The following is a 501,771-nucleotide window of genomic DNA, read 5'->3' as shown; positions in this document are numbered from 1 at the left end:
GCTCCGCTTATGGTGCCTTTTTGCGGCTTTTTCGCATACAATTCTGGGAGCATTTTCAGCACCATAAAACAAATCTTTGGCCTTCCCCTTACGCTTTACCCCCCTTTCCCATGAAAAAAGCTGCGTGTACCTAGGTAAATGATCCGAAAGCACATGTGCCTCGACTGAGGTCTTAGGGACCCAAACCACAATGTAGCAAACACTCCGCGCTTTAGTCCAGCTGTAGGTTCTGCTGCCGGCTTGTTTTCACAATAGGGTCTGCGGCAACTTTCGAAACCAACCAGCAACACAGCCAACAGCGCATACATAAAATGATCCTCCCTGACAATTAACACAGCATTGAGTTAGTCCCCACTACAACCACCATCGCCTGTTATCTGACCTACATTAAAAAAGGTGAAACTTCTGGAGCTTTGGTCTTTATTTATTTACTTACTTGAAATGAAAATGTTCAAAATAATCTTTTTTTCGGTCACATGGGAGAGCTCTCGCTCTGTATACCGCTAACTGTGGTTTGCAACTCTATGCTCTTGTCTGCAATAGCACACGTCCTTGAAGGAAATGCAGCGCAGGACATAAATTTGTTTATTATTTTCATGCTACCTCTTTTTTTCCCATGGTTAAATATGTTTGATAGTAAGCCCTAATCACCTGGAAGCGATCTCAGTTTTTTTTTCTCTGTGTACTTGTCAAATACGGAGTGATGGTGGTGGGGAGTTTACTGTTCCTACCTGGAAATATAAGTATGATGGCTACGTGCTCCCATACTTACCAACAAAATGGGCAAGATCCTGTCCAAAAGGAGAAGTGTGCACAGTTCCCCGAAATGGGGAATTTAACACAATCTGCAAGGAGCTGAGTAATTTAAATGTTTTCAGAGCTCTCCTTAAATAGAGTTGCAGTACAGTAAAATATTGTTAAATAGTAATTTTTGGTACTATGTTTATTATTGTGCTTTTAAACACCTTCCCTTTAGAATGGGGGATAACATTTTCCATTAGGTAGAGAATACAGGTGTTGGGCAGAAAAGAAAAAGTTAACAGGAACCTTATGTTTCCAAGTACAGAATTAATTTGACAGTAATTATTTCAGTATTTTTTTTTAAATAAGAAGATACATTTCCTATTTTAATTAGTCATATCAGTATTTTTGCAGTTGCCTTCCTCTATACTAAAATTTAAAAAGTTAATTAGGATAAATCAAAAAAAGTTATAGGAAGTAACCAGTGTAAGGTCACTTAAAATAGTCTATAGTTATTTATTATTTTTTCACTGACCACACTAACAAAGTTTCAGGTACCTGGCACAGCTGATTTTTAGTCTCCTTACAAAAATGTCTTTCTGCTTAACTTTTACACATTTAACAGGAACTTGCTAAAGCCTGGAACAGATCACAACTCAGAGCACTAGAATTTTATGGAAACGGTTATGGACACTTTAATAAAACTACCCATAATGTTTATGGACCAGCATAAAGGCTGTCTGGGATTCGTTTTATATGTCCTTTATGCTATGTTCTGAATTATATGAAACTTTGACTTGGATTTGGCTGAAAGACACTTGGGCAGTGGTTCTCAAACTTTTGTATTGGTGAACCCTTTCACACAGCAAGTCTCTGAGTGTGACCCCCTCCTTATAAATTAAAAACACATTTTTTAATATTTAACACTATTATAAATGCTGGAGATGAAGAAGCATTTGGGGGTGGAGGCTGACAGCTCACGACCCTCCATGTAATAACCTCGCGACCCTCTGAGGGGTCACGACCCCCAGTTTGAGAACCCTTGAACTTGGGGCAATCCTACCCTCCAGCTTTCTTCCGCGTCCACTTCAGAAGTACTCAAAATTTTAGCATAGGTTGAAAAGTGAATCACATTTTAAGAGGTTAGAGAGCCATAGGAGTTTAGAGAAAAAAAATATATTTTTTAAATTATGTATTAAAAAAACCTCCAGACCCACTGTATAAAATAAGATTTTAATGACCTGTGATTGCTGCAAAAGCAACTTTGATGGTCTTTTAGCTGTTTTACTTTTAACTGTGTTACAAATACAGCTGTACTATATGGAAGCATTTTGCTAGAAAACAACATATTTTAAGTGGCATAGTATCTATTTAATTTAAAATTGGTAAAATTTGGACCCAGTAATCTCTGGACCCATCAATAATCTCCTGGTATAAACATTATCTGATCAAGGTAGAAAATAATTGATAAATGCTGAATGTTTCTGTACTGAATGATGTTTCATAAAAATATTTGTTTTGATGCTAGTTTGCTTGACCGGAATGTGCTGTAATCATGATACATATTGAACCTCTTATAACCGTCTCTATATGAGTACATAGTCTTGATGGAAAACAGAATAAATGAATGTGTTTAACAGATTTATTATTGTATCAGATATTTTGTGAGTCATTATAGCAATGTCAGCAATTACTACTATAGTTAAGGACTTGCCAGTATTTTCTTTCCAAATTTCACCTTCCAGGAGTTTCTAACTCACTCATGAAAATACACATCAGGCTGAAATGTGGTGTGAAATTAGGGTAGTCCTGATCCCACTGATCATCAATTCCCAAACTTCTATAGACTTCAGTGGGAGCATGATGAGGCCCAATGTCTCATGGCAACACTTTGCTTTCATTTTGGTTACAAATTGACTACTTGTCCGGCTATTCTTTGCACTTAGAAGTATGTCAGGTAGAGTGCCTCAGAACTTACAGACTTCTGTTTGACAGATTTGGTTGACACATTGTTTACTGTGCTAATGAGCACAGATTTCCGAAGTACAAACACAGTATTACAAGAGTACATAGACTCCTTCAGTCTCTTTATTTTAGCTATCATGTCCCTGACCCATTGATTTATGACTGAAATGCAAGAAAATTCTATGCTATCCTGAAATGTGCTGTAAGCATTTTATATCTCAGCACCGTACACTGTTTGTATAGTGTTTACAGTTTCTGGCAGTACAGTAGACTGACAAGTCTGAAAGACAGACTAGAAAATGACGATATAAAGCAACAATTGATTGACATCTATAACATTATTGTTTCACACATTATTTTCTATTGGTAGGAAGAGACGACTGTTAGTTGGGATTCTTGGGTTCTATTCAGGGATTGCCATTTACTCACTGTGTGACCTGAACAACTGGCAAGTCACTTAACATCTCTGTGCTTCAGTTTACCTCTGCACAGAATTGGGATAACAATAGTTACCTCACGACCCAAGTGAGTTATTTAAGTCTCACAACACCCAGCCATGTTAGTCTGTATTCGCAAAAAGAAAAGGAGTACTTGCGGCACCTTAGAGACTGACAAATTTATTTGAGCATACGCTTTCATGAGCTACAGCTTATGCTCAAATAAATTTGTTAGTCTCTAAGGTGCCACAAGTACTCCTTTTCTTATTGTCATGAAGTCATTTGAAATCCAAAGATGAAAGGGGCGTTGTTAGTGCAGAGTATTATTAGTAAGTTTTCTTTGTTGACAATAATAAACCAGCTGCATCAATAATGAAAAATATTGCGATCTTACTCCTGCTGGCTTTATTAGGCTCAGTTGCTCTCTGAAAGTTTGAACAGAATAGATGTTAGCTTCTCAACAGCTCCAAAATGCACATAAACTGAAAAAAATGTAGATAATTGTCAAAGACTGGGTTCCTGTCCCCCACCCCCAGTTTGTTTTCTGCTTGTTCAGAAAAGGGTTGTTGCAAACCTAGGTTTCAATCCTGCTTCAGGATCCACTAGGTGCCCTCCTGGAGTTCCGTTTTTTTTTCAATGACGATAAAAGGTTAAAGAGCCACATTAGTAGATTCTAGTGGAGGATTGTGGCCCTAACTATTAACTTATAATAACATATCAAAGAACAAGTATGGACTGTGTTTTCTGTCTGAAGGACAGAAGTCTGAGCTCTGGACTTTGATTACAGAAACTTTTATTTTGGTCACTCTGTGTCATGTAAATCATACTGTTGCTTTACTTGGTCCAAAACAAACAACGCCCACCTCCCCCATACAATTATGGAGAGTTGAGGATTAAACTGGCTTTCCATAACAAGGACAAATTTGCTATCCCTCCGCCCCATTGATCCTTCTCACAAGTTCTCTGTGAATAAATAAATCCATCTGAAATTTTACATCCTGATTTTATTGCCAAGGTAGAACTTTTCTGGAAAGCTTCAGACAAATTGGACAAATTATTTTAGAGCTATGAGGGTTAAACAAAATTAGGGTTCACATTTTCTTAACTTTTTTTTGTTCATCATGTATTTTTAAAAAAACCCAACAGATTGAGATAGAAACTTCACAGTTTGACGACAGTGAGGACTAGTGCCTCAGACTAATTGCAGGGAGAGTTGGAGGTGTAACTGTTAGTAATTAAAAAGGCTTTATGTGTATACATTGGGAATCTTGCAGAGTTCCTAAATTTTCTATGCTGGTTTTTAAGAGTCTAATGAAGTACACGCCAGTCAGATACAAGCTCCATAAAGCTCACACAGGAGATACTGTGAAACTAAAGTTAATTAGACTCGGGTGGGTGGGTGGGGGGGAGAGATTGTTTTTAGTATCGGAACCACAACCATTCAAAAACCATGAGTTAACCCCCCCCCCAAAAAAAAATTATGAGATTTCCTAAAAAACATGAGATTTCAAAATAATAAACTTTGGATTCTTTTTATTTTTTCCTGTTGTGTTGGAGCATTTTACTGTTTTAAAACTTTAGGATTACTGTTTTAAAACTTTTCTCCACCACCAAGAGGTCTGGAAATGTACTTTTAGGGGAGAAAAAATTAAAACTGAGATTCTAAGTTAATAACATGATTCCAATAGCTGGGGCTTTAGGAAAAACACCAAATAAGATGAGACCTGTGGTAAAATTGCAAGACTTGGCAACACTGATTCCTATTGTGTGATACATTGCAGGGATGAAATATGAAAATAAAGCTCATGGTAATGAAAGTGTGGGGTAAAGTGCACACAAGGTATATACTAAATGAGCTCATTGCTGGCTCCAGGTTTAGGGAACTGCAAAGGTTATACTACCTCTGATGCCCCCACTCAAACTTCTCCCCAATAATGCAGTGAGCACAGCCCAGGCCAAACCTGAGAAACTAGCCTGTAATTTTGTTTATGACATCACACTTACAGTGTGTCTTGATCCTCCAAAATGCTGAACATTGGTCTGAGTATAGGAAAGCACCTGCGTGCTCAAAGTTAAGTATGTGCTTAAGTGCTTTGCTGGATGGAGGCCAGAATGCTCAGCATCTTTCAAGTTCAAGCCCTTTGTGGATCACAGTGGAGATGATGTCAAGAGGACAGCAATGTCAACACAGAAAGAAGCCAAAAGACCAGTGACAACAGCATTAGAGATTCTGTTTCCATGTGAATGTCCCTTGTAATAAAGAGCAAAAAATAAAGAAAATATTATAAATGAAGCTGGCAGCAACACCGATAGCCTAACTTTCTCCATTATAAGACCTGTTTTCAGTTGCCTATACTTTGCCAAATTTTAAAGTTCATTTGGGCTGAAATTTTCCATGCTGGGAGTGTCCCTCAGGCAGAATTTTTTGGAAAGTTTCCACAAGAACAGTTCATCCATTTCTGAGACTGATGTTAGGAGACAACACATTGTTTTCAATCGTCAAAAAATTCTCCCGACCATCATGGTGAGGAACTCTAACACACGCATATTTTGGAGAAGTAATCTGAAATTTTGCTGGGCTTCACCCTGCAGTCAGTGAAGTGCCTTTTGATATCCCTGTGAGAATATACTCAAGCTTGGTTTAATTACAAGCTTCTGAAAATAATTTTTTGAACATACCAGTAGAGACTTAGTGACTTGCAACTAAATTATTGAAAGAGTCCATAGGAATTGTTAGGCTTATCAGACCTATGGTCCATCTAGTCCAATGTCCTGTTTCCAACAGTGGTCTGCACCAGATGCTTCAGAATAAGGTACAAGAAACCCCTCAGCAGGCAGATGTGGGATAATTTATCCCTCCATGAAGGTCTCATCCTAATCCCTAATAGTTTGAAAAATATTGTCAGAATGACTGTCAGTAGTTCAGTTTTCAACCTTGCTTTCAGAAGTTTATAACTCAGCCATAAAAATTCCTTTCAGAGTGAAATCTGGCATACAATGTCTCAGTCCAGAAGTCAAATTTTACACAGATTTTTTTTTAAGTGAGCTGTTTTTAAGTTACAAAACTAAAAGAAAAAATACTTTTACTAAGTTAGGACACTTTACTCATTTAGCACTTTCACAGCTCAGTAATAGATGTATTTTTCAAAAAGATAATTTGCAAGCTGTCTGCTTCAGATGTAGATCAGGCTCTTCAATGAAACTCAAATACTTAAACCCCCAAAGTCATTAAAACTTGAAAGAAAGATGCAAAGGAGATTCTATTTCTATGGGACTGATGTGAAATATCAGTTAATGATAGTAGGGGCTGTGCAGTGAGAGATGACTCCTAGGTTGTGAAGCAGAAGCAGAGCCACTTTCAGCTGCTCTTATAGAACCATGGTAGTCCCCATTGCTATTATGCTTCCCCTTGTGATGGAGGAGGATATTCAGCAATCTTGCCCCTGCTCTGTCCCTGGAGTACCCTTGAACTGTCCCTGAAGTACCCTTGAACTGTTCCCTATTCCCCTCCCTCAGCAGCTTGGGGTTGGCATGATTTGCCCTACTGGGAACTTTGGTTGAGAACAAGATATATCCTAAAAAATACTAATGGCAACTTTTATTCATGCTGATGAGCACTTATTTATGTGAGCAGGTTGGTTGATTTCAATGAGTCTATTTGTGTGAATAAGTGCTCATCAATCTAAGTGTTGAACATTTGGCCTCTAAGTATCTACATTTCAAAGCAGCATCAATGCACTCTAAAATTGTACCCAAATTATTCATGTCTACATGTTTGGTGCACAGTGTTTTGGATTTGTGTTTTTGTGCCTTACAACCAGCAGTTGTTTTGCAACTTCCATTTCCCAAACAGATCTGAATTTCTGATGTGCAAAAAATTGTCACGCAAAAAACTGCAGGTGCAATTTGAAAGATTAGTTTAGAAAATTCAAGCCAAGGTATCCTTTCCCAAAGAGCTAATATAATCCACTGAATAAATAATTCACATTTTAAAAAAGTATCAGAATATATACCAGTATAGATAAGGTCCATTATACTATAGGGTTTAATCAGTAATGGTCAGATTCTACCACCTTATTCGTATGGTGTAATACCATAGTCTGTGAGTAGTCCCATTGGTTTAGATAGGAATTTTGACAGAATAGCGTACCACTCAGTGTAAGAGTGACAGTCAAGCCTTTAAGCATTTACCACTTGTGGTTATTCTGCATATACACTCATATTTCCGCATTTCTGTATCTAGATTGTTGCAGAGTGTTTGTGTGGTTTTGCTGCTGTACATATTTGCTCTGATTTAAAAAGCTATAATTCGTGGGTCATTTTAATTGAGTTCCAACTCTTTTTGACAACTGAAGGAAATGACAATAAAAAACTCTACTTGCTAAACACCACATGCATATCGCCACCTATATTTTTGCTAAGGAAATTTGTGTGAGCTGTAGGAAGTAAACAAACTCCCTTCCTGGTAAGAATTCCATATGCTCTCCAAGTCATGCTTGTTTGGTCACTAGTTGAAGTCCACTAGGAGTTTTACTATTGCTATTGATTTTATGTGGAAGGCATTTAGATACTGCAGCAATGGATGGGTAGTATAAAATCCTGCTAGACAGACGGAGCTGAAAAACCAAAGCCATTTTTGACATATATTTATCACGAGCTTGTTGATGAGTTATGACACATCCATACTGATTCAGAAAGGGAAAAAAGATGTTCTGTGGCTAACCAGACAGATGCAATACTAATTCTTTTCAGTAATATGTTGTCTTTATATAAAAACCTGAGTGCTAGTCGCAGCTTAATGCTATAGTGATTAAGGCCTTTTATATATCAGAGATAGATAGATAGGTCTCATAATGAAAATTAATTAAGCCTCAAAACACCCTTGTCAGGTAGGTAAATATTATCAAGGCCAGTTACATATGGGGAAACTGATAGATACAGAAGGTAAGTTGCTTGCTCATGGTCACAGTGAGTTAGTTAGATCTGGGGACGATTTTCTGTTCTCCTAGTTCCTAGACTTGTGTTCTGCTCACTAGGCATTCTCCCCCCTGAATTTTATTATAGGATGCAATGAGATGTAATTGCTCAAAACAGTCATTGAAATCAAGTGATTAAATATTTCTCATATTAGTTATTTTAACAGGTATTTCCATGACAAACTTTTCAGAACATTAAGGATAGCAGTACTTCTGACTTACACCTATTTTACACCAGGGTAATTCTTTTGACGTCAGTGACGGTACTCCTAATTTACAGTAGTGTGCGAGAAGAATCAGGCTCTTCCCATCTATGAAGTCTTTCTCATACATGTAGGCAGTTTAAAACTAACAGAAGGAAGTACTTCTTTACATGATGCACAGTCAACCTGTGGAACTCATTGCCAGGGGATGTTGTAAAGGCCAAAAGTATAACTGGGTTCAAAAAAGAATAAGAGAAGTTCATGGAGGATAGGTCAATCAATGGCTTTTAGCCAGATGGTCAGGGATGCAAACCCATACTCTGGGTGTCCCTAAACTTCTTATTTAGCATGTGCACAGTCTTCTAGCCAAGCAATGGCATCTTCAGAGGCATGATGCAGTTCTTCTAGGCCACCGCTGAACCTAGTCAGCAGGCATTCATCGACAATGTGTGTCATTCTCTGTGTTGTACCACAGCTGCACAAAGGGCTGTCACAAAGACCCCAGAGATTGGATGAGACCATAATGGGTGACGTGATGGCAAACGTGCAGCTGGTGGTTTGGGGGGCAATGGATCAGCGTCCTTGTCATGCCACCTACCAGTATCTGACAGCAGTCAGGGAAGCTAATGATCCAACCAGCGAGCCGAATTCCACGAGCACCAGCTCAATGAATCCTGGCACTGTCATCACCAACTACCCCAACGTGCAGCCCTGTGACTTCTGTGTTGTTGGTTCAGCTCTATGCGTGTTACAATTCGAAGTGGAGGGTTTGTCAGCTGCCAAGGGTGATTTAACTAAACCTCTGACTGCTAGAAGCTGGGAATGGACAACAGGGGACGGATCACTTGATAAATTGCCCTGCACTGTTCACTCCCACTGAAGCGTCTGGCTTCAGCCACTGTCGGAAGACAGGATACTGGTTAGATGGGCCATTGGTCTGATTCAGTATGGATGTTCTGATGTTTGTTTTCTTCATATTGTCATTATAATACATGAAATTACCAACGCAGTTAACCAGAAAAATTTACTTGAGAGTCAGGGATTTTGAATGTAAAACAAGAAAATTCAGAGTTAAGGCTAGAATGTTGTGTGATGATCCTCTATCCTTACCTCACCCTATTGTATTTCAGCAAATACGGTATTTAATGTCACTTGGGCTTTGTCTGCTCTTGGAAAATGAGCCATTTTTGATAAAATGGGGTTAAAAACAGTTTCCCACCTGAGGCCCACCACAAGTAATGTTGAAAATGGTTGCCCTGCTAGTGTGGACAATGTCAACTGAGTTATCCCTTGCTGTAGTAAATCATACTTGATGAGAGCCTTTGGGACCACTAGCCTGAAATAACACAAGTGGGATTTGGCTCAAGGTGTACAGAAAAGTTTGTTACAATGGGTGTTCAAGTCAGCTGACCTTGTTCACACCAGCAGCAAAACTGTTTTCAACACCATTTGAACAAGCGTGGAGAGAGGACAGGTTTTAACATCAATTGTGAAAAACAGCTAATTTTCCAAGGATAGAAACAGCCTTCCTATTCCAAAATATCAGCACTAGTAAAGGTACAACTGAGTGAAACTGCAAGTGTTAAGTCTGCAATGTCAGCATTAACTGTGAATTTCCATGCTTTTGTATACTTAGAGTATATCGGCTGCTTAACAATTATTAGCGGGGTTTAATACATTATGATCTAGCATATACACAAATATTGTATGCCGGAACACAAATTAAGTAGTAGACTCTTCAACACTTGAATCTTCAAATCAAGACTTTCTAATGTCTTTCTAAATTATATGCCCTAGTTCAGTGGTTTTCAAACTGTGGTTCACAGATGCCGGGGGTCCTCAGACTATGTCTAAGGGGTCAGTGAAAGGTTGTCGTTACCATAGAACAGTGGTTTTCAACTACTATTTCCAAAGAGGTTCACACCTCCATTTGAAATTTTTTAGAGGTCCACAAATGAAAAAAAGGTAAAAAAACCACTGCCCTGGTTCAACCAAATATTATCAGGCTTGATGCAGGGATTACTGGGTCAAATGTTTTGGCCTATGTTATACCGGAGATCAGACTAGATGATCACCAATGTAATTTACTATTTAGCATATAAAGATAATATTCCTAATTTATATTTAATCCTGGAGCCCTTTCATGTGTTAACTCCCACTGAAAGCCCTGGGAATTCTCAGTGTGAAAACGCTGAAGGAGCAGATGATTTGCCATATCAGATTAGACCAATGATCTCTTCCATTGACCCATTTATCTTCTCCATGATCAGCACACTATTCATCTAGGTTTTTGTACTTGCACTCATCACTGTAGTCTCCTGAGCTCCTTCCACTTGGAACCAAAGGACACTAAGTGGCTATTTCAAAGTCTAGCATGATTTTATTCCACTGTTCCAACAGCCTGTCAGATTTTTTCCCCTTCATCTTGCCACTAGTATTTCTTCCTTTTTTTTCCGTTTCTTGCTCCTGCTCTTTCTATGTCCTGCCTCTTCCCCCACACCGGGTTCTTGGATATTATTTATTGTTTGGATTCTAGTAGTGGCCACAATGTGCTAGGCAAGTTCACACAGACACAGGCCACAATGTGCTAGGTGATGTACACACACACACATAGAAGACAGTCCTGGCCCCAAGGAGCTTATGATTTAAGGCAGGTAATATACACAGTGTGGGATAGAAGGATACAATCTCAGCATGTACAGTTTTGATACATATCATATACATTTTTGTATATATATTGGGATTTGTATTTGTTTTTATTAAATTCACATCAACCAGACCCTACTACCTCTCAGCCTGTTCATTATTAGTTTGCCAGTTTCTTGAAAGCATCATGGAAGAAGTGGGTCATGATGAGAGTTTTACTTTTTGCATTTGGTGTTGCTATCGTGGCAAAGCTAAGCTAACACAAGAGCAAGGGGACAGTCAATGAAATTGAAAGGCAACACTTTAAAAACTGATACAAGATGATTTTTTCTTTTCTACATAACACATATTCAACCCGTGGAACTCATTGACATCAAACATCCTTGAGGCCAGGAGCTGAGTAAGATTTAAAAACAGATTAGACATTTATATTTTACTTACATATTTATTTAGGCTGGGATTTTTTAAAGAAAGCTAAGGGAGTTAGGAGCCCCAATTCCCACTGAAAATTCCACCCGTAGAAGTCTAAACATATACAAGGCATCTATTTAGGAGTCTGGATAGTTTTGACACAAATTACCACCAGAAATAAATAAGGAAATATCTAGAACAAGTAAGTAGCTAGCCTCATGAATAATCCCTCCAAATCTTTCCACTAGCTTTAGTCACCATCAAGACCTACATACTTCCAAATCTCTACTAAGCTGCAGCATGCCCTGAAAGGCAATATTTAAGATAATGAGAATATCCACAGTTACATCAAATAAGACTAAAATATTTTTAAAGGATATATAAAGCCTTATGCTTTACAGCATGAGTCAACCACCAATTTATGAAGATTAGGAAGAAATATCCAGTGTGGCAGTTTATTGCAAAATTATTCTCTATGGGATTTTTTCCACCTTCCTCTGTAGCATCTGATACCTGCCTCTGTCAGAGACAGGACAACCCACTATATGGACCACAGTGTTTACACAACATAGCCCCATAAACTTCTTGTACTCATTCTTCACTTCCTCAGCCCCAAATGCCTGAGTGAATAGGTGAGCCTTACGTCATGCCCTGAAGACCAAAATAATTGGTCTCTGAGGAACCATAGGCCCTCAGCTAATCTGTGACAAATATGGCGTAAATTCCTTGATAATATAGAGCAGATGGAAGAACAGAGGAGAAAATATTCCACAATATAGAGTTCTCGACTGCCTATGCCCTGCCTCAAGTCTGTGGAGCCTGTCAGTAAAAATACCTCAACTGATCTCAGCTATTACACTGGTTCATGAGAAAGGAGATGGGGCATCTCATGTAGTCAATCCCAAACAAAGCAGATTTTGATAGATTTAAATCAACACTTTGACCTGTTCACAATTTTAAAACTATACTTTATCTAATCTAATCTGTTAATCTAATTTGTTCAACAGCATTTCTAAAGTGCCCATTACCATTTTACCATGGTGCTGAATTGAAACTGGCAGAATGGAAATGGGGAAGGAGAGGCACAGAAATAAAATGCATCCTATTCTGTTTCCCAGTCACATAAATGATCAAAGCTCTATACGTGAGGAGCACCTTGTAAACAAAAGCAAGACTGTTTAGAAAAGAGGGAAGAATATTCTCAGGAGCTTTGTTAAAGGCAGTGATTTATATTCAAAAGAAAGGCAGAAATGTATAATAGCATGCTGTGCATTATAGTCCACAGGGTACATTACACTGGAAGCTTAGTGCTGAAATCTAAAACATAAGGGACAAGTTATGCCTTTAGATATACATGCACAACTCTTTGTGAAGTCAAGGACAGCTGTATTCTTATATTTAATGGTGGAATTTGGCCCTAAATATTTAAACATTTATCGAGGAAAAAACCTGATTGTCATAATCAAAGATAATCAACGCATTTTTATCTGAAATGTAATGGACACAGAACACCATCTGACATCAGAATTAAAGAAATAAATGGGAAGATGAGGGGGAAGATGAGGCTGTAGACTCAGCATTCTCTTTCCTCTGCATGGTCAAGTAAAATTAATTTGTTTCAGGACGCTGAGGAAATTAAATCCTTAGCAACTTGTGGCTGATGTTATTTACTCTGAAGTCCAGGAGTAATTTGATGCAACTTCTCAGCACTGTTCCTATAGTTCCAAAAATTACTGTTTTGAATGTGCTTAATTCTGGAAATTTTCATTATACTAAATACAGGCCAGAAAGAAGTAAGAGGGCTTTATGTGACTCTGTTTCTGTGAGGAGAGCTGAGTCCTTTGGCTTATTCTCCCTACTCATCACAGGCCCACGGCCAGGGTCTATAGCAAGCCAGATGCATGAGTTGGGAGTGACAAGGGCTCAGAGTCCAGCTGCTCTCTGGTGCAAAGTCTGTCCCCAAATCCCTATTTTTTAAGGCTGAAGAGTCTGAAATCTGAAAGTTTTGTTCAATCTACATTATGTTCTAATTTGTATATTTGATTAATATATTTTACTTCATGTACATATAAGACAGCAAATGTCTTGATTACCAGAACTTAAATTGTTATTATAGTAATTGCTATGCTTCTGGCTGACTTTGGCACATCTCCTAGCTGGGCTCCTAGCTTGGGCTGCTCCATGCTCTGTGGTTGGAAGGAACTCTGGCTGGCTATGTTTGCTCCTCCCTAGCTAGGAAGCCCTGGGTGGTGCTGCTTGATTATTGCTCACAGTTTAGCTACAGCATTCCACTTTTTCTTTAGTCATAGCTCCAAATGTATGGGCAAGTAGGGGGACTATGCACCAGGCTTTATTTTTCAACGTTTGAGCCCTCCTGGTTTAATTTTTAACGTTTGAGCCCTTTAATCATAGAGATCTCTCTAGAGTAGTTCTATCCCTAGAGATACAATCTAGAGTGTCTTCTTGGCATTCCAAATCAGGAAATTGCTGCACCTTGGTGAGACCAGTTCAGGAAGCAGCTAGAATCAGGAGGTTGAGCAGATTTGTAAATCTTTAGGGCAAATCAGAGCAAGTTAGGCTTTGTCTGTACTTGGAAGTCAGCCGCTGGTACAACTACACCAGTGAAAACAAGGACAGCTACATTTGCTTGGAACACTATACTCAGTTGGGGCAAATGATGATTATTTGTTTGCACTGGTGCAGCAATATTGGTTGTTGGCCACTGTTAACTGAATTGTGGCTAACTCCAAGTTGTAGACGAGTCCTTACTTCAGATTAAGTATACTGTAATGCACACAAGTTCCCAGTGGTGCTGGAATTAGGAGTGCTACTGCACCCCTTGGCTTAAAGTAGTAATAACAAACACCACATAGGTGGTTTCCTTCATCAGCACCCCCACTATAAAAATTGTTCCAGCACCCCTCTAAGTTCCCCACATTGAACTGTCTGTGGAGACCATGACAGTACATCTTGTGCAATCAGCTGATCTGAGCTGAGGAGTGGCAGGGAGCTAGTTAGGGGAAAGGAGCCGGTGGCAGTGCATAATAGGTCTCTGCATGCCCTTTCCTCCAGTGGATTCCCTGAGATCAACAGTGTCAGTCTGGACTACAACTGCAACTGTAGCTTTTGCTATTTGTTTCCATTGCATTAGTATGTTGCTTATGTGTATGTATTTGGCATGTGGGCTGATAGAAGGGAGGGTGTATGTATGTATGTAAATACAAACTGAGGCTCTAGGCCATATCTGGATCACACAACACAACCGATCTGTCATAATAACATGTTGTACTACCTAATGCTAGGTTTCAGAGTAGCAGCCGTGTTAGTCTGTATTCGCAAAAAGAAAAGGAGTACTTGTGGCACCTTAGAGACTAACACATTTATTTGAGCATAAGCTTTCGTGAGCTACAGCTCACTTCATCAGATGCTGTGTCTCCAAATCTTTAGTTGCCTCCAAATTGCTCCAGATCTTTAGTTTCCATCCTTTATTCCTTTTTTGGCACAAAATACACCATTATTTCCACATCATTCTGGGCTGCTCTTGTGATTTTATCCATATGAATCAGAAGCGAATAAGAGTTGGCAACTACATACCTGTTATATTATAGAGTACACTTTAATCAGCACCCTAATAAACAGCACACCCAGTTAATTGGGACAATTGCCAGGGAGTGGATTTAGCTCACTGCACTTCAGTGACCGTAAATGATGGATAAGCAGCATGCTTGCTGTTGTCTACAAATTTATTTGTAGTAGTTAGCAGGTGTGAATTGGTGTTCCCTGGCATATGTTTCCCCTCGCCCCCTCCCCCCAACCTCCCGCACCCTGTTCAATTTATGTAAGTTCTCTGCTCTAATGTATCTTTTAAAGGTAACTTTCTCTTAGTGCAGGTGTTTAAAAATGGTTTAATTATTTGTCTCTTATTCTTTTCAAAGAAACTAGTGAAACAAAAGTGGCTTCCACTGTAACACATTCCTATGAGGCTTGGATAATCAAGATGATGGCTTAGTTTGCATGTTTCTCTTTCCACCAGTCTGTCAATTCAGAGGACTCTACCTTACTGTGGAACTGCTATGTATAAAGGGACACATACATGAACAATTCTGCTGCAGCTTTCTAGAACTACCTTTGATATTATACACCGCATGCTGGCCATTCTTCCTTTAAAGTAGTGTTCCTATGATGAGAAAAATCTGTATCTAAAAGTAAAACCTAGCACCTGAAACTGATATATGCTACAATTGACTGCAAACACATGTGACATTTTTCTATAATTTGGACACCCTTTGCCAGAAAATTAAATAAAATTGAATACAGCAAACCGCTCTAATCCCCACATTCCTCTCAGATTGTTTCTACGGAGACTGTAAAGCATTAGTGAAAGCAAACAAAGTAAGTTACCAAAAAAAAGGGGGGGGGAAGAACCCCTCAATAAGGCATCTTTAAAATGAGGATCATCATGGTTCAGCAAAAGGTAGAAATGTTGGTATAATTAAAGGAGGACATAATTTGTGGGTCACTCGAAAAGAACTGTCCATGTTGCCATTTGTTTTGACTTGTTGGCACGAGGAAAAGAGACCACTCTGTCCTACTGCAGATGGTTATTAGTTGTGGCTTCTGTAGAGTCTCCGGATCCTCTTTGGAACATGGAGGATTTCTTTTATTACATATTCTGGACACTATCTTTTTTAAATTATTTTTAAAAATATTTTTTTCTCCAATGTGTGCAAAATCTCTTTGCACCAATGCTTCTGTACTGAAATTACTGTGCCAAAGGAATGCGAACGTCTAGAGCAACAATGGTTCATTTTCCTTTAATGACTTTGTCGACAGGATGGAGACATTTTTGTGGTGTGATGAATTCACTCGGTCTCCCGTTGTGTTTTCCCCACATGCTTTGGAAACTCTCTCTTTCTCTAAGAAGTTATGTCCATCCACTCTGGCAAGATCTGCATTACTTTATATTCATTGTGCTTCAATGACACCCCAGTGGTACTGACCTTCTGGGATGACTGATGTAAATTATATGCTATGTAGGGGAAAAATAAAATCTTTTTCTTACTTTTTATGTTCTGCAGAGCAATAAAAGTGAAAACAAATGACAGAGAAAATCAGGCTTATTCAAAAGTAAAACTTTGTGTGTGTTATGGTTTCAGCAGACTCCAGTTTGTGAAAGCAATGAGACATTTCATAATGACTTATGTATCTTAAAGGTGACCTGCCAAGGGAAACGATGTTTGTGCCCTTTTTTGGTTCTTCATGATGCATAAAGAAAGCCTGAAATTATTTTAAGTCCCTGTGAAGTTTAGTAAGAACTCAAGAGACTTGTCCAACAGCAAGCATAGTACTTTTAACTGCACAAGCACTCAAGTGACACTGAGACTGCTCAGGCTTCTGGAAACATGTCGTTCCCATTGGGCATGTTCATTCATTCCAGTATATTTTGCTTGATTTATATATTAGAATTATCAGGAATATTAATTCTTGCCTTCCCTGTATATTTCCCACAGGACTCAACTGAGGACTACAGAACTAAAGTAAAAGCTTCCAGTGGAAGGAAAGGATTGGGGAAGACTGCTAAATCTTTTTCATCTTGACAGATTTTTTTTTTCTTTTTCAGGAGAATACTTGACAAAAATGCCTATAGTCCTGATTTGGCAGGGGCTGTTTAGGTATTTGTAAATCTATCATGGGAGGGAACAGTCCCAGTCAGCGTCTCAGCTTCTCTGTTGTAACTCCGTTGCTCTAAAAACCACCACCACCAGCAATGCTGGCCTTTTGCAACTGTGGCATTGTCAGTGCTTGGGCTGCTCTCAACTCTTCCTCTGCAATTGTAGGCACCAGCAGGAAGGAAGGGATGTTGAGATCACTCAGCTGGCTAGCTGTGAGTGGTAACATCTTCCAGTCTCCCCAAGATGCGTGCGAAGGAGGTAGAAATGGGACAGAAGGCGGGAAAAGACATAGGAAGGAGGCAAACAGAAGGGGAAGATAGGGTATTGATAGGAGGGAACAGGAAGAGTGGGTGCCTTTGGGGCATGCCATTGGTGGAGGAAGGAAAGAGGATGGGGGGAGCATGATGGAGCTATGGAAAAAAGATGAAACATTTCTTCAAGATTAATTTCAAATAAATCAGGATTTGGGGGCTCTTTAAGGATTAATTTGCTGAATGCTAGCCCCACCCCCTTCAAAGAATAACCTAAAATCTACTGTAATGCATATACAGTTGTGCAGCCACCAGACTGGTTTCTGAGGAGAATTGATCCTGGTAAAATTTTTACATATTTGCCAACTGTACAAGAGTTTTAGCTAAATAGGTGATGATAAAAAAAAATCTATATCTATAGAGAGAGACTGTTTGATTAACAATCTTGTGAAGTCACAATCCCAAACAAGCCTTTAAAAAATATTTCATGCCTTTTTTACACATTCTCTCCTCCCCCCATCACATACATAATTACTTTCTTATTTTATATTTTCTGGTTATCTTTGTTAATTCTATTTTACAGACTCTACACAGGATTGTGGAGTGACAGGAATAACCCAATGCACGTAGCCACTTAGCCATGTCAGTAGCAGTGTCACAAATCATCTATTATTTGGGATTGCAGGTAGGCAGCTTCCAAGTAACTCTGATTCTAGTAATCTGTAACAAAATTGGCTTCCCTTTTAGGGAAATTGGCTTCCCTTTTCCTGTACTAGAAAGTTGTTGAGACACTGGAGGAAATTCACAGAAAAGCAACACGAAGTATTTGGAGGTGCAGAGAAGAGGACAGAGGGATGGAATTATGAGGAAAAGTTAAAGGAGCTAAAATATGTATATCTTGCTAATTGACACCTGGGAGTGGCAATGGTCATGAAGCAGTATGCAAGTATTTGAAACAGGCTAGATGTCAAGGACAAAGTTTAGGGTTTGTTTAGGGTTTAATAAGAGGGTATAATTAGGAGTCACGGGATGAAATTGGAGGGAAAATTTAGGCCTTGGCTACACACAGAAGTTGTACCGCTTCAACTGTACTAGTATAAAATAGTACAATTCCATAGTATGGCTGTGTTTATACCAGTATAAGTGGGCTTATACCACTATAGCTTATTCCCATAAAGGAAGGGGAATAAGGTGTATTGGTATGTCATCTTTATGCTAAAATAACAGTGTCCAAACTAGGGATTTTATATTTTACTGGTTTATCACACCTCCAACTAAAATACTTATACTGGTACAAAATCCATGTATAAACCAGACCTTAGCTGAATATCCCTAAAACCCTTCCTGACGGGGACAGCTATTAAGCTGTGGAGCAGTTTTGTGGCGAGACTCATCATAAGATCCACTTTTTGGGACATTTAAACTTGCCCAGAAGAGAGGATCTTGCATCAAACTCTCATAGATGAAGCATCACTTTGAAATGGAGCTATGTGTTTGCAAACCGCTGGGTGCTTATTATTTTTGGATTAATTTTTGTCTCATAGTCACTGGGACCCATCCTTAAAGCCTGACATATACTACCTTCAGTACAGCCTGGTTGCTGTAGGGCTTAAGCCTCAGATACACCAACTGCAGTAGTGCCTAGCTACTATAGGGTCTAGGCCTCAGATACATGACCTGCAGTAGTGCCTGGTTGCCATGAGACAGTGGTTTTTGACCTTTTTTCATGTTCAGACCCCCAAACATTTTCAAATGGAGGTGCAGACCCCTCTGGAAATCTTAGACATAGTCTGCAGCCCTGCAGGGGTCCGCAAATCACAGACTGAAACCCACTGTTCTATGGGAACCACCTGTCAGAGCTCCCAGGTAGACACTTCCTGCCGGGGCCCACAGGTTGAAAACCACTTCTGTGGGGTCTAAGCCTCAGACACACGATCTGCAGCAGTGCCTGGTTGCTATAGGGCCTCTCCCGTCTGCTGGGCGGGGGGGCGAGGGGGAGAGAAATCTACAAGCATGTGAATTTATGGCAAGGGGCCTAGCGTGTTTCTAATGTAAACACAACGCATGGGGGACTTCCTAACCAGGTGCCGAGAGGAGACTGTAGAGATGCCTCTAGAAGTACCCCATGATGGCTCCAGGGTCTCCTCTGAAACCGGTGGGGGGCATCCGAGCATCTACGGGGGAGGGGAGGGGAGGGGGGGGCCCTCCTCTGGGGGACTCCCTAGCGCTCCTCTCCCCTGCGGGCTGCTCGAACGCGCCACCCACGCCGCCGCGCGCAGGGGGAAGCCCCTTGCTGTGGGACGCTGCGGCGGCGGCCCGCCCCTGCTCCACCCCCCGCTCCTCGCGCGGGGCTCCAACCGCCGCCGGTCCCCCAAGTTGAAGGGGCGCGCGCCGCCACACAGAAGATGGAGGCGCGGGGGCGCCGCAGCAGATGTGTGGCGGAACCGGCCCCTCCCCCGGCGGGCGGCGCCATTTTCCCCCTGCTCGGTTAGTCCCCTGGAGCCGAGCGGCTGCCGAGAGGCCTCGGTTCCTCTCTCCGTGTCTGGTGGTAGGGGAAAGAGGACGGCGCAGCTCCCCTCTCCCTCGTGTCTAACCACCCCCCTCCCCCGTCTCTGGACACCAGCCCACTGGGGTTAGTTGGCCACCACCAGGCCAGGCTGCGCCTTCCTTCCTTGCACGCCTCTGCGTCCAGCCCCGTGTGTCTGAGCCTTTGAGTGAGTCACCAGCAAGGGCGAGCGAACAGCGTGTTGCTATTGCCTGACTAACTTAGCAGGGAGCTCATGGGGCCGTGGAGGTATTGACCCAAGGGATATGTTGCCTGGCTGCCGAGGAATCTTTTTTTTGGGGGGGGGCGGGGGGGAGAGAAGGGGAGGGTTAGGTGTGTTTCTGAGTCTTGTACCCTGTTGCAGGAATGTCTGCTAATGTACCTTGGCCTCTGTGATTCCACCCAGCGCTGTGCCGGTGGCACCCAGGTCTGGGGAAAGCAGCTCCTTTCCTTGTAACGTTATCTGTTACCTGGTACCAGACGCTAAAACCAAGATTTCCCCCCCCCCTCCCACGAATTGGCCACCTGTTGCAGGTGCCTGAGTGTTTGGGGTGCCCAATCTGACACCTCGGGCCTGAATTTCAGAGCTGCTGAGCACCCACAACTCCTCGGTGGTAGCTGTGGATTCTCAACAAGTCTGAAATTCACGTTCAAAGCACCCTAATAACTGAGGCACCCAGAACAGGTGACCACTTTGGGGAGTATGGCTACAAATAACTCCTCAGCCTGGTGATCTGCATCCTGTTTCTCTCCTCTTATCAATTTCCCTGGGGTTTACGCTATAGCTTACTGTTTCACTATGCCCTATTTATAGTCATGTTTGTAAACAACTTTGAAAATGTTTTTATAATTTATATAGAACAAGTTGCTGATGTCCAGTTACACCGAAAGTGTGCCAGGTACTGTTGAGTGTTGTTTTGTGGTGGTGTTTATCTTTGCAGTTCTGAGAGTATGGTGGTTTCTCTCCCACATTTTTTTGTGGGGGATGATGGATTTTATTTAGATAGCAGTACAAGCATGTGTGGTGTTTTATAGGTGAAGGGCCCAGACTTTGCAATGAATAAAAAACTACCTGTTCCCAGGTTCTGAGCATTTAATACATTCTCAAGTCCAAGAGAATGCATTTTTTTCTGTTAAACTCTTACAAATGTGTAGTGGTTTTCATTATCATTTACTAAATATATTAAATTATGCTTTATGTATTGGTCAGCAACTTCAGCTCTAGAAATTACACAAATAAATGACTGAAACACTTTGGCCTATGAATGAAAAGAACATGCAAAGTATTATTAGATATGCATTCTAGAAGAAAATGATGTTTTGGGCAATATACTTAGCTTCAAGGGAATGTCTACTGTTAAAATGCTACAGTGGGCAGCTGCAGTGCTTAAACATAGATGCTACCTATGCCAACAGGAATGAGTCTCCCTCCCATTGTCAATCTAGCTCCCCAAGAGATGGTAGTTATGTCAACAGAAGCATTCTTCTGTGGACCTAGCATTGTCTACAACGGGGTTAAGTCAGTATAGTTACCTCTCTCTCGGGGCTGTGGATTTTTCACATCCTTGAGCGATGTAGCTATACCAGTGTAAATTCCCAGTGTAGACCAGGACGTCCTATAGCAACATTAAGGGTGTGTTGTGAGGTACTTCAGAAGATTTTTGTAGAACTGAGTTTACTTGAAGTGTTATAATTTGAACCAAATGGAAATTAGATACAAATTCTGTTGATGTGGTATTTAGAGAATGCCTTCCTTTTGAAATATTCAGCTAAAGTCCTATGTTCTTGTACCTCTATGAGTCTTCTCCTTTTATGCTTTCTCCCCACAGAAGACATTTTTGGAAACTACACCTCTCTCCCTTCCCCTTCCTTTTCTGTTTTAAGTTTATTATTCTTTACCATGGGCCAGATTCCAAAGCCCATTGAAGCCAACAGAAAGATTCCCATTGACTTCAATGGGCTTTACTCAGACCTCATGTTTGTAGATTGGTAACCTGTCTCTTATGGTGACTTTTCATCTCGTTTGTTATTGCTGCATTAGTGGTGAGGGTGGTGTCTTAAGTAATATTGCCAACTCCTGAGATATTTGGTAGTTTTCTTAAAGCCCCAGCTCCTGGAATCATGTGACTACATGAGAATCTCAACTTTCATTTAAAAAAAAAGAAGTAATTTCTGAAGCTTGAACAGATGACCAGAGTATGCTCTAAAAGCTTGAAAACTACAAGGCGAATAAAAAGAACCCCTCACATTTTTTTTATTTTGGGGGTCTAACTCATGTTTTTGGAACAATGTGGTTGACAATAATGCTCAAGGTTTAATAGCATTCACTCAGCTCTTCAGTATACAGGCTTATTTGCTCAGCCAAACAGCATCACAACCAACTACATTGCTCTTATGGACTTAATTTTGAATAACACAAAATGCGACGGTCTAAAACGGGATTAGTCAATTGGTAACTTGTCAACATAAGCAAACTATAATTTAATAAACTACATGTGTTAGGAATTACATTTGCATAATCATTTTAGGCAATGTTGTACACCTTTCTTGGTTGTTAATACCCTCCCTACATGATACCCTTAAGAAATAAGACATGCTAGATTCTGCATTTCTGGGTGATAATAGCATGCCTCAAGGGGTGTGGTAAGGCAGCAGGCCAAACCCAAGAAGTGTGATAATCCCACAGAAATTGTGTGGACTGTTCTGTTGCTATCATGAAGTTTACAAAGAAAATGTGGAAGCCAGTTACAGTTAGGCATGTGTTTTTTCTGTTCTAGGCATTATTTAGTTGGTTATAACAAGAGTTTCTCAACCAGCCGTCCAGGGGCCTCTGGGGGCCCACAAGCAGCTTTTAGGGGGTCCTCCAAAATAAAACAGAAAGCAAGGCTGGCGTTAGACTTGCTGGGAACCAGGGAAGGAAGCCGAAGCCCCGGCGTGTGGGGCTGAAGCCCAAGCAACTTAGATCGGGTCACAGATTATTTCAACATGTCATAGTTTAATCATGAACTCTAGCAAGGAGAATATAACATTTAATTAACTATTTAAAACTAGTAATTATAAAGGCCCTATCTAAATCTATGTCATACTTGGAAATTATTTTCCTCTTTAAAAAAAAAATCTGGCAATTTTATAATTAAAAAGGAAAGACAATTTACATAAATAATTTTATCAATGAAAACACATAAAAATAAGATACCTATCCTGATCGCTCAACACCTCTGACTTGGGGCCCCAGGCAGTTGCCCTGGTTGTTACCCCCTAACACCAGCTCCTCTTTTAATCTACTGGATATGCAAAAAAAAAACAGTTGTTGTGGCACAGGTGGGCCACAGAATTTTTATAGCATGTTGGGGTGCCTCAGAAAGAAAAAGGTTGAGAATTGCTTGGTTATGAGATCCTTGGTAACTAGTCAGAAACCTGTGTGTCCAAAGTACTGAAACTTAAATTGATGCCTTTGTGGGAAACTATATTTTGCTAGACCAATTTACATTTTATATTTCATAAAAAGATCAGCAGTAATGTTAAAAATCATTAGTTTCCATGGCACTACTAAACATACAGAATAATTTTATTTATAAGTAATCTTCTAGCCCCCTCCCTTCCCAAGTTCTTTCACATGCTTGGGGTACTCAAAAATACAGTTAAAATGTTCTCAAAGCCAGCAAAATATCTGTAATCAAAACAACACCTTAAAACTTTCAACAGGAAAATGAAAAGGGAATAATGGGAGGTAGTAAATAAGAGGTTAATCAGTGGTGGGGGGGAAAACATTTGGGACAAAGGGAAAAGGATGGATATTTTCTAAAGTACCCAGTGTTTGCCTAATGCTGCTGCTATGAAGTTGATAGTAAAACTCTCAATGACTTGAGTGGGAGCTGTTAGCCCAACTCAAAGAGCTCTTGAAAGTCTCACTCTAAATGTTTAAAAGTGAACAAAAGGATGTTTGCTCCCATTGTCATACACTGAGACAGATGTCAAAACAGAACAAATATTATGTGTTGGGATGTGCTGCTGCAAAGACCTGGTGGCTCACAGGCTTCATGTGTTATGGTGGGATCCCTAAAAGGGGATGTATTGACTACCAATAAAGTATGACTAAACTTAACTTTTTAATTACTCTTCTTTATTATGAAATCATAAAAATGTAGGCCCAGAGAGGACCTTGAGAGGTCATCTAGTCCACCCCCTACACTGAGGCAGCACCAAGTATACCTCTTAGACCATCACTAAGAGGTGTTTGTCTTAGCTGTTGTTAATAACCTCCAATGATGGGGTTCCACAAGCTCCCTTGGAAGCCTGTTCTAGAACTTAGCTATTCTGATAGTTAGTTTTTCCTGATATCTGACCGAAATCTCCCTTGCTCCCGATCAAGGGACTTCTTGTCCCCTTCAGTGGACATGGAAAGCATATGAGCCCTAAGCATATTTGAAGACTTTTGTAGGTTCCCCCCTCAGTCTTTTCTGAAAATTAAACATGTCCAGGTTTTTTAAACCTTTCCTCATAGATCAAGTTTTCTACACGAGTTGTTCTCAAACTAGGGCCGCCACTTGTTCAGGGAAAGCCCCTGGGGGGGCCGGGCCGGTTTGTTTGCCTGCTGCGTCCGCATGTTCGGCCGATCACAGCTCCCACTGGCCGTGGTACGCTGTTAAAGGCCAATGGGGGCTGTATGAAGGGTGGCCAGCACATCCCTTGGCCTGTGCCGCCTCCCGCTAGATTAAATTTCCCCATGTTAAGTATCCTCACACCTTCTTGTCAGCTGTCTGAAATGGGCCACCTTGATTATCTCTACAAAAGTTTTTTTTTTCTCCTTCTGATAATAGCTCATCTTAATTGATTAGCCTCTTGGAGTTGGTATGGCAACTTCCACCTTTTCATGTTCTCTGTATGTGTATATATATATATATATGTGTGTGTATAATCTTCTTAATATATGTTCCATTCTATGCATCTGATGAAGTGGGCTGTAGCCCACGAAAGCTTATGCTCAAATAAATTGGTTAGTCTCTAAGGTGCCACAAGTACTCCTGTTTTTTTTTTTTTTTTGTGGATACAGACTAACACGGCTGCTACTCTGAAGTCTGAGATTAGTTTCTGCCTCCTCGGAGCATGAGTAGCTCCAGGGAAAGAAAGACCTCCCACTATAGAGTTTCCAATTGAATTCAAAGGAAGAAATGCCTGTGACTTTATCAATACCTCACACTACAGAATCCTGCATCCATAGCATGATTTTTCAGCTGGAGGTCTCTGACTGTTTCTGGTAAATTAATCATCAGTCTTTCAGTGGCTGGGCCCAAAGTATTTCCAAAATTTCTGCCAAAGATGGTTTAAAGAACTCTCATTACATTTATGTTTGGACAAATTGTAGCTATCAAAAAGGAATATGTGAGGAAGGTTATAGATGTTGCATTTTGAGTAAAAAGTTGGAGACCTAGACTTGGTCTACACTAAAAAGGTAGGTTGACTGTCACTCAGGGGTGTGAAAAATCCACTCCCCTGAGTGGGGTAGTTAACTCCTGTTGTAGGCAGCGGTAGGTTGGCAGAATAATTCTTCTGTTGATCTAACTACCACCTCTCAGGGAGGTGGATTACTGATAGCAACCCCTCCTGTCAGCGTAGGTAGTGTCTACGCTGAAGCGCTACAGGGGTGCAGATGTAGCGTTTCAAGTGTTGACAAGTCCCTAATATTATATGGTTTCTAACAGGATCAGTGGTTTACAGTATGAGTTTGGTCAAGTCAAGCAGAATTGTTTTTGTCAAGTACAACTGGTCAAAACTTTAGAAGGGAATCTTTGCTTATTTGTAGATTTTAGATATGCTTTTTAAAGTAAAACAAATTAATACGTGCAAAGAGGCATTCCTGTCAGGTACAGATGTGAACCTTTGCGACTGCTTATCTCTTCTGAGATGGAGAGGAGTTGTGAACAAAAAGCTAGTGGGCTTCATTTTATTCTTGCATGCACATGCATTTCTCCCATTGAAGTTTATGAGAACCACATCCGAGGACAGAATTTTGTCCAGTGTCTATACATAGTTGATGTTGTAGAGTTGAAAACCGTTTGTTGTGCTCTCCTGGTTTTCAGAGAGGAATTCTAGATTCATTGTGCATTATTGAGAACAGATGATGGGGTTGTCATGGTTTATCTCATCAAGTGGAAAGAAGGAGGATAACTGTTATAGAATCGATGTTCCTCATGTCTAGCTAGCGAACAGGAGCAGCAAATGGGAGTTTTGCGAGGGAGTTCTCCAGGTGAAAGAGGAGTGACTCTTACCCTTAGGTGAGTTTGTTGTCTGTCTCTGTCTGTCTTGTGCGCTTGCTTGCTTGCAGTGTGCCTGATTAATTGACATTTATAGTGTGGTCTGTTTGGGGGAGGCTATATGCTGAGCCCAGTGGTGTGCTAGGCAAAGCTGAGAGCTTCCTAAGGAAGCTCTCTAGCCTGCCATCCTTTGATCCCTAATTCCTTTAGGATCCCTTGACAAGGAGGGTGAGGGCGAGGGCTAACTCATGGAGAACAGGAGTTTAAAAAGCCAGTTTGTAAGAGACCAAAGGAGCTAACAAAGAGGATTTTTGTGAGGAAGTTTAGAGAGGGAGCATGAGAGCCAGATACACCTAATAAACATTCTCCTGTCCACCAGCTGACCCCTTCCCCCCACCCCTGCAAATGTTCCTTCCGGTTAAAGAACAAACAACCAAAAAGCCCCCAGCAAGAGTAAAAAAAAATGCAGGCAGAAGTCCAGCAGCAGAGTGAGGGCTATCCATTTTATTGCAGTGAATGTAGCATGTATGATTACCTGCCTTGTGGGCAGGTGGCGTGTGTGTGCATTCAGTGAAAGCAGTTCATGGCCCTCAGAGACAGAGTACGGGCTCTTGAGAACAGAGTGGCTGAACTGGAAAAGCTAAGGGATACCAGTACATAGGTGAGGTTTTTTGGGATATAATGGAGTATTCCCACCCCTGCTCTGTGTTGAGCCCCTCTCCTCGCCTGACAGCCTCTGTGTTGAGGAAGATCAATATCTTGGGGAAGGAGAGCATCAAGCGGGAGTAGAGGGAAACAATCTCATGGTTGGGACCCTCCTTCCAAAAGATATCCTGTTATCCTCTCGCGCTGAGGATACCTCTCTGGGGTGGGGGACCCCTGTTATTACGAAGACAGGTAATAGTAATGGAGGATATGATTATTAGAAATATATATAGTTGGGTTTGTGATGGCCAGGAGAACTGCATGGTGAATTACCTGCCTGGTGTGAAGTTTGTAGATCTCTCAGGACATTTAGACAGACTTGTGTAATGGGCTGGGGAGGAGCTGGTGGTCATGGTACATGTAGGTACCAGTGATATAGGGAAAGGTATGAGAGAGGAGTTGGAGGCCAAATTTAGGCTGGTAAGGAAGAAATTGAAGTCCAGGATCTCCATGGTAGCATTCTCTTAAATGTTTCCTGTTCCGCTTGCAGGGCTAGTTAGACTGGTAGAACTGCAGAGTCTCAATAAGTGGATGAGACTGTGGTGTTCCTAGCAGGGATTTATGTTTATTTTGAATTGGGGAACCTTTTGGGAAATGAGGAGCTTGTACAGAAAGGATGGGCTCCACCTAAACCAAAAAGGAACCAAATTGCTGGCTTGTAAAATTATAAAGGTCGTAGAAGAGGAGTTCTTAGACTACGGGCTGGGGAAAAGCTGACAGGTACAGAGGAGTATGCGAATTAGATAGACATCTCTTAAGGGATGATTTTGTTAAAGGGATTATTGTAGTAAAGAGGAGGGGACAGAAGTTGATGAAGTACAGGTCGGAACTGAAAAGAAACAGTCAAATGAAAGTGTCCCATTCAGTTACATAATGTGAAGGCCTACAACTAAATATTTGTGGATGTGGCCCATATAACACATAAAAAGCTTCATATGTGGCCCACATGGTAAATAGGTTGAGAACCACTGAAATAGAGGGTCAGTGTTACACTGTACATAATCCAGTATACAATTATTTTCATTGTCCATTCTCTTTTAATACTTTTTTAAAAACTAGATAGACTAGTTTAGAAGTGTACTTTCTCGTGTGTTTATTTTATTTTGTTTTATTATTTGTATTTTCATAGAACCCTAAATCCCGAGTCACACGGCAGCACTCCATCATGAAGATGACTTAACATTTCTGTTGCATGATAAGATAAAACCAAAGGCCTAAATACACATGGTTAATTAAAACCCTTACTTCCTAAACGCCAAAGGAGCAGGGACTGTTTCTTGTACTACATCTTGCACAGTGCTGAGCGTTTGCACAAATACAATACTTAATAGTGACATTTCTGATTTTGGCTTAAGTTTAAATTGCAGTAAAGACTAGAATATTTAAAACAAAAACACTAATTTTAATACAGTATTTGCTCAAAGCATCTTCGCATCCAGTGGTTTTCTTCCTTTCTGTTTTGTATGAGTTTTATGTAAGTAAAAATGTATCCCATTTTGCATTATTTCAGATCATATGCAAAAAGTAGTTATGGAAGAAGTGAAATGAGGGCCTGATGCAATACAAAAATTAGATGGAAGTCTGCAGAAATAAGTTATTGTAACAGTAATTTATTTTTGCACCTAAAGTAAGAAAGGTACCATATACACATTCCTTATCTCCTGCTGAATGGAAACATGTAATTAACTTCTAATTTTCTTGGAACCTTGTAAAGTTTTATATGATTTGCCTCTTTACTTTTATTAGAAGTACATAACCCCGTTTTCCTATTGCTTATATGATTTATGGTAAATCATAGTTAATGACACTGACTTCAGAGGCGTTTTGTAGGTGTAAGTCTAGTGTAAATGGGAGAAGAGTCAGGCCCCTAAGACAAAACAGCCCAGTTGAAGACATCTCTATGTTAGAAAATACATTTATCTGAAATAGTCCAAATTTGTTGATATTCAGGGCACCATTTATTTATAGAAGTTTATGAGGAAGTGCAAAATACCATCCCTTACCAAAAGCTTGAGTAAACAGGTGGACTGTGCGCTCTACCTTAAAGATTAGTCAATCACACGTGTGTCCTATCATGTGGGTATTACACAGGAAGACACAGACTGAAGGGACAGGTTATGGAACAGTAGGTCTGAATCGCTGGTCTGAACTCAACCAGAGGAGGCTTAGCATTTTTCCACACAAGATCGTTTGGGAGTGTGAGGGAGTGAGTTGTTTCTTATGTGACCGTATATTTAATTTGTGTCAGAGGTGTTGAGCGATCAGGATAGGTATCTTATTTTTATGTGTTTTCATTGATAAAATTATTTATGTAAATTGTCTTTTCTTTTTAATAATAAAATTGCCAGATTTTTTTTTAAAGAGGAAAATAATTTGCAAGTATGACACAGATTTAGATAAGGCCTTTATAATTACTAGTTTTAAATAGTTAATCAAATGTTATTCTCCTTGCTAGAGTTCATGATTAAACTATGACATGTTGAAATAATCTGTGACCCGATCTAAACATCTGAATTCACTTTGTGCAATATGGCAAACAGCTGTATTTCAATTCAAAGCTAAAACAACTGTAGTACATTGACCCGTTGAAGATTACAGTAGGTTTTCAATTCCATGTTAGCTGTATTTATTGGAGAAAATTGATTTGAGAGTGCTTCTGCTTTTGACTTTGTTTTTAATGTCCGGAAGAAAGGAAATAGAACATGCGGATGATGGGACTTTGATGTGTAAAGAAGTTAATTATCTAAACCATCAAACAAAATGTGGGCTGGGGAAGTAATTATTTTAAAGGCTATGACAGGGCATGATGAGCTGTTGGTTCATCATGTCAAGAAAATGCTGTACACCTGCTTGATTTGAAAGTTAAATATTTTGGTTTTAGTAGGAAGACAGTGGTTTAATGAATGGATAGAGCTGGTATGCTCATAGTTCCTGATCCTGCAAAGATTTATGCAGGTAGGTAGTTCCATTGGATTTAATGGGACTGCTCATGTGTAAGTGTTTGCAGGATTGGAGCCTTAGCAAGTAATTGTGCTGACACAAAACACGTGGGCATAAATGACACCCTGACACTGAAAGTTACACTTCTGGGTGGAACCCTTTGCAGGATTGTGGCCTATGTGCACAATTATTTTGGAAGAGTCCCACTAAAGTCAGTAGGATTACTTGTATGCAAGGCAGTACTGCCAAGGCAGTACTGAAATGTTCAAAAATCATTAGCTCAAAACTCATGAGATGTAACTTTTATTTGTCTTTGTTTGCTGTTTAGTGTCTGAGCTTTAGTGAGTCTCACTTTCAAGCTTTTCTCTGCAGTCATAGGGCTAGAATTTTTTTTTAAATAAAAGGTAAGATGATCACATAATCACTTGTCTCCAGGGTGGTGAGCTTTAAGTAAAGCGCCAAATATCATGAGAGTTGGCAATGCTGGTAAGGGATAGCCATGTCTGTAACAATTATTAATGTGAACATGGGCTGCCTGATTGGCCCTTACTTAGTGAGTGGGAGGGAAATAAAGACTGCATGCCATGCACTTAATTTTTTTTGACAAACCCTAATAATGTTACAGTCTCAGTCCTGTAAAATCCCAGTCCTGCAGACACTTGCATGTATAACTTTCCTCCGCAATATAATTATTAATATTCATTAATGAAGTGAATAAAACTGTGCTTAAAATTAAGCATGCGTGTTTTCAGGATTGGGGCCTTATCTTCTTAATCATTAACTTTAATAATATTTTCTTTAAAATTTTTAAGGGCAAGAAAATTCTAGCCAAAAACTAGTGTTAATGCCTTGCACAGCTTTACTGAATTGTATTTCTACTTCTCTATGACCTTTCGATTTAAGAATTTTGACATTATCATAAGAGTGGATATACATATTTTGAGTTATTAAAATTAGACATTAACTGTTAAATAAATAATAAAATAAAGAATAATAAGCAAAATGCGTAAAACAAAAGTAAGACTAAATATACTCTTGATTTAAATTTCCAAGTCTGTGGGTCTTTGGTACACCTCCAATGTTTAGAAGCACTATGCTAGAAGTAACACATAATCTTCCTTTACACTTACAGGCAAGTTTATTGCATTTTTTTTAAACTCACTAATTTTACTGTTTAGGTTTGAGACTAATGGTAACTGCTGACCAAGGCCCTGGTCCTCAGAACACTTGAAATAGTATGTGTGCCTACTCATATGACTAAAGTCAGACTTCAGTGCAACTAAATATGTGAGTAAAGTTAAACATGTGCTTGTGTTTGTAGTGTGAGAACCTAAATTACAATGTTCTGGAAAATAAGTGGAAGTCGTCTCTTAAACTATACGTGAAAGCATTAATATAAAACAGTTTACTCTAGTGTTTTAGATATAGGTGTATATTATAAGTTTCTCTATTTGATGCATCTGGGTGCTATGTATCCTTAATCTTTTTATTGTAACCATAATTATAACAGGTTTCAGAGTAGCAGCCATGTTAATCTGTATCAGCAAAAGGAACAGGAGTACTTGTGGCACCTTAGAGACTAACCAATTTATTTGAACATAAGCTTTCGTGGGCTACAGCCCACTTCATCGGATGCATAGAATGGAACACATAGAAGATATTTATACATACAGAGAACAGGAAAAGGTGGAAGTACCACATTACCATGGAAAATATGTTACATATTCAAAAGACTTAATATCTTTCTTTTAAAAAAAATATATATATAGTAATGAACCACATGAAGCGTTAGTGTTGGAAAGAAGGCTTCGTATACACTTTGTATTGTTCAGCTTCTTTTTTTTAAAAGCATAGGTTAAAGGTAAAATTATAACTGGGAAATGACTGACTGAAAACAAATGATATTAACATCTGCATTTTATTATTACAACTACTACTACTAACAACATAAGAAATGAGCAGATCTTGGATAAGTGAAGGTTTACCAGCTCTTAGCAAACCAGACAGGAGAAAAAATATACTGTGAGTGTCTTCTGTTTATCAGAAGACATTCATGGTGCCTGGAATATTTTAGTGTTGCTAAATGTTGTTTGGCGGTAAAAACAAGACACGCAAGAGTATCTATTTTCGCATATAGAAATATACTTGGATAACGTTTGACTCTTTATATTGCTTCTAATGAGTGGTGTTTAAAACATGAACTTGTGTGTTTATTTTTAATTATGTTGACTCAGTTTATTAAGTTAATTTTATTATTTGGTGGTCTTCATGAAATATCCATGTTATGCATTGTCTGGTAGTTCTTTGGTTAGTTTTCAGTAAATTAAGATTATAGATGACATGATTTAAAGATATTTTGACTTGCATTTTATTAGAGAGGAAAAATAGAAAGCTAAATTAGTATATGTGGTCTGGTTAGAGTAGAACTGAGTCCATGTTTCAACTTGGAATAAACTTTTAATTTTACAGAAATTCTGTCAGGAAAACCATTAAACATTTAAAAATTTTTTTTTGTTCATTTTGTATTCCTGCTTTTTACAGATACTGGATCATACATAAAGCTGAAAATAGTGCAAAGTGGGTAAATCAGATTTAAAGTTGAATATCTCACTGTTGAGTTCATTCACATTTCTTACTGTCTTATTTTTTAGAAATTCAGTATTTAGTTTCAATACTGTAAGGACCTTAGTCACTCCAATGAAGATTAAGCTACAGTGAACTGAGGCTACTTTCCTTCTGAATGAAAGCTACGTTTAATGCACTTTAACTTCACAGCTATATTTAATTCATCTTCTCTCCCTATGTAGACAAACCCTATATGAATAAGGTCCCTATGGGATTTGGTTACTGCATGAGCTGAAGGTTATGCGCTTCTGTTGGAAGACTGGGCCTACGAAAGGCACATATATAGCCCATAATAATGTGAGCTCTTGAATAGATATTGAGATAAGCTTGCATTGTTGCTTTTTGAATGGCTCCCTCAGTTTATTTAAAAAAAACGAAAGCCAGTGGAGAAGTGTGAACACACATAAGTACTCAACACACACTTTCAATGAGGCTAGTTGCAGTGATTGCTGACCACAGTTTATATTTTATTGATAATACAGGTGGCAACTCAAATAGGCTTCTCTTCTACATTGAAAAGGCTTTTATATGTATTATTATATGTCTTGCCTGAATTGCTTTTTTCCTTCTGAATCCGTAATGCAAAGCAAGGGTACGTAGCAGTCATTAAGGTGAAACTATTACAATTATTATTGATTCCTCTTATGTATCTATTTACTAAAATGAACAGTGTGGTTTTCTCAATTTGTCCTGTAATAGAGGAGAAAATAATTTTCTTGTAGCGCTGAATGAAAGATGTTATTAACTTCAACATGAAACATAGTATGGTAGGTTGGATATTTTAAACCACATATACTTTGTGAAGTGGTTTATAGTTGCTGCCATTTCCAAGATCCCCTGTTTATTAAATTAAATATGTTTGCAAGCTCTATTGTTTCTTTTTGTTTACTCAGATGAGCAATATTGCAGCTAGCCCGATGTCAAATGTTGCCTCTTCAAGCAGTGGAAGAGGGACAGGGAAATCAACAAGCTTTACTCCTGAACTGCAAAGTATGATGTAAGTAAGCTATCCAAATATTTTGGACTGTTTGCATTTTGAATGTGTGTTTTTTGTCATTCTCTAAGAAAATAGGGCAGAAGAACAGATACATATGATGGCTATCCCATTGTTTATATTTTTAAGACTCTAGGTAAATAAAATATTACCCACATTTGTTAAACTATAAACAGATTGAAAAACCCTACTAAATAATTGATATATTTTATGTATTGTATATGAAAATAAGTTGAGATCTGCATTTCTTAATTCGTCATCAAATAAGATACTATTAAAATAAAATTATTTTAAAAGTAACTTTTCATTATAGTTTTACCATAGCTTTTGGTGTTAATACAGAAAGATTTGTTAACTGGTGAGATAATGCCATTTATTATGGAATTAACATGCGTGGACCAGTTGGAACTGATTACAATTTAGTTTTGGTGGTGAGCAAAATTGTTATAAAGAGAAATGATTTATTATTCTAAAATGCCAATGGAATCTTAGAAACCTGATTAAGCAGAGTTGTAAGCTGTGATATTAGAAGGGTTTGTAGCTCTGTAACTTCTAAAATCTCACAAGACATTTAAATAGCCATTCACTCAATCTTTAAGACACTGCATAATCAAGAAGATTTCCTTACCTAAGGCTCTGTTCTACTTGATTAGTGGCCTATTACACTGGGCCAGGCTGCAAATCATGATTTGGTTGAAGGCAACCTATCCATCAGAGAGCTTGACCTGCCAGCACTGCCATTTTTTCCCTTTTATATGGGTCCAGGATACATTGATCTGCAGAGAGGGGGAGAACTCAGGCTAATGAGCTCTTCTTTCCCTATGGATCATTATTCCTGGTTTACCAGGCAGTTTAAAGAAAATTTCAGCCCAAGTCTGGAGAATATATCCTTTAAAACTGCAGATAGAGAACTGGGCTGGTAGCCCAACTCCAAATTATGTGCAATTCTTTTATATATTATTATGAATATATTTTATCCAGTGTGTGTGTGTGTGTAGGGTGGGGGTGGTGGAAATTAGGGTGTACATGTATGCGTTGCTGAGTTCAGCTGTACTTAAAGGGGAGCTGTGCTGTATGAAATCTTGTTGGAATATTTAGAAGGATTTTTTTTTTCCCCACTGATTTCTCTGCTAGATTTTCAGTTCTTAGAAAGCTAGCGCCGGAGTGCCAGTAAGTAAACCTGTTCCATTAAAAGATAATATTGGCCATTTTTGCCTGTCTTTACTAGTTAAAATTGCTGAAATTAAATTCTCAGCTCTGGAAAATAGTTTAACACTTCAATAGAAAATAAGATGAGGCAAAGTAGATTGGATTTAACAGGGAATACGTTTTGGACTATTGATTTTTATGTTGGCAGGATCCTTAAACTCTGAAGTAGAGGGGACTCGAAAACTTCTTTTTACTATGTGGTTTCATATACATCTACAGATTTTGTATGTCTGATTTCAGTCAAAAAGAATAATAGCTGAAAAGTCAACGTTCTATCTGTTTACAATGTCTGTCTGTCTCTCTCTCCATATATAGGCTTATAAAGTTTTAGATCTTGGTAACTTAGACCTTTTGTATCTTTTCCTTCTCTACTATACAGTAGGTACTGAGGATCAGCTTCATAAAAAACTGTTGAAACTCTAACTTGCATTATTTCTGTAATGTCCTCTGTAGAATATGTTGTGTATCTCAAAGCTGAATGTTGCTCCTCTGGTAAACATTACACTTGGCTTCTTAATGTTACAGAAATTTATCAGATGTGATGTACCATATTAGAAGAAAATCACCTATCTCCTGCTTTTAGTTTTCACCTTCTTTCTGTTTCTTCTATTCATTAACAGGCTCTATTAGGGTTTAAAAAACTTACTTTGGGACATGTCTAACTTTAAATGATAGCTTGACTGACCGTTTAGCTGTGTTTGCATTTTACTGGAGAAGAGCATGTTCCCAGATAAGGGCATGACAGGACTCTCCAACAATACTTAGTAATATGCCATTTCCTTAAGTCTGTTTTCCATATTTGGCAATTTTGATGGGAGGAGTTACTCAGCTCTTCAGCACAGTGGTTTTCAATCAGGTGTACATTTACCCCCTGGGGGTACACAGAGGTTTTCCAGGGGATACATCAACTCATCTAGATAGTTGCCTAGTTTTACAACAGGCTACGTAAAAAGCACGAGTGAAGTCAGTACAAATTAAAATTTCATGCAGACAATGACTTGTTTATACTGTTTTATATACTATACACTGAAGTGTAAGTACAATGTTTATATTCCAGTTGATTTATTTTATAATTATATGGTAAAAATGAGGAAGTAAGCAATTTTTCAGTAATAGTGGGCAGATTTTTATGTCTGATTTTTGTAAGCAAGTAGTTTTTAAGTGAGGTGAAACTTGGGGGTACTCAAGACAAATCAGACTCCTGAAAGGGTTATAATAGTCTGGAAAGGTTAAGAGCATATTTAGAAGTAACTGCCAAAAAGTGGAAGGTCTAATTCTGTTTTCAGTTAGATGCAATGAGGATGGAAGTTTTAGAATCTTGTAGGTAGGTGGGTAGACTGTGATGTATTTCAGTATATAATTGAAATGAGATGTTCTGTTTTCCACGTGCTGCACCTTTCGAGCTAGAGGAATCCTGACTGCTAGCTAGCTCAATTATGAGGCATCTGCTGTTTTGTGTATCTTTAGTGATGTAGAGAGTTGGTGACTCAGTGTGTTCTCTTTCATGGAGACTTTATATATATTTTGTTTTTCTTAAACCTAAAATAACTGTTATCTGCACCGAAAATGCATGTTTTCTCCCCACACAAAGAACAAACCTAAGTGATCATCTTTTGGACTCCAGAATCAAGGGCAGGCCATGAGTTTAGGGAGCCAAAGAAGTCTATGCAGCTTCTTTAGGTCAGTGTCTGATGAACCTATATTTTATTTAATTGGTCACTTCCTGATTCAGTGCTTTTGAAATTCTCCTGCCCGCCAGCATACACATGATTTCTGTCAGAATGTAGAAGTTATTATTGGCCATATAAGTGGAAGAAACAGACATTTTTCTTCTGAACAAGCTCTGAAACAGTTGCTACTTTAGAAATTATACAAACAAGTCATCTGTGTTCTGAGATAATATTTTTCATAAACAATTTCACTGACATGGTAGGAATCAAAGTAACCCTTCCAATATAATCGGTTTATTAAAATTAAATTTTATTGTTTTCATATTAAAATATTTTTTTCTGCTAAAGTTTTGCCAGGGATGGACTATAAACAGAAAAATTACAGCTGTTTCTCTTGGCCTGTAGATTATGATGAGGTTACCACTTTAAAGAACCTTTCTGGGCACTGACAAATTAAGACATTTTTCATAAATTACATAATTTAGGAAGTTACAGATTCTCCCATTAAGCAATTTATAACAGAATCACACAGGCTTCTTAAGATCCTGGGAACTGTGGGAGGTGGGAGGAATACAATGTGCAAAACAAGGAACTATTTAAAAATGGCACTTCATTTAAAAAAAAAAATCAAAAACAAAAAAACCCCAACTGATAAGACATCTGTAACAATGTCCAGATGGGAAGTTACTGCGTGGCACTGTAGATTCACACCCTAGCTTGCCAGTTAGTGGTTTTATGTGTAGACAAGCCCAGAGTAACGCATATTAACTTGCAGCATCACCACCTTTGTTGAGCAATCTATGGGGTATCACTGAAGAGTTTGTCCCTCCTTGGCGAGAAAGGGAACTATCTCATCCCTTCCTGGGGGTTTGACTTTAACTCTCAAAGAATACACACACGCAAATTGTGACACAGAAGTACTGCTTCTCTGAATATGAATCCTACCATAGAGCATGAGAGAGCTTAATCTGGTAAAATGTTTTTCAGTTTTTCTGTTGATGTTTAGTACAATTTAAAACATTTGCTTACATGAGGAGAAATTGTAATATCAATTGCAACTAATTTTGTTCAAAAAGAAAAGGAGTACTTGTGGCATCTTAGAGACTAACAAATTTATTTGAGAATAAGCTTTCGTGAGCTACAGCTCTCTTCATCGGATGCATTCAGTGGAAAATACAGAGAGCTGTAGCTCACGAAAGCTTATTCTCAAATAAATTTGTTAGTCTCTAAGGTGCCACAAGTACTCCTTTTTGTGGATACAGACTAACACGGCTGCTATTCTGAAACCTAATTTTGTTCAGTATGTGAATTGTTATATCTATGTAAATGGTTTTTCAGGTGTAGTTAGTGGTAACACTAAACTACACTGGTATTTGGCTGTTGGAGACATATGGAGGTAAATAAAAGTAGTGCAGTGAGTAAAAAAATTGTACTGTAACTTGATATTAATCTTGATTTTAATCTGAGGGGTTTGCAATTATTTGGTATTTGATCTTGTAAACATTTAAAGTAACTTAATGCTATATGGATCTTGCTTTGACCCAGATTTCCTTTATTTATATCTGGTATGTGATTTCAGAACTTTTAGTACAGTAGTAGGTGTTAAAAAGAGTATAAAAGTTTCGGCAGATCCAGTGAACTGTGCTTATGTTTCTTATATAATTTAATTTGGTTGATCTACATCCTGTTTCAAACTAACCGGTAAAGCCCCGAGGTCTGTTTAATTTAAACAATAGCTTTAGCCCAGGAGAGAGACAGCCATTATGGATATTTTCACCTTGCAGATAAAATTCCAATTTGCACATGTAATTGGTCTGTCATCTATGATGTAAAATAAGTTGCATGTAGTATGGCTTTCTGGAACCTGTAATATTATTTGAAATATTGAACAACTATAGGACATTAGAGATTTTTTTTCTTCAGTGAAAGGTCTTGATGAATTAAATTTTGTTTGTAAGCAAGCCCAAATCTACCTAAAAGATTAATAATTTTCAACCATTTGGGCATAATCATTGAAATTAATTGTGGTCTTAGACCACAAAACTATGAAGAATCTGATCCTGTGTTCCTTGCATGTGCGCGCACACTCCTGGGTGGGAGTTTTGGTGCATCAGGAATGTTGGATTGGGCTCCATATTAGATAATTACCAACAAATTAACATTTCAAAACTTGTCCATAAATGTTTTCCAGTGGAGAAATTATATATTGAAAATTGGTATTTATTTACTGTAATATTAATGATGCAGAAATTAATGAGCTGATCCTACAAGGCCTTATTTGTTCATATGCTTAAGAGGACATGGGAATGATCCCATTGATATCAGATGTCTGTTGGATGGGCATTTGGTTGATAGTTTTGTTGAATTAAGCTGTATAAAACGCTAAATACTTTGTGTGTGTGCTGCACGTTGTGCATCACTACCTGCATGTTGATAGGCAATGGTAATATGAGTGGTGACTAGAGCTGGTTGGGGCATGTTTTGTTTTGATGAAAATTTTTGACCAAAGGAGAAAAAAGAGATTTTTTTCTTTAATATTTTTCCCAAAAAGTTTTTGGTTTTTTGTCACAACTGTGAAAACCAGATATGTTTGGCTGAAAACCAATTTTTCTTTCCGATTGCCAAAAACCAAAACACCTTTGTTTTTATAACAAAAACTCAAAAAGTAGTTGGAAATGGACACTCCTCAGGGAAAATTCTCTTGAAAAGAAAAAGGTAGTTTTTCATTTAAAATGAATTTTTTTGACCAATTCTACTAGTGACATCTGCATGTGGGTTGACTTTGAAGACTAGCTGCTTCCAGTAACTGTTGAGTAACGCTGAACTGCCCTCAATATATTTTTTGGGCAAAAGCTGTTTGATTTAAAGCTGTTTTTCTTGTTTTGTATTGTTTGAGTCCTCATTGTCCTGTTAGGAAAGTTCTGAATGCAGTTTTGGATTAAACCACAACTGCTCCTCCTTGCTTATGTAGTCATTTATCTTTATTTAGGAGGAAATACATGAGCAATTGATGCACTTATGGCTTGCCTCTGGTTTCAGCCCCTATTGTACAAAAAGCATCATTTGGAGGGAACCTGTATTCATGAAAAGCTTCTTTGAAGTCGGAGGGACTCTGAGCAGGTACACAGATCCATCTGCATGGAGAAAAGAAGTACTTGTGGCGCCTTAGAGAAATCTGTTAGTCTCTAAGGCGCCACAAGTACTCCTTTTCTTTTTGTGAATACAGACTAACACGGCTGCTACTCTGAAATCTGCATGGAGTCACTTGCAGGATCAAGGCCTTAAATATTACTTCTAATGCAGTATGTTTCTGATGTTAAAAGGTTATGTAGTAAGACTGCAAAGTGCACAATGAGATTAAAACTGTCTTAAAAACATACAATAGAAATTATTGAGGAAAAGGAGAAGACAACTTGCAAGAAACAGTTTTAAATATATCTAGAAGGTTTCAGTGGCACCGCAGCATTCTAGCAACTTCAAACAGCTACTGGGGCCCCTAGGAAGTTTATAGCGTTTCTAACTAAACACTAGGAAATCAGCTGTAGATAACAATCCCTTGTAGATAAGGCGATGGCCTGGATGATCTAATATGACTTTTCCATTTCTTTTCTTTATGATTCCATTAATCACAGTGAAAACGATTAAAAATGTGACCAGATTTTGACTTTTGCATGGAGAGTGAGCACTTAGAATATTTTCTCTGTCCATTAAGTACAATTTTAAAAAATATATAAATTAAGGTGGTAACTCCATTTTAGGTTTCTGATGACATGAACAAATAGCTTGGGTTATACTCCTGTGGTCTATGATATCAGAAACTCTTTATGAAACGATTGCTTAAATATATGCAGTTGGACGTATATTAGTCCTTACATTAGCTATTTCATTTTTTTGTATGATGTATTGTCTCTAAATCAGTACATTACAAGTTTTCTTATTTTCAACATACTGATTTAAATTCAAGAAATATAACAATCTGAAACTAATATAATCTAAGAATGGCTTCATACTCCTATTAATGGTATTCCTTGTTTCAAAATGGAATTGGATTAATATGATCATATTAGAGAACATAACATTTTGATATTTTATCTACGATTTTCTTATTTATTTTACTTTCCATAGTTGCTGAAAAAATATTCATTGACTTGATACTGAATTTAGAACTATTACCCCGTAGAAACTATTCTTCCTCGAAGTGTGAAAGAGTAGTATAAGAAATAATTCTTATTTTCAACTATTCCCATGTTTCTTTCCAGAAAAGCCTATATTGATATCTAACTTAGGCCTTGTTTACACTACAGAGTTTTGTCGACGCAAGTTACATCAACGTACAGCCAACACTATAATTAATCCACTGTTACATGTCCACACTATGCTCTTTGTGTCAGTGGAGTACATCCACAATAACATCTCTTGCATCGACACACAGAGCAGTTCACTGGGGGTACCAATCTCACCTTGCAACTGGCCGCAGGGTCTTTGGGAAGGGTTTGCAATGCCTCATCGGGGCAGTTGCAGCATCATACGATGAAGGTTTCTCAATCCCATCGCATCCTACTAGATTGCCAGCCGCTTTTCAACTTCCCTCGTAACCTGCAACCCAGCCATCTCTGTTAGAAAGCATGGTTCCTTCACTGCTGTTCAATATAATGCTGTGCATTATGAACACAAGGGTAGCCTGCTGGGGGATGCCTTGAAAGAGCATTTGAACACTGAGATACAATAAAGTGTGTTGGCGTAGTTTGTTTACACTGTGCAGTGAACATTGTAATGATTACTGTCTGCCCGAAAAGTAACACATTTTAAATCACCTTTTAAAGTATCACTCAGTAATATGACCAAACTGATATAATTGAATACTAACACAAGAAGCCCACAGAAGTGTGTGTGTGTGTGTGTGTGTGGTGGGGAGGAGGAGGTGTGTGACAAGGAGTGTGTGTGTGTGGGGTGGGGGAGAGTGAGTGTGTCGGCTCGTTGTCTCATTAAATTCAGACAGCAGACATAAGCCACCAATCCTGAGGCAGAAGCTGGTGTACAGACAGTTGATGCCCCCCCCATGTCCCCACATCCCACCTCAGTGGAAACCGGCGGCGGGAGGGTGAGACCCCAACCTTAGCTCCCACCTCCCTCCCTGGCTCTGTACAGCACATCAAGAGTCCCTACCCTCATTCCCTCAGCAGCAGCCTGCCAGCTGCTGTGGTCCTAGTGCCAGGGACAGCAGGATTCTGTGTTAATGTTTTGATTCTGTTATTCCCTCAGAGTTCTCCCACAGACCAAGGAGATCCACCCTCTCCCCTGTAGTCCAGGCAAGAGTGCATTTGCTGCTGGAAGCTGGCATGGTCAGCTGGGCAGTAGCAATGTGAGCTCTCCACACTAAGCAATTTCAAAACTTTCTGGGGCATTGAAAGGGTAGGGGCAAATGCCTGCATAGCTGGATGCAGGGCAGCAGAGTTCAAAATGGTGAGCAGAGTGGTCATGGTGGGCATTATGGGATACTTTGAGGAGGCCAGTTACAGCGACGTAACGAACGCTGTGTCTGCACTGATGCTTTGTCGATGTAACTTTGCTGCAAAAAGCTCTATGCCTCTCGCTGAGGTGGTTTTACTTTGTGGGCAAAACAGGAGTGTTTTGTCGGCAGGAGGAGCATTGTAGTGTGTACACCTCCACTGTTTTATTGACAAAAGTTGCTTTTTGCCAACAAAACTGTGTAGTGTAGATAAATCCTTAGTTTAAGATTGCGCCAGTGGGATTTACTATTTAAATGTTCACATTTCTTCTACTTTTGAAGAACATATTGAAATCATTTGGTGGTTTAGCTTCTACTTGTCCCTCGCTTCCAGAAAATTTTCTGGGGGAACTGTTAGTCTGAAATGGGATTAATTGTGAACCCATATTTCATTGCAAGTGAGACTCATAGAACAGATAGCTGTGTTCTAACGGTATTTATACAGGCTCCTATTTCTGAAGTATCTGAACACTTCTCCAGTATTTAAAAATAGAAATAACACTTTTCTCTTTCCTTCAAAGTCTGTAGGAGAAAGAGATTAGTTTATAGGGTGTCAGGTCCGTCTGTCTCTCCCCTCCCCATTCCCACCTCCCAACACACTTTGTGGTGTATGAGAATTTATTTAGGAAAAGGTTAAAAGAAGGAAATGAGTTTTGCTGAACAGTCACTGTTTCAATCTGTAGAATTCTTGGATTAATTGTGAATAAGGCAAAAGTTATAATGAAACCACTGCCTACTACGAGCGATGGAAAATGTTGACTGATTGGAATGAACAACAGTAGTCAGGATGTTCACATTCAGGGTATGATAGAATAGAGTTTTGCTAAATAAGGAATGAAAATCTTAAGCCTGGAATTCCTAACCTTGGAGCAAAGTCCTATACCATGTTTTAAAAACACACACAAGACAGAGAAAAAGTGTTTGTGTATCTATAATTTATATGAATCTAAAACAGATTAAGAGAATCTGTGGTATTTTTAGTCTATATTTGTGTGTGCATGATAAACTACTATGGCAATTGGACTACAGAAATGTGTAAGGTTGACTGCTATATAAAATACCATGGATAGGCAACATATGCAATAGTTAAGATTTACTTTAAATTTCCTGTCTACCAACTCTGTCAATTGCTTATAACTCTGACAAATGTCTTTTGGGAAGAAATGATTTCTTAATGGTACTGGCTCAAACTTTTTTTCCCCCCAACTTTCATTTGAGCAAAATTGTTTCAGCTATTTTTGAGTTATCCGAGCATGAAAAAAACCCTTTTTTTCTTGCATGTTCTACTTAGAAAAATGTGCTGAAATAATTTAGAAGTAGTTAAAGGTAGATATCTCAAACTTGTTTTGTAGATCTTATTATGATATAAGGCTTTTGGATTGTGTATGTATTTTATTTTTGTCTTCTTCTGAAGCATCAGATGTGGAGGTGGGATACTGGACTGGCTGGGCCAGTGCTCTAAGATAGCACTGAGCTTTTACTCTCTCAGGTGCTTGGCTGGCTCGTTCTTGCTCACATGCTCAGGGTCTAGCTGATTTGCCATATGTGGGGTCAGGAAGAAATTTCCCCCCCGGTCAGTTTGGCAGTGGCCTTGGGGGTTTTTTCACCTTCCTCTCCAGTGTGAGAGTGCAGGTCACTTGCTAGGATTATCTGGATATATCTCACTAAATCATTTTCATAGATTCATAGATATTTAGGTCAGAAGGGACCATTATGATCATCTAGTCTGACCTCCTGCACAACGCAGGCCACAGAATTTCACCCACCACTCCTGCAAAAAACCTCTCACCTATGTTTGAGCTATTGAAGTCCTCAAATCGTGGTTTAAAGACTTCAAGGAGCAGAGAATCCTCCAACAAGTGACCCGTGCCCCATGCTACAGAGGAAGGCGAAAAACCTCCAGGGCCTCTTCCAATCTGCCCTGGAGGAAAATTCCTTCCCGACCCCAAATATGGCGATCAGCTAAACCCTGAGCATATGGGCAAGATTCATCAGCCAGATACTACAGAAAATTCTTTCCTGGGTAACTCAGATCCCACCCCATCTAATATCCCATCACAGGCCATTGGGCCTATTTACCATGAATATTTGATTACCAAAACCATGTTATCCCATTTTGCTGCCATTGCAGGAGCCTTGGGCATTGGTGCACCTCAACCCCTCTTATTCTGTCCCTGTAGTACACAATAGACTAGTGTCCTGTAGTACTTTGGTCTGATTTCAGGTGTTGGGTTTAGTGTGTGGGTGCTGGTTAGTGTTGGTGGAGGTCAGACTAGATGATCTATGGTCTCTTGTTGCCTTAAACTCTACAACTCCTGTGAAAAGTTGCTCTGGTGTAACTAAATAGATTTAAAATTGATCTAGTTGTACTGGGGGCAAACGTCTAATGTAGCATTACTTAAAACCCATTTAAGGGCATGATTATGAAGGATTTGAACTGGAATAAGTAGGTTGATCTATAGTTATATCAGATTAGGGAAGCTGCACTATGTCCTGTATTATTCCTTAGATTCGAGTTAAATTTGAGAAAATTGGTGCTGTAAACTTTAAAGGTAAGATGGTTCGAGGTTGTCAGTTTTAGGCACAGTTATAAAGCTGGCTGACTGTACTAAGTAGCACTTGAGATTAACAGCACTCCTGGGTAATAAATAATTGATCATTACTGTTAATTAGATAGGAATTATCTTTAGAAAAACTCAATGTATGCAAATATATTCTACCATAAATGAACATGAGTAATTCCATTTAAGGTAGCAAGCCTCAATTTAGAAGGCTCAGAGTAAAGGAGTGTGTTTATATGACATGGAAGCTATTCCACTTGATGCCATCTGAAAGCAGACCTTAATCAAAGGCTCCAAAATGGAGGTCTGCTACTTTGCGTTACATCACTCATGTTAATTCATGATAGAACAGAACTGTGCAAATTAAGTTTTACAAGTTCTACAGGGCCCTGAAGATGGGTATTCTCAGGCACAAAAGCTGTACAGCATAGATTTCCACCCCCTTTCTTTAATTTTCCCCCAACACTTTAATAGAAGTTAGTAAATTCCATGCAAAAAACTAGCAGCTATGCAGTGGTAAAGCTGAGAAATCAACAACTTAAAAGTGGGAAATTTCCAAAGTTAATGTCTAGAATTTGTCATACCCATTCTCTTGGGGATGCAGAGAATGTCTCCTTGCACCAAAAGGAAAATACAGAGATAGTGAGGTCATGGGGCCTGTCTTTGCCCCGTTCACTAGCCAGCAGGGCTAGTATGTGAAAGCACATCACACACTAAAAAGGTGGCACAAAGGTTATACTCCTTTGGATCTTCAGGAGTCCATGTCTACCTGAAGCATAGTATGTCTGGGAGCTCTCACTGGACCAGTTTGCCCCTACATTACTCCTGTCTCAGGGCAGTAGCTAAAAGGCCCAAAAAGTTTCTAAGGTTGAGCTTTCAACTTTAATAATGCCAATATCATGTTATTTGTTAGGTGATACAATACAAACACGATTTTTAAAAGTCTGTTCATAATGTATTGCATTGTGAGAAGAAAAATGCAAATAATTTCTATTCCATTGTCCCAAATGAAATTCTGCCAGTTTACTCTCAGTTTATGTTAATAAATGATATTCCTATGTTAAAATGCATTTCTCAAATTTGTAGTATGTTGGAAAAAGTTCTAAACAGCATTAACTGGCTGTCCATCTATTTTTAGTCCATTATAAAATTTTTGTCAGAGGAGGGAAAAAAATGAGCCTACCCGAGTTTGCCTAGTTTCGTTCTATCAAGGTTAATTGTTGTTTATGAGTGGATGAATCTGATGCTTTCATGAGCTGTGCAGCATAAGGAGAGGGGGAAAAAAATCAGTAGTGTCCAAGCACAGCATAAGACGACATTTTAATTGAACTAAATACGATTTTTCATTTTTAAAAAAGTAGGCAACTCCCTTGAATAGATTGCATATAATGACCAAACTGGATAGAATTTGGGTAGTTTAAAGCATGGCTTGAGTTTAAAGAAGTACCCCCAAATAAATGACTAATTGGGGCCTACGAACTTTGATAGTAGAGAAGTTCAACCCAGAGGCCTGGGGTCGAGCTGAATGTTTAGTAATTGTTCATTCGCTAAAGCAAATTGATTGAAAAAAGTTCTTTATAAAAATATATATGGTTTCTGCTTTTTAAATTTCTGCATCAAAATACTGCAGGAAATGTAAACTAGAAACATCTCAAAGAATAATTCCCATATCGCAAATCTCCAGGGTTTTATATTGAATAAACTGCAAATAATCTCATGCCTTTTTGTCATGCAAGCACCTCTCATGATCAGCCCCACTTTCGTGTGCCCAGTAGTGTTTGCCGGATAAAAACTTTGGCCAATAGATAACTATTTACTGACTAAAGAAAAGGAGTACTCGTGGCACCTTAGAGACTAACCAATTTATTTGAGCATATGCTTTCATGAGCTACAGCTCACTTCATCCGATGCATCGAGCTGTAGCTCACGAAAGCTTATGCTCAAATAAACTGGTTAGTCTCTAAGGTGCCACAAGTACTCCTTTTCTTTTTGCGAATACAGACTAACACGGCTGTTACTCTGAAACCTATTTACTGAATGACTAGACATATAGAACTGTTGTTATGAACTGTTTTACTTGAGAATAATAGAGATTGTATACTACAAATAAAATCATTATTTGTGGTTTGTATTGTAAAAAGACGGGTATTTTACAGATGTAAGGTATTGTATTTTATTGTCATTAAAAAACTATGAAGTAGGTACTGTAAATGAAAAGTAATTAAAGAACTGGACATGGCAGAGACTTAAATTTTAGAACCTGTATAGAATTAATATTTCTAAATTATTTGGGTCTGTAGCCTGTTTTCAGATTTTAAAAAAGTCCTCGTTAATATATTTACATATGTAGAGATTGCTAGCCAAAGAAGTTGCTTGTTCTGTCAAAGTCAACAGATGGGACTTCCAAAATGAGTTTCTTCAGTTTCAGTAGCGTTGGCTGGTTGAGTAATTCGAAAGGGGTAATCCTAAAAGAGGAAATACTATCAACTGTTAGAACAGTTTTGAATGACAAAGTATGCAACAAACATGGGAGTGAGAATTCTGTTATCAAATCCATGACTCCAAATAAACTGAAGAAGAAATGTCAGTTGGGTTTCAAGGTGAATAACAGTGAAGGCTCGTTTTCAGCTAATAGCTTTTTTTACTCTTGAATGGTATTAGAAAATTCCTGTTTTCTGTCAGATACTTTTTTTGTGACTACCTGCTGCCTGCAGTGGCTTTTTAGTGGTTTAACTCTTGCTGTCTTTTTAAATTCCTGTTTAGTGTATTCTGCTATTTTAAGGGTGTGGTGAAAAGCTTAAAGTGTTCTGATCTCTTTTTTTGGAGTAAGATTTTTTTGTTGTTTGCTATTTAAATTAAAATGCCAAGTTTAGTTTTTTTTCCTTCACATAATTCAATTAGGTAAAATCTATTTTTCTTGTTATTAATATTTAGTTTTACTATGACATAACTGCCAGTGGAACGGAATCTCTGTTTTAAAACAGCGAGGTCCTGAGTGCCCACAACTCTCAATGATTTAACTAGGAGTTGTGGGCACTCATCTCTTTTCAGGGGATACTCAGCATCTTGAAGGATTGAGCCCTAAATTACTAATTTTAGGAATTTTCAACTCCTATTGACTTCAGTGGGAGCAGAGTTAGGTCAATGCTGAATGCTTGTGAAAATCCCACTCTTATCATCTTTGGAATCTGATTTTCATCACTACTCAGCACTTGCTACTCCCATTAAAATCAGTAAACACCGTGGATCCTCAGCACCTTTTGAAAATCAGGTCTTGAGTGTTTTTTATATAAAAATTGTTTTCTCTTGTTTTTCAGCTTAATTGGCAGTATTAGAGTAGTAATATTGTAATCAAAGTTAGGAAGTTCAAGCAATCTGGAGCTCACAGTGTTTAAGAAATGTAAGCCATATACACTGAATGTGCAGTTTCTGTGACATGGACAATTGTACAATACCATGCTGGGTTGTTTTTGTGTGTTAATTTAACAATATAATGGGCTGTTTTGCCCACTTAAAGCTGGTTAATATAATTGTTCAATCTCTGAATAATTTATATCTCATTTTCATTACAAACATATCTAGTATACATTCTGTTCTACCAGCAAAAATAATTTAATGATAGAAAATTTACATTTTTAGGAGACAGACAACACTGTTTAAAAAAGTGTTATATTTTCTTTTGCTCATCTGTAATAACATATTATTAATGTCACTCTGGGACATTGCTACATTCAGTCTCTTTTCCAGGTACTCGGTTTCTGTGAAACATTTGTAATCCTTGCTTATTTAGAATACACAAACTGGTTTTGGTGGCTCTGTTATCAGCACTGCTATGGGATTTGTCTTTTCCATGATATGGTCCATGTTGTTGATATTGAGTTTAGTTCTTTGTTGTGACTTGGCAGCCTTGAGAGTCCATTCCAGTGGTGGTTAGTGTATTTTCCTGTTATACCAAGATCCATTAAGAGGGTCGGGTGTGAATGTGTGAATCAAGCTAGGCAGGTTTAAGGAATGGATTTAGGGCCTTGTTTTTCCCTCACACTTCCATGTACAGGCTCAGTTCTTCAGCTAATAAAAGGACTGTTTTGAGAGTATTGGCTTTGGGGAATGCAGAGTCCAGGGCTTTTTGAGGCCTCCCTTCCACTGAAACAAGTGAACAACTGCAGGAACTGAGAAATTCTGCTGGATAGGCAGACAGACAGAAAGATAGATTTAAGAGTGGTGCAGGATTTAGATAATTCTTATATATCACAAACAAGAAATGGCGGCACTTCAATTTGCTGAATATTAATAATTCTGTGTTTTCTCTTATAGTTATGTTCCAAAATTTCAGTCATTTTCATGAGATTTACTTATTTTTTGTTTTGAAGCCCATCAGTAAAATCATCTCTGACTTTGGAGAGGTCATTTGGGATGATATTGGAAGGAAACAGCAGTTATGATCTGGCCTAAAGTGTGCTGGTTAACCAAACTGTAATTTGGGGTTGTAAAGAATTTCTCTATTCCTTTCTATGCTTGTTTACCATACTCAAATCCAGAATTTTGCTGAGACTGCATTGTACAAAAATAACCAGTTTAACTAATTGAACTGAAATCTTGCTTTCATGCATTATGTTTTTAAAAGCAAAAAGGGACCTTTGAGGTAACTGACAAACAGATTTGATGCTAATTTACACTTTGTTTTTTTAGTGGCTAATTTGCCCTATAAATCATTAAAATTATAGGTGTAGGATAGAATTAAGAAACGACACTGCACACAAAGGGCAATATGAATTCCCCTTCAGTATGTGGCATCCAATAGACAGGATACTGTTGGGGAGAGGCAGGGGGCAGAGAGAAAGAAATTATCTTATTGCTTTCCATGATGTTTATTGCTGGATCTAGCACAATATTGTGGGGAAGCTGTCCACAAATCAATACATTTTAGTCCAAGGTAATTTTATAACTATTTAATTACTTCATTGTGGTTATTTCAGATCTGCCATTTTTAATATTGTTGAGAGATTTCATTTTGACTCTTCAGTGATCTTTCCCAGTAAGAAAATGTGAGAACATGGGCCTTTATTGCACAGAAAATGTTCCTTCCTTTTTGCATACCTTTGGACACAGGGCAATTTTCTTCTGTCTTTCTGAAGATCTATGTTTAAATCTGCTGTGTCTGACTCAATGCTTTGCTCATGTCCAGGAGAAATGGGAAAAGGAGGTGGAAGATTGTATTTAGATACAGAGGCTATACCTGAACACTCTTCTAGATAGAACAAAAAATAAATTGCTGAATCTAACCAAACTGATGTGGGAATTTTCCTATATAGTTGACTTTGAAATTACACTCGTGTAGATCTTTTGAGATCTTTCAGAATATATGCTGAAAGATGATTTTGTGTTGAGAGCTGTGAGGGTCAGTATGGGGAAAACATTCTTTAGAGTTGTAAAGACACATGATTTGTATACATACTTTTTCCCCCGGGGGACATTCCTGTATTTGAGGGGAGAGAGAAAACTAAAAGGTAGGTTCCATATATTTAGTGTTTGTGATGCTGCTGTGCCATATCCTCTTAAGTCTTTTTACTGTTTATGTGATGCTTTACTTTTTTGGATACTTGCTAAAATTGTCAATTTGTCTGTGAATCATTAACATTTAATTTAAAATATGTAGATATTCTAGTATGATGATTGATGTACTCACAATGTAGTCTGCTGGATATTGTAATGGACATAAGAACTGTTCCCTATCCTGTTTGCTTCCAGTGCTCAAATTAGGTGGGGAGGAGGATGATTGAAATTTCCCAGACCCTAAGTTCCAGACATGTAACTGTTTTTGTGGGGTAAAACTAAAACCAACACAGATTATGGAATTAACAGGCACAACTATGAAGGGTTGATACCTCTGAAATTTGAATGAACTCCTTCGTACCTATCCTGGCTGCTGAGGTTGCATGCTGTGGGCGTTGTAATGGTATAACAGTGTGTTGTTTCAGGCTGTCTGGGTCAAAATCGCATTAGTAAACATTACCTTTGTTTTTGGAAGGTTCCCCCCCCCCCCCCCCATAGGACTAAAAGATCTTCAAACAAACATGGATTCCCAGGAAACTGATAGCTAATTAAGCCCCTCTCTTGCCATAGGTGAGTGGATTTGTCAAACGCTGGCTATGAATCCTGCTTTTGTAAAATAAATTCAGAATTACAGTTAATTCTTTCATCTGGCATTGACAGAGGAAAAGAGGAACAAATGGTTGGGATGTGTCCCCTAATGTCTGTGCTTTTCTGATGTTCACTGTTCCTCCTTATGGTTCAAGTCCAGTATAGATTTTGGAGTTAATGGGCTAAATCTATCCTTTTGTGTACAGAAACATTTATTTTAAGATTGGTTAAAATACACACAATTCTGTTCAATGATTGTATTCTTAAGTAACAGGGTGTAATTCTCTTAAAATAAATCTGAGAAGGACAAAAAAAGAGTAGATAAGTTAATCAGTTATAGATCAGTCTGCAACCAAGCACATCAGCATTTGTAGAGCTTGGGCCAGATTTTTAAAGGTATTGAGATACCTAAATACCTTTTTAAAATCTGGAACCTTGTCTAGTATTTTTCTGAAAAATATGCTAAAAATAAGTACATGCAAACTACAGAAAATATAGTGTGTGTGTGTGTGTGTGTGTATATATATATATATATATATATATATATATAGTACAAGTGTCTGCCTTGATAATAGCATTTAATTTAGGAAAAAACTGTTTAATGTATCGTGCAAAAGTTTGTCAGGCAAAAGATTCTCGATATTGCAAATATATTTTCTGTTTAAGTGAAAATGTGCACAGATTGTTAATTGAAACAGGTCTTTCTAGAGATTAAACCACAAACTATTAAGTTAATTATATGTCTGTAAAATATGCAACTTTTTTCCAGAGCAATATGTTGCAATAAGTTAGTACCAGCAGACTGAATCTGAAAATCCAACTTAATTAGAGCTGTGACCATGAGTGGTGGATTTGCCCACTTTTGTATTGCTTAAATCTTTAAGCTGTATCTGCTTGCATCACTGTTATCTCATTCTAGTTGTTTTAGTAATGTCTGATTTGACAGTAGAGATCATAGAGTTAGTACTTGATGTTGTAGGATATTATTCATACAGAGCAGAAAGGACAATATTGTAAGTAGCCAGTGCTTGCTTTTATGTACCCCGATGCATTACACGGTGGAATTATTTCTAATTAAATTTGATCATAACTTTGGAAATTTAGGGCTAGATTGTGACCTGCCCATGTATAGGTGAGCAGGCTGGGAGAAGCACAAGGAAAATCCTTCTTTGATCACATTTGTTCCTGTAGGTAGTGATAAGGCTAGAGTTTCCTGACATCTGGTTTTCAACTAGAATGCTGGGTTAAAAGTCCAGTCAGTGGCACACAGGGCTAAGGCAGGCTCCCTGCCTGCCCTGGCTTGGTGCGGCTCCCAGAAGCAGCCGGCACATCAGGCTCCTAGGTGGCCACGGGGGCTCTGCATGCTGCCCCGTCCTGAGTGCTGGCTCCGCAACTTCCATTGGCTGGGAACCGCGGTCAATGGAAGCTGCAGGGATGGCGCTTGTGGGCAGTGCGCAGAGCCCCTCTGTCTAGGAGCCAGACCTATCAGAAGCGGCCGCTTCTGGGAGCCGCTTGAGGTTAGAGCCGCCCGGTCGGTACCCTCACCCCGAACCTCCTCCTGTATCCCAACCCCCTGCCCAGGTGGAATCCCTTCCCGGAGCCTACACCCCACAGCCCCTCTCCTACACCAGCTTCCTTCCCCAGCTCTGAGCCCACTTCTACACCCAAACTCCCTCCTGGAGCCCGCACCCCACACTCCCTCCCATACCCCAACTCCCTGCCCTAGCCAGGAGCCCCCTACTGCATCCTGAACCCTCATTTCTGGCCCCACCCTGGAGCCTTCACTCTCTGTTGGAGCCTCACCCTTTGCTGAGTGAAAGTGAGTGAGGGTGGGGGAGCGGGAGCAATGGAGGGAGCGGGGATGGAGTGAGCAGGGGTGAGGCCTCGGAGAAGGGGCAGGGCAAGCGTGTTTGGTGCAATTAAAAAGTTGGCAATCCTAAATAGGGCAGAGTTGCAGTATTTGTATTTCCCTGCGTGCAAGGACTGGATCAGTCCAGGCAGGTACTCTAAAGGGTTCAGGGAGGTATTTGCATCCACTCTAGTCAACTGTTATGAACAGCCACAGGGAAGAAGAGGCTGTACTCCATGATGTTTCCCAGAGATTTTACTCAGGTGACACACAACAGAGCACTTATAGAGCAAAATTTTTTATGGCTATTGTTTTACTCTCAACATAGTAATTTAGATTGTAGCATCCTCCCTGAGTCTGTCCATAAGGTTGCTGTTTTCTCCTCAGTGCCTACTGCTAGGAACTATTGAGTTTTTCACATGGCTAACTATATTAGTGTGTGATCCTAAAGTCATTTCCTTAGTACTCCACTCTCCCCTTGCCTTCCCACCCCCCTCCCCACCTTGCTTCTCTCATACAGTATTTTATGCTGCAACTGGGAGGTCTGGTTCCTAGCTCAGGTAGTCATATATGTATTAGCTCTAAGAGAGCTTGCGTGCTAAAAATAGCAATGTGGCTGTGGTGGTACAGTGGTTACTTAGGCTAGCTGCCAGAGCCCGATTTCATCTGAGATGGTAGGTATGTACTTGAGTGGCTAATCTGAGCCACTGCCTGCACAATTTCTGGGGGAATTCTGTGCCACTGTGCAATGCAGAATTTTGGAGAAATTTAACTTTCTGTGCACAGAATTTCCTTTTCCCCACAGAAATGGGCTGCAGTCCTGCTGGCCAACACTAGGGGCTGCTGGACCTGGCATAGCTGAGCTTGCACATGGAAGACTCTGCTGGGGGGAGGGGGAGGGAGCCTGAGGGTTCCTGGCAGCTGCAGTTCCCAGCGCGCCCTGAGGGAAGGAAACAGGGATGCACAGGAAACTCCATGTAAGCCTGGGACCAAGCATCAGGCTGTTTCTCCCTCTGGGCTCTGGGGAGGATGGGAGGCAGGTGTCTGGGCTTGGGGGGCACAGCTGGGCTCTGTGGGGGGTAGGGGGTGCAACAGCTAGGGTCTGGGGGGAGGGGGTTTGGGTGTATTGGCTGGGGGGGCACTGTGGCTGGGCTTTGGGGGGGGAGGAAGAGAACATAGAAACGGGTACTGGGTTGTCATAGGGGTTTCTTTAACTCTACTCCTGGGGGAATTTGTGTGTGTCTGTATTGTTACAGACCTACTTGCTGACAGGTATTTTGAAATAAATTACCCAAATAATTGAAACTGGTGTGATTATGTAGTGTTGTTTTGACAATAAAATTTGCAGAATTTTAAAATATTGTGCACAGAATTTTTTAATTTTTTGGTGCAAAATTTTAAAGATTTTGGCGCTGAATGCCTCCAGTAGTACACCACCGCAGCTATATTGCTATTTTTAATACAAAATCTCGAGCCGAACTAATGTGTATATCTGCCTAAGCTGGGAATCACAAACCCAGCTGCAATGTAGACATACCCTTATACATACTCGAGTCTTGTATCGGGTTAGATTATAATTTCTTTAGGAACCCTGTCTTCTGTATATTTATACAGCACCTAAAAAAATGAGGCTCTGGTCTGGGCACTAACACAATACAAACAACTACCATACAGCTGGGAGGACTGAATGCTACTCCCTTTAGCTTGCCACTAAAGTGGTTAATAATCAGCTAGCAGTTGGGCTGCTGCTGAATGTCAGAAAGCTCACTAAAGCCTGCTCTGCCCAAGAGCAGGAAACATCAATTTTAGTTTTCCCACACCTTTGCTAGCTCTTGGAGACCGACTTCAGAATTTGACCCCAGGTCTGCTGCTTGAATCAACATCTCATTTGCTGTGATGTCACCAAGCCTTTCATTTATTTAATCTTTTCCCCCTCCACTTGGTTTGCCCCAAAAAAGGAACAGGAATTAGCACATCTAATGACACATTGTCTGTTTATTCTACGAAGTAATACTGGCAGCATTTCTTATTTTATATTTAACGGGTTAGCAGTGATGTGCTTTCGTAGCTAAAAACCAAGAACCCGAAATATATACTCTGTGTTTAAAGGTATATTTTTTTCTTTCAAAACATGCTGAACAAACAACTTGTTTGCTCTCCTGATTTAGTGGTGGTGGTTGTGACTTTTTTTCTTGGTTTGGTTTTCAAGCAGAAGTTTATGGTGTTAAGCAGCAGTAGCTCCTGACCTTATTTACCCTTCTCTGAGTGATAATGTTTCTTTGTAATTTATTTTTAGTTCAGATTGTTCCCCCCCGCCCCCGTAACATGATTTGTACAACCTTTAGAAATGGAGGATGATTCAAAACCACAACTACTCAGTTTTCTAGTCTGAATGAGTATTTCTGAAGAATGACTGGCTCACTTATTTTAAAAAAAAAAAAAGACAGTCCCAATAAGAGAAAACATTGAAGACCCTTAACAGATTATGTGGTGTCTGTGGAGGGGACAGTATGTTAAATAATCATTCATTCTGTTGAGCCATTCTTGTATTGTTAACAGATGTCCCGTTGTTTCCTCTGACTATGATTCAGAGTCATTTGGATAAAATATATTGAAGTGCTGTACTTTTTAGTACTGAAACAAAGCTTGAGTGCTAAATATGAAACTATGGTAATACTTAGTTATGAATCAGTCTGTATTTGTCTTGTTTTGCATATCAAGCCTGCAACATGTTTGCTAGGATCCTGAATATTTGTAAAGACAGCAAGATGACTTAAACATCAGGGTCTCATGCAATGACAATTATAAAAAAGTGCAATATAGCACTGAATTATTATTCTACAAAATTCTAAATAAAACTTTACATTCCTGTTGGCCATTATAATAAATATGTGGGTACACATGAAACACAGTAATAGGTTTAATGGCAAATAATTTATTCAGTATTGCTATTAAAAAATAAAATCCTTCTGTATAAAATGTGGTCCTTATTTGTAACTGCCCAAAAAACTAAACAATAATACTAACTGTCAAACTAACTCTAATCTATTCATCTAATTAGCTAAGTAATCTGTTTAAAGTATTTTCTAAGGGGCCAATAATCTCTGAGGGCAAGTCTGCACAAAAAACTTTTGCCAGTATAGCAGGGTCAGGTGTGTGCTGCTTATATATAATAATTCTGTACCAGTAGAATCTCTAGTGTAGACACAGTGACATCAGCATAAAACTGCTTTTCATAGTTTTGTTTGTTTTTTGCTCACTGTACCAGGACAAGTTATGTCAGCAAATGCACATTTTTGCTGACAGAAGCTGCATCTACATTAGGAGGATTTTGCTAGTGCAGTTATACTGGTATAGCTGCACTGGCAAAACTGTCAAGTTTAGACTGGCCTTAGTAACTAGTTTCCATCTAAAATTACTAAAGAATATTTAATTTTCTTCTGTGGGAATTCCTTGTCACTAGCCAAGCTAAGAGAGGAGGAAACATGTAGTCCCTACGGAAGGTATGTATCAGTGTGGTTGACTATGTTGCCCCCTAACCTAGACTTCTTTTTCTGCTAGACCACAGAGCTATTGCAAATCTATATTTTAAACTGTAGACGTCAGAGCAGTTCTGTATATTACCATAAAAGAACATTGCATAGTAAGAAATGCACTTTTCATTATCTGACTCAAATATATGCAGAGTTTACACGTTAAAACTATCACAGGTAACATTTGATTGGCCTCATTCTTGTACACTGCGATGCTACAGTTAAGGCTGCAGACCAATTTCCTGTTAACTTTGTTTTTGTGAATTCTTAACTCTCCGAAATATTGACTATTTAGAACTGAAATTTGCAATGGCTGGTATCTGACTAAAAGCAAATTTTTGTGGTGGAAAATTTGTGCCAAATCTCTTTAGCCAATTGAGTTATGAAAGGATGACAAATATTTTTCCCCTTTAAAAATTATATTTATGTAGAATACATTTTTAAGGAGGAAAATTCAAAAGTGCAAGGAGCTTTTCAACTTGATATTTTACACCTATACATACATACTTGCTTTGGGGAGTTTGAATATATTTATTTGCACGTACGCAGTTGAAAACATCATTGATTTTTAAGTGTTCCTCTTAAATGCGATGCCAATACATGCTTAATTGCCCGTTAAAATGGCTAGTCATCTGATCTGAACATTCAAGGATTCTTAAAAGTAGCATTCCTTGCCCGCCTTTTTCCTTCTTCTGTTGTATGCTTCTTGAATGGTTGAGTTTAGGTGGCATTGAGGAATGAGCACAGGTTCTACTCATATCTGCCATTAACTCACTGATCTAGATAATAATCCAAACTTACAAAGCACTTAAACATTAATTAGACTTCACAACTCCCTCAAGAAGTAAATACTATAGTTTATACCCATTGTACTCATGTGGAAACTAGGTTTTTGGAGCAACTGAGTGACTTGCCTAAAGTAACAGGGAAAGTTGATGTCAGAATCTCCTGTCTGTCAGGATCATGCCTAAATCATTAGATCACATTTTCCCCCTTACAAATCACTTCATCCTTTGTGTCTGTTTCCTCATCTGTAAAGTGGTGATAATACTCATCTGTCTCTCAAAAATAACGCACCCCCTCTTGCTTAAAGCTAAATTTCATTTATTGACATGTTCTCAGATGATGACATGGGGAAGTGTGTGGAAAGACAATTTACCTCACAACAAACATGTGGGTGACTTTTCAGCCACTAACACTATACTTGTGTTTGTGGATCTACTGGATCAGCTATATGGGAAGAAAGTTGGGGAGGAAAATTTAATATTGCAATATCATCCAGGACGATGTCACCCTGTCCCCATGCAATTTCTAAAATACAATGTGTGTAATCTGTTGGCACAAGGTGAGGGAATCATAGATGAGTAACTGACTGGCTCCTTTATTTCTCTTGGCTTTGTGCAGCTGAAAAGTGTAGATATTGTCTTCTCTAAATGTTGTTACTATTTTTTTAACAATTAGCTCAGTGTGCAGCCTTATACCTATACCAAACTCCATGATAGAAGGATCTCTCTTCAAATAATAAAATTCCTCCTTTTAATAGTTCCCATATTTTGTTCAATAGCAGTGCAGCTAAAAGCATCTCTAGGCCTACAATCACAATAATGAAAAGTGAAGCATTCCATAACTGTCTTGAAATTAAACTTTCACACCCCCGTTCCCACTACGTACTCAGTTAAAAACTTTAAAGGTGAAAAATAAGCATCCCAAAAAAATCAGTAATGGATATTAGAAGAGCATGTTATATATTACCTTAAAACATTTTTCTTGCAAACAAATGTGTGATTCCGTATGTGAGAACACTAGAAAAGCTGGGTACAGTATAGTTCTATACGTATCTCAAGCTTCAGATAACATTGCAAAAGAGACCATTGGTGTCATTAGAAATCTGTGTGCCATTTCATAGCTCAGTTATCTCTGACACACTATCTAGTCATGTCAAGATTATGAATTCTAAGTTTTTTCCTTGGTGAGAGTCAAAATTTTGTGTGGTGTATTTGTTATGCCCAAAAATACAATTTATAAAAATAACTAAAGCTGAAACATTTTCCAGGTTTCTGATGATATCCCAAACAACTCTATCTATACTGTTCATATTTGCAACCTCAATCATAGCTTCCAAGTTTTGTGTAAACTCCATAAGATATTTAATATAAATTGTTTAAAAAGCTAATTTGCATACACCCATACACTTTATTTTCTTAAAAAAAAAAACAACAACATTGATTTAGTGGTAATGGAAAGTGTCATCTTGAGAGCCCCAGTAAATTAACTCCTCTCTTTATCTGCAGGGCAAGCTTTCCCCCACAGACTGTCCTGCCAGCTTGTTCTTTCTCTGGTCAAGGGGACCAAAGTGTGATTTCATCCAGGGGTTACAGAGATGGTTCAGAGTCCATGGCCCAAGCATTTCGAGGTGTGTCTGCTGAATCTGCCAATTAGTGAGTTTGTGATGTAGGTGAGCCTGGAATTGAAACATATGGGCCCACCAAACCTTTATTAAACAGGGTAGGCTTTCAATCCCTGCTTAACTGAGATGGATTCAAACTGGTGACCTACAGGTGAAAGGCTCTGTAGCTTAACAACAGTGTCCTGAGGTGTCTAGTTCCTCAGTAAATGCTAATGTTACATCTTTGAGAATGAAGCTTGCTTTCTGAAAAGATAAATGTATTCAATCAACATCTGATGTTTTTGGAGTTTACACAGGCAACATCTCTAACACATTACTGTGTCTTTTAAGTACAGTCTGTAATTAAGAGGCCACACCCTCTCAAAGTGACAGATGCCATTCAGTGACAGATCCAAATACTAAAAACAGACATTAAAAATATTAACACAACATGCATAGTCACGTCTAAGAACGATGTTTTTCAATATAAAATAATTTCAACATTAATTATTTCAGGACTCTCTCACTAATTTAAGAGAGGGGATTATATATTTTTCTCATCAGGTGTTCTAACTCACAACCTTCAGGTCCCCCACACAGCGCTCTTCCACGTGAGCTACAGGAGTAACGGTGGAAAAGAAAGAGGCTGTGATCTTTTGTGAATCAGCCTGTAGAGGGAGACATAATGCACCCTTTAACAGTGCGATTAATTGTGATTAATTTTTTTAATCACGATTAATTTTTTTGAGTTAACTGGTTTCAGAGTAGCAGCCATGTTAGTCTGTATTCGCAAAAAGAAAAGGAGTACTTGTGGCACCTTAGAGACTAACAAATTTATTTGAGCGGTGGGATTAACTTGAAATCATTTTGAGATCAATTTGAGCTTTTTGAACCAGAAGCACAGATTTTAAAAGGGTTAAGAAGCTAGGATAACCTCGCTGGCACCTGACTAAAATGACCAATGAGGAGACAAGATACTTTCAAAAGCTGGGGGGAGGGAAAAACAAAAGCTCTCTCTCTGTCTGTGTGATGCTTTTGCTGGGTTCAGAACAGGAATGGAGTCTTAGAATTTAGTAAGTAATCTAGCTAGATATGCGTTAGATTCTGTTTGTTTAAATGGTTGAGAAAATAAGCTGTGCTGAATAGAATGGATATTCCTGTCTTTGTATCTTTTTGTAACTTAAGGTTTTGCCTAGAGGGGTTCTCTATGTTTTGAATCTAATTACCCTGTAAGGTATTTACCATCCTGATTTTACAGAGGTGATTCTTTTTACTTCTATTAAAATTCTTCTTTTAAGAAACTGAATGTTTTTTCATTGTTCTTAAGATCCAAGGGTTTGGGTCTGTGGTCACCTATGCAAATTGGTGAGGATTTTTATCAAACCTTCCCCAGGAAGTGGGGTGCAATGTTTTGGGGAGGATTTTGGGGGGAAAGAAGTTTCCAAATGGCTCTTTCCCAATAATAAACCCGGTTAGACGTTTGGTGGTGGCAGCGAAAGTCCAAGGGCAACAGGTAAAATAGTTTGTACCTTGGGGAAGTTTTAACCTAAGCTGGTAAAAGTAAGCTTAGGAGGTTTTCATGCAGATCCCCGCATCTGTACCCTAGAGTTCAGAGTGGGGAAGGAAACTTGACATAACTGCGATTAATCAACAGCCCTACTAGAAACCCAAATACACATTGAGCAACCTGCTAGGTGTCTTGCATCATGTACAGTACTCATAAATTAAACCATAAACGTCACTCCTTCCCACATCTCAGGAAAATGTTACATATCTCTGAAAGAGAGACACTACGTGACAGAAGCTCTCTGTTTTTTAGTCTAAAGCAGTGGTTCTCAAAGCTGGTCCACCGCTTGTTCAGGGAAAGCCCCTGGCGGGCCGGACTGGTTTGTTTACCTGCCGTGTCCGCAGGTTCGGCCGATCGTGGCTCCCGCTGTCTGCAGTTCGCCGCTCCAGGCCAATGGGGGCTGCAGGAAGAGCGGCTAATACGTCCCTTGGCCCGCGCCGTTTCCTGCAGCCCCCATTGGCCTGGAGCAGTGAACCGCGGCCGGTGGGAGCCACGATCGGCCGAGCCTGTGGACACGGCAGGTAAACAAACTGGTCCGGCCCTCCAGAGGCTTTCCCTGAACAAGTGGTGGACCGGCTTTGAAAACCACTGGTCTAAAGGAACACGCACTCAGCTGCAAGCCAGGAAACCATGAGATGTAGTCCCAAGTCTCTGTGTGTGTTCTTCAGACCTTATTAACCAAGCCTTCATACCTCTACCTTAGGGGAGGCAACTATTATAGATGAAATACCTGAGAGATTGTACACAGTCACTTCAGGGAGATCTAGGGAATAGAATCCTAGTCTCTAATAGGAGAGACAAATTTTATCCACTTTGCCACACTGTCTCTCAGAAGCAGTATGCCCCCTGATTCCCTCCTCCCCCCCACCATGCCGTTTCTAAAGAGGGCTTTTAAAATGTAAAGTGTAGGCTTATTAATTATTCTTGGGACATCAGCGGAAAACCAAGACATCAGCTGTAAAACTAAACTCTTCAGCCTTGTATATCACTAGATAAAGGAAACACTAAACACACATTCCATTTTCTCACACCTACTGTTTAAGTTATATAACCATGAACACTTATATAAATACATATATAGAGGGGGGTGCAGTACATATATATGTATTTTATGTACAAAATGCAGACATTTCAGTTTCTCCTTGTTTCTGGGTTTCATTTAAAATACTAAAGAGCATGTTAGATTTTGGACTTGTATATTCATGTATTTTGAAACACTTAATTACTCCCTTCCTCAGAGATTTGCTACAATCTACATAAAGCAAGTGCAACCGAATAATGCTTTCACATGCTGCTAATCTAGGTTCATTTTTACTTTATTTCAGATTCTTGTCTCGTACATATAGCTGTAAGTAGGTTTCATAGATTCCAGGGCCAGAAGGGACCACAGTGATCATCTAGTCTGATCTCCTGTATTATAACGTCGTACATAGAACTTTCCCAAAATATTTCCTGGAATATATCTTTTAGAAAAACATCCAAGTCTTGATTTAAAAATTGTCAGTGATAGAAAATCCAACACAATCCTTGATGAGTTGTTCCAGTGGTTAATTACCCTCACTAGTCAAAATTTATACCTTTATTTCTGATCTGAATTTGTCTAGCTTCAACTTCCAGACATTGGCTCATGTTCTACATTTCTCTGATGGATTGAAGAGCCCATTATTAAATATTTGTTCTTAGATACTTATTTTAATTAGGGCTGTCAATTACTTGCCATTAACTCACACAATTAACTCAAAAAAATTAATCATGATTAATCATACTGTTACATAATAGAATACCAATTTAAATTAATTACATTTTTTGCATGTTTTTCTACATTTTCAAATATATTGATTTCTGTTACAACACAGAATACAAAGTATACAGTGCTCACTTTATATTATTATTTTTCATTACAAATATTGCACTGTAAAAATAAAAGAAATTGTGTTTTTCAATTCACCTCATACAAGTAAGTACTGTCGTGCAATTTTGCTATTGTGAAAGTGTAACTTACAAACATAGGGTTTTTTTATTGTTACATAACTGCACTCAAACAAAACGACGTAAAACTTTAGAGACTACAAGTCCACTCAGTCCTACTTCTTGTTCATCCAATCGCTAAGACAAACAAGCTTGTTTACATTTACAGGAGATACTGCTACCTGCTTCTTATTTACGTCAGCTGGAAGTGAAAACAGGCGTTCGCATGGCACTTTTGTAGCTGGCGTTGCAAGGTATTTATGTGCCAGATATGCTAAACATTTGTATGCCCCTTCAGGCTTTGGCCACCATTCCAGAGGACATGCTTCCATCCTGATGATGCTTGTTTAAAAAAAAAAATGCGTTAATTACATTCGTGACTGAACCCCTTCAGGGAGAATTTTATGTCTCCTACTCTGTTTTTACCCGCATTCTGCCATATATTTCATTTTATAGCAGTCTCAGATGATGACCCAGCACATGTTCATTTTAAGAACACTTTTGCAGCAGATTTGACAAAACGCAAAGAAGGTACCAATATGAGATTTCTAAAAATAGCTACAGCACTCAACTCAAGGTTTAAGAATCTGAAGTGCAATCCAAAATCTGAGAGGGATGTGGTGTGGAGCATGCATTCAGAAATCTTAAAAGAGCAACAGTCCGATGCGGAAACTGCAGAATCTCGACCACCAAAAAAGAAAATCAACCTTCTGCTGGTGGCATCTTGACTCAGATGATGAAAATGAACATGCATCGGACCGCTCTGCTTCGCATTGTTATCAAGCAGAACCTGCCATCAGAATGCGCACATGTCCTCTGGAATGGTGTTTGAAGCATGAAGGGACATATCAATCTTCAGTGCATCTGGCATATAAATATCTTCTAATGCTGTCCAAAACAGTGCCATGCAAATGTCTGTTCTCGCTTTTAGGTGACGTAAACAAGAAGTGGGCAGCATTATCCCCTGAAAATCTTAACCAAACTTGTTTGTCTGAGTGATTGGCAGAACAACAAGTAGGACTGAGTGGACTTGTAGGTTCTAAAGTTTTACACTGTTTTATTTTTAATGCAGCTTTTTTTGTACAGAATTCTACATTTGTAAGTTCAACTTCCATGATAAAGCGATTGCATTACTGTATTTGGTGAATTGAAAAATACTATTTCTTTTGTTTTTTACAGTGCAAATATTTGTAATCAAAAATATAAAGTGACCACTGTACACTTTGTATTCTGTGTTGTAATTGAAATCAATATGTTTGAAAATGTAGAAAACATCCAAAATATTTAAATAAATCGTATTTCTTATTGTTTAACAATGCAATTAATCACGATTACTTTTTTAAATTTCTTGACAGCCCTAATTTTAATCAAGTCACCCATTAATCTTCCATTTAAGCTAAATACATTGAGCTCTTTGAGTCTGTCACTATAATGCATGTCTTATAATCATTTAATAATTCTTTTCATGAATCCTATCAAATTTATCAACATTCTTTTTGAATTGTGGACACCAGATCGGGACACAGTATTCCAGCAGCAGTTGAACCAGTGCCAAATACCTCTCTACTCCTACGTGAGATTCCCCTGTTTATGCTTCAAAGGCCTGCACTGGGCCTTTTGGCTACGGTGTCATACTGGAAGATCATGTTCAGCTGATTATCCACCTCTCTACCAAATCTTTTTCAGTCACTGCTTCCCAGGATAGAGTCCCCCAACCTGTAAGTATAGTCTACATTCTTTCTTCCTAGATATATACATTTATATTTAGCTTTATCTAAACCCATATTGTTTGCTTCTGCCCAGCTACCAGGCAATCCAGATCGCTCAGTATCAGTGATCAATATGTTCATTATTTACCTCTCCCCCAATTTTTGCAAAATTTCAGTTATGATTTTATGTTTTCATCCAGGTCACTACTAGGAACACATTCATTCAGTGATGATTCCCCATTTACAGTTATATTTTGAGACTTCTCAGTTAGTCATCTTTTAATCCATTTAATGTGTCATGTTAATTTTATATCTTTTTATTTTTTTCATCAAAAATATCTTGTGGTACAAAGTCAAATACCTTACAGAAGACCAAGTATATTTCCTTTTTCAGCCAAATTTGTAATCTCATAAAAAATCAAGTTAGTTTGACTTATCTCAGTATAGTCATGTTGATTGGCATTACTTATATTACTGTCCTTTAATTTTTTATTAATCTAATCCTGTTTCAGTTGCTTCATCTTGCCTGGGATTGATGCCAGAGTGACAGGACTATAATTACCTGGTCATCCCATTTACCCTTTTTAAATATTGGCACAACATTAGCTTTCTTTCAATCATCTAGAAAGTATATGTTACAAAACTTGTTGAAAATCTCTATTAATGATCCAGCAAACTCATCAGCCAGCTCTTTTAAAAGTCCTGAATGCAAGTTATCCAGACCTGCTGATTTTAAAATGTCCAATTTTAGTAGCTACTGTTTAACATTCCCCTGAGATACTAGTGAAATGGAAAGATATAGCTATAGCATCTGTGTTTGTTTCTCCAAATACAGAACATCAAATATCCATCAAACATTTCTGCCTTTTCTGCAGTATAGATAATTTCTACCCTTTCCATTCCAGTAATGGATTAATACCATTATTAGCATTCTGTTTTGTTTTTAAAAATCCTCCTTATTTTCCTTAACTCTGCTGGCTATAGATTTCTATAAGTCTCTGATTCGCAGCTAAATTAAGATATCGGAGTGCTATCAGACTTGTTCTTTTCTTTTGATTTTAATTTACAGAAAATATCATACCTACTAACACCAAATGCATTGCCATATATCTCTTGTTTCTCCTTAGGTAGTCTTTTTATATAAATGTGAACTGACAGGTATCAAGAACACTTGCTACTCTTATAAAACTATGCAAGGGAAAATATCCATGGCTTTTCTGAGTACGTGTGCTGGATGAAAGACTTATAGTTCCTTTGGCTGTTGTAAAGGAAAACTTTGAGATACTGGGACTACTTTGTTGTGAATCAGAAGTGCAGATAGTCCTCTTGGGGTTAAAAAGTTCACAAAGCACTCCATTTATTACAACCAGAGCTGCGAAAAATATTTATTGGTGGATTTTAACTTAAAAAATACAAAACAAGACCAATGGAAAAATGGTTCTAGGACTGAAGATGGGCCATGAGTCATTTTTTTATATACATTTTAAAACCCTAAAGTTGAGTCGTCTTATGTTTTACAGTAAATACTTTTTGCTTTGACTGCTGAAACTGTTTTTGTATATGTACCTAAAGTTGGTGCCTCACTGTGCGTAATAAAAGTATTTCTGCAGTCTGGAACACCCTTTACATGTTATGTATGCTTATTTTGGTACCATAGTCACAGTCCAAGTATTGTATTTTTTCCAAAGAACAGATAAGGAACAGATATTGCTGTAGCACTTAGGAGCCACAATCGGGGACCATGACCCATTGTAATAGGAGCTGAACAAACACAGAATAAAAGATGGTCCCTGTCCCAAAGAACTTACAATTAAAATATAAGACAAGAGATGTCTACAGACAGATAGGAGAGTACAAGGAAACAACGAAACAAGATAGGTTAGCATGGTAGGCAGTAGTCTTGGCACATCAGCAGCATGACTGTTAAGTTTTTGTAGGAACCATGGATAGCAGTAATACCAGTTTCCTATACTGCCTTGTTAATATACCTCAACTGTCTCCTGCTGGGAGCATCTGGAAAGGGGGATAGATAGTTGAGTCTTCACACCTGTTCAGTCCTTGGCCTTTGGGCTGATAGTAGTGCTCAGTATTATCAGTTGTGGACTAGGAACTAGATTTGAATCACCAAACTGTGATGGACAAGCTAGCCACCTTGAAGCAGGAAGAATTATGTCATGACTTGGGCTGTATTTGAACTGGTGACTTAGAGCTGAAAAACTCTGTGCCATAGAATCATAGAATCATAGAATATCAGGGTTGGAAGGGACCCCAGAAGGTCATCTAGTCCAACCCCCTGCTCAAAGCAGGACCAATTCCCAGTTAAATCATCCCAGCCAGGGCTTTGTCAAGCCTGACCTTAAAAACCTCTAAGGAAGGAGATTCTGCCACCTCCCTAGGTAACGCATTCCAGTGTTTCACCACCCTCTTAGTGAAAAAGTTTTTCCTAATATCCAATCTAAACCTCCCCCACTGCAACTTCAGACCATTACTCCTCGTTCTGTCATCTGCTACCATTGAGAACAGTCTAGAGCCATCCTCTTTGGAACCCCCTTTCAGGTAGTTGAAAGCAGCTATCAAATCCCCCCTCATTCTTCTCTTCATAATTTCTCGCCATAATTTATCCCTTGAGCTATCAAGTCCTACAAATTCTTGCAAGTCCCATCCCTCCCCCCACATTAATCTTAACATGTAATGGGCCTTTGAAAAGCTAACAATGCCCTGGTTGTAGAATCTCTAAACAATTCTAATGTAAGGCCCGGGGTCAGCTTCACTGGTATATTCTAGCTGCACCTGTGAACATGGCTTAACCATCCAGTTAATCTAAATTTTCAACTGCTCTGTATCACTCGAACAGTGCAAAGCAACTGAAACATATCAATGAATTTGGATCCAGATTTTTTCAAATCCTGCTCGCTGGGAATAGGGAGACAGGCCAGAAGCCAGGAGTCCAGGGTAGTGGGAGCAGGAGCAGCAGGAAGTTCCCTGGCGTAGACTGCCAGAGTCCTCTGGGGGAAAAGGGTCTCCAGTGAAAGAGCTCTGGGAGGCAGTGCTCAGTTAACTGAGCATGGGAGAATCCTGCCCATAATTCCTGGAACAGAGAGGCAAAGGGGAAAATCCTGTTGGAACTATAGCCCAGGTTGGGCTGAGGAACTATGTGTTGGTTTCTGCCTATGTTTGAGAAGTAAACTACCTGGAAAGAGAGACTGAGTGTGGCATTGTGTCCTCCTTGGGCCTAGGACAAGCCAGCACCTTACAAAGGGGCTGATTTTTCATGTTCTCTAAGGTCCTTTTACGCTTCTCACAGTGAATGGATTACCTTTAAACCCACCTTAAAGCCTCTTGATACTGCCAGAGCACTACAGAAAGGGGCACTTGTGTAAATAACAGCCAATGCTTATTTTCTTACTGGGCTCTGATGCAATGGTGGAATCATAGAATCATAGAATATCAGGGTTGGAAGGGACCCCAGAAGGTCATCTAATCCAACCCCCTGCTCGAAGCAGGACCAATTCCCAGTTAAATCATCCCAGCCAGGGCTTTGTCAAGCCTGACCTTAAAAACCTCTAAGGAAGGAGATTCTACCACCTCCCCAGGTAACGCATTCCAGTGTTTCACCACCCTCTTAGTGAAAAAGTTTTTCCTAATATCCAATCTAAACCTCCCCCACTGCAACTTGAGACCATTACTCCTCGTTCTGTCATCTGCTACCATTGAGAACAGTCTAGAGCCATCCTCTTTGGAACCCCCTTTCAGGTAGTTGAAAGCAACTATCAAATCCCCCCTCATTCTTCTCTTCTGCAGGCTAAACAATCCCAGCTCCCTCAGCCTCTCCTCATAAGTCATGTGTTCCAGACCCCTAATCATTTTTGTTGCCCTTCGCTGGACTCTCCAATTTATCCACATCCTTCTTGTAGTGTGGGGCCCAAAACTGGACACAGTACTCCAGATGAGGCCTCACCAATGTCGAATAGAGGGGAACGATCACGTCCCTCGATCTGCTCGCTATGCCCCTACTTATACATCCCAAAATGCCATTGGCCTTCTTGGCAACAAGGGCACACTGCTGACTCATATCCAGCTTCTCGTCCACTGTTACCCCTAGGTCCTTTTCCGCAGAACTGCTGCCTAGCCATTCGGTCCCTAGTCTGTAGCTGTGCATTGGGTTCTTCCGTCCTAAGTGCAGGACCCTGCACTTATCCTTATTGAACCTCATCAGATTTCTTTTGGCCCAATCCTCCAATTTGTCTAGGTCCTTCTGTATCCTATCCCTCCCTTCCAGCGTATCTACCACTCCTCCCAGTTTAGTATCATCCGCAAATTTGCTGAGAGTGCAATCCACACCATCCTCCAGATCATTTATGAAGATATTGAACAAAACCGGCCCCAGGACCAACCCTTGGGGCACTTCACTGAATCACTGATGTATCAAGATGAGATTCCATGAGGAGATATTGCATCTAGCCAGGACATGTACAGTATTAGGGGCTTTAGAAACAGCAATGGCAACTTAAAATCAATTTCTCACTTTATAGGCAGCTGAATGTTATTATGGTTATGCAAAATAGTGATCAAACATGCTGTTATATTCTAAATAATCAGCTAACCTTTGAGAAGCAGCTGGTTGAAACCCTGATGAGAAGAGAAGATTCTAATCAAGTCTTGTGGTCACAGTGTTGAAGATTACTGCTGGGACAGGATAAGTCCACCTGGTAAAATTTTCAAAAGCGTCTACATGACTTAGGTGCTTTAGGAAATTTTACCCGCAGTCTATGTAAACTGTATACTGGAAAAAAACATTTAATACTGCATCAAAATAAGGAAAAGGGGCAGGGGGGGTAGAAAATAGTTTCGAGATTCTTAACCTTGCTATTTTCAAATATATCCCCTCAAGAAGCAGAGATCTGAAGGAGGTTAGAACATTGCTCTTGTCCCATTAGGAATACTTTTTTGTTTTCTTTGGGTTGAGCATATATCCTGTAGGCATTCGTCCAGAGCAGAGACAAATTGCAAAGTCCTTGAGTTGTGCATCCTCAGCATACTGATATGTACCCTGTGTTTAGAAATAATCTTTTAATATGTACATAAAACGGAATGGGAAATAAGAGCCTTGAGAGATGCTGCATATTAAACCCCTAGTTAAAGATGCACCTAGTGGTATTGTGGGGCTTAGTTTATCAGTGTTTACAAAGTACTCTAAGTACCTCTAATTTAAGGTGCTACAGAAGTGAAAAGTATTATTATTACGCTTGCCCAGGACCACCAGTTGACTCTATCTTCTAGGTAGGACTGAAACCACTGAAGGGCACATCAAGCAACAATGATTTCCTGTCACAGTAACAACATAAGAATAGCCATAGTGGGTCAGACTAATGGTCCATCTAGCCCAGTATCCTGTCTTCCGACAGTGGCCAATGCCAGATGTGTCAGAGAATGAACAAAAATTGAGTGATCAATCCCCTCTTGTTCAGTCCCAGCATCTGGCAGTCAGAGGTTTAGGGACAACCAGAGTATAGGGTTGCATCCTTCACCACTTTAGCTAATAGCCATTGATGGACATATCCTCCAAGAAATTATCTAATTCTTTTTTGAGCCCTGTTATACTTTTAGCTGTCACCACATCCTCTGGCAATAAGTTCCACAGGTGGACTGTAAGAAGAAGTGTGAAGAAGTACTTCCTTTTGTTTATATAAACCTGTTGCTTGTTAGTTTCATTGGGTGACCTCTGATTCGTGTATTATGGGAAGGGGTAAATAACACTTCCACTTTCTCCGCACCATTCATCATTTTATAGACATCTATTGTATATCCTCCTCTTAGTTGTCTCTCTTTCAAGCTGAACAGTCCGTCTGTGTAGTCTCTCCTCATATGGAAGCTCTTTCATGCCCCTAATCATTTTGTTGCCCTTCTCTGTACCTTTTTCAATTCTAATATACCTTTTTGGAGATGGGGCAATCAGAATTGCATGCAGTATTCAAGGTGTGGGTTTACCATTGCCTTATATAGTGGCATGATAGTTTGTCTTTTTATCTATCCCTTTCCTAATGGTCCCTAACATTCTGTTAGCTTTTTTGACTGCTGTTGCACATTGAGCAGATGTTTTCAGAGAAATATTCACAACGACTCCAAGATCTTTCTTGAGTGCTAACAGCTAATTTAGACCCCATCATTTTGTATGCATAGTTGGTATTATGTTTTCCAATGTGTATTACTTTGCATTTATCAATACTGAATTTCATCCGCAGTTTTGTTGCCAGTCACCAAGTTTTGTGAGATCCCTTTGGAACTCTTGGCAGTCTGCTTTGGACTTAAACATCTTGAGTAATTTTGTATCATCTGCAAACTTTTCCATCTCACCGGTGACCCCTTTTTTAGATCATTTATGAATATGTTGAGCAGCACTGGTCCCAGTACAGATCTCTGGGGAGACCCCGCTGTTTATCTTCCTCTATTGTGAAAACAGACCATTTATTCCTGCCACTTTTCTCCTGTCTTTCAACCAGTTACTTGTCCATGACTGCCAACTTTGCTTAAGAGCCTTTGGTGAGAGACCTTGTCAAAGGCTTTAAGAAAAGTCCAAATACTCTATATCCACTGGATCACCCTTGTTGACCCCCCTCAAAGAATTCTAATAGATTGCTGAGGCTTGATGTCCCTTTAAAAAAGCGGTGTTGACTCTTCCCCAACAAATTGTGTGTGGCAAGACCAAAATGGCTAACAGACTCTAGTTTAAAACCAGCAGGAGATGATTCGTGACCTCAACTTCAAAGGAAAGCTGGAGCTAACATAGGATGACAGGGGTTCCAAGGTCACTTGAAATTGATTGACATTTTCTTGAAAACTTCACCAAAAGAGAGAAGAAACTGGATAGTAACTCAATTATTACTGGATCTAGAAATGTTTTCTGGAGGAGAGCCAAACTGAAGATTGGTTGGCATCTACTGCTCCATGCAGTGAGGTGTTAAAAATGAAACCAGAGTCACACCACTTATTTAGAGGAACCAATATGGAAAAGGGGCAACACTGGGAGACTGTTTTGCTGGTAGCCATATCTGACCCAGTAAGGAGGAAGCGTTCATTGAGGTTATGGCTTCCACAGTTAAAAGATTAGTGGCGGCATCATTAAACTAGTCAGTCTTAGCTCCTAAGGAAATGCTGGAAGCATGTCAGAATGATGAGGAACTATTAACCAGGGAAGGCAATCTGGATTATTCAGAATGTACACTAAAAACACCTCTTCCCCCGCAGCCCCAGGAATTTCCTCCCAATATCAAGAACAAGTGTGAGATCTTTTGGTGTTATGTACACCTGTATAAAAATCATATCCTGTGTAACCCTATAGCTGTATACTCTTAATTTGCATCTGACTACCTTCATTTCTAACAGGCTGTGGTTAAACTGTGGTAGTTTCTGAACACAAACCATCGGGATATGACAGTGAGTCAAAGTGCACTAGCCCTCATGAGCAGTTGATGGTTGACGTTGATAATAGTTAATTGAGCTGACTGACTCACAACTGGAAAGCTGAGACAGGGATACTGTATCATCATAGTAAATATTTCATTAGAACTTCTAGCAAATACTCACATTGCTTTGCAAACATAAGTAAATTGTCTCAGAATCCTCTGAGGTAGACCAGTATTATCCCTATTTTATTGCTGGGGAAACAGAGTTTGTGGCTTGGGCAAAGTCATTGGCAGAGCAGTGAATAGAACACAACTCTCCTGACTTTGTCACATGCTTTAACTCTTTGGCCCTGTTTCTTTTGTCCTACTTTGGATTCAATGGTCTGAACAGAAGTCATCATTCATGGGATGGTTGTGAATCCTGCTTAATGACAAAAGTTCTCCTTTTTTCTTTTAAATAACTGAAAGTCTAGTAAAGGGCTCACAGATAGTCATGCCCATAAGGCTGGAGCAGGTCTACTGAGAATTCCTTAATTTTCCTAGGTTTCAGAGTAACAGCCGTGTTAGTCTGTATTCGCAAAAAGAAAAGGAGTACTTGTGGCACCTTAGAGACTAGCCAATTTATTTGAGCATGAGCTTTCGTGAGCTACAGCTCACTTCATCGGACGTATAATTTTCCTAGTTCATCCGGAACCATGATTGCACATGCCCAAGATATGGATTATTACAGTTAGTGCTGTAACATCTCAAGCATACGAGGTGAATTTGCTGGTTCAAGATTCCCCAAAGGAAGGAAAACTAAGTGTGTCCTCTTTCTTTTTTGGCTACTTGTACTGTAGGCCATTAGTTTCCAAATGCCCTAGTAAAACACACATATCTAGAGGTTTGTATGTCCTCATCTTTCTGTTCTTGGTCAGTGAAACTTAAGTTAGCAGTTTTCAGGGTTTCCAATGTATCTCCCATAAATGTTTTCTGATAGGGTGAAATCTTCATAGTCAAGGCTATTGACACTTTCATTTCTGGGGTAATTTATAGAAATTCTGCTTGGTATGAAAACATGGAGGCAACCGTTTCAGTGGCAAATCCCTAGTAGACACCCTCTGAGTTCTAATGGAGGCTTATCTGTTTTGGGGTTGGAAACCTAAGTGGTTCACTATAAGATGGCTGCAGAATGCTGTGGGATTAGGCCCTGTCTACACTAAGAGGGTTTTGCTGGCATAGTTATTCTGTCAAAATAATCTAGGTTGGATACAGTTGTACTTATATATAAAAGAGCTTATATCAGTGTAAGCACAGTTATACTTTTGTAACTGTTTGTAAAAAATTGCATCCCCAACTGACTTAGCTGTATTGGTAAATCTTTTACGGATAGAGCACACCCAAGTTTACGATGTACCACATATGGAAAGTGACAACAGGTATTCTATACTATAGAAGGAGAGGGAGGAGAAGGGGCTGAAAACAAAACTGAACTTAGATCAAGACACTGAGATGCAAGCAAGGTACTGTCCCACAAGGAATATGGTACGTCCTCTTCTAAACCATGGATGGCACATTGGGATGCTTTGTCTATTAGTCTGGCAAAGTCAGTGAGCCCTAACCATCAGTAAATATATTATTGTGGAGGTTCTTGAAAAGATGTCAAATGAAGGGTTTTCTTCTGCAAAGGGACTAGTTCACAACTTAGTCTTCACAAAATTCACAAATTCTACTTACTACCTAGATGCCTATGTACTTGTATTTGGTTCTGCCTTTGGGTCTGTCCCCACCCCTGCACCTTCCCACAAATGGCCATGAAAATAACAGCTAGATCTCAGTGATACCATCGCTCTTTACACATGGCACTGTTCAGGGAGTACAATGTAGGTTTACTGTATGATGTATCCTAATATCTTATATATTGTGAGGAAACTCAGAAATCAACCTAATTTACACTGAAAGTGGTGGGTGGGTGCGTGGGTGGGAATGCTATATTGATGATTAGAAAACTGAACCAGATAAATTAGCTATCTTTATACGGGCTTGGGATGCAGACTTTGACCTTGTTGTGCCATAATTGCTTGCAGTGAGTAGTACCTGCAGGAAATCCCACTGAAATCTTACTGCATAGCATGACCAAAGATGGCAGAATTGGGCTCTCTTCAAAAGTTAATTGGTGCACATCAGATTTGGGGTTTTAGTTTGGCTAATTACAAAAATAGTAATAAATCACAAAGTTTAGGTCCTGATCTGAGTCTTTTGAAAGTATGAAGGTATTGAGGTAATGGATTTTGGTTTAGGAACATGTGTGATAGTATATATTCTAATACATAAATTATATGCTTAATTCCAAAAAGTAAAAAAAATGCAGACATGTAGAGCAATTGCATATAGGATTATAAAATTCTCCTTTTGATACGCAGATGTCACTCCAAGTAACATTAGAGTTCACTGTCTTAAAATAGGCTTAATAACTACGTTGTACTACATTTGTAGACATTTATCCAAATTTGTTGAAATATTTAATTTTGTTTATAATCTTGCATATGTGTTTGTATCTAGAAGAAAAGCTGCTTCATGTCAGTGTTTGGTAGTCAGTTATTTTCAGGAAAAAGAGAAAACAAATGTTTAGTGGAAATAAAAGATAAACAAGCTGCTCTGTTGTATATTATAGTGCCCTTCTAAAATGTTTTCAGTATACCCTTCTCTGCAGTGTGGAAGAATATACTATGCAGTCCTGCAGTTCTCTCTGTTAGTAATTACTTGAAACAAGCATCACTTTACTGGCCACGTTTCTCCATTCATTTGAACAAAGTTACTATTTTGTTTACCTTTCTTAGACAATAATTGTAGTAGGCACTATTTCCACACTTGTTTTATTGTGTTAAACTTTTAAAACAACACAAAATTCCAGCAAGTGAGAGTAGTTTACTTTATTTTCTGAAAAACAAGTCATACCTGGAAATGAAGATGTGTGGTTCATAATATTGAAGAGGAGAATAAATACTAAAGTATAGCCTCTTCAAAGCTGAGTTCCAAATCAGTTAATGATGAACCATTATATCATGAAATTATTGTTTTGAAATGTAAGTAAAAATTAACGTTTGCTTCTGAAGGAAGTTCAGAATTGCTACTTCTGGAGTTCTTGAGAGAGATACAAACCTCTCTCTGTAAGCCCTCTGTTTATGACTAGCATGCAGCTTAGTTTGTTCAATAAGGACTGTAAATTCTGAAAGATTTAACTTGATATGTTTGCAGGTAACATGATTGATGTGTAATTTTAGTATGAAAGGAGTATTTAGAATCTTGGCTAACTTATATCAGTTCACAAGTTTTTATTTCTTAAACAAAGGTAGGCTGGATGTTCTTAATTTTGTAAATACATTTTAATTCTTACTTTATCCCACCAATCCAGAAAAATTATTTTGTCAGTTTGCATTTAACTTGTGAATGCTTGTTGATCAATAGATTGGAAGAAAAATAATAATAATGGGGAGGGAATTAGTCTATCTGTCTTAATTTTTTTCATAACTTCTCAGAGGTGTATCATATTATAAATGCATTAGAAATGTTTTGCTCTGAGGATATGTAGCATTCCTATAAAGGTTAAATCAATAAAAATGATTTGGCCACATTCCTAAGCATGGCTAGAACAGGTAGCCCGTTGTTTAAGGTACCCTTGAATTTCTGGATCAGATCATTACGGTACAGCAAAAAGGGGTTACTCTAAAGGCTTCTTACTGTATGCAGACTTCTGTGTTTCTTCTAGAAGATATCATCAGCCTAAAAAAAGTCAGGTTTTCTGAGCTACTGAATAATAAGAGTATTTTCAAAGTCTTTATGTATATATGTCTCAAATATTGTATTGTGTGCTCTAAGTTTTAAAGGACCCTTTTTCAACAAGAAGGGAGAAGATACTTCAGTAATTGATAAGAACCAGGTATGTAAGGACAAAATGCAGCACAAAATGCTAGAGGAATCTTTTAAATCCATTTTGAGAGAAATGAGAATCCTACGGTGTCCAACAATTATAAATTAATTTGACTTCTTCTAATTTTATGCATATCTGATAAAATACTGCAGCCATTACATGCTGTTTTTTCAGTACATCTGAGTAGTTCAGTAGGCAGTCTTGCATTTTGACAGCACTATATTTTGGTAGATATCACATTTTAAAAGCCTCCACATTGCAGAGCTACTCTATTTTACTATTGCAAAGTAGAGCTATGTCTTATTCTGTGTATCTGTTATGCTGCTACCCTATTGACACTTCTAATATAGATGTGATTAATATCAAATGATTTCAAGATCATGTGAATGGGATTAGTGCTCAGATTTTATGTATATTTTAAATTTTCTGCTCTCATACTTTAAGAATATGTTACATGCAAACTCATTTCTTTTTTAAGAGTGTGAGATGAGTTTCTGTTTGCTTTTCCCCATAGTTACTTTTAAGATGCTTCTAAAATTTTTTCTCAGGGCAGTGTAAAAAGCGCACACTACTAGTAACTGAATTTTTATCTTTAAGATGTTTTTCAATAGTGAAAATTTGGTCAATGAATTATCCCATATCTGGCTATGCATATTTTTTATCAGAATTGGAACATTCCATTTCATGTGTATGTATATGTAAGTTAGTCACATCAAGTAAATTCTATACATGTGCGTTACACATGTGCCTTAAAATTACTTAGTAAATGAATATTATCCCTCGGAGTGCACAGCAAAATAAGGCTATTTTACTTTCAGTCCTGCATATTGTACCTACACGATATCTTTATAGAGATATTATGTAGGACTAAACATACAGAAAAGATTTCTTTGTTTATCTAGACAAGTTGTTTAATTCTGAATTTTTTAAGATTCTCACAAGATTTTTGTATTTTAAAAAGTGTGTGTTTGTGTGTGTGTGTGTCTATATCTATAGAGAGAGAGATGGAAAATTTTAGTTCATAACAGGGAAGGCATGATTGAGTTAATCAGCATATAGGATAACATCTATGGCCTTAAAATCTTCTTAATATATTGTAAAATTAAAAAATCATTCCAGATCTTGCATATGTATTATGTGGCCACATTGTTGCATTGAAATTCTGTTTGTTCTTGCTACAGTCTGAAATTGTCTGTTAAGTGAGTAAAATACGCAGGCTCATGTTTTGTGCTAAATTAAAATCTTTGATATTAACTAGACTGTGTGAATTATTATATTGTCTGTATGTGACTGGATTTTCTTTGAATGCTGTTGGTTTCCTGTAATAAAATTTCAGTAAAAATATCAGCTTGTGTCTTTGAATTTTTTAATGTTTCTGTAGATTTTCAATTTATGCCTCTTAAGCAGATGGAGAAGGGGTACTGAATAACAACAAAAAATATAGTACGTAGTCTTGAATGTAGAAAGTTGGATGAGATGGTGGTGGAAAGGAAGTGAAGTGAATGCCCTTTATGCATAAAATCCTTTTGGGAAAAGAGAACATTTTTACTAGTGTATACTAAGGTACACTGCCTATGTAAATAGTCACTGTTTTCTGATCCTGTCAATTTTAAATAGGCCATTCATTGTTATAGCTTAGTTACTTCACATTTTAAAAGAACAGTTGCGTTAAACTTTGAAACTCTGGATCAAACAACTAAGAAGATAAATTCAGTTGTAAATTTATATTGGTAGCCATTACCTATGGGAAGCAAGATGCACAGATTATATTAGAACACACATACAGTGCAAACTTATTAAAGTGTTCCCATTACAAAACTGCTTCTATACTTGGGTATTTGTACTTCAGTTAATAACTTTAGCCCTCAATAATTCTCATTAATAAAGCCTTCCCATGCTATATTGTACAAATCTTTTGATTGCCTAAAGTGACTGGGACTTGTTTGTTTTCTATTTAAGAATTAAGTAAAATGTGGTATTTAATTACCATTAAAATATAGATATGCAATCAACACGATGTAGCATGTTTCACTATTCTCAGAATAAACAATTTTAGTGGGTCAGGCTCTTAACTTTGAGCAGGTTTACATCTAAACTTCTGTTCAGCTACAGTTATTTTCTTCTCCGCCAAAGCTGACTCTTGCTTTTTCTGCAATAAGGCTGATACTGACATTAATAAAAATACTGATATAGGGAAATCACATTTTAATGGCTGAAGAGAGCACTTTGTTTCATCATAGAATTCTTAAAAACTAAATACAGTGTGATGAATTTGTTTCATCACTTGTGGAAATAGTATACTGCACTTTGTCATAAACAGGAGCTATACAGGAAAGACAACCTTGGTTTAAAAAAAATGTGGTGTCTCTTTAGTTTTAACTCTTAATTGGCCAAGGTGAACTCAACCGTGATATCCAGAAATGCAATTTTCTGTTGAGTGTGTATTAGAAAAGGTATCATGATAGATCTATTTCCTTACGTACACATTTTCCCAGAGGTATTGCCAGATTTTTTTGAAATGAAGTACTTGAAGCATCACTTACTATGGTACTACCACTGTTGTTTATATTGTGCTATCAGTAGACATTGCACTTTACGAATACAAAGACAAGATCCCTGCCCAAAAAAAGTATATTGCAATATGTTTTAATATATTAAAAGAATGATCTGTGCATTGCAAAGATTTGTAAACAATGTTATGAAATTCAGACTATTAATAAACTTGAATGTGATAGTACATCCCACCCCTGTATAGTTATAGTGGTAGGTTACTGGATGCTAACTTAAATTATTAGATATTTGCTTAGAAAAATACAGGTATTTAGAAGTAGAGATGGGAAACTATAGAATTAAAATAAGCAATCAGATTATTTAAATTTATCTGTGTGGTACTAGACAGTAATCTTTCTGTTTAAAAATGTAAATGTATCAACTGTATATATGCGTGCACATGTGTGCATGCATGTTTGCATATACACAGTGATACATTTACATTTTTCAGACGAAATATTACCCTTCCTAGTACCACACAGACAAATAAAAATACTGTTTCTTTTAACTCTGTGTTTTCTGAGCCTTATTTAAATGATATACAGATACTTTGAAAAAAATATAGCAATCAGAAGTAAATGGATACATTTGTGTACAGAGATATAAACACAGATATATCTGTATATTTTCTCATAAAATGCCTCTTTATCTTTTGTTGTGTGGTGATCATGTTAATTATGTTCATTTGGCAAAATATTAATTCACCTGCTATAATAACTGATGGTAATAAATGTAAAATATAACCTTTTATACAATAACTCCAGTTTCAGAAAGAACAGCGCTTGTGAGTGTGCACATGAGTATATATGCTCATACACATTGATAATGTTACCATTGATTTTCGTTGTGATCTGGGTTAGGTTTTTTGTTCTGAACAATAAAATATTATGAAACTGGCAGCCTCTGTCTTTCTCTTTTACTAAACCACAAAGTGGATTTAGATGTAAGATCTGACCAAAAGGGATAAGTTAAACAATGGTTTGGCACACTTACGGTTCGGATAAATTCAGGGGGGATAAATATATATAAGATACCTGAGTTTAAACTTTTTTCTGTAAGAAAATTAATATTAAATTATAATTTATTCTCAGAAACTAACAATTCCAATGAAATATAGTATGTGAATAAAAAAATCACTGTCTATCGGAGAAATACTGTAACAAACCCTGTTGGATTGACTTCCTGCCAAAAGTTCTTTGCCACAGGGTTTTTAGCTATAACATGTTAAAAGTTAAAACTTATTGTTAATTCTGGGACTGCCTGACTTTAATGAATGTAACATTTCTTGAAAACCAGACAGCAGAGGAAATAATGGTTTTAACCTTCACTGTTATAATAAAGGTTGTTTTATTAAAAGAGATGAGAAAATACTCCTGAAATAAACTGCTGAGAATACAGTAAATGTTACGTGAAAATGTCTGAATTTCTAAAGTACTTGCTTATTTAAAGAAAAGATAACAACTTACTTAGACTTGCTGTTTCACAATAATAAAATAAAACAATTATTTTTCGTAAATTAGAATATTTTAAAGAAATATTGAATAAGTCACTCAGCAATTTAATTGGACCAATTTAAAATGATTTTAGCAGTCAGTGAATCAATATTTCTCCCCTTCCCCCGCCCTCCGGAAACAAGTTTATACATTAAATAGGAAACTTATATCTACACGAGGAAGGCTAGATCAGTACGCTGCATGCTAACAAGCAGAATAAAAAAAAATACAGGAAACAGATGTATGAATAATGAACTTTTTTATTGGAAGTGTTGAACTGTTTTATGATACAGTAACTCAAGTTTAAAGGGATATTTTGTCCCTGTGCTCATCTTTAAAATATTCTCTTTAGGGTGTGTTTTTCAACATATTAAGTGGTAAGTCTTATATTTATTTGTAGAGGAGAGCATGTTTATGAAAGGAAACATGCTCTTAGATTTAAACTTTATTAACTTAAAAACAAACACCTGAGAGCAAAAGACGCATGCCTCCCCCCCCAGAAACTCCATTCCCCATAAGCCTGCAGAGAGGAGTTTGAAAGAGAGAGAGAGACTAGAAAACTGATGCTGTTGTAAATAATATAAGCCAAATGCAATTTGTTTGTTGATAACAGTAGTTTCTTGTTGAGGTACTATGGTGGATGTCTGGTGCACTTTGTGGATGTCTGCTGTCCATGGATAAAAACTTGTGGTCAACTCTTAAGCCTGGCAAAATTTACAAGGAAAACCCCTTTGAAGATAGTGTAAGGTTTCTTAATTTATTTTTTGAGATTGAAATATGTTTATCAACATAAAATTAATCTGCTTGGTGTTTATTCCTCTTGAGTAATCTAAATTAATCTTTTTTTTTTCTATATTACAATTGAATACTTTTACACTGCAATTAAACCATGGGCAAATTTGATTCTTTCAGTATTTCAGGTTTAAACCTAAAATGCTTCACGTTTTTGCTAAGTTTGCTGTTTATCTTGAGGCCCCCCATAATTAAAATATTTTGTACTCCAGAGAATACTAAATGTGGCAGTTTATTGTAACCCTTATTAACTGACAACTCCATCACCTACAGTATACAGTGCTGAATTTTATTAGGTACATAGAGTATAACATACATATGGCCTGATTTTCAGAGGTGCTGAGCACCCACAGCTGCTGTTGACTTTCATGGTGGCTGAGGCTGAGAACTGTGGGTGCTCTGCACTGCTGTAATCCAACCAGTATGGCCTACTTCTGCCCTGCCTTGTATTCTTTAACTTCCACTGAAGTCTATTGGACATGGGTGTGTTACATAATATATGACAGGTAATTAAACACATATAATGTAGCTTTTACATGAAAGTAGGAACCAGCTGCAGTGTATAGTTTCAGCCCTCTTTGTAAGAATATTTTGCATATTGATTTCTTTTCCATGTATACCTGAAAGCATAAATGATGTTTGTCTCCATTACTGGTTTAGACTGTTTTGAACATATACTAGCCATAAAAAGTACTAAACTGGATGTTGTTCTAAAAGCAAATCAGATAGGAAAAATAAATAAAAAAGAATGGTATTTTTATACTATTAAATACATTTTAAGGTTAATATTAAGTCAGACCACCACCAAGAAGTCACACAGTTTGGGAGGACTTGCAGTATTATTGTTATACTATTAATGTGGGGGTGATAAAGTCTTTAAATATTTCTGGTAGAGTAGTTAATACAGCATGGAAGTTTGATATTTGTACAGTTTGTAAAAGAATTTGAGGTGTTACCCTATTTTGACTTGAGTTTTCAAGTATGCACTGGTGCATCATTAATCATAGGAAATGCAAAAATAAATAATATAGTCCCTTTGGATTTTTCATGTGAATACTTACCTTTTCCTTTTTTTGTATATACAGTTGAGGTATTTAGGTAACCCCTAACCTTCTGCTTCAACAAGGAGGTACAGTATAAAAATATTACCACAGTCTTCATATGAGCAGTTCTCCCTAAGAAAACCTCTAGATGAATATTTATTGAAAAAAGCAAAGTTGCAATACAGAATGACTTAGCTCGGCCTCAGTACTATATTTTAGACCACCAGTGTATAAAATTAAAAGCACATGGATTTTGAATCACTAGAAAAGGTTTGTAATTGATTAGCGCTCTATGAAAGTATTGAAGTAGAGTAAGGTTTGATTTGTGAATGGTTCTATTCAATAAAGATTAATCCTGTATGCTTGATAAAATCTTAGTGCCTTTAATGAGTTAGGGTGTTTTTTCCTCCCTAGTTTATTTAACCATCAGGTCATTCAGTGTTCTGTTAACAAACTGGAACATTTCTATCTTAGTGAATTTTACATCAGCAGTGCTGATTGAACAATCCAGACGATCAGTGGTTAGTTCAAAGGAGGTAATTAAATGAATAAATATATTTTGTTCCTTACAAAGCATTTAAAAATATAGTGTAGTCATGTATATTTCATGTATTTCATATGCTTACAAGCTGTAGTGGTGGGAATCCATTCTTCTTTATGTGAATGAGAATAGTCATCTATTTGTTGTGTTTCATATTATACTTTATATTATGAGCACTTTGTTTTATATTTTAATACAAACAAAAGTAATTATTAAAATTGGTTGAGTTCATATTTTTATGATTATGAAATCTAGAAGTAGAATTTATAGATGCTTTCTTCTTTTAGTCCTCAGAAATGTATAGCTTTCTGATTTCTGAATTTCTATATTTTGGATCCTCTTCTAAATTGTCTACTTTGATATAAATGCAAAATTAAATTTGTAACAAAGTAGTTAGAGCAGCTCATAATCAGTTCTTGAAAGTTTTTTTTTAAAAAAATAGTATACATGTTATTTAGTATATAAGTGGTACAGCTTTTTCTTATAAGCTTGATAAGTTTCATTTTCACTTATTACATCCATCTACCATGGTCAATTACAAAAAGTTAGATTAGAGCATTGGCCAAATTTTTGTCTGATTTACACTCTGAGCAACTTCACTGAAGCCAAAGAGGATGCACAGAACATACATCAGTGCAGAATGTGGTTCCTGTTATTTATAACTGATATGGTATGTATTTGAGAAGTACTACATGATCTGGAAGATCCTGTGTAAATCACATCTAGCGGATGTTTTTCAACAATGTGATTTTTATTTGTTGTGCAGAATTTATTCTCAGCAATTTATTGTTGCTTTAGTTTAAACATAGGTACAAGAATATAACTGTCTTGGCAAACTCAAAATTAATAGGTTTAAATGTAAAAGATTCAGAATGTAAGTATACACAGGCAGAACAGTCCAAACTTGGATTTAGCTCTAAGTGTTCCTGTGCTGTACAAAAGTAGTATGAACCCAGAACACAGTTTCTGGATAATTCAGAATGTATTAGATTAAGTAGGAACATATGCCTTTTGAAGTTACAGAAGATCCCCTGCATCAGGTGAAATAAAAATTTTCAGAGATACTGCTAAACTTTATTGATAAACAGATAAGAGGTGTGATGCACTCCACTTTCCTGGCCCTACCACCAGTCATCATTAGTTTCACAGGTCAGTTCTTAAGAAAAACCTCATCAAATTTAACAGGCCCTATAGGAATAAATTGGAGAACAGAATGGGAGGAGACTAAATGCAGGTCCTGACTATAATGAAGATGATAGTTGGATTAAGCATTCTGATACAAAGCCTCACCATTTTGTTAATTTGGAAACAATGGATGAGTAACTTGGATCTTATAGCTTCTATTCTTATTTTCTAAGATTAAATTTAAAGAGACAGTCTACTTTTACTTTAGAAATTCACTGTAGTTTGTCTCAAAGGACACATTTACTTGTCCAACCTTACATACATGTGCAGAATTTGGAAGCATGTTGCAACACTATTCAGTAGCTTAAAGAATGACCAAAAGTAAATGAATTAAGCAGTCACCACTGCATGTTTATGATAATTTTAGCCAACAAAATTTCTCCTAATCTCTTTTGGAAGTAAAAGCAAAAGAAAGTCCCTATACATGTAAACTGTATTTCCTGTTGTAAACACTGGGATAATGTGGTCTGGCTTCACTTTGGCTGTGCTTCATGAAGACAGCAATTTTAGTAGAAATGCTGTCTATTTTTTGTGTCCATGTTTTACTTCAGTACTATGTGTAGTATACCTCAGCGTGACCGCTTTCAGACAGCTAGTACAGAGAAGTAGCACTAATTAGTAGTATCAATGCCTTTGTATATCATAAATGAAACAGTCTGTCCTTAAGTATGAACTTTCTTCATGTCTGATTGTGTTCAGACTGTGCCAGTTAAAATGTGTGAAGTAGGAGGGGTAAAGGGAACTCCAACCATCAGCTAGTTACAATATAAGCTTAATCTAGGTGTATGTGCTGAAAGCATTTCTAGCATCTTTTTTGTTCTTTAAAGTGTTGGGGTGGGGGAAGAGGGGAGGTAAAGGTTTAGCTACAGCCCCAACATAGTTTCAGCATGATGGACAGCATTAAGAAAATCTTGTAAGTTTTCGTATGCTTTTCTTGTGTTCTTTCAGATAATTCGGATAGTTTTATTGACCTGTCTCAATAAATGTTTCAGTGAAAAAATCTTGCACGTATGTCTGACCACTGATCAAATATTAACATGGTTCGGCATTTTACTGTCATTCTTTCAGCTAAAGCTCAGCTGTATTCTGAATTTTATATAAATCAGAAAAAGTTATTCAGTCTCATTCAGTTATATTTAATGGTCATTAATAGAGGGTTAAAATGTATTTATTTATATTGATTTTAAAAACAGATCAGGGAGGAAGGTTTAAAATTAAAATGATGTTAGCAGTATCACTTTACAGTGTATGTGTACTCTCCATATGGACATGTATGTAAATATACACATGTATAATTCATTATATGATTTCATGAAGACATTTTAAGACCTATTTACAGTTCTGAATATCCAAGCTGGTATTTGGTAACATACTATTATATAGAGCTGTTATAAAAATACTACTACAAATCAAATTGAATGTCATCCACATTTTGCTTTATTTTCACAGATGAATAGTTTTTATGGAAAACGATCTCAGCTAATTCATGACTCAAATGTAGTTAGAAAAACTGTTTTTAAAGAGCTGATGCATTGTAATGCATGCTTTGCTGTGAAAGTGTGGAAACAAATGAACAGATTTTGGGGCTGGCTGTGGATTAGCACTGAATACTTTAGTACATATATACTAAATTAATTTTCTTAGTTTATAAAATATCTAAGACAATGGTAGAGCAATTATGTAGGAGAGGTTGCTAAGTCCTACATTTTATTCTTTTTCTTCAGATACAGAGAACTAGCAGTGTGAAGTCAGTAGTTCATTTGTCTATTGCAAAGATGCTGGAGCTCTATAAAATGTCACATTTTCTTCCCAGGTTCTTCACCTGGCGGTCTTCTGTGATATTGTTGATTGTATTCATTTAATACTTTAATTTTAATAAGCTTTTTACTTTTTTTCAGAGCAGTATCTTACTTTGCTAAATGTATGTAACTGGAAACATTGACTCACATAGGTGACAGCACACCTGCTGTCAAACACTGGAGTATAGTATAGCGACTTCACTTTGCCTAGCTTGTCAGTTAACAAATTAGTTGTTAAATCTGCATACGTTATTTATGGGAACCTCTTTTTTTCATGACTATACCCAAGTATTGAATTTAAGCACAAAAAATACTATTTAACAGGTTTTTGTTTTGATGATAATCAATGATCATTCATAGAATTAAACAAACATTGTAATACTTACCCCAAAAGAAGTTTTGCTGACATGGTGTCACTGAGCTGAACAGACTGTTTGATGCCATAGTCCTTCTCTGTTTTCACACACAACTTGTATCTTCTGGTGAAAATACTGCTTGAAGCCTTAAACTGAAAATACAAACCATACCCAAACCTGGTTTTAGTATTAGTGTGCCTGGAGTGCATAAACTCTGTATTTGTTTTTTTCTGTCCAAAAATTGTGTAGCACTGATAATGTGAAAAGCAAGGAACAAAACAAAAAAGAGAATGAGCAAATATTTGAAGGACCTACTATTACTGCATAGACTGTGGTTAGAGAGCACTTACTGACTTTGTTGGTCTCAGTGGCTGGTAGTGACCTGCGGAGATTAACCATTTAAAAACCAGAGGCTTCTTGCTATCCTCCTGGAGAAAGTTTGCACCGCACTTGTGGTTCTGTGGTTGTTTGTGAGGCGAATGAAGCATTCACATAATCCAAAAAAGCAAAAGCTTTAAAACTCCTTTTTTTTTGCAAGCACTGTTACTGGAGAGACAGAATCATGTGGTTTGTGACATCACAGTCCTCAAAGTAAAGTGGGACTGCCTACCACTGTGGCTTTTCTTTCTCCTCTCTCTCTCTCTTTTTTTTTTTTTAATTTTATTTTGACAAAAGGCCTGTGGCAAGGCCCTTCCTGGCATCCAGAAGGATATAGCTTTTTAATTTTTGTGACTCATGAGGATTTGGAGAGAATACAAAATGCTGAAAGAGCCCAAACTCCTGTACAGTTAAAGCATATGGACAGCAGAACTTTATTTGTACTCTCAGTGCAGGCTTCTCCCCCCCCCCTTTTTCACCCCCTTTCGTTCTTTCTCTTGTTCATTATTATGTCTGTGGAAAAGTAAGCAAAATTGGCGCAAGTGGCTGTGTGAAATTCTGAACAACAGTGATGATTTACAATAATTTACATCTTTGGATTGTATCACAATCTTGGGTCTGCTTCATATTTGCTGGGTGGCTGGATTCCTTCTGTTTTTCTTTTTCTTCTTGTCTTCCTATACTTGTGAATCTGTAACTCATTGTAAGAAACTTTACCTTTCCTAAGGTCTGGTAGCAGACTGCTTGTTGGGGCTGTGTTTTGTACTGTAATTGGCTGTCATAGAAGCGTTAGTCTGGGGATTCCTTTACAAACCTTAAATCATGTCTGTCTTGCTTATGTACCCTCAAGATTAGCTGGCAGCTTTATATAATGAAAATTAAGTGCAATTATACATCAGTCTTGGCTTTTTTGCTGAATCTGTAATTTGTATATTGTAACTACTTTGAGTACTGTATTATAAATTATGCTTTTTGAATAAAAATACTTCAATTTAATATAGAAGTTACCGAACAGTATGGATTGTGCTGGTTGTGGAATTTTGATTGCTAACATCAATTACTTATTGTAATTCTAGTGTTTCAGAGAAACTGTTTTCTTATACTTTTTGAGGGATACTGTTAATAGTGTTATTCAGCAGTTAATGTTAGTGCTTACTTTGAAAATGAAACGTCATTTTGATGCATATGTAAGGCTTAAACACTTAACATATGCATATGTATAATCTATATATACTTAACAGACTATAACTTTAACTTTGTTTAATATAAGATTTTACTATATCAGGACACGGTGTTAACAAAAGCAGTATTTTTTGTTTATTATAGAGTCTTTGAAATAAATTGCAAAATGCTGTGTGTAATAGGGAATAATGTGTTCAGTAGTCTTGATTTGCTCACTCAGATTCAGAACAAAATTGGAAACATCTTTAGGAAACTGTCTTATTTTTGCCCCCTCTGGACATGTATTTGTGTAGAACTCATTTTCTTGTTAGCATGATTGTATAGTATAAGCACTGTATTTTATAATTCCTTTTTTTTGGTTGGGAGAGGCAGAAGAATGGCAGAAAAGAAATAGACATAATATTTTCTAAGCATTTTTCATCATTTATTTGTAAAACTCCTCATTAACATGTCTCTGGCAGTTGGCTTCCCTCACTCCTTTTCCCCTTTATCTCCTCCCCTGCTTCTGCAATAAACAGTTGACTAGAAGTGGTGTGAAACTAATCGGTTGAAGGGTGGGGCAGATCAGGTTCTCCCTATTTTGTGTGGGTTGATGGAGTGGGGGGAGAGGAGATGGGAAAGGAGGATTTCAGTAAAACTTTTCTTTGGCAGATACTTATCAGAGAAACATAAAACCAATCCTGTTTCTGAACATCTCAGCATAATGTGTATTGGAATGTAAACTATATTATCTTCAATTCAACGCTTTCCCTGTTTTATAGAGGTTGCCAAATTTCGAGGACTGTTCCTTAAAATAAGAACCTATTAGGCAGTGAATAACCTGATATATATAGTACTTAAAAAAAAATACAACCAAAACCCAACCCAACCCAACCAAACAAAAAACCCACCTGTTCCTTTAAAGGTGGGTTTCTTGTATCCCTAAATATATATTTTTATTGTAAGATAGTGCTATCACTGAGAAAGCAGTTAAAGGCATAAAAATGATGAAATAGAGCACTAATTCTGTTATATAAAGAAAACACATGTGTGAATTAGAAGTCTAATCAACTTTTAGTGTAATAAAAGCATTTGGAGGTTTTTGCCCCTATTTGTGGAATTTCAAATTGTAAGTACAAACATCGCTGCAAATACGTGTACACATGGCAAAAGTTTCAGATATTGTATTATGCTAAGTATATTCAGTTATCTTATATCATAGATAAATTTACTGTTGGAGGCAAACTCTTATATTTTCCCCTATTTAAGCCCAATCTTTCTAATTCTAAAAGACAGAAGCCCAAACATTCATTACTATTAATTTCTTTAATAACTGAACATTTTACTCACCCCAGAGAACTGGGTCTCTGAACTCGGTACATTGAAATAAAACTGACCCAAAATGAATTTTTTTGATTGCCTTGACTTGCATAGCTTCAATATATTCCACTAACTTTCCCTTTCAGTACTTACCTAATTTAGATGGTCTTTTGAACAGCCACAGGCTACTTTATTCATTTTTGATATCAAGATTAAGATCACTACAATAAATTCTCCATTTGGCAGGGTGAAGATCTTTGAACTGTAGAAACATCTTGATACCAGTGTGGGATTGAAGTGTAGTTTTAGACATTTTCTATATTCATTTAGAATTTAAATTTGTTTTCTCACTGTCAGAAATGTTTTCTTGTTGTTTGAGTAATCTTTTTAATTATGAGATTTTCTGAAGCAAAAACATATACAGACATAATACCTACCAACTTGTTTCTTCAAAATAGCTTAGACTTTTAATGTGATGAAGATATATTAATTCTGAAAAGTCACTGTAAAGAAGTCTGTTGATTGCAGACTCATACTTAGGACTTTTCTTTAAAAGACACAACTATAGAAAGCAAAGTTAACTTAAAAATTCTGTTGGGGTTACTTCAAGCCACTTATATAATTACACTTATAAATATCAGGCTAAAGAATTTGCTCTGTAAATTATGGACTTGTTCTTTGATGACAAATTAAGTCTCATTTTGAAATTAAAGTCAATTTCAACACAAAACTAATGCCATCATATCCTTTATCTTTGAGGAAATTTGTTTTGAAAACCTGCAAGCCTTGCTTTATCTTATTTCAAAACATTTTGGTTTTTGTCACTCATACTTTATACAGCATATAAACTATAGGATACACCGTAGAGAGTATATTTGTACTTAAAAAGTTTGTTTTTATGTTATGGTCAACTTGCTATGAGAGAAGAATCTCCCACCTATTTTTTAAAAAGGAATAGATTATTCCTTATCTTTTATTTCTCCCAGAAGAATAAGACAGACTTCTATAATGTGGCATATCCTTATGCCACTTCTTCAGCTGTGTCAAACCCAGAGATATTGCTGCTTTAGGTCTTTCTCAAACAGTGCTGCATTTTCCTGTTTCTGACGGCATGAAGCCACTCTACTTGGCATCTACATTTCACAAATCCATAGAGAGTCGTTCTCATTTTGATTATAGCTTTCTCAGTGGTGCTGCATTTTACTTTATTTAGTGTTTTATTCCTGTGTAGGTGTGTAATTACAGTATTTACACATTTTGTAAAAACTTCATTGTATAGACTAGTGTATACTTGTATTTTAAACTTCCAGCATTGTTCCAGTTGCCTGAAGTAGATTCAGTATCACGTATGTTAAGCTATTATAACAGATCTTGCCTTCTATTTAGCAGAAGAATAGTATTAAATAAAAATACTTCTTTATGCCAGCTTATATTTCTTTTCATAGACATTGTTGCTAAAATACTGTCGGGGTATTGAACAAATAAATGCCTTATTTTTTATTATTACCTTTCTGTATATACATTGTCAACCTCCCCCCCTTTCTCCTGAGTATTATTTTAACTATAAATGGTGTGAAACTGACTGTCTGTGGTTCTGTGTGAAAAATTATCTTTTCTTCTGTTGTAAGCAATTACTGGTTGTCTGATTTCTTCTCTTTGGACTCCTACTGTTAAAGATCTGTTTAAACCTAAAACAGAAATCCTTGCTATAGATTGAGATGAGAGCAATTCTCTGTTAATCAATGATTAATTCACTAGTAATTAACATTTGTTTCATGTTGCCTTGGATTATTAACCCTAGTGTCTTTATGCAGAAAAAAAGTCACATAATAGCCATTTCAACAACAATAATGGAAAAAACTCTACCTGCTATCCAGGCCTTGAACAAGCTTCTGCATCTTAGAAGCCAAATATATCTTATTGACTGCTGCTTTTGTATATTATTGCTCAGTAATTTTTCGGTGTATCATTGGTGGTGTTCTGTTCTCCCTCCATACATTTATTTTGGTCTGTACAGCAAGTAAGAATGCCATTCTAGTTAAATATAGTCCAGTAAGGAGTCAGTAGTTGCTGTTTAAAAACATTATAATCTTTTTGTATTTTCTCCAGTCTCTTTTCTTTTAAAAAAGAAAAAAAAGTCAATTTGCAGAAAATATGGGAAACTTGTCTCATATAACAGCTGAGGATGTGGCTAGGTTAAGGCAGGAAACTGCTACCCACAATGCAATGTTACATACACTACCACTTAATAAAATTTATTTCAAACATGCTACTGACAAAACCAAAGAAAAATAATATCCTAACTATGCTAGTTAGTACACTAAATATATCTAGGGAAAAGTGAAAGTAATCTGTCTAAAGCATTTTTTTGCTTATAGGATACAGTACTACCACTAATCAAACAATTGGAGATCTCAGTAGTTAAAGCAGTGACTATTTTTAGAAAATATTCACCTCTGGAAATTAATGCTTGCATGCTGCTCATTGGTGTTGAAGTTGCTATTTTTATATGCATAGTTTTGATATTCTTTTTGCTAGCTTTTGGGGATATTCATTCTATATTTTCATATGGTATGAGATTGGCAACTTTTTAATATATTTTTTTCTGGTTGGTCTTAGTTGTACCTTGAGTTTACGTACCTTTTACCATACCCAAGCAACCTACACTTCTCCCTCCCAAAAGAAGAGATGAGGCTAAATACCTAACCTATTTTTGGTTTGACAGGAAGACGTTGTTCATGTAGTACTTAAGAAAAGAACTAAGAACAAGAAAACATTTATTTATTTATTTACTTTTCATGTGTGAAGACAGACTAACTTAATGAGGTTTTATTTGACTGCAGACAATTTTGATAAAATGATCTAAAAGACATTTAATATGCTTTGGCTAATTCATGAGGTAAATACAATATTGAACACTTACTGTGTAAATGTAATATTTTTAATAATTATTTATTAAAATTGGGTTTTTTTTTAAATGGATAGTAATACCTGTTAGAACATTTATGTTGAAATGGCATGAATATCCAGAGAGTTTTATTTTAGAAATGACAGAGTCCTTGTTTCTCATTGTTTTTAAATACATGTGTATTAAGGGTGATCCTCTTATGGAAGATTTTTTTTTAAAGTATTTTCCCCTATAGTTAAACACTTATCAAGAACAGCTGCTGTAGTGCTATGGATCCTATCCATGGACTCATGGTGGTCTGCTGAACAACGTTCTTCAACTTTGACAGGTGAGACAGAGACTCTCCAGTGCCACTGCTTTTGGATGAATCTAGCTGTGGTTGCAGAAAGTGCATCTTGCCAAAATATATGGGTAAGACCACACACAGCCTTTAAAATAGTTATTGTAAGCTTATTTTTAGGCAATATATGTCTTGACAGTTCCTTTATTTGCATGCCAGTTTCATTGCTGCTTATAGATTTTTCATTTATTTTAGTAATGGCAATAGCAGATTTAAATCTGTATTTGTAAAGCTTTTGCACAACATTTACACTGTAAAATGACAGGCTTTCTCCTTTCAAACCTCAATCAAGATTAGGAGACAAGTTTTTTAAAAACATTATAGCGGAGCATTCATACTGCTTAGAGTTGTCCTTGTTTTCATGTTAAGCCACTGTTTTCTGGGGCATAGTTCAATGATAAAATGTTGCTTCTGGATTTAAAATTATACCAGTTTCAGATGCTTCTGTGCTTGTATAAGTCTGAAAGGATGTATATATGAGACATGAAATTTATTCAGTAAGCCTAATAAAAGTTAAATGCTTTTTTAAATTGGTAAGATATGAAACATTGAAGTTAAAATCGCCACTTGATTTATACAGTAGCTACTCACAGTATTTTTCATATTAAAAAGTATTACATATTCAAAATATCTACCTAGACAATTGGCTGGATAATACATATTTAAAATATATATTTAATTGATAGTCTACAAGGATTGCACCGTGTAGGATTTTTGAGTAAACAATACTTATATCAGGTTTCAGAGTGGAAGCCGTGTTAGTCTGTATCAGCAAAAACACCGAGGAGTACTTGTGGCACATTAGAGACTAACAAATTTATTTGGGCATAAGCTTTCGTGGGCTAAAACCCGAAGTGGGGTTTAGCCCATGAATACTTATATAGTATCTTTTAGGACAGATGTTTTTAAAATACCCCAGAGAAATTTAAATATATAACTGAGATGGAATAACACAAACTATTAAGAGTGCAGTGATGCTTTATAGTTGTGTATATGTACTTGTACAGCTTATTCTAATTCTGCAGCTCGCAGAGTAACAGGCATAATCCATGTGTAGTTAGTTCTCAGCCACACATTATTTATTATTTATTTTTTATTAGTTAATTTTGCATATCACTATTGTGCCAGGGGATTTTACAAACAAATAAGACAGCAAAGTCAATGCCCTGAGGAGCTTACAATAAAAACCTACCACCACAAAACAAAAGACTAAAACAAAAATGGAAATGAGGGCAGGATAGTATGCAATAAAAAGCAAGTGATTTGAACTATTAGGGATAGTCACCAGGTTCTACTTTCTGGATATATGTGTGTGCGTGCATTAGCTTTCTTCTGTTCGGGCATGGAGAAAAACAGTGGTTTGTAGGCCTTCATTGTGTATGAATCCTTGTATTCTGATTGGGTGTTGGTCATCCAATCAGAGTGCAAGGTGGTCAATTTGTGTGTGTGTGTGTGTGTGTGAGAGAGAGAGAGACACACTCTCTAAAATTCTAGGATTATCACTTAAAGCCTAGAATATATGAGTCATGTGAAGCAATGGAAACAGCTACAAGCATAGCTGAGAGCTCTTTTTGTTCAGAATATCACTAGGTTCAGTCGTCACTGGGACTCATGGTCTGTAAACATCTAATTTTTAAATTCTCAGCCATTTTAACTTTACAGATTACACCCATGTGACAGGAAGGCATATATCTATGTCATGCCAAGGGACCTAGACCATTGTGATAGTAGAGGTAACTCAGCCAATCACCACATTAATTGGCATACAACAATTTCATTGGTTGTATTGGGGGAGACTGCACTGAAGGTGGATTACTTGGCCCAACAGCTACTGGTTTCTCAATATTTCTGTGAATATACATAACTCTGCATTCTGGTTCCTTGTAATACATTTTCTCTATTCAGATTTTTCAAGTTGTTTGGTAGCAACAAAGATGTTACATCAGATTCTCAGGCCCTTCAGTGGAAGCAGAAAACTAAAATTTTTATCAGAGAAGGAAAAGCTATGAAAAAGCAGTGAAAATGAAACTGTCAAACTAAAAGGAAAAAATATATTTTGTAAAATAATGTAATTATTGCATTTCTTTCCATCCTTCCTCCCATTTCTCTCTCTTGATCCCTCCCAATAGATCAGCAAGGCTCTTGTCCCCAGAATTTACTTCTATTGCACAATTCCATATCTGGTGAAAATCCTAGCCACTCCCTCTCAGTTTAAAAAACATTATTGCAGGTATGTGGAGAATAGCTTTGTAGCCTTGTAAGGAGGGAAATGTGCCCTGGAAAGGAGATGATACCTGGAATAGAAGAAGTAAAATTGAAGAGAGAAGGAAGGGGAGGGGGCAAGAAAGGATTTTTTAAATTCTTTAATGAGTTTGCCTTTCAGCAATATGGCAGGTTTTTTTTGGAGGGTGGGGGTGGCTAAGACAGTAGGAGAAACCAAGGAACCAAAATTGAACAAACGAACTGCCACAGACCCCTTACAAGTTGACACAATGGGTAGAGTTCTTGTAGAAGACCAAGAAAGTAGCTGGAAGATTGTGGCAGCTATGAAAGGTAGAACCGAGGACAAAGATCAGTGGAGCTGTGAAGAACATGAGAGATTCTTTCTTTCCTTTTTAATGAGTGTGACGTATGTGTCAGATTACTAGCGTGTGGGTTGTGCCTCATTCTGTTAGGCTGTCTATGCGGCCCCTCAGGTTGGACTATGGGGATGTGAATTGGAGCTGGAGCATCCAGATGGGGGAATTACAGTGCAATATGCTAGTGTGCACTGCAGTTCAAATCCCTGTAGTCCAAACTGTGGGGCCATGTATATTAGCCCTCAGATTACTATTATGGAGTCAGTTACATGGCTGTAAAGTGCTAACTCAGTCCTGGATGGTTTTATGCATCTGCAGCAAGGAAGACAATGGTTGCAGGTAACTCAATCACTGATAATTAATAAACACTACAGATGTCAATTCCTTTTAGTATTTAAGTCCCCAGTCTGAACAATAGGCTGGTTGATAAATGGGAATAAAGAGGGAGAGGGTGAGGAGGAGGAATCGAAGCAGGGGATCAATGAAGAAAGAACTTGGAAACTGTTAAGAACCACAGCTCTGAGGCCGAGTGTGAGAGGCAGGATCTACAAAGAAAGAGACTATGATTTGGTCCTCAGAAGAGCTAGGGTCCCAGGGCAAAATTGGGCCTATCTAAGTCTCGATGGAAATTCTAAGTTTAGGTAAGACAATATACATGTAGACCTTTTTTTATTTTAACCTTATATCTCTGGTAGATTACTATATTTCCATGGATAAATAATATTTTGTTTTGAAGAAACTGGTGTCACTGTGTCTGCCTACTGTTCACAGCTCAAGGAGGGAAGTCTATAATAGGGAACCGACCCAATTGGACCTGCTGAGGAAATGTTGGTAAACAGAAGGACTGTAATCTGAAGACCCAGTCGGTAGGGATGAATCACAGGATTCCACTCTGAGAGAAGTGAAAGTGCTGGGCCTATTACTTGGAAGAGGTCTCATCGAAAGACTGAATGAGGGATCAAAGGTACAGCTTACCCTGGAACCATGGCAGGAACCTTTCACTCTAGATAGCAACAGCAGGTATTCTTTATTTGTGGAGAGGGCTCGTAAAGGACACAAACAGAGACAATATCTCATTCAATGATCCAGAAGAAGGAAGTTAAATGAAACGAGCAGCAAAGAAGGGAAAGCACCTAATTGTAATCAAAGAGACTGTAGTGAGGAGCATGGACTGATTGGCCTGATAAAACAGAATAGTTTTGGTGCCTTCTGGGCACCAAAGATGATGGCATGGAAAAGGAACTAGGTAGCCTAAAGAATTTTGGATATTTCCTACTGATTACAATTCATGTGAGATCAAGCTACACCAATGAATTAAGATTTGTTATCACAAATCACAACAGGAAGCTTGGAAGAGAATTTGACTTAAGTCATCTTGCAAGAAAATCCCTGTGAAGCCAAGTGGAAATGAAGAATTAGTAAGGGTCCTGGATACTAGAAATGCACAAGCCTTGCTGGAAGGGTACAGGGCACTTGGATGCTTTTTGTGATGAGATCCTAGATAGGTTAAACTGGCACCAATCCTAAAGCAGAAAGTAGTGTGGATGGGATAAAGACCTCTTGGTTCAAAACCAGCTGGAGAGCTTTAAACTAGGTATTAGCCAGGATGGGCAGGAATGGTGTCCCTAGCCTCTGTTTGCCAGAAGCTGGGAATGAGCGACAAGGGATGGATCACTTGATGATTACCTGTTCTGTTTATTCCCTGTGGGGCACCTGGCACTGGCCGCTGTCGGAAGATAGGATACTAGGCTAGATGGACCTTTGGTCTGACCCAGTAAGGCCACTCTTATGTTCTTATCAAGGGCAAAGCTTTAGCTTAACTCATGTGGTCTGCCCTACTTTTTACATTAGAAATCTGTGTAAAAGATGGAGCTGTTCTGAAACATAAGATGAAGAATAAGAGTAACATTAACTTTCATATAAATGCAAGGAACTTGAGAGACAAGCAAGAACAACACGAATTATATGAAATGAAGGAAATTATCTTATGGGCATAGCGGAAAACTGAGTTGGGATACTTATCATAACTGGGATGTTGATATAGATGGATATAACATACAGAGATGAGATGAGAAGTGAAAGTGGAGCATCACTGTTTGTAGACCAAAGGTGGGTGTAGTGTCCAACCAGGTCATGAACAATCTAGTTCAATGGCTGGGAAGAATTACCTTCTGAGAATTATGAAACCCAATCTGACCGTGAAAACAGATCCACCAACTTGACAGGAATAAGGAAAAGCCTGATTATTCAGGCTATGTAAAGAAAAAAGATCCCAACAATACCAAAGTTTCCAAACTCAAGTCATAGATGTAGTGTTCACCTGTAGGAGTGTACACACCTTGGTTGCCAGTCTCAGCAGAGTGGTCAAAGATTGAACTGGCATGGAGAATAAACCACATTCTTGACCGCTTCTCGGGTTCCTTTAGGTCATAGTTGGAAGCATTTTTTGTAGGAAAGTGACAGACCTTGCATGCTGCTGTTGTACCTATTTGCATTCGGAGAACTTTGGGTTCAAGTTCAGCACTTCAGCTAACAATAAATAAATTAGAGAACCAAAGAAATATCTTTTGCGTATTTAACTTAAATTATCAAACTGTTTTTTATATAATCTAAACTAATATTTTATGGAATAGTTCAACTTTTTGTGGTTTATCTTTTATTGTTTTATGTCCAGAGTAACTGAAATTAAATTTACTTTTTCTTTATTAGTATTTTAAAAAAACCCAGAAAAATAAAAATTTACATTCTATTTTAATTTGGGGGAATGATAGATTTGATATTTAGATGTACATTAAACAGATTCATGTTATAACAGATGAATTACATAGCCACTAGATGGGACTGGTTGTAACATTCATACACTCTTCATGGTGTCCTCTTCCTCATATATAGGAAGTTTTGATCATACAACAGGATCTGGTACCTACTATGACAATAACATGCCATGGGGTACCACTTCAGAGGTACTCTTTGTGGACACTAGTGGATTCTGTTGCAGGGTCAGGGCCTTTAAGCTTTTACTCTGTGCAGTTAGAACCCTCTTTGTGCCTACCCCTGTGCTGAAGGAATTGGTTTCTGCACGAGCATGAGTCCAGCCTCCTGGAATAAATTGTAAGGCTGGGACCTTGAGGAGTGACTATGCTCATTGAAACAACATAAGCAAACAAAAACCTAATCCCTTTCCTTCACATCCTATATCATTACAGCTATTATAAGCAGATCTATTCACTTCCAGAAAGAATACAATAATGAACTTTTATGGCCATTTTCATTGTCATGGGTCAAAGTATATTATGTGGTGTTAATACAGTAACAGGCTTTGGTCTTGTCATTGCCAAATTCCATTTTGCCATTTTAATCTTGAATTTTCTATTAAATTTATCATTTTTCTTATTGGCTTTTGCAAACTTTTACATTTTAAGAAAAAGCTAGATGTGATTTTCTTGCTTTGTGAGGTCCAGGTTTGCCTTGTGTGGGTTTGAAACAGCTCTGCAGCAGTCTGTTTATATTTCAGTTTCAGGAAAAATGATACCAGTCTTCTGAGAAATGGAATATTTGCAATAATAAGTGGCATCTTTACAAGTTAAACATAATCAAAGAGCTAAAATATAATATTTGGTTGTCTTTCAGACAAAAGTTACAGTGAAATAGCTCCTGTTTTACCATTAAGAGTTGGTGTAATTTATTTTTCTTTTTTAACTGGAGAACAAATTCAACTGGTTACTGCATAAAATTGAATCCCTATGTTTTTTGTTGTGGGTAGAAGAAGGTTATCATCTGTTGACTTCTGTATGTGGGAGCTACAGTAATTTAAACTATTTTTTCTTCCAGGTAATTGGATCAAATTGGACACTTATACATGACATTGTTATTCTCTTAACGATGCTTAAAATGATGTATCTTTTTTCTTAAAAAATTTCTGGTTTTGTACTTCATGAAATGCTTTTCTTTTTGCAAAGGTGCACTAGTAGGTTTCTGTAGATTAGATGAGAGAGAGCTGTGCAACCCAAACTAGCAGAGTTACATGAGAGGCCTGCCTAACTTTCTGCTAAATACATGTGTTAATTAATTAACAGTCTAAACAGTTGATAGATAGAAGATGAACTGTTACCAGAAGCATCTTTCAATCTGTATTACCGACATTATTCAATCTGTATTACAGTATTTTTCAGACTACCTAGCATTATGTATCACTTTATATGTTCAAAGCTCACCTCCCATTCAGTTCAGTTGCAGTTGTGAGTGTTCCACACTTGTGCAAATCAGATCCCAGGATCCTCTGCCTCATTCACTGTACACCTTCCAACTTCTGAAATGAATGAGGCAGGGAACATAAAAACAACAGCCTCCTTTACTACACAAGCCTGATTCATTCTCAGGTCAGGTCTGTGTTGTGCTCTGAATGAGACTGGGATCTGTAGAACCCATTGCCACAGGATAGCTATAAAGCTAAGATTTTACTAGGATTTAAAAAAAGGAGTAGATATTTCTATAAATAAAGAAAAAAGAAAAGGAGTACTTGTGGCGCCTTAGAGACTAACAAATTTATTTGAGCATAAGCTTGCGTGAGCTACAGCTCACTTCAGTGGATGCATTCCGATGTAGCTCACGAAAGCTTATGCTCAAATAAATTTGTTAGTCTCTAAGGTGCCACATGTACGTTAGTCTGACGTCGATCCTGGCAAGATAATGGAGCGGCTGATATGGAACTCAAAGAATTAAAGGAGGGTATTATAATTAATGCTAATCAGCATGCACTTATGGAAAATAGATTCTGTCAAACTATCTTGATATCTTTTTTTGACGAGATTACAAGTTTGCTTGACAAAGAAATAGTGTTGATATAATAGAATTCTGCATCGTATTTGATTTGGTAGTGAGTAACATTTTGATTAAAATACTAGAAAGATACGGTTAACGTGGTACATATTAAATGGATTAAAAGGTGGCTAACTGCTGGATCTCAAAATGTAATATTAAACGGGGAACCGTCAAACGGATATGTTTGTAGTGATTAATTCTTAATTAATCCACATTAATTAATTAATTAATCACTACAAACTATGATTAATTAATTAATCACTACAAATTAATCACTACAAATTAATTGATTAATTAAACCACAAGTGATTAATTCTTGGTCCTATGCCATTGAATAAAAATGTTAGTTATCTGGAAGAAAACATAAAATCATCACTGATAAAATTTTCAGATAACCATTGCCCAAGTTTGCATGTCAATAATGAACAGTACAGGTCACAGATAGAGTGATCTGGCTTGCATGGTAAACTGGGCGCAAGCAAAGAATATGCCTTTTAATACGGCTAAATGTAAATGTATACATCTTGGAAAAAAGAATGTAGGCCAAACTTGCAGGATAAGGGACTCTCTATCTTGAGAAGCAGTGATTAAAAAAAATTTGAGGGTGGTGGTGGTGGACAATCAGCTGATCATAAGGCTATGATTTAGTCACGGGTATTTTTAGTAAGTCATGGACAGGTCACAGACAATAACCCAAAAGTAATGGGCTGGTGCCTGTCCATGACTTTTACTAAAAATACCCATAATTAAATCTTAGGTGCTGTGGGAGGGGAGGGATGCTTCTGGGGCTGCTGCTGCTGCTTGTGTGTGTGTGGGGTGTTAGGGGATGCTGCTTATCCTGAAGGGGTTGGAGGGGGGAGTACTCCAGGCCCCATTGCTGCTGGGCTGGAGGGGGTGGCTCGGGGCGCTGCTGTTGCTGCTGGGGGTAGGGGGTGGGGTGGCTCGGGGCCCCACCACTGCTGCTACTCTGTGCGGGGGATGGCCCCAGTGCCGCTACTGCTCTGGGCCAGGGGCAGCCTGGGGCCCCACTACTGCTCCCAGACCGCTACTCCGGGGCAGCACTCAGGACCAGCTGTCTGGAGCCGCCTGAGCAGCAGCTTGTGCGGCTGGCCCCGGGGCCACCCCAGCTGCTTGGGTGCTCCTGGGGTTAGCTGCACCAGCTGCTTCAAAAGTCATTGAGGTCCCGGAAAGTCATGGAATTCTTGACCTCCATGAAAGACTTACAGCCTTAATCATGAGCTCCGGGTGTGACGCTGTGGCCCAAAGGGCTAATGCAGGCCTTAAGTTCATCATAGGGAAATCTCAAGTAGAGAGGTTATTTTACCTGTGTATTTGGCATTGGTGTGACCACTGCTGGAATACTGTGTCCAGTTCTGTTGTACACATTTTAAGAAAGATGTTGTTGATAAATTGGAGAGGGTTAGAAAACCTGCCTTATAGTGATAGATTCAAGGAGCTCAGTCTATGTAGCTTAACAAAGAGAAGGTTAAGGGTGATTTGATTACAGCCAGTAAGTACCTACAGGAGGAACAAATATTTAATAATTAGCTCTTCAGTATACAAGGTCATGATCTATTGAGTGGAAGTTGAAGCAAGACAAATTCAGACTGGAAATAAAGTATACATTTTTAAGTTAGTATAATTAATCATTTAAACAACTTACAAAGGTTGTGGTGGATTCCCATCACTGACCACTTTTATATCAAGTTTGGATGTTTTTCTAAAAAACATGCTCTAGTAATTATTTTGGGGAAGTTCTCTGGCCTGTGTTATACAGGTCAGAATAGATGATCACAGTGGTTACTTTTGGCCTTGGGATCTATGAATATTTTTTTTAGAAGGGCATTCTAACCTTTATGCGTAAAATGTTAAATCAGTCTCTATCTGATATGGGTAGGAAGAAACTTCTTCGTTAGCAGGTTATTTCATAATGGTCTACCATGCGTTTTTTCATGTGTTCTGAAGCATCTGGTGCTAGCCACTTGGAGACTGGATGGTGGACTAAATGAACTACTGGTATGGCAATTCTGTGTTCTTACACAGAGCAAAGCTTCGTTTGGTTTGAAAAATGGACATGATTAGCGACTTGGAAATCAGTGCATCTGTTTTTAGGATCAAGAACTGAGATAATCATGACTAGATTTGAATCTGTGGCTTCAAGAAGATGAAATATTTTGAACATGCTGTATAAAGGAAGGTATGAGTGGTTGGTTAGATTGCTTACCTGGGTTCAATTTCTTGCTCTGCCAAAATAGTGTCATGATAAGCAAGTCACTTGTTCTTTTGATGCCTGAGTTCCCCATCTGTAAAATGGGGATAACAGTACTTCCCTACCTAATAGATGTGTTGTGAGGATAAATACATTAAAGATTGTGAGGTGCTCAGAAACTATGGTAGTGTGGGGATATAAGTACCTAAGATAATTAGATAGGTAAAGCACCAAGCTATTCCTTCCAGCAGGAGTGTAAAAATTTAATTGCAACAATGTGTACCTTTGCTGTCTCTTTGTTCCTTTATCTACAGCAGTGGTTCTCAAACTTTTGTACTGGTGACCCCTTTCACACAACAAGCCTCTGAGTGCGACCCTTCCCCCCCATAAATTCAAAACACTTTTTTATATATTTAAAACCATTATAAATGCTGGAGGCAAAGATGGGCTTGGGGTAGAAGCTGACAGCTTGCAACACCACCATGTAATAACCTCATGACCCCCTGAGGGGTCTCGACCTCCAGTTTGAGAACCCATGATCTACAGAAAATGCTTCTGCCAAACATTTTCCCTTTCTCAAGCCATCTCAGTCTTTCTTTTATGTGCTCTTCTCAGATCAGCGTGGAAGGTAGTAGAGGTAGTATAAAGGAAGCAAATGTTTCTTCTTTCTGCATTGCTGCTCTTCACTTCATTCAGCTAAACAGGACATCCAGTAATGGTACTCAGAGTGCTTAATACATTCAAATATTAACTAGTCAGTAGTCACAGCCTTCGGCCCATTTAGAAAATAAGCAGATATCTCTTTTTTTACAGATGACTTTCTCGAGAGGCTTTAGGGTCTTGTTTTCAGAGTTGCTAAGCACCTGACTTAAATTGCACTTAAAAGTGTGAGCTGTGGGTCCCTAGCACTTCTGAAAAACAGACCCTTAGTGACTTGCCGAAGGTCACATAGTAAATTATTATTAAAAACAGGATTAGAATCCAGCTCTCATAATACCTAGGACCATATCTTATGCACTATATCACAATGCCTTTAGTTTCAGAAAACTTGATAGAAATTCATGAGGAATATTAAATATGTTGATTAGAACTGAGATTATTTAAAAATAAAAATGGTTCAATATTAAAATGTAAGAAATTCTATATCTGTACAGGACCTGGAATTGGGAACATAGAGTTTTACCAGTGATTTGTTGGTTTTTATGTAGTCACTTAGCTTTTGTGTGCATTCCTCTAGGCCAGTGGTTCCTAAACTTTTTCCGCCGCTTGTGCAGGGAAAGCCCCTGGCGGGCCGGGCCGGTTTGTTTACCTGCCGCGTCCACAGGTTCAGCCCATCGCGGCTCCCAGTGGCTCTGGTTCACTGCTCCAGGCCAATGGGAGCTGCTGGAAGTGGTGGCCAGTATGTCCCTTGGCCCATGCCTCTTCCAGCAGCTCCCATTGTCCTGGAGCAGTGAATCGTGGCCAGTGGGAGCTGTGATCAGCCGAACCTGCGTACGCGGCAGGTAAACAAACCGGCCTGGACCTCCAGGGGCTTTCCCTGCACAAGCGGCAGAACAAGTTTGGGAACCACTGCTCTAGGCCTTATTCTCCTTGCACTCTACCCTGATGTAATTCAGGAGTAATTCAGTTGAAGTAAATACAGTTTCATTTTGAAGAAACAGCTGTGAGAAGGGCAGGAAGGATGGTTTAGTGGACAGGTTTCTGGACTGGGACTTGCGATCTGGGTTCAGTTACAGACTCAGCTACAGATGACATATGGCAAGTCACTCAATCTTCCCTATTGATGATTCTGAAGTGCTATGATACAACTGTGGTGAAAGCCATATAATTGCCTAGACACAGATTGAATCAGCTTCCATGTGTGGTTAATGGAGCCATTAGTTCTTATCTAATTGAAAGTGCTTTAGTGAGCATTGGCTAATATTTGTATTATAAAACTCTTAGAAGATGTATAATGCTCATACAGTTGAAGTACCAATTGTTAATATTTGTTACTGAATCCACAAAGTATTTAGTTAAATAGTGTACAAAATGGAAGTCCTTAAATTTCAGAATTTAATCCCTTTTTCCCCCAGAGGGAATATGTACTAGTCCCCCTCTAGAAACCCAGAAGAAATCCCCATTTTTCTGTTATTTTTCCTTCCACTATCAAAGGCCCTGCATCTGAGCTAATCTCCTGGTCATTACTTGAGTCAGCCAATGGAATTGTTAGTGACTATGCTACTTCCATGATCCTGGCGCTATGCTACTGCTGAGCCTCTAGTCCCACAGACTTTTTTAAACTAAAAGATTACTATAAAATGAAAGCATTTTACTTAATCCTGTTTGTTACACAGGACCCACAGAGCCATCATAGTATAGTCAAACTATTTCTTTGTGATGCAGTCAGTGTAGCTTTTTGCTCTGTAAAAGGCTTTGAAGAGCACTTACAAATCTTTTGGAAAACAAGACATTTCAACTGAGATCAACATTTTGTTGTTAGAAATAGGATAACAGCTGTGACTTTGTAAGCTACTGTTAGTGGTTTTTAGAAGCTAATTTGTCAGCTAGCTGGCACGCTGAGCTCATTTGCCAAAAGAAGTTGATGTCATCTCCCATGTAGCTCTTTGTCAAAGAGAAGGGTCTTTTCTTTTACCCAGTGATTGTCAAATTAAACATTGCAAGAAAGGATATATGCCAATGACATTAGTTTTCTGTTTATGTAGTCTAATTTTAGACCATTCATTGGTGAAGACAAAACTGTATTGGTCTGTTGAAAGGTGATTAATCTTTTTTTGTATCTTCAGTTCATGATGTGTATATCTGTTTTGTATGCACTGGATAGAAAGACTTCCGGAGAACAGAAACTTTTAACAATTATTTTAAATTATTGCTACTTAAATCATTCTTTACTACATACAAGTTCACAGTTAAGGCTTGGTAATCATTATATGTCTGTACTTTCCAAGTGCCATATAGATCCATTTATTATTACATTGTACTTTAACCATCACTTTAAAAAGAAAACTTTTTTCTTAGAAAGTGAAAAAGATGATGAAATATAAGTGGTTAGAAACTGACTTCTGGTACTGCGCACTCTTCTTAATGGAAATTTTAAAACAGTTTTGCAGAATAACCTATCTCAAAAGAATCTGTAGAACTGTAGTTACTCTGTGTGTGGTATGTACAAGTGTAAAAGATGCTCCAGTGGTTTGGGCCTAGCCAGGGACTTAGGAGACTCGGGTTCAAGTCCTTGCTACAGACTTCTGTGATCTCTGTCAAGTCACAAAGGATATATCTACGCTGCAGGTAGGCAGTCTCGAGCTATCATTAAAAACAGTAGTGTGGATGTACATTCTATACCAGCGGAAGCTTGGGCTAGCCACCTGAGCATGGACCCGGGGGTTTGGCCTGGTCTAAGCGTGCGTGGCTAGACTGAGCCTTTTTGCCAGTGCACAACCACAGTGCTATTTGTTGCGCAGTAGTTTGAGCCACTAGAGTGAGACTGTCTGCCTGGGCTGGGAGTCTTGCTTCCAGTTGCAGTGTAGACATACCCTTAGTGTGTCTGTCTCTTAATTCCCTATCTATACTTCCCTTCCTCAGAGGTGTTTTGAGGAAAAATATATAAAAGATTGTGAGGTGTTCAGATACTACAGTAATGAGAGCTTCATAAGTATACTTCTTGGGGAATTCTGCATCAAAAAATTAAAAAGTCTGCGTGCAATATTTTAAAATTCTGCATATTTTATTTGTCAAAATAACACAATATAATCATGTTGGTTTCAATTATTTTGGTAATTTATTTAAACAACAATACAATGGATGGAGAATAGAAGTGGGGGGAGCATTATAGAAAATATCCAACCCCCCTGGCCGAATATTTATGTAGCTAAGCTTGACCCTAGTTATTTATTTCTAGTTATTAATCAACAAATATGTGCAGCCATATGCTCAGTGCTACATCATAGGCAACTGAAGAGCAAGTGAGGTGTGGGGAATCAAACTCACAATTTATATTGGCTAGTGACCATCTCCAGATAGGTCAGTAGCAAACAGTTCATTGAGCACATTTTGATAGGAAATTTTTTCAGTCCAAAAATTTAGTTCAGTTCTAATCTCTAAAACACCATAAGCATTTATAAGGCCATACTGTCCTTTAAACCACTCTGGCAATGTAAAGGAGCCTTAAAACTTTTACACCTGTTTTATACTCCTGGGGAAATTCACAAAGACAATGGGAAACAATTCACTAAGCAGGCAGGCTGCTACATTCTGCTCTGCCTTAGAGGACAGAGCCTGCCCCACACCTACCTCCTCAGAAACGCCCTGACGCTCTGCCCCTCCATGCCGAGCATGCTGCAATATCAAGTGACAGAGACTGCCAAGCCCCTGCCCCGTCTCTACTGGCTGCTCCAGGAGCCCAAACCGACCTGCTTGTGGTGATAGGGAAGAGCGCATGACCACTCCTGCAGTTTCCCTTTGCTTCCCCCTCAGAATTCATTTTTCTGCAGGGGAACAAAGAAATCTGCCGGGGACATGAATTCTGCACATGCACAATGACACACAATTCCCTCAGGAGTAATAAGTACCATAGATTGCTATAGTGCCAACTGTTATAAACCACATACTGTTTAAAAATTGTATTATTGCTGGGTAAAATATCACTGCACATTAAAAGATGATACTGCAGTAAACACAAGGAAAAACTGAGGAAGATGAATATGGATGAGTTAAAGTGCTTTAGTTATGTGTAGTGTGTGTGCAGTAGTTAAGAAGTATGGGTAGACCATAATTCTGCTGTAGTGTTTTAAAACATGCATACATAGACAGTATTAATTGCTATATATTGACTAATTTATAACTGTCTTAGTTATCCAAATTGGCCCTTATGCTTTAGTTTTCAGTTGGATTTTTGTTTACAAAAAATATTCATGTTACTATTTTTGATTTCTTTCTGTAACCAGTTTAATGTATACCAAAAATCGCAGGTTATAATAGCCAGACATTTTCAAATTTAATTGAAATGTTAACGCTTTGTACACCTGCCTTCTTAGTATTTTAACCATGAAACTTAATGTTTCTTTGTAAATCTTAAACAATTCATTACAAATAATTTTACAATAAAAACGGAGTGTGTGGGCTTTACATAGTGCACTAATAGAAATTAATTTTGGTTTAATTGAATTCTGGAGAGGTAGCTAACAAAGTTCTTCCTTATTTTTGTTAAATGACTTAAGAAAAAGAAGATGAGTGTCATCAGACTGTTCTTTAAAAACATATTGGTTGATCTGTTGCGTGCATGTCTCAAATACAGTGTTTCTGTTGTAATTCATTGTTTGATTACTCCACATTTTTAAGGTGAATTACTTTAAACGCTAAAATATTGTATGATGCACTAAAGATAAAAAAAAGTCATGTTATGACAGGTTTTTTGTAGTAATGAAAGTATAAACATTTATTATAAATTTGTTAGCTAAGGAAATTAGAAGTCTCTCTCTCTTACTTTCTAATATGAATCAGTTTTGTTTTATATGGACTATTAAAAGTTTCCTTTAGAATGGAATAGTACTTTCTAACTTTTTAAAAAAAAGTGTAAACAGATTTTTGCTTACCACAGGTTTATTTTTATTTCTTCCAAATGTTATTTCTAATATCTTTTAGTACAATTTTTTAAATAAGAAGGCAGTTTCTAATCTTACCCCATTTGAAAGCAGCATGACTACCCATGACAATAAGGCAACCAGGATCCCATTTGAGGGACTACTCCCGTGAGTAAAATGAGCAGCATTTAAGCCAGGATTATTTAATTTTTTAAAAAATGTTTCCAGACATTTTCTACTGTATAACTTTAATTCCTAATCATGTGCTGTAATAAAACCTGTAGGGACCAAATCCTAGTCCCATTGACTTCAGTGGGACCAAGAACTGGCCATTAAGGTATGTATTTAGGAATGAAATATGCAGCAGAATGGACAGCCTTTAATATTATGGTAGGGAATAACAATTAAAATTTGTTAATAGGATGGGCAAACAATACAGTTTGAAACCTTCACGTGTATTTTCCACTATTAAAGTTGCAGCACATAGTTTTTGATTTCTTATTACATTTTGGACTTTAAACTTGTATCATCTTATATTTCAACCACACTTCAACACATGCCTGAGGACGAAGTTAATATATCTCTTTATAGATTAGAAACACAAAATGTTATCACATTTCCATCTGGACTGATTTTTCCGTGTATCGTCACAGATTTATGATAATTATATTCAAACATTTAGTGTTTTTTTTTTCAAACATTTCAACACAGTAGAATAGTAAATCAGAACTTCCTTTTGAAAGATTGATTGCTGCAAATGTATCTAATCACATCCATAGTCCGTTCAGAACCCTATTCAAAGCATTGATATCGTTTTTTGGATTACTGAAGGACCACACAAATTGTATGTGGTTCTTTCATGGCTGCGTAAAACTCAATAGTATTTTTCTGAATACTGATTATTTCCAGAGGCATGAGATAAAAATGCCTAACTTCCCATTCCTGAGTAAGAATTTTCTGGGGTGCCTCTCTTGTGGTCTAGTTGTAGATTTGAACATTGTCACATGATTGTCTGAGACCACTGCACTTTTATCCATGTGATATCATGGCAGTTGAGAGTATGTGAAGATCAAGAGCTGCATCTCCCACCCACCTTTCCCTCGTTTAAAATGGAGAGTGGTAGCACCAGGCATTTACGGTTTGGGTTCCTCGACTATGGAACTCGTTTCCCTTCTTTGTTTGCCAGACAGATTTGGTGACTTTCAGAATATGCTGCCAGGGTCAGCTGTTCAATTTTTTTTCTAGGAACTAACATTAGTTGGGGTGGATAGGAAGGAATTTAAGTTTTATGGCTGGAGACAGATTTTGAGGGATAGTCTAGATGTGTTAAAAGAAAAGGAGTACTTGTGGCACCTTAGAGACTAACCAGTTTATTTGAGCATAAGCTTTCGTGAGCTACAGCTCACTTCATCGGATGCATACTGTGGAAAATACAGAAGATGTTTGTTTTTATACACACAAATCATGAAAAAAATGGGTGTTTATCACTACAAAAGGTTTTCTCTCCCCCCACCCCACTGTCCTGCTGGTAATAGCTTATGTAAAGTGATCACTCTCCTTATAATGTGTATGATAATCAAGGTGGGCCATTTCCAGCACAAATCCAGGGTTTAACAAGAACGTCGGGGGGGGGGGTGGTTAGGAAAACAATGGGAAATAGGTTACCTTGCATAATGACTTAGCCACTCCCAGTCTCTATTCAAGCCTAAGTTAATTGTATCCAATTTGCAAATGAATTCCAATTCAGCAGTCTCTCGCTGGAGTCTGGATTTGAAGTTTTTCTATTGTAATATCACAACTTTCATGTCTGTAATCATGTGACCAGAGAGATTGAAGTGTTCTCCACTGGTTTATGAATGTTATAATTCTTGACATCTGATATGTGTCCATTTATTCTTTTATGCAGAGACTGTCCAGTTTGACCAACGTACATGGCAGAGGTGTTATATACCGTGAGGGCTTCATAGGGTTACAGAATAAGGATGGTCATGGGGGTAAGACCAAAGGTCCATCTTTCTTGTCTTCTGGCAGTGGCCAATGCCACATGCCCAAGAAGGAATGAATAAAACAGGTAATCATCAAGTGATAGATCCATTCCCTGTCACCCATTCCCAGCTTCTGGCAAACAGAGGCTAGGATCACCATCCCTGCCCATCCTGGCTAATAGCCATTGATAGACTTATACTCCTTGAATTTATCTAGTTCTTTTTTTAACGTTGTTAGAGTCTTGGCCTTCAGAACAAGTGGTGGAATAGTAGTCATGACTGGGCTACAGGTATTGAAGGGTATGTGCTATTTAGGAAAGACCGAAATAAAGGTAAAGGTGGTGGAGTAGCACTGTATATCAATGATGAGATAGAATGTAAAGAAATAAGAAGCGATGAAATGGATATGACTGAGTCTGTCTGGGCAACAATTAAATTGGGGAAGAAAACTATTAGAGCCTCCCCTGGGATAGTGCTTGGGGTGTGCTATAGACCGCCGGGATCTAATTTGGATATGGATAGAGCCCTTTTTAATGTTTTTAATAAAGTAAATACTAATGGAAACTGTGTGATCATGGGAGACTTTAACTTCCCAGATATAGACTGGAGGACGAGTGCTAGTAATAATAATAGGGCTCCGATTTTCCTAGATGCGATAGCTGATGGATTCCTTCAGCAAGTAGTTGCTGAACCGACTAGAGGGGATGCCATTTTAGATTTGGTCTTGGTGAGTAATGAGGACCTCATAGAGGAAATGGTTGTAGGGGATAATCTTGGCTCAAGTGATCATGAGCTAATTCAGTTCAAACTGAATGGAAGGATTAACAAAAATAAATCTGCAACTAGGGTTTTTGATTTCAAAAGGGCTGACTTTCAAAAATTAAGGAAATTAGTTAGGGAAGTGGATTGGATTGAAGAATTTATGGGTTTAAAGGTAGAGGAGGCCTGGGATTATTTTAAATTAAAGCTGCAGAAGCTATCGGAAGCCTGCATCCCAAGAAAGGGGAAAAAATTCATAGGCAGGAGTTGTAGACCAAGCTGGATGAGCAAGCATCTTAGAGAGGTAATTAAGAAAAAGCAGAAAGCATATAGGGAGTGGAAGAAGGGAGGGATCAGTAAGGAAAGCTACCTTATTGAGGTCAGAATATGTAGGGATAAAGTGAGACAGGCTAAAAGTCAAGTAGAGTTGGACCTTGCAAAGGGAATTAAAACCAATAGTAAAAGGTTCTATAGTCATATAAATAGGAAGAAAACAAAGAAAGAAGAAGTGGGACCGCTAAAAACTGAGGATGGAGTGGAGGTCAAGGATAATCTAGGCATGGCCCAATATCTAAACAAATACTTTGCCTCAGTCTTTAATAAGACTAAAGAGGATCTTAGGGATAATGGTAGCATGATAAATGGGAATGAGGATATGGAGGTAGACATCACCATATCTGAGGTAGAAGCGAAACTCAAACAGCTTAATGGGACTAAATCGGGGGGCCCAGATAATCTTCATCCAAGAATATTAAAAGAATTGGCACAAGAAATTGCAAGCCCATTAGCAAGAATTTTTAATGAATCTGTAAACTCAGGGGTTGTACCGTATGATTGGAGAATTGCTAACATAGTTCCTATTTTTAAGAAAGGGAAAAAAAGTGATCCAAGTAATTATAGGCCTGTTAGTTTGACATCTGTAGTATGCAAGGTCTTGGAAAAAATTTTGAAGGAGAAGGTAGTTAAGGACATTGAAGTCAATGGTAAATGGGACAAAATACAACATGGTTTTACAAAAGGTAGATCATGCCAAACCAACCTGATCTCCTTCTTTGAGAGAGTAACAGATTTTTTAGATAAAGGAAACGCAGTGGATCTAATTTACTTAGATTTTAGTAAGGCGTTTGATACTGTGCCACATGGGGAATTATTAGTTAAATTGGATAAGATGGGCATCAATAGAAAAATTGAAAGGTGGATAGGGAATTGGTTAAAGGGGAGACTACAACGGGTCCTACTGAAAGGTGAACTGTCAAGTTGGAGGGAGGTTACCAGTGGAGTTCCTCAAGGATCAGTTTTGGGACCAATCTTATTTAATCTTTTTATTACTGACCTGGGCACAAAAAGTGGGAGTGTGCTAATAAAATTTGCAGATGATACAAAGCTGGGAGGTATTGCTAATTTAGAGAAGGACAGGGATACCCTACAGGAGGATCTGGATGACCTTGTAAACTGGAGTAATAGGAATAGGATGAAATTTAATAGTGAGAAGTGTAAGGTCATGCATTTAGGGATTAATAACAAGAATTTTAGTTATAAGCTAGGGACGCATCAACTAGAAGTAACGGAGGAGGAAAAGGACCTTGGAGTATTGGTTGATCATAGGATGACTATGAGCTGCCAATGTGATATGGCTGTGAAAAAAGCTAATGTCGTCTTGGGATGCATCAGGAGAGGTATTTCCAGTAGGGATAAGGAGGTTTTAGTACCGTTATATAAGGCACTGGTGAGACCTCACCTGGAATACTGTGTGCAGTTCTGGTCTCCCATGTTTAAGAAGGATGAATTCAAACTGGAACAGGTACAGAGAAGGGCTACTAGGATGATCCGAGGAATGGAAAACTTGTCTTATGAAAGGAGACTCAGGGAGCTTGGCTTGTTTAGCCTAACTAAAAGAAGGTTGAGGGGAGATATGATTGCTCTCTATAAATATATCAGAGGGATAAATACCAGAGAGGGAGAGGAATTATTTAAACTCAGTACCAATGTGGACACAAGAACAAATGGATATAAACTGGCCACTAGGAAATTTAGATTAGAAATTAGACGAAGGTTTCTAACCATCAGAGGAGTGAAGTTTTGGAATAGCCTTCCGAGGGAAGTAGTGGGGGCAAAAGATCTATCTTGCTTTAAGATTAAACTCGATAAGTTTATGGAGGAGATGGTATGATGGGATAACATGGTTTTGGTAATTAAATATTCATGGTAAATAGGCCCAATGGCCTGTGATGGGTTTTTAGATGGGGTAAGATCCAAGTTACCCGGGAAAGAATTTTCTGTAGTATCTGGCTGATGAATCTTGCCCATATGCTAAGGGTTTAGCTGATCGCCATATTTGGGGTCGGGAAGGAATTTTCCTCCAGGGCAGATTGGAAGGCCCTGGAGGTTTTTCGCCTTCCTCTGTAGCATGGGGCACGGGTCACTTGCTGGAGGATTCTCTGCTCCTTGAGGTCTTCAAACTACAATTTGAGGACTTCAATAGCACAGATATAGGTGTGAGGTCTTTTTTAGGAGTGGTGGGTGAAATTCTGTGGCCTGCATTGTGCAGGAGGTCAGACTAGATGATCATAATGGTCCCTTCTGGCCTAAATATCTATGAATCTATGAAACATCCTCTGGCAAGGAGTTCCACAGGTTGACACTGCGTTGTGTGAAAAAATACTTCCTTTTGTTTCTTTTAACCCTGCTGCCTATTATTTTCATTTGGTGACCCCTCGTACATGTGTTTTGAGAAGGAGTAAATAACACTTCCTTTTTTATTTTCTCCACACCAGTCATGATTTTATAGACCTCTATCATATCCCCCAACACCGTTAGTTGTCTCTTTTCCAAGCTGAATGGAAGGATGACTGTTCAGTGTTAGGGTGAGGGTAAGAGCATTTTAAATTGTTTTTTTGACATATTTGTTTTAATGTACATATTTTCAGGCATTTTTGCAAGTGCCTAGAGCTTTCTGGTAGAAGCAATAAATCTAAATAAAACTACACCTCTCCCCCGATATAACGCTGTCTTCGGGAGACAAAAAGTCCCACTGCGTTATATCGAATGTGCTTTGCCACCCCAAAACCCCCCCCCCCCCGTTCCTTGTTCCCTGACCGCCCCTTCCAGAGACCAATGTCCCTAATCATCCCCAGGACCCCACCCCCTACCCAACCCCCCTGCTCCCTGTCCCCTGATTGCTCCAACCCCAATCCACACTCCCCGCCCCCTGACAGGCACTCACCAGCAGCGGCGGGAAGCGGAGCAATGGGGCCCCAGCCCACTCCACTCCTCCACCTCCCAGCCGCAGTGCTCCGCTTCCCGCCACCGGTGAGGTTGGGGAAAGGAAGCCCCCCCGTATTCACCTGCGGCGGGAAGCCGAGTGCCGCGGCTGGGAGCTGATGGAGCAGAGCGGGCTGGGGCTGGGCTGCTCCGCTTCCCGCCACTGGTGAGTGCGGGGAGGTTGGGGAAAGGACACCCCACGCACTCACCTGTGGCGGGAAACAGAGTGATGCAGCCCCAGCCCGCTCCACTCCGCCACCTCCCAGCTGCGGCGCTCCGCTTCCCGCCACTGGTGAGTGCGGGGTGGTTGGGGAAAGGACACCCCCCATACTCACTGGTGGCAGGAAGCGGAGCGACACGGCTCCAGCCTGCTCTGCTTTCCTTGCCTCGGCCCCAGCTGTGTCGCTGCGGGGGTTGGTGGGGTTGGGGAAAGGTCCTGCACTGACCTGCAGCGGGAAGCGGAGTGCCGTGGCTGGGAGCTGGTGGAGTGGAGCAGGCTGGGGCCGGGCTGCTCCGCTTCCGCCGCTGCCGGTGAGTGTAGGGGGAGATCCCTTCCCCCAAGCCCCCTCTCCTGAATGACACGGCTGGGGCCGGACTGAGGGAAGCGGAGCGGGCTGCTCCTGGCCCCTCGCTAATCCCCCGGGCCACCCTGGGACTGCGGAGCCCCCAAAAGTGCCCCCCTGATGGGGAGCCCCCGACCGTTCCCGAGACCCTCTGCCCCTTATCCAACCCCTCGGCCCTGGCCTGGCCCAGCAGTCTTAACACGCTGCTCAGAGCAGCGTGTTGGAGGTTTACCGAGTTGTATGCGAACCTGCATTCTATTGGCTTGCGTTATATCTGGGTAGAGGTGTATTTTCTATGAAGTTCATTTATAAGTTTCATTGTTTAATTGTTCCAGCTGGTTCGGATGTGCTGCAAGAATAAAAATAATTTGTTAGAAAAATGAATACACGGAAGCCCTTGTATCCTCACTAACCCTGTCACTGGCCTCAAATATAGATTGAAACAGGAAAGATGATACACAAAATAGGGATATGGATAACATTATTGGAAATTTGCAACTAAAACCGGTTCTGGACAAATAAGACTAATCAGCTTTTCACAAATATGATAAAATATTTTAATGTCGCTAAAGTTCAAGTGGAAAGAGAGTAAATAATTTGTATGAATCTAAACATAGTTACAGGTTAATGTGAGAGTGTAATTGTTATAGTGGGTCAGATCTGTTGTCCATGTAGTTCAGTATTCTGTCTCCAATAGTAACCAGCACCTGATGCTTCGAAGGAAGTTGCAAAAAATTCTATAGAGGGCAGTTATGTAGTAGTGTACTCGTTGGGGAAATCTCATCTTAATCACCATCCTTATGGTGGTTTCATGCTGCGAAACAGGAGTCTATTTCTTAACAATGTGTAATAGGAACATAGGAATTACCATACTGGATCTGACTTGTGATATTGTGTGTCTCACTATAGTAAGCACCAGAAACTTTAAGAGGAAGGTAAAAGAGATCTTGCAGTGGGCAAATGTGGGAAAACCTGCTTTCTGTGAAGGTCTCTTCTTAATTCCTAATAGAGATTGTTTTAAACCTCAAACCATGATGGTTTATACTGCTTTCAAAATTTTTGTTAGAATTAACTATTATAACTCTGGATATTCTTGTTATCCATATAAATCTCCAGTCCTCAACTTGCTAACTCCTTGGCTTCAACATCATCAGGTGGAATGAGTTCTACTGTCTAGGTGCGTGCTGTGTGAAAAAGTATTTCCTTTTATTCGTTTTGGATTTTCAACCTTTAATTTTAATTGAATGTCCTATTCTTGTCTTATGAGATAGGAAGAATGGAAGCTCTTGATCCTACCTTCTCTATATAATTCCTTATTATAGATAGAACTGGCAGTAAGTTGCCAACACTTCATGATAAGATCCTGATTTCAGTTTCTTATGACTTTGTCAACCATTTGGGTTAAAATTTCTGTGTTTCTGCCTCAGGCTGACTTTTTGTTTGTTGGGTGTTTGAAGTGTCAGCAAAAATGAATCTGCTGTTTTCTAGAACGAGGGTAGGGGAAAATATCTTGTTTTGCTCATGTTCTCAGCCATTTCATTGAGGGACTTTAGTGCCTCCATTGGTGCAGGGACTTGAAATCTCGCAGGGGGTCATCCTAGTGTGAGGGATGAAAATCCTAATTTGCCCAAGTTATTAATCTGTGAAAATTGTCATTCATACATACTCAGTAGAGGCTTGCTAGTTTGGCAGTTAAATCATCTGAAGATTTATCTGTATTGGGCCTCCTCCATCCCAGGGTTGTGGGAGCTGAGCAGGACTTTCCCTGCAAAGTCCACTTGAAAATTGCTGAGGGTCTCTGCGGACCACTTACTGATCTTTCCAAATATCGTTTGTACCGTTAGCTAACTATTGTAAAGCGCTTTGTATAAAAGTGCTACATAAAAAAAAAACCTTAATAATTTTTTTTTGTTCTACAAATAAAAGTATACAACTTATATTTTAATATCAGTAGTCTTACCTTTCTAATGCGATGGATGTTCCCTCTCCCCTGACGTGGTAGCCCCTGAGCTACGGTTGAGACAGAGGGCCCTCTCTCCCACCGCCACATCAGCCACAGAGTTGAGGCTGGGAAGGAGGGCCATCTCTCCCCTGCAGCCACAGCCCTGGAGCTGGGGAAAGTCGCCTCTTTCTCTGGCCACTGCAGCCCTGCATGTCCCAAATTCCCCACCACCCTTTCTTTTCACCCCACTACCCTCTCCCATCTATCCCCCATTCCCCCCCAAGGCCACCACCTCACCTTACATGTGCATCTTCTCCAGGGTCCAGGCACCTAATTCGGTGGGTGGCCCTTCATTCTCTTGTGTGAAGGAACTATCCGCGGATCACCTGAATGGAGCTCACGGACCACTAGTGATCCACGGACCTCTGTGTGCGAACCTCTGGTCTTGATGATGAATATGATAGACTAACTGATGTATGTTCTAGAGAGGTTGCTATCATCCCAGACCTGATGGATGATTCAAGACAACGTTTACAGGGGGGTCCCTGTCTCCCCTCCCTGCTCTACTATGACTGTGGTAATAGATGCATCAACCGTAGGATGGGGAGTGCATCTGGGCGACATTCGAGCTCATACCTTATGGACGGCCAGTGAGGCCAGATTGCACATAAATGTTCTCAAATTATGTGCAATTTTCTAGGTATGCCAGCAGATTCAAAAGGATATTGTGTAGGTGTTGGCTGACAACACCACAACAGTCATTTGCATGAAAAAGGGAGGAACCATATTGGACAGCCTCTGCCACAAGGCTGTGGAACTACTTTATTCAGAACTTGGTTACATTCAAAGCTTCTCACCTGCTAGGATTCCAAAACAGCCTGGCACATTGTCTGAGCAGATCATTCACTCTGGACCACAAATGGCCCCTCAGTGTGAACATTGTGGCCTGGGGTGTTTCACAATAGGGGCTTTTCTGTCCATGGATCTGTTTGCAACCCATCACAACAGGAAGTGTTCAAGTCACAGGCTGGGATCAATATCAGATGCCTTCCTGTTTCCATGGGACAAGGAACTCCTGTACGACTATTTTACAAAACCCCTTATTCCCAGGTTCATCCTCAAGCTCAAACAAGATCATGGGAGGATGATCCTCCTAGCTCCAGCCTGGCCAAAACAGACATGGTATTCAGACCTCCACTGACAGTCCACTCAAGAATTCCTAGCACTGCCAGTAGTCAGAGGCATGCTGACACAGAACCACATCCAGATGTTGCACCTGACTCCACAAGTGCTCTGTCTCATGGTTACTGTTACCTTTGTGGTTGAATGTGGAGGAAGTGCACTGCTCAGTGGTAGTCTGTAATGTGCTCCTTAACAGCAGGGAACCTTTAATGAGGGCTACTTACATGAGTAAGTGGAAATGATTCTCTGTCTCGTCAGACTCCCATAATGTCTTCCCGATGCAGACTAAAATTCAAACGGTACTAGACTAGCTCTTGAATCTCAAAGAGTGAGGTTTAGTACTTAAGCTCCATCAGGGTGCTCCTGGTGGCCATCTTAGCTTTTCATCCTCACATAGATGGTTAGGACTATTCTCTCTCATACTGTCATGAAAAGATTCATAAAGGGTTTTCTAGGTAGCCAGTTTTTGCCCATCAGAAACCAAACACATTCCTGGGGCCTAAATTTGGTGGTTTCTGTACTTATGGATCCTGCCTTTGAGCCATTGACATCATGCTCATTTTTGCACCTGTTAGGGAAGATGTGACCTTCATGGTGGCCATTACCTCTGCCATGAGTGTAGGTGAAGTGAAAGCACTGATCGCTGACCCACCATACACCGTTTTCTACAAGGACAAAATGTAGCTGAGAAAACACCCCAGGTTCCTTTAGAAAGTGGTTTCTGATTTTTCACTTTGAATCAATCTATCTACCTGCCAATGTTCTTCCTGCAACTACATTCATATAGGGATGAGCGGAGACTCCAAGCCCTATATGTTCAAGTGTTAGCCTTTTACTTGGATAGGAGGAAGCTCTTTCGAGTTTCATCCCAGTGTTTTGTCTCATATGCAGAATGTATGAGAGGTCTTCCAGTCACTACTCAGGCTCTCAAAATGGATGATGAGCTGCATCACTGTGTGGCAAAAGGTGTATCACCTCCTGACAAGCTTACAGTGCACTTGACCAGAGCTCACTTGGCCTTGGCAGTGTTCGTAGTGCAGTGATAAGTATCTGCATGGCAGCGGCCTCGTCCTTGATCCATACTTTTACCAGACCTTTCACACTATTGCACAAACAAGAGAGGAAGCAAATCTACGTAAAACAGTCATGCAGTCCCTTTTCGAATAAAACTGAGCCCTACTGCCTGGGGTAACAGCTTGGGAGTCAACTACAGCATAATAGACGCATGCAAGCACTCGGGGTGGGGGAGGGGGAAACATGGTTACTTACTTTTCATAATTATTCTTTGGGATGAGTTCATTACAGTCAGTGATTCTCAACCAGGGATACACGTTCTCCTGGGGATATGCAGCGGTCTTCCAGGGGGTTCATGAGCTTATCTAGATGGTTGCCTAGTTTTACAACAGGCTACATAAAGAGCACTAGCAAAGTCAGTACAAACTAAAATTTCATAGAGACAGTGACTTGTTTATGCTGCTCTATATACTATACACTGAAATGTAATGCACACACTTATAGTATAAAGGTAACTGTTATGAAAGACAAGTAACGATTTTTTCTTCCTAAATCCCTTCCCTTCTCTTTGACTGTTGATAGAACACAATATTCCCCGTTCCTCAAGCTTGCAACATAGATGTCAACTTCAGTTATCCTCTCTGTCCTTTCAAAATGACTTTTTTTTTGGAAATTTTACTGGTAACATTGTCTCCAGTCATTTGAAACTAATCTACCAGTGCTACCAAAATTTCAAACTGACTCTGAATTTATGTATTTTACAATAGAATGTAAACTCATTGGGGCAGCACAATTGGGCTTTAATCTTGATTGGAGCATCTAGTTAGTACTGTGACATTAGGTTTTTATCTGTACATCTTATTTTTGTATACTAATTATTGTGGTATCTGATTGGCACTTAAACACCTTTTGAATAATCTGATACATAGTAGATAACTAATTACTTTTAAAACTTGATAGGCTGATAGTAAGTGAAAAGAAAACTGCGAAGCTATCTTTCATTGTGGTGCTTGGAGTGAGCTGGTATTATTTAGCCCAGGCTGCTTATTGTTTTGTGATTTTTTTCTTACTGAAGTAGAGGTTCATATACATCAAGAGAATAAACGTTTGTAGTATGAATTAGAAACAAGAAATCATACATTTCTTGTAGCCGTGCCATCCAAAAGTTTCACTGGACTACAGAAAATTTTATTTCATCGGCAATAACAAAGGAAATACTAGGTGTTAAACGTTGGATCATTTCAGGTTACACTAAAATAATAAAGAACATCAGCTAATTCTGGCTTGCATCTTTAAAGAAAATTGGTGAATAGCTGGAAATCCATATATCAATTAAATTTACAATAAAACGCATGAACTGAGTTACTTTCTATTTAGTGAAAGAGCTTGGTTCAATCATTCTTGTTCCAACTAAAGCTCGGAGCAGTCACTAGAGTCTCTGCAGCATCCAAACATTGATTTTTTTTAAAAAGAGGAGGTTCATGTGGACTGAATTCCCTCTTACAAAACGGGCATATTTCCCAGAGAAAACATGATACTACTTCACTAATCAGGATGGAGCCTTATCCTGCAATGGGACCTAAATTTTGGTATTTTTACCACATCATTGCTGTTTTCTCCATGGACAAAAATAGATATAGAGCAAACCAACCCAAAAAGTCAATTACAGGGTTTTATAGTGATGTACTGTGAAAAATTTGGTCGTGTTTTTCATTATACAGAATGTTCTTTCCGAAGACATAAACAGAAAAAAGCACATATGTTTGATTTTAAAAATAACTTTGCTTAGCTCTTTAAAAATGCTGGAGACGATTTGGATAGTTCTAAATTATCAGCATCATAATTATATGATAAAACTTCTGTATAAAGACAGATCTGTGTTATAATTTAACTTTTGGGGTTCAAGAAGTACAGTTTGAAAATGTTCCCATACATATCTGAATAGTCTGTGGTATTGATCTACCTCTCATCTCTAATAAAGAAGTAATTAATAAATCTGTGATATCAGTTAAAGGGGAACAATTTATTATAAAAAAACTATTAAAATGTGAAAGAAATTTTGGAAAAGAATACAAACAATTTGGTCCATTATTTAATCTAGTGATTATCCTAGGATAGCACAGCATCTAACAGATCCTTGAATAGCTACAGTTGTTGTGTCAGAGCAGTAAAAAAAAAAAAAAAATTAACATGTAATAATGGACAGAATATAACCTAAGACCACATTTTTCAACTGTGAATGCTCAAGGTTGGATACACAAATCTGTATTTAGGCACCTAAGTAAAAGTGGACTGAGTTTCAGAAACTGAGCACTTGCAGCTTCTATGGAGTGGGAACTGAATTCAGTAGGAATTGAGTGCTCAGCTCCTTGAAAATTGGTTCACTTTTATTAAGGTGCCTAAATATAGATTTAGATTTCCAGTTTTAGGCACCTACATTTGAAAATTATGTAAACTTTTAAAATACTTCTTTAAAATATATGCATGAACATGCTAGACTTTAAATAAGGAAAGTAAGTGTTTTTATAATGAAACTTGTTGATTTTAATTTAAAGGGAGACTGTCAATCTTAAAAATCATATTTATCTTTTAACTTTATTTTATTTAGCTTTGGATCTGATCCAGTGTTCACTGAATATAGAGGGGAAACTTTACACTGAATTAACTGGGCTTTGGATCTTGCTCTTATTACTAATGCCATGTTTTCAAACTGAATTTGTCTTTCTCTCCTTACACAACTTGCTATTTATTTTGCTAGACACTGAAAATAGATTGTTTACCTAGTGGTTTGTATGTACTTGCACAATGAAACCACTTTGTGCTCTTACCTATACTCATTAAAGGAACATTGATACAGTTTAATTGCTATTTCTTGAGATTTATTGTGATAATTATATTTAATGTTATGAAATATATTATGTGAATATTAATGAAGGGATTCTTAATTCTGAATGTTTCCTCTTGTTTTATTACTCATTTTTTTGTATCTGTTTTCATCTCTCTTACCCATCATCAACCATATTGACCTACTAGTACCATGAAACCAACCTGAGCAGTATCCTTGCTCTTCAACAGGACTTCCGAGCTCCTCTTTAGCTTATGTGCTCTCCTCTTACTTCTTTACATTGTCAGTCACTCTTCATTCAGATTTTTCCCCTCCATACAAGCCAGATTTTACCGACTCCTTTCATGTCAGTTACTTTATTTACGAGGCCAAGCCCAGCAACTCTCAGTGCCCTTCACATTTTCTCCTAGGGAACCCCATACATATTTCATCCTTCTTATTCCCTTCCTACAACCTGGTTTCCCCACGTAATACCATATCTCTTCCATTTTAGTTTGTTTTCCATCCATCCTAAACATGTTCTAATAAATCCTCAGATCTATTTCTTCCTTGCATTTATTAGTCCTGTCTGGATTTGAAGAATCCCAAGAGATGGACAATCCACAACTTCCCTTGGTGGTTTTTTCCAGTAATTAATCATTCTCACTGTTCCAGTTTTGTTTAGAAATTGTCAGGGATGGAAACTCCATCAAAATACTTCATAAGTTGTTCCAATGGTTAACTCTTGCTTTCAAAGGTTTGTGCCTTATCTCTAGTTTGAAATGGTCTAGCTTGCACTCCTGGCTATTGAATCTTTTGTTAGAGGTGCTAAATTGAAGAGCCTACTATGAAAGTTTTGGTTTTTTATATAGATACTTTATAGATTGTGATTGTCACCCCTTAACCTTCTCTTGGTGAAGCTAAACAGATTGAACTCCACTAGATTTAAAAATCCGTTTAGTGATCTTTTCTCCCTTGTACACTTTAATCAAGTCATCAATCTGTGTTTTCTTTTTGATACAGAACTCAATTTGTTTATCTTAAGTCTCACACTGTAGTTACTTGAATAATTTCTGGGTCCCTTCTCTCCATCCTCTCCAATTTTTCAACACTTTTTAAGATGAGACTACCAGAACTCTGGTCACAGTATTGTAGTGTCACTCACCAAAGCCATGTACGGTGGTAAAATCACCTCCCTGCTCCCACTCACTACTTCCCTGTTATGAATCCAAGGATCCCATTAGCCCTTTTAGCCACAGCATTGCACTGGGAAGCTCATGTTGAGTTGTTTGTACATTATTCCCCCTAAATCTTTTTCAGAATCACTGCTTTGTAGGATACTGTCCCCCCCCCCCCATTCTGTAGGTATGGCCTGCATTCTTTGTCACTAGATGTATGACCTCTCATTTGTCTGTGTTAAATTTATTTTGATTGAATGAGCCCAGGTTACCAAGCAATCCAGATTGCTCTGTATAATTGCCCAGTTATTCTCATTATTTACCATTCCACCAGTCTGTGTGTTCACAAATTTTAATTCCTTGTAATTGATAAAAATGTTGAAAGTAGTCAAGTCTAGAACCAATCCTGCTAAAAGTCCGTTAGAAAAAAACCCCATTTGATGATTTCCCATTGGCAACTATTTTTTGAGACCGTTAAACTCTTTGGAGACTTCAGTGCCAGCAAAAAATCATCCTTATGGGAGTTGTACATTCAGGGAAATAGTGGGCTGGCCTGCTACCAGCTGTGAAGTTTATGGCAATGTATTCTTTCATCCTCTTTCTGCAGGTTTCTGGCAACAGCTTCCTCCTCTGATCCTTCCACTCTGTTCTGAGGTCCCAGTGGAAGTACTGATTGTGTGAAGAGCTATTTGTTGAATGATGCTTGTTCTTTGCTCAAGCAGACTGATGAGCTTGCTCCAATGAATCCATGCAATGGCATGGTTCCTCCTGCAAATATGTAGCAATTTTGAATTGCAAACAGATTAGAGAAGGGTGAAACTAAACCAACATGAGTAGCTTAGTAAAAATTAGGGCTGTCAAGCGATTAATCACACTGTTAATAATAGAAATCCAAAAATATTTAAATAAATGGTAGTTTTCTACATTTTCAAATATATTGATTTCAATTACAACATAATGCAAAGTGTATAGTGCTCATTTTATATTTTTTATTACAAATATGTGCACTGTAAAAAAAAAAAAAAAAAAAAAAGGTATTTTTCAGTTCCACTATTGCAAGTACTGTAGTGCACTCTCTTTATCAGGAAAGTTGAATTTACAAATGTAGAATTATGTAAAAAAACCCAAACCCTGCATTCAAAAATAAAACCCTGTAAAACTTTAGAGCCTACAAGTCCACTCAGTTCTATTTCTTGTTCAGCCAGTCGCTCAGACAAACGAGTTTGTTTACATTTTGCAGGAGAAAGTGCAGCCTGTTTCTTGTTTACAGTGTCACCTGAAAGTAAGAACAGGCATTCACATGGCACTGTTGTAGCTGGCGTCACAAGATATTTATGTGTCGAATGCCCAAAAAATTCATATATCCCTTCATGCTTCAACCGCCATTCCAGAGGACATGCATCCATGCTGATGACTGGTTCTGCTCAATAACGATCCAAAACTGTGCAGACCAATGCATGATCATTTTCATCATCTGAGTCAGATGCCACCAGCAGAAAATTGCTTTTCTTTTTTGGTGGTTTGCATTCTGTAGTTTCCACATCAGTGTGTTGCTCTTTTAAGACTTCTGAAAGCATAGTCCCTGCTTCGTCTCTCTCAGATTTTGGAAGACACTTCAAATTCTTAAACCTTGGATCGAGTGCTGTAGCTATCTTTTGAAATCTCACATTGTTACTTCTTTGCATTTTGTCAAATCTGCAGTGAAAGTGTTCTTAAAGTGAACATGTGATGGGTCATCATCTGAGACTTCTGTAGCATGAAATATATGGCATAATGCAGGTAAAACAGAGCAGGAGACATACAATTCTTCCCCAAAGAGTTCAGTCATAAATTAAATTTAACACATTATTTTTTTTAACTAGCGTCATCAACATGGAAGCATGTCCTCAGGAATGGTAGCCGAAACATGAAGGGGCATACGAATGTTTAACGTATCTGGCATGTAAATACCTTGCAATGCCAGTTACAAAAATACCATGCAAACACCTTCTTCTCACTTTCAGGTGACATTGTAACTAAGAAGCGGGTAGCATTATGACCTGTAAATGTGAACAAACTTGTTTGTCTTCACGATTGGCTGAATAAGAAGTAGGACTGAGTGGACTTGCAGGCTCTAAAGCAGTGGTAGGCAACCTGTGGCCCGTGGGTCACGTGCACCCCGTCAGGGTAATCTCATTGCGGGCTGCAAGATATTTTGCTGACCTTGACTGTCCGCAGGCATGGCTCACTGCAGCTCCAAGTGGCTGCGGTTTGCCGTTCCTGGCACAATGGGAACTGTGGGAAGCGGTGGGCCGCAGGGATGTGCACACTTTGCATTCTGTGTTGTAACTGAAATCAATCTATTTGAAAATGTAGAAAAAACATTCAAAATATTTAATAAATTTCAATTGGTATTCTATTGCTTAACAGTGTGATTAAAACTGTGATTAATCACAATTTTTTTGAGTTAATTGCATGAGTTAACGGCAATTAATTTACAGTGCTAGTGAAAATGAACGTGGGAATGCCCTCAAACAAACAAAACCCCCATAAACGTATTCCTGACTGAGTTAAACATTCTGATGTATAGTATATTGTTTTCTGGATGTTTTCACTTACATAGCACATTAAGTCAATTTATCCCAAAACTCTGGTTTAGTCAAAACAAGTTCTTTCGAAGCCTGTGGTCAGTAGAAATGTTTCCATGAAGCACTTTTTAATTCTAATAGGATTTTTAAAATGCATTCCTCTGCAGTGTTTGCAAAGCAAATATTGATCACAGCATTTTGGTAGGCCATGAGAACACAAAAATTAAATTGAGTAGAAACAAAAGTGAAACTAACTAGGTTGTTTTTGCTGTCCAGGCTACATGTAATGCAAAAAAAAAAAAAATGAAAAATAAAATAGATTCTAAAACGTTTTGGTAGTCGCATGATAGGTCTGTAACTTACATAAATGTTTTTAAAATCTGAAAGAAAATGAATGGGCCAGATCCTTGTATGTGGCAAAGATCCACATAGGCAGCAGAGGGGGAGGTCCATGAGAGACTCCGTTATTGCTCTCTGATACTTTGTCCGGCTGTGGCCCAGCCCAGTGCCAGTGTAGGTTAGAGCATTCTCCAATATACTGTAATTAATACCAGTGTACGATGGTTCCCAAGGGAATATCCGTAAGCTGGAGATCGCCAGAATTTAACATGCTGCAGACATGCCCCATCATTGGCTCTGACACATGCCTTCTACTGTGCTGAGAGGAGGGTGGCAATGGAGGGAAGGCCAGAGTTAGAAGTAGGTATCGCTAAAGAGGAGGAGGTGGTGAGAGGGGGACAGAGGCGGTATGTGCACTTGTGTACATGGGGATGTGGGGTGGAAGAGGCTATAGGACAGTAAAAGTGAAAGACAGAACTGGCAAGAGCAGTAGAGGAGAAGGAAAGCGTGAAGATATCAATAGAAGGAGAAGAGGGAGGAAACAAGGAGGGGAAAATAAAGAAGATAGTGAAGAGAACTGTGGGGAGAGCCAAGATTGGCAATTGCACCCCCTCAACCATCTCTACCTCTCTGTCCTCATGCTTGTTCTTCCCTCCTCCACGTATTTCCTCCTTTTCTGCTCCCTTTCCAGTCCATCTTAAGGGAAAAATATCATTCATATCTATAACCGTTTCATCTCATGGCTCTTAGTGAGACCTGGATTACTTCCTCTGATACGGCCTTTTCATCTGCCCTCTCTTATGGCACAACTTTAAGTGTCCTTTAGCTGTTGTCCATTCCACAACAGATGCCTTTCTTCTCCTCCATCCCATGGTGTATTCATAGTTTGCAGGATGATGTGTCCGGTTCCAGGGACCATCAAGTTTAATAGCTTCTCTGAATCTGTACTATTGCTTGCTACACTGGGATTTACATTCACAGTGTACCCAGCTAAGGAGGTGCCCCAGATTTCATTGCACACCAAGTACCATTCTCCTCACAAGATTTGATTTCTCTCAAGGAGAGGTCTCATGCACGTTATGGCATCTGTGAGCAGAGAAGCCCTGCAGTGGATACTTTAATGAAATGGCTACTTTCTCAGGCTAGTTAAGAGGTAACCTCACCTTCTGGACTCTGAGCATATTGATTATCGTTAAAGCTAGCTGCATGCATCCACGTATTTGTGTTATTTTATAGAACCTGCACCTAAGCTGTAGTGGGCCTTCAAATGTAAACTTGCCTGTACCATTTAGTGGTAAGCTATGTTAGGAAAAAGCCAGAAGATGATAGTTTGGCAGGTCTCAATACTAGCTTTTTCTCTGGATTCTAGTGAGCAGAGATTTTCTGAATTCCATTGTTTTAAACTGTCTCAGCAGCAAAACTGTATTAGAGGCCTATAGTATAAGGGTGCTACCTGGACTCCAAAGGCAAAATAAATTATTCTGATGGGTGCCCAAAGATATAGCCCCTGAATCATTGGAATCAAATTTTGGTTAGAATAAAAGGAGCTATGTTTACGTTCTGTGGATCCATTTTATTTAGTTTAATCTAAGTGATATTACTTACATGGTGATCATCACATGTTCTAAGCCAGGGCCCTACTATGAAGTGCAAAAAAAAAAAAAATTAGAAAACTTCACTGTTAAGTCCATGCTAAAGTCTCCTACCTTTCCACAAAACTTGCAGAGTTGATCACAATTGCATTCACTAATATTTTGGGTTAGTCTGGCCACCTGCCTTGATAGGCAGAAATGGCATCAAAATTTCCTCCAGAAAAAACTTACTAATTTCTGCTTGCGGGTTGGTATCCAATAGATCTTTGCTTTTTGTTCATATGAGTAACTATTGATCTCAATGTGGAGGTAACTAACGTTAAAGATATGTCTTTACTGCAGAGTTAACTAGTTACTATACTTTAGTTTCTGTGTGCAAGCTAGGCTAGCTCAAGTGAGAGAATCTACACTGCAAAGGGTAACTTGAGCCATACTCAAGTTAATGTATCCATGTTGGCACTGTGTTGAACAAAGTGAGGCTGTAGGCCTTCTGGGGCATAACTTTTGGTTTTTAAGTTGCAATAGTGTGAGCTACTCTTAGAAATCTTTTATGAGATATTGTGGGAAATGTTTTCCATCTTCTCTGGGTACGTGGTCAGAAGTGGTTTGCCCAGCAACTCATTACAGTACGCCACTTCTGGTTTTGTGTTCACAACCTGCACTCCAGTGTGAAGGTGTTTCTCTGACTCAGAACGATGTCCTGTACCAAATGTTAGTATTAATGGAGTTCTTATTTGGGGAGCAGAAGGCAGATGCAGCGCATGAGATGTTACGGTGAGTCTTTTGGAAGTAGATTGTCACCCTCAGACAGCAATGATGTGCTTTGTTAATGAGATTATGCGGGCTGGACACAGATATGATGGAGGAGTGAAGATCACTCATGTATGTTTCCACAGCTGAGGAATTGCCCTTTGCTAACTAGCAGTTCTGGAGCAGGACCACAATCACTGAGTGATGAGACTACATTGACATAATGACCTGGGATGACCAGCAGTGGGCCCAGTACTTTTACATGAGGAAGACTACCTTCTTGGAGCTGTGTGAGGAGCTTGCATTGGTCTTTTAGTGCCCTGATATGCAGATGAGACAGCCAATACCAGTCCTGAAGTGGGTGGTTGTTTTTGCTCTCTGGAAGCTGGCAATCCTAGACAATTAGAGGTCAGTGACTAATCAGTTTGAGAAGTCAAATTTTGGTGTTGTGGTGATAGAGGTTTGCAAAGCAATTATAGTTTGATTCACTTGGGTGTGTATTTGCATGTGTTAAGATTGGAATTGTCACTGAAATAGTGGGTTTTGAGCAAATGGCTCCTGAACCATACTAGGACCATCATCTGCATATGTGTACATTATCTGCCCCATCCCCAAAGTGTAAATGATTTTGTAAACTGGAAAGGATATTTGTGACAACGTTTACTGTCACATGGGGGCGGGGAGAAGAAAAAACCTCACACCCCAAAAACAAGCTGCTGATTCCTATTAAGTAGTTCTCTCAGGGGCTGCTGGGAGTGGGCGGGGTCTGGGACTATGTAAACCAGATCAGGTCATTCTGAGAGAGAGAGAAGGATGAGGTAGCACTCTGGAAGACTGGGGGGCTGAAGCAGTACCTAGGAGTGCATAAGGAAACAAAATAATAATAGCAGCAAAAAACAGCTGCAGAAAGGGACAGGAGAAGAGACCAATACTGCTGGGAAATAAAGCACTGAACATGGGGAGAGTTAGGCACAGGCTGGGGCCTATCTTCCCAGGAAACTGTGGACTAACCATAAAGATAAGAGAACTATGGGAAATGGGACTAAGTGCCTTTGGGTGTAGGTGATGATAAACTAAAACAGCGATGCACTTGTTTTATAAGTATTAGTACATTAATGATTGTCTGCCAATGATAGTTGAGAATCCATGTGTTCACAATGCTACCCTCTCGTTCTGCAGACCTTGGCTGACCACAAAGGGAGGTTCAAGGATAGTTTTGTGGGTTGCATGGGCAGAGTGCATGATTCCAGGTTATTCTGGAGATCCAGCCTCTTTTGAATTTGGATAAACTGGGACTTTATTCCCGCCTAGCAATATGGATATCAATAGGATATCTGTTCCCACTGTTATTTTGGCAGACCCAGAATATCCTCTGTTCTCCTATCTCATGGAGCCCTACTCTGATGTGAGAGTTGCTGGCAGAAGGTTTAATTACACACTGAAAAAGTATAGGATGGTGGTGGAATGTGTGTGTGGCTGACTGAAGACCAGATGCTGCAGCCTACAAAATTGCTTGGTCTGCAACATGTATAATGCCATTCATTTTACTGAGGCATGGTGTGCACTGTATATGTGGGATGATAATGGGGAATACTTTGGGCAGGATTGAGTTGGTGATTGTGCTGCTTTACAGACCGAGTGTAGACAGCCAGAATATACACTGTCTGGGACCAGGAGAACTAGGGAAGTAAGCCTACATCCTTGGCTTAAAGGGGAAAATGAGATCATCTGAGTATTACAGTCATGCTCTATGTGAGATAATGTTGTATGTATTGTCAGTATTACTGTATTAAAATATTTAAGTTTTGAATTTCCCAAGGAACTCTCACACTAGGAGATCGAACAGCAAAATATTTTAATGACAATTAATGAAACTGGAAGTTTAGCTGCCTCAAGATAGTTAAATTCACAAGAGGTGCAGTGTTATGTCACATGTAATAGAAGTGCACATTGATCAGAGTACTTGTCTCTTTTCTAGGCCTGTATGTGGGATGGAGTGCATAGGGTATAGCTGACCATGGACTAGCTAACCCTTCACCTAGATGTCCTCAATCTGCAGGACGTGGTATTGTGGAGGGGCAGCCATAGCAGGAGGCTAGACTTGTACTGCTACTGTGCTCTGGGCAGGGCCATACAAGTTGTTTTGGGACCTGCTGGCTCTCAGTCCCAGCATGCACACAAACAGGTCCCTCTGCTGCTAGTAGTTTTCCTGCTGCTTCTGGTGGTCCTGCCTCTTCATGACATGGTCATGAGTGACATAATCCAGAGCTATCCTTTCCTCACTATCTAGTGTTCTCTCAGATGCAGCATGGTTCTGCTGGCCGTGCTACAGCATCTTCTTCTACAGAGCAAAGAGGCAATCCAACCTCCACCAAAGTCTGCTCCATCAGCTCCATCAAAGCATTTTCATCAGCTGGTCATCCCTTGTTCTCTTCCTTCTAGTTCAGAGGTTCTGCACCTCGGTGCTGATCGCCACTGATGACCTAGGTGGGTATCTTGCCTGCACCGGAGCAGAAGGCACTGTGAGGCAGTGTAACAGTACAGTACATCATTTTTCTGTTCATGGAGGAAAAATGAAAAGTTTCTCCCTTTTAACTTTCTGTGTGTCAGCAATTGAAAAGTTGCAACATTTATCTCTTTGTGGAGGAGAGAGCAGGTTTTTCTAGGTGGCCCGGGAGAAAAACATCCATCTAAACTATGGAGTTGTCATCATCTGGTGACTGATGGGTAGATTAGTGACTGGTGGGGAATAGTGAGGTATAAGGGAGGGTGTGGAACATTTGTCTGCTGAGAAACCAGACTGTTTGGAGTTCCTGCTGCATAAGAAGTTCTCCTTTGTCATTACAGAAGAGTGGCCAATATAAACAGGATGCTGAAGTAGGATGCAGCAGTGTGGAATCACCCTGTGTGGTCCTTAAGATATGCCTTCTCAAATGTCCTTCCTGCCCGCTTTCCATCTGCCGTGGCAGCCAGATACCAGGCCCTACATTTCTGAGAGACTTGGCAAGTGCTCTGTACTTAAGGATAATAAGGAGGAGATGTTGAATATATTAGGAACAAAATTAATTGTGACAATATTATTGGTCCATTACTAGATGGAAATGGTGAAATTGTCAATAATAATGCTGAAAAGGCAGAAGTGTTCCACAAATATTTCTGTTCTGTATATGGGGGAAAACAGATGATATACTCTCATCAGATTGTGGTGATAACATACTTTCTATTCCACTAGTATCTCAGGAGGATGTTAAAAAGCTACTAAAGTTAGACATTTTAAAATAATTATGTCCAGATAGCTTGCATCCAAGAGTTTTAAAAGAGCTGGCTGAAGAACTTGCTGGACTGTTAATGTTGATTTTCAGTAAGTCTCTATGGAAATTCTGGAAGACTAGAAGAAAGCTAATGTGTCAATTTTTAAAAAGTGTAAATGGGATGACCCAGGTAATTATAGGCCTATCAGCCTGACTTCAATCCTGGGCAAGATAATGGAGCAGCTGATATGGGACTTGATTAATAAAGAATTAAAGGAGGGTAATGTGATTAATGCAAATCAACCTGATTTATGGAAAATAGATCCTGTCAAAAGAATTTGAAAGCTTTTTTTGATGAGACTAAACATTTGGTTGATAAAGGTAATAGTGTTGACATAATATACTTACACTTCTGTAAGGCATTTGACTTGTACTGTAGGACATTTTGATTAAAAAAAAACAATTTAGGAAGATATAAAGTTAACAGTATACATTAAATGGATTATGAGTGGGCTAACCAATAGGTCTCAAAATGTAGTTGTAAATGGGGAATCATCATCTAGAGGGTGATTTCCCAGTGGAGTCTCACAGAGATTAGCTATTGGCCCTACTCTATTTAACATTTTTTATCAGTGACCTGGAGGAAAACGTTAAATTATCACTAATAAAGTTTGTAGATGACAGAAAAACTGGGTGAGTGGTAAATAATGAAGGTTACAAGTCACTAATTCAGAGCAATTTGTATCACTTGGTAAGCTGAGTGCAAGCAAACAATGTGTGTTTTAATATGGCTAAATATAAATATATACTTCTAGGGACAAAGAATATAGGCCATACTTACAGGATGGGCAATCTATCCTGGGAAGCAGTGACTCTGAAAAAGATTGTGGGGCTGTGTGGATAATCAGATGAACATGGCCTCCCAATGTGACACTGTGGCCAAAAGAGCTGATCGGATGCTGAGAAGCATAAATGGTAATCTTGAGTAGGAGCCTTTGTAGATGTATATGCATGTACATTTATATTTAGCGATATGAAAATGCATAGTTTGTTTGAGCCCAGTTTACCAAATGATACAGATCGCTCTGAATCAGTGACTTGCGCTCCCCCAGTTTTCCTTTCATCTGCAAACTTTATCAATGATGATTTTTATGTTTTCTTCTAGGCCATTAATGAAATGGTGTAAGGCCAAGAACCGATCCCCAGGACCCCACTAGAAACACAACCCATTTGATGATGATTCCCTGTTTCCAATTTGATTTTAAGACCTATCAGTTAGCCAGCTTTTAATCCATTTAATGTGTGCTCTATTAATTGTGTATCTTTCTGGTATTTTAATCAAAAAGTTATTCAATATCAAGTCAAATACAAAGAAATCTTAAGGATCAACACTATTATCTTTATCAAGCAAACTTGTACTCCCATTAAAAAAAAGATTCCAAGTTCATTTGATAGGATCTATTTTCTATGAATCCATGTGTCACGGAGTCACCGGGCGATGCTCTGGAACTACTCCGTACGAAACCAGTCAGGACTCTGGGTAAACCTCCTCTCCCCAGGGCAAGAAGCTTACACAACTTAGCCCTTCGTGGGGCTGACCTCGGAGCATTCAGCATCCCCGTCCATACCGTGCGCTTCCCACAGTGAGTCCGCACAGGCAGGGCTCCTGGGGAAGCCAGTGGGCCCTGCACCCCAATTCCGCAGTCAGATGTGACTCTCAGCCAGCCAGTAAAACAGGTTTATTAGATGACAGGAACATGGTCTAAAACAGAGCTTGTAGTTACAGAGAACAGGACCCCTCAGTCAAGTCTGTCTTGGGGGCAGGGAGGCCAGAGCCCCATCTGAGCCTCCCTCCATTTCCCCAGCCAGCTCCAAACTGAAACTCTCCAGCCCCTCCTCTCCTTTGTCTCTTTCCTGGGCCAAGAGGCCACCTGATCTCTTTGTTTGCCAACACTTTCAGTTGGCGCCTTTGCAGAGGAGGGGCCCAGGCCACCAGTTGCCAGGCGGCAGGGTGTCGGCCATTCTTTGTGCAGACACCATCACGCTGGCCCCGTAGGGCTCTGCCACAATCACACACCCTTATCCCACTGCCTAGATACTTAAGAACAACATAGGGGAAACTGAGGCACCCACACAGTATTCAGAGAAAACATTGAGAACATTCCCACTTTGTCACACCATTGATTGGCATTAATTATAATTCCCTCCTTTAATTCTTTATTAATAGAGTCCCATATCAGCTGTTCCAGAAGAGTGATAGGCCTATAGTTATCTGGGTTATCCCATTTAGCCTTCTTAAATATTGGCACTACGTTACCTTTTCTTTAAATCAAAACCTTGAGTTCCGCTTCTTTCATGTTATCTTCTTTTTTTTTTTCCTTTGAGTAAAATGACCACCACTGGTATTGATCTAAAAATACCAGTTATAACTTAAAATATTCTTTTAAAATTATCAAACATCCCATTTTGTAGATGGTGAGAAATACTTTTTACCTTTGTCATTTTCAACCTGCTAGGCAGAGTGAAATGTGTGGAGTTTTCCCTTTAAATCAAGGATACGTTTGCATGCTGCCTGCCCCAATCAGATACTCTTAATTGACATATTTTATTACTGGTTCTCTCAATTTAAAGTTCGAAGCTGGAACCTTTTTAGTTAACTATGGCTCCAAGACTTTCAGAGAGTTTATGGTGGTAGTGGTTGCTAATTTAAGGAAGGTGATATATAATATTTGTATTTATCCTCAAGATCTTTTGATCATAGCTCCATACCACTCCATTGCAGAAGCAAGCATTTTTCCCTGTCTGTATCAACAATCTCAACTTTTTAGAAGCTGGAAATTGTAAATAAGAATTTACAAGGTGTCTTAAGGCCATTTAGTTTCACAGATTCTCTTCTCTTCTCTCCCCCACCCCACACACAGGCAGAGCCTGGTGGTCCCATAAAAACTCAATATTGACCTTAAGGCCTTCTGAAAATCTACTTTGAAATCTTGGGTTTCTTTTCCTTCTACTTTTTAATGGTTAAAGTTAACATTTTACTAGCTATTTAAAAGGTGTGGATCAGCACCTTATTTGAAGTTTTATTTAAAGTCATTGGTGTTCTCAAATCTGCCCTGAGTTTTCTTCTTTAGATTAATTTTTTTTTAAATCATAAAGTATTTCTATATCCTTTTGCCCAAATCTTTAAAATTCCCAGGAGAGGAATTTTCACTTTCTGGAGTTTAGGACAGAGTTTTGCAAGACGCCTTCTCTGTTTGGCTATTTCCATCTTAATAAGAAGGGCTTTATGTCTACTAAACCACTATTTCTAGGTTTTTATGGAATTGGGCAGTGCCCAGTTCCATAAAAAGCCATTGTACCATAGCTGTAGCAACAGCCAGTCTACAAAGCTGCTATTTGGAGCACTCTGCAGCCACTCAAAGTGTGTGTGTAATAAAATTGGTTCTACATGGATTCCAGAAGTGGGTGCACATGCGTGCCATGCGCTGGAGCCAGAACTGTTGTGTAGTAGTGTTTGTTGACCCACATGTGCGTCATCTGTGTCCAAAGTGATACGAAGCCATGTGGGTTGATGCTTCTCCAGTTCCCTCTTACGCTGCATGGCCAGTCACAACCCCTATTCCTGGGTGCTTGTAGTTCTTCTGAGAGAACTCTTTGTCTGTTTCTAGTTAGCGTATATAGTTGTTCGAGTATTTACAGTTGTTTATAGTAATCTTTGTAAAGTTCTTAGTTAGGCTTCCCAGTTGAACTTCTTCCCCCAGTGGGGAGATCCCCACCACATCCTTTACAGGGATCCTTTCCTTGGCAAGCTGGCTTCAAAAGCTGTGCTTCATGCCCGCACTCCTTTTCTGTGAGTGACGAGCACCAACAGTGTGTCTACTGCTTCGGCGAAGCCCACATCATTGCCCGCTGCTCCATCTGTCACTCATTTCTGCCTCAAACTTAGGAAGCTAGAGAACTGAGCTGCCTACAAGTTTCTTATGGAAGAGGCTATGTACCCACGTGCACAGTCAGATCCAGGACAGATGGATCCTCCCGAATGGTGCCCATTACTGCTGGTGAGCGCCTCTCCGTCTTCCTACTGAGTACCAGGACCTTTGGTACTGCTGTATCCGCCAAAGCCTCACCATGGGCATAAGGGCAACTCCCCGATGGGGACTGCCCCTGAACGCAGCGTTGCCTCCCCAAGCCAGGTCGGGTGAGAAGTTGCATGTCAGTCCTGCTGCTCCAGCTCCCTAGAAGCCCTGGCTGGATCTTACGGTGAAACACCACCATGAGCTGCAGATGGTATCTCTTGCCACAGTTACTGGTCCACCACCATATTCACCAACAGCACCGTCGACACCTCTGGTTCCCAGTATGCCAGGTCGCCTGATACTTCTGACATCCATGGCTGAGCTCATGCTCCTGTATGCTGGTTCCCAGCTGTGCTCTGGTGCCTCAGACACCTTGCTGCTTCCCACTCTGGTGGATGAACCTCTCCTGTTCCTCCTGGAGCAGCAGACTTCTTCCACCTGCCTCGCACTGATGGCTCCACTGCTACCGGGCCTGTCGTTGGAGTCTGACTGTGTTCCGAACTGGACCCCTCCTCCTCACCTGCATGCTCTCGCATTCCGAATCCCAGGCAACAACCATCCTATCCACCCAGTTACGACCCTTCCACTGAGCCATGGTTCCGTTAGCCCTGCGGCCTGCAGATGCCTGGTGACCCATATGCTTGTCCTACTTGACTCCCTGGGATCCCTACTGGGACCGTAGGGTGCCGCTGCTGCCATCTTACAGGCTGTCCTCTGCCTGTACTGTGCCCCCCTTCGCGTATAATGAACCGGGACAAGATGTCATTGTGTGGCCAACACTGCTGGTACCGCTGGTTTCACCAGAGCCTCGGCATCCCCAGATGAGGCATTAATTCTGCCTTCCATTTTCCCTAAGGATGACCATAGACAGTACTATGACCTGTTTTGGCGCTCGGTGGATGTTATTGACCTCATGGTGGAAGAAGTCTAGGACCCGCAAAACCAGCTCCTGGATATTCTCCAACCACCTGGGCCTTCAAGGGCTGCCTTCCCTATCCACATGGCCTTCCTACAACTGGCACAGTCCATCTGGCACATGCTGGCCTCCTGTGACCCTACTTACTAGCGTGCTGAGTGATGATACTTTGTCCCTTCTCAAGGTACGGACTTCCTGTTGACGCCCCCCATTTCCCTTGTTGTTCACATGGCAACCGAACATGCTCAATAGCAACACCTTAAGGCCACCCCCTAATCCCCAGTCAAGGCAGCAAAGAAGCTAGACCCTTTTAGGGTGAAAGGTTTATTCATCTTCTGGACTTCAGTTCTGTATTGCTAATTACCAGGCCCTTTTGGCAAAGTCGTATTTCCTGACCTATTTGAAGCTTGCAGACTTTCAGACCTTTATCCTGCAGACAAAACCAGCAGAATTTCCAGATGCTGCTGGATAAGGGATCACTGGTAACCAAGGTGACCCTCCAGACAGTGGTTGATGCTGCTGACACTGCATCCCGCTCTCTGGCATCCGATGTTGTACTCTGCTGAGACTCTAGGCTCCAATCCTTCTGATTTCCTAAAGAGGCCCAGAGCATTCTTGAAGATCTTCCCTTCCATAAGAACGTCCATACTGGGTCAGACCAAAGGTCCATCTAGCCCAGTATCCTATCTTCTGACAGTGGCTCAAAGCCAGGTGCTTCAAAGGGAATGAACAGAACAGGTGAGATCCCTTGGTAAGTGTTCGCAGTCTGCTTTGGACTTAGCTATCTTGAGTAGTTTTGTGTCATCTGAAAATTTTACCACCTCACTGTTTACCCTTTTTTTCAGATCAATCAAATTTGACAACCAAAAATCTTCAGCAACAAGATAGATGAATCCTTACACTCCCTCAAAGATTCCTGCACCACTCTGCAGTCACTTGCTATCAATACCTTGGCCCCGACCTACAGGCAGCAAAGGTCGTCCTTTCACCCCTGCCTCTGCGCCACGTACCTATTTTCAATGACTGCAGGAGCTGTCTCACTGACATCCATGCATCCAACAACTCCATTATTCTGCCGCTACCACGTCTGCTCCCTCGACTCTCTTGCAATGTCAATTCAAACAGCTGTTTTGACTCTTTCATTGAGACTCGTGAACCTCTTCCAACCCCCACCCAGGGCGTCTGGTTGTCTTTAGGGGTCTGTCTTGTCCTGTTCACCCACAATTGGGGCAAGATCACCACTGATGGCTGGGTGCTGGACGTCATTCGCCAGTGTACTCGATAAGAGTACCTCTCGTTCCCCACATGTCGCCCACCCCATGTTAGCTTGGAAGTCCCTCCCATTGTGTTCTCCTCTGGGAGGTGCCATAGAGCACCTCCCCGGCTGTTACCAGGGCTGAGGGTTCTATTCCCCTTATTTCCTTATTCCCCTTATTTCCTTATTCCCCTTATTTCCTTATTCCGAAAAAGGTCCCCATTCTTGACCTCTGATTGCTCAAGAAGTTCATACGCCAGTTCTGATTCTGGATCTTCATGCTCCCCCTCACTAGTCCATCTCTCCCCTAGGCTCGCGGCTCTCGATATGAAAGATGCCTATTTCTACATCAGAATCGCCCCAGCTCATTGGAAATGTCTCCGTTTTACAGTGGGACACTCCCATTGTCAGTTCTGGGTCTTCCCCTTTGATATTGCCACAGCTCTTCGCCTGTTCACAAAAGTTTTTTCGTTGTCACAACACACATGCAATGCCTCGGCCACTCCATTTCCCTACCTGGATTATTGACTCCTCCTTGTTGTGACATTGCACAACTGCCTCCTTGCCGCTATCCAGACCCTTCGCAATCTCCTCGTCAGTCTGGGTATCTGTATCAATTGGGAAAAGTCAGTCCTCATCCCTACTGAAGAGATCACTTTTATTGGGACATTCCTGAACTTTATTGCGAACCAAGCTTTCCTCCTGATGGATCACTTTACCACCCTCACCTCTCTCATCATGCAGCTATGTCACAATCCACGCACGTTTATTCGCCAATGCCTTTTCTTCCTTGGCCACATAGCTGCCTGCACCTCCATACTACCCCATCCCCGCCTTCATATGCACTGCCATGAGCTCTGGCTCCGGTTGATCTACAGATCTCAGACTGACTGCTTGAACAATCTGGTCTTGCTCCCCAACTTTATCCTGGTTTCCTTTCCATGGTGGACCAAGTCATGGTCGACATCCCGTTCACCCTTCCCACTCCCCACACCACTCTCACCATGGATCCTCCCTCACTGGGTGGGACACTCATCTGTATGGTAACATGGCCCAGGGCCTCTGGACACAGGGAGGCGAAGATGCACGTCAATATCCTCGAACTATAAGCTGTCTGCCTTGCCTGTCAGGCTTTTCTCCCCCTCATAAGATCATGGCACATTCAACTTCTATCCGCCAACATGATGGCAGTGTTTGTGTTTGTTAACAAGGAAGGTGGCACTAGGTCAACCTCTCTCTCTCTGCGGAGGCTGTCCACCTTTGGAACTGATGCTTCAAGCATGGGGTCATGCTGCATTCCGTGCACCTTCCAGGCACCAGCAACTCCCTAGTGGACATGCTCAGCAGATTATTCTATACAAATTACGAGTGGGGGCTCCATAATCCCATGCTTCACTCCATCTTCCATTAATGGAGCACCCTGCACTGGCATCTCTTTGTGACCACAGTGAACCACAAATTCCCTCTCTTCTACACTACAGACCTAAATTGGCATAACTGTGTTGCTCCAGGGCTGTGAAAAATCCACAGCCCAGAGTGATGATGTTATACCGATTTAAACCCCCTAGGCAGGGAGCGTTATTTCAGTGGGAGAGCTTCGGCCACTGACATAGCTACCGCCTCTCAGAGAGAGAGATTAACTACACTGATGGAAGAAGCTCTGCTGTTGGCCTAGGAGCGTCTTCACTAAAGCGCTACAGCACTGCAGCTGTAGCATTATATGTGAAGACAAACCCTTAGTTTTACTAAATTTCCTTCCCATAACCTACTAATTTTGCCCTATTCCTGTGTGGGTTGAGTGTCCTGTATTGTGTCCTCATCTGTATCCCAACATCATTGGATGTTTTCCTAAAATACATGCTCTAGGAATTATTTTGGGGAAGTTGCATAGGATGCCTTATACAGGAGGTCAGATTAGATGATCTCAGTGGTCCTTTCTGGTCTTGAAATCTATTAATCGTATGGGGATATTTAACAGAGTTCTTAGAACTTCCTAAATTGGTGTTGAGAAGCCCTCTCCACAAGCCCAAAGCCCAAGTGAGATTATTTATTTTTGCTCAGTCGTGAGAAGGGGTTATTCATGTGGCCTGTGGTTCCTTTGAATCAGAGCTACATAATAGTACTGTTAAGTACTCTAATTATACTAAGAAAAAATTGAAAAATGTGACCAGTGTTAGACACTGAAGTGACTAGCACAGAATTTTCCAAACTTTTGGGTTTGTGACTTTTGGTGCACATATTCTTACTGAACCTCCTAAAAGTTGACTTCACTGGGAGCTGTGGATGTTCAGCTTCACTGAAAATCAGATCTGTTTACTATTTAGTTATCTAAGTGTAGATTTAGGTGTATAGGCACCCAGTTTTGAAAAGTCTGACATAAATTGTTACATTAAGTACCATTAATGCAAAATGGAAACTTTTTTGAACCTTCTTTACAGATTGACTTAGGCAGTTTGTTAAAAAATGTGTTCATAAAAACCTTTTGAGATTTTGGTATAAGAAGTATTACACAACATTTAACACTTAAATGTCTATAGTGCATTTGTGTACTCAATTTAAACTATATTAGTAGCATTTTGCTGTGTCTCAGGAGATCAGTTGCTGCTACTTAAGTGGTCTGCAGACACAAAATTTAAACAGTATGTTTAGCTCCTGGGTGTTCTTGAGAAGTGGACTATATTTTCATGCTGCCTGGAGGAGGTGCTACAATATTATTGAAATTATAATAAAATTAGGATGGGCCACGTTAAGGATTTCTGTCTACTCCCATACCTAGAACGGGAGCAAAGACACCAAAGCCTGAGATAAATTATAGTTTTCAAAAACTCACTGCACAATTAGCTAGTGATCATATGACTGTTCTGTTTTTTATCTTCTGTAATGTTAATTGTATTTTTTCTTCTAAAGTAGAAAAAAAATTATACTGCAATGGTCCAAAGGAATATTGCATACCTGTCATTTTTAATTCAAGTGATGATAAGGTGGGTTATTCATTTTTCTGTGTGAATTGTCTTATGATATAGTTAAAGAGAAGGGGGCTTGTGTGTGCTTAATTTCCAAAAGTACTGAAAAATACCTCCAGTTCCATTACATGAGCACATATCATGTTTAAACACTGGTGTCTCCTGAATTGGCAGGAAGTTGCCAGAAAAAAAGGGTAGGGGAGGCTAGTTTTAAAAAGAGAAACTGTAGCTGAGACAAAAGCTCCTTCTCCCAAGCTTTCATACTCATGTTCCAGTGGGTAGAAACCCACACTGGACAGAAGCCATCCATGGGTTTACACATTGATTTTTGAAATGTAAATAAACAAGTTTTGTTAGCCCTAACTTACTTTCCTTTTTAATATACATTTTCTGCTCCTATTACTAATCTTAGCCTTAGCGTTTTATATATTGTGCAAAATAAGTGCTACATCTGCTGTATAATACTGTATGTAGAACACTCCACTGTGTTTCAAGAGATTTGGCTCTTGGTGCACCTTTTTGTATGTTATCAGCTAGTCCTCTGCTCAGTAGTCAAAATCAGCAGGAGAGTTTTTTAATCTGGACTCCCTGCATCGAGGAAGTCCCCTTGTAAATTCAAGACTAGTCAAGGAAGTTAGCAATCTTTTTGCTTAAATCTAAGTATCAAAGGTTTCAGGCTTTGTTAGGGGAAGCCCTGAATAGGGATTGGGTCTGTGACACCACTGCCCAAACCATGTGGTTTGTTCTAAGATCTGGAAGGTTGCTGTGCTATGCTAATATAGCTTTAAGCTGGAACAGCATTCTGGATATTGGCATGTAAACATTTCTGGGGTGTCATTTAGGCTTGAAAAAGTAGTGTGCTTTTGGTCAAGGATTCTATTGTTTTTCCTTTCACCCAGACATACTAAAACTGCTGTTATTATTAGTATATCAGGCTGGAAAAGGATCACGAATGTGGGATTTCTTTTTTTTTTTTTAAATTAAACATCTCATGGTACAAGTCTAAAATCAGTTTTCGTACTACATATGGTAGTGTAACTTAGCTTTGTTATGGTAGTCAGTTGAACTTAGAAATTGGTATATACATGATAAGCGTCAGTCATAGTTGCGCATCTATTAGCTTTTGTGAATTTGTGACAAACTTGGATGTTGCAGGTTTTGGTGAGAATTATTTGAAGGAGAATGAAATGGAGCTTGAAGTCCAGCTTTCATGTATGGAAATATTCTTAAGCAACACTTAAAGCATTTAGTTTGTTTTTAATAATTTTTTCTTATTATATTTAATGATTGAAGATTTTGTTTAAACAAAGATTTGCCTCTCAGCCCATCTTTCTGTCCCCTTCATCTTGAAGTGAACTCTGAATTTTAAATGTCACATCTCATTCTTTTTCATGACAGCAGATCGACTCAAAACATTTGTAGATCTGTTTGTTTTTATTTGTTAGTTTTGTTTGCAATATCTAAATGCCAATTTATGGACTTATAGCATAGCTGATTGATCAAAGATCAATCCAAGCATGTTAAAGTGTGGAAATGAGTATTTGGTTGGGTGTTGCTTTGGGGTATGGCAACAGAGGATTTGGCTGGTAGGTTTAATCTTTGGGCTATTAGGTAACAAGTACATTTTTAAGCCCTGCTTAGAAACTGAAGTTACTAATTGTACTATAATCAAAAAGAGGAAAAACTCGGATTTAAATGGATATGCTTAGGTGAGTCGTCCTCTCATTTCACTGTCTGTTTATCCCCACTTTATTTAAATTTTGGTTGCTCTGGCTCTGTCTCTCTCCCATAAGTCCAGACACTAGTTTGTTGGCCATAAATGCCACCAATAAACCTAACTAATTAAAATACTCTAGAAACTTAAGATTTGTTATATTGGGTCAGATCATTGATCATTCAAGTGTTGGAATAAGTTATGTATGTAAAAATGTACTTTCTTTAAAGAAAATACTGTCATAATTAGAGGAAAACACTGACAGTGACAGCTGATGGCCACCCTAAGTGGGGAGTGAGGTTAACCCTCTCTAGTGGAAAAACAGCTCCATCATTGGGCTGCTGTCCACTTGCTGGGTATAAGGTCTCTCTGTTGGTCAGAAGAACTACCCAGAATACCCTTATCTTTTGGCAGAGCTCTCCCCCCCCTCCCATCAGCCAAGAGGCTCCTCCACCCTGGACAACAGAGCCCCTCAGGCCCACCCCCACAACCAGCCAGTAAAGTAAATCACTGCATATTCCCCTCTTGCTGCAGAGCGTCCAGGAGCTTCCCCTCCCATTCCAGGCAGTAGAGCTCTTTCTTCCCAACAGGCCTACTTGCTGCCTCTGTTCTTCAAATTTGAAGGATGGTGATAGCAAGTTCTTCTGCCTCATTGTCTCACATGCAGATTTCTTGTGCAGTTCTAGAGGTAGAGCTGTGTACTGAAGCTGCTCAGGCTCTTGGAGGCGAATCTTTCTTCTCACCAAAAAGAGTTAAAATGCTATATGGGATCAAACTCTGATCTCTGCCCTGCCTCATTTTTTGAGCAGAGAAGGGAGCTCTTTTTCGGTGTTGGAAATTACCAGTTCTTCCCTTCCTGGACTGCAGTCCATTGTGTTGCATCTACATTCACTTGGGTAGATATTGCTATCTCATCCCAGCCTGCACTGTCTGCCACACCGTCCACGGTTCCCTTCCTCTTCCCCCTCTCCCCCAACTGTACTGGAAGTGATGGCATTTAGCATAAGGATTTTTTTTACTTTAAAAGAAACAAGGAGATTTAATTGGTGGGTCTTAGGCTTATTAGCCCCTAAGTAGCCACTGCTGCTGCCTGCTCCTTGTCTTGTTCCCTGTCAACCCTTTTGCGCTGTTCGTGTGTTCTCATCTTCATGCCATTCTCTGGTTCTCCCTTTATACTTGAGACTTCCTCCATCTCCTTTTGGGTCAAACGACCTTGATTTCTTCTTTTAGCTCTCTTTTTAAAGCATGCTTCTTCCACAAAACATTTCAAACTGTACTTTTTCTAGCAATATATCTGTGCTGATGTGAGAGTGAGTATTCATTTGGTGTATTGTATAAGTTTAAACTGTATTTTCAGACTCAAACAGAATTTGAAGGCTGGGATAGCATTTTCCTTTGTTTCTTTCTGTAGGGCGATGCTTACTAATTGTGCTCAACGTATAAGAACGTAAAATGGCCATACTTGATCAGACCAACAATCCATCTAGCCCAGTATCCTATGTCTAACAGTGTCCAGTGCCAGAGGCTTCAGAGGGAATGAACAGAACAGGACAGTGTAGTTATCCATCCCCTGTTGTCCAGTTCCAGCTTCTGGCATTTGGAGGTTTAGGGACACCCAGAGCTTGGGATTGTGTCCCTGACCATCTTGACTAATGACCATTGATGGACCTTTCCTTCATGAACTTACCTACTTCTTTTTTGAACCTTTTTTATACTTTTGGCCTTTATACTTCCACAATATCCCATGGCAATGAATTTCACAGGTTGACCGCATTGCATGAAGTACTTCCTTATGTTTGTTTTAAACCTGCTGCCTATTAATTTCATCAGAAGACCCCGGTTCATGTGTTCTGTGAAGGGATAAATAACACTTCCCTATTCACTTTCTCCATATCATTCATGACTTTATAGACATCTATCATACTCCCTCTTAGTTGTCTCTTTTCTAAGCTGAATAGTCAGAGTTTTTTAACCTTTCTTTGTGTGGAAGGTCGTAAGGGGGTTCCATCCCCCAGTAATGTTTGTTGCTCTTCTCTGCACCTTTTCCAATTATAACATATCTTTTTTCACATGAGGTTACCAGAACTGCATGCCGTATTCAAGGTGTGAGCATACTATGAATTTCTAGAGGCACTATGATATTTTCTGTGTTTTTATCTATCCTTTTCTTAATGGTTCCTAAGATCGTTAGCTACTTTTTTACTGCTGCTGCACGCTGAGCAGATGTTCTCAGGGAACTGTCCATGATGACTCCATCTTTCATAGGTGGGGTAACAGTTAATTTAGAACCTATCATTTTGTACATATAGTTTATTAGAATTATTTTTCCCAATGTACATTACTTTGCACTTATCAATATTGAATTTTATCTGCCATTTTGTTGGTCAGTCACCCAGTTTTGTGAGATCCCTTTATAACTCTTCACACGCTGCTTTGAACTTAACTAAGTTACGTTTTATTTTGTTGACCATGTCAATTGATTTTAATTAAGATATTAAAAATTACATTGCTTTTTACATGCTATAATTTCTGACAACTTTGATCAATAAATCAACAATTATAGTAGTTTTAGGATTATATTGCATATGTCAAGTATATTGAAGTAAAAGTAAAAATTCAAATACTTTTTTAGTTTGTCCACTTGAATTGTTTGAATTTTAGCGCACACAAAGACTGTTTTTACCCTGTTGTTGAGTAAGATTGAGATGCCTTGGGCTCTTCACCCCTGAAAAAAGTTATTTTTGTGCACTGCTGGCAATTTATATAATACTTTTCCAACAGAATTTAGTTCTCCAGTTATAATTGGCACAATTTAAGCTTTCCTTGAAAAGATTTTTCAATCATATATAAGTTTCAGCTTGTTAAATTCATATTGTAAAGCTAATGCTGTTTCCCAAGCCTTCGGGATATCCTGCCTATGTAATTACAGGTTTATGCAGCAACTGTGCAGACATGATCATTACCAATAGTATGAATAATTGCCTCACTTGGCTGGTTTGTGGTCGCACAGTGTCTAGTACCTAGATGTGAAGCAGTTAAAATGAAAAACACATACAAAAACAAACAAAACACAAAAAATGACAGAAGTTGCTGAAACACTAAGTTGTTGCTTCCAAGAGACAGGTTTTTCTATGGATGTGCATGTATGGTGAGACTTAATTGATAGTAAATCCTCTTAAGGTTAAAACTCTTGAAGTTTTTCCCAGTTACTGGAAAAATATAATCTACAGAAGGTAATACACAATTTTATTGTTAATTTAAAAGTGATTCTTTCCCGCCCTGTCTAGAAATGTTAATTCATTTATAGAGAGAGCAAATAATGTACACTGTATATGCCTCGGAAAATGGGTTCTAATCAAAGAGCCATTGTTTAGTAGAACTGGCTATTGAATAAACGTGATGTAAGTGTTAATCTCTTCGTTATACAGTGTAACATCGGATGTGTTGCAGCGTTGCTCAGGTGGATGGGTACCCCAAGACAGTGAAAATTAGAAGTGACCCAACCCTTTGCCCTTCCCCCAAACTGGACCACATTTTCGAGCTTTTTAATAAATATGCTTAAGTCTTTGCTGCCCCTTTTCTTCACACACCTTTTAATTTTTGGTGGCAGGATATTGATTTGCTGCTGCTACTGCTACTGCTGTATGGTACTTCTCTGGTACTGAGATACCAGGGCATGCAGGATGTCTGAGGATCTTTAAACCTGATATATTCTGAGGTTTCCCAGGAGCAATGTGTATTCTGGGATGTTAGTACTAGGAAGCCCTAGAGAATATTTGAAATTTAAAGTAATCAGCAGTGGTATCTGTACCTCATTGGTGAGATGTCTATGCTTAATACCCCAAATACAGCGATTTTCACTATTAAATATATAGTAGACTCATTTCAAGACCCATCAAGAGGCACTTCTGTTGTGATATTTACAAGAAATTACACAACTAACTAGGAAGGAGGTCAGTTGGGGACAAATATATATTTCCAGATAAACCACAGGTTAAACTGGAGTTAACATTCAGTATATGTCAGTAACTTAAGGATAAAAACATACAGGAGTACTGTAGTTAATCCCAAAACAAGCATTTGTGACAGGGTTGGGCCAGATGGCTACAGGAGAGTGATAGAAGGCAGATATATTAGCCCCAGGTTAAGTAGGTCCCTTTTCTCTGGGTAAGGTAACAGGAAAGGTTCCAGAACAATCAGGAACTTTCTGGAAACAATTAAGGCAGGCTGATTAGAACACCTGCAGCCAATCAAGAAGCTGTTAGAATCAATTAAGGCAGGCTAATCAGGGCACCTGGGTTTAAAAAGGAGCTCACTTCAGTTTGTGGTGTGCGTGTGAGGAGCTGGGAGCAAGAGGCATTGAGAGTGAGAACGTGGACTGTTGGAGGACTGAGGATTAAAAGCATTCTCAGACACCAGGAGGAAGGTCCTATGGTGAGGGTAAAGAAGGTGTTGGGAGGAGGCCATGGGGAAGTAGCCCAGGGAGTTGTACTGTCGCACAGCTGTTCCAGGAGGCACTCTAGACAGCTGCATTCCACAGGGCCCTGGGCTGGAACCTGGAGTAGAGGGCGGGTCCGGGTTCCCCCCATACCTCCCAACTCCTGATCAGACACAGGAGGAGTTGACTTGGACTGTGGGTTCACGAAAACAGCCAAACTGAGGGCTGCCGTGAATCTCCAAGGCGAGCAAATCTACCAATAAGCACAAGACCCACCAAAGTAGAGGAGGAAATTTGTCACAATTACAAACTCAGGAAATTCAGAGTTAAGATTAAATTGAAAAGAAAGCCAAGATGTTAAGGTATGGAAATGCACAGTTAAGGCCCTTAGTGACCCCTAACAGTATTATCTTCCCAGAGTGCAGCTCCTCGCTCTAATTGGAGGTGGAGGCCATTTTGAAAGAGGTTGTTTCTTCTAGGGGTACCTGTAGCCTCATTTCTGTTGAGAAGAATAGGAGAGGGAAGTTCTTTGTGGAATTCTGTAGAGGAGAACATTTTTGATCAGCCTTTGCTGATGAATAATTTATGAAGAATAACAAAACCTTGCAAATGTTGTCAATACATAAGATTTCAGTATATTGGGAAGCTTTCAGAATTTGTATTATTCCACCATTGAGATTATTTAAAAAGAATAGTCTGGCCCAGAGTGATGAATCATTTTAAAGAATTTTAAAATTAATTGAACTCAGAAATTAATTACCTTGATCACTTGTAAATCTCAGAAAAGTCATTCTATATTCAGTGTTACAATGTTGGAGAGCATATGCAGTATTTTTCATATGTAACATTGAATTCCTGGGTTAAGTGTAAAGCACAACTTAAAAAAGAAATCAGGTTGTCTGTCATCACTGTGACCATTTCATGTCTTGGTTGTTGCTGCTGCTGTTACAGTAGTTGTGAAAGACTCCAACTGAAACTGGTGCCCAATTGTGAGAGAGAGAATTCCTAACCCAAAGAGTTTACACTTATACAGACAAAAAGGCAAAGGCAGGAAAAGAAATGTACCAACTTTCCTCACCCTTTTTTCATTGTCTTTTCACACTGTTGCTCTTTGGGGAAGAGACTGCCTTTTGATATTCTTGTCGACTGCATAGAACAAAGATGCCACTATAATATAAGTTTCTAATCTTCACACCACACCTGCCAGGTACGTATAATTAGCCTAATTTCTAGGGGAAATTGAGGTGGTGGGGGGTATGACTTGCCAAAAAAGTTCATCAGGCAGCTACCAAAAATAAAAATTTCAGCCCAAAATGTGATAACTATGTTCCTGTGAAAATAAAAATGCAATAATAAATAACATGGACTTTTGTTTACGTGTGTATATATATATAATTGCTGCTATAGAACAGACATCTGAGCTAATGCCTTATTTTGAGATTTGTCTTACGGAAGGCTGGCTTTGTTTCTTTTACTTCTCTGCAACAGAGTGCCAAATCATTTAAATATATATGTGTACTGTACTTAGATGTACTCCAGCAGTTCATAATCATGCCACTTAAATTTTGAGATTAAGTTTAGACTATTTCTCTTTTGCACAGGTGGTGTTCTCTTGTTGCTCGCATAGGTATCATTACAATGGTTTCTGTCTAGGGCACCTTATTTTTAATGATCTGATATTTTTGATCTCTCGGAAATACATTTTTTTTGTTCTCTTGAAAAATAACTTGAAGATGGTATGCAAGGGAATCGGATGCTGGGAAAGACAGGGCTATTCTGCTGACTCATGTCACTGCATGCAGTAGGCCAGGTGGATTTCATCAGCTCATTCCTACTATTATAAAAGGGTTTTCATGTCCCTCTCCAGAAAAGGGAGACCAGGGAAATAATTTAAACTATTTTAATGCTAAAGTAAGCTTCCTTTTTAATTTCCAAACTCCACCCCTTTTAAAACACATGCTGAAACACTGTTTCCTAAAATCTTGAGGGAACTGTGTGTTCAGTATGAAAAATAGTTACTGAGATTTTTTTTTAATTGCCAGGTAAGTAATACGTATCAGTAGCGAGGGGGGAACAACATAAATGCTTTGTGGTATGTAATCATGTCACTTTGTAACATAACACTTATTGAGGGAAGGAGGCCATACTGCTGACTAGGTCCATACATATGGGAAGGAAAGTATGAGTTCAGTTTTCATTCTAACCCTTTTCTCCCCATTTGTTCAGAACTTCCTCAAATATTTTTTGTTTTGGGATGAAATTTTCAGTGATAACTTCACTGTGAGTGAATTTTTCTGGATTCTTTTGAGCTGAATTAAAGCCATATCTGAATTACATGCATTGTCAAAAACCGTGCACGTTGGGAAAGGCAGTTTTGCATTATGCACTACTTGAATTTTTTTGCTTCAAAAATTAAAGGCAGATGAACTTTTAATGTTAAATGCCATCATTAGCTTCCCCTATTCTGTTAACATTTTATTTTTTAAAAACAACAAAAATCTAGAGAGAGAGAAGTGCAACACATGTTAATTAACCAGGAATGTGGGAAAATCAGTCACAGTTAAGAAATTCAGAAGGTTTGGGTTTCTGATAGTTTGGTCTGAATAAGTATTGCTGACAGGAACTCTCCCAAATTTTGATGAAATTCAGAGGGGAACAACTAGCATGAGAAATTATTGCTGTGGTTTACCTGTGTAATGGGCCAGTGCAAGACGTTAGATCCAAACATCCACAAAAATTGTTGGGAAGGAGAGCAGAATCCAAACTTGGACCTAGATTTCAACTTCACAGCTTCTCCCTTTCTCTAAAATCATGAATTCAAGTTTCTCAAACTTTGGGTAATGATCCAAAATCCAGATTTGAAGCTCAGCCCAAATTCTCACACTCCTTTGTTTGTTTTTTTTCCCTTACACGAAAGTAAACATAGAAATAATTTTAAAAAACCCACATTTGAGTACAGATGTACTAAGTTTAATTAAAAATGAAGTCCGAAGACCACTTTTCAGTTAGACCACTAAAATGCCAAAAAATGGTAATGATCATTCAGTGCTAATCTGCGCTGGATTCAGACAGCATATAATTGAATGATAATGTACTGCGTGTTGGAGGAAAGATGCTCTAATATTTAGAACATGGGATTAAAATCAGGACTTTGAAATTCTAATCCTGGCACTTACAGGATCTTCTTTGGTGAAAAAGTCATTCTACCTTCCTGAGCCTCAGTTACTCTATTCATAAAATTAGATTAACATCTCACAAATGTGGTGTGAGGCTTAATAAATGTGTAAAATGCCTTGATCTTTGGATAGAAGGTGCATGAGGAATTCCTGTTGTTATTAATTGTGTTTATTGATTATCCTTGCAGGCAGCAGTTAGGGAGAAAAATTGCTCCATTTTATGCTGATTGAATATGAGAAGCTTGGATGCTAGACTGGGAATCGTGATCTGGATTCTATTCTTGGTTCTGTAATTCACTTACTTTGCAATCTTGGACAAGTCATGTCACCACTCTATGCCTCAGTTTCCCCATCTGTAAAATGGGGACAATGATACTTTCTTTTGTAATATGCTTTGATATCTATGGCTGAAAAGTCCTCTATGACAGTTAAATATTAAGTCCTGGCAGACCATACCAGCATAGCATGAACCAGAACATAGCATGGCTGCTATGTTATGTCCATGCGCTGTGCTTTAATTACTCGTAATTATGTATTAGACCAATAATTAAAATTCAGAGAGATTTTAGAAGCATAAAAGGGAAATACTGTAAGTAAAGTAGGGACAATAACATAGCACATTCTGCTTAACGTTTTTATTGTGTACATTCTCTATAAATTTCTCTGACTCTTAAAAACCAATATTCTGTTTCAAAATTCAGTTACATAAAATAAGTTTTCATAAGGTAACTTTTTTTTAAATCACAAGCAAATACAAAATAGTGCTGTGATAACCACAAAATAAAACCTTTTGACCAAAGGCCTTGTAAGATTTTTGTGTTTTTTTTTTTTTTGTGTTTGTTTTTGTTTGAACAAATGTAACCCAAGGTGTTGTCTTATCACAGGTTGGCTTTTTTGATCTCTGAACGAATTAAGTCAGTGATTTAGGTTGGTCAGTTGTGGGACATAGGATGCCATTTTTACTTTTTGAGAAAGTGAAAGCAAATAATTTTTCTGTCAATCAATGTAGTGCATACTATGACAATAGAACTTACTGCTGAATTAGAGGAATCTGATTTATTAATTTTAATGTTTTCACATATAATTAGGTTAAAAATAACCCCTGAAAGTTCTTTGAAAGCTCCTGTGAAAGTCATGTCTCCTGCACTTATGACTACTACCTGTTGATCAGCAGTTTTCTTGTTTCATTGAAGTGTAGCTGTTGAGAGGTCATGGTCATAGAGAAAGAGTTGATGTTGCAAGTAGGTAAGACCAGTCCCAGGGAGATCTTTGAATATCAGAACAGAGATTTTGAAGTGGACTCTTCATTCTGTAGGGAGTCCACACAAAAAGTGGACCACAAGGATGATGTGTTGCTTGTCACAGGGGTTGCTGTGTGTTGTACCAGTTGGAGCTTTCTCAGGGTGTGGTTTCATTATTAGATATGGGTTGCAAAATGAAGCTTAGAGGAAATAGATACATGGATCACCGTAGTGAAGTCCCTTGTCTGATAGGATGGGGTACAATCTTCAGGTCACTAGCAGGTGGAAGTTGATGTGCTTTTTCTTCATAAGTGCCTGGGTGTGCAATAGTATTTTCTTTTAGATGATGCTCCTTGTTTTGAATTTTTTTTAATCATTTGTCTACTTGTATTATTATTATTTATTATTTATATAACCATAGCATTTTGAGTCTGAAATAGCTGTAGTGCTCAGAAAGGGGTAGTCATAATGCAGTGCTCCAATGACTTCAGCTGGGATTTCATCTGGGAAATATCTCTGCAGGATCAGACCATAAATAGAAGCATAAGCTTCCTCAGCAGTGTACCTCTACCATGATTCCCGATCCTCTGTTCCTGTTAAATTACCTATGTCTGGCACCAATATTGCTATTTAGTGCCAATTAGTAATGCTTGATTTTGAGATAAAAACACCTGTTGGGCAAAGACTATCAATTTACTGGTCATAGGACAGCATTTAGCAGTCAGATGGTAACCATTTTAAAAATCATTACTGACTTGTTTAATTTGAACCAGTGTCTTAGAGGTTAAAGGTTGTATCTTGTTACGAGGTTTGGCAGGTTTAGATTTTTATTGGCAAGTGTTGGTAAAGGTCAATTTCTACCATACAGACACAAACCGACAAAAAAATTTCCATCAGTAATAGTCTAAATTTACAGATAGGCAAAGTAAGGAAAATGCTGCTTGAGAACTTCTTAGAGTGAAAATCCACTGATTTAGACTTTTGAATTAGGCTTGTTACAAATGGATTATCAAATGAATAGTAAAAACAGGTATTATTTGTTTTAAGGATATTTACTTCGTATATTTTGACATGGGATGTTGGCAGTATGCTTTTTAACAGTTTATTAAGCTTCAACTTTTTGAGTCCATGTCTAATGTCATTAAATAATTGTCTGGCCCATTCATAATTTCCCACAACTGAAAATATAAATTGATAAAAATAGAAAAAATGCTTTAAAATAGATATCAGTGAAAATTATAAAACAATAACAATTGAATTCTGCCAAGCCTATTCATTACCATTCCCTTGAGCCATCCAGTCCCTTCGGACGTCGTTCCTGGAGCTCCTTGGAGCATAGCATGCTAAAGAGTTTTCTTTCAACTCTACTCACAAATAAGGGAAATAGATATTTATGATGCACTTTTCTAGTTGATTATGATTAGGAAAGAGCAGCTATTCATTGTAAGCTCTTAGGAATTTCACTGCCTAGTGATTTTGTTCTTTATATACCTGTTTCTGCTTCATCATTCAATGGGCTTGTATTGTTTTTTTTAAATGTAACCAACTCTAGTGCATCAGAAGGTGACAGGCTAAGAGCATTGGCTGGCTACCATTGGTATGGCCAGCCTTTTGACGTAATCCTGACAATACACTCTAGTACTGTTTCCAGTCAACCTATTCTTCCAACTGTAGCCTTCTGTGAGCAGAACACTACGTTGATTTCATTCCTCGTACCTAAGGTGGATTAAAATCTGGAAATGGGAACTAGAATGGGACCATTGAACTCATTTTCACTTGAACTCAGAATTTGAACTCAGGTCTACTTATTTGAAAATCCATTGCACCAGCAAACTCCAAAAACTATAAAGATGTAGAATTAATACTCACAAGCTGCTTCACCTATATTAATGCATATAGATCGTCATTATTGGCGGCACAGGTAGTGATGTCAGTAGTTAAGTTTACCTGACACTTTCCATTATAAGACCATGTTTTCAGTTGCCTAAACCTTTGCCAAAAGTAAACTGTTAAGTCTGAAATTACCTTTGCCAGGAATGAGGTTTGTTTAGAAAGTGTCTAGCTTGATCTATTTAATAATATGCTAGGGCCCAACAGATTTCGCAGATCAAAGTCCTGATATTTTGATTTGTTTCTTTTAGGGCTGTCGATTTAATCCCAGTTAAGTCACTTGATTAATTCAAAAATATTGCAGTTAATCACAGTTTTTTCTACATTTTTAAATATATCGGTCAATTACAAGACAGAATACAAACTGAACAGTGCTCACTTTATATTATTTTTTGTCTTCAAATATTTGCACTGTAAAAGTGATAAAATGAATAGTATTTTTAATTTTCCTCATAAGTACTGTAGTGCAATCTCTTTATCATGAAAGTGCAACTTACATATATAATTTTTTTTTACATACGTAAATTTTTGTTACATAACTGCACTCAAAAACAAAACAATGTAAAACTTTAGCGCCTACAAGTCCACTCAGTCCTACTTGTTCAGCCAATTGCTTAGTCAAACAAGTTTGTTTATATTTGCAGAAGATAATGCTGCCCACTTCTTGTTTACAGTGTCACTTGAAAGTGAGAGCAGGCGTTTGCATGGCACTGTTGTAGCTGACATCACAAGATATTACGTGCCAAGTGCGCTAAAGATTCATATGTCCCTTCATGCTTCAACCACTATTCCAGAGGACATGTGTCCATGCTGATGACAGGTTCTGCTCGATAACCATCCAAAGCAGTGTAGACCGATGCATGTTGTAGCCTATAGGATTAACCTGCTTGCTTGCATATATATATATCTTTTCTTATAGTTTAAGTATTTGGTTTATTGTAATAGGATTATAGATTTATATTGAAGTAAGTTCAGCTGTAATGTAAGGGGCTTACAGGTCATATCCTGTATGTTGCGCTAAGGCAAAGTTAGCATATCTATGTCTGGGACCCTTCACCCAGATAGCAAGTCAACACCCACACACATGTCTAAGACCTTTCACCTAGATAGATAAATAGCACAGGGGATTTCCAAGTCTGTACCCACAGACTTAACAGGTACACCACAAGAAAAGAACCGAAATAACTGGGAGCACAAAAATAACATGTATGATCTAATGTCATTAATATGTATGTACGTGTCATCAATAGGCACAAACATACTAGCCTATACAGTAAGTGTACTAACATTTTTGTGGGTGAGGAATGAAGTTTGGGCATAGGAGGAAGGATTTCAAGCACCTGTGCCCTATAAAAAAGGTAATCCACCTTGTTAGACTCAACTAGTAGTCTAGACGACTAGTAGGCTCTACTTGTTTTTCCTAACTTCCTAAGTTCCAAGGGGACTAGGCTAAGCTTGGTTTCCCTAAGCTTTTGTTCTTAGTTTTGTTAATTAGGTTTTTAAGTTTGTTAGTTAAGTAAACTCTGTTAGCTTTGATAGCTCGTAGCTCTAGCTTCTTCTAAGCTCTGCACCTCCCACTCAAAAATTGAGAAACCTTAACTGCCAGAGGCGAGGCTGGTCCTGTGTGTCTCACCACCAAGTTATCAAGGAAGGGTGTAAGTATATTAACCAAAGCTTTATAGAATATAATACCATAATACCGTTTGTATCTTTTAAATAGCAGTAATACAATTGTAACATTGTAACTAATTATATCATTTAATTACTACTTCATTTATCTTAATAAAAAGTCTTTAAGGCTATATCTATCTCTGTGTAAGCTTCCTGTCATACCCATGAGGGTACTTTTAAAATTCTGTAAAGCCTAATTCGGGACAAAAACTTTTATCGTCTAATCAAAGAAATTGGCAAGTGTAAAACCCATACTATCCAAATTAATAATATTAACCTCCTAAATCAGGCAACAATGTTCATTTTCATTATATGAGTCAGATGCCACCAGCAGAAGGTTGATTTTCTCTTTTGGTGCTTTGGGTTCTGTAGTTTCCACATCAGAGTGTTGCTCTTTTAAGACTTCTGAAAGCATGCTTCATACCTCATCCCTCTCAGATTCTGGAAGGTACTTCAGATTCTTAAACCTATGTTGAGTGCTGCAGCTATCTTTAGAAATCTCACATTGGTACCTTCTTTGCGTTTTGTCAAATTTGCAGTGAAAGTGTTCTTAAAACGAAGGGTCATCATATTTAATTAATGCATTTTTTTTAACAAGCATCATCAGCATGGAATGATAGTTGAAGCATGAGGAGGCATATGAATTTTGCTAAACAAGGAGTAGGACTAATTGGACTTGTAGGCTCTAAAATTATACATTGTTTTATTTTTGAATGCAGTTTTTTGTACATAATTTTACATTTATACGTTCAACTTTCATGGTAAAGAGATTGCACTATAATACTTGTATTAGGTGAATTGAAAAATACTATTTTGTGTTTTATAGTGCAAATATTTGTAATAAAAATAATTGAGCACGGTACACTTTGTATTCTGTGTTGTAATTAAAATCAATATATTTGAAAATGTAGAAAACATCCAAAAATATTTAAATAAATGGTATTCTATTGGTGGCTGAAGCATGAAGGGGCATACAAATGTTTAGCATATTTTGCACATAAATACCTTGCAACGTCTTCTACAAAAGTGCCTTGAAAATGCCTGTTCTCAATTTTTGGTGACATTGTAAAGAAGAAGACGACAGCATTATCTCCTGTAAATGTAAACAAACTTGTTTGTCTTAGCGATTGGCTGAACGAGAAGTAGGACTGAGTGGACTTGTAGGTTCTGAAGTTTTACATTGTTATGCTTTTGTGTGCAGTTATGTAACAAAAAAAATCTGCATTTGTAAGTTACACTTTCACAACAAAGAGATTGCACTACAGTACTTACATGAGGTTAACTGCAAAATACTATTTCTTTTGTTATTTTTACAGTGCAAATATTTGTAATAAAAATAATATACACTTTGATTTCAATTAATCCAAAGGAAGCAGTGGGGGCAAAAGATCTATCTGGCTTTAAGATTAAACTCTATATGTTTATGGAGGAGATGGTATGATGGGATAACATGGTTTTGGTAGTTAAATATTCATGGTAAACCTGTGATGGGATATTAGATGGGGTGGGATCTGAGTTACCCAGGAAAGAATTTTCTGTAGTATCTGGCTGGTGAATCTTGCCCATATGCTCAGGGTTTAGCTGATCGCCATATTTGGGGTCGGGAAGGAATTTTCCTTCAGGGCAGATTGGAAGAGGCCCTGGAGGTTTTTCGCCTTCCTCTGTAGCATGGAGCATGGGTCACTTGCTGGAGGATTCTGTGCTACTTGAACTCTTTAAACCACGATTTGAGGACTTCAATAGCTCAGACATAGGTGAGAGGTTTTTTGCAGGAGTGGTGGGTGAAATTCTGTGGCCTGCGTTGTGCAGGAGGTCGGACTAGATGATCATAATGGTTCCTTCTGACCTAAATATCTATGAATTACAACACAGAATATAATATATATGAGAATGTAGAAAAACATCCAAAATATTTAATAAATTTCAATTGGTATTCTATTATTTAATACTGATTAATTGAGATTAATTTTTTTAATCATGATTAATTTTTTTGAGTTAATCGTGTCAGTTAAGTGCGATTAATCGACAGGCCTACATATAAGGTATCAGGGGAAAGGTTATGATCTGATGAAAGTCACTGTTCTATCTAACTACATATATCATTAGTGCATATGAAGTTATGAGATTGTGTTGTACGGTTGTCAGTAAAACATATGCTGTAAGTTGGGAATCAGCCAGATATTAGCTGCCCAGAAACAACAGCAAGGAAAGTAACCAATGGCCTGGTGAGGTGTCAAACAACCATCAGCAGACATTGTCCGGCGAGGGAGCTACAATTCAGTGACTTACCTGCATGAGGCCACACCAGGGAAATTGCTCAACCTTTCTTGGAGACTCAGCAGTGCCCACCAGACATGCCTGGAGTTGTGTTCTCCAAGCACATGGGACTGAGGGTATAAAACAGAGCACAGGGAGCCCATGTTTGGCTTTTCTTCTGCCCCCACCTATGCTGCAAGCAACAAGGACACTGAGAAGACTTAAAGACTCCAACAGGGGAGACTGGCCCAGGTTTCAAGGGTGAAATTGTGTACTATGAACTGCAGTATCCAGTGGGGTGAGAAAAACTGTTTAATCTAGATGTTACCCAGTCTAATAGGGTTGAGAGTTTAGACTGCGTGCTTATATTTTCTTTTCTTTTGGTAACTGACTCTGACTTTTTGCCTATCACTTAAAACCTATCTTTTGTAGCCAATACACTTGGTTAACTGTTTATCTTTACCAGTGAGTTTGCCTGAAGTGTTTGGTAAGGGTGCTTGCTCAGGTTTACAAAGGGTGGTGTATATCCACTTTCCATTGATGAAGTGGTGAACAGATTAATAAATCTGCATGGCTCATCTTGAGCAGTGCAAGACGCTATATTCCTGAGGTACAAGGCTTGGAGCTGGGGGGATATGGCTGGTGCCTTACTCTGTGTGATTCATGAGTGGCTCTGGGAGCATTCATGCAATCTAGCTGGGTGTGGGGCTCCACATGTGGTTGTGCTGAGTGATAACAGCACCTGGAAGGGCTTTCTGCTTGTCACTAGCAAGGCATTGTGAGGGACAGCCAGGCTGGAGAGAGTTAAGAGAGCACAGTGGTCCCAGGCTGCACCCTAGGGATCCGGTCACAAGTAGATCAACAGTCAGGCATATAGTTGAGATAATGGTCATCATTAGAGGGTCAGGTATACCATCTGCAATGAGGATTTGGGCATGAGAAAGGTGTTGTCAGGATGAGCACCCAGAATGTTGACCGCTGATCAGAAGAGAGCATGACTTGGCATTCCAGGGAAATTTTGAAACTTCTGGCTTCTCCAGGGCAGTGCATCATCCAACTCATCCCAGGTTGCAGTGACCACAGTGGCCAAACGTAGCTTTCAACTGATTCATAATCTGCCTATTGAACAAATTTGGCTCCTTCGGGGTTCTGCCTGTTCCTCAAGTTGAAGAAAGACCTTTGTGGGAAGAGTTTCAATGATGATAATGAGGTGATCGCAGCAGTTGAGGAGTTTCTGGACATGCAGGACAAAGACTTCTACAAGAGGGCATATCCAAGCTGCAGCTGCGCTGGACCAAATGCATTGATGTCAAGGATTATATTGAAAAATATATACACAAATGTGAATTATGTTTTTTTCTTTGTCGGGCCAGAAACTTTCTGAACATCCCCCATATCTGCCTAGAAAAGTTTCAGCTAAAACAGTTCAGTTGCTTTAGAGAACTAGGTTAGAGGAAAATACATTTTGCTCATGTTAAAAAAAAAATAAAAATTCTTACCACAGTTTTGTTGAGAAGCTTTAGTGGTTCAGTGCTTTGGAATATGGTGTGGGAGGTAATCTTTTTATTGGTAAGTGTTGGCAAAGGTCAATTTCCACCATACACACACAAACCGACAAAAAAATTGATCAATATGTGGCGTTTGGTATCTCAAAGCAGCATCCTGGAACCCCCATATTCACCACTGTCATATAACTATGATTTTTTTGTACAAAATATGTCTTGTGAGGTATCATTTTCAAAGTCTTAATCTGTTGAACATTAATATGCTCTTGGATTGTGTATGCTATTATTGTACGTGGAGTTATGAAGTTTTGCTGTGTGTGTGTTCCTGAGGTTTGATGTGAGCTTAGGAACACCCACAACCAGCCTTTCACGTACAACAATGGAGTAGCCAGACATGCTGATGGCCCATTAAAGAGATTCCACTATCCCAGGAACTATATACAATGGAAACTTCACCTAAACAATGGAGATTGCTTGACCAGGTCATAGCAAAAGATCTTTTCAGCAAGCTGGAAGAAACCAGTAAAGAAGGTGAAGTGACATTGTCACTTGGCCTCACTTCCCCAACTCAACACCTGGAAGTGCGTTTGGGGGACAAAGACTTGGAACCGGGGGCGGATGATCCCAGGCTGGAGAAGAGTTCTCCCCGACTCCTCTGATATCCAAAGTTCTACTCAAAATAAGGAAGGACAAAGCCAGAGTCATTCTAATAGTTCTTACTTGGCCCAGACAAACATAGTTTCCTTACCTGATACAGCTAGCTGTTTGTTCACCAATCACTCTCCAAACCACTCCTCATCTCTTCTCCCAGGTAGGCGGGATGATCTTTCACCTCAATCTCCAAGTTCTTTGTCTCAAAGCATGGCTTGTCCATAGTTGACAGGATTAGAAACAATCTGGTCAGAGGAAGTAAAAAGAGTACTGTTACACAGCAGAAAACAGTCTACACATTACATGTACTCTTAAAAATGGACAGGATTTGTCTGCTGGTGTAACCTCAAACACCTGCCGCTTACAACCTCATTGCCACCAAATATACTGGACAATATTCTAACATTAAAAAACTCCATTAGACTCCACCTACTAGCCATTGCGGCTTTCCATTCTCTGATAGGTTATTCTATTTTCGCACATCCAGCAACCATGAGGTTTCTCAGAAGGCTGAGAAATCTCTTTTAACCAGTCAAGCAGTCTGCTCCGGTTTGAGACCTCAGTCTGGGTCTTAGGTACCTTACAAGATCACTGTTGGAATTGATGGCTACCTGCTCATTCCTCCATTTATCAATGAAAAGAGTATTGCTGATAGCCATCACATTGGTGCAGTGTGTTTGGGAAAATAGAGGCCCTTATGCCATACCCCCTTTTCACAACATTTTCAATGATAAGGTCATGTTATGACCACACGGATGAATATTTTGGTAAAAATTTGGGAAGTTCCATATTAACCTACCCACTCACCTGTCTATCTTCTACCCTAAGTTTATTTTTATAAACTTCACCTACGCCAACCCTTGGTGTCAGGAGACCCTTGACCTTCTATCTTGGTAGGACTAAACTCTTCAGAAAGTTTTCTGAATTATTTGTATTGATCGCAGATAGAACAAAAGGGTCTGCAAGCAAAGACTTTCAAGCAGATATGCAACTACATTAGTTCTTGTTGTGAATCTTGTAATATTCAAGCACCTTCAGACATGCAAACTCACTCTGAGGTCCATTTACACCTCTACAGCTTTTCTCATAAACATTCCCATTTTTGAAGTGTGTAAAACCGCAGCTTGGGCTTCTATGCTTACATTTGCTGAGCAGTATGCAATAACTCATGCCTCTGTTTCAGATACCATGTTTGGCTCTGCTGTACTTTCTTCCTTTTTGGACTACAGTGCAAAGCCCCCTCCTCATCAGAGGGAATTGCTCAATACTAACCTAGAGTGAAGCACCTATAGGGGCACTACTTGAAGAAGAAATGGTTACTCATCATGTGCAGTAACTGTAGCTCCCTGAGATGGGGTCCTTATGGTTGCTCCACTACCCACCTTCCTTCCCTTCTGCTTTGGAGTTGTCTGCTATGGAGCTTCATGGTCAAGAAGGAACTGAGGGCAGTTCATCCATGCAGCACTATACAACGACGACACGGGACGAAACTGAGTAACATGCATGCACAGGTCAAATGGACACTGCTCTGAGAAATCTCCAGTTGAAGGGGCAGGGAGCACAAGCACACCTAGAATGAAGCACCCGTAGGGGATCACATCTCTAAGAACTAGAATTACTGCACAGGGTGAGTAACCATTTCTTTTTGCATTTTTTTAAGAAAGTAGAAAACTACATTAAAAAAACTGTGTCTAAAAAATTTTAACATTACAAAGTCAAGCACTCAAAATTTAGGAAATGCCAGAATTAAGGTTACATGTGCAACCTTAATTCAGCTGTCTTGTGAATATGCATTATGATACAAACTTTAATTGTATTATTGGTTAATGTGTTTTTGGATGTAGTATAAATGTATATGAATGAAATAGAATATATATATTTATATATAAACATTGTAAGACTCACTTATACTGCTGTGCCTATTTTAAAAAAAAGACCCCAAAAGACTATTTAGTCTTCTAAAAATATTATTAGCTATTATTAGCTACTCTATGCTGCGTGCAAGTATTTGAGTAACTCCATAATCATATTTCTGTAAATTGTCCTTCTACCCTCACCACATCTCCTTTCAGTTCTGTTAATTCTTTGTGGCATCATATCTGCAGTCGGTTCTGCACTTTTCAGGACATAGACCATGACTTCCTAATTGTGCTCTGAGGTGCCTAGCACACTTTGGGTTCTGGAAAAAAATAACCACTGAAAACAACTCTGGAAGCGACAAAGCAATAATCACTTATATTAACTCTACAGATGTAAATAGTTTCCTTTTAATACTTCTATGGAAAAGCCACCAAACTATTTGATAGCTAAACAAGGTTGTCTTAGACCTGCTCATGCAGGGAAAGCTGACGGTGTTCAGCACCTTGACTGCAGAGAGAACTGAGGGCTGTCATCAGTTTACAGGAGGTATTCAGCACCTCGCAAGATTTGGTCCACAGTGATATAAGGTATTATTGGGGTTGGCAGAATTCAAATGTTACATTTTTATAATTTGACTGATAATGTCTTTGTTGATTTTTAAACATTTTTTATCAATTTAAATTTTCACCGTTGTGGGAAATTGAGTGGGTTCAGACAATTATTCAATTATTCAGTGGATGGTGATTCAAAAAGTTAATGCTTTATAAACTGTGTGACAGGGTCGGGCCAGATGGCTACAGGAGAGTGATAAAAGGCAGATATATTAGCCCCAGGTTAAGTAGGTCCCTTTTCCCTTGGTAAGGTAATAGGAAAGGTTCCAGAACAATCAGGAACTTTCTGGAAACAATTAAGGCAGACAGGCTGATTAGAACACCTGCAGCCAATCAAGAAGCTGCTAGAATCAATTAAGGCAGGCTAATCAGGTCACCTGGATTTAAAAAGGAGTTCACTTCAGTTTGTGGTGCGCATGTGAGGAGCTGGAGCAAGAGGCGCTAGGAGCTGAGAGTGAGAACGCATACTGCTGGAGGACTGAGGAGTACAAGCATTCTCAGACGCCAGGAGGAAGGTCCTATGGTGAGGGTAAAGAAGGTGTTGGGAGGAGGCCATGGGGAAGTAGCCCAGGGAGTTGTACTGTTGCCCAGCTGTTCCAGGAGGCACTCTAGACAGCTGCATTCCACAGGGCCCTGGGCTGGAACCCGGAGTAAAGGGCAGGCCTGGGTTCTCCCCAAACCTCCCAACTCCTGATCAGACACAGGAGGAGTTGACCTGGACTGTGGGTTCACGAAAACAGCCAAACTGAGGGCTGCCGTGAATCTCCAAGGCGAGCAAATCTGCCAATAAGCACAAGACCCACCAAGGTAGAGGAGGAACTTTGTCACAACTGTTAAAACATGAATTATCAACATCAGATGTCAAAATATGCAAAGTAAATATCCCTAAAAAACAAATCATATCTGATTATGCTATTCATTTGCTAGTCCATTTGTAACTAGTCTAATTCAAAAGTCTAACACAGTGGATTTTGACTCTTAAATTCTCAAGCAGTATTTTTCTTACTTTGCCTATCTGTAAACTTTGATTATTATCAATAAATGTATTTGTGTGTGTGTGTATATGTATGGTGCAATTGATGTTTACCAACTTTTATGAGTTAAAAATCTAATCCTTCTAAGTCTAGATCTAATGGGTTTGAAATACTGATTTATATATTGGTAAGGTCAGCTCAGACCGTGACTCTTTCCAGTATGAAGTTTCAAGCTTTTTCCCAAAAGTCTTAAGGAATTTTGGAATCTTTTTTGAAAACCAAGGCCCTCTCTGATCTGTGTAGGTATTAAAGTTCCTGTGGCACTTTTTGTAATACTTGAGGTTTGTCTTGGGGTTCTTGGTGAAAATCTTCACTTCCTCTTCTCCATACTCCTGTGCTTCAGTTATCCATCTAATCATTATCTTTCATAGAATGCTGCAAGCATTTCAGAGAGTGCTTAAGTAATCTCTATAATGTATAAGATAGAAAAAGATGTCCTTATTTAGAGATGTTTCAGAGTAACAGCCGTGTTAGTCTGTCTTTGCAAATAGAAAAGGAGTACTTGTGGCATCTTAGAGACTAACCAATTTATTTGAGCATGAGCTTTCGTGAGCTACAGCTCACTTCATCGGATGCATACTCTCTAAGGTGCCACAAGTACTCCTTTTCTTTTATTTAGAGATGTGGTTCTTGGGTAAATGGTTTGTATGCTGAACATTAATATTTACATACTTGTTTACATTTGTGGTATAAGGAAAATAAAATGTACTAAAACACATAATTGGGAAACATAAATTTATTGTACATGGAATTTTTAAAAATCACCCAAATAAAAAAATACTTAAGCCTTCTTTTAATTGACAATTTTTAAAAAATCTGAATTCATTATTTTGAATGTGTTTTCTTGTGAAAGGTACGTAAAATCTGTTTTGCTAACTCAGGATGCTGTGTTTAGCATTGCTTGATTAAATTTTTCCATTCTTTTGGTATTGGCTTTTAGAGACCATTATTTTTTATACATATTAGCATGCTGGTATTTATGGCTTTATCTGGAATTTCCACTCAGATCATTATTCTGAAAGCTGTTGCTAAGTTTTAGTTATTTACATTTTCCCTGTTCTTGTAAGTCTGGCATTAAATAAAGTTTTAACTAACCTGAATATAATCTCCATCAGGATATATGGAAACCACCCTGTAAGATCTTTTGAGTGTTGTGCTCTTTTCTCTAAATTCAGATTATAAAGATTGTTTGTTTGTTTTTATGGTGCTGTTGCATGTTTCAAAGCTGGAATTTATTTTAAGTGGATAATAGTAAATCATAGGTTTTTTTCCCCCTTAGATGCTAAAGAGTTGATAATCAATCATTGATGGAAATTAGTGTTTCTGACCAAATACTGTATGTGATGAATTTCAATAGATTTGAAATAAATGTGAATTTTGCTTAAACATAAAGATGTCTCCTTAAGGCATGGAACATTGTTTTCAATTATTTCTGTGTTAATGTTGGTTTCTTGAACATGCAATTTTATGTAATAGAAAAAGTATGTGACATTGAGAAGATTTTATAAGAGGAAAAATTTCATTGGCCAATTCAAAAAGAGAATTTTTTTTTAATTAGATACGTAATTAAGCAAGTATCACCTTTAAATGATCTAATGTAGGAATAGTAATGAGCTACATAACATAATTCTATACCACTTTTAAAAATATATTTTCAGATTGTTACTTCAGAATTTTTTAAAGAACATATGATTCTTATTTATCTGCTCAGAAAAGGGACTGTTATTTTTAAAAAAAATTTCATCTGGAAATGTGTGTGTATGATAATGTGTATGGCAGTAGGTCTGTGTGAAAACTAATGCTGACTTGTCTTGAGACAGCTGTCTGTAGCCAATGAAACAAACTTTACTTCAGAAGGGTTAGAGCAGGGGTGGGCAAACTTTTGGCCTGAGGGCCACATCGGGTTTCCAAAATTGTATGGAGGGCCGGTTAGGGGAGGCTGTCTCTCCCCAAATAGCCAGGCTTAGCCATGCTTGGCCCGGCCCCCGCCTCCTATCCGACCCCCCTGCTTTTCACCCCCTTATGGCTTCCCTGGGACGCCTGCCCCATCCACCTCCCCCTGACCACCACTGGAACCCCTGCCCCTGACTGCCCCCCAGGATCCCTGCCTCATCCAACTTCCCTGTTCCCTGCCCTGTGACTGCCCCGCCCCCATCCAACCCCCCCACTCGCTCCCTGCCTTCTTACCGTGCTGCCTGGAGCACTGGTGGCTGTCGGCACTAGAGCCGCGCCGCCCAGAGCACTGGGTCAGGCCGTGGCTCTGCAACTATGCTGCCCGGCTGCCCAGAGCATTGCGCCCGCGGTGCAGCATGCTGAGGCTGTGGGGGAGGGGGAACAACAGGGGAGGGGCTAGGGACTAGCCTCAAGGGCCAGGAGCTCAGGGGCTGGGCAGGAGGGTCCCGCGGACCGTAGTTTGCCCACCTCTGGGTTAGAGTCTATTATTAGCAGAGGGATGAATTCTGAAGCATTCCTTTTTGTCAGACATTGTTATGAGGGAAATTAGTGGTGGGGTATACAGTGTTCTGTATTTATACATTAAGTATTTTAACTACTTCTGCAAGATTTGGGAACTTTTTTCTTGATTGTCAAATTTCCAAAGTTTGATTTATGTGTGAATGACATTTTTTCCGCACCATAAATTAAGGGCCATTTCACTGCAAATTGATTAACACTTTCAGTGCCTGTGAACATACAGCACTCTTTGAAAGAAAGGGAGCATCTTTGCATGGGCTTCTGTGGACTATAGCATAACCCAGGAAATGGAGTATGAGGGACAGTGGTAGAATTTTACTACTGGTGCTAATTGCATTCTTTTCTGTGTGCTGTCAAATAGTATGATGCATTTCAGGATAATAGAGGAAATATTATAAACTAGAAATCTCAATTTTTTAAAATTTTACTTTGCACATGGTTTTTCAAAATTTAAAAAGTTTCCACAAACCATAGTTTAGTATAGTTAATACCAGGTTATTACAGTAAGTGTATGTAGCTAGACGGTACTTATGGAAATAAATACTTTTCCTTGTGTGTGTGTAATAGAAAAGTCCCATAGCAGCATTTATGACGTTACGGAAGTGTTTAATGTCTAAATAAGAAAAAACAATGAGGAGTCCTTGTGGCACCTTAGAGACTAACAAATTTATTTGGGCATAAGCTTTCATGGGCTAGGACCCACTTCATCAGATGCATGGGGTGGAAAATATAGGAGCAGGTATAAATACATGAAAAGATGTGAGTTGCCTTTCCAAGTGTGAGGTCAGTCTAACGAGACAATTCAATTGACAGCAGGGAGGAAAAATAACTTTTGAAGTGGTAATGAGAGTGGCCCATTTCAGACAGTTGACAAGAAGGTGTGAGTAACAGTAGGGGGAAATTAGTATTGGGGAAATTAGGTTTAGGTTTTGTAATGGCACATTTACACATTTTGTAAAAGCACATTACAAAATTTCTCTAAACCTAATTTCCCCAATACTAATTTTCCCCTACTGTTACGCTCACCTTCTTGTCAACATTTAGTGCAAATGCTTACATGTGGAGTATTTTGTGTATGTATAGGTGGATTATCGGGATTGAGAATGTAAATGATTTTAATTATAAAAATTAAATTATTTTTGTGAATTGTTCTTAAAACACAGAGAGAGGTGGATTTTCTCCATGTAACTGTCATTCTACCAATCTTTGTGCCTGAAACTTTTAAAATAAAACCTTCCTGAATGCTATTGGTCAGGAAATGGTTCTTTTTCGAAACACTCACATTTATATACTGCTCTTTAAATTGTTAGGCTATTTTCTTAATATTTTCTCTCTTGCCACACAGCCTGTGTGTGGTCAGAGAGTTTTTTGAGATTGTTGTAGGAAGCACATTACTTGCTTTTAAATTTCTCTGTACTTGGGTGGTCATTGAATAGCTTGATACTGTAGCAGTGAGCCATGCTTGCTCATTTATACATAGCTTTATTGTTTAAAATCTCTTCCTGCCATTAATTGCTCTCAGTACATTGACATTTTTCAGGTTTATAAAGTTTTCTGACCGTGTGCTGTTGACAGTCGTTGCTAGATTTTATTATGTAGGCAGCAAGATTTAACACATTATGTTAATTTAAATAAATGTTAGATATTTTGGAATAACTATTGTTTCTAACACCATATTTCAGAATCTTGCCCATTTCTCTCTCTCTTCTGCAGAATCTCTAGCTTAGCTATTTTTTCCCTTCTGTTTTCAAAATGTAGATCCCATGAAAACAAATAAATTTATTAGCCTCTAAGGTGCCACAAGTACTCCTTTTCTTTATGCGCATACAGACTAACACGGCTGCTACTCTGAAACTTGTACAGACACTCACTAGTGTCATAAGTTCAGGATAGTGTCTTTCACCCTTTGTTTATTTTAGGTCTAATTTACTAATGGTAAAAGACACTGGGTTGAAAGCCCTGGAGAGTGAAATAGTGGTGGAGAAAGTTTTTCAAATGCTACCTTGCTAATCTGCTTCTGTGTGTGAAGCAAAGCAGTACTTGCCGCAGTGTAATCCATTGGATAGAAGTCAGGAGATCTCTATTTCTGTTCCTGGCACTGTCCTGACTTGGGGTATGACTTTGGGCAAGTCAGGTTTTTCCTCTGTGACTCTGTTTCCCCATCTGTAAAATGATGGTGATACTTTATTTGAAAAGCACGTAAGATCTGTGGATGAAAGTCCTGTGCAGGAGCAAATTATAATTATTTGGCTTCTCAGAGGACTATCCTTGTCGGTGCCAGTTTGGGGGATTGTTCTGATATATGCACCTCCTAAGTCATTATCAACCAAGGGTTGATTTGAAATGGAAACCAGAAGGTGAAGTGCCCAGTATCCCATCACCACTCCACTGAGCCATCTTGTCTTATACCTAGAGCCCTACTGAATTCATGGTCCATTATGGTCAATTTCACAGTCATATGATTTTAAAATTGGTCAATTTCATGGTTTCAGGTGTTTACACCTAAAATTTCATGGTATTGTAACGGTGGGGATCTTGACCCAAAAGCAGCTTGCAGGGGGTGGGGTGTTGCAAAACTGTAGTGGGGGTGGGGGCCACGGAGGGTCACAAAACTGTTGTTGGGGGTCGCAGGATTACTACCCTTGCTTCTGCACTACCTTCAGACCTGGCCTCTGAAGGCAGTAGCCACGAAGCTTGCTGCAGCTGGGGGAGGTACCCAGAGGTGGGTTTGATCTCCTCACCCTGAGAGCAGCTGTGCAGGGAAAGAGGAAGTCCTGTCCCTTCCCAGCCCCGCCAGGACTAGCAGCTGGAGCCTGATGCATGGTAAGAGCCCCTGGCTGCGGCACCCCCCAACAGCTAGATTTCACGGGGGAGATCTGATTTCATGGTCTGTGACGCATTTTTCGTGGCCATGAATTTGGTAGGCCCCTATTCCTAGCATTTCTGTTTTTAATTTAATTTAATTTTTTTTTGTGATTTTATAAATAGTCTATTTTAACTTAAAATTGGTGTATGAATTTTCATCATGAAAGAATGCCATATAGATGAGTGAGGGTGGACCACTGGGCTTCTTGTAGACAAAAATTTAATCCTCAAGTGTTGTGAAAAGTTAATACATTGTTATTGTTCTGTTTCTTAAAAGCAGAACCCTGCTTGCCAGTTCAGTGACTGCAGTCAAAGCTGTGTTCTCAGTTCTCACTTACATTCCCTATTGTGATGAGCCACAGAGAACCAATGATTTCAGTGTACTTTTTGTATTGCACCATTGGTGTGCATGGCATTTACAGAAGAGTGTAAGACATGGCTCCTAAGAAGGTGCTTACCATCTAAATTAAATCAGTTAGACAACAAAATAACCAACTAGTAGAGGAAGTAGCAGAGAGATAATGATACTGCTCATGGAGAGTACAATTTTTCCATGAAGAGCAGATTGTGTATATTGTGATAGATTTTAATTAATATATTTAAATAGTAATATTGCTGGATCATCTGTGAAAGATCTCACAAAAGAATTATCATTAAAGGGAGAAGTGGTTAACTGGAGCTTACAAAGATTTTTTTCTATATGTAAGAGGTTTCATAAAAGAAAGTGGCAAGATAAGAATGGGAGAAAGATACAAAAGAGTGCTTATGGGAGAGGCTTGTGCAGAGGGAAAGCAGGAAGTGGAGAATAGGAGGAAATGAGAATAGAAATTTAAGCAGAAGCAAAGTTATGCAGAATCTTGAAGATAAATATAAGCTATTCAAATTTGACTTGGAAGGTGAGGGGAAGCCAGTGAAGAGGCCCATAGATGGGTTGACACATGGAGTGGTGGGATAGAAAGATGAGTATAAGAGCAGAATGTTTCATAGGACTGGAAGAGTTTGAGGTGAGATGCAGGCTCACAGAGAAAAAGGAGGTTGTGGCTGTTAAAGTGGTAGATGAATGGTCCAGGGTTTTGGCAGGAGGGATAGAGAAAAACAGATGGATTTTGGAAAAGCAACTGATGTCCAGCTTCTTGCCATTTCCTGTTGGAAGGTAATGGGGAAAGAGGAATCAAAAATGGTCCAAAGACCCTAAAGACCTTAGATTTCATGGAGGTAAACACATTAGGAGTTCTTGAGAGAGACATACAGACAGACCTGAGTAATGGGAATGATAGTGGAGTTTACAATACAGGTGGAGAACTGATGTCAAAATCAGGGCTTAGAGGAAAAAATTAGGAGTTTGGTTTTAGAACACAAGTTCAGCCAGGAATTCTTAGGCTCAGTGTAGGAATTACTGAGGGAAATGTTATGGCCTGTGTTGGGTAGGAGGTCAGACTAGATTATTGTAATGGTTCCTTCTGTCCATAAAATCTGCTAATCTAAATGTGTTTAAGGTTGAGCTGATGTTTTCACTTTCTTACCTAGCACAAGAATACTGAGTAACTGTATGATAATGAGAGAGAAATATTTTCAATCTGGCAGTTTACATGGTGTGCCGGCATTGAAGGGACATGAGACTGCCATGCCATTAAACATGGGTTTATGTGGTGGATCATGGCCAGCTATATGTTTTGGAACATGTGAAAGCATGGTTCTTCTGTGCTATAAAGTCCTAATTGCATACAATGGTGAAGCAAAAAATGTAAAATTTGGTATTGTGTGCACCAGAGAGATATTTTGTTAAATTTCCTTTAATTTAGGGAATGAAGAGTAACCGGGGTAAGCCTTAAAATGTAGAAATGAAACAGCTGGCTGAAATTCTAGTTTGAGAGGCCTTTACATTAATAGTTAGCCTCCTTCCCAGTGTGAGGTACAGTTTGGTCAGGATTCTATCCTGGTCAGAGTTTATAAAAACTAGAAAACGGGATATATTAAATAGCAAATTATGGAAAAAGCTGCATGTGGCAGAGTATGTTTGTTCTTATCTTTAATTTTCTTGTCTCTTTTATTCAGATTTATGGAGAGCAGTTAGGATAAATTAATTGTACCAGACTGTTTATTCTTTATACCATTCTTCTCCACTATATTATCAAAATACACTTAAGGTGAAGATGAGCATTTTCCACTGTTGAAACTGATCACCAATTGTGTAGTATTTTGAAATATTATTTAATTTCCAGAGATTTGGAGGGCAGGCAATTGATACTCAAATTTTAAAAAGAGAAACTTCTAATATAAAGAACCACAGAAGCCTGAGATCGAAAGGACCTAAAATGAACATTTGTTATTATACCTACAAAACACTTGATAAGGGCTATGCAGCGGGTGTGCGATGATCACTGCTTATTATATTAACTGTAATAGTGTCACCACTACCTAGTGTTCCCCATTTTTGTCCACTGTTACCTCTCATATATTTAAATTATAAACTTTTGGGGGCAGGGAGGGGGAAGTGATTGTCTTTGTTCTTATATGTATGTACAGTGCCTAGCGCAATGAGGCCCAAGTGTTATTACAATACAAATATATATTAAAAAAAGGTCATCCAGTCCATCTCCCAAAGGAGGACTTTCAAACTAGGGAAGATAGGAGGCATTAGAGTTTACAGCTAGAAAATCTGTCCAAAAACATTTTATCTTAATAGGGATTCTCAGTACTTAACCAGCTATGACAGCAAAACAAGAACGTCCAGTCTCCCAAGTCTGCAGTCTGTTGACACAGGTATTGCTTGTGATTTCAAAGAATATGTACTAGTGGCCTGAGAGGTGCTGTGTACTATCAAATCCTGCTGAATTCAGTAGAAGTATTTGTCAAGTTTTTAGAAAGCTGAAGTTAATAAGGCTTGGAGGCATTCAGTGTATTTCAGGAGTAAGCCCTACAGTATGGCTTTAATACAGTATCAAATTATCAGTGCAGAACAGATAATATAGACAAGAACTGATAACATTTAGTGAGCAAATATGGCACCGGAGTCTATGAAGAGTACATGCAGAATAAACAGATGTTTAAGTACAATATTTTATGATCTGTAATGTAATGGTCCCTCTCAAAGGTTGTCATGTTATTCTTTAACACAGCCCTGCTCTAAGAAGTTAAAATTTAAAATCATCCGGGCATCCTGTGTGATAGTTCAGGATATCTTAATTAATAATTTGTCAGCATAAATTTTAATACTGTGTATTTTTTGCATATGATTTTCTAGTTTCTTGTGCATGCATTTCTTTTTCTTTTAATTGTTTTTGTTACTAATCTTGAGATTTTTTTTAAACATAGCATGTACAGGTTTGGATTTAGTGCTGCGTATGTGGAATCTTATTTGCTATGAATTGAACTGTGGCATCATAAATTAAAATACTGAGGGATCACCAGTATAATTTTCCTGCCTGGGCAACATAGTGCCAAGAAAGCAAAACCTATTTAACAAATACAGAAATTTAATATGGATAGATTTCTTTGCTGGAACATAAATTTTGAATGTGAGTATTTAAGGTGAGACCTTCTCTTTAGTATATTGATATTGGAAAACGAGGAGTCTGTGTGGTAACTGAATTTCCATTGACACTTTTTCGCCATTTCTAGTAGTACATACTTGTTATTTCGACTGTTCCTTGAAAACGGCTATTTCAAATCAATATTGAAGTTGCTTGTCATGTGATACTGTCATTTAGTCTGACTTGTAAAATTACTGATCAAAGGTGAAAATACCTTTAAATATATTTATTTTATCTATTTGAATATATCTGTAGATATTTATAGCATAAGTCACTTATAAAGGTGTGAAAGAAGACATTTCAATTTAAAAGAATGTTTTATGCTTTGCTTCTATTAATTTAGCAAAATGTGAATACATATATTTTGTTCAGAAACAGTATTTAGTTTTGCATATTTTATTCAAAATGAGTTTAATATAGGCTTTGACCTAAAAAAAAAAACAAAAAAAACAAAACCAAAAACAAAAAAACTTTCATGTTTGGAGCATAACAACGACAGATATCAAAGATACTTTAGGAATTAGATCCGTATATCAGTAGTAAATTTTGGCCATGAATCAATTTCAGATCTATCTTGGCATTAGTTCAGTAAGGGAAAAGTGAAATATTATTTAATTTTACTTTTAGCAACAGTTTTTTTACTCTAATACAAGTATAATTGAAGGCCTACTTTTTTTTTTAAATGTATTAAACTGTGAATATGACTATTGGTTGTTTTTAGCATTTTTGTAAATATATGTAATACTTTCAAAAATTCAGGAAAGATAGCTGAAACTTAAAACTTTGCGAAAATATTTGGTCTTTATCGAAAATGTTCTAAATTCACATTTTCCAGTAATGCTGCATTTTAGAGCACCATTTGTGCTCCAGAAATGGAAGCATGCTCATTTTGGCTGTCTCTCTTAAATATCATGAGGAAATTACACCACAGTTGCATCCTGCTCCTGAGCTATGTTTTTTGCATTTTTTGTTATGGTCGTTTTTTGTTTACTCCATCTTCACTGCTTTGGAAATTCCCTAGTAAGGTTTATGGTGAGTTGCCTACATTTCATTCATCTCAGTGTGTATCCTAAGTAGCTGAACTAGTAAATCGAATTCTAATATGCTTGGAAAATAGCTGCAAAGATCAGAGCATAGTAATGGCTACTGCTGAATATATTTAATGTTAGAGAAATACTCTAAAGCATAAATTCTATACTTTTTTTTTTTTACAAAGTAAAGCAAAATATTTGGGAGAAAATAATACATAAGAAACAATCTACGTTATTTGATCTCATTACAGTTGGTATGGCAACACCCATTTTTTCATGTTCTCTGTGTATATATCTTCCTACTGTATTTGGCACTGCATGCATCCGATGAAGTGGGTTTTAGCCTGCGAAAGCTTATGCCCAAATAAATTTGTTAGTCTCTGAGGTGCCACAAGTGCTCCATTTTTTTTTTTTGCCGATACAGACTAACACGGCTACCACTCTGAAATCTATGTTAAATCTTCTGTAGGGCTTTTATCATAAGGAGACACCTTGTAAACTCTTCACCAGTCATGAGTTATCAGTCCTCCGATTCATGAAGACAGATGTCGCTTTCCCTATTTATTACTAAATTAATTGTGCTAAACTTTTACGTGTTAATTCCTAACATTTATATGCTATTTTGTAGATGTGACCAAAGTTATTTACTTTTGTACATTTGTGAATGAGTAAAATGAATTTTTGTTCAAAAATATGTAGTGTCAATCATTCGCAACTGTTCTATGTCTGATTACTAGGCTATATTACTATAGAATGATACATCTTGGCCTGATCTTACAAGGTGTTGATCACTTTCAACTCCCATTTTTTAAGTCCGTGACTGTGAAGGCACTCTGTAGCTGGCAGAATCGGATATTCAGTGCTGGGCAACTTTCTATTAGTACCTGACAAAATATTGCTTCAAACTTATTTTATGAAAAAACTGTCGTGTTAAAAGTGATATAGTGCACTATTTTATAAACAAAACATGAAAACAATATAAACCTTAATGCTTACAGACATAATGCCAAATTCCCTTGAGATCAGCAATCTAGAGAAAATTTCAGAGTAACAGCCATGTTAGTCTGTATTCGCAAAAAGAAAAGGAGTACTTGTGGCACCTTAGAGACTAACCGATTTATTTGAGCATGAGCTTTCGTGAGCTACAGCTCACTTCATCGGATGCATACCGTGGAAACTGCAGCAGACTTTATATACACACAGAGATCATGAAACAATACCTCCTCCCACCCCACTGTCCTGCTGGTAATAGCTTATCTAAAATGATCATCAAGTTGGGCCATTTCCAGCACAAATCCAGGTTTTGTGCTGGAAATGGCCCAACTTGATGATCATTTTAGATAAGCTATTACCAGCAGGACAGTGGGGTGGGAGGAGGTATTGTTTCATGATCTCTGTGTGTATATAAAGTCTGCTGCAGTTTCCACGGTATGCATCCGATGAAGTGAGCTGTAGCTCACGAAAGCTCATGCTCAAATAAATCGGTTAGTCTCTAAGGTGCCACAAGTACTCCTTTTCTTCTAGAGAAAATTGATTGTGATTTCAAAAATACGAATCTGCTTTATGCATCTTCAAATCACAGTTTCGCATTCAAAGCTGGCAAAAGGCTATAGAAAACAATTGTCCTGACTGAGCTTTTCTGCAGGGTTTTTAAGATCACAAATCAAGAGACTGAAGTGATTTCAGTTGGAGTTATGGATGCTTATGTCCTCTCATGATGTAGGTCATAATACAGAATCTGATTCTGTGTGAAATAGTTACAGAATCAGGTCCATAAACCTGTTATATTTTTTTAAAATAAGTATTTATGATGATTCTTTATAAACTAAACATGCAGAACATGTAGCATATTAGAACTAAAGCATACCTTGTTTTATATCTGAAATCAGTAAAACTGTTTTTCAAACTATTAACTCACCATTTCACACATCTGAGATCCCGGAATTTATGAAGAAGCATCATTGGAATCATAGGGCTGTGCCATAATAAACTCAGCTTTACATAGTAAACTCTGCATATTAATGTATGAGATGTACAATTAGTTTTCCATTATCAAATGCTAGACCGTTGAACAAACAAATGAAGTTCTAAAAGTACAGTGTAATTAGTTGTACATAATTTTATACAACTTTGAAAGGAGAAAGCACTTTATATTTTGTAGATGTGAAAATAGCTTTGAGCAATGTCCTTTTATGAACGAAATGCTGCTAAATTAAAACAAGAAACTGTAATCTGCTGGAAATTCAGCTCAAGGCAGTTTGCTAAAAGTTTAAGAACTTTAATGTTTTAGTTGGAACTGATGTAGAAGAGCTATTATTTTAAACTAAAATGAAGTCTACAGCTATCTGGTTGTGAATGTCTCTCAATTACAGTGGCGTCCATGGATCTTGGATCTGAATGAAGATTTGGCTAGAAATTCTCCACATCCTATTCTGTATTTCCCTCTGAATAAGAAACAGCATGTGTGAATTACATTTACTATAATCCACTCCATACTGGGTAATAAAAATTCTGTGAAAAATTATTATTCATGGTTTAAAATTACACTGATTATACTGCAAATATTTCCAGTTTTAGCTAGCTATATGTAAAACGATTTTCAAAATGTCATGCTGAGTTGCTAACATTATAATATTTTGCAAAACACATGCATATAAATAAGCACTAACTGTAGTTACAGACAATCACATTCCAATGGTCATGCAACTTCCTGCATTTAACCTAACATGAAACATTATTCACTGAAAAGGAAAAATACTTTTTCCTGAGTTTGCCACCCAAGCAATTAGAATGAATTGCTACTACTGTAAAGTGGGGAGTTACTGAATGAGATAATCTGTATTTAACCTTCCCATAATACAAGACTAAGGAATAAAAACATGTTCTCTTGTGCATCAACTTAAAATATTTTTACAGTTGTAGTTAAGTTTATAAAGAAGTTTCTTCTGTTCTATTAGAAAAACCAAATGCGTCTATTTTAGAAATCATTTTGAACTTAATTGCTGAAGTTGCTACAGCACATGCAATATTTTTGAAAGAGTTTTTAGCTATGAAGTTACACCAATACTTGCACTATCCAGTTTTAATCAAAACAAAAAGGGGCATTGCTACCATCAATGCATACACATGATTAAAATGAATGGTAGCTATGTGTGAATTTTGAAGGGAAACTATTACCCTAAACTAGAGATGCCTTATTTCTAAAAGTTTTTAATAATGAATATTTGTTAAACTGTCACATGATTAACTTTCTTCTAATGTAGAAATTTAGTTTAGAAGTAAATAATTTAAATTAAAATGTATTAAATTTAAAGCTGAATAAAGATTAGTTTCTCATTTCTTATTGCATGGAATATGGTAAAGCTTTCAAATGGAAGTGCAAAACTATTTTAGATGGAAACCCAATACACTGTTTTATGCCTTCTTTCTCATTCCCAGAATGTGAGAGAGAAGTTATTGCATATGATATGGGATAAAGAATAATTTTCTACCCACAGAAAACTTAGATTAGTCCAGTAAAATCAAAAGGATGAGTCTCTCAGAATATACTGGTGCTAAAATTATAGTGCAGTATAGTCACTGATAAGAATCATCTTGGTGAAAGAATTAATTAAATTGCATTCAAATTGAGCTGTTTAGATAAATGTTCAGTCTAGTTTCCGTATGGTACTTCTAGTTGTTTCATTGGGGAGGGGGGAGTGAGGGGAGAAAGGTGAGCTAAAACATAAGGAGATTGAAAACAGGGCCATTTAACATTAATCTAAATTCTATTTCAAGCACAAGTATTTCCTATTAAGATGTTACTTTTGTGTAAAAAGGCTAAATCACAGCTTTAACCATGATTATCTACACATCTTGGCTTCTAGAGCAGTGAAGTTTATTATATGAGAGAGGCCACTATATCAGAATCAGAAAAGCTCTTATGAATAGCTACTACACAAACTAATGTCAGAGAAGTGCAGAGAGCAAGTCTTCAAATAAACTGAAAAATAAAATTTTCTAGGTGCCGTTTTCATGTCTCCCAGCAAATTAGAGGTCGTACTCCTAGCAGCTTGTAAACCAGAAGCAGTTAGCCCATGGACTCACATAAAAATGTAGCAGTCTGTTCCTCATATGCCACCTTCGTATTTAACCAAGAAATAGCCGCTAGTTATATTTTTAAAAATAGAAGACTATTTACTTTTCTTAATCTGTCTTGCAAATTGCAAATATTTCTGATCCTCGACCCTTCTCCCATATTTTTCTTTTGTGTTTGATACAAGTAATGAATCTTATAGATTGGTTTTGGACTGTCAGAAGGATATAATATAATGTAGTTTACTGACTGGTTGCCTTCCAGATGTCTACATGGGTTGAAAATTGGATTACGGTATTTAAGATACAAACTATCTGCCCTTGCTTGTTGCAGAAGAATACTCCTTAGTTAAGCCACAAACTCATATAAATAAGGCTCTCATCTTAAAGCAACATATTTTTCAGCTGCTCTTTGAAAATATGAGTTCAAAAGTTTCACATTGCAATTTTTTCCCTTAATTATGTTTGTATATAACAGACAGAAAAATTATTTTGCTATGGGATTAAAATAGGAGAAATAGGCAAAGGCAAGTGGAAGAAGGGCTACATGTTTCACAGTTAGATTTTAAAAAAACCTATACAATCTAGACAGAGTAAACCACAGAAATGACTATATAGTGGTGTTTTTTAAAGATATGGGTCTCTAATATTTATGACTGCTTGTCTTATGTAACCACAAAGTAAAAAATAAAATGAATTATATTTTGTGAAACCGTATTAAACACTGTGCATGCTTTATCTACACTTTTCCTTCTTGGAAATAAATACAATTTCAATTAAACATCACGTAGTTTATAAAAAAATAGTTAAATTAAGGGATGTTATGGCAAAATATGTCTTACGGAGACTTTCACTTAATTGTAGTTGATCGATATGTCTCCATATATTACACAATATGCTTTATAACTTCTAGGCAGTCTCAGGAAAGCCAAAATCAACATATTTAGCCTGCTAAAATTAGAGAATTTTTGATAGTTTTATTATATTTTGTTATTACATAAATGTACAGTGCTCATGTTTGCAAGGTTGCCCTGCATGGTAAGAAACTATGCGTTAGATTACATTTTGTCAAAATCAGCAAAATACTGTTTTTTGCCTTACCCTGTTAGGCAGTTTTTCTAATTCATGAAATATCAGAATAAGTAATCTTGAATATTTACATTTAATTTTTAATTGTAATCAGTATTTGGTATTCATGAATAAGATAACTGCTCTCAAGGTAATATAACCCTCGGCAAAATAAAATTTTCTTTAAATCTTTTTCTTAATTTAAATAGCATAGCAATATCATTATTATACAAGGAACTGGTAGAACTGCCTATTATTAAGGTTGCCAAACGTTTCCCATTATATGGTTATTTCAGTTATTTGTAACTTTGCCAAACTTTAACATTTAAACTGAAATTTTCCATGCTGAGTGTCTGTCACAGGCTGAATTTTTTGGAAAAGTTCCGCCAAATGGTTAATCCATTTCTAAGAACAAGGCTAGGAAAAAATACGTTGTTTTGCCTGTGTTACAAAAAATTTTTTGAGGTATTTTATTTGAAAAGCCAATGCTTTGGAGCAGGAACTTGACATTTGACAGCAAGAGTCACACTAGTATGTGGCTTCAGCCTTTTGCTCTCTCCATGAAAATCTAACCAGATTTACTTAAGTTATGTCTTTGAACATGACTGTTCACATATGCCTTTTCTGTGCTCTCCATGTTCCTGGTGCCCAGGCAACAAGGAGGAGTAGGAGGAATTTGTTTGACTGAAATACAGAGGACAGAGAAGCAGAGAGAGGTGGCAGAGACCTGGTGTGGGGAAAGTGGGAGGAAAGGGGACAGTCAGGCTGCTGGAATGAGAAACAGGGGTAAAGAGGGGAAATAAGATCTGGCTGCAAAGGTGTACTTGCTAGAGGGGGGGCATAAAGGGCTGTTACCACTAGGACACGCTCCCCTCCATGACCTGGAATAGAACCCAGGATTCCTGAGTGTCGTCATCCCTCTGCTGTCAGCAACTATCTGTGAAACCCACTGGCAGTAGGGGTGAAGACTTGGGACTAGGAGTCAGGAGAGGAGAGATGAGGATTAACTGAGCAAGGAGACTGGGATATGGATGAGAAGCGTAAGGAGTGGAGATGGGAACAGGGTAGGAGAGAAATGGACTGGGACAAGCAGTCGAGGTAGGGAAGAGACAGGATGGGGATAAGGACAAGTTAGAGGAAGCAGGGCAGAAGGAGTCATTGTTGGGGAAAGTAAAAAGTGGGTAGAAGAGCCTGTGCCTGCTAGAGTACACTTCCCTCTAGAACCTGGAATGGAACCCAAAATTCCTAAATCTCACTATTCCTTTGCTGCTGGTAATATCTGTGAAACCCACTGGCAGAGTGTCCCATCCTCTCCCTCATGCTGGTCCACACAGAGGATGACAACTTACTATTGCAGCCAGTTACTATGTTAATGGCAGAAGTCTCTATGGTGGATCTCGAGGGTCCAACCCTGTTAATGAATCATGTGGGTTTCTAAGTATGATGTCACTTAATGGAATTTGTTTTTTTCAGTTTTTTTTTTTAAACTAGGAAATTACATGCAAAAAAACCCAAAAAACAACCCCTTAAAAGAATATTATAAAGATTGCAAAGTCATGCACGGAAAAGTTAGGAAATGCCAGAAATAAGGTTGCCTGTGTGAACTGAATTTGGCCCCTTTGTGCATATGTAAGAGGGGGTTACACATGTGCATTATGATACAGTCTTTAATCCCATAAGCAAATACTATTTTTTCGACATTCAAATTCTGCTCTAAAGACAAAATTATTAATTTCTTCCTGGGCCTTTCTGTGGTGCTCTTCACTATACTGTAGTTATTTCATAAGTATTAATGATGATATTTTCACAACACCCCTGTGAAATTAGGGGTGTGTGGTGGTATCCTCATTTTACAGATCGGGACCTGAAGCACAGAATGTCTGGTCAAAAATATCTACTAATTTTGTATGCCCAATTTGAAAAACCAGGATCTGATTTTTGGGAATATGTCACATTGTATTAGACTTTATATATGTTTAAGAAAAACCCAACTTCTGTTGATTTTGGGTGCAGCTGTGAGTGCTTAGCACTTCTTGAAATCAGACCCTGGGGTCTAAAGCTGTGCACCCAGAAAAAAAATGAACACACAATTAGTTAGCAGTGTTTGGGCGCTGATCCTGTAAAGATTTAGGGCTTGTCTTCATGTATAGCGCTATAGTGGTGCAGCTGTAGCAGATTCACTGCTGTAGCATTTTAGTGACAACACTGCTATGGTGTTGGGAAAGCTGCTTCCATTGGTGTAGTTAATCCACCTTCCGAAGAGGCAGTAGCTATATTGACCGGAGAAGCTCTCCCTTTCACATAGTACTGTGTACATGTGGGGAGAGAGGGCTAGTTCTGAAGAACTTTGTCAATCCACACCACTGAGCAACATAGTTATACCAATATAGGTCTGTCGTGTAGACTCGGCCCCAAATACGTGCTTAACTTTACACATTTGGATTAGTCTCAGTGAAGTCAGTAGGATCTCTCACTTGGACTAGTCTCAGATAAGTCAGTAGGACCTCTCGTGTGTAAAGTTAAGCAAATATCTTTGCAGGGCTGGATATGTGGGTATAGCTGGGAGCAGAATTTGACCGTTAAAAATTATGCAGATAATTCAATTCTTTAAAATTTCACATCAGCACTATCTCTAAATCTCGTTCATGTTATTAGGTTTGCTGCAGCATCTCTAGATTCTGACATGGACGGATAATATGGAATTTATTATTTTAAAAAAGTTGTTGAGCTATGATCATTCCTTATATGGCATAAGTATCAATTTCTAATATGCACATTTAATTTAGACAACTAATTATCTATTAAATACATATCTGACTATTTGGTATGAGTAAAGAATTGCCAGAGTGTGTTACATTCAGGATTTATTGAGGAGAGTCATTGGGTTAAATCATCTCCTCCTGTGGAAAACCCACAGCAAAAATAATGGCTCAAAAACTCAAGTTCACACTTCTGAAGTTGCTGTCCCCTTTTACTATCATTAGAGAATGTGTAGCTGCGCAGAGGGCTAAGAGCATGTCCGTGAGACCCGGTGCAGGCCAAGGTCCCCTGGAGAACACGGTCTTCAACCCCATTGTTCCCAGGTCATTGTGCTGTCTGTCCTCTCTGTGTTGCTCTGTCTCTCTGCCATTTTCCCTAGTATTATGATTCATTCAGGAGCTGTGCTGCTATTGGCTCTACCTTTATCTGTACTTCCCTAGGAGGGAGAAAGCAGCCTTGACACTACTACTTTTTTCCGATGATGTTACTAATGGTAAACCAGTGGATATTTTTGCACCTAATACCATGTAATGTAGCTGCTCTCTGGTTCTGTGTCTGCCTGAACTTTCAAGGCCCATACCATCTCGTGTTGTTGTAGAGCAGTTTGTGATTAAGGCAGGGAACAGGGACTTGGGAGATCTGATTTCTGTTTCCAGCTCTGCTCTATGATCTTGGGGAAGTCACTTAATCACTCTGAGCCTCCATGCCCCATTTATAGACTGGGGATAATACCTCCCTACCTCATGGGAGTGACTGAGAAGAAATGTGTCAACGTATGTACAAGTATACCAGGATGATGAGCACCAAAGAAAATCCTATTGTAGCAGTTTCTTGTTTCTGACCCTGGGGTTTGGCCCCCCCGTTTCTAAGTTGTTTTTAAGTTGTTTTTGAGGAATGAGAGAGACACTTTGATTGTCTGAATCAGGTGTTCACTAATTCTGTTTTTCCTTTAAATACTTACTTTTCAAGGAAAAGAGGGGTTGATATGAAATTCCTTTCATTTTTTGGATGTTCTTGGAGGATGACTGACCTATAAATTGTGTATTTAATATTAACTATTATACTAATACAAAAGTGTGTACTTAATTTTTATACATGTAAATATTAGTAAATTGGATTTTTTCTTAAAAGGGAAGAAAAATGGTGCCATTAAATAAATTTCTAGTATTTTTGCTTATGTCAAGTAATCTTATTTTTTAAGGTCTGTCCATAGTACTGCAAATCCTGTTGGGTGGCAGGTGCAGTTAACCACATCACAGAGCTTAAGTTCTATATTTATAACCAGATTTTTCCTACTTAAAATTATACTTAGCAAACAGTTTAAATTTTAAACTAATATTTTGCTTCTAATGAGCAGTTGGGAAAGGTTTTCCATCAGAAAGCATAATGTCAAATGAAAGCAACCTACATATAGTGTTAAGGTTGTGAGGCAAACCAAGCAGCAAGCAAATTCAGTGTTAATAATAATCCTGTATTAATGCATTGCAAAATTGTTTAAAGGAAAGCCCTAGAACTATAGCCTTAGTTAATTAAGTATGCAAGAGTTTTCACTTCACTTTTCCTAACCTATCTACTTATACAACAACTATAACATAACATTAATTTTATGCTTAAATTTTCATGGCAGTTTTACCTAACATGACATTCTCTAAATACATCTCCAGTAGCTTCTAAAGACATTTAAGCAAGGGCATGTGTTGGGGGGAACAGCAGATAAATGCCTATGTGTGATTTTTTTAATTGACTTTTTTATATACCGTAGATGAACAGTTGAAAATGTCACATGGTGCATTCCACAAGTAAACCTCAGCATGCATATACAGATATTAAGTAAGGTGACCAATGCCCAGATCATGACTTGATCTCCAAGTCGAGACAGAAAAATACAGTGCAAGAGTATTGTGTTGTACCTTCTCAGAATCACACTGTCCAGTTTCCACATAAGCTGATTTTTAAAATTGTTTCTTTTTGCATGTTGACCAAAGATATGTTTGGTATGCATAGTAAAACTTGTAAAAATTAGTAACTGTACAGTAGTCGCTTTTATGAAAAAAATACTATCTTGGCAGTTATAATTTTCCCCTCTAAAGTTATTAGACTATATTATGGACTAATGGCTTGTCAAGTTTTATTTTTTAAATCAAAGCCATTTTTGCGTTTTATATGACAGCAGGAAAACATCTAAAACTGTTAAGCTTGTTTTCTCCCCCTCCACTGAAAACATTCAAATTTTAAAAGAAAAAATCTTGTGCTGCATTGGTTGTGAATCAGATACGACACATTTTGGCCGACAGTAATTTTTTTTAGAAATAGTTGTTTAGAAAAATGGAATTTGTAATAGTACTGCTCTGTCAGAAATGTAATTATAGAAATGCAAAAATCTGTTTTAATGAAAGGGACTATTAGCTATCACCACCTGAGTGATGACCATGGAGGATATAATGTATTCTCGCATTGCATAGCGATTTTTCCAATGTAAAAATTCTGGCTCAAACACATAAGGGTGAAATTCTGGCTCCACTGAAGATGAACTCCCATTGACTTCTATTTTTGAAATGTAGAAAAGTGGTGTAATCATGTTTGGGAATGTTCCCTCCTTGTTATCCATATTTAAACTACATCACTATATATACATTGTATGTTCATCTCTCCTCTTTTTCAGTAAAGAGATCACATTCAAAAATACACTGTATTATTGAACTAGTATAATTTTTAATGAAAATATTACTGTGAAACTTGAAATATTTTAAAATGCATACATTATCTTTTTGGATAAGTGTCTGTGAAATTAGGGAACTATGAAATAATTTGTAGTTTCATTAACCAATATGTAACAAGAATAATTTTGCAAAAAATAATGTGCGTCAGAATATTTCAAATTAAACACAGTAATGCAAGAGGATATCTAAGGTGAAAGATGTTTGTGTAATGCTAAACATAACCAAAGAAACTGTGGTTTTAGCAAAGGTACCATTGCTCTATTTTATCAAGTGCCAGAAGTTGCATAATGAAAGTCTTTCATTTTGGGGGGGAAAAAAAGTAGAGAAAAAAAACACACAAAAATGCCACCCAGCTGGTAGAGATCTTCCTAATTTTTACCTGATTGTATTTCTGAAGAAATATGGCAGGGCCCTCGTAAATTTTCAACATGAACTGCATTTTTGTTGCCAATTTCCATATCCTTTTAAAAGTGCTGAAGCGTGCATTTGCTATTTATGTTTGCAGTAGACTGAGTACACTTTTACTATTTGTGGTTTTAGAAATTGGAAACAACCAAACAGTGGTGCTATGGTCTAAAAAAATAAATTTTAAACAGCTGTGGGACAGTATTTTTAGAATGGTAGAAGTCCTTCTAAAGACAGAGTTGTAACTGTGTCTTTCTGTAGAAGGAATACTACATATAAAAAAAAGTCAGAATTCTATTGTGATGACACCTTTATTCGTTTTATTCTGGAATAACTTAACTAACATTAGACAATTTCTTTTTATTTTTTTGTTGGCAAATAAAACCAGTCATGTGAACAGCATTGTGCCAAATCTTTTTGGGCCGTCCATTTAGATATTTGAACTAGTTAAAACAAGGTTGCTATTTATTTTTATATAGAGCTTTACATATTCGTAGCATTTTAGCGAACTGCTGCTTCCAGTGCTCTTCTGGGATAGGTAAGTACATATGTACTACATACAGATGGGATCACTGAGGCAAAGAGATGAAGAGATTTGCCCAAGGCCATGCGGTGAGTTAGTGGTAAATCCAGGATTAGAATTCTGAACCATCTGGCTTGACATCTGGCATTAACATTCCTATTTATCTCACTATTTCTCTGGTGTCAAGTATCAGGGTGTTAGTCTGTAACCACAAAAACAACAAGGAGTCTGGTGGCACCTTAAAGACTCACAGATTTATTTGGGCATAAGCTTTTGTGGGTAAAACACCACTTCTTCAGATGCATGGTGTGAAAATTACCGATGCAGGCATTATATAATGACACATGAAGGGAAGGGAGTTACCTCACAAGTGGAGAACCAGTGTTGACAGAGCCAATTCGATTAGGGTGGATGCAGTCCACCCCCAATAATAGATGAGGAGGTGTCAATTCCAGGAGAGGCAAATTCCAGTTTGTCCAAAGAGTCAATTCCAGGATGAGCCAGCCACTCCCACTGTGTGTAATTCAAGCCCAAATTAATGGTGTTAAATTTGCAAATGAATTTTAGTTCTGCTGTTTCTCTTTGAAGTTTTTTTGTTCAAGTATAGCTACTTTTAAATCTGTTAAAGAATGTCCTGGGTTAGTGTTTGGTGTGGTGTGTAGTTGCTGATGAGTATTTGCTTCAGATTGGGGGGCTGTCTGTAAGCGAGGACTGGCCTGCTTCCCAAGGTCTGTGCGAGTGAGGGATCGTTTTCTAGGATAGGTTGTAGATTGTTAATGTGCTGGAGAGGTTTTACCTGGGGGCTGTATGTGATGGCCAGTGGTGTTCCGTTGTTTTCCTTGTTGGGCCTGTCCTGTAGTAGGTGATTTCTCGCTTACAGACAGCCCCCCAACCTGAAGCAAATGAAACATCATGGCTGTACATAAGGGGTATTACTGAAACTGGTCGTCTTTACAACACTGTGAATTCTTAGCAAATATTCACCAGCAACTACACACCACACCAAATACTAACCCAGGAACCAATACCTTTAGTAAACTTCGTTGTCTGCTCTGCCCCCATATCTACTCTAGCGACGCTATCAGAGGACCCAACCACATCAGCCACACCATTAGAGGCTCATTCACCTGCACATCTACTAATGTTATATATGCCATCACGTGCCAGCAATGCCCCTCTGCCATGTACATTGGCCAAACTGGACAGTCCCTACGTAAAAGAATAAATGGACACAAATCAGACATCAGGAATGGTAACATACAAAAGCCAGTAGGAGAAGACTTCAATCTTCCTGGACATTCTATAACTGATTTAAAAGTAGCTATACTTGAACAAAAAAACTTCAAAGAGAAACAGCAGAACTAAAATTCATTTGCAAATTTAACACCATTAATTTGGGCTCGAATAGGGAGTGGGAGTGGCTGGCTCATTTAAAAAAGCAGCTTTGCCTCTCCTGGAATTGACACCTCCTCATCTATTATTGGGGGTGGACTGCATCCACCCTAATCGAATTGGCCCTGCCAACACCAGTTTTCCACTTGTGAGGTAACTCCCTTCCCTTCATGTGTCATTTATATAATTCCTCCATCTGTAATTTTCACACCATGCATCTGAAGAAGTGGTGTTTTACCCACAAAAGCTTATGCCCAAATAAATCTGTGAGTTTTTAAGGTGCCACCAGACTCCTTAGTATTTCTTTGGGTACACTAATGTTTGGGACTTACTACTTCCTATGTATCTAATTATTTTATTAATAATTGATATTGTCTCTTAAAGGATGCCTGGTAATACAGACCCAGATGACAACATATGGTGATCTTGGATGGTTGTCTTCTGTTAGCATATTTCAACATATTTCAGGACATTTGCAGTATACTGTAGAAAACGGTTGAAAATGGCTCTTTAGGTCATGAAAATATGAACCTAAAAAAACCCCAACCTGTTTAAATCTATTTTAATTGGGCCCAGATTGTTAGTTGAATGTTATAACTATTCATATGATGATACATTGCTGCTACCCTTTGGCTTCATAGCTATTTTTGACACATTGACTTGAGCAAAGTTAGCATGTCTGTCCATCTGAGCTGAAAAGCACCCATAGAAATATCACTTCAGGGATCTCCTTTTTATGTGTCTGCCATTACCCCAAGTTCTTTATATAGTTACTTCTTACCAGAATACAGTCCTCCATTCCAACTGTAGCCTACGTTCTTTGTTCCTAGATGTGTATCCTTCCATTTGGCAGCATTTGTTTGATTGCATTCAACTTACAGATGATCCAGATCTCTCTGTACTTCTGACCTGTCTTTATGTTCTGTTTCACCAAGTTGTCATCTGCAAACTTTATCAACGGTGTTCTCGTATTTTCTTCAAGATCATGTATAAAAATATTGAATACCTCTGCTCTGAGAATTGGTTTCTGCAGGGCACCAGTAGAAAGACCTATACTCTTTTGATGATTTACTGTGAATCATTATATTTTGAGATCAGTGAATTAGCCTGATGGTGCTAAATATTGTAAACCATTTTACTTATTTTGTTACTTGTTATATTCCTTTGTGAATTTCAGAGTTAAGGAAAAATATGTATTACTAAAAATAAACCTTGTCAGTAAATGGTAGATGATCTTCAGGAAGAAATATATTGTATGTTGATCATATTTGCAGTTAGTACTGAACTAAGAGATATTTCAAACACAAAGTGGGAAGGAAGTATAGCAGGGTCTAGTAAGCCTAGAGAAATTCTGATATAAATTGTGTTTGGAAAAATGTCAGGAAGTACATTTGGGAAGAAATAATTGTAAGCATCAGTACGAAAACAGTATTTGACTAGAAAAGAGTAATTGGAATAAGCAGCTGTGGAAGGAGTTATTATCAACACATTATCAATGATCTACAACCTATCCTAGAAAACGATCCCTCATTCTCCCAGACCTTGGGAAGACCAATTTCAGTAATACCCCTTATGTATAGCCATGATGAGGGAGCACTTAAAATTTTCTGAATTGTGTAACTATAAAAAAGATATAACAGAAAATTGAAAAAAGCATGACCAACAAGAATTGTAGAAGTTAATAATGCATTTTGTATGCTGCTCCCAGTGTGGTGTAACCACCCAATCTCATTTCACTAAGCACTATCCTCCCCACATTCAAATAACTCAAAAAGTCAACTTCTTCAAACATAAGATGTGAGTTCATTATAATTAGCAGAAAATTAAAATAATTGAAAAAAGGGACCAGGCAAAATATAGAAATAATGGGATGTATTTATAAAGACAAATTGTAAATTTAGTGTGAACAGTTAAAATGTGGTAATGCAACTTGATATAGTATTTGAAATAAAACATAAAGGGGAGAGTTTTGTTAACTGTTAAAGGGTAGTATAAATATTTCATTAAAATTACTTATTTAAAATTAAAAGGGAAATATTAAACAGTCAGATCTTATCTAACAGAATCATAGAATCATAGAATATCAGGGTTGGAAGGGACCCCAGAAGGTCATCTAGTCCAACCCCCTGCTCAAAGCAGGACCAATTCCCAGTTAAATCATCCCAGCCAGGGCTTTGTCAAGCCTGACCTTAAAAACCTCTAAGGAAGGAGATTCTACCAGAGATCAATTAAATAATTGAAAACTTGCCAGGGGACATAATTGGTAAACTAGCTCTAGAGGTGTTCAAAGGTAAACTACTGTTGATAAAACATTTCCTCTCCATTTTCACCCAGATGTGCTCCGAGACCAAAATGATTTTTAGGGCTTGGTGGCGTGAGATGTATAAGACTCTCTTAGAAGAGAATCAACTAAAAGTTCTAGGGCTCCTGGGTCAGTTTAATTCTTTCAGTTATCTTGGTAGGTTTCTAATAGAATCTACCTGAATTTCTAGTCATGATAAGAAGAAATTCCAAACCCTGAGCTCAACCACTATACTACTGCTTTAATTAGTGATTAAAGGATTATCCTTTCTTCTCTTAGTGCAGATGAAGGTTGCTGTTGCAGTGGACAACTAACTCTACCCTTCCTAGTGGTGATTAACTCTCTTTAAATGTTGGAATGGAAGATTTTTCAGGTCCCTGCTCTGTCCTAGGACTTCTAGTTAGTTGCTTCTCATTTTAGGGAGTCTTATTAATCTCACACCAGCAAACGCTATAAATGATTTTGGATTCAAAGTTGATCTTGTTTGTGCTTATGTTCCCATGATTTATAGATTTTCTTTCTTCATATTATCAAATAGGTAAGGTTCTTACATCTGTTTAACTTGGCCACCGTCAAATGCATGGTAATTTGTAGGTCAGTTAACCATAATTTCCAGTTTCTTAAAAGGGATTATAGTATCTTGATCCCTATTTACCACCTTTTAGGTGTTCTAGGATGCTAATGATTTTTTACCTCTGAATTCAGACAGGTAATGAAGCCATTTCTCTGAAGGAATTACTCACTAAGTTAGTTAATTTAGACTGTTCCCTTTTAGAACAGTCTCAATTCTAAGGACCTTAGCTAAATTTGCCCCATAAATAGTTTTTTCTGGACAAGGTGCTGTTTTCTTTGGTCCAGTGGGCTTCCTCTTTGAATTTCTGAGCTTTGACCATTTAAAATGTTGTGTGGTCTGTGGCCTGAGGGTTTGAAAAAGGGACCTTGCCCCTACTTTTTCCTGAGAAATAGCAACTGCAGACTTCCTTTTTCAAATACCATCTTTTTGGTTTTCTTCTAAGCGTTAGCCAAATGCCTGGATTGGGTTGTGGATCTGGGTTTAAAGATCACTTTTAAAAAGGGCTGTTCATACTAAATCTTCTTAAATTAACACTTAGCTTGATGATCTCTTCAAAATGACACATTGCTCAAAAGACAGTGGTCCTTCGATAATTTTATTATAAGTGTATTGTAAGATCTGCCTTATAAAAGATTTTTCTGCGAACGCAAAAGTTATTGCCTTGAAATCAAATTATGATTATCAATTTTTTCCAATAGCTCATAGAATTGGATTTATGAAACTGGATGTACAAGTATCTCAAACAGGTTATTAAGAGAAAGCAGAAAACCTAAAGGAATGGAAGGAGGGATGGATCAGCAAGGAAAGCGACCTCTTGGAACTCAGAAAGTATAGGGAAAAAGTGAGAACTGCCAAAAGCCAAGCACAGTTGGACCTTGCAAAGGAAAATGAAACCAATAGTAAAAGGTTCTTTAGTCGTATAAATAAAAAGGAAGGAAGGAGTGGGACTGCTAAACACTGAGGATGGGGTGAAGATAATCTAGGTATGGCCCAACACCTAAATGAACACTGTGCCTCAGTTTTTAATAAGGATAATGAGCAGCTTCGTAGTAGTCGCAGAGTGGCTAAATGGAAATTGAGTTTCACTTCTACCTCAGATGTAGTAATTTCTAACAGCTTAATGGGACCAAATTGGGAGGCCTGGGTAATTTCCGTCCAAGAATATTAAAGGAGCTGGCACATGACATTGCAAGCCCAATAGCAAGGATGGCAGCGGAGGAGGTCTTAGTTGGATATTAGGAAAAACTGTTTCACTAGGAGGGTGGTGAAACACTGGACTGGGCTACCTAGGGAGGTGATAGAATCTCTCTCATTAGAGTTTTTTTAAGGCCCAGCTTGACAAAACCCTGGCTGGGATGATTTAGTTGGGGTTGGTCTTGCTTTGAGTAATGGGTTGGACTCGATGACCTCCTGAGGTCTCTTCCAACCCTAATCTTCTATGATTCTACAATTCTATGAAGAATGGATAGGGCATTTGGCCTTGGATCCAGGAGGTTTGATTTTTATTCCCAATTCTGCCATTGATGTGCTTTGTGATTTTGGGTAAATCACTTCACTCTTTTTGCCACAGTTTACCCTGTCTGTAAAATAGCTTTGTGATCTATGCACAAAATATATGTGATTAATGATAAAAGATTTAGAAAACATGATCTATGAGAAAAGGTTAAAAAATGGTCATGTTTATTCTTGAGAAAAGAAGACTGAGGTGGGGCCTGATAATAGGCTTCAGATATGGTAAGAGCTGTTGTAAAGAGGACTGTGATCAGTTGTTCTCCATGTTCACTCAAGGTGGGACATGAAGTAAGGGGCTTAATCTGCAGAAGCGGAGATATTTAAGTATTAGGAAAATTCTTTCTAGCTATAAGGATAGTTAAGTACTGAAATATTTCAGAGTGGTAGCCGTGTTAGTCTGTATCAGCAAAAAAAAAATGAGGAGTACTTGTGGCACCTTAGAGACGAACAAATTTATTTTTGCATAAGCTTTCGTGGGCTAAAACCCTCTTCATTGAAACCTGTTACCATGCAAGGCACTGAATTTAGCCATATGAAGTGGAAATCCATCAGCTTGATGAAAAAACTCGTACAGATAGAGACAGACAGACATCTTCCTTTCTGAAACCTGTCTTCATGCAAGGCAATGAACAACAGTGGTTCCCTTAACTCACCCAACAATATTGTTAATCTATCCAGCTATACTCTTAGGACAGACTCTTCTACCGGGCTATCTCGGGGCCTCTCCTTCTGCCCCTTCACCCGCACAAACATGATACAGTTCTGCGGTGACCGGGAATCCTACTTTCGATGTCTCCGACTCAAGGAATATTTCCAATACATCTATGAACAACATACTAACCCACAGAATCCTTCCTACCAACACTACAAAAAGAAGGATTCTGCGTGGACGCCTCCTGAAGGTCGAAACAACAGACGGGACTTCTACATAGAGTGCTTCCACCGATGTGCATGGGCTGAAATTGTGGAAAAGCAGCTTCACTTGCCCCATAACCTCAGGCATGCAAACACACCACCATCCACAGCCTCGGGAACAACTCTGACATCATAATCAAAAAGGTTGACAAAGGAGGTGCTGTCGTCATGAATAGGTCGGAATATGAACGAGAGGCTGCTAGGCAGCTCTCTAACACTACATTCTACAGGCCATTACCCTCTGATCCCACTGAGGGTTACCAAAAGAAACTACACCATTTGCTCAAGAAACTCCCTGAAAAAGCACAGGAACAAACCTGCACAGACACACCCCTAGAACCTCGACCAGGGGTATTCTATCTGGTATCCAAGATCCTTAAACCTGGAAATCCTGGACACCGCATCATCTCAGGCATTGGCACCCTGACAGCAGGATTGTCTGGCTATGTGAACTCTCTCCTCAGGCCCTATGCTACCAACTCTCTTCGAGTCACCACAGACTTCCTGAGGAAACTACAATTCATCGGTGATCTTCCAGAAAACACCATCCTGGCCACTATGGATGTAGAAGCCCTCTACACCGACATTCTGCACAAAGATGGACTACAAGCCATCAGGAACAGTATCCCCAATAATGTCACGGCAAACCTGGTGGCTGACCTTTGTGACTTTGTCCTCACCCACAACTATTTCACATTTGGGGACAATGTATACTTTCAAGTCAGCGGCTTTGCTATGGGTACCCTCATGACCCCACAGTATGCCAACATTTTTATGGCTGACTTAGAACAACGCTTCCTCAGCTCTCGTCCCCTAATGCTCCATCTCTACTTACGCTACGCTGATGACATCTTCATCATCTGGATCCATGGAAAAGAAGCCCTTGAGGAATTCCACCATGATTTCAACAATTTCCATCCCACCGTCAACCTCAGCCTGGACAAGTCCACACAAGAGATCCACTTCCTGGACACTACGGTGCTAATAAGCGGTGGTCACATAAACACCACCCTATACCAGAAACCTACTGACCGCTATACTTACCTACATGCCTCTAGCTTTCATCCAGATCACATCACGTGATCCATTGTCTACAGCCAAGCTCTAAGATACAACCGCATTTGCTCCAATCCCTCAGACGAAGACAAAACACCTACAAGATCTCTGTCAAGCATTCTTACAACTACAATACCCACCTGTTGAAGTGAAGAAACAGATTGACAGAGCCAGAAGAATACCCAGAAGTCACCTACTCCAGGACAGGTCCAACAAAGAAAGTAACAGAAAGCCACTAGCCGTCACCTTCAGCCCCCAACTAAAACCTCTCCAGCGCATCATCAAGGATCTACAACCTATTTTGAAGGACAATCCTTCACTCTCACAGATCTTGGGAGACAGGTCAGTCCTCTCTTACAGACAGCCCCCCAACCTGAAGCAAATACTCACCAGCAACCACACAACAAAAACACTAACCCAGGAACCTATCCTTGCAACAAAGCCCATTGCCAACTCTGTCCACATATCTATTCAAGGGACAGCATCATAGGACCTAATCACATCAGCCACATCATAAGAGGCTTGTTCACTTGCATATCTACCAATGTGATATATGCCATCATGTGCCAGCAATGTACGTTGGCCAAACCAGACAATCTCTACGCAAAAGAATAAATGGATACAAATCATATATCAAGTATTACAATATTTAAAAACCAGTCAGAGAACACTTCAACCTCCCTGGTCACTCAATTTCAGACCTAAAAATCGCAATTGTTCAACAAAAAACTTCAAAAACAGAGTTCAACGAGAAACTGCAGAATTGGAATTAATTTGCAAACTGTACACCATTAAATTAGGTTTGAATAAAGACTGGGAGTGGATGGGTCATTGCACAAAGTAAAAACTGTTTCCCCATGCTAATTTTTCCCCTACTGTTACTCACACCTTCTTGTCAACTGGTTGAAATAGGTCATCCTGATTATCGCTACAAAAGTTTTTTTTTCTTCTGCTGATAATAGCCCACCTTAATTGATTAGTCTCGTTAAAGTGGGTATGACGACACCCATTTTTTCATGTTCTCTGTGTATATATATCCTACTGTATTTTCCACTGCGTGCATCTGATGAAGTGGGTTTTAGCCCACAAAAGCTTATGCCCAAATAAATTTGTTAGTCTCTATGGTGCCACAAGTACTCCTCATTTTTGTAGTGAAATATGTTTCCAAGAGAGGTTGTGGAATCCCCATCACTGGAGATTTTTAAGAACAAATTAGACAAATACCTGTCAGGGATATGGTCTAGGTATACTTGATTTTGCCTCAGTGCAGGAAGCTGGATTAGATAACCTCTTGAGGTCTCTTCCAAATGTATGTTTCTATGATAGTGTAGAAAGGGCTAGGGTTGTTTGTTATCATTATTATTAAAGTGCAAAGTATAATTATAGGTTTTATTATTTTTATCTTCATTACTGACTAGGTTCTGACTTGCATTTTTTTAAATATTTGTAATTACTATATAATTTTGTATTTTATTTTTTAATGGTGCAATGAAGAGATGTTTTAAAATACTCTGTTTAGCTATCAGTATTTCTAGGATAGAAACAACAATATAGTAGTACATCAGTAGTCTCATTGAATTGCATGGTCCCTATGTGACTTGTGAAAAGAAAAGGAGTACTTGTGGCACCTTAGAGACTAACAAATGTATTTGAGCGTAAGCTTTTGTGAGCTACAGCTCACTTCATTGGATGCATGTAGTGGAAAATACAGTGGGGAGATTTATATACACAGAGAACATGAAACAATGGGTGTTACCGTACACACTGTAACGAGTGATCAGGTAAGGTGAGCTATTACCAGCAGGAGAGCTGGGGGGAAAAAACCTTTTGTAGTGATAATCAAGGTGGGCCATTTCCAGCAGTTGACAAGAACCTGTGAGGAACAGTGGGGGGGAATAAACATGGGGAAATAGTTTTACTTTGTGTAATGACACACCCACTCCCAGTCTCTATTCAAGCCTAAGTTAATTGTATCCAGTTTGCAAATTAATTCCAATTCAGCAGTCTCTCGTTAGTCTGTTTTTGAAGTTTTTTTGTTGAAGAATTGCCACTTTTAGGTCTGTGATCGAGTGACCAGAGAGATTGAAGTGTTCTCCGACATGTTTTTGAATGTTATAATTCTTGACATCTGATTTGTGTCCATTTATTCTTTTACGTAGAGACTGTCCGGTTTGCCCAATGTACATGGCAGAGGGGCATTGCTGGCACATGATGGCATATATCACATTGGTAAATGTGCAGGTGAATGAGTTTCTGATAGTGTGGCTGATGTGACTAGGCCCTATGATGGTGTCCCCTGAATAGATCTGTGGACACAATTGGCAACAGGCTTTGTTGCAAGGATAGGTTCCTGGGTTAGTGGTTCTGTTGTGTGGTATGTGGTTGCTGGTGAGTATTTGCTTCAGGTTGGGGGGCTGTCTGTAGGCAAGGACTGGCCTGTCTCCCAAGATTTGTGAGAGTGTTGGGTCATCCTTCAGGATAGGTTGTAGATCCTTGATGATGCGCTGGAGAGGTTTTAGTTGGGGGCTGAAGGTTATGGCTAGTGTCTTTCTATTACTTTCTTTGTTGGGCCTGTCCTGGAGTAGGTGACTTCTGGGTATTCTTCTGGCTCTGTCAATCTGTTTCTTCACTTCAGCAGGTGGGTACTGTAGTTGTAAGAATGTTTGATAGAGATCTTGTAGGTGTTTGTCTCTATCTGAAGGGTCTGAGCAAATGCGGTTGTGTCGTAGAGTTTGGCTGTAGACAATGGATTGTGTGGTGTGGTCTGGATGAAAGCTGGAGGCATGTAGGTAGGCATAGCGGTCAGTAGGTTTCCGGTATAGGGTGGTGTTCATGTGACCATCGCTTATTAGCACCGTAGTGTCCAGGAAGTGGATCTCTTGAGTGGACTTGTCCAGGCTGAGGTTGATGGTGGGATGGAAATTGTTGAAATCATGGTGGAATTCCTCAAGGGCTTCTTTTCCATGGGTCCAGATGATGAAGATATCATCAATGTTGCACAAGTAGAGTAGGAGCATTAGGGGATGAGAGCTGAGGAAGCATTGTTCTAAGTCAGCCATAAAAACCTTGGCATACAGTGGGGCAGTGCTGCTGATTTGAAGGTATACGTTGTCCCCAAATGTGAAATAGTTATGCGTGAGGTGACTTGTGCTCATTTTTGTCTGCTTTGGAAAATGTTTTTATTTTTTGCTATCAGTGAAGTTTCAAAAATGGTGAAATTATAATCCCCAATTTTAATCCAGGCTGTAATCTTGGAAGATCAATTCAATAAATGCATTTGAGTAGTATGTAGCCATGGAAAAAGAAGAAAGTTAATTAAAATGTATACTTTGTGTGCAGTGTGGCAGAATTGCAGACGGCACCAAAAAATCTTAGTACAAAAAAAGTGAAATTTGTAGATTTTGGTTTCTGAAAAATAAAGATTAATAAATTAAATGATCAGAATTAATGTTTAAAATGAAAGGGAAAGGTAAATTTTCTAGATATTAGTATAGATAGAATTTTGGGGTACAATTAAATCTGAAAGAACTGTGTGTAATCATAAAGTAGCAGATCAAGTGAGATATTTTATTGTATTAAAAGGAATATTTGACATATAGGTTTTAAACTAAGAACATTTGTTATTTAAATATCTTGCATTTAAGAGAGGAAGAGAAGAAGAGACACATGGGTGGGTAAAACATCTGGGATGATTCTGTTGCACGTGCCCTTAATGACTGCCATCCTTTGTTAGGAGGGCTGCTATTTACCAATTCCTAACATCTGAAAGAGGAGCTGGGATTGGGCACTGAGTGACATGGCGCAGCTCATTAAAAAGAAGACTGCAAAAAAAGCATCTCTTTGCCCTGCCCTCTCAAGTATTTCATCCTACCTCCCATATAGGCTAATAGTTACTGTAATGTTAGTGTGTTCAGGGGATAACAGGTAACTGCAAAGTTTTTTGAGCCTCATCAGGTTATACCAGGGACAAACTGGATTTGGAAATGATTTCATGATTACCAGCTACTCAGCATATCCAAGTGAGTGTGGTAGTTAAATTAATGTATAACTTATTGGTTTTTTCCACAAGCCCACTTAGTGTAGTATCCTGGCAGCAGGGTTAGACTCTCCTTAAAGGGATACTTGTGGCACCTTAGAGACTAACCAATTTATTTGCACATAAACTTTCATGAGCTACAGCTCACTGCATCGGATGCATGCCGTGGAAAATACAGCGGGGAGATTTAGATACACAGAGAACATGAAACAACGGGAGACAGTGCTACACCAAGCAGGAGTGTGTTACATATAGTTCTAATCACACTATCAGTGTTCTTATCACCAAGTAAAAGTAAGGTTCCATTCTCCATCAAGAAGTGAGCAAACAAAGGCCAAGGTCTCAGCTGATGACGTTGTTTTTCTCTTCCTCCCCAAAGCATTTCAGATCTTATTCCCTGGGGCTGGGAACGCTTTCCTACATGTATCATCAGTGGCCTTAGGGGTGAGCCACTCAGGCGACCACTGAGGGCACCGTGGTCAGGAGAGCGCTGCGCAGCAGTGCAGAGGTGCGCACTGCTGGTGTAGTGTCAGAAACTGCTCCCAGCTGGCAGGGGAGCACCACAAACTTCTGGAGGCGACAAGTGGGGGCAGCACCCAGATTTCTCACTGCTTCCTTCCAGCAGAGGAATGGTGGGGAGCAGGGGACAGTGAAGCACAGATAGTGCTCCCCTGCAATGTTCCTCCATGACTCCCGAGGGACCTATTTGGGGGGGGGGGGAGCGAGGAGCAACTCCAGTGTATTTTTTTAAAATCTGGGACCACAAACACTAAAATACCTTAATCATAAATATATTTATATGGTGTAATTGCATGGTGTCCATTTCTTGGGTTTGCAGTGCTTGCTTCTGCGATAATTGCAAGATTCTTGGGAGAAATTTTACCCTTAAAGTAGTAAAATGTACACTCAATCTTAACTCAGTTTAATGTAGGATTTTTTTCAGTCTAGGAATTTCCTTTTTTGGTTATTAAAAATATTATACATAAACACTGAAGAGACTGTGACCATATGATAACTTTAATGAATTGAAGATATGCAGTTAATCATTACCCAAAAAAAAAAAAAAAACCTACCAAAACCTTTAAGGCCAGATTTACCAGTACAAACTAGCTGATTTGCACTACTCCAGAGCAGCACAAACCATTCAGAGAATACTAGTGAATCCTGTCCTTAATTTCACTGCTTGCAGCCACAGAAAATTCACTAACAGTGATAGTTAGTGCCACTTCAGTGACATTTGAGGGCCAAGTAATCTGTCAGTGTGAGCATGTTTACAGTCCCCTCCTGCCAGTGATTTAATTTAACCAACATATTTTCATCATACAAATTCATTGGAGAGGAAGGGTGATGAATGGCTGAGCTAACTCTGAGGTAACATTGGCCCACTTAATAGTGACCTGAGTTACTGACCTAGGCCGTGTCCTCTTTTATTAGTCTACAATCATAATAGTTACACACAATGACTAGGTTATAACTAAACTAGATTATTAATTTACGAAGGTTGGGTTAAAATAGCTAGTTGGGCCTAAGACACTGTTGAAAATGTGTGGTGATTAATTTATACTTTTTCTTCGTCCTAACCTGTTATCAAGAGACCTCATGTCCTGCCCTAGCTCCTGTAATTGAGGCATCCAAAAGGTGAAGAGATTATTCACTGATGCATTTGTGTGGGTGGTGCAGCTGTCATGCTGAGAGTATGGGCCCTCCTGAAATCAAACTGCCATTCTTTTCTAGTAGTCAGCTTGTTTTAGTCACCTGGGGGTGATTCTGCTTCCCAGTGGCATGCAGATTTTGAGGCCATGATCCCTACTAGTTGCCTAAATGTTGATGAAGCTTATTGCATAATTTGAACTTCAGTCTTTAATCGTGACATTGTATGTTCACAGATGGTCATGAACAGATTCGTCAAAATTATGGGTCTGATCTTCCAATTTCTGCTGAAGTCAACAGGAGGTGAAGGTACTCAGCAGTTTTGAGGGCTGAGTCCCATGGTAGCTGTACTGACTGTGTGGTTCCAGGCCTGTATCACCGGCCTGTAGCACTTTCATTATGACTTTTCCACAAGACTGCTGCTTTGGTTCCCAGTATACCACTGTTTCAATCCCTGGTATGTTCACTGCTCCATATTAGTTCTACTTCTATGCAAGTTATTTCCTGCAGACCTAGGAACTCACTGAATCAGCTGTGCTAAATTTAAAAAACAAAAGCCAGTACATCAGGCCCACAGAAAAGTGATCGAGTCATCCACCCTGTGGCTCAAAGCAGTCTAAGTCAATAAGGGTGAAAATGGGGATGACCAAGTTTTAGAAATTTGTATTAAGAAAAACATGGGATATCCAAGCAGGATAAACACATTTAAAACATATTTTCTCATCAAGGGAAAAAAACTGTTCTGGTCTACCTCTGCTTTCAAAAAGCAATTGAAATTTTCTGTCCTGTATCCAATGCTGCTGAGTAGGTGGTGAGGTTTTGGATCTCCAGGAGGATACCTTCAACACATTTAAAAAATAAATAATTGGAAACATTGTGAGGGCCACTGAACTAAGGTTTACAGTACTGCAAAAACTAGAGCAATGATTCTTCCCCAGGGGTACACAGAGGTCTTCCAGGGGATACGTCAACTCATCTAGATATTTGCCTAGTTTTGCAACAGGGTACATAAAAAGCACTAGTGAAGTCAGTGCAAACTAAAATTTCGTACAGACAATGATTTGTTTATACTTCTCTATATACTATACACTGAAATGTAAGTTCAATATTTATATTCCAATTGATTTATTTTATAATTATGTGGTAAAAATGAGAAAGTCAGCAATTTTTCAGTAACAGTGTGCTGTGACACTTTTGTATTTTTTTTGTCTGATTTTTTTAAGCAAGTAGTTTTTAAGTGAGATGAAACTTGGGGGTACAAATCAGACTCCTGAAAGAGGTACAGTAGTCTGAAAAGGTTGAGAGCTGCTGAACTAGAGACCTTAGAAGTTGTCACCTTAAAATGTGGCAGTCCAGAGGAAAACTTAGCAATGAACTCAAAACTATGGGATAGTTAACAGTCTGGGATTTATAAGGTTTTTTTGCCCAGATAAACTTTAGTCCTATAAACACGGACACTTGAAAATTTGGAACTGTTACACTATTCTGGAAAAACAGATTCATTTTCAGACAACCACTCTACCATCAAGAGTACAAACAGCACTTCTTCTCTAAGCATAGGTTTACTTAGGGAACTAACTTAGTCACTCTTTAGGGCAGTTTGCTCAGACAACAAAACAAAAATCTTGGACAAATCTGAACCTGTCCTGTTGTGTCTTCAGGTTATGAGATACAAAATGTACAATCATGATAGCTCCATCTACGGATCAGGCAGTCATTAGGACTGTATGCTTTTTTATTAAAAATAACTAGACTGAGTCTAAATAAAAGGATACATAGTATACTTGAGACAGAGGCTGTAGTAAATCAAAACCCCCATACGCATTCTGAACACTGTTGCTAACAGTTAATGTTTGTTTTTCTTTCATCTGTTTACAAAATGTATCCTGGCTATAGATGGTTTATAGAAATGTCATAGCTTTATGTGTGTAGTAAAGGAACCTTTTCATCTGCAAGGGAAATTAAATTCTGAGATTCATTAAGCCTTTTTCCTGCTGCTCACATGTCTCAGCTTTTCTTTCCAGGGATGCGGAATTCCAAAAGAGGAGTCACAGTCAGCTAAACCTGTTATTTACAGCGCTCTCTCTCTTGCTCATATACATTTTCTATAATTAAGAGGAAGAGACAGCTGAAAAAAATGGTCTAAAAATTTATTCTGAGTGATATTTTAGTGAGTTTTCACCATTCCCTGTTCTTGCAGGCCTTGCAGAATGTTCCACTTTTGAGGTACTTGTGTTTTCATTGAGAACTTAGAGCTCATGCATGTGAGGTTCAGTTAGCATTGGAAGCATGTATTGCAAAGGGTAGTGTTGTGCACACCTCCGTGCATGGTCTGCTAATACACCTCATGAGTAAGGCTACAATTATGTCATGGAAGTCATGGAATCTTTGACTTGAGAGACCTCCATGACATTTTCTGCCCTAGGTCTGGAGCTCCCAGCTGCCCCCTCCACCTCCACAGCTCCCAACCCATGCCCTGGTGGGGGACCCCGCCCAGCCATGGCGGTCAGTGGGGGACCCTGGAACTCCCACTCGCCACAGATAGCGGGAACCCCCCGGAGTTCCCTGCTGCCACAAGCAGCGAGCCCCCCTAGAGTTGCTCAGCCACCGTGCGGGGGTGACTGTGGAGCTCCCTCTCACCACAGCAGTGGGGGACCCTGGCCCCCCAGCAGGGGTGGGTGCTGAATCCGCCTCCCTCCCTTTTTTTGTCAGGGATATTTTTAGTGAAAGTCAGCGACAGGTCATGGGTTTCCGTGAATTTTTGTTTATTGCCTATGACCTGTCCCTGACTTTCACTAAAAACATCCCTGACAGAATCTTCGCCATACTCATGAGTGACTAGTCAAACCTGTGCTGTTTCAATACTAGGCATCTGTTGAGCAACGACAGAGATTTGGATAGAACTGTGTGGTAGTCTATGATATGGATAGGTGTCTACAAGTAACCTGGATTTGATCACTGAGTTCATTGTTTCTGTAGACCCACCCAAGTCTCCAGAAGTGAAAGGACAGTACATTAAAACCATATTGTGCTTCCTATCCTCCCAGAATGCCTTTTGTATGGTTCTATTTAAGACTTCTTTCTGCTTAAGCAGAACTCCCATTATTTTCACTGGGAGTTTTGCTTGAGTAGGAAGTGCCAAAGAGAGCCCTTAAAGAACCAGCTTACAATAAATCATACTTATTTCAGCATAATTTACAGTCTTGCAAAGGAATACTTTATTTTAGAAAACTGGTAGTGTTTTTAACTCAACTTTCTTTTCTGTTTTCCTTATTTAACTTGTTGAGTGACCTTAGGCAATTCATTTAACTTCTTTGCACTTTTCTTCACCATTTTAAAATAGGGATAATGATAAGCATCTTTGTGCAATTTTAAGTCTACGTATAAAAAGATATATAAATGTTAGATACTATCATTATTATTTCCTACTATAAGAAAGGATGAAGGAAAATATTTTATGTAATTTTAGAAGGTGATATTTTTCAGCGTCTGAGGGTTCTGTTCACTTACACACTGTGCATTGAAGACGGTGAGAGGGTAGAGTCTGTACTTTATTTCACTCAACATAGTTTGGGGCTTTTTTAATTAATTGATCATAGAATCCACACTGCAACTTGTGGTTTAAAAACTGTAGGAAGAATACAAGCAACGTGATTTTTTAAAATTTGGTTCCTGACATGATTTGTATTCTAGTCAACTAAAAGTGGTCTGCTATTAGTATAGCCGCACGTGAGCGCACATGACTCAGTTAAAATGTTTGCTTTTTAATAAAGAAAATGAAAAAGTACTTCTGCCATTGTCCTAAAATATGCAAATAGTAATTAATCATTCAGATCTCTTCAAATTCAAATATTTTTATCTCAAGGCTTTTATGTAATTTGGATGAAATGAGTTGTTCCTATTCTGGTGGACCTAAATCGCAGAAATGGCCATGACATTTGACGCTGACAGTCATATTACATGAACCACCACAGCAGAGAGGTGAAATTCAGTGGGCATGTCCTACAGATAACAGCCTCATTCATTGCATACCCCTCATTCATTACTTGAGCGCCTTCTGTCCTGTGAACTGAACAAGGCACTGGTCCTTTGGAAAAACTATCATGTGAGCTTGTATTTAGAAATATCACAATGAAGGCTAAGTTTTTTGTCATGGATATTTTTAGTAAAAGTCATGGATAGATCATGGGAAATAAGCAAAAATTCTGACCTGTCCCTGAATTCCACTAAAAATATCCTGACAAAAGGGGTAGGTGGGTTCAGCACCCACTGCTGCTGGGGTTCCCGGGTCCCCCACTGATGCGGTGTGTGGTAGCTCCAGGGTCTCCCTGCCCCTGGGGCTGGGCTGCTGCGGGGTCCCCTCACCCTGGGCAGCTGGGAGCTGCAGGGTCCCAAAGCTGCTGGCTATAGCTGGGCAGCTGGGCAGGGTCCCGCTGGCCCCCTGCCATGGCTGGGCAGCTGTGAGGGCAGGGCTGGCTGTGAGTTCCAGCCCCAGGGCAGAAAATGTCACAGAGGTCAGTTGAAGTCACGGATTCTGTGACCTCCATGACATAATTGTAGCCTTAATAACGTATGCATACAAGAGGGCCAAATTAAGTTTGTACAGGCAGTCTTAAGTCTGGCGTTTCCTAACTTTTGAGCATTTGAATTTGCAACCTTAATAATCTTTTAATGTAACTTTTAAATATAATTTCCCATGTTTTTTTAAAAAAGCAAAATTAAAAACAAAACACATGCTCTCAGATGGAACCATATTGACCTCCAAATGGGTCACCAAAAAAAAAAAAATGGAACCTGTAGAACCGTAGCGCAGACCTCCACCATTTGAGCTGACTGAGAAAGTGGTATCATTTGCAGTTGAGCAGGCACTAGAAACACATTTTTACCAGTGGGATTCACAGCTGTTTGCTAGACAACAATGAAATGATGAGAGACAAGGTTCAGTTTTACGTTCTGGAGTGGGGAGTATCCTTCACTGGTTAGACCCTTTTATTCCTGTTCATCTGTGAGTCTTGTCCCCTTCAGACCCTACATTTTATGGGTGGAGCATACATGATCACTCAGGAATGTTTCATGTATAGCTTTGTCTTTGTGTAGGAGTATGCTCAGTACATATGGAATATTGAAAAGCTAATGCTACTCTAACAAGCTTCTACCGAACATATGTAAACTGTAATATTTGCGGAGTCTTCTAACTTGGCCAAATTTGGGCAGATTTTCATGTGATGCCAAAAGTCACATCATTGACAACCATTTTTTTTAACATGGGCAAAACGTATTATTTCCTAACCACTGTTTAGAAAACCACTGAACTGTTTTTGCTGAAACTTGGAAGGAAAAAAAAATCAGCCGATGGCAGATACCCAGTATGTAAAATTTGAGCCGGAATGGTTGAAATTCGGTAAAGTTATAAGCAACTCAAAACAGGGTTTTGTAATGGAAAGTGTTGGGCAACCTTAATTATTGGTGGTGCCACCATTACAGCATGTAATAAATTAGAAATTTAAAGCTATTAAAAACTATGAATTTTAAAAAAGATAGTTTTCCCCAATACTTATTTTCTCAAAGATCGTGTTTTCGACACCACAGCATTTTCACAGCTCGTTGTTTGATTTCCTGATTTTTTTGTTCTTTCCTAGCTATACACATTTTATCTTCCACAGTACTACTACTTCTGTTGCCTTTAAAAAGAAAAAAAACTTCACTCCCTTAAAAAAATATTATAGGCAACAGGAAAACCCGCCATAATTCACTTACACATGCAAAAAGATTTGTTTTCACTAGCTAAAACAATATTTTTGGTTTCCAGTTCTGCTATGCTAGCAAAACCTACCAATGTTCTCAATCCTTTTTATGGAAAATCTTTGCATCTAGACTTTCATTTTTGTAATAATTTGATTTTAGATAAAATTAAAAATAGATATTTGCTAAAACTTCTTTGTGCCTTACTCCAGAAGATCCCATGGATCCACTATAGGATAGGTGTATCCAGAAGTCAATTCGTGCTAACAGGGTTGCTGTTTTGGTGAGAGAGAATGCTTCTAGCATTTACATCGATTGACACAATTATTTTCTGTTTTTGATTTAATGTTCATGTTAACTTAATATCAAGACTGAGCTTGGTAAGTTCATGGAGATATGGTATGATGAGACTTCCTACAATGGTATGTAGCCAGTCTGCAACTGCTAGTAGCAAATATCTGCAATGGCCAGTGATGGGACACTAGATGGGGAGGGCTCTGAGTTACTACAGATAATTCTTTCCCAGGTGTCTGACTGCTGGGTCTTGCCCACATGCTCAGGTCTAACTGATGGCCATATTTGGGGTCAGGAAGGAATTTCCCTCCGGGTAAAATTGGGGGTGTGTGAGGAGGGTGCCTTCCTCTGTGGTATGGGTCGCTTCCAGATTTAAACTTGTGTAAGTGGTGGTTACGGTGTAACTTGAAGTCTTTAAATCATGATTTGAGGATTTCACTAACTCAGCCAGAGTTTATGGGTCTGCTACAGCAGTGGGTGGGCAAGGTTGTGTGACCTGCAATGTGCAGCAGGTCAGACTAGATGATCATGATGGTCCCTTTTGACCTTAAAGTCGATGAGTAAATATGCAGGTAATGATGACTTGATTAACGTCAAGTGCGAAAAGTAGTTTGATAAATATCTTATAAATGATAATGTAATCTGGTTTAAAACAATACTGGTTTATATTAACAGCGTAATAGAATAGGGTTTAGAGAATAAAAAAAAATTTGGACGTAAGAGATGGGTTCAAGTTATGAACTTTGGAACTGCATTCAGGTCTGTATTCAAACTTCCCAAGAAATTCAGAGATGAGAGGTGATGGAATTTAGTGTTCCTGCTTACATTCATCTCTAGTGGAAATCTTGGTCTTTTTTTCCAAAAGTATGACAACGCAATTGGTTCAACATTTCTGTTGGTTGCAAAGATAATTGTATAGCAAAAATTTTCTTAATTTCATAGAATGCGTTTTACGTTTTGAGTCACTCATCACAGTGGTCCAGATTCCAGATACAACAAATATTAGTTCTGTACAAGTAGTAGGTATAGTGCAAGTTCTTTTGGTTACAGTGATTGCCAGTATACAGATAGCACACTGGTTTTGATGCCAGCAGAAATTATGCTAACATCACAAACCACTTTGGAAACAACATTGACTTTGTTATACATCTTTGAACATAGTGGTGTAAGAAGATTTTGGACCAGGCTATTTGGACCACGTTGGTATAGTGTCCCATAGATGTTCATAGTGATGAACTCCATAGTTCATAGAAATGGCTACAAATACACTACCTTACTTTACAACATAATACAAAATGTAGTTCAGATGCTTGCCTAAAATTCCTGATTAGCAGAGTATCTATTTAAGAATACTTCAATTAAGGTTGATACGGCTTTTCCATTGTATAACCTATTTTCAGTTTTGTATAACCTGGATCTGATGTAGTCTTTGGACTTGTCTACAGTGCGCTGCAGTGCTCTCCACAAGGCTGTGAATTGTAGAGTGCTCTAACATGTTACACTCTAACTGCCCCATGTGGACCCTGAATGAAAAGATTGCTAGTTTGCGTTGATGTAGTCCCATGTCAAAAAAAATACCACTTTTGTACAGTGCTCTGAAATCCTTAGATGAAAATCTCCATATAAGTACAAATTATTACATTTAATAATAGAGCTATGTTGCTTGCAAATTATGGTTGCGTTGGGGACCATAACTTTGAATTTCGTGACGCTTCTGTATGCATAATTGTAACCCTAATGTTTTGTGTGTTATTTTTGTTTTTAAAATACATAGAAAATACTAATTACAGGTAGGAATTGTAGCCTCAGCACTCAGCGCGAACTGTAATGTTATGCTATACAATAAAGCACTAGTCTAGAGTACATTTCTAAAGCATGGATAGTCTTCTAGTGGTAGGCTTCGATAATGAGGACAAGAATCTGGAGATGTTTCTTAGATGTTAGAAGGGTGATTTAAACACAGATGTTGCATACTGTTCAAAAGATAGAACTATTAGATTTTTTTAAAATCCCAAATTATTTAATGTTATGTGCAAGTATAATGGACCCATTTCAAGGAGGAACAAACGCTCTTGGCACCACTTACCCATATTAGTATAAAGTCTTTGAAATATTGAAATTTCATATTTAATAATTGTGAAGTTAATTCTGTACATGTGGTAGCAGAATAGTAGCACTGGAACATCAAGTACAGTGTATTGGTGAACAAATGCAAATAAAACCTTTATGATGGAAATAACTGAGCTAAAACTATTGAAAAATAGGTGTTGTTAAAAGCAGAGTAACCTGAGCAGACACTAACGCATTGTAACCAGTGTAATAAATAGAAATCTAAGGTGCTACACACTTATCTAAAAATAGAACCAACATAGAAAATGTATACATTTAATCTCAAGTCAGTAGTGGAACCAAAATACATCTGTTGTTTGCAGTACTATTCCTCATTTCTCTGAATAAAATTATATAATTGTTTGTAAATCATTGAGTTAGAAAAAAAATGCTCTCTGAATAAGCAGGCCTTCATGAGGGTGGCTGAATATTTATTTGAAGTTTTACCTGTTGGGGTCATATGCTTTCATGTTCCTTGTGAAAATGGGTGATGAACAACCAAAGATGTTGGATAAACTACTCGATTGGAAATGTGTGCCAGGTATCATTGGGGGGAAAAAATCCAATCCCTTAAATGGAGACAGCATAATACCTGGATATTTTCCACGTTTGCAAAAGGGAAGATGTCTGTAGTAAGGTAGGGAGTTTCAAGTACAGAGACTTTTACTGTACTATCATCCCTCAAAAGATGTAGATATTACAGTTGCACTATGTAGCAATAGATTTTGTTGTGCTGGGAACTCATAAGCATCTCCCCTTATCTAGATGTTGCACCTTTCTTCTGGTTTATAGATGTCAATATCATAGAGAAACCCACTAATTGTGTTAGTCAATGATGTCTTCCTACATTTGAATAACCAGGTTTCTGCGGCTTGCTGATATGATCAGATGAAGATCTGCTTTTGATTCTGTTGATGATGAAATGCTGACTTGTCTGTACATGTGAAGATATAGATATGATTTCCCTTGAGTTTGCCCCATTCTTTCCTAACTGAAATTGCTAATTGACCCTGAGTGTGCTCTCATGTGGGGTATCAATGTTCCATCTTGTTCCCTTGTTAGGGGGCTAGTTAGGTGATAATGTTTGTGGTGTCTTGGGCATGCTGGTAATATTGCTATCTCTCCAACTTGACTGAGCCAGCTGATGCAGCTACTCAGTCGAGATCAGATAGTGTGCACTGATAGCACAATGACTGAATGCTAAAGGTACCAATCTTTAGCAAAACAGGTTGATTTATAATAACATCAAACCTTAATATATTGCCCTTCACAAAAACTGTTTCAGGGCACTTTACAATTCAAGAAAAAATAAAAACAGTATCAAAAATTAACTTTTCTCATCTTGGATTTAAAAGTAGATTTGGCCTTTTGATTGCCAAAGGAGTTTCTTGTTGATAAAGCCTGGTGTTTGCCACGTAAAGCTCCCTCCTATCCTTCTCCCCTGTAATGGGGTGTATTATTCATACTGGCTGGGCGGGCCCAATCAACCAATTAAGCAGCAAGTCACGAAGAGGAGGCTGTGGTTTTTGGAGTGAGAGGATCCTGCAGGGTGAGAAAGCATGACTGTTAGGGACACCACCAGAGGAGGGCAGCACCTCGCAGAGCAAATCCCCTGGGTGGCCAGGAGGAGATGCTACTGGAGGTGAGTGGACCCCATGACATAGGTGGAGAATGTGGGCACAGGGTGGCCCCGATACAAGAGGACTTTGAGAGACTGGTGGAGATGAATCCCAGGGTGGGGGTGATAAGGAAAGACTGTAACGTGGTAGGCCCTGATTCAAGAAGAGAGTGAAGGTCTGTTCTAACAGGAATACTTTAAAATGAAGGAAGAGACTATGGAGTTGCCTTGTGCAGAAACCTTCTTTGCAGAGGGCGGCTATACCCTCCCAGGCTAGACTGCTGAGTTGCCATTCCCATCAAAGGGGACTGGCAAACAGCAAGGGCGGATCCATGCCCTGTAAAAGTAGGTCCTTGAAAACCAGCCGAGACAGTGGGAGGCCCACATATACCTGCAGGAGTACTTGCTGAAGATGGTGGAGTAGCAGCAGTACTTATTTAGATGCCTGAGGAAGGAGAAAAAAGAGAGATTGTACTGGCTGGGAACATGAGAGACATTCCAGGGCCCGGAGGCCAGAGGCCTGGCCAAGACAATGTTATGTCTGTGGACAGAGGGGATACCTGAAAAGGAAATGCCCTTATTGGCATTGTGGAAAATAAATTTACCAGAAATTGAGAGCTGTAAGGGGACCCAAAAGAGTCCCACATGCTAGGAGGGTAGCTAGAGGAAGGGCTTGTTGTTCATGTGGGGAGCTGGGATATAAGAATGGTCATAGTAGGACAGACCAACGGTCCATCTAACCCAGTATTTCGACCGTGGCCAATACCAGGTGCTTCAGAAAGAATGAATAGAATAGGCAATTATCAAGTGATCCCTCCCCTGTCATCTGCTCCCAGCTTCTGGCAAACAGAGGCTAGAGATATATAAAGAGGTACTGCACCCACAGGAGGAGGAAGAACAGCCCAGAGAAGGGTAAGGTTCTGAAGAAGGAGGAACTGCAGACTCTGGTGAAAGCCCAAAAATGGTGGTAGAGATGGGAGGAATTATGGGTGTACAACCCATGCACCCGATGAGTGGTGGGAAAGAAAAGAAGGATAAAATGATTGAGACAGAGAAGGCCCAGATGGACATAGGAGCAACCACAAAGGTGCAGCAGGCTACTGTGGGGACTCAGACCTTGAAGGAAATGGTATTGGAGGAGTCTGTGGAGCAAGTGAGGGAGCTCCAGGGGAGCTTGAGCAGGCCCTGTGAATAGCTGAAGCAGACATGGAGTTCCAGGAAAAAGTTTAGGGATGCCGTGGAGAACCAGGGTAATTTACATCTCCTTGTGGGTGAAGTGGAAAAAAAGATGGATGATCTGCGAGCCTAGCTTTGGCAGTGGCAGGCTGAGGCAGCCCTACCCTCAAGGGTTACAGGCTTGAGGGGGACGGTGTGTGATGGGTCATATTCCCCATACTGGCCCTGAGAGGGTTGAATTGGGCCAGGCAGGCCCAATTAATCAATTAAGCAGCGAGGAGACTGTGTTTCCTGGAGAGTGGGAGGCCTGTAGGGTGAGAAAGCACGGCTGATAGGGACACCACCAGAAGAGGGCAGCACCTGGCAGAGCTAATCCCCTGGATGGCCAGGAGGAGGTGAGGCCAGTGGTGAGTGAACCTCATGACACCTTTCCTCAAAAGTAATGAATTTAGTTCTTATATAATGGCTATAGGTCATTTTAAATTTTACTTTTCATTTTGTGTGCTTCAAGTTTTAGATTCCCAACTTTAGATATTTTGGGCCTCGACTTCAATTGGAGCCTGATCTAAAGTTGACTGAAGTGAACGAGATCAGGCCACTGGAATTTTCGGTAAGTGCTCAATACCTCTGAAAATCAGAGCTCACACATCTAAATCTGTGCAACCAAAATTGGGGAACACAAAATGAGAGACCACTTTGGGTCTCAAAGAAAAAATAATAATCGTATTTAGTTCTTTTGTAATACCTTCCTTTCAAGCGTCTAATAGTGCTTTATAAGCACTAGTAGTAGATTAAGTTTCATAATATCCCCGCTTGGTAGGTATGGTAAATATTAGTGCTGTTTTAGAAATGTGGAAATTTAGACATGAAGTTGATAGACTAGCTTTGTTTTTCCCAAAGTATGGTAACTTCCCCACTGAGGGATGTGAAGGACTAGCCTGGAGGGGGAGAGCAGGGGGCAGAAAGGAAAAAATAGTCTCTAGAGGTTTTGGTTGTGAAGAAACCTCATGTTCTGGAGGTTAGGTTTAACCAGTACAAAGAGACATTTGAATTTGTGGAGAGTTTGAAACAATGCTTTAGAGGTGAGAACTGTCCTAGTGATTTCAGTGGGTACTAACTTAGATGTCAATTATGATACTTTAAATGTCAACGCTATTAACTATTTCTTTGCTCATCCAAGCATGTAAAAAAGGAGAAGTAGTAATGTGTTCTGAAGGTGTCACCAGCATTTCTCAAAATGCGTAGTGTGCCACTTCAGGGTGCGTGTGCGCGCATGTGAAGGCCTCACCAGTGGGGATCAGAAGGTGCATAAATTTAAATGGGTATGTCTTTAATAACACATGCAATGGATGCGTGATTGATTTCATTTTGCTTAAAGAAGGCTGAACTTCTAAAAGTCTGGAAAACATTGAAGTAACCCAAGAATGCATGGCAAATTAGTAGCAACTCAGATTTATACATCTTGCCTGTATTGTTACAGAAATGGCTAAAAGTAAATATAAAATGTCTGTAACTCGAGTTCAGTTCATTGTGTGTTTTTTCGGACAAATTATTTGACAATAAAATAAGCAATTATTCAAATAATTTTAAATTAATATAGAGTGTTGTGCCAGTAATCAGTGGATTAAAAACCAGATTATTATGCTCAAAAATCTTGTTTCTTTGAGCAATATCATGACAGCCTTTTCTATGAGCTGCAATCTCTTAATGGCTCAAGCTTGAAAAACCCAAAAGAGTGATTTACAAAATCAATCCTTGAAATGAAAAAGCATAAATCAATAACAATATCTGTTCTCAGTGAGCAGAAACCTCATGCTTTAAATTTTGCCAAGTCTGCCTTAGCACAGGTATAAAGATTACAGACCCAACGGGGAAGTAGAAGATTCACTCACGAATGTGGAAAAATCAGTGGGCTTTGGATCACACTGCATGTTAACGTTACAACAAACTGAGAGCACTGAAATCAAAAGACTCTAGTTGACTTCTATGGGATTTGGAAGAGATCCTTTGCCTGTAAGTGCATAACAATGCATAAAAGGCCCCATCTTGCCTTTATTTTAGCAAGAAATGTAATGGAAGAACACCATGAATTTAATAGTAGGGCATATGAAGTTGACTGAACTTACCTCACTTAGAAGTCTGTCTGTCTGTCTATGTTTTCATAGTAGAAGTTAACAAAAACTTAATTCTTTTTATTTGGTAAAGTTCTGCGATCCAATGAGTTAAAAATCAAATTGTCTTAAATTTTGAATGCATGCATTTTTGGTTCATAGATTCATAGACTTTAAGGTCAAAAACGACTATTGTGATTATCTAGTCTAATCTGAACATTGCAGGCCACAGAACTTCACCCACTTCTGAAATAGACCCCTAACCTCTGGCTGAGTTACTGAAGTCCTCAAATCTTGGTTTAAGGACTTCAAGTTAGAGAATTCACCATTTACACTAGTTTAAACCTGCAAATGACCTATGCCTCATGCTGCAGAGGAAGGCAAAAATACCCCAGGGTTTCAGCTAATCTGATCTGGGGGAAAATTCCTTCCCAACCCCAAATACAGTGATCAGTTAGACCCTGAGCATGTGGACAAGACCCACCAGGCACATATCTGGGAAATAATTCTCTGTAGTAACTCGGAGCCCTCCCCATCTGGTGCCCCATCTCCAGCTGTTGGGGATTTTTGCTACTGGCAGTTGCTGATGGGCCACATGCAATCATAAGCAGTTCTGTCATACCATCCCCTCCATAAACTTATCAAGCTCAGTCTTGAAGTAAGTTAGGTTTTTGGCCCCCACTGTTCCTCTTGGAAAGCTGTTCCAGAATTTCACTCCTCTGATAGTTGGAAACTTTCGTCTGATTTCGAGTCTAAACTTGGTGTTGGCCAGTTTATAGCCATTTGTTCTTGTGCCCACATTGGAGCTTAACTTAAATAACTCTCCCTCCCTCCCTGGTATTTACCCCTCTGTTGCATTTATAGAAAGCAATCATATCTCCCCTCAGCCTTCTTTTGGTTAGGTTAAACAAGCCGAGCTCTTTGAGTCTCCTCTCATAAAGTAGGTTTTCCATTCCTCAGATCATCAGGGTTGCCAACCCTCCAGGATTGTCCTGGAGTCTCCAGGATTTAAAGATTCATCTTTAATTAAAGATTTTGTTATGTGATGAAACCTCCAGGAATATGTCCAACCAAAACTGGCAAACCCACAGTTCATCCTAATAGCCCTCTGCACATATTCCAGTTTGAATTAATCTTTCTTAAACATTTGAGACCAGAATTAAAATGAAATCATAATGTTACATGCTTATTCATCTCAGTTGTAAGTCATGGGATTGCTAGGTATTTATATCTTTTGCCTGGAAATAACACTGTCTGTAGAAGTTGAAGAATACACTTCAAAAATTAGTTAATATGATGAGCAACAAAACACTTTTGATCACATTTCAAAATTGCTGTGTACAAAGGACAATTTCACAGTATTTTTCAGACTGTAAACAAATGTAAGGAATATATAATCATTCTTGGGACCTTCAGATTGAAGTAAGGTTCATTAGTATTCCCTCTCCTTCCCCCTCACCTCCAACCTTCAACACACACTATTTTAAATATGTGTTTGAACACCTAGACAGTTCGTTATTGGGTGATTATTAGGGAATAATGGATGGGTGTCATTGATTCTTTTAAAGAAGAAAAATCATTTAATGCATTTATTTTAAAAACTCAGATCACAAAGTAATCATCGGTGTTTTTTTTAAATAGATGTATAAAGAAAAAATGTAGGTACATTTTGGGGCCTGCCAACCTTGACAGTTCCCCTTTAAATGAAGTAGAAGTTATCGGAAGAACCATTCAATTTTTGCATTTAGCTCCTGACAGTAGAGCGCAGGAAGGATGTAACAATTTTGTTAGTTAAAAACACTATACAAATGTTGAGGATGTCTACATGACATCAGTGAATTGAAAGCACTTTGTCATCCTGTGTGAAGAGCAAGCCCAGGTGCCTACAGTCTGTGGCTTAGGATGTGGGTTTCTTTGGTCCTGCTAGTTCCAGACACAGGGGAAGCAAGTAGAGTATGCAAAACAAGCAACATTTCTGATCTCTCCATAGTTACGCTCTGATCTCTCATAAATTCTAGACATGTGACTTGAATGGCTTGCCTTTTCGTGACAGCACAACCCAAACTGCTTTCCGGTGTCTAGGTTGATGACGTTAGTGACCAAGAGTGAACCCTCTAGCTGGTGAAAAAAGGGGTAATGCTTCATTTTTTATTTTTATCATATGAGTGAGAGTGTCTGATTAGTGCTTGAGTGCCTTATATGCTGTCTGAGGGGTAAGACGGTTAACCACCCATGTCTCTCTACTCAGTATAGTTACATTAGACATGAATTCAGTGTTAGCAATTGCACTTGATTAAAATGTAGTAATGTACTTTGCCTAAAAATGCAAAGAAATAGATTATCTGTTAAAATATAAGGTGCAGCAAATAGCAGTGTGGCGTTTTGTGCTGGGCACAAAAGTGGCTTAAATTTACCTTTGCTACCTCCATTCCTCCCCCCTGAGCTGTGAATTCTGTGCTATACTTCTTGGAGGTACAGCACCGAATCTCATCCCTGGTTCTCCAATGCCTTTTTCCTCTGGATTGTTAGTTAAGGATCATATTAAAGCATATTCAGCTGACAATGACAAAAATCCTCAAACAGGTCTATATACAATCTGGGTGTTTGAGGGGGCTGTTACACACACTAGTAGGGGCTCTTTGTGTTCCTCCGTGCCCTGCCCCCATGCTACTTTCCCATCCCCCTTTATTTCAGGGACTGTCTGCAACCCTCCTACTCCCTCCTTTGTGCCAAGAGTGCTGAGAGTTGCCATTCGTTCCCCTGGCCCATGCCAGGGGCTCTTTGTGAACCCTTGTTCTCTCCTTTCCACACCATGCCCCCCTTTCCCTGTGCCAGGGGCTATGTGTCCCCTCCATGTATGGGGTTCTCTGTGTCCCCCATACCAGAATTTCACAATTTCCCCCTGTCAGGGTTCTGTACTCCCATTCCTCATTCTATCTTGACCCCTTTCCTTTCATGGCCCCCATTACAGGGACTCTCTGTGTCCTGCTTTCCACCATGTGCCCCATTCCCCCCACCTCATTATTTTTCTGTTGGCTGAGAGATTAATCATTCTGAGTGTCAACATGTTAAGATCTATCAGGAGGATGGGCAGAAATGTGATTGGTGGTGGATATTGTTATGCTCTGTAGTGTTAATGACTGTCATCAATTGGTTCTTTGATCTGTAGACAGTTACAGAGATTGTTGAAGATGTTGGATCTGCAAACCAGATGCTGGAGTCTCCATGTGTCCCCCATTTCACTCCTTCCTGTTTTCCGATTTTCCCAAAGATCAGTAGGGTTCTGTCCAGTGATGCCTCGAACATTCCCTGAAATTTTGAATGTGATTGATTGGTTTTGGTGTTCAAAAGTTACTACATTACATCCAAACAGACACACTGAAAATTTCCATCGAGTGGCTTCACTTGGCCAAAAAATGTTTGCGAACCCTTGCCTCTATTATTATTTTATTTATATTAAACTATACCATTCATACTTCATACAGTAGTAATCAGCATTATTTTGTGAGCTTTGAGATATGTTGTAACATCACCTGTAACAACTTCTGTGTCATCATTTACATTGCAACAACATTAACCAAAAATGACTTATTTTAAAAAAAATTCCTTTAACTGATAACAGCTCATAATTTTCAGCACTTCTAGATAATTACATATAAGATATAACATATATGGTATACTTAAGTAGATTTGTGTGTTTCTGCCTGTCTGCTTATTGATATAAAATGTATAATATACACACACACACGCGCGCACTTTTATAAAAACTTCAGTGATCCTTACTAATCATGGTGGGGTGGGGGACTGCATGCCCTGGAATTTAAGGGCATAAAACTCCTATTTCATATTTGAATACTGATTTAATTATAGCATGTTGAGACCTTTCTACTTTTTGAAGTTTTTAAAAACTAACTTACTACTAGGGCTGGTCAAATATTTGTTAGTGACATATGACAAATAGTAGCAGTGAATCTGGTGATGTCTGAGAGTTAAAGTATTATATCAGATATTCGGAACACAATTGATGGATTATTTTTGCCATTTTAAGGGTTAGACATTTTTACCTTTTTTGTTCTTTAAAGTTTAAATTTTGCACAAGTGGATGGTGCTTGCATGGAAAAGATTTCTACTTACCCATGATCTTTGCATTTGATTTTTAAGCCCTGATAATTGAACACTGGAAAAGAAGTGTGTGTGTGCACACACACATATGTCTTCATAGGAAAATGAAGAGAAAGCAGCCACTAACATTTGCAACTGAGGTTTTGAGGTATGTGACTCATGACAGACGTCTGGTAGTTGCACATTGTGGGAAAGAATGAATAGAGGAAGAACATCAGTCTTTTGTTCTCTATGTGCAGTATTGGTTTGTTGTTATCAGTATAGAATAGACTTGGTTTATATTATAGTGTCTGATAGTCCCAGCTCCTTTTTTGCATTTTCACTTCCCCATTTGTTTGAAAAGCATTTTTCCAGATAATACTGTCTTGCTTTGTTCTGCACAAACTTGTGTTTTAACAAAACATTACAGCAGGTACAGAAACTCAGTCTCTAACCTGATGAGTATTTTGCTTACACTGCACTTCAGGAAGTATGATCAATGAGTGAAATTGAAGACTATTGGGCAACAAACCAAGTGATTGATCTAAACTCATAGAATCATAGATTTTAAGGTCAGAAGGGACTGTCATGATCATCTAGTCTGACCTCCTGCACATTATAGGCCACAGGACCTCACCCATCCACTACTGTAATAGACCGTAACCTCTGGCTGAGTTATTGAAGTCCTCAAATCATGATTTGAAGACTTCAAGTTACAGAGACTCCACCTTTTACACTAGTTTCAAGCTGCAAGTGGCCCATGCCTCATGCTGCAGAGGAAGGCTAAACCCCCCAGGTCTCTGCCAATCTGACCCAGGGGGAAATTTCTTCCCGACCCCAAATATGGCGATCAGTTAGACTCTGAGCATGTGGGCAAGACCCAGTAGTCGGGCAACTCAGAAAGGATTCTCTGTAGTAACTCAGAGCCCTCACCATCTAGTGTCCCATCTCTGCCCATTGGAGATATTTGCTGCTAGCAATCGCTGATTGGCTACATGCCAGTGTGGGCAGTTCCATCATACCATCCCCTCCATAATTTTATCAAGCTCAGTCTTGAAGCCAGTTAGGGTTTTTGTCTCCACTGTTCCCCTTGGAAGGCTGTTCCAGAACTTCAATCCTCTGATGGTTAGAAACCTTCATTTAATTTGAAGCCTAAATTTGTTGATGGACAGTTTGTATCCATTTGCTCTTGTGTCCACTTGACACTTAACTTGAAGTCTCCCTCGATCCCTGGTATTTATCCCTCTGGTGTATTTATAGGGATCACTCATATCTCTTCAGCCTTCTATTGGTTAGGCTAAACAAGTCAAGCTCTTGGAGTCTCCTCTTATAAGATAGGTTTTTCATTCCTTGCTTCATCGTAGTAGCCCTTCTCTGCACCTATAGCAGTTTGAATTTATCTATCTTAAAAATGGGAGACCAGAATTGCACACAGTATTCCAGATGAGACCAGTGTTCTGTATATGGTAGGTTTCAGAGTAGCAGCCATGTTAGTCTGTATCCGCAAAAAGAACAGGAGTACTTGTGGCACCTTAGAGAGTAACAAATTTATTAGAGGATATGCTTTTGTGGGCTACAGCCCACTTCATCGGATGCATAGAATGGAACATATAGTAAGACGATATATATATATATATATATATATACAAACTGTGAGAGGCTAATTAGTTAAGATGAGCTGTTATCAGGAGGAGAAAAAAACTTTTGTAGTGATAATCAAGATGGCCCATTTCGACAGTTGACAAGATGATGTGAGGATACTTAAGGAAATTGCACCACTTGACAGAGGATGTGGAAAAAGCTAATGTACTCAATGCTTTTTTTGCCTGTGTCTTCACGAACAAAGTCAGCTCCCAGACTGCTGCGCTGGGCAACACAGCATGGGGAGTAGGTGGCCAGCCCTCTGTGGAGAAAGAAATGGTTAAGGACTATTTAGAAAAGCTGGACGTGCACAAGTCCTTGGGGCCGGATGTGTTGCATCCGAGAGTGCTAAAGGAGTTGGCGGCTGTGATTGCAGAGCCATTGGCCATTATCTTTGAAAACTCATGGCGATCGGGGGAAGTCCCGGACGACTGGAAAAAGGCTAATGTAGTGCCCATCTTTAAAAAAGGGAAGAAGGAGGATCCTGGGAACTACAGGCCAGTCAGGCCAGTCAGCCTCACCTCAGTCTGTGGAAAAATCATGGAGCAGGTCCTCCAGGAATCAATCCTGAAGCACTTACACGAGAGGAATGCGTTACCTAGGGAGGTGGTAGAATCTCCTTCCTTAAAAGTTTTTAAGGTCAGGCTTGACAAAGCCCTGGCTGGGATGATTTAATTGGGGATTGGTCCTGCTTTGAGCAGGGAGTTGGACTAGATGACCTCCTGAGGTCCCTTCCAACCCTGATATTCTATGATTCTGTGAAATAAATTCAATATGTGTAATGACCCAGCCACTCCCAGTCTCTGTTCAAACCCAAGTTAATGGTATCTAGTTTGCATATTAATTCAAGCTCAGCAGTTTCTCTTTGGAGTCTGTTTTTGAAGCTTTTCTGTTGCAAAATTGCCACCCTTAAATCTTTTACTGAGTGGCCAGCGAGGTTGAAGTATTCTCCGACTGGTTTTTGAATGTTATGATTCCTGATGTCAGATTTGTGTCTATTTATTGTTTTGCGTAGAGACTGTCCGATTTGGCCAATGTACATGGCAGAGGGGCATTGCTGGCACATGGCATATATCACATTGGTAAATGTGCAGGTGAACGAGCCCCTGATGGTGTGGCTAATGTGATTAGGTCCTATGGTGGTATCACTTGAATAAATGTGGACAGAGCTGGCATCAGGCTTTGTTGCCAGGATAGATTCCTGGGTTCTTGTTTTTGTTGTGTGGTTTGTGGTTGCTGGTGAGTATTTGTTTCAGGTTGGGGGGCTGTCTGTAAGCAAGCACTGGCCTCTCTCCTAAGATCTGTACCCTTCTGGGTATTCTTCTGGCTCTGTCAGTCTGTTTCTTCACTTCAGCAGGTGGGTATTGTAGTTGTAAGAATGCTTGATAGAGATCTTGTAGGTGTTTATCTCTGTCTGAGAGGTTGGAGCAAATGCGGTTGTATCTTAGAGCTTGGCTGTAGACAATGTATCATGTGATGTGATCTGGATGAAAGCTGGAGGCATGTAGGTAAGTATAGTGGTCAGTAGGTTTCCGGTATAGGGTGGTGTTTATGTGACCACCGCTTATTAGCACCGTAGTGTCCAGGAAGTGGATCTCTTGTGTGGACTTGTTCAGGCTGAGGTTGATGGTGGGATGGAAATTGTTGAAATCATGGTGGAATTCCTCAAGGGCTTCTTTTCCATGGGTCCAAATGATGAAGATGTCATCAATGTAACACAAGAAGAGCAGGGGCATTAGGGGACGAGAGCTGAGGAAGCGTTGTTCTAAGTCAGCCATAAAAATGTTAGCATACTGTGGAGCCACGCGGGTACCCATAGCAGTGATGCTGACTTGAATGTGTATATTGTCCCCAAATGTGAAATAGTTGTGGGTGAGGACAATGTCACAAATGTCAGCCACCAGGTTTGCCGTGACATTATTGGGGATACTGTTCCTGATAGCTTGTAGTCCATCTTTGTGTGGAATGTTGGTGTAGGGGGCTTCTACATCCATAGTAGCCAGGAGGGTGTTTTCTGGAAAATCACCGATGGATTGTAGTTTCCTCAGGAAGTCTGTGGTGTCTTGAAGATAGCTGGGAGTGCTGGCAGCGTAGGGCCTGAGGAGAGAGTCCATATAGCCAGACAATCCTGCTGTCAGGGTGCCAATGCCTGAGATGATGGGGCGTCCAGGATTCCCAGGTTTATGGATCTTGGGTAGCAGATAGAATACCCCTGGTTGGGGTTCTAGGCATGTGTCTGCACAGATCTGTTCCTGTGCTTTTTCAGGGAGTTGCTTGAGCAGATGGTGTAGTTTCTTTTGGTAATCCTCAGTGGGATCAGAGGATAATGGCCTGTAGAATGTGGAGTTAGAGAGCTGCCTAGCAGCCTCTTGTTCATGTTCCAACTTATTCATGATGACGACAGTATAATGGTACTAACACTTCCCTGTCTCTACTGGAAATACTTTGCATCATAGATCTACGTTAGGCTTTTTATTGCTGCATCACAATAACGTCTCATAGTCATCCTGTGATCAACGAATACAGCCATCTCTTTCTCGTCTTCTGTTGCTTCCAACTAATATGTTCACAGTTTATAGCAAAAATTCTTGTTGTTAATCCCTCAGTTCATGACCTTGCACTCTGCATTATTAAATTTTATCCCATTTCTATTACTCCAGTTTACAAGGTCATCCAGATCTTCTTGTATAATATTCCAGTCCTCCTCCATATTGGCAATACCTCCCAATTTGTGTCGTCCACAGATTTTATTAGGACACTCACACTTTTTTTGCCTAGGTTAGTAATAAAAATGTTAAATAAGATTGGTCCCAAGACGCATCCTTGAGGACTTTCACTAGTAACCTCCCTCCAGCCTGACAGTTCACCTGTCAGTATGACTCATTGTCGTTTCCCCTTTAACCAGTTCTTTATCCACCTTTCAGTTCTTATATTAATCCCCATCTTCTCCAATTTAACTTATAATTTCCCATGTGATACTGTATCAGATGCCATACTGAAATCCAGGTAGATTACATTTACTGCATTTCCTTTATCTAAAAAATCAGTTACCTTCTCAAAGAAGGAAGTCAGGTTGGTCTGGCACGATCTACCTTTTGTAAAACCATGTTGTATTTTATCCCAATTACTGTCAACCTCTATGCCCTTAACTACTTTCTCTTTCCAAATTTATGCTATGAGGTCAAACTAACAGGTCTGTAGTTTCCCAGAGCATTTTTTCCCTTTCTTAAAAATAGGAGCTATGTGAGCAATTCTCCAGTCATAGGGTACGACCCCCAAGTTTGCAGATTCATTAAAAATCCTTGCTATTGAACTTGCAATTTCATGTGCCAGTTCCTTTAATATTCTTGGATGGAATTTATCCAGGTCCCCTGATTTAGTCCCATTAAGCTGTTAAGTCTGATTTCCTCCTTGGATGTGGTAATTTCTACCTCCATATCCTTGTTGCCATTAGCCATCCTGCCATTACCCCAAGCTCTTCATTAGCCTTATTAAAAACTGAGGCATAATATTTGTTTAGGTGTTGCGCCATGCCTAGATTATCTTTAATCTCTACCTCATCCTCAGTGCTTAGCGGTTCCAATCTAGAGCGGCTCTTCTTCGTTTTCTCAGTTTTTTCCTGTACCTTAAACAATGTAGATTCCATTAGCTCAAAACACGTGCCTCCCTAGATCAATTCTGTCTTCAGTTTGGTGGCCTGATTAATAGATATTAAGAATGGCTGATTAAATGGAGAGGGTCAAGAGATTACCACGGAAGGGGACATCAGATGGGGCATTTTGGCTGGCACTCTATAGATTTAGTATCTGGAGGATGTGTGTTCTCAACAATGACTTCGCTCTGGTGCTTGCTTCTCCCCAGTAATCCATCTGAGTTCAGATCTGTTGACCATCAGGGTTTTGCTTAAGGGGAAAGGGAGTTTATAATGTGGATGAAATATTGTTGATAGTGGGTATGTCTTTTAGTGCTAACTTGGCTCAACAAGTTAAGTCTTTTTTTAAATATTGTACACTGTCAGACACACTGTATTGAGGCACTCATAAATTATAATGAATATCAGAGGAAAACGAACACATTTTCCTCTTGTGGCAACACTGCACAACCTTCCCTGAGTAGGGCTTCTCAATTTCTCATGCTAAGCTTCTCAGCTATTATACATGATGGCCTCTCAGGTATCCTAAAAAGAAAAGGAGGTCTTGTGGCACCTTAGAGACTAACCAATTTATTTGAGCATGAGCTTTCGTGTGCTACAGCTCACTTCATCGGATGCATACCGTGGAAACTGCAGCAGACTTTATATACACACAGAAATCATGAAACAATACCTCCTCCCACCCCACTGTCCTGCTGGTAATAGCTTATCTAAAGTGATGCTCAAGTTGGGCCATTTCCAGCACAAATCCAGGTTTTCTCACCCTCCACCCCCCCACACACAAACTCACTCTCCTGCTCGTAATAGCCCATCCAAAGTGACAACTCTCTACACAATGTGCATGATAATCAAGGTGGGCCATTTCCTGCACAAATCCAGGTTCTCTCACCCCCTCACCTCCCTCCAAAAAACACACACACACAAACTCACTATCCTGCTGGTAATAGCTCATCCAAAGTGACCACTCTCCCTACAATGTGCATGGTAATCAAGGTGGGCCATGTCCAGCACAAATCCAGGCTTTCTCACCCCCCCTTTTTCCCGGGGACGGACACACACACACACACACACACACAAACACACACAAAAACTCACTCTCCATGATCTCTGTGTGTATATAAAGTCTGCTGCAGTTTCCACGGTATGCATCCGATGAAGTGAGCTGTAGCTCACGAAAACTCATGCTCAAATAAATTGGTTAGTCTCTAAGGTACCACAAGTACTCCTTTTCTTTTTGCGAATACAGACTAACACGGCTGTTACTCTGAAACCTGTCATTATGCAAGGCACTGCATTTAGCCGTATGGAGTGGAAATCTATCAACTGCATGAAAAAACTTGTACAGATACAGACAGACATCATCTTCCTTTCCAAATGCAAACAGATGGACATCGTACCAAAAGGACTGAAGGTAAAAAATCCATTACAATCTATATACCACACACACTATGCTGACAGCTTGTGCCACACGCTCTCAAAAAAACTGCGTAATCACCTGATCAACATCCTCTACAGCAAACAGGGAAAGATTAAGAATGAGCTCTCAGAACTGGATACTCTCATAAAAAACCAACCTTCCACACAAACTTCCTCGTGGCTGGAATTTACTAAAACTAGACAATCCATTTACAACGCACACTTTGCTTCTCTACAAAAGAAAGAGGACACTAAACTTTCTAAACTACTACATGCTACAAGGGGCCACAGCAATGGTTCCCTCAACCCACCCAGCAATATTGTTAACCTATCCAACTATACTCTCAGCCCAGCAGAAGCAGCTGTCCTATCTCGGGGCCTCTCCTTCTGCCCCTGTATCACGAACATGATACAGTTCTGTGGTGACCTAGAATCCTATTTTCGATGTCTCCGACTCAAGGAATATTTCCAAAATACCTCTGAACAACATACTAATCCACAGAGGCCTCCCTACCAACATTACAAAAAGAAGGATTCTAGGTGGACTCCTCCTGAAGGTCGAAACAGCAGACTGGACTTCTACATAGAATGCTTCCGCCGACGTGCATGGGCTGAAATTGTGGAAAAGCAGCATCACTTGCCCCATAAGCTCAGCCGTGCAGAACACAATGCCATCCACAGCCTCAGAAACAACTCTGACATCATAATCAAAGAGGCTGACAAAGGAGGTGCTGTTGTCATCATGAATAGGTCGGAATATGAACAAGAGGCTGCTCGGCAGCTCTCCAACACCACTTTCTACAAGCCATTACCCTCTGATCCCACTGACGGTTACCAAAAGAAACTACAGCATTTGCTCAAGAAACTTCCTGAAAAAGCACAAGATCAAATCCGCACAGACACACCCCTGGAACCCCGACCTGGGATATTCTATCTACTACCTAAGATCCATAAACCTGGAAATCCTGGGCGCCCCATCATCTCAGGCATTGGCACCCTGACAGCAGGATTGTCTAGCTGTGTAGACTCCCTCCTCAGGCCCTACGCTACCAGCACTCCCAGCTACCTTCGAGACACCACTGACTTCCTGAGGAAACTTCAATCCATTGGTGATCTTCCTGATAACACCATCCTGGCCACTATGGATGTAGAAGCCCTCTACACCAACATTCCACACAAAGATGGACTACAAGCCATCAAGAACACTATCCCCGATAATGTCACGGCTAACCTGGTGGCTGAACTTTGTGACTTTGTCCTTACCCATAACTATTTTACATTTGGGGACAATGTATACCTTCAGATCAGCGGCACTGCTATGGGTACCCGCATGGCCCCACAATATGCCAACATTTTAATGGCTGATTTAGAACAACGCTTCCTCAGCTCTCGTCCCTAAAGCCCCTACTCTACTTGCGCTATATTGATGACATCATCATCATCTGGACCCATGGAAAAGAAGCCCTTGAGGAATTCCACCATGATTTCAACAACTTCCATCCCACATCAACCTCAGCCTGGTCCAGTCCACACAAGAGATCCACTTCCTGGACACTACAGTGCTAATAAATAATGGTCACATAAACACCACCCTATACCGGAAACCTACTGACCGCTATTCCTACCTACATGCCTCCACCTTTACCCTGACCACACCACACGATCCATCGTCTACAGCCAAGCTCTGCGATACAACCGCATTTGCTCCAACCCCTCAGACAGAGACAAACACCTACAAGATCTCTGTCAATCTTTCTTACAACTACAATACCCACCTGCGGAAGTGAAGAAACAGATTGATAGAGCCAGAAGAGTTCCCAGAAGTCACCTACTACAGGACAGGCCTAACAAAGAAAATAACAGAACGCCACTAGCCGTCACCTTCAGCCCCCAACTAAAACCCCTCCAACGCATTATTAAGGATCTACATCCTATCCTAAAGGATGACCCAACACTCTCACAAATCTTGGGAGACAGGCCAGTCCTTGCCTACAGACAGCCCCGCAACCTGAAGCAAATACTCACCAACAACCACATACCACACAACATAACCACTAACCCAGGAACTTATCCTTGCAACAAAGCCCGTTGCCTACTGTGCCCACATATCTATTCAGGGGACACCATCACAGGGCCTAATCACATCAGCCACACTATCAGAGGCTCGTTCACCTGCACATCCACCAATGTGATATATGCCATCATGTGCCAGCAATGCCCCTCTGCCATTTACATTGGTCAAACTGGACAGTCTCTACATAAAAGAATAAATGGACTCAAATCAGATGTCGAGAATTATAACATTCATAAACCAGTCGGAGAACACTTCAATCTCTCTGGTCACGCAATCACAGACATGAAGGTCACTATCTTAAAACAAAAAAACTTCAAATCCAGACTCCAGCGAGAAACTGCTGAATTGGAATTCATTTGCAAATTGGATACTATTAATTTAGGCTTAAATAGAGACTGGGAGTGGCTAAGTCATTATGCAAGGTAGCCTATTTCCCCTTGTTTTTTCCTACCTCCCCCCCCACACGTTCTGGTTAAACTTGGATTTAAACTTGGAGAGTGGTCAGTTTGGATGAGCTATTGCCAGCAGGAGAGTGAGTTTGTGTGTGTATGGTGGTGGGGGGGTGGGTGAGAAAACCTGGATTTGTGCTGGAAATGGCCCACCTTGATTATCATGCACATTGTAGGGAGAGTGGTCACTTTGGATGAGCTATTACCAGCAGGATAGTGAGTTTGTGTGTGTGTGTGTTTTGGAGGGAGGTGAGGGGGTGAGAGAACCTGGATTTGTGCAGAAAATGGCCCACCTTGATTATCATGCACATTGTGTAGAGAGTTGTCACTTTGGATGGGCTATTACGAGCAGGAGAGTGAGTTTGTGTGTGGGGGGGGTGGAGGGTGAGAAAACCTGGATTTGTGCTGGAAATGGCCCAACTTGATGATCACTTTAGATAAGCTATTACCAGCAGGACAGTGGGGTGGGAGGAGGTATTGTTTCATGATTTCTGTGTGTATATAAAGTCTGCTGCAGTTTTCACGGTATGCATCCGATGAAGTGAGCTGTAGCTCATGAAAGCTCATGCTCAATTCCACGGTATGCATCCGATGAAGTGAGCTGTAGCTCACGAAAGCTCATGCTCAAATAAATTGGTTAGTCTCTAAGGTGCCACAAGTACTCCTTTTCTTTTTGCGAATACAGACTAACACGGCTGTTACTCTGAAACCTGTCAGGTATGCTAAACACCCAGAAGCTCTGCATACTTGTTTACTAGACTGAGAGGCGCAGCCTTCAGTGGACTAAGAGTCTTTGGAATAGGGAGATTCAATGAAGGTAAAATCAGGGCTAACATTTAGGAAGAGTGACCCTTCTCTCTCCTCTTTCACCCTGATTTCTTTTTCCCAGTAGCATAGGCCTTTGTGGTGCTTAAAGATCATTTGGATGATGCCTACTCCACTCCTGTTAAGCCCAAGAAGCCATCTGTACTTAAAATAATTATAAAACTTCACCTGCTCTACCAACCAAGGTTAATTCTTTCACCCTTCCTTTGCCCTGTTTGGTAGCTTGTATTTAATTAGGGCTAATCTTCTAACAAAACAATTCCCCTTCTACCTATGACTTCTCCACTTCTTCTTGCTTGCTTCCAGTTCTAAAACACTTGGGCAATTCTGGACTCTTCGTTCAGTCTCCTGAGCAGTTTCTCTAAGATGTATAAATATTGAACCCCTACAGTTCACCACAACTAATGAACCTGGTTTTAAATATATCTTGCCCTGTCTATGCTAATCATAAAATCATATTTGAAATCATGTTAGCTAAAATATGTGAGTTAATGTGCTTTCAAATGTGACTTATTTTCTAAGGGTAGAAAATTCCATCTATAAGATAAAAATACTGCACTGATGTTTAAAAAGAGTTGTGTAATATAGGTGGGCCCAACCATGTTATAAAGTGAGCTCTTGCCTGTCTGCACTGCGCATCTAATTATCAACCTCACCTTCTGTGAGGAAGTTTGTAATTTGAAGATCCTTTAACTCTTGAAATTTTTAAATATTTTAAGAGTATTCAACTTCACTACTTTTGGACAGACTTGTCTGGGAAGAGAATCAGAGGTAGTTTGGTATTAGTGCCCATGGTTAGTACCTCCGTAAATGGTCTTTGCTGCCTGTTGAGATATAATTCACTTGTAAGAATTAGCAGACATGTAGGTAAGCAATACATTTTTCTGCCTATCCTTATTTATATTCATACCTAAATATGAGTCAAATCTGAATACAGAACAGAGAGACAGTTTTTTATCTGGCCAATAAACTATAAAAAGCTCTAAAATAAAGAAAAAATAGGATTTACCACCGTGGTTCATAACATTACTCCATCAAGTCTGATATCTTTACACCTGGCAGTAGCCACCACCTGATTGTTTAGAGGAGTAAAATACCTCTCCTTACACATCTACCACACATACTGTACTTGCTATTGGAGAGTGAAGAGGTGATTGATTTGTCTCATGGATACTCAACTTAGGGGCTGGAAAGAGGACCAAGATGGTGGGTGGGGGCATAACTAACTCCCTTTCTTTTTATCTAGTTAGGAAATAAGGTTCTGAAAAATTTTCCATTGTAGCTTATGGTCACAATATGGAAAAAAATGCTATATCTAATTTTTTGCACTGTTATTGCAGCCAGGTTGGTCCCAGGATATTAAAGAGACAAGGGGGAGTCAAGTAGTATCTTTTATTGGACCAACTTATATTGCCGAGAGAGACAGGCATGAGTTTGTGTAAACTCCAAAGCTTCTCCCTGGAGACCAACAGAAGTTGATCAAATAAAAGATATTACCTCACCCACCTTGTCTCTCTATTATCTATATGTGTATATAGATATATATGTGTGTGTATGTATATATATGTGTGTGTGTATATATATATATATATTTATTTATTTACTAGACTGAGAGGCGCAGCCTTTAGTGGACTAAAAGTCTTTGGAATAGGGAGACTCAATGAAGGTAAAATCAGGGCTAACATTTAGGAAGAGTGAGCATTCTCTCTCTCTCCTTTCACCCTGATTTCTTTTTCCCACTAGCATAGGCCTTTGTGGTGCTTAGAGATCATTTGGATGATGCCTACTCCACTCCTGTTAAGCCCAAGAAGCCATCTGTACTTAAAATAATTATGAAACTTCACCTGCTCTACCAGCCAAGGTTAATTCTTTCACCCTTCCTCTGCCCTGTTTGGTAGCTTGTATTTAGTTAGGGCTAATCTTCTAACAAAACAATTCCCCTTCTACCTATGACTTTTTTTTTCTGGTCATTTAAAAAATGCTGCTGCATCTGACACTGTACTTTAATCTCATGGGTCCTCCCCCAGACCACCAAAGTAATCCATACAAATCTTCTGTGTTGGCCTTCAGACCTCTTTCCAGGTGTGTCATCCCACTACCCTAACACTATTTAAAATAATGTCCTCAGCTGAGAAACTGGAGTCCCAAGTTTGCTGTAACCCCAGCATTTCCCTTAGGATAGTTCCCCTGGTGGTACTCATGACTGTTCATCTAAATATAGGAGTTCCAATGGCTGTATCTATTTTTCCTGCAGTGTAGCTCTGTTTACAATGGCCAGTGTTCTTTCTCTTCTTTTGAATTTGACTAATTTGTGTTAAGCTGAAAATGACAAATGTGTGATGTTCTTTATATCTTACAGTTTCTAAGCATCTTTCTTGTAGTTTCATTATATTTCAGTATTTTGAGCCAGTTGACACTGGTTCAAAACTCAGGATTTTAGGGTAAGTGTTGTCTGTTATTTCAGAAACAATTTGTTTTAGTTGTATATGCAGTTGGTGATATTTAACTCTTTTATTAAGTGAAAACGATAGCTTAAGCCAGTTTGTAATCTCAAATAAGCAGAAGTGACATAAAGGTAACGTCGGAATAGCACTATAGAGAGTTACTAGGTATACTGTAATTCCATTAACATGCATGACATTAATATAAATGACATCATCTGGTTTATTTCTTACGTATTTGTCACACACTATGTAATGTTTATGTAATTTGTTCTGAATTAAAGTATGTTGCGATGGCCAGATATTAATCCAAAGCTTTGTCAAGTCACATTACTTGAGATACATTTCAAGAGTTTCATGTTGTCAGATACTATTCCTTTTTGGCATTTTTATATGGTTAGCACATGTGGTGTTGGTCAGACAAAGTATTACTAATAGACAAAAAATTTACAAATTATTTGAGATTTTGGAAGAGCTGCTTACTATACTATTATTAGTTCAGAATGCCTTTTGTATCTTATATATTATATAAAATGTTTTTAAAGGGGCTCATAGAAACTTGGTGTAATCAATCTTAACAAACCCTCCCTAAGAATATTTGAAAATATTTGTTTAAAATTATTGCGCGCACACACACACAAACACACACACAAACACAGACTAATTTGTGTTGAAATGAAAATGACAAATGTGTGATGTTCTTTATATCTTATAGTTTCTAAGCCTCTTTCTTGTTGTTTGATTATATTTCACTATTTTGAGCCAGTTGACACTGGTTCAAAACTCAGGATTTATATATATGTGTGTGTGTATATCGTATAGATGCACAAAATAATTTTTAAACAAATATTTTGTGTGTATGTATTGTGTGAGTGGAGTTAGGGTGAAATGCACCCATGTCAACAGGACCCACATAACGACTATGTACCACTTGTATCCTCAAAAGAAAGCTCTAGTGGAACTTAAGTTGCGCATAGCATTTGTGCTGGCCTCTGATCACTGATGATTTTTCTACCCTTCTACCCTAAAAAATAATATTTCTTCCATGGTGCATGGTAGAGTGATTTTAAATAAAAGATTTAAATCAAGTGGAGGCTTAGTAAAACTAAGTTGAAAATTTTTGTTAGTGCAACTTGAGGTTAAAATTTATAATGAACTACTATAAATTATATTATATATAATATACAGGGCTGTCCCTAGGGGAATGTGGGGCCCAGGACAAATCAGCCCCCCTCAGTGGCGCATGGGGCAGTAGCTGGGACCCCGGGCATGCAGCAGCACCCCCTGCACCCCTAGTTCCTGTGCCTGTGTCTTCTGGGACCAACTGTGCTGGCCAATCGCACTGGCCTGCGGGGCTCCCCAAAGTGCGGGGGCCCAGAGCGGTCGCACCGATTTGCCCTACCCAATGAATGGTTATGATAATATATATAATGCCACTTCTGGTGGAGTATTTTATTTGAATTTTACAAAACTGCTATAGATAAAAAACAAACATTATTAAAAATTAAGGCCCTGAACCTGCAAATACTTAAGTAAGCATATAACTTTACTTACATGAATATTCGCATTGACTTCATTGGGACTCCTCATATTCTTAAGTTAAGCATGTGCCTAAATGTTTGCAACATTAGGGGCTGAAACTATTTTTATTTTAAAACCCTTTTTAATGGCATAAAATATTTTCATTTAAGAACAGTATTGCTTTAGCATTTACAATGTTATTTAGACTTTCAACACGTTACCACAATTGCTGTAAAGTTTCTTATATACACAGAGCCAAACTTTTAAGAAATAAACCCATACTTTTGGTGTCTAAATGATGGTAGAGCACAAGTGCAAAAGAATATAGTCCCAACCAGTAATTTATATATATGTATATATACTTGGTACTTTAAAAAGTCTGAAAATGGTCATGAGCAAAATTGAGGGGGAGGGAAATTTAAACATAAAATTATGAACAATAATGTGAAATTAAGAATGCTCTATTAGATATCACCAAAAGCCCTACAGTTTCACAATCGTAAAAGAACAGTTCTTTGAATCACCAGACTGTTGGGAAGATGAAAACCGAAATAAAAATATTATATAATACAAATCGAAAAATGGGGAAGCTGACAGCAATGTGTACAAAAAAAATCTGAAACTAGCTTAGGAACTGTAGACAGACACTGGAATGGTAAGTCATTTTCATAAAACACTTGAGGCTCGAGGAGAGAACCCCCAGGATAAGAGGGACAAATTCCAGCCTACATGCACAAGCTGTGGAAAAAGTGAGATCCTAAGAGATGATGCTTGTCTAGTCAGAGGCACACGGTGCAATGGATGTGTGAAATATGGACATTTTGCAGGTGCTTGCTGCACCAAAGCAATCAGGGAATTGACCCTCATTACAAACTTTGCTTACAGTCCTCGGTCATTTCTAAATAACTCCAAACCAAGGTTGAAGACTTACCTTTTGATTGAGAGAAGTTGTTCTCAGCTGAGACGGATGAGTTGCTCCATTCAGTGAAAGATTCTCAAGCCACTCTGCACACTCTGGGGATCTACACCCTGCCTGCGAAGTCGAGGTACCAACCTTATCAGAGGTTCAGAGACTCCTCTTCTAACTGACAGCAGCAATGACCATATGAGAACCAAAGACGACATCAACAGTTGCAGCAACAGAGAGCACCTCAATCTCAACTGTCGACTTCTCAATTGGCTCCATCCAAGCCACAATTTTGAAGTTTTGGTCGAGGGTCTGGTCAACCTCCCTCTCCTGGCAGTGCTTTCACCGGATCCATCTTCATGCTTTGGTCATCACCTTTGTCCGTTCCACCACATCTGGGTGTCAATAACCATGGACCAATTGATGTTAGAGATTGTACGATCAGGATATACCATCCCCTTTACCTCCTGACACCTACCCCACCCTGTCCTTTTTAAGGGACCCCTCTCACGAGCACCTGTTACACCAAGAAATTCTACAACTAGGTGCCGTGGAATGAGTACCTTCGCAATACAGGGGGAAGGAGTTCTACTCCCACTACTTCTTGACCCAGAAGAAGGATGGGGGATGGAGACCTATCTTGGATCTCAGGAATCTCAACATGTTCATATGCACTCAAGTTCAAGATGGTCAAATTGGGCATGATGCTTCCAGCGCTGTAAAAGGGGGACTGGTTTTCAGCCCTCAACCTCCAAGATGCTTATTTTCATAATACCATACACCCTGCTCAAGAGTTTTCTCCAAAACCCTAGCGGTTGTAGCAGCACACCTATATAAACAGGGAATAATGATCTTCTCGAAACCCAATTCAACAAGAAGTACTGGACACAGTCCAGACGACAATCACACTATTCAAGGATCTACGGCTACAGATAAACTAACAAAAATCCACTCTAATCCTTGTCCAACAACTGGACTTCATCAGGGCACATCTTGATGCCAAGGCATCCCTGCTCCTGAACAGATTCACAACTCTGACAAACCTTATCTCAGAGGTAAGAGTCTCAGAGGTAAGAGGTAAGAGTCTCAGAGGTAAGAGGTAAGAGTTAAGCTCATGCTCAAATAAATTGGTTAGTCTCTGAGGTGCCACAAGTACTCCTTTTCTTTTTAAGGTGCCACAAGTACTCCTTTTCTTTGAACAGCCTCAGTTGTTTATTATCCTCAACTCTTTTTATGTAGCTGATATGGGTTCTTCTTGATGTGCATGGATAATTCATATTTTTGGGCCTCTAAAGTGCATTAGACACACCAGAGGAATTGAAAGCAGCAGTTGTGGTAACCAGAAGTCATTACTGACAAAATTGCCAAAATTGCCCTGACATCTAACGCTTTCATGACATTGCTGTCAGTGATGGCACTACTCAAATAAATAATAATAATAGTTCTCTGAGAGAAATTTCTTTCAGGATGCTACCTTATATATCTGTTTAGTCCCTTCAAGAAAACTGTCACTGGAGTCCAGTGTTTAACAGGTCCAACCCTGATATTTATTATAGATAGGGTTGACAACTTTCTGTTTGCAGAAAACTGAAGACCTTTGCCCTGCCCTCTGCCCTGCCCCTTTACCGAGGCCACGCGGCCTGCTCACTCCATCCACCTCCCTTTGTCACTCGCTCTCCCCAACCCTCGTCACTTGCTCATTTTCACCGGGCTGGGGCAGGGGGATGGGGTGCGGGGTTGGGGGGAAGTGGCGATGAGGGCTCCAGCTGTGGGTATGGGTTCTGGGGTGGGGCAGGAGATGAGGGATTTGAGGTGCCGGAGAGGGCTCCAGGCTGGGGAAGGGGGTTGGGGTGTGGAAGGGGGTATGAGCTCTGGGGTGGGGCCAGAAATGAGGGGTTCAGGATGCAGGAGGGGGATCCAAGATGGGGCAGGAAGTTGGGGTGTTGTGTGTAGGGGGAGTGAGGGCTGCGGGTACGGGCTCTGGGGTGGGGCCAGAGATGAGGGGTTCAGGGTGCAGGAGAGGTATCTGAGCTGGGGTAGAGGGTTGGGGTGTGGGGGGGGTGAGGGCTCCAGCTGGGGGTGCAGGCTCTGGGGTGGGGCCGGGGTTTGCGGTGCAGGAGGGGGCTCCAGGCTGGGGCAGAGGTGCGGGGGGGGGGAGGTGAGGGCTCCGGCTGGGGGTGTGGGCTCTGGGTTGGGGCTATGGATGAGGGGTTTGGGATGCAGGAGGGAGCTCTGTGCTGGAACAGGGGATTGGGGTGCCCGGAGGGGGTGCGGGCTCCAGGTGGTGCTTACCTCAGGCAGCTCCTGGGAAGCTGCTGGGATCTTCCTCTGGCTCCCAAGTGGAGGTGCAACCATGTGGCTCTCTGCACTGCCTCCACCTTCAGGCGCTGTCCCCTCCGCTCCCATGGGCCATGGTTCCTGGCTAATGGGAGCAGCTGAACTAGTGTTGGGGGCAGGGGCAGTGCACAGAGCCCCTGTGGCTGTCCCCCTACCTAGGAGCCAGAGGGAGATGCCAGCAGCTTCCCGGGGGGTCACGCGGAGCCAGGTAGGGAACCTGCCTGTGCCGCTGACTGGACTTTAAGGGGCCAGTCAGCAGTGCTGACCAGAGCTGCCAGGGTCCCTTTTCGAGAGGGCATTCCTGGCAACTCTAATTATACAAATCTTCTAATATTGTTTACTCGGGTTGTCTCCAAGACTGGTAACCTGTGTCTAAACAGTATTTACCTACTGCTGCGATGGAATTGTCCACTGATGGAATCTTTTGCAAGTAATACCTTCTATAATTTTTTGTCCAACTCTCAATTGAATTTTAATTTTGCTTTATGATTATAGGTTGCAGAGTTAACAAATCCTAAATATTAGGATCTGTGACTTTCTTCCTCATTAAATCTATAACAAATTCCACTCTCTTTACAAATACATTCCAAAAAAGTATAAACTGTGCTGGAAGGAGTAAATGCAGAGGACTTTCACATCTGGAGAGTTGGGTTCAAATCAGATTTAAGTTGCAGTATAAATAAATTTGGTGGTTTCAGTCTAATCCTTAGTGGATAGGCATTCCTACATCACAAAACCACCACATTTCACCCAACTAGTAACCTCTGTTTAGGAGAAGCACATACAAAAGTATGTTGTTGGCAGAGCTGAGTGTCGAAGCTCCCCTGTTTTCTGATAATATTAAGCCAGCATCTTTGACAGAGACCTGTTTATTTTCATAAGTACCTAATTTACCTTAAAAGTGAAAAGAATATATATTGTGTTGGAGAGCTTAAGTGCATGTTACTTAGACTCCTGCTCCATCAGAATACTTTAATAAAAACAATTCTGTATTCCTGTGGTGAAATAGCTGTAAATGTCTATGGGTCAAATCCCATGTTTTTTTTCTGATTACACAGAGGTGAAGGGCTATAGAAATAATTCGTTTGATAAAAGCAAAGAGGTATTCGGCCCCTACTCATTCAAACTTATTGAATTGAGTGAGAGTTTGGCAGAGTAAAAAGTAAGTAAGGACCCCAGGATTTGTATCTGAATATTTTTGTGAAACTTTGCGGTATGCTGAATTTGATGGTTTTATCTGTTTTCCCTTTATTCTAAAACTTATGACAAAATAAAGTTAGTCTGAGAGCCTTTGTATTCAATGGAAACCCAAGCAAAATTGCCCATAGATAGCTGTTGAAAAGGAGCACCTACTGGGGAAAGTCTCTGTGCCCCATAAAAATTGACTTTGCAAGCTGTGGTTTGCATACACAAGTCATTCACGCACATACAGAAAATTTTCTTGAGTTTTGCTAGCTACAGTAAAGTCAATGCAATTACAGAATAAATGATTCGTTGTAAATATTTAGTGAACTGTGACTAAGCACCTTTTAATAGAAAGTGTCAGTGTTTTAATTCCAGAGGCTTGACTGTTTATGAATGGTTATATTTTATAAGGTACTTTGTCATGGCTCAGAAGATATTTACAGCAAATCTTTTTTTAGCAACTTTTTCATTAAGAAAACTCATGAGAATTTCCTGAGCATACAAAGCAGGCTCATGATTGCACGGTATAATCACCCCATGGTTTATATTTCCATCTGTCTGAGGTACTAGGGATTCCACTAGAATTCTATTACTGTGCCTCCCTTTTTGGACCATATAGTGAGTGTAGGGGGAAAGGACGGGGAGGGAAAGGAAAAAACATATCAGTTTAATAGTAGTTTTGAGAATACACTTAGGTGTGGTCTGCACTTAAAACATAGGTCAACAAAGCTACAGCTCTCAGTGGTAAGAAAAGTCCACACTCCTGAGTACCATAGCGAGGCTGACCTAACCTCCATTGTAGATGCTGCTAGGTTGATGGAAGAACGCTTGGACCTAGCTTCAGTCTCTCGGGGAGGTGGAGTTCATACAGTGATGGGAAAACCCCTTCCATCACTGTACACTGCATCTACACTATGGGGTTTTGCTGGCATAGCTACAGCATCCTAGCTATGCAGCTATAGCACCTGTAGTGTAGACATGGTCTTAATCTGTCTATGATCTTCCATACCAGTCATGACACCTGGGTTATGGTTTCTCCCAATCAGCAGATAGAGATGGATCATTCTTTTATTACTATTATTATTTTACTTTAATGTCTCCTATTGTATACTACGGTCTAGCTGTCCCTTAAGTCATTTGCCAGCAGGTGGAGGGACAGTAATCCTTGCAGGTTGACTGAGCCTTGGAGAAAGATTCTGTTTTAGGACTCGGGGACCTGCTGCTCTTTCACCTAGTTTTGTGCAGCTGCACATGATGCACTGAGAGCATATGTATCTTTGTTATAGCATGGCTGATCCCAACAGTGGTTCCAAGGTCAAGAGAAGAGGATGTTTGTGCTACCACGCTCCAAGTGGCCTAACTCCTCAGGACTCTTCTACGTGAACAAGGGAGAAGTTCCTACAGCTGCCAGAAGAGACCATGAAACAGGGACTGTCCTCTGTGGATCAAGGTATAAGGCAAACAGGATTGTCTTGATGGGACCATCCCGAAAATGATCCAGAGGACATGCCCTTTCTCTTTAAGCCCCACTCCTCCAATGCACAGCCATGGCAGTCCTCACATCTGTGGATCCCCTCAAGGACTGGTTCTCTGGAGCTCCTAGTCTTGGAGAAGTGGGAAAGAGAGAAAAACAGGTGCAGACCTAGCCTTGCTCTATCTCTGAGAGGCTCCCAGCAAGGATCAGTTCACTGAGTATGTTCCTCCCTTCTAGTCAGAGAGAGGATGAGGGAGGACACACCCCAACCCAGCCTTTAGTGCCTTCTGAAGGCATGCAACATACTGGCTGGACTTGCTCCAGCTCTGCCACTAGAAACAGTTCTCCTGCTAGATTTTTCCATAAGGTACAACTCACCCCATTACCAAAAAGATTAATTCCTTACTTAACTCTGAACCATGGATGAATGGATAGAAAGAGGCACATATGAAGGGAAAAGAGATCGCCCCCCCCTCCAAAGTTAAAGGATAGGCTGGGAAATAAATGAGACTTAGGATATGCCCTAAAAGTAGCCAGCAATTAACTTTTCTTACCTGAAAGATTCTTGCTTTATGCGCTGTCTAAACTGACTGTAGGGTCTGAGAACAGATACAGGTTTTCATAGAATATCAGGGTTGGAAGGGACCTCAGGAGATCATCTAGTCCAACCCCCTGCTCAAAGCAGGACCATTCCAGCTCTCTCTAACTACTGCATAGGGCCTGGACTACAAAGGGATTTATAAGCAGGGCTGGTAGCACCCTTGCCTACTAAGGTTTCCTAACACTTCCCATTATCAAATTCAGTTTCCAGTTGCTTATAACTTTGTCAAACATACGTGTTTTGGCTGAAATTTGCCATGTTTGGGTGTCTCTCAGACTGAATTTTTTAGGAAAATTTCAGCCAGAAAGGTTCAGCTGTTTCCAAGAATGAGGCTGGGGAAAAATATGTTGTGTGGGACTGGGACAGGCTAGACAAAGAGCCTGGGAGCAGGGATTGGGATCGGAGTCTGTAGAGGATGTTAGAACTTGGACAAGGAGATGGACTGTGATGAGAAGCCTGAGGAGTAGAGACTGAGAGTTGATTAAGTGAAGAGAATAGGACTGGGTCAAGGAGATGGGGCAGAGGCAGTGTGGAGGAGATAGGACAGAAAAGTACAAGTTTGAGGTGAATGGGCCAGCTTGTGCGCACACCCCTCCAGAGCCTGGAATGAAACCCAAGATTCCTGAGTCTCACCATTCCTCTGATTTCAGCTGATATCTCTGAAACGCTCTGGCAAAGTGCCCCCATTCCTCTGTGTGGTCCATATAGAGGATGACAACCTCATATTGCTATCAGTTACTTGTTGTTTCAGGTGGACCCAGAGGTTCCAACCCTGCTGATTGCATCATGTGACATCATCATGGGCAATTTGTTTTTTTTCAGTTTGCTTTTTAAAAAACCTGCACTCACACACAAACTACTTTAAAAGAATATTAAGGTGCAAAGTCAAGCAACCAGAAGTGTGCAACCTTAATTTGTCCCCTTCATGCATATGCATTATGATACAGTCTTTAATTACAGGGTTACATACTATCTTTCCATGGAACCCCTGCCTCATTCATTGCCCAGGATGGACCTGCTCTGGCAATGAATCAGGACTGTGTAGTGAAGAAGGCTGTGGACCCTTGCCTCATTTGTTGTAGAAGTTAGAAGGTGAGTAGTGAATGAGATAGGGATTTGTAGGAAGAGAAAGCATGATCTCATCATTAAGGCAGTTGAAAGCTGCCATGCAAAACTAGATTCTGTCCCTGCCTCTGCGCCACAGGTCTTGTGTGATGCTAGGCAAGTCATTTTCAGAGGTGTCACTAGTTGTGTGTTCCCTTTTTTTTCCCCTGGGGTGCCTGATTTGAGACCATGGGGTGGAAACTGTGCTTTGAATATGTAAAATGCTATATAATGCTAACTACTCTGAAAAAATCAGGTTCCAGGTGTGTCAAATTGGGCACCTGGAATTACTGGAGATTTTGAATTTAATCTCTGGCCTTAGTTCCCAATCTGTAAAATAAGGGAAATTGGTAATAAGTGCTATAGAAACACCTATGAAGAAAGTAATAATTCTTTCTTCAGAGCATGGTTTGGTTAGTTTCCACCAAATAAATCCTGGGTCCACACACTGAACAACAGAAGAAAAGGTAACTTTGAATAACTGCTCATTAAGTGAGCACAGTCCATTCTGTGCCCTGAATGAGGCAGGGATCCTGGGGAAAAAATAGTTTGTGATCATGGAAATAAAGAATGCATCAAAATGCAGGAGGCTGAACTAAGTTTGCATAGGCAGCCTTAATTCTGCCATTTCCTATCTTTTGAGTACTTGATTGCAGCCTTAATATTCCTTTACTCTATGTTTTTAATGTGTAAATTAATTAATTTAAAATGTAGAGCGTACATGTGAGCTTCATGGGCAGAATTCTTTCCTTAGTTACATCTTTGCAATCATGTTTAATTCAGTGTAGTTTCATGGGTGTACGTAAGTGCAGAATTTGGTAATATAATCGCAAATAGTTTGGCAATGGAACAATGAACCTGTTTTTGTATTGCAAATGTTTCTATAGGCTCTCACTCCATTTCTGCGACTTGCATTCAGTTAACTTGATGTACCTCCTCAGATTCCTTTTAGGCAACATGAAGGTAGGAGAATATGCAGTAAGTGGATATAGAATCAATGAGGCAGGGCCAAATAAACCTACCAGATGTTTGTCCAGTCTGTTCTTAAAAGCCTCCAACGAAGGGAGTTCCACAAACACCCTTGGAAGCTTATTCCAGAGCTTAACTACCATAATAGTTGGAATTTTTTCCCTAATATCTAACTTAAATCTCCTTTGCTGCAGAGTAAGCTCATGGCACCTTCTTCTATCTTCAGTGGACATGGAGAACAATTTATAGCAGCCCTTAATATATTTGAAAAATATTATTAGTTTCCCCCCATAGTTGTCTTTTCTCAAGACTAAACTTGCCCAGTTTTTTAAATCTTTCCTCCTAGGTCAGGTTTTCTAAACTGTCATTTTTGTTGCTCTCCTTTGGACTCTCTTTAATTTGTCCACATCTTTTCTCAAGTGTGGTGCCCAGAAGTGGTCACAGTACTCCAGCTGAGGCCTCACCACTGCTGAGTAGAGCGGGACAGTTACCTCCTGAGTCTTTTATATGATATGACTGTTAATACGCCCCAGAACAATATTAGCTTTTTTTGCAAATGCAGCATGTTGTTGACTCTCATTCAGTTTGTGATCCACTATAGTCCTCAGATCCTTTTCAGCAGTACTATTACTTAGCTGGTTATTCCGCATTTTGTAGTTGGGAATTTGATTTTTCCTTCATAAGTGTAGCACTTTGCATTTGGCTTGAGTGAATTTCACCTTCCTGATTTCAGCCAAGGTCATTTTGAAGTCTAATTCTGTCCTCCAAAGTGCTTGCAACCTCCCAGTATGGTGTCATCCACAGATTTTATAAGCATACTCTCCATTCCATTATCCAAATTCTGGACAAACTCTATGTGCATGTTAAGAGAATTTGGATCTTAGAAACTATTGAATTGGAGCCTAAAAGAATTGCTCGAGTAGCAAGCATATTGTGAGTTGTGACAATTTTCTAGATGCTGCTGTTATAAAATTGTCATATAACATTCAATCCTTTAAGAAATACAGCTTTCCTCTTACTGAATGACTATGATTCTAGTTCCTTTTCTTGGATTGATGTTCCAGCTGTGCAGGCATCAGCTGTGTCCTTCTGTTTGTTTTATCATGAGTGATCTTGAGCTTCACTTGTAAATCTGTGATCTACTAATACTGGAGTTCTCAACTTGGGGGTCAGGACCCCTCAGGGGGTCGTGAGGTTATTACAATGGGGGGGGGGCGGAATCTGTGAGCCTCCACCCTAAACTCCACTTTGCCTCCAGCATTTATAATGGTGTTAAATATACAAAAAAAGTGTTCTTAATTTATAAGGGGAGGTGGCACTCAGAGGCTCACCAGTACAAAAGTTTGAGAATCACTGGACTAATATTTTATAAACCTAGAAAAGAACTGAGCCAATATCACCCACACATATTTGATCTCAATGAATATGCATCTCTCCTTTGTGTCCAGCTACTGAGAGAGACCTAGCTAGGAAAGAATATGACTTGGAGCTTTTCCCCACCTATGGCAATAGGTCAAGAAGTTTAATTCTTATTCTCATTTATTTTATCACATTTTCCTTTGTGTTCTGTAATGATGGTCAACATGTCAGCAGATCTTTCAATGAAAAACCAAAGAACATAATTACATTGAAGGGGGAATAAATAAAAGTGCTAAAACAAGGTTCTCAAACTTTTTTAGGTATGAATTACATCATAATAAGGAGGTTGTCTTGTAGAGTCTCTTTTCCCATTCACAGCTATAAGGACCACTTCCCCTGCCGTTGGCAACTGAATAACCTCCTTGTAGCAAGCACAGTAATTGCCTACATTTAGTAATAACAGGAAAATATTAAGTAAAGCTAAAATACATTACATATGATGTATCAGCTGGAAACAAGGAGAGCCAGCACCATGTTACCATCCATCTCTCAATGCACTACCAGCAACATGCTCCAGAAACCATTGGTGTCCATGAACTACTAAACTAGGGGATTTTGTATTTGCAACTGTCCAACCACATGCGTCTTATTACCTGCCTTGGAATATGTTGTAAATTGTCACCCACTTGCTTTTACCTTTACCCAAGAAGGCTATCCAAGTAAATCATAAACAATAAACTTACATGTTATGACCAAGATAATTAGGTCTAAATAAACTCTGGTATGATGCCACACATTTTCAAGGAAGCAGAGCTTAAGTAAACCTCACAAATCACCCAGTCATGAAACCGTTGCCTGTGTATCATTGATGCCAGGCTGGAGTTCTAAGAAGTAATGGCTGTGACTGGACAGAGAAATGGAGCCAGCTTTTTTTTTTTTTTTTTAAATAAACTAAACTCACTACTACACTACTTCCTGAAGCTGTTATCTGACAAGCTCCGTGGTAACAGGAGAAATTAAGAGTGCCTCTGTATTGCTTCCACAGCAGAGCACCTGTGGCTTCTGATGCAGAGGTGGAAAGAAAAGTATATGAAGTTCCAATGGCTGTCGCATGAATGGAAACAACAATTACTTTCTATAACAAGTAACTCTGATCACTTTTATTTTTTGCATATTTACCTTAGAATTGCTTCAGTGAATGGAAAACATCACTTTTCCTGGGGTAATTCAGCTCAGCCCATGAAGCCAGGCATTGCTTGTCTGGGCCAATGGGAGGATGGAGAGCGGGAGAGAAAACTCCTTTATTGCCCCTCTCCCCTACCTCCCTGACTTGAGACAGTGGGTGATTTGGTACTGCATTCATTGGCTGTACTGCCTTGATTAGTCTTCACCAGGAGGAATAGCATGCAGACCAATGGCTTTCTTTTCAGGTTTTGATGGGGAAATCTGTCTGGTGAGCTTGGCCATGGTGGTGACGTCACTGGTTAATGCCCCTTGATCGGAAGTCTACTATATTGAGCAGATAGAAAGGCTTCCTGATTTCCATAAGGTCCGGTTTGGGGCTATGGTCCTGCCTCTTGCCCATGCTGCTTGGTTGTCAGCTTTTCCATGTATGGTGCTGTGGGTTCTGTGGTTGTGTTCTGTGTATGCTCAGTCATGTTTGTTGTTTTTGTAATTGTGTTCTGCTCATGAATTCTTGTCTTTTATCCTTTCTGAGATTATATCATCACAACCTCTGCATGGTCTGGCAAGTTAGTCCTTGCCAAGGAGGCAGTTAAACACCACTCAGCATCCTCTCAAACCTAGTGTGCTTCGGAGGATGTCAGTTATTGCTTCCCTGAATTATAAAAGAGCTGACCGTTAGAGGCTGATAGTTGGATACAGGAGTACCAGAATACTCAATATGAGATTGGCAGTGTGGAGTGTTGTGGGGATACTGTGCATACCTATATTTAGGCCTTTGGACCGAGTGGTGGTTGGTCGGCTGGCCTGTGTGTCAGGACAGGACCAAGGATTAGATATGGAGTGAAGGAGACTAGCAGAGTTTGTGTGAGTCTTAGCTCAACAGTGCAATAACCTGCAAGACTACTTCCTACTGGGCATGTGTTGATGTTGGTCTGGCTGCAGCACATGTCGGCAAATTCTTGACAAATTGCACGTACCTCATCTTTCTACTGTGACCACAGAAATATTGATTTTAATAATAAAAGTAATAAGGATTAAATTAAAACTTCTGGGAATGGTTTATTTACTCCTACATATAAAAGAAACTCTACAGTGTGTGGAATTGTTGAGAGAAAATACTTAACTGCAGCAGATACTTGACCCTCAGCCATGTGCTTCGTAATGCACTTCACAGCTGGGGATAAAACTTCTTGTATATGTGTTTGCTTAGGTATATATTTTTTAATTTTTGAGCCCTCAGAACATTATTTTTTTATACTCGGTGCTAGAATAGCTAGAGGAATTAAGACTTTCCAGAGATATTGCTTCAAATCACATATTGTAGATATACAATAACTATGAAAACAGAGCTCATGTGTTCCCCAAAATGTTGTAATATATACAAGAATTTGTTGCACTGCTAAATAAGATTCAGACAGCAATGCAAAGTGAACTCTGGGAAAAAATAAACACCCTAAAAGCAAACATTTGATGCATTGATTTCATTCAGCCAAGCTTGTACAACTGAAAATTTGTAAACTGAAATCACAAGTCCGAATTCAAATATTCATTAAATGCAGTTTAAATGTTGACGTTCTACTAAATCCACTTACTAAAATGCATGTCAGGTTGGTTCAGGGAAGTCTGTTTTTATTTCTTTATGAGTTGAAATTGTAATGAATTTTTGGTCTGAATTCTTTGCAAAGCTTTCCTGAGCATTTTGTTGTTGTAGAAAGTATGGCGATTGCTGGTTACAGGAGGATCAGAATACTCTGCATGTGATTGGTGGTGGGAGGTATTGTGGGCCTCAGTTCTGCAATTGACAGCACATGGGTAAATTGTTGCACTTGCGTAGCTCCCTGTTGACTCCAGCTGGGCTCTGTGTGAGCAATGACATTTATCTTCTTTGTCACTTTTTGGTTTTATCCTGTAGAATAAAACAGGAAATTAAATACAAAGAACTACTGCTGTTATATTGGTATGGCTACAGTATAAAGCATGGAGATATTAGGAAATTACAAAAAGTAAAGATTCTTAGATATGTTGTGCATATATAGCATTTTCTACTCTTCCTTCCGTTTTTAAATGGAAACTAGCATATTATTTTTATATTATTGTATACCATGAAATATACAAAGCTGATAATGATCAGAATATTTTGTTTCAGTAAGGTTGAAGCACTTTATTTCAACTTTATCATTTTGATTTTTATATTAAAAAAGTGAAGCAATTAAGTCAGAATCAAGCTTTGATAACGTCACTTTGATATTTGGAAAGAAAATAAAAGAAAAGTGGTGGAGACTTTCTGGAATTTTGGCTTTTTGTTCTGGTTTGTGACAAAAGGAAATTTTTAAATGACAGAATTTCCCATGGAAGGTAAATTCCAATTTCAACCAACTCTGCAATGTGCTTCTATTAATGTTACCGGATGAACGTTAACTTTGGGAATTGTCTAGTTTTCAGGTGTTCGATTTTTGCAACCTTAATGTTCCCTTAGACCTAGGTTTTTACACTTCATAAAATTACTGTTTGTTTCCCTCTCTTAAACATTACAATATACGTGCATTAGTAAATTGTAGAAAATAATCCTACTTTTTTTCAACAGGATTTAATTGTCTTCATGATAATACAGTGTTAAAGCTGAATAGAGCTGCTGGAGCACTTTCTGGGACAAAGTCAGGAACCAAATTATAATTAATGAACACGGATGTGGTCATCTTCCAAACTCCCTGCTTTTGTTTTCATAGCAAATAGATCAAAACTAGGGTGACTTTAAAACATCAATATTTTATAAAATTCTTCTTTTCTTGTTCCAAAAATCCTGCCAAATTGTACTTAAATGAAGTCTTTTAAGGAAAAAGCATGTAAGAGTTCTTAAGTATAAATACATTTTTGTGATTTTAAGAAGAATGGGGTATTTATAATGGATTGAACTAGGGCTTTTCTGCTCTGTGTTATCTTTATAATGTTTGCCATAAAGTGCTTCCAGGCGACATCTTGACTTCTGTAATTTTTTTCTTCCTTTTCATTGGTGCCTGGAACAGATTATTGTGGGTTATAACATTTTTAAACATTTAAGTATTCTGTTTGAAAGCAGGGAAAAGAGCACAGCATTGATATGACAGTATGCTGGCTTTCCTGAAAAGATATTATCACAGGATTTCTAGTTTTTTACTCTAGGGGAGCATGTTGCATAGATTGCATTAATAAAATATTTTAAAAGCTTTATTTTTGTATTTATAATGTACTTATGATATTGGGCAATGGTACATCATAGTGCAGATTTTGACCCTCAGAAATTAGTAGCTATTGTATAAGTGCAATCTGAAGTTAAAAGGTAATTATCCTAAGCAAATACAATGAGGAGTCCTTGTGGCACCTTAGGGACTAACAAATTTATTTGGGCATATGCTTTGGTGGGCTAAAACCCACTTCATCAGATGCATGGAGCGAAAAATACAGTAAGCAGTGTATATATTACAGCACATGAAAAGATGGGAGTTGCCAAGTTGGGGGGTCAGTGCTAACGAGGCCAATTCAATTAGGTGGAAGTGGCAACTGTTGAGAATAGGCCACTTCCACCTTAATTGAATTGGCCTCGTTAGCACTGACCCCCCAACTTGGTAAGGCAACTCCCATCTTTTCATGTGCTGTAATATATACACTGCTTAGCCCATGAAAGCTTATGCTCAAATAAATTTGTTAGTCTCTAAGGTGCCACAAGGACTCCTCGTTGTTTTTGCTGATACAGACTAATGAGGCTACTACTCTGAAACCTATCCTAAGCGAATATGCTATATTTGGACTATAGTCCTGCTATTTGGACTGATTTATTCTATATGTGTCTGCTTGTGAATAAAGTTCTTTTACACACACAGAAAAGTAATGGTGGCATAAAAGGTGATTAATCTTGAAGGCTACTTCATTATTTTATTTAGGAGGCTGTGTGGTCTAATTAACTGAGGAGAGTCTGATTCACAGCTCTGCTAGTAACTTGCTGTGTTAGCCTTTAGCACATTACTTAACCTCTCTGTGTCTGTTACCTTATCCATTTTAGTTATGGGGAAATAACTATCTGTGAGAGCTGTTGCAAGGATTAATAAATGAAAATAACTGCTATCTACATGCCTGGCATGCATTTTAAAAGTGCTTAGCACCCTGAAGTTCCCATTGACATCTTTGGGAACTGCTGAGTGTTCAGTATATTTAAAAAATCATGCCTTTTAGTTAGATGCTTGAAGATGGGTATAGAAGCCTACCTGTAGTCATGTGGTTTTTAAATTTCTTTTGCCACTAGATGGTATTTATTATTAGGAATTTTTAAAATCAAAACCTCAGTTTTTTTCTGTAAAGAGTTTAGTCTATCATAAAGTATGCTTAATCTGTCATATAATTCTGAAACTGACTTTTAAAGAAATGAACATACAGGAATTCTCTTACAGAAATATAAATAGAATATTTCAAATGATTGAAAAGTAATAAATTCAAGATTTACATAAAAAATTATACTAGCTTGTATTTTGTAATTGTCTTGTGGTTTTAATATAGATTGAAAATAGCTAGGGATTTCCACACTCAGTTAACACTTACAATGTGTATATATATAGTGGAATTATGTTTTGACTTCCTCCTTTCCTCATCACTTTTTTGTCCTATTCTCTTGAGAGCAAACTGAAAATTCATCTCTTTTGGCCTTGTTAAATTCCCTTTGTATTTGGAGATATTGTTGAGACTGGAGATGAACTTTTTCCCAACTTTACAGAGAACAGAAATAACTGATCACAATCCAGTCTGCGTACTCTAGAAAGACAACTGTCTAATTTATTTCCTGATCCAAACTGAAGCCCTTTGTGAATGAGCAAATGGAACATATTATACTCTACAACTGGAGTAAATTATATATTTTTCCTTTTGGCAGTCATAAGGATTTATACAATTAATCTATGTTTCAAACGCTTAACTGGAAATGTAACAATTTTGTATACCAAGGTTCTGATTCTAATCTCACTTACCCCAGCTTCACATTGGTGTAGCAGTAGATGTTACATATCTCAACTTTAGTAAGGGTTTTGATACCATCTAACATGACCTTCTCATAAGCAAACTTAGGAAATACAGCCTAGATGAACCTACTGTAAAGTGGGTGCACAACTGGTGGGAAGAGTACTCAGAGTATTTATCAGTGATTCACCGTCAAGCTTAAAGGGCATATTGAGTGAGGTCCCACAGGCATCTGTCCTGGATCAGATTCTATTTAATATCTTCATAAATGATTTGGATAATCATTTGGATAGAACAATGTTTCTCAAACTGGGGTCCAAGACCCCTGGGGGTCTATGAGTGTACTCCAGGGGATCCGCAGGTCTCACTGATCAACTTCTCCCTCTCCCTCCCTCAACTCCACCCCCTCCCTCCCAGCACCTCCTGCATGCTGGGGAACAGCTGTTCAGCAGCGTGCAGGAAGCGCTGGGAGGGAGGGGATGGTGTGGGGACAGGGCACACTCGGGAGAGGGGGCGGAATCATGTCCAGGGCCGCTGGCCCCGCTGATCAACACCTCCCCCTCCCTCCCAGTGCCTCCTGCATGCCATGGAACAGCTGTTCAGTGGTGTGCAGGAGGTTCTGGGAGGGAGGAGGAGGGGGCGGGTAAGAGGAAGCAGGGGCACGTGTGGAGTGGGGTGGGAATAGTTGGGATAGAGATGGAGCGGGGCCTGGGCCTAAAATGTGGGTCCTTGGATTGCTAAAGTTTGAGAACCACTGGCACAGAGGATACAACTTACAGGGTTTGTAGGTGATACCAAGCTGGAAGGGTTGCAAGCACTTTGGAAGACAGGCTTAGAATTCAAAATGATCTTGACATACTGGAAATAAATAAGATGAAATTCAATAAGGATAAATGCAAAGTACTACACTTAAGAAGGAATAACCAGTTGAACAAATATAAAATGAAAAATGACTGCCTAGGAAGAAATGCAGAAAGGGATCTGGTGGCTCTAGTGGATCAAAAACTACATATGAGTCAACAGTATAATACTGTCATTGAGGATTGGTCCATCAGTGGCTATTAGTCAAGATGTTCAGGGATGCAACCCTGTGCTCTGAGTGTCCCTATCCTATGCTTGCCAGAAGCTGGGAGTGGATGATGGGATGGGTCACTCGATGATTGCCTGTTCTGTTCATTCCCTCTGCAGCATCTAGCATTGGCCTCTGTCAGAAGACAGGATCCTGGGGCAGATGGACTATTGGTTTGACCCAGTATGGCTGTTCTAATGCAAAAAAAAAAAAAAAAAAAGGGGGGGACGGACGGACATCATTCTGGTATGTATTAGCAAGATTGTTGTCAACAAGTCACAAGAGGTAATTCTTCCATTCTACTCATCACTCGACTGGAGTAGTGTGTCCAGTTCTGAGCACCACATTTCGAGAAAGATGTGGACAATTTAGAGAAAGTCCAGAGGAGCACAACAAAAATGATTCAAGGTCTAGAAAACGGGACCTATTAGGAAAGATCGAAAAAAATGTGTTTAGTCTAGAGAAGGCTAAAGGGGACATGGGACCAGTCTACAAGTATGTAAAAGTTGGTTCTTTAGAGGAGAGTGATCAATTGTTTTCCTTATCGACGGAGGACAGGCCAAGAAGTACTGGGCTTAAATTGCAGCAAGGGAGATTTAGGTGAGACATTAGGAAAAACTTCCCAACTGTAAGAGTAGTTAAATACTAGAACAAATTACCTAGGGATGCTGTGGAACCTGCATCTTCGGCAGTTTTTAAGACAGATTAGACAAGCACCTGTCAGGGATGGCCTAGATAATACTTAGTCCTGCCATGAGTGCACGGGACTAGACTAGATGACATTCTGAGGGTCCCTTCCAGTCCTACATTTTGATGATTGGTATAAATCTATTGATTTTCAGTAGTAACACCTTATTTACATTGATATAAGTAAAGCCAGGATCAAATCCACTGTATCTTTGGAGGGTGAGGTTTTCTAAGGTATCTAACTTGCTTAGGCGCACAAGTCTCAAGACTCAGGTACTTTACAGAATCAGATGCATTATGAGCAAGTAAAGGTTGTAAACATGCAAATCCTTACATGAGTAACCCAACAGAGTTCAGTGGCACCACTTCCCATAAAGATTATTTGGGGTTGATTTTAAAAGCACCTAAAGAATTTAGAGGCTTAAAGAATTTACTTCCAGTGGGACTTGTGTGCCAAGTTCCCTTCAGTATTTATTTATTTTTATACACACACACACAGAGAGAGAGAGATTGATTTGTCAGATATGGGTCTAATTATGTCTTAGTATTTTGTGTGGAAATTAATGGCCTTTTTCAACACAATAATACATAGAGCATACTGAGCATGAGGAAATATGTAGAAATGTAATAGAGACATAGCATTAGTTTACAAAGGAAGTTTATAAAAATTTAAATTTTTTGAAATTGCATTTTTGTTTGTAATTCATTTTGATGTATTTATATTATGTGCAATTGAATTGAATTGTTCATGAAAGCAAACTTCAGTACTGACTTCTAATTGTCTAAGGAAGGTGAAGATTTTACTGTAATATGCACTCCAGTAGCTCTCACTACAGGAAGATAAAATAATATTTCCAGAGGGTTTTTTGTCCTCAAGAATGAAGTCTTTTCCTTTTAGAAGTTCTGGAAGCAGTGGCAGCAGAAGTTTAGCTATAGGAATGCCTGTGGCTTATTACTGTTTATGCCAGCAATATCTTGTTCTCTTCTCCCTCCTGTCCCAGAATCTCATTTTTCATCTTTGAGTGATTGTACATGTGCATTCCACTCGTGGTGAGAGAACGCCCCATGCACAGTTATTGGAAACTTGTCCCTCAGTGGTACCTGTCAGGGAGGCGTCAGTGCCTCTGCAGATCATAGAATCATAGAATATCAGGGTTGGAAGGGACCTCAGGAGGTCATCTAGTCCACCCCCTGCTCAAAGCAGGACCAGTCCACAACTAAATCATCCCAGCCAGGGATGACACTGCAGATGACACTAAACTGGGAGGATAGGTAGATACACTGGAGGGTAGAGAGAGAATACAGAGAGACCGAGACAAATTAGAGGATTGTGCCAGAAGAAATCTGATGAGGTTCAAAAGGACAAGTGCAGAGTCCTGCACTTAGGACGGAAGAATCCCATGCACCGCTACAGACCAGGGACAGAGTGGCTAGGCAGCAGTTCTGAAGAAAAGGACCTAGGGGTTACAGTGGACGAGAAGCTGGATATGAGTCAACAGTGTGCCCTTGTTGCCAAGAAGGCTAACGGCATTTTGGACTGTATAAGTAGGAGCATTGCCAGCAGATCGAGGGACATGATTGTTCCCTGCTGTTCAGCATTGATGAGGCCTCATCTGGAGTAGTGTGTCCAGTTTTGGGCCCCACACTACAAGAAGGATGTGGAAAATTTGGAAAGAGTCCACTGGTGGGCAACAAAAATTATTAGGGGTCTGGAACACAAGACTTATGAGGAGAGACTGAGGGAACTGGGCTTATTTAGTCTGCAGAAGAAAAGAATGAGGGGGGATTTGATAGCTGCTTTCAGCTACCTGAAAGGGGGTTCCAAAGAGGATGGATCTAGACTGTTCTCAGTGGTGGCAGATGACAGAACAAGGAGTAATAGTCTCAAGTTGCAGTGGGGGAGGTTTAGGTTGATATTAGGAAAAACTTTTTCACTAGGAGAGTGGTGAAGCACTGAATGGGTTACCTAGGGAGGTGGTGGAATCTCCTTCCTTAGAGGTTTTTAAGGTCAGGCTTGACAAAGCCCTGGCTGGGATGATTTAGTTGGGGATTGATCCTGCTTTGAGCAGGGGGGGGTTGGACTAGATGACCTCCTGAGGTCCCTTCCAACTCTGATTCTATGCCCTCTGTTTCTGCGCAGCACTGTATGTCAATATAAAGGGCAGAGCCGCTTCCAATCCGCCTTCCATCCTTCTTAACCAACTGTGATAACTGGAATTGCTAGGTTTGCCTTAGCAAGTGCTTTCAATGTTTTACTTGTAAATTCTTATAAACAGTTGCCTAGTGCATGCATCTGATGAGGTGAGCTGTAGCTCATGAAGCTTATGCGGAGATAAATTTGTTAGTCTCTAAGATGCCACAAGTACTCCTTTTCTAGTTTTTATAGTTCATTATTAGGTAAGTGTTGATAAACAGAATCAGGGTTTTTTTTCAGTTCCCTGGTTTGGGGTTCCATTTCTCAGTACAGAGGAATGTCTCTATCACTGGGCTTTAAGCCCTGCTTTATTTGTTCAATGCTGATGCCTGTGAGTGACCCTTGGTCAAGCTGCTTGAAGTGTTTGGAGGAATCACATATTTGAGATAGCTGCCAGATTTGCAAAGACTTCAGAGGACTAAAAAAGATAGAGAAGCCAAGCTGAAGTTTCTGCTGATTGAGACTACTTTCAGAGCCTAGCTGCTCTGGCTTGGCACCTAGGGCTTTGGCTTGTTAGGAGTGTGCCTCCTATTTTACCTGAGACCTGGCACCTCCTCCCTCTCTGATGCCTCCCCCCCTCTGATGCCTACGAAGAGACACAGGACCTCTAGTCAAACCGTTGAAAGAGGAAGCTCATCGGCCCCTAAATCTGTTAAGCATGTGGATAAGAGTAGAGTGCAACGTCCAAGCACTCCTCTGCTCAGGCAGCATCTAGACCTCTCTCCATTGGGAGAGGCCCCCCCCAGGCCTGCAGAGGATGATTTTGAATCAGAGGTTGGCTTCTATGTTTCCTGGCCATGGAGGCAGTCATGATTCTCCCTGGCTAGTCAGTTGTACCCAGGGTTGATTTGAGGTTCTTGTGGAATGGGATTAGGTATGTGGCTAGGAGATCATTGGGGTCCTCCACCTGTCCTGTGGTCCCTTTGGAACTTGTGGGGTTTCATCCTAGTTTCCGGGTCCTTCATGAAATGTTCCTGCCTGTGTCCTTAAGTAGTTATTTTAGCTACCACCGGGCCATAGCTGGTGGCCTTACCTATCAATGAGGCAATTTTAGAGCATACTAAGTTCTTGTGGCAGACTACTTCATCCCTTCCTCCCTCTGCAGGAAGGGCTGAACATAAATACTCTGTTCACAGACAGGGATTTGAGTTTCTCTACTCCCATTCCTCCCTAGGAGCTCTGATTGTGTCAGCTGCTAGTGAAAGGGAATAGCAGAGACAGCAATCCCAAATGAAAAGATACAAAAGAAATGGATTTGTTTGCCTTAAATGCCTGGAGAAAGCTCATGTGTGGGACTGCTGCAAAATCTGCAGAGACTTCAGGCCCCCACCAAAAAACAGGGACACCAGGTTTAGGTTCCTCCTCATTAAGGCAGCACTTTGCCCTCCGTCAGAGCTGAGTCACTCCGACTAGGCACCAAGTATTTCAGCCTCAATAAGAAGCACCCTGGCTTCTGTTATGGAGGCTCAGTGCCATTCCACATCGTCTGTGCCAAAAAAGGATGCTGCTTCTGCTTCTCAGGACTCCTGGCACTGTCTGTCATCCCAGATGCTGAAGAAGATCACTCCAGCAAGTGCCTCTCGGCACTGCTCTTCATCACAGGTGCTGAGAAAGAAGCAGAAGACGACAGATAGGGTGATCTGAATCTCTGAGGTCCATGGGGCAAAGAGACACTAGCAGAGTGTGACCCACACCAGGCCACTCTGAGACCCTGGCAACTCATCCAGAGCTGTTGATTCCGGCCCCGGAACAGGCACTGTTGAGTCCGGTATGCAAGACACTACAATGTTTCTCCTCAAAGTCCCCAGCGTAGAGTAAGGAGGGGGTGTATGAGAGACTGGAATATGGAGAAATCTATAAGCTGCCTCTGCGCTGCTCTAACTTACATTGACTATTAGCTCAGCTTCCAGAATCTGGGAGGTTTCTGTTCTGCACCTTCTGTTGCTACACAGAATTTGGCTCCTGAGTTCTATACCCAGTTCAACCATAACTCACCTAGTGCAAAGTCTTGAGTTATCCCATCTGTAAATGTGGGAGGAATTATAGTATCCTGCCTCCCAGTATAGGGGCATGAGACCTTAGTAGTAAGGGCTGTGAATTACACAAAATGGTTGTCAGTGGAAGAGCTCAGATCAGAACTCATGGACTCTTCCTGGCATGTAGCACACATTCCCTCAATGCTAAAAGTAGATTCAAACAGGATAGAGAGACACTTTCACCACATCTGTCAAAAGCCAAGGAGGAGAAGGGGAACTGAGCTCACACCTGTCACTTTCTTTATAATAACCCTGCCTTCGTCTAACCAAGAGGTGGTGGCAGCTGCTGTAACTGTGCTGCATCATTCCCCTGTTTGGAGCGCTGACTCTGTGCCTAGGATCCTAGTGTGGTTGATCTATTATGGAGCTCTTTGGGGCTGTAGCATATTCAGTGTGGTATTGAAGAAGGTCTGGGGGCTCAAGTATGTTCAGTGTAGGCAGAATGTTCAGAGATTGTAGCAACAAGCTTTCAAAAGGTGAGAATGTACACCTGGCGGTTTTCAGTCTTATAACACAGCCAAATCTGGGTGGATTTTCATGAGGACAGCAAAACAACACCTCACTGACCCCAAGGAATACCCTCTTGCCAAATCTCAGTTTGCTTCTCCAAGTTTTGCAAACACTAGAGCTCTGGAAAGAAATTATTGGAACATTTTTTTTTTTAATATTGGCAAAACTACTTATTTTCCCCCAAAATCATTCTTGGAAATAGCCAAACTGTTTTTCCTGAAAAGTTCCAAAAAATATTCAGTCAGAGGCATGGAAAATTTTAACCGGAAAAGTTAAAGTTTAGCAAGCTATAAACAAATGAAAATGGGCTTAAAATGGAACACCAGCTTTGCTATAATTGTTGCATGTGTGTGTATAAAATATTTATATATACGTAGTATATGTTATGGACATATCGATAGCAGCTTTATAGGTATAGCTGAACTAAGATTTGCACTTAAAGCAAGATTAAAATTGCTTTGTTTCACACTTGTTTGAATTTTATTTCCACATCCTCGTCTTCAGTGGGACTCTGTGCAGATTCAAAGCATATGATTGAGGCCCAAATTTGTCACAATAGTGTTTCACAGGACAGTTTTCTGTTAATACTTCAGTAAGTATTGACTAACTTTGGTAATGTTGCTATATAAATGTTGATACTCTGCATTTGATACATACTGACAATTAAAAATGAATGTAGTAGGGAAATAGGGAGGGTGGTATTCAGGGAGAACTTGAGGGGTGGAAAATGTTGTGGGAAGCAGAGATATATAAGGAAAACATGGGCAGGGATAGGTCTATAGAGGCTGGGGAGAATATTAAGTGCAGCTCTCTATTGGGATCAGCTGTGGATATAGGGGTTTTTGGGGTGTCAAGGGAGATGGGGCTCTGAAGAGTGGCATATAAGGGAAAACCTACATTAACATTGGTGCCTATCCATATGAATAAATATAACCATTGATATATACTTAATAAAACTCCGGGAAATTCCCTCACAAAACTTTAACTTTGAATTAATGCTGCTAGACTGCATAGTCTGAACAACTAGCATATGGTTTTGTCTCCAACTATATCTATAGTGTACAATTATATCAGAGCAGTTTTCAACTCTGTAACTCCTACATTAAAATCACTACAGATTTTGAACAGTTACTTTTAACATGGATCATGCACATTTCTTAAACATTACAGAAAAATGTACCTCACAGCCACCCCTTGTAATCTGACACTGTGCCTCACTTACTTTCACCATCTCCATGTAAAGTACCCTGTAACTTTTGAAAGCCATGTCAACCCTATATTGATCAACAGAACACATGAATATATAACCAAGATTCACGGAGCAGGTTGGGTGTTCAGGATGAAGGGGAAGATAGATACCCTGTGAGTGGTGGAAATGACCTGATAAGTAAAGTGTTGATATCTACTTAACAAGTGTTCATCGGATATTCCTTGCTTTTTTCTAGTTGACATTGGTGGAATATGCAGGTTTGTTACCATAACTTAAAGCTAACAGAGAGAGAGTGAGTATATTGAAACTGTCCCTTTGTCTCAAACTAAAGAATTGAAAATTCAGAAAGCCAGCATGTATTTTGAAATGCATTCCCCCTTTACTGAGTAAAACATCCAACAATCATACTATGAATGCCTACAGCAACAACACTCTTGATATATCCATTTCCTCTTTATGAGACAGTGTGATGTCTGCCTGGAAAATACAGTTATATGTGGGTGCATAAATAAATAAAATTCCCTAACCTAAAAGTTGTGTGCCTTTTCCTTTCCCAGTTCATTGGTCAGATCAATTATTCTCCTTCCATCTCTCTCAACCATTCTCGTCCTCTAAATCCACGTGCTTCATCTTGTTGGTACTTTGTCCTTTATTTATTCTTTGTTCTGTCTCTTTCCTCTTCTATTGATGGTGCATAGATTGCCCAATACAGCATCTCTTTTCCTGTGTGTCAAGTATCAGAGGGGTAACCGTGTTAGTCTGGATCTGTAAAAGCGGCAAAGAGTCCTGTGGCACCTTATAGACTAACAGATGTATTACAGCATAAGCTTTCGTGGGTGAATACCCACTTCATCAGATGCATGGCACCTCACTGTTTACATAACATTCAAAAACCAGTAGGAGAACACTTCAACCTCTCGGACTTAAAGGTGGCAATTTTGCAAGAGAAAAGCTTCAAGAACAGACTACAAGCCCACAAAAGCTTATGCTCAAATAAGTTTTAGTCTCTAAGATGCCACAAGTACTCCTGTTCTTTTTGCAGATACAGACTAACACTGCTGCTACTCTGAACCCTTTTTCCAGATCATTTATGAATATGTTGAATAGGACTGGTCCCAATACAGACGTCTGGGGAGCACCACTATTTACCTCTCTCCATTCTGAAAACTGACCATTTATTCCTACCTTTGTTTCCTATCTTTTAACCAATCCATAAGAGAACATTCCCTCTTATCCCATGACTGCTTACTTTGCTTAAGAGCCTTTGGTGAGGTACCTTGCTGTAATTAATTGCTGTTCGATGAGTGCTTGTTTTTTGAAATTGTTTTTATTAAGTTTTTTAGGGAGTTACTTTATGCTGGTTTTGATTACAGCAATTTTGTTTTTATTGATAGGTGCCTGTTTTATTTTTAATTTGCCCTTTTTTGATATTTTAATAGGAGTGTGCTGTAATTTTTTGGTGCTTTTGTGTCAGTCCTTGGTTTTGTTTTGTTTTTCTTTTCGTTTTTTTAGAGCATTTGGTGATGGTTTTCATATTTATTTTTTAACATACATATTTTTAATTTATGCACAAAATAGAATTGATTTACACAGAACATTTGAACAGGAACATTAAATTGCAATGCAAGAGAAAAATAATTATTGCCTTTTTTTACTTATTTTAAAATGCTAAACCTACAACAAAGTGGTGACCCTAAAAGGTCTGTTACTGCCTTGAAATTAGCTTAGACACAGATTTTAGCTGATGCATTTTTACCAGTGGCCCATTAGGCCATTCCTGTTTGCTTTTAGAAAGGGTGGCTGGCAGGATATGGTTAAATTATACACTAATATGTTTAATACATGCTACATTTTTTTTTATTTTTTATTGAAATTATATAAAATACAAACATAAAATTTTACTACTACGTGTTGTTTTTTGACCCCTCAAGAACAATTCTTGAGTGGGTCATATTTTATACAACTGTTTTATAGCAATATATTGAGAGGCAATTTGAGCTTGTGGTTGTAATTAACAAACATTTTTTGTTTTTTTAGCAGGCAAACACAGGACAGTATTAACACAACTAGCAATGGGTGGAACGTGATAGATAATATGTCCTTAGAAGTTGGGGACCAGCCTGTAAAAACGTTGTACTAATGATGGGTTGTTTTTATTTGCATGCAATATTTGAATGACATGTATTTTTGTATTTTTCTGTGTTTGTTGTAAAAACTGAGTTACTTTGGTTTTTGATAATAAGTGATTAGTTAGATTGTGCTAATTTAGGCCAAGGGTAACAGAGAAATTAACTGGGGTAGCGGTTATAATGCTTTGTGCTTTTTTTATTTTTGGTAAATAGTATGTGAGATTGTTAGTATACAATTCACTGGCATTACATTTATATTTATTTATTGGGGGTTGGCTGATACTTGCATTTTTTTAAAAATATTGTTTTTAGGATGTAATACATACGCATTGTTGTACAAAACACATGTTATATTTTTTAGTTTGTTTTATACATATGTTTTTAATGAGGTATTTCTGCTACATGGTTTTGTGGTGACAGGTAGGGACAAGCATATCTATTTTTGAGGGCTTTATAACCCGGGATAGCCAAAAGGATTTCATGGTTAATTTTGGGATCAGGCTCACTTTTTATATTTTTGTTTTTATAGATAGTTGGTGAGCAATTTTAATAATAATGTTATTTAATAATAAATTAGGCTTAACTATGCTGGAAACATATTGCATTTATTTATATTTGTTGTTTTAAAATGTGTTAATACCCTAACATTTTTAGATATTATTTAAAACATTTTCTGTTTAAGTGATGCTAAACTAAGAATTTGCATTTTAGTACATTTTATGGCCAAGGCAGTTTTATTTTTTAATTTTATTTGTTGTTTATATAGCAGCTAGGAGGTGGTGTTTAGCCACAGCAACATATTTTACTTTGCTTTTAGGCCATTCCTTTCTGCTTTCAGAAAGGGTGGCTGGCAGAATATGGTCAAATTATACACCAATACATTTAATACATGCTACATTATTATTTTTTATTTAAATTACTGTATATAAAATACAAACATAAATTTTTACTACTACATGACCCCCTTCCTTTCTTGACACTGACACAATTTAACAGGCCTACTGACACAATTTAACAGGCCAAATTGGGAGTAAACAAACAATATGTGTTTTAATACTACTATATATAAATGTATACATCTAGGAACAAAGAATGTAGGCCAAACTCACAGGATTGGGGACTCTATCCTGGGAAGCAGTGACCCAGAAAAAGATTTGGGGGATGTGGTGGATAATCAGCTGAATATGAGCTCCCAGTGTGACGCTGTGGCCAAAGAACTAACATCATCCTGGGATTAGGGGAGTCTTAAAAAGGAGTAGAGAGGTTATTTTACCTTGCTATTTGGCTCTGGTTCGACTTCTGCTGGAATACTCTCTTCAGTTCTGGTGCCCACAATTTGGATTCTCCATCACTGACAACGTTTACATCAAGTTTGGAATTTTTTTGAAAAGATATTTTCTAGGGATTATTTGGGGAAAGTTCTGTGACTATGCTAGACTAGATGCTCACAATGATACCTTCTGGTCTTAGAATCTATGAGGTTCCTTCTTACCATCCACCACTTGAGTCAGTGCGGTTTATTGTGCCTTGGGGAAGGACACATTAAGGAAAGTTGCTCCATCTGCAAGTCATTCAAGAAGAGAAAGCAGGTGGCCAGAGACTTGAGCTTGAAGCAGCACCATATAAAGCAGGCCATGAGGCCCGCTTGGGCACTAGGGACCACCACAGATTGGCCCCCCAGAGAGCACCTGAGCCACTAAGGGCTGGAGCTACACAACCAGATTACAGAGTAACAGTCATGTTAGTCTGTATTCGCAAAAAGAAAAGGAGTACTTGTGGCACCTTAGAGATTGGTTAGTTAATTGGTTGTTGTTGGTACCATCGTCCAAATTGCCTCATACCCAGGGGGCAGGCTTGCAATAGACTTCGTGCTCAGTCAGGATTTGCCAGTGCAGATACTATCATGCGATAGAATCTACATTGGTGGGTCTGGTACCAATTTCGTCCTCGGTACTGGTGCCTGCTTTGGTACCTAGAGTGAATTCAGTGCCTGTACTGGTACTAAAAGTGCTGACTGCTGTACAATCATCTGTACTGATGAGACCTGTGTGTTGGGCTATGACTGACGCAGGGTGTTTACTTGCTACACCTGGAGTGGTTCCTCCATTACTGTCAGACTACCTGGAAGGGTCTTCAGAATTGAGTTCGGAGACATCTCCCTCTTCTTCACGTTTGCAGTACTACTCTCAAACTTCGTCAAGACCTCTTGGGGAATCACCGTCAGTACCGGGATCAGTACTGCTTTTGCAATAGGGATAAAGGTTTATGGCCCGGATCCTACTGGTCACAAAGCCATACTCCTATCAACAGTGGCCTCCTTGAGATCCCTGGCAGGGTCTTCATTCGGTGAGTCCCTGGTCTTCTGCTCCATCCAAGGAGAGGTCACCCATTCCTTTGGCAGTCTCCCCTCCTGAGCAGCTGTGCTGCATCCACAGACTGAGGTGGCTCCCTCTGAGTCGGTGCAACCTGACCCCTTGTTACAGTCACATGTGTTGCCATAGGAGATTCTGTTGGTCCCACTTGATGTTACAGTGCTGGGTTCTTCATGTCCAGTGCCTGAGGATTTTAAATCATATTAAGATCTCCTGAAATGAATGGTGTTGACCTTGGGTGTTCAGGCTGAGTTTGTTGAGTGGATGTTCTTCAGTCCTCATCTCCTGGCCGAATTTCTCTTCCTGTAATGAAGTGATATTAGAGACTGCCATATCTCTGTGGAAAACCCCAACATCTTTAATGCCCATGGCAAGGCCTACTGATAATAGGTATTATGTCCCTGTAGAAGGTTTTGAGTATTTTGTCTCATATTCACCTTCTAATTCACTTATTGTGATGGCAGCAAATGAGATTATGGCAGGGGAGATATAAATCCACACATAAAGACAGAGTCTAAGAGTTTAGACTTGATGGGGAGAGGTATTCAACCTCTTCGTTACAAATATGCATTGCAAACCAGCAGGCTCTGTTATCTAAGTGTGACCTTGTGAATTGGGATGCTGTGCAAGTTTATGGATAAATTACCAGAATCCTCTAGGGAAGAGTTTAAGGCATTCATTGCAGAAGGTCATTTGGTGGCAAAGACGTCTTTGCAGTCAGCAGTAGATATGGCAGATGCTTCATCCACACCTATGGCCTCAGGTCATCATTCTCAGAAGGCCCTCATGGTTACAGAACTCCAGCATATCTCCTGAGGTCCAACAGAGCACAGAGAACTTACCTTTCCATGGTTGGTTTTTATTTTCGGAGAAAACTGATGAGACATTGCATTATTTTAAGGGCTCTCATTCTATTCTGCAGTCATTGGGGGTTTATACCCAGGCCACAAATACATCATTATGGAAGTCAGCAACAACACCAGCAATATCCTTCTCCAGCCAAGACTCTAGGTAATGAAACATCCACAAAAGCTGGGGTATGCCTCTAAAGTCACTGAAGTTTCAGGGTCTGTAGTCAGAACAGGAAGCTTCACTCCGAATCAATGGTCTAGAGCTTCAAGCCATTTACGATGCATGCAAGGCCTTTTGATCTCGGATCGGGGTACAGTCGTTCACATACTTACCGGCAGTGCCAACATAGTGTTTTATGTGAACAAGCAGGGTGACCTCATTCCAACCAACTTTGCCAGGAAGCAATAAATTTTTACAAAAAGAAAAGGAGTACTTGCGGCACCTTAGAGACTATCCACAAGTACTCCTTTTCTTTTTGCGAATACAGACTAACACGGCTGTTACTCTGAAACCAATAAATTTTTGGCATCTTTGCTTCAAGAAGGACATTAGCCCCTACAGTGGTACACTTACCTGGTGTTCAGAATCGGTTAGTAATACATATTATGTCAAGCGGAAGTATTTTTCTGTTTGGTCTCTAGCTCGGGGAATCCAGCTGAAGCCAGTACGCATTCAGGACATTTTGGATTATCTGTTGCATTTTAAGTCCTCAGGTCTCTCTCTCAACTCTTTGAGGGTCTGCTTAGTGGTGATATCAACATTTCAGCCACAGTTTCAAGGGAACTCAGTTTTTTTCTAACTCTCTAGTGGATAGATTTTTAAAAGGGAATGTCCATCTCTTCCCTCCTTTTAAAGAAACAGCAACCTGGGTCCTCTCTTGAGCCCTTGGCAACCTGCTGTCTGTACTTCTTTGCTGAAAGACAGCTTTTCTTGTAGCCATAATTTATGCAAGGTGGGTGAGTGTGTTGCAGGCTCTCATGGCAGGATCTCCATATATGCAATTTGTCATGCCTAAGATGGCCCTAAGGCTGGATCCAAAATTTTTGTCTAAAATAGTTTCATAATTTCACCTTAACCAAACTATCTATTTGTGTGTATTCTTTCCTATACTACATCTGAATACAGAGGAACTGTGCCTTCATACATTGGAGGTGAGATGACGTTTGGCATTCTACTTGGAGAGGACTGAATTGTTTTGTCAGTCAGCTCAACTCTTTCTTTTGTGTGTATCAAGTGAAGAGTCAGGTGGTTTCCGCACAGATGAACTCCAGGTGTATTACTTCCTGTATTACAGCAGCATATGGATTAGCTCAGTCTACACCTCTACAAAAACTGGTGGTTCGTTCAGCCGCTTCGGTCACATTCCTCAAGGATGTTGCTATATTAGACATTTCCTGAGCAGCTACCTGGTCTTCAGTGCGTATTTACCAAGCATTATGCTATTATGACTGCATCTAGATCAGATAGATACAAACTTTGGGAAGGCAGTTTTGCAATCATTCTTTAGGTAGACTTCAAGCCCCACTTCCTTCAGGTACTGCTTGTGTGTGACCTGAGTTGAATACATATCTCCAACCACTCGAAGAAAAAAAAACCAGTTACTTACCTTTACTTTAAGTATTGTTCTTTGACATGTGGGAGCCGGGATTATTCCATGACCCATCCTTTGTCTCCTCTGTATTGGAACAGCCTTGGATTCCAGTGTGAAGGAACTGACGGGGTTCAGGGTAGCACTGCTGTTTTCTAGCCATCAGAGGGGCTACAGGGCAAAACGGCGTGAGCAACTCCCCGATGGTTACTGCTAAGCAAAGTTATCTGATTTTGATGCGCTGACCGCATGCATGCCTGAGTGGAATACATATCTCAATGAACAATAGTTACTATACAGATAAGTAACCGTTTTTTCCTGGTGTTGAAGCTGCTGCAGATGACTTTGCATGGCTACATACACCTCATCCCTCCCATTCCACTGGTTCCTCATGTTTTAGATGGCTTCAGAATCTACATGTTGGGTAGCTCTATTACTAAAAGCACTTCTGTGGTTTCCCATGGATTTTTGCCTATTTTTATGCCCTGGTGGCTGTATATAAACTTATCTGTGAAGGTCAGATGCCCACAGGCCACTCCACAAGTAGACAGAAAATAAATATAATGGAATAAATACATAAAGAGAAGGTGAGGTTTGGGGACTCCTGTGAGATATTGGTCCATAAACCAATCGAGCATACCAGAAAATATTCTTTCTTTATCCATGTCTATATATGTCCAGGTCTTTCCTCCTGAAGTTGACTTTTATGTCCCCATAGCATGGACTCTTTACTTAGAATGTATTGTCAGCATTAATGTGCCATGATACTTCATGGATGCAGTGGGTTGGTGGGACATTGACACCATTTGATATACCTGGAGGTATCATGACATGAGCAGAGATAGAATGGAAAGCAAATGGAAGCAAAGCTGAAAGTAAATAAACAGCTGCTGCAGTCTTTCCGCACACCATAATTATTTTTATCCTCCAGTGAAAACCTTTTGAACTGATAATCTTGTTGCACCCAAACTTACAGTTTTTAAAAAAGCTCCTTGAAATGAGGTTATCTAAGAAGGTTTTCTTGTATGGAATGTATAATGGTTAGGTGGACAGTAAATGTGTTTTATTTAACAAATCTTTTCTTTTATCAGGTAAGTGTTCTATGGCAGTGGTTTTCAAACTTTTATTCTGGAGACCCAGTTGAAAATTGTTGATGCCCGTGTCCCAACGGAACTGGGGATGTGGGGTGTGTGTGTGGGGGCGGGGGGGCTCAGGGCTGGGGCAGAGGGTTGGGGTACAGGGGTGAGAGCTGTGGGGTGGGGCCAGGAATGAGGGATTCAGTTGTGTGAGGGGGCTCTGGGCTGGGGCTTGGGGTTCAGGAGGGGGTCTGGGCTGGGGGTGCAGGCTCTGCGGTGAGGCTAGGGATGAGGGGTTTGGGGTGCAGGAGGGGGCTCTGGGTTTGGGGGGGCTTAGGGCTGTGATGGGTTTGGGGTGCGGGAGGGGGTCAGGGCTCGGGGTGGGGGTGCAGGCTCTGGGGTAGGGCCAGGGATGAGGGGTTTGAGGTGCAGGAGGGAGCTCCGGGTTTGGGGCAGGATCAGGGGATTGGGGCACGGGGTTGAGACACAGGCTTACCTCGGGCGGCTCTCAGTCTGCAGTGCAGCAGGGGTGCAGAGGCAGGCTTCCTGCCTGTCCTGGCACCTCAGATCGTGCTGTGACCCGGAAGCAGCCAGTGGCAGGTCCAGCTCCTATGCAGCTCTCGCCTGCAGGCACCGCCCCCCCCCCCCAATTTCCAGCCAATGGGAGTGCAGAGCCAGTGTTCGGGGCGGGGGCAGCGCGTGGAGCCCCATGGCCCCCCGCTTAGGAGCTGGACCTGCTGCTGGCCGCTTCCGGGGTGCAGCGCGGTGTCAGAACAGGTAGGGATTAGCCTGCCTTAGCCGGGCAGCAGCGCCGACGGGAATTTTAACGGCATGGTGGTGCTGACCGGAGCCGCCGTGACCCAGTGCCTTCCACAGTTTGAAAACCACTGTTCTATGGCATTTTACCATTTGGTACACTGACTCTGTGTGTGTGTGTGTCTGTCTGTCTATCTAGTTTATTCTTTCTTTGGAATTCACTTACAAGTCCGCACTGTATTTTTGTACAAATTTTGGTTTGGGGCACAGGGAAAATGGTTCATTCTTTAACCAGGGAGAGTGTTCTTTTAAGTGCTGTCTACTGCACCATTTAAAAAAACAACAACAATATCCCATAGGAAATGAAACACACAAAGTGATATTAAACAAAGTCTGATTTCAACCCCAGAAGCAACGACACTGAGTTATTTTTGTTCTGTCTCTCCTCTAGCCACCAGCTAGCCCTTAGTTTGGTGAACCCTTCCTCCCCGCACTCCAGGTTTTAGTTTACTGCTTGTTCAAATATAACAGCATAAATGAAGCAAGGAATCAAAGCCTTAACTTCTCAATGTTCATGTATTTGTCAGTTTCATGTCAGAAGCATAACATTATCCCAGGAAATAGGAAGGGTCAGAGACATTCCTGTTTAACATAGAAAAGATTGTTATTAATTAAACGGAATCAAGAGGATAATAGGGTAAAGGACAAACTATAAAATATCATGAGCAATTATTCAGGTTTCATGGGGTTTTTTTGTTTTTGTTTTTCAGTAGCTTGAAAATCCACTGTACATTTCAGAGAAAGAGGAAGCGGCTGTGGGTACATGTGGTGGTTTTTACTTCTTTTTGCAGAAACCACCATGCCAATATCTAGCTTTCTGTGTGTGGGGAAAAAAGTTGGCAACAGTAACGTGGGAAAAACTGAAGAGAAACTGAGATCCAAATAACTTTCAAACATTCAAAGAGAGAGCAAGAGTGTGTGTGTATGTATAGTGGTGAATCTGCTTTTAGATATCTCTAGTTAATGGTCAAATATGGAATTTTAGCAATTAAATTTGATATATCCTCTTGCAAATCTGAACAGAGCAAAAAAGATTTGGGGCAAAATTCACCTCTCAGATCTGTGTATTGGAACTTGTCTCTGCTATTTCTTTACTTTGCATATGTGTGGAGCTGTCAGTTACATCAATGGGAGATCTGTGCTTTCAGGATAGCACAGTATCTCAGTGGAGAGCCAATGCCCTAATCAGAGAGCAGATTTTTGCCCTCTTTTTTTTGTTTTCAGAAAAACTGTCCATTTATTAATATATTTATATAATATAGACCATGGTTTGCTGCATCCAAATTTTTAATAAGTTAGTAACCAGCCATTTATTTGCACTGTTCCAAATTTGGTTTTGTGTCTTTTAAAGCCTTAGGAACAAAGGCAAATAATTTTAAATTTTAAAATATCAGTATATAATGATTGTCAGTGTGTTCTGGTCATGACTGTGCTGAATCCTTTTAGTTTAGATACAGCATAGGCTAGTTAGGGCATATGTAAATGATTTGGATATTTGCAAAGAATTTGTGCTTTCATTACATACTGTATTTAATCATTTTAATAAAAACATTAATAGAATTACTGATAAATTTATGAATCCTAATATGTATAAGCAAATAGATTTAGGTTTGTGAATTACTTACTGTATGTCATGTCACAGAGCAATATGAACTTGAGTGATCTATTTTTATATACACAGTACACACTATCCAAATATTTACATTTAAAAATATATTTGATAGGGCCATAATTTGACTGCTGTACTGTACTCCAAAACATCATAATAAGGTATCTGAAATTATAATTTAACATTTTATAGCCATTTACTCTGTCAGCTGGACTTCTAATAGGAACTGTATGAACACACAAGCTACATCACCACTGTGAGATAGGGATGTGATTTCCCTTGCTTTGTACACATACTCTCGCTAGTTCACATTGAGCTAGCATGAGTATAAATAGCAATGTAGCTGCAGTAGGATGGGTGGAGGAGACAGAGGTATGGATTAGCCATGTTGAGTATGTTCCCTTCTGAAACCACTAGATGTGAGCACAGGACTATACATGTTACTTTACATGAGCCGGGGAATTGCACCCCTAGCTCGTACTGTAGCTGAAGTAAGAGAGAGTCCCTGCCCCAAAGAGCTTACAGTCTAAATAAACAAGAAAGGCAAAAGGTATGGAGTAAATTTAAAAAATCGGATAGGAAAGAGAGATCTGTTGGACACTGTTTGAATGTGTTCTTCTTTGTTGTTCAAGCTACAAATGTATATTTTAAACCATTAGAATTTCAGTAGGTGTGCAGAAATGGTTAGGCCCATTTTTGTAGAAGAAAAGAAAAAGATCTTATTATGTATCTACTTTGCTGTTGTAATTCCGTAGCAAAGGAAATTAAGTTGCCCTGAAGTAGTCTTGGAAATCGTTTTGTTAGAATAGAGAAAATGTATTTGTTAGGAAGCATCAATCCAGTATATTCAGTTGTCAATAAGATACTTGAGTCAAGGTTAGAGGTAAAGAGTATTTTCGTGCATTAAGGTGCAGACACGTCTGCCATTATGAAACTACAATATAACATCTTATTTATTTGGGGCCATAATCTTCAAATAGAGTCCCTATGGGTGCTCAACCTCCCCGGCTAGAGATGGAACAATTAGCAGTCCATTCACGGATACTTTACTTCTTTAGAAATTTGTTCTTAGCTTGTTTTAATGTTTTTCTTCTTAATCTCATAGAGTTTCCATTAGTTTTTTCTCTTCCCCTGTTTTTAAAAAAATAAAAAAAGCCTTAAAAGTTTTTGCTTTACCCCTGCCCGCTTTTCACTCCCCTGGACTGGGGATTGTCCCCAGTAAGGGGCATGCTGGGTTCTCCTGGATTTGAGGTGCCTCTCCTGTAAGGAGTCCATTCTACTAAGAGATGGTCTTTCCCGCTATGTCATTCCCTCGGGGAGGGCCACGTTCCACAGAAGTGTACCTTCTGTCAGCAGCTGAAAACCAGATCCTGGAAAAAATGGGAATTGAAAGTAAAGCTGCTCCTCAAGGTAGGAGCTCTTCAGCCTGTGATTGACCCATGCCCAGAGTCTCCCAGGTGACATCAGTCTTCTCTGCAGCCTTCTACTCTAAGGCTGGTGAACCAAGAAAAAAAAATCCTCGGATTCTTCACATAAGACCAAAAAGAGAGCTGTCAGCCCTGAACCAGCCAGAGGAAATTTTTGGCACATTCAGTCTCTTCATTAGCTATGGCACTGAAGGTGTCTAAGTATGGTACCCACAGATTGCGTGGGTCTGGTGCGACAGATCCTGCTGGTATACTTAAAGACCCTATGGGCACAGGCACCGAAGCAGCAGTACTGCTAGTGAGGGACAGAAGTGACCATATCACCTCAAGGCAGATGGCGTCAGTACAGATGTTCTCAGCACCAACGACTGTGAGCAGCCATCATCGGACCATTATGTGAAGCCAAGATCTCCGACTCCCTCGGTACCACCGACACAATATTGGCAATCACTGATGGTACCGACTACTGTAGCACCACAGGAATTTAGATTCTCTAACGACCTCATGGCATCTGAGGTACCAGAGCCTCTTCTAATCGGTACCGGGGCCCCAGTACCAGACACATCTTAAGCCCAAGAATCACCACTGGCACCAAACCTTGCACCTCCGCTCTGTATTGGCTCCACCATTTTCCAGTGGAGAGTCAGATAGTGACCAGGAGGGGGTCCTCTCCCAATGCTCTTATCATGCTTACTCCTGCTATCAACCTAGGACTGCCCAGTCATACCCTTGGTCTGGACAACCCCTGTGATATGACCAATCATGGGATCAACCACCCATCTTTTTTCCACCAGCCACTGGTCCTGTTGTGATCCATGGGCAGCCTGTAGGCACGATGCCTCCTGGGCATCTAGTGTGACCCACCAGGAGACTGCGAGGCATTCCCCCTCAGCCACCATCTCTAGAGCCTAAGAACCTCCTGAAGAGATCTTGGAGGAGCCAAGAGGTCAGACTAGAGGAGAGGGTTACACCAATTACTAACATCTCTTCTTTCTCTCCAGATAAGACAGAAATGCCCCCTCCACTGTCTATGGCAGACTATTTTAAAGTCTGACCTGACTAAGGGTGGCAGATACCTTACAAGTATCTCTTGAGGAGGTTAAAAGACACTCACCATAAGCTTCTGGATATTCTTCTACTCCTCCTCCAGGATAGCCCTCCCCATTAACAAGGCACTTTTGGATCCAGCTAAGTTTATATGGCAAATGCCAGAATTCGCCACACCGCCACGCAAACAGGTCGATAAAAAAATATTATGTATCTCCCAGGAATGAGGAATTTCTTTTTTCACACCCTCCTCCTAATTTCATTGTGATAGATGCAGTGTTATCATCCAGAACAGACTCAACTCTGAAGCCCCAACCTCTCCTTAGGGATACTGCTTGGGAGTTTCCCATAGTGGAGCACCCATAGGGGCGCTATTGGAAGAAGAAGAGGAAGTTACTCACCTTGTGCAGTAATGATGGTTCTTTGAGGCATGCCCCTCTGTGGGTGCTCCACAACCTGCCCTATTTCCCTCTACACTGGAGTTTTTGATAGGGACTCTGCGGTAGAGAAGGAACTAAGGGTGGTTCGCCCACGCAATGCTAAGTAGCCTCGAGGCAGAGCATGAGGAGGGGATGGGGCATGGGAGGGTTAAATGGACACAGGAGACCTTGATAGCAATCAGAAGCACAGGGATCCACATACACCTACAGTGGAGCACACATAGGGACACGCATCTCGAAGAACCTTCGTTACGGCGCAAGATGAGTGACTTCCTCTTCTACCACTTTGACTCTTCTCACAGTGAATAGTATCTTTTTCCTCAGATAGCCCTGTTGTAGAAACTCAGTGTGACTAAGGAAGGCAGAATTTGGTCCATAAGAAACAATGTAAAGGGAGATTAGAAAATGTTCTAAGTCTTCCTTCATGTCTGCAATGATATATTATTGAAATGGCTTCTTTCGTTTTGACATACATTTGGTATTATGAAATTTTGACTGATCCAAGCAATAACCACTCTGTTGGAAGCATATTGGGATGAAAAGATTTAAAATAATCTAATCAAAGATTGGATAGAGAGGGAGCCAAAAGTAGAGGCTGAGATAACCAACAAGACTTGAAGAATAATGAGTGCCCATGACTTCTGTGTTTTCCTGAGAATCCTGGTGCTAAAATCATTGTTCTTTACAAGTTCTCATGATTATTTTGGATGATTGGAGTGTGCTTGTCAGATGTTACAGCTACTCCGTTTAGTTTGAAGCAAGAGATATGAATAAAGCTTTGTTGTAGATTCAGAGTTTCTGTTGCCAGGTAGTAGTAGGCTATGGTACTGCACTTTATGCCAGGGAAGAAATTTCCATGTCTTATTTTATCTGGAAGAAGGAATTGAGGTGAGGGAAAAGTTCTTTAAGTTCCTTCTCACTCTTCAGCTCTTAAACCTATGTATAAAGAAAAGGAGTACTTGTGGCACCTTAGAGACTAACCAATTTATTTGAGCATAAGCTTTCGTGAGTACTCGCAAGTACTCCTTTTCTTTTGCGAATACAGACTAACATGGCTGCTACTCTGAAACCTATATATGTAAAGTAGGCAAGGGCTGAGTATTGCTACTTATTTTATAGTTGCACATTTCAGCATGTAATGTGGCTGATGTGTTAAAAATTTGCTTCTAAGTTGTGTGTATCATGCAGCAATGCAGTGAAGCTGCTGTTTTGTATGGGAAGTTTTGTCACAGTGTTAGTGTAAGCGTGAGATGGTAAGCAGAGTCCCACAGTCAGAATCCTGGATACTTCAGTTCTACCTGAGTGTGGCTTGGACTTCCAACCTCAGGGTATTGGGAGAACAGAAGAGATGTTGGTCACCTTTTTAAAATAAATAGGATCCTATCTGACTTACATAATAGGGTAGAAATTGGCTAGCCTAATGATCCATTTTTCCCCTTTTATTCCACATGTTCTCTGATCTCCCCCGTTTTTTTGGGATTAAGAAGGCTGCTGGTGGTCTAGCCTGTGATTTGCAGATGATGCTGTTAAGAGTAAGAATAATTTGGTATTAGACTGAGGAGATCCATAATGTTTGGCCCTGACCTGCCATTTATTACAGATTCAGAGAGAGATTTGGCCTGGTCCTAGTAGTTGGATACTCTTCTTTTATGCCAGATCACATTAGAGATAGGATAGGGGCTGCACCTTACTTCAGTTCTTCCAATACATTGAGAGTCTTCCTTTGAACCAGTTTAATCACGTGAGTGCTGTGAACAATTCACTTCCTTTACCAAGAAGTTCTGTTGAATCAAAGTTAGGCTGACAACGAATATCCTTGTGCTGTGAAGATTTCTCTTTGGTTTTACTGGTATTTCACCTGAATGTTTGATTTCCTTCTTGTGTGTCTTTTTTTTTTTTTCAAACCTACCACCACAACTGCTTCTGTAACTATTCCTGTTCTTGTCAATACTGTGCATTTTGAGACAGGGCTATGTACAGGGCACTGTAGGGCTGAATTATAAAGGTCATAAAAGAAAATTCACTTGACAACGCATCTGTAATGATTCCTAAAAATTCCTTTATTTTAATCCATAACAATTCCTTCTGAAAGCATGTGTTGCTTAGCATTTAGCTTTGGAAAAAGAAGACATTAACATAAACATTTAGTGTAAATATTTTGATGAGTGAAAACTGAAAAGGCCCTATGTCAATTTGTAAACAGAAGGGAAAATGATATCCTTACTGTTAAATACCATACTATGATGTGGCTGTAGCTGCTTCCTAGAAATTAAAGGTCATTAAGCCTATTAAATGAATCCCCTCTCTAACACAGGATTGATCTCTACAGTATATTTACTACAACTTTGGCTACTCTAGTTTTGTTCCTAGTAGTTAGACTTTCATATCTGCTCTTCAGTGGCCATTCCACTCTTGAATACATCTCACTGTGTTAGGATCTGTTTTTCTGATATTCATCCCCAGTGCTCTTTCTTAATTTAATCCAATTATTTTTATGTATACTTCTTTGTACCACACTAAACAATTCATCTTCAATTCACTAGAAGTTTAAATATGGGTGATTTTTTTTCTTTTTGCTTGGTTTCATGTGAGGTTTGTGTTTTTGTTTTTGTTTTTTCTTCCAGTTTGGTAGCCTTATGTGAAACAATTTTCTTTCAGGTTTTCCTTAGGGGATGTCCGGAGGCCCCTTCATGAAACAGCAGTATTAGTGGAAGATATCATTCATACACAGCTGATTAATTTGGTAAGAATATCTTTAGTCTTTTGATTACAATATGTTCCTTGTGGGTACAATCTAATCTTTTCTGTAAGAATATTGAAAATGTTCTACCTCTCATTCTTAAGGCTATAATTATCATGTAGTGACTGTACTTAGAGAAAAGGAGGATTCCCTTTAGAATACGTGAATAACATTCCATCCATAAAAAGAAAAGGAGTACATTTGGCACCTTAGAGACTAACAAATTTATTTATTCGATCCATGATAGTCTAGAGAAATCACTGCTGAGAAACACAAAGGTACTACCTTTGCCGACATGTTCAATGTTAAGCTTCCAGATATGAAGGGTGTCAGGTCCAAGTGAGAACCCCTTTCCACCCACCCAGTCGGACTGCTGTGAAAGGAATCCAAGCCTCTGTGCTCTGGATCCCCTGGGGAGTTTTAAGCTTCTGGAGCCTGAACAGCATCTAACCACTGCCCCAATCACAGTCTTGGTGTGCAGACCTACTATCTGGCACCCTCTTCCAGTGTTGGAACCTGCTCTCCAGTCTCCTAGCACCTCTAGTCACAGTGCACACCTCTTTCCCAGAACTCCACCCCAAAGATATGAAACTTCTGGTTTACAGTTTAACTTTTTCAGGTGCATTTAGTAGTTGTGATGCATATACACACATACTTCGTAGAGTTTAACACATTAGTGCTCTTTTGTCCTTAATCACGTAAGGAGAGTACAGTTCATACAAAACAATAAACACTATATATATGTCCTTACCTCAGTTTCCTCACCACTCCAGGGCACTCTTTGAGCTGTGTCTGAGTCTGTTGGGTGGTCCAGAGTCTTTGAGGCCATTTGGGCTCAGGAAAATGTGTGGGGCCCCCCCGCCCCACGAGGCGGCTACTTGCTTGTTGACCTCTCCTTCTGGAGCTCCTTACCCATGTCTGTGAACTTGCTTTCTCCTGCCCCACACTTCTTCTTCCTGTCTGGTTCCCCTGTTCCTGTGTGGCTTTCTTCTGTCTTCTGGGTAGCTTTCCATTGTTCCTGCCTTTCCCCTTCCCTTCAGCTAAAGTGGATTTTCAAGGCTTGAGCTACTTTTTAGCATAACCTTTTGTCAGGGTTAAGTACCATCATTAACCTTTTGTTCCCATTGTATTTGTCTGGGGTGTATGTGCTAAGGGTCTTGTCAGCAGAGATGGGTCCATGTACATATAGGCATTTATGATACAGCATTTTGTCATAATACAACTTTATAATTTCAGTCTCATGACTGTAGAGACATAGCCATAGTTCAACACACAGGGCACATTTTCATTTTTGTGTGATGTTTTAAAACAATTATCAAAAACATCAAAATGCTTGACATTTTTGCTTACGGAATACTTAATGAAAAAATTATAATATTTTCAGTAAAAAAAAAAAAACCAACAACCCTGACTTTATTAAAAACGGTGATCAAAAAGTTGTGTAAAACCAAAATGGGCCTGTTTTGAATCCTGTGAAATTCAAGCAACTTTGAAATTTTGATTTTGTTTTTTGTTAATTAAAAATAAAATTCAACCATGTCTACTGAAGACTTTATATTGAGAAATTGTTTCAAAACAGGAAGAGAACCTCTTTTCCCCTGTATTTTGACATTTGGTGGTATTTACAAAACATTTAGGTATATTATTCTACTATGTGTCCCCCAAAATTCTGTAAGCACAGCAGGACAATTTTTAGACTTGTGAACATGCACATGAATAATAGTGAACCTCACTACAAATTAATAATTTATGCTTTTTTATAGTTCATTTTAAAAAACTTCAATATTGGAGTTACAGGATTTGGTCTGAACCACATCATGAAGGATAAGATGAAATTCCCAATTTCAGTCTTATACCTATTAAGAAAAATCAGTTGTCGTCTTGACCTAACAGCCATGTACATAATCATAATTCTTTTTTAAAGTTGTCTCCTTAATCAAACGTAATTATGGCCACAGCTTTACTCTTCCTTTAGTGGCAATGGAATGAGGATTATTTGTTTTATTGCACTATTAATGCTTAGCTGAACTTTACAGTAAAATTTGTGTTTGACAAAAATTTAACCTGTGGTCTTGCAGTCTTTTGAATAAATAAATAATGAATTCCTTTATCTGGGTACTTAGTCGATGGTCATGACCCTAGGTTAACCCTAAATGGTGTGTAGGAGCATGTATGATTTTCTGCCAGGAGGAGGAATGGGAATAGACCAGCAGTCACACAGTTTTTCTAACCTCTCACCTTTTGGCCCAAGACAGCACTTTATTTCAGAGGAAGTGAAAATATCTTTAATAGCTCATTGTTTTGACCTTTGACACCTACAGGACGGAACTCTTAAATCATGGCCTTTTATATATGCCATGGTGGGCTTCTGGAAATGATTTTTGCACAGTCGTTATCCTATGATATTTCACATTCTTACTGAGTTGTTATTAAATATTCATACTGTCTTCTCATTTTTAGATAACTATGCCTATATGAGAGTATTAAAACCACACACTAACTTTGTAATAAATGCTTGTTGTAAACTTGAGTTGATTGCACAGTGCCTATATTCTAATCATGTTGGTCAAAATACTGTGCTACATAAATCTCATTATGCAATTGATTATTTTCCTCCTGAAAACTGTGATATATTTTTGACATTTGTCTACTATTTCATTTAAGAAGTTGTTTGTGTTTGTGATGGAAGGTCAACATGTTGTTGTATACATCTTTCTCAGTAGGCATTTGTAGGAAGAGAGAATACTTGATTAAATCCAGATATGTGCTACCAAAATAAGTTGCCATCTTGATTAGCACTGATGGGTTGACTTTTGGTATCTCTGAAGTTTATAGTTCTGACTTCCTATTTTTAAAATTTATCAGAACTCTATTAAAGAAGGGGCCAGTTAGGACAGATTCATATGGTGGCTACTTTGAACCATTATACACTTCATGGAGTCTGGGTACCCTGGGGAATGACAACACAAAACAAGACAAATCCTTGAAAAGCATGCTGCTCTGAAATTAATGCATCATGATTGCTACCAGAAATAATCTCTTTGGTGTACTGAATAATGCACTACAAATAGAAATGGCCAGTTTTTCCACCACTAGTATATAATTCAAGCAGGTGTTAAGCTGTACTAGGCAGAAAAATATCAGCTCAGTATAATAGTACATGCAAACTGCATACATTACTATAATAACAGGAAATTAACCATGCTAAATAATGTTTAAATATATTTCTGTATTTTAATAATCCATTTTTGGATATTTGCAGAATACACAATAGAAAACAGAAACAATAAGCAAGAATAACATGAAAATAGGCACATGGAACATATTCTCAATATATCAAAATAATGACATGAAAAAAAATTTTAAAGTTCAAAATAATTAATTACATCCCCCCACACACACAGAGCAGAGTAGCAAAGTTTTTATTCTAAAATCAAATTCATCGGGGGTCTGGAATACATTTCCAGAGAAGAACCTTGCTAAATGAAAGTTTTTGTTCAAATGTTTAAAAACTGATTTGTATTTATTTATACATGATTTAATAATAATTCTTAGATTTTATTTATTTATATTGCAGTAGCACTTAGATGCTGCATTCCAAGGCCCTGTTGTACTGGGTGTTGTACACACACGAATAGAAGCCAGGGACAGTGGGGCTTGGGTGGGCTCAAGCTTTGGTCCCCCGTTCTGGGGTCATATAGTAATTTTTGTTGTCAGAAGGGAGTCACGGTGCAATGAAGTTTGAGAACCCCTGCTCTAGATTCATAGTACAAGGGGGCATCATATATGAGCTTCCATCTGTTTACAGCTTGTTGCAAATAATTATAGTACTAAATGTAATACTTAGCAGTGCAGTTAGTTACAGCAGCAGATTTTGGGAAACAAGACAGGAAATGCTGGGTAAAGTTCATATAAAGAACTAGAAGCAGTTAAAATTCAGGAGTAATAAGAACAGAAGAACTGAAAGCATTGTGCTATTAAATATTGTCCACCATATTGTTCAGTCTGAATGACGTACTTTTGCCCGTTAATTCACTAATTTCTGTGCAATGTGGTATTTCCTTACGCTTAAGGGCTATATTCTGTCCTCAACTATGCACAAGTGCCTCCCATGATATCTGAAGTCAGAATTTAGCCCGAAATTCTATTTTTATTTGTATTCGTTTCTATATATTGACAAGACTTTTGAAATCTTTAGTAAAGAGATGTGAAATTTTATTTCATGAGAGGCATGATCTGAGCACAGGACTGGGAGGCAGAAATCTCAGCTCTGCGGCTTACTTCCTCTGGATTTGTGCAAGTAATTTACAATTTACCTGCCCACGTTTCCCAATTAATACAAAGGTTAATATCTAACTCATTAAGTATCTATTGTGTGGATTTCATATTTTGAAGATAAGTGCTGTTTGTGAGCTAAATATTATTATTGTTCTTGTACATCAGAGACACTTAAGACATAGCAATGAAAGATAGCATATGTAACACCTTTCCAATCAGCAAACAGTCTGAAGGTCTTGGCTTCCATTTTTGGGGCATGAAGATCCCTTCTTGTTTCACTTAAGGGAAGACCCCATTCTCTGTCCATTTTTGCTAGTTCAGACAGTGGGTGAAATCCTGACCCCATTAAAGTGAGTGGGAGTTAAGCTGTTGACTTTAGTGGGAGCATGATTTCATCCAGGGGTATAAGTTCTCTTGCCAGCTGATAGAGAAATAAAAGCTTTCACTATGTCATTCTTCCCTTTAAAAGGGGCTGGCTAAACCTGCTCATGGGGCTTATTGTCTGAAACAGGTAAGGCTGAGTAAGTTTGACTGGCTAGACTTAACTTTCATCTTTGATGGTTTTTATTCTTCCTGATTCCCTTTCCTTTTTCAGATTAAAACAGTGTTTTATAGTGAAAGGTATTACTTTTTGTTCTTCTGATACTCTCTGGAGTACTCCATAGCCTGTGATGTATCCTGCTTCCTCTGTCTAGAGAAAGCACCCTGTGAAAATGCAGCCATCTGGTTGTAGTAAGTACTGCTCTCTCTTAAGTGGACAGGAGATTGAAACTACAGCTCATGGGGTGAACAATGTCTCCACTTACTCAGCAGTGCAACTCCCAGTCTCTGGCTATTATCGTTTAATCAATCTTGCGCTTCTCGTACACACATTCTGAGCCCAAGAGATTGTCTGTCAATATGTCACTCCTATTACAGGAGTAGAAGCTGTCGGAGTAACAGAAACTCTCTCAAAGGGAACTCTTGTCAACATGACTCACAGGATCATTCCAGAATAGGTGATTTCCACAGAGCTACAGATGAATAAAGGTCTAAATATTTCACTGTTACACAGGTTGGTGCACCTTCAGAGTCAGGTGCAAGGATAGGAAGTTAAATTGTATTTGGATGTGTGACTCTTAGGCTATGTGAAGGGCTGGGCATCAACTTTCTGAGGGTATGTCTTCACAGCAGAACTATCTCAAGTTGGCCTACCTCAAGTAAGAGTGACCACACTTCAAAACAACACTCGCATTACACAGATAGATTTGATTAGCAGCTCAGAGTGATAGCATTAGCTGCTGATGAGTTGTAACTCAAGCTGTTGCATCCCCACTGTGTCACTAGCGCTGTAGGTTGTAAAATTCTTGTATTTTGTTCAATCATCTTGTTGAAACAGTATGCAAGAAGCTTCTATTGGAGGCCTAGTGTGGATTTAGATCAGGTCAGAACACCACAGTCGTTATTTGTGTTGTATGTGGTGTTGTAGCTGTGTCAGTTCCAGGATATTGGAGTGAATATCACAGAAGGGGACTTCTACTGGAGAGGAAGGTAGGAGAAAAGCCATTGTCATTCGGGGCAGTGAGTGAATTTATATGGGTGTTGTATGTTCTTTCAGGGATTTTTGCTCAGTTGATAGAGCCTGCTATGGGGCAGTGTGCTGTGGGAGATTAGGGGATGGGTAGTCAACAGAGGAGTTGGAGGGGGAGTTCTGTCGGAGGAGACAAGCCCCTGATCTTGGGGCAATGAATGAGGTTTTTTGTGGGTGTTGTGTGTTTTTTCTGTTTTCTGTGTGGTTTTTTTTCTCTTTGTTCAGTTTGTACAGGCTGGTAGATGGCAGTGTGCTGTGAGAGAAGCAGAGTCCTGATCAAGGGGTGGGGCTTCTCTGGTTAAGGGGCTTATACATGCAGCCAAACAGTCAGCCAGCAGCACAGGAGCCAGCGAACAGAGCTGTAAACAGGGGAGTTGGAGTTAGAGGGGTTGTTTTTTGGGGGGGAGACAGTATGTTGTGGTCTGGATTTGTTTGTTTTTCCCCCACTTTTCCCTTGGCAGGAAGGCTATGACAGATGCAGAGGCAGCAGTGGTAGTGACTCACTCAATGGAAGAGATAATGAAGATGACCGGATGTGGAAGCTGCAGGATGCACCTGATTCTAGTGTAGGTACCTGAAAACAGCTTTATTTGTGTGAAGTGCCACCTGATCGAGCTGATGGAAGAAAAGATTAGAGACTTGGAGATGCAGGTGAAAACTATAGTTGAGTTTTGAAAGGGGTTCGAGCAGATGATGGAGCAAAGGCAAGAGGAGGCTGAAGGGAAAAGCCAAAACTGGACTGAAGAACTCAGAGAGGAGAGTTCTGGGTGAGGAAGGTGGTCAGCAGAAGCATATGACTATGAGAACCAGGCAGAGGAAAAGACCAGCTAGTGAAGGAGAAATACAGCTCAAGAACAGGTTTGCTCAGTTGGAAAATGAAGAAGTGGCACAGCAGGCTATAACAGAAGAAGGGAGGGCATGGAAGAAGAGAGGAGCGGCTAGTACTGTAAGAAGAGGGGAAGAGCCAATGGGGATACCCAGAGTTCAGAGCACCCAGATGATACAGGATGATTTGCAGAAGATTGCAAGGGAGAATAAAAGACCAGAGGACTTGCAGCCAGAGAGAACAGGAGGAAGACCAAAGAGTCACACCATCACCAAAAAAAGGCACATCTATGTGATTGTTCTTCTTAGTAAGGAGTCCCCAGACAGGCCTGCCACCAGAGTTGGTCTAGAGAACAAGGGTGTGCTGTCTCCTGGGAGCTAAGATATGGCATGTGGACCTGAGGTTGAAGAGGATCATAATGGTAGCAGGAAAGAATCCACTGATTATCCTTCATGTGGGAACAAATGACACAGCTAGATTCTCGACTAGAACATATAAAGGGAGACTATGCCAGGTTCGGGAAGATGCTTAAGGAAATGGAGGCTCAGGTGATCTTCGGTGGGATTCTGCCTAGGGGAGGAGAATGAAGGCGAGACAAAATTATGATGATCAACAGATGGCTCAGGCAGTGGTGATAGAAGGAGGGCTTTAGGATGTTTGCACAGGGGTGCATTCATGGACAGAGGATAGTTCTTATGGGGTGACCTAAGTAGGGAGGGAAATAGACTTCTGGGATGGAGGTTGGCACAACTCATTAAAAGCACTTGAAATTAGGAACTTGAGGGAGATGATTGGGAGATGCTCATGTAATCTCCATGCCTGTTTTTAACATTGAGAGGAAGGAAAATCAAGTCAGAAAGGATACTGCAATGGAGAAAGGAACAGCAGAAGGTAAGAGAATGGACATTAAGAGGAAGGATAGTTCTGATACCAATCAGATAGGCGATACTGGCAGTAGACTGATCATAGCCAATTGGGCAAGGAATGTGGGCAAAGCCAAGCAGCAACAATTAAGATGTTCGTAAAACAATGCAAGGAGCCTGGGTAACAAAATGGAGGAACTAGAACTAGTGTTGCAGGAAGTGAATCCAGATATTATAGGGATAACAGAAACATGGTGGAATACTAGTCATGACTAGAGTACAGGTGTTGAAGGGTATGTGCTGTTCAGGAAAGACAGAAATAAAGGCAAAACTGGTAGAGTAACATTGTATATTAATGATGAGGTAGACTGTAAAGAAATTAGAAGTGATGGAAAGGATAAGACCGTCTGTTTTGGGCCAAAATCACTTTGGGGAAGAGAGCTACTAGATGTTTCCCTGATACAGAATTGTAGAACTGGAAGGGATCTGGACAGGTCATCTAGTCCAGTCTCTTGCACTCGTGGCAGGACTAAATATTTATTTAGACCACCCCTGACAGGTGTTTGTCTACCTGCTCTTAAAAATCTCCAGCGATGGAGATTCCACAACCTTCCTAGGCAATTTATTCCAGTGCTTAACCACCCTGACAGTTAGGAAGTTTTTCCTAATGTCCAACCTAAACCTCCCTTGCTTCAATTTAAGCCCATTGCTTCTTGTCCTATCTTCAGAGGCTAAGAACAACAATTCTTCTCCCTCCTCCTTGTAACAACCTTTTATGTACTTGTCCCCTTTCGGTCTTCTCTTTCCAGACTAAACAAACCCAATTTTTTCAGTCTTCTCTCATAGGTCATATTTTCTGAACCTTTCATCATTTTTGTTGCTCTTCTCTGGACTTTCTCCAATTTGTCCACGTCTTTCCTGAAATGTGGTGTCCAGAACTGGACAGAATACTCCAGTTGAGGCCTAATCAGTGCGGAGTAGAGCGGAAGAATTACTTTTTGTGTCTTGTTTACAACACTCCTGCTAATATATCCCAGAATGATGTTCGCTTTTTTTGGAACAGTGTTACACTGTTGACTCATATTTAGCTTGTGGTCCACTATGACCCCCAGATTCCTTTCCGTAGTACTCCTTCTTAGGCAGTCATTTCCCATTTCCCATTCTGATTGTTCCTTCCTAAGCGGAGTACTTTACATTTGTCCATATTGAATTTCATCCTATTTATTTCAGACCATTTCTCCAGTGTGTCCAGATCATTTTAAATTATAATCTATTGTCTAAAGCACTTGCAACCCCTCCCAGCTTGGTATCATCCGCAAACTTTATAAGTGTACTCTATGCTATTATCTAAATCATTGATGAAGATGTTGAATAGAACCAGACCCAGAACTCATCCCTGCGGGACTCCACTTGTTATGCCCTTCCAGCATGACTGTGAACTACTGATAACTACTCTCTGGGAATGGTTTTCCAACCAGTTACGCACCCAACTTATAGAAGCTCTGTCTAGATTGCATTTCCCTAGTTTGTTTATGAAACAGTCACGTGAGACTGTATCAAAAGCTTTACTAAAGTCAAGATATACCATATCTACTGCTTCTCCCCATCCACAAGGCTTGTTATCCTGTCAAAGAAAGCTATCAGGTTGGTTTGACACGATTTGTTCTTGACAAATCCATGCTGACTGTTACTTATCACCTTATTATCTTTTAGATGTTTGCAAATGGATTGCTTAATTATTTTCTCTAATATCTTTCTGGGTACAGAAGTTAAGCTGGGTAGTTTATAATTCCCCGGGTTGTCCTTTTTTCCATTTTTATAGATTGGCGCTATATTTGCCCTTTTCTAGTCTTCTGGAATCTCTCCTGTCTTCCATGACTTTTCAAAGATAATTGTTAATGGCTCAGATATCTTCTCAGTCAGTTCCTTGAGTATTCTAGGATGCATTTCATCAGGCCCTAGTAACATGAAGACATCTAATTTGTCTAAGTAATTTTTAACTTGGTTTCCCTATTTTAGCCTCTTCTGATCCTACCTCATTTTCACTGGCTTTCAGTATGAGAGACATCGAATCACCACCAACCTTCTTGGTGAAAAGTGAAACAAAGAAGTCATTAAGAACCTCTGCCATTTCCATGTTTTCCGTTATTGTTTTTCCCCCCTCATTGAGTAATGGGATGTCCTGGTCCTTGGTCTTCCTCTTGCTTCTAATATATTTGTAGAATGTTTTCTTGTTATCCTTTGTCTCTAGCTCGTTTAATCTCGTTTTGTGCCTTGGCCTTTCTAATTTTGTCCCTACATACTTGTGTTAGTAGTTTATATTCATCCTTTGTAATTTGACCTAGTTTCCACTTTTTGTAGCACTCTTTTTGATTTTTAGATCATTGAAGATCTTCGTAAGCGAGGGTGGTCTCTTGCCATACTTCCTATCTTTCCTACTCAGTGGGATAGTTTGCTCTTGTGCCCTAATAATGCCTCTCTGAAAGATTGCCAACTGTCTTGAGTTGTTTTTCTCCTTAGACTTGCTTCCCATGGGATCTTACCTACCAACTCCCTGAGTTTGCTAAAGTCTGCCTTCTTAAAATCCATTGTCTGTATTTTGCTGTTCTCCTTCCTACCATTCCTTAGAAATGTGAACTCTACCATTTCATGATCACTTTCACCCAAGCTGCCTTCCACTTTCAAATTCTCAACTAGTTCCTCTGTGTTTGTCAAAATCAAATCTAGAACAGTAGCCTTCTCCATCTTCTGAAATAAAAAATTCATCTCCAATATATTCCAAGAACTTGTTGGATAATCTGTTGTTGTCCCAACAGATGTCTGGGTAGTTGAAGTCCCCCATCACCACCAAGTCCTGTGCTTTGGATTATTTTGTTAGTTGCTTAAAAAAGCCTCATCGACTTCTTCTTCCTGGTTAGATGTCTGTAGTAGACCTTTAACATGACATCACCCTTGTTTTTTACCCCTTTTATGCTTAACCAGAGACATTCAACAAATCTGTCTCTTATTTCCATCTCAGCCTCAGTCCAAGTGTATAAATTTTTAATATATAAGGCAACAACTCCTCCTTTTTTCCCCTTTCTGCCTTTCCTGAGCAAGCTGCACCCTTCTATACCAATATTCCAGTCATTCATATTATCCCGCCAAGTCTCTGTGATGCCAACTGTCATAGTTGTGTTTATTTACTAGCATTTTGAGTTCTTCCTGCTTATTCCCCATACTTCTTGCATTAGTATACAGACATATGGTGCTTGAGGTATCCTACAGACCACTAGGAGCCAATATGAATATGGATAGAGACCTCTTTAATGTTTTTAATGAAATAAATACTACTAGGAATTTTGTGAATTTGGGAGATTTAAATTTAGCAGATATAGATTGGAGGACAAGTGCTATTAATAACAGTATGGCCCAGTAGTATGGACAGATTTTCCAGGATGTAATAACTGACAAAGTTCTTCACCAAATAATTGCTGAACCAACAAGAGGTGGTGATATTTTATATTTGGTATTGGTGAGTAGTGAGGACCTCATAGAAGAACTGGTTGTAGAGGACAATCTTGGTTCAAGTGATAAGCTAATTCAGTTTAAACTAAGTGCAAGGATACACAAAAATAGATCTGCATCAAGGGTCCTTGATTTCAAAAGAGCTAACTTTAATAAAAAAAAAAAGAGGGGGAATTAGTTATGGAAGTGGATTGTACTGAAGAATTCAAGGATCTGAATGTGGAGGAGGCTTGGAATTAGCTTCTGCAACTTTGACTTAAGGTATCTGAACCCTGCATCCCAAGCAAGGGGAAAAAATTCATAGGGAAAGGTTGTAGACCAAGCTGGATGAGCAAGCATCTCAAACAAGTGATTACAGAAGGTAGATCATGCCAGACCAACCTGATCTCCTCCTTTGAGAAGGTAACTGATTTGTTTAAACAAAGAAAATGCAGTAGATCTAATCTACCTAGATTTCAGTAAGGTGTCTGATACAGTTCCACATGGATAAGTATTAGTTCAATTGGAGAAGATGGGGATTAATATGAGAATTGAAAGATGGATAAGGGACTAATTAAAGGGGAGAGTACAACGGGTCATACTGAAAGGTGAACTGTCTGGCTGGGGGGAGGTTACTATGGAGTTCCTCATATATGTGCCTTGGAAACAATGTTGTTCAACATTATTATTACTGACCTTGGCGCAAAAAGTGAATAATAAAATTTGAAGATGACACAAAGTTGGGAGGTATTGCCAATATGGAGGAGGACTGGAAATATCATACAAGAAGATCTGGATGACCTTGTAAACTGGAGTAATGGAAGTGGGATAAAATTTAATAGTGCAAGGTCATGCACTGAGGGACTAACAACAAGAATTTTTGCTATAAGCTGGGGACTTATCAGTTGGAAGTGACAGAGGAGGGAAAAGACCTGGGTGTATTGGTTGATTACAGGATGACTATGAGCTGGCAATTTGATGTGGCTGTAAAAAAAAAAAAAAAGCTAATGCAGTCCTAGGATGCATCAGGCAAGGTATTTTCTATAGAGACAGGGAAATGTTAGTACCATTATACAAGGCACTGGTGAGACCTCATCTGGAATACTTTGTTCAATTCTGTTCTCCCATGTTTAAGAAAGGTGAATTCAAACTTGAATGGGTGCAGAGGAAGGCTACTAGGATGATCTGAGGAATGGAAAACCTACCTTATGAAAGGAGACTCAAAGAATGTGGCTTGTTCAGCCTAACTAAAAGAAGGCTGAGGGGAGATATGATTGCTGCCTATAAATACATCAGAGGGATAAATACCAGGGAGGGAGAGGAGTATTTTAAGTTAGGTGCTAATGTGGGCACAAGAACAAATGGATATAAACTGGCCATCAACAAGTTTAGGCTCAAAATTAGGAGAAGGTTTCTAACCATGAGAGGAGTGAAATTCTGAAACAGCCTTCGAAGGGGCGCAGTGGGAGCCAAAAACTTAACTGGCTTCAAGACTGTGCTTGATAAATTTATGGAGGGGAAGATAAGATGGGACTGCCTACAATGGCATGTGGCCTATTGATGACTGCCAGTAGCAAAAATCTTCAACGACTGGAGATGGGACACTAGATAGGGAGGGCTCTGAGTTACTACAGATAATTCTTTCCCAGGTATCTACCTTATGGGTCTTGATCACATGCTCAGGGTCTAACTGATCACCTTATCCCCCGCCTCCCGCCCCCCTCCCCTGTGTCAGATTGGCAGAGACCTTGGGGATTTTCCTCTGAAGCATGAGGCATGGTCACTTGCAGGTTTAAACTAGCGTAAATGGTGAATTCTCTGTAACTTGAAGTCTTTAAACCATGATTTGAGGACTTCAGTAACTCAGCCTGAGATTAAGGGGTCTATCACAGGAGTGGGTAGGTAAAGTTCTGTGGCCTACAATGTGCAGGAGATCAGACTAGTTGGTCACCATGGTCCCTTCTGACCTTAAAGTTTATGCGTCTATGAGACAAGGTGGGTGAGGTAATCTTTTATTGGACCAACTTCTGTTTGCGAGAGAGACAAGCTTTCAAACGTACATGAAGACGAGCTCTGTATATCACAAATAAATACCAGGTGGAACAGATTATTTAGCATGAGTAGTTAACCCACAATGCAAGGGACTATTCAAGGTGAAGTGGCCTGTAAACACCCCTCCCATTATAGGAGGGAAAGGAAGAGAGGGGGGAAAGGCAGCTGGTGTTAGTGGATTATAGATTGTTATAATAAGCCATAAATCCAATGTGTCTATTCAGTCCATTATTTTTAGTGTCTAGGAAAGTTATGAATTTAAGTTCCCAGACTAGTCTTTTGAAAGTATTGTACAGGTTTCTTTTGCGGATGAAGACTGATAGGTCAGATGTAGAGTAGTCATTTTGTGACAAGTGACCTGTGTGACCTAGACAAATTGGAGGATTGGGCCAAAAGAAATCTGATGAGGTTCAACAAGAACAAGTGCAGAGTCCTGAACTTAGGAAGGAAGAATCCCATGCACCGCTACAGGCTGGGGACTGACTGGCTAAGCAGCAGTTGTGCAGTAAAGGACCTGGGGATTACAGTGGATGAGAAGCTAGATATGAGTCAGCAGTGTGCCCTCGTTGCCAAGAAGGCCAACGGCATATTGGGCTGTATTAGTAGAAGCATTGCCAGCAGATCAAGGGAACTGATGATTCCCCTCCATTCGGCACTGGTGAGGCCACACCTGGAGTATTGCATCTAGTTTGGTCCCACCACTACAGAAGGGATGTAGACAAATTGGAGAGAGTCCAGCGGAGGGCAACAAAAACGATTAGGGGGCTGGGGCACATGACTTACGAGGAGAGGCTTAGGGAACTGGGGTTATTTAGTCTGCAGAAGAGTGAGGGGGGATTTGATAGCAGCCTTCAACTACCTGAAGAGGGGTTCCAAAGAAGATGGAGCTCGGCTGGTCTCAATGGTGGCAGACGACCGAACAAGAAGCAGTGGTCTCAAGTTGCAGTGGGGGAGGTCTAGGTTGGATATTAGGAAACACTAGGAGGGTGGTGAAGCACTGGAATGGGTTACCTCGGGAGGTGGTGAAATCTCCAACCTTAGAGATTTTTAAGGCCCGGTTTGACAAAGCCCTGGCTGGGATGATTTAGGGGGTGTTGGTCCTGCTTTGAGCAGGGGGTTGGACTAGGTGACCTCCTGAGGTCCCTTCCAACCCTGATATTCTATGATTCTAAGTGTTCACACATAGGTGATATGGTGTTTTTGCCTTGTCATTTTCCTGTGAGAGTTATTTTTGTTGTGAGGCAGATTCAGGAAAAATGCATTGAACAAAACACAGAACTATGTGCTGCCTTCATTGATCTAAAAATGTGTTTGACACTGTAAGCAGAAATAGCCTCTGGTAAATTCTGGAAGAATGTTTTGCTGCCTCACCAAATTCATTATCGTACATCAATTCCATGAAGACATGACTGGTCAAATACTCTCAGATCTCTCTAAACCAGTCCCCGTATTTAATGGGGTAAAACAGTACTGCATGCTGGCACCAGTCCTCTTTGGTCTCTTCTTTGCAGCCATTCTGAATTGCATACCGACAACCTTCAAAAGGGTATCTACGTAAGGTACAGAACTGATAGAAAACTCTTCAATCTCTGAAGGCTTACTGCAAAGACAAGTGTCCTTAAGAAACTTCTATATGAAGCTCTTCTGAAGATGTTTGTGCTCTACTTAGTCATGGTGAAAGTGACCTACAGTTTATCCTTGGCAGGTTCTCAGAGGCAACTAAACAGTTGGCATTCACCATCAGCTTGGAAAAAACTGAAGTTCACTTCCAATCAGCCCCCCGTCAACCACTACCACTGAGACAAACATCACCATTGATGGTACAAAACTACATAAAGTCAATCACTTTACATACCTTGGCAGCACCATCTCAAGTGACGTTTCCTTGGATCAAGAAGTATCAAACAAAATACGAAAGACAAGCCAGGCTTTCAGAAGACTTTGCTATAGGATACTCAACCAGCATGCCATCAAACTGTCCAAAAAAAGATGATATACAGTGCAGCAGTAATAGCATCCCTTTTATATGGATGTAAAAATGGCCAGTTTACCGCAGATACATCAAGCACCTTGAAAAATATCACATGTGCTGTCTTCATTCTATTCTAAAGGTCCGCTGGCAAAGCAAAGTGTCAAACATTAACATCTTTGAAAGAGCAAAAACAACTAGCATCAAGGAAATGATGGTCAAAGCTAAGGTTAGATGGAAAGGTCATGTAATCAGAATGGGTGATGATAGACTCCTAAAAAAATCCTTTATGGTGAACTGAAAGCCAAAGTGCAGGAAGGACAGTCATTGCAAATGCTTCACAGATACCCTTCGCAGAATCTCAACTCATGTGACATAAATATTGGTAACTTTGAAGACGCATCCAGGGACAGACCTGAATGGAAAGCAACTATCAATGAAGTTTGTGAACACTTTGGAAAAGAAAGATGCAAAAAACTGATTGAAAAAGGGACCAGCATCATGCCAAGTTTTCAGTGGGATCCTACTCATTTCTATGTGACATCTGGTTTTGACTTTGCTCGTTACAGGTCAGACCATGCAGCTACAAGAGAACACACAAGATGCCATGACACTGTTGTCTGATACAATATTAGCATGAGTTTCAGCAGCACTCAAGCTTCAACTCACCCCCACTGATGTACTAGGTAGCTCAAGCTTAAAGCACCACTTAACTCAAGCTGGTGTGTACATACTTAGAGCTGGGGATGTCGAGGACACTTGTCTGTGCTAGCTGTGATTGAGCTAGCACACTAAAAATAGACTGTACCCACAACAGTGCAAGAGGAAGGAGGGGGCTAGCCACCCCAAGAATGTTCCTGGTGTCTCTGATGGGCATGCAGGGGCAGCCTCTCCAGCTGCTTGTGATGCTTAAGCTACAGAGCTGGCATGGGGATGTTTCCTTAAGCATTTTTTTTTCAGAACCAGCTGATAAACTAAAGACTCTGAGCCTCTGTCCCTCAACTCATATTGGTTCTGTGGCACCTTAATTTGGTGCAAACTGCTTGCACAGTTGCTCCCTTCAAAACTTTGAGAAAAATCATTTCTTGTTTTTGAGCTGCTTTTCTATTTTGTTATCCTTATATGCAGAAAAGGGTTTTGACTGAGTGAAGTAGCATTACTTATAAAAAGTTTTAGGGAGCCTAAATTTGTGGAAAAAAATTGAAGGATTGGATCAATACACTCTGGTGGTGGTGTTTTCTTTTGCCCCATCCCTTCCTTCATTCTGAAATGAGAAATAGAGAGCTATAACAACTTTCCCCAAGTGCTTGAATTTCTGCTCCAGAGGTGTGTGAACCTCGAATTGTTGCTGAACATAAGAATGTCCATACTGGGTCAGACCAAAGGTACATCCAGCCCAGTATCCTGTCTGACAGTGGCCAATGCTAGGTGCCCCAGAGGGAGTGAACCTAACAGGTAATGATCAAGTGATCTCTCTCCTGCCATCCATCTCCACCCTCGGACAAACAGAGGTTAGGGACACCATTCCTTACCCATCCTTGCTAATAGCCATTAATGGACTTAACCTCCATGAATTCACCCAGTTCTCTTTTAAACCCTGTTATAGTCCTAGCCTTCACAACCTCCTCAGACAAGGAGTTCCACAGGTTGACTGTGCGCTGAGTGAAGAACTACTTCCTTTTATTTGTTTTAAACCTGCTGCCCATTAATTTCATTTGGTGGCTCCTAGTTCTTATATTATGGGAATAAGTAAATAACTGTTCCTTATGCACTTTCTCCACACCACTCATGACTTTATATACCGCTATACCTCTTTTCCAAGCTGGATCCTTTTTTTCCCCTGATTGCCTCAAGGACTCCTCTATGTTTTTCCACCAGTTTGCCCCATCCCCAGGATAGTGTCCAAGATCAAGAGGTACAAGGCTATTGTAATCCTGATAGCCAAGACAGTTTTTTGGCTGTTGGACTTACTGCTTTTGTATGACACTCATCACTACAGAGTCTGAGTGCTTTAGGAGTGGAAATAGGAGAGATGAGGGAATTTTAAATATAGAGTTACATAAGGACACTGGTATGATATGTTAAGTCCCAAAATATGCCCAGTGTGAATTATTATTTTCAGAAGTCTGAACAGTTTCTGACTGCTCTGAGTGAAGTTAATAAAAATGCAGTGTCTTCTCCTCTTCCAGACTTGACTCCTGCACTTACTAAACATTGCAGAGCAGAGTGAAAGAAGGCACAAGGTCAGGAGAGGAAAAAACCTATGTGTGTACACAAAAGAGAAGCATAGCTGTAGCATAGACAGTAATGGAATTGGTAGGGAAGTAGGAGAAAATGAGAACTGAGACATAGACAGGAGTTGTGCTGTTGTATCATGTATTCTTATGATTTTTCTGAAACCAAATTACAATTCCTCTTTCATAAACTGTATTAGTCCTGTTATAATCTGTATAGTCGTCTGTTAAGGAAATCAAAATTATGTTCTAAAGCTCATCTTATTGCATTTTTAATGTTAGCTGTAATGTTAGATACTTAATTTGAGAATGTCTAACATTGGTAAAAAGAAGGGATTTAAATTTGAAAACAGTGCATTCATTTACATAAATTACCCAGTCTCATAAACAATCAGTGGAAAGTGCTGTTCAGTCTTCGTCACAAAGTTATTTGAAAATGTCACTTATGCCACCTCAGTATCGGGAAAAGTCCTTGTTTTATGAGACTGTTTTAAAACAGTAATAAAGTTTCCTGTGCAGAACATTAATTAGAGGGGTTATCAAAATAAGACAAACTAATATAATTTGTGATTGTATAAAATAAAGGAAGTGGAGGTACCATAGGGACCTAATGAATCACAGGATGGAAACAATCTTCTGGCTAACTAAACATTCAGACTTTGTACTAAGTCACAGAGTGTATATACAACTCAGCAAACCGGAACACACTGTGTGTTTACATGAATAGGAGAAAGGAGTTCACAAAAAACATCTGGGAAAAATCCTCAAGTATTCAGTCTGTTCATACTGTAGGATAAATTAAACAACATATATGCAATTACAGCAGACTCATGACACACCTGCCTTAGAGTAAAACAAAGTAGAAAATAATCCTCTGGTACAAATATTTCCTTGAGTACCAATAATATGTGTTCTATTGGTATTTCACTTGTGTGAGGAGAGAGAGAGGGGAAGCTGCCACTAAAAAGCAGTCATGATTGTCTGATAATCAATCACATATATCTTTAATTGCTAGGAGTGCACTTTAATAAGATGTGGTCATCATTTGTTTTGTGTTACTTGCACTACTAGCGATAAAGCTGTTCAGTTTTTTCTTTACTTAAGGAAATTACAACTTGGTTGACATAACTTGCTGTGGTCTCTCTACCTTGGTGTTCCAACAAGGTTTTGGAGTATTTCCTGGTACTTCTTTTGTTTCAAAAATTTGAAAATCAGTTTCAGTCAATGGTTATAAGTAAGCAGAAATGTTATAAAAGCAGGATGTTTTTCCTAGACTGAAGGAAGGTACCCAGTTTACAGAAGATTAACCAGAATAGCTTCAACCCTCTCCTTGTCCTCCTGGAGGCCAGGTATTACTCCCATGACAACTAAGCCCTAGTAGAGGGTATCCTGACACTTAAGACTTCTGCTGCTTAATTAGTATATGGATTTCTGCAGCTAGGCTAGCTGTAATTAAGAATTTGTTTTCCCCCCTTTTTTTGCATTGTATCCTAGATTCATAAAGTTTAAGGCGAGAAGGGATTATTAGATCATCTTGTCTGACCTCCTGTATATAATAAGCCATTAAATTTCACCCAGTTACCCCTGTATTGAACCCAGTAACTTGGGATTGGCTGAAGCGTATCTGCCAGAAGAGCATCTAGTCCTGATTGGAAGACAAGAGGTGGAGAATCTACCACTTCTCTTGGAAATTTATTCCAATGGTTAATCGCCCTAACTGTTACAAATTTGTGCATATTTCTCATTTGAATTTGTTTGGCTCAAGCTTCAGCCATTGGTTCTTATTGTGCCTTTCTCTGCTAGATTAAAGATCCCTTGAGTACCCAGTGTTTTTTCCCTATATATGCTGCAACCCAAGTCACCTGCCAGTCTTCTTTTTGATAAACTAAACAGATTGAGCTATTTTTTGCTCACTGTTAGGCATTTTTGTTTACAGGACTCTAATGATTTGTGGCTGTTTTCTGCACCCTCTCCAATTTTTCAACATCCTTTTAAAAATGTGGACACCAGCACTGTACACAGTATTTCAATATGGGTCCCAGCAATACAATATATAGAGGTAAATTCATCTCGTTGCTCCTACTCTCTACTCTGTTTATATCTCAAAGGATCGCATTAGCCCTTTGTTGTCACAGCACTGCACTGGGAGATCATGTTGAGTTGCTTGTCCACTACCACCGCTAATCCTTTTCAAAGTCACTGCTTTCCAGGATACAGTGACCTATTCAGTAGCTGTGTCCTGCATTCCTTGTTCTTAGAAGTGTAGCTTAGCATTTGCATGTTGCCCAGTTTACCAAGCAATCCAGATGCTCTGAGTGCCCTGTCCTAATTTTTTTACCATTCTGTCAATCTTTGTGCTATCCACAAATTTTATTACTAGTGATTTTATATTTACTTCCAGATCATTGATGAAAATATTGAATAGTGCGGACCTAGTACCAATCCCTGTGTAACCCTGCTAGAAACACACTCATTCAATGATGATTCCCCATTGACAGCTACATTTTTAGATCTGCCAGCAAGCCAGTTCATAATCCATTTATCGTGTGCTTTATTGATATCTTTTGTCTCATTTAGTGGACAGGACGGACCTGCTCTGGAGACAAGTCAGGGCTGTGTATTGAGAGAGGCTGTTGTCTGTAGGACCCTTGCTTCATTTGTTATAGAAGATACAAGGTGCAGTGAATGAGGCAGAGGACTGCAGGAAGAGAAGTGTTGAAATCTGATTTGCAGAAATACCGAGCACTTACAGCTCTAGCTGAAATCAGTAGGAGCTGTGCTTTGAACATATGAAGTGCTATATAATGCTAAGTACTCTGAACTAATCAAGTCCTAGGTGTCAAATTTATTTGGACTCAAAATTTGTGGAAGTTTTTTTTACCTTGATCTCTCTGTATCTTGCTCCCTGTCTGTGCAATGGGGATAATAGCAGCCCCTTATTTCACAGGGGTGTTTTGAAGTAAATTAACTAATGTTTGAGAAGCACTCAGACTCTGTAGTGATGAGTGTCCTACAAAAGCCGAGAAGGAAATTAATAATTCTATTTTCAGTGCAGGGGTTGAATAGTGTGCAATAAAGGAGGTGTGGGGCCACACATTGAACAATGAGGAGAAATCAAAATATTTAATAGATGTTCATTAAGTGAGCACCTATCCATCCTGTGCATTGTATGAGATGGGGAGGTCCTGGAGAAAAATGTGTCATAAAAGACTCATCATGCATACCCACAAAGAGGCTGAATTAGAGTTGCACAGGCAGCCTTCTTTCTGGAATTTCCAAACTGTTTGGCTTTGCAACCGTCAATGTTCTTTTAATGTGCTTAGGCTGCAGTTTAACAAAGGACTAGAGTAGTATGTATGTAACTTCAAACAATGAAGTCAGTGGGACCTGTAAAGCTACACATGTGCTTAAGTCAGTAAAGCTACACATGTGCCTAAGCACCTTGAGGATTTAATGGAGCCCTGCTTGGATTTTATAAATATAAATATTGTTGAAACACCTTTTATTTGATTTTTAATATATACTTTGGTAGTTGTAAAGTAGACTAATAGTTATTAAATCTTGGATAAATTATGATCAGCTGTGAGATTCAGTTGCTTAGTATTCAGATTGCTTTGATGAATTATATTGATACAATTAATTATTTCACACTAATAATCCACTCCTTCCTCATTATTAGCTCCTTCCTCGTCAGTATAGTGATGAGAATCTCTTTGTCATGTGGGAGACCAGGGTTTGATTTCCTGACAGGGAGGCTACACGATCAGGATTGGATGTTCTTTTTAAAAGATATGCTCTAGGACAAGGGCAGGCAAACTTTTTGGCCCGAGGGCCACATCTGGGTATAGAAATTGTATGGCCGGCCATGAATGCTCACAAAATCGGGTTTGGAGTGAAAGCTCTGGCTGGGGGTGTGGGCTCCAGGGTGGGGCCAGAAATGAGTTCAGGGTGTGGGAGGGGGCTCTGGGTTGGGGGGTGGAGGTTGGCGGGGGGGGGGGTGAGGGCTCCTGCTGTGGGTGTGGATTCCGGGGTGTAGAAGGGTGCTCTAGGCTGGGACCGAGGGGTTTGGAAGGTGGGAGAGGAATCAGGGCTGGAGCAGGGGGTTGGGGCACCGGGGCTGGGGTGCGGGCTCCAGCTGGGGCTGGGGATGAGGATTTGGGGTGCAAGAGGGTGCTCCAGGCTGGGACTGAGGGGTTCAGAGGGTGGGAGGGGGATCAGGGTTGAGGAGCGGGGGGGGGATGGAGGCTTGGGGCAGTGCATACCTCAAGCAGCTCCCAGAAGCAGCGGCATGTCCCCCCTCTGGCTCCTACACAGAGGCACGGCCAGCCGGCTCTGCTGTGGGCTGCCCCATTCGCAGGTGCTGCCCCTGCAGCTCCCATTGGCTGCAGTTCCCAGGCAATGAGAGCTGCCGGGGCGGCATGTGGAGCAGAGGCCCTTGTCTGCCCCTACACATAGGAGCTGGAGGGAGAACATGCTGCTGCTTCTGGGAGCCCTGCGGAACAGCCCCTCACCCTGCTGTCCGGCTGGAGCATCAGAGGGGGGCAAGCCCCAGACCCCACTCCCCAGCGGGAGCTCGAAGGCCGGATTAAAATGGCTGGCAGGCTGTACTTTGCCCACCCCTGCTCTATGAATTATTTGGGAGAAGTTTTGTAGCCTGTGTTATAAAGGAGGTAAGACTAGGTGATCACAATGGTCTCTTTTGGCCTTGGAAGCTATGAATTTTCCTGGAGTGTTGTGGAATACTAGGAGACTGCCTTTGAAAATATGATGCATATGAGATAGGGAGTAATCTATATGTTATGATGTTACCTATATTGTTATATTATGGGTGAGGTAATATCAACTTCTGTTGAGAGATGTTGGTATATAGGGAGTTGACATGCCTGGTGGCAAAATTACCTCACCCATCTTCTCTCTAAAATCCTGGGTCTGACACAGCAACAACAACACTGCATATATTACATGTAATATATATGTTACACATATGACTAAACTAAATCAACCTTTTGCATGTGGTTCTACTTTATAGGGTCCTTTATTTAAAACTAGTATTATTAATTCATAAATTCTTGTCCAGCTCATTTTTGCTGTAATTTAAAAATACTGACATCAAAAATTTTACTTTACTTTTTTATTTAACTTTGGCTGTGGTTGAAAAGGAGATGTATAATTTTATGATCACTAATTTGTAATAGCTGTAAAAGATGATAAAAAATCTCAAGATTCAGGAGTTTAAGCAATAATCTTGGGGGTTCAGGATCAATTTCTTCCTCTGTCTATATACATATGCTCTTGGGCGAATTTTTATCTTCTTTTGAAATTATGTTGACTTGCCACTACCAGAGTCAGGATACCAGACTAGATGGATCAGTGGAGTGATGTGATAGAGCAAATCCCATGTTCCTGACTGCTTTATTATTTTAAAATTGCTTGGAATCAAAAACCCTCCTTTGGCTGGGAGCAATCACAATCCATCTTCTGTTTTCAAATATAACTACAATTCCACTTGATTATCATTCTCAGAGGTACTATACGCCTCAACTTTTTTGAGACTGACATCAAAATACCATCTGATTAGGGTATCTGAGTTGGCAACTTCAGGTAAAATTTTTGAAAGCATGCAAGTGTCTAGGTACTTTAAGATTTGTACCCTTCTTGTCTGCTGTATTTCCAAGAATAACACAAACACATTGACTGTCAGTGATGGATAGATGGTAACATACACAGTCTTCCTTCTGCTTTTGTCCACACACCTTCAGGTTTTGTAACTATCTTCTGTGTTGTTGTTTCTTAATTGTGCAATCATGTATGACTTGAACTAATTTATGGATATCCATCACTGATCGGATTAATACGTAATATTGCAAGGTATTTAAATGTACTTACAAAGTTTTAAGGTCATCTTTGTATATTTTATAGAGTGAACTCATTGTCATTTCTCTCAGCCATTTTATCTGATTTCAAATAAACCTGATGGTTTTGGAATAATTTTTTTAGGAAGATTGGCTTGTTAACAGTATTATGCAGTTACAAGTAAATGTGGTCACAGCTGGTTCTGGTTTCTTAGCTAATCCACCTGATTGAAAACAACAGTTTTTTTAAATATTTTTCCATTTCTTACACTGACACCTAGTGTTCACTGTTCTTGAGTTTTCTAATATTACACTTTATTGCTAATAAATAGCTGGAAAGGGTAAGATTATACACCTTTGTCATTTCCTCCCTTCTCAAAAAAAACCCCAATATTTTCAGACACACACAGTACCATAGTTTGCAAAATCTTACTTTAACAGCACTATTGGAAAATATTGCTAAAGTACTGTACCTCTCAAAACTATCGTAATGTATGTTTTCTAAATATTGAAATTGCTTGGTTTTGGCAAATATAACTAATTTGTGCCCACGACAAAAAACCCAATGAAGTCTTAGATATGTCAGTGTTTCATTGTGTGGAAAATCTCGTGCTTTTTATTTGTGATTCCTTTATCTTCAAGTCACTAGTCCCACGCGATGGGACTATTGATGTTAGCACAGCCCTTGAGAAGACAGAAGATAACTAAGTTAAAAAATCCAGCACAAAACAACTTTTGCTTAAAAGAGGGGCAGAAATAAGACAACACTCAGACTGTGAATTGCTTATAGTTTCTGACAAGGATGGTAATTTGATATAGAAAAGTCTGCAGTTTACACTATCCCCTTCCCATACGTTCACTGAGGTTCACTTAGTATTAATAAACTATTAATTATAAGGTAATGTTACTTTAGGAATTCCATATGGGTTTATCTTAAAATATCACTGATTTTGTGGACTGCTAGGTTTTACAGAAGGATGAAAAATAAGGAAAAAATGTGCAGGTACATAGAAAATGTTATCTATTTTTGTACGTGATATTTGAACAGACTGTAAGCTTATATCAGAAAAGAATTTGGTTTGTGCACAGCATGGTAATCTGTTTTGTTCATATAGCATTTTCCAGCTGTAGGTAAAGGCGCATTTTGTTTTTGTTATTAAAGTCTTAAATCCTTGATTTGATCTACCTCCCCTTGGCTCTTCACCGTGCTGTAGCCAGGTGCACCAAAGGAGTGGAGTTTCTGCACAAAGGCATTGGTGTTTCAGCCCTTCCCACAGCACTACTGCCTTGGCTTCGCAGCAAACCAGGCAGCAGTTCTGTGGGAAACCCTTGAAGCTTCAGTGTTTTGCTACACAGATAAGTCTCTTTCCCGGGACCCCTCTGCTTCTCACCCCATCCAGGCTCCCCACTTTATAACCCATCCTCCCCCAGAATCCACAGACCTCAGAGGGGAAAAATGAGGCCAGACGTACCCTCCGTTTGGTCAAAGTTTGGAAGCTCATCAGAGAGGTGCTACTTTCAGGATTCACTTCTCCAACCTCCAGCCCTCCAACTGAAGATATACTTCTCCAATGACCTCATATTCCACCCCTACTCCTAGGGACTTCCCCCTGCTCAGTCCCTTCTCACTCTAGACTCTTTCCTACTTCATTTTTAAAATGTTAGTATTTATCATTCTTTAAAAGGGGGGTTAAATAGGGGACTGGAAGATATGGGTGCAGTATCAGACTATTCAGAGGAGGTGGGGGCAATCCATGCAGTCTGGGTGAGCAGGGCTGCAGGAAGGGGGCTATGCAGGAACCTGCAGGGATAACAGTTACAAATGTGACTACCTACATTGATAGGTACTTGTTTGTTACCGAGAAAATCCCCCAGATTAAAAAGTACATAATTTACAGTTAATCTTGCCTAATTTATTTTCTATCAGCACAAATCACTAAATTTCCAGGAATACACCAATTACACCCACATTCACAACCATGTGCCAGTCTCAGCTGATATATCTTATCACCCATATATACCCACAGATGGCTGTTCTCCACAACAAACTCCCTTTCAGTTCCAAAACATAATCAGCCATGTGTGACAAAGTTCCGAGCCTGTAATTGTGGGTCCCGTGCTTCCTGGCAGATCCAGGGGCCTCAGAAACTCACTAAGGCCCCAATCTGACCTTCCTCTCACAGTGTAGTGGCAAGAGTCACAGCCTATTGAGTTACTTTCGTCACAGGCTAGTATGGGAGATGGAAAGGGGAAATACCCCACAGTCTTTGTTGCTCTGTAGTGCTGAGTAGGTGCAGTTGGCCCTCCTGAAGGGACCGAGCCTTGCTTCCCCTCTCAAGGGGATCTCTGTAGGGTATGGGGGGGAGGAATCAGGGCCCCCCCTCTACTCCGGGTTCCTGCCCAGGGACCCTAATGGTAGCAGCTTTTGGTGACTTTCCCTCCATCTCTAGATGCTGCTTTGATTCCCTGGGCTACTTCCCCCGTGGTCCCCTCCTTCCTAGCTTTACCCTTACCTCAGGATACAGCAATGCTTCCTCCTCCAGCTCCTTTCACCTGGGCTCTCTTGAGGGAACTGGAAAGGAGAGCTTTTAAGCAGTCTGAGTTAGACCTTGATTGATTCCACTTAGCCTAATGACCTTAACTGGTTAACTGGTGTCAGGTGTCTTGATTGGCCTGGAGTAGCCTTTGTTTGGCTAGCCACGGAACAGGGGCCTGCTCATCGAGAGGCTGATATACCTGCCTTCCACCACTCTCTTATATCCTTCTGATCGGACTCTGTCACACATGGTACATCTTCCTTTTTTTCTCTCCTGCTGATAATAGCTCACCTTAATTAATCACTCTTGTTATAGTCTGTATGGCAATACCCATTTTTTTAATCTTCTCTGTGTTATATATCTTCCAACTGTATTTTCCACTGCATGCATCTGATGAAGTGGGTTTTAGCCCACGAAAGCTTATGCTCAAATAAATTTGTTACTCTCTAAGGTGCCACAAGTACTTCTTGTTTCTCTTTGTGCAGACTAACACAGCTACCACTCTGAAACCTTCCTTTTTCTCTCACCCTAAACTCTGACTTCTTTATCTGCAAATAACAGTTTACTGCATGTTTCTTTATAGACAGTTTATCTTGACCTAGCTGAGGTCCGACTTCAAGTTGTGTGACTGAGTGTGATAGTGGGGAATTGAATGTATGCATTTCAGTTAGTTATATGAGATTCTGCATTTGTGGGAGACAGAAAGAAAAATGTCTTAGACAAGTTGTTTTGAAAAATAAAATGGCAGCTATTTGAAACTGCTTAGAAGTTAAGAATGTTGAAAGTAGTCACAGTGAAAATGGATTAGTGGGTAAAGTGCCGGTGAGCTGCTCAAAGTTCGTTTATTTGTGGTTCTGGATATTTTGTCAAAGCATGTAAGAAGGATGATCGCTGCTTGAGGAGCTTACAGTGTAAAGGCAGACAAGTTGATGGTAATTAGGAGAAGGGGAACAAGAACAGGCAACTTGTATGCAAACTGTATATAAATTAATTCAAATCACTGAGAGCAGTGTGGCAGAAGTGGATTTTGGGGAGTTACATAGCTATCGATGGGATGCCTAGGAGCTGCTGGATGAGGAAAGGGCAGTTGTACCATGCAAAGGAGGTTGTCTGTAAGAAGGCAAAGCAGTGATTTTATGAGAAGCTGACACATGGGTAGACAAGGCTGAAAACATTGGCAGAATGAAGGGGATCGAGTGCAACATGAAACTTGACAAGGGAGGAAAGTCCAGAGGGGCAGAGTTATGTAGTGCTTTGAAGGTGGTGACAAAGAGCTTAAATCTGATGTAATAGCAGACTGGCAATCAGTAGAGGGATTCAAAGAAGGGACTGGCATGGTCAGAACAATCAAGGAAGTTGAGTTTAGTAGATACATTTTCTATGGATTGAAGTTGAGGAATGTGTGTGTTTCACAGTCCAAAGAAGAGGATGTTGCAGTTATTGAGTCAGAATTTGTAATGAAGAGACTTGGCGATGTGGATGAAGAGAAAAGAACGGATGATGGAGATATTGAGGAGGAAGAAGCAGCAGGGTTTGGACACAGCCTGGATGTGTGGGACAAGGGGGAGAGAGGATACCAAAAAAAGTAACTTTAGCCTGGACCTGGGCAATATAGATGATGATGGTGTTAACCATAATAGACAAAGAGGAAGTGGAGAAGGTTTGGGAGGAGCAATAGCGAGTTCTATTTTGGCCATGTTAAGTTTTAAATGATTACAGGACATCCAAGAGTAGAGTTAATAGAGGAAGGCTAAGATATGGGACAGAATGGAAGAAGACAAGTAAATGGTGGAGAAATAGATTTGCATGTTTTCGTAGAGACCATAACTACCATGTGAGCTGAGGAGATTTCCCACAAAGAGACATTGTAATGTATGAAAAGCAAAGGGTGAAGGATAGCACCACAGACGGTAAGGCGGAGGAGGAGGAGGACTGACCAAAAGAGACACTGAAGGAATGGTCAGAGAAGTAGAAGTACAACCAGGAGTGAACAGTATCTCAGAAGTGAGGATATGATGTCAAGAGCAGAGGATGACTGACTGTCAAAAGCAGCAGAGATTGAAGAAGATGAGATTGGAGTAGAGGCCCAGAGATTTGACCACAAACAAATCATTATGGACCCTGCGGTGAACAGTTTTAGTGGAATGGGGTTGTCAAAAGCCAGGTTGGACTACATCCAAGATGAAATTCGAGGAAATGATCTCAGTGCATCATTTGGAAGACTTCATGTTCGATGCTTTTAGAGGTGAAGGGAGATATTTGGAAAGGCAGGTAGGGTTGAAAGATGTTTTTTTGAGGAAAGGGGAGATTTGGGGTATCCTTATATTGTGAGAGGAAGGAGCCAGAGGTCAATGAAATGTTGAAAGGTAAGTAGGTAAGAAAGAATGGAAAAACTGAGTCAGATAGGGTTAGAGGTGAAGGCTAGAGACCTCAGGGTCAGTGACAGGTGATAGTGTTGAGACGGGAAAATTGGGGGAAAGCTTTTGTGAATTTTGTACTTTTTATCTTTGAAGACCTAAAATCCTGTACAGAGAGAGTGAAAGGGAGACGGGATAATGAAGGCATCAAAGATTGCAGATAAGCAACAGGAACGTTGGGAATCGAATTCAATAAAGTTTTGTTTGGCCAGGGCGATGGCAGAATTGAAGGAGGAGAGAACAAACTTGCAGTGGAGGGAGGTAGGTCATGAGACTTTTTCCAGAAGTCTGGTGGCACCTTAAAGACGAACAGATTTATTTGGGCATAAGCTTTTAGGGGTAAAAAAAACCACTTCTTTTATGCCCAAATAAATCTGTTCGTCTTTAAGGTGCCACCGGACTCCTTGTTGCTTTTGTGGATACAGACTAACACGCTACTCCCTGATATTTTTCCGGAAGTGTTCAGCAGCATGAGAACAGGAGTGGTGGAAGTGGAGGCTGAGTCTCTTCCAAAGTTGTGTTAGTGGGGTGCACATTTTCGTGAAAGAGAGGGGCATGGGAATTAAGGGTGAATGAATGAGTGAGTAAAGTGGAGTGGAGGGAATAAATAAGTGTATCTGCTAAAATGAGTAATGAGAGAGCTGGAAGGAGGATGCTGAGATTTGGCAGAGAGGTTGTGGATGCTGGTGGACTGGAGGTTGTAGAAGACCTGGATGGAGAAGTGACTAGCAGTGGGTAAGTTTATTGTGTTGAAAGAAGTTAGATGATGGTCAGAGGTGAGAGCCAGGAGGCAGGAAGCTACTGAGTCAATTGAGACATTTTATATGGAAATTGAAGTCACCAGGAATTAGAATAAGAGGTTGACTGGAAAAGGGAGATTGAGTATTTAAAATCAAAAGATGCATGATAAAATGAAGAATCATGTGATAAATGTCATATCGTGGATTTATATGTGGATATACATATCCATATATGAATAAATGTTCAATATTTTGGAGATGAAATTATTAGAAGAAAACTGCTTGATAATGATATAGGGACTGATGTTAAAACACACATTTTTTCATACAATGTCAAGTTAGCCACCCAGCTGCTAGCAACCATCTTGATATATGTCCAATAAGTATATTTTTTCTTAATTTTAATTATGGAATGTGTCCTTATATAATTTTGTGTCCGTCATTTCATCCATGAAAACCTACTTCTGTTAGAGTTACAAATTCTTACCAGGGTAAACATTATACCATCACTATCCCAATTTAAAAAAAAAATCTGGGTCATTTTACAGATAGGGAAGCTGAGGCACAGAGAAGTAGTAGTAAATTTTCCCAGGGTCACACAAGGAGTTTGTAGCAGAGCCGAAAACAGTTGACCAGCTGTAGTTAACAGGGAAACAGTGCAAAGCCTTTTAATATTGATGGCCTGTGTCTCAGCCATTTGGGTTTTTATTTGACAGTCCAAAGGTGTAATAACTTTTATAGTGAGAGGAAGAAAAAATACACCAGGAGTAATAAATGGTAGAGGACCTATTAGGGATATGCATAAATGTGTATCCTGTTCCTATGTATATATAAGCTTAATTGTGTCCCTTTTAATTTTGCCAGTTGGTTCAACTGGATTGTCAGGTGATCGTCCTATTGAAAGAACAGAGGAGGATAAAATTTCAAATAACTTTGTTAATCTCTTCTGGCTGTTAAAAGAAAAGATTTATTGGTATCAAATTTTATTGCATTCTTAGAATTTATGAATTGATTGGCTGCTAGTTTAGCTTAGTTGTCTCTTCCAGTTAGAAACCCAAACACAACAGAAGAAAGACATCACATTGAAGCTGACATGCAACAAGTGAGTGAAAGTTCACTTGGCTTTTTCTCTCAGCACCAGGTGCAAAAGTTGGCTAAAACTCCTGTGGCAGGCAGTTATTTTAAAGCAGTTTCTGGTTTAGTGTTTTATCAAGCCCAGGAGTAAAATATTCTGCAACTACTGCAGTTTCACAAAGCTACTTTTTAAGGTAGAACTCTGAATGATTTAACTGATTAAAACGTCACAGTACAAACAATAGGTCAGAGCTTTCTCAGAATTTGTGGAGAGCAATATATGTAAAATATTTTAGAATTATATATCATTTATTTGTTTAGGATGCTTGTATTCTCTGCATAGTTTTAAAAGTTCTTGAAATCTTGAGGGAATATATGTGATTATATATGTCCCCATCTATAAATGGAGTGTGTGTATTTATTGGGAAGAAAAGGGCCCTATAATGTGCCATGCCAGGGGGATGGACTCAGTCTAGTACAATTTTTCCATCCCGAAATAATACAGAGAGCCTTACATTTTGAATTAAAAATTGTTCTCTGCAATGTAATTTTACTAAAGTGGGAGATTGGTGGTTTGATGACAACATAAACTGCAGAAGTGTACATATTCTCTTCCCCAGACTTCTTGGCTTCCTGCTGTGGCTCCTTTTGCCTTCTTTCATTTTTAACTTTTATAACTAAAAAAACAACTATTTATTAATCATACCTGTATACTTAGCATTTACATAGTACTTTTCATCGTCAAAGCACTTTATACTCATTAGCTAGTTAATTCTCACAACACTCTTATTAGGAAGTTGTATATCACATCTATGTACAGAAATGGAAAGTGAGGCAGAAAGGTTACATGACTTGTTTAAGACAACATACAAGTGTTAGCATGTGTATTTAAAAACCAGGCAGTCTGTCCTGTGCTTGCCCTATTAGGCTATGCTGTCCCCACATCATTCTAAGAAGTCAGAATACAGATAATGACTTGTTTGGTTAAATTCCATTTGGAATATTTTATTTTTTATCAAAACATATTTTATTGATTGCACATCAATGGTAATACAAATTCATTATGTCACTTCAGCAATGGGACATTTTTATTTTGATTATTCTGCAGTATAGATAACCCAGCCTATGTCCCAGTTCAGGAAAGCTCTTCAGTATGTGTTTAATTACATTCCTGAATCAGGGCCCTCCTTTGGAAAAGTTAAGGTACTGACAAAGAAAGAGGGTATGTGCCTACCCAAAGGTTGGTATTATGTGCCATAAACTGTTTTAGAACAGTCATACAGCACACTTTGGTTGATACAGGTGTCATAATAGGAAGTCGCTGTAGAAAGTACTGACCCCAAAAACTGGCACTTCAAGGGGTATTTCATTGTGAAAGGCAACACGGCTAAACATAATGATGTGACTTCTAGAACTGTTGCTTTCAAGAATTTTTTTTTTAATAGGCACCTAATTTGAGATGGCAGACCTTATTATCCAATGTACCTAAGCAGGTTGAATATATTCCATACTGTCCATCTCTACCCTGCAGCTGTATGGAAAAAATATGAAACAAAGGATCCTCTAATCTGTCACAATTCAGAGTTAAAACTGGAAATCCACTGTGGTCTTGATTTGTATAGTTTGTCCAAGTCTGTCGTCTTTTCTCCTTGTGCGAAGGCTGGAGTTTCAGCATAAACTGTGAATTTCCTTCCTTTCATGGGTTTAACGCACACCCTTAACATTGTTTCAGCTTAATGTTTAGAACTTGATTTCTTTGTGTGTTCTTTTTGATATTTCTCCAATATTTATATATGTCGTTTGTAAAGTCCTTTGGGATCTTTGTCTGAGAGGCGCTGCATATGGTGATGGCATCTATATTGTATTAACATTAGGATTGGTTCAACTAATGCATAATTCTGAAACAACTTCAAACACTGTGATTTCAAAATTTAGACTCCAGTTAAACTTTGTATATCTGACTTACAGTTCCCTGTAATTAGCATGTAGTAAAAATTTTGATATATATATTTAACACAAAATGATAGTTAATATAATTGCATAAAGTTCAGGAACTCAAACTAATTTTTCAAAACTTTTTTCTTTGAATATAAAGAAAATAGCTGAAAAACTCACAAAATGTTGAACACTATTGGAGCTGTTCCCGTTTATAGCAAGAATATAATGAATTCTAATTTTTTTAAAGTACTTATTTACCTGATAGACCATAAGTTGGTCCAGACCTATTGCAGACTTCGTATGTATCTGTGTTTGTGTACACTTCCCACACACACACATATACAAAGACACTTGTGTATGTATATGTGAGACCGGGAATGGGCCATTACTCTGAGATATTCTAGGTCCATTTGCAGTTTCACGCCATAAGCCTTCATTGCAGGTCCATCTACCTGTCTTGTGAGCAGTTACAGCCTTCAGCAATGGATTTAGCAAGTATGCAGCATTAATGTATGTGCACAAGTAGTATGTGTTGTGTTTCTGAATGAAGTATGAGGTTGAAATTAAGGTTTTGTTTCATACTGTGTGGGAGATCAATGTATTGTATACAGTGTGTTTTGTTATCTGTTGGAGTCAGTAGGAGTTTCTGCGTGAAGATGTAGTTTATTTTCAGTGGAAACTTGCTATGTGGCCATCAGTTTGAGAGATGGCCCATAACGTGCCATTTTCTTGTTTTTAAGATATTGTGTGGTAAAGATGTCACTCAATCTTCCTTAATCCTTTTTTAAAAATAGTTTTTGTTTATAAAATTCCATAGTTCTTATTGCAAGCAGTGCAGGAAGTATAAATGTCATTAACCAAAGGAGTTGCTGAAGTGTAATATACAAAATCTCTTCTGATGCTCAGAAATGTGCAATAACTAAAAGGCAAACATTGAAAGTGCATTAGCAGCTAGGTTATATTGACGGTAGCACCTGGTGGGTCCCAATAACATTTAATGGCACTGTTCAAACAAAGTGGATAACTTGTTTATGGTTCAGTTCCATTATGAGTCTTGTCGAGTGCCCTTGTCCATTGCATTTCTGCACACGTACTGAAATTCCTTTATGGCTCCCACCAGCAGGTTGCTGCACTTCTGCTTGATTTAGATGTCCAGCTATGAAATTAACTCTGCTGCAGTTGTTTTAGTTCCTCGCACTATATTCTTTCCAGGTCCTTATCTTCTTAGCATATGTGCAACGTGCTGCAGATGGCACCTGACCAGGATTCATCACTGAATTTGGTCCGTGGGTTGGTCATTAGCTTCCCTGGGGAGGGCTGGCTACTGACGGGGGACGTGATACAAACACTGATCCATTACCCCTTCCCCGGTCCCTATGACGTTGCCTGACTCAATCACTTCATACCGCTTTATTTAGCCCTCTGGCAAGAGGTATGGCCTGCTCCAGTCTCTGCTATTTAATTATACCTCCCCTCCGTCTGGCAAGCATGCTTCTTTGCACCCACGTTTAATTTACCAGGGCATCCTTGTGCCAGATATCTGCCCTGTGACTTTTTAGCTTGTCTTTCTGACCAATGCCTGTGTCTCAGGATCACAACCTGCCTAGTCTGGGTGGGGAACACTGTGGATTCTGAGTATCACAAGCCACTTCACATGCTTATTTGGCAGAGCAGGACATGCTTCTTTTGACTGTGCTGGAGTTCATGACCGAGAGAGCTCCCTATCAAATATCCTTTGGCCTATGGGAGAGTGCATTGAGTTGGAAAGTCAAATCTCATCTCTTACTTGCACTGTTTGTAATATTCCTGAGCATGTCACTGCTGTCATTATTGAATAACTATTATTGTAACTCCTTACAAAGTATGGCATGACCCCCTCTAATGGCTGGTCCAAAACCACGTTGCTCCTTTTGCTCAAGGACTATGCAGCAGTGCTGAAGATCCAGGATTCACTTACAAGACTTGCTGGCAATCCCGGTGGGTGAGCCCTTGTGGGTGGACATGATGGAACTTGTTTCTCCATTTAAAAAAAAATGGTTTCATACACAGTTTTTATAGTTAAGCTGGTTTTATAGTTAGACATTATTATGAAATCTAAGGTATTGCAAGACATGCAGCAAAACACAACTGTTCCATGTATTTACCATTTGTCAGATGCCTTTTATGGCTTGTGTCACACATTGGCAAGTTTTGAACTTGAGAGATGGGGTGTGCTGGTGTCAGTGAAATAGCGGCCATCTTCCCTAATGGCAGCCTGTGGCTTCAGTGCAGCTAGTATTGTATGATAAAGATGTCACTCAGTCTACCTTAATCCTTTTTTAAAAGTAGTTTTTCTTTATAAAATTTCCATAGTTTTTATTACAGTCAGTGTAGGAGGTATAAATGGGAAATAGCCGCCATCTTTACAAAGGGCAATTTGACTTGGAAATGGCAACGCACTACTGAACTTGTGACGATCTTCCCTGACGGCAGCCTCAGGCTGAAATCCTGTTGGAAGCAATGGGACATGGCAGACATCTTTACAAGGGATGGAACACTTTCACCACCCTTAGTAAAATAGTGGCCATCTTTACTGACGGCCTTGAGTCATGCACTCCTCTGCATCTTTCCTTATTTAATTATATATGCAGTAGAACCTCAGCGTTATGAACAGACTGGTCAGCCACACACCTAATTTGGAACTGGAAGTATGCAATCAGGCAGAAGCAGCAGAGACGAAAAAAAAAGGCAAATACAGCACAGTATTGTGTTAATGTAAACGACTTTAAAAAAAGGGAAAGTTTTTTTAAAAATTGACAAGGAAGGGGAACTTTTTGTGCTTGTCTCATTTAAATTAAGATCATAGAATCATAGAATATCAGGGTTGGAAGGGACCTCAGGAGGTCATCTAGTCCAACCCCCTGCTCAAAGCAGGACCAATCCCCAATTAAATCATCCTAGCCAGGGCTTTGTCAAGCCTGACCTTAAAAACTTCTAAGGAAGGAGATTCTACCACCTCCCTAGGTAACGCATTCCAGTGTTTCACCACCCTCCTAGTGAAAAAGTTTTTCCTAATATCCAACCTAAATCTCCCCCACTGCAACTTGAGACCATTACTCCTTATCCTGTCCTCTTCTACCACTGAGAATAGTCTAGAACCATCCTCACTGGAACCACCTCTCAGGTAGTTCAAAGCAGCTATCAAATCCCCCCTCATTCTTCTCTTCTGCAGACTAAACAATCCCAGTTCCCTCAGCCTCTCCTCATAACTCATGTGTTCCAGACCCCTAATCATTTTTGTTGCCCTTCGCTGGACTCTCTCCAATTTATCCACATCCTTCTTGTAGTGTGGGGCCCAAAACTGGACACAGTACTCCGGATTAGGCCTCACAAATGTCGAATAGAGGGCGACGATCACGTCCCTCGATCTGCTCGCTATGCCCCTACTTATACATCCCAAAATGCCATTGGCCTTCTTGGCAACAAGGGCACACTGTTGACTCATATCCAGCTTCTCGTCCACTGTCACCCCTAGGTCCTTTTCCACAGAACTGCTGCCTAGCCATTCGGTCCCTAGTCTGTAGCTGTGCATTGGGTTCTTCCGCCCTAAGTGCAGGACTCTGCACTTATTCTTACTGAATCTCATCAGATTTCTTTTGGCCCAATCCTCCAATTTGTCTAGGTCCCTCTGTATCCTATCCCTGCCCTCCAGCGTATCTACCACTCCTCCCAGTTTAGTATCATCCACAAATTTGCTGAGAGTGCAATCCACACCATCCTCCAGATCATTTATGAAGATGGTTAAAAGCAGCTTTTTTCTTCTGCATAGCAAAGTTTCAAAGCTGTATTAAGTCAATGTTCAGTTGTAAACTTTTGAAAGAACAACCCTAACGTTTTATTCAGAGTTGCGAACAACCTCCATTCCTGAGCTTTTCGTAACTCTGAGATTATACTGCAGGGGTGGCCAACCTGAGCCTGAGAAGGAGCCAGAATTTACCAATGCACATTTCCAAAGAGCCACAGTAATACATCAGCAGCACCCCCATCAGCTCCCAGCGCCTCCTGCCAACCAGCAGCCCAGCTGATCAGTGCCTCCCCTTCCCTCCCTGCACCTCCCAATGAGCTGTGGCATGCAGGAGGCTCTTTGGGGGGAGGAGCGAGGGCATGGCAGGCTCGGGGAGGGGGTGAAAAGGGGTGGAGTGGGGGCAGGGCCTGTGGCAGAGCCAGGGGTTGAGTGTGAGCACTCTCTTCCCCCCCCCCCCCTCGGCATGTTGGAAAGTTGGCATCTGTAGCTCCAGCCCTGGAGTCGGTGCCTATACAAGGAGCCTGTCATAAATATAAAGGGAAGGGTAAACCCCTTTGAAATCCCTCCTGGCCAGGGGAAAGCTCCTCTCACCTGTAAAGGGTTAAGAAGCTAAAGGTAACCTTGCTGGCACCTGACCAAAATGACCAATGAGGAGACAAGATACTTTCAAAAGCTGGGAGGAGGGAGAGAAACAAAGGGTCTGTGTGTCTGTCTATATTCTGTCTTGGCCGGGGACAGACCAAGAATGGAGTCTTAGAACTTTTAGTAAGTAATCTAGCTAGGTACGTGTTAGATTATGATTTCTTTAAATGGCTGAGACAAGAACTGTGCTGAATAGAATAACTATTTCTGTCTGTGTATCTTTTTTGTAACTTAAGGTTTTGCCTAGAGGGGTTCTCTATGTTTTTGAATCTAATTACCCTGTAAGGTATCTACCACCCTGATTTTACAGGGGGGATTTCTTTATTTCTATTTACTTCTATTTTTATTAAAAGTCTTCTTGTAAGAAAACTGAATGCTTTTTCATTGTTCTCAGATCCAAGGGTTTGGGTCTGTGGTCACCTATGCAAAGTGGTGAGGCTTTTTATCCAACATTTCCCAGGAAAGGGGGGGTGCAAGTGTTGGGAGGATTGTTCATTGTTCTTAAGATCCAAGGGTCTGGGTCTGTAGTCACCTAGGCAAATTGGTGAGGCTTTTTACCAAACCTTGTCCAGGAAGTGGGGTGCAAGGTTTTGGGAAGTATTTTGGGGGGAAAGACGCGTCCAAACAGCTCTTCCCCAGTAACCAGTATTAGTTTGGTGGTGGTAGCAGCCAATCCAAGGACAAAGGGTGGAATATTTTGTACCTTGGGGAAGTTTTGACCTAAGCTGGTAAAGATAAGCTTAGGAGGTTTTTCATGCAGGTCCCCACATCTGTACCCTGTAGTTCAGCGTGGGGGAGGAACCTTGACAGAGCCGCATATTAACTTCTGAAGAACAGCATGTGGCTCTGGAGCCACATAGGTTGGCCACCCCTGTTCTACTGTATAGTGATGTGTGCTAGCTCCTTTATAGGCAAACACGTGGGCAGTGTCTGTCCTGAACAGATTATAGTCTAGGGGCCAGATTTTCACTGATCCTGCATGAGGGTAGATGGACTCAAGGGGCATTTTTTTTTGTCCCATTGTCCTTGCACTCTACACAAGAGCCGATGACAAAGAGAGGGAAGGAAGGGTGCCCCTTCTTATTGGTTGTGTAATTTTGCATGTGGAGTTGGCTGGGCATGGTTTGAGGAGCAGGCTGTATTTCCCTCGTTTCTTGAGCTCCCCCTGGGCAGTGGCTGAATGACCTGGGCATCCAGACAAGGATAGTCACCAAAGCAGGCTTCTTGCATCTACAGTTAATGAAGGATTCTCCCATTCCTCTCTGGTGACCTAGCTACAATGGTTTATATATTTTTCACCTGCACTCTGTACTTAGCACAGAATATGAAATTCATGAAGAAGCTGCATCTTTTATGTCATATGACAGTGAGTTCCAAGATGATGAGAACGTACTACATGAGTGTCCCAAAGTATGCACTTGCTTCCCACTCAGTACTGTATCCACTTGAAGATTTTGATAATGACCCATAATGGGATAGGCCTAAAATCGTAACAGAATATTTGACCTTAAAGCTGAAATAAAGTGAACAATTTCACCAGAGTAAGGCATTAATAATTAAAGGTATCACTTCTCTATTTAGTTGCTGCCACAGCCAAACAATCAGCTTAAAGCTTTGTCTGCGTTCAGGGCGTTTTTGTTCTGTAGATTTTTGGAAGTTGTCCAGAATTCTATGTGTGAGTTAGGAAACAGTTATGATGCCACCGAAAACAAGATGACATCAGAATTTATGCCAGGGTGCTTTTTTCACACCATATTCTTCATGTTACCAAGCATGATGTTCAAGGAGAGTATCCCATCTGGATATCATTACCTGTAGGATGTGCAGCTTGTATGCATCTTCTGGAGGTTAGCGCCTAATGTTAAACAAAGGAAGCTGATCAAAACCAGCTGTAAAACATTTTCATAGTTCATATTTTATACAGTGGGTATTGAATTACCTTGCACATGACTTCATGTCTGAATGAAAAACAAGGTAAATCTTTTCCTTTTATTAAAATTAGTATAATATTGATTTTGTAGTAAAACTAAGTTTAACTGTTTCCCTGCTTGGCACTAGAATTTAATGCTGCTGACATCACTATGTATTTTACATGCCACTGAGAAATAATTGTTCATTTATTGATGTAGTGTGCTACAATAAGGACATTTTAGGCACAGTCAAAATGTAAACTTTAGATTGAAATACAATTTCTTATTTAAAAGTGTGGCATTTATTAAATGCAAAAAAGAGAGACTTGCCAGCTAAATGTATAATGTCACTGACAATTAAATATATGATGTGAAATAGTTATATAAAATGATTGTAGTACTGCCCACATAGGTATTAGGTTGAGTTATGAATAAAGTTTGAGTCTCTAGTAAACACCAAAATTGCTGATTCTAGGTCAGCATTTATTAGTATGAGGGGAAAATGACCTGATACATTTCATAGAAAGCAAGGATTTGTGTATCCCCATTCTGACAGAGAAAGATGTTGTTTATGTATCCGCAGTGAGACTGCAATTGTAATTCTTCTGCTGTAAGTTGACTAGAATGATGCAGTTTCCTCCATTGGGGACCTTGCAGAGTAGTTATTACCATGGTGATTTTAAATCATTTTCTAAAATAACCTATAAAGCCATATGTATTTACAATAGTAAATATTCTTTAAAGTCCTAAGACACTAACACTCAAGATTTACCATTTAGTATCATATGCAGGAACTTCATACCTTTCTAAAGCTACAAATAACGTGACTCAAACACACATATCAAAACAGAAAGTAGCAAACATTATTCTCTGAGAAAATATTTGCAATTCAACAAGTGTTTTGAGAATGATTAGCGTTGTTGTTTGTTTTAAATGTTTTCAGCTGGTGAAAACGAAGTGTTGCTCATAAATACCACACAGGCCAAATGGCCAAGGGCACTTCTCATCTTTGGTATTCAGAACACGTCTATCCAAAGCAGTTGTATCCACTGTAAGTGCTTGGCTTTATTATTTTTCCCCGCAGCATTTTGTGAAAACAGCAAGTGAAACAAATAGTCTGGTATGTGTACACAGTTATTACTTTTATTGGAAGAGTGTGGATCAGTATAAAAATAATTTTCAAAACAGTAGAACAAGAGGAGTTTTCATTTCACCCAATTAGTAGCCTGTTCCACACAGAGAGATATCTGGTATCTTATTGACATGCTGAAAAGGCAATGAGCTGTTTTATCATTTGGAAATTAAGAAGACATTTCGTACCATACGAGTGAGATTTACAAAGTTTATCTTGCTATACTCCTTGGGACTGTATGTTTCAGCACTGATAATCAAGCTCATTAAGTGGTTGAGCTGCATGAAGTACACAATAATGCTCCTTCTAACATTCTAGCTCAAAACTTTAGTGTATATTTTCTTTTGGTCACTGATGAGGAGTATTTCAACATCGGTGCCTCTATGATGGTATGTTACTGTATTAAATTGAATTTCTGCAGAGGTGAAAAATGTGACTGCCTTGAAGCTCCAAAATGAAAGATTAATAAAACTGAGCAAATAATATTACTTATAAATACACAAATGGCAAAATTCTCATCAGATACACATTGTAGATCTTGAGTCTGAAATCCTGCCCTATAACAACTGCCACTAAAAACTGCATTTGCCAACAGTAACCTTCATTTGGTTGATGAAGGTAATAGTATTAATGTAACAGACTTCTGTAAGGCATTCAACTAAGTACTGCATAACATTTTGATTAAGAAACTAGAATATTACAAAATTAATGTGTTACCCATTAAATGGATTAAAAACTGGCTAGCTGACAGGGCTAATGCAATCCTTGGATGCATAAACTGGGGAATCTTGAGTAAAAGTAGAGTGGTTTCATACCTCTGTATTTGGCACTGATACAACAGCTGCTGAAATATTGTCTCATATTCTGGTATCCATAATTCAAGAAGGAAGCTAATAAATAGCAGAAGAGCCACGAGAATGATTAAGGGATTGGAAAATGTGCCTTATAGTGACAGACTCAGGGAGCTCAGTCTATGTATTTTAACAAAGAGAAGGTTAAAGAGTGACTTGAATTATAATCTATAAATACCTACATGGGGAATAAATATTTGATAATGCTCTTGTCAATCTAGTACACAAAGGTATAAGAGGATCCAGTGGTCAGAAGTTGAAACTAGACAAATTTGGACTGGAAATAAGGTGTCAGTTTTTTACAGTAAAGGTAATGAATCATTGGAAGAATTTGCCCAAGGTTGTGGTGGTTCTCTATCACTGGTAATTGTTAAATCAAGATTGGATGTTTTCAAAAATGTACTCTAATTCAAACAGAAATTATTTTGGGGAAGTTCTCTGGCCTATGCTATACAGAAGGTCAGACTGGATGATCACAATGGTCCCTTCTGACCTTGGTATCTATGAATCTATAAACTGTCTAATCACAGAGAAAAACTAACTGTGGTAACAATTCACAAATACTGACTTTTTAATTACCCTTTCAGTATGTTAGTGGGAGTTCTATAAAACCGTGTTTCAAAACCAAGATCTGTTCTGCAGGTTTGAGAGTAAAATTTTGCCTGAGGGTCGAACCAGACCAGAAGGGCTTAGAGATAGGGACCCTGGGGGAAGTGGTGAGCAAGCTGACTGGGGGAGGAGACTTATCAGTGCATTTGCAACTGTGTAGATCCGCTAAAAATATCGCTTCACTAATGGTGGTCACTCATCAAATACTAAAATAAATGATCACAAGAATGGAGATCTTTTTATGGTCAAAAACTGCAAGTTGTGGCTGCTGTATTTGAACTTTGCTGAATTGCAGAGGGTACCATATGAAGTCCAGAGTTGCAAAGCTTACTTGACAATTTGAAATAAGAGTAACTTGCTTGACCCAGAGCTTAATACTGCTACTTACAGTACATTATGATCATGTGAACAGAAGTGATGTGATTTAGAAAAGGAATCTGTGCTGTTTGCCAGACTCGGCTCCAAGCTAAATGCTAGGTAAGAAATTGCTGTTACTTAGCTTGCTTACTTTGTAATTGCAGGTATATTGGGGATAGTGGTAGAGCTGTTTGTTTAAGAAAGTTGAAACACTTGCATATGGCACAGCTAGGTCTATTTTAACAACCCTATAGGTGCACATACAGCAAATTATCACCCCAATAAATCCCCTTCATTTGAAGTTGAGTCCTTGCCAAACAAAATACTTAGCTGATAGAAAGCTGGTTGAGGGACAATCGATAACTCTGAATTTAACAATCAGATCAATAGAGGCTTTTTTCAAAGATGCTATGGTTATAAACTGATTAAAGATGAATTCAAATAAACAGATTAGCCCAGAATTAGTAAAGTTGGAATTGAACAAATACTTGGTGCATTCTAAAATAACTAAGATAGTTATCATGGATTAAAATTATGTTTTCAGTATATATGTATGTATAATATGAATGTTAATTTCTGATTTATGGATTTCATACATTTCTTCATATATTGAGCACGTTTCCCTTCTTCGCTGATTTCTTTGAGAGGTATTTCAATCAGATCATTTTTCTGAAATATATGTTGGCTACATTCCAGATAAATTGGTCCAAGAAATCTAGCAATGATGCCAAACGTGACCTTCAATCCAGACCTCCTTATATGCAAATAATAATATATTAAATCCAGTGAATAAATACTTTAATCTAAAAAACTAAATAAAATCCATACAGGAACTAACAAGCTATGTAGATAATATTAAGTATATCTCTTGATCCTTCACTGATGAAATCCTTATCCTCCTGTATCTCCTCTCATCCCTGCCCATCTGTGTGTCCCTTGTCAATTTTTGCTATTCTCTATTTTGAGTCTAATTATCTAATTTAGGGTCTGCTCCTTCAAGGTGCTGAGTGAATCCCACTTGATGAAGGTCAAGGGGAGTTTAAGGTTCTCGGTTCCTTATCTTAAAGTACTTGGAATCTTACGAGATTAAACACTAAGATTCTAAATTCTTCAGGGCAAGAATCTGTCATTTTAGTTGTCTTTATAGTATGCGTGTCTCTCTCATAATCTAATTCTAATAACAGAAATACCAGAAAAATTGTCTAACAGTGAGACCATTTAGGTGAGAGAAACTTGCCCATTGATTACAGTGTCTCCTTCATAATGAAATGACAACAGACTCCTTTCCCCTGGATGCTGATCAATTCTTTATTAATCAGTGATCCTGAAGAAGAACCTGTACTCTGCCTTCTACAGTGCTCTGATAAACCATCAGCATGTGAATGATGTTTCATGAAGCACATTTTGGTAGCAGATAAAATACTGTGTATTCTGCCAGATTGCCAGTCATTCAGCATGAGCATGACAAGTCACAGGTGTTTCTACACTAGGAAACTCAATACTCATTTTTCAATAACAGTACAGACAAGGCTATGCTCTAGAAGTCTCATATAGATTGAACCCCTGCTTAGAGCCAATGACACAACCTGGGTTCTGTGCTGGGCTTTGCTATTGACTCGTGGTATGAGGTCATGCAAATCACCTAGCCCCTGTGTGCCTCACATTCCCTGTCTGTAAAATGGGAATAAGGATACTTACAGCTTTGAGAGAGATGAATAAAAAGTACCATGTAAATGTTAACTATTAATTTTTATTTTTCAAGTAAATCAAATAGGACAAAGGTCTGTGACTTCCAAAGAGGCATGAACGTTAAGCTTAACATTCTTTTAAAAGTAATTTTTGAATGTAATTTTCTAGGTTGTTAAAGAAGTAAACTGAAAAAACAAATTCCATCATGTGGAACCATCTTCACCCCACTTCATTCATCACAGGGTTAGAATCTTTGATCCACACTACAGCACTCTTTTATGCAACAGGATGACTGATAGCTGTAGTAGCTTTTATCCGCTCTCTTAACCAGCCATTAGAATACGATGAGAGACATGTTTTGCCAGTCGGTTTCACATATTGCCGATGGCAGAGAAATGGTAAGACTCAGGAATCTTGGCGTCCGTTTCAGATGCTACAGAAGCGTACACTCTGGTGCACAGACTCTTTACCCCTGCCCACCCTAAAGCCTTCTGGACCTTCCAGCCTGTTCTTGTGCCATTCCCCTTTATCTGTTTCCCCTCTGTTCCTCACCCTAGCCCCTACCTCAGCAACAAGTCACAGTCCCTGTTCCACACTGCCAACCTCCCTCACGTCAGTGGTCCCTAAACTTTTGAGGGTTGCACCCTCCTTGCCCCTGTCCATGCCCCCTGGAACCTGGGTCTAAGAGGGAGGACGCGGCTCGGGGGAGGCTAAAGGGGCCGAGGCTGGGGCTGCAGCTGGGTGTAGATCTGGGGCCGAGAGTGGAGGTGGTGTTGGGGCCAGGAGTGCAGTCATGCTCAGGTGCAGGGGGGGGGGGAATGCAGACAAGGGTAAAGGGGCCACAGCTAGGAATGGGTCTGGGGCCAAGAGTGGAGCCGTGGCCAGGGGCTGAGGCTGGGGGCAGGGCCGGGAGTACAGCTGTGCCAAGGCTGGGTATGGAGCCAGGTGCAGGGATGGGAGCTGGGACCGTGGCTGGGGGTGGGGCTGGAGCACAGCTGGCCCGGGCCCCAGATGCACCCTCCTCCCTGAATGGTCCTGCGTGCCCCCGAGTTTGTGGACCTCTGCTCCACATCCTAGTCCCAGTCCTCCATCAGAGGAGTGAAGTTTTGGAATAGCCTTCCGAGGGAAGTAGTGGGGGCAAAAGATCTATCTTGCTTTAAGATTAAACTCGATAAGTTTATGGAGGAGATGGTATGATGGGATAACATGGTTTTGGTAATTAAATATTCATGGTAAATAGGCCCAATGGCCTGTGATGGGTTTTTAGATGGGGTAAGATCCAAGTTACCCGGGAAAGAATTTTCTGTAGTATCTGGCTGATGAATCTTGCCCATATGCTCAGGGTTTAGCTGATCGCCATATTTGGGGTCGGGAAGGAATTTTCCTCCAGGGCAGATTGGAAGGCCCTGGAGGTTTTTCGCCTTCCTCTGTAGCATGGGGCACGGGTCACTTGCTGGAGGATTCTCTGCTCCTTGAGGTCTTCAAACTACAATTTGAGGACTTCAATAGCACAGATATAGGTGTGAGGTCTTTTTTAGGAGTGGTGGGTGAAATTCTGTGGCCTGCATTGTGCAGGAGGTCAGACTAGATGATCATAATGGTCCCTTCTGACCTAAATATCTATGAATCTATGAATCATCATCGGTCCAGTCCCCTATCTCGCTCCTCTCCCAGCTGCTCATTCCAATCTCCCTGTCCATCTCCTCCTGAACCCTTGTGTCACAGTTCAGGGCAACTGCCCGTGTATTCCCCTTCTGTGGTGCAGCAAGGGCACCCTCTCATAGGCTTCCAACTTCCTAGCCATCACTTTTCTTGGGTGGTTACCCGCATCCTGACTGGGGTATTTCTAGCCTGCACAGTTCCCTGGCTACACTGTGAATTCCCCAGTAAAGACAGACTGCCTAAGCAGGACTGCTTTGCCTTCTCTTCAGAAACTAAACAGTGTAATTGGTGCTGTCAAGTTCCTATGCAGCTCTTCTCTAGGCAAGTGCATGTATTCTCAAGGTGAAAGCATTACAGAGAAAAAATATTAAAAACAATAAAAGAACCTCCACACATGCTAATAAGCTTTCCAGAAATCACCCCTGACTCCAGCAGGGCTTTGGCTGGTGAACAGTCCTTCGCACAAAAGCACTGCCCTGAACCTGAAAGTCACTCTTTTATCAAATTTGGGCCCCTGGTCTGGTCCTTATGTAACGGGATCATCAGACAATGGCTTTCTCCTCAGGGCCTAGTTTCAAAAGGATGGGTCTACAGGTGAGACATGGCCTACCCCTCCTTCCGAGTATTTCCTAGGAAAACTTTGTTTGTCTTGCACATTGTTTCAAAGAGTCCTTTGATGCTTGTAATACTTCCCAAGTTTTACATTAGTCAGGTGTCCTTCTTAGAAACATTACGTACAATTCCACAATAATATATAAACATTTACATTTTTAATACAATGAACTCCTAGGATACTTAAACTCAATTCAATAAGGGTTAGTCCAGGATATTGCAGGAAATTGCCATATCTGTCACATCTTGTCCCAGTCTTCCCCTCATGGCTCCTCATCCTTCTGCATTCCAATTAGGTGGCTTCCTTATTCTCCTCCGTGCTGCTTGGGTGCCAGCAAGAGGAGCACTGAGAGCATAGGAAAGTCAGTCTCCCTGCTCTCTGGTTCTGTGCCCAACATTCCAACAGCTCCTGGCTTCCGAGAGAAGCAATTGCAGGGGAAGAGCTGCTCGTGTCCTGCAGCCATGGGCTGACACATGCTCAGTCACAAATGGAATCTGTGGAGAATTTGGCTGCTAAACTCATAACAAGTCTCTAATGAGCACACACAAACTGTAATATTCCAGAAGCTTGTAATTTAGCCAAATTTTGGCAGATTTCCTCTTGGATGACAAAACCCTCTAAATCAGGGGCTGCCTAAATCAAATACCTCCTGGAAAGCATGGAGTTTCTTGAGTTTCTCAACAAAACAATTGTAAGAATTTTTTTACTACAGGTAAATAACAAATCTCCTCCCCTCTCTCCCCCCGAACTTGTCCTGAGAAATGGCTTGACAATTTTTGCTGAAATTTGGAAAATGTCATCCCAAACATATACAGTTTGTCAAAATATAAGGTCCCCAAAACCCTAATTGTTGGCATCCCTAACTATGTCACCCCCAATTTTAGGTCATGGTAGACAATCCCATCTGGGCTGTTAATACAAAAGGATCCTCTAGTGAAATGATTATTTTAATATGATCTATTGCTAGAGGTGATAGAGACTCAGAGGAAAACCTCACCTGGAATACTGTGTGCAGTTCTGGTCTCCCATGTTTAGGAAGGATGAATTCAAACTGGAACAGGTACAGAGAAGGGCTACTAAGATGATCTGAGGAATGGAAAACTTGTCTTATGAAAGGAGACTCAAGGAGCTTGGCTTGTTTAGCCTAACTAAAAGAAGGTTGAGGGGAGATATGATTGCTCTCTATAAATATATCAGAGGGATAAATACCGGAGAGGGAGAGGAATTATTTAAGCTCAGTACCACTGTGGACACAAGAACAAATGGATATAAACTGGTCATTGGGAAGTTTAGACTTGAAATTAGACAAAGGTTTCTAACCATCAGAGGAGTGAAGTTTTGGAATAGCCTTCCAAGGGAAGCAGTGGGGGCAAAAGACCTATCTGGCTTTAAGATTAAACTCGATAAGTTTATGGAGGAGATGGCATGATGGGATAACATGATTTTGGCAATTAATTAATCTTCAAATATTCATGGTAAATATGCTTAATGGCCTGTGATGGGAGGTTAGATGGGGTGGGATTTGAGTTACTACAGAGAATTCTTTCCTGGGTATCTGGCTGGTGAATCTTGCCCATATGCTCAGGGTTCAGCTGATCACCATATTTGGGGTCGGGAAGGAATTTTCCTCCAGGGCAAATTGGAAGAGGCCCTGGGGGTTTTTCGCCTTCCTCTGTAGCATGGGGCATGGGTCACTTGCTGGAGGATTCTCTGCACCTTGAAGTCTTTAAACCACGATTTGAGGACTTCAATAGCTTAGACATAGGTGAGAGGTTTTTCGCAGGAGTGGGTGGGTGAGATTCTGTGGCCTGCGTTGTGCGGGTCAGACTAGATGATCATAATGGTCCCATCTGACCTTAATATCTATGAAAACAAGGGTTCAAAAGCCAAAGGTGGGAAAGGTCACAAAAAAGACTTTGAGAAAACTTCTCCATTTCATGTTAGTGGAGACAGGGATTGGGGAGCCCATGTGCACTACTAGTGTTGAGAGCAACATTGCAGAGCATATAATTGATCACTGAAAGTGCTGCAGGAGTTAATGGGGGAGGACATCAAGTGTGATTAGACATGTGTGCCCCACTCAGGTAGCAACATACATTCCATTGTTCATTTCCTACTATCCTTGGCTCTTTAAGCACTTCACCTAGGGCAGTTTATGGCAAGCTGGGAGTAAATTTACCCTGCACTAGCCTGTTGCATACTAAATGTCCATGTGGACCCTGTGGCTGAGCAGCAAAAGTTCCCTACTGTGCTTTAGTCTACTCTTGTTTCAAAGCAGGGTAGATTAAAGTGCACTAAGAAACTTTTAGTGCCTGGCAACAGGGTCCACACGGACATTTAGGCTTGGCCTACACTAGCAGCTTATGTTGGTATAACTACGCTGCTCAGGGGTGTGGAAAATCTAGACCATTGAGCGACATAGTTACATTGACCTAACCCCCTGTGTAGACAGCACTGTATTCACAGAAGGGCTTCTCCTGTCAACATAGCCACTGCATCTGTGGGAGGTGGAGTACCTATGCTGACGAGTGAAGCTGTCCTGCCTGTGTAGTTAGTGTCGTCACTAAGCGCTATATTGGTGGATCTGTGCTGTTGCCTCGCCGTAAGTGTAGACAAGCCCTTAGTGCAGAGTAGAGTTAAACCCCAGATTGTTGCGAACTAAATGTTCTTGTGAGAAGTCCATGGAGAGTATCAGTGTGATGGGTGTTTGTGTTGTGGGCTAAATAGATCATAGGCAATACTGCTCATATCTATATCTAAATAATTGTGATACGATGGTTGTATACTTGTCTCTAAACTTACTTGCTTGTTTTCTTTCCCCTACGAGCATTCATCTCTCTGACAGTCTGCTCCCTCTATTTGTAGAATGTGAACTCTTTGGACAATGAAGTATGCTGTCTTTTGTGTTTGTACAGCACCTAACACTTTACATGTGTACAACTGAAAACAAATATTATGAAACAAACTTCTACTGATCTCTTTATAAGAATAACAACATATCAGTAGTCATCTCATTCTTTGCATACACAGTTTCCCAACAGGCTTGCATTTAGCTTTATATCCCTTCTCTTTCACAGGCAGTGAAGGCTTTTCTTTATAGAAAAATAGGAAAAAATTGCAGATTGAAAGTAGTAAATCGAGAGGAGAATCCGCAAGGTCCCAGAACTAAAGAACAATCTCCAGACCAGTATTCTGTAAGGGTCTGAAAGAGTCTAAGGTGAAGATGTATAGAAACGTGGACCTGTGGGTATAATTTGCTTACTGCATGTATAAAACCGTTTGCTGGATTGTTGTTTTCTTCAATCTACCTAATTAAGAGGTAAAGAGATTTATCTGTTGGCATCCATTTGTATGTGGCACTCTGCATATTCATTTATTGAAAATCTCAAAATGTAGTGAATGTTTCTGAAAAATCAGAACAGCACAACTCTATGCTCTTTAGTTTGTCCCTGACATAAATGGGCCAAAAGTGGAATATGTAATCCAAAACAGGTCATTTTTCAAAGTGCCATGTTTCACACAGCAGTTTAATTCGGCTGATAATGAGTTGTTAAGCAAGTATAAGGACCACATGCTGGTTATTACACATAAAACATACAGTAACTAGCAGTTTCTTTAAAACGCTGGTCAGACCTTATAAATGCTACAGGTGCAAAACAGCATGCCTCTGTACCAGCTCACATAGGAGAAAAAGGCAATGTAGAATTCCATCCTCAGTGTAACAGAACAATTTTGAGCAGCACCCTGCCATTGAGGCCTTTGCAGTGCTGTAAGAGGGAGACTGAATGCATTGTGCTCATCAGAGGTACAAATCTGAATTAATACAGTTATTGTTTGCCCGTAAATTAGCAGGCAGAGAAGACTGTGATGCACAGGTTTCACTGCATCTACTGCGTCTAATATTTACAAACAGAACTTTTGACTCTTTTCCTTCTCACTTTTGTGAGGTTCATTTGAAAGGAAGAGCTACTCACTTCCAGTATAACTTAGTTCTTTTATAAAGCGCTTGATACTCTTCTCATATCCAGAAGCGCTGTCACTTCTAAAACCTATTATGAAATATGGTCAGTTTTTTGTTTGTTTTTTGTTTTTGTTTTTCCTTCAGTGCTTTTTTTCCTCAGAGGAAATGCTCTATCCTGTTTCTTCTCTGGCCTCTCTGGTCACACCTTCAATATCTCTTTTAGTGGATCCTTCGCCCCACCTTTCACTTTCTGTGGGCATCCCACAAAGCTCTGTTCTTAGCCCATTCCTCTTCTCCCTTGGTGATCCATTCCCTGGGTGTCTTCATCAGCTCACACAACCTCAACTACCATCTCTATTCCTGTGACTCCTATACACGTCTCCACTCCTGACCTGTTTCTCTCTGGCCATTGCTGCATTTGTGCCACTCTCTGACATCTCCTTATGGATGTCTTCCCATCAACTTAAGCTCAACAAGGTCAAAACCAAGATCCTCATCTTTCTTCCCTTCTCTGTCAGCACTGGATGATACCACCATTCTCCCAGCTACTCAGGCCCTTAATCTGCATGGTTTTGGTTGGCCCCTTCTCTAGACTTTTTTTCTAGGCTATGCCCAAATATTGCCAATATTTCCTACATAACACTTCAGAGACAGTCTGTCCTGCTGCCAAAATTCTCATCCAGGCTCCTATCTTGACTCATGGAACTTTTTTGTCCTTGACCGTCTAAGGTGGGTTTGCACTCTTCTACGGGACCATTTATGGAGCAAGATGCTACTCAATATGAGTAGGTGTATCAGAATTGAACACATTGGCTGTTAAATAATTGCCTTTATTTTTAGTAAGTACAACAAGACAGTGAAAATTGCAATGATATCTTAAATTTTTCATTTCCTGACTTTTGTGGCTTTATATTTGCAGACTTAATATTGTGTTAACTTAACTTTTTGCATTTAACTTTCTAATTCTAAAGAAAATGATGAAATAGATAAAAATGAAAATTTGGAAGAAACATTTTAAAGTGTATGAATGAAGCCTTTAGTTTAGTCACTAGTAACATACTAAATTTAACATTTTTTCAAACTTATCTGATGACTCCTTACTGAGGACTAGAGATAAACAAGGTTAGAATTTCACTATCAAACATTTGAGTCAGTATATCAAACATTCTTAAATTTATTTTTAAAATGCGAAAAGTGTTTTTCTTTCCATCTGGAATAACTTGAAAACTGCTGAGTGAATTTTCCTTAACTTCTCAAAACCAAATCCATCTTTTGAGTTAAAGCAGGCATACAATATTACAATATAATTTTTTCAGAAAGTTATAAGCAAGTGAAAACAGGATTTATAATGAAAGTTACTTAAAAACTTCTCTACAGCATTCACAGTAATCTATTTAAAAAAGTAAGCAAACTATTCTAGAATTGGTTGCTATATACACATAAAGCAAATGTTTCTAGTAATTCTCTGGCAAGGGCATCTAAACTAAATTGCCATATGAACCCAGTCAAATATTGGTTTTGTTGTTGTTGTGTTGTTTTCTTGTTTAAACCATGGGTTTGGGATGATTGTGAACGTTTCATGTTTTACTAACCAATGTTACAGATTATATTGCGTAAACATTTTTGTAAAATTGTAAGGCGTGTAAAACACTTTTGAGATCGAATATCTGTGCTTGTAAGAAAAGAAAGTAGCTATACTAGAAAGTTGAAGAACTATATTTATCCAAGGTGAGGTACAAGTGCAGTTGGCTAAAATATGAAATTTTCCCCACAGCCTCACCAGTGACCTCAACCTTGGCTTGGATTTTAGAGATAATTAAAGCTGTACTAGTCTTTTCCTGAGCCAGTCTGCCAATGATGTCAAATTGCAGTGAATTATGTATGGGGAGGGGGTTTGTGATGTGGATGGCAGCTAAACATCAGAAACTGATTTAGTTTAGTACTTCAGATTAGATTAGAGTTGTGGGCCCAGAGGTGAATGTGAAGTGTGCTAGTAAGAGTGGCCTTAATCTTTCTCATAGTTTGAACCGCTAGTGGTGCAAGAGGTTAGAACATTGTTGAGAATAGATGCTGAAGTAGAAGATCATAAAAATAGTTTGAAATATGAGTATTTTGTTTGAATACCTTCCCATTAAAGTAAACACAAGTTTGCCTCTCTCTCTTCAGAGAAACAGTCTAAACTGTATAAAACATCACAAGCCTTGCTTAGATCGGTTAAGTACATGCACCTGGTATTAGCATAATTTCATTAAAATGAGGGAATGTAATTAAAATATAGAGCAGCTTTTCAACAGTTTGTGACACCAGAAGTACAAAAATTGTTCTTGGAGTAAAACAAAATACATTTTCACCAGAAATAACAGCCACGTGCAGTAATTATACCAAGATTACCTATATCAAATGGGAATCTTGGGTCCCATTTCAGCAAAGCACTTCAGCATGTGCTTAGCTATAAGCACAGGGGTCGTTCTGTTGAAACCAAAGGGACTGCTCATGTGCTAAGTGTTAAGCATGTGCTGAAGTACTTTTGTAGATTGAGCCCTTAGTCCTTTATGACATGACTCTAAAAACCCTGAAAAAGAGAGCAGTACCTAAAAACGATTGAACATATAGTCTTCTTATAGTGCCCTGTAGCTACTCTGTCCTGTGCCAGAGTAAAAGGGAACAATGAAAATGAATAAATATCTACAGGCAGTCCTCGACTTTACGATGTTCGAGTTACGGCGAATGGCACTTACGATGCTTCTACATTGACACCCTGATTCGACTTACGACTGTAGGTTTCGAGTTTCTGACGCTTGGTCCCGCAATGGAGTAGATTGCGGTTCCGAGTTACGACATTCTGACCTACGATACAATTGTAAGGAACCAATACTGTCGTAAATCCAAGGACTGCCTGTATCTGTTAAGGCTAAATTCTTGCCCTCATATACACAAACAGCGCTATACTGAATTCAGCGATGCCATTATTTTCACTGAACTGACACTCAGGGATATCAGTAGAAGTTGTACATGCATATTTGATGGCAGAATTTGGTACTAAATTTCTAATTCTAATGTAAACAGTTATGGCTGTAATTACTAATTTAAGCACTAGTCTGTAGTCCCTGCAGTACACCATCATTTTCACTTTATAGGAAAAACTATTGAAAATTATGGCAATAAGAATATTCAGGGTAGTCATAGGTCCTTGAAGGGTACAAATCCATTGAAAGCAAAATTAATTCATACATTTTAATGTCAGAAGGGACCATTAGATCAGTGGTTTCTAGTAAGGCAGCCCACCAACTATGTTTTGCCTTTTTATGCGACCTACCTATCTTCCAAATTCAGGAGGGCTGAGGAGGCAAAATCATAGGCCAGTGTAGTCATCATCCTCCATTGACAATGCCTCCTCCGCCCCACACTGCAACTATAATCCCAGCCTGGTGTGGAGGGAGATGAGGGGGTGGACTTAAGATCGAACCTGCCCTGCACTCAGCCCATAGCGGAGGCTCCTGTTCTGCAGGACAATGACTGTGCACCAGGTCACAATGTCCAATGTGGTGAGCCAGTGTCGCAACACCACTCAGGTTTGGCTCAACCACTTCTCCGACATGTCAGAGGGCCAAATCTGAGCAAATGGCATTCTGACTGATAAAGGGGTGAGCAGGCCAACCTGAATGGCAAGATGACCCTGTATGCCAGGTTGCAATATCTGAGTGGGGAGCCAGGCCCAGCCCAATAGAACAGGAGCTGCCACTGCAGGGTGAGTGTGGGGTAGGCTCCCTTACTCTGCAACCTTCCTTCCCTAGTTTGGGAAGCACTGTGTCATAGCTCAGGGCACCTATATTCCTCCACTATGGTCCAGCAAGGATACCCAGTCTAGACTTCCTATTCCTCAACTATCACTTCTCTTGTGTGGAGACCTGCATCTCTCTACCTCCTGACTGGGTTTTTTTGAGGCTGCGTTGTTCCCTGCTAACATTGTGATATCCCCAGGAGGCCAGACTGCCTAACCAGGCCAGCATCTGTGCTTTCTTCACTCTTTGAAGGCTATGAACAATGGCATTGCTCATATAAGTTACCACACAGCTCTTTCTAAGCAAGCACATTTATTCTCATGGTGAAAGCATTACAGTAAAACAATAAAAGAGTCTATATGGATGTCAACAAGCTTCCAGAGATGATCAAGCTCCAGCAGCGTTTCTGGTGGGAGTCAGTCCTTCAAACCCCACCAAAGGTTTTCTTCTGTGGTTACAAGTTCATAACAGTGTCAGCTCAGAACAAGCACGCTGACTGCACAGATCAGCCTGTTTCTTTATACAGCTTGGGCTTTGATTTCCAGTCTTCAGGGACAGGTAATCAGTGGACCATGCTTCTGTCCTCAGGGCGTAACTTCAAAAGCTTGGGTTTTTGAATAACCAGAGGAGGGTATCTACCCCTAGGTATTTCCCAGTAATTCCGCTTCATACATATTGTCCCAAAAGATCATTTTGCCACATTGTTCAATAGAGTCCTTGATCAGCCTGGCCTACACCAATTTATGGCCTTTGCATTTAATACAATGGACTCCAAAGTTATTTGAACTTAATTCAATACAGTTTTTCAGCGGTATTGTGGGAAATTGCCATATCTGTCACACACTGCATTAGCTCACTTAGTCTGACTTCTTGTATAACACAGGTCCAAAGATTTCACCCTGTTATCCCAGTAACTAAAGCATATTTCCAGAAGAGCATCCAGTCTTTATTAAAAGACATGAAGAGATGAAGACTCTATGCTTTGTGCTTATATTTTTACAGCATTAAAAGCATGGATTCACTAAACATCAGGAGGTATTGTTGAATCTGATATTCTATTGAGCAGTGTGGCTGAGTGGCTAGTTCACTGGACTGGGACCTGACTTCTGTTCCTTGCTCTGCTGCCCATTGGTTGCATGATCTAAAGTTATTTCATTGTTCTGTGCCTTGGTTTTCTCATCTGTAAAATGGACATAATGATATTGACCTCCTTTGTAAAACATTTTGAGATCTACTGATAAAAAGCAATATATAAGAGTAGTATTATTATTCATCATTGTACATAGGGTCTGAGATTTCTTGGAGGTTAGTGACCTGAAGCCCCAGTCTCATCAGCCTTTGCCATTAATCCAACTTCAAATATTTAATACCCAGGGTTTTTCTAATAAATAGCATGCAAAAGGCAGGGGAGAGGGCAGAAAGACTGCCTACATTTCTACTTTCTCATGAGATAAAAATGTTCTTTTTTCATATACTGGTATAGTAAGAATTATATAACAACTTATTTCAAAGTAGATTCTAAAAATCCTAGAACCTATTTTAGATCAGTAGATGTATAAAATGATCTCTGGTCTGCAAAAAAAAAAAAAAAAAAATTGTTTACACTGTTCAATTTAAAAGGCCTAAATTCTGAAGTCCTTATTCTGTCAAAACTCCAGTTATACTAGAGAGACAAGGTGGGCGAGGTAATATCTTTTACTGGACCAATTTCTGTTGGTGAGAGAGACAAACTTTCAACCCACACAGAGCTCTTCTTCAGGTCACACTGCATAAAACTTCAGTTAGGCCTTTAGGATATAGCCCATAGAGTTTTAAGGAGGAAACGTGAACTTGCTGAAAATATAAAGTTAGCAGCGAGCTAGAAACTGAATCACTTTGCTGCAGCATGTGGCTAAGTATACAAAGCAGAGATGCTCACATCTGTAATGAATAAGTTTTTTTCACTAAATGAAGCTCAAACATATATTAGTGCAGTCTATTTATCTGAATGAACGAAGACTGCAAATAATTAAGGACTCTATTCTGGGAATACTTACACCCCCATAGAAGGCTGATTTTCATTCAATTTCTTTCAAAAGAAACCCCAACCCCAATAACCCTGCTCAACTCATTTTAAACACAACTGCCATTCATCAACCTGGATTACTTGCTGCAAATGAACCAGTTATTATTTACTGAAGAAGTAAGCAAATTCCATCTTGCCGTCCTCCTTGTTCAATGTACATATGGGACTGTTGGGAGGGTTAGTAAGGTGGTATGAACTTTGTTTCTCTATCTCAGTGGTTTTCAACCTGTGGTGTGTGGACTCCTGGGGATCCAAGACAATGTCTAAGATTTCCAGAGGCATCCACACATCTATTTGAAATTTTTTAGGGGTCTGCAAATGAAAAAAGGTTTAAAACCACTGCTCTATCTCATCCATCCGAGGCTGTGGTGTTGTATGCTGCACACAGTGATTGATAGAGACTGGGACATGGAACAGAGCAGGCTAATTGGGGTGGTGAAGGTAGTCTGGGACAGTAACCCCAAGATGTGGTGGTGATTATCTGCCTTTGACTGAGAGAATGTGTGCAATGTTGGTTTTAAGGTTACTAGAGTTGGGAATGTTTTGGATCCCCAGCAGCTGATGATAATCATAGAATTGTAGAAACGTTGGGCTGGAAGGAACCTCAAGAGGTCCTCTAATCCATCTCCCTGTACTGAGACAGGACCAAGTATACCTAGACCATCTGTGAGAGATATCTATCTAACCTGTTCTTAAAAGCCTCCAGTGACCGCTGTTCCACAACCAACCTTGATAACGTGTTCCAGAGCTTAGCTATCCTTATATTTAAAAAGTTTTCCCTAATATTTTATCTAAATCTCCCTTCTTGTTTTACCTTCGGTGAACATGGAGAACAATTGATCACTGTCCTTTTTAGAACAGCCCTTAACATATTTGAAGACTGTTATCAGTTTCCCCCTCATTCTTGTTTTCTCAAGACTAAACACACCTAGGTTTTTTTAACCTTTCCTCCTAGGTCAGGTTTTATTAAACCTTCTGTCATTTTTGTTGCTCTCCTCTGGTGTCCAGAACTGGACACAATACATCTGAGGCCTCACCAGTGCTGAGCAGAATGAGGCAGTTATCTCCTATGTCTTAATAAGAAGCAACGGCTGGAACTTAAAACCAGACATATTCAAATTAGAAGTGAGGGACACATTTTTAACAGGGAGGGTAGTTAACCACTGGAACCAAGTACCAAGGGAAGTGGTGGATTCTCTCTTTTGATGTCTTCAAATCGAGACCAGATACCTATTGGACAGATACATTTTAGTGAAACTCAAGTTTTTTGGCTCAGTGCAAGGGTAGTGGGTGACATTTTGATCACTCTGGTTATAGTGTGTATGATAACACCCATTGTTTCATGTTCTCTGTGTGTGTATATATATATATATCTTCCTACTGTATTTTCCACTGCATACATCCGATGAAGTAGGTGTTAGCCCACGAAAGCTTATGCTCAAATAAATTTGTTAGTCTCTAAGGTGCCACAAGTACTCCTGTTCTTTTTGCGGATACAGACTAACACGGCTGCTACTCTGAAACCATTCTATAGCCTATGTTACACAGGAGGTCAGACTAGATCAGGGGTTCTCAAACTGGGGGGGTCGGGACCCCTCAGGAGGTAACGAGGTTATTACGTGGGGGACTGCGAGCTGTCAGCTTTCACCCCAAACCCTGTTTCACCTCCAGCATTTATAATAGTGTTAAATATTTTATAAAAGTGTTTTTAATTTATAAGAGGGGGGGTCGCACTCAGAGGCTTGCTGTGTGTAAGGGGTCACCAGTACAAAAGTTTGAGAACCACTGGACTAGATGATCTGATCATAGAATCATATGACTGGAAGGGACTTCGAGAGATCATCTAGTCGACTCCCCTGCACTCATGGCAGGACTAAGTATTATTTAGACCATTCATGACAGGTGTTTGCTTAACCTGCTCTTAAAAATCTCCAATGATGGAGATTCTACAACAGCCCTGCGCAATTTATTGCCATGCTTAACCACCCTGACAGTTGGGAAGTTTTTCCTAATGTCCAACCTAAACATCCCTTGCTGCAATTTAAGCCCATTGCTTCTTGCCCTATCCTCTGAGGTTAAGAACAACAATTCTTGGACCCTCTTGGCCTTAAAATCTAAGAATCGAAGAATTCCTTCTAAAAATAAGATAACTAGACCTATGTTAAAGAATGTTAAGTTTACAAAGTCAAGTACTCAGAATTAAGTTTGCGCTAGTGGAGCCCTTATAAATAATAGTTTTTATGTACATTTGTCGTATTCTAATGTTGTGTTTTGTAATTGTATAAATAAATATTAACTTTGCCCATTTGCCTCTGACCCTGTCCACAATACTTTGGTTGATTTCTTACGGATGCAAGTGGCTCTCCAGAGTGGATTTGAAGGAGGACAGGTTAGTAGCTTTAACAAACATCAGTTCAGAAAGGGCAGTTTGGGCAGAAGGCTTGGCATAGAAGAAACCTCGAAGGCATTTGTGGAAGGAACAGATAAGTGGATAGTCGTGGCTGGTGGTCGTGGTGTTAGAGAAGTGGCAGAGTGATGTGATAAGAGACATATATGAGCAGGAGCATGGTTGTGATTGATTTAATAAAATTACAGGAATAACATGTTAATATTTACTTAACCTTCACAGTATTTTCAGATTTTTGTTATGAATATGTGAGACTTCAACTCACAAATTAAAGCCCCAAAGTGTCTGTCTGGGCAGGTGGCCCCCCTACACTGCTCAGCGTCCCACAGAATTAAAAGCACTTTCTTGTGGGAGTAAGGGTCTGTGTGTGCAAATCTCTTTCTTGGGCCAGATCTGAAGCTGCCAACTAGTGACTGTGTTGATATTGTTTACTCTATAACCTCTTAGCCTTGTATTAGTATTGATATTATTTATAACACTTTGTGGAGGTTTGAAGGCTGCTGTTGGTTTTTCGTTTATATGTTACTGAGAAATATGTGGTATTATATTATACAGTAAGCTGCCCAGCCTCATAAATTAGAAGAGAAATACATTGGGCACAGTTTTTATAGATGTATGCCTTGTAAATCACCTCCATGTTTCATGGTTCTAGGCACTGGAAAATATTTGTGATCTTTAATCAAAAGTACGTAATTGTTTAGATACTGAAGGGTGAGGCAAAGCTCAGAAGTGGTACTTTTTTTCTTAGTTCTGCATTGTCCTGTATATCTCTCTTATTACCTTAGAGAAGAGTTGCTAGTAGTGAGGGAGAGATGTCAAGTGGTTTAAACACAGGACTGGGAGTTTGGATTCTTTAATTCCATTCTTGATTTTGGCAATGGCCTGCTGTTTAAAATTTGTATATCTCTTCCTCATTCTGCCCTTCTGTAAAATGGATGTACAGCGGATCTCAACTACTGGCCTTAGCTTTTCCACAATAAATAAATGAATCTTAAAAAAACCCCTAAAATCCAAACTTACCTTAAACCCCTCAACGCTGTGCATGAGAGGTGTTGGTGGGATATATTCAATTTGCGAGGCATGCAAACTGTATGGTGATGCAAAGGGTATAAATAAATAGATTATGATTAACTCCTTTTTTATGGGATTCATTATAGTGTGTAAAGTGTTGTCACCCCTTGTGGTTTAGGGAGCACGGCCCCTTTAAAACCTCATCCTGAAGGAGAGAAAGTGCTGGTTGTTCCAGAGTAGGAGGGTCGAGAGCGTGAGAGTGACAGGGACAGGTCTGTGTTTGGAGCTCCAGACAAGAGGGCCTCATGTAGCAAAGCAGCCAGGAACGAGCCCAAAGCCCTGCAGGGACAGAGCAGCCCAACAGAGGTGTCCCAGCTCAGGAGCCAGGAGGAACACGGCCAGGAAGGAATCATGTAAGAAAGACAAACCAGAACCAGCCCCAGTATCACTGGAGCCCAGAACTGTACAGGGCTGTGAGTACTGAGGCTTTTGACTGCATTGGGAATAAGGAGGAAGGTTGTAGCTAGTTAAGTGAGGAGGCTGTTACTCTGTGTGGGTTTGTGGAAAGTAGCAGAAGAGGACATGAGGAGAGTTTTTGTTGCGGAAAGTTTTGTGGTGCTGAAGACAGCCAGGAGCACCAAAGACTCACTTCCAGACTGGAACTCTGCCCAGGATTCCTGAACTCTGAGTCCAGAGACATCGCTCAGCACCTATCCTTTTATATTGTAGTACCACTGAGCCTGAGGTCCTCGTGTTGGGTGTCATCATGTTTTACCCTTCCGCCATCATTTTGCCTTGTTTTTTTCATCCATTCACCCCTCTGTAAATAAATATTTCCCTTTCTTATATTTATTGTAATGTTCCTCTGTGTGTGTGAGTGTTTACTCTGGGACGGAAGAGAGTATCCATGCTGCATTCCTGCGTGTGCCTTTTCTTGGCTGGAGCTGCCCCATATAGTGGTCTCCATCTTGGCCATGAGGGCACTATAGTTCTTCAAGTGCTTGCTCATATCAATTCCAATTAGGTGTGCACGTGCCACGCGCATCACCGTCAGAGAATTTTTACCCTAGCAACACCCGGTGGGTCGGCTGTGGAGCCCCCTGGAGTAGCGCCTTCATGGCTCTCGATATGTACCCCAGCCCACCCAGCGCCCCTTCAGTTCCTTCTTATCACCCATGACAGTCGTTGGAACTGTGGAGTGCTCCTTCGCTGCTCTCTACTCTCCCTAGCGTATATCTCATAGTTTAGTTCATAGTTACTAGTTATAGTTATAGTGTTTGACAGTTATAGTTGTTAGTGTTAGTGGGGCTGGGTTTTTTTTCCCTTCCTCCCCGTCCTTTCTCTTGGGCTCATTCCCAAGGCTCCGGGATTTAAGCCCTGCGGTTCCTGCTCTAAGCCCATGCCAATGGGCGACCCCCATGACTCTTGCCTGAAGTGTCTGGGGGAGTCTCATCAAGCAGAGAAGTGCAGGATCTGTAAAGGGTTTTGCCCCTGGACTAAGAAGGAGCGGGACTTTCGTTTAAGACAGCTCCTTATGGAGACGGCTCCTAGCCCTCAGCTTCCTGCGGGACGCCAAGATCCAGCACCGAGCACCTCGGTATGCAGCGCCCAGGCGACAGCAGTAGGAGCAGCACCGCGGTTGGACTCTGGCAGAGGCCCGTGGCACTGGCGCTCCCCGGCACCACAACCTACATCATCGGCCCAGCACCGCTCCCACTCTTCTGGCCAGATGCGGCACCGGAAGTCGCAAAAGGCTGGCCCACCTCTACAGAGACCAGCCTCCCTGGAACCGCCCGTGGAGACACATCCTGCAGGGGAGCGTTTAGGGGCACAACCTATGGCTTCAGCACCATTGACTCCGGCCCTGATGGCAGAGCTGTTGAGTCCGGTGCCCCTGGACTCCCCAACACGCAGCGTGGTTGAGCTGCAGTTGCTGTCCACTCCAGATACCTTTGCGGCTGCAAATGATCTTATTGCCATGACAGTATCGACATCCCCTCAGTCTCAAGCCAAGGCGCCGGCGCCTGTCGTGTGGCACTGTCCCAGGGCAAGCCGGCACTCGTCCACCCTTGGCACTGTCGGTCAAGCTGCGGCACCGATCCCGTTCTCGGCACCGTTCCCACTCCCGACGCCGCTCGCAGTCGCGGCACCGGTCATATTAGCGGCACCACTCCGACTCCTGGCACCACTGTGCCTGCCAGTCGCTGTCAAGGAGCAGATCCTGGACCTGTCGCCACTCTTGATGCCGATCATCATCTCGGCCCAGGTCCAGATCCAAGCGCCGTTCCAGATCTCGGTACCGGTCCAGGTTCCGGCACCGCTCTCTAGTGTCACGGCACCATTCCCCATTGCCTCGTCAACGTGACTCGGCGCAGATCCGCTAGGCACCTCCGTGGCCCTCACATTCCACCTCTCGTTCTTCGGGATCGGAGGCTGTGTCACATTTCTCAGAGTACCGCCATTTGAACCACAGCCACCTGCAGTCAGGGGCTGGACATTGGCAGGAGCAAGGTCCCGCTCAAGGAGCCACTCAATGGCTGTTCTGGACACCCTGGGCATACCACTAGGCCCAGGGTGCTCCGACTGGGGTGCGAGTGCCAGAGGCTTTCGCCAGTCGGCCCACCCGGGAGGCATGACAGCTTCTCTCCCCACTTCAGGACCTCCTCCAACACCAGTTCCTGGTCTGGGCACTGAGGTTGCGGGCACAGGACAGCTGGGACCAGCGCCACAAGAGGCCCTAGATGACCCTCTTTGCCCCGTGTCCACCGCCGCCTCCTCACCCGATGAGGCAGTGGCAGGAACTTCAGTCTTGAGTCCCTCTCCGATAGATCTCCGTGCCCACCAGGACCTTTTGCGCAGGGTGGCGCAGAATATGAACCTTCAGGTGGAGGAGGTGGTAGAGGTGGAGGACCCGTGGTGGATATTCTGTCCGCCGAAGCTGCCTACCCCTTATTCGGACCATCCAAACCACCGCCAGATCAATCTGGCAAACACCTGCATCCATTCCCCTGTCTGATAAGGGAGTAGAGTGGAAATAGTCATACCCCTTTGAGGGGACAAATTATCTGTTCACACATCCACAGCCCTGTTCACTTGTGGTGGCATCAGTGAACGAAAAAGAACGACATGGCCAGTAGGCCCCGGCACCTAAATCAAAAGATGCCAAGCACCTTGATTTGTTTGGGCGCAAGGTTTATTCCTCGGGGGGACTTCAGCTCAGGATCGCTAATCAGCAGGCACTCCTGAGCCATTACAATTTTAACTCCTGGAACTCCATGTTGAAATTTAAGGAGTTAGTACCTCCTGAGTCCAGAGAGGAGTTTGGAGCTTTGGCGGAAGAGGGCAAAACAGTGGCACGGACCTCACTGCAAGCCTCACTGGATGCTGCGGACTCCGCCGCACGTACTTTGTCCTCGGGGATTGCAATGAGGAGTATCTCCTGGCTGCAAGCCTCCAGACCAGCACCAGAACTTCAGCAGACACTGCAGGACCTCCCATTTGATGGGTTTTCGGAAAAGACAGATTTGAAGCTACAAAGCCTTAAAGACTCAGGGGCAAAAATGAAGTCCCTGGGCATGCACACAGTAGCTACCCAGGGAAACCCTTCAAGCCTCAGCAGTCACAACAGTAGCCCGTATCCTCCTCAGCCGAGGCAGGATTTCTGTAGGTGGCGGGGATGTAATAGCAGGAGGAAGCCCTCCAACCCCCAATCAGGACAAGGCCAGAGCCTGACCAAGCCTTCATCCGGCTCAAAACAGGCCTTTTGAAGGGACGCCCGAGGACGATTACCTGATCTCGTTCAGGATCCTACCCCACCTTTCTTGAATCATTTATCCCATTTCCACCATGCTTGGTCTCGCATAACCATGGACTGCTGGGTCCTCCGCATGGTGGAAGCGGGATACTCTCTCCAATTTTTTTCCTCCCCACCCTCCTTCCTCGTCCCTCTTCAGGGATCCTTCTCATGAGCAATCCTTTATTTAGGAGGTTCAGACGCTCCCTGCGATGGGGGTGATCGAGGAGGTTCCAAGGGAGCTAAGGGGCAGGGGTTTCTACTCCCAATATTTCCTAATCCCCAAGACAAAGGGCGAGCTTTGGCCCATTCTGGACCTGCATGGACTCAACAAGTTCATGGTAAAGTTGAAGTTCCGTACGGTCTCCTTGGGCACCATTATACTTTCCCTGGATCCTAGAGTCTGGTACACTGCCCTCGAAATGAAGGACATGTATTTCCACACAGTGATTGTTATTCAAACAATAACAGATGTTTCCTCCACTTTGTGGTCAACCACGAACACTATCAGTTCACGGTCCTTCCCTTCAGTCTCTCTACGGCCCCACAAGTGTTCACCAAATGTATGGCAGTCATGGCGGCCTTCCTTTGTCGATAGCAGGTGCAGGTAAACTCTTACCTCGATGACTGGCTTATCCGGGAGTGCACCAGAGAACAGGCATAGTCCCACCTTTGCTTGGTCACGGTCACGTTTCATCGGTTAGGCCTCCTTCTCAACGTGGCAAAGTCGACACTAGAACTGACCCAGAGAATAGAATTCATCCAGGTGGTTCTGGACTCCGTGCAGGCTCGAGCCCTCCTGCCAGACACTCATTTCCAAACTGTAGTGGGCCTCGTCCGGAGCCTTCAGAGCTTCCCGACCTCATTGGCAAGAACTTGCTTGAGTCTTCTAGGACACATGGCTTCCTGCACGTATGTGACCAGGTGCGCCAGACTTCGACTCTGAACGCTACAAGCCTGGCTGGCATCGGTCTATTGCCCAAGTCGAGACAGCCTGAACTTGGTTGTCACGGTCCTAGAGCGAGTCCTGGCCTCCGGTGGTGGCTAGATCCCTGGGTGGTATGTGAAGGAGTCCCCTTTCACAGCCCTCAGCCCTCCTTGTCCCTCATCACGGATGCGTCAGCTCTGGGATGGGGTGCACACCTTGGGGTCCTTCAGGTGCAGGGCTTATGGCCCCTGTCCACGCTCTCCCTTAATATCAACATACGGGAGCTGATGGCAGTACGCCTTGCCTGTCAAGCCTTCCAGGAGCGTTGCATGCTCATTGTGTGGCAGTCCTCACGGACAACACCATGGCCATGTTCTACATGAACAAACAAGGGGGGGGCCCATTCCTCCCACCTCTGTCAAGAGGCCATTTGACTGTGGGAGTTCTGCATAGTCCACTCCATTCACCTGGTGGCATCCTTTCTCCCCAGGGTCCAGAACACGCTGGCAGACCACCTGAGCAGGTCCTTCTGCTCCCACGGGTGTTCACTTTGACCAGATGTCATCCACCCCATCTTCCAAAAGCAGGGGTTTCCCCAGGTCAACCTGTTTGCCTCCTGCAGCAATTGGAAATGCCTGCTGTTTTGCTCCTGAGAAGGCCGCTCCCCGAGCTCTCTCACAGACACCTTTCTGCTCCTGTGGACAAGTTGACTATTTTATGCGTTTCCCCCCATTCTCCCTTGTGCACAAGGTCCTGCACAAGGTTTTGCTCAAGGTGTGCAGGAACAGGGCACGACTGATTCTGGTGGCCCTGGTGTGGCCCAGACAACATTGGTACATCACGCTATTGGAGCTCTCTGTGGATGCTCCAGTCCCATTGCCTCTTCTTCCAGACCTGATTACTCAGGATCATGGCCGCCTCTGCCACCCCGACCTACAATCTCTCCACCTCACAGTGTGGATGCGGCATGGCTAAACCCTTCAGAACTTCTCTGTTCGGATTTTGTACAGCAAGTGCTGATGGGCAGCAGGAAGCCCTCCACTTGGGCCACAGATAGGCTAAGCGGAAGTGGTTTTTGTGCTGGTGCGCTCAGCGCAGCATGCCTCCCCCCCCCCCCCCCACAGGCATCTGTGCCTCTCATTTTGGACTATCTCCTGAGCATAAAATGGCAGGGCCTGGCCACATCCTCTGTCAGAGTTCACCTCGCAGCCAGCTCTGCTTTTCACCCAGGCGCGAATGGCTGCTTTGTCTTTGCCAATCCCATGGTTGGTAGGTTCCTCAAGGGCCTGGACTGTCTTTACCCACAGGTTTGACAGCAGTCCCCACATGGGACCTTAACCTGGTCCTCTCCAGACTCATAGGCCCCCCATTCGAGCCACTGGCCACCTGCTCCCTCTTATACCTCTTCTGGAAAACGGCTTTCCTTGTCGCTATCATGTCTGCGCGATGTGTCTCCAAGCTCAGAGCCCTTACCTGAGAACCACCATATACGATCTTCCATGAAGATAAGATGCAGCTCTGGCCTCACCTGGCCTTTCTTCCCAAGGTGATATCGGCCTTCCATATCAGCCAGGACATTTTTCTCCTGTTTTTTTATCGAAAAACTGCACACCAGTCGCCAGGAACAGCGGTTACACTCCCTCGATGTCTGTAGGGCTCTTCTACACTGAGTGTACGAAGCCGTTCAGGAAAACCATACAGCTCTTTGTTGCGGTGGCGGATCAGATGAAAGGCTTCCCGGTCTCCTCTCAGTGGATCTCTTCATGGATCAAGTCCTGCTATGATCTGGCCGGTGTACCAACGCTGCCCCTCACTGCTCACTCCACAAGGGCCCAGGCCTCGGCGGTGGCTTTTCTGGCCTAGGTGCCAATCCAGGAGATCTGCAGAGCCGCAGCTTGTTCTTTGGTACACACTTTTGCTTCGCACTATGCCATCGTCTGGCATGCCAGCGACAACACAGCATTTGGTAGAGCGGTCCTACAATCTACATTACTTCACTCTGACCCCACCGCCTAGGTAAGGCTTGGGAGTCACCAAATTGGAATCGATATGAGCAAGCACTCAACGAAGAAAAAATGGTTACTCACCTTCGTAACTGTTATTCTTTGAGGCGTGTTGCTCATATCCATTCCAAACCCACCCCCCTTCCTCTCTGTCAGAGTAGCCGGCAAGAAGGAACTGAGGGGGCGCTGGGTCGGCTAGGGTATATATCAAGCGCCATGAAGGCGCCGCTCCAGGGGGCTCCACAGCCGACCCACCAGTGTTGCTAGGGTAAAAATTCTCCAATGGCCGTGCAAGTGGCGTGCTCACACCTAATTGGAATGGATATGAGCAACACACCTCAAAGAACAACAGTTACAAAGGTGAGTAACCGTTTTTTTTTTCAGTGTTTTGAAATCCTCAGGTGAAAGATACAAGTGCAAAGTATGATTGTTATAATAGTACAGGATATTATCACACAGGGACTTGAAACTTACATGCAATTGCTTTTAAGTAATTCATTATTATGTTTTACTTAAAGGAAGATTATCTGTGAAGTGCAGTTACATTTGAATATATTTTCAGTTTTGAGAAATATTGGTGGTCCAGAAGTATTCCTCCTTTCCAATATAGGGAATGCCTCTCAAACTGGTAAAATCTTTCAAAACATAAGCAACTTTTTAAGTGCAGCCATGCTATGGAGTATTATTTATTTATTATTGTAGGAATCCCTTGGAAGCAAAGTTTTATTCTTTAGTAGATGAAATGCTTTTAGTAACTAAATACTACATGGTGTATTTAAAGAGAGAGAAATATTTTAGTGGGAAATTCTGTACTCATATTCCAGAGAAACTACACTCAAGTCAATGGGAGTGTGTGTATAAGAGAATTTGGCTGGTGTTCTCTCAGTTATGGGGTCTATGCCAGATGCTAAGTGATCTATCACAGTATCATAGAATGCTACTTACCTTTTCAATATTGTTTTAAAATTCCATATTTTCCTTCTGCCAAGAATATAATCCAAAGAGAGAAAAAGTTAAAGCAATTTATTTCCTAACAGTTGTATTAAATTTGGAAGATCTAGTAAATGTTATTCAAGCATAGTTAAGGCAAATCCTGCGTGGCTAATAAAATTTTGATTGTAATAGCCTGACAAATTTTGGAGGTTTCATAGTAAACGAACTAAAACAGTCTTCAACATGGAAAATTAAAAAGGCAAACCAATATTAAAAACTGTTGTACAGTTTTGAGGCTCTCTTCAAGTTGTAGGAGAATATTGAATGAAGGTAGTTTTTTCCAAATATTGAAAGGGTCTCTGGCAGAAATGCTGGTTTTTTATTTTCCACTTTCAGCAGATATTTTGGTTAACATTTTTAGAGTGCATTTTGCAGTCTTCCATGCCTCCATAAAAAGGTCCCCTCACCTTCCCAGTAGTTTGATTTGAACTGTTTGGATAATTTGAGTCCATACGTTTAAACTGTCTTCCACTCAAAAGGAAGTGTAGTAATTCATTCTTTTAGGGATGTTGTGACTTGAACACTCCCTTCTTTTCCTGTTGCTTGATCCAATGTAATTAAATAATAGATTTCATTTCATAACTTTGCAGTAGCAATAAAGAGGAAATTATGTTCAGCAGGCTTGTTTATTTTTTTTCTGTGCCCTTTCACAGCTTAAAAGTGATCCTTTCTCTCTGTGCTAAGGTGATGTGAAACAGCCCATTCAAATCAAGGTCCTTGGAAAATGAATGCTAATCGAAGAATGCACATTAAATAAGACTTGGGATTCTGTGCCATTTTTCATGTACAAATATGTGTTGTTCAAAGTTCACGTTTACGCTACTTTGCATTTCTTTCTACTCTCTTCATTTGACCTTCATTTCTCTCCTATCTTCTCCTTTACTGTTCTTCATCCACCCATGAAAAATCCTAGTTTGACATTCACCCCTTCTTCCATACTCTTATACTGCTTGTAACAGTTCTTTGATGAACATTTTACAAAATCACTGCAATAAGATGCCTGCATCAGTGTTGGGCAGATGGTTGGAAAACAAAACAAATGTTCTTGCACAATTTCACAGTTTGCATTTTAAAAAAATTCTGGGACTGGTGGGAAAGCAGAAATATTTTCCACAAATTTTCATCAATTTATTTTTCTGATTTTCATCAACATTTTACTTGGATGGAAAATTTCTGGCCAACACTTTCCTTACCCCACATCACACTTACATGGGCACTCACCCATGTAACTTGACTGTTGTGTCTCCATCTGAGTTAATTGGTAAGATATTTAGGTACTTGAGGAATCTTGTTGACTTATGTTTTTGAAGAGTCATGTGAGCTGTTGACAGTTTTACTTTTTTATCTTAAATATCCAAAATATTAAAATTACATTCATGATTGTCTAGTACAGTACTACATGTAGGCCCCACTGAGACACAGGGCCCTGTTGTGAGAGGTATTATATACATGAGTAATAAGACTGTTCCTGCCCCAGAGAATCAACAATCACAATCAACAGTGTTGCTCACAATTCAGCTTTTATTTGTTAAATATTACTCATGCTGAAATTAACTGGAGATTTTGTGATTTAGGAGATGATTTCTTTAAACATTTCCAGTGGAGTGGAATCTATTTTCCCTAAATCATATTTGTATCCTGTACATATTCTGAGTATGTCTTCTTTACAAATTGAGAAATAGTTTCCCATAGTAGTATGAATAAAGATTGAATGACAGATTGAAGGGTGTTTTGGGTGACTACGACTACCAAATCATATATTAGTTTAACTGTATGTTATATTGGTAAAAACAGAATGCTGGAACTAAATGTTTTGTGCATTCCTTATTCTAACTTTGTTTGCATGCTGTTTATATTGATATTCTAATGGATTTCATTTTTATGTCTTTTGTAACTATATTTGCCATGAAAACATAGTGTTAATTTGTATTAGATACTATAGTTACTACATACTCTTTAATGCAATTTTTTAAAAAAGTCTCCAGAACTATTGAGGAGTTGGTGAACTTCAGTATTTGTATGATTTAAAACACAGTAGAATTTACATTTGATCCACTTAGTGCTGCCACAATACATTTGAATCAAATTTTGGTACGTAACAGATATTTAAATCCCTTAAACTAACCAGTTGTTTGCTTTCATTTCTGTTTTATTGTTTGCTGGTATTATGAAAAGAACTCTATAGTACTCAGCTACACAAATCAGATGTGCACTCAAAAAACTTGGATTCCTCCTGTTTCTTGAAGAATTGGTGTGAACAATCTCTAACGGATATGGTGTAATTTGAGAGCGCAAATACAAAATTAGGCAATTGAAACTTATCCTCCTGAAACAGATTATATTGTTAAAAAAAGCCTATTTCTTTTTGTTGGAATAATTAGATTGGTCAAGGAGCCAATTAGCGTACCCAGAGATAAAAAAATTTTTTGTGCTAGTTTCATATAGAAAATGTTTTAGATAAATTCAGTTTGGGGATAATTATCAAGAAAACAGGACTGTTGTTTTTCCTCCTATTTTGTGTGTGTGTGTATTTAAAATAGGGTGTGAATTTCACTCTCTAAATATATGATATTGATGTTTAGTTTTATTTTGGCAGTTAGATAAGATTTTCAACAGCACCTGAGTCACTTAAGGGAGTAAGTTCCATTGAAACTCAAACTCAGCCTTTCCATCTCTTCATTTTTTATCTTCCCTTTTAAAGAAGAGAACAATAATAATAAAAAACATAAGGAAGAGAAGGAGCCCTCAACTCTCCAGTTCTGGGTGATTGATAACATAAAGAATCTTCAAATCTTGGCACATTTATCATGATCATAGAGCACAGTTCTTTTTAAATGCCACAAGATACTTCATTCAGTCCTTTCTGTGTTCAATTCTAACTAGATTCTTATACTGAATTAGAAATTCAATTGTGTAATCAAAGCCCACCTTTCTGTATTCAATTCTAATTAGATTCTTATACTGAATTAGAAATTAAAGCTCTTTCTTTCCATAATTTTCTTCTGATTCTGGGTGAGCCTTTGTGCCCTTTAAGTTGGATCAGGCTACAGAGGGCACCGCAGCCGCACTGCGTTCGGCACCACAATAGGCACTGAATTGGGTGCAGCAACAGACGACTGGGACCACTTCGATGAGCCGGATGGCCAGGAAGGACCCACTCTGGCCCGGGCCTCCTCATCGTTTTCACCCGATGAGGCAGTGGTGGTAACCTTTTCAGGGCCTCCACCTCTGGATAGCAGAGCCCACCTGAAACTGCTGAGATGGATGACACAGAATCTGGGTATCCAGATGGATGAGGTCACCGTGGTGTCAGACCCTATCATAGACATCTTATCCCCAGCAGGCCCTACCATGGTGGCACTTCCCTGATTAAGACCATTCAGGAGACTACTAAGATCCTATGGCAAACACCGGCCTCTCTGACCTCCATGGCCAAAGGGGTCGAGACGGAATATTTTGTGCCTTTCAAGGATTCCAAATATCTATTTATGCACTCTCCACCGGACTCGGTGGTGGTGGCGGCAGTGGTCAACGAGCAGGAGAGGCAAGGGCAGCAGGGGCCCACTCCCTGGGCTAAGGATGCAAAGAAGCTGGATTTCTTCGGGAGGAAGATATACTCCAACAGATGGCTCCAGCTTTGCATTGCAAATCAGTAGGCAATCATAGGCATGTGCAGCACATTTCATTAGGGTGTGCACCCAGGGAATTGTATTTATTTATTTTTTAAAAGGCAAACATTTATTGAATACTCAGTCATAAAGGACATTATTTTTATTCATCAAACAAACTAAAGAAACTAAAACTTAATTTTTTTAAAATTAACAACTAAACTTTACTTTAAAAATACAAACTTAAAAAATGAGGCACAAAATACCAAATTTTTGCTGTAGTGATAACCAGGCAAAGACAAAGTAAATTTTCATGATCTTTATTTTTAACCAGCTAATGAGCTAACCCAAATTGACCAAAACAGATTAAGGTTTCTTCATCTTCCTGTCCTAGAGAATGAGACATCGCTCACCAGGTGTTATGGACTTAAATTCCTCAATCACATCATTGTAATTAACTGACAAAGCCAATTCTTGTTCAGTGTACAAAATCATGAGTGAGTCGAAGCACTGTTGGGACATTGTACTTCTTAGTTTGTTTTTTACATGTGCTAGTTTCGAAAAGGCTCTTTCACTTGAACAGCTTGTAACAGGTAAAACTGCAGAGCATTGAATAGATTTGTAAAAGGCCTGGAACATGGAAGACCGATCCGATTCCTTTAGCCAATCAAGCCATTCTCTGGTGGTGTTCGTAGTGCTACCTTTAGGAACAGATCCGTCATAACCCCAAAGCAATCCGACTTCAGCTTCCAACTCATCCAAGGACACTTTAAATTTGTTGGCAATGATTCTCATATCATCCCTGCCAATGTCTAAGCTCAGCAGTTTTGCCATTGCAGTCACAATTTTACAAGTCTCCTGTTCAAATTGCTGGTCAATGCTAGTAATCATTGAGTCTAGGAGTGGGTATAATGAAGTTATTCTCTCCTGCTCCTCTTTTTTATCAAAGTGATGCTGGGACTTAAACGCATCATCAATACGAGTGGACCTTTTTCTCTTCTTAATTGGGGGAATCGATATATCATTCTCTAAACACATTTTCACACTGTCATTGAAAATAGATTGAAAATATTCTGGGCCACTTCTCATTGCAGCCAAAGAGTTACTCAAGCTTTTCACCCCGTCATTGCAGTAAGTAAGTTGAGATCTGGAGCTTGAAGAGCCTTACTCACTTTTACCACCATCTGGAGAATAGGGTGCATCATGTGGTGGGCAAAGATGAACTTGAATGAATTTAGTTCATGGATAAGGCCCCTGGCTTTTATTATAGCGTCAGCAAGGCGAATTGTTTCGATAATCTCTTGTAAAGCTTGTAAAATGGAGTAGTTTTGTTTTACAGCAGCCACTGCTTCTGCTCTGCATGCCCATCTTGTGTTTGTTAGTGACTTCAAAGTCTTCAACTGGGATCCTACTTCTTGTGAAATCTTCTCCATTACTGCATGTTGCACAGGACTCCCCTCCATGAAGGCATAAAGAGTCTGAATAACACCAAAAAAATCAAAGACAGTTCTGTTTTGTTTACTTGAAGTGCATGCATTTACTAGGACGAGGTTCAAACAATGCACATAGCATAGTGTTTCACTGTTTCTTTCTTTACATTTCATTTGAACTCCCGCAGTACATCCAGACATAGTAGATGCTCCATCAAAACAGACAGACATCCCTGGCGACCAATCAATTTTAAGAATGCCAAGGACTGGCATTTAACTGGTCAAAAATAGACTGAGCATCAACTGTTAATAGTCTCTGAACAGACACAAAATGTTTAACTGGACTGTTTTTCATTATCAAAATACCGCACCACAATGGATGTCTGTTCATTGTGTCCACAGTCAGCAGTGTCGTCGGCAATTATTGAGATCATTTTTCCATTTAGTGAAGACACAATCTTTTTTTGCAAAACATTGTGCAAGGCTACAATTAAATCATTTTGCATGCGATTACTCAGATAGGTAGCATTTGAGGAGATTGTTGCACGTGCTTCGCCATTACGGGATCATATTTTTGGAGCATATTGACAAGATTTAGAAATAAACCTTTCTCAAAACTGTCAGGTTTTTCACTGTGACCCCTGAATGATCTCCCACTTCTCGACAAACACAGAATAATGTCAGTCAGTCACTTCATTACACTTCGGTTATGGTTCTTCTTCTTGTTTAGACGGATAAGCCTGTTTGCCCTCATCCAACAATACATCAATAGGTTTCCCTTCATTAAAACTTGACAATGAAGAACAGCTTAACACATGAGATTTTGACAGTTGGTGGTTTTTAAAACATTCATTAGCCCTATGCCAGTTTCTGAATCCCTTGTCAATAAATGCTGGATCAGTGTGACCTTTGTTTGCTGCATCATTAGAGGAGAAGAAACGGCAGTAAAAGCAAAATGCTGCGTCCTTTGATGGGCTATATTCTAACCACCTATACTTTTCATACCAATCGGACTGAAAACTTCTTTCTTTATTCTCTGTTTTACTTCTAGGAAACATGCTCAATCTAAGCTGATAAGGACCTCTAGATAATCGAGATCGGCGTTCTAATCTATTTTTTGGAATATCGCAGACCGGGCCATCAGATGGAATTTGATGGCTTTGAATAGGAACTACACTGACCTGTATTAAGAGACAATGTCTGTTTCTGTTGGTCATTACTCAGTTTATTGCATGCACTAGAACTGGTGGCAGCATTATCTTCATGTAAGTTCTTAACCGAGGAGTCTGAGGTATTTGCATTACTATCAGCACATTCATTATAATTCAGTTTGTCTGCTCCTTTTCTTATCTTAAAAACAAACCATTCCATATTTTAAAATTAAAAGGGGGTATCATACGATTGAATTAAAATGTAAAGCCACAGGCTTGTTATGCTATTTCAGTAGAGTACACGCGACAAAGATTACAAACACTGTAGACACTGCGCTGGGCACGCCTGACATGGTCGCTTACATAGGTCAAAGAATTTTCTAGAACAGTAGTCGGAGGGGAGGGGAGGACCAATGGTAACGCAGCACCGCAGTAGTGGGGACGCATGCTGTGAGCCAATGCGGGCTTTCTATACATTTATACAGCATCTATATTACGCAATTCAGTGCTTATTGCATAATACAACAATCAGTACTTTAAAACTAAAAGAGCATATCATGCGATTAAATTAAAACGCAAAGCCACTTTTTTTTTTGAGACATTAGGGTGTGCCTGGGCACACCCAACACACCCCATTCGCACGCCCTTGCAGGCAATTCTTACCTGGTACAGTTTTAAGAACATAAGAACAGCTATACTGGGTCAGACCAAAGGTCCATCTAGATCAGTATTCTGCCTTGCGACAGTGGCCAATGCCAGGTGCCCCAGAGGGAATGAACAGAACAGGTAATCATCAAGTGATCCATTCCCTGTCACTCATTCCTAGCTTCTGGCAAACAGAGATTAGGGACACCATCCCTGCCCATCCTGGCTAATAGCCCTCAATGGACCCATCCTCCATGAATTTATCTATTTCTTTTTGAACCCAGTTATAGTCTTGGCCTTCACAACATCCTCTGGCAAAGAGCTCCACAGGTTGACTATGCTTTGTGTGAAGAAATACTTCCTTTTATTTGTTTTAAACCTGCTGCCCATTAATTTCATTTGGTGAGCCCTAGTTCTTGTGTTATGAGAAGGAGTAAATAACACTTTCTTATTTACTTTCTCCACACCAATCATGATTTTATAGACCTCTATCATATCCCCCCTTAGTCGTCTCTTTTCCAAGCTGAAAAGTCCCAGTCTTATTAATCTCTCCTCATTTGGAAGCTGTTCCATACCCCTAATAATTTTTGTTGTCCTTTTCTGAACCCTTTCCAATTCCAATGTATCTTTTTTGAGATGGGGTGACCACATCTGCATTCAGTATTCAAGATGTGGGCATACCATGGATTTATATAGAGGCAACATGATATTTTCTGTCTTATTATGTATCCCTTTCTTAATGATGCCCAACATTCAGTTTGCTTTTTTTGACTGCTGCTGCACATTGAATGGATGTTTTCAGAGAACTATCTACAATGACTCCAAGATCTCTTTCTTGAGTGGTAACAGCTAATTTAGACCCCATCATTTTATATGTATAGTTGGGATTATGTTTTCCAACGTGCATTACTTTGCACCTATCAACATTCAATTTCATCTGCCGTTTGTTGCCCAGTCACCTAGTTTTGAGAATGAGCTTTCGTGAGCTACAGCTCACTTCATCGGATGCATACCGTGGAAACTGCAGCAGACATTATATACACACAGAGATCATGAAACAATACCTCCTCCCACCCCACTGTTCAGCTGGTAATAGCTTATCTAAAGTGATCATCAAGTTGGGCCATTTCCAGCACAAATCCAGGTTTTCTCACCCCCCTACCCCCATACACACACAAACTCACTCTCCTGCTGGTAATAGCTCATCCAAAGTGACCACTCTTTGATTACCATGCACATTGTAGGGAGAGTGGTCACTTTGGATGAGCTATTACCATCAGGAGAGTGAGATTGTGTGTGTATGGGGGTGGGGGGGTGAGAAAACCTGGATTTGTGCTGGAAATGGCCCACCTTGATTATCATGCACATTGTAGGGAGAGTGGTCACTTTGGATAAGCTATTACCAGCAGGAGAGTGAGTTTGTGTGTGTGGTTTTTGGAGGGGGGTGAGGGGGTGAGAGAACCTGGATTTGTGCAGGAAATGGCCCACCTTGATTATCATACACATTGTGAAGAGAGTTGTCACTTTGGATGGGCTATTACCAGCAGGAGAGTGAATTTGTGTGGGGGGGGATGGAGAGTGAGAAAACCTGGATTTGTGCTGGAAATGGCCCAACTTCATGATCACTTTAGATAAGCTATTACCAGCAGGACAGTGGGGTGGGAGGAGGTATTGTTTCATGATCTCTGTGTGTATATAATGTCTGCTGCAGTTTCCACGGTATGCATCCGATGAAGTGAGCTGTAGCTCACGAAAGCTCATGCTCAAATAAATTGGTTAGTCTCTAAGGTGCCACAAGTACTCCTTTTCTTTTTGCGAATACAGACTAACACGGCTGTTACTCTGAAACCTAGTTTTGAGAGATACTTTTGTAGCTCTTTGCAGTCTGCCTGGGACTTAACTATCTTGAGTAGTTTTGTCTCATCTGCAAATTTTGCCACCTCACTGTTTACCCCTTTTTCCCAATCATTTATGAATATGTTGATTGGACTGGTCCCAGTACAGACCCCTGGGGTTTCAGAGTAGCAGCCGTGTTAGTCTGTATCCACAAAAAGAAAAGGAGTACTTGTGGCACCTTAGAGACTAACAAATTTATTTGAGCATAAGCTTTCGTGAGCTACAGCTCACTTCATCGGATGCATAAAGTGGAAAATACAGTGAGGAAATTTATATACACACAGACCATGAAAAAATGGGTGTTTATCATACACATTGTAAGGAGAGTGATCACTTAAGATGAGCTATTACCAGCAGGAGAATGGGGTGTGGGGAGAGAAAACCTTTTGAAGTGATAATCAAGGTGGGCCATTTCCAGCACATTTCCAGGAGTTAACAAGAACATCTGAGGAACAGTGGGTGGGGGGGAATAAACAAGGGGAAAAAGTTTTACTTTGTGTAATGACTCAACCACTCCCAGTCTCTATTCAAGCCTAAGTTAATTGTATCCAATTTGCAAATTAATTCCAATTCAGCAGTCTCTCGTTGGAGTCTGTTTTCGAAGTTTTTTTGTTGAAGGATAGTCACTTTGAGATCAGAAATCGAGTGACCAGAGAGATTGAAGTGTTCTCCGACTGGTTTAAGAATGTTATAATTCTTGACATCTGATTTGTGTCCATTTATTCTTTTACGTAGAGACTGTCCAGTTTGACCAATATACATGGCAGAGAGGCATTGCTGGCACATGATGGCATATATCACATTGGTAGATGTGCAGGTGAACGAGCCTCTGATAGTGTGGCTGATGTGATTAGGCCCTATGATGGTGTCCCCTGAATAGATATGTGGGCACAGTTGGCAACGGGTTTTGTTGCAAGGATAGGTTCCTGGGTTAGTGGTTCTGTTGTGTGGTGTGTGGTTGCTGGTGAGTATTTGCTTCAGGTTGGGGTGCTGTCTGTAAGCAAGGACTGGCCTGTCTCCCAAGATTTGTGAGAGTGATGGGTCATCCTTCAGGGTAGGTTGTAGATCCTTGATAATGCGTTGGAGAGGTTTTAGTTGGGGGCTGAAGGTGACGGCTAGTGGCTTTCTGTTATTTTCTTTGTTGGTCCTGTCCTGTAGTAGGTGACTTCTGCTTACTTTTCCGGCTCTGTCAATCTGTTTCTTCACTTCAGCAGGTGGGTATTATAGTTGTAAGAATGCTTGATAGAGATCTTATAGGTGTTTGTCTCTGTCTGAGGGGTTGGAGCAAATGTGGTTGTATCGTAGACAATGGATCATATGGTGTGGTCTGGATGAAAGCTGGAGGCATGTAGGTAGGGATGAATATAAAAATATTGCTCGGGCTTGCAGGAGTGAAATCAGGAAGGCAAAATCACACCTGGAGTTGCAGCTAGCAAGAGATGTTAAGAGTAACAAGAAGGGTTTCTTCAGGTATGTTAGCAACAAGAAGAAAGTCAAGGAAGGTGTGGGCCCCTTACTGAATGAGGAGGCAACCTCGTGACAGAGGATGTAGAAAAAGCTAATGTACTCAATGCTTTTTTTGCCTCTGTCTTCATGAACAAGGTCAGCTCCCAGACTACTGCACTGGGCAGCACAGCATGGGGAGGAGGTGACCAGCCCTCTGTTGAGAAAGAAGTGGTTCGGGACTATTTAGAAAAGCTGGACGAGCACAAGTCCATGGGGCCATATGCGTTGCATCCGAGAGTGCTAAAGGAGTTGGCGGATGTGACTGCAGAGCCATTGGCCATTATCTTTGAAAACTCATGGCGATCGGGGGAGGTCCCAGATGACTGGAAAAAGGCTAATGTAGTGCCCATCTTTAAAAAAGGGAAGGAGGAGGATCCTGGGAACTACAGGCCAGTCAGCCTCACCTCATTCCCTGGAAAAATCATGGAGCAGATCCTCAAGGAATCAATTCTGAAGCACTTAGGGGAGAGGAAAGTGAACAGGAACAGTCAGCATGGATTCACCAAGGGCAAGTCATGCCTGACTTATCTAATTGCCTTCTATGACGAGATAACTGGTTCTGTGGATGAAGGGAAAGCAGTGGACGTGTTTTTCCTTGACTTTAGCAAGGCTTTTGACATGGTCTCCCACAGTATTCTTGCCAGCAAGTTAAAGAGGTATGGGCTGGATGAATGGACTATAAGGTGGATAGAAAGCTGGCTAGATTGTTGGGCTCAACGGGTATTGATCAATGGCTCCATGTCTAGTTGGCAGCCGGTATCAAGTGGAGTGCCCCAGGGGTCAGTCCTGGGGCCGGTTTTGTTCAATATCTTCATAAATGATCTGGAAGATGGTGTAGATTGCACCCTCAGCAAGTTTGCAAATGACACTAAACTGGGAGGAGTGGTAGATACGCTGGAGGGATAGGATACAGAGGGACCTAGACAAATTAGAGGATTGGGCCAAAAGAAATCTGATGAGGTTCAACAAGGACAAGTGCAGAGTCCTGCACTTAGGACGGAAGAATCCCATGCACCACTACAGATTAGGGGACCGAATGGCTCGGCAGCAGTTCTGCAGAAAAGGACCTAGGGGTTACAGTGGACGAGAAGCTGGATATGAGTCAACAGTGTGCCCTTGTTGCCAAGAAGGCCAATGGCATTTTGGGATGTATAAGTAGGGGCATTGCCAGCAGATCGAGGGATGTGATCGTTTCCCTCTATTCAACATTGATGAGGCCTCATCTGGAGTACAGTGTCCAGTTTTGGGCCCCACACTACAAGAAGGATGTGGAAAAATTGGAAAGAGTCCAGCAGAGGGCAAAAAAAATGATTAGGGGACTGGAACACATGACTTATGAGGAGAGGCTGAGGGAACTGGGGATGTTTAGTCTTCAGAAGAAAAGAATGAGGGGGGATTTGATAGCTGCTTTCAACTACCTGAAAGGGGGTTCCAAAGAGGATGGCTCTAGACTGTTCTCAGTGGTAGCAGATGACAGAACAAGGAGTAATGGTCTCAAGTTGCAGTGGGGGAGATTTAGGTTGGATATTAGGAAAAATCTTTTTCACTACGAGGGTGGTGAAACATTGGAATGTGTTACCTAGGGCGGTGATGGAATCTCCTTCTCTAGAAGTTTTTAAGGTCAGGCTTGACAAAGCCCTGGCTGGGATGATTTAGTTGGGGATCGGTCCTGCTTTGAGCCAGGGGTTGGACTAGATGACCTCCTGAGGTCCCTTCCAACCCTGATATTCTATGATTCTATGAATAGTTGTCAGTAGGTTTCCGGTATAGGGTGGTGTTTATGTGACCATAGCTTATTAGCACTGTAGTGTCCAGGAAGTGGATCTCTTGTGTGGACTGGTCCAGGCTGAGGTTGATGGTGGGATGGAAATTGTTGAAATCATGGTGGAATTCCTCAAGGGCTTCTGTACCATGGGTCCAGATGATGAAGATGTCATCAATATAGCGCAAGTAGAGTAGGGGCATTAGGGGACGAGAGCTGAGGAAGCGTTGTTCTAAGTCAGCCATAAAAATGTTGGCATACTGTGGGGCTATGCGGGTACCCATAGCAGTGCCACTGATCTGAAGGTATACATGGTCCCCAAATGTGAAATAGTTATGAGTGAGGACAAAGTCACAAAGTTCAGCCACCAGGTTTGGTGTGACATTATTGGGGATACTGTTCCTGACGGCTTGTAGTCCATCTTTGTGCAGAATGTTGGTGTACAGGGCTTCTACATCCATAGTGGCCAGGATGGTGTTTTCTGGAAGATCACCGGTGGATTGTAGTTTCCTCAGGAAGTCAGTGGTGTCTCGAAGATAGCTGGGAGTGCTGGTAGCGTAGGACCTGAGGAGGGAGTCTACATAGCCAGACAATCCTGCTGTCAGGGTGCCAATGCCTGAGATGATGGGGCGCCCAGGATTTCCAGGTTTAAAATAAATAAAAGAATAAATGAATAAATGGTAAAAGAATAAATAGACACAAATCAGATGTCAAGAATTATAACATTCTTAAACCAGTCGGAGAACACTTCAATCTCTCTGGTCACTCGATTTCTGACCTAAAAGTGACTATTCTTCAAGAAAAAAACTTCAAAAACAGACTCCAACGAGAGACTGCTGAATTGGAATTAATTTGCAAATTGGATACAATTAACTTAGGCTTGAATAGAGACTGGGAGTGGTTGAGTCATTATACAAAGTGAAACTATTTCCCCATGTTTATTCCCCCCGCCTCCCCACCACCACCACTGTTAGGTCTGTAATCGAGTGACCAAAGAGACTGAAGTGTTCTGCGACTGGTTTTTGAATGTTATAATTCTTGACGTCTGATTTGTGTCCATTTATTCTTTTACCTAGAGACTGTCCAGTTTGACCAATGTACATGGCAGAGGGGCATTGCTGGCACATGATGGCATATATCACATTGGTAGATGTGCAGGTGAATGAGCCTTTGATAGTGTGGCTGATGCGACTAGGCTCTATGATGGTGTCCCCTGAATAGATATGTGGGCACAGTTGGCAACGGGTTTTGTTGCAAGGATAGGTTCCTGGGTTAGTGGTTCTGTTGTGTGGTGTGTGGTTGCTGGTGAGTATTTGCTTCAGGTTGGGGTGCTGTCTGTAAGCAAGGACTGGCCTGTCTCCCAAGATTTGTGAGAGTGATGGGTCATCCTTCAGGATAGGTTGTAGATCCTTGATAATGCGTTGGAGAGGTTTTAGGTAGGGGCTGAAGGTGATGGCTAGTGGCATTCTGTTATTTTCTTTATTTACCTCTCTCCATTTTGAAAACTGACCATTTATTCCTACCCTTTGTTTCCTGTCTTTTAACCAGTTACCAATCCATGAGAGGACCTTCCCTCTTATCCCATGACAGCTTATTTTGCTTAAGAGCCTTTGGTGAGGGACCTTGTCAAAGGCTTTCTGAAAATCTAAGTACACAATATGCACTGGATCTCCCTTGTCCACATGCTTGTTGACCCCCTCAAATTTAAAACCTTGTCTAAATTTATGGACCTTGTCTCAGTGGACTCCAAGTCTCGGCCTTGGTGGATGAGGGCAAGGCCATGGCCAGGTCATAGTTACAGGCTATGCTGGACTCTGTGGACTCAGTGGGGGAGGTTTAGATTGGATATTAGGAAAAACTTTTTCACTAAGAGGGTGGTGAAACACTGGAATGCGTTACCTAGGGAGGTGGTAGAATCTCCTTCCTTAGAGGTTTTTAAGGTCAGGCTTGACAAAGCCCTGGCTGGGATGATTTAACTGGGAATTGGTCCTGCTTCGAGCAGGGGGTTGGACTAGATGACCTTCTGGGGTCCCTTCCAACCCTGATATTCTATGATTCTATGACTCAGGAACTGGCACCATGTCCTCAGGCAATGTGATGCACTGTTACTCCTGGGTGCAGGCCTCTGGCCTCCCAGGGGAGATGCAACAAACTATTCAGAACCTCCCTTTCGAGGGATCCACTGTTCTCAGAGAAAACGGAGTCGAAGCTGCATAGCTTAAAAGACTCCCAAGCCACTCTGAGATCTCTGGGGCTACATACACCAGCCACCCAGCGTAGACATTTTAGGCCCCAGCCTATGTCCTGGCCATATCAAGGTCACCTTAGGCAGGACCATAATAGGAGAAGGGGCAGGAACAAGAACCGGCATAGTCAGTCCCATCCCTCTAACAACTAGGGCTCAGGATCATTGAGACAACTGCCAGGCCCCAGGCAGGCCTTTTGAAGATGTGCTTGAGGGGAACATACCAACCCAAAGCCTGGATCTTTCTTTACCCTTTTTGGCTCATTGGTCCCATGTCTATCATGCATGGTCCCAGATTACCTCTGATCATTGGGTCTGTCTCATGGTAGAACAGGGATGCTCCCTCCAATTCAGTTCAACTCGCCCACACACACCCCTTCCCCATCCCTCTTCAGGAACCCTTCTCATGAGCAACTCCTTATACAGGAGGTTCGAACTCTCCTGTTGGCAGGAGCGGTGGAGGAGGTTCCACTGGAACTAAGGGGTATGGGGTTTTACTCCCAGTATTTCTTAATACCGAAAGCCAAAGGGGGCCTCAGACCCATCTTGGATCTGCACATCCTGAACTGGTTCATGAAGAAACTAAAGTTTTGTATGGTCTCTTTGGCTGCCATTATCCCGTCCCTGGACTGAGGAGATTGGTACGCCGCCCTCGACTTGAAGGGCGCATACTTCCACATTTCCATAATTCCACCCTACAGGCATTTCCTAAGATTTGTAGTGGGGTGCACTCACTACCAATTTACAGTCCTTCCTTTTGGCCTGTCTTCGGCTGCTCGGATATTCACCAAATGCATGTCAGCCATATTCCTGAGGAAAAGGTAAGTTCAGGTATTCCCATACCTCGACAACAGGTTAGTCAAAGGCAATTCCAGAATACAAGTGGAACAACAGGTCAATCTGGTAATGTCTATATTTGGCAGACTGCATCTCCTGCTGAATGCACAAAATTCAACCCTAGCCCCCACTCAGAGAATAGAGTTTAAAAAGGCAGTGTTAGACTCAAGACAAGCCAGAGTGTTCCTACCTCAGTCCCACTTTCAGGCTATGCATGACTTTATACAAGATCTCACACAGTATCTCAAGACTACAGAAAGGGATTGCTTAAAACTCCTTGGGCATATGGCATCTTGCATATACACACTGCAACATGTGAGGCTCAGGCTCAGACCTCTTCAGGCCTGGATTTCATTGGTGTATCGACTGAGCAGAGGGAGTCTGGACAAAGTGATCACAATCCCACCGCGAGTCCTCAAGTCCCTTCAGTGGTAGCTCGATCCCCGAATGGCACGCACAAAGGTCGCCTTCTCCAGACCATGCCCCCCCGTTGTGTCTGGTCACTGGTGTGTTGGCAGTGGGGTGGGGAGCGCATCTCGGAGAGCACAGAACTCAATCTGCTACTTCATATCAATGTCAGGGAGCTGAGAGCAGTTCATCTGGTGTGTCAGACCTTGCAGCCTCATTTGAAGGGCAGATGTGTATCAGTTCTGATGGACAATACAACAGCCATGTTTTATATAAACAGTGTGGAGCATGCTCCTCTCTCCTATGTCAGGAAGCCCTCAAGCTCTGGGATTTTTGCATTTCTCACTCAATCCTCCTGGAGGCTTCCTACCTCCCCGGGTCTCCGAACAAGCTACCAGACCATCTCAGCAGATCTTTTCACAATCACGAGAGGTCCATTTGCCCAGACATGGTAAACAATATCTTCCAGCAGTGGGGAGTTCCCCAGATCAACTTGTTTGCCACAAGGAGCAACAGGAAATGCCTACAATTCTGCTCTTTCCTGAGTCACAGCCTGGGCTCGTTGGCAGATGCGTTTCTCCTTCCATGGAAAGATCACCTTTTCTATGCATTTCCTCTACACAGGCTATATTCTCAAGTTTGGCAGCCAGGCCTGGCTTGGGATCTTAATCTGGTACTTTTTAAGGCTCATGTAGCCTCCATTCAAGCACTTAGTGACATGCTCACTGCTCTATTTGTCATGGAAAGTGGCGTTCCTGGTCACAATAACTTTAGCTAGAAGGGTGTCTGAGCTCAAAGCCCTCACATCTGACCCTCCTCATACCATCTTTTACAAGGACAAGGTGCAGCTTCGACCGCACTCAGTGTTCCTCCCAAAGGTCATATCTCACTTTCACGTCAATCAAGATTTTTTCGCCCAATCTTTTTCCTGAAGCCTAATGCTAAAATTCAGGAGCAAAGGCTCTACTCCCTGGAAGTTCGGTGGGCATTGGCTTTTTATATTGAACAAAGAAAGCCGTTTCACAAGTTGAACCAGCTGCTTGTCGTGGTGGTTGACAGGATGAAGGGTCTCCTGGTGTCCTCCCAAAGGATATAATCATGGATCACGTCCTGTATCCGGGTATGCTACAACCTGGCGAAGGTCCCTGGCCCCATGCTGTCAGCGCATTCCACTAGAGCGCAGGCATCCTTGGCAGCCTTCCTGGCCCAGGTCCCAATCCAGAAGATCTGTGGAGCAGCAATGTGGTCCTCAGTCCACACCTTCACTTCCCATTATGCTATTACCCAGCATGCCAGGAACGATACAGCATTTGGCAGAGCGGCGCTTCAGTCAGTGATTCCATGAACTCCAACTCTGCTCCTAGGTAAGGCTTGGGAGTCACCTAATTGGAACTGACATGAGCAAGCACTTGAAGAAAAAATGGTTACCTACCTCTCGTAACTGTTGTTCTTCGGGATGTATTGCTCATGTCCATTCCAAACCCACCTGCCTTCCCCCTCTGGTGGAGTACTCCAGCAAGAAGGAACTGGAGAGGCAGTGGGTCGGCAGGGCCGTATATGCGACAACATGAAGGTGTGACTCCATGGGGCGTCTGGGCCAACCCAATGTGTACTGCTAGGGGAAAACCTTCTGGCGACTATGCATATGGTGCACGCACACCTAATTGGAGTGGACATGAGCAGCACATCTTGAAGAACAACAGTTAAGAGAGGTAGCTAACCATTTTTTCTTCACATTACTTGAATTTTATCTTAAGTATTTGGTCTTCTTTTTGCGGCTCTCTGGGAAAGTCTTTTTTGGTTTTGATATCTGCTAAGCCAGAAGGGTAAAATCCCTGTCAGTTCTCTTTTCATCACATTCCACAAGAAAGTATCTGAATGCTGCTTTGATTTTCGTTTGAAACATTTTTTTTCCCTCTCTGATAATCTTTTGTCAGCCTCAGGTTTAGCAAAAATATGTTTAATCTTCATTTTTGAATAGGTGAATATGTGTTAATTTCCTGGCTTATGACAAAAAAGAAAACCAGACAAGTGTTGCTTAGTTTTGTGTTACATTGCAAACATTTTCACATAACTCTACTTTATATATCTGTAAGGTTTGCTCAGTCTGTAGTTTTATATGAGCTAAAGCCTCCCTATAGTAACCCTGATGAAGGCCACTGAATAGCACCATCATAAGAGAGAATAGTATTTATTTAGTATCTTGCATCTAATTTGATTAAACAAATATGGAGTAAATATTACTTTCCTATATAAACAATTTAATGGTACAGGATTTAAATAAATGCTACTTTGTGTAACACCACAGGGAGGAAACATATTCATATGCTCACAATGATGCACGTAATTAGAACATTAGGATAGAATCTAAGCCAACAAAGAACAGTTTCTTCTACTTCGCAAAATTAGTAATCACATCAAAATAATCCTAAATGGTAGCTGGCTTTGGCTGTCAAGTGTGTTTGAAACCGTAGGAGAGGAAACCAATATAATATAAACCTCACATGCTGGTGTGCATACCATAATAAACACTGTGGAAAGAATAGAAATAATTAGTACAGAAGAAATATATTTAAACAAATAGCTCAAATATCAGAAAACATATCATTTATTCAATGCTTAAGAGAGCTAAATGATTATTTAAAAAATTCTACAAGAATGGTTCAGTTATTGATTTCTAATAACTTTATAAATTAACTCGTAAGGAAAAGCAGCATTATGGAATCATGAAGGGCAGTCAGACATATTTATTTAGATTCAATGTGTCCCTTAAATATATAACTTGGAACTAGCTGCATTCATACTGATGCAAAAATTACACAATTGCTTATGAAAGTGGGAAGTCAAAGAGTAGGTGGTTTCAGTATTATTTCTTTTAATATTTTCAGTACTTATTTAGGCTGGGATTTTCAGAGAAGTTGAAGTAAGTTAGGCACCCAACTCCCATTGACTTTCAGTGGCATCCCAGTATATAGAATGTATCTAGTGGGTGGGATAGGTGCTCTGAACCCAGCAATTTCGCCCTGCTTCCAGAAAGTTCACTGCTGGGCGGGGTGGGGGGTGAAAGGGGTGGCAGCTGATCTTGGAGTTAACATCTTTCTGAGCTAGTATTTCAAGCTGTCTGCAGTCTCTTGCAGACATCACTGCATCATTTACATTCATATCACATTTTTCAAACTTTGCTTCACAACTGTAAGAACTACAGAGTTTGTTTTTGTTTTTAATATAATGAAAGCTTTTTGGTCCGTATTGGCTTTTAGACAGTACCAAGAATGCAATACTTTCTTTCCATGTAGATTGCAAAGATTATGGACATGAAAATATTAGACCTCCAGCTTTAATTTCAGAATTTAAATGGAAAAAATAAAGAAGGGGAATGACAATTTAACTTGCTGAAGCTTAAGTTAAAATTTGAGAATTATTCTTGCTATACTTAAAGTTCTTCTGTATGTTTTAATATTTGAAAATTGTAATAGCAGGATTTCATTTTAGAAGTGTGAGTTCATATATGAGTTAAAATAGTAATATAAAAACAGACTTAAGAAATATCACGGTAGACCCTTTGACTTAAGGCTTGACTTCTATTGAAACAGCAATATGTGTACAGGAATGATGGAAGTAATTTTAGTAAAGTAGTGTATATGTGCTTCCATTATTTAATTTGCTTCATGCAATAATAAATCACTAATTGTTTGCATCTATCAACAAGTAGGTTTGATCGTCTGGGAAAGGCTTAGGAAATAGAGATTCTATATTTTTTTGCCATTTTCTGTGAGTGATTGTAATTTAACATAACTTATCTTATACATGTAATATGGGGCCCAACTGTGAGCCTGCATGCCCATCCATAGAGAGAAAAAGGTGTCTGTAAGGAACCACCTCACTCTCCGCAATAGGCTATCAGCATCCCTAGACCCTGCATGGCAGTGGAGAGCAGCTACCACTTCCTTCTCCTACTCAAGTGGACAGGGAAGTGGGGAGACCCCGGAATACCTCCTTAGCCCCAAACAGCCTGAGCTGGTAGAGGGGGAAGTAATCTGCACCAAAAAAAGGCTGGCTCAGTTTATTTCCCCATGGAGCAAAGGTAACACAGAGACTGAAGGTGCTAATCCAGCACTTTGCAAGGTGCTAATCCAGCACTTTGAGTCAGATGTGGATTGTAATATTCATCGTGCCTCAGTGTAAATATAGCAAATCCATTTAGCTAGCACTATTTAGTAAGTAGCATTCAATTGTGTCTCTTCATTTTCTTTGTTTCTTCTCCGAAACCTTCTTTTTTAATGTTGTCCGTGGATGAAATTCACCCAAAACCCATCTCAACCCCCAGAATAGTACTCTGGCTTTGTGCAGGGGATGGCCATTGGCATGAAATGGGTAAATTACTACTCCACTTGCTCCATCTAGTTAAAAAAATGGCTGACTGGATTTTTCTATTCTGTTTATGTTCAGAAGGGTCTTTTGGAAGAGCTGAAGAGCAACAACACCAAACATGCTGAAAGCTACTTCTCCTCTGCCCCTTTTTCTTCCTGTAAACATATGCCTGCTGCTTGCTGACTTTTCCGTTTCAGGTCTGCTGAGGTTACTGGTAAACGCCCTCTTACAACGTCTGAGAAAGTATGTGTACAATCAACAAAACGGTGAAGATGACTATGTCCAAAAATTTGTCAAGTGTACAATACAAACAGACCGGCACAATTTGCCACTATATTCTCTCTCCATTACAGTAATCTTTAGGATTTTATTTGTATAACAATAGCAGATTTAAAAATGTTCAGATGGAAATGTGAGGCTAGTTTCTGGATTCCAGCTAATGTGTACACCGTGCAGTTCAGGAGAGAGGGGTGCAATCTGAAGGTCACTGTGTGCAAGGCTGGTTCTCCCCAACATACATTAGAATAATCTGAAGACTGGTCTGTGGCATCTCTACACCACCCTTTGGGATGATTCCCCTGGAGCCAGACAGGCTGTAGGACCAAGTAGGGCTGATGAAATAAGAGGATCAAACCAATGATTTTCCAGTTGATGGCTTCTCTTTCACTAGAATAACTGAAAAATTAGTTTTGTTTTTTGTGCTCCTACTAATACTTGTCTGTGTTAAGGTATTTTCAAGGCCACTTGTAGGACACTTTGGTTTGTTCCATTGGTGGTAGTTTGGTAATTCATGATGGGGGCCTCTGGGAGTTACTGTAATAGAAATAAGGCTAATAACAAGGAAGTCAAGTGACTTGCCAAAGTTCCTGAGTGAGTGAGTGACTCAGATTTAAAGCCCAAAGTCTGTTCAGATTCCTAGTCCTTTATGTCAATCATGCCACCAAACAGCTTTGTATTTTCTTATTGTCCTCTTTACACCTTAAACTGGCTGCTGATTTTTAGTACAGAACAGAGAGCTAGATCTTGAAACATGTGTAGAAAGATGAAAAAGGAAGCTTGAAGGCTCAAAGAATTGGTAATTGATGCTGCTCTTTTATGTTCGACATCACTGCTCTGAATATGGCCCAAATCGTGGCATCTGAAAGTTATCATCTGATGGCTGCTATGAAGGAATAGTGAAATAACTTGGTGATTTCTGTCTAGCTACTAGTGAACAAATATCCACATTTTTAAAAACATCACAAATTGTACCCTTGACAGCAGTGTCTTATCAGAGTGTCCAAGGACTGAATTGTCATGGAGGCTGAACTAAACTCTCTTAGTCCACTTTAGGGTTGAGAATCAAGTCACTACCTCTAATTAGAGTGCTGAAATTCACCCTCTGAGGAGGGCTAGCAAAAGCCTATGCACCACTAAAGACCTCAGAATAGAATGCGGGGCTTTATTCTCCCAGTTTGGCACCCTGGCACCTGTTGCACCATTAAATACACTTCAAGAAAATATATTAGCCTTGATAATGGCTTCCTAATAACTGAAAATTAATTGAAATCCGTCAACCTTCAAAATGAAGCTTACCTTTTCAGAACACAGTTCAGGGATTTAGTCATGCATTTAAAACACTGTGCCCCTACTAAACCTTTACCTACTAGTGTGCTATGATAATAGACCACATAATGTAATAGTTCTCTCAGTGCACTGTGTCTCTTTAACGCCTATACAGTGCTGACTTGTAAAAACACTTTTTAATATCTTTCCCTATTACATTAAAACTAGAATTTCTGGCAAAAGCTTTATTTGCTCATAAAAATGGTATATGAAAAAGCCTAAAATTAAAAACTGTGTTTACGTCTAACACTTACGTGCCTTCAAAGTATACTGGAGTACTATGTATAGAATATACTAAAAGCTACTTATAGTTTTGTACCCAAGTTCATAATAAGCTATTGTTGCACCTTTTTGGCACAGTGGAAGATTAAAAGAATTATTATTTTTGATATACGCATAAAAAACCCCAATTTGTAACCAGATGAACTATGATCTAATTTACCTTCATAATGAAAGCAAAAGCGTAGTTTCTTAAAGCATTATTTTTGGCTCTGACCACTTTAAAGGTACGCAAACGTTAGCACTTAGCCTTTCTTAGCACCGTTCTTTAATGTAGTTTAAGAACTGTAATGATTGTTTCACAAATACAACCTGTTTGGTTTCCAGCCTTTTACCTATTTTGTTAAAATATTTTCTTTACAATGTTTGCCGCAATTGTTTGTTGTGAAAAAATTCATTGTGAAAAAACAGACTGTATTGATTGAGGTAACTGTTACTGTCACAGCAGAGTGAGTACTCCTTTAATCAAATTTATAATTTGTAGAAGTTACAAAAAGAAAAAGAGAGAGAAAAATAAATAAGCCCTAAGGTGACTATTAACATATTCTAGTTAACTCATTAAACCAGTAATTAACTTTTAAAGTACTATTCCCCAGTATTTCTTCTCAGATTTTAAAATATAGTTACAGTATATACTACTTTCTTTGTAACGTGCAAAATTGTAAAATATACTTAGTTTTCATGAACTCATTTGCACTGCTATAATTAGGGTTATTTCAACACTTTTATTTTCAGGGATTCATAATTTTATTGTAATAAAAATTCTGAGGTTTCTTTTCTTTTTTTCCTAATTTTGAGAAAATTGGGCTTGCCTTTTTTTTTGTTCTTAAAAGGCTAAATATGTGTGGGTGCTTCCTGTGCATTAAAATAGCTCAAAATAAAATGTTTTCAAATATTGACTAAGCATATTTAATAATTTAAAGATAAAAAACTATTAATATACAGTAGCTTTGCACTCAGACTACAGCAAGTTCTGTTCCTAGTGCCCAACCTGAGTGCTCTAATTCGAGTAGGGATTAGGGAACTCCACAGGAAGATGGTGGGAAACAATCCTACATCTTCACCAGGGGTCAGGGCAGCACTGATGCCACTTCACAGTTGTTACTGCAGCCTCAGCATGGGAATAGTCTTCATAGCCCCTACACTACATCCCACCCCCAAACACCATGTGGAGACAGTGGCAGTAGATCCACTTGCCCTATCACTGGCTGTTCCATCCTAAAAAGCCATTGCACTTGAGGCTGACTTTGCTCCCATTGAAGCCAATGGCAAAACTCCTATAGACTGCAGTGATGCATAACTGGACCTGATGTTCCGAGGGAGCTGAGCTATACAGAGCTTGACGTATATATCCTCTATGCAATTTCCTGAAATCCCCCTTCCCCACACAACATGATCATAGGAATTCTCCTGAAGCCAGGGCCCTCAGTCCCTAGGAAGGGAAGGAATTGAAACGTTGTATATTAATAGTAATTCTGACAGTCACGACAGTTCATTACAATACAATTATAGCTTTGCACTCAGATATTGTGGTTATATGAGTCAATTATATGCTGTTTAAAACTATAAATACATATTTTGCCCCCAGCCTGGACTATGTGGCATATACTTTTAAAAAAATGCCTAAATACATATTTACCTGAATGTGTTCCAGTTACTCAGGTAAATATGTATGTACCAGTTCAGAAGTAGTTATGGGCTCTTTGAATAAATAATTCATATTTTATAACCTTGCATGAAAGAATTATTCTCCTGTTTTGCCTTTTTTTTAAAAAAAAAATTGAAGAAATAAAATACAGAGCTTCGTTGTGCTTTCACTAAATTAAGGAGGTGCACCAACCAACTAAACCGAGAAAATTCAACTATGTAGCTCCTATTGTGTTGGTATGAACTAAGGACATTAAGCCAGATTTTGATCTTGCTTGCACTAGTGTAAATCCAGAATACTTCTGTTGAAATCAGTGAAGTTATTCTGGATTTTCTTGGGTGTAAATGAGGCCTGAGTCTGGCCAAATGTGCTTCGTTTACACCATTATTTTGTTGGTAAGGAAGGAGAAGCCTTCATTTTAAATTATTTTTGTCACATTCATATCTTCATTGTCATTTGAAAGAAGATTTGTTTGTAGTTGACATAAATTAAGATGTCATTTTTTTGTGATTGGAAGAAGAATGTTGTAAGGATAATGCAAGTGTCTTAAACGATGGTATTTTCTGCACAGAGAGGAGTTACACTAAGATATCTTTTCAGTTTCAGTAGTTCTCCAATTTTATGATATTTGAAAAGGCTGCGTTGCATTATTGTCCATGCCAAGGTCAGTTTTTGAAACACTTATAAATGTATTGGCCCAAATTCACCCATAGGGTAACTCTGTTGACTTGATCTGAGTTACACCAGGGATAAATGCAACCCATTCTTTTTATATTTTTCCCCAGCCTCTTTATATTTTATGCTGGAAATATAAGTACCTTGTGTGCCCTCAGACTAATCAGAATAAGAAGCAGTTTTGCCTTTGCCAAAAAATAGAACGATCATTTTTCACATTCTTACATTTTCCAGTTCAGTTTCAAGTAAGATTATGTTACTGTGACTTCTGAATTCCTGAAAACTCTCTGCTCTCTGTCGCTGTAAAGGCCCAAGTGAGCATTTCAAGGAAAAATCTGAAGCTTTTCATGCAGTATGTTTTGTGTTGTGCATACCAGATACAGTTAACGTTTTGTGTGCATGTGATTAGTGTGGAAAAAAATTAATGCAGTCCAGTATTATGATTTATGGACTGAATCCTTTGCCCACTGAACACTTGCCAAAATGAAAATCTTTTTTTTCTCCTTTGGATATTAGAAACAGCTACTGTTTTTGTTGATCTTTTTAACTTCTGAATAGGTCTATTTCAAGACATAGCAGCATGGGAGCTCAGATTAATAATATACTTATTCAGCCAGTGATGCTGAGTGAAACCATTGCTAGCATGAGTATGAAGGATAGAATTTCTACAAATTATTTTCAGGTGCATTAATGTATTTCTGAAAGTGGAGTATGGAGGCATTTTTGCATGAAAAGAAATGAGATATATATTTTTTGTATCATGTTGCAGGTGTACACATGAGTTTTAATGTAATTGTATTCCTCCCACCAGCTGAGAAAGACGGGGATGAAAGCAAACATCCTGTGATGAAATTCTCCTTACTGGAAAAATATTTCCCAAGCTTGGGATAGGGAAGCAACTAGTCCAATGAGAACTCTGTCCCCCGACCTGGTGTTCAAAGTGACCGCCAGCCTGATTCAAAGCCCATTGGATTCAGTGGAAGGAATTCCAGTGACTTCATTGGGTTTGGGATTAGGCCTCATTAGCCCAGCAACTTGTTATTTATCAGTTTGCCATAGGTTTGGTGTCAACTCGTGTTATGCTGTCTTTAAAATGGACTCTTTGGGACTTGGAAGTGGACTCTTTGCGCAATTTTTTTGAAGCCACCCACATTGCTGTTGGTGTAAAGGGGGTTATTTATTATATGTTCCATTAAAGGCTCTTCTCAGGAGACCTTTGATCCATGGACAGAAGACTCAATGGACTTGGAGGTCTTGCTGGCCTGTAGAGGCACAACCTTTAGGCCACAATGATTATAATGTAGATGAAGGCAGTTCTTTCCCTTCGCACTCCCGTGGCAGCCATAATCTAAACCTATGCAATTGCTCAATTCTTTCTTTGTGTCCTTCAAGTCTGAGTGAAAAAGAACATTCCTAGTGTATGGATAAGATTGGTACTGTTGAAAGTGAAGGACTTTTCCCTAAAAATGTCTTCCTGTATATTTATAGAATTAATGTTTGCTATTGCCCAGAAATTCTCAGCAGAATCAGCCAGCTAGTCTGCCCCTTTTATAGGAAGAGCTTTGCTTTTTACTTGTCTGCATTAGAGGACTCATGTCTGTTCTCTAGACTGCACTAGAAAATGTTTTGAAGAAAAGAAATGGTAGAAATTACAATTGTATATGCTGAGAAACAAGAGGTTTTACTTTTAAATGCAGCATTATGATTGTTGAGATATGCCAAAAGCTTTTCAGTCTTTATATAATTTATGGCTGGAATTTTGGTTAATGGGAGTTGGGTGATTGACTCCCTTCGGCACTTCTGAAAGTCCCAGCCTATATTTTTAAGATGATCTATATTTTCCAACATGTCACCACAGTGTATTTATCTGAACCTATTTTGAAACCTACTAAATACAACATATATTACAGAAGCCATAGTTGTACATTTCTTTGTTTTTATCAGTTGCAGCAAGCAGCTGAAGTTTCTCAGATGAGAGGAGCTCGAGTCATCTCTGCTGAAGATCTTCTGTTTTTGATGCGCAAAGATAAGGTACAGTAATAAGCTAGTCAATTTATATTATGAACTGTAAGTTAGACAATGTGTATGTTAGTTTAATCTGTTCACTTAGTTTAAACCAAGGGAGGCATCCTTATGAATAGCAATTTGTAAAAAGGATAATGTCATTATAATTAGTTCAGTTTTAGTTTCTGGGATAACTTCAACTTATCAATAGATTTTTCACTTGATTGTTTTCACCTGCACTGGCAGAGTGATAGCAAGTTGACCTAGTAGGTTGTTTTCATCTCAAATAATAATTTAGACTATGATAAGCCGTAGCCTCTCTCTCCCTTCCACTTATATCATTAACAATCATTATAACATCCTTCCGCTTACCTGAACTCTGGCTCCTGATGTGACACTTGGCACAGCTCTGTCCTTTCCCCTCTCTACATCTAGGATGTCAATAAATCATGTCTGTTTTTTAATAATATTTCCCCAAATCATCTCTCTTCCTTCTTCCTCCCTCCCAAACAAGCTTCCAAAACCCTGGTTGATATCCCATTCCTCTCTCATCTTGAGTATTGGCACCCTCAAACTGTACACTCCAGTTAATCCTGCATGTTGCAACTAAAATCGTCTTCAGCTCTCATTATTATGAATTTTTCCTTCTTATTTGAATCCTTCTGCAGGCCTCTGATCTCCTTCTACATCAGATTTTACATTTTCATCAATCAACATGTCTTACTGTATTTTGGCATCCATCTTCCACAGCCAGCTGTGGTTTGCACTGTCACCAAACATGAAATACCTTCTCTGATCCTGCTTGCCACTTCTCCTTCAAATCCCTCTCTTGATTAGTCTTCCACTGCTGACCTCCATTTCCTCCCCTCGATTTCCTCAAAATAAGAACGTTAGCTTATAAAAATAAACTACAATATCTAACAGACTCCTAGCCAATTCAACATATATCCTAAAGTATTTTAAGGTCAGAAACTAACAAGATGTATATATGACCTTTTCTTTCTTCACAATCAGGTCTCATTGTCTACTTAGATTGTAATCTCTTTGCAACATGGACCACCATTTCATTATTATACCGGGGCTACCAGCAACTCTGTTGTTAAAGTTGCCTTTTATAAGACTTCATTTTCAGTTGCTTATAACTTTGTCAAATTTTAACCATTTGGACTGAAATTTTTCTTGCCAAGTGTCTCCTCAGGCTGAAATTTTGTGGAAAATTTCAACTAAAATGATGTACACTTTTCTAAGAACTAAGCTAGGGACAAATACACTTTTTTGGCCATGTTAAAAATATTCCGGTGACCTTTGCTTTGTGAGGCTCTAGTCCCTCCATGCTGTGAAATATGAACTTGAAATTTGGCAAGAGTGTGGTCTGTGTGTCAAGAATGTGCTTTTTGCCATCCCCATGAAAATGCACCCAAATTAGGTCAAGTTATAAGCCTTTGAAAAATCAGTTTGCACATGCTCAGTAGAGACTTCCTAGAGCTTAACAGATAAAAATTCTAAGGATTCCATCTATAATGAACATGCTCCAGCTGACATGACTGAGCGTGACTTTCCATGCACTGGCGGCTCTGGGCTGGTGCAGACATGTTGGGCTGGGTACAAGAATTGAGACCAGGAAACCTGTCTCTCCTGTGCTTGCAATGCCCCCATTGCTGATGTGCAGCATGGAAGAAGAAGCTACCTGATATAAATATAGATGGGACAAGAACCAAAGCTGGCATGCGGGGGGGGGGGACCAAATGAGACAAGTTGCTCGGGGTAACCCATGACTGGGACTGGAAGATGGGGTTGCAGGGTGGGAACTGGGACTGACTCGGCCAGGAGACTTACATTGGGAGCAGGGGTTAGAGACTAAGACTGGCTGGGCAAGAAGACAGGAAATGGGAAGCAGTGTGACAGTGGGAAGACCGATCTGCTGGTGTGGGGTGGGGAGACAGATCTGATGAGGAGCTAGGATGCCGGGGAACAGCTGGGACTGGCTGAGCAAAGAGACTGGGAGAAAGAACTGGGTGGAAGGAGGAGCTTAGATGAGAAGGCTGGGAACGAGACAGAGAAGGGAATAACTTAAGTGAGGGGGGAGGCATCGGGAGATGGGGGGAAGGGAGAAAGACACATTGGTGTTTCAGCCAGCATGTGGGAACTGGAACTGACTGATCAAGGAGACTGAAGACAAGGAGTTGTTGGGGTGGGAAGGAACTGGAATGCCTAGGCAAAGAGACCAGGACTGAGAGCAAAAGTTGGAGGGACAGCTTGGCAAAGAAATGGTAAAGCACGTTCTCCTCCAGAGCCTGAAATGGAACCCAAGATTCCTGAGTCTCACCATTCCTCTGCTGTCAGCAAATATCTATGAAACCCACTGGCACAGTGTCTCATTCCCCTCTAGTAGAGGATGGCTAATTACTACTGCTGTCAGTTACTCAGTTGGCTCAAATGGCAGAGGTCTGTGTGGTGGATCTGCAGATTCCAACCCTGCTGATGATCCATGTGATGTCAGTATAATGCCACATGATGGATTTTCTATTTTTTAGTTTGCTTTTTAAGAAATTAGAAAGTTGCACACAAAAACTGCTGAAAGAATGTTATTAAGGTTGCAAAGTCAAGCACTCAAAAGTAAGGAAACTGAACAATGAAGAGAAAATAAAATATTGAGTAGCTGCTGTTCAAGTAAGCTTTGTCCATCCTGTGCACTGAATGACGCAGGTGTCCTGTGGAAAAAATAGTATCTGGTCATGTAATTAAAGTTGCAATCCATACACCCCAGGGTCAAAATTAAGATTGTGTAGGCAACTGTAAATCTGGCATTTCCTAACTTAAAAATGCTTGATATTTCAACTTAAATAATGTTATTGTAATATAATTTCCTGCCTGTCTGTCTCTCTCTTCTCTCCTCCCTCCCTCGCTGTGAGATGAAGGGCTCCTACTCTATTTGGTGCCTGCACTGAGCTGAGGATGGGCAGCTGAGGCCATGTGCGAGGTCTGGGGTGGGGCAGTGTATGTTGTGATAAAGGGAGCCCTAGAATGGGGTCTCTGCTGCTGCTGTGGTGTGGTGGCCTTAAAATGTTCATATTCTGTTACTGTTCTGGTATGTTGCCAAAAATTGCCTGAGGAATGCAAGCAAGAGAAGGGAAATGGTGATTTTAAACAGTTTAATATTGCAGCCAAACCTGACTGGAATTTTATGGGACAAATGACACAATTCTAGCCTCAGTGCTCTGTCCCTCCTGCATTTTGTAGGCTTGCTGCAAACAATGGAGCTGCTAGAGCTTCTCAGAAAAAGACTATAAGAATACTTTGTAATGGAAAGTGTCATGCAACCCCATATTTTGGTTGCCTTAGTTTTTTCTATTATAATAAGTAGACAAATTCAGAAATAAGGTGTACATGTTTGACTATGAAGGTAATTAACCACTGGAACAATTTTCCAGGGGTTGTGGTGGATTCTCTATCACTGACCATTTTTAAATTGAGATTGGATGTTTTTCTAAAAGATGAACTCTAGGCATTATTTTGGGGAAGTTCTATGGCCTGAACTATACAGAAGGTCCCACTAGATGATCACTGTGGTCCCTTCTAGCCTTGGGATCTATGGATAAGTATTCTGGTCAAGAAATGAAATAATTTGGACTAAAAATGTTGAAATCATTTTCATTCCCCAGGTTTACACAAGGAACAAATTTTCAAAATTCAACATTTTCTTAGATTTTTTTTAATATTTTTCATTTTCTACCTTTTCCTTTTTTCCCCTTTTTTCCTCTATCCCACTTGTTCTTTCTTTAATCACTACCCTTTTTTCTTCTTTTGTCACTAAATAAGGTAAGAAAGGAAAGGGAAAGGGATACCAATAAACCAAAGAAACCCAAAAAGCTGAGAAACTGCAACAGTTTGTGTTTTCTGATTTTGTCAAAGCACAAATTCTTGATAATTTTTCATTTTGAAAAATGGCCTATTTTTGACATATCATTTGAAAATTTTCACCTCTAATCATAGAGCATGATATGCACACAGTAGCTGTTAGGCTTCCAAGAGGGTGTTAGAGGAGGTTGGTTAATGTTCACTCAGAGCTCCTGGAACTGTGTGTTTATAGGCTAAATTTTCAAAAGTAAATAATGATTCTGGGTGCCCAACTTGAGATACCTTAAGCAGGCCTGATTTTCTGAAAGTGTTGAGCATCCGTCTTCTGAAAATCAGCCTTTAGTGGTTTGGCACCAAAAATCACCTGTCACTTTTGAAAATTTAGGCCCCAGAGTCAATAGAATTTTTATCACTGCACTATAATAAATCTGTAGAGGGCCCAAATTAGCAGCTGCTCATGTGGATGATTCCTAAAAGTCATTGGGGTTTTCCATGCATTGAGCTGCTGGAAAATCAGAGATTCTGGATATATTTAGTAAATATTACATATTAACCGAATAATATACTTACTTTCTCTCTCTCTCTACGTACACACAGTGTGTGTTCTATAATGATCCCTATTCTGTAAAGCAACATTTTGTATACATTTTAATCATGATCAATGTACTTTTTTTTCCTCCCTTAGAAAAAGCTTAGAAGGCTGCTCAAATATATGTTCTTCCGAGACTACAAATCTAAAATTGTCAAAGGCATTGAAGAAGATGATCTCCTTGAAGGTAGAAAAACTTTAAGATACTTTTGCCTTTTTAAGGGAATAATCAAATTGTGCACTGTGAATCTCAACAGAAAATATATACGCCCATCTAAATAGTTTTTGACACTCAAAATATTGGCTTATTTGGCAAGTCCATTTAACCTTGTGCTTTTCCATTCAGATTACTTCATAAAAGTTCAATATTTCCATTCACCATCCAAATGATAAGTCGGACTGTTTAATGTCAGAACTGTGTTGAACTAAGAAATTGGTGCTGATTAAAAGGCTAATTGATTTCAGTATGGGTAATTTAAATGTGGCAGCTACAGTGTGCAAGGGAGAGGTACATGTCTTTGAGATTCATTTGAATGGACATTTGTTAATTTATTATCAAGGGTTTTTGACATATTTTACGAAGGAACCATAATCTTAAAGTCACTTACTACTGATATATGACCAGAACTTTCTTCCTGTGTTGTTTGAAATTTTAAGGAACCAATGCATAGTTTAAACAATTGGAAACACTTTTTCTTCTCCATTTCATAAGCAAGTCACAGAATTTAAAACAACTGGACATAACTTTTAATCTGAGTAGATTTTGGTTTCATCTTGGGCCAAATCTTCAGTTAGTAAATATCCATTTAACTCCACTGAAGTCAGAGAAGCCATGCTGATTTACACTAGCTGAAGAGCTGGCCTCTCATTGGCAGATAGTAAGGTTGCAGATAGACCCGATCAGAGGTAAATCTTTCTTACTTTTAATAGATACTTGAGGAGGGAGTCTCTTTCTGTTTTACACTTTGGCAAAACTTTTGTAGCTTGTCATGCCAATAAAGTCTCACTAAATTGAACTAAATTGATTTGAATTAAGTAGTAAATTATAGTTTTCATATCTAAATCTTTTGTAAGTCATGAACTTTTGAAAATGCCACTAAAAAGTAAGTATTCCCCTGAAAATTAAGAGTTAAATTTTCAAATGGGGCTTTATAGTTGCAGCCATGAATTCTAAGCACACTGTATTTTACACATGCAGTGTCCATTGTACAAATTGTATGCGCAAATATAGTGCTGAAACTATAGAAGCCCCATTTGAAAATTTGACCGTCATTTTTTGTGGTCTCATCTACTGTACTTGCTGAATTTTCAGTTTTATAGCAAAATGAGGTTCCCAGCCTTCATATAGATATGACATGTTGTGCCAGGATTTCTTCATGGGCTACTTAGCAACTGGCTTGTTGTCTTCCTTCCCCTTTTTCTTGTTTGTTTCTTTACCGGGAGGGGATTGTCCTCTTGGTAAATAGGCTGTGTGTCCAACTATCTCCGTAGTTGACAGTGGGATAAAACAGGCTCTAATTCTGCTCTAATGCCAACAGTTTAGTTAACTTTTTACCCAGGGTCTTCTGGAGTTTGTCTGAGAGGTGACTTATCTTATATCCTGTCCTAGCAGCAAAGTTGCATTTTGAGGTTTGTGTGATGATTGCTTTTAAGACATAAGGTCATTAAGATTGACTGATTGCCATGTATGCATTTGGGAAGGAACTTTCTCCCCTGTGTTACATTGGCTGAGTGTATGCATGCACATGAGAGAGGAGTCACCTCCGCAGGAAGATTCTGTGCAGATCAGGTGGTAACAAGAAAGGGTTTTAAAGTGTTTGCTTATGATTGGCAGGGCAGAGGGCGTATCAGTTATGGTTGAGCATAGGGCAGTTTTGGCTCAGATGATTAGCAGGTAGTGCCCTGTTTGATATAGTTCACTTTCATACTGCACTCTGGTTATGAAAGCCTGTGATGTTAGTAATTAATGTTGCAGTTTGATAAGTGGTTGTCATGGCCTCATTTTCCAAACTCAGACATTTGGGGTCAGGAGGCACTAATGATTGTGTGAGGATGGGTGTGAAGATATAAGTAAAAGCAGGCCCTCACAACTGTGCACAGGTACAGAGCCTCCCATGAGCAAAAATGTCCTTTTCCAAAAGAGGGTTTAAACTTAGTGACTAACAGAACATTTCGAATATATTTGTTAGCAGAATGGGAAGCACTGTATTGTTCAAACAGGTCCTCACTTTTAATGTTATTAAAGTATGTCTTGCAGATGTAAAGAGTCACAGATGAACCAAAATAACAGACTTGTTTTTAATTTTGTTCACCTTTCTATAGACAAATTCAACAGTAGCAGTGTCAACAAACGTCAGAAGCTGGCTCAAGACTTTCTCAACTCTATTGATCAGACTGGGGAGCTCTTGGCTATGTTTGAAGATGATGAGATTGATGATGTTAAACAAGAGCGGATGGAGGTAATTTCTGTCCTTTTCACATCCAATCCCAGAATAGAAAGGAAATGTGCGATAGATGTCATAGATCATGTTGTTCTGATATATTTTTTTCTCACCACTTTTCAAATCATTGATGCCTTTCTAGGTAGATGGTGTAAATATAATCTTATTTCCATGTTTCTTCAAAGAAGCAAATGTTTCTTGATATCCTGCGTATGCATGCTGAGAGGTAGGGGGATGAACTAGATGTATTTCAGAGTAACAGCCGTGTTAGTCTGTATTCGCAAAAAGAAAAGGAGTACTTGTGGCACCTTAGAGACTAACCAATTTATTTGAGCATGAGCTTTCGTGAGCTACAGCTCACTTCATTGGATGCATACCGTGGAAACTGCAGCAGACTTTATATACACAAAGAGAATATGAAACAATACCTCCTCCCACCCCACTGTCCTGCTGGTAATAGCTTATCTAAAGTGATCATCAGGTTGGGCCATTTCCAGCACAAATCCAGGTTTTCTCACCCCCCCACCCCCATACACACACAAACTCACTCTCCTGCTGGTAATAGCTCATCCAAACTGACCACTCTCCAAGTTTAAATCCAAGTTAAACCAGAACATCTGGGAGGGGGGGGGGTAGGAAAAAACAAGGGGAAATAGGCTACCTTGCATAATGACTTAGCCACTCCCAGTCTCTATTTAAGCCTAAATTAATAGTATCCAATTTGCAAATGAATTCCAATTTTGCAGTTTCTCGCTGGAGTCTGGATTTGAAGTTTTTTTGTTTTAAGATAGCGACCTTCATGTCTGTGATTGCGTGACCAGAGAGATTGAAGTGTTCTCCGACTGGTTTATGAATGTTATAATTCTTGACATCTGATTTGTGTCCATTTATTCTTTTACGTAGAGACTGTCCAGTTTGACCAATGTAAATGGCAAAGGGCCATTGCTGGCACATGATGGCATATATCACATTGGTGGATGTGCAGGTGAACGAGCCTCTGATAGTGTGGCTGATGTTATTAGGCCCTGTGATGGTGTCCCCTGAATAGATATGTGGGCACAGTTGGCAACGGGCTTTGTTGCAAGGATAAGTTCCTGGGTTAGTGGTTCTGCCACCATCTGAATTGGAATTCATTTGCAAATTGGATACTATTAATTTAGGCTTAAATAGAGACTGGGAGTGGCTAAGTCATTATGCAAGGTAGCCTATTTCCCCTTGTTTTTTCCTACCCCCCCCCCCAGATGTTCTGGTTTAACTTGGATTTAAACTTGGAGAGTGGTCAGTTTGGATGAGCTATTACCAGCAGGAGAGTGAGTTTGTGTGTGTATGGGGGTGGGGGGGTGAGAAAACCTGGATTTGTGCTGGAAATGGCCCACCTTGATTATCATGCACATTGTAGGGAGAGTGGTCACTTTGGATGAGCTATTACCAGCAGGATAGTGAGTTTGTGTGTGTGGTTTTTGGGAGGGGGGTGAGAGAACCTGGATTTGTGCAGGAAATGGCCCAACTTGATTATCATGCACATTGTGTAAAGAGTTGTCACTTTGGATGGGCTATCACCAGCAGGAGAGTGAATTTGTGTGGGGGGGTGGAGGGTGAGAAAACCTGGATTTGTGCTGGAAATGGCCCAACCTGATGATCACTTTAGATAAGCTATTACCAGCAGGACAGTGGGGTGGGAGGAGGTATTGTTTCATATTCTCTGTGTGTATATAAAGTCTGCTGCAGTTTCCACGGTATGCATCCGATGAAGTGAGCTGTAGCTCACGAAAGCTCATGCTCAAATAAATTGGTTAGTCTCTAAGGTGCCACAAGAACTAGATGTAGTCATAGATCTTTCAATCCATCTCAGCTCTGTTTTCCTTGGATAGACAGCAAATTCTATTTCAAAATATTGTGGTTAGGATAGTGCCAATTGTGAGGAAGTCTTTCTGATTACTCCTTTTATATGGGAAAATGTTTTTAAAAAATGTACAATCAGCTTCCTTTTTCCATGTTAGCATAGCTTAGAAATAAAGTGGAAAGTGTTCTGCTCCCACACCACACAGTCTTGAGCTTATCCTTCTCTGTTTAAGATCTGCTTCCTTTTCTATGTATACATTTAAAGTCTATCTTCATTATTATTTCAGAGATCTGCCCTGAATGTCTTTACTTTGTATTATTTATAAGATCTCTAAAGTGTCTTGTTTGCTTTTTAAAAAGAATTTACATATTTTCAGTGGTAGAGAGGTGGTAGGGGTTTTTGTTGTTGTTGTTGTTTTTCTTTTCTTTGTGGTGAGCTGTCTGACGTATTTGACAACTATGCCTTCCTGGTTCTTCTATCTGTTGGTGGATTTCCTAAGAAGCCTAGATAAGAAATAACTTGATTTTCATCCTGTGCTAGAATAGTAGTTTTCAGTCTTTCTTGTACTTGGACCTCCCATCCCAATTAGGCAGAATCTTGCCAGGATCTCCTCCCATTTAGTAATACGGGGAGGGCTGGGTGGTTTCTCAACCTGGGGGTCACAACCATGCCATAGAGCAATGGTTTCCAGCCTCTGTAGCAGGAGTGGCAATTCAGCCAAGTCATTTAAGATCTTCCCTCTCCACCACTCAACCTGCATTTCAAGTTCCTTGGAGGAAGGACATTTCCTTTTATTGCTTCTGTACAGCACCATTCATGTTTTTGGCACAGTATACAAGTGGTAAGTAGTAATACTATATTAATGAGAGAGCAACTGTTCTGGCCCATAACTGTTTGCTGCTTTACATTTACTTGTGCCAGTACAACCAACTTTTTAGTCAGCTAAACTGTAGGAGTTGCTTGAAAAGTGTGAAGACACTTATCCTGGAGGAGCCCATTCCTACTTTCTAGATAATTCTTTTCTATCAGCCTGCTGGGGAATATGCTCACATGCCATAGGCTAAGCTTTAGCATGACTTCATTTACCCTTTTTTCCCCACTCATAAAAGTTCAGTTCATGAATCGTAGGGGATGCAATTAAATTCATAATAGGATTGATTCTCCTCTGACGCTGGTTTTACAGTGGTCTAGTTCCATTAGTTTCAATGAATTTACTCATGATTTGCACCAGAATGAGAAAAGAGCCATGCCCTATAACTTTTACAGTACATTCACATTGAAACTCCATGAAGTCTGTAGTCAGTGTTTGTAATAGAACCAGAAATCTAGTTCATGATGCATGTTACTTCAAAGTGCTCAGAATTTTGCCCCCCTCCACACTTTTTTTTAATTTTATTTTTTGGAGTGGATCGGGAGAAATAAGCAATTGCAGAGAATGTATTCCATTCCTAAAAAGAAGAGTTGTTAGTATGTTAAGTAGTCTAGTGTATCACATTTTCTGTGTGCAGTAGATTATGATTAACCCATGCTAAATTTTGGAGGAAGTCCAATAGACATACATACTTTCAAAACTTTAACAACCTTCTTTAAGGAATTAGTGTACTTAAATCGTGAACTGTGATCTAAAGGCAGTGTTCCTTTTAGGTATCAATTACCTCAGAAATGTGTGGTTATCTTGGTTTGGACAACTGCAAATGGTTTCAGTTCTGCTTTGCCCAGGGCCAAAAACATGCTAAGTTGTCCAGAGCAGATGATAAACATATATTTCTGATGTCATTATGGGCTAAACAGGATATGATTGTTTAGTGGTATGGTTTCACTTATGATACCGAAAGCAAATATTGTCTATGCTTTATTTCTTTAAAAAATATTTGATAAAATTATAGCTGAAATTACATGAAATGTCTTCCTCTTCTATGATGTCCATCACGTATTTCCATCACTGAAGATTAAGGAAAGCTCCAACCCATTTTCAAACACTAATGAAGTAGAACAAGTAGCTTTGATTAAAAAATATCAGCTAACTCTGTTAATTTACATAGAAGGGGCATTCTACAATCAGAATATCTTGCAGCTAGAGACATCTTACTATAGTGTTAATCTGACACAAGCATACTACCTCTGGCAATTATAGGAATCAAAAAGGTGCAAGTGAAAGATGAACAATCTTAAAATTCAGGGCTTAAAAGTAATTGAGAGTAGAAGAATCATTCTCAGTTCAATTAAGTACATGATTATATTGCAATTGTATTGTATATTACAGTCCATGTATCAGTATAAGAAAGTATCAAAAACAGCAATAAATAGTTGCAGCAGTGGTCAACTGCCTTGTCAATAAAAGCTGGATTAGTGATTCTGTATCACTGAATCGTTAAACCTCAGTGTTCCAGACTAAGAGTAAACGACCCATGTTATGCTACTTAAAGTAACAAAACTGTAGATGGAATAAAGTATTCCACCTCATAGACATAACTTGACTATAGACAGTAGAAAGTGGAACTGTCAGGAGCATAGAAATTGCCTGTTTCTGATTTTTTAGGTTACAGTTTCTCAAGAATAAACCACAACTGTGGTAGTCTTTTGGGAAACCATGTTTGACTTATGGATTGTAGCCTCCTGCCTTTAAAGTGCAGTAGAATAATCAGCATTGGCATCACTCTGTGATTGAATTTTCCTTCTGCTGCCTCTAGTGTACCATAGAATCCATTAGCACAACGAAACATTGCAAATAGATTGCAAGTTTGCTTTCCTCTGTGTCTTAAAAGTCGCACTTCAAAAGAGAAAATTGGTTAGAATTAGAATTTGTGTATGACATGGCTTGGCCAAAGAGGTGAGCTGGCATGTGCTGGTCTAAACTTTTTGCATTTGTCTTCTAATTTACTGATTGGATTGTGTGCATGTGAATGCGCTGGTACTTCGAACTTCTCAGGTGGTCTATTTTCATAAATATTAGTTTGGCCACGTACTTCACTCTCCTATGGATGACAGCCTTTCAGATTTTAAGATGCGCTGGAGGAGCTTCAGGTTGCTGTGGTAATTGTCTTCAATTACATGCCTTTTTGAGGCAAGAACTCTCTCTCTCGTTCGTGTCACCTAATATACAATAAGATACTAATTCCTGCGAGGTGGACCCTTTAAAAAAACAACCTACCAGGAGTGCCCCATTAAGATTACAAAATCAAGCTCTCAAAGGTCAGGAAATGCTCTGTTAAGGTTAAGAGGAGGAACACTCTACTGTCAAGAAATACAGAGTGAAAGTAGATTTGCTCTCATATTTGGGGCAGATCCCTTTCTAAGCTCAGGTAAACTACAATGTTCTGGTTCGCTGCCCTGCACAATCTCAGCCCCAACATGAGTTAGAACAACCAACCTGTGCCACCTGGTAACAGTCCCTAAGAGACCATCCACTAATGAGTACTGCTGAACTCCAGTCATGCCCCTTGTGGCCCGTCCCTTATCTCTGACCAAAAGGTGTGGTGGCATAGAAGCAAATTATGCTGACTTTATGTCAGCTGAGACTTCCCACATGCCAGAGGAATTCACAGCTGGATAGGTAATGGTTAATATGTGGTCCCTCTGTACCTCCTGAGTGGTGGAAATGGCCTGGATCAATGAAGAGAATCTGGTTTCCAATCTTAGTACATGGTGCATAAGTACAGTTTACTCCGTAGTCTTTACAGAAATGGCTTTTATGTACTTTGTTTATCTGCAACACACACAGTAAACCAAAGCACTTACAAAATGCTAAATAAATATCTGGCTACAAAAATTGTATTCTGAATCATAATGTGAAGTAAGGATGCCGGTGGTCTTTTCTTACTTCTGAATGCTTAATTGTGCAAATACAGGACATTTTCAAAAGTGTCTAAAGGATTTAGGAGCACAAGACCCATTGAAAGTCAGTGTGCTCTAAAATCTCTTAGCTGCTTTTGAGAATACCAACGTAAAGTTCTCCTAATGTTTTTTCATATAAAAATTTGTCAGAATTACTGCTATATGCTGATAAAAATTAGAAACAAATATTTTAATAGTCAGAACTGTTGTTTATTTTCAGCTAAAGTAATTGCAAAAATGACCCATTTTAAATGTAATTTAGTGTAGAAGGTTTCTTTTCCTTTCTAAAAAAGTCATTTGCCATCATTTGTTTTATAATGGTGATATCTCCCCCACAGGGAAAAAGCCTTCCCATCAGAAATCTGAACTGACATGCAAAGGAATGCAAACAGCATCACACTGTGAATGCTGTATTTCAGTTGTTGTTCCCTTAGGATTAAAAGGAACACCATTCATCTGTCACTCTGTCTGCTAGTTTAGGGATATATTTCCAACACTCCGATTTTATACAGCAATAATTCAGCAGGAATAGCCACCATAATGCTTTCATAGTACATTGCATTTTTGAATAAACAGTGGAGGGAAAATAACTTCAATAGAAGAATACAGTACCTTTAGAAAGTAGGCTTGAAGCCAAGAAAAAGTTAAAGCTTGGTTACATTTGGAAAGGGGTAGGCAAAATGTGTGGCTTGTTAGAAGATATTGTCCTATAAAATTACACACAAGACATATTTAAAAACGAAGTAGGCCAGTATACCACCTGTTCTAAGATCCGTAGATTCATATTCAGTTTAGACCTGATTCTCCCAATGGAGCTAATGGAAATACTTGCACTCATTGAAAAACCTATGGTGAGCTGTGCATAGTTCACGGAAAAGAAACTAGTTTCACTCACTCTTTTGCAAAATAGAGTAAGTTGCAAGGAATTCTTCTTTAATCTCCCAGCAGGAAGAGGGCTGTGTGTGGAATGTATAGGACTGGTTCATTTCTTGTGTGTTCTGTAGAAACAGTGGGTGTGGAGTTTCAAAAAGGTGTAGTGGTGCCCAAATACCTTGTTCATTATGCTCATGTAGAGAACGAGCACAAATTGCTGCCCTTAGGTGCAGTGCATCGGGCTGGGCACTGGAAGTGAGAGCAGCCTGTCTCTTCTGTGCTCTCAGTGGCTCCCCCCTGGAGGAGGAAGCCATCTGATTAAAATGCAGAGGGAACAACCTGTGGACCAGGAGCGGGGGAGAGGAGTAGATTGGGATAAGTAGTCTAGTGAGACTGGGACTGGAGGAAGGGATGGAAACTGCCCCTGGGAGCTGGAGAGCCAAGATGAGGATGGATTGGGCAAGGAGACAGCCTAAGAACCATGGGAAAGAGAGGGATTGGCTGGACAAGAAGACTGGGAGCTGGGGTGGGGAGGGTGGCATTGGGAGCCAGTGAAGGAAACTGGGGGTGTATGGGGAGCAAGGTTATTTGGGGGGAAACAGATCAGATGTGGAGCTGGGGAGAAGGGGGCAAGACAGATGTGGAGCTGGGGAGAAGGGGGCAAGGGACTGGATGGACAAGGACTGGGATTAGGAACCACTGGGTGGGAACAAGGGCAACAAGAGGAGAGAAAGATCTGACACGGAGTGGGAGAACTGGGACTGAAATTGGACTGGGACTGAAACTGGATGAGGAGCTTGGGGAGGTAGCCTGGAACTGAAAGCTGGTTGGGTGGAAAAGGAGAGACAGATTGGACAAGGAGCCTGGAGGGGATGAACTGGCTTGGCAAGAAGACAGGAACTGGATGTTGGGATTCCAACAGCGAGCCTGGAGGGAGAGACTAGGACTGGCTGGGAAAGGAGAATGGGACTGGGGCACGGAGCCAGGCATGGGAAGAGACAGGATGGAACAGGGATATGGCAAAAGAGTTTGTTTCCACTAGACTACACTCCCATCCAGAGCCTGGAAGGGAATCCAGGATTCTTGAGTCTCACCGCTCCTCTGCTGTCAGCAAATATCTGTGAACCCCTCAGCAAAGCATTTTATCCCCTTCTAGTACTGGTCCACATACAAAATTCAGTCTGCTCCTACTATCAGTTTATTGTTTGCTAAGGTCTGTGTGGTGAATATAAAGGTTGCAATGCTACTGACTGCCCATGTGGGTGTCAGTATGATGCCACCTTATGGAATTTTTTTCCCAGTTTATATTTTCTTAAAGCCTAGAAAATATATATCCAAAAAAGCTATATTAAATGAACATTATTAAGGTTGCAAAGTTAAGCACTCAAGAGTTAGGAAATATCAGAATTAAGTTTCCTTAGACAGCCGTCTTTTGCATATGCATTATGATCTAATTTTTCCACAGGACCCTTGTCTCATTCAGTGCACAAGATGAACCTGCTCTGGAAATTAATCAGGATTCTGTAGTGAAGGAGACTGTTGCCTGTAGACCCCATGCTGGGCAAGTCACTTAAATCAAAAATTGCTGCAAGTGGTCACTTTTTGTGTGTTCCTCATTTTCTGGGTGTCCGACTTGAGACCTTTGCAGAAGTACTGAGCACTCTCAGCTGCAAGTAAAGTCAGTGGGAACGGTGTTTTGAGCATATCAAATGCTATATAATACTAAGTACTCTCAAAAATCAGGTCGAAGGTGTCTCAAACTGTAGCTACTTTTGACCTTAATCTCTCTGTGCCTCAGTTCCCCATCTATAAAATGGGGATTGTGACTGGGTGCCTGTGATGAGCCACACTGAAAATACCACACTCAGGGCAGACTGCAAGAAATAGGACCGGCAATCCCCCAAACTGGTGGTTTACTCTCTAAATAGATTCACCAAGCCAGTAACAAAATAGCTTCTGCAGGGCAATATTGGTTAACCAGAAGACAAACATAGTCCTGCTTAGACATTTCAGCCCTCGGCTCCTATCCAGATAAATAGGTCTGATATGGTGAGGGATTATTGAAAAGCTAATTCACCGTATGTGAGATTTTTATTAATCCCAGAGGATCAGACACACCCTCAGGTCAATATATAGTTCAGATCTTACCCAAATATCACACTGTCAGCCAATGCTCAGTAAGCTAACTAAAAATTTATTAATGAAAGAAAAGCAGAGTTATAAATGGTTAATAGATCATATGCATACAAATGACTGCAAAGTCCTTATATCAGGTTCGTAGCAGTGATGGAAATGACTGATGACTTGTAACATCTCTCTGGTAACTTCCAAGAGATTATAAGGTCCTCAGTTTATAGTTCAAGATGCTCCTTTTAGTTGTAAATCCACCGTCTAGAGAATTAGAGCAGGAAAAGAGGCAACATGGAGATGTCTTTTATGTTCTCTGCCATGTTCATGGAAAATTACTGTCCCAAACAAAGTCCACAGCCCTTGTTTGTGAAAAGTTACTGGCCCAGAATGGTGTCTAGGGTGACATGAGCATATCACATGTCCTTATACATGGTTTGCTGAATCACGGGATGGCCACCAGCACGTAGCTGTCTGAGGCATCCACAGAAGACCTACTGGGTGGGATGAGTTTCTTCTATAGCTCATTGTGGGAGCTGGGTGTCCTTGATAGACCATCAATACATAGCTGTCTAGCCCTGATGTAAATCTATCTGGTGCATGTCATCCAAGAATATGACACGGGTTTAAGATGCAAGTACATAGCCAATATTCATAACTTCAGATACAAAGATGATACATGGATTTAACCAGGATAATCATGCTTGACAGATTATAACTTTTCCATCGACACCTTACATGATACACTTTGTACAAGATGTATGGTAATTGTATGATATAAATGGTCATCTTTAATCATAAAGCATCACAGGGATAATACCACCTTCTCACCTCAGAGGGTTTTGTGAAAATAAATTAATATTTGTGAAGTATTCAGATACTACAGCAATGAGCAGCATAGAAAAAGTCCATGAGGAAATAAATAATTGTGTCTTCAAAGCAAGGTTTGAATAATGTGCAGTAAATAAGGCATTGGGCCACAGATTGAATAACGAGGATAAAACAAAATATTAAATAGCTGCTCAGTAAGTGAGCACCATAGATTCTGTGCACTGAATGAGAAAGGGATCCTGTGGAAAAAATAGTATCGTGATTAAAGACTGCATCATAATGCATACTCACAGACAACCTTAATTCTAGCATTTCCTAACTTTTTAGTGGTTGACTTTTCAACCTTAATAACATTATTTTAATGTAATTTGTGTGTGTAAAAGATATACACACACAAATTAAACTAAATAAAAACAAAAACAACATTAATTAGGCTGCAGTCATGCTCTCAGAAATTAGGAAACACCCGATTTAGGGTTGCCCATTCAACCTTAATTCAGTATCCTTATGCACTGAATGAGTTTGGGGGTCTCCTGGAAAAATGTGTGCTTATGATCACATCACATATGATCATGTAATTAAAGTCATATGCACAACGGGATCAAACAAAGGTTGCACAGTCAACCATAAAACTTGGCATTGCAACCTTAGTAACATTCCTTTGAAGTCATTTTTGTGCATTGAAGTCATTGTATGTAATTTCTGAGGTTGTTTTTTTTTAAAGGTAAATGTAAAAACAAATTCTGTTTTATACAGCTCTCACAAAGTCCCCCCATTTGCATCGTTAGCGGGGTTTGAACCTTGAGCCTCGGCACTGCAACACAGACCTAGCTGACCTGAACTACAGGACTCAGTGTGTTAGCTGGCAGCAGGGAAGGCTCTTATCCCAGAGTTGAGGGTTGGGTTGGGTTGGGATCCATGTGCTGGATCCAGGTGGTGATGGGACGCAGCCAGGCTCAACTCAGCTCTTTCACTTCCCCTCTCTGGGAGGTGGGGGTTCCTGCCCCATATAGTGCCCCTAGAAGCGGGGATGGGCTGCCAGGAGTTGGAGGATTTTGTTTCCATTGTTATGCCCCAGAGGTGTGTGTGTAGAATGCTAGGCTGGGACTATGTGATAGATGTAACAGTAGATGTAGGTTTATGGAGAGCCTGCCTTGTGTCTCTCCATCTCCCACCCTCCAGGGAGTTGGGGTGCTCCTGTCCCATATTGTGCCACCAGAGAGTATGCGTTGCTAGAGCCATGTGTGGAGGGGGAAGCCCAGCCTGGCTCTCACTCTCTCTTCCCCTTATAGCTGCTCCTATACATTTCCAGTACAATGTCCTCTTCTGCAGCTTTGTGACAGCACGAGCTAGGCTCTTTAGAACGCTCAGTGATTTTGGCATGCTATCAGAATTTTCCTGTGGAACTCAAGTGAGAGAACAGAAATGGTGATTTTGAACACTTTACCACACAACTAAATGTGAATGGAATTTCACAGAAGAGAGGAAAAGCACTTCTGTTTCCTGAGAGGTGTCTTCCTCCTGAATAGCAAAGGCCTATTGCAAACAATAGGAATGTTAATGCTTCTCCAACAAAAGGCTACAAGAATCCTTTATAATGGAAAATATTGGGCAACCTAAATATATGGGACAGTGCACACATACTGTGTTCTTCTCTTGATACAGGAAAGAAAACTGATCCAAAAAGAAAATGTAGATAAAAACTTATCCTCGTGGCAAAACCATGGGAGTTTACTGTGAGCATGGGCAACGGGTGAACTGCGGGCTCGGGGAGGCTAGCCCCCAGCCCGGCCCACCCCTTCTGCCTGAGGCTATGATGGAAAATAGTTTTGCTTGAGCAATGGTTTAGCGGTCTTACAGACGTTACCTGTCATGGACCAGTGTGTGGGCAGTCAGGTGTGGTGGTTGGAGCAGTGGCAGTCAGAAACTGAGCAGACCTGGCACAGGAGTGATTGCAGCTCTGGGTGTAAGGGTTTTAGAGGTACCTGCCATAGGTGAGCATCTTTTTGGTCCTTTTTTTTTTTTTTTTTTTTGTAAATCTGAATAAATAAATAAACATAACTAAATCATTTTGACAATCAGTCTCCAAGGGCACACAAGTCTGTCACCCTGACATGGACTAGGATTAAAGCCCAGAGGAGATAACAGTTTGACAGTGGTATATTTTTTTAACAGTCCTGTTTCTAATTCCATCTCAAAACTCAGAGCCAGCGTGTCCATCATGATAACTTTGGTCATAAACTGCATGGGACATAGTGAATCATAGAATATCAGGTTTGGAAGGGACCTCAGTAGGTCATCTAGTCCAACCCCCTGTTCAAAGCAGGACCAATCCCCAGCTAAATCATATAGCTGTCATAGAGGCCATGAGATCCTAGAACACTGTTAGGCGTTGGCATGGAAATTGAAACTGCTCTTTGAGGGCCTTCGTGCATTCCCGCTCATGGGAATTAGAGCCTCTAGCATCACGCTGAGGAACTGTACACCAAAGCTATGTATGCTGCAGTTGAGGGGCAAGAGTGCTGTCATATTAGGATGACATCATTGACTGCATTTACGTAACGGAGAGCACTAACCCAGTAGCCTCAGTTCCTTCTCCGTAGCCCCACACACACAGCCTTGAAGTTCAACGGACTCCAAGGGAGAGGAGAAGACAGATGGATAGTGTGAGAGTTAAACAGAACTACCTCTGTCTGCTCTCTAGTTAGCCTCTCTTCTTATAATTAGTCTCTTAGGCGTACTCGTAATTTAGTTGGAGTAGTTGGAGCTGCTTGCTTCAGATTATCCAAAAGGCTCTGTCAGATCCCAAACCCCCAACAGAATTCAAAAGGTTTGAGTCCTGCTCAGCCCTCTTTCCATAGACTGCTGCATGTTTGGTGTCTAGTGTGCCTGGGAGAGGGTCATGTATGTCCTAGAGAACAGTTTGCTCTGCTTTCACCCCTCACATGAGGAAGGACAGAGAGCTAACACTGGAGGCACCTTTGACTTCCTTGAGCCTCCAAGTTCCTCTACAATACTCCAGATAGTTCCCAATACTCAGGAAGACACTGCTCGGATAGTGAGATCAGATGATATGACAAACGGCATGGTTTCTTTTTAAGGGATTTAGGCAATAACCATGTACATTTCTCATTACAATAGATTTTGTGGCCATTAACAATAATGAAACTGTACTTACATGAAAAGGAGGACTTGTGGCACCTTAGAGACTAAAAAATTTATTTGAGTATAAGCTTTCATGAGCTACAGCTCACTTCATCGGATGCCTAGTTTTTTTTTCATGAAGTTGATAGATTTCCACTCCATATGGCTAAATTCAGTGCCTTGCATAACGACAGGTTTCAGAGTAGCAGCCGTGTTAGTCTGTAGCCGCAAAAAGAAAAGGAGTACTTGTGGCACCTTAGAGACTAACGAATTTATTTGAGCATAAGCTTTCGTGAGCTTCAGCTCACTTCATTGGATGTAGCTCACGAAAGCTTATGCTCAAATAGATTCGTTAGTCTCTAAGGTGCCCCAAGTACTCCTTTTCTTTTTGCGGATACAGACTAACATGGCTGCTACTCTGAAACCTGTACTTATATGAGTTTCTTTTAAACCAAGAATCACACAACACTTTACAAATATTAAATATTTAGCCTTTTAATGCAGATAATTATTGCTTAACGTGTTTTACATTTGAGTAAACTGAGCCACAAAGAGGTTAAATCAGTTGCTCAAGGAGCTGGGAGTAGAATCATAAGTACTGACTCCCAAGCTATGTCTTTGCTGCTACATACGGTATGTTTTTACATTCAGATTGTCTACTTGAGCTGGTTATCTCAGTATAAAATCCTAGTGGAAACAAGATACAGTTTACCTCAGTATAACTCAGTACTGAGTTTATCTCAGTTTATACAGGTTATCTCAGTATAAAATCAGCATAAGTACTGACTCCCAAGCTATGTCTTTGCTGCTACATACGGTATGTTTTTACATTCAGATTGTCTACTTGAGCTGGTTATCTCAGTATAAAATCCTAGTGGAAACAAGATACAGTTTATCTCAGTATAACTCAGTACTGAGTTTATCTCAGTTTATACAGGTTATCTCAGTATAAAATCAGCATAAGTACTGACTCCCAAGCTTTGTCTTTGCTGCTACATACGGTATGTTTTTACATTCAGATTGTCTACTTGAGCTGGTTATCTCAGTATAAAATCCTAGTGGAAACAAGATACAGGTAGTTTTTAACCTCATTGCAGGTAGTCAGGTCAACACTATAACCCCCTCCCACAATTTGGGATTTACCTCATGTAGCTATATCAAGGTAATGACTACAGTACCTTACCTCCACTAGGATTTTACATCAAAATAGCTTTCTTGGGTTAACTATCTCCAAGTAAAAACAGACTTGTGTTTGCAGTGAAGACATAGCCCCGGTCCTGTGCTATCACCATTAGAAATAAATTGCTATGAACTTGGGAGATTGTTTTCAGTCTAAAAAAATGGGGGCCCTGAGTTTATTTTTACTTCTAGAAAAGAGCCCCTAACTCCAGCCTGTGGAATTATTGACTTGAGGAATAAGATGTTGACCCCTTCTATACAGATTGTTACTCGCTCTTATAATTTTCTTGGCAGTCTGGAATCAATATGGTCGGTACCACATTTGAGTCTTAGCTAGTTATTCTTTTTAATTCTAAAAATGATTTCATTACAAGCTATGACATGAACTGTGAATGTGAAATCATGTTAATATCAAAAACATATGAAGATGCATGCTGTAGTATATTCAAACAGTTCTTAAAGTTAGCATCTTTCTAAAATATTCTTTTGAATGGCATATTTAAAGGGCAAAAATGAAAGCTCCTTGGCAGTTCAGTTAGATGCTGTTGAAACATTGCCTCTGGATCTGAGAAAGGAATCATTAAATTTGGATGTTCATCTGATCAAACAAAAGAAGGATGAGTAGATTTTGTCAGTGAGCTGGATTTTATTTCCTAAGGCTAACAGCCATCTCCAGGACTTTGTCAGACCTTCTAACAATTTTTTCTGCCATCGTCAGATGGTATTATTTAAAATCGGTTCATCCACTTGTGTGGGATTCATATCCTATAACATACAGCAACTGTGACAAGAAGACTCTTATGCTGGAGATGTTATTCAAAGCCCTGTTGATTCTCTCAGGCTGCAGACATCTGCCGGAAAAAATTGTACTACACACAGCATCTGGCGTTAGGTCCCATCTCCTCTGGAAGACCAAATCAAACGATTTAGAAAAAGGGACACACACACACACTACATCCGCTTGGAAAAAATGTATATCATAGATGTTTTAGCTGTCACCTCATATCAGAAGCTAATTGTTTTATATCTGATAATTATAATAGTGTTGTCAGACATACTGAAGTCAGGCAGTTTGCCTTACATGTAACCACACACATACAAAACGAAAGTGTTAGTTGCACAATCTTTCCCTGTGCATTCTAAGACTGGAGAGCTGTTTTCCAGTTTCTGAATTGGAGTAAAGTTCTCAGGGAGATGATATAACAATATACTTGATCATCTTGATATCTGTAATTTTTATTTTTTTTAAGTTAAGCGGTCCACTTTTGATTGACAGCTCCAAATATGACCTTAAAAGAGTCATGACAAACTCAAAACCCTAAGCATGCAGTAGCAGTCCTCACTACGGAGTCAGCATTTACTAGCAGTTACAATAGTATATCACAGAAGATATTGCAATTGTTCAGATAACATAATGTGGTAACTATAGCCTAACTTCGAATGGTGACTACTGTAAGACTATCAGTTCTTTAAAAAGAAAAGGAGTACTTATGGCACCTTAGAGACTAACAAATTTATTTGAGTGTAAGCTTTCGTGAGCTACAGCTCACTTCATCGGATGCATTCACGAAAGCTTATGCTCATTATTGTTAGAATTTGCGTAATATTTACATCTCAATAAGATTTGCAGATGTTCAAACAAATTCTAAGTATGTTTTAAAATTATGTATGTTCAAAATGTATGGCAAAAGTGTTATTTTTAATATTATTTTAGTTTTTACACACGCACAGTTCAGAAATGGCTGAACAAATTTTGTTACATATTTTGTCAAACTTCTCTTGGGAGCTGAGAAAAAGCATGGAAAAATCTTATACAAATGAAATTGTTTCAGAAAATTATGAGTAATTGAGACTAATGGAGGCTTATAATGGATATTGAACTTTCATCCTTACAGCTTCTGCTAGCATGGATGAATGGCCCTGTGTGTGTGTGTGTATATATACAGGGTGTCAAATATAGATGCATACACATTGGGAAGCTGAATTTTCAAACATGTAAACAGGACATCCAGATCCTGATTTTGGACACTCAAGCCCAGGCCTTGGTGACTAAGAGCCCACTTAAGTGTGCAAAATACGCAGATTTGGGGTGTCCTGTTGAAACAGCCCTATTTATAAATTGGGTTCATGGTATGCAGTATGGCTGAGATCTGTAGGCGACTTTGCAAATCTCAGTCCATATATATATTTTTACTTTTTGATTTAGAATTAGAAAGCTTTAAAGTAAGTATGTGTGTTGAACATCTAAAGCCACATGACATCTGTAAAACTTAGCTGGGTATGTGGCCAGCCAGCGTTAACTGATTATATCTACATTTGTAAGATTACGATTCTCAAGAGCTGGATCCTTGGAAAGTTGCACATATTCATTATCAGTTTAAATCATCACTATAAAACTGCCTTTGTTTTAGAAATATAAACAAAGACTTGACGGTTAAAGAGGATGAAGACACTCACCATGGGGAAAATAAATGGAATTATAACAAAGGGAGCAAAAGTACTGATTTCAGCTAAACATTACTTTTATGTAGTGTCCTTTAATAAAAACAAAAAACTTTAAACTGTTTTAATAAAAATGTTTCTTCTAATGTGTTGCTTTAAATACTACACTACTTAAACAAATATTTAAATATTATATTAGCTTTTCTGCATACTTGAAATGAATGTAATTCTACCTGCCTGCCAAGTATGTCAAAACCCCAAATCCACTTGCATTTGCCAGGGTAAATGTTTATTTTGTTTTCCCACATAATGTGCTCTTTAAAGTGTCACCAGCATAGCAAATCTGATTGCTTTTTAATAGAGACATGGTGGTTTTTTTGCTTTCATTAGGAAACAGGATAAACTATCAGTAAAGCTTATGCTAATGAATCCACATACAGTAGATGCTCTTTGCTCTCCCTTTCCCCCCCAACCCAGGAAATATACCCTTCAAAACTATTGTACTAGTATTTTATTTTTATAAATACATAAAGCATAAGTATTACTATGCTAATTTATCATGTCACAAAGCAAGGACCCAGTTCTGAGAAGTGTTTAGGCCCTGCTCCTTCCACTGAAGTCGATGGAAGTTCTGGATGCGCTACACCACTCTCCAAAAATATAAATACTCAACGTACCATGAAATAGTAGAAATTATATAAGACTTGATTTACTGGAGATAGATTTTTAGGGAAATTTGATTTCTGCAGTGTGGAACATCCACATTTTGGGCATTAAATGGAACTCTGTGAAAGATGCCAATTTCTATGTATAGGGGTTTTGCAAACTTTTTCTTTTCTTTTTTTTTTTATTTGAATGGGTTTACATCTCATTGTGTTTCATTTTGACTTTCAGGTGTGAACAAACCCCCAAAACTCATTGGTTTGTGGTTTTGTTATGAAAATTTTGCACAACTCAGAAATGTCTTGTGTGGGATTTTGCCGGGGAAAATACTTTTGGGTATTTTTTTTCTTTTTTATTTACAGAAACAATCCCATAGTAATTTTGGCTCATTGTAATATTTTAATTAATGTCAACCAGCATCTGGTTTTTGTTTTTTTGTGAACACTTTGTAGTTTTGTGGGGTGCTTGTTCTTGGGCAGAAGAAACAAGACAATTTAAACGGAGAATGATGGTCCAGATTTGCATAATTTTCCAGTTGTGTTTAATGGAGCAAGGTCAATTCATTCCAGGGGCTTACCTCTATCCTTTTTTGTAACCATTGGGGAAGAGAGAGAATAGTTTTATGATTAAAGCACTGCACTTTGGGAAAGTTGCAGTGTCTCTGTTGCCCATTTTTATAATGGGGATAATCCCTACATCAAGGGTTCTGTGATGGTAAATTCCTTAATGTCTGTGAGCTGTTCAGATACAGTGGTGATGAGTATCATGGAAAATCCTACAGAATTAATTAAAAAAACAATAAAACATCGCACAGATTAGCATTAGATTCATGAAATATACACAGTGGGCCAAATCCTTCTCTCAGTTACATATGTGCATTCCCAATGAGAGCAAAATTTGTCCTGGTATCTTTTTTTATTATTCTTCAATCAAACTTTAGTTTTGAGGCTGAGGGTCTGATTCTCCATTGCCCTACACCTTGTATAGCTTTTTACCCTAATGTAAAGTGGATGTAAACTGCTGTCATTCTGGCTTGGGAGTATTATACACACCTCTCTGCACTCACTTTGCTCTAATGTCAATGACTACAGAAGGTTCAGACTAACTGAGAATCAAGCCCTAAGAGTTGCCTTGCTTTAAAAGTCTGAAATAACCATGCAGGGATCTGCAAATGCCTAATAAACACTTGCTTAAACCAGCCTCACTCACTCTCTTCTCTAAAGTCACACAGAAATTTGGTGGAAGTGCCACAAATGGGACCTAGCATTGCTGGTGCCCAGTTCCTTGTTCTAACAGCTAGATAACACTCTCGGACACATGTGCCTATGTTTGGAATCGTGCATCGCTTGTGCACTGACTTCATGCTGCAATTTCCCAAAGAGTATTTGCACATAGTTTTGTAGCATGCTGATCACATACAGTTGACTTTACTGAAGTTGGTGCTAGTTTTACTATTGGTTTCAATGGGAGCAAGATCTAGCCCACAGTGCTTACGTGCTAGTCCGTGTATATTAAACAATTCCTTTTAATAATGCTTTACTGAATGCTTGTTAATGTAGGTTCTCTGAGCAGTAAATATCTATAACTTTAGTGCCAGGCAAATTGGTTGAAACTATAGTAAAGAACAGAACTATAAGACATGTGGATGAACACAGTAAGTTGGGGAAGAGTCAACACAGCTTTTATGGGGGGGAGGGATAGCTCAGTGGTTTGAGCATTGGCCTGCTAAACCCAGGGTTGTGAGTTCAATCTTTGAGGGGGCCATTTGGGATCTGGGGCAAAAATTGGGGATTGGTCCTGCTTTGAGCAAGGTCTTGGACTAGATGACCTCCTGAGGTCCCTTCTAACCCTGATATTCTGTGATTTCTAAAGGAAAATCATGCCTTACCAATTTATTACAAAGTAGTGCTGTCACTTAATCACAATTAACACAAGCTCTTAATGTAAAACAAATTAACTAGATTACAAAAATTAATCACAGTTTTAATCGCACTACTAAACAGTAATAGAATACCAATGAAAATGTATTATATTTTTGGGTTATTTTTAAATTTTCAAATATATTGATTTCAATTGCAACACAGAATACAAAGTGTACAGAGCTCACTTCATATTATTTTTTATTACAAATATTTGCATTGTAAAAAAGATAAAAGAAATAGTATTTTTCAATTCACTTCATACAAGTACTGTAGTGCAATCTCTTTATCATGAGAAGCTGATGGAGAATAGGTCCAGTAATGGCTATTAGCCAAGGTGGTCAGGGACACAGCCCCACGCTCTTGGTGTCCCTAAACCTCTGACTGCCAGAAGCTGGGACTGGACAGCAGAGAATGGATCATTCAATAATTGCCCTGTTCTGTCCATTCCTTGTAAAACTGCTGGAAGACAGGATACTGAGCTAGATGGACCATTGGTCTGACCCAGTGCGGCCATTCTTATATTAACAAATTCAACGTCATATGCACTAATACAGATAATTTAGGTTTGCAGTAAAATCTTTGTAAATATTTTAAAGTTATATTTTTTCTATACCAAATGATCTTGCTTTGAAGCAACATACTTATCCTTGATCATCATGGGGTGTGATTGCCACACATTGTAGACATACCCGAGCTAGCTTAAATCTAGCTAGCTTCGGTGCCAGAGCAGTGGAAGCTGTGGCAGAGTGGGCTTCAGTGTGGGTTGTTCAAGCCACCTGGGACCTTGGATAATTACTTGGGAGGCTAGCCCATGCTGAAACCCACACTAGCTGTGTCTTCACTGCTCTGGGACCCGAAATAGCTAGATTAAAACTATCCGAGCTTCAATCACCTCTTGTGATTGCAGTGTAGACATATACCCTTTGATTGCTGTATGATTACGTCTAAACTATGATGTTACTTACCTGATTTATTCATTTACTGTATTACTATTATTATTTATAAGTAATTAACTGTGTTTTTAAACCCAGTTTTATTTTACATTGTGAGTAAACCTACGAATTGCGACACCTGATAAGACCATAGGCCTGTCTCTATATATACCTAAATACCTGATGCTTTGTAATTAAGAAACCTCTATATACACATACATGCAAAGCACAACCATTTAATGTTCTAAATGTTTACTTTTCCTTCTAACACTACTGGTGATTAGCTTGCTCCTTGAAGCATGTGATTTGATTATCTTTATCTTGCTTTACGAATCTTAGCAGTGGTTTAAAAAGTCTAACCATGATATTTGACACAGTGGCCTAAATTCCATAAATTGAATCCTAACAAGAATATCCGTACACACACTTTCTGTATCAAGATAAGAATGCATTCTTGGATACCACTACGTATTCTTTTTCAATCACTACTGGTTCCTACAGAAACAGTGACTTCAAGACTTTTTTGGGCTGGTGCATCTTAATATACAAAACATCCAGCCGTATGCCAGAGAAGAGAGAAAACAAATCTATAACACCTCTATATAAAATGTCATCTTTTACAAATGTATATACTAGATCAGGGATCAGCAACCTTTGGCACGTGGCTCATCAGGGAAATCCGCTGGCAGGCCAGGACGGTTTGTTTACCTGCAGCATCCGCAGGTTTGGCTGATCGCAGCTCCCACTGGCCCCAGTTCACCGTTCCAGGCCAATGGGGGCTGCGGGAAGCGGCGCTGGCTGAGGGATGTGCTGGCCGCCGCTTAAAGAGATACTTAGTTTGGATCTTTCCTGAAAAGTGGCTGGCTGAAATTGTTTTGTAACCTTTCACCTTGTTTCTCTTGTTTTTGTTCCTAGTGAGTGAAACTTGGCATAGCTAGAGATATATTTTATTATGCTTGTCTTTGTTAACTAAGACTTCTGTGTGGCAGATTTCTGTTGATGAACATGCTTGCTTGTGACACATGAAAACAATTCATCACAATCTTAATAAAAAACCTCCATCTTTTGAAATGATTAGGAACATTCACTTGAGACGACAACCTTAAGAGTATTTTATAGTCTGAATTCAGATGACACCCAATTGCAAGAAGGTTTTTCCTATAATACAGTCTTTCAAAACTTCCGTATGCTCTGACATGTTATTGCCATTGATACTTACAGTGCTCCTATAATATTATTTATATTTTCATCCAACCTGTCTCTTTGAATATATTTTGTTACATATTGTTTTTGAAAAGAAAACTATTCTTCTTTCAGAATTTTTTGACTGTTTCATTGTGCTAATTTTGAATGCAGATTTGTTCATGAATAATAAGTCTTCAAATTCTTCACTGTGCCTTTATATGGAAAAACAGCTTGACTTATCTCAGATGTTAAAGTAAAAACAGCAGGCAGCTCGTTTTAGTTAAATTGTACTGAGACACACGTGCACAGCTCCTGGTGACTACACATGCCAAGTGCATGCATCTAAGGACAGAATTTGTTCCTAAGATATTGGTGTTGGTGCAAGAAACTTAGTGTGGTTATGTTCTGTAAAACTGGCCTCATTGAGTGACTCTCCTATCGTGTTTTTAAAAAGGGATTTCTCTGTCTATGAGAACTGTACATTCAGATGGGTATCCAAAACTCATGATGCTTTCTTCCTACACTATATGTGACTACATCAACTAAACACAAAGCCTGAAGATAGGTGACATTTGTGATAATAATGCACGAGGCAGAATAGAATGCAGATTGTTGTTCTGAAGCTAGCTTGGATCTGCACTGCTGAAACATAGGTTTTTAAAAAAATCTTAGTTCTTTCACCAAATTAAAAATGTGCAAGACACACAGAATGAAATACTGTCTTTACAAAAGTTAATGGAAGTTTTGCTACTGACTTTAGTGAAACCAGGATTTCATCTTAATCATACAACCCAATTCAGACTTAAGATTCATTAAATCAGTGGAATTGCACTCATTTACACTGGTTTGAATGTGGCTCATTGTGAGCAAATAAGTGTGATAGCAGTTGTCAGTATTAGTTACTGTTGTGACTTTAACCCCACTTCATTTAGATGGAAAAAAATTTCCCAAACCTCACCTTTTAAAAATTACCTTCTAAAATTGCAGTTATTGGTATAATACTCACAATCAATTATATAGATTTGTGTGGTTTGAATTCGTTGACTTTGAACACACATATTTTACCATTATTTTTTTGGAATTACTATTTTGTTTGAGACAAGTCTTCAAAGATCTACCTGCTCTCTAGAGTGCTAAATTATTTATCCTGGAAGCAAGGGAATCTACCCAAAATTGGGATCTAAAACAACTTCTGGAAATGATAGAAGGAAAACAATAATAATCGAGGGAAGCTGGATGATTCCAGAAAGAACCCCTGGGCATCACCCAATGTAATTTACATTACATCTTTGCATAGACTCAGGTTTGCATGAGCAAAATGAAATACGGCATGGCTTATTAACAAACTTCAGCCCTTAAATGATATTATTTTAGATACGTCTTTCATTGTGCAGTCAAAAAGAAATGTGTGTTAAATGTCTCCAAGTTTAATCAGGTTTTCAGTTCAGTTTCTTACAGAGTCTGTCTCTGCAGTTGTTGTGTTAATGTTAAACAGCAAGAGTACACGGACAGTTTTTGCCCCTGTGTGGAAGATAATATAGAAAACCACATTATGCAGAAAAGAGCTTTTGTGTGCTGTGTGCATCTCCCAGGCAATGCTTTGAAGTTTACCCTAAATGACCAAAAGATTTAACTGTAGCCATACTTTTACGGGTCAGATTTTAAAGCTGTTTATGTTCATCTGATCTGGAAATTGATGTAAAACTAGAAGAAGTTTTAAGAAGAATGCTACTCAGCAAACATAAAGGTCTCTTGCATATTAACCTGGTATGTAGAGTTTTTGATATACGGCCAATTGGAAACCACAGAAAAAGGTTACAGCATCCTCAATCAGAAAAGTAAAAGAAGGTAGGTCTTCTTGATGTATTAGTCTGGTAATAAGCCCCACGTAATTTTTTATGTTGTTTGCTAGCAAGGTTTATCCAATATTTAATAGCTTTTGGAAAACACTGGTAGAAATTAGTCATAAATTTAACACATGATTTAGAACACACATTGAGATATATTTAGGAACAGAGAAAAATATTTTCCAAGGGAAATCAAAGGTATCCCATGAACAGGAAATGTTTCATTTACAGGTTCCAGCTCCATGTTTCACACCAGCAGTAATAAATTTAGACAAGGACATTTGAATCTGATACGGACCTATGTTCAAATAAATTCAGTATTTAGAGATTATATATGTATACAAGGAAAACCTAGTATTAAAGGAACAATGAGCATGTAACATAAGAGCAGTGTTGTATATTCTTTGAACATTGAGATTATACTTGTAGGGGAAGTACTTTTTGTTACTTACAGGATTGTTTCTGCACTGTGATTTTCTTTATTACTTTAAAATTCCCTCAAAACTTTTCACATTATCTGAACTTTGCCTGGCAATATCTCTTTCCCCATAAACGTTGGTAAAATTAAAGCTGGTTGACAATTTTTAACTGAAACTATTTTTCAGTAAAAAGTGCAGATTTGGTGACACAGAAACATTTCAGAAATTCACGTTGATTTTGCCAGATCGATTTGGTAGGAAAAACAAACTAAAATAAAGTAAAAAAAAATGTGAAAAATCAAAATATTTTGTTTCAGTGTTTTCAATATGAAATGTTTTGATTTTTCAATTCAAAATGACTTTTTGTTTAGAAATTTTCTTTAATTTTTTTAATGTTTTAAAAATACTCAAAAGAAAACCTTTTGTTTGACTGCTATTTATATTTTTTTACTTTTAAATTTCCTGAAAATTTCAAAACATTTCATTTTCTATTCAACCCAAAACAGTTTTTAAAAGTTTTTTTCAGAATTGCCAGTGAACCAAAAATCTGTCATTTGCAGAGCTCTAGTTAGAATACATTTTAAACATCTTGAACTAGATCATGGAGTTACCTCAAACCCTGACTAAGGGACAGCACAGTTGCGCTGTCACAGGAGCAGAGCAGGAGCTAAATTGCTTCTCAAAGAGACACCCTTGGATCCCTGCTTCCCTTTTGTCCCAAAAGGGAAGTGAGCTGCCCTATACCTGGTGCAGGTAATTTCCATATTAACTTAACTACACTGATTGGTGCATTGGAGTGGGAACGAAGAGGCGACAACATCCCGTGGCAGTGAGTTTCACACACTAATTGTGTGTTGTGTGAAAAATTACTTCCTCATTTATGTATTAAATCTTCTGTCTATTAATTTTATTGGGTGGCCTCTGGGTTTTGTATTGTGGGAAATGGTAACTAACATCTCACAAATCATTTTTTCCACACAATTCATGATTTTATAGACTTCTGTCATAGACCCCCCTTAATCAAATTTTCTTTACGCTGAACAGCCCTAATCTTTTTACTTTGTCTTACACAGAAGTCTCTCTCTATAAAGAAAATGCAGATACTGTACTCAAAGTATCCTGTGGTAACTCACAAAGAGTTACAGATTCAACACTCAACCATGACTCATATCAGATAAAGTTTAGGGACACACACATCATGACATTCACACAGACAGCGACTTCTTTCTTAAGGAACTTCACAGACTCCAAATACCCGGGCTTCACAACCAATTCTACAAGTGGGAACAAGACAAAACCCTGCCCTTTCCAATCTATCTTCTTCATGTTGCTCAGAGTCCACATGCTTAGTTGTCACAGTATTCTACATAATAGTTTCTTTCTTGATATAAAATCTCATACTCTATATTGTGAGGATTTCTGGTCTTTCACAATAATATATGCATTTTAAGTGTCTGATTCTTCCTTTCAGCTCCTCTGAAAATCAGCCCTTTAAAAATTTTAATTCTGTAAATCAGTTTTATTTTGTTGAAAATTCATGTTTGTAAACTGAAAAGTAAAGTTTGATTAGACTGTGACTGTACAAATTCATTAAAATTAGGATTGTCTCAGTATACCGGAAAGTGCCTCAGTCTAGATGTTACTCTAATAAGTGTAGATATTAGGGCAAAACACATATGTAAACTAACCCTACAAGTAAGCCACACCAAAACTGCATGACATCAAAGGTCTCAAGTTTGTTTTATGGACTTACTCAAACTGATGGATAGCACAGAATTTACAGTATGTTTTATAAGGCAAGGGTAAGAAAGATAACAAAGAATTGCCTGTGTATTTTGTACTTTATGGCCAAACCTGCAGTAAGTTTTATCACAACATCCATCAATCTATCCCAAAGTGAGATTGTTATTTTCCATATAAAAGCCTGAGACTGTTTAACCTTTAAGAAGGCTTACTCCTTAATACCCCTTTTTCTTTGCTTACTACTTACATTAAAAGTGGTTTTAAGAAGAGCAAATCCATTTTTTCTTTGAAATTTAAATAATGAAAATCCTCAGCTAACAGTTTGAAGACATATAGGATTTAAAATGTATTTTCAACATATTTCTGCTAACTCTATGCTATTGAGCTACCTTACAGTATCTCTTTTTTTTTCTAGTGAACACCATTTTTTTTTTTCGCATTCAAAGCTGAGCCATTCAGATCTGTTATCCAAGAACTGACAAGTACAGTAGGTGTCACTGCACTGTTCTAGCATCCTAAAGGAAAACCACTCTCTTAGGAATATAGAATATTACTGGCAAATGGTACATGTTTCCAGACACCAGTGTCTGAGGCCATGATGCATTTGTTCTTTTAAACTCTCCTTTTACTTCATAGCAATTCCAGCTAATTCAGGGGAATGCTTTTTTCTCCTGAATACACTCCTAGCTCCTTTGAAGCTAAGATAGCTACACAATGAAGAGGCCTTTAGAAACAGGAACTCCTGGCACAATATGAATATGCAAGTAGTTTGTGAAGCCAGCAATTTCATCATGATTGTTGCCAAACATTGTGGGTGGGTGGGGGCAGACAGGGAATGTACATTTTTCAGATGTTCCACTGTAGCAGCTACTTGGTACGTTTCCTCCAAACACTAAATAGTCGGTAGGTAAGTTAACATTTGGCCTTTTGCCTTCACACACAAAAAGATGTATGTGTTAACTGTGAAAACTTAAAATGAAATCAAAATAAAATTATTTTTCATCTGAGGTGGTAGGCGACAACAGGTAATGCTTTACCCCTCCCCACTTTTTTTTTTCTTTTTTTCCGGTCTTCCTTTTTAGTTCTTCTTGCTGAAAGTAAGATACAATGCAACACAGTTTTGGAAGACTAAGCATACAGTTACAGTTCCAGCTCCTACCTGCTGCATCCTTCAGCATGTCCCAAGGGAAGCGTGCAGAATGTTTTAACTGTGCTGTATGCCACTTAATTCAGTTTCTTAACTGCTTAGAAAGACTAATACCCCACTGCAAAGCGAACTGGAACTATATCAAGAAGGTTTTTTTTCTTCAGATAAAGCATTAAGAAAGTGTCACCTGTGTCATTCATTGTATCTGGGTTCCAGGAGGAAACAAAATACATCAACCTGCAATTGTAGCTAGCATATCCCTAGGGTTTTATAGCTTTCACACTTCAAGTAAGTCCCACAGCAAGCAAATTTTTATTAGGGCTGTCGATTTAATCACAGTTAACTCACGCAATTAACTAAAAAAAATGAATCCCGATTAATCACAGTTTTAATTGCACTGTTAAATAATAGAATACCAATTGAAATTTATTAAAATTTTTGGATGTTTTTGTACATTTTCATATATATAGTATTCTGTGTTGTAATTGAAATCAAAGTATATATTATTTTTGCTTACAAATATTTGAACTGTAAAAATGATAAACAAAAGAAATGGTATTTTCAATTCACCTCATACAAGTACTGTAGTACAATCTCTTGGTCATGAAAGTGCAACTTACAAATGTATATATATTTTTTTTGTTACATGACTGCACTCAAAAACAAAACAATGTAAAATTTCAGAGCCTACAAGTCCATACAGTCCTACTTGTTCAGCCAATTGCTAAGACAAGCAAGTTTGTTTACATTTAAAGGAGATAATGCTGCCCTCTTCTTATTTACAGTGAGAACGGGCATTTGTGTGGCACTTTTGTAGCCGGCATCGCAAGGTATTTATGTGGCAGATTTGCTAAACATTCGTATGCTCCTTCATGCTTTGGCCACCATTCCAGGGGACATGCTTCTATGCTGATGATGCTCATTAAAAAAATAAGCATTACTTAAATTTCTTACTGAATGCCTTGGGAGAGAATTGTATACCCTGCTCTGTTTTACCCATCTTCTACCATATATTTCCTGTTATAGCCATCTCAGATGATGACCCAGCACATTGTTCATTTTAAGAACACTTTCACTGCAGATTTGACAAAACGCAAAGAAGGTACTGATGGGAGATTTCTAAAGATAGCTACGGCACTCGACCCAAGGTTTAAGAATCTGAAGTGCCTTCCAGAATCTGAGAGGTATGAGGTGTGGAGCATGCTTTCACAAGTCTTAAAAGAGCAACGCTCCAATGTGGAAACTACAGAACCCGAACCACCAAAAAAGAAAATCAACCTTCTGCTGGTGGCATCTGACTCAGAAAACGAAAACAAACATGCATCAGTCTGCACTGCTTTGGATTGTTATCAAGCACAACCTTGATAACAATCAAGGTTGTCTTCTGGAACGGTGGTTGAAGCATGAAGGAGTGAATCTTTAGAGCATTTGGCATGTAAATATCTTGCGACGCCGGTTACAACAGTGCCATGAGAACAAGACATTGTAAACAAGAGGCGGGTAGCATTATCACCTGCAAATGTAAACAAACTTGTTTGTCTGAGCGATTGGCTGAACAAGAAGTAGGACTGAGCGGACTTGCGGGCTCTAAAATTTTACATTGTTTTATTTTTGAATGCAAGTTTTTTGTACATAATTCTACATTTGTAATTTCAACTTTCATGGTAAAGAGATTGCACTACAGTACCCATATTAGGTGAATTGAAAAATACTATTTCTTTTGTATTATTACAGTGCAAATACATGTAATCAAACATAAATATTAAGTGAGCACTGTACACTTTGTATTCTGTGTTGTAATTCAAATCAGTATATTTGAAAATGTGGAAAACATCCAAAATATTTAAATAAATGGTATTCTATTATTGTTTAACAGTGTGCTTAATTACGATTAATTTTTTTTTTTTTAATCACTTGACAGCCCTAATTTTTATACTGGAGCAAGAAGATGTTTTTAGTTTTGTTGGAGTTATTTGCTGCCTGTCCCTTGGAAGAAAGTGAAAGAGACTTCCCCTCTGGTGCACTGTATTCCTTAGTTAGAAAATTCCTGAGTCAGTGCATAGATTGTGATGTATCAGCAATTTGTCTGTTGTTTGATTACCCTTAGTCATTGCTGTCCCATTTAATTTAATGTAACTGCTCTAAGGTTCAGTTTGTGAGGCTGGTACAGTACTTGTGGTTATGATGCTGTATGTTACAGGAACTGTGGGATGCTAGATGATGTTGGACATAAGGTCTGTGATTGTGTGTTAAAGTGTCACTCTTGTATACCCCCAGGGTGATGTGATTATGCTAGATTTCTTTTTTCTTTGAGTTTAGTGGGGGAGACAGGAATTTTTTCCCCTCCAATTGTAACCTCTCATATACATCTGTTTTTCCTTATCTAGCTATTTCCCTATGTACACAAGGATGCTGTCAACAGTTATTCATATGAAGATACTAATTTACCTCTTGGTGCCTGAATAATAGTTCTTTGTTGCCATCCTTCCTCTGGACTACATTGCGAGGGTTGTCCGTTTACTACATGTTCAAGATTCACTATGATTGTCCTGCGTTGAATGAGTGCATGGTCTTGGTGCATGATTTGACCTGCATCACCCATAAATAGATCAAATAAAAGTAAATAAAGTCTGAAACCATTTGAACTCTTAGGTATACAGAAGCTAATGGAGAATTACTGTTAGTTCACACTAAGGGATGTACAAATGTAAAATTTTCAGAAGAAACTACTGTTTATTTTCACACGAGATTTTCAAAATTGTCTAATGGATTTAGGAGCACAAATCCTATTTAGGAGTATGAGTGCCACTGAAACACCTTAGGCCCTTTTGAAAGTCTCCCCCTAAATATTGTACATGCAGTCCTAGGGAGTACTTCTGATACACAAACTCCTGTTTAGACTGATATTTTAAGAAGAATGAGTCCCTTCTATAGCATATAGTATCCATGAACTGAGGTCTGGAAAAACCTGCCTTTCAGCAGGAAACTAAAGAAGCTCAGTCCATTTAAGATGGTTAAGAGGTTACGTAAGAAGATGTCTGATGAGAGACAGCTTGTTATTGTGGCAAAACAAGTCATAACAGGATCCCATAGCAGGGAGCTGAAGCTAGACTAGTTCAGACTAGATAAAAGGTGAATTTCTTTTTTAAATAGGGTAATTAATTAATTAGGATGGGACAGATTCTCCATTACTAGAAATCTTTAAATGAAGATTAGATGTTTTTCTAAAAGAAATGATGTCACTCAACCAGAAGTTATGGGATTGATGCTAGAATGGTGAAATTTTGGTGAAATTCTGTGGCCTATGTTGCACATCTCAGACTAGATTATCATAATGGTCCCTTCTGACCTTGAAACGTATGACTCAACATCTAAGTGGCAAGGTGGCCTCCAGAACAGATCACTGTTATAGTATCACTAGAAGAGGTATGGAGCTGAGGCACTTGTTAAGATAATTTTTCTTTAGAGAATAAGAAATAATAATACAATTATGCTTATGCATTGGTGGGGAGGAGGAGCAGAACTGGAAAGAAATTTTGTAGCAAAGTCTTCAGCTCTCCATCCTGGACTAAATGAACACATGTGTAAAGCTTTATTGTTTATCAAAATGTTGAAGACCAAAGGTAAATACGGTCATCAGAACTGTTTTCTGTTAAATTAGAATCTGTAACAAAAGCTCTGTTGTATTCAGAGGAGACTGTAGAAAAGAATTCTTCCATTGCCTGCAGTCCTGCTTTCTGGCAAAGGTGGAAAAAGTTCAATGAAAAATTTGACAAATCTCAAACAGCAATTGCTGCAGAATGTAAACCCAGGCAAGCAGAACAGAGGAGGTGGAGGAATGTATGGTTCGCAGAAAAGGAACTGAGAACGTAAAATAATGAAATACAACATCTGTCCTTGCAGTTAGGTCTCACAAAAGAGAATAAATATGAGGCATTAGACATTAACACTAAAGCGTCACTACAAGTCAGTGTGACTGAATTATGAAGAGGGGGAGAACACCTGGATATTTTTCTAAACATTTTGGTGACTAAAATATTAAATGTAATGACTAATGTTGAACATGTCCACAAAACTCCACACAGACGTACACTTGTTGAGCTACTCTTGAAGATGTTGACTGTGCAAACAGCATCATTGAGAACTTGTTTTAGAACAGGTGGACTTTTTTTTTTTTTTTTTTTTTTTTGCAACTAGGGCTTGCCTGTGTGTAATACAGTGAGTTTAATATGCTTGTGGTGCAACAGCCTGCACCTGGGTGACTAGCGCGCTGTTTTTTTCCAGTCGTTGCATGAGCACCATCACAGCAAATTCCTACACAGCGCTGCTATTACAAGCCAGAATCTGAGACAAAAATATCCAAAAGTGCAAAGAGCTGTTCCCCTGTAGCATCCTGTGGTAATGACCGACAGAACAGAAATTCCTCTTGGAGTTTTTTGTCATTCTCAAATTTTATGTATGTCAGCATCTGAGCAGCACCTGAGACGTTCCTCGTTTTATCAAGAAGAACGGGAAACAAAAGGACTTCACTTGATTTTGGCAATCACTTGTTCAGTCATGTCATTTGCCATACTGTGAATATGCCTGGCAATAGTGTCATTAGACAGGGGAATCGAATCAAGTTGAGTCACTGCATCTTGCCCCAACATAATCAAAACCATTTTCTTCGTACGTGCCAGAAAAAAACTTTCTCCAATAGTGTGCGGTTTCCCGGTTTTAGTTATCCAATATGACACATCAGAAGATTTCTCTGGGGTTTTCTCATTTGCTATAGCTGCTGTTCTCAGTACTGTTTTCTGGCCCTTAGCACTCTCAGCTTTTGCTGAAAAAAATTAATCGGTTTTGTTTAAAGAGAACTGTGCTGCGTCTGAGTGCCGCAATATTTTTGAAGGTCTTAAGCTATCCTTTGCCAGAACTTCGCTACACACCAAACACTGTGGCCATGGGTCCTCCTCAAAACCAGTCCATGTAAATCCATATTCCAAATGTTTTGAATCATATTTGTGGTTTCTTGGATTTTACTGCTATTAGGATCCTTCTTTTGCTGCGAGTGGCAATCAACTCCCCTTCATTACCCCACTTTCATCCAGTTTTCTTCAGAAAATGGTCCATTGCTACAATTATTTCTACAGCAACTTTTCAAACTGGCTTCAACCACAACATGCTCAGTCAGTTGCTAGGTAATCATTTCAGACAGTTCTGATAGGCAAGTGGCTGAGAAAAGAAGTGGTGCACAGAGCTGGTGTTACAGGGCGGCAAGCAAAACAATTGCCTGGGACCCCACACCACAGGGGGCCCTGCAAAGCTAAGTTACTCAAGCTTTGGATTCAGCCCGCATAGGAGGCTGAGCTCAGGCTTCAGCTTTCTGCCCTGGGCCCCACTGAATCTAATGCCAGCCCTGGCAACCCCATTAAAATGAACTCATGACCCACTGTTTGAGAACTGCTGATTTAAACTATTCTTTAAAACCCCCAAAGACTGAGATTCCACAACCTTCCTAGGCAGTTTGTTCCAGTGCTTCAGTACCCTGACAAGAAGTTTTTCCTAGTGGCCAACCTAAACCTCCCTTGTTGCAATTTAAGCCCATTGCTTCTTATCCTATCCTCGGAGGTTAACGAGAACATTTTTTCACCCTTCTCCGTGTAACAATCTTTTATGTTCTTGAAAACTGTTATCATGTCCCCCCTCAGTCTTCTCCTCTCCAGACTAAACAAACTCATTTTTTTTTCAATTTTTTCTCATATGTCATGTTTTCTAGAACTTTAATCTTTTTTGTTGCTGCCTTCTGGACTTTTTCCAATTTGTCCACAATTTTCCTGAAATGTGGCACCCAAACTGGAAGCAGTACTCCAGTTGAGGCCTTATCAGTGTGGAGTAGAGTAGAAGAATTACTTCTCGTGTCTTGCTTACTATACCACTGCTAATACATCTCAGAATTATGTTTGCTTTTTTTGCAACTGTGTTTCAATGTTGACTCATATTTAGCTTGTGATTCACTATATCCCCCTAAATCTCTTTTCACAGTACTCCTGCCTAGGCAGTCATTTCCCATTTTATATGTGTGCAATGAATTGTTCCTTCCTAAGTGGAGTGCTTTGCATTTGTCCTTATTGAATTTCATCCTCTTTACTTCAGACCGTTTCTCCAGTTTTTCCAGATCATTTTGAATTTTAATCCTATCCTCCAAAGCACTTGCAACCCCTCCCAGCTTGGTATCATCTGCCAACTTTAGAAGTGTACTCTCTATGCCATTATCTAAATCATTGATGAAGATATTGAACTGAACTTGACCCAGGACTGATCCTTGCAGGATCCCACTCATTATGCCCTTCCAGCTTGACTGTGAACCACTGATAACTATTCTCTGGGAGTGGTTTTCCAACCAGTTATGCACTCACCTTATAGGAGCTCCATGTAGACTATATTTCACTAATTTGTTTATGAGAAGGTCATGCAAGACCATATCAAAAAATTTACTAAAGTCAAGATTTACCACATGTATCGCTTCTTGGCTTGTAATTGTATATGTTAACTCTGGCTATATGCACTGAGTGTAAATTTATGGATTGCGGTGCAATTGGCCACTCCTATTCTAACACTGTACTGTTGGTGCCAAAATTTTGCCTTTGTTAGCTTGAATGGTTTTCCTTTATTCATTAAATTAGAGTTTGGAAGGAGGTGATACTCCTTTCTCTAAGATTAAGATAACATACTTTTCTTGTTTGAGAAATTTGAGTGAACTGCTTTCTGCTACTGAAAAGGACAATCATTTAGTATCGTCTCTGCCTGCCTCCAGTTTATGAAGGGTGTGACAATTTGGACCAATGAACAGTTGTGTCCCCTTAATCTCTTAGCCTGGGGCACTTTTTACACTGCTTTGGTGTCAGAACATCTGCTTCTGGCCTGCTCACACAGCCTTCACCATGCAAATTCGCTCCCAGCTAAATTACATGAGCACTCTGAACAGTCACTCATGAACTACATCCAGAGCAACACCCACAAATTCTAAGTCCCAGCCTTGTCTCCACAGAAATGTGCGTCTTGTACTGCTCAATACACTTTTTAGCAGTATAAGGTCATATGAAGTCTGTCATTTCATCAAAGGAAAATAATAATGCATCAGCCTTGTTATCCCAAATGGAGTTTCTTACACATCCTAATCCAAATACACTGGTTAAGATAAAGCAATAAGATAAGTTTATTAACTACAGAAAGACAGATTTTAAGGGATTACAAGTGATGATGCATAAAAGTCAGGATTGGTTACAAAATACACTAAAAGGATAAAATGCAAGCTAATACCCAACTTAAAAGCTAGGTGAACTTAAAATCAGTAAATGTCACAGGTTGAGTCTCCTTTCAGCCTAGAACCCTTCTCCCTAGTCCAGTTCTTTGAAATGCATTGATGTCATAAGCAGAGATGAAGGAGGAGAGAGGTAAATTGGAGGCCACTGTTTCTCATTCTTGTTCCACCATCCGCTTTTTGAGGATTACCCGCAGCTGGGGTGCTGGTGACAAGTATTCTCTTGTGGATGTGAAGTCTGACCGATCCCTGTGTTGAAATGTAAATTTGTATACACCTTTCCCCCTGTTGGAGAATGGCCGCTTAAGCTGGTGACAGCTCTTTAACACCTGGCTGGGGCCAGTGTATCTTTGTTTCTGAAAAACTTGTTTGTGGGTGTTACCTGAAATTACAGCATATTTCAGTAACAATCATACAGTAGAATTTCAAAACTTCACATATAGTATTGCTACACAAATTCCAAGAGGATAATGATATTCAGCAGATTATTACTTTTCAAATGATACCTCACAGGGCATACTTGTACATAATTTATTATAGTCTTGTAAAAGTGGTGAACATAACAGTATAGACTGTCACAAGGGTGTAAAGTCTACTATATGGGATAGATCCTCAGCTAGTGTAAATCAGCATTGCTCCATTGAAGTCAATGGAACTCAAGCACATCCTTAAAATTAAATGTAAACATAAATGCGTGGTTGAATCTTGGCCTAAATATGGTGTTGCAAATATTTGGAGGGGTTGCTATATATAGACATGTACAGTTTGAATACTTTGCCTGTTTTGAGGCACTGTGTTATATAAGAATTTATTTTACATTTAACTATATCTGTAGGAAATACAATTAAAACTATCCAACAGAATGTTTTTTCTCAAATGGATTTAATTACCCTGTTTAATTTTCACTTTCTTCCTCTCCTAGCTGCCTTCGCTTTCTGAAGAATAAAAATGAAGGCAAATGTTATTGTTAAAATGCCAGCAATCACCATCCCAGTGCTCCTGCATGTACCAAGTTGGTGTGGTGCAAAGTTCGCCTCTATTGCTCTCCTGCTGACCTGGTGCATCCCCACAGTGGTGCCAGTCTTCCATTCGCTACAATATCATTAGTGTCTATTTCAAAAAGATTTAGGGCTCAGGCTATGTCTACACTATCACTTATGTTGGTATAACTTTTGTCACTCAGGCATGTGAATAAACCATCCGCCGACTGACATAAGTTACACTGACCTATGTGGACAGTGCTATGTGGACAGGACAGATTCTCCTGCCAACATAGCTACCACCACTCGCGGGGGATGGATTAATTAAGTCGATAGGAGAGTTCTTTCCCATCGGCTAAGAACAGCTATACTGAGAAGTTACAACAGAGAAGCTGCATCGGTGCAACTGCGCTGCTATAACCTCTCTAGTGTAGTCATAGCCTCCGTTATGCAAGATGCTGAGCCCTTTGGCCTTGACTCAGGAAAACACAAGTATGTGCTTAACATTAAGCACACAGTGGGACTACTCACGGACTTAAATTTAAATGTGTATTTAAGTGTTTTCCTGGATCAGGGCCAGAGTACTCAGCACCTTGCAGGCTTGAGCCCTAACTGTTGTGCTGCATAAGGAACATATATAAGCAAACTTCTGGAATCAAAATTCTGAATCTTACCATTGGCAAATATTACCCATGAGAAATAACCCAACCGTGTGTTATTTTTGTGCATTTTATTCTGTTAAAAAAACATTTAATTTTTGGGTTAACTTCAGAGTTATGCCTGCAAGAATTTTGTGGGTGGCATTTATTTTGCAGTATGTGGTTCTTGTTTGAATAAAGTGCATTATTTAAATCTACCCGTTGTTTTTCAGAGAGCAGAAAGACAAACACGAATGATGGACTCAGCCCAGTATGCAGAATTTTGTGAAAGTCGTCAGTTAAGTTTTTGTAAGTACTATCACATATAACTCCTGCACAGTATTTAGATGTGCAGTTATTTTATGTACACTGTAGAACCTAATTGATACATTTCTGGGAAATGTATTTATTTAATGCATGAAAGAGTATGTTAGGTTCTCTGTCCTCAGAACTGCTAAGTAATGCTAATTTATTACACTCTATTGAGATCAGGCAGACTATTTTATTTATTTTTATATTTCCCAGATTTCACAAATACTCTGGTGCTGAGTGCAAATATAAAATCCATAAATAGATAAAACTTTTAAGCAGTTTATGTATTAAACAACCATGTTTGTATGCAGCTTACCGTGGTATGGTTATACACAGCTGATAAATGAAGTACACCCTCAATGTTGTGATTACTTCTGAAGGTATCGAAAATTAACTATTGGTATCAAGTTTTCCTTTTTATTTCTGCATCCATAGATATACAAAGAACTTACTAAAGGGTCTTTTCTATTTTAAGCCGTAACCTCCTGCTGTGGAATTTATTCAACATCAGCCAAATTCATCAGTACACGCCATTCCAACACTAATAACATGATGACAGAATTAGGGCTTTACTAGCACTGAAAACCAGCTTACTAGAAATGCTTGTGGGCCACAACTATAATGGGTTGTAAATTAATGGGCTTGATCATGTAGCAAAACATAATTACAGAAGCGGTTAAGTGATGACTAAGGCTTCAGGTCAAAGGTCAAAGAGAAAGTGAGGTGAAAGAGCTAGTGAAAAGCATGACAAAATAGCACATGACCCTACAATACAAAATTGAATACAATGATATCTTTAAATGAGAGACGCTTATCTTGTTTTTTATAACAAGGCATTTGAATTGGGTGCATGAGTGATTCATTTATGTATCATAAAGTGCAAATAAATGACACATCCAAAATAGCACTCTGTGTAAATGTCAGCAAATGTAGGAAAACATGTTTTGTAAGCATTTATTCTTTTCCTAATTCAATATGTTTTGAAAGCTCAGTTGTAATTTGGCATCACACATCTGTGAATCATTAGGTAAATGGTACTTCAGATTGGGGTGATTTCAGCTAATGAGAGGTTTGTGATAATGCCATTTTTTAAACCTAAAAATTATAATCAGAACTCAATACAAATATAAATCTTCAGTTTACAAAATAACGTTCAATGTTGATGAACTGGAGATCATGATTATTTTTCTTAATGATCTGATGGATAATTTTTCTACCTTTTTGAATAACCATGGCCTCATTTTCCCCTCACATTTAATATCAATCAAGTTGTTAGTTGATCTCAATGGGTTGTTACTGGTGTAAAACTAGTGAGGAGAATCATACTCACAGTTTCATTACCTAGCATAAAGCAAACCAGATAATACAGTAATATGCTAAATGGCACAGGGCCTTTTATTAAAAATTAAGACAAAAGACTATTTTTTGATATTTCCCTTAGTTGTAGTAGAAATTGAATTTTAAAACTGCAGTGGGTTTAAAATAATAAATCCATATTACTGTAAGGTAAAGCCATGTATTAGCTCCTGAAAAGTCATCCAATGTTACAGTAGTGTTATAATTATTTAGTTATATGACACCATAAATCTGTATGGCATTTTAAAAACTGTTGAAAGAAAAGCTCCCTGCCCCAAATGTCAAACAGTCTAAGATGGCATGTATAAATATTCGATCCAGTGCTTTTGATCCTGCCACCTCCCTTTTACTCATCCTCAAATTCTCCTACTTTGGCTTCTTTTCCTCAGCCAACCAGTATATCCTTGTTTCCCTGTCCTAAAATATGATCCTTGATAACAGCTGCCTTTCCAACGAACACCCAATCTCTCTTCTCCCCTTTACCTCCAGCCTGATTGAACAGGCAGTTTACAACTCTATATCAAATTACTCTCCCACCCCAGATGCCCTCCAGTTGATTTCTGCCCTCTTCACAAACAGCTCTCACCAAAAGCACTAAGGACTTCTTCCTGGCCAAGTTTCTTTCATCTTTCTCTAGTCATTGACACCATTGTTCACTCTCTCCTTAACAACATTTTATCCTCCCTTTGGCCTTTCCTGATTCTCCTTTTAATTTTCCTGCCATTCCGTCAGCATCACTTTGGCCTTCCCACCTTCTTCCCTCTTTGTGCAAGCCCCCATGGGTCTCTGTCTCTGCCCATCTCTTCTTTTTTTCTCTGCCTTATTCCTGAGGTATCCTGAGTGTGTGTGGGATCAAAGCGTTATTTCTGTGTTGAAGATTTACAGATCTACTTGGCTGCACCTTTTATTTCCCTCTGCCTAATACCGCATTTCAGACATACCCAGCGAATCATGCTGGATAGCTTGTGATCCTCCAAGACCCTAACATAGTTAAAACTGAGCTCCTTAATTTTCCTTCTAAATCACTTCCACCTTTCTTCATTGCTGTTAATAACATCCTTTTCCTCCTCAATCAGGGGTGGAGCCTCAGAGTCATCTTATCCTATCTTTATCGCCATTCATCCAAGGGTTGACGCGAGCCTGTTTTTTCTTCCACCATAATATATTGTAAATCCAACCCTTCCTGTCTGTCCCCACAGTTAAATATTTGTCCGTACTGTAATCTCCTGCCTTGATTACTGCGTCTTTTTCTCCTCCTTTTCTTCATGATTGTCATAGCCTTCTCTTATAGGCTACCCAAATTGCTGCCTGTGAAATTAGTATCTTTACCCATTAATCTCACTCTCTCATTCTAACCCCCTCTTTGAATCCCTCTACTGCCTCTTTCTTGCCCTTCACATCAAGTTCAGTTTTACTTTTTGACTGTTACCCTGTCAGATGTAGAATTAAGCAAATAAGAATGTAGATCTATTGTTAAAATTAACTTCTGTTCACTTTGTTTTGAACTGACAGCCAAGAAAGCTTCCAAGTTTCGTGATTGGCTGGACTGCAGCAGTATGGAAATAAAACCAAATGCAGTTGCCATGGAGATTTTGGCATATTTAGCATATGAGACTGTGGCACAGGTAAGGGAATGTGCTATATCTACTGTGATACAACAGAACAAAGGTAACTAGTAATCTTAAACATCTTTCAACTAATCTCAGCAGACACTTCAGGCTGTGTGTTAACATTTCTTCAAAGTTGTATTTGACCTTTCAAGGGACTATCTCTGGATTCCTTTCTAACTTTCATGTAATCTGCAGTATCTGAGCTTTTGTACTGTTCCGTGCTCATTGCTCTGGTGTGTAAGTGGCACTTTTGGCTAATGGTTATAGCAAAAGATTGGCAGCTAGGAGGCCACTGAAACCACTCATTTTTCTATGTGAGTTCTGGCGATTCACTTGGGTTCAGTCATCCCAACTGTAAATAAAAGGTAGGGGTCGACCCTTTTTAGGTAGACAAATTACTCAGTAAATTTATAAAAGGTGATGAGAAAGGTGGTTCTTTGATTGCTGATCCCTATGCATATTCCACATGTGCCTGAGTCCAGAGGTTCATGAAAAGCAGTGTCTGTTGGCCCACATATGTGCAATTGCTCTCCAAGCCTGAACTTGGGAGCAGAGCCGAAAGCTGCTAAACCCAAGGACTCATCATTCAGGGCTTCTATAAGAGTAAGAGGCACTGTCATAGATGCAAGGACAGATCCCCATCCAGGTCTGTTTCTGAGAGAAGAGATCCTTCCCTGACCCCATCCAGGTTGGGCAAACCTTCACACGCACATCCTAATAGCTCAGAACTGCTGAAGGCCCCAGGCATGCAGTTAAAACACAGAAGAAAAAGAATCCATCAGTTCTCTTGGTAGCTCTGACTCCTAAACATAAAGACTGGCATCCATTGGCTCCATCTAGGAGTGCAGGACCTGACTCTATGGCAGTCCCAGCCCACTCTTCTAAGGATCAGCCACCTGCAAGATCTTGGGATGCATCGGAATCATCAGTCCTGACGGCCCGTATACCCTGAACCCTGGGACATGTGGGCACTCATGTCTCATCCCCTCTCCTCTTAGACCCGTCCTCTGAGAGACATTGCTACATCGGACGATGAATCTACTTCAGTAACTCAGGACTCCTCCCTGCTCCAACCCTAACGCAGGAGTGTTCACTTTCCAGTACTGACGACCCCACCAGTAGAGCCAGAGCAGGTCTCTGACTTGGGTGAGTCAGATACTCTGGCCAGCCATTCATCTCCTTGCAGAGAGATGAGTCCTGACAGGGAATTGAGGAGAACTGGATGCCCTCCTCCCACCCGTTGCCACCCACCCACTCAGGGCTACTTTTGACGCCTCAATTGAGAATTACCCATCTTTATGGATGCCAAATACTTCTATTCTGTCCTTTGCCCCCCCCAAACTTTGGGGGTCTTCTCTCACATTTTGCTCACAATTGGGACTCTATCATGACAGACATGTGGGTTCTAGAAATCATCCACCATGATTACTCCCTCAAAGTTATTTCCCTTCCCTCCCACAAACCCCGTTCCTGGTGGTTCTTCAAGGACCACTCTCACAAGGAGATTCTTTGCCAGGAGGCAGATTCTCTTCTCCAACAGGTTTCAGAGTAACAGCCGTGTTAGTCTTCTCCAACAGTGGCCAATAGAACAAGTGCAATCTCAACTTGAAGGGAGGTTTTATTCCCCATACATGTTAGTCCCCAAAAAAGATGAGGGTGGAGACCCAGTCTGGATCTTTGACAAATGAACATCTTTATTCAAAAGTCAAAATTCAGGATGGTTATACTAGCAACAGTAATCCCCTCTGTACAGGAGGGAATGTGGTTTGTGGCTCTCGACATAGAAGACACCTACTTTCATATAGTGTCCTTCCCTTGTACAAGCAACAGCACCCAGGGTATTCACATACGTTTTTTTGTGGTGGCACCCCCAATTAGATGCAATGGCTGCACAGCCTTCCCATACTTGGTTGACTGGCTCCTAACAGATCACTCCTACCATGAGGTCAGGTTAGCAACTTCGTTCCTGCTTCATCTTCTAGCAACACTGGTGTTTCTGCATGAACAAAGAAAACTCCATTTTGATCCTCACTAGGATGAAAAACATTATCAGAGTGATACTGGACTCCAGTTTCAGAAAGATCTTTATTCCCTGCAGAAAGATTTCAATCAGTGAACAATCTGATAACACAGGTTACTTGCAAACAAAAAAACTACAGTCAAAGTATGCCTTTCCCTACTAGACCACATGGTCTCATGTGATACCATTCGCCAGACTTTTTCTGCACCGCCTATAGGCCTGGCTCTGGTCTCTCTACTTACCAGACAAGGACCACGTGAACACCAGAGTGACTGTTCCCACCAACGTCATTGCCTCTCTCACATGAACCCGGAACAAGTGCAAGTGGGAGTCCCGTTCAACACTGCCATCCCCATTGCCACCATCATAACAGATACTCTGGGATGGGACACTCTAGGATGGGACACTTACTGAATTATCACACTGTACAGGACATTTGCACCAAACTGTACATCAACCTGCTGGAACTGAGAGTGGTCCGTCATGTATTCGCTCCATATCCAAATAATGTTGGATATCACTCTGGCCTTTTATATAAACAAGCAGGGTTGAGCAAGAACCCTGCCCCTCTTCCTGGAAGCAGTCAGGCATTGGAATGTTCAGAAAACGCATCACTATCCAAGCCACGGACCTACCAGGTATTTCCCTGCAGACCATGAGTGGGAAATATACAGCTCTCAGAGATTCACTCAAGCGGAACACCTCAATGGGATCTCTTCATGTTCCAAATGAACAGGAAACTTCCCTTGTATTGCAGGTATGGGCCATGATGCCCAGGACAAAGCTTTCCTGTTATCATGGTCAGAACAACTCAGATATGCCTTTCTGCCCATTCCCCTGCTACCACAAGTCTTGAGAAAGATCTGTCTCGTTCTGATAACACCCAACTAGTCCACACACTTGGTTCCCTGAACTTCTCAGAATGTCAACCTATCCTCCCATCAGGATCCATCCCTTGCCAGATCTTCTAATACAGGAAGACTGCAAAATCAGAGACCCTCACCCAGACCCACTTCACCTCACAGCCTGGTTTGTGGATGGGCTTCAGAACTGGAACACTCATATTCAGAAGCTGTCCAAGCCATTCTTACTCAGAGTAGTAAAGATTCAGCTAGGAACTTCTACCTACCTAAAGGGAGATGTTTCTATACCTGGCCACAGCACAATCAGACTTCCTCGGACTTTGCGGATATGCCAGTCATTTTAGATTATCTCCTGTCATTGAAGAACTTGGGTCTTCTCCTGAGCTCATTGTTGGGTCCATCTTGCAGCAATCAGTGCGGTCCTTCCTCCAGTAGATGAGTATTCCATTTTAACTCACCCAACAACAGACAGATTCCTGAAGGGCCTAGTCAGGACTTTTGTACCTGTACCCCTTTGAGGAAGACTCAGGAAGCTTGATAACAGCAAAGGTAAGATTTATTCCATTCACTCTTTCAAAGAGCTCACATTCTTTCTTTTCTCTTTCTCGTGTCTCTCCTCCTTCTCCCCCGTGCATCCTGGACTCAAAGTTACAGTGACCACCTCAGAACAAACTTACAAGCACAAATTGGGGTAGCTATCTGTAACTAGCTAGATACAACCAGGACTTTTCCACCAGTTGTCAAGCCTACACCTCAATCGGATCTCAATCTCGTCCTGTCCATACTCACCAGGCCACCATCTTAACTTTTGGCCAGCTGCTTTATGTCCCACTTTTCCATGAAGGTCACGTTTTTAGTTGGTATTACTTCATCCAGAAAGAATGAGCACAATGGGAGCACTCATGACTGATCCACCATATGCCCTTTCTACAGGGAGAAGGTCTCCCTTCATCTTCATCATAAATTGCTCCCTAAAGTAATTTCTGAATTCCATGTCAACCAACCTATCCACTTTTCCATTTCCTTCACAAAACCCAAAGATTTCATTCCCTGGATGTCAGATGTGCCCTGGAATTCTGCCTGTCAAGGACCAAACCAATCAGAAAATTACCAAGACTATTGCTCACTATAGCAGAAAGGTCACGAGGACAAGAAATATCTCCTCAGAGAATCAATAAATTGATTTTGGTTGCATCATCACATACTACCAATTAGCGCATTTCCCTCATCTGGATGGGGTAAGGACACTCTCTGAGAGCTACCTAGAGTTCCAGTCACATGTTCACAAAACATTACACATCGGTACTTCAGTTCTCTGCTGCAGATGCAGCTGTGGGGACTGCAGTTCTTCAAGCATCTTTATTGTTGGCATCCTTGCACCAACCTCTGGTCTGAATACTGCTTGTCAGTCACCCACGTATGGAATACACATAGGGACCAGCATGGGAAGAAATGGAGTTTACTTACTTGTAACTGTAGGTTCTTTGAGATGTACCCTGTCTGTATTTCACTACCCACCCTCCGTGCCCTCTGCTTCGGATCCTGTTGGATTCATGGTGAGAGAGGCGGCAGCCAACACTACCTCTTACGCCTTTGGTCTGGAGCACGAGGAGAGCAACTGCATGTGTGCGGGCCAATGGACGGACACCTCGTTAAGAATCTGTGGACTCAGTTGCATGGCATGCATCTGTACCTTGTGTGGAATACAGATAGGGACCACACATCTCAAAGAGCTTCCTGTTACAGCTAAATGCAGTGCATGCTTTTCTTGTTACAGCTAAGTAACTTCCAGTTCTTTAAGTTAAAGTAACTCATTGCAGTTCAAACATTATTAAAGAGGCATTTATAGTTTCATAGAGTTTCAGACCAGAAGGGGCCACTAGATCATCTGGTCTAGCCTCCTGTATAACACAGACCATTACATTTATCCAGTTACCCCTACATTGAGCCCAATAACTTGGGATAAACCAAAGCATTTCACTTTTCAGATGGCTAAACTGTGTGCCACATGCAGAGAACAGGAGAGTTGAGGTCCCTGCAATGGCAGGAAATTGATTTGGAATGATATGCCTAATGATCCTAGTGGTGATCCATGCTTCATACTGCAGAGGAAGGTGAAAAAAAACCCACAATCCCTGTCAATCTGACCTGAAGTAAAATTCCTTCCCAACTTCAGATCTGGTGATCAGTATGACCCTGAGCATGTGAACAAGATACACCAGCCAGGTATCTGAGAGAGAGGATTCTCTCTATTACCTCAGAGCACTGGTCCACCCTATCTGGTGTCTCATCTCTAGCTGTGGTCACTCCCTGATGCTTCAGAGGAAGGTGGAGGGGAAAAATTACAACTGTTCAGTTGTACTTCAGGGGGAAAAAATCCTTCCTGACTGCTGCAGACTGCGGTGCAAGCAGCGTTGGGTAAGCATATGGGGAGTTTTGAGCATATGGGGAGCAATGTAGAATTTCCTGTTCTTTCCATATCCCTTAAAGGAAAAAAATGAATAGGGGGATTCATACATTCACAGCTTCCAAGGCCAGAAGGGACTGACACCTCATGCACACGGACTTCAGAATTTCTCCTACAAGCTGATTAAAATTTATCTTTTAGAAAGATATCTAATCTCGCCTTAAAGACTTCACTCGATGAATCCCTCCTCCTGTGGTAAACTGTTCCAGCATTTAATTACCCTTACTGCTAGGAAATTGCATCTTATTTCAAGGCTGAATTTGTTTAGTTACCATTAGAATTAGCATCATTTATGACAACACACATATAGTGTCTTCCTTCACTTTTGAGATACAGTTCATAAGCAGGTTTCAGAGTAACAGCCGTGTTAGTCTGTATTCGCAAAAAGAAAAGGAGTACTTGTGGCACCTTAGAGACTAACCAATTTATTAGACCATAAGCTTTCGTGAGCTACAGCTCACTTCATCAGATGCATATCGTGGAAACTGCAGCAGACTTTATATATACACAGAGAATATGAAACAATACCTCCTCCCACCCCACTGTCCTGCTGGTAATAGCTTATCTAAAGTGATCATCAGGTGGGCCATTTCCAGCACAAATCCAGGTTTTCTCACCCTCCACCCCCCCCACACAAATTCACTCTCCTGCTGGTGATAGCCCATCCAAAGTGACAACTCTTTACACAATGTGCATGACAATCAAGTTGGGCTATTTCCTGCACAAATCCAGGTTTTCTCACATCCCCCCCACCCCCATACACACACAAACTCACTCTCCTGCTGGTAATAGCTCATCCAAACTGACCACTCTTCAAGTTTAAAAAACTTCAAATCCAGACTCCAGCGAGAAACTGCTGAATTGGAATTCATTTGCAAATTGGATACTATTAATTTAGGCTTAAATAGAGACTGGGAGTGGCTAAGTCATTATGCAAGGTAGCCTGTTTCCTCTTGTTTTTTCCTACCCCCCCCCCCCAGATGTTCTGGTTTAACTTGGATTTAAACTTGAAGAGTGGTCAGTTTGGATGAGCTATTACCAGCAGGAGAGTGAGTTTGTGTGTGTATGGGGGTGGGGGGGATGTGAGAGAACCTGGATTTGTGCAGGAAATAGCCCAACTTGATTGTCATGCACATTGTGTAAAGAGTTGTCACTTTGGATGGGCTATCACCAGCAGGAGAGTGAATTTGTGGGGGGGGGTGGAGGGTGAGAAAACCTGGATTTGTGCTGGAAATGGCCCACCTGATGATCACTTTAGATAAGCTATTACCAGCAGGACAGTGGGGTGGGAGGAGGTATTGTTTCATATTCTCTGTGTATATATAAAGTCTGCTGCAGTTTCCACGATATGCATCTGATGAAGTGAGCTGTAGCTCACGAAAGCTTATGCTCTAATAAATTGGTTAGTCTCTAAGGTGCCACAAGTACTCCTTTAGTTCATAAGCAGTTAATTCCATCTCAGTGAACCTAGTCTTTTATTGTTGCTTTTGTTGCTCTTCTAGTTGGTGGACTTGGCTCTTTTGGTCAAACAGGATATGGCTCCCAAAGCAGGTGATCCATTCAGTCATGCAATATCTGCTACTTTTATACAGTATCACAATTCTGCTGAGGTAAATACTTGTTTTTTTTAATATTGTCAGTATATCCATTATTGCATAAGAGTAGAAATAAATATCATATGAAGGGTGGTACTTATTTTATTAGTACATGCATTTTTTTGGAATTGTTCAGTTCCTTCTAGTACGTATTTGTATCTGACAGCTGTTGATGTGCTCATGCTGGGATGGGGAAAACCACTGTATGTTTATAACTATTAAAAAAAACATTTAAAATGTACATATTAAAGACTTTTGAAAATTATTGATGACATCTTTACATTTAAAAATGAAAATTCTTTCTGCTTATATAGAAATTCTCACCTCCAGCCCTGAACTGCTTCTTGTATGTGGACCTTTATTCCAGCATTAGAAATTAATACGCATACATATCAACAACAACAGATACAACAGTTGCTGTAATTACCTGGATCAGCAATCACAGTTACTTCCCGAATATGCAAACTGAATGTTGTGGTATACTTCCTGTAACAGAAAGTCCAGGAAACCATGAAACAGGTTTTAAAAATATCGTTTTACAATGACTGCTTGATTTTTTGTTTTGATAGCCACATCTCTTAGGCCAGACCACAAATATGAAGAGCAGTCTTGACTCCCCGGAAAACACACCACCTCCTACGCCCACTCCCCCAGCAGCAGCAGGACCACAACACCTTGGGAAAACACTGTCTGGAGGCCTGGGGAATGGAGGCATTGGACAAGACTCCACCAAAGTCAAACAAAGAAAAAGAAAAAAGGTTGGTGTGGATGAGGCTGTAGTAGATAGGCACTCAAAATATCTGCTGAAGATCTTGATCATTTTCTTGGGTTTGAAATCTTGGTTTTGAAAACTCAATTTTAAAATATGGCATAAACTTTAAAGATTAAAATTGCTGAAAAGGCTTATGAACTTCAGTATCCTTATTTTTATCTCAGTAGGTTTAGCTTAGATATTTGGATGCTTTGAATGAAATGTGGGTATCTTTTATGTCACATTCAAGATACCCAATGTCAGTATTGTCATTCCTAGTTTTCACTGTAATGCCAGGTGTTCTAAGTGGGAGGGATGAACATATCAAAACTGAAGTGGGGGGAAATCTTGGGGGAAAAAAATGTTACTATAATTCAAAGTCAGCATGTATGAATTGAATCACTAGTGTTGCTTTCATGTACATTATTTTCTTGCCAAGAAAATGCACATTCCACTAGTAATTGTTACCTTGACATTATCAAACAGTAAACAAGGTGTTTATATGCTTCTCATAGAATCGTAAGAGGGACACTCCCCATATAGTTCACCTTTCTCTCACTAATAAATTAACTGTCGGCATTGACTTTGTTACATACCATACCAATGAGGAACTCTTTGATGATCTGTAAAAATATTTGTGTTAGGAGTTCTGAATGTTACTTTTCCTCCTTCCTTTTTACATTGGGTTGGTAGGGTTCATGTGAGTGATTTGCACTGCAGGTCACAGGCACAAAATATTAGCTAAGGATGCAATTTTAGGTGTAGTTTAATATAAATTCATACTCTTACTTCAATGTCATTTTTTAAAATGTGATATTTATAAACTGCTGTACAATTTTACTGAAACTACATATCCAGTTTTGACAGGCGTCTACTAGGCATAGCTAAGGTGTTGAGCTAGACCAGCTGTTTAGTGAAGCATGCTATTCATACTACATCAGGGCCCAGACCAACACAGAGCATTGGGTTTCACATTCCCTTTATGCATGTCATTTAGAAAGGTCCCACCAACACATTATGTAGCATGTGGTTTCCACTCATTGATATCAAGTGTGATCTGTTGGTGGTCAGCACTTCTGAAAATCAGGCACTTTATTTAGATACTTAAATTTAGACATTAAAGGCTGAACATTATGGCCCATGGTATATATTCATAGTATGTTTGTGTACATCTTGTACATGCAGTGTCCACTGTATGTTGGTCATGCTTAATGGATTCACCAGTGGCATTCCCCTCATCTTGTCATGCGGCAGTCACCTGGATGGAATCTGTGAATTTTCGCAAGCAGCTGTCTTGGGTAGCCAGAGAGCCCTACACCAATATTACAGTTTGCCTACTAAAAATACAATACAGCTTCTACTCCTGCATAGCCAGGAAGACCTTTGTAGCATCTGTGGACCAGCATGCATGAATCTGCTATTTCTTGCACAGGGTCCTTAGTTCAAAAATCTATTTAAAATCTGAAAATTTTCCAGTTTGAATCTATTAAAATATTTTTTATCTTTGTGACTTTATAATTATGTTACAGTTTCATTTTCAGTTTAAATTTGAATTGTCAGACAATTGTGATCTTGGTGTCTGCTTTGAAATCCTTATCAGAATTTTTTTGCCACCCCTTAATATTATAAGGAAAGCTTGAAATGTTTCAGAAATAGCTTTTTGTGGTTATTGCAGCATGACTTCCATGATCCTTTCATTTGAATTTGATCATTTGTTTCTCTTTTCCATTGCTACATACATCAGCAAAATCAGTAAATCAGTAAAAGATTTAAGAGGACAAATATATTGTTCTCTGGGTCTGTTAAACACAAGTCATGTAAAAGTCCTCTTTGATTTGTTAATAGATTTTTAAGATGTAGTGTGTGGCAACAATGATGTGTATCCTCAGTCCATTTTATAAAAAAAAATCAGTCCATTTTATAAAGGTTTATTTTCATATTTTATGCACTGCAGGTCTGTTGTGTGTTTTTGATTTAGTAACAATTTATGTTTTTCTGTTGCAGAGCACTGCAGCTTGTGGTATAGAGGCTCAAAGTGATGCCATCCAGCCCTGCCACATCAGAGAGGCCATTCGGCGCTACGGCCACAAGATTGGCCCCCTTTCCCCATTCACAGTACGTAATAACAGAGTTATAAAAAGTTATATTTATAATCTTAAAGAACTTTGATTTTCAAGTGGTCAAATGAAGAAGCCTTGGAATTGTTGAGAGCAATTTGTGGTGACTGTAATTTTCTTTACAAAAGTGGCATAATTCTCTTGGGAAATAAAACTTAGTAATTTCTGTCCCTTTTTGGAAGGACACAAAAGTTGTTTTCTTTTAAATATTATTTTCTTTCAATTATAAATTATGCTTTTTGTTAGCACTCGAATTTTCTGTTTTTGCAAAATTTAGGTTTACTGTTATTTTAAATTATAGGTATTGCAATATGTTGAGGAGCATTTTGTATTCTAAAATTAGTTACATGTCAGATACTGCTCCTGTTGGAAGTTCAAATCTCAAGTGGTACATTTAGGGTTGGATAAAGAGCAGATTGGTTTCTTTAAACAATTTTGAGCCTCCACTGAAACATAATGGAATTGAGCTTCCAGTAAAATGTTGATAGATTGTGAGGTTTTCCCATCAGATTTTCTACACAAATTAAAATCCATTATTCAAAGCAGCCAAACAAATTATTTATTTAAATTTTCAGCTGATGTAAACTTCAAAGCTGCCAGATGTGTCTGATGTCATAAATTAGGAGCATCTCCTTGTGACTGGCTACCATATATGGCCTATATTCCTTCGTACTTCATAATGTCTCACAATTTAGAAGAGTGTGCATCTCACATAAACTTCTAAGTCAATAAAACTCAGACGTAATGCTGTGTTCAGATCTGAATAGCTGATAGCCAGAAAGAAGTTGATGACTTCAAGGGATTTGAGAAAAGAACATTCAAAATGATAAAAGAAATAGCTTATAAGGAAAAATTAAAACAAATAGAAAGGCTAACCAGATGCAATATGCTTCTACATAAGATAGCCATCTACAAGTATCTGAAAATTGCCAGCATCAAGGAAGGAGGTTTGTTTAGGGGGTCCCAAGAGATTATAACTAGGAGTAATGGGATAAAATTAAGAAAAGTAAGCTAAATTATTATTTTCATAATGCCATAGGTGTGCCTGGTGCTTTTATATGTACGCCTATATGGTATTATATATATTTTTTATTCATGATAGTTATAGATACATGTTTTTAATGAATCTCTGTATATAATCTCAACTGTATCATTTGCCACCCACAACTATTAGTTTAATATTATGTAACAATTGAGCACAGAAGTTACATTCCAGAGTGGTGCAGAGGCTTTAATTATATGTTAGGTGATAGCCTCTGAAAGCAGAGAATGTAATGAAATACATTGTAAAGAAGGAAAAAGCTGCTTGCACCCAGTTATAGTGAAACAACTTTGTTTTTCCAAAAAGCAACTAATTTATAGTAGAGATTTGAAATTCAGGAGTAGACTATCTGTGTCACCAGACAGGATGGTATTCTGTATCCACAGGGCAGAGTGGGCATGCAGAGTACTATCTGATTAGCGTGATTTTTTTTTAAATAGCTTAACATCTCATGAATAACCAAAACTGTGCATCACTGGCCATCATATATCCCTGGCATTAGCTTCTATCCCTGGTGCTTGATGAGATAAAAGGCCACTGGTCCCTCCAAACAGGCCAAGAAACAAGGACTCAGTCTTAGGCCATCTACTAGATAGGTTAGGTTGCTGTAGAGCAGATCCTACATTTATTCTTAGAATGATAAAGAGAGATTCATAGACTCGTAGATATTAAGGTCAGAAGGGACCATTATGATCATCTAGTCTGACCTCCTGCACAATGCAGGCCACAGAATCTCACTCACCCATTCCTGCAATAAACCTCTCACCTATGTCTGAGTTATTGAAGTCCTCAAATCATGGTTTAAAGACTTCAAAGTGCAGAGAATCCTCCAGCAAGTGACCCATGCCCCATGCTGCAGAGGAAGGCGAAAACCCCCCAGGGCCTCTTCCATTCTGCCCTGGAGGAAAATGCCTTCCCGACCCCAAATATGGCGATCAGCTGAATCTGAGCTTGTGGGCAAGATTCACCAGCCAGATACCCAGGAAAGAATTCTCTGTAGTAACTCGGATCCCACCCCATCTAACATCCCATTGGGCCTATTTACCATGAATAGTTAAAGATCAATTAATTGCCAAAATCATGTTATCTCATCATACCATTTCCTCCATAAATTTATTGAGTTTAATCTTGAAGCCAGATAGGTCTTTTGCCCCCACTGCTTCCCTTGGAAGCCTGTTCCAGAACTTCACTCCTCTGGTGGTTAGAAAGCTTCGTCTAATTTCAAGTCTAAACTTCCTGATGGCCAGTTGTGGAAGACCTTGTGTCAAAGGTATTCGAGTACATGTATTTAAAATAATCTATCTATATTCTGCTTCAAGAATTTTGCCCTCTTGGGATAAGTGTACCTATTGGGACCACTCACCCCTCTCTAGTTACACACAGTTCCAACAGCATAAAAGGGGGAGTTGCCCAAACTGTCCTTTGTTTCCTCTATGCTGCAAAAGTAGAGTGATCACAAAAGGCATGTGATGCTTCCTTTGTCATTCCCGGTTTTTCTCCCCATATCAGTATTTTTATGTAGTCCGTTAGCCGTGTGTCCTTTTTAAAAACGTTGTGCCTGAGCCATTGCAGCCACTGTCTGGGACACAGCTCTCTGAGGTCCCTAGCTGGAGGTATAAGATCAAGGAGAGGAAACACAGTGACTGCTCTCACCGCCATCATCCAAGTCCACATACACACCAAGACTGCCTTTCTTGCTCCTCAGGACTGAGAGAGCTTGGCTCTGGGAATGCCTTGGTGTCAGTGTCTCATTTTTTCCCTGCCTTATTCATCACAGAAATTGGAAAGTGTGTAGAAAATGTGGCAGGAGGCCACAGTAAGAGGGAGCATGACTTCATGGATAAGGCAATGCACTGGGAGTCAAGAGAATGAGATCTTATCCCAGACTCTGTCACAGATTTCCTGTGTGGCACTGACCAAGTCACTTAGATCAGAATTATCTGAGTACAGCACTAATTGTGCTTTCCTCATTTCTGGGCACCCAAGTTTTGAGCATCTCAGGCCTGATTTTCAAAAGTGCTAAGCATTGACATTGGCAGTTGTAGTCAGTAGCTGCTGCAGGTGCTCAGTGCCTCTGAAAAATTAGGCCATAGCAGTCTCAAGTTGAGCACCCAAAATTGGAAAATTTAGCCCTTAATCTTTTCTGTTTCAGTTCATCATCTTTCCTATGGGCTGTAATACATTGGTCTAATTTTGGTTGTTGAATCTAGTGCAGGGTATGTTGGTGGCATGTGATATACAGGAGACTAGATGATCTCGTGGTTCCTTCTGGCCTTAAACTCTGACTCTGACACATCTGCTTATGGAGATAAATATAGTCCTCTACTACCTCACAGAGGTGTTGAGAATATAAATCTATTAGTGTCTTTGAGAGGCTCAGATACTGTGGTGATGAACCCAACAGAAAATCCCTTGAGAAAATTAAAACAAATTCTGTAGTTGGTGCAGCATTTGGATGGTGTGCAGTAAATAAGACCTGGGGCTGTGCATTGAATGATGAGGATTGTGCATTGAATGATGAGGATAAAAAGCAATATTGGACAGCTGCCTCAGTCTAGGCCGGATTGTGGTATCTTACTGCTTGAGCAGTGATTTCAGTGAGACTGCTTGAGGAGCCGTTTAATACTAAGCATGAGAAATTGTATCACAATCTAGCCCTCACTGAGCATCATCTGTCTGGTGCACTGCATGACCAGCAAGCTTGTGAAGAAGACAAAGTGTACATGTAATTAAAGATTGTATTGTACTGCACATACTCTAGGGGCCAAATTAAGGTTGCATAGGCAATCTTAATTCTGGTGATTCCTAACTTTTGAGTGCTGGGCTTTGCAACCTTAACAATATTCTTTTAACAACTTTTTAAAAAAATAAAAATGGAATCTAGCTATAGAATAAATTAATTAAACAACAAGATTAAATTAAGACCATTTATTTAGCAACCTGGAATTCTCCATTATTATTGTTGTTGTTGTTTTTGTATTAGAGCAGCATGCAGAGACACTATCAGGACCTCATTATGCTCAGTGTTGTACAAATGCATTCGAAGACTTGGAGTGAAATCCTGGCCCTCCTGAAGTCCATTGACTCCATGAAGCCAGGATTTTACCCATGGTCTCTCCCCACAAAAGTTAGCCTAAACTACAAGTGATATACAAAGGGCTGGGGAAGACAGACATGATAATGTTATAAATAAATTTATCAATACATTTGCTTACCAGCAGCCCAACTCCTCTTTAAGCTGCTCCCCACTCTCCCACATGAGGATTTTGTTTTGTAATTAATAGGCCCTCTGACATAGTTTGCTGTGAGCAGGAAGGGGAAGGATTTTCTGTGCATCCTGCCATTTTCCACCAGCTTCCCTGGTGGCAACTTGCCATTCATGGTACCAGACCCACAGTAAACAAAAGAAAGAGCCAGCATGGGGCAGTGGAAGAATTGCTGATCTTTCTTACTAGTTATATACCAGCTCAGGGCTTGGCTACACTTATGAGTTAGAGTGCATTAAAGCAGCCTCGGGCATCCTAGCTCAGTACCCATCCACATTGGCAAGGCACGTAGTGCGCTCTGACTCCATGGCTAGAGCGCTCCTGGTACTCCACCTTGGCAAGAAGATTAATGCTTGGTGCGCCTTGGCTGAAATGCCCGGGCATCAGTGTGAACAAGGTGTTGCATTACTGCGCTCTGATCAGCCTCTGGAAACATCCCATAATCCCCTTAAGTCAAGTGGCCACTCTTCTCATTGTTTTGAACTCACTGTAGGAATGCGGATATGCCCTTTGAAAGCTCCGTTTCTGACAGCTGGCTGCTTATCTCCTCTGAGACAAAGCAACCATTACTGTGGAATGCTGTGTGTGTGAGAGAGAGCGAGAGGCAGGGGGAGGGAGAGTCTGCTGCTGTCTGAACTTACAAGACAGCATGCTGACATGCTCTCAGCCCCACCAAAAACCCACTCTCTCTTCCCCCACATACACATAACACACTCCACCCCATCCCACCCCCCATTTGCAAAGCACGTTGCAGCTACTTGCATGCTGGGTTAGCTACCACAATGCACTGCTCTCTGTGGCTGTTGCAAGACCTTCTAATGTGGCCACGCCAGTGCGCTTGTAGCTGTCAGTGTGGACAGATTGCAGTGCTTTCCCTACTGCGTTCTACGAAGGCTGGTTTAACTCAAAGCGCTCTACATCTGCAAGTGTAGCCATGCCCTCAGTTCAATCAAGTAGAAGGGTTAGAATGACGTATAGTTAGAAACATAATTCTACACTCTGATACACCAGGCAAAAATGATGTAACTCCATTGAAGCCAACATACTGTTTTACCCAAGTGTAACTTCATTATACCAGCATAAAATTGAATCATGCCTAGAAAATTAATTGTGTAAATAGCTGTTCTGAGTAACATAGCATGGTTTGGGAAAGTGGTAGAAATCTCATACCATGGATTATGGCTGAATAGATTGATTTCTGCTATGTGACTGTCAAAAGTACCAAGCATCAATTGTCAAGAAAGGCTTGGCTCAAGGACTGATGACATAAGTATAGTATGTAAAATACTGACTATGAAGAGAAGTTGGGAAACCGTTAGAATGTATTGTTTAAAATAATGTTTTTGTCTGTTCTTCTTATAGGATCCATAATGACCTTAGCACAGAGTATTTTGTGGGATTTAATGAATGTCTCAGGTTTTTAAGGACATAGGCTCACTAGAAATGCTCTGGACTTTAATAAGTACAACATAATTATGAACAGTCTTTATATATAAGCAAAGATTTCTAATCTTCTGTTTACGGTGCCATGCTTGTGTCTATAGTAGTTAAAGATAGTAAAGACCTAAATCCATCTCCTTCCAATGGCAGGATTCAGTCCCCTTTATTAAACTGATACTAAACTTGGCTTAGCTAAAAGGTCAATAATTCTAAAAAAAACACCAGGAAATGGACACTATCTGCAAGATTTTGTATTTTAAAATAATTTCCATTTCATAGCAGCAAGTCACTTCAGGCAGAGAATGGACAGGTTATTTTTCATTTGGGAGATTACTTTTCATTTAGTTATGTCATTTTTTGGCTTCCTGGCATGCTGCCTTACCTGCGGTGTTCAGTAATCTTGCAGTAATTCACTGTCTGTCATGTTTTAACTTTTAAGAATAGAACATCATCTTCTGAAAGACTGTATTGTCTACACAAATGGATTGAGTTTAAATCAGCAGCGCATCTGGGGGGGAAACAGACAAAAACCTGAAGCTGCAAATGATCTGATGATACTCCATATTTTTACATTGATTGAGACTGTAACACTAGTGTCCTCTATAAGAAGAATTCTATGAATGTAAAGATTATTGTGTATTAATTCAAAAAACACAGGAGAAAATTCTAACTGCCTGTGATAGAGGGCTGGGAACTAGCAAGGTGAGCCAGCACTCTGATCACCCTGGCACCAATTAGTTTCCCCAGAGAGGTCTGACTGGGGAATGAAATGTAATTAGCTAATCAGGCTGACACCCTGGGTGAGCTAAAGCATTAATCAGCCCATCATCTCAGGACTGATAAAAAGGCACAGGAAGGCAGTGCAGGAGAGGAAGGCTAGCAGAGCTCCGAGAAAGAAAGGTCTCGGGGTGGTAAGATCTTTCTCTTCCTCTCCGTAGAGAAAGATCTGAGGATTAGGAAAAACTGTAGATAGCATAGGCGCCGACTCCATGGGTGCTCCGGGGCTCAAGCACCCGTGGGAAAAAAATAGTGGGTGCTCAGCACCCAGGAGCCAGAGCTTGAGTGTGGAATGTGATGAGTTCTGTGCTACTCCCAGCTTCTGCCCTTGGGGCAGGGACTTTGTTTGTAAACAGAGGCAGGGTGAGTAAGATAATAAAAGGCTTGTCTTTAAATTAAGAATTGTTAGATGATCCTGAAAGCATTCCCAGGCACTCTAGTTAAAAGATAGGAAACAAAGGGTAGGAATAAATGGTCCATTTTCAGAATGGAGAGAAGTAAATAGTGGTGTCCCCCAGGGGCTTGTACTGGGACCAGAGCTGTTCAACATATTCATAAATGATCTGCAAAAAGGGATAAACAGTGACATGGCAAAGTTACAAAAGTACTCAAGCTAGTTAAGTCCAAAACAGACTGCAAAGAGTTACAAAGGGACCTCACAAAAATGGCAGATGAAAATCAATGTTAAATGCATAGTAATGCACATGGCAGAATATAATCCCAACTATACATACACAATGATGGTGCCTAAATTAGCTGTTACCCATCAAGAAAGAGATCTTCGAGTCATTTGCAGTACTCTGGAAGCACTAAATTTCCAGAGTACTGCAAATATATAAGAATCCTTCTCTTTGTGCCTGTATTATCCTGAACTCATTCTCCAGCTTCAGAAGACTTAAAAATTATCTCCAGTCATCAGTGCAGACAGACACAACTGAATAATGTAGCTGACCTTAACATGCATCAAGACAATACCAGGGAACTAGAAGTAAATAAGCTTGCTGACAGTTTCATCCAGAAATCTACAGTGAAACATAAAGTCTTTACACTGGGATGTTAGTGAAGACAGCTTGTGGGTGGTGGCAATGATTTTAATATATTGTAATTCATGATAATGTAATTATGTAGTTCATAACAATTTAATCATTATTAAAATAGTAATAATACCAACAATAGGCACATTCAATAACTAGAATATGAAAGAAGTATATAAATATGCTGAAAATAGCCTCCTGCCAAAACTGGCAGAGTGCCCCCCTCACCCTCCTCTCTGCCCCCAAACACACACACACCTTCAAAGGCACCCACCATCAAAAAAAAAAAAAGTCAGCACCTGTGACTGCAGGTGCACAGGATTGTGCTTGCTACACAGGATTGTGATGATGGTTTGCTGGAAGTGATAAATAAAACTCACAGAGGTGATAATCAGCCAAAAGGTGTCCAAAGCTATTCGTGAGGAATCTCAGGATAGGAGATCCTGTGACATTGCCCTTGAGATAAAAAACAGAAACTTTGAAAAAATATAATGTCTTGTTGAAATTTTCAATAAAAGCAGCTTACATTAAGACTAAGTATCATAAAATCAAATATCATGGTAACAGATTTTCTCCCTAGAGGATGGGATCATGTTCTTAAGGCACTAGAGGACTGGGTTAAATTTCTGGCTTTGCCACAGATTTCCTGTGTAATCTTAGGAAAGTCACTTACATGCCTCAGTTAGATTGTAAGATTGTTAGGGCAGCGACCGTATTTTCGTTGTGTTTCTATAGTGGGTATCACAAGGGGGTCCTGGTCCATGACTGGGGATCCATTTTTTCTTGTTGAAGCTGAAGCATTGTCCTTCAGCTTAAATAGCTTTTCTGGCTCTTTGGAGGAAAAATTAGATGACCTTGAGGACCAAAATAATTCAAGACCTTGACACAAGAAATAGGAGTGTGCTGATGGAATTTTCTGATGACACAAAGTTGGGAATTCCTCTTTCTTGACCATGAGTGACCAGAATTGTACATAGCATTCCCAAAGAGGTCTTACTAGTGCCTTGAACAATGGCATTAATACTTCCCCATCTCTACTGGCAATACCATTGATTCCCACTAGTCATCCTGCCTTTGCCCCCATTGCACTCACCTAGAGCGTTCTTCATTATTATCCTTGTTCTCTATTAATTTAGTCCCCACTGAAGGTGCATAAAAGTGGCACCACCCAGACCCCCTCCATTTCTTCTCACTACCAGTGGCCTATGTCTGAGCTTCCCATGCAGTTTACCTTATGGGTTTTTTCTCCTGTGTAGCTAACTAGTTTAGTTTTCCCTCTGTTGGAATTAGTTCACTGGCAGTTTAGTGCTGTTTGAGTTTTCTTTTTATTTTATTATAGCTTAGTTTATTTTTTTCGTTAGTCTTGGTGCTATGCACCATTGGTATGCAGTGTTCTCCAGGGTATAAATTGTGCCTGTGTTGTGGCGTGTCTATTCCAAATCTGTGTTGCCTTTTTTGCTTGGGCTGCCTTTTTTGCTCCCGTGGTATAATCGTCTAAGGAGACTGTTATACCACAGGAGGATCCATCAGCTCCTGTTAACCTTTTCTCCTCCTCACCAGATGATTTTAAAACCCTGGATGCATCTTCTCCAGTTCCTGAATAGTTTAAATTTCATCAGGAGCATCCAGGAAGAATGGCTGCGTCTTTGGGTATTCAAGCAGAGCTTATACAAGAAAACACACACAAGCTCTTAGACATTCTCCAGGTTTCCCTTTCTGTTTATGAGGTACTACTAAATCTAGCAAAGACTTTATGGCATACATGGGCCTCTTTGGCTCTTACAGTGAGGCTCATGGACAAGCACTATCAGGTCCCGATGCAGTTTTGAAGGGTTTTTTTTTTTTCATTCTCTACCAAACTCTGTAGTAGTTACCAATAAGAGATCGCGATATAAATTCATGATTCTAAGGAAAAGTAAGGCATGAGAGCAGCATAATAAGAACAATGGACTTCAGATAAGCAGACTTTAACAGTGAAAACATGGACAAATCGGTAAGGATGAGTACAAAGCAATAGCTCAAACGTAGGTACAATGTTAGGAAGGCTCAGGCACAAAATGATTTATACCTATCAAAGCTCATAAAAGCAATAAAAAGAAGTTATATAAATCCACTGGGAGCAATAGAAAGATGAAGAAAAGTGTAGGTCCTCTATTTAGTTGGGAAGAAGAGCTAATAACATATGACATCAAGAGGGCTGAGGTATTGCCTATTTTGCTTTAGTCTTCACCAAAAAAAGGTTAATGGTGCCAGATACTTAACACAATATTAACAACAAGGGGGAAGGAATGCAAGACAAAATAAGAAGAGAGCAGATTAAGGAATATTTATATATTTTAAAGTCAGCAGCACCTGATAAAATTCAACCTATGGTACTTAAGGAACTAACTGAACCGTTAGCAATTATCTTTGAGATCTCATGGTGGATGGGTGAAGTCCCAGAGAACTAGAGAAGGGCAAACAATAATACCTATCTTTAAAAAGGGGAACAAAGAGAACCCAGGAATTTATTGACCAGTCAGCCTAACTTCGATACTTGGTAAAATAGTGGAACAGTTTTTTTTAAACAATTAATTTGTGAGCACCTAGAGGCTCCTAGGGCTCTATTAGTGGATTTGTCAAGAACAAATCATGCCAAACCAATCTAATTTCCTTCTTTGACAGAGTTACTCACCTAGTGGATGGAGTGGAGGTATAGACATGACATATCTTGACTTTAGTAAGGTTTTTGACATTTTGACCTGACATTCTCGTAAGCAAACTAAGGAAAAGTGAGCGTACTTAAAGAGTAGTTATCAGTGGTTTGCTGTCAGACTGGGAGGACATATCTAGTGGATGACACCAAACTGGGAGGGATTGCATGTGCTTTGGAGGACAGGATTAGAATTCAAAATGACCTTGACAAAGTAGAAAATTGATCTGAAATCAACAAGTCGAAATTCAGTAAAGACAAGTGCAAAGTACTACACTTAGGAAGGAAAAATCAAATACACAACTACAAAATGGGAAGTCACTGGCTAGGCAGCAGTACTGCTGAAAAGGATCTGGGGTTTATCGTGGATCACAGATGGAGTACTGTGTCCAATTCTGGGCACCGCGCTTTGGTAAAGATGTGGACAAATTGGAGGGAGTCCAGAAAAATGACACAAGGTTTAAAAAACTTGACTTATGAAGAAAGGTTAAAAAAATTGGACGTTTGTTAATCGTGAGACCAGAAGAGTAGGAAGTGTTTGATAAGTCTTAAAACATATTAAGGGCTGTCGTAAAGGGCACAGTGATTAATTTTCTCAAAGTCCTCTGAAGGTAGGACAAGACTGAACACAAGATACCTGATTTATTTGTGAGAAAAATTTAGTTCACCTTCTCTCTGTAAACGTGCATAGTAAATCAGCTTACTCTGCAGCAAGGGAGATTTAGATTAGATATTAAGAAAAACTTTCTAACTGTAAGAATGGTTGATCCCTGGGATATGTTTTCAAGAGGGATTGTGGAAAACCCATCATTGGAGTTTTTTTGAGAACAGGCTAGACAAATACCTATCAGAAATGGTCTAGCTATATTTTGTCCTGCTCAGCATAGGAGGCTGGATTAGATGACCTCTTGACATCTCTTTCAGCTCTACATTGCTATGATTGTGTGGTGGCCAAGATCTCTCTCCAGTACTCTTGATGTAAGAGACTCGTCTTCCAAAGTGATGGCATCTGCCAAGAATGAGGCATCCTTGTTGCAAAACTCAAACATAGCTGAGGACAGTTTTCAAACAATTGAAGACCTTCCTTTTGATGGTCGATCCCTGCTTTCTGATAAAATAGATAAAACCTTACATTCATTTAAGGACTCTCAAGCTACTCTTGGCTCCTTACAAGCGTATACCACAGCTCCCAGGAGACACTAATATAGGCTTCAGCAACAGCAGTGGCAGTATTACAGACAGCTGTTTTACCCATCACAGCAGTCAGTTTTCAAAGAAGAGAAATAAGTCTCAATGTAGGAGATCATCCAATTCCAGTGCTATGCCAACAGCTCCACCTCAGTCAGCTGTGGACAAGCAGTCCATTTAATAGATACATACATTCTAATGTGTAAGGGACCATTGTGATTATCTAGTCTGGCCTCCTGTCTAAGACAGCCCTATAGAACTTCCCAACAATATTTCCTAAAGCATATCTTTTAGAAGAACATCCAATCTTAAGTTAAGATGCAGAATCCACCATGCCTCGTGGTAAATTGTTCCAATGATTATTAACTCTCACTGTTAAAAGTGTCCTCATTTCCAGTCTGAATTTGTCTAGCGTCGGCTTCCAGCCATTGGATCATGTTATACCTTTCTCTGCTAGATGGAAGAGCCCATTGTTAAATATTTGTTCCATGTAGGTATTTATAAACCATCATCAGTGATCCCTTAATCTCTCTACTTCTACTCGAGTTTTCCCTGTTTATGCATCCGAGGATTGCATTAGCTCTTTTGGCCACAGCATCACACTGGGAGCTCATGTTCAGCTGGTATTTGCCACGATTCCCAAATCTTTTGCAGAGTCACTGTTTCCCGGGATAGAGTCTCCTATCCTGTAAGCATGGCCCACATTCTTTGTTCCTGGCTGAATATGTTTGCATTTAGCCGTATTAAAAAAATCTTGTTTGTTTGCACCTCAAATAAATTTATTAGTCTAAGGTGCCACAAGTACTCCTTTTCTTTTTGCGAATACAAACTAACACGGCTGCTACTCTGAAACCTGGTTTACTAAGCAATCCAGATTGCTTTGAATCAGTGACAAGGACCAGGTCTCCAGTTCACAGAGCTATTGTGGGGGAGGGGGCCTGGGAAGCACAGCACCCTGGCTCTGTGCCTCTCTGTCGTCTGGAGCTAATGACAAAGTGGGAGGCCGAGCACCTTGGCCTCTGCAGCCCTCTGGGAAGTCTTTTGTCAATTTCACTGGGCAAAAGTAAAATTGACTAGAGCTTTCCAGCATTGGGGCACAGCTAGGGAGCCATCATCTCAATTTTCCAGACAGAAAATTGACATTTTCTTGCAGAAGATACTGGTTTTGTGAAAAGGGCATCTTTAGTTGTAAAATCATTCCAGCCAGCTCTAGTCCTTACTACTAGACCCTTGCACTAGCTAGTATGTAACTTTGAATCACAAAAGCTGACTGTGATATTTGATTCTACTTCTGTTTAAAAGAAAACTGAGAGCAAACATAGGAAACATAACTTATTTTGTCAAGAAATATAAGTTCCAATGGGAATATGCTTTCCAGCATGGCTATTATTATTTGTTAAGCATTAACAATGTACTTGGCACTGTACATGAGATTTAAAATATGGAAATATTCTCTGTCATCTGATCTTTCTCCCTTTTTTTTTTTGTTATTTCACCATTTTTCCCATCTCCTTCATCTGATGATTGTGATGTGTGCTGTTAATGAGTCAGTTTTGGAGAAAGAGTTGACTTATGTAATTTATTCTCTAGCAGTATTTGATAGATGTTGGTTTGGACCTAAAGAGGACTTTAAAAGTTTCATAATCATATGGTAACAGAGTGCTAACATTAAAGTAGTGAAAATGATCCGTTTGCATTTATTCTAACCTTAATAGTTATGTCAAAATGACTAACATAATTAGAGCGTTTAGGTTTTTGCCTCAGAGCATAAGCCACAATGGAAAGCCGGCAAGTGTATGCTAGATTCTTCTGCACTCTATCATGTCTAAGATAGTCTAGACATATATTTTATCCATGTATTCTGTATTGACAGCTTATGGGTGGTGCCCTCTATTACCTAGTTTAAAGCATGATCCCGACTTTCAACCAGCAGCAATGTAAATGACTGATTTAAAACACAGTGCCATATAATTTTGCAAGACAGGAATGGGAAATATGTAACTCTTCATCATGTGGGATGATGTAATTCCATATGTTGTAATTGAATCCATTTTTTCTGCGCCACATGCATATTAGCTAAAACAGTAAGACATTTCTGCATTATTTCATTGTGGGCTAAATCTTACTTCCTTATTCAGGCAAAATTCAATGGGAGTTTTGCCAGAGTAGGATTAACAGAATTTCATATACTGAGATGTGAATTTATATTTGAGCAGAAAATTAAAGTAATGCTTTTATGAACTATTAAATTAAATGACACTTTTTCCACATTTTTTACTTAATGTGTTTAAGGGCTGGAAAGGGGGGCAAAGCTTGAATTCCCACTTCTTATCCTTCTGTTCAGTCCAACTCAGGGCTTGAATTAGAATAAATTTGGTGGTTATAGGCCACCACTCCCATAATTAGGTCACTTCATCATTCATTGGATGAGAGGTCTTGGCTTCAGATAAACTCAAATCATAGCTACAGTGAAGCATGTGAGTGAATTACCTCTCTTGCCCTAAATAATGTCTTACCTTTCGGGTTAAATCAGAAGTCACTGGAGGGTCTTTTTCAAGGAAAGCAAACTGCATTAATTAGTAGCCTGATAGGTATATGGTTCACCTAAGGCCCTGATTATAGACTAGCTTATATTTTATACCAGTGTAATGCCATTGATTTCAATGTCATATTTCCTGATTTATTCAGGTGAAAGTGAGATCAGATTTAGTCCAATGTCTTCATAGATATGAAAATTAATTCAGAAACTGTAGTAAATATGGTGCTTCTGTTAATTTGAAGAATCTGCAGGCACTTCGCAAACACTAATTAATTAAGCCTCATAACATCCATGTAAAATCTTCATTATTGTAAGGTACAAAACTGTCGATGATTGGTTATTATAGAGTCGTTCAGCTTTGATGTCCATTTTAATGAGCCCTTGTCATATCATTTGTTTTTCAAAGGAGCTGCATTCAAAGAACATTGCAAAACTGGAGTTGAAAATGTATAGACTAGAATATCTAAATATGACCATAAATAGTGCATTCAAACCATAAATATTTAAAATCAGAAACTGCCTAGGGCATTTTGTCCATTACTCAAGTTTAGCATTTCAAATTTAGAGTGCAGATCCCAAAGGTGAGCCATTCTAATATAATCTGATATGCCCATTAATTTATCCAGTGTTAAATGTTTCCAATGTGACCTTAAAAACTGAGGTTCTGTTTGCTGTCCTATGGCATTTTTCATAAGAGTATGGATTTCCCCCTTGTCTTTGGCCAGATTTTCCCTTTATCTCCCTCCTCCCTGCAATCTGTCGTACAGAATATGCTGCAACACTGAGCTGCTACCCCAGCCCTGGCAGCACTTGAGTGAGGCTGCATGCATATTGTTCACGAAGCACTTTGGGATGACAAACCCCTGTTCTTCCATCTGTTTATTGCACTTGCGTGTGTCTCATTTTAATTAGATGTTTAGAACGTCAGAGCGCTCTGTTTGTACTTCATGTAATGTAATGGGGCCCTAACCTTGATTGGAGCCTTTAGGTGCTACCATAATAAACGGTATGGATTGGTAAATGTTCATTCTTTAATGATGCCCATGGTATAGGAGAGTTATGTCTAAGGCTAAGATTTTGTTAGTGATTTTTAGTGGAATTTAGGTTCTTAGGTCTCCCTGCCACCCCCAGCAGCTGGGAGCTCTGGGGGAGCCCCCATGCCGCCCACGGTGGCTGAGAGCTGCAGGGTCTCCCTGCCACATGCAGCAGCTGGGAGCTGTGGAGGAGCCACCAGCCACGGCAGCTGGGAGCTGTGGGGTCCCCAGCCGCCCAGCAACTGAGGGCTGCTGGGCCCCTACCAGCCGACAGCCCCAGTCATGCTGCCTCGGGACTGAAGCAGAAAATGTAATGGAGGTCTCTGGAAGTCGCAGATTCCGTGACCTCAGTGACAAAATCTTGGCCTTAGTTATGTCCAGTCCTGAAGGGCAGTCTGATTGGAACTGAACTACAGCAAGTGTTTAATAATGTACAATGACACTAATAAAAGATAGTTTAGGACACAAAGTGAAGGATACTGTATGTAACTGAAATTACTTTGGGCCAGGAGTATTGCCCTGAAAACAAACACGCACACACACACACACCCCATTTCCCACTTTTAACTACCTTATACAAGACTCTGTTTTTATGCTGTTTACTAATGCACACCTTCTCTCCAAGTGTCTGAACAGTAATACATCTTATCTTATGAACTCAATTTCTCCTCCACTAGACAGAGCTTAGCTTTTGCTTTGATCTATAATAATTCAGTCCAGAATTATCATATATTGGAGGGGTCTGGAAATCTGTTTTGAAAACATTTTCATATTCTTTCAGCCTATGCCCTTATATGTTTACAGAAGACTTTTTAAAAATCATGGTGCTGAGTTTTGGAATTTCCTGATTAGAAGAATATCAGGAGGCTGAGAATCCTCTTGCTTTGGTTGTTCTGCCCACCACTCCTTACTCTTAGCTAGTATTTGCATGCCTATATTATTTATTACTGTCTGCATTAGTCAGATTTGTGTTGAAATACGTGAGTGTGACATATCATACTAGGAGTTTCAGAAAGACTTCTTTTTCAGACAATTACAGCTTATAGGACCCAGTGTAAAAATGTCTGTAAAAGGATTTATGCTCTGGCTCAAAGTGTTAAAACTAAGAACAAGTGAACGATCATTGAAAGAGCTTAGTACAATTTCTTTGCAGTTAAAGACTTTTTTGTTGATTAATATTTCTATTTATAAATATCTTTTTTTAACTAACAGAACTGAACACTAATGAATCCCTCCATAGAGAGGGTGCCACAGAACATTTAGGGGCAGGGAGTGATTTTATTTGTGCCTTGTTACCGTGCTGATCATGTTGTATGTAGATAACAAATAATAAATTTAATCACTCCAAGTAGTTTTTAATGGTACCTGCTGTGCATGCAAGCAAGTATGAGTGAGTGTGTGTGTATATATATATATATATATATATATACACACACGTGTAATATATAGTACAATCAAATAGTAACGTTTATAAAGAACTTCCACTTCATTTTGAGTGAAAGATGCTATAGAAATATAAGATCATTACCATCAATGGCACCAATTCAGCAAACCACTTAAGCAGATGCTTAAATCCATCCCATTCAGCAAACACTGAAGCACATAGCCACATCTTTTAAAAACTTTGATAAAGCTGGTACTGGAGCTTACTGGTTTCCATGATCTGATGAAAAAGAAAACAAAATTTATGAAACATTACTGGCATGCCAATGCTTAGCTGTTGTTTGAGACTAAAACTCTAGAATAGTGACAACTAGATTTATTTTTTGGTGGCAAAGAGAGAGTAAACTTTTTAAAATAATAAGGTAGTACACGTTGTTGGGATCATGAATAAATTAATATGATTCAACAGTGTCCCCATAAAGGAAAGATAAACTGGTGCTTACTCTCTAAGAGATCAGTAAGATAAATTGTACAGGAAATATAGAAAAACAAGGGTGCTTCAGGCACGCCATATCAAATGTATAAAGATTTTTCTTTACATTTGCTCTGCAAGCCATCTTTCTTAACTGGAAAAGTACCTGGAAATTTAATCTTGATTATTGTCAACATTTTCTGAAAGCTGCAGCCAAAACAGTAGATGAGTCTATATTAATAAGCAGTTTGGGAGTAAATGCTACAAAATTTGATTCCAGATACATAATTGGCATACACTACAGGTAAAAATTTCAAAAGCACCTCCATGACTTAGAAGTCTAAGTGCCATTTTTAAAGAGTTTAGACACTAGAGAGACAACGTCTCATTGAAAATGTGAATGAAATACTGGACCCAGAGAAATGAATGTGATTTTTGCTATTGAATTCATTTTGGCCAGGATTTCACCCTTAGGGCAGAAGTTACTTTTCAAAATTAAATTTAGGCTCCTAAGTCTCTTAGGTGCTTTTGAAAATGTTATCCAAGGTGTTTATAATCAGTTACATATGATTTAACATATGTTTTAATTACACAGAAAAAAATCTATTTAAACAATTTTGGTTTTGGTTCTTTTTCACTTTTAAAATATGAATATTACTATTGTGTGTTAAACAGTTATGGTTACTTTTTCTTTCCGATGTATTTCAGGGCATTGTTGTTCTATAATATAAACACTTTGTATTTGGAAAATATGAATTATTATTCTATAAAAACACTAGGAAGTCAGATCTCAGTTTGAAAATCTTGTTCCCTTCCCCTCACCCCAAAGTTCCTCCTTTCAGATTTATGAAAGAAAACATTTCTTTCTGTAAAAGGTTTTTGTATGCTAGCATCTGGAAGTGTTTATTTCAGTGGCGTGTAATCTATCTGTGGATTTAGTTAGCACCAGACCCCCTTTTGTGTACTCCTGACTTAAAATTTTTATAAATGATCTTGTTGAATTTGTGCCAGCGTGCACATGGTTTGGCTGATTGCTGCATATATCCTTTACCTGCCAGTCACCTTTGATTTATATTCCTTCCTCTGCTTTTGCCTTCCAAAAATGGTGCCACTGAACTGTCCTCTAAATCATCTTATTGGATAAATTACTCCAAGATTAGATGATACATTTTTGGCTGCTTTATGGACAGAATGCAGTCCTATAATCCATGCTTACCCACTTTCTGTAGAACCATTAGGAAGGAGCATTGGACAAGGGAAACTCAAGCTGTCACTACTTGTTTATTACAAACAATTCTTTAAAATACTGTGCAAAATGCTGCAGGTTTGTGCAGTATTTTATTGGGATAAATAAATAGTGGAGATGACTTGTCCAGTACTCCTCTCTGAATGGGACTACTCCTGAGAATAAGATCTATATGATCAGCCCCTAGCATTAATATTCAGAAGAACTGCATACACAGGATTTAAATTTAAAGCTATTTTAAAGCATTTCATTTGGAAAGGATTTAAAAGTCTATGTAGTATACATGACAATATTTTTGATTTTTAGAAGCTCTGTTGCCCTCTTTAAATTCAACAGCTAAACATTTTCAGGATGACAAAGGTTTTGTAAGCTTTACTTAATGACATTACTAATTTGGAGGGTTTTATGAAGTTTCCTGGAGAAAAGCAGGTGGCTTGGCAATAATTTAAAAGTTTCACTATTTGTGGTAGCGGTTTCAAGGGGTTTCATATTTCTAAAGAGAGAGACCAAACAGCATATTGCTTAAGAGTATCTGACACAATGATGTATCATTCTGGACTAAGTTTCTTGGAGTTCAATGGTCATTAAACATGTTGTTTGACTTTATATTACAGTTTCCCAGCTGTTTCTACTGGGGATAATCTTAACACTCAAAGAGAATTTAGTAATGAATGAAAGAGTTAGCACGCAGTGCTGATGAAACAGTAAGTTGCCTAGATAATTTTATTAAACAGGAACATAGATTTTTAGATAACACAAAAATGTCTTTTAACTACATATGAAAAGAACTGGCTCATTTTCTCTGGAGCACTGGGAAAGTATTTACAAATGATCTGGATAGCATTTGATATCCTGTGGGGACATTTAAAATTCTTGGATTGCACATACATCAGTGTCTTAACACACAACACAGTACGTGAATTGTTGCAAGCAGCATACAAGACTTCTAAGCAGTATAGATGTGGTCCTGTTCAGCCAGGAGATGTTGGCATAAAGTGACTCTGCACATGAAGTTTGCACTACAAGCGTGCAAAAGACCACTACTGTCATATCTTTTCACACACTTAGTGCTAGCAGTGCAAGTGCTTGTTTAGTTACATGTGTGCAGCATGAATGTATCTAATTGTTTATTTCTTTCGAATCATATCTCACAGTAAAGGAACTTCTGATTTGGCCACTTGAGAAATTTTTTTAAATCTGTTAGGAAAAAAGAAGCACAGAGAAGATAGCTATAAAGTGCACTTTAGCTGCAACTCTCCTAGGAAACAATACAGCTCTTAATGTTGTAAACCATTTATAACCTTTAAATGTTCAGCATAGCCTTGTTTAAATATGTATAAATATATATAGATAGCCAGTTTTTCATTATCACCAAAGGCTCCTTCTGGTAGCGTAGAAGGACCTTAATATGGGAGTATGTTACACTTACTCTCTCTTTAAGTTCCCTTACACTGCCAGTGTGATGTAAAGGGAGTAGTATACATGAGAATCTGGCCTCAAGGTTTCTGTGGTACTAGCTCAAAATACACTGCAGCAACACAGATGCACACTTTATGTCTATTGTAGAGTAGTATAGTAATAATGAAAATACAGTCAGATGTCTGAATGACAGAGTAACTCAATTCTATACATTAGAAATTTCAGGAAGTTCTATCAAAGTTAGGTACAGAAACATGCACATGCTGTGCATAGATTGTAACTTACATCCACACAATGTGTACATTCTGGATATGCACTATCAGAACAATAAATAAATGTTAGTAAATAGCTGCTAAGCAATTTGAGAGAGATTCTGATGAAGAATGAAAATCATTCCTTTCTTGCCATTAGTTAGGAAAATAGTCTAGATTCCCTGTTATTTTTGTATTTTGGGGGATCTGTTAGTCCCTGTTAGTCTTAGGATAAAAACATTACGTACTTGGACATCAATGGCTGTTAGCCAAGGTGACCAGGGACACATCCCCATACTTTGGGTGTTCCTAAACCTTTGACTGCCAGAATATAGGACTGGGTGTCAGGGGATGGATCACGAGATAATTGCCCTCTTCTGTTCATTCCCTTTAAAGCATCTGGCACCAGCTACTATCGGAAGACGGGATGCTGGACTAGATGGATCATTGGCCTGACACAGTATGGTCATTCTTATGTTCTTATGTACTGTTATGCAATACAATGTAGGTTGACGTCGTTGCAAGTCTGTAAAACTTCCCTCAGCTTCTCCTTGATCTAATGATTATTCATCTATATAGTTGTCTTTCTTTCTGAAAGATCCCAAAGCACTTTACAAATTTAAGCTACAAACAACAGTTAATTCATCCATTACTGAGATTGAGCCAGGTCTAAGGTGAAATGTAGCAGCTGTGTAATGGTACACAGAAATGCCACAGAGCTGTTTAGGACAGGAAGTCAACAATTTAGTTGAAACAGCAGGGGAATTACAGAAACCTAGAATATAATTGCCTGTGTTGGAATTGATGTCCCTGTTTTAAGAAAATTCCCATGGAACCTTTAGTTTCTACAAATAGTTCGGAATTTGGTTTTATATCTCATCTTATTTCTAGGACTAGAAAGACATGTTGTACTTTTGTGTTGAGCTTGGTTACCTAAGGTACACCAACTCTCCTCAGAATCCCTAAAGGAGGAATACCAGAAAGTCAGCATTGTCTAATAGTTTTATAACAAATCTGTGAGACACAGAAGATATGTTTTATACTCTCAATTCTGTCACAAGTTGCTTTTCTTTCTGTGACTGTTTCCTCAGCTGTAAAAAAGGGATAATAATACCCACTTCAACGAGTTGCTGTGAGTCTTAATTCATTAAAGTCTACAAAACAGGCTGAGTTCTCCAGACAAAAGACTTTATAAAAGTGGAAAATAATCTTTTGTTGTTATGGTGAAAACCTTTACTGCGAATGACATCCCCAAAATAAAGTCATTTCTGGGTTTCCATTTCGAAATTCCTCCAGTTACAAATTTAATCCTGCAATGGGTTCTGCTTAAGAGACATTTACGCCCATGTGTGTTGCACTGAAAATTCCAAATACACCCATCACTTTGCAGGATCAAGTGCTGAATTTGGACATGGCTTTATTTCACAAGGCACATGTAAGCTGTAATGACACTTCTCCTTTGAGGCCAAGTGCCACTGAGAGATTCCTGAAAGGTGCTAAATTGCCCTCAACTATGACTGAAGTGGGATTTCAGGATACTCATCACTTTGCAGAACTAGGCCCTTCTTCTGTATTCTGTGAGCAAAATTCTGCCCCAAGAAGCACATGAAACCATTAGAAGCTGCAGCTTTCAGCACAAGTATGGCCACAGACGTGTCACCTTGCAAGTACTATATACACAATGCTCAAACAAGTAAAATTCTGAGAAGCATATGGGTGAATTAGAAAGCAGCAGACAGGATGATCTGGTAATGTAGGATTGGAGCCTGTGAGCGGGTATGCTGATGTGACAGTGCCCCCTTTGGTCAGACAGAGCATTGCACAGAGTTCACTTGATCTAGCTGGGCAATCTGTCCTCTTCTGTTGCCCAAGTCTCTGTATTCTGAGCTATGAAGGGTGTGACATCCCCTGGGGTGCAATCTGGACTGTGAAACTGCTATGCCCTCCTTAACTCTCCTGCCCAGGCTATCTCCTACACTGCTATGCTAGTGAACAGCAAACCCCTTCAGATTCTGTTCACTTAGCCATCAGCATGCAGAGGCACACCAATAAAAGTTACATGAAGGCTCGCACAGCCGCTTGTGAACTGTATACAGGGAGATGCCAGCAGATTCCCCCAACCCCCAGCCTTGCACCCAGATATATCCATCTTACTCTGCTCAAGACCTTGATCGATACAAGCTCATTAATTAGTTTGACACTCCATCAAAGGGTAGTGGACAGACACCAGCCTCTGTAATCTGAGCAGATGCCCTAAGCACTTTAGACAAACTCTCTGGTTTAGATTAAACATCAAAATAAGTTTATTAACTAGAGAAAAATAGATTTTAAGTGATTATAAGTGGTAGGCATAAAGGTCAGAGTCGGTTACATAAGAAATAATAAGTAAATAGTACACACATTCTAAATCCTAAACTTTATCAGGCTAAGCAAGATTTGAATCAAAAACAGTTTTTCTCACCCTACTGGACGTTGCAGGCAGTTTTCAGTTCACAGTTCATACTAATTAGAAAACCTTCTAGTTAGCACCATCCCTTACATGCCCCACCCCTCCACTGCCCTTCATCTCCAGTTCAAGGAGACTTTTTTTGTCTTCCAAAGAATCTTGCTTCCAGGTGTTGAGATGCGGGAGGAGAGAGAGGCCCCTTGGTGATATCACTGTCCCCCATTATACTTTTCTTCAGTGCTGGAAAAATTCATGCTGTGTCATGGGGCTAGGCAGCCCCCCTGTGTACCGTGAGCTGCTGACCATCCTTCATTATGAACTGCAAATTTTTGCTTGCACTTTTTGTCTATGTGAGGTTTGGCGTGTAAGGCCTCTGTGTTTGCAGTTTCTGTCCTCTCTGAGAGGCTCGTCTGTGGGCGTTTCCCAAACGCACAACATGTTTCAGTAACAAACCTATAGCAAAATCTCATAACTTTATACAATGATGATACATACATTTTAACAGGATAATGAGGTTCATCAAATCAAGTCTTTTCAAATGATAGCTCACAAGGCGTGCTTTGGACAAAACATATAATCATACAGTGGGGGTGAATATGTGGGTACACGGTGTACCCTCAGCTACAGTACGTCACAGTGGGTTTTCTCCTTATATTTGGTCCTGCTACTGAGGGAGTCTGAAAATCCCTTCAGTCCTTAGCCTCTGAGCGGCCAATAGGGGAATCCAGGCCTGCCCACTTCACTGCGTTCCAACTCAGGGCCCTTAAACCAGGCAGGCGCAATCAGGTGTTAACAACTCCTGCTGTACCCTGAGCTCCTTCCTACCTCCCTGGGTTTCTGTGGGCTTCTCCAGCCTTTAGATCCAGTAGTCCCCTCTCTGGGGTGTGGTCTCTGGATGGGTTCTCAACAGCTTGATGGAATGAGTTTCCTTCTTTGGGCTGTTTGCTCCTTTAGTAGCCATCCTTGCCCCTCTGCTTCTCTTATCCTCCCAGCCTCTGTGAGGCTGCCAGTCAGTGCTGGCCAGATGTTCCTGAACTGACCCTTTGGTTGCCAGGCCAGCATGTATACACCCCATGATAGAGCCCTACAGAACATGTCTTATGAAACCCTCATATCTTTTTCTTCCTGTTTGCATTCTCTTTCTTTCAACTTAATCCTATGGTGCTATCCAAAGGTTTGTTAGGATTGGGACCCCATTGCTATACACAGAAAGATATGGTCCCTGCCACAAAGAGGTTGCAACATAAATAGACATGCTTGTTAGCTCATCGGGGCAGGGCCCATGTCTGCCCATCTTTTTGTATAATATCAAACACCATGAGGCCTCATTGCTAAGTGGAGTCTTTCATGTTGCACATCAACATAATAATAGAATTCTAACCCACCAGGTTAGATAAATATAGATTTTGTCCTTCAGTGTAAAATGCTGAAAATGTTGTACTGCAACATATTCTAAGGGTGAACGTCTATCATATTTCTGTAGTTTACACATTATCAACTGTAAAAAAAATCATTCTTAGACCTGCATTTTCATTTTACTGTAGAGCCTGATTCTTCTATCTGCTGCATATTTCTTTTTACACATTGCAAATGAGCCCTGTAGCAAATTGTTTTCTCTTCTCCAGAATAGGGCTAATTCGGGGGGCCAAATTACACACTTGGCAGTAGTTGTAAATGTTTCCCCCACTGCACCAATGTAAAATATCAGACTTTTGGCAGCTAAACAATATTTGTGAACTATGGGGGAAGTGAGTTTTTTCCCCCCTTCTCTGAACGTGGCAAACCAGTGACTTGGTCTACCTTTGTGAAATTAAAATTAAGACACTGATGTGCTTTTTACTTAGTTTATGTCTCAATTCAGCAAATCTATTAAGAACACGCTTAACTTTAAGCCGGTGGCTATGTCTAATTTTCATGGGACTTAGGCACGTGCTGGAGCCTTAGAGATGATTAAAGTTAGAATATTTTGAAAGAATCTCAAAGTTTTTTTGAAAATTTTTTTTTTAAATTTCACTGCAACACTAGGCGGTAGTTATACATTATGGCTTTTAATTATTTACTCCCAAGTCCATCCTCTAATTAGTTAATATTTTCTGCCTACATCCCCAAGATATATCGATATGAAAAATTTGGCCTTTATGTGATGATGGGGTCTTTGGCATTGGTATTTGACATGACTTTAACATTATAGCATCAGGAGGTTGAGTTCTTGGTTTTCTACAACAAAGGTGTCATTGCAATTAAGATACTGTGCCTCGTGGGGGGAGGTTTTAAAGCCACTATAAGACCTTGCAGCATTTTTCTCTGTTTATATTTCTCTCATACATACAGTTGCAAAAGTACTTGCTTTAGGCAACTATTATATAGCTGAATATGAATAGTTTACATAACTGTCTGAATAGTGTGTCACGTAGAAAACTAAAGTAACAATTTTATTTGTGGGCCAATTAATGAAATTAACATTTAAAAAACAACAAAAACTGGAAAGAGTAAACTTAAAATAAATCAACATTATTATTCCATCCACTACTTCAACCTTGATCATCAGTAGTGTCATAGTCAATAATAGCTAGACTTACAACTAGATCTCTGTGAATGAGTGGAAATAGCTGTTGGCCAGACTCTGCCCTGGCTACATGGTGAAACCCCTTTTGATGGTAGTAGAAGTTTAATGCATAAATCAAGTATAGTAAAAGGGCCTTGTTTATATAAAGTAGGTTTAGAATTCCCTTGTGGCCCCATTTTTTTTTAAAGTTTAACATTGAAATTATGAACATGCAAGAAGTCAAGAGTTAAAAATTAATATTTAGGTATGCAGTGACCCTTGCTGGCATGTTGATTTCTGTTTGTGATATGCGGAAGCAGAAAGTGAATTTTCTGAGCCATTAAGAAAACAGTTATGGATATAACACATCTTATATTTAGTTTACAGTAGATCTTCCAGCTTAGAAGGATTTCTGTTCTCCTTATGTAATTAATGAAAGAGTTAAAGGCACAGTAGTAGGTTAGGTTGGAGCAGAAAGGATACTAACATTCCTACTGTAGGAGAAAAGGGAAAACTTTCCATAAATATCTTTAAGGGGAACAAGCATAAGGCTAAACAAGGAATGGGTGGGAATGCAAGTAAGACAGCTCAGTTGGGTTCAAGAATTTTTCCATCTCACTTTCCTCCATTTCTGATCGTAAAAGTATTAAAAAACCAAATTATACATCACATAACTTCGCTGTGGGACATAATTGTCTGCAAGTACGTTAAAGGTATAAGAACATAAGAGTAAAAGGAATTAAAGGTGGCACAAAGTTGAAATGAGGAGTTTAAAATGGGATGAAATCAAGAAAGGTACATTTCCTGACTCTGCAGTCTATAAGACATTGAAATAGTTTTCCAAAGAGACATTTTGGAAATCCTACTGGCTGCTTTAGAAGTTTAGACATTTAAAGCTAGATAGGACAGAGCACTCGATCGTGTATTGTAGGAAACAATAATGCATTGTCACGGGGCTTAGACAATGTTGGCTGTTAGGTGAAATGGAGGCAGAGCCCCTACCAGGAATAACAAAATGCAGAAACTAAGAGAGTCAGATTACCTACTCCATCTCATTGCCAGTGCTGCATTGTTCTATATTATATATTTACTAGCATTACGTCCAGTCTAGTGTTAAAAGTCTAAAATGAAGGAGTTTCCAGTACATTCTTAGAGACTGTTCCACACCCAAATATATTTCACTGTCAGGAAGATACAAAACCTAAAGTTTCCCTTCATAATTTCATCCCGTTACTCCTAGTTCTACTTTCAGAATCACTCTGTAATAATTTCTTTCCCTCCTTAGTGTTTACACTCTTCAGATATTTATTAAAAAGAAAAGGAGTACTTGTGGCACCTTAGAGACTAACTAATTTATTTGAGCATGAGCTTTCGTGAGCTACAGCTCACTTCATCGGAAGCTCATGCTCAAATAAATTAGTTAGTCTCTAAGGTGTCACAAGTATTCCTTTTCTTTTTGCGAATACAGACTAACACGGCTGTTACTCTGAAACCAGATATTTATTGACTTCAATGGGGCCCTCCCTTATTTAGTTGTCACTTAATCACACAAGAGAGAACGTTTATTTTATTTATTTTTCAATTTGTGAGATGCAAATATTTACATCAGTTAACAACCACAAATTAAAACATAACTTACTGTTCACTCAGGAGGACTCTGAGAAACTCTTCAAAACATAGAAGAAAGTTCACACACACACAACCTGCTTTAGGCAGAATCCTGAATTAATACATTCTATACAACTTGGAATGTTCATAAACACCCAACCTCCCCAGCACTAAATACACAAATACGACTAAATTTTCAAAAGTGTCTAGTGATTCTGAGTGTGTCTGGTTTTGGTTGCCCAGCCTAAGACTCCTAAAAGTGGTCCTGGTAGTTAGCAAACTTGTGTTCTCTTGTACCAATAGAAAATGGATTCGATAGTTAAGGGCCTCTCATTGAAAACTTCCTGCCTTCAGAATTTAAGTCATGGTGCCACAGAAATGAAGGAGTAAGCGGTGGGGGGAGGGTGTTGAATTTAACTTTTGGGACAGTGCAGGCACGAAAGAAATCGTTGCACATTAAATGTCTATATACAACTACTTCTGCCAGCTTATTAACATCTCCACAGCTAAAAGAGGAAGATACCTGTAACTTGCTGGAAGAAGCCATATCATAGCAAATGTAATCTATATAAAGTAGAGTGCTGACACAGGCCTGGTAGTGCGCTGAACGTGATGACGTGTTGACAGGATTGCCATTATAGATAATAACAGATTTGGACAACAGAAGAATAAAAGCCTCCAGGGATCTATATGTGTGTGTTATATAGGAGAATGTGATAAAACTGCCAGAAGCAAGCAATAGCCATGTGGAATTATTACAGTATGAGTAGCCTGGAAATGAATTGGGTGGAACTTGCTAGCCTTTTTATTTTGCCCCAGTAGAATGAACCCCATTCTAAATATTTTGGGTACAAGAAATATATTTAACACTGACTGGTCCTTAGAAATGTTTCTTAAGTTGGCATAAGGAGCAGACATGATTAGTATGGAAGTAGGGTACGAGCTTTTGAGAAAATGTATGTAGTCATAAATTCAATACCCTATTCTCAAAGTGGCTGTGTTGGTAAGGAAGTTTGAATATTCTTGCTGTTGGGCATATAGCAAAATACAAATGCAGTGGAAAGATAATGCTTGCTGCCACTTTAAGAAGTTTTACGCTTGATAGTTTTCTAGCTTATTGAGGAAAAGATCCATCTGTCCACAGGCATTTGTACAGGTCTTACCACCATAGTATTTAGGTGTTTACAAATATTAACACAATAAGGTCGGTCTTGGAAGTAATTTCTCTGTCCAACTATGAGTGACTAGATGTGCTGCAATGATCACTGTGGGAACAGAACAGAGAAACTGGATGGCTTAATAGATTGGTAATGAACTATGAATCCCTGTACTTGTAGGCCACTTGTTCAAATCCTCCTACTTTGAAAGTGAATGCTAAATTTTCTATAGCTAAACAAGGCTTAATTTTACTGGGACTTTCAATTGTCAGGCCACACCAGAAGAAAGACAGGAGGCAATGGATATGATTTAATTAGGCCCCAACTTTATTCACCTAAAATATCTGGAAGTACCCTGCAGTACATCATGCAGTACATCATCATTTCCACATAAAGAACAGGAGTACCCATGGCACCTTAGAGACTAACAAATTTATTAGTGCATAAGCTTTCATGGGCTGCAGCCCACTTCATCAGATGCATAGAATGGAACATATAGTAAGAAGATATATATATATATATATATACACAGAGAGAGAGAGAGAGAGAGAACATGAAAAGGTGGAATAAGAGGCTAATTAATTAAGATGAGCTATTATCAGCAGGAGAAAAAAAACTTTTGTAGTGATAATCAAGATGGACATGGCTGCTACTCTGAAACCTGTCATTTCCACATAATATCGAACCTGATCTCAACTATCTTGTTGCGGTCTTCCTCAGCTTCCTTAAAGGGTGCTTTCTTTTAAATCCTTTCCACATAATCTGCAGCCTGGTTACAGCCATCCTGTATGAGGGTTAAGGGGGCTGTATGAGACGTACGAGCGCTGAACACCCATGGCTCAGCTCCCATATAGAATGTTTCCCTTTAAAACCTTTTCCAGTTCATTGTATCCTATGACCGTATTCCTTCCATAATGAGCAGCTGCACGACATCTGTCACAAGGAGGTGCCAACAATTTAGATTGGCTGCCTCCTCCCCACCACCTGTCAGGTTCCCAGATATTCCTTCCTTAATATCAGACAAAAATATATCTGCTCCCCAGTCAGATAGGTGAACCCCAGCCTCCCTGAATAACTTGGGTCCCAGTAAGATATATCCAGATGAGTAATTACAAATCCTCTTGGTTACCTATGAATTTGGCCACCTCCCTCTTCATATACCCCCAGCCTTATCCACCCGCATAAAAAAATCCTGGATCTGCTCCAAATCTCTCTTAGCCTTGATCATCTTTTTTGCCAATGTGAAAAAGAATCACATCCAGTGCCTGCTCCATGGGCTGCCAAAGTGTGTACAAGTGGCATCAGCTTGTCTCAGAGCATCCCCATCCTTGACCTGGTCCCTTGTTCCCTGTAGAGCGCTCCTCCATCTATGCCAACTCAGAGCTGCCTCACTGCTGAGGCCCAGCTGTGAAGCTGAGGGCCAAATGCATAATTCTGTGCCCACATATCTAATCACCAATTCTGTGCTTGTTCTTGTGATCCTGAAAGAAGGAATAAATATGAAGAGTTTAGCACATAAGCCACTGAATTATCCTCCTTAACAGGGAGCTCCAAAATTGTGTGTGTCGAATGCCACCATTGATCATCTTGATTTATTGGGCTCTCATTCGTTGTGCAGCGGATGTAACAATGCAGTCCTGAACTGAGTCACTAAGGGAATCTCAACAATACATATTCTTTGGCATTGCCATGAACTGAAATTTCCTTCTCCAAGGTAACTCCCCTCCCCATGAGGAAAAAGTGGCAGCTACGCGAAGCAAGTCTGCGCTGCTTCGACTGGACAAATCTCAGTCTCCCCAATGCTCTTGCCCCTTCTAGCCAGCCAGACCTGGACCCACCACATACAGTTGTGGTGGACATATTCTACACTTTTCACCAGCACAGGCCTAAATTATTAAAAAATGACGAGATTTTGAATGTGTCCAATTTTGGGTACCCAGCTTGAAACACCTGAAAGAGGCCTGCTTTCAGAGGATGGGTGCTCAGAACTTTCTGAAAATAAGGCATCTTTCAAGTATCTCAAGTTGAGCATCCAAAAACAGAGGTTACTCATAGTAGGGTACTCATAGTATAAAAAGTAAATATTCTCTCCTGTTCATGTTTGTTCAGGTAAGAAACTTTATCAGTTATAGTATAGCATGCAGACAGCATTTATTGCTATGTATGGGAGCAAATGTCGCAGTGTACAGTATTATTTGATTCCCACAGTTTACTACCCACTCATCCAAATCTTCAATGTATGATTTCCTTTTGCTGGCTGAAGTGAACCTTTATGTTTATTATTTTTCATTTTAAAAAATTGTTCCCAACTTTATAAACTTTTATTTTAAAAAATCAAATTGAGATTTTAAATATATTTTCAAAAAAATATTTTAGCTTCAGAGTGGTGGAGCGGCACACAAACCTCTGTGGTCAGTATTAAACTCTTAGCTTCAGCAGTTTTGAAATGTATACCAAGAATAACATTGGCTTTTGTGAAATTCTGACTTGTATCATCAAAGCTGAGACACTATGATTGTAATAGGGATCAAAGCAGTTTCTTGGACACATGTTTTAGCAAGTTAAAAAGAGACTGAATTATTTCTTTTTTTTTTCTTTTTGCAAATCTATAAGACCACTTGGTAGGCTGGGCGCAAGCAAATATGTATTTCAATACAACCAAATCTAAGGTCATATATCTTGGAATAAAGAATGTGGACCATATATATAGGTTTGTATCCTGGGAGGCAGTGACTCTGAAAAAGACTTGGGGGTCATGGTTGATGATCAGCTGAATATGAGCGCCCAGAACACCACTCTGGCCAAAAAGGCTAATGCAGTTCATGGATGCATAAACAGGGTAATCTCAAGTAGTAGTAGGGAGATTATATTACCTTTGTGTTTCTCACTGGTGTAACCACTGCTGGAGTGCAGTGTCCAGTTCTGGTGTCCACAATTCAAGAAGGATTTTGATAATTTAGAGAGCATTCAGAGAAGAGCCATGTAAACAATTAAAGGATTGGAACACATGCCTTATAGTGATAGACTCAAGGAGCTCAATCTATTTAGCTTAACAAAGAGAAGGTTAAGGGGTGACTTGCTTACAGTCTATAGGTACCTACATAGGGAACAAAAATTTCATAATATGCTCTTCAAACTAGCAGACAAAGGTATAACAAACTCTAGCGGCTGGAATTTGAAGCTAGACAAATGTAGATCCCATGAAAGCTTATGCCCAAATAAATTGGTTAGTTTCTAAGGTGCCACAGGTACTACTTGTTATTTTAGCTTTCTAATAGTAAGGGTAAATTAACCATTGGAACAGCCTACTTAGGACAGTGGTGGATTCTCAATCACTGGAAATTTTTAAATCAAGATTGGATGCTTTTTAAAGGATATGCTCAAGTTCAACCACAGGTCTTTGATGTGAGCGTCCTATGACCTGTGTTATGCAGGAGGTCAGACTAGATGATCTATCTAGATTGTCCCTTCTGGCCTTAAAATCCATAGGAATCTTTGAGTTATAGTTTATGAAGTAATGCAGTAGAACTTTCACTGCTATGTGCTCCATAAACTGTCAGCCTGCATGTCCACATAAAGTGCAGGTTTATGGCTTACCAAATGTGAATTTGAGAGGTTCTGGTGTGTGGCTTTCATGTGACATAATTTATAAAACATGCAATAATAAATTTTGGGGAGTTAGTTTTGGAATAATAAGGTTCATTGTCTATTTATTCATTCTGGGCTATGTGGCAGATTCTGATCTTGCTTACTTCTGATCTTGTATTACTCTCAGAAGATCCGCAGTTGTCCCTGGACAGTTACTAAATACCAATAAATTGGATTTTGGGCCAAATGCACAGTTGGTGTAAATCAGTGTAACTCCTTGAAGTTGATGTAACTATGGCAATTTATACCAACTGAAGATGTGGTCCATTGTTTCCATAAAGTGCAGTGTTCAATATATCTGCTCTGTTTACACGTTGAGAATAAAACACGCTAAAACACCACCTTAATTGCAGTAGTGGAAATAACAAGTTATTTCCATTCTTTGGATGTCATTGGCGCATTTCCATTTTGTCGACATAATTAAGATGTATTAATATTAATCAGGTAAGTACCATAACTTTACCTAGTGGAAAAATAAAATAAAAAGGGATCATGAGAACATTTTTTCAATATCTGTTTCGATTTTAATACTTTATATTGTTGTGAAATGTTATAAAAATGTGTCATTATGTTATTAGCCTGTTAAAAAAACAACCAGCAACAGATGCTAGGTACCCTGATTTTTCTCAGTCTATTTATGGGGATGTTTTATCAAAATGGCTCTTTTAAAAGTTATAAAGATGTAATACTCTCCTAAATTAGGTCATAAATGCCTAATTTGGAAAACTAATACATTTTATTATTTTTCAAGTATGGGATTATGTATATTAAAATATGCAGCTGTTAGGAAGTCTGGCTTCAGTATAACAGAAACATATTGCATTATAAGATCTGTTAGTGTCTTTGTATACACACTTTATACATACACACAAGATTTCTGCATGTAAATGACTAATGAACACTTGTCCAATATTACTTTGGAATAACAGCTTCATTTTAAAAAAACAATTAATATTAAACAATTAATTATTAGTATTAATAAAAACAATTAATAAAAACAATTAATATTAATTAAAACAATATATTGAATATACAGCTAAACTTTGGAGACTGATTTGCAAACTGCATCCAATCAGGGCCGGCCCTAGACCATATGGCACCCCAGGTGAGGAGTGTCTTCAGTGCCCTCCCCCCATTTGTTAAACTTTTGAATACCTTATTTTTTATTGCATTTGTAGCCCATTTCATTACTTTGATGCACGATTTGCATGCATGGTTTATCCATGTCATATAAGACAATAAATTTGTATGCTAGCATCTCTAAATCTGTATTTATTCATGCCATATATAAGCAAATAAAAAAATTCATTTAGTCTAAGCTTATAGAAACTTTTTAACTTTAAGAATAACTGAAATGTACTAACATCAAGAAATTGAACTGGGCGCCAACATTGGGTGGACCAGTATTAAATAGTGTTACAATAGGTGACAGCCTTAGTATGTTAACCCTAATCCTGCAGTCCAAAAGTCACTTTTCTCGCCTTTGCCCTTGCAAACTGAAGCACAGTGTCAGAGCGATCCAAAGACAGGCCAATGGCATTTTCAAGCGATAAAATAGGAAGCAATGTCAGTCTCTTATGGCCATCATTGATCAAAGATATGTTTTAATGAGCCTGACCTTCGAAAAGCTGCACTCACCACTCGTGACTGTAACCGGCACCGTGAGTGGAATCCTCCAAGCTATCCACACCTTAGAAGAAGTGTCCTTCAGCTCTGCATTGTGAATGAATTGGAGAACTTGGAGTGTCCGTGCTGCAAAATGTTGTCCAATTTTACAGAGAGGCCTTTATAATTGACATCTGAACAGTCCCCATGTGTCAGCATCCAGTGAAGGTCCATACAATTGTTCAAGAATGTTTTCCTGTTTACTGGCAGCTTACTAAGGTCATACAAAAAACCCCAGGTCTTTTTGTGATGCTTCATTTGTCTAAACCTTTCTATTATGGGCACTCAAGCAGTGTCAACGAACGAGCAAAAAAACTCCCTCTTGAATTTTTCTTCCGAGTTTCCCCATCACCTCGTCTCTGCTCTCATAACCAAACAGTTTCTTCTTCCAATGCATATGAGTTTACTTGAGGACAGGCTTAAGTCCTAAGTTTTCCGCCATTTCTTTGACAGCAGTGATGGGCATCTTCAAATCTGTTGTCTCTATAGGTCACAATGAAATCAAGGCAGCTTCTCATCAAAGTAATAGTGGTCGCAATGTCCATACACTGAGTTCGTAATGCCTTGCTTGCAACGTTTACTTGGAACAGCATATCATGCCAAATTGAAGTCAGTGATCTGGTTTGCCAGGCTTTGTGCCTCATGTTGGACTCCAGCCTTGGTCTTACGCTGTCAATGTGGCTTTCCCAGCGAGTGTCACTTAGTGGCTTCACAGTCAGATTTGTCACATTGTCCGTGAGGATTTTCCACTTGGTAGTTGATGCTGAAAACAGGACGTATATCGTTTGCAGTACTCCAAAGAGAGATACTGAATCTAAAGAAGATGACGCTGCATCTGACACAACCAGGTTGAGGGAATGGCAGCCAGAAGGCATGAAGAAATCCCTTGGATTCAACGCAAGGATTCTGGACGCCACTGTTTTTTCCCTTCATGTTCGTGCCGTTGTCGGCAGTCCTGAAGTTTTATTTTATACTCATTCAGAACGTTCATACACAGTTTTGTTAGGCCTTTTCTGGTGGAGTTGTCAACAGACTGGAAACCGATAAAGCGTTCCTTTACTTGGATATAGCCATCCTGAGCATCAACAAAACTTACTGTAAATAACATCTTTTCACTGTGACTAATATCAGAAGTGTAGTCCATTATTACGGCATAGTCCTTTAAAAATCAGTGGCAGTCTTCCCAATTTATATATTTAGGTAAAGGACTAAAGATTTTTATTCATAATGGGGAAACAGAAGATACAGTCCCTCACTGGAAGGAAATCCTGTCCATTACAATACATGGAGTTTCCTTGTTTTGTAGAAAATGTTGTAGGTATGTTCTTTTAAAAATAAAGTAATATGAAGAATCTATCTTAAACCAACAAAAGTAAGAAAATTCAGTGTCAGTATTGTCAGTCCATCACAAGCACATCTGGTCAGAATCAATACGTAATGAATATGGCCCCGATCCTCGTGGGTGTAGAGAAACCCCTGCTGATTGGGGGTTTTTTTGTTTGCTTGTTTGTTTGTTATTGATTGATTTGTATTGATGCTCCATGTGGGCTCACGGGTCCATCTGCCTGTATGAGCTTCCAGAATCAGAGCCTATATAAGGCAATCTTTGGGACATTTGCTGTGGTACTTAGTTAGTTGATTAGTATTCTGATTAAGTTTCTTTCCCCGCATAGTCTGACAATATGATCTTAATCTGGCTGCAGAAAATTTCCTGCCTGTGCCAATTTATTGCCCAAAAGTATGTGAGATGCTTTACAGAAACACACAAAACACACACACAAAAAACTCTGCCCCAAAGAGTTTACTGTCAACTTGGCTTGTGTCTTTTGTAGGTAGACTGTATATAATTTCATGTGATTTTACTTTTTGTAAATAGCGCCTAGATGTTAACATGATAGGAACTCAACAAAAAATAAATACCATTGTAACAGTTTCTTGTATTTGCAGTCTCAGTGCATATATGAATAAGCATCCACATAATGGCTTATTTGGAGGAAAAATGTAGTTAGTTATGTTTATATAGAGTGTGAATTGTTAAAATATCATGAACAAACTAATGTAATTTGTAATATATTGGAACTGATTTGATCTCCATGTTTGAGATGGAAGAGAAAGAGGGATAAAAATGATGGGAAAAATCAGTAATTCTTAAAATCTGTCATTAACCTTTTAGTGGGCTACTTATGACATTAATGTAATGTCAGTGATTTCACTTCATATTTCATGAGGTACTTCTGTTGATTTCAGATAAATAAATATAGGTTTTGTGGGATTTATCATTTCAAATGTTAAATACATTCAAGCAGTTTGAGATATCATGGAAGATTTCTTTACATCAAAGGGAGCTGTATCCACACACTTCCATTTCTAGCCCCAGAGTTTTCTCTATATACACAGAAAGAACAGGAGTACTTGTGGTACCTTAGAGTCTAAGAAATTTATTTGAGCATAAGCTTTTGTGGGCTAAACCCACTTCATCGGATGCATGCAGTGGAAAATACAGTAGGAAGATATATATATATATACACACACCGAGAACATGAAACAATGGGTGTTCTCATACATGCTGTAACAACAGTGATCAGTTAAGGTGAGCTATTACCAGCAGGAGAGGGGGAAAAACCTTTTGTAGTGATAATCAAGATGGGCCATTTCCAGCAGTTGACAAGAAAGTGTGAGGAACAGTAGGAGGGAAAAAATAAACATGGGGAAATAGTTTTACTTTGTGTAATGACACATCCTCTCCCAGTCTTTATTCAAGCCTAATTTAATGGTGTCCAGTTTGCAAAATTAATTCCAATTCAGCAGTCTCTCGTTGGAGTCTGTTTTTGAAGTTTTTTTGTTGTAATATTGCGACTTTTAGGTCTGTAATCGAGTGACCAGGGAGTTTGAAGTGTTCTCCAACTGGTTTTTGAATGTTATAATTCTTGACGTCTGATTTGTACCCATTTATTCTTTTATGTAGAGACTGTCCAGTTTGGCCAATGTAAATGGCAGAGGGGCATTGCTGGCACATGATGGCATGTATCACATTGGTAGATGTGCAGGTGAACGAGCCTCTGATAGTGTGGCTGATGTGATTAGGTCCTATGACGGTGTCCCCTGAATAGATATGTGACTTTCTACTCTTCCTACTCTTCCCTTATAATCCTAGCAAAACTGACCCTGTCCACAATATGGTTATGGTTGAAACCATGGTCTAGTGCAGTTTTCCTGATCAGTGTGAACAGTTTTTTGTTTTGCTTTTCCCCTGACAAGCATGCTGGAGACTACCCAGGAAGCTAGTCTAGCATGGTCTAGTTGGTCATAGTAGCTGTCTTGTCTACCATCTGAGTGTAGGCTGGGCTTTTGTCAGGAATCTCAATTAATCCATCATCATTTGATCTCAGTGTACAATTAGGATAAAAATGTGATAAAAATAAGCTATATTGCCTATGAAACCTTCATCTGTGGTGGATCTGCTGTTTAAAGGTCATGCTTTTTCTGGCTGTCACGTTATACCAATGCTTCAGAAATTGTGAGTCACTGATCAATCCAGGGCCTCACTCAAACTAATCAGATTCTGGGGAGACAGCATAAAGAATGCTGTGAAGGGGCTTCAGCCCCAAGCTCAGCAGCCCATTGTGAGTGTCAGATGGCTCAGATCAGGAGTTTGCATGTCTGGAAAGATCAATATTGTGAAAACCTCGGATCAGCTGAAAGCCTCTCCAGAGTTTTCCTGAGGGAGTTTCGTAACAGACTGTTGCTTTCAGTGGGTGGATGTGCTTGTTGCTTCACGACAGCCTGATAACGTATCTTATGGCCCACCCCTTGTTGAGGCTCATTTCTCAATTTAGCTTAGCATTAAAATGTCCATAACAAAAACGTAAGCAGAGTGAAACTTGGTAAACAGTTTTTTCATGGCTCCAAGGTCATTTTTTTCAGATAGCTTCTCATGACAAATTATTCAAATCCGAATTGCTTGTTATGTACATTTTGCTTCTCTTTCATCCAAGCGTTGACTTTCAGGCATTAACACTTCAGCTGTGGATATTTTTCTAGGCCTAAATTTGGCAGATTTACTTTTTCCTCCCTGATGAAGATAGAAGGAGTATTTCAAGATGTGTCCGTAGTCCCACCGCACCCTTTGCTATGTGGCAACCCCTGCAGCAAAAAGAAGCTAGTTGTAGCTCCTTCTAGCACCTGTCACTGACGCTCCTGGGATTGCCAGAGGAGAACGCTTAGGAGAAAACTAAGGCAGTCCCTGGTGCCCAGGTCAGAATTTATTGCTGCCAGGCAGCAGAATACCAGACCTTTAATCAGCAGCATTCTCCGTATACCCCCAGACTAGTCATTTACCAAGTCTTTTGTCACTCTACAAAGTGCATAACTGTTCTTACACGTTTTTTGAACAATGTGTTTTCCAGTTTGTATGGTGTATAAGAGCATTTTGGTTATAGTTCAGGAACTTACTTTCTTTTGTTGTTTTCAGAGATTTATCATCCCATTATACAATAATGTGAACTCTTGTCTTTTAAGTACAGTATTGTGGGGAGAGTTATGACAAGGTTGTATATTCCCCATTTGAAATCGTGTAAAAAAAAAAAAACATTTTAGCGCTGTTATTCACAGTCTGACTTGTTTGACAACTAGATTGATAATTAAGGGAGGTCAGTAATCAGTTTGGATGGGATTTATGTATTTAACCACCATTTTTCAGAAAGTACCAGTTAGTGCATTTACATGAGAAGGTATTATGATACAGTGGTTAAAATAAAGAAGTTAACATTTTCTAACAGTGACCAAACAATAGTATCTGAGGGTTTTTTGTTATTTTCTAACCTAAGAATGGGATGATATATATCACATCACTGTGGTGACATAGCCATGGCTCCTGTATGTGAGGTATCGTATGTATGTTTTCATAGTTAATGCCAATACTAATAATGCATGTAATTACCATAATCCATGTGTTGTGTTCAGGTTCTTGTATTGTGGCATCTGAGTGCCTGTAAAAGGGGCACCATCAATTTGAAATCTAGCTGGTTCCAAAAATGTAGTAAAGTGCCACTGAGTGCTTTTGTCAATTTTGCTGTCATATGTTCCTATTTTTGAAAAATGTTTCTTTTCCCTTTTGCCATATGAAAGACCTGCACAAAGAGGAAACTCACTGTACAGGGGGAAAAGTGAACTTTACTATATAAAAAATTCTGTCAAATGGACAAAGTATGCAATGGGGGGGGAAAAGATTAATATTTTTCCTCTATCTTTAAACTGCAGTTATTTTAGGTGTCCACTTATAACAATAGGTGGTAAAAGGTTTTTAATCTAGAAGCCTGATTTTTAAATTGATTTTTGTCCTTGTCATATACATAGTAAATATACTGAAAATTGTACTCCACGTGGATGGAATGCATATTGTATTTTTCTGAACAAATAATATTCATTTTAAAATGGATTTTAAACTATAGCCAAGAAACACACAAACAAGAATATTTCGTTGTCTTCACTTTAAATAGTGCACATGCTAAAAACTGCATACCATAATTAGTGCACTAAAATACATATTTAAGAGGGTTAAAGATTATTGTTATAAAACAAAGGGCCTAAATACAAATTTACACAAGCCTCAATATGTATTTACTTGAGCAACATGCACTCAAATATAGATTTACATAGAGAAGCATAGCAGTGTGGTCTGCCGAGTGATCCGTGTCTCCACGCCACAGATTTCTCCTGTCTTCTGCAGGACATCCTACACTGCCAGCACCATGCTTACGGTCTCTGCACTCTTGACGCGGGTCGCCCAGAGGAAGACACTGGTCACCCTACTGCCGGCACCAATCATCCTCCCACCGGCTGTCTCCTCGGCACAGATCCCAGCAGTGGGAACAGTCTCCGTCACAGTACCGATCCCCCGGCCCTGGCACCGATCCTCCTACTCGAAGTACTGGACTCCTGTGGTGACAGTTAGCCATGAGACACAAGCTTTAACAGCCCCTCCATGGTCATCGGAAGGTATTTCCTCTGTTTAGGAAAGGAAATTCAACCCTTCACCAGCGTGAGTGGGCATCTGAGGTTGTGTTGATCTCCGTGATGCTGTCATGGCCAACCACCAGGCCCTCTTGGGGAGATACAACTTGAACTTATGGAACTCCCTCCATAAGTTCAAGGACTCACTGCCCCAGGACTTGGCCCAGGAATTTGGGGCACTGGTGGAGGCGGGTCCGACAGCTGTAAGGTCCTCCTTCCAGATGGCATAGGCACAGCTCCTGGCTTCAGACCACTGGCCTGTCCCAAGAGATGCAGGCCTCGATCTAGGATCTTACCTTTGACGGGAATGGTCTATTTGAAGAACAGATTGACACGAGGCTGCACGAACTGAAGGACAGTTAGGCCACCCTTTGCTCGCTGGGTCTGCATACGCCACAGTCAGTGAGGAAGCAGCTCCAGCCACCCCTCCCACCAAGAAGCCTCGACGGGGGCATGCAAGAAGGGATAGAGACATGAGTTTTGGTCATCGCTGCCCTTCGTCCTCCTGCTCCCCAACCTGGCCCGCCAAAGCCTCCCGGGGGCCCAAAGCACTCGTTTTGAGGGTGCGATCAAGAGAGATGTCCACGTCAATTCCCTGGATTTGCCTCATTCTTTCTTCTACCATCCCTACTTTTCAGCCTGGTTGCAGGTCACCTCGGACCATTGGGTGCTAGAGCTTTTATCTCAGGGCTACACCCTGCAATTCAGTCACACCCACCCCCAGCACCCGTTTCCTATCCCTCTTCAGGGACTCTTCTCATGAGCAACTCCTTATTCAAGAGGTCAAGAACCTCATGCAGCTGGGGGAAGTGGAGGAGGTCCACTGGGACATGAGGGGAAAGTCCCATTATTTTCTAATCCTGCAAGCGAAAGGAGGTGTAAGACCCATTCTGGACCTGTGGCACCTCAACAAGTCTCTCAAAAAGTTGAAGTTTTATATGGTCTCCCTGGCCTCAGTCATCCTCTCTCTGGATCCAGGTGACTGGTACGATGCCCTCAATCTGAAGGACGCTTATTCCCATATCTCCATTTTCCAAGGTCATAGAGAATTCCTCCATTTTGTGGTGGGCGGTTGCCATTTCCAGTTCATGGCGCTGCCCTTTGGTCTCTCGTCTGCCCCAAGGGTGTTTACAAAATGTATGGCACCAGTGGCTGCTTAACTCAGGCGTCAAGGGGTTCAGGTCTAACCATATCTCGATGATTGGCTCATCAAGGGCAGATCTTGGGTGCAAAGGAGCCTCAATCTGGTTCATTCTTCCTGCCACAACCTGGGCCTGTTATTAAATGAAAAGAAATCAACCTTAAGGCTGGTGCATGAATAGAGTTCATTGGGGCGGTTCTCGACTCCACACGAGCCAGAACCTTCCTTTTGAAGGTGCGTTTCCAGGCCATGTCGGACCTGATCTCCCATGTGAAAAACTATCCATTCACCACTGCTCACATCTGCTTGCAGTTGTTAGGCCACATGGCAGCATGTACGTACGTGGTCCTGGCATCATCTCCGGCCACTCTAAATCTGGTTGGTGTCAGTCTACATCCCCAACAGACACAATCTAGACCGGATGATCAGGGTGCCAGTTCACATCCGATCATCCCTGGATTGGTGGCTGAGCCCCGAATCAGTGTTGGAGGGAGTTCCCTTTGCGGCCATGGCCCCATAGCTGATTCTGGTTTCTGATGCTTTGGACCGGAGCTGGGAGCTCACTTGGGCAAGCTCAGCACACAAGGCTGCTGGTTGCGGGACAATCTGTCCCTCCACATAAACATCGGGGAGCTCAAGTGGTTCTCCTGGCCTGCTTTCCTGCCCCACATGAAGGGCAGGGTGGTGCAGGTCCTGACAGACAATGCTGCAGTGATGTATTACATAACTGACTGGGTGGGGCCAGGTCCTTGGCCCTTTTCCAAGAAGCTCTCCGCCTTTGGGGCTTCTGTGTGTGGCATGCCGTCCATCTGGTGGCTGCGAATCTGCCTGGGGCCAAGAACGTGGTAGCAGATCGCCTCACCCAGGAGCTTCTCGTCTCGCTCTGAGTGGTCGCTCCACCCGGGGGTGGTCAGTGTGATCTTCTGGAGGTGGGGAACTCCCCAGTTGGACCTGTTCACATTCCATCAGAAGAGGAAAAGCCACATGTTCTGCTAGTTCTGGGGATTAGACAGGGGCTCCCTGTCAGACATCTTTCTGCACCGGTGGTTGGGGGCTCTGATATATGCCTTCCCACCATTGCAGTTAATCCACAAGGTCCTTATGAAGATCAAACAAGACAAGGCAAATCTGATCCTGATAGCTCCTGCGTGGCCTCGGCAGCACTGGTTCAGCATGCTGATGGACCTTTCGGTAGCCACCCTGCTGCAGCTGCCTGTCTGGCTGGACCTGCTGTCCGAGAACCACGTCAGTTTTCCGCATCCGAACCTCGTGGCGCCGCACTTGACAACGTGGCTTCTGTGTGACTAAATGTGGAAGAACGGGAATGCTCAGCCCGGGTCCAACAGGTCTTGTTGGGTAGCAGAAAGCCCCTCCACAAGAGCAACCTATCTGGCCAAGTGGAATACATTCACGGGCTGGGCCTCGGACCAGGGTATCCGGTCTGAGCAGACATTGCTGCAGGCTATCCTGGACTATCTTCTGCACCTCAAGTTCCAGGGATTGTTCTTGTCATCGATCAAAGTCCACTTGGCCGCTGTTTCGGCCTTCCACACACACACACCCCCGCTCCAGGGCAGGTTGGTCTTCGCTCACGACATGATGGTCCTTTTTTGTAAAGGTCTGGAGCGTCTTTACCCACACACGGGGGATCCCATCCCACCCTGGGACCTGAATCTCATGCTGTTGGAGCTCATGGGTTCTCCCTTCGAGCCTCTAGTTTCCTGCTACCTCCTCATCATCTCCTGGAAAGTTTCTTTCCTGGTCTCAATAACATCCACCCATAAGATCTCTGAGATCAGGGCACTTACTTCAGAGCCGCCCTATACAGTGTTCTACAAGGACAAGGTCCAGCTGCAGCCGCATCCAGCATTCCTACCCAAGGTAGTTTCACAGTTTCATGCCGGCCAAGACATACTTACCTGTCTTCTTTCCAAAGCCTCATAAATCAGAAGAGGAGCACAAATTACATGCCCTGGATGTCTGGAGGGCGCTTGCCTTCTACATTGACAGGACCAAGCCATTTCGTAAGTCAACACAGTTGTTTGTTGCGGTGGCATACAGAATGGAAGATCACCCAATGTCTGCGCCCAAAGGTCGCCCAATGTTTGTCCGGGATTACAGCCTGAATCTAATACTGCTATGACCTGGCAAAGGTGCCTCCACAACTGTGACTGCCCTCTGGACTAGGGCCAGGCTTTGTCAGCAGCCTTCCTGGCCTAGGTGCCAATTCAGAATATCTGTAGGGCTGCTACCTGGTTGTCTATCCACATGTTTCAGTCTCGTTATGCCAGAAAGTGCATGAGACACTTCAAAGAAACAAGTACTCTGCTCCCTATCCCAAAGAACTCATGGTGTAAAGTCAGATGTGAGGGGCAAGGGAGAAGAAAGACCAGGTAATAATAATAAGATCATGCAATTAGAAGATGACAACTTGCAACTGAATCAAATATGTGAATATCCTATTATTCTGCTGCCCCATAGCCCTCCACCCTCACTTAGTTCGTTTCACTTACCATCATATCTTGCCTGTTAGACTGCAAGGTCTTTGAGGAGGCACGGCAATTTTCTATATGTTTGTACAGCACCCATGGCTTGAAGGCTCTACTGAAAATTAAAATTAGGGTTTGTGTTTCTCTCTGCCCCATCTTTAATTCTCACTACTGAGAGAAAAAGGCAGGCTTTCCTAGCTTTGAACAGCCTGTGCCTGAAAGCCAGAAACGACGCTGACTTTGGCAGAGCAGTGCTGGAAACCACCTAACCATGAACTCCAAGCCCACCACCAGGGATACTGTTTGTGAGTCACCTAGAATGGAATTGATATGAGCAAGCACTCAAAGAAGAATAAACTGTTACCTTCGTTTTGTAACTGTTCTTCAAGATGTGTTGCTCATCTCCATTCCATTACCCACCATCCTCACCCTCTGTTGGAGTTGCTGGCAAGAAGGAACTGAGAGGGCGTAGGGCTGGCGGTGCCTGATATACTGACGCATGCGTGCAGCACTCGAGGGCACTACAGCCAACCCTATGGATACCGCTAAAGCAACAATCTCTGACAGTCGCGCATGTGGGCACGCATACACCTAGAATGGAATGGACATGAGCAACACATCTCAAAGAACAATGGTTATGAAAGGTAGGTAACTGTCTTTTTCAGGCACAGGCTGTTCAAAGCTAGGAAAGCCTGCCTTTTTCTCTCAGTAGTGAGAATTAAAGATGGGGCAGAGAGAAACACAAACCCTAATTTTAATTTTCAGTAGAGCCTTCAAGCCATGGGTGCTGTACAAACATATAGAAAATTGCCGTGCCTCCTCAAAGACCTTGCAGTCTAACAGGCAAGATATGATGGTAAGTGAAACGAACTAAGTGAGGGTGGAGGGCTATGGGGCAGCAGAATAATAGGATATTCACATATTTGATTCAGTTGCAAGTTGTCATCTTCTAATTGCATGATCTTATTATTATTACCTGGTCTTTCTTCTCCCTTGCCCCTCACATCTGACTTTACACCATGAGTTCTTTGGGATAGGGAGCAGAGTACTTGTTTCTTTGAAGTGTCTCATGCACTTTTGAGCATTCAGAGATAATAGTGAATGAAGCGTCATGAACAAGGTCCCTCTTTGACCAGAGGGATGTGAGGAGGGAGAAGAAATTGTGAAACAAAATCCAGCACATTAACTGCCGGGGCCCGATATTTGTCAATAAAAATCCTTCAAGGAAAAAAAGTAGCCTGTCTACTGAAACTGAAGATAATCCTGATTATCCATACAAATGGATAATATTTTTCGAATCTTGTTAAGCTTTTGGTTTCAATAATCTCCAGTAGCAATGAGTTCCCCAGGCTAATTATGGGTTAAATTAAAAAGTTTCCTTTTGCCAGTTTAAACGTGTTGCCCTTCAATTTTATTGACTGTCCTGTTGCTCTTCTTTTATTTCACCTTCTCTTTGCTAGTCATTATTTTCTCTGTCATGTCCCCCTATTATTCAGCTCTTCTTTACATTGAACGGTCCTGACCTTTTCTCTTTTCATGTGGAAGTCACCCCAGGCCTCTATTCCTTTTCATTGCCTGTTTCTTAATGCCTTCTATTTCTGCTATATTGTTTTTGATAGTGATCTAACTTAACAAAGTATTCCAGCCAAGAAATGGTTACTAAGTCAAGTGACGGACACGTTGGTTGTATGGTTTTTTTTAAATCTTTCAACCTGCTTGTTTTCATCAGTTTGATTCATAAACAAAAAACAAATTAGAACAGTTCCAGATATTAAATTCAATATTATGTCTGCATCCCTGTAGGCAATTTGGCTCAAAATAGCAGTCGGACCATTCTGATACACAAGGACAGGAGGCAGAGTTTAATGTTTCATTGCTTTTCTAAGGGTTTGCGTCAGAGAAAATAGTTAGGTTTTCAGGAATTGAAGGCCTTTTCTCCTCATTAGTGGAGCAAGACCTTATCAGCACATAAACACAGCCTTACCAGCATCACATAGATACCTGTTTTGCCTCTTATCCCACTCCCCAAACAAAGAAAAACTTCACATGTGGACAGAATAATTAACTGCTTTGGCAACTAAAGTGTACACATTTTGACTGCAGTTATTTTCCAAATTAAATAAGCCATTCAAGTAGGAAACTCTTTTTCCAGTTACTTGGGCTGAGATTTTTCAAAGGAGCCTGTGGGATTTGGACACCTAATTCTCTTTGAATACTTTGAAAATCAGACTCCAAGACTGGGATTTTCAGAGCTGCTGAGCCCCTGCAACTCCCCTTATGTTCATGTGGAGGTATAGGTGCTCAGCCCTTCTGACAGTCAGGTACCTTAATGTTTAACTGAGTTTTGTTACAATTTGATACTACATTGAAGCCTGCATGGAAAGGAAATGCTTTTCTGTGACCAGAAGGATTCTTTTCTGTTCTTATACTGCTCTTATCCTCATGGTATTTGAGCGGTTTCCATTAGTGCATTGAGCAGCGTGACTACACATTTGTCACATCTTGTTCTCTCCTTCCTCTCCCGAGGACAGAAGAGTGTGCGGTGGAGTGGTTTGTTTTGGTAGGTTTTTTTTTTTTTAAATAATATGTAGTTTTTAATGTATTTATGTTAGAGAAGGCCACGTCAAAGAAATGTTCCTCTCCACTTGGAGTGGAAGATGGTGAAGTTTGTGATGGAGCTTAGGTTCCTGGGAGATACCATTCCACAGTCTCATACTGGCCAAAAAGGAAAATTTGTCTCCTTCACAGATGAGTTTTACTCTTATTGTGGAAAATTCCATTGTGTCAGAGGAGTGAAGTTTTCAACCACATTCTTCGTCTCAGAGCTTTTGTGATCTTCTACTTACCTGGGCACAGCCCTTGGAGCACCTTGAAGATAAGGACTGAATCCCAGAACTTGATTCAAAATCCTATGGGAAGCCAGAGTAGGAAGTGAGGGACAGACTCAATGTGTTCATGGTAGCCCATGTTGCTAAGGAGCCATGCTGCAGCATTCTGCATAAGAGCTGAGGGCTTCATGTCCGTTATATCACACGACTGTAGTCCAGCTGAGAAGTGATGAAAGTGTGAATAACTGAGGCCTGATCATCATCTGCCACCTTTTTCTGAAAACAAATGAAGGTGTATGGGTAGGTTATTACTTTAAATGATCTTAGAGTTCACTCTTCTCCCACTCTCATTTTTATGCCTTCTTCCATGTTAATGCCATACTTGGAACTCCATCTGCACCCTGAAATTCATCTTGAAAATACACTTTCAGTGAGAACCCTCCAAGTAGTAATAATCCTTAGCATGTTGATGTGTATAGCACTTTGTCTATTCAAACATTAACCAGTTAATTCAAACATGGACAGTAATGGCAAGAATTATTATCTTGTTTTACAGATAGGTCTATTTTTACACTACGAGCTAACACCTCTTTGCCATATTGAAATAGTAAAGTGAGTCTGGGGTGTTGTATGATGTGCACTTCCATTAGTGTCTAGAGCAGATTGATATTTTACTTATTTAAATTACTCTATAATATTTAAACAGCCTTATTTGGCATTAAAATCAGTAAAGCTCTAAAACATGAGGAACTGGCACAATTTTAAATGCAAAGCCTTTGACAACTTCTTTGAGTAGTGTCCCTATGGGTGCTCCATTGTAAATGCACTTGTGTCCCTGCACAGCTGACCGGAGATCTTTGGTAGCAACGTCCACTCAGCCCGCATGTGTCCTCCCCACTTCATGCTCTGCCATGAGGCTAACCAGCACATGTGGGTGAACCCTCCACCACTCAAGTTCCTCCAACTGCCCCTGGCAAGAGATAGAGCTATTAGCAGTCTGTTCATCAGATCGTTACCTCTCTCTTCGCACTTCAATAGCTAGTTAATCCCTTTCTTAGTTGTGGAGCTTTCTTTATTTTCTCTTTCTTTTGGGAAAAAAAACTTTTTATTTTTTTTTCCTTTGTCTGGGATTGCCCCAGCATGGGGTATGCCCAGTTCACCGGGCTATACGAGGTGCCTCTTATGGAAGGAGGCCATCCCTGTAGCAGATAAACATTCCTGCTGTACACGTTGCTTCAGGGAAAGCCACATTTCCCAAAAGCGAGATCTCTGCCAACAACTCAAGTCCAGATCTCGGAAGGACAGAGAAGTGAGACTAAACTACTGCTCATGGAGGCAGCTCTTCAGCCTTCCTGGACCTGTGCCAAGAATCACAGAGGTGACACAAATCTTCCCCAAAGCCCTTGACATCTAAGGACTATGGGTCAAAGAAAACAGCCGTGGACCCCTCAGATAAGGATTCACAAAAGAGGGCCATGAGCCCCAAGCTAGCCAAAAAAGATCACTGGCACATTTGGTGGTATCAGTACCAAGACAGTCTAAACATGGTACCCATAGTTCATGAGGACCTGAAGCATCAGGTACTGTTGCTGTGCCTAAGGACCTGATGGGCATAGGCACCAAATCAATGATACCAACAGATAAAGGCAACCTGGGCATCGGCACATAGCTTCGTAGAACACTATGTGATTACTGGAGAGACTGCTTTCTACGCTGTCTTCGGCTCTGCAGTATTGTCATCCATAACAGACTCAACTCAAAAGCCCCAGCTTCCCATTGGGGATACTGCTTGGGAGTCACCTATAGTGAGCACCCATAGGGGCACTACTCAAAGAAGAAGAGGAAGTTACTCACCTTGGGCAGTAATGATGGCTCTTCAAGATGTGTCCCCCTGGGGGTGCTCCACAACTCACCCTCTTCCTCTCTACTTTGGAATTCTTGACAAGGACTCTGCAGTGGAGAAGAAACTGCGGAGGGGGGGTTGTCCCCGCACTCTGGTTAGCCTTGTGGTAGAGCGCAGTGGCGAGACAGTGGATGTGCTGGCCAAACGGACACTGCTACCAAAGTTCTCCAAGAGCACAGGGATGCAAGCGCACCTACTGTGGAGCTCCCATAGGGACACACATCTTGAAGAACCATCGTTACTGCACAAGGTGGGTAACTTTCTCCTTTTCCTCCAGATTATAATACTGGAGGAAAAATGAGCACTAAAATATATAGAATCATAGAATATCAGGGTTGGAAGGGACCTCAGGAGGTCATCTAGTCCAACCCCCTGCTCAAAGCAGGATCAATCCCCAACTAAATCATCCCAGCCAGGGCTTTGTCAAGCCTGACCTTAAAGACTTCTAAGGAAGGAGATTCCACCACCTCCCTAGATAACGCATTCCAGTGTTTCACCACCCTCCTAGTGAAAAAGTTACCTAGGGAGGTGGTGGAATCTCCTTCCTTAGAAGTTTTTAAGGTCAGGCTTGACAAAGCCCTGGCTGGGATGATTTAATTGGGGATCGGTCCTGCTTTGAGCAGGGGATTGGACTAGATGACCTCCTGAGGTCCCTTCCAACCCTGATATTCTATGATACCCTCCAGCGTATCTACCTCTCCTCCCAGTTTAGTGTCATCTGCAAACTTGCTGAGGGTGTAATCCACACCATCATCCAGATCATTAACGAAGATATTGAACAAAACCGGCCCCAGGACCGGTCAGTCCACTTGGGGCACTCCACTTGATACCGGCTGCCAACTAGACATGGAGCCATTGATCACTACCCGTTGAGCCCCACAATCTAGCCAGCTTTCTATCCACCTTATAGTCCATTCATCCAGCTCATACTACTTTAACTTGCTGGCAAGAATACTGTGGGAGACCGTGTCAAAAGCTTTGCTAAGTCAAGGAAGAACACGTCCACTGCTTTCCCCTCATCCACAGAGCCAGCTATCTCATCATAGAAGGCAATTAGATTAGTCAGGCATGACTTGCCCTTGGTGAATCATACTGACTGTTCCTGATCACTTTCCTCTCCTCTAAGTACTTCAGAATTGATTCCTTGAGGACCTGCTCCATGATTTTTCCACAGACTGAGGTGAGGCTGACTGGCCTGTAGTTCCCAGGATCCTCCTTCTTCCCTTTTTTAAAGATGGGCACTACATTAGCCTTTTGCCAGTCGTCGGGGACTTCCCCCGATCGCCATGAGTTTTCAAAGATAATGGCCAATGGCTCTGCAATCACATCCGCCAACTCCTTTAGCACTCTCGGGTGCAGCGCATCCAGACCCATGGACTTGTGCTTGTCCAGTTTTTCTAAATAGTCCCGAACCACTTCTTTCTCCACAGAGGGCTGGTCACCTCCTCCCCATGCTGTGCTGCCCAGTGCAGCAGTCTGGGAGCTGACCTTGTTTATGAAGACAGAGGCAAAAAAAGCATGGAGTACATTAGCTTTTTCCACATCCTCTGTCACTAGGTTGCCTCCCTCATTTAGTAAGGGGCCCACACTTTCCTTTACTTTCTTCTTGTTGCTAACATACCTGTCGAAACCCTTCTTGTTACTCTCAACATCTCTTGCTAGCTGCAACTCCAAGTGTGATTTGGCCTTCCTGATTTCACTCCTGCATGCCCGAGCAATATTTTTGTACTCTTCCCTGGTCATTTGTCCAAGCTTCCACTTCTTGTAAGCTTCTTTTTGTGTTTAAGATCAGCAAGGATTTCACTGTGAAGCCAATCTAGTCGCCTGCCATATTTACTATTCTTTCTACACATCGGGATGGTTTGTCCCTGTAACCTCAATAAGGATTCTTTAAAATACAGCCAGCTCTCCTGGACTCCTTTCCCCCTCATATTGTTCTCCCAGAGGATCCTGCTCATCAGTTCCCTGAGGTTGTCAAAGTCTGCTTTTCTGAAGTCCAGGGTCCGTATTCTGCTGCTCTCCTTTCTTCCCTGTGTCAGGATCCTGAACTCGACCATCTCATGGTCACTGCCTCCCAGGTTCCTGTCCACTTTTGCTTCCCCTACTAATTCTTCCCGGTTTGTGAGCAGCAGGTCAAGAAGAGCTCTGCCCCTAGTTGGTTCCTCCAGCACTTGCACCAGGAAATTGTCCCCTACACTTTCCAAAAACTTCCTGGATTGTCTGTGCACCGCTGTATTGCTCTCCCAGCAGATATCAGGGTGATTGAAGTCTCCCATAAGAACCAGGGCCTGTGACCTAGTAACTTCCGTGAGTTGCCAGAAAAAAGCCTCGTCCACCTCATCCCCTGGTCCGGTGGTCTCAGACTCCCACCATGACATCACCCTTGTTGCTCACGCTTCTAAACTTAATCCAGTGACACTTATGTTTTTCTGCAGTTTCATGCTGGAGCTCTGAGCAGTCATACTGCTCTCTTACATACAATGCAACTCCCCCACCTTTTCTGCCCTGCCTGTCCTTCTTGAACAGTTTATATCCAATATAACAGAATAGAATAATATAGAATAACAATGCATTGAATAGGAACCTGTATTCCCTTCCTCTAAAAGAGGGGTGGGCAAACTATGGCCCGTGTGCTGCGTCCAGCCGGTCAGATGTTTTAATCTGTCCCTTGAGTTCCCACAGGGGAGCAGGGTCTGGGGCTTACTCCACTCTTGTGCTCCAGCCAGGGAGGAGGGACAGGGGCTTGCCCCACTCTGCGCAGCGCCTGGAATCAGCAGCATGTGCCCCTCTGACTCCTACATGTAGGGATAGCCCAGGGTCTCTGCACACTGCCCCCACCCCAAGTGCTTCCCCTGCAGCTCCCATTGGCCAGGAACTGTGGCCAACGGGAGCTGCAGGGGCAGTGCCTGCAGACAGGGCAGCGCACAGAGCTGCCTGGCTAGCACCACACCTCCGCATAGGAGCTGGAGCTGGGAAATGCTGCTGATTCCAGGCGCTGCGGGGGCAGCGCCTGCAGACTGGGCAGAGTGCATAGCTGCCTGGCCACGCCTCCACTTAGGAGCCGGAGGGGGTACATGCCACTGCTTCCAGGATCTGCTTGAGGTAAGCGCTGCCCGGAGCCTGTACCCCTAACCTCCTCCTGCGCCCCAACCCCCTGCCCTAGCCCTGATCCCCCTTCCTGCCCTCCTAACTCCTCAGTCCCAACCCGGAGCACCCTCCTGCACCCCAAGTCCCTCATCCCCAGTCCCACCCCAGAGCTTGCACCCCCTGCCAGAGTTCCTCCCCTCCCCCACACCCCAACCACCTGCCCCAACCCGGAGCCTCCTCCCGCACCCTCATTTCTGGCCCCTCCCCAGAGCCTGCACTCCCAGCCAGAGCCCGCACCCCAACGCCCAATTTCATGAGCATTCAGAGCCCTCTATACAATTTCCGTACTCAGATGTGGCCCTTGGGACAAAACATTTTCCCATCCCTGCTCTAGAACCATCCAAATAACATTTTATAATTGCCATAAAGCAGTCTCATTGTGAAGGTTTTGTCCCACTAATTCACAAGTAGTGTCTTTGAGAACATTAGGCCTTCAGCTGTGCGTTTAAGACCACAATAGGTCTGAATTAATTTCACCCAGTTTCCCCATTGCCATGTCATATTGCTTGCTGCAATTTTTTCTAGTGGTTAGGATGGGCCCATCAGTCAGAACTTCTGGTTTCTCCACTACTACTGGCTTGTCATATGACCTTGTCCAAGTTACATCCCTTTTCATCTGGCTGTACAATGGGAATATTATTTATCTTCTTCAAGGGACATTGGAAGGATTAATGTTTAAAATGTGCTTTGAGATCCTCTGATGAAAAGCACTGTACACCTATAAATATTATTTATAGAAAGTATTTAACCTCATTGGTATACGTTAGTGTGATCTGTTTCCTTGCCTTATGCTCATCATAATTAAGATATTATCCAAAACTTCTGTTTGACTGCTAGAGGTATATTTTATAGGCTCAATAACATTTTCTCATAACTCATTTTGTGTTATGCTACTGCATACATCAGATGAAGTAACAGCACTTGGTTTGTGACATCAAAGTCTGTTGCTATGAGAATGTGTGTGAGCAAACAATGATTTAGAGGAAAAAGAAGAGGTAAGTTTTAATGCAGAACATTTTTATTTACATTTATGTTTTAATAACCAGCTTAATTTTGGAAGAAGTCAGGAAAAATAGTGAAAAGATAAATGTACTTATGTTTCAATATTATGATTTTTCATTAAGTATGATTACATATTAAAAAAAAAAACCTTGACTGTCAGACTGCTCTAAGAGAGGTATTGGCATTTCCAGCCAACACATTTGTCAGAATTCTCTTTCTTTCTTTCTTTCTTTCTTTCTTTCTTTCTTTCTTTCTTTCTTTCTTTCTTTCTTTCTTTCTTTCTTTCTTTCTTTCTTTCTTTCTTTCTTTCTTTCTTTCTTTCTTTCTTTTCCCTAAGTCCTTCTATGTTTCTATTAAGCACTAAGCTCATTACTGACACATTTTGAATGGTATAGTGAGATAGCTTTATTACAAAGGTGTTCTGTGTATTTCAGTAGTCAGGATATAGCACTCTTCTGACAGAAAATGCCCTGCAGTGAAGGTGAAGCATAGACATTATTTATTCCAAATACTGGATCTTTCCATCTGAAAGTTTATAGAGGCTAAAAAACTGTTGAATTTGGAGATTTGCAAATAAAAAATAAAAAGCACATCTCTGAAAATGTTCCGTCCTAGAAAACAGGTCATATTCCCTCTTGTGAGCATTATCCTGTGTAACATTACATTGGTAGGTAAGGCATTTCTATCATGGATTCCTTGACTAACAGAGACACAGTACCACCCTCTTCTGGAGTGAAACAACTAAAACATTCTGAGTCTATGCTGGGTACCTTGAGAACAGACTGTCAGTTGTGTTGAATTATGTGGAATATCTTTGTGTCTGTTACCTAGTCCACTTTTTAGGCTGCAGCAGGTTAAAGTTAGAGCTGTGCAAACTTTGTGCCCAAATCCAAATTAGGCCTGGCAAGCTTCCAGAAAAGGTTGGCGCTGGCAAGTTTAAATAATTTTCAACTCAGAGCTATTTTTTCTGGGTTTTATGTCATCACATATGAGTTAAAACCAAGGGAAAAACCTGTTTCTAACTGATTTAACCTCTTTTTGCCTCCTGCCTTGGACCAGTATCTTTTGTCTTTTATGTGTGATTGTTCTCTAAAGTTAAGCTACGTGGGCATTCCTTATCGAATTATACAGTATGTTGGATATATGGAAAGGCACATTTTGCCTATTTAATAAAATACAGCTTTTAAAAACATCTATGTTAGGGATTTATAGAATGCCAAATGTCATATGTCCAGGCACCAGTAGTAAAAAAAAATACAGTTTGCTGAAACATGTTAAACTGATTTTGTGAGCTTTGCCACTTTGGGGTTTTTAAGTTGAGCTATTTGTACATTTAGGCTCTAAATACAAATTTAAACAAATAACTTACATACCAAAATATTCACTGTGTTATAGTTGTGACATGAGAATAGTAATAATCATAGAATCATAGAATATCAGGGTTGGAAGGGACCTCAGGAGGTCATCTAGTCCAACCCCCTGCTCAAAGCAGGACCAATTCCCAGTTAAATCATCCCAGCCAGGGCTTTGTCAAGCCTGACCTTAAAAACTTCTAAGGAAGGAGATTCCACCACCTCCCTAGGTAACGCATTCCAGTGCTTCACCACCCTCCTAGTGAAAAAGTTTTTCCTAATATCCAACCTAAACCTCCCCCACTGCAACTTGAGACCATTACTCCTTGTCCTGTCCTCTTCTACCACTGAGAATAGTCTAGAACCATCCTCTCTGGAACCACCTCTCAACTATTTGGTTGAGTAATCAGTTACTCAACCAAATAGTCTTAATACCTATCCATCCTATATTAATGGTTTGTCATAGAAATAGTCTTACATGTATGCTATGTTTACAGGAAAAATAACAGTTAAGCCCCAGACCAGAAAAACACTTAAGCACATGCAGAATGCCTGCAGAAGATCTTCAGAATCCATTGGAAACAGTTTCTTGCACGATCAGAAATTCTAAGTAGAGCAAAGCAATCTAACGCATCAAATATAATAAGAAGTTTCTAGGAAAAGCTTTAAGGATGCCACCAACACGACTTTTATGGCAAGTGATAATATGGACACCACCTGGAAAGTGAAAAGAGAGCGACCTAGAGAAACATTACATCGACCAATAAAGAGAGAAGCCAGATCCATCAGCATGATACTCAGAAACCTGAACACACCAACACAAGACCAAAATAAATGGCAGAAACTGATGGGTGCCCTATGCGCCTGAGAGGAGGATAGAGAAGACAACTGATAGGTGCTTTGGGGAATGGGGCCATTGTCACACAGTGGAAATCCCAGGAAGCAACTTACTTAAATAAAAGGCAGAGATATACTTAGAACTTTTTGTTTGTTAAGAGCTGTACATTCTCACACCACCTTTGTGAAGTAATGATAGGTATTATCTGAATGTTGCAAAGGATGAAAGTGGGCTGTGGAAAAGTCAGGGTTAGACCTGAGGAATTCATGGCACCCAGTTGCTTTCTTAATCAACTAGACCATGCTGCTGCTTACCTACGAGCTTGAATACTCCTTTGTTTTTATAAGCCAAATAAAAGTTGGAAGTAACTATTAGTCTGGATAGGGAAAGGTAAGATAGTGGGGGGTGGGTATTTTTGTTTTCCTCCTCATTAAGACAAAGCTGAATCCATTTTAGATCTAATATGGTCATTGTAAATCATACTTGCTGGTGAATGTTTTCCTCATTCATATTAGACTAACAAATGCTATATGGGATAACAGCGTATTAAACCGACTCTTCTGGACTGAAGCAAATTTGGAAAGGACAATGTTATTTCCTTTTGGAATGGCTTCTCTCCCCAAAAGTGTCTGAGTGGCCAGCATGCCATTCATTTAGTTTGATGAATAATTTTTTGGCAATGATGGCTGGAGGCTTGCTTGCTAGTAGCAGTGTTATCTATATGGCCTGGACACCAGCACTAAATAGGCAAGGATGATGATATAGTATCAAGAAAGATTAAGTACAATGTATAAAACAAGGAAAAACAGCGATTTGCATATTTACACCCTGATGAGCTTTGGTTAAGATAGAGTAAAGGGATCGTCCCATTTCTTCATACTAAGATTTTTATATTCCCTACTAAAATATTTTTCTTTGGCTTTATGATGTAGTCAACCAAAAGACTTTTTCCTTATAACAACAAGAGGTTCATATAGCAGTATAAGTAATAGATCTCCCATAAGTTATTGCAGACTTTATAAGAGGTTACATACTTAACTGTTAAATGAACTAGATAATCGCTTTAGCCTTAAATTAGCACAGTATGTTGTTAGGGAAAGCAATGCTGTACACCTAATTATCTTAGTGAAGGGTTTGTCATGTTTGTATGCCTCACATTTACATTCATGCCACACTACATTTAATTTATAAAGAGGTAGTTTAATTTACAATTTCTTGTGCTGCTTCCTGTCCCTCATTAGCTGAATCAAGGCTGAAATGTTCTGCAGTGAATGTGCATGGCTACCACCATCCTCAGCTCCAAACTACAGTGAAACTGAAATGATACAGGACAAGAGGGCAAATGTTGAGAACGGGAAAAATAGCAAAACAGAACAGCATGAAATGTCAAACCACATTTTTAGGGCGCTTTTTACTATATTTCCATAAATGCATGAGGGAATTAAGTTGCAAATACTTGAAACTGTTTACTTTCATTTTTGGCTTGATTTTCTAGCATTGAAAAAACCATGTCTAATGATCTTGAGCATTCTTAAAGAAAAAAATTATATTTTACATAATGGTTTGCATGTGTGAGTTCCCTCTGGCAGAAGCACTATAATTAGCCTGTCGTCTCTCAGAGAAGAGACTATCTGTCTTAAAAATGCAATAGCGAGTTTTGGCTGCTCGGGTTGAGAGCAGAACATTATGATTTTGTTAAAAGATAAACATTGTCCCTTTTCACTTATTCATCTTTCTCCTCTTCCTGCTTCTTTGGCTCAGAGCTAGGCTGGAGAAGTAAAGGACAGCTGAGCACAAACAGTTTTCTTCCTTCCTCATGCAGCAAACCATAGCGAAAGATCTTGGCTCCTTGACATCAATAACTTTGCCTCAACCCAACTTGGAACTGTTTGGGCAGCCTTTCAAAAAAAAAAAAAAAAAGGTACAATAAAAGGGGACCGAACTTCCTGTTTTAAGTCATAAAGTAGCAGATTCAGCTAAGTCCCGCTTTCCTTAGGGATTGTCCATATTCTGCCCTGGAGAGTCAGGGATGTGGAATATTACTTCCTTGCACAACTTTATTGTAGCTATTAAAAGACAATCAAGTAGAATAGGGAGGTGGCAGGCAGTGATGTGTGTTTCAGTCTTTTGCGGTCTTGTTACTAAAGGAGAGTAATTTTGGTAGAAATGCTCTGCTGCTTTTGGGCAGCCATGTGTGTCCCTGATCGGGGGAGGGGAAGAAAACTTAAACCACCACAGAGCCAGAAAAAAATAACTGGTTTGAGCTGGCACAGCTGCGCTGGGGTGTGTTAACTCTTGGTATTATTATGACTGAGGTTTGATTCCCAGCATTGACAATGAAATATGGAACCAATGATCACAATTGGTATCTTTCCAGGCCTAAATGACTATACCAGCAGGGATAGTAAGAAGGTGAGGCCTTCACTGGGGCAAAGAGTACAATTAAATTCAATTTTGAATATTGGCATATGTGCACCAGCCCATGAGGGCATATGGAAAAATGTTGGCAAAAGGCTAACTGCAATTGTAAGGATCTTAATCCGTCGCCAGTGGTCATGGACTATAGAACTTAAGGAAAGTGGTTGGTAGCTACTGTGACTTGTGCAGTTAAAATATATCACCTTAGTCTTATATTTTTCCATGTAGGCACCTACTGTTACTTTATCACCCTGCATGTTTACCTTCCTTTACATGTCACATCTTTTGTCCAGAATCCAGTAGGATTATTTTCTCTCTCCCTCCCCCTTTCCTAATGTTTCTTTTGCTAAAAAGGTAGAGACTTCCTCAATTATGGGTTCTGTAGTAAAGTTATAATTCTGTTTATTTTAATTCTGTATTTCAAGTGAGTGACGGTACAACATTAAATTAAAAAAGGAGAGCGGAGAAATATGGTAAAAATGAGTTCTCTGGGCACCCATCTCTGCTACTATAGGGCTGTGAACACCTAGAACAGAAAGCTAGCACCTGCAGAATAGTTCTAGCAGCAACACTTGAGTGATATTTTAAAGGCCAACTGCCTTCAGATAGTCATGGGAGATCTTCAAAATTGCAGAGTTTCCATTTCATTTGGAATTTAGCTCCCACTTAGTTGTGTCAGGAACCCAGTGACAGCAAGTAAATTTGGCAAAAGGTTCATTCATATATCAGTTGATTTTCCCATGGGTCCAAAACCCAAAATAGGATTAAATGTATCTTGTTCAAGTTTCATTTCCAAGCTTGCTCCTAGTCTAGTAATGGGCAACCCCAAAAGGTTCATCAGTTTGATCTGGATAAGCTCGCTATCACTGGAGCTTACCTGAAACTTTTGGATCTGCAGAATTGAACTGTGTATCCTTTGAGAACAAATTTTGGTATTTGTGATGGGATTTGCTTCTGACAGGGCAAAAATCCCCTGAGAATAGCCTTTCTCATAATATTTCAGCACTTTCACTCTTGCTCCCAGGCAGACCCACACAAAAATGAAAATTAATTGAAAAAAGTAACCACACCTTTTCCAAGTTCAGAAGAGTTTGGGTCAGAGGTGGGAGATTTACAAAATTTGGTAAGATTTGTGGGTCTTCCTTTTTCAAGTGAAAGTTCAAGAAGGGGGGACCAATAGTGCAACAAACGGAAATGCTAAAGGAGGTGTTGATCTGATAGGATTAGAAAGAAGCTGAGGAGTTGGGTGGACATACTTGTAGGGGCAATTTTTCTCTCCTTTTGTGAATGATTTTTGATGGGCTTTTTTGTTGCACTCTAAATGGAAGGGAGAGTTGGGAGGAATATTCTAGCACAAAAACACTCATGTGAGAGGCTGAACAGAATTTTACTGCAATAAAATTGAAACAGTTGAATGAATGGTAGCTTCTCCCATGGCAGGCCTCTCCTTTTGTTACAGAGCTCTTATGAACCTTTTTTACCCTGAAAACTCTATGGACTGAGCTGCTCTGATTGTCCAATAGTTTGCCCTATAAAGGGGGAAAGTACCCTGTCTGAAGGGCCCATTAATCTGCTTACATCTTCAGTCCCTTTCTTCTTACTTCCCTCAGTGTTAAATCCCACTGTGAATTCTCCTTCAGCTTTTGTGCTCACACCCACTCTTCTGCTTCCTAGAGTGGTGCAGCTGATCTGCTAGAGATGGGAGCCACAATGAACAGCTCCATTCAGTGGTCCAATTTGGAATTATACCTCCCATTTTAACTTCTGTGAATGAAACACTCCATTTACCATTGTTTTAAGGAAACTTCAAGGATATGACTATCACTGAATGCTGTATAAATTAACACCGATTCTGAAGATATGGCTTCATTCTTCCTCAGCTTCTACAACATATTGAAAAGGCATTGGCAGGAAACCAGTAATGAAACTGACCCATTATCCTGTTTGTTTTGGGGGGATATTTTTAATCAAATTTTCAACAACAACAAAATTCCTTGGAAATTGGGAAAACTTCATGCAGCTCTAATCTTGATAGTAAATGTGTGGAACATACATGAGAACTGGAAAGATAAAGGTTGCTTGCTAAAGATGGCCGCCATGTGAAAAATATATGTATTTTTTACCACAGCTCAAAGCATACTTAAATGATAGTATGTTCTTAACCTAAAATACCTAATGTTCATGCACCCAGGAAGGAATGCTTACTATGAAAGACTATTCAACTTGCAATTTTTAGAACATCTCCATGTTGTAAATGCATTCCGTCAGTGTTTGAATTTGAAGCCATGGTCCTCCCCCCATTTTCACAAGTAAATCAAAAGTAGCTCCATATCAGTTATGGGGTTACCCAGGTGTAAAACAAGAGTGAGTGAAGCCTTCTAATTATACAAAATTTTATTTCCATGTATTTAGTTGGAGCATCTGGCTTAGACAGTTTTTGTGTAGACAGTGGGAAAACAAACAAACCAAAACAAAAAAATGCTACTTTTACTAAGGAACATTTGGATTTATACTGAACTGTCTGAACCTTTTAGAAAGCCATGAATTAATTGTACATTACTTTAACAAATATTTTGCACAAAGCTGGTTACTACGCATACTCCTTTCATCTAGAAGATGATCACTTAAAGTAGTTTACTAATTTAGGCTATTGTAGCAATAAATTGTATCTGAATATCTAATTATTTTTGCTTATTGTAAATAATACGTCTTTTACTGGATATTTTATTTCAATTATTGGTTGACTTTGCAACTGATCTCTCTCTCTCTCTGACCTATAAAATCTGATGTGCTTTAACTGAGGGTCCTGTTAAGGAAATCATTATGTGGCACTTTGAAAAAAAAAATGAATAGGTGGCATATGATAAGGAATATTGATATAATTTGTTTATAGCGAATGTTACTTGACAAACCTGTTCTGAGCAAGTTGCATGGTATCTGGGAAACAAATTCTCAGAGCTGTATTGGGTAATGGACAATGGAGGCTTTCTCATCTGTTTGCCTGTTCAAATCCAGCCTAAGTCAATAGAGACAGAAGAGTGGCCTATGAGGAATGAGTTGGTTATCTCAGTCTAATGCTTTGCTGCAAAATATCCACAACACAAAACCAACACCCCATTTGGCACCCTGGTAGGTAGTTTCAGCAGAGAGGCCAAGGACTGAATCGGTAATGGAGACTGGAATACTTTCTCTTCCTTTCCCATTGAGACTGAGACACTTCACTGGGGCAGCATGGGGAAGTTTGTACTGATTGTTCTGTGGATAAAAAAAGGACTCAGTTCTTTGTCGGTCTGGCACCTCTTATGAGCACTAAATAAAATGGTGTGCTTGAGGAGCCACTTAAAACTGATTGCCCAGTGGGTGAAATTCACCCTGGGCAGACAGCCAGGAGAAGGGTTTGCACCACTTAAACCCTATTTGGAGGGGTGAATTTCACCCAGAGAGAATACCCTGGTATGTGACATCTTTGCCTTTTCAAAGAGCTCCATAAGAGTTAATTACACAGTGCTCATTGACTCATACCCATGAGGGCTGAAGACAAAGGAAAAGGGAAATGCTGCAGACAACCAAGTAACACTGATTCATGAAAAACAAATAGAAACTTGCTATAAAGAGCAGTTTGTGAATTAGTCTAGTTCCAGAGCAGGGAGAAGTCCTAATTTTTCACTGACTTCAGAAGCATTTACAAGGGCAATATTTTCAGGAATATGAACTGTTCTTGACCAGTTGCTGCAGTGGATTAGGCACAAACATGCTTTCCTTGGGCATCAGGTGTGTGTGTCTTTTTTTTCCCACTGTTTTTTCTCCTTAAGCAAAGGGCCCAATAAAAAAACTGCATTCTCCACTGACGTTTGGGTTCTAAGCCTGAACCTATGTATGGGGGGAGTGTGCAACTCCCTTGTCCTTTGGGGGGGCTCTCTGCTATGGAACCCCATCCCTGTAGCACAAGAAGGAGAAAACTAATGAGCCAACCTCAAGTGTTGCAGAGATCCCATCCTCAGAGCACAGGGAGAAGGAGAGGACTGGCTGCTTCTATGTGTCAGCAACCCTAGAAAAACTTGCACCCCAGCTACCAATACCCTCCCTGGCTGCTGGCTCTCCACGAGCAATGTGACCTGCTCCAGGTTGCAAAACTCACCAATTCCCCATCAGAAGTGCCCCTACTCCTCTGCTTCTAAACTGTGTCCAGTTCCCCCATGAGAAATATCTAGCTGCCCCCTCCAAAAATGTTCCTTTTATAATCATCCTGACCCTTTACTAGGTGGTTAAACTCTCCTCCATTCTCACTGCTGCTTTTTCTGCTGCCATAACCCTTCTGCTCCACATGATAAGCAATACGTCCAATTTTCCGCAGATCTAGCAATATGGGACTGCAGTAGAACTAGAACTGCCTGCAGGAGAGGATAAAGCAGGTGTTGTCAAGGACAGTGCTACTCAAAGTGGTGGTCCGCGGACGGGTGTCGGTCCGCAAGCCATCGGCTGCCGGTCTGCGCGCACATTGGGGAAAAAAATTGCAGGTCCCCCACATCAGATAGCTTGAGAAGCACTGGTCTAGGATCCAGTCACAGTGTGGCCCCACTCTTGGGTGGTGCCAGTAAGATCCAGGAACTACAGGAAAGGAGACCTGGAAGAAGTGGCAAGAGAATGTGGGAGAAGCAGGAGAAAGTGATGACTCACTGAGACACAATACAGATTTCAGAGTAGCAGCCGTGCTAGTCTGTATTCGCAAAAAGAAAAGGAGTACATGTGGCACCTTAGAGACTAACAAATTTATTTGAGCATAAGCTTTCGTGAGCTACAGCTCACTCCCATATTCTTGGAGGCCGGCCGGTCTTTTCTGTTCTCGTGGGTACCACTCAGGTATGATTGCAGTCCACCTATTGTCTGTGAGCCATGCTGTGTGGCCTGCCCATCGTATCTTATTATGTCTGCTTTCCACGACAATATCTTTCACACCGCTGAGTTCTCTGATCATTTTATTTGGGATGCGATCCAGAAGGGAGATTCCCAACATAGCTCGTTCCATTGCCCTTTCAGCTACTGACAGCCGCTGCTCTTCTTTCTTCGTCAGTGCACGTTTCACTGCCGTACAACAAGGCTGGCAGCAGTGTTGAATTAAAGATATTTGTGCATGTGGTCACCCATTTTTCCTTTTCAGCTGAATAAGAAAAGAAAAATATCCTGAGGAAAGATGAGTTAGAGAAGATTTCAGTTAAGTTGAGTGTTTTACATATTCTAGAAAATCAGTCTAGGGGGTACAAACAGATACGAAATGATAGACCGGTGAAAAAGTACAACAAGATATAGAAGAAAAAGGTGAAAAGAAAAGGGAAAGAAGGCAGAATAAAATTCAAAGGAGATACTGTTTCAGAATTTCAAAGCCAACTTCGGGAATTTAACCACACAGTTCCCATTTGAGAGTAGCATGGCTCAAACCTCTAGTCTGCTATAAGAATCTCCAGCATAGTTTTAAATTTTATAGAAATGGTGCCAATTATTACATGGTAAAGTTTATACATTACTAAATATGTATGGCTTTAGAATTATTGCCTAGCCTGGAGGACACTAAGAGTACAATATTGCCTCAGGCTACAAATAGTTTCTCAGATTCTGCAGTATTGACTGAAGCAGAAGGCTTACGTCAATAAACTATTTTTACTTGAAGTATTTTTGGTGTTGATTAATTTTCTTTCCTCTGAGCCAAGACAATTGTATATTTTTGTGTAGTTATGGACATACAGACCCAAAATGGATATGCTATAGGCAGAATTTTCAAAAGCATTCAGCATCCACATTCAGGGCCAGATTTTCAGAAGAGCTCAGCTCCCATTTAGGCTCTAAAATAAGTGGTCGGATTTGCAGAAGAGTGCAGCACATTGGGTGCACTTTGGACACTGTGCTCTTGAAAATCTGGCCACGTGTATTACAAATGGGAGCTTTGGGTGCTGAGCAAATTTTGAAAATCTGGTTCTTATTTTGGTGCCTAAGTGGGAGCTGAGCTCTTTTGAAAATCTTGCCCCAGTTGTCGATATTGAGCACTTGAAAATAAAACTCTGTGCTCTTTTGAAGTTCTGGCTCTGTATCAAAGTATATTTTAATTGTATATGCAATATGCATTGGCCCTGATGACATGAAGTCTGGGTGTAACCATGGACTGCTCCCTACCCCAAAATATATGTGTTATGGAGGACCTCAGGTAGGCTTTCACATCTGACTTAGCACTATTTTGCTGGTAAAATAGGACTAGCCTTATTGAATTCCCTTAGGTCCTCCTCACTGCAGACTCAGTAATTCATACAGATTCTGCTCCATATCCATGAGGATTTTTTGTAGGGCTCTTGTTGAACACCAGCTGCGATTTTCAACATTCAAACCTTGACGTGATCTCCTGCAACAGTTAACCCATCTTCAGAGTAAGATGATTTTGACATTTTAGCCTCAGAAGGTCACGTTGGCCTCTCTTGACCCATCACCTGAATAGGTATGCAGTACATGAGCAAAATAGGAGGTTGAAAATGTCAGAATTGTCACAATACACAGACTGCACTAGTGCATTTTCCTACCTTTGGCAATGAAAATGTACTTGTTCCTCCACACTACATGGTAATGGAGGCTGCTGCTGAATGTCACTTACAGCAGTGTTGTCTGTGGATGTGTGCTACGAGGTGAGAACACTGATGAGTGGGGGTCTGTGACTTTCCACGTTCCATATGGAAAACATCTGTAGCTGGCAGTGTATCTCCCTGAAAAGCAATGTTCTGCTGTTTTAGCATTATGTAGGTCCAGTGTATCAACCTGACTTTGCAGAGATGTTGATTATCACCAGACTCCAGATCCAGGTCGTTTGCAGAAATGCCAAAATAATCTTTTCAGCAAGACAGACGCTAACGTTTTATACTGCATTATGCAAAATGAATATAACAGCAAGTGGAAAAGTATATGGTAGTTAAAATGTTTCCAAAAATAAAACAAAAGAAACAATGTCTTACCCTTTATTGTGGCCCCTTAACTCCAGTCCTTGGAGAAGCTTGCTGATTGATGCCAGTGATGCAACCTGAAAATTAATGTCAATTACCCAAAACAAATGCATATAAGTAATGTTAAGGGTCTGATTTAAACCCACAAAAGCCAGGAAATCCAGAGCTACTGTAGGGCTGAAAGCCTGGACTTGACACTCCAGTCTTACCACAAGCCATTGTGCAGTGAAAAAAAGCAAGGGAAAAGGGAACTGCACCATCACAGGGAATAATGCAGTTTAAGCACCACACCCTTTCTTTGCCCCAAGCCTGGATCCACAAGGTCCCTGTATGCTTTACTGTGAAAGTAGAACGTTCAATGTGGCTCAAGAAATAGCTCTCCCCCCCTTTTTTTTAATTAAATAAACCTTACCTTTTGGGATTCAACTTAATTAAGTGTTCTTTATTGAGACCAAAATAAGTGACCATACTTACAATATTTGCTTACTGTTTTTGCTTACCCAAAAATCTGAAATGAAGTAATTGCTGTCAGTGTAATTAGTGTATGTGAAAGATACTTGCTGCAATAATCCCACATCCTAATGAGATCAACTTTGCACTCATGATAAATGAGCACACAAAGTAATCGAGCTGTTCTGGTGTCAGCATGCACACAAATCAAAATGTTCTTACATCAAAGAAGTACTTATTTTAAAAAAAATCTTTCCTACAGGATTTAAATATTTGTCAATATATGATTTTTAAAAATGAGTTGTGATATCACTACAAGCCCTTGATGGAGTTATGAGCGGGTAATCCATCTCTCCTCATTCATAAGCCTATATTTAAATGATTGAACAACGGCAGTCAGCCAGGGGAATCTCACAGCCCAGCCAGTTTGTTGCTAGACAAATACTAGTTGTAGATTTAAACGTATGGATTTTTGCTGTACTACTGTATACAAAGGAAATATAAAATGGCTAGTTTTCTTTAAGAGCATAATTTTGCCATGATGGATCAAACTACTGGGTCCATATAGTCCATTACCTTGTCCCTGAAATGACCAGTCCCAGACACTTCAAAAGAAGGTGCAGTAAAGTGATGACTAACATAGCAAATACTGTAAATTGGAGAGGGATGTTGAAGTGAATGGTGGATCATTAGCTCAGCAGAACAACTGAGATATTTTACAAAAATGATGGACAAATTAGAAATGGTAGAAAGACAGGTAGACACTTGGAAAGTTTATGGATGACTTCAACCAGACATCAGAGGGACTTGGATGGCGTTTCCCCCACATCTTCTCAGGCAACTTCACCAGTTTATGAATGGGGATGGTCCCTCATGAAGATAGAAGGAGCCTAGCCTTCCTCACATGAGAGCCCATCACCCTTCCTCCCTTTCATCCATGAGTGACTGACTGTCCTGGATTCTGAGAGGTGTAGTTATACCTAAGAAGTCCTCGGAGTCTTTTTTTTTTTTTTTTAAAGTCTTCCTCTTTGGATTGGGCACAACAAAGATTCTTTTGTATCTCTGTGTGGTTCTGTTGATGCTGCCTTGTGCAGCAAAGCCATCACACTTGCCCTTTGAGGATGGCTTGCAAACCGAGGGATAGTTGCAGGGGGCAGTCACTGTACCTCAGGGAGCATGGAGACTATAGCTGTGATCCACATCATGAGAGGTGGAAATGGGAAAATACTCCTTTTGCCCTCCCTGACTTGCACAACTGGAAAAGAGCAATCCAAAATCTGGTCCTTAACAAAATAGATGCAGGTGTTTCTTGAGCGTATCTTGGTACTAAGATCTTAATTGTATACTGGTAGGAAATGGTGAAAAGCATGGGACATTGTCACAAAGGCCCAGTCAGTGGATCAGTCAGTGTTTGTGGACAAGCTGATCATTTTTATTATTGAGGTGGTCTTCTCTTTCCATACATTTTACAGTATGCTAATTTATCTATGTTTTAGGCTTTTTTTATCCCATGATCCAGTGCTTAGTTTGAACAACTATATACTTTTCATTACTTTGACATGTAATACTCTCTAGTCTGGTGTGTGAACAGAAAAGATACTTGAGCAAGGCTCAATTAATTTGGGTGGTTGTTTAAGGTAGAGAGATTTTGTTATGGTTGTCAACGATCGGAAGCAAAGCTTGCAGAATAGATGAGCTGATGTCCCACTAGTGTTTAATTGTCAGCCTTCACCTTTTTAATTGGTATATTGTGTTGTATACACATAGGTAAAGTGCTGTGCATATAGCACATAAAAAGTAACCCTCAGCACTTAATCAGAAGTGCCCAGTATAATTGAAGATCAAATAATTCTAGTAGCGGCAGCCAGTACATCCCTCGGCCCGCACCACTTTCAGCAGCTTCCATTTGCCTGGATCAGTGAACCATGGCCACTGGGAGCCGCGATTGGCCGAACATGTGGACGCGGCAGGTAAACAAACCGGCCTGGCCGCCACTGGCTTTCCCTGCACAAGTGGCAGAACAAGTTGGGGAACCACTGGTGTAGAATAAGCCTGATTAGAGTTTAATTTAGAAATGGGCCTTAGCTGTAAAGGCTGCAGATATTTGGATGTGGTGTTCCAGTTCTGGCCTATTACAAAGCAGCGACAACGAAAATTCAGAACCGGATCCAAACTCTCCCAAAGTTCAGGCAGAGTCGGGTGTCATGTTTAAGTTTCAGTCCATCTCAAATTAAATTGTTAGAAATGTCACAAAGTAATGTATACTTCTGGTAAAAGATTAGTATTACAGGATAAATTACATCAGTGCTTAGTCCACAGCAATCGGTGGTATAGAAATACTTATGAAAGATAGATTTGGTTCCATTTTAGAAACTAATCCTGAAATCTTACTCAGGACCAAAATACCACAGTCTTTAGACTGGTAAAATTCCTTCCTGTTAATGTCAAAGGGAGTTTTTTTCTGAGTAAGGATTGCAGAATGTATGTTCCTCTGTTTTTAATCAGTCTAACTGCAGTCTATGCAAGTTTTGCCTGAGAGGGGTGAATAAAACCTGAGTAAAGGTGTTTAGGATTTGGCTCTTAATTCTTCTCCTCAGGGCAGAATTCATTCTGTATGATTTTTTTAATCTATTAAAATGTTGGTTGGCTTCCATTGGAGTTCAAATCCTAATATTACCAAATAATTATGTGTCAATGATTAAATGTAAAAACAGGCATGTAGTCTCCAAATGCACATTTCAGTCTGGGTGGCTGAAATAGCTCATAACATTCAATGCATGAAAATTGGGTGGAATTGAATAAATTAGTGGAATCACAAAAGGAAACCACTATAGGAAATAGTTTTACACGTGTAATCATTGAAATACTCTAGTGAATGTGTCAATCTGTACTAAATAAATATATTTGTTTATAGACATGCTCTGTATTAGCTTCCACTCTTTCACAGCACTTTGCCAAATAAAATCCCACTCGAAGTAGGATGTTCGCACCCGAGTAGGAGTTTCTTGGATAAATATTTTTTCTATATTTGAGACCAAAACCACTTCTACAAATTTCTGACTTTGATTGAAATAGTATATTTCTTTTGCTTTTTTTCTTCCCATCTCCTCCACTGGCAACCACTGATGCATTACCTTAACTCCTCTTACCTCCCACTGCTATGGTGAACAAGAACCCCACTGGAAACAGAGTGCATCAGTCAGTAATGAGTGCTGACCAGTAATAGAACTGGCCGCACCCAAATGCTTCTACCAGCAACGGCCTTGGAGCCTGAGAAAATTTCTCTGTTTGCAGAACAACTTTCTGCACTCTGCTATTGGACAGGGTCTTATTTTCCCAGCTGAAATGATTCATCGCATAAAAGAAAGAATACAAAATTACATATATTGAATTCACCATTCATAGAATACATTTCGGGGGAGGGGAGGGAGGAAGAAATATGGTGCAAGATGTCTGTGGATATTGTGTTTCAGTTTAACATTTAAAAAGGTGTTAATCAAATCCCAAGAAATGATTGAGTAAAGGTAAAGGCCTTTTATAAGCTATTGTTTTTCCTAAACCAGTTAATTTCTTTTCAAACAAAGTTCCATTCCTCTAATGCTGATTTCAACATCTGCCTCTGTAAATGTAATATTTTAGACTTAAGAACTGGTGGGAAGAAATAATCTAATAAAAATAATAATTATATAGGATGCTGTGTTTTCAGTGCTGTGCAAACATTAGCTCTGTAATCAATCAGTCCTCAGAACTGGGGTTGGTGAATGGTAGTATTCCCATTTCAAAGACGGGGGGAATAGAAACAAAGAAGAGTTAAGTGGTTTGTCTGAGGCCACACAACAAGTAAGTGTCAGAGCTGGGATTGGAGCCCAGGACTTCCTGGCTTGTACTCCTGTGTTCAAGTCACGGGACCACACTGTCTCGCTACCAAGAAAATTGTTTTCAGTACGCAAGCAGGGATTGTGAGGCATAAAGACATCTAGAGAAACTAAACTATTTTCTGTGCTGGCCAAAGTAACAGCCTGAGCCCCTTCAGCAACTAAAATGAAACCTTGAAAGGCCAAAAGTATCTGTCCTTGAAGAGGAGTCCAGTCAGGCCATTTCATGTAGAATTAATCTGTGTCGCAAGTCCAAGGAGGTCCAAAAGTTTGCGGTACATTTTCACATGGGAGTTCTGTGACTAAATCTCTACACAGTGCTCTGAGTTATAAACGGTAGTTTTCAGACTCCAACCATACATTAAAGTTCTCCTCCCCAGGTGTCTCAAGACTTTAACCTTGTTCTTAGATCTAATAAACTTCCCACACATATGTTATGGTTGCAGTACAGTTAAATCCAACAAATTGAGAAATATCAAAAGAGGACCCTTCAGCATATCACTCTTTATCAACCCAGTTTGATATAAATAGGTAAAATTGTTAAGGGGCAAAATTCCGCCCCACACCCTTATGGATACAGAGTGTCCCTACTGCAGTTCTAACGTGTTGGATAGGCCAAGCTCTTGATAGCCCACTCAGGGGTGCATATCACTTTCATACCAGAGCCTGGGAGTGGACAACAGAGGATGGATCCCTCGATGATTGCCTATTCTGTTCATTCCCTCTGAAGCATGTGGCACAGGCCACTGTCAGAAGACCGGATACTGGGTTAGATGGACCATTGGTCTGACCCAGTATGGCCATTTCTTATGTTCTTATACAGTGGGGTGAAGCTCCATGTGGGGATCCTTGTGTGCTATTGTGGACAGAGATTTTGAGGCAGTGGGTGGGCCCGTTGGATCTGCTGCTGTACTGGTTTGGGTAGAGAAGTGGTGGTAAAGCAACTCACCAGCCACTCTGAATCCTGGGGGATTCCTAATACCTCACCCCTGAAGAAGACTATGCTGGGGAAAGTTTTTGGGCTACATGAAATAAGAGTCAGAGCAGGATTTTTTTTTTTCTTTTCAGTATACTAAGCAATGTCTCATTTTCTTTAACAATGCAAAAGAATTTCTCTTTCTCAGACAAATAAGTCTATTAAAGTTGGTGGCAATGATGGAAAGGACTTTGGAAAAGTAGGTCTGTTTTGCAATTTACTATGCTGCCAAATTTTGCTTTATAGTTCAATTTTTTCCTTCACTCTCCATTGTTTACAGTACCCTCTGAGAAACTTAAAATGATGTTTCTCTCCCTACCAGTCTTGTTCTTTTTCTTTTTGCAAACATTGATCCCCTACTCCCACACCCCAGTTTTTACTACAGCAGAAACCCATCATGCCTTTGCTTTAATTTCCTTCATTATGGGGATATCAGCACAGCCCTGAAAACAGCATTTGATCGTTACCTGCTGTGTTCCTAGCTGGTAAAATTAGCTGAATGACAGTACACAAGCCAAAGTCAACTGTTTTGCCTGTGCAACATCAATGGGTAACTGAGACCAGAATTTGGTCCTTGTTTTTCATAGGTCCTATATATGAACAGAGACTGTTATTGGGGATTTTTTGTTATTCTCAGCAGCAGCCTTTGTGTAAACAAGTAGCCCTGGTGTAAATAAGAATCTGGCCAAACCCTTTATTTTCTGCCACACGATTGTTTGTCTCTACTTTAAAAATAAAATAAAATGCTTTTTATAATTGTTGTTCTCAGCAACAGAAAACAAGGTTTTTTTTAAGTTACTTTGAATTTGGAGTGTAGGCTGTTTTCTTTAACAGACTTGGGTAGGGTACACATGCATCTAGATACAGCAGCCCTGTTCTGTGTGATTATTAAAAAGTTGATACCATTGGCAGTAGACAGTAAGCGGAATCCTAGAACTGACTTCAGTGAAAAGCTTTTTGTTACAGATTGTTGAAGGGTGGTTTTTCGAGGCTGCACTTTTATCAGTGTTTGCTTGTGGTTGTCTTACTAAAATGTGCTGGTGTTTTCGGTCCAATTCCTAGCGGGCAAATGTCCACATCACAGAAACCACTGTTGTGACGCTTATTAGCAGTCTCAACAGTCAAGGAAAAAATAGGCACAAATCATGAAGTTTTTGCCTACCCCTAGATGTGACTAGGACTAGGTTGAAGCATATATGTGGGTCACTTCTGATGAGCTCACTATTTTGTGGATCGATACTACACTTTCCAGCACTGTCGATCCAATGCTAACATAAATTAAATCAGTAAGGATGCATGAATGCAGCAGAGAGCAGAATTTGGATGGCTCAGCATTGCCACACATGGATACATATGTGGTATTTATTGTTCATTTTTTGTATAATGCCAACAGTATATACTAGGCACTTATATAAATAATACACACACATACTTGGAATAATAATAAACATCTGTGCTTTGACTGCTGATTTAACATGGGGTAGTTGAAGTAGAGCTTTAATTGCTATTGTCCTATATTAAAGAGGAATACAGTATTATACTTTTGTATCTATATGTATTGTTCGTAAGGATAGTTCATATCCACATAGGTTAAGTTGGACCTAAACAGAAGCAGCTAATTCTAAATGGCACATGGATTTTCTTTTCTCTACAATGCTGTTTATACTTAGCCCCTTAAGTTAATTTTTATTATAATCTCTAAATAACCTGACACTTCTTTGTATGTGGTTTGATGAAGCAGGCTGGAGAAATTAGAAGAGTAACCTTTTAATCACTGGTTTTTTTAATGTAGACATTTCTATGTTCAAAGAGTTATGAATCTGTCCAAAATGACTTGTTTGATATTTGGGGACTTATGAAGTTTCAAAGTTAGCATTCCACAAATAAAATGGAAAGAAGAAATGGGGGGAAAGAGCATATTTAAAATTAGGGTATCTTTGTGTTTTATGGGTTCCAGGTTATTTGGAATGGAATGAAAGTTAATGATACATCCTTTTTTCCATCCTGCCAGCCAGTATCTGATCCAAGAATGTCTCTTACTTAGAGGACAGGGCTCCCTCCACTGTTCTCAAATAGAGGCGTCCACTGTCTAGCTATAATCCTCCCTGTTTTTCACAGTAAAACTGCAGCAGGAGAAATATTTAATGAAAAAGTTTTCCACACAAATCCCATATCAGAGACAAATTAACCTCATGTGGCTTAATTTACATGTATGCAAATATCAGAGGTTAGAGCAAAATTATTAAAAGGACGAAAGGCCCATGGTATGTCACAAACAAGATATGGAGCCTATTTGTATTTATGCTTGCTAATGAAGTTCAGCCCAGGCTTTCGCTTTGATTTTGGTGTCTGTCTGCCATTCGCTTTATGCTTTGTAATCAAATCAGTTGCCCCCACACATACACAAGGACAACAAGAAAGCAAGCCTTCTAGTTTTGAAAAAGCTATTGCCCAACTTGGATAGAAAGGGCCCTTAATTCAGAGATATACAATTTTTCAGTGACACAATGCACCAGGTTCTCTGCAGGTATAAATTGGTGCATCTCCACTGAAGTGAATGGAACTGCAGCGTTACACCAGTCGAGAATTTGGTCCAGTATACTTTAGCACTTGGGATGTACACTGGGGGTGTGCTACTCATAAATGTTTCAGTTTTTACCCAGTGAAAGATTTAACCCAAGCCAACCAATTCAAAAATCATGGCACATCTGTTTCTTTCTCAGCCCAGTATGTCTCTCTCGCATCATGTTACAGCAGTGAAATAATTCATGCAATAATAGAAGTTAACTAGAGCTGGGTCTGTCCAGCAGTGTTAGGATTCTGATCTGAAGTTCTTACAAATTCAGGAGTATTCAAATTCTTGGGTTTGGTTCAGGCTCTCCTCTGTGACTCACTGCTTCAGTATGTCTGTGTTGAAAAACCCAGTGATGCCCATTCAATAAAGTGACATTGCGATGGCCGTTGGATGTACGGTAAGTTGTGTTCCATTCTGAATGACCCTGGGCCCTTATTATGGGATGGGAGTGGTGTTCTTCCCTTTATTTCTTTGCACATCTCTCGCTAATGTGAATAAGAAAAACATGCGTAGGGCAAAAAGACTAGAGGCCCTTTTTGTAGCATTCAAGAAGTCATTTGGTGAATACCTGTTTCTCGGGCTTGGTTTCTAAATCTGCATCAGAATTGTGTGCAGCTTCCATTTTCTAGCTAGACAAACAGTTCTGCCCCCTCTCATCCAAACAAAGGGAAAGGAATGGAGTTGCTGCACATGACTGAGAGAGAGCACAACAGTGATCTTTTCTTTCTCCTCCTGACAACACACAAAGTTAACGCCAGTGATTTCATACTGTTTATAAAAACTCAATTTGCTAGATGACTTACATTTATGGAGTAACAGTAGGAGTTCTAGAGAAGGACATTTTTGTTATCAACAAGTATAAATCTGCTTAAATAAGTTAAGGGTTGTAACTGTTCCTGATAGATTGATGATGTGACTCTTTTAAAAGAAAGAAAGATACACATAGGGAGGATACATGAGGTTATAGTGTGGTATAAAGGTTTCATTGGCATGAGTTTGGGTTTGCCATGTTACTTAGAAGTAGGAAGCCAGGGACTGGCTCTACAAGTCATCTCAAACAAGTGAAGAAAAAGATCTTCGTTTACACCAAGACCGCTGTATGCTGCCAGAGTGATATAAGGTAGCCTTGGTGTACATAAGAATCTGGCCAAACCCTTTATTTTATGCCACACCATAGTTGGTCTCCTGTTTTAAAAAAAAGAAAATGTTTTTAGAATTGTAATAAAGAATTGGAAAACACCTGTTGACATTGTTTTTCATCTATCTTGGCCTGGAGAGCCATGGCTTTCAATACTGTGAATCCAACTGTCATAGACCTTAGAGATTAAAATGTATTAGTCAGAATATTTCATACCTGTAAAATAGCTTTCCTATGCATAACAGTGTTTAGATCTGATGATATATCAGAACTAGGTAGAAGTGCTCTTTTCCTCTGGAACCTGGTGATTCAAGCTCCCTGCTGCTATAAAGGACCCATTCCGAAAACATTCCCTTTAGAATGAGGTTGAGGTACAGCCCATGTTTAGGTAAATTACTGTGAGACCACTGCAGATGAGTGTCACTCCTTTATAAATAAGTTATTCAATAAAATGTGCATAGATGAAAATCACTTTGGCAGGCACTGGAAGAGAGAAGTGTTTTGTTTTCACTCTCTCTGAACTCCAGAACAGCTGAAGGAATTTTGTTCAGACTTTCCGAAAAACTTCAGCTTCAGGCAGAGATTAAAGAATGGAAAATTTCAGCCTAAGGAGGCATGAGTGAAAACGGAGTTAAGTAGGAAACTTATTTGCAGCTCTAGCTCTAGCAGACACTAACTATAATATATTGCTAACTATAATCTAGTGGAGTGTCCTGCTTTGTGAAGATGATGTCCTCCCTGCTCTGAAACTTGCTTCTAAAATGACCTCTTCAGGGGTATAGGGAACCATATAACGTTGCCGATGTTGGAAAACTTTAAGCTTGATTATTTCCCAGGTGATCAAAGCCAAGCCTGAGTCTGCCTTTCAGCCAAAAATCCTTTCCCCAACAGGACAGAATATAACCATGTATCTTTAATGTGAATCCAACATTAGTCTCAGGTTCATTTATGTCAATGTAAACTCCACAGTAGCCCTAAATATTATATTTACGTGTTAAAGGTTGTCACTGTGGTTATAAACTCTGTAAAATACTGAGATGGAGGAGCTAAAGCGTTATTTTTGCATGGACTTCAAAATGCCAGCCATAATGGTTTGGGCAAGCCGTAGATCCAAACTCCCTGGGAGTTTATGCTTGTGGTTGTGGGAATATATTGTATCCTTTTATTAAAGTTATTGTCTGGCCTATTTTTGTATAGTTCATGTTTGGGTAGTGGGTTTTTGATAGTCTTTTGTTTTGTGGTGGTATTGTCTTGTCAGATGCCTGGCTGTGTATCCTCTTGACTAATGTTCTTCTCTTTTATTTTAATACTGTTCAATCTATATATTGTAGTACGACTTGTATGATAGAGGGTGCTATGGTAAATAGCTGGTATGTTTTCTTTTTGCATATTCAGTTGTCTGAAAACGTCTTTTTATAGAAATTGATTGGTGTTTTTAAGTCTGTTCACTTAAAATTCAATATACATATAATTTACATCAAAAAGTTACTTGAGACTAACCCCTGTGCTCATTTAACACCATTATTCAATATCCAGTTCCAAAGAGGGAAAATTGATTACGCTCATATGAGTTAGGAAATAAATTCGGAGTTTATATATAAACACCCAGAGAAACACAAAGGTGGTAATGGATAGGTACAACTAAAGAGACATCTATTTACAATGATAGACCCCATATTTAGGTTTTGTGAACTGAGATTAGAATCTGTCCCAAGTTTTCCAAACTAAGAAAAATAAAAATGTTTCTACCATTTTTAAAAAACTTCAGTGGAGAAAAAAGTTCTGTATGGAGATAAATATATTCCTCAACAGTGTCTGCTCATACTCCTCACACACATTGGAGCGTTATGCTTGTTATGCATAATTATCCGCTATGTCATTTTAGCCTTTCTTGTGAGGCAGCTGATAATAACCATTGCCAGAGATCGGATGTTGCACTAGATGGGCTGATCATACATGACAGTTCCTATGTGGCTCTACATAAGAGGCAGAAAGTGAACCTGACTAAGAACTAGAGTATAAGCAGAGTGAAACAGACTAATCTGTTTTCATTTTTCAAGCTGAGTGACAAACAGAAAGTAAACCGACAGTATACGTGGGGAAAGTCATTTAAAATTCTTTCATTTGAATATGTTGTTAGTATCACAAAGAAATATTTTTCAACAATATGCATTTTAACTTGACAATATCCCCTTAAAACTGTGGTGTCCAGTTTTTGTGTAAAGGAGGCACAACTTCCTGCATTAATTCAGGAGGAGATGTTTAAAGTATATGGAGTATATATTAGTAAGATATAGCACTGTATCTTATTAAAATTCTCTTTCTCAACTACTGTTTAACCCTCCCATTTCTTTATCAGTGGAAAGACTTGATCCTAGGCTACACTTTATGGGAGATCAAAGTTTTCTGTACTGCACAGAACTCCTTTAAGTTTAATTTGGTTTTGGGAGGATATACTAGTGCCTGTTTATATAGCTTTTGGTCCAGACTATAAATTAAATCTGGAAAAGCTGTAATGAGTCAGTAATTTATAGACTATTAAGATTTTTAGGTTAGAAGTGATTCTTGAGCGATGTGAATAGAGAACACATGGTTATAAAGGACAAGCAGATTCAGCATAATAGTATATTTTTTGTCCCCACATATTTTGTAGGCAATTAACAAAATAATGTCATCTTTTTGCATATCTGTTGCTCTCTTGAAATAGAATCACTAACCACTTGTTAACCACACTGATTTTTTAATAGACAGAGTGGTTGCTCATTGCTTCCCGACCAGAAATGTTCAGATTAAGCACACTATTAGACTGCAGCCAGAATAGTCTACAAAACAGGAAGAAAGCCTTGCCTTGCTCTGCCTCCTTCCCTTGTTTGTGTTGATGTGATAATTCATTACAGATTTTCTCTTTCTTTGACAGAGTGCCTACTGCAGAAATGGGATGACTTTTCTAGCCTGCTAATATGGATGTGGCTGCACTGACAGGAAAGACAGTGTTATATTAAGGTGATTTTCTTTTCCCCTCCATGGAAGAAAAAAAATACAAGCTCTAATGTGTCTGTGTACCAGTGAGTGGGCTGGTTTGTTGTGACTATCTACTGGCTGACTCCGTCTCTTTTTCCAGCCCCCTCAATCGTTATTCTTGTTTACTAGCTGGAATGTTAAGCTAATTAATGGCAGGATGTTTGGGATACTGTGTAGGTGGACAAGAATGCAGATCACACAATTTTGAAATTTGCAATGGGCTTACTGCTGTCAGCCCCCATATCTAAAGTGCAGTGTCATTTTTTATTTTTGTCTGTATGTTTTAATAGATGTGTTGTTTTGTAAAGCAGGTTTGAGGCAAAAAGAGGCCAAGGATTTGGATGATTATTTATGCTTTCCTTGTTTTTTCAAAAGTAAAACTGCATTGTTTTGCATTTAATTCCTCTCAAATCAATTTCTTAAAAAATGCTAAAAGAATAATACCCTGTCTAGCCAAACAAGGGATTTTTCAGTGAGGATGATGCATAGGAGGGGAGATGAGCTAAGTTCAGATAAGAAGGCTTTTCAGATAGGAAAACTTCAGGTAAATGACTTCAGGTCTTCTTGTTTCAGTTAAATATTAATATTTTTAGAGTCCCAAGAAGCATCTATACTGAAATCTGTAAATTCTTAATATTGAAATCTTTTTTCTTATCCTCTTCTCTCCCCTGAAGTCAGTGGGAGTCTTTCTACTGACTTTATTTGATCATTGGATCTGGCCTTTTGGCCCCAGTTCACAAGGTACTTAAATGTGTGTAACTTCAAGCATATTGTTCTGTTGACTTCAATGGGACTACTCAAGTACTTAAAGGTACAGCCCTGCTTAAGTGCTCTGCTGTGTGGACCTGATCCTGTTGATGTTAATGGGAGAAAATCCAGGCCCTTATTTATTTTTAATTTCTGTTGCTCCGCTTTGTTTTTTTCTTTTTGTTTGTTTTGGGGTTTTGTTTTGTTTCTTCAAACTCTGGCTCTCCCTTTACCCCTTTTCCCTTCTCTGTGCTTCCAGTCTTTGATATCCTCACAAGCCCATTCATTTCTTCCCATGGAAAGTATACACATCTAGAAGTAACCAAGGTCATGCTTGAGGAGACCAAAAGGCTTAGGCTGAGATTCTGCGTCTGAATCTGCAGCTGTGCCCCTATGGCATCCCATTGGGACAGAAGTCAGTGCTAGTGTATCCCAAAGCAGAGTCAGGGCCTTAAAGACTAAAGTAAACCTTTAAGAAAGACAGAACGCTCAGGAGACCTAGGAGATCAACTGTCTGCATTACTTCTATATAGTGTAAGCAGTCTCCTCCTTTGTGCTCAGTATGTGAGGTTTACCTGCCACTCTTCTGATACAGTCTTATACTTTATAAATGGTTTCATTGGGCAGTACCTGGACCCACTCGTGAAAAAAAATTAAACTAAAAACATGTGTCTCTTCCTTGTGATCAAAAAATTGTGAAGCATTGTAAATGTAATCACAGTGCATCCAATATTCCTGCTATCCATAAACTGCCTCCTTTTTTACCTGCTGCATGCCAGTCCTTCTGGAATTAATCTGTATGTAAAGGACTAAAAATAATGTGTACAATACAGTATATTAAAAAAGAAAAAAGTTTTCTGATGTTCCATCTGTGCTTGTTGAAATGTATGATTAAACTTTTCTTTTTATCATCGTTCTTATTTTTCTTGGCGTCCCTAATCATGGAAAATTATATGCTTGCTGTAAACATCCAGACTTTTTAAAAGGACACCAGCATTTATTGTATTTGGTTTCGATCTTCAGGCATATAGACAGAAGAAACCATTTCAGGCGCTGGGTTCTGGAATCCAAATTCCTTCCTTAGCTGTCTCTCTCCCACATTTTACATTTTAAAATATGCATAAGAAGGAAAAATACTGGCGCTTAGTTTTTACTGGTCTACGTAAAGTCCCAGAGAATGAAGACTCAACATACATTTCTCTCAGAAATATGACAGATCATGTTTTTGTTGGTCTGCTGTATGTTTGTCTATCTTGAACAGTTTGACAGGCAATTATTTATAAAATCTGGGTTTTCCCAGTAAACCCATATAATAACCTTTCACTTCTCTCCAGAAGCCAGCGAGCTGAATTTAGAATAAAACAAGGTAGGTTATGTCTCCCTATCTTGGACTAGGCTAGATAGTCACATAATTGGGGAATATTCATTTTTTATTTTTTTTTCTTGTCGCTACACAGTCCTTTCTCTGATTCCTTCCCTAACATAAATGAGGGCAACGTGAGTGAGTGTCACTGATGCAGTTTTCTGTAACAGCACCCGAATATATGCAACCTGGAAAAAAGATGAGCATTAAAACAAAAATTAAGAAGGTAACTTATGGTATGATTTTGAATCACTTACGAAAATTACTAACGTAGGATCAACTTAAATGCCATATATTAACAGCTTTGTTTTACGTCCTTTTAATTGGTAAATAATGTTGATTCTCATTACAGATTTTTTAATATTAGAATCAGTATTTGTAGGTCACTTGTCATGGTATAAATTACCTGAACGAGGGGGAGACAGTGGGTGAAAGCCTGTCTATGGGAGTTTTGCCATTGACTTCCTGGGGCCAGGATTATACCCAGTGTATCTAATGAGTAGAGAACAGGGCTGAGAGTAAGGAAACAATGGGTTTACTCATAGCTCTGTTTCTGACTTGCAGTGTGCCTGAGTCACCTAATCTTTCCGTACCTCAGTCTACCTACCTGTAAAACAGGAAAAGTTATGAACATATTTGTAAATCAGTTTGAAATCTTTAGCTGGAAAAAGCTATTTAAATGCAAAGTGCATTTCTAATTAGAGATCATCTGGTCTCCACATACAGTATGAATTGTCACTTGTCACTCTTCTTTCTGTAGCTCCCACTGAAGTCAGTGTGAGCTGATGGATGATGCGCCGAACTTCTCAGGAGATGCTTAGCACTTTGCAGGATTGGACACAAGTAATGCCTTTCAAATTCAGTACCACTGATCAAACGACGATCACTCTGCAAACAATTATTTTCCAGCACTCTTTGAATTTAAATAGGACCTTACTGTTGTATTGACATTCTGCCATCAGTCATGTGCAGATCTCATAAAATATTTTATAACTTCCTGTCTAGCTCACACAGAATGTTTCATAAACACTTCTACAAATAAAGAATAAATAGAGAATGACATATGTCATGGGTCTACCCCCTAGCTGAAGCCTATTCTATTACAGTTGCATAAGTGAATCTTCTTGTTTTGGAGTCCAAGGTTTAGGCTTTTTTATACCCCTACTGTACATCTGTACTGAACAGCAATACAGCTAATGAAACGTGGTGGCATGCATTAAATCCTGGGCTTTATTCAAAGGGCACCAAGCCAGCATTAAGCAATGAAACCATCCCCGAAGGACTTGAATGTAAATTTGATGGTTTAAATGAGGCCAGATGCCACTATATATATATTTTAAAAACTGAGTCTTCTAATACATCTCTTTATTTATTGTGCTCAAGACAATGACATTGTTTTAAAGAAAATGCCATCCACTGTGGAGGAACAAGAATAAGATACTTTAACTTTTTCATAAATAATTGAAATGTTGGCAAGTGAAACAAACTTTATAAAGGCAGATGCCTGCAAATTTGAAAGAAACCTTCATACTTTGTGAGGAACCATTTTAACTCCCTAAAGAGCACTCAGAGCCAATACAGTAATAGCCTTTCTCAGTAATCAAGCCCCAGACATTTATTCACCATTTTTACTAAACAAAATGGATTAGGAGGTGAACAGGACCAGAAAGATAAATAGGGAAAATCAAGAGCTGAGATTATAATAATAGAGTTTTATTTTTCATTTCATAGCTTTTGTCCATATTTATTGATAATTCATCTTAATTCCTATTGGACAGAAATACTGGCAGAAAACCTTTATACTGATGATAATCTTGCATATCTATCACACTTTTCATCCAGATGCTCATCCAGACTTTCTCACTGACTGGATGAAAATGTTTCTGGCAACCGTAGGCCTTGTCTACACTGATGGTGGCATGTAGAGTACATTTAGCTACATGCAGCAGTGAAAAGTGGTGTGTAGCTACATGTGGCAGTGAAAGTCTCTGGCAGGGGGGTGGTAGTGGGAAAAGACTCTTGTAAATAGGCGCTCCCTGCTGCCGGAGCCATTCCCTGCGACCACCCGCTGCCAGAGCCTTTCCCTGCAGTGGGGAAAGGTTCTTGCAGCTCCTAACTATTGGAGCCTTTCCCCATTGAAATCAATGGGAGTTAAGCACCCAGGCATTTTTGAAAATCCCACTAGGTGTCTAGCTGCATCTTTCGGCAACTAAATAAATGTAAAAATCTGGCACCACGTTACTTGCCCAGGCTAACAGAGGAAGTCAGGGTGAAGCAAGAAATTGAACCCGGATCTTCTACATCCCAGGCTAGAGCCCTGACCTCTGGGTCATCCTTCCTGTCCATATAGTTGAAATACTACAACTGTCTAACAGTGCACAACTCAACCCAATGGTTTAGGACAGGAGGTGGCAAATACAGTATCCAGCTGGAACTTCAAGGGGAATTGGGTAGAAGGAATATAATTACTCAGTTTAGAAATTATCCAGGACACAGTAGGTAAAACCCTTACTCTCCTGATAAATGCCTTGGGCTCCGTAATAATCACGGCTTGTAAAGACAGAGGCATGACACATCATCTAAAAGATGGCAGCTCCTGCAATACTCTGTCCCTTGAAATCATGCTGGGGCATTGGCTCTATGCCATCTCTGAGGGAAGATTGCAAACTATTTAATCAGCACCACTTCCTGCAGCACCTGAGTGTTCTCCCCAAGATTGCTCGTCCAAATATGAACACAGCCTGCCTATGACTAGTTTATGAGATCTGGCAAGGGTCAGACTGCAGGCAATAATATTACAAGAACAATTTTAAAACCCTGCTGTGTTCTAGACAGGGCAGAAAATGGGCTAAGAAATGAAAACCTGGGTGAGTCCACAGGCAGATGAGTTTACAAATATAAATGTGTTTGGTGGTTTCACCCTATTCCTATGTTCACATTGCAAAATAACCAAGTAGCTTTGTGTAGTTCAGCTGAATCTGACAATCTTTGTTAGAGAGAACCCTGGGACTGTAACAACAAAGGTGTTGCAAATCAGGACTAAAGCCCCGATTCAGCAAAAGCAGTAAAGCACAAGCCAAACTTTAATAACAGAAGTAAATTCTCAAAGATTTCTAAATCACTTTGCAAACTTAAATTAACATGAACTTTATACCGGACTCACTTCATCTCCTTATGAAATGCAGCCACTTCTGAGGTGAAACGCGATTGCTGTTCACCATCACACAGCAGCACCCAACACATCAGGGCAGGAAATGAAAGTGGCGGGAGGGAGTGTATAATTATCCGAGTTTGTTATTAATCCTCGTTTCCATAAGTTTTTAATTAAACTGCAAAATAAAAACCCATCGAGACTGTTACATTTCATGTGCTGATATGATTTCGTCAAAACCCTGAATCAAACGGCGGCAGCTGTGTGTTGAACACAGGTGAGTAAAAATATAAAATTGCTCTGCAGGACAAACAGCAACTGTAAGGCTACGACATGCTCATCAGAAACAAGGCCCATTTAGAGCATGAATTCCATTAGTAGGGTCCTCTGAATATGGGGCAAGACACCCTGGTTGATGCAGGTCAGAAAGGCTGAATTCAGTGCCACTTGGACACTTCTTGCTGCAGCTTCAAGTGAATAGAGGTTTTATTGAATTAGGCATGATCAGTCTAATGTTCTTTGGGTCACCCTACTTGTATTTGAATATTAAACTCAATACAAATCTCAGTTTTGGAATGTTTTTAATGTTATGCTGCTCCTAAATTTTCAGTTTGCCACATATTTTTGTCTGGACAACACATAAAAGCATTGCACCAGTTTTCACCAGCTGCTTTGGGCATCCAGGAAGGGACAGAAGTTAGTGTAGGTTTTGGGCACCATGGAGGATGCTGAAGCTTTTTGGCACTAGGGAGGAGGGTGCTTCTCTTCTTTACCTGTCCCCTTCAGGGCACTGGTGGATGTGACTTAATACTTCTGTTGAACTTAACTCCCCCTAGTTTTCCACCTGTACGACTCTTGACAGCTGCCCCATAGCCCAATTGGTGACATCTGTCACTTTGTCCCATATTGTGGATAATGACTACTGTTTGCAGCTATAGGGGTTATGAACTTATTTTGTGTTAAAAGAACACTTAGATTCTGCAGCAGATTCCACATTTCATTGCATAGTGGAGCAGGAGCAGTGATCTAAGCTTGTCAGACCTGCTCAGCTGCCATGTCCTGAACAAAGCCACCATGAACCTTCCCTGTGTCAAACCCACCTAGGAATAGGAAGAAGGCATTGGCCTCCTGGATGCTCAAGGGGAGCAAATGGAGACATACCCTCTTCCTCTGGAGAAGAATGGATATAGATGCTTCACAGAGATCCAAAATGAGAAATAGGCCTGTTTTATTCTTATCACTCCCCTCCTCCAAAGACATCCAAGGAAGAATGGGCTTGCCAACCATCTCCTGGAAAGAACTATTTGTAAGAACATGTCAGGGTCTCTTTGGCAGAAAGAGGGAGCTATGTGTAAGGTCTGTGGTTAAGGCTCTGGCCTGGGACTCGATTCAGTCCCCAGCTTTACCACAGACTCCCTGTGTAACCTTGGGCAAATCATTTATTCTCTCTCTGCTTCAATTCACCATCGGTAAAATGAGGATGACAAATACTTCCTTGAGTGTTCAGTTTGTAAGTTTTATGGAGTAAGAGGACTCTCTTTTACTACGTGTATGTACAGTGCCTACCTTAATACGCTCCTGATCTTTATTGGGACCAATGTGTACTACCACAATGCAAATGCTAAGTAAGAGGGAGGAAGGAACTGGCTGTTCATCATGGTAGAACGAGGCTCTCTGGAGATAAAAGGTGAGAGGGCAGGTTGTAATCCTCCAAATGTTATGGTAGAATAGAATTTGGGTAAACTGCCAAACTTTTGGATACTTGTCCAAATTCCAAACCTTTTCAGTTTTGCCATTGGAATTTTTATGTGCATTTTACCCAGTTGAGATCGGGTTTGTGCATGATATATGAATTGGTACATTGCTGAGGTTTGTTTTGTGCGGGCTCTGGTATAGATTTGCAGTGTGGTGTCTGAGTTTTTTTGCATCTTACTGTATTTTTCTGGTAATCCTAGAGGCAACGCAAGAATAGCTTGAAGAGTAAAGAAGAAGATGGTTACTATTTGATTCACAAGTAAGCAGCGGAGACTTAGAAAATTAAAAAGAAATACTCCATATTCCTAGAGGACTGAAACCAAAACACACAAACTAGCCCTGATTTTGCAAAAACAAAACAAAACTACCCAGTTTTGGCAACCATTTTGATTTATCCCATCTCTGCAAAACGTGGAATATATTTAATTTGACCTGTATTTGCAAAGTTAAATTTGACAGTGAAATATTGACTTATTTATTTTTAAAGTATCTAATAAAATGTTGTTTGAAAAGCAAAGATACCAAATGGCTGGGAATAAGTTCCCAGTTTGTGCATTGAAGTAGGTATTTTTACAACACTCATATTTCGAAAGGAGTTGTCAGATTGGGACACTACAGAAATACCTCATTGGTTACTGATATTGTATTTGAAATTTCCTTATATTTTATTATACAAGAATTGTGCACTTGGCTGCCATTTGTTTCCTTCAGACTCCCAAAGGTAAGTCGATTGTGCCCTCTGGGGGCTTTATACTGCTTTAACTTAGATTTAAGTTTTTTTCTTTCTTGCTTTCACATAAAATATCACATTGATTTTTTCCCCCCTTCTTGTGTCTTATGAAAGGATAAATTTATGGCCTTTTTTACATCAGGAAGTCTAGCTTTTCCTGACGTTTTATTGCTTTGAATATTTGAAACATTTCAATCCCAGACAATAAATATTACATGATTATTGTTTTCATATGGATAGGCTATTTCCCCTGGTTTTTCCTAGCAAGTGACACCCAAAAATTTATGGAGACTAAAAACATTACTATTAAACTTCCCTTGAAAGGTCAGAGATAGGCCCCCCCCTCCCCCCATTTGTATGCAGTTTAGGAAAAAACAGTTAAAATCATCTCTTCTATATCAACTCTCAAAGCTGTGCAAAGTTAAACTGAAATGGACGATTTCTTTTTTTTTAAATGGGCATCGTAGGTCTTGATTCTGTCCCACTCACATCAGTGGAAGCTCTTCTGCTGATTGTTCCTTTCTAAGAACCCAGTTCTGTATTTGCTGTGACATGCAGGTGCAGGGCCTGTGATTTCAGATGAGTTTGGGATGGCTGGTTATAAAGAGCATTAACTAATATCATTTTTCTACCAAGTCAAACCAATATTGCTTCAGTGATAATGATCTGACAGTCTCATGGCACAAGACTCTTCGTCCCATGTGTGAACTCTGGGTGGAATCTGAGGCTGCATTTTGTAATCAGCTCACTTTTTGGTTGGAAGCAGCTTGCTGAGCAGAGCCCTAGTTTTGTGATGCTCACAATATGTGAGCCAGTCTGAAGAGTCAGTCCATCTTTCTGCCCCAGTTCTGCTGTAACAATCAGAAGAAAAAAAAATGTAATGTGGAATCTGTAGTTAAAATAATAAAGATGAAGCTTCTGCTTGTGAACAGATGTGATTAAGGTTCTAGAAGAAGAGGTTTGGGCTCAGTTCAAAAGCACTAATTCATTTAGGGTACCTCTACCTAGCAAAAGCTCTGCGTGGCTGCTTACCTGAGCTAGCTTCGATCCAGTTAGCCCAGGTAATGACAGAAGCAAAGACAATGCAGTGTGGGTAATAGGTGTCCAGCATCGACTGTGTGCACATTATCTGCAGTAGCTGGATTCCAGCTAGCTGGGGTAGGCTAGCCCAGCTGCAGTTTTTGCTGTGTAGACATACCCCGAGTCTTGAACTGAAAGGAGGAAGGACCCTGCCACCATTGCTCCAATGATTAGACCCTACTGAAGTCCATGGATTTGCTCATGTCAGTAATTACTACTCACATTGATAAGGGTTGTAGGCCCTAGATTACCCAATAAATCTCCTCCATCTCTGTGTCAGCTCCTGCTTTAACACATCATTTACATCAAAGGAATATATTTATAATTATTAAAAGAAAATACTTCCTACTGTGTCTTGGAAAAATTCAAGCTAGATATCTCAGCTAACAGAGACAGTCAGTAAAATGAAACATGAGCCAGAGCTGCAGAGTTCAGCTTGGAAGGTGAATCCAAACATACTCTGAGTGGAGGGAAACTTTGGATCCAGGGGGTTGGTTCAGGCCCAGAAAAACTATCAAGAGCTTTTAAAAGATTTCAAACCAAAGAGACATTTATGGATCCAGCCCTGCTTCCACTCCTTGACTGGTGTGATCCACAGGATCAGACTCTACATCCATTTTAGAAGAGACACTAATAAGTATTTCTTGAAAGTGGTTTTTAAATGTTGTCTCTCTCCTCGCCATTCTGTCTTATTCCCTTTTGCAAGGGTTGAAAATAACATTCAGTTCTGTACCTGCTTTGTCCTTTTCCATTTAGTAAACACAAATTGTGTCCCTCCCTGTTTCTCATGGAGCTTGAGCCAACTCAGCTTTTCCTGTTTACTTCCTTGTCAGAAGTGTCATCGATGGTATCATTCCAGTTGTAGAAATAAGGTTTGTTCTGGCTGTATGGTTGCCTCTGCATTACTTGTGTGTTTCAGGGTAATGCACTAACAGTAGCTATTGACTTTTTAAAGTTTTGGCAACAAAGTGGTGATTTAAAAAAAAAAGTCTTGAAGGTTAAGGCACTGGATGGGGCTCAGGAGATTTGGGTTTGACCTTGGGGAAGTCACTTAGGGCCAGCTTTTTAAAGGTATTTTGGCACCTTGTGGGATTTTCAAAAGCATCTAGGCACCTATCACCCATTGCAATCAACAAAAGAGCCCACTAGACACCTAAGTATCTTTTAAAATCTGGTCGTTAATCTCTCTGTGCTTCAATTCTCCATCTGTAAAATGGGGATATCACACTTCCTTTCTCCCGCCCTTGGTCTAATAAGACTGTAAGCTTTTTGGAGCAGGAACTTTCTCTTTCTCAGGTGCGCTCTCCCCTGAGCTATGGCAGGTTTGAAATCCAAACCCAAAGCTGAATAAATCTAATCAGCTGCCTTTTAATATTTAAGTGATGAACTGACTGGCACACAAAGTGAAGGGTGGTGGAGAGGGAGGGAGATTGTGGACCCCGGGACTTTTATAAGTTAGAGAAGAATAAAAAAAAAAAAAAAGCCTGTGGAGGAAAATAATCAAATGAAAGGCAATGATGTGTAAGTCACAGCAGTCTGAAAGCTAAAAATAGCTGACAGAGCAATAATCTAGCAAAGTTTTGCAAAACGGCTTCCGTTGCTCTTGCTACAAAGATAGGGAATAACAGCACCAGAGCAGCTGCTGCATCACATGCTGCATGTGTTTCCTTTGATGTACAGGAACATGGGTATTTCAGTCACTCGGGAGGAAACGATACTCTAATGAGTGGAGCTACTTGTTCACAATTCTCTCTACAGAGCTTGCGAGCTTCTGCAAATTTTTAATGATTATTTCTCTTCTGTACAATAAAAGCAAACACTGAAATGTGGAAGCTGTGACTGGTTTATGTGAGACCACGATAGCTTTGGTTTTACCCATCCACATGTTTGACTAGCACACTGAACTCTGAATTTACCAGACCCCAGCCCACGTCAGTCTGTGAGCCTGATTCTCTGATCATGCTGGCATAAATCACGAGAAACTCCATTAGAATCAAAGGAATTACATCAGTGATGATCAGAATCAGACCCATTGACTGTATCCTCAGGGTCTGATCACATGAAGTGCTGAATACCCTCGATTCCTCTTAAAATCAGTAGAAAAATGAGTGCTCTGAGCATATCTCAGATAAGGTCTTAACATGAGGTGGTAATGTGTGCACACTCCAAGGAACCAGCTTTTCTCAGATGGATTTTAAGGGCCAGATTTAGGAGAGAACTTAATCACTTGCTTTAAACACTTTAAACATGTGCTTAAGACCCACTGATTTTAATCAGGGCTGGACTAAAGCATAGGCGCTATAGATTTTTGGGCACCAGCTCCTGGAATCAGATGATTACATCTAAATCTCAGATTTCATTTAACAAAAACTAATTTTTTTTGCAAACGGTTGCCAAAAAAAAAAGCTTGAAAATGTGAACCAAGTGTAACCGATGCTGAGTCTGCAGACCTCTTGAAATGGTTCCGCTGAGAGGGGTAAATTGTCCCATTCTTCTCAAACTCCTGAATAGGGATGTTTTCTAAATCTGAGCCTGAGTGAGCAACTAGAGAAAAGGAGAAATGTATTAAAAAGAAAGGAAAAGCATAGCCTTGTGGGAAGTAGGGAGGATAATTAACCAATGGTCTGTTGTGATTATGGAGGTATTCAGATGAGTGGTGATGTTTCAACCTAGATGAAGATAGCTAGCTAGAACTATTAGTCTTTCCACAACATTTTAGTATTGCTCTGCAATGAGACATATACATGCTCTGCATTAATACATTATTACAGATTGGATAGTGTAAACTCCAGATGTTGAGAACATGATTTCCTTTGCTGTCATACAAAGGTGTCCTCTACATCCATAGTAAAAACAATTCTACTAATTCTTAGGTTTGCCATTGCTCTCTGTGTGGCACATGCCAATTTAAATCTGTCATTTCCTCTGGTTAAGCATAACCATGAAGGTGAAGGATATGTCCTCTGAATTAATGACCTTGTGGGAGAAGTTGATTATTGTAGTGCAGCTGTGAGCTGTTAATCCCAGCTGGCCATTCATCGCAAAGGTGGTGGTTACTACATTATAACGTGGTCAGAGGCAAAGACTAATGAAATTACATTTTTTGAGTGAATTGTGACTTTAACGTGGTGTCTGACTCCTGGCACTGGTATTGGCCAGTCCCTCTCTGTGGACTGGTCATTCCTAGAGTATTAGAGTCTTTTGAAGTGCATAGAAGAACTCCCGCTGACCTTGAGGGGATGTGGATCAAACCTTTAACACCTAGTACACTGGGCAGTCAGATTTCAGATCCTCCCTCTGTTCAGCATTTAGCTGTGTGAAACATACGAAAACATTTCCTTCCACTGCACAGTTTGCTCAACCTTCTCCCATGTTTATCCCAAAGCCATACATGATCCTGTAAGCAAAACGCCTGATTGTTTTGGGTTCTTTTTAATAGGCTCCCCCATCACTTGCTGCTTCTGAAGAATTCAGGAGTCCTGCCTCCTCTGTGGCCTGAGCAGTATTACACCTGCCCTGAGTTCTTTATGCTTTTTGCCTGCAAGGTGGTGAATCAACTTTAATCTGGCCTCAATCACTTGCAAAGCCCAGAGTCCTGGCTTCGTTTAAAGCCTGCACAGTACTGAGAGCCCATCAAGAATCTGTGCTCTTTTTAGGTGTTCTGCCATCATCCATTTCCGCAGTCCAATGTTGCTGACTTCAGTGGTCTTTGGACATGGCCCTCAATAAGCTGGTGACCAAGTTTTGCTGTGCAGCCTGGAGGATGTGGATATCACTCTCCTGAGGAAATCCACTTCAGCTCATCTCCCGCATTTAAAAGTATAAACACAGCAGGCTGAAAGGGGGGATCCAGAGAGTCGAGTCAGCTGTAATCACGGTCACTTCCATAGCATCCTGTCCTGCTGTTTGGTTTTTCAATATTTTCCATACCTCTTTTGTGATTTCTCACATATTATTTTTAATATAATTCTTAGTGCAGCACCACAGTGCATATGTGGGGAGGTTTCATAAACTATTGTATTAGTTTATCTAGGTCATTACGAAAAGGCCGACAATTGCACATAGAGCCCCATTGTGCTTGGTACTGTGCATAACTAAATCTTTCTATGACCCTCATGACTGCAGAGTCTGAGTGCCTCACAATCTTTAATGGCCCCTGTGAGGTAGGGAGGTTCTACTGTCCCTATATTACAGACGAGGAACTGCGACACAGAAACTTTGTGACTTACCCAAGGTCACACAGGGAGTGTGGGGCAGAGTTGGGAATTGAATTGAGTTGGAATGGGGAAACTGGCACAGCGAAGAAAAGCAAGGACTAGAACCAGGTCTCCTGACTCATTGCCCAGTGTCCCAATCACTGGACCAGCCTGTCTCTTAAAGTGGAAATAAATATTCTGAGTGATGACCGTGGTCTGTATGTGCTGAGGGATCAGGAATGAAAATGTTCACACAAAGCCTGCAGGCAGAAACCACAGAGTCCCCCCACAGCTCTACTTTGCTTTATTAAAAGTCACTGTTTCTGTGAAAAATGGGGTTTATAAAGTGAGCTGCCTTAATTATAAA

At 39.9% G+C, this 501,771-nt stretch overlaps 1 protein-coding gene across 22 annotated transcripts; it reads left to right on the top strand.

Annotated features, from left to right (window-relative positions):
* The first annotated feature begins 19,572 nt into the window (after positions 1-19,572).
* SUPT3H (SPT3 homolog, SAGA and STAGA complex component) lies at positions 19,573-490,008 on the top strand. 22 transcript variants are annotated; one of them, XM_073335768.1, is made up of 15 exons: positions 19,573-19,789; positions 20,707-20,746; positions 30,925-31,033; positions 33,265-33,368; positions 34,500-34,535; positions 266,178-266,262; positions 358,298-358,384; positions 362,901-362,991; positions 365,127-365,263; positions 400,531-400,606; positions 403,478-403,590; positions 410,428-410,535; positions 411,090-411,278; positions 413,276-413,386; positions 433,568-433,631. In XM_073335768.1, the coding sequence occupies exons 4-15, from the start codon at positions 33,265-33,267 to the stop codon at positions 433,625-433,627; spliced, it is 1,197 nt and encodes a 398-aa protein (XP_073191869.1). In that variant the 5' UTR covers positions 19,573-19,789; positions 20,707-20,746; positions 30,925-31,033; the 3' UTR covers positions 433,628-433,631. The 22 variants fall into 22 exon arrangements, with proteins under 22 accessions (XP_073191869.1, XP_073191873.1, XP_073191877.1 ...); XM_073335781.2 differs by lacking the exons at positions 19,573-19,789; positions 34,500-34,535 and adding exons at positions 19,796-20,016; positions 488,279-488,311; XM_078852051.1 differs by lacking the exons at positions 19,573-19,789; positions 410,428-410,535 and adding exons at positions 19,796-20,016; positions 488,279-488,311.
* Positions 490,009-501,771: the final 11,763 nt, after the last annotated feature.

Source organism: Lepidochelys kempii, chromosome 3, assembly GCF_965140285.1.
Source record: "Lepidochelys kempii isolate rLepKem1 chromosome 3, rLepKem1.hap1, whole genome shotgun sequence".
In the NCBI taxonomy this organism is placed as follows: domain Eukaryota; kingdom Metazoa; phylum Chordata; order Testudines; family Cheloniidae; genus Lepidochelys; species Lepidochelys kempii.
This window is presented reverse-complemented; position numbering and strand designations above follow the sequence as displayed.

Excerpts from the sequence above, each read along its gene's own strand:
- SUPT3H (XM_073335776.1), top strand. The coding sequence starts at position 33,265 with ATGAGCAATATTGCAGCTAGCCCGATGTCAAATGTTGCCTCTTCAAGC. Across the intron at positions 410,536-411,089 it reads AGTATCACAATTCTGCTGAG|CCACATCTCTTAGGCCAGAC; the intron begins GTAAATACTTGT and ends TTGTTTTGATAG. Across the intron at positions 413,387-433,567 it reads GCCCCCTTTCCCCATTCACA|CATCTGGCACCAGCTACTAT; the intron begins GTACGTAATAAC and ends TTCCCTTTAAAG.